The 576,716-nt window shown below is 47.6% G+C and overlaps 3 protein-coding genes and 1 pseudogene across 5 annotated transcripts; 2 read left to right on the top strand and 2 right to left on the bottom strand.

The window, feature by feature from the left end:
* Positions 1-484: 484 nt before the first annotated feature.
* Positions 485-94,982, bottom strand: LOC310766042 (1-phosphatidylinositol 4,5-bisphosphate phosphodiesterase gamma-1-like). Its single transcript, XM_083621843.1, has 31 exons — positions 93,830-94,982; positions 67,014-67,163; positions 60,861-61,002; positions 49,323-49,407; positions 48,700-48,780; positions 45,992-46,026; positions 45,281-45,353; positions 43,267-43,368; positions 42,170-42,288; positions 40,885-40,970; positions 39,627-39,747; positions 38,599-38,767; positions 37,193-37,312; positions 36,987-37,094; positions 35,443-35,630; positions 33,840-34,040; positions 32,550-32,669; positions 31,813-31,996; positions 30,409-30,486; positions 28,155-28,258; positions 27,633-27,729; positions 24,951-25,017; positions 22,808-22,971; positions 21,353-21,449; positions 20,173-20,397; positions 17,802-17,950; positions 10,403-10,517; positions 9,315-9,476; positions 8,236-8,324; positions 6,812-6,996; positions 485-4,973 (listed from the first exon to the last, which is right to left on the bottom strand). The coding sequence occupies exons 1-31, from the start codon at positions 94,062-94,064 to the stop codon at positions 4,922-4,924; spliced, it is 3,903 nt and encodes a 1,300-aa protein (XP_083477969.1). The 5' UTR covers positions 94,065-94,982; the 3' UTR covers positions 485-4,921.
* An 11,406-nt stretch (positions 94,983-106,388) lies between these two features.
* Positions 106,389-382,910, top strand: ZC3H3 (zinc finger CCCH-type containing 3). 2 transcript variants are annotated; one of them, XM_083621938.1, is made up of 12 exons: positions 106,389-106,577; positions 107,802-109,200; positions 111,263-111,459; positions 203,994-204,150; positions 277,720-277,913; positions 308,892-308,982; positions 311,055-311,213; positions 311,816-311,885; positions 320,312-320,443; positions 346,584-346,753; positions 355,115-355,305; positions 381,990-382,910. In XM_083621938.1, the coding sequence occupies exons 1-12, from the start codon at positions 106,532-106,534 to the stop codon at positions 382,019-382,021; spliced, it is 2,838 nt and encodes a 945-aa protein (XP_083478064.1). In that variant the 5' UTR covers positions 106,389-106,531; the 3' UTR covers positions 382,022-382,910. The 2 variants fall into 2 exon arrangements, with proteins under 2 accessions (XP_083478064.1, XP_083478063.1); XM_083621937.1 differs by lacking the exon at positions 381,990-382,910 and adding an exon at positions 356,010-356,574 and having other exon boundaries at positions 106,436-106,577; positions 355,115-355,398.
* Positions 382,911-421,536: 38,626 nt separating this feature from the next.
* On the top strand, positions 421,537-425,565 carry MAFA (MAF bZIP transcription factor A). The gene has a single exon (XM_083624287.1). The coding sequence runs from the start codon at positions 422,262-422,264 to the stop codon at positions 423,234-423,236; it is 975 nt and encodes a 324-aa protein (XP_083480413.1). The 5' UTR covers positions 421,537-422,261; the 3' UTR covers positions 423,237-425,565.
* A 139,719-nt stretch (positions 425,566-565,284) lies between these two features.
* On the bottom strand, positions 565,285-565,754 carry LOC310767345 (protein transport protein Sec61 subunit beta-like; annotated as a pseudogene). Its single transcript has one exon. The product of its transcript is annotated as a protein transport protein Sec61 subunit beta-like (transcript).
* Positions 565,755-576,716: the final 10,962 nt, after the last annotated feature.

Raw genomic sequence — 576,716 nt, forward strand, 5'->3', positions numbered from 1 at the left:
TCCCCGCTGGAGGAGACGCTGGTCCTGACACCTGTGACTCTTCCCCCCCACTACGCTCTGGTGGGGAAACTGGTCCTGATCCCCCGCTGCTGCTTTGGGGTTCCCCGCTGGCTCCTTGTTTCTGGTGCGTCCCCCCTGGGACCCCCCTTGCCCTGACCATAGGTGCCCCCTTCTGGGAATCTTCTGATTCGCTGGAGAAGCTCATGGAATCTCTCGGGCCACTGTCATACTCCCCTACGCTGCCCTCGGATTCTTCCCCTTCACTCTCCATTTCCTCTCTCCCCTGTGCTCCTGCTCCCGAGCCCCTGACAGAGCCAATGACTGACATGTGTCAGACGGCCACAAATTTGTAGGCCGAATGAGGCCAGGTGTTTTTGCCAGTGCAAGAATCCTGAGGCTTCGGCAGCCAAGTGGATGTTTATGAAGTTGAAAGCACAATCGCACCCTTGACAGGAAGAGGAAAGAAGCCAGACAGGCAAAGCACTTTTCTGTATAAATACTGGCTAAATAGATTTTATTTTCATACAAAGGGTACATGGGTCCCTCACCAGAGTGGCACTGGAAGGGACGTCTCCTTGCAACAACAGTGCTGCTGTATTTGCTGACTCTCTTGTGCTTGTTGTGCCCTCCCCTCTTGGTCGGGGCGAATCTCCCCACCCTGCGTAAGCAACCCTCCCGCAAAAGAAGCTTCGAGTTGGGTTCTTCTAACTGGGAGGTGGATTCTACCTGCACTCTGAGACTGAGTAGTGCTCAGAAACTTCACCTGCTCCCTCAGGCCTTTTCCTCCATTGCCCCAAGTGGTCTGCAGCCCGTCCGGCAACCGTGGTACTGAAGAGCTAGAAAGTCTCCAGGTTCAAAGGCATGGATGGTAGGTAAACTGGAACTCTGGCCAAGGCGAGGCTTGCTTGTGCCCTCCCTCGAGCCCCGTGTAAATTACAAAAGAGACGACCACTGACACTAGGTTTTAAAATTAGTCGGAAGAATCTGCTTTTGATGATGTGAACATGCAAAGGGTCAGTATCGCAGTTAACCCAAGTTCCCTTTATCAGCAGCTACTGCAGAGGCCCAGCCAGCCAGCTGCCCAAGTCGTCATCTCGCAAACTTACAGCACTGGCCATTCTCTTTTGAGCCCCTTTCGCTGGGAAAAGGTTCCTACATTGCAGGGGGCTGGACTATGATTCCATAGGGGAGGTTACGCACAAATAGGAAGCCCCACACCTTTGCTTTCAAGGCAGGGCTATGCAAAGGGATTCAAGTTTGGTCCCCTGCAGGGGGCAGAACCTATTGCCTGCTTTGAGGCAACAGGGTTTTAAATGTGGTCGTTGTGGTACATCATCTCCCTGCCCCTCGCTGGCCAAAGTGAGTGAAGAAGGGCGTTAAAGCAATGCTATTCTGGTGGCCCAGATGAGAGAACACAAGCATTTCCCTTCTGGATCAGGCCAAGGTCTTACCTAGCACAGCATCCTGTTCTCATAGTGGCCAAACAAATGAGCAGGATTCAATCACAAGAGCTCTCTCCCCTCCTGTGAGATCGCAGAAACTGGTCTTCGGACGCATTTCTGCCTCTGACCGCAGAGGAAAACTGGAACCATCATAGCTAGCAGCCATCGATAGCCCTCCATGAATTTGCCTAATGCTCTCTTAAAGGACCTTCTGCCATAGCTCTGATCTGTGCCCGTGGAAGGAAGGAGCCAGGATGGGGAGGGAGGAGGAGCAAGCATTCCAGGCATGGAACCGCCGCCCTTCTCAACACCTGCAGGGTAATTCTGCAACGTGAAGCCGCATTAAGTCTCTGGCTTGCTGCATTTCGCCTCCGGCCCTTTTCTAGCAGCCGAGATTTCCCCAGCATGTCAATGCTTATCCTTGCTTTGGAATGCATGTTCCATTTTCTCTTTAAACAGCCAAAGTTGGAATCCTCAGCCTGCTTGTGACAAAATATTCTGGGGTGTGGCTTGTGCAGAGTTCCTCGCAGCTGCTTCTCTCTGCCTCTGGCACCAGCTTATCTGAAGGAAGACAATCCTGCTCTTCTGTCTGAGATTTTTTTTTTTTGCACCCCGCAGCTCCAGGCCCTATCAGTGCTTCGTGGCGGTCATTTCTGCATGGTCCTGCGAGGTCCTAAAATGCCCCCGCCTCTCCACCAAACCCTTTTTAAAGAGCTCAGGACATCCCTCACGCCACAGCGAAGGAACGGGCTGCCAAGATATCTCATACAGCAAGAGTTTGGCAGAATGCAACTACCCACCCCACCAATAAATGTGGTACTTGGGATCTTCCTGGTCTCTTTTTAGCTTTCTTTGCCAGCTTCCTCACAGCCACCTTCACCTTCCCTCTTCCCTACAGGCCACAACTTTCCTGCACAAACATCACTGGAGCGAGTGGGTTTGCAGAAGGATTCTTGCAAACCTGTTCCACTCCTCTCAACCCGGTTTGGGCAGCAGCAATTTCCCTGTGGCTTCAACCCTTTCCGCAAACTTAACTGCCAATTCGGACTTATTTCGCTACCTGTACATTTGGAGTTTGCTTTCTGTGCAAAGCTTTCCGTTTCTGCATATAGGCCAACTTTCCCCATCAATAAAACTTCACCAGAACCTCTCCTAAGACCACCTCATCACTCAAACAGGCCTCATAGTAGCAGCGGGAGCTTTCTGCGTTCCCATGAAGCCTGTGAGTTCGGAGCTGCCACTATAAGCCACAATGATTTGGGGGAGTCACTTGCTCGTGGGCTCAATTCCAGTGCGTGTAGACTTTTGGCGTAATTTCCCCCAGCATCAGGCCCTGGGTTATGCTGCTAGAATGGCCCAAATTCTGCAATAGGTAGGAAGGACACAACTGTTGGGATTTGCTTTATCGGTGTACGTGATTCTACTGCAGAATCCCTGGGATTCTTTCCCTGGGAAAGAAGGAAGACCTCACTAAGGTGAACGGTGATGTCTTGGCTTGCCATCCTGCTAAGGGACCAGGGGCAAGACATTGGACATCTCCTCTGAAACACAGATTCTCAAAATGCAAACATTTATGGCAGAGCTTTCCAAACGGTGTGTCGCGACACGTTAGTGTGCCGGCTGCAGTGTGTAATGATAATAATAATAATTATATTATTATTTATACCCCGCCCATCCGTCTGGGTCTCCCCAGCCACTCTGGGCGGCTCCCAGCAGAGGACTAAAAAAAGAATAAAACTTCAAACATTAAAAACTTTCCTAAACATAGGTATAGATGTCGCAGGACTGCTCCCAGGGCTGGAAAGGGGTTAGTTTAGGCTTGCTGGTAAAAGTGAATTACTGTGTCGCAAAATGGTGCATGTTTAAAAAGTGTGCCACCGATGTCCAAAGTTTGGAAAGCTCTGGTTTGGGGACTTCTGAACAGAGGAAGGGAAGTTTTCAATTCGACCCATCACCAAAAATGTGGAGCAGTATTTTTACTATGATTTACTGATGTGCTCCATAGCTTCCCTCTCTCTCGGCCAGTATGGATGTAAAAGAGACAGCTAGAGGTAGGGGTGGGGGTCTCCTTCCACATGCCTGTTCCTACCATGGCTTGCCCTGGGGTGTGCTAAGCCCCCAGCGAAAGAAATTACAGGAGTCTGCTGACAGCTAAAGTGAAAATGGTGGTGAATTCAGAGGTTCCTCCTCTAACAAATGACATTTCTCAGGGCTTGCTTCTCCCCAACGCCTGCAGGCCCTTTCCCTACTTCCATTTGAAGACACTAATAAGGCAGCCAGGCTATCAAGGCCAGATGGTGCAAAGCCAAGATCGACGGCCGCAGTCCCTAGACCAACTCCCTTCCTGGTGTTCGAGATACAGCAGGACAGAGCCTGCTCTCTGCAACAACAGGAAACGCTGGGGGATATTCCCGACCGAAAGGCAGCGGGAGCAAGGGAGCCTTCTCCCTCCTAGCAATAAATAAATAAATATACCATGGCTGCCGTATCCTGCACACACTTAATGGGAATAAGCCCCCTCAATATAAACGAGATCTATTCCAGATCAAACGTATGGAGAGCCTGCAGGATCAGGCCAACGACCCATCTGGTCCAGCCATCCTGTTCTCGTGGTGGCCAGACAGATAGATGCCCCTTGTTTGAAACCCACAAGCAGGATTCGAACGCAAGACCTGTACTCTCCCCTCTTGTGGCTTCCAGTACTCAGGAGCACCGAGTGCAGCCATCGTGACAGCAAAGTTTGCGGTCGGAGAACTTTTGTGCTTAAGGATGGAGAGGCACTCACTGTGAGGCACATCTGTATTCACAGCAGACTCACTCTGCCTCTCTGGGGGCAAAAGAGTGCATCATGTTCCTGCCCCCACCAACTGATCCTCCCGCCCAGTAACCTTTGATGTCTGTCTATCACCTCACAGGGGTCTATTTTTCTCAGCTTCCCTTTGCAAGTCCTCTGCATCCAGCCATAATTTCCTCTGTCCCGAATTCCTACTACTCCAGCTTTTCGGCCTCTGCAGGTTTGCAATGTGCGGGGTTAGGTGTAAGGACTGTCCTGCAAGTGACACCAGAGACTTATTCCAAGTTGCGACCATAAAGTGGCCAGGATTAAGCAGGGGGTGGGTGTGGAATGATTAAATTAAAAGTAATAAAAAGCCCAGCTCCTCCGCTACGGGTTAAAATTAAGCTCAAGCAAACTTTTCAACAAGGACCATGTCCGACGTCCGTAATGGGGCCTGCGGGAACTTGGGGGGTCTCCATCCCCGCAGGCGGTCAGTCCGCTCAGATTCCTGCTTCCCATCACCCCTGGGGGGCGTTCTTGCTGTGGCCGCCTCAGCCTCTGCTCCCGGGCACCAGGAAACCAGCAGAGAACTGTCTGGGCAGTGGCTGGTGGGAAAGGCCATTTTGGGGCTTGGTGGGGAGAAGGAAGAGGCTGCCTACAGGCCCCCCAGCGGCAGGGGCGAGCCAGGAACGCTGGCCCTGCTTCAGTTCCGCTTGTTGGCCAGCTGCCGGTCTCTCTTCTTCTTCTCCATCAACCTGCGTTGGGGAAAACAAAGAGAATGATAATGGGGACCTGCCAAAGCTAGATGGCTTTCAGGCAAAATTTCTATGATCTCTGCTGCAGGTACCCAACTGTGTCCCCAACTCCATACTTCTGTTAGAAGCTGGTGAATGTCCAATTTCAACTAAAGCGTGGTGGGCTGCCCTAAAACATTGGCTCAGGATTTCAGTGTTTGATCTAGGGAAGGGTTTGTACCAACACCTGACCAATGAGGAGTTTGTCAGCAAATGGCAGAAAACCAAGGCTAAAAAAGCCACCTCTATTGGTCTGTCACGCCCCCCAACTGTATTACCTGGGTTATGAAGGCGCCCTAAAGATGTTAAAGCAAAGATTATGGGATAATGCACACAGTGACTTGCAATCTCGATCACGCGCAGTCTGTAGTCCGCTGGCAGTAGGAGTACAATATGGGCATGTCTTTTAAGTTAACATCTTACATTAAAAACCTGACAGTACCTAACTATTGAAGGCTTTTCACCAAAGCCAGACTAAACGTCTTTCCTTCTGCAGTGTTGGATGGCAGGTTGAGAGGAGTTCCTTACCAGGGCAGACTTTGCTCGTGTGCTCAAGACATCGATTCCATAAAACATATTTTGTTGCACTGTGCAAAATATGAGCAAGCCAGGGCTGAACTGATAATAGCCTTGCTGGTTCCTTTCCCGGGAAAATCAGAGGCTCACTATGTCAGGTTCCTATTGGAAGACCGGACAAACGCTAGAACATTAGCAGTGGCAAAGTTTTTATCGGTGGTTGCAAGAACCAAAGATCCCTATCTTTGAGTCTGAACAAAATGCTTGTTTAACCTGGAGGTAGGCTGTCTGAATTGTGCATTGCTTTGTAACGATTTGTTGGGTCTCTGGACCGGAATAAAGATTGTTGTTGTTGAGAATGATTGGCGTCTGAGTGGGCCTGGGGGCTTCTCCTCGAGAACTTTTTTTTATCATAATTTTTATTGAGTTTTTACATATTTTATTTTAATTCAATGCACGTATTCACATCTTATTTGCTCAAAGTGAGCTTTGACTTCCTTCTACCTCTCTTTCTCTTTCTACCTCCCTATAGCCTATAACATATCTTTCGCATTCCTATAATCACTTCTTTATCCTACAGTGACCTTAAGAAAATCACATTCTTATTTATAAATCAGCATCATAATTTCACATTACAAAACATTTCACGTTAACGCTAAAACATTTTTAAATGAATACAATTTTCTTTCAAGTAATAACTAAATTTGCTCCAGTCCTAATTCTCCCTGTCAGCTTCGCCAACTCCACAAATTCTACCATTTTTATTCTCCAATCTTCCAATATAGGGATCTCTTGCTGCTTCCACCTTTGAGCCAAGAGGATTCTCGCTGCCGTTGTGGCATACATTAATAAATTTACATCTTTTTTATTAATTTCTTCATCAATTAGCCCTAATAGAAATGCCTCTGGTTTTTTTTACTAAAGTTATATTTTAGTATTTTTTTAATTCATTGTAAATAATATCCCAGAAGGCCTTAACCCTAGCACAGGACCACCACACGTGTAGGAAGTTCCCTTCCTTCATCTTGCATTTCCAACACAATTTGTCCTGGCATCTATACATTTCAGCCAGCTTTCTCCTCGAGAACTTAAAGAGAGCAGGTGGCATTGCGGTTACAGAGTGCCGGATTGGGACCCAGGAGTCCTGGGTTCAGATCCCCACTGGGCCGTGCTCTTGGGGCCAATCACCAATTCTCAGCTCAGCCTACAACGCAGGGTTGTAGGGGAGAGGGAGAACCTCGCAAGACTCCTCCGGAAGGGAGAGCCCAGTGGCGCCCACTCACTTCCTGTTGCGCACTTCCGTCAGCTCCATGAGGCGCTCCTGAGCCGCTCGCAGCTCGTCCAGCCGCTGCTGGTAGCGAGAGTCGCTGTTGTTGCTGTGCTCGAAGCCGGATACCTGGTTGGAGAGTTCGTTGGCGCGGTCGCGCAATTGCTGGATGGAGGAGTAGAGGTTCTCGTCGTCTTCTTCCTGCAACACACAGAGGAACTGCTGTGGGTGGCAAAGCCCTGAGCCCCAGAGGGAGGCGACTGCCTTGCCTTGCAGCTTCCAAGGCGCCAGCTTGCATTTATCACAGGGGGTTGGACTATTATTAAGGTAAAGGTACCCCTGACCGTTAGGTCCAGTTGTGGCCGACTCTGGGGTTGCAGCGCTCATCTCACTTTATTGGCCGAGGGAGCCGGCATACAGCTTCCGGGTCATGTGGCCAGCATGACTAAGCTGCTTCTGGCGAACCAGAGCAGCGCACGGAAACGGCATTTACCTTCCTGCCAGAGCGGTACCTATTTATCTACTTGCACTTTGACGTGCTTTCGAACTGCTAGGTTGGCAGGAGCTGGGACTGAGCAACGGAAGCTCACCCGTCACGGGGATTCGAACCACCAACCTTCTGATCGGCAAGCCATAGGCTCTGTGGTTTAGACCACAGCGCCACCTGTGTCCTTTGGACTATTATTATTATTATTTCATAAAACTTATAGACCACTTGATTGCGGAAAACCTCAGAGCAGTTTACAAAAGATAAAACAGGTTTTAAAAAGTTATTTATGTATTGCCACTACTGTGGCCCATGTTCTGTTAGCCCCAAAATGGAAAACAAGCGAGGTCCCGACTAAAGAAGAATGGCAACCTAAACTGATGGAATATGCGCAGCTTGCGGACCTAACATATAGAATAAGAGAACAAGAAGAGCATACGTTTAAAGAAGATTGGAAAATGTTTACTGAATATATGGGGGGGGAATTGTGTACACTTGAAAACGTCGGCAGCATTAAGATGAATTCAACAGTGTAAACAAGTTTTGATGGATGTAATAATAGATTGCTGAATGGTTTAGTCTATGTAAAATATGAAGGGAAGTCATGGACATTTTAAGGTTGTTTAAATGAATATTCTAAATTGTAAAACAGAAAATTTAATAAATTTTGTACACACAACCCACCCCCCAAAAGATAAAACAGTAAAATCAAGGGAAAATTGTGACACTTCTTTAATGCATTTTGACTTGAAACCCCGAGAGAACCACAACCACATTTTGTCAGTAAACACAGCTCCTTTCTCTAAGTATTTTGATGCTAAGGTCAAAGCCAAGAGGGTCCACGCAGAATTACAGACTCTTGCTTTTAACCATAGGCAACCCATTGCACGGGGCATTTCTTCTGCCAGTGGAGGGCGAAGCAGCCTATCAGATACCGCAAGCATCTTGCTTACCTTGGCATTGACAATTTCAATGTGGATCAGCAAGGAAGCGAGTTCGAGGTCCTCGCTGTAGCTGTTCTTGAGGGGCACCGACCTGTAACCTGCAGGCAGAGACCACAGTTGAATGCAAGTGAAAGAGGAGCAGTAAATTTGGCACCGACTGGTCTGCAGGCATTGCCAGAAGGAGGCGTACAAGACACCTTCCAACCGTCTTAGGGATTCCTCTCTGGATTTGTGCAGAGTTTACTCCTTAGCCCAGAGTTTCCCAAACTTGGGTTGTCCAGCTGTTTTTGGACTACAACTCCCATCACCAGGATGGGCGGTCAGGGATGATGGGAATTGTAGTCCCAAAATGGCTGGAGGCCTGAGTTTGGGGAACCCTGCCATAACCTTTTCTTCTCTCATAACAACAACGACAATAATAATAATAATAATAATAATAATAATAATAATAATAATACTGTTAATATAAAAATATCAATTGTCAAGGAAGACCCACTGGGCCACTCCATCATTTCCACGGCACCCGTGGCCAGTGGGACTGGGGCAGAGAATAGAAACCAAAATCACAGGAGATTCCAACATTGGAAGAATGGCGGAGTAAGATGGCGGAATACGCAGAGTTAGCAAAGATGACGGGGAAGATCCGGAATCAGCGTGACGGAACTGTTTCAAAAGGACTGGAGCAAATTTATATGCTATATGAAAGAATATTGTAAACATCTGAAAAGGTTTGTAGCTTTGAGTTGAAATGTTTTGTAATGACAACATAAGGAACTGATTTACATTTAACAAGGAGAAATCTAAAAACAAGAGAGAAGGTAAAAAAAGTGGTTATAGAAATGCTAAGATTAAAGTAAATATATACGGAAGTCAGGAAGAGGGGCGGGAGGAGGTCGATGCTCTGGTAAGAGCGAGGTTTGAGTTTATTGATGTATGTATGGGTATTGTGATTACAAAAACTGAAAATGTAGTAATTTTTTTTTAAAAGGAGAATGTGCCCTGTTGGATCATGGGGAGAGAGAGCCATGAATCAGTGTGGGAAAGGAAGCGGGATGTGTGTGTATGTGTGGCAGAGATCCAGCGCATACCTGTTTTGAGGCCCTTGACAGGGAAGGTGGCTTGAGCCAAGAAGTTCGGGTCGCTGAACATGTCCTCCTCGTAGACCACAAAGCGCAGAAAGGCAAACTCGGGGTTGTTGATGTCAAAGACAAACTGCTTGAGGAGCCAAACCGCATTGAGGCCGTTGTCAGCTGGGAGAAAATCAAAATGAAACAAGGAGATTGTGAGTAAGCCCCACCTGAACCCCACCTGAACCCCACCTGGAGTCCTGTGTCCAGTTCTGGGCAACACAATGTAAAGAGGATACTGACAAGCTGGAAGGTGTGCAGAGGAGGGCGGCCAAGACAACAGAGGGTCTAGAAGCCAAGCCTTATGAGGAATGGTTGAAGGAGCTGGGTAGGTTTAGTCTGGAAAAGAGGAGACTGAGACGAGACATGGATAGCCATCTTCCAATAAATACGATATACGATATACAATATCTTTATTGTCATTGTCCTATACAGAACAATGAAATTGAAAAACTACATAAAACATTCAAAAACCCCTAAAAACTCTGAAACCCCATTTTAAAATACAATAATATACTATAGAGACTCCTTATGCTGCGTTTAGAACCAGAATTGCATTTGCGTAGAAACTGTTTCTCAGGTGGCTAGTCCTGGTCTTTATATATGATGGGATGTCATATGGAAAATGGAGCAAGCATGTTTTCTCCTGCTCCGGAGGGCAGGACTCGAACCCATGGCTTCAGCTTACAAGAAAGACGATTCTGACTCAACATGAGGGAGAACATTCTGATGGCAAGAGCCGTTTGACAGAGGAACAAACTCCCCTTGGAGGTTTTTAACCTGAATTTGCTATAACCTTAAATGAATGAGTCGTTCAAACTGTCACGAACACAAATTGCTGACCCCACCTCTGGGAAACTAGGAACTATGCAAAGCCACGAGACTGTAGGAAATGACTCAGAAGATACACATGCTATGATCAGGTGGGAGGGGGGAAACCCCCCGTCGTGAGAGCGATTCGGCCTGGAGCTCTAGTTTTGCTTTGTGGGAAGAGAAAGGCCAGTACTCTGTCTGTCTCGTCTGTCTGTCTTTCAACCGCAGCTTCTCACCTACGACATCCGTCTTGTTTTTGCTGTTGTCAAACTCGGAGCCACAGACTTCCACCTCCACAAAGGGGCAAACGATGCTGCGTCCGTTCTTGGGGAGGTGCCGGGCCCCCAGGATCTGTGGGGAGGAGAAGGGGGGCACTGAGCTAGGTGGAAAGGGTAAGATGTCAGAACATTAAGAGGGGCCCGCTGGATCAGGCCAAAGGGGCCCGTCTAGTCCAGCATCCTGTTCTCACGTTGGCCAACCTGAAACCCGCGAGCTGGACCCGAGTGCGAGAGCCGCACTCTCCCCTCCTGCGGTTGCCAGCTAGTGGCATTCGGAAGCAAATGCAAATGCAAATGCAAATGCAAATGCAAATAATAATAATAATAATAATAATAATAATAATAATAATAATAATAATTTGTTATTTATACCCCGTCCATCTGGTTGGGTTTCCTTTTTTTTTTTTAAATATTTTTATTCAAAAGTTTTTCCATGTAAACACGACATACATAGACATACAAAAACAAAACGAAACAAAAAACATGTACCATTTCGTATCCTAATTTCTTATACCTTCCTTCCCCGACTTCCTCATACCTCCCATTTCTGTATTCCAAATTCTTATCAATTGTTCAGCAAATCTTCCCTTATTTTAGTTAAAGTTTAGACTAATCTTCCTTATTCTCCTTGTCTTAACCATTACTAATAGTAACCATTTACTTTCTAATCCAACATCATTCTAACTTTCATTAACTTTATAATATTTCTTTAAATAGTCCTTGAATTTTTTCCACTCTTCTTGCGCTGTTTCTCTTCCCTGGTTTCGGATTCTGCTCGTCATTTCTGCCAAACCCATGTAGTCTATCACCTTCATCTGCCATTCTTCCAGTGTGGGTAGATCTTGCGTCTTCCAGTACTTCGCGATGAGTATTCTAGCTGCTGTTGTAGCATACATGAAAAAAGTTATATCCTTCTTTAACACCCCTTGGCCGACAATACCCAAGAGAAAGGCCTCTGGTTTCTTGGTGAAAGTATATTTAAATACCTTTTTAAGTTCATTATAGATCATTTCCCAGAATGCCTTAATCTTTGGGCACGTCCACCAAAGGTGAAAGAATGTACCTTCCTTTTCTTTACATTTCCAACATTTATTGTCAGGCAAATGGTAAATCTTTGCAAGCTTGACTGGGGTTATGTACCACCTATAGATCATTTTCATAATATTTTCTCTTAAGGCATTACATGCCGTAAATTTCATCCCGGTGGTCCACAACTTTTCCCAGTCAGCAAACAAAATATTATGACCAATGTCCTGAGCCCATTTAATCATAGCTGATTTAACCGTTTCATCTTCTGTATTCCATTTCAGCAGCAAGTTGTACATTTTTGACAAATTCTTAGTACTGGGTTCTAGCAATTCTGTCTCCAATTTTGATTTTTCCACCTGGAAGCCAATTTTGCTATCCAATTTGAACGCTTCATTTATTTGATGATAATGCAGCCAGTCTCTCACCTTCCCTTTTAGTTTCTCAAAACTCTGCAATCTCATTTTGTCCCCCTCCTTTTCCAAAATTTCCCAATATCTTGGCCACTTGGACTCCATATTTAACTTTTTAACTGCCTTAGCCTCCATTGGCGACAGCCACCTTGGAGTTTTATTTTCTAGCAAATCTTTGTATCTGACCCAAACATTTAATAGTGCTTTTCTGACAATATGATTTTTAAAACTTTTATGTGCTTTAACCTTGTCATACCACAAGTATGCATGCCACCCAAAAATATTATTAAAACCTTCCAAATCCAAAATGTCTGTGTTTTCAAGAAGCAGCCATTCTTTCAGCCAGCAGAAAGCTGCCGCTTCATAGTAAAGTTTAAAGTCTGGCAGGGCAAACCCTCCTCTTTCCTTTGAGTCCGTTAATATCTTAAATTTAATTCTGGGCTTTTTGCCCTGCCAGACAAATTTAGATATATCTTTCTGCCACTTCTTGAAACAATCCATTTTGTCCATTATTTGCAGTGCTTGAAACAAAAACAACATTCTTGGCAATACATTCATCTTTATGACTGCAATTCGACCTAACAAGGAAAGCTTTAAATTTGACCAAATCTCCAAGTCTTTTTTCACTTCTGTCCAAGTTTTTTCATAGTTATCTTTAAATAAATTCACATTCTTAGCTGTCATGTTTATACCCAAATATTTCACTTTTTTAACCACAGTCAACCCTGTCTCATTCTGAAACCTTTCTTTTTCCACCTGTGTTAGATTTTTCTCCAATACCTTTGTTTTTGACTTATTCAATTTAAATCCTGCCAATTGACCAAACTCTTGGATTATTTCCAAAACTCTTTTCGTACTAGCTTCTGGCTCTTGCAATGTAAGTACTAGGTCATCTGCAAATGCTCTCAGTTTGTATTGTTTAGCTCCGACCTGGATCCCCTTAACCAACTGGTCCCTCCTGATCATATTAAGCAAAACCTCCAGGACCGATATAAAAATTAATGGGGAGATAGGGCACCCCTGGCGTGTCCCTTTTTCAATCTTGAATTCTTCTGTGACCACATTATTTACAATTAGTTTAGCTTTCTGTTCAGAGTATATTGCACCTATACCATTCTCAAACCCTTGGCCTACCCCCATCCCCCGGAGGTTCTTCAACATAAAACTCCAAGAAATGTTGTCAAAGGCTTTCTCGGCGTCCACAAATATCAAAACTGCCTTAGTGTTTATGTTCACTTCCAACTTCTCCAAAATGTCAATTATATTCCTTACATTATCCGACAAGTGCCTTTTCGGGAGAAAGCCCGCTTGGTCCCCATGAATCTCCTCCATCAAAACTCTTTTCAATCTCCTTGCTAAAACATCAGCAAAGATTTTGTAATCCACATTTAGTAACGAGATGGGTCGGTAGTTCTTAAGTTGAGTCTTTTCAGTCTCTGTCTTTGGTATAAGTGTAATATAAGCCTCTCTCCACGTATCGGGTGCCTTCCTCCCCTCCATGATCTCATTGCAGACTTCCTTCAAAGGTTGTATAAGCCCTGCCTTTAAAACTTTATAATATTTGGAAGTCAGTCCATCCGGTCCAGGTGATTTGCCCAACGTCATGTTTTGAATGGCATCTTCTATTTCCTGTGCTGATATTTCCTGATTCAAAATTGTCTTACTTTCCTGTGAAATCTCTTTCAGCCCATTTTTCTCGAGGAATTGTTGTATATCTGTTTGTTTTTGCGGCCCTTGTGTGTAGAGTTGTCTAAAGTAGTTCTGAAAACAATTCCTAATTTCCGCTGGGTTGCTTATGTTCTTTCCTTCCACTTCTAAATTTGTTACCGTGTTGAGTTTTTGTCTCTTCTTTATTTGCCAAGCCAATAGCTTGCCACATTTATCAGCCGATTCAAAAGTCTTTTGTCTCATTTGCTTAATTTTCCACTCTAGTTCTTGATTCGTCAGTTCCATATATTGTGTTTGATATAGTTTGATTTCTCTTAAGATCTCTTGTGATTTTGGCTTCGATCTTAGTTTCCTTTCCCCTTCTTTTATTTTTTCCAGAATTTTTTCCTTCCTCTCATTTTGTTTCCTTTTCTTTAATGTATTTTGTTGTATCAAGAACCCTCTCATCACGGCTTTGCTTGCGTCCCATATTATTCTTTTTTCTACTTTAGTCCTTAGATTAATTTCAAAATAGTCTGTCAAGGTTTTTTGGGCCTTCTTACAAATCTCCTCATCTCTAAATAGGGTGTCATTCATTCTCCATCTGAAGGAGCCAGTTGTTGTTTGCCTCATCACCATCTTCACTGCATTGTGGTCGGAGAAAGTTTTTGGGCAGATTTCCACTCTCTTTATGTTTTGCGCCATACTGCTAGTTACCCAAATTTGGTCGATCCTTGTCCATGTCATTTTGGCTTCAGAAAAGAAGGTTCCCTCTCTTTCTAGTGGGTGTTTTGTTCTCCATATGTCAATCAAGTCCATATTGTCAGTCATTTCAAAAAAAGTCTTTGGTAGTCTTCCATCTTTTGTTACTACCTGTCTTTGTGCTTTGTCCATATTTGTTGAAACTACTCCATTCATGTCTCCCATCATGATTAGTTTACAATCCATGTGGTCCATCAAAATCTCATGCAACTTCTTAAAAAATTCAGCTTTCCCTTCATTTGGTGCATAAATTCCCACTATCAAATACTTCTCTCCTTGAAATTGAATTTCAATTGCCAAATATCTTCCTTGGTCATCTTTAAAGATTTGTTTCGGTTGGAGCTTCTCCTTTGCATAAATCACCACTCCTCTCTTTTTTACTCTGTCTGAAGATATAAATTCTTGTCCCAATTTCTTATTTACTAGTAACTTTCTATGAGCTCTTGTCACATGGGTCTCTTGTAAACAAATTAAGTCTAATTGATCTTTCTTCAAAGCATGAAATATATTTTTTCTCCTTCTAGGGATGTTCAAACCGTTACAATTCCAAGTTAGAAGTTGCAGGGCCATGATGGGGTTACTTGCTCTTTCCTCCTACAGCTCCCAATTTTTGTTCCTCGTTTGTCGGTAATTCCTTTTCCGTATCTAATGAAGGATGCCCTTGTCCTGGATAAGTCTCTTTCTGTAGGTCTTCTTCGTGTTCTCCCATAAACTTGTCTTTATCACTCACGGTCTTTATTCTTCTCTTCTTTCCCTTGTATTTAAGAGACAGGCCTTGGGGGAACTCCCACCTGAATGGTATGTAGTTCTTTCTCAGCAGTATCACCAGGTCCTTATAATGTCCTCTTGCGTCCAAGATACTCTTAGGGATGTCTTTGAAGATCTCGATATAAAAGTCTTCGATTCGAAGGGTTGTTTGATAATGCAGGTTCAATATTTTATCTCGCTCCTCCTTCGATCTTAAAGTTATAAGACAATCTCTGGGTCGATTCTTCCTCTGCCTTGCTCCCAATCTGAAAGCACTTTCTATCTTAAATTCTTCTTTGCCCAGCTCCTGCTTCCAAAAGTCAGAAAATTCTTTAGTCAAATAGTCCACCAGGTTATCTTCTTCCTTTTCCGGCACAAGTCTGATCCTTAGATTTCTCTCCTTGCGTTGCATGTCCTGCATAGAAAGTGCCAGTTCATATTCATCTAGTTTCTTAAACACTGGTGGAAACTTTGCCTCCGCAGCAGTTGCAATTTCTTTGGCTTCCTCAGCTATTTTTCTTGTTGTAGATGATTCTTGCAATATTTGCCCAATTGCTTCTGTATTTGAATTCACTTTATTCCCAAGGTCAGTTATACTTTTTGTATTTGAGTCAATTTTCCCAGAGATTTCTTCAATTTTCTTATTTGTTTCAGCAACTTGTACTTTAGTTTCAGCAACTTGTGCTTTAGTTTCTGCACCTTGTTTTTTAAGTTCCTCCAGAGAGTCATTTATCTTCTCCAATACCTTGGCAAATGATTCTTCTGTAGACATTGTTTTCACTCTTGCCTTTGGAACAGCTGTAATTCCAGAGGCTCCTGATACTGAAGCCCTTCTCTGCATAAAAGAGTCAATTTTATATTGTTTGCCAGATCTCAAAGTTGTTTCCTGTAAATCCTCTTTCTCTTTACCATCTGCCATAACAAAGTCTTTTAGTCAAGGTCATTCCCAGACTCTTGAGCCGTCAAACAAAAGTTCTCATAGATTTCACTCGTTGCTGTAACAATTTGTAGATCCACCAGAGGGCGCAGAGTCAATTTTTACTTCTCCAAGTAAACCCACACTCTCCTAAAAGTAAACAAAACTTTCCTAATCCCTTCCAATTGTTATTTTCTCTTTCTGTGGGGTCTAAAATCAATAGTGTCCTGTAAGTAGCTTTGCAGTGCAACAAAGTAAATATTTCAAGTTGAGAGTAACCCAAGTCAGTTAAAGATACTTTTTAACCTTCTTATAGCAACAATCTTTAGCCGGTTCCTTTCCTCCGAGCGTCCGATCCCAGGTATAAGAACAGCGGTATTTGACTCAATTCTTTAAAATTGGCAGAAAAACACTTTAAAATCTTCTTCCCCCCCTTCTGCCCTTCGGGGAGGGAGTTCTTTGCTTTGGTGATGAATTTCTTAGCTCCCACAAATTTCCTCTTAAGCAATTACAGCTGGAATGCCTTTCGCTTTGATCTTGCTACAGAACGGAAAGCAGACTTCCTTTTTAGTGCTTGTCCGTCTCGGTGCCCAATTTCTTTAATTTTGATATCCAATTATATTTTAGCGGTCAATCCTACTCACGGATAGTTGTTTTTTAGTCCAATTTCGCCGGAAGAAATCAGCGCTCTCCGCTAATGGCGACGCGGCTTCTCCTCGCAGGCTGGGTAAGAACGACTCTCAGCACCGCTTCTCACCCCCTCCGCTGATCCGCAGCCTTTAAAAAGGCTATTTCACAGCGTCGGGGGGGCGCAAAGGTGCCCGCCGAGTCTCCGGTTCACAGGCAAAGCGCCTGTGATTTTTAAGGGTCCCCGCTCCGCCGTAGCTGACAGGACCCGAACCTACGAAGTAGACCTCTCCCGGAGCTCCGGGTGAGGTCCGCCATTAAGCGCTGGCGCTAACCGGAAGTGGGTTTCCCCAGCCGCTCTGGGTGGCTTCCAACAAAATATTAAAATACAGTAGTCCGTCAAACATTAAAAGCTTCCCTAAACAGGGCTGCCTTTAGATGTCTTCTAAAAGTCTGGTAGTTGTTTTTCTCTTTGACATCTGGTGGGAGGGCGTTCCACAGGGCGGGTGCCACTACTGAAAAGCCCCTCTGCCTGGTTCCCTATATGCTTCTCGCAGTGAGGGAACCGCCAGAAGGCCCTCGCCACTGGACCTCTGTGTCCGGGCTGAATGATGGGGGTGGAGATGCTCCTTCAGGGATACAGGGCCAAGGCCGTTTAGGGCTTTAAAGGTCAGCACCAACACTTTGAAGTGTGCTTGGAAACATACTGGGAGCCAAAGTAGGTCTTTCAGGACTGGTATTGTGTGGTTTCAGCAGCTACTCCCAGCCACCAGTCTAGGTGCCGTATTCTGAATTAGTTGTAGTTTCTGGGTCACCTTCAAAGGTAGCCCCACATAGAGCACATTGCAGTATTCCAAGCGGGAGATAACTAGAGCATGCACCACTCTGGTGAGACAGTCTGCAGGCGGTGAGGGTCTCATCCTGCATACCAGATGGAGCTGATAAACAGCTGCCCTGGACACAGAATTGACCTGTGGCTCCATGGACAGCTGTGCGCCCAAAATGACTCCCAGGCTGCGCACCTGGTCCTTCAGGGGCACAGTTACCCCATTCAGGACCAGGGAGTCCTCCACACCCGCCCACCTCCTGTCGCCCAAAAACAGTGCATAGGAAAAGGGACGGCACAGTTTCCCCCGCCGAAAAGCACCAGACGGGAGCTGGAGCTGGGTCGCCCCAGTCTCCCCCTCCTCCTCCTCTTCCTCCTCCTCTTCTCACTTGCCTGCAGTTGAACGGTGATTGGCTCCACGTGCTTCAGGCTGCTCTTGTCGAAGGGGTCAAAGAGCTCGTCCCGCATGATGTCCGGCTGCAGCACATATCCGCTGCGGCCCCCCAGCATGAAGAGCGACTGGTTCAGCTGCATAGGCTTGTCTGGAAGCAAAGGGAACAATTTAACCCCTGTGTTGCAAACAACAGTCAGTAGGCAGTGACCACAGTGGTACCTCTGGATACGAACGGGATCCATTCTGGAGCCCCATTCGCATCCTGAAGCAAAGGTAACACGCGACTGTGCGTCTGCGCGCGTGCGGGTCGCGTTTTGCCGCTTCTGCGCATGCACATGATGTAATTCTGAGCATTTGCGCATGTGGCGAAACCCAGAAGTAATGCGCTCCATTACTTCTGGGTTGCTGCAGAGCGCAACCTGAAAACACTTAACTTGAAGCTACTTCAACCCGAGGTATGACTGTACATAACTTTATGACCACTGCTCCATAGCAATTGTTGTTATACTTTCCCATTCCCCATATAGATGGGTTTATGAAGCATTTCTGTATCTTTCTGCTCTGCTGAAGAAGAATTCCACGGAACAGTGGGTATATCCGGGATCACTGTTCACAACGTCGGTTTGCAAACTACTTCAGCAGCGTTAGACGCCATAAACAAAGCTCTATAGCCTGTTTTCATCAGATAAGAATATGACCCACTGCTTCTTTCAGAGACTTGTATAGTTTTCAAAGACATTCAGAGACTTATAAGACTTACATTTATTTGCCTTTATGTTTTCAAGAGAATCCATTAAGAATGCATATTATGTGACTTTCAGAGATTCATAAGTTTTCTGTTTATGTGATTTCATATATTTCATATTACAGTGGTACCTCGCAAGACAAAATTAATTCGTTCTGCGAGTTTTTTCGCCTTGCGAAGCACGGATTCCCTGGGTATTAACGGTTTTAAGAAAAAGGAAACAAACTTGCAAGATGTTTTCGTCTTGTGAAGCAAGCCCATAGGGAAATTCGTCTTGCGAAGCAACTCAAAAAACGAAAAACTCTTTCGTCTTGCGAGTTTTTCGTCTTATGAGGCATTCGTCTTGCGAGGTACCACTGTATATAATTTCCATTCTCCGTATACTTTCGATTTGATTTGATGTTGTATAAATATTTGGTTTTTATTTTTTAATTGACATTTTCTTGCTACTGTTAAACTCTTTTTTGTCCTTCTTTTTCTTTCTTCCTTCTTTCTTCTTTTTTGTGCTTAACTCTGTTGTACTTACCTTTATTGTATGATTGTATTTTAAATCAATAAAGATGTTATTAAAAATAAAATAAAAATAAAAATAAAAATTGGGGTTCGTCTTAAAAAAATAAACAAAATTGTAATTACTTCTTTTGCCCTTACACGCTTAGCAATTGCCTATAATGTTAAGCGTTAAGAGCTTCCAAGTTTTGATACTGTGTGGATGACAGCAAATTTAATATCCGTACGTTGTCCTGGAAGACAACACTTTGTGGTTGGCAATTGTTTTGTTTTTTTTCAAAAAAAATTATTGAGTTTTTCACAATTATAACAAATAAAACATAACAAAAAACAAAAACAAAAAAATACCATAGGAAGAAATACAATACTAAAAAAAAACCAAAAAACTGAACCAAGACCACAACAATAAGAAAAAGTATTCTTAATCCCATATCCCTTAAAGACCCAATTTTGTTTACATTGTTGATTGACTTCTTCAAATCCCTCCCTTCCGAATTTCATTGTATATGCATGTAACAGCTTTCCAGTATCATTCTTAGGCAAAATATTTCCAATTATTATCTATCTTATTCACTTTTCTTAGTGTTCTATGTCCCATTTATTTTATTAAATCCCAGTTTATTCCTAGGCCTGTTTGGTACTTTCAAGTGACTTCTAATTATTTACAGTGGTGCCTCGCAAGACGAAATTAATTCGTTCTGCGAGTTTTTTCGTCTTGCGAATTTTTCGTCTTGCGAAGCACGGTCAAGTCGCAACTGCACCTCTTCAAGCGGTTTTAAGAAAAAGGAAACAAACTTGCAAGACGTTTTCGTCTTGCGAAGCAAGCCCATAGGGAAATTCGTCTTGCGAAGCAACTCAAAAAACGAAAAACTCTTTCGTCTTGCGAGTTTTCATCTTCCGAGGCATTCGTCTTGCGAGGTACCACTGTATATTACAATATTTATTCAAATAGTCCTTAAATTTCTTCCAATCTTCTTGATATTCCTCTTCTTTCTGGTGCTTGGCAATTGTTGTTTTTCTAAATGTCAATAAATCTTGCAATGAAAGGGAAAAGGGAAAAAAGAGAGAGATCAGCCACTGATCGCAGCTGCTGTAAGGAAAGGGGGCTGACCTACCGGGGGTCTGGAAGTTGAGGGCCACCAGCTGGCTTCCGCAGATCCACATGGGCAGTGGGTCATAGTTGGAGGAGTCCAGGCGCTGCCCCTTGGGGTAGATGCGACTTAGCTGCCGGCGGTTGTACTGAAGGAACTTCTTGCCCTTCCCACGGTTGGCATACTTCTCCGCCTTGGTCTCCGGGAAGGAAGACATGTCCCTGTAACAGGCTTTCTCCGTGCCAATCTCTGGAAAGAAAGAACAGATTCCCCCGTCCAAGGGGGGTTTGGGAAACACTCTCTTTTGAAAGAAAACTACCGTATTTTCTGCCCTATAAGACACACCAGATCATAAGACGCACCTAGTTTTTGGAAGAGGAAAACAAGAAAAAAAAAATTCTGAATCCCAGAAGCCAGGACAGCAAGAGGGATTGCTGCGCAGTGATCCCGCTTGCTGTCCTGGTTTATGGGACAGCTGCATGCAGCCACTCCCAGGCAAGGGAAGCCTTCATCCCCTGCCCGGGAGAGGCTGTGCATAGCTAAAAATAATTTATTATTTATACCCTGCCCACCTGGCTGGGTTTCCTCAGCCACTCTGGGCGGCTTCCAACAAAACACTAAAATACAATAACCTATTCAACATTAAAGCTTCCCTAAACAGGGCTGCCTTCAGATGTCTTCTAAAAGTCTGGTAGTTATTTTTCTCTTTGACATCTGGTGGGAGGGAGTTCCACAGGGCAGGCGCCACTACCGAGAAGGCCCTGGTTCCCTGTAACTTGGCTTCTCGCAATGAGGGAACCGCCAGAAGGCCCTCGGCGCTGGACCTCAGAGTCCGGGCTGAATGATGGAGGTGGAGACGCTCCTTCAGGTATACTGGACCGAGGCCGTTTAGGGCTTTAATGGTCAGCACCAACACTTTGAATTGTGCTTGGAAACGTAGATGGGCAGATAGTATGAATATTACCTTAGATTCCTCCCTCGAATGAATTAATGACCAGATATTGGGGAGTTTCAAGCCAATTTTGGGCACCTGTTGGACTCCTCTTGGCTCAAAGGCCAAGATGGTCTTGAGGGACGTCCCAGCACCAGACAGGGAAGGAAGCAGGTACCCAGAAACAGGAGTTTGATGGGTCAAGAGATTCCCCCGGGGCCTGTCTGCCCCCTATTTGCATGTGGGACTGGATGGGAGATGGAGAGGACTCACTCTCTTCGTCAAAAGGCACCGGGCGGCAGTAAACGACCAGCTCGGAGAGCTCGAGGGCAATCTTCTTCCTCCGCTCCATGATCTTCCCCTCCTGCATCTGCACAGGATACACAAACGGCAGAAAAGGTCAGAAAAAACTCCACGGAGCATCTGTTCATTTTGATCCATCTATATGAAAAATTACTTTTTTTAAAAAAAAATTATTGAAAATTTTATTTACAACATAACATAAGCCCCCCACCTCCCAATACAGAAATACAATAAGCATAACATACAACAATACAAACAACCAAATAAAAGACTTCCTTTATCCTGTATCTGGCCTCCTTATTTTTGTGGATATTTAAGTTATAATTAGAAAAAACTTAATAATTATTCATAAAGGAAACAGCTTATGAGAAGTAATTAAGAATAATTACCGTATTTTTCGCCCGACAGGGCGCACTGGCCCATAGGGCGTACCTAGTTTTTGGGGGGGGGAAATAAAGAATTTTTTTTTATTCCCCCCCCCCCCAGGTGCAGGGCTGGGGTGGGGGAAGCCCGAGCTTCCCCCGACCCCAGCCCCCAGAACAGGCTGCTATCCGCAAGCTGTGGGAGAGCTGCGCGAAGTTGGAAGCCTGGGGAGTGCTGAGCTCAGCGCGCCCCAAGCTTCTGGGTGCAGGCAAGCTCTCCGCTAGCACACCGACCCCCCTCGCTCTCCAGGTTTCAGTGAAAGCCTGCATTCGCCCCATAGGACGCACACACATTTCCCCTTCATTTTTGGAGGGCAAAAAGTGCGTCCTATAGGGTGAAAAATACGGTACTTTTGTGAAATAGGGCGAGCCGGCTGACAACAGTACAACTGATTTATAAAGTTTGGCGGAACAGGCACTGTTATAAATGTCGCAAAACACCCATTCCGCATTTGTGGGGCAGCACCGGCACTTTGAAACCTGTTGATATCAGGCATGCACCTTCGCGGCACAATTTTTGGCACCTGCTAAAAAATTTTTTTGTTGTTGTTCACTGCAAAAAGTGGTATTACAGGGAACCAGGCAGAGGGCCTTCTCAGTGGTGGCGCCCGCCCTGTGGAACATCCTCCCATCAGATGTCAGGGAAATAAACAACTATCTGACATTCAGAAGATATCTGAAGGCAGCCTTGTTTAGGGAAGTTTTTACTGTTTGGGGTTTCTGTGTTTTAATATTTTGTTGGAAGCCACCCAGAGTGGCTGGGGAAGCCCAGCCAGATAGGCAGGGTATAAATAATAAATTATTATTATTATTATTATTATTATTATTATTATTATTATTATTATTATTATTACTGACTCTGGAAAGGTTTCTAGAGTGGCTTGTGGATCAGCAAAAACCAACCCCCCACCAGGCTTGCAATGTCTTCAGGCTTTCAAAGCCATGGCACCAAAGGAAAAAGTGTTGGAGAGGGCAGAGGAAAACAAGTTCCTGGAAGACTCACCCTGGCATCTGCATTCTGCGTGGCCTCCCGGATCTTGGCCACCCAGTCACTGAGCTCCTCCTGTGTGTCTGTCGCCACGTCCAGCGACTGGGATGGGTGGGTCATCTGCTGGGAATGGATGGTGAAGACAAATGGTTTGGAGCTCCTCCCGTCTTTGGAGATAACTACAAGGACATCAGAGGGGTTGGCTTTACTGGAAAAGGCTCTCAACGCAGGAATGCTCCGCGGAGGGGCACGCAGGGCAAGCGACAGTTCCTGCTCTCCCGTTGCAGGGGGGTTGGAAAAGGTGGTCCCTTTCCAACTCTACAATTCCACGATTCTGTGGAAGCCAGCCACTGAAGAAGATGCTGCCTGCATGGACAGGCTCCCTCTTCATTGCCCCAATAAACCCCACAAACCCCACCAAAATTTCCTGTAACATTCCTACCGAGGCTCCCCAGTCCCAGTTCAGTTCGACTGGTGCGCCTTCCAGTTTCCGAGCGAACGCAGCCAATTTGGCTTGCCATTGAGATGGGCAAAGCCGGGCTGGTCCTGGGGAGATGGCGGAAGCCGAACAACCCAACCTGTAGGAATGATCGCTGGGTTGTGGAGCACACTCCCCCGCCCCCCCTTAGACAAAGCCACAGCTTTCTGAACATCATGCCCTCTGTCTAACCTTTGCTCTCTTAGTGGTCTGTCTGTGACCTTTGTTTCTTTTGTCATACATTGTCCAAGGGGAAAATGACACGGTGGAAACAGGTGCCAACATAACCTTGTACCACCCCACGGTCTCGGGATTGGAAGATGTGTAAAGCTCACAGTCCAAAATGTATCTGACTGGTTTTGCATATTGTGCTAATAAAAAGAGCCTCAGCAGAGCTGGCCGGCAGCTTGCTTGTGCGCAGCTCACCTGCATTACCAACTCCTGCCTCATGTCCATAGCTGTCAACTTTTCCCTTTTCTTGCAAGGAATCCTATTCGGAATAAGGGAATTTCCCTTATAAAAAGGGAAACGTTGGCAGCTATGCTCATGTCCTTCACTTCACCAACCTCCACATTTGCTCCAGGGTCTCCAAATGGCAGCTTCCAAGTGCAACTGGGAGGAGGGAACAGGTGTTTTGCCCTCATCTGCTCCTAGCAGATTAATTTCTCAAGCAATCCTTTTGCATGTTTAAATTCCCTTCACTAATAACCTCAGGGCCTTATTCCTTTGGCAAACTGCTTTGAGGTTTTCTAAAATCAAGTGGGAGGCAAATTTTATAAAATGCAGGTAAAAGGTTAAGGTAAAGGACCCCTGGGCAGTTAAAAGGTAAAGGGACCCCTGACCATTAGGTCCAGTTGTGGCCGACCTTGGGGTTGTGGCGCTCATCTCGCTTTACTGGCCGAGGGAGCCGGCGTACAGCTTCCGGGTCATGTGGCCAGCATGACTAAGCCGCTTCTGGCGAACCAGAGCAGTGCACGGAAATGCCGTTTACCTTCCCACCGGAGTGGTACCTATTTATCTACTTGCACTTTGAGGTGCTTTTGAACTTCTAGGTTGGCAGGAGCAGGGACCGAGCAACGGGAGCTCACCCCGTCGCGGGGATTCAAACCACCGACCTTCTGATCGGCAAGCCCTAGGCTCTGTGGTTTAACCCACAGCGCCACCCGCATCCCCTTCCTGGATGGTTACGTCCAGTCAAAGGCGACTTTGGGGTTGCGGTGCTCATCTGGCTTTCAGGCCGAGGGACGAGGCGTTTGTCCACAGACAGCTTTCCGGGACATGTGGCTGGCAGGACTAAACCGCTTCTGGCACAACGGAACACCATGACAGAAACCAGAGTGCACAAAAACGCCGTTTACCTTCCTGCTGCAGCGGTACCTATTTATCTACTTGCGCTGGTGTGCTTTCGAACTGCTAGGTTGGCAGGAGTTGGGACAGAGCAACGGGAGCTCACCCCATCGCGGGGATTCGAACCACCGACCTTCTGATTGGCAAGCCCAAGAGGCTCAGTGGTTTAGACCACAGCGCCACCACAAACAAGCAGCGCTAGGATTCACGCCCAGGGAAGGTTGTATTCCAGGATACTGTCCTGTTTGGATTCAAACTCAGTCCTTCTCCCCCAAGGAGGGGGTGCATTGATAACCCCTCCTTTTTCCAGTCCCTGCTTCTTCAGACACTTACCTACATGGCAGGAAGGGACATCAACGAAACCTTTCAGGAAGTTGCCCAGAGGGCTGTTCTCCACGGACTGAACAAGAGAAAAAGAGAGAGGAGATGGGGGAGAAATCATTTATTTGTCTTGTTTTTAAAGGGGTGGCGGTTAACCAACAAAAGACAGGGGGTCTGCAATACCTTGAGGTCTCAGTCCCTACCTTTCTCTTGCTACGCTCCCCAGACAGAAAAGTAGCACATAAATGAGCCACATTCATTTCACTTTTAACCACCCGTCCCCACAATCAATGGGCATTGTACAAACACAGGCTGCAGACCTCAATTAATCCATCAGTTCAATTGATCAGAGCTCTAGCTGCAGATTCTAGCAGCGTAACGGTGGATCAAGAAACTCATTAGCCTCGCATCTTAAACAGGGGGCTAGGAGCCGTTGATAAGTCTCACACTCCACGAAACCAGCCGCAATTTTAAGGTGTGTCAGATTATCCCCGCTTTCAATTTCCCCAAATAAGGGGTGCTCAAAAGTTGCAACATGGCCTGGGAATTCAAAAGATATTTTGGTTTAAGTTTATGTAATTTAGTTTTGCTTGGTAAATAAAAAATGTGTAAAATTGCAAAAACGTATTTTTAAGATCCCCCCCCCGCGGCTGAAGAAATTTGCAAAAATTAGGTTTCATCCCCTAAAATGGCACAATTTACTGTCACGTGGGGTTCTCCCCATTCAAGTGGTCCCCTCCCAGCAATGAGATGCAGGCACGGCTGGGATGCTCCCATAGAGAACTCAAGTGGCTTCATTACACCGAACCTGGTCCCACTGCACTGGCTCCCAATTAGTTTCCGGGCCCAGTTCAATGTGCTAGTTTTGACCTATAAAGCCTTAAACGGCTCAGAACTGCAAGAACCGCCTCTTTCCATATGAACCTACCCGGACCCTGAGACCATCTTCTGAGGCCCTCCTTCGTGTGTCTCCTCCTTGAGAGGTCCGGAGGGTGGCAACACGAAAACGGGGCCTTCTCTGCAGTGGCTCCCTGCCTGTGGAATGCTCTCTCCAGGGAAGTTCGCCTGGCGCCTTCATTATACATCTTTAGGCACCAGACAAAACGTTCCTTTTTAACCAGGCCTTTGGTTGATCTGTTTGACATCCTATAGCCTTTTAGAATGTGGCTCTTTTAGGTTTTTTATTGGGTTATTGTTTTTAGTTTGATTTTATATGTTGTGGTCTTGTTTGTGAACCGCCCTGAGAACTCCAGGTACAATGTGGTGTATAAATTGAATAAATCATCATCATCATCATCATCTGGGAGCAGGTCTGTAAAGGGGGCTGACATTGGGGAGCTGGGTGTGCAGATGGGAACTGGGGGAGCTCACAAGGAAGGAAGGAAGGAAGGAAGGGAGGGAGGGAGGAAGGGAGGGAGGGAAGGAGGAAGGAAGGACTGAAGGAAGGGAGAGAAGAAGGAAGGAAGGGAGGGAAGGAGGAAGGAAGGACCGAAGGAAGGGAGAGAAGAAGGAAGGAAGGAAGGAAGGAAGGAAGGAAGGGAGGGAGGGAGGGAGGGAAGGAGGAAGGAAGGACTGAAGGAAGGGAGAGAAGAAGGAAGGAAGGAAGGGAGGGAGGAAGGAAGGGAGGGAGGAAGGAAGGGAGGGAGGGAAGGAGGAAGGAAGGACCGAAGGAAGGGAGAGAAGAAGGAAGGAAGGACCGAAGGAAGGGAGAGAGGAAGGAAGGAAGGGAGGGAGGGAGGGAGGGAGGGAGGGAGGGAAGGAGGAAGGAAGGGAGGAAGGGAGGGAGGGAAGGAGGAAGGAAGGACCGAAGGAAGGGAGAGAAGAAGGAAGGAAGGAAGGAAGGAAGGAAGGAAGGAAGGAAGGAAGGAAGGGAGGGAGGGAGGGAGGGAAGGAAGGAAGGAAGGAAGGAAGGAAGGGAGGGAGGGAGGGAGGGAGGGAGGGAAGGAAGGGAGAGAAGGGAGAGAAGGAGGAAGGAAGGAACAAAGTAAGAAAGGAAGGAAGGGAGAGAAGGAGGAAGGGAGGGAGGGAGGGAAGAAGGAAGGAAGGAAGGAAGGGAGGGAGGGAGGGAGGGAAGGAGGAAGGAAGGACCGAAGGAAGGGAGAGAAGAAGGAAGGAAGGAAGGAAGGAAGGAAGGAAGGAAGGGAGGGAGGGAGGGAGGGAGGGAGGGAAGGAGGAAGGAAGGAACAAAGTAAGAAAGGAAGGAAGGGAGAGAAGGAGGAAGGAAGGAAGGAAGGGAGGAAGGGAGGGAGGGAAGGAGGAAGGAAGGAACAAAGTAAGGAAGGAAGGAAGGGAGAGAAGGAGGAAGGAAGGAAGGAAGGAAGGGAGGGAGGGAAGGAGGAAGGAAGGAACAAAGTAAGGAAGGAAGGGAGAGAAGGAGGAAGGAAGGAAGGGAGGGAGGGAGGGAGGGAGGGAGGCAGGGAGGGAAGAAGGAAGGAAGGAAGGAAGGAAGGAAGGAAGGAAGGAAGGAAGGAAGGAAGGGAGGGAGGGAGGGAGGGAGGGAGGGAAGGAGGAAGGAAGGAACGAAGTAAGGAAGGAAGGGAGGGAGAGAAGTAGGAAGGAAGGAAGGAAGGAAGGAAGGAAGGAAGGAAAAAAGGGAGGGAGGGAGGAAACAGAGGCAACTCCCTCTCAGTACCAGTGGGAGGGTGTCATAAATGGCAGCAGAGAAAGGGTTCATTCAGAGGGGTCCGAACTCACGGCTTCATCCTGCTCCGGCACAGAGGTGTTCATGATCTCCTCCACGTAGTTGGCGGGGAACCAGAGCTGCTTCTTGCCGCCGTAGTCTCCTCGCCACCTAGAGAGGGTAACAGGAACAAGGCAAGCAGACTGACTTGGGGGGCACTGGGGGGCCGGCACCGCATGCTATGGCGAGGGGAGAGCCGGGGAGATGGGGAAACAGAAAGAGAGCGGTTAAGAAAGACACCATCACACTCACACACAGAGAGAGACACACCCGTCTTGTCAACACCATGCAGAAAAAGTGTGCCAGAAAAAGCGCTCGTTTGCGTAGGAGAGACAGGAAAGGGGAGATTTCTCTTTCCTTTCCCTGCCGCCTTTTACACGAGGCTGGAGGAGATTCCATGATGGGATCCCCCAGCCAGGAATGAGGGAGCAGCATAGAATCATAGAATTGCAGAGTTGGAAGGGACTTCAGTGGTCATCAGCAAACATTCCAGCACTTCTTTTTCTAGAAAAAAAGCCCTAAACTCCAGGACTCACCATCCTCCGTCCTGTTTGTCAACGTTATGAATAATGGCTTGTTTGCAGAATGACAGTTCATCTTCCCGCTGGGCTTTGTAGTCATACAAGGCCTTCACTGTGCACTAAGATGCAGACAAGAGAGGGATGAGGTGAAATAGTGAAATCAGGAAAATGGAAATAAACCTCATAATGGGAAATTAAAAGAAACTTTATTGGATGTTAAATGACAATAGGAATTAAAATGTAAAATACAATCAAGGTAACTAATTGTATCTGTAAATGAACATAGACAAACAACAAGACTGTATATACAGAAAGATTGATTTGTATATAGACACTGTATGGTTAAAGTTGAAAGAAGGACAACAATGTACAAAATCGATAAAGACAATGCAAAAAACTTAGAGATGATATAAAAAAGCCAGAAGAAGGAAGGAGGGAAGTCAACTCTTAGGAGTAAATGTAAATGTAAAGTAATGTGTGTATGTATAGTAAAGGTAAAGGTAAAGGGACCCCTGACCATTAGGTCCAGTCGTGACCGACTCTAGGGGTGTGGTGCTCAGAGCAGCGCACGGAAATGCTGTTTACCTTCCTGCCAGAGCGGTACCTATTTATCTACTTGCATTTTGACGTGCTTTTGAACTGCTAGGTTGGCAGGAGCAGGGACCAAACAACGGGAGCTCACCCCGTCGCGGGGATTCAAACCACCAACCTTCTGATTGGCAAGCCCTAGGCTCTGTGGTTTAACCCACAGCGCTACCCGCATCCCTGTATGTATAGTATGCAATCATAAAATCAATAGAGATTATCTTAAAAAAAAAAATGCAGACAAGAGAGGTTATCACCACATTTGTGCTAAAAGCAGTAGTCTCAAAATTAAGAGCTCACCGTCTGCAAACTGCAAACAAACCTGTGCGGATTATGTCCGCCCAATCCTTGTGTGTTCCACACTATTTATTTTACTTCCAGGGTTGGGGTTTTAAAACATATTGGAGTGCATCTTTTGCTAGGCTAATGGGAGATCTGGGCCAAGGGAAAGGATTCACAAAGGAAGGGCGAGGAATTGGGCAGTATCCAGAAGTCTCATTTCTCCCTTAACTACTTACAGTCCTATCCAGCGCTTATCTGGGACCAGGAGATTCAGCCCCCTGCAACTTTCTGTGGTCCAGACACAGTTTGCTAACATTGGAGCTCTGATGTGTCAGGGAATGAATGGCAGAATTTGAGCCCTGGAGCAAAATCTCAAGCTTTCTTTGCGGAAAGCCTCGGCAATGCTTAGATTCCAGCTGATATCAGCGCTCGCCTTTCACTTGATCCTGGTGATCTAGAAACCACAAGGAAAACGGCGGCTGCGGGACACACCTTTTGTCTAAGGTTCGCACACAGCTTCCAGAATCACATGTTCTGGATTGTGTCTTAAATCACTGACAGTGCTGGAAACATGCATGTCTTAATTTCATAAGTAGATGGATCTTTACTGTGGTGGTTTTTGTTATGCCCTGTGACAGAAACAAGTAAACCTAACAAAAATAGCAAGTAAAATGTTATATATGTGCTTTAGATGAGATTTTAGTTTTATGACTGCAGAGGAAAGCTTGCAAACATGTTGTTTGGAATTGGTGAGTTTCCCTCCGCCCACCCTGTAATTTATCAGCCACAAATAAATTCGTGTTGCCCAGAGTATACTCTGTGATTGCCCTAATGCTTGTCCAATCCAGGATTATTATTCCACTGAGACCATGAGGACTAGAGAGTTGTGAGAATAAATACTCTGTGCCAACAGAAAAATCCAGGTCAAAAGCTGCAAAAGCTGCTGAGAAATGTGTCTTCTCGGTTCAGGAAATACAGGGTACGGCTTTTTCATTTTAACTGATTTTACATGCAGCCTCCGTCTGTGTTTCCCTAATTAATAATAATAATACATTTTATTTATATCCCGCCCTCCCCACCCAAAACCGGGCTCAGGGCAGCTAACACCAGGTATAAAAACGATTGATTAAAATACAACTTAAAAACAAGATTAAAGCACAACATTAAAATGAAGCCTCATTTCAGTAGAAACTCAAATAAAAATTTTTTTGGGGGGATGAATACGTCAAGTCTCCACCAAGGCCAACTATCCAGACTGGTCCTACGTGGGCCAGAAAAAAGCCAGGGAAGTCCCCAAATTTGTTTCTGGTTGTGAGACTGCAAAGGAGGGATATGGAGATCTTCAGAATTAGAAACAAGCCAAGAGCAGAGAGCATCCCAAGGGCCTTTCTTGCTCACTTACCCGGGCTGTGGGCATCTTGTTGGCTTCTACATAGAAGTGAGGGGTCCGCACCTCGTACAGCGCTCCATAGTCCAACTCCTGTAGGGAAGAGGAGGCCCACTGTCACAGCCAGCACTGAATCACAGAATTGTGGAGTTGGAAAAGGACCAAACAGTTTTCTGGTCCAACTCCTCTCTGCTCCCAGCTGGCAGCTGCCTTGGCTCCTCCCCCCACTGAGAAGTCACCAATAGCCCCAGAAATTTCCATCAGGGCAGTCAGGCAGAAGGGAGCCTCTTTGCCTTGAAGGCACCCGACAGCCAGGCATGGAGAACTTCTCCCAGGGGTGTCCTACCAGAGAAAACCCCAGTTGCTGCATGGAAGGAAAACTCAGGAAATTTGGCCCACTCCCCCTCCAGCCCACCCTGAATATTCCCTGTGTTTTGGGGTGACAGCAGAAGAGAACAAGAGGGGCATGAAATAAAAAATTTAAGGTCTTTTATATATATATAATAAATGTTCATAAATGTACCAACCAAGCACGTACATAGATATAGAAACCACATGTCTGAAACCCCACAGAAAAAGTCCTGAAACCATTTTGTCCCTCCCAAATTGACCTCAAATCTTTCTCTGCAAGGTCGAAGGAAAATGGAAAAGCCTCCCCATTGTCTTTTCCTTCACAAATCCTGTCTTAAGGGTATGTCTGTGTATGAATAGGGTGAGCCTGTGACCTGGTTCAGAAACTAAGTATTTATCATTACAAAAGACTGGCCAGGCTCCCCAGGGTATCCAATCAAGTGACCATCAAACAGGTAACCTGCCAGACAGGAGATAAACAACGCACTCAGATTTCTGTTGTAGACCGCCTTTTCTGTGATGCAGGTATGATGTTTCTGGGGGTGGTCTTGGACTCCAGGGCGGGCAATTTAAAATGTCTATATAAGGGCGGGCACACCTTGGTTCTGGGTCCTCCTCTCTCCTGCGTGTGAGGGGAGCACCCTGTTGCAACAGTTCAATAAAGATCAGGCTTACTAGCTGCTTTGCTTCTCAATATTCTCTGGTTGGCCTCTGTTATTTTCTCTGACTGGTGGAGAATCTACAAAGGACTCTACAGGGGCTCTTGTGTCCCCCATAACGGAATAAGGGCAGATTTTTGTTTATTACAAGCAAATCTTCCCCGTGTGGAAATGCGAGACGCCCTTAGACCAGGCAACCATTGAGATCTGCTTATCCCCCAAAGGGCTCCATTAAGAGGATTTCCAGATCTTCTAAAGCACCTTTTGCCCCCCAACCGGGCGCCTTTCAGGTGTTTGAGACTACAACTCCCAAGGGCTGATGGGAGTTGTAGTCCAAAACACCTGAAGGGTGCCCAGTTGGGGGTGACAACAGCCTTAGAGGTTGCCAGCCAGGGCAGCGCCCCCTCACCGCCGTGCCCATCTTCTCCAGCGTCTCCTCATTGATCGGGTAGCGCAGCTTCATCTTGCGGTACAGCGGGTGCTTCTCATAGTAGCTGACCAAGTCGAGGAGGCTCTCGAACTCCGCCGAGCTGCCCAGCATGAAAAGACGACCCTCCTGCTGGATCCGGCAGTGCTTGATCTTGCCTTCCGCCCTGCAGCCAGAGGAGCCCAGAAAAATAGAGATGTTGGAGTGGTTCCACAACCCACAAAAACTCAGGATGTGGAGCAGTAGGTTTCAAATGCAGAGGAATGCATGTGAGCATCAAAATACAGGTAAAAGGTAAAGGGACCCCTGACCATTAGGTCCAGTCGTGACCGACTCTGGGGTTGCGGCGCTCATCTCGCTTTACTGGCCGAGGGAGCCGGCGTACAGCTTCCTGGTCATGTGGCCAGCAGGACTAAGCCGCTTCTGGCGAACCAGAGCAGCGCATGGAAACGCCGTTTACCTTCCCGCCAGAGCGGTACCTACTTATCTACTTGCACTTTGACGTGCTTTCGAACTGCTAGGTGGGCAGGAGCAGGGACCGAACAAGGGGAGCTCACCCCATCGCGGGGATTCGAACCGCCGACCTTCTGATCGGCAAGTCCTAGGCTCTGCCCACAGCGCCACCCGCGTCCCTATCAAAATACAAAAATACTTTCTCCTGTGGGTTTCTGGGTGTGCGCCCCCCCTCGCTGCATCCGGAGGACGGAGGAGAGGCTCACCGGAAGGAGATGGCGTAGGAGTTGGGCTCGCCGCGCTTGCGCACCAGGAAGGCTCCATCTCGCGGGACTCTCATCAGCATGTGTTCCGCCTGCAGGCGGGTGAGGTTGGCGTGGTACCACCTGGCAGGGACAGAAGACTCCATCAGTACAGCCTCCGCCAGGTGTGCGCCTGATCGGTTGCTCTGGAAGTCAGGTGAAGCAAGGGGGCTGCGAGGCAGTCCTGAGCTGGTTCCCCCCTTTGCTCCCCTCTTGGAACACCCCCAAATTTAAAAGGAGAGGGAACACAAGTAAAGATTTCCATGCATTTTTAATTTCCATACCGCTTTATCTTTTTCAGAAAATAATTTTTTTGGTGGGGGGGGGTGTGCCTTCCAGGTCTGAAAGTTGAGATGCATGGAGCCTGGCTATCACTACACCAGGGGTCAGCAAACTTTTTCAGCAGGGGGCCAGTCCACTGCCCCTCAGACCTTGTGGGGGGGCCAGACTATATTTTTTTGGGGGGGGAATGAACAAATTCCTATGCCCCACAAATAACCCAGAGGTGCATTTTAAATAAAAGGACACATTCTCCTCATGTAAAAACACCAGGCAGGCCCCACAAATAACCCAGAGATGCATTTTAAATAAAAGGACACATTCTACTCATGTGAAAACATGCTGATTCCCAGACTGTCCATGGGCTGGATTTAGAAGGCAATTGGGCCAGATCCGGCCCCCAGGCCTTAGGTTGCCTACCCATGCCTTAGTTCAGGGGTCAGCAAACTTTTTCAGGAAGGGTCCGGTCCACTGTCCCTCAGACCATGTGGGGGCCGGACTAGTATTGGGGGGGGGGGAATGAATGAATTCCTATGCCCCACAAATAACCCAGAGATGCATTTTAAATAAAAGGACACATTCTACTCATGTAAAAACATGCTGATTCCCGGAACGTCCATGGGCTGGATTGAGAAGGCGATTGGGCCGGATCCAGCCCTGGGCCTTAGCTTGCCTCCCCATGCACTACACAGTGGTGCAAGCAATGCTCTCTGCACATGCTCAGAGGCACACAGGACGTATACCGACTGTTGGCCCATCTAGCTCAGTTCTGCCAACACTGGTTGGCAGCAGCCCTCTAGAATTTCAGGCAGATGCCAGCAGGGACTGAACTTGCAGCCTTCTGCTCCCTGGCCCTGCGTCCACCTAAAAAACCTTCGCCCAACGCCCAAAGCAAATTCTGCCCAAGCCGGGCTGTTGACATGAGTCTCCTGGGTTAGAGGAGAGGAAGAGGGAAGAAGGGACGAGGTTTCTCACTCCTTGCTCTCGTGGGCGTTGGGCTGGGGCACGGGGTCCGTCAGGCGCATCTCGAACTCGTTGCAGCGCAGGGGCACCTCACGGTAGTGGCAGATGAGGCTGTAGAGGCTGTCAAAGACCAGGTTGTCCGTCAGGTAGAACTTTGTGGCGCCGGCTTCCTGGCGGGAGTGAATGCGGCAGTGCTGAACACGGCCGGAACGCCTGTGGGAGGAAGGGTGAGAAGTTAAACTACGGAACTCTCTGCCACAGGATTCTTCATATGTGGTGGGACTGTCCGTTAGTTAACGAATTCTGGAAACAGATTGGTATAGAAATATGGGGAATTGTGGGTAGGAAAGTGGAAATATCTTAATTAATGGCTCTTATTAGCCTGAGTAGCACCGAGTTAGAAACAAAAGAGGAATGTAAATGGGTAAAACTGATGGTAATTGCAGCCAGACAGGTTATAAGTGAGTAATTGGGAAAATGCAGAAGAGCCAGGGGTGAACCAATGGAGGGGGAAAAAGAAAAATATTATAATCTTAGAATATCTAACTAAGACATAAAATGAAAGGGTTTAAGGTCAGTGAGAAGAAGGAGGATTGGTTTGAGAAAATATTGAATTATTTGGGCAGGTTTGAACAATTTGGGGCAATTAAAATGTTAAAAGTTAAATAAACCTTGTGGAGGGAGGAGTGTTAAGGTATACAGAATTGTACATATGGTTAATTTGAATATGTTATTATTGATTATGTATACCCAATGTATCAGCCGCCTGGGGGTTCTCACTGTTTGTTTTCACTGTTTGTGTTTTGGTTGTTGGTTAAAAAAAATTAAAAAATGGGATTCTTCATTCATTTTCTTTATTAAATTAGTCACTTTAGCTTGTCCTGGGCAACGCAAAACAACTTACAAACAAACAACCAATTTGCCTTCGGCTAATTAACAAACCTATGGCTTTTTAAACTGGGGGAGGGGGTGGTCATTGCGAGAGGCCAAGTTACAGGGAACCAGGCAGAGGGCCTTCTCGGTGGTGGCGCCCTTCTTGTGGAATGCCCTCCTGTCAAGGAAATAAACAACTACCTGACTTTTAGAAGACATCTGAAGGCAGCCCTGTTTAGGGAAGCTTTTGATATTTGATGTTTTATCATGTTTTTAATATTCTGCTGGGAGCCATCCAGAGTGGCTGGGGAAAACCATCCAGATTTTTTTTTTGGGGGGGGATTAATTAAAAATTATTATTATTTTTATTAGCCTTTCGTTTGGGTGATTCCTTTTCTTTTCTCACGATAATTTAAACTTTATTCAGCCAAATATACAAGTTTTGCTTCCAATCTGCATCTATTCCAACATGTTGCACAATCAATAAAAGAGTTCTCTGCTTTTGCAGGGATGCGTTTTGTTTTCGCAGTTAGAAAGTCACTATCACATTTCAGAGGAGAAGGGAAGAAATTAACGATGGCTTCTTTTAAAAAAAAGTAATAATAATGGGGAGAGAGAAGGGTAGAAAGTGGAAATAAGAAGACCAGAACAGACCATTCCTTTTCAAGATGTCTGGCCAGATTAAGCATCCTCACACCCTGACAGGGGTTCGGGTTGAGCTCTTCCTCGCGACACGACCTACCAGAAGGAGAGGGTGTAGTCGCCCACAAAGGTCTCGCTCTCCCGCACCAGGAAAGTGCCGTCTTTGCCGCCCGTCTCGGTGCAATACTCGTGGAGCAGCTTCTCTGCGATCTGCCGCCCGTCGCGGCCTCCGCCCAGCTTGCCGTGGAACCATTTCTCGCTGAAGTGGAGCTCGTTGTTGTTAAACTCCTAAAAAGCCCAAAGGCGGCAGGAGGGGGGGAAGGAAAGTTGAGGGGAGGTGGTGGGAGGGGGGGAAAGAAAGAGGGGGTTCAGTGGCAAGGGGGAGGGAGAACAGGAAGCAAGAAGAAGCCACGGCATGTTTAAAATCCTCATGTCCTTTTCAGACTTTGCTGAAGCATCTTCTGGGGGGGGAAAGGCACGCATATCAACAAACACTGGGGGGGGGGGCAGGACAGTTCGTGTCACCTGTATGAAACAGGAGCCGACTGTGATGGTCAGGATAAAAAACTAAGAAGAGCACTATAGTATAATAAATAATTGTGTTGGGCGGCTTCCAACACAATATTAAAATACAGTAATGCATCAAACATTAAAAGCTTCCCTAAACAGAGCTGCCTTCATCTAAAAGTCTGATACTTGTTGTTCTCTTTGGTGGGAGGGTGTTCCACAGGGCAGGCACCACCACCGAGAAGGCCCTGTGCCTGGTTCCCTGTAACTTGGCTTCTCGCAGTGAGGGAACCACCAGAAGGCCCTCGGAGCTGGACCTCAGTGTCCTGGCTGAACGATGGAGGTGGAGACGCTTATTATTATTATTATTATTATTATTATTATTATTATTATTATTTTAAGAAATATTTATTAAGATTTTACAAAAGCAGATATACAAAAACACATAATAAAAAAACAAAAAAAATGAATAAACACACAGAAAAAATACAAAAAATTAAAAACAATTCTTTTTCATAACTTAAAACTCATTTGCTTGTTTCTTTGACTTCCTCACACCTCCCCTTCTTGTATTCCCGTTTAAATAATCAAATCAGCAAATCCTTACCCTCTTTCATTTATCTTATCTCTATAACCTAACATTTTATAACTCAGTATTTTCATCCGTTATCAATTCATTTTTGCATATTCTTATTAACTTTGTTACCAATACCACTTATTTCCAATCCAACATCATTTTAATTATGTTTTAACCTATTTATACCCTTTTTCATATTCTTAAAGCATTACAGCTGGAAACCACTTAATTTCTATCCAACATCATTCTAACATTCATTAATTTTACAATATTTCTGTAGATAGTCTTTAAATTTCTTCCAATCTTCTTCCACCGCCTCTTCTCCCTGGTCCCGGATTATTATTATTATTATTATTATTATTATTATTTATACCCTGCCCATCTGGCTGGGTTGCTCCAAGCTCAGGCTCACTAGAACTCACGGGCAACGAAGCTGAACGTTGGACGGCTCAGGACACACAGAAATGCATAAACTGTGGAACTCCCTGCCACAGTTAAAATTGCAGCACCCCACTGCCTTCTTCCCAGCCAAGCGCCTCTGCAGCACTCCAGAAACGCACCTCTTTCTGCTCCGTCTCTTCCTCGTCCTCGTTGGACTGGTAGCGGGAGGTCTCCTCGGAGTAATAGATCTTGTTGCTGGTCAGAACAAAGTAGTGCGGGCTCCACGTCTGCCGAAAAGGAGGGGGAAAGAGGGTCAGAGCAACGGAGGGGGGTGGGACACAAGGCGAGGGACCCCCTGAGCCGCGGGAGAAAGAAAGAGCCTCACGTGGTCAATGGGGTCCTCGAGATAAAGGATGCCGTTCTTGATGGAGTTGCTGATGTCGTTCTCGGAGTAGCTGGCCAAGGAGACTTCCTCGTAGAGGTTCCCTTCGACCAGCTTCTTGTGCTGGAAGAAAAGCACAGAATCACAGAATTGTAGGGACCCCAAGGATCATCTAGTCCAACCCCTTGCAATGCAGGAATCTTTTGCCCAAGGCAGTTCTTGAACCCACAACCCTGAGATTAAGAACCTCATGTTCTACCAGCTGAATTATTACTAGACCGGCCTTCAGCAACCTGGTGCCTTCCAGATGATTTAGGGCTCCAGATGTTGGCTGGGGCTGAGCGCCACTCTAGTCCGAAACATATGGAGGGCACCAGGTTGGCAAAGGCTGGCCTGGATATTCAAAAGGATGCCAGAGGCTCTACCTCTCTTTTAAATCAGAACCAGTGAAGGCGGTGAAGGTCCTGTGTGAGTGCCTGGAGGCGGTTGGAGGATGGATGGCAGCTAACAGATTGAGGTTGAATCCTGACAAGACAGAAGTACTGTTTAGGGGAACAGGGAGCAAGCGGGTGTGGAGGACTCCCTGGTCCTGAATAGGGTAACTGTGCCCCTGAAGGACCAGGTGCGCAGCCTGGGAGTCATTTTGGACTCACAGCTGTCCATGGAGGCGCAGGTCAAATCTGTGTCCAGGGCAGCTGTCTACCAGCTCCATCTGGTACGCAGGATGAGACCCTCCCTGCCCGCAGACTGTCTTGCCAGAGTGATGCATGCTCTGGTTATCTCCCACTTGGACTACTGCAATGCGCTCTACATGGGGCTACCTTTGAAGGTGACCCGGAAACTGCAATTAATCCAGAATGCGGCAGCTAGACTGGTGACTGGGAGTGGCCGCTGGGACCACATAACACTGGTCCTGAGAGATCTGCATTGGCTCCCAGTACGTTTCCGAGCACAATTCAAAGTGTTGATGCTGACCTTTAAAGCCCTAAACAGCCTCTGTCCTGTATACCTGAAGGAGTGTCTCCACCTCCATCGTTCTGCCCGGACACTGAGGTCCAGCGCTGAAGGCCTTCTGGCGGTTCCCTCATTGCGAGAAGTGAGGTTACAGGGAACCAGACAGAGGTCCTTCTCAGTAGTGGGTGTTTTTACATGAGTAAAATGTGTCCTTCAAAATGCATCTCTGGGTTATTTGTGGGGCCTGCCTGGTGTTTTTACTTGAGTAGAACGTGTGCTTTTATTTTAAATGCATCTCTGGGTTATTTGTGGGGCATAGGAATTTGTTTCATTTCTTCAAAATATAGTCTGGCTCCCCACTGAGGGACAGTGGACCGGCCCCCTGCTGAAAAAGTTTGCTGACCCCTGAACTAAGAGTTCAGCTCATAATAAAGGGCAGGTAAGAGTCCCGCTACCTTGATGAGGATCTTCTTCTTGAGCTGGGCAGGTGAGGGCAGCTGGTCTGCGTTGACGTCCACCGGTTTGGTAAGCAGCATGTCCCCAAAGACCTTCTTGAAGTGCGCGGCCATGTTCCTCTGCTGCACAATGCTGCAATGGTCCTCGATGGAGAGGATGACGGGGAACCTAGGTGAAAGGTAGGCGGACTCACCCAGGTGCACCTCGAGACACCTGCAGCATGCCATCATCGGCACGACCCTGTCCCCGTACCTCGTGCTACACAGAGGGCGAGAGGACAGGCCCCTGCTCCAATCCGATAGCCTGAGGCAACATCAGGAGGTTTCACCTGTTCACACACCATGCAATTGCTCCGATGGCACATCGCAAGAGGAAAACACCTGGGTTTCTGAGACACCTCAGAATGTATTGCTGAGTTTCCACACTCCTACACAAGCAACACAGCACAGGAAGCTTCTCTCGGGATACGCCTTTAGATCAGTGAAAAATACCCTCCCGGGTTTCATCACTGATTCCAGTTTTCCCGGAGATCCTGGGAAATAGCTTTGCACAAGCAAATTTTCCCAGAGTCATGGGTAAGGGAAAAGGTAAAGGGACCCCTGACCATTAGGTCCAGTCGTGGCCGACTCTGGGGTTGCGGCGCTCATCTCGCTCTATGGGCCGAGGGAGCCAGCGTACAGCTTCCTGGTCAAGTGGCCAGCATGACTAAGCCGCTTCTGGCGAACCAGAGCAGCGCACGGAAACACCGTTTACCTTCCCGCTGGAGTGGTACCTATTTATCTACTTGCACCTTGATGTGCTTTCGAACTGCTAGGTTGGCAGGAGCAGGGACCGAGCAACGGGAGCTCACCCCGTCGCGGGGATTCGAACCGCCGACCTTCTGATCGGCAAGCCCTAGGCTCTGTGGTTTAACCCACAGCGCCACCCGCGTCCCTCTAGAGTCATGGGTAGCAGGCACCAAACACGCCCCTCTCTTAGGAAAGAGAAGGCAGAGGAAAGGGCTGAGAGGAGGGGGAGAATCACTTACTCAGAGGTGACGAAAGCGTGTTCCTTGATGGTGTGCAGAACGTCCAAGAATTTGATTTTGGAGGTGAGTGTATGGCCGTGGTAGATGATTGGCAGGTCGTCCGGACCGTCCCAACAGTCCACTGCAGGTGGAGAAGATTTGGTACTGAATTAGTGATTAGATTAATTGCCCTTTTCATTAAGATGGAATTTCTTTTTCATCAAGCAGAAAGGTTTTATATATATTTGTCTTTAACACCGGTGCTTATTAAAAACTGCAAGTGCCCAGAGTCATCTGAAAAGAAGCTTCCCCCTTTCCATGCTTCTTGCTGCAGAATTTTTATGGATACCAGCCTTCTTCAACCTGGTTCCTGCCAGAGGTTTTGGACTACAACTCTCATCAGTGTAGTCCAAAATTTCTGGTGGACACCAGGTTGGAGAAGGCTGGTTTATACTCAGATGCGGAACTTTATCAGTTAATTATTTGATTGACTACCCAGTTCACGCAACTCATTGGCCAGGATTTCTTCAACCAGGTAACAACCATAATAATGATGTATAGATTGCCCGGCCCTTTGCTACAGGCACACACTCACACAAATGTGCACACACACACACACACACACACACACACACACTTAAAGCATCTGTTTGTCTTTCTCGTTTTGGGGGATTGCAAAGAGCAGAAAGGCACATCTGAATCCTGCTGGAATCTCTGCCCTTTAATATCAGATATGAGAGAGTGAGCTGAGGTTAGCCAGTGCTTACAGAAAAGAACTCTGTGCATGCTCGGGAGAACTCTCACTTAACAGCCTAACTTCCTAGGCTGTAGCAGGTTTCAGTTTAATCCCGGTCTGCTTGCTTCTGAGTTATGAGATGGAAAGATAACAAGGCACAGAAAGCCACAGACCAGGACTGGTTTGCAAAATCCCTCTTTGCCCATTGCCTGGAAAAGCAAGTGCTATGAGCCACTGGCTGAGATGTGCAAACAGTCTTGTTTTAATTGACTCTATGAAAGGCGCTCTGGGAGCCCATTTGGCCAAACGTGGGGTACAAATGTGCCAAATAAATAACAAATTAAGAACCTAAGAAGAGCCTGCTGGATCAGCCCACCGCCTTGTCGAGTCCAGCATCCTGTTCTTGCAATGGCCAACCAAGTGCCCGCAATTGGAAACCCACAATCAGGATTCGAACCCAAGAGCAACTGTCCCAGCTTGTGGTTTCCAGCAGCTGGCACCCGGAAGCCAAACTGGGCCAAGATCCCCAAAAGTCAGACTCACATTCTATGCAGCGGCACCCCATCCGGAGGCAGCGGGAGTAGGCTTCCAGAGAAGATTCGCTGGAGAACTGGTCCCCCGTGAGATACCTGTAAGAGGCAGAGACACCTAAGTAATAGATGCTATCCTGTGGGTTAAGCGGTAAAAATATTTTTAGGCGTTCACGGTACCGAAGTAGTAGGTGAATAACAACGGACAGTGTTCCCGGATAATCTGACTGTTTCACCCATAGACTTATTATACTTCTGCGGACTTTCAAAGATTGACAGACGTGTATTCAATTGATTTCAAATATATTAGAGAATTTACAAGTGCACACATTTTGTTTTTGTTACTAAATCATGCATATTATGCAATAAGAATTACAGTGCTATCTAGTATACTGGTCTCTGTGTTGCTTGTATTGTGTTAAGTTTGCAACACAGGGGTTTGTTGTTCTGTATTGGTTCCCTGTAACCTCACTTCTCGCAGTGAGGGAACTGCCAGAAGGCCCTCAGAGCTGCACCTCAGCGTCCGGGCAGAACGATGGGGTTGGAGACACTCCTTCGGGTATACTGGGCCAAGGCCATTTAGGGCTTTAAAGGTCAGCACCAACACTTTGAATTGTGCTTGGAAACGTACTGGGAGCCAGTGTAGGTCTTTCAAGACTGGTGTTATATGGTCCTGGCAGCTGCTCCCAGTCACCAGTCTGGCTGCCGCATTCTGGATTAGTTGCAGTTTCCGGGTCACCTTCAAAGGTAGCCCCACATAGAGCACATTGCAGTAGTCCAAGCGGCAGATAACCAGAGCATGCACCACTCTGGACAGACAGTCTGTGGGCAAGGAGGGTCTCATCCTGCGTACCAGATGGAGCTGGTAAACAGCCGCCCTGGACTCAGAATTAACCTGCGCCTCCATGGACAGCTGTGAGTCCAAGGATAAGAGAGCAGATTCTGGCTAGACATCAGGATAAGAGATGTGCAACAGTGGAATGGACTCCCTCAGAATGTGGACTCTCTTTCACCGGAGGTTTTTAAACAGAGGTTGGATGGCCATCTATCAGGGATGTTTTTAAAGCTGTGATTCTTGCATTGCAGGGGGCTGGACTAGATTCCCCTTGGGGATCCCTTGCAGCTCTCCAATTCTGTGATTCCATGGTTCCCTCGTAAGACACAGGGGCCCTGTCAGCTGTGCCATTGTGGCTGGGCCGGGATTCAGAAGTTCTGGTGCTTTGACCCAGCAGCCTCGCTTCAACACAACTGTGGCCGCCCCCTGAGCAAAGGACCCCGGTGCCCAGAGATGCTCTTACGTGTTATGGGAGGAGGAGATCCAGTACTGAGTCAAGGGGTAGTTCATTTCTTCCGGCACCACTCGGTCGAACCTGGAGTCCATGACCATGTTTTCTTTGGAGAACAGGAACGTCAGGAACTGCGGGGAGCCGAGGGGAGAGAGGAACCAGTTAGAGGTCAGCTGGGGAATTAGGTGAGCACCGCAGATGTGGTCTGGCTAGAGTCCTCATTTACATGAGTCCTTCTTTCCACTAATAATTAATGAATTGATTGATTGATTGATTGCAGCTCCCAATTAATGATGATGATGATGATGATAATAATAATAAAGTGATAAAACATCAGACATTAAAAACTACCCCAAACAGGGCTGCCTTCAGATGTCTTCTAAAAGTCAGATAGTTGTTTATTTGACATCTGCTGGGAGGGCGTTCCACAGGGCGGGAGCCACTACCGAGAAGGCCCTCTGCCTGGTTCCCTGTAACTTTGCTTCTTGCAGGGAGGGAACCGCCAGAAGGCCCTTGGCGCTGGACCTCAGTGTCTGGGCTGGACGATGGAGGTGGAGACGCTCCTTCAGGTATACTGAACCGAGGCCATTTAGGGCTTTCAAGGTCAGCACCAACACTTTGAATTGTGCTCGGAAACGTCCTGGGAGCCAATGTAGGTATTTCAGAACCGGGGTCATATGGCTGGCGAACACATGAGTGAAATTCCAATTAAGCTGTTAAATTCCAAGAGTTGGCTCCTTCTGTTCGAAAGGGGAACTGCCTCCCGCTAGTGGTTATGGGGAGGGAGGGGAATGTTTGCCAAGTCTTCCTGCAGCCCCCTGTGCCATCTTCCTTGTAGTCCCACAACCCTTTACAGAGGCACAGAGGGTTGCAAGGTTAAAGTTGTTGCTCCTTCCATGGGATTCTCCTGTGAGCAGAGCTCAGCTCATGGAAGCTCGAGATCCAAGCGGCAATGCCTTGGAGTTAATTGGAAGACACTGAAGTGCACTTTCTGTGGTTGCGCCCACAGAATGGAAGCTGGCAGGGTGTGCTCTATGGTGAGCTGACTTCTGGTGCCCCACAGGGTGAGGAGGGGAGGGTGGGGTGCCAGGGGGCCCTGCGCCACCCACCTCGTCCAGCTGGAAGAAGGGCTCCGCCATGTCGCTGAAGGGATCCCGGAGGTAGTTGCACATGAACTCCCGGACTTTGGCAATGTCACTTGCCCACGGCTCCTGGAGGGAAACGTAAGGAGGGGAGCATTGTAAGTTAGAAGTTCCTCTTTCACGCCAAAAAGTCCGTAAGGAATTAACAAATGTTCAGTAATGATTTTTGCGTGAAGGAGAAAACGAACTTGTAAAACCTGGATCTGAAGGTAGAAAAATATACTAGTTTATAGAAGATAGAACGGTTGGCTGTTATCTGGCTGCAGGACAGAGAGCCAGAAACGACAGCCTTTTATCTTTATTTAATCCTTTTTCTCTTCTCTCTCTTTCTCCTCTTTGCCCCCCCCTCTCTTTAGTTATTTCTTTTTCTCCTTTCTGTCCTTGCTCTTTCTTATATTAAGTAAGTAAGTAAGTAAGTAAGTAAATAAATAAATAAATATTTTTTTTATTTATACTCCGCCCTTCCCGGTTCAGAAGAACGGGCTCAGGGCGGCTAACAAGAAATTTAAAACACTTAATTGATGCAACAAAAAAACAGCATAAAATACAGTATAAAATGTGAATAACAATAAATTCAGAATTCAAAATCAATTGAGGGGGGAAATCCATCCAATAAACATTAGATGATCACCAGGGCTAGCTGGCTGAATTAGTCCTGCTTTATTTTTGCTTTATTAGTAGCTGCTTTATTTCAGTATCTTATAAAAAATATACTTTGTAATGGGTATGTACTGTATGTCTTTGAATGTATGTCAATAAAAAAACTATAAAAAATAATAATTAAAAGGGTAAGTAAGAACTACATCAGAGCTCATCACAGACAGACTCTGGGTGAAATCTCTCCAGGCTGAAAACGAATCCTGTGATTGCTTTAACTGGAGAAATCCAACCTTCATTGCAAGGCAACAGGGAGGACCCAATTGTTAGAGCATAGCCTTCTCCAAGCGGGTACCACTGCAGTTGTTTTAGATTATATTTCCCATCAACTCCAGCCAGCATCACTATGATGTTAGCTGCTTTCACAGTGCAAGAGCACCAAGTGGTTGGCTGATTTAACGCCAGCTCCGAAAAGTGTTGGGATATTCCGTTCCACCTTAAGAACAGACATGTGGAATTGTTGCATGTCACATGTCTGTTTACACTCCAGCACAGCTTGCTGGGAACTTAGGTTTGTGTATAGCTTTTGCTTTCTTGCTTTGGACACCAAGGAGATTGGACATGTTTCCTTTTGTCCTGATGTATGCTGAATAACCTGGGACAAGGGTGGCGCTGTGGGTTAAACCACAGAGCCTAGGACTTGCCAATCAGAAGGTCGGTTGTTCGAATCCCCGCGACGGGGTGAGCTCCCGTTGCTCGGTCCTTGCTCCTGCCAACCTAGCAGTTCGAAAGCACGTGAAAGTGCAAGTAGATAAATAGGTACCACTCCAGCAGGAAGGTAAACGGTGTTTCTGTGCGCTGCTCTGGTTTGCCAGAAGCGGCTTAGTCATGCTGGCCACTTGACCAGGAAGCTGTACGCTGGCTCCCTCGGCCAATAAAGCGAGATGAGTGCCGCAACCCCAGAGTCGGCCACGACTGGACCTAATGGTCACGGGTCCCTTTACCTTTACCTATGCTGAATAAACTGCTTGTAAATATGCTCACACAACTTCTCCTGCTACTTCTGTTGCGTAGTGTTTACTCTGCTGAGTAGTGTGCCCTAGCTTCTGAAGCTCGGGTCGCTGATGCTGCACCAAGGACTGGAGATTGCCCGGCACACCGGCCGATGGGCTGGAGCCAGCTGGGGGCCTGCCAACTGCCCCCATTTCCTTGGTCGCATGCCAACCTTGGTCCCTTGGTCTCCAATGTCCTACCTGCCGGCTGTCAGTTACCAAGGAAAGCCAGTTAATGCGTTACTTTCATGGGACAAGCGGATCTTTCTCTGTTGTGCTACTCTGAGCAGGAGAGAGGCTCTCCCTCTAAGCGCTCCTCTCTTTGCAAATACCTTCTGGTCGTATTGCAGGAACTTCTGGAAGTCGTACAGCGTGATCTGGCAGAGTTCTGGCCGGTCCACGTTGCTAGGGAAAGAGTCGAAGAGAGAAAGAGAGTGGCTACAAAAATCCACCTGGCGATGCCCCATAAACCCAGCCACAAAAAAACAAAAAGCCATGCATAGGACATTTTGTGATGTCTGAGCCTGTTCAGAAGACGAGAAAACTGGAGCAGAGGGACCCAGGACATTATACCCAGTTCCTTTGGCCTGCCTTTGAAGCCCATGCATTTATCTAAGATGGCTTTCCAGAAAATTAGACAAATCCCTTGAGGTTAGTTTAATCTTGATCATCTATACAACCTCCTTGTGCAGTAGCAGTATAGTGGATCCTGGGCTGGAAGGTTTTATCCAAATCTTGTGTTTCAAAGAAGCTGTTATCATCTTTCTTTCTAACAGCCTTCTCCAACCCGGTGCCCCCCAGAAGTTTGGAGTGTTTTACAACTCCCACCAGCCCCAAGCAGCATAGACCTACGATATGCTGTGTTTGATGGGAGTTGTAGTCCAGAAAATCTAGCGGGCACCAGGCTGGAAGGAAGGCAGCTCACCAAACCTACCAACACCCTTCTTGACTTGTGCCGCTCTTTTCGTTTCAACGAACACAGGGAGACTCAGGCCAAGAGACAGGAAGTGAGTGATCCCAGCCTCAGGGAGGTTCCTACTTACCGTAAGGGGAAAGACAGCTCCAGCTGCTCAATTATCTGAAACGTAAAAAAGCGACACAGCGATTAGCAATGCAATCGGGACATGGGCAAGGCTGCAAATGTTGTTGGTTTTTTCCAAATAATCTTTATTAGTTTTCCAGTTACATACTCCACATACACATAATGTGTTGCATTTTACATTTACATTTGCTCCTAAGCGCTGACTTCCCTCCTTCCTTCTTCTGGTTTTTTATATCACATATAATGTTATCGCATTATTTTCATCCATTATGTATATTGTTACTCATTTTCCATATTTGTCCATAGTATATCCATAAACAAATAAATCCTCCTGTTTATACAATTCTTGTTGTCTGTCTGTATTCACTTACAACTACTGTTAGTTATTGGGAGAAAAGCAATGACAAACCTAGACAGCATCTTAAAAAGTAGAGACATCACCTTGCCAACAAAGGTCCGTATAGTTAAAGCTATGGTTTTCCCAGTAGTGATGTATGGAAGTAAGAGCTGGACCATAAAGAAGGCTGATCGCCGAAGAATTGATGCTTTTGAATTATGGTGCTGGAGGAGACTCTTGAGAGTCCCATGGACTGCAAGAAGATCAAACGTCTCCATTCTGAAGGAAATCAGCCCTGAGTGCTCCCTGGAAAGACAGATCCTGAAGCTGAGGCTCCAAGACTTTGGCCACCTCAGGAGAAGAGAAGACTCCCTGGAAAAGACCCTGATATTGGGAAAGATGGAGGGCAGAAGGAGAAGGAAACGACAGAGGACGAGATGGTTGGACAGTGTTCTAAAAGCTACCAGCATGAGTTTGATCAAACTGTGGGAGGCAGTGGAGGACAGAAGTGCCTGGCGTGCTCTGGTCCAGGGGGTCACGAAGAGTCGGACACGACTAAACGACTAAACAACAACACTGTTAGTTATATTAATCTCCTTATACATTTTGCTTCTTATTATTTTCATTACCCATCACTTTTCTTAATCTTTCCCGTTATGAGGTTTATTTCCAACTCTACTGGTTTCACTATTTCATCTTATCTTTCCTAAATACGACATAAATTTTTCCCATTCTTTTTGAAATGTTTCCTCTCCCTGTTGTCAAATTTTCCCTGTTAATATGGCTATTTCTGCATATTCCATTACCTTCTGCCGCCATTCTTCTACGGTTGGTATTAAGGCTGCAAATGTTTATACGTTTTATTTTTTTGCCATTTCAAATTCAGACAAAGCATAAAAAGAGGAGAGGGCAGCAAACTTTAACCAGGACCGAGGACCAACGGTCAGTTAACGCTTTAAGGACAGATTTTTAAGCGGCATCCCAGTTAACGGCAAACCATCACCGGAGGTGTGAAAGGGAGATGTTTTGGGCAAGTTTGGCGAAGAAAACGATACGCATACCAGCCGCATCTCTGAGGCTGAGGGTGCTATGAGGACTTTAGGGGGAAAGGATCCTTTCTTGGCGTTTGGTCACTTACGGTAAGTGACACCCCTTCAAGAGAGCAATGCCTGACTCTGCTGGACAAAGAGGACTGTGCTCTTTCTGCACTGGGAGGGTGTTCCACAGGGCGGGCGCCACCACCGAGAAGGCCATCTGCCTCTCCCGTCAGATGTCAAGGAAATAAACAACTATATGACTTTAAGAAGACATCTGAAGGCAGCCCTGTTTAGGGAAGTTTTTAATGTTTAATGCTGTATTATGTTTTTAATATTTGGTTGGGAGCCTTCCAGAGTGGCTGGGGAAACCCAGCCAGATGGGCGGGGGTATGTATGTATGCATGTATGTATGTATGTATAAATAAATATTATTATTGTAAAATTAATGAATGTTAGAATGATGTTGGATAGAAATTAAGTGGTTTCCAGCTGTAATGCTTTAAGAATATGGAAAAGGGGTATAAATAGGTAAAAACATAATTAAAATGATGTTGGTTTGGAAATAAGTGATATTAGCAACAAAGTTAATAAGAATATGCAAAAATGAATTGATAATGGATGAAAATACTGAGTTATAAAATGTTAAGTTATAGAGATAAGATAAATGAAAGAGGGTAAGGATTTGCTGATTTGATTATTTAAATGGGAATACAAGAAGGGGAGGTGTGAGGAAGTCAAAGAAACAAGCAAATGAGTTTTAAGTTATGAAAAAGAATTGTTTTTAATTTTTCTTATTTTTTCTGTGTGTTTATTCTTATTTTTTTGTTTCTTTTATTATGTGTTTTTGTATATTTGTTTTTGTAAAATCTTAATAAATATTTCTAAATAAATAAATAAATAAATAAATAAATAAATATTATTATTACATATCAATATTATTAAATATCAATATAAAGTACCTCCAGTTACGTATCCCTCCGGTTACGTAAACTTCAGGATACGTAAGCAGCAAACCTGGAAGTATATTTCCGGGTTATTACCACACATGCATGCGCAGAAGCGGTCCCTCTGGTTGCGAAAACCTTGGGATCCAACTGGAGCTCTGGAACGGATCCTGTCCGCAACCAGAGGTACTACTGTATTATTATTATTGTTGTTGTTGTAGTTATTATTCTCAGGCTGGCTTTCTAAAAAGTGTGAGAAAACCCTGCAACTATCACAAGAAAGGAACCACCCCAAAAAAGAACTTTTACTCTCTCTTTTTTTAAAGCTGGTCAATAAAAACTCTACAGCAGCTCAACAGAACTCAAAACAGAGCGCCCCAAATGTCCTTACCGATTTCTGAGCATCAAACATCAGGTTTTTATAGAAGTGTGCAAAGTGGCTGAAGGTGATTTCATTCCGGACTTCGACCTCCTGCGTGGGCAGAGGACAAAAAGGGAAAGGGTTAATGAGGCTTGCTTTGACTGAGCACGGATCAGGCCCCCAACCCCTCACCGGCAGTCCTTGCATCTCAGGTAATGTAATGCTGGAGCCTTTTAGGTTGGCTAAATGCACAGAGTCAGCCCGGGAGGAATGGGACCCTGCGTTACTGGCCCCGATCCCAACACTGTGAGTGCTGCCCGCCCTTCCTTCTCGGAAGACACATGCCCAGTGCAATTACTTTTTACCAAAGTTTGCGTTCCCTTTTTGCTCTTCTTATTTAAACCAGACTTCCGTTTTCAGAAGGAAGTCGTCTTCTGCCTGAAAGCTTCCTCGACTCGGCTCATTAGGCATGCTGGCATCCTCTTAGCCTTTCCCGATTCCAGCTGAGCTCCTGTCATTGTGGTTTGGAATATCCCCAAGCAGCCCTGACTTTCTCCGCCAGCTTCCTTTTTAGCAGATGCCCCCCTTGCCGAGAGATCTCCTCTTCTGAGGTCCAGCGCGAGAAGGAAAAACGAGGAGAGGGGTTTCCTTACCAGAAGCTTGTCCCGGAGGAATCTCATGTTAGGCACGCGGTAGTTGACCTGGGGCAACATGGCCTTCAGATCCTTGGGGGTGATGCTGCAATACAGAGAGAGAGAGGAACATAGAGTCAGGGGTCTTCATTATGTGTGACAGAGACACAGAGAACAAAGCCCCCCCCCCTTTTCTGGACCTGCCAGGATCTACTCACCCTTGCACTACAGGCCCAAAATGGTACCCCCATTTAAAAAAAAATTATATATGACCAAGATTTAATATATGTTTTTAATTGCCGCTATATCTGAATTGTCGTTATTATACCCAACTGCAATTCAATGTATTCCTGTTGTGTTTTATGATTTTCCTGATATTGTAAGTGAGCCGGACTGGTCTGTGACCGTAATAATAAAATTCAATTCATATATATACCGTACCTTTCAGTGTATATGACTGTTTTTTTTACTCTAAAATAATTTTCAAAATCTGGGCTCGTCTTATACACGGATAGTATCTCCCCCCATTTTCTAAAATCAGAGTCCCCCAAAATAGGGGGCGTCTTATAGATGGGGGTGTCTTATAGACGGAAAAATACAGTGTGAGTGTGTATGTGTTTGTGTGTGTGTATAACGTAGACCTTCAGCTACTTTATCTTTTTTTAAAAAAAAAAATTATTACTTTTAAAGATTACAAAAAGGAAAAAAGGAAGGGGAAAAAAAGACAAAGGAAAAAAAGACAAAGAAAAGAAAAAAACAATACAATACAATGTATAAACAATGCACAACACGACACTAACACAATAAACAAAACAAAACAAAACAAAAACAATTTAGAACACACATCATACCATTTCAATATCATATCTTACATTCACTTGTTTCAACGACCTCCTCACACCTCCCTTTTTGTATTCCACTTCTATTAATTGTTTCAGCAATTCCTTTCCATCTTCCTCTATTTTCTGTCATATAGTTATCTTAACATATTTTAACCTTATTTTCCCTTTAATACTCCAATAATCTACTTGTACTTAATTCCTTCTAACATTTCTACTAAAGCCGTATAGCTTCATTCCAACATTTTTCTAACACTCATTAATTTTACAATATTTCCATGAATAGTCTTTAAACTTTTTCCAATCTTCTTCCACCGTCTCTTCTCCCTGGTCTCGGATTCTGCCAGTCATTTCTGCCAATTTCATATTGTCCATCAACCTGGTAATCTTCTGTCCGAGGCTCTTAAGTCTTTTCCAAGTCCCTTCTGCAAGTCTTCTTCGTATTTATACATGCACTTCTTCTACTGATCTTATTTTTATTTTCCTTCCTTTGAGACTGAAGAGTAGGTCTCGGGGAAACTCCCACCTAGAGATGATTTTATTCCTTCTCGACAGGGCAACCAAATCTCCGTAGTTGAAACTAAGATCCAAAAGATATTTCGGGACGTCTTTCAAAATTTCTCCAAGTCTGAAGGCCCTCACAATTTTAATCTCTTCTTGACCCAAGTCCAGGTCCCAAAAATCAGCAAATTCCTGTGTGAGGGGATCTATCAAACTTTCCTTCTCCAGTTCAGGTAGAGCTCTGATCCTCGAAATCTGATTTTCTTTAAATTCAATCATAGAAGGCATCAACTTATGATCATCAAGTTGCATCCGTAAGGCTGGGACTCTCTCTCTCTCCAGTTGTGTTACTTTAGGTTCAACAACAACAACTTTCTCCCTAGCCTTCTCCGCAGTTTGCCATGTCAAAGTAGATTCCTGTATCAATTTCTGAATAGTTTCTGTATTAATGTTCACTTTTTGCCCCAAATTATCGATTTTGGTAGTTACCACATCCACCTTCTTGTTAAGCTGTTCCAGTGAGTCGTTTATCTTACTTAATGCAACCACTAAGGCCTCTTCTGTCAACATTCTTAACCGATTCAAGGTCAGTCCCAGAATCTCACAGCTTTTTATCTTGCAGCTGGAAATTCCCCCAGCTCAGCTCTTGTAACAGTTTCAAAGGCTTCCTCTAGAGGGAAACAGTTTCTATTTGTATTGGTCCTTTTAGACACAATTCAAACAATAAAATTAGTTTCAATTTTCAGTTACTTTTACTCCTTTTTAAATGCAGACGGAGACAATGGAAACAATGTATTTCTCTTATTTAACTAGCTGTCAGTGAACGTTCTAATCACAGTCAATGAGCATTCTAAAGCACGTCGGTCCTGCTGGCAGCCCGTTTCCAGGATCGGAGCGGTGGTATTTTAACTCTGTTTGCTCTCTCCTACAGGTATATTCAGTCCAAAGCTTTCCCCCCTCTTCTCCTGCCACCAAGGGGGGTTTAGTATTTTTTACCGATGGAAATTTAGTCCTTTACAATAGACTTTCTGCGACTTCAGCTTGCATCCTCACTGCTTCAATCTATTTACAAAAGGGGAAGGTGGACTTCCTGTTTTGGACCTCCCCGTTTCGACACCAAATTAAGACGTTTAAAAATCCAATTCTCCGCTCTACTCACGGGTAGTTGCTTTAAGATCAAATTGTCCACAGGAAAAAGTCAGCGCTCTCCGGCAACAGCTATGCGGCTTCGCTCCGTGGAAGAAGCAATCAATTCGAAGCACCACACCGCTCACCCCACATCGCTCCGGATCCCCGAAACCGTGTTTCCCCGCGAGTAGGGGAGGCGCAAAAGGTGCCAGCTGAATCCCACGTTCACAGGCTTCACCCGCCTGTGATTTTTAGTGTGTCTCCGCCTTCGCCGTGGCGGCCAGACCCGAATTTCCACGAGGCAAATTCCTCCTGATCAGAGGAATTCCGCCATTACCGGAGGCGCCAACCTGGAAGTCTTAAGTTACTTTATCAAGTGACTTCCCTTCCTCCCCTTCCATGGTTTCCATATTTACTCTTAAATGCTGCAATATATCGCCTATACATTCAAATTAACCCATTTGTCTTAATAATTCACACTGTAGTTCATATTTCAAGTCCTGCTTGCGTTTTCGTCTCACTACAAAAGTTCTTTAAATACTCAATAAAAGGTCTCTAGTCCTCAGGGAATTTTTCGTCATTTGGGTCTCTAAACTTTGCCGTCAATCTTGACAGTTCCATGTGCTCCATCGTTTTCAAAAGCCAATCTTCTCTTGCTGGAAAGTCTCCTTCTTCCTATCTTTGGGCATACAACATTTGTGCTGCTGTCGTTGTATACATAAATAAGTTAACCATCTCTTTTGGAACATCATTATCTATAATTCCTAAAAGAAAAGCTTCGGGTTTCTTGGGAATCATCAACTTAAACATCTTTTTAATCTCATTAATATATCATTTCCCAATAGCCCTTAGATTCTTCTTTTTTCTTTTGCAAGGCCACCACATAGGAAAGAATGTTCCTTCTATCATTTTGCACTTCTAATACATAATTGGCTTAGCTTTATACATTTTGGCTTAGTTGGGGTTAAATACCACTACTGGGTGGCCAGAGATTGCCGGGGTGATACAGGTCGATCGCGGGAGTTATAAAAATGATAGCCGTGTTTCTCCTGAGCAATCACGACGCGCCTTGCCCCCGGCACTATTTACCTCCACTGCATCCTTCCCTGCTTTGAAAGCTAGTTCTCCCTTTGTTGGCGTCCGATTGGGGAAAGGAGGGAGGGCTGTGGACTGGTTGGTGATCGATGTTATGCAATCATTACCCCCCAAAGCCCAATAACTTTGGTCATTCCCCACTAAGAAAGCTCAACATCTCTGGTCGACCCTTCCCAAAAAAAGATCAGCAACTATGGGCAATGAAAATGGGTAGATCCCTGCCAGCTTCATTATACTGGGAGTAGATTGCAGTCTCTGTAGAGTTGGACATGCTTGCACTAGGGCGACAGCCTGCCAGCAGCTGCTTTGTGGCTAGAGGGGAGGCCAAGGGGAGGCACTGTGGCTGCCAGAGCACATCCGCAAGGCTGGCAAGGGCCCACAGCTCAGGGGCAGAAAACACCTTAGCTGCGAGTTCCGGAAGACCTGCTCCCTAACTTGCTGGTCTTTTCCCACCTGGCCTGGGAGGGCTTGGACTGACTCCAGCTACAAAAAGCTACCATATTTTCCGCTCTATAAGACGCACTTTCCCCCCTCCTAAAAAGTAAGGGGAACTGTGTGTGCGTCTTACGGAGCAAATGCAGGCGGGAGGCTCTGCTCAGCGCTCCCTTTAAAGAGCCGCGTGGAGCATGTGTGCGGCTCTTGGGGGCTTTTCCCCAAGGAGGGAGAAGCTGCCCTTCTCCCTCCTCGGGGAAAAGCCCCCAAGAGCCGCACACACACTCCACACGCTCTTTAAAGGGAGCGCGGCTCTTGGGGGAGCTTTCATCCCGCTGCCCGGGAGAGGCTGTGCGTGGCTAAGCCATAAGCCAGGACAGCAAGAGGGTTCGCTGCGATCCCTCTTGTTGTCCTGGCTTCTGGCTTAGCTGCACGAAGCCTCTTGAGGACAGCGGGATGAAGGCTCCCACTGCCCTCAAGAGGCTTCGCGTGGCTATCCCAGAAGCCAGAACAGCAAGAGGCTATGTTAGAAGCCATTTCCCTCTTGCTGTTCTGGCTTCTGGGATTCATAATATTTTTTTTCTTGTTTTCCTCCTCCAAAAACTAGGTGCGTCTTATGGTCTGGTGCGTCTTATAGAGCGAAAAAATACGGTAAATCTGCTGAACACTGTTTTCATGCAAGTATCAAGGGGGCAGCATGAAGGGGATACTAAGTCTTGCAAAGCAAACCAGAGGCCTGCAGCACCAGGGAGCTGCTATTTAAGAAGCGGGAACGTGAGCCGGCCATCAGCGTATGGTTGCCGCAGATTATTATTCCTTCTGGGGTGAGCACACCATCATTTTGGGGCTGCCCTCTCCCCCAAGATGCAGGTTCACAGTTTTGCACATAGTCTTGGATCCAGCTGCTCCTCCCTGTCCAACTGGTGACCCCAAGAGCTCCTTCTCCCCTCCCAGCCTCAGCGGACGTGCCGGCTGGGATCTCTCCTCGAGGCAAGTGATCTGGGCCCAAGTAATTCACACGCCAGCCGCTTAGTCACATCCAGGCTAGATTGCTTTTAAACGGCCTGAGACGAGGCTGGCTTGGGAGAGTGGCTTTATAGGAAATGATTCATAAATGGAAATAAATAAATTAGAACATAAATAAATGAGCAAGAGTTCTCAGATGTTGCAGCCACCGTGGAATGTGGCTGCCAAGGCTGTTAACAGTGGTCGGCCAGCGGACATGATGTCAGTTTTGAAGCATGAGAAACGCAGGAAGCTCTCTGGGGCGAGTCAAACTGCTGGGGCTCTGTCTAGCCCTGCATTGTTCATGCTGACTGAGAGGGACTCTCCAGGGTCTTAAAGGTAAAGGGACACCTGACCATTAGGTCCAGTTGTGGCCAACTCTGGGATTGCAGCGCTCATCTCGCTTTACTGGCTGAGGGAGCCGGCGTACAGCTCCGGGTCATGTGGCCAGCATGACTAAGCCGCTTCTGGCGAACCAGAGCAGCGCCCGGAAACGCTGTTTACCTTCCCGCCGGAGTGGTACCTATTTATCTACTTGCACTTTGACGTGCTTTCAAACTGCTAGGTTGGCAGGAGCAGGGACCGAGCAACGGGAGCTCACCCAGTCGTGGGGATTCGAACCGCCGACCTTCTGATCGGCAAGCCCTAGGCTCTGTGGTTTAACCCACAGCGCTACCCGCGTCCGCTCTTCAGGGTTCTAGGGAAGGGGAAATTCCCAGCCCTTCCTGGAGATTGAATCTGGGGCGTTTTGCAAGCAAATCAGGTTTCTCTGAGGCCCAATTCAAAGCGCTGGGCTTGACTTCTGAATCCCTAAATGGCTTGGGTCCAGAGTACCAGACTGAATTCTCCCCCGTGAACCTACCCACCCGTACCTTATGATCTTCTTTCCCAGCACACAGAATTGTAAGCGCTATGGGTTAAACCACAGAGCCTTGGGCTTGCCGATCAGAAGGTCGGCGGTTCGAATCCCCGCGACGGGGTGAGCTCCCCGTCCTCTCCTCCTCCAGCACCAGAATTCAAAAGCATCAATTCTTCGGCGATCAGCCTTCTTTATGGTCCAGCTCTCACTTCCATACATCACTACCGGGAAAGCCATAGCTTTTACCATACAGACCTTTGTTGGCAAGGTGATGTCTCTGCTTTTTAAGATGCTGTCTAGGTTTGCCATTGCCTTTCTCCCAAGGAGCAGGCGTCTCTTAATTTCGTGGCTGCTGTCACCATCTGCAGTGATCATGGAACCCAAGAAAGTAAAATCTCTCACTGCCTCCATTTCTTCCCCTTCTGTTTGCCAGGAGGTGATGGGCCCAGTGGCCATGATCTTAGTTTTTTTGATGTTGAGCTTCAGACCATATTTTGCACTCTCCTCTTTCACCCTCATTAAAAGGTTTTTAATTTATTAACATTCATATATATATGAATGTTAATAAATAAATAAAATGCAAAAAAAGAGAGGAAACCCACAAAGCAGTCCATCGCAAGGGGGGTCGCAGCCTTGCCCACCTTGGCTGCAATCCTGTTAGGCATGGCACTCCCAGGGTCACATCGGGGCTGGAGCTCACCTGCTGCTCTCCATCTCGGCCGGCAGGTGGCAGCAGGGTGAAGCCTTGGCTCAATAGCTCCCTCCCTGTGACTCCAACTCTGCTAACTTAAACCAGCTGCTCTGTGCATTGCAGGCCAGGTTTGCTGGGTGCTGGTTTCCCAGGAACAGGGTGGTTAAAGCCCTTCCAGGGTCCCTTCCTCTCCTCCAGCCTGCACTGGTAGCTTTGCAGGTGACAGGCCTGCGAGGGGAGAACGAAACAGGACTGCGGAAACAGCCAAAATGCTAAGCCGGAGATGGTAGTAGCCAGTCGTGTTCCTTCCCCCCCAGGTGTGACGGATCCCTTGCACAACCCTTGCGAGGCAGCATGCCGTAATGGTTCGAGCGTCAGACTCGGACCTGGGAGAGCAGAGTTCGAATCCTCCACTCAGCCAGCCACGAAGCTTGGAGTCAGTCGCTGCCTCTGGGCCTAGTCTACCTCTCAGGGCTGTTGTAGGGGCTGTTTGAGTTTTATCAGAGGGATTCCAGCCCGATCAGCCTGTTTACCTGATGCGCATTTAAGTCCAACATGGAATTTCAGCATAAGTTGCTGATTAAGAATGGTTGCTGCAATCTCAAGAGCTTGCTGGAAAGGCTTGTTCTGTGAAAGAACACTACCGATCTTAAAAAGTATGAAATAACACAAGATTAGGCGTATTTTGAAATCCAAATTGGATTAAACCGAGGTTGTTGGTTTTTAGTTTTCTTTTTTTTAAATAAATTCCACTGGGATTAAATTAAGCATATGATTAACACAAGACTGGGGAGACTAAATGGATGCTTTGATAGAATAATCCAAGTGTAATTGCGACAGTTGCACCTTGGACCAATCCCTCCGGGGTTAAAATGAGCAACTGATCGAAAGAATGCGAGCGGGATTAAAGCGAATTCAAAATTAATCCAGTGGGAAATAATAAGAAGGCTGAAAACACCATTCCTCACGAAATAATGTTTTAGAAGACATCTGAAGGCAGCCCTCTTTAGGGAAGCTTTTAATGTTTAATGGACCACTGTATTTTAATACTTTGTTGGAAGCCGCCCAGAGTGGCTGGGGAAACCCAGCCAGATGGGCGGGGTATAAATAATATATTATTATTAAAGGTAAAGGTAAAGGGACCCCTGACCATTAGGTCCAGTCGTGGCTGACTCTGGGGACTCCTGCTACAATTAAACTATTCGTTGCAAAACCAACAGCACAAATACTATACGGCGCACCACTCGTCTCCCTCTCTAATCTAGACCCATATGAAAAGATACAATCAGGTTTCCTTAGATCACTCCTGCAAACACCTAAATGCGTCCCAAACGCCGCCCTACGACTGGAAGCGGGCTTATACGCTAAACACCAATGGGCATTTTCCAGGGCCCGCTTTAACGCTCTCCCTTCAGCTTTTCTAGAGGGAAGATACAATAAAATACCGATCGAACAAAGATTATGTCCCTGTAACAGCAATGAAATCGAAACCATTGGGCATGTCATCTTATACTGCCCATTATATCGAGACTCAAGAAAAGAGCTGATCGAACCGATTCTGAGGAAAATACCTCGTAGTACAGACGACACCTATATCAGACACCTCTTAGCTGACAAAGAGCCCGAAATTAACAGGTCCGTGGCAAAGTACTGTTACATTGCAACAAGAATAAGACGAGCAATGACGTCAACAACGGAGTTCAAATTGTAAACATCGAAGGAACGATAATAAACAGTAGCGACAACTGAATTGAATTTTTAAAACTTTAAAAGCCGAAACCTGGTCATAAATATAAGCACCAATTCTGTGAATTGACCATATTTCTACTGTTATTTGTAGCACAATACTACTTTTAATGTCATATTTTTATAAATTACTTCCTGGTCACTGACCGTATTAAAGATATTTGATTTGAGCTTCCGGGTCATGTGGCCAGCATGACTAAGCCATTTCTGGTGAACCAGAGAAGCGCACGGAAATGGCGTTTACCTTCCCGCCAGAGCAGTACCTACATATTTATCTACTTGCACTGGCGTGCTTTCGAACTGCTAGGTGGGCAGGAGCAGGGACCGAGCAACGGGAGCTCACCCCGTCACGGGGATTTGAACCGCCGACCTTCTGATCAGCAAGTCCTAGGCTCTCTGGTTTAACCCACAGCGCCACCTGCGTGCCTCCAAATTATTATTATTATTATTATTATTGATTGCAGCTGGTTCCTGAAGACGGCTAATGACAGCTCTGTGTGGCATATACAGCTGAGGGGAAAACAATTCCTTTGGCGCTCTGCTTTCTCCTTACTGCGCTTCCACGCCCATCTCTTCCTGCATGAACTCCCATCTTTTCCTCTTCGGCATCCTGTTTACAGATTGCTGGCATATGGGGACGGCTGTCAGGCCTGAGCCCCCACCTACCACGAAGAAAGCCTCGGGTGCTCGGCCTCTCTTGTTTTTCCTCCCTCAGCTCTCCTCCCAACTTGGCCTTTCTTTCACGGAAGAGTCACGCTTGTGTCAACGACTTCAAATCCTTCCCTGGATGAAACAGGAGGCGGGAGAGCGAGAGATTCCTGCGGGAGACAGCCATCACACGGCACAGCAGACAAAGGCCCGACGTGCCCAGCGTCTCGCCTAATCCTTTCCGGAATGGTATTCAGGTCAGCGACCATCTTGTGTCAGTGAGTTCCACGGGCTAATTACGCGTCGAGCTGAGATGTTCTTTCGCTTGCTGGCCTTTGGGATGTTTCCCTCTGTCCAACCCATGAATAATTCGGCAAGCTTCATTTCTCGTGCCCCAGAAAAGAGGCGGCTCTTGTTTCGAGGCAGGATTGAGGTTGAATCCTGACAAGACAGAAGTACAGTTTTTTGCGGAAAGGATGCAGGCAGGTGTGGAGGACTCCCTGGTCCTGAACGGAATGACTGTGCCCCTGAAGGACCAGGTGCGCAGCCTGGGAGTCATTTTGGACTCACAGCTGTCCATGGAGGCACAGGTCAATTCTGTATCCAGGGCAGCTGTCTACCAGCTCCATCTGGTATGCAGGATGAGACCCTACCTGCCCGCAGACTGTCTTGCCAGAGTGGTGCATGCTCTGGTTATCTCCTGCTTGGACTACTGCAATGAGCTCTCCGTGGGGCTACCTTTGAAGGTGACCCGGAAACTGCAATTAATCCAGAATGCGGCAGCTAGACTGGTGACTGGGAGAGGCCACCGGGACCATATAACACCGGTCCTGAGAGATCTGCATTGGCTCCTAGTACGTTTCTGAGAACAATTCAAAGTGTTGGCGCTGACCTTTAAAGCCCTAAATGGCCTCAGTCATGTATACCTGAAGGAGCGTCTCCACCCCCATCGTTCAGCCTGGATACTGAGGTCCAGCGCCGAAGGCCTTCTGGCGGTTCCCTCACTGCAAGAACCCAAGTTACAGGGAACCAGGCAGAGGGCCTTCTCAGTAGTGGCTCCCACCCTGTGGAACGCCCTCCCACCAGATGTCAAAGAGAAAAACAACTACCAGACTTTTAGAAGACATCTGAAGCTAGCCCTGTTTAGGGAAGCTTTTAATGTTTAATATGTTACTGCATTTTAATATTCTGTTGGAAGCTGCCCAAAGTGGTTGGGCAGGCCCAGCAGATGGGCAGGGTATTAATAATAATAATAATAATAATAATAATAATAATAATAATAGTTGTTTGCTGGCCACTCAAAGATGAGAGTTGGGCAAATCCAAGAAGCTATTTCATCAAGCAGCCAACCCTGCATGGAAGGTCATAATGCAGACGCACTCATTCCCAGACCGCAGTCGTGCCGTCAGTATCCTAAAGAAAACCCCAAAGTGGTTTGGCCACACATAGTTTGAACTCTTAAATTGTTGGGCCAGTTCCTTTGTTCCCTATGCATGAAAGCATGGCACTGTGGACCTGGGTCATAGATCACAGAATTGTGGAGCTGGAAGGGACCATGAGGGTCATCTAGTCCAACCCTCTGCAATGCAGGAATCTTTTGCCCAACGTGGAACTCGAACCCACGACCCTAAGGTTAACAGCCTCATGCTCTACTGACTGAGCTATCCCAGAGGTCCTGCTTGGAACAGGCCACTGGAGTGTTGGATTCAAGTCTGCTACAAACAGATATAATGCCAAAAATCACCCCCTTTACCCTTTAAAACACCATTTTGCCCAGCACTAAAATAACCGTCAAACGTTTGAAAGAAACGAATCGTGCAGAGACATCACGTTGCCAACAAAGGTCCGTATAATTAAAGCTATGGTTTTCCCAGTAGTGATGTATGGAAGTGAGAGCTGGACCATCAAGAAGGCTGATCACCAAAGAATGGATGCTTTTGAATTATGGCGCTGGAGGAGACTCTTGAGAGTCCCATGGACTGCAAGAAGATCAAACCTATCCATTCTGAAGGAAATCAGCCCTGAGTGCTCCCTGGAAGGACAGATTGTGAAGCTGAGGCTCCAAGACTTTGGCCACCTCATGAGAAGAGAAGACTCCCTGGAAAAGACCGTGGTGTTGGGAAAGATGGAGGGCACAAGGAGAAGGGGACACAGAGGACGAGATGGTTGGACAGTGTTCTTGAAGCTACCAGCATGAGTTTGACCAAACTGCAGGAGGCAGTGGAAGACAGAAGTGCCTGGCGTGCTCTGGTCCAGGGGGTCACGAAGAGTCGGACACGACTAAACAACTAAACAACAACAATCGTGCCTTATCAACTATGCAAAAAAAATGTGCTTCTCACCAGGGGGAACCTCTCTTTGAATACATTATGACAATTTCACGCCGTAATCTTTATCAAATAATACCTTCTGTTATGTTTACATCCCGTAACTAAGTACAGCCGTTTGCTGCTGTGGACACCAGTTTGCAAACTGGTTCCAGGACAAGAGGAGCGACGCAAGCCCAGGCGCAAACTGGGCAGCGAAGGAAGCATTTGCAATCTTGCGATGGCGCAGGAAGGGAGAAGAGGCCCTGATTCGAGGCCACTCCGGAGAGAACGGCGCTCCTCACTCACCTGCCTTCTCTCGACCTGTCCATCGAGTCGAACTGCTTCCTCAGCCACCTTTCGATGTGGAGCGGCGTCTGTGACCGCTGCGTGTCCGTCAGCAGCCAATTCAAGCCGGCCACCCAGAGGTTGACATCTTCTTCGCAAAAGGCTGGAAAAGAGAACGGCAGAGAATGAAGACAGAGGGGAGACCTTGCTGCCTGTACTTCGGCTCAAAGAAAAGGTCCAAACCGCCGCCTGTTTCCCCATCAGGATCTGGCCAGGAACCGGGGTTGAGGCCCTGCTCACCGCACAAAGTATTTAACCCCTCCAGCTTTCAACGTAGTTGATGGACCCCTAGGGACGTGTCTTCACTAAGTAGAAGACTCTGACAAGGAAGATGGCAAGAGGGACTGGCACATGGGTAGGCAAACTAAGGCCCGGGGGCTGGATCCGGCCCAATCGCCTTCTAAATCTGGCCCGTGGATGGTCTGGGAATCAGCGTGTTTTTACATGAGTAGAATGTGTCCTTTTATTTAAAATGCATCTCGGGGTTATTTGTGGGGCCTGCCTGGTGTTTTCACATGAGTAGAATGTGTGCTTTTATTTATGATACGATAATCTTTATTGTCATTGTCCCATACAGAACAACAAAATTGAAAAATCTACGTAAGACATTCAAAACCCAACAAGCCTGCTATCCCAAGCTATCCCAGTCTGGTTAGCCCCCTAAAAACTCTGACACCCCATAGTTAAATACAATATACTCCCACAAAGACTACCTTACACTGCGTTTAAAACCAAAATGCATTTGGGTAGAAACTGTTTCTCAGGCGGCTAGTCCTGGTCTTTATAACCCTGGACCTTCTTCATGAAGGCAGAAGCTGAAAGAGATCATTTCCGGGGTGCGCCCTATCCTGCGCTATCTCTGCAGCTTTCTAATGGCACCTGGAAGAGTAGATTTGATCCAAGGAGGGAAGAGGGCACCCAATTATTCTCTCTGCAGTCTTTACAACCCTGGACAGCTTCTCTGGGTTATTTGTGGGGCATAGGAATTCATTCATATATTTTTTTCAAAATATAGTCCGGCCCCCCACAAGGTCTGAGGGACAGTGGACCGGCCCCCCGCTGAAAAAGTTTGCTGACGCCTGGCAGATTCCCTGCAGCCCAGATTAACCTGTCTCTTTTTGCCTGGAGAAAAGTGTCTTGTTGGAACGTTGCAGACAAGAGGAGATTGGGAGACTGAAAACAGCTCTGGATGAGAGAGTGCCAAGACAAACATCTTTCCTTCCTTCTGCTTTACTTGCACTTCTTTGTTTATTGGATTTATATTCTACCTTTTTCTCCAAGGAGCTGGTGCACAAGATTCCCTCTTCCTCATTTAATCTCCACAAAAGCCCTACAAGGTAGGATAGGCTGAGAGGCAGCGACTGGTCCCTAAAGTCACCCAAAGAGCTACATGGCTGAGTGGGAATTCGAACTCTGGTCTCCCAGGTCCTAGTCCGACACTCTCTAACCACTGCACCGCACTTCCTGATATGTGCATTTATTTATTTAGTGCAAGTGTGTGTGTATGTGAAATCTCTCTAGCTGAGATTCCTGCATAGCGGGGGGTGGAAGAGATGAACCTTGCAGTCCCATCTGACTCAATAATTCTATGATTGCATGGTGCCATTTCAGGGCCGGCTAAAAAAATCAGATATTTTCTCAAGCTTTTGCTGGCTGTTAACATCACTTGGGTGCATTTATTTTTTAAAAAATTATTTGGTTTTTCAAATTAAAAATTTACAGAGATATATCAAACATAAATCATAAAAACAAGATTCCAAGGAATCTCCTGGACTTCCATCTTCCCGTTTGTGGGTCCTATAATTATTATTATTATTATTATTATTATTATTTATTAAATAAAATTATTTATTATTTATACCCTGCCCATCTGGCTGGGCTTCCCCAGCCACTCTGGGCGGCTTCCAACAAAATATTAAAATACAGTAATGCATCAAAAATTAAAAGCTTCCCTAAACAGGGCTGCCTTCAGATTATTAATCATTCCCTCTTGCATTTTTTATGATAACCCAAATCCTTTACTTCTTCCATGATGTCTAGAATTCACCCTTAAACTACAAGTGATATTCCAATCCTACTAATGATTTTAACTGTTTACAATGGTCTTCAAGATAAGTTATGTACTTTCCTCATTCCTTATTAAAATTTTTGGTCTTCCTGACTTCTGACTCTTCCGGTCATTTTAGCCATTTCGGCATAGTCCGTCAACTTCATTTATTAATTTTATTACTGATCCAGCCTATAGGCTGCTGTTTTGATATTCTGTGCGCGTGATATATTTGGGTAACTAGAAATTCCCCAGAATCTCTGGTTAGGCTTGGGGGCAAAGACTCCTGTCTGAAACCCTGGGGAGCAGCTGCCAGTCAGAGTAGACAATATTGACCTGGATGGACCCAATAGTCTGGGCTCAGAGTAAGGCAGCTTCCTCTGTTCCCACGTCCATTGCTATGCAAAGCCTTGTACCGTATTGGTGACACCCGATACGGAAGTTCCCCTTTAGGGAAATCGGAGCGTGGATTCGCACAAAGGGAAACAGGGATGTTTTCTGGTGGGAAAATTACAGGGAGAGTTGAATCCTGCCGTAAAAGCAGAGCGGAAGGCAGGTGCGCCACACCCCATAGGCGTCGCGTTAGTCATACGATGCTTATTTGTCCTGGCCGGAGGCCAGAGGCAGACAAAACAGCCTGAGAACATCACCCTTTCGATTCCAGAAAGAGCATCAAGCCAAGCGGAGAACTACAGATACGAAGTTGGAGATGAAAGCAAAATAAATTAGGCCAATTAATAATAATAATAATAAGAAGAAGAAGAAGAAGAAGAAGAAGAAGAAGAAGAACTCATTCACCAAGCCAAATTCAAAGTGTTACTACTAGTATATAAAGCCCTCAAGATTTAGTTAGGAAAGTGGAAATAACTACCGTATTTTTCCCTCTATTACACGCAGATTTTTTCTCCTAAAAAGTAAGGGGAAATGTCTGTGCGTGTTATCGAGCGAATGTGTGGTCCCTGCAGCTGACAAGCGCGAGTGAAGGCAAAAATCAGGCAAATATCAAAACGTCCGGAGAAGGGAGGAAAGGAGGAAGTTGCTGCTTTCCTGCATTCTGCCTCAGGGTCTTACTGCCCACCCGCTTCTGTTTCCTTACTGTGTTTGCTCAAACGGAACAAAGAGCAGAGAAAACCCCTCCCCTCCAGGCAAGCAGAGCGTCCTTCTAAGTCCTCTCCGTGCGTCTGGGACTCGAAGGCAACATGCAGGTTGGGGGGGGGGGGAGAGAGAGAGAGCTGGCTGGCTTGTGGGGGGGGGACTTTTGCCTTCCTTTCCTCCCTCCGGTAAAACCCCTCTCCTGCATTCTTAGCCAGCTGCTTCTCTGCACACCCCTCTCCTTGTCGCTTCTATGTTTTTCCTTCCCTCCCTACTTAAAACGTGGTTCCAATCACGGATCCACATGGATCCTCAGGATCTTTGCATTGAGTCACCCCAAATTCACCATCAGATCACATAGCAATGATCTGATGCAAAAACAGGGCTGCAATGGTGCAAAAACATGGTTACAAAGCACGGATCCACATGGATCCTCAGGATCTTTGCATTGGGTCACCCCAAATTCACCATCAGATCACATAGCATGTCCATGGCTACAGCCTGCACCAAAAAAATCACGCACCCACTGTTGCCTGGGGCTGCAATGGTGCAAAAACGTGGTTACAAAGCACGGATCCACATGGATCCTCAGGATCTTTGCATTGGGTCACCCCAAATTCACCATCAGATCACACAGCATGTCCATGGCTACAGCCTGCACCAAAAAGATCATGCACCCACTGTTGCCTGGGGCTGCAATGGTGCAGAAACGTGGTTACAAAGCATGGATCCACATGGATCCTCAGGATCTTTGCATTGGGCTACCCCAAACTCACCGTCAAATCACATGTCTGTGGCCGCAGCATGAAGCACAAAAATGATACATCCACTGTTTCATTCAGAATTTTTTTTTCTTGTTTTCCTCCTCTAAAAACTATGTGCGTGTTATGGTCAGGTGCGTGTTATCGAGCGAAAAATACGGTAAATTAATGGTTCTTATTACCCTGAATAGCACCAAGTTAAAAACAAAAGAGGAACTACGAGTTTCCTTTTGTGGCAGGGCTGGAAATCTGCTAAGAGAGGTTCCGAGGCAACCTGAGTTAGGGATAACAGCAGCAAATAATCAGAGGGCAAAATAATAATAATTATGGGGGGGGGGAATATTTGGGAAAAGCAAGAGGCACTTAGCTCCTATCTCTCACATGGTTAGCATGGAAATTTGAAAGAGATGGGGAGAACCTTTAAACTGACTTTATACTAGTCGGTCCAGGGTCAGAATTGGTAGGTTTGATAAGGCCCTAAACTCCTGAAGGTGATGGGGCCCGTTATATATCCAGCTGCTCTTTGTCAACAACAAATTGCTGCTGTTTTTTTGTGTTGAATATATGCTATACCAGGCACCCCCAAACTTGGCCCTCCAGATGTTTTGGGACTACAATTCCCATCATCCCTGACCACTGGTCCTGTTAGCTAGGGTTGATGGGAGTTGTGGTCCCAAAACATCTGGAGGGCCGAGTTTGGGGGTGCTGTATAGTAATTTATGGACCTAATAGGTATCTAAAGCCACTTGCACATGTTGCCGTGCAACCAGTCCATGCAGAATGTAGGCACCCTATATATAGAAATGAGCAAACTAGTGATATTTTAGGGAGCAGGCTAGCAGGCGGGGCCCGTGACTTACATCCTAGGAGCCTACACAACACAAAACACTGTTGCTGTATCTACGTTTTATTTTATATGTTTTTTATCTTATATTTTGGAAATGTACATCCAGGGGTATTTTTCCCCTTTAAATTTTTTTGGGGCCCCCAAGGGAGTGGGGCCCTAAGCAAACTTTTTCAGCAGGGGGCCGGTCCACTGTCCCTCAGACCTTGTGGGGGACAGGACTATATTTTTTGGGGGGGGTGGGAACGAATTTGTATGCCCCACAAAAAAACCAGAGGTGCATTTTAAATAAAAGCACACATTCTACTCGTGTAAAAAAAACCAGGCAGGCCCCACAAATAACCCAGAGATGCATTTTAAATAAAAGGACACATTCTACTCATGTAAAAACACGCTGATTCCTGGACTGTCCACGGGCCGGATTGAGAAGGCGATTGGGTCGGATCCAGCCCCCGGGCCTTAGTTTGCCTACCCATGCCCTAATCTATAGCTTGGTTAGCTTATACAGTCATACCTCGGGTTACAGCCGCTTCAAGGTTGTGTCTTTTCGGGTTACGGACTGCCGAAACCCAGAAGTACCGGAATGGGTTACTTCCGGGTTTCGGCAGCCGCACATGCGCAGAAGCGCTAAATTGTGCTTTGCGCATGCACAGAAGCACCGAATCGCAACCACACGGATCACGTTCGCAACCCGAGCGTCCACTGTACGTAAATCCAGCACTGGATCAGTCCTGTTGCTGCTGTTCATTGGGATGTGCAGGCAGCAGCGAGGTAAGTACGGTGCCACAAAAACCACCAGGAGCATAGGATCGGCTCTGGCAAAGAGCAACAGGCTGGAGATCAGGCGAGGAGAACCCTCCTCTCGCCACAACTCCCTCTGCCATGCGTCCATCGGCTGCTCCTGCGAGAAACTCGGGCGATTATCTCAGAGCACAACCTAATTAGGAGAAAGTAATCTGCCATCTATGCTAATCCGAGCAAGGTGTAATCACAAACAGTCTCGGTTTGCTTAATAGAAAGTAGACGCTGCAAATTGAAACAGCTCGGTTTCCAAATCTCATTCTTCTGCTATTAATGGCGACCCAGGGAGGGAGGGAACAGGTTGCAAGCGAATTTCCAGGTAAAAAGAGGCGGTCTCTGTTTGCGTATGCAGGCCAACGGAACAGGCAAGGGATCAGAAAAGCACCTTCCTGCTCTCCTCCTCTCCCAGGCCTCGACTTTCTAGTCAATAAAATGGACTTGGTGTCTTTATAGAATCGTAGGCTTGGAAGGGACTGAAAAGGTGGCAAGAATCCCCTCCCTCCCTGGCAAGGGGTGTAAAGATTTGCCTCCCCTCTCCACAAACCTCCTCCCCATTGCGCCCCACTGACCAGCCAAGCTCAAGGTCTTCAGCCTGAAGTCAATTCCGTATAAGACAACGAAGCACAAAGCCGAATCCAGTTTCCGGGCATCTTCTGGGTATCGTTCAAAATCCCGGGAATTCTTCCCTGGACGGATCTCCTTAATTTCCCTAATGTCCACTGCAAGTTAAAGAGAGAGGGAGAGAAAGAGATGAACATGTCTCAATGTTTTTCCCAAAGACCTGGTAGGTTTAGGCTTGCTCAAAAACACCCACTTCACCTGGCTGCTTCCAGATTCCCCCTTCTTTTCTTTTGAAATAGATTTTTGAAAATTAAATTCGGTATATAAAATAAGGTAAATAACAGTAACCCAGAGAGAAATCATTTCATGAGGTATTGCAATCACTGTACGCGTGATTGCAATCAGGTTCAGCAATGTGTGTAATAGATTTGATCCCCTCTTCCTCTGACACTGGGAATTGCAACGACCACAGCCTGTGATTCATGCATTTCATCCTTGTTGACATCTGCATTAGATTAGAACTGATTTTATATGTGTGTGTGTGTGGTTTTTTTATACATATTTATTAAGATTTTACAAAAACAAATATACAAAAACACATCATAAAAAACAAAAAAAAAGAATAAACACACAGAAAAAATAAGAAAAATTAAAAACAATTCTTTTTCATAACTTAAAACTCATTTGCTTGTTTCTTTGACTTCCTCACACCTCCCCTTCTTGTATTCCCAATTAAATAATCAAATCAGCAAATCCTTACCCTCTTTCATTTATCTTTTCTCTATAACTTAACATTTTATAACTCAGTATTTTCATCCATGATTTTATATGTGTGTGTTGTTGCCATTGTTCAAAATTATTATCATTTATATATAATTTTCAAACTTGCCTTTATATATGCAAATGCTTTAACTGTTTTTATATATGCAATTTTTTTCTCAGTAGGTTTTCATTGCATTGAGACACCTCATGGGAAGTGATTTGAAATTGTTTTAAATAGTTTTTAATGCCGTATTTTATATTGCTGTCACTTGCCCTGGGCTGTTCTGGTGCAGGTCAGGTTAATAAACAACAACAACAACAATCATTATAATAATATTCTGCACTAATTAACTTGAAGTTCCCACCGCCATCTCATTCCTTTCATATTAAGAGGCAATTTATAAGATTCCCAGGGTGGTATTTATGTGGAATGAATTAATCTAGATTATATGGAATCAATTAATCAACTTAACACTAACCCTCATGTTGTTTACAGCCAAGAGAGAACGTTGCATTTCTCACTGCAAGTTAAAGAGAGTTTCCTGGTCGAGGCTTCGAACCTTTCAATGCCTCACAGGCAGAATTCAACAGGTGCAGCTCTCCCCAGCGTAGAGATGAAGCAACGAAGGCGAGAAGGGAGGGAGGGATGTCCCTGTTGAATATCTGCACAGAGTTCGCCTGCCCCCCCCGGCTGCTTCGCATGCGTGCCCAGTACTTAGCAGCCGCCTCTCAGCCAAATGTGCGGACCGTCTCCCTCGAAACACGTAACCCGCCACGCAGGCCTCCAGTCTGGGAGTGAAACAGCCTTTGTTCCCGGGGCCCCTCTCCTTTTCTCAAACCGCTTCCACATGGCCAGCCTCATGCAGGGCCCGGTTGCCCTGGAAACGTAGGGATGCAGTCAAGAAACTCCAGGCCATCACCCGTTTGCATTTCCCCGGGCCTGGGAATTTCTTTTACTAAGTCACCCCCCTCAAGAGAAATCTGGAGACGGAGGGGAAGTCAGGACAGTGGGCTTGGCATGAGAAGGGACGCCAAGGCCGGGAAGCTCAGTAGGGTGTCCTCCTAAGGACAGGGCCGGCTCTGTCGTTGGGCAGAGGGAGACAGCTGCCTTGGGTGTCAAAGGGTTACTTCTTCAAAGCATCCATTATTATTGCGATATTTTTACTCCCAGGGAGAGGATTTTGGGCCTCGAGTGACAAAATGGCTTGTCGTGCCTTGGATACTGTCAGGTGCTGGTGGTGGTTGCTCGTGAGTAACCAGGCAGGACTCCGACCTGTCTTTTACAGGTTTTATTGGCGCAAACACATAGCTGTCAACCTTCCCTTTTTTTTGCGGGAAATTCCCTTATTCCAGCGCCGTTTCCTGTTGCTTCTCGCTGCTATCCTGGATTGTTAGATATCCCGTAGACTGTCCCCAGGACAGGTGAGGCTGCTGATCCCTTATTTTCGAGGCTGATGATCCCTTATTTTCAAATCTGAAAGTTGATAGCTATGTGCAAACTATTTACAGTGCAGAACCACAAAGTTAATGTCCGTCTTAGTCACTTGCAGAATCCGGGAGTGGCCCCTTCCGGCTTCTCCCCCAACATAAGAACTTCGGCACCCCAAGTCTCCTCCTCCCCTCCTTACATTTCACCCCTCTGCGCAGGCTGGGCGACGGAAGGGGCGTGCGTCCCTCCTGGCCAGCCTGGCTAGGTGGGGCGCTGGGGGTCTCAGCAGCATCCTCAAGTCGCTCGGCTGGCCCCTTCCCTCTCTTCCCCACTGGAGGTGTGGCTTTCCCCGCCGCTGGAAGAGGAGCTGCTCCTCAGGAGTTTTGGGGGCTTTCTGTATCCCAACGGCCCCCCTGCCTCCCTCCCATGTTCCGATGGCAGTCCCCTGACAGATACTGCGCAGTGTTCGAAATTAGCCAGGCGCCAGGAGCATTTTGAACCCGCAGCCAAGTGAAGATGCCCGGGTGCCAGGATGGTTCCTGAAGTCTCTGTTATCTGGAGGTGCACCCCTGGGCATCTTTGGATCTGGGCTGTTTTCACACACCAATACCCCGTCCTGTAGAATTCTATCAGGCATATTTTATCTGCACAATCGGAATGAATTTCTAGAACCAAAATGCCTTTTCTGTGCAGGCTGAGCAGGAGCAGGGAACGAGGTTATAGCAAATTACCGTATTTTTCGCTCCATAGGGTGCACCTAGTTTTTAGGGGGGGGGGAATAAAGAAAAAAAAATCCATCCCGCTGGCTGTCTTGGCTTCCTCTTTAGCCACGTGCAACCTCTCAAGCCGGGAGAGGCTGTGCGCGGCTTTGGCAGAAGCCAAGACAGTGAGCGGGATGGATCCCGCTCGCTGTCTTGGCTTCGTTTTTAGCCCCAGGGCTGGGGCGGGGGAAGCCCGAGCCTTCCCAGCCCCCAGGACAGGTCCGGGAGCGGCGGCAAGGTTGTGCGCAGCCTTTCCACTGCTCCCGGAGCTTGCAGGGCTGGGGACGCACTCCTAAGGCTTGGGGATAGCTGCCTGAAGCCCGGGGAGCGCAGTGGGAGTTGGCGCTGCGCTCCCCGGGCTTCAGGTTGCTATCCGCAAGCCTTCAGAGCACGGGGGGAACTCCTGCTGCGCTCTGAAGGCTTGCGGATAGCTGCCTGAAGCCTGGAGAGCGAGAGGGGTTGGTGTGCACTGACCCCTCTCGCTCTCCAGGCTTCAGCAAAAGCAACGCAAAGCCTCCGGAGCAAGGAGGGAGCGCTCCCTCTGCGCTTTGGAGGCTTCCCATTGCTATCGCTGAAGCCAAGGAGCCTGCATTCACTCCATGGGACGCACACACACTTCCCCTTCATTTTTGGAGGGGGAAAAGCAGTGGCGTAGCGTGGGGGGTGCAGGGGGGGCCGGCCGCACCGGGCGCAACATCTGGGGTTAGGGCAAATCCACGGGTTAGGGGGCGCAAATCCACGGGTTAGGGGGCGCAAATCCACGGGCTAGGGGGCGCAAACTACTTGCCTTGCCCCGGGTGCTGACAACCCACGCTACGCCACTGGGGAAAAGTGCGTCCTATAGAGCGAAAAATACGGTACTGCCTCTTGTCTTCGTTTACCCCACCCCACTGCCCTGCTCACAGATGTGAAGAATATTCCTATATTATGAATGGTCCGCGTCACCCTTAATCAAAAAGGACAGAACAGGCCAACAGATATGCGGTTTCAGTTCTCAAAGCTCTTAACCCAGCTCAAGGTTGTCATCTGAACTATGCAACAAAACAACACCACCACAAACTGGCTTATAAGTATAAAACGAAATTTACAGTGGTGCCTCGGGTTACATACGCTTCAGGTTACACACTCCACTAACCCAGAAATAGTACTTCAGGTTAAGAACTTTGCTTCAGGATAAGAACAGAAATCGGGCTCCAGCGGCGCGGCGGCAAAAGGAGGCCCCATTAGCTAAAGTGGTGTTTCAGGTTAAGAATAGTTTCAGGTTAAGAACAGACCTCCAGAACGAATTAAGTACTTAACCCGAGGTACCACTGTACTAGAATAATAACTAGAATAGAAATAGACTTGCAACCATTCAAGCAACAAACATACCAAGGTGCCATGTGCAAAACAAAGCCTGGAGATACTGTAAACATGGAGTGGGTAAATGTACAACTCTATCTTAACAAGTGACATGTGCAATAAACGTTATACAGACTGGATAAATGAGCCGTTCAACAAGTAGCATAAGTCCAGTCACAGAACCACAACCCCGTGCCACCACAACGGCAAGGATTCGTCACACTGGAGAATGTGAAAAAGTTTTTCAAAGATGTTTTCAAAGACTGAACTGGATGAGATGTTCTTCAATAGGTCTCGAGTTGGAAACACAAAGCAATTGGGCAAAAGGAAACCTGTTCTCAGGATATATTACAGGTTTCGCTACATGCTTCATCAGTCCGAAAAGCTGCATGATACATAATAGCACTCCAATTACAATGTATGGTAAACCATAAAAATCAGAAAATATCAAAATGGGCACTAGACATTCTATTTGGGCCACCGTAACCTTGGTTTAAGGAGCCAATTGGTGCCAAGCTTATATATCTGAGTTTCTGACACTGATACAGTGCACCGTGACTTGGGAACAGCCCATCTTTTGACGTTCTGCCTTGGGTAGCAAAGTTGCCTTGGTCTGGCCCTGCCTTGCGGAAGCGATGCCCGATGGCCCACAATTCCTCTGGCTGTCCCAGGCTTCTTGATACCCATCCATCACCACCAGCCATTTTTAATAACAACTTTTAAAGAACGTGAAAACAACAACCATGCAGGTTAAAAACTATAGCATGTTAACACCTGTGGCTCAGAGATCTGCACTGGTTGCTCATTTGCCATGAGGCCAAGTTAACGGTGTTACTATTAGCAGATAAAACAACTTAGCAACTTGGGACCTGTGAGATTATTTTTGCTTATTGATAATTTTATTGTTTTATCCTCTTTGTAAACCGTGTTGAAGGGGGCTGTTGTTGTTGCTTTACGACAGGGGTGGGCAAGGTTCACCTTACCTGGGCCGGTTCATGCCAGCGGAGATCCGTCTGTGGGCCAGATCGCGCACCAGCCCATGATTTCTGCCATCTGTGTCTGTGCAGACGTGATTTCCGGCGTCACAGAAGCGAGTCCCCACGCTGTGCTGCACCAGTTTAGCGCAGCGCACAGGGACTCGCCGAGCGGGCAGCTCGGTTTGGGGGCGGCTCGTGGGCTGGTTAAATGACCCCCGTGGGCCGCTTGTGGCGTATGGGTCTTAGGTTGCTCACCCCTGCTTTACAACACACATTTCATGGAACAAATAAACAAATTTGAACGCTGCCCCAGACTCTCCAGTCTAAAAGCCTGGCAAACTGTCCCGCATGCCGCAAACTCCTCCCCAACTTGCCCCATCACAGTTTCCACCTACTGTAGACCCCATTGTTCTGAGTATTTCTCAGAAAGTCAAGTCCTGAAACCAATGCCAGCAAACTACACCAAGGCTGGAGAGGATTTATTTTTGCAATTATGAAAATAGACCTTTGCTATTTTCATCGTAACTCTCCGGCCACCGCAAAGTAGCATTTCCTTCCTCCTTACAGCTTGCCCCATCCTTGGCTTTCTCCTTCCTCGATGTTCCTCCTGAGAAACCTCTCCTGCTAACGTGACGTCTCCTGCCAATCCCAGCTGTGAGGTGGTTCAGTTTTCCCCTCAGCGCCTGGTAGTTTTCAACAGACCTGCTCATCTGGAATGTCCCACACCAAATTCATCACCGATGCTGTTGCTGTCCTTTTTAATTTTCCCAGATGCCCCCAATTTTTTTTTTACAAAAACCTGTACTCCTGTACATACACCACTATTTGTGACAGTAAAAAGGTAAAGGTACCCCTGCCCGTACGGGCCAGTCGTGACCGACTCTAGGGTTGCGCGCTCATCTCGCTCAAGAGGCCGGGAGCCGGCACGGTCCAAAGACACTTCCGGATCATGTGGCCAGCATGACGAAGCTGCAACTGATGAGCCAGCACCAGTGCCGCACACGGAAGCACCGTTTACCTTCCCGCTATAAAGCGGTACCTATTTATCTACTTGCACTTAGGGGTGCTTTCGAACTGCTAGGTTGGCAGGAGCAGGGACAGAGCAACGGGAGCTCACCCCGTCGCCGGGATTCGAACCACCGACCTTCTGATCGGCAAGTCCTAGGCACTGAGGTTTTGCCCACAGCGCCACCCGCGTCCCTTGTGGCAGTATACATCTGCAAAACCCTTTCTTATTAAGCACAAACCTTTGTGATCAGTCTTTGGGTTTTCTGGAGAAGTTGTAAACAAAACAAATCTCTGCCATTCGATTAATATTTCTAATGCAAAACCTAATAACTGTTCAGGGGGGCACCTCAGAGACATCACCGTTCAGACACCGTTCAGTACTAACAAGACGGAGCCTCTGATTTCTGGTCATTCTCTCAACATTTTCCTACTTTATGCACCAGTAATGATCCGCAAAGCATGCAAAAGTTGTTCCAGATCACCTTTTGAAATGGGCCTCTGTCTCTATTTCCATCTGTTTCCCCTTTTCTGCCTTATCTGTTCCCTGTCGGCGTCCCTTTTCCTATCTCCTCTGCACATCCATGCCTGCTTCCGCCTGTTTCTCCCCACAAATAACCCCACAGGGGATATATTTTATGGGGCCAAATGACTCTGGCAAAAGTGTGTCGCCCTTGCCAAACTCCCCTATCTCCTGTTCTCTGGGAACAACACAATTGGTACGGGCACTCTCTCGCTCACAAACAGAATATAAGAATGTAAGAAAAAAGGGAAGGAAAAGTTGGGATTTGTGCACAGGCAAAAACCTTCCCAAAAAACAAAAACAAAACAAACACCTTCCCCAAAACCAACAGGACCACATCAAGATGGACGGCAGTTTAAGAAGTTGGGGGGTAAAAAAGGTAAAGGGACCCCTGACCGTTAAGTCCAGTCGCGGACGACTCTGGGGTTGCGGCACTCATCTCGCTTTACTGGCCGAGGGAGCTGGCGTACAGCTTCCGGGTCATGTGGCCAGCATGACTAAGCCGCTTCTGGCAAACCAGAGCAGCACACGGAAATGCCGTTTACCTTCCCGCCGGAGCGGTACCTATTTATCTACTTGCACTTTGACGTGCTTTTGAACTGCAAGGTTGGCAGGAGCTGGGACCGAGCAATGGGAGCTCACCCCGTCGCAGGGATTCGAACCACCGACCTTCTGATCGGCAAGTCCTAGGCTCTGTGGTTTAACCCATGGCACCACCCGTGTCCCTTTAAAGTGGTATAGTAAAGGTACCACTGACCATTGGGTCCTGTAGCGGACGACTCTGGGGTTGCGGCGCTCATCTCGCTTTACTGGCCGAGGGAGCCGGCGTACAGCTTCCGGGTCATGTGGCCAGCATGACTAAGCCGCTTCTGGCGAAATGCCGTTCACCTTCCCGCCGCAGTGGTACCTATTTATCTACTTGCACTTTGACGTGCTTTTGAACTGCAAGGTTGGCAGGAGCTGGGACCGAGCAATGGGAGCTCACCCCGTCGCAGGGATTCGAACCACCGACCTTCTGATCGGCAAGTCCTAGGCTCTGTGGTTTAACCCATGGCACCACCCGTGTCCCTTTAAAGTGGTATAGTAAAGGTACCACTGACCATTGGGTCCTGTAGCGGACGACTCTGGGGTTGCGGCGCTCATCTCGCTTTACTGGCCGAGGGAGCCGGCGTACAGCTTCCGGGTCATGTGGCCAGCATGACTAAGCCGCTTCTGGCGAACCAGAGCAACACACGGAAACGCCGTTTACCTTCCCGCCGGAGCGGTACCTATTTATCTACTCACACTTTGACGTGGTTTCGAACTGCTAGGAGAGCAGGAGCAGGGACTGAGAAACGGGAGCTCACCCCGTCGCAGGGATTCAAACCGCTGACCTTCTGATTGGCAAGCCCTAGGCTCTGTTGTTTAGACCACAGCGCCACCCGCGTCCCCCTAAAAATAAGCCATGGGGTCAACAACTCCTGTCTTATTCCCTCCATCCCATTTGGGAACATCACTGCAAGGCCACTTACGCCCCCAGGAACAAGGCTATTTCGTTTCCTCCCGTGTTATAAATAGGACCCAGTGCACTTTTGGGGATTTCCGGAGTCTGACACAAGTTTCCAGAAACCATCACACCCAGAGACCTGGGTCACGTTAAGCAGCGATTGTTTCCAGCGCTGCACCACGAGGGAGACTCTTGGCACACGGCTGTTTCAAACTCTGTATCCGTGTGGATCTTTGTACGTTTGCTCCTACAGCAGCTGGCTTAGGGGCTTTGCAGCAAATAATTCTCAACCATTTCAAAAACAAACCAATTCCATGGGGTTTATACAGTATATACTGTATATACATTTTTGGAGGGGGTAGCAGCTATGAGACTTATTTTTTATTTTTTTTCCCCTTCTCTGCCGTCACTTCTCTGCCGTCACTTTGTTGTTGTTTTTTTAAAGAAATATTTATTAAATAAATATTTATATTTATTTATTTTACAAAGACAGATATACAAAAACACATAATAATAAAAATTAAAATGAAAAAAAAAGTAAAACGTACAGAAAAAACAAAAAGAAATTAAAAACAATTATTTTTCATATTTGACTTCCTCACACCTCCCCTTCTTGTATTCCCATTTAAATAATCAAATCAGCAAATCCTTACCCTCTTTCATTTATCTTATCTCTATAACTTAACATTTTATAACTCAGTATTTTCATCCATTATCAATTCATTTTTGCATATTCTTATTAACTTTGTTACTAATACCACTTATTTCCAATCCAACATCATTTTAATTATTATTTTTTTAAACCTATTTATGCCCTTCTTCCATATTCTGAAAGCATTACAGCTGGAAACCGCTTAATTTCTATCCAACATCATTCTAACATTCATTAATTTTGCAATATTTCTGTAGATAGTCTTTAAATTTCTTCCAATCTTCTTCCACCGCCTCTTCTCTCTGGTCCCGGATTCTGCCAGTCATTTCTGCCAGTCCCATATAGTCCTTCATCTTCATCTGCCATTCTTCCAAAGTGGGTAAATCTTGTGTCTTCCAGTGCTTTGCAATAAGTATTCTTGCTGCTGTTGTAGCGTACATAAAGAAAGTTCTATGCAGCTATGACACTTAAACCAACCTCAAACCTGTTTAAAAGTGAGGTGCCCTGTGTGCATCTGCAAAGGAGACAGAGGGCAGCCTGCGGCCGAAGTAACAAAACCCCAAAACTCTCGCCTTAACCTCCAGCCTGTTTGGTTTTCCTTCTCCTGCCTGCCTGTCCTCTGCCTTAGGGTAGTTTGATCTCATCCCTTCAAATTACAGCTGTCTGCCGACAAGGGGCCATTTAAACGCAAAGACTGCCCACCTTTCCAGCACGACTCTCATTATGCTCTTTGAAGCAGCCGCAGCCAGTGGGGTTATTATGGGGTGGTTTCCGGCTCTGCGGTCTTGGACTAGGAGACGGCTTGGAGGGTTGAGCTTTCTGCAGGAGCCAGAGGTCTGTGGGCACCACCTTCTGCGGGCGACTTTGGACTCTCCCAGGTGCCCAGAAATTGACCACCCTCCCCCCCCCAGCCCCACTAAAAAGGCACACACAAAAAAGGAGATTTCAGCTAAATATCGGGAAGAACTTTCCGACAGAAAGAGTCCTTTGACAGCGGAACAGACTCCCTTGAGAGATGGTGGACCAGGCTTGCTCAACCTCTGGCCCTCCAGATGTTTTTGGCCTACAACTCCCATGATCCCTAGCTAGCAGGACCAGTGGTCAGGGATGATGGGAGTTGTAGTCCCAAAACATCTGGAGGGCCGAGGTTGAGGAAGCCTGTGGTAGACTCTCCTTCCTCGGAGGTTTTTAAGCAGCTCAGCAGAAGAGCATCTCTTTTGCATGCTCCCTGACTGAAACCCTGGAGAGCTGCCAGTCCGTGTAGACAATATTGATCTAGGTGGAACAATAGTCTGGCTCAAAACGAGGCAGTTTCCTATTTTCCACCATGTGCGCAAATGTATAGTCATTTCCTGTTATCAATAACAACTCCACCAAATCATAAATGTGACACTTTTCTTGTACCTATGCTTAAGCTTTACATAGCATTGTACCTCTCGGGTTTTGTGGCTATAGAAATGCAATGCCAACCAAAGATGGTATTTCATGCATCCATTCACAAAAGACCCATAACAATAACTTGGTTAGTCTCTGAAGTATCACAAGACTCCTTGTTGTCTATGAGTACAGAAAGGGACGCCGTGCGCTGTATCCAACAGTCATCGCACTCAGAGTAAACTCATTGAAACTGATGGGTATGACTAGCTTAGGCCCATTGAGTTCAATGGGTCTACTCTGAATGTGGCTACAGCCCTGAAAAACCAGTGAGGAAAATAACTGAAATTTAATTATATTGTCTCTTGCACTCCTTCCCTGATCTTGCTAACTGGGACGTCGTCAAAGATTGCATAAATTCAGACGCAGATGTATGCCAAGCCTGTTTCCAAGTTTATGTTTTATGTCACTGATGGGATTGTGTGTGCTCTTAAAAAAAAATTATAAGCTTCACTGAGCAATGCAAAAGCACTGGGTGGGCGGAGGATAAGTTTTCTAATTATGTAAATTGATGATCTCATTGCAGACATGTTTATTTCATCATGTATCAATGCATACAAGTCAGACAGTCTTCTCTGTAAGCTAAATGCAGGTTCTTGCAATTCCATTCTCTGGAATCTCGCCCTGTGAAAGAATTCTGACTTGTGCGACTTTAAAAACAACACACACACACCCCTGCAGGATCTATTATATAATACAGAAGGTCTAATGTTGCCCTGCAAACACTGACTCCAAAACTTTGCAGCTAAGGATTAGGGTCCCTATACGTTTGAAGCATACCACTTTAAAATAATCATGGCTACCCCCAAGGAATTCTGGGAACTGTAGTTTGTTAAGGGTGCTGAGGCCCCTATTCCCCTCACAGAGCTATAATTCCCAGGGTTACCTGGGAAGAGGATTGACCATTAAACCACTCTGGGAATTGTAGTTCTGTGACAGGGAATAGGGGTCTCCTAACAGCTCTCAACACCCGTAACAAACTACAGCTCCCAGAATTCTTTGGGGGGAGCTATGACTATTTAAAGCGGAATGATACCACATTAAATGTATAGTGCATATGTTCACCAAGGTCGTTTTCAGCCATCTGATGACCTTAAAAGTATTAATTTCACTAAGGTAGCCATCACATTCCATCAAGGGCCGAGACTGCCTTCTTCCAATGGATGAAAATCATAATTTTGGCTGCAGTTAGAAGATCCATCACTAACTCCAAAATAACTTTCTTCAAAGCACCCTTCAAATATACTGGGGGGGGGGGGGACATGCAAGCGATTCTGATGTCTTTTCAAAATACTTTTCAACACTAATCCCCAAAATAATTTAACTTTATTCTAAATGTAAGAATTCAGGTTTGTATTCAGAATGAGCTGCAATGCCTACGAATATTTTAACCAACATATTCTGCAAAGTGCATAACCATCTCTCCTCGCCAAACTGTTCAAAGCGAAATTTCAAATTGCGGAATGTGGAATTTTACACTTTGACATATTTGTTGTCGTTGTTGTTTAGTCGTTTAGTCGTGTCTGACTCTTCGTGACCCCCTGGACCAGAGCACTCCAGGCACTCCTGTCTTCCACTGCCTCCCGCAGTTTGGTCAAACTCACGCTGGTAGCTTAGAGAACACTGTCCCACCATCTCGTCCTCTGTCATCCCCTTCTCCTTGCGCCCTCCATCTTTCCCAACATCAGGGTCTTTTCCAGGGAGTCTTCTCTTCTCATGAGGTGGCCAAAGTCTTGGAGCCTCAGCTTCAGGATCAGTCCTTCCAGTGAGCACTCAGGGTTGATTTCCTTCAGAATGGAGAGGTTTGATCTTCTTGCAGTCCATGGGACTCTCAAGAGTCTCCTCCAGCACCAGAATTCAAAAGCATCCATTCTTCGGCGATCAGCCTTCTTTATGGTCCAGCTCTCACTACTGGGAAAACCATAGCTTGAACTATACGGACCTTTGTCGGCAAGGTGATGTCTCTGCTTTTTAAGATGCTGTCTTTGACATATTAGCAGTATAAAAAGGGGGAGGGGAATTCAATTCCTGGCAGAGGTGAAACCTTGCCTTCATTTTCAGCAGAAAGCTACATTCCTCAACACAGTGAAAACCCTCTTTATCTCTCAGTGAACTTTCATGGGTGGGTAAAACAAGCATCAAAAGTTACAACCCCGTGGAAAGTTCTCCTGCGCGCAAGTCTATCCTGCACAGCTGAGAACTAGTAGATTGATGGATAGTCATTCCTGCATCGCAGCGGGTTTGAATTGGGTGACCCTTAGGTCAGAATCTCCTTTCTCGCAACTGTCATCTCACTACAAATTAAGTTCTCCCAACCAAAGTCACCGAGACGCCACCACACAGGGGCGCTGGGGTGGGGAGGGCATCAGAGCGATGTTAGCAGACTCGAAGTTATTGTCCCGTACAAACAGGCAGGAAACCAGGATTTCCAGCAACAAATTCCTTCTGCAGCTGGGCTCCGACAGATCGCAGCAGGTAGAGGGCAGGAAAGAGAATTAAGAGGCTGGCGGACCAGCTGGGAAAGGAGGGTGGGGAGAAACCGAATACGGGGGTCATGGCTACATGCCACCGTCTGTGTGGGTCCACACAGGGCCTTGCAGAGCCAGGAAGAGGCCTGGACCAGGTAGATAATGTGGCCCTCCCTTTTTTACCCTGGGGATAAAGGTAAAGGTAAAGGGACCCCTGACCATTAGGTCCAGTTGTGGACGACTCTGGGGTTGCAGCGCTCATCTCGCTTTATTGGCCAAGGGAGCCGGCGTACAGCTTCCGGGTCATGTGGCCAGCATGATTAAGCCGCTTCTGGCGAACCAGAGTAGTGCACGGAAACGCCGTTTACCTTCCCGCTGGAGTGGTACCTATTTATCTACTTGCACTTTGACGTGCTTTTGAACTGCTAGGTTGGCAGGAGCTGGGACCGAGCAACGGGAGCTCACCCTGTTGCGGGGATTCGAACCGCCAACCTTGTGATCGGCAAGTCCTAGGCTCTGTGGTTTAACCCACAGCGCCACCCGCGTCCCTGGGGATAACTGAAGTCTTATAAATAAGTAAGTATATAACGTAATTTTTTAATAATGTATTATAATTTTAAATACATTTTACAATAAAAACATTATTCATTTTAAAATGTATTATACAATTTTTAACAGTTACATAATGTATTTAAAAATCTATTTTTAAATAGACAGCTTTGACTATTATTTAGAATTATAATTAAAACTTCTCCGTCTTCTTATTCTACTCTTAAAAAAGATGTATGCTTGTGAGAAAGCCACTATTTCTCATAAGCCACTATTTCTTTAAAAAACATGGTTTCCACCAAATTTGATCCTCACTGAGCTATATGTACTCCTCGGGTGTAAGTAATATTCCTGGCCTAGTCAACAAAATTTTAAACAAATGGCCACATCTTCATCAATTTTTCATCATTAAAAAAAATAAATAAATACCGTCCACAGCAACATTTCCGGTGCTGTGGCTGTGCAGACCCTGCGCACTGACAGTGACACAGAAAGACCCCGGCACACTTCCTGGCGTCTCTGGTACAGCCAGGAAAGGCTCTTGTCTGAAACTCTCAGAGCGGACGCTATTGTCTGCAAGGCGGATGAGGGGCCTGACTCAGCGCAAGGCAGCCCTTGGATCGGGTGCGCTTTCGTCTCATCCCTTTTCTCTTTCCTTTTACAGTGGCACCTTGGTTCTCAAACTTAATCCGTTCCGGATGTCCGTTCCAAAACCAAAGCGTTCCAAAACCAAGACGTGCTTTCCCACGGAAAGTAATGCAAAACAGATTAATCCGTACCAGACGTTTGAAAACAACCCCTAAAACAGCAATTGAACATGAATTTCACTATCTAATGAGACCGTTGATCCATAAAACGAAAGCAATAAGCGATGTACCGCAGTCGCACAATCAATCCATCAGTAGCTGAACTGGGTTCCACACAGTCACAAAAGCTAAAAAAAAGAGCCGGAAAAACAAAAACGCAAAATAAATAGCAAAAACGGACCTCAGCGTAACACTCAAAACAGAAGTGTGGTACTCAAATCGGGAGCATTACACTCAAAATGGAGCACGTTTGGCTTCTGGAAAAGCTTCAAAAACCGGAACACATACTTCCAGGTTTGTAGTGTTTGGGTTCCAAGTTGTTTGAGTGCCAAGGCATTTGAGAACTAAGGTACCACTGTATAATTCTTTAATGACTGGGTTTTAGTAATACAAAACAGCCCCCTCCTCCTGCAGAGGAGTCATGGAATCATAGGGTCCCCCAAAGGTCATCCAGTCCACCCCCAGCAATACTAAAGCACAGCTGGCAGGCGGTCATCCAAGCTCTGCTGAGAAACCTCCAAGGAAGAAGAGGCCACCAATTTCATAGGCAGTCCGTTCCACCACCAAACAGTGCTTTAGAAGACTAAACACTGCCTTCCTAAGAAACCCACGAATCTGTCAGTTCAATCCATTAGGAAGCATTAAAATTCAAATCTATGAATTTCATAGCAGCCAGAAAGGTTTGCATTCTGCCGGGAGATGTCCCTGTATATCACCTTTGCTTGCTTAAAGAATGAAACGGTGCCAGTCTCCCACAAAAGAATATCCACACTTTGTTCCTTTAGCTGGAAGTCGACAGTTGTGAATTTTTCCACCATAGTGACCCGTCAAGCTGTCTTATGCCAGTTAGCTAACATGGCTCCCTTTGGGTCCTCCCGGTGTTGAGCAACCAGCTACAAGAAGATGCCCAGCAGGAGGTTTGAAATGACAATCTCAATTGCTCCATTTTAGCAATTTCTGCAAAGGCCAAGGTCCAAAACTTTTTCACAAGCCCTACGCATATGCCGGAACGACCCTGGTTCCTTAACCTTCTCTCCAAAGTAGCCTCAGATGAGATCTCTTCACCTGAAAGTCTCACAGGGGCTACCTACCATTTTTGTCCCATTTTCCATGCTTGCCCTTCTCACGGCTGGATGTGCGCGGCCAGACACACTGGCAGCGCAACCCGCTGGGAACTTCTCCTGCTCAAACAGGAGGGCTCTTGCACATTCCTTTTGAGAGATGGCACTGCAGAGCTTGCGCCCAAAATATCCTGTGGCACAGCTGTTTCAGAAGGCCTCTTTCATAGGAAGGAAGACTCAAGAAAATTGCATTGCTGTTGTTGTTTTTTGCTGGTGGCAGTGAAGACCTCACAGCCCAAAGGGAACATCCATCATGCTCAAACAATGGGGTTTTGCTGCTGCAAGAGATTGTTTATTTTTACATTTAAACCCCACTTTTTCTCCAAGAGCTCAAGGCAGCATGCTTCGATCTTGACTGCTTTCACAGACCTACACCCAGTAGAGATGTATGGAAGTGAGAGCTGGACCATAAAGAAGGCTGATCGCCAAAGAATGGATGCTTTTGAATTCTGGTGCTGGAGGAGACTCTTGAGAGTCCCATGGACTGCAAGAAGATCAAACTTCTCCATTCTGAAGGAAACCAGCCCTGAGTGCTCACTGGAAGGACAGATTGTGAAGCTGAGGCTCCAATACTTTGGCCACCTCATGAGAAGAGAAGACTCCCTGGAAAAGACCCTGATGTTGGGAAAGATGGAGGGCACAAGGAGAAGGGGACGACAGAGGACGAGATGGTGGGACAGTGTTCTCGAAGCTACCAGCATGAGTTTGACCAAACTGCGGGAGGCAGTGGAAGACAGGAGTGCCTGGCGTGCTCTGGTCCAGGGGGTCACGAACTAAACGACTAAACAACAACAACACACTCCCTACAGGCATGCATAACGAAAACCCAGCTGTCTGGAAAAGCTATCATCCACCCACAGCTCCAGTTTCAGCAAAGGAGGTTAAAGACATCAGGGGGCCACGACCTAGGAGGCCCTGTGGCGCCTCCTACTTGCCTTGGGGCAAAGAATCTCCCTTCCACGTTGGGGTCCATTTGACTGCCCTTTTAAAGAGGAAATCCCTGCCGGAGCCCAGAAGGGATTTGCCAGTCACACAGCTAATCTTTGAATAGCCCTGTGCCCTCCCAGCACCCGAGGGGCTGGCAGCTGCCAAAAACCAACGATTTATTTATCTAGCCACAAATAAAGTTCTCCTTTGTCCAACACGCAGGGAGCCGGCGGCCTCTGGGCAGGGCTGAGCCAATAGGCAGGGAAGGAGGCCGGGTAGAAAACATGAATGCAATTGAGGCTCATTGGCCTTGCGGAGCAGATTAGCCAAGGAGAAGAGGAAGAAGCAGCAGCAATAGATGGGTGTTTTTGCTGTGCACTTGTTCAGATCTGCACATGACATTCGGGGAGATTTAAAGGGTTATTATCACTGAAAAACACGGGTTGCTGTGTTTGATGCATAGCTGTCAACTTTCAGATTTGAAAATAAGGGGTCAGCAGCCTCAAAAATAAGGGGTCATAAGCCTCACCTGTCCCGGGGATAGTCTTCGGGATATCTAACAATCCAGGACAGCAGCAGGAAGCAGCGGGAAACGGCACTGGAATACGGGAATTTCCCGCAAAAAACGGGGAAGGTTGACAGCTATGGTTTGATGCTTGGGAATCAGAAGACTGAGTGGAAAAGGGAAACGTAAGAAAAGAAGAAACATGCAGGAATCACAGCTGGGTTAAGACAATTCAAGGTGTTGGCAATGGAGGTGTGCAGGAATAATACAGATAGATACGGAAGCCTTCCTTGAGCACAAACACAAGTCTGTTAATCTCCAGCTGATACCTACTAACAGCAAATTTGTCCCCAGGCTGGCCTTTAACCAAAGGAGCTCTCTGTTCTCCAGTTCCCCCGACATATTTGCAGAGAGCCTGCGCTAAGAGAGGAATCTCACCCGGCCGCGAATGGCTGCAGAGCTGGACGAGACCACAAACCCCCTCCAAAGCACGCTTGCCCTGGGTTATTTAATATATTTCTGGCAGCATCATGCTCTCTCCCTCCGCCCCTTGCTCACTCGCAAGGAGGTGGGGCAGGAGGGAGTGGGACGTGGGGCCACTCTCATCTCGAAGAGGATTTGGCAAAGGGACTCCTGGTGCAAAGAGCCTTAACGGGGAGTGAGTCACCCCACACCCCGCCCCCCGGCTGCAACAAGGGTGCTTCAGAGAGCACACACAGCCGCTTCCCTCGCGGATGTGGCGTCCAGAAGGGCACGACCCCAAAGCTTTTAGTTGGAAGCAGCAAGAGGGAGCTTCCGTTCTGCATTAGGAGGGACCGCAGCGCAAGCTGCAAGGGGCCGGCAGAGATTGCTTTTCCTGGAACTCTGACCCTGGGCGTTTGGATGCCTACGGCAGCAGCATCCCACCGCAACCACAGTGTTTCATCCCACGCGAAAGCCACGCCATCGTCAGGTCTCGGGAGGGGCAGGGGGAAGAGGGAAGAACCATAGAATCCTGGAATCGCAGAGTTGGAAGGGAACCCAAAGGTCATCTACCCCAACCCCCAGAACATTGGTATCACTTTAACTTACCGCGTTCCATCTTACCTCTCCTCCCTTTCGACTGTTGCCCATAGACTGGCCTTCACCAAAGCGAGGTTTAACGTTTTTCCCTCCAATGTCCTGAGACATAGGTTCTCAAAGGGCCAAGCCCCCGCCGTGTGCGAATGTGATAAGGTGACGCTGGAGTCGCTCCAGCACATTATGTTCACTTGCCCCTTGTTTAATGTGCCACAGGCAAATTTGTTGGGATCAATCATACAGAAACTAGAGGGTACCCCACCAAAATTCCACCTTGCCCAAATCTTGCAGGACAAGGATACCCACACGACCCTGAAGGTGGCTAGGTTCCTAGTTGCTGCCCTTTCCCAAAAGCGATGCCAAGGAGCACTACAAGCTAATTAAGGCGTAGTATGCCTTTCCATTTTATAGTATTTTATTGTTACAGTGGTGTTTTAGCGATTGCTTTTTTTCCCCCTACGGCACAAGCTGTTATTTATGTGTTGTTTTTACCTGTATGGGCCTATGGCCGTAATAAATGAAATTTCATACCCCAACCCCCAGGAAACTCAACTAAAGCATCCATGACAGGTGGCCATTAAAAAACCTCTCAGGCTTGCTTACCCTGAAGGCAGATGCCCGAGAGTGATGGGGTCTGCAGGCACTGCTGAGGACTAACTGAATGAGGTTTCTCATTCGGAAAACACCAGCGTGAAAAAGCAAGCCAGCGGGTAGTTCCTTGTCCCCTGAGGCATTCTCACCAGTTTAAAGCACAAGAGCGTCAGGCCATAAAGGATTTGGCAACCTAGAGATCCTAATAATTATTATTATTTATTATTTATACCCTGCCCATCTGGCTGAGTTTCCCCAGCCACTCTGGGCAGCTCCCAATCGGGTGTTAAAACAATACTGCATTAAATATTAAAAACTTTCCTAAACAGGGCTGCCTTCAGATGTCTTTTAAAGAAAAGATAGCTGCTTATTTCCTTCACATCTGGTGGGAGGGCGTTCCACAGGGCGGGCGCCACCACCAAGAAGGCCCTCTGTCTGGTTCCCTGTAACCTCACTTCTCGCAATGAGGGAACCGCCAGAAGGCCCTCAGAGCTGGACCTCAGTGTCCGGGCAAAACGATGGGGGTGGAGATGCTCCTTCAGGCAGACAGAACCGAGGCCGTTTAGGGCTTTAAAGGTCAGCACCAACAAAGATTAAAAATACATTAAAATGTCACACATTAAAAACTTCCCTGAACTAATTGCTTCTCTTTTTGTTTTACCACCAAGACCTGCAGTTTGGGAACCAGGTAGCCCACTTCAGTTGCTGACCCCTGTCTATCCTTTAAGTAGGGATGCGGGCAGTGCTGTGGTCTAAACCACCAAGCCTCTTGGGCTTGCCAATAGCAAAGTTGGTGGTTCGAATCCCTGCGTCAGCGTGAGCTCCCGTTGCTCTGCCCCAGCTTCTGCCAACCTAGCAGTTCGAAAGCACACCAGTACAAGTAGATTAAGAGGTACCGCTGCAGCGGGAAGGTAAATGGCGTTTCCATGCCCTCTGGCTTCCATCACGGTGTTCTGTTGTGCCAGAAGCGGTTTAGTCCTGCTGGCCACATGACCTGGAACGCTGTCTGTGGACAAACACTAGCTCCCTCAGCCTGAAAGCGAGATGAACGCCGCAACCTTATCCTTTTAGTGGCAGGCTAGGGGAAGGAGAGACCTGACTGGCTACAGAGCTCTTGAAATGGCACCACTAGGAACAGGTCAAGGCAAGCTTGGCTTGAGGAAAGTTTTGAGTGGCGTTTTGCTTGCCATCCCAGAATTTACAGTAGCGACCTCACTTACACACTGTGAGGAGAGGAATGCATTTTCTGCTTTCCCTCTCCTTTTCGGATTCCTTTCAAATCCTGAGTACCACATCTGTAAAGTTTTTAAAAAATTCTCTACAAACTCTACAACGGGTCACCTGGTCGCAGTCTTCCTCCTACTAGTGTGAGCTGAATTGTGTCCTTATTTTAAGTTGCGGTCTTTATTTCTAAATTTGCCCCACTTTGTTGAAATTTAGCATATGTAAATGTTATGCAAACCTGTGCCCTCCCCCTTTCCTCCCACTTAAAGGCACAGTGTGGCTTTCCAGATTGCAGTCTCTCCTAGCCACCCAGAACAGCAGGTCAGCTGCACACTTTGGCAAAGGTAAACAGGATTTCCAAAAGGCATTTGTGGACCTGCTCCATTTTGCCTTCCTACCGACTCCTCGGCTGCAAGCCCCCCTTTTCAAACCAGGCCTTTCTGATCTGCATCTTTATGTCACGTAGATCAAGTAGATCACGTTCCCAAGAAGGGAGAGGGAGCCCACTTGCAAGGAAACAAATCTTTCACCGAAACGACCCCTCTCTTCCTTTATAGCACAGGGCCTCCACCCTGCACCCTCACTTGCAGGAGTTAGACTCCTGGTGAGCCAAATGGGGTCCCCCCATATGGACTCCCCCAAATGGAGCCCCTGTTGCAAAGGGACAGGATTTGGCCTTGAAGAGTTTGCCCTGCTCCCTACCCGCTTCCCTTCCCTCGCTCCCTCTCCGCCGGGGATTATATCAGTTCTCTGGGAAGTCCGATTTGCCGGTTGTCAGTTTGATCTGACCTCCCTGTTGTAGGGCTGGTTCCCTCCCTGTTCCCCACTTGTACGGGGCAGCTTTTAATCCTCTCAACGCACCAAAGCAAAGGTCAGCCCTGCCCTCCCTCTCTTGATGTGCCTCTTAGGCAGAGAAGCATGCTGTGAGGGGAACAGGCAGAAGGATGCTCTACTGCAATGTGCTCTACGTGGGGCTACCTTTGAAGGTGACCCGGAAACTGCAATTAATCCAGAATGGGGCAGCTAGACTGGTGACTGCGGGCGGTTGCTGGGACCACATAACACCGGTCCTGAGAGATCTGCATTGGCTCCCAGTACGTTTCCGAGCACAATTCAAAGTGTTGGTGCTGACCTTTAAAGCCCTAAATGGCCTTAGTCATGTATACCTGAAGGAGCGTCTCCACCCCCATCGTCCAGCCCAGACACTGAGGTCCAGTTCCGAGGGCCTTCTGACTGTTCCTTCACTGCAAGAAGCCAGGTTACAAGGAACCAGGCAGAGGGCCTTCTCGGTGGTGGCACCCACCCTGTGGAATGCCCTCCCAGCAGATGTCAAATAAATAAACAACTATCTGACTTTTAGAAGACATCTGAAGGCAGCCCTGTTTAGGGAAGCTTTTAATATTTGATGAATTATTGTATTTTGATATTTTGCTGGGAGCCGCCCAGAGTAGCCAGGGAAACCCAGCCAGATGGGTGGGGTATAAATAATAAATTCTTATTATTATAAACTGCCTCCGACAGAGTCTGACCATTGGTCTGTCTAGCTTAGCTTTGCCCATGCCAGAGTAGCCAATAGGACGACAACTCCCATCATCCCTGACAATTGGTCATTTTGGCTGGTGTCCAATGGGGACTGTGGTCTGAAACATCTGGAGGGCAGAGAGTTGGCTACCCTTTCTTTGCACTGACCAGCAGCTGTTCTCCAGGTTTTCCACCTAGGGACATTCCTGGCCCTCCCTAGAGATGCTGCGGACTGCAGCTGGGACTTCTGTATGCAAAGCAGCTGCTCTAACACTGAGCTGCGGTCCTTGCCCTTGCTTCTAACCCTTCGCTTGCCAGTGAGCCTGCAGTTCTGTGTCCTGTTCTAGGCCAAGGATGTAGAGAAGCTGGAAGGCATACAGAGGAGGGCAACCAAGATGACCAAGGGTCTGGAAGCCAAGCCTGAAGAGGAACGGTTGAAGGAGCCGGAAATATTTAGCCTGGAAAAGAGGAGGCTGAGAGAAGAGAGGATGGCCATCTTCAGATATCTCAAGGGCTGTCACATGGAAGATGGAGCAAGCTTGTTTTCTCCTGCTCCGGACGGTAGGACTCGAACCCATGGCTTCAAGCTCCAAGAAAGGAGATTCCGACTCAGCATCAGGAATAACTCAAATAATTCAATATCTTCCCAAACCAATCCTCCTCTTTCTCACTGACCTCACTAACCTTGAGTAGCTTTGAACAATTTGGGGCAATTAAAATGTTAAAAGTTAAATAAACCTTGTGGAAGGAGGAGTGTTAAGGTATATACGGTCATTCCTCGGGATAAATACGCTTCAGGTTGAGCGCTTTCGAGTTGCACTCCGTGGTGACCTGGAAGTGACAGAGTGCGTTACTTTCGGGTTTTGCCGCTCGCGCATGCACAGACGTTCAAAATGACGTCATGCGCATGCACGGAAGTGGCGAAACGCAACCCACGCACGTGCAGACACGCTGTTGCGTCTTATGTTCTGTTCAGGATGCGAATGGGGCTCCGGAACGGATCCCGTTCGCATCCCGAGTTACCACTGTAGAAGTGTACATATGGTTAATTTGAATATGTTATTATTGAATATTATTGAATATGTATGTTATTGAATATGTATATGTAATGGCTTTAGGGGTTGCTTGTGCGTAAGTTACCGCCGCTCTGGGCTAGGTTGCCTGGTTAAACCGTTTCTGTCTGGACAGCCATCCACTCCGTGGCTGTTCAGTCGCTAGCAGAATCCGTCAGTGGGCATTTCTTGAACCTCTTCCAGCAAAGAAGTTCTTTGACGCCAAGTCGCCGCCTACCTTCCCTGCGCGGAAGTCTTCTGCGCAGGGTGGGTGTGGGCAGCGGAGGACCTGTGCTCTCCTCGCTGGTCTCCTGCGAAGAGTCCTGGAGCCTCCTCTCTGCTTCCCCCATCGGCCCCCTCTATCCCTGGTGTTGCGCTGATTTTCTTCCCCAGCCGGAGACCTGCCTCTCTCCCTGCTTGGCCCCTCTCCAGCATCGCTGTGGAGCCTCGCCTCCTCCTCTAGTTCCGATGGCAGTTCCCTGACAGTATATTATTGAATATTGTATACTCAATGTATCAGCCGCCTGGGGGGTTTCACTGTTTGTGTTTTGGTGTTTGGTAAAAAATAAAATATATATTAAAAAAATAAATCAGGAATAACTTTCTGAGAGCAAGAGCTCTTTGATGGTGAAACAGACTCCCACGAGAGGCTGTGGCTTCTCCTTCCTTAGAGGTCTTTAAGCAGAGGTTGGCTGGCCATCTGTCATGGATGCTTTAGCTGAGATTCCTGCATTGCAGGGGGCTGGACTAGATGACCCTCAGGGTCCCTTCCGACTCTATTATTCTACGATTCAACCCCCTCCTCCGTTGTTCTTAGCCCCGTGTCCCCAGTTTCTCTCCCCTCGCAGAGGCCACGCTGCCCTTCTGTGGCCCAACCTTGAGCCGTTAAGACGTTCTTGATCTCAACCAATGTCCTAGAAGTCAAGAGATGGGCAGGGTTTTCCCTTAAAGCTCATTCTAAGGAACTGGAGAGTCTGTTCTTTGATTTGTGGGAGATAAGGAAGCTGAGGAATTTTTGAGGCAGGAAAGCGAGAGCGCATCTGCAAGTACAAAAGGAGGCATTAGGGCCAGACGTTGTGAGCAAAGCACAACATCCTGTGCTGGAACAGCACATCTGTGAGACATCCCAGTGTGTCCCCCCAATTGGGGAGGGGGTCCACTCCTACCTACTTGGCTTGGGTTTGCAAAGATACGGCTAATATTGGATCAGGCCAATGGCCCACCTAGTCCGGCCTCCTGTTCCCACAGCTGGCCAACCAGATGCCATGGGGAAGACTTTAAGTGGGACCTGGGTGGAAATTAACAGGAGACTCAGGTGATGAGCTGCAATGTCTGGGAGACCAAAACTGGGTAACTTGCAAATAAAGAGGAAGGTGTTGTTCAGAGATCAGCTGCCTTCATGGGTGGCACTGTGGTCTAAACCACTGAGCCTCTTGGTCTTGCCGATCAGAAGGTCGGCGGTTCGAATCCCTGCGATGGGGTGAGCTCCCGTTGCTCGGTCCCAGCTCCTGCCAACTTAGCAGTTCCAAAGCACACCAGTGCAAGTAGATAAATAGGTACCGCTGCGGCGGGAAGGTAAACAGCGTTTCCGTGCACTCTTGTTTCTGTCATGGTGTTCCATGCGCCAGAAGCGGTTTCGTCATGCTGGCCACAGGACCTGGAAAGGCTGTTTGAATACAAACACCGGCTCCCTTGGCCTGAAAGCGAGATGAGTGCTGGAACTCCATAGTCGCCTTTGACTGGACTTAACCATCCAGGGGTCCTTTACCTTTATCCTCATGGGTCAGGTAAGGGAATCTTTCCAGAAAGATAATGGTGGATCCAGAAACTGTATGAAATAAAGGGGAGTTATGTTCCAAGAAGAGGAGCTGCTTGGCTACAGGTCTCCCCTGGTCCCAAACCGCTGAATAGAACCAGGTTGGCAAAAGGTGATTTGTGCTGCCATTTTTTTAACTGCTGCACTTACTTTTTTATTTTCACAAATTTTTTGCTTTACATTTTTGTGGGGTATCATCATCATCATCATCACCATTATTATTTCACTTGAATAATCACTTGCTACATATGGACCCTCGAAGTGTCTTACAAAATGTGAAGAGCACATTTAAGGAATATTTGAAAAAATATGTTAATATTTAAATCTTAGAATAGCTTTGGAAGTGGATATAAGCTGTAGGGTTAGAAGCAGAAGGTAGTGTATTTTAAAATAGTATTATTTGTAAGTGATAAAATGTGAAGTTTTTTATGGTTAAAGTAAGTGTGATTAAAAAAAAGGTGGTTAGAAATTATGGTATATGTAAACTGCTAAAGGGACAGGAGGTAAAATGAAAATCAGAGAGATGGGACTTGGGGAAGCCCACTTAACAATGTTTAGAAAAATAAGGATAAGACAAGAATCTGTTTGTATTGTTTGTTTTTCTGTTTGTGTTCTTTATTTGTATTATAAAATGAATAATTATTTTTTTGAAAAAAACAAGATGTGAAGAGGACTGTCCTGACTCCCGCCCAAATATGTAAAGAAAGGCTTTTACTTGTGAGTAAGAGAGAGGTCTTTACTCAGGCTAGTAATGGTACAGTCTGGGCAATAAGCACACTGCTTAGGAGTCGCGATTCAGAAGTTCTGGAGCGGGCAAGAAGTTCAGAATCGGACGGAAGCAATGAAGATGTCCCAATGAGTTTCCCTGTATCTCATACCAGCTTTTACAGATGAGGTGGGACGAGAATCTCTACTCTTGTGGGGATGCCAAGAGTGTCAGCATTGCTGTCTCCAGGTCAGGCGGGAGAGCTGGCATCCCTATTCCCCTTCCAAAAGTGACTGAAGTCAGGATAGAAAGGGGAGACAGCCGCTCCCAGGTTCCCCCATTCCCTAACCTTCCTTCTCCTGCGCCACAGTCTGCCCGATCTTGACAACACTGTGAGGCTCATGATAGGAATAAACACGAATGAACAGTATATCACAACAACGTACAAAACGCACCAGATAAAACAGCAGTAGAGACAGCAAAATCATCACAAGCCCTCAAATATCTGGGAGAACAGGTATTTTTACACCTGGTTCCCAAAAGCATGTTAGAGATGGCACCTATCAGGCCTCACTGAAGTGAGAGCATCAAAGGGAATGCCTGTGAAAGGGACTCAACTGTAGGGCCCAAGTAGATGCCAGCCAAAAAATGGTGCTCCAAAAATATTGGGGTTCTGAACCGTACAGGGATTTATTGGTCGAAACCAACGCCTTGAACTGGGCTCAGATATGTACCAGCAGCCAGTGCAACTGTGCCAGGACTGGTCCTTATATCATCAGATCCCCTGGAGCCCACCAGCAGTTGGTTGGCCACGTTCTGCACTAGCTGAAGTTCCCAAACAGTCTTCAAAGGCAGCCCCACATAAAGCCCACTGCAGCAGTCCAATCTTGGGGCTACCACAGTGTAGACTACTGCAGCCGGGTCATCCCTGTCCAGATAGGGTCGTAACTGAGCCACCAGCCGATGCTGGCGGAAGGCGCTCTGGTCTCAAGCGACCTGATGGGGCATCAGAAACAACAAGGCATAACTGGAGCTGACTAGGTGCCTGAGTTTTTATGTATAAAATTGCGTTACACAAACACACGCTCGCACTCTGCTCCTTCTGGAGAAAGTCTACAAAACGAACAGCAGTGTCAGGAATTGGTTCCATCTCCCAATAAACTGAGGCAGCGGTTCTCAACCTATGGGTCCCCAGATGTTGTTGGACTACAACTCCCATCATCCCTGAGCTCTGGCCTTGCTAGCTAGGGGTGATGGGAATTGTTGTTCAACAACATCTGGGGACCCACAGGTTGAGAAAGGCTGAACTAAGGCGTCCTCAGAAGCCAGAAGATCTCCACTCAACCTACTGTGGCCTTCATAGTAACAGCTTCCAGAACAGCCGCACCTGTGTCATCAGATCCCACAAGGTTTGACTGACTCAACAACACTTCCCTGCCCATTGCCAGCGCCCTCACAACTCCCTGGTGTGCCAGTCCTGGTGGCCAGGTTTCCCCAAGGACACATGTGCAACATCGTAAGGATACATGGCTGCTAAGACTGGGGTTGCCAAGATCCTCCCAGGGTTAGAAATTCGCCAGGCGCATTTTGCACCTGGCTATGGGCCAATTGCGACCAAGTGACGATGCCCGGGCACCAGGATGGCTCCTGACGTCTCCACCATCTGGAGGTGCATGCTTGGGGGTCCTTGGACTGTTTTCACACACAAATACCACACCCTGCAGAATTCTACCCGTTAAATATTTTATCTGCACAATCAGGAACCCAAAAGTCGTATTGAAAAAGCTGTCTGGCCCCAAATTAGCAACCAGGCATTCTGTTTTAACGACTGTAACCCTGGTTTAAGGAGGCAGTTGGCACCTAGCTAATCCATCTGAGTTTCTAACACTGCGTCCTCTACTCGCTAACCTGGGCCAGGGGGTCAGAGTGCGGCCCAGCGCAGAGCACATTTGAGCAAACTCCACAGTAGTTCCCTCTCGGCAAAGACCCGTGGAGTCTTCTCCAGCATCTTGCACCAGACCCCATGTTCTCGGTCCACCCCACCTCCTCTTCCCCCCACCGCCCCAAACCATAGCGCCCCAAACCACGGCAGGCCCCCGGCCAACTCACCATCCCCTTCCACCTTCTCTGGGGTGCGGCTCCAGACAACCTGCCTGCTTTTCAAGCGGACTTGGAAGTTCCTCCGCTCGGGCCTCTGGGATTTCTTCTGGTAGAAGAGGGTGAGGACAGTGCCCGTCTCCAAGCGCTTGAGGACCCCGGACATGTCTCCTGCCCCGGCCGCCTCCGTCTCAGAGGGGTCCTCCAGGAAGCCATTGAGGAAACTGTTCAGCCTGGACAGAGACATCCTTCTCACTGCATGGCCTTTGGTGGCGTGCAAAGCCCTCAAAGCCACAGAAAATCCTCTCCCCCTTTTTTAGCGGAGGGGAGCTCAAGACGCTGCTAAAATCCTGCTGTGATATATAATATTCCTTGCTGGCAATTGCATATATATATATATTAGAAACCTCTATCTATTTCTCTGTCTCGAAGCTGCGACAGGATCTCCTTCGATTCGGTGTCTCCTTCTGGAACCTTCAAGGGATGGAAAACCAGATTTGGGGGGCTGAAAAGGGAGATGTCCCCCCGAAAGCTGATGGAAGAGGCTTCTCCAGCTGCGAGGTTCAAGCCCGGCTCAGAGCGATCCAGCCCAGCTGGGATTCTGGCCCAGAAAGGAATGGAGGTGGGGGAAATCTCGCCATAGCTTTGGGGCTGGAGAGGGGATGAGACTTTGGTGCCCTCTCTGGGCAGAAGCCCCGGGCAAGCCCCACCCGAGGTGGGCTTTGCAGGGATGGAGGAAGCGGGTGGTGCACCCAAGCAGGCAGCGCCCCTCCTGCCCCAGGGACCCGGGTGGCAGCCCCCGGCCACCCCATCCACTCACATCTGCCAAGGGTCTTCTGTGGGGTGCAGAGATCTTCTCAAAAAGAAGCAGAATCCCCAGATCCCAAAGGCCAGGAGGCTCCTCTGCAAACGCTCCTCTGCCCCACACCCAGGAAGGGAAACGCGCTCGGGGAGCCTTGGCAGGGTGGTCTATGGGGCGGACCCCTTCTTGTCCCCTTTCTGGTCCTCTTCTCCTGCTCCCTTTCCTCGCTCTTCTGCTCCTCCTCGCCTTATTTCTCCGCTGATTAATTGCAGCCTGCTGCTGAAATGGACGCCCAGAGGAAACTGCAATCGCACATGGCCGGAAAGAGACCAGAAAGGAATTTAGGAGGGGGAAAAAAAATAAATAAATCCTGGATCTTACAGAAAGCAAAATAGGAAAGTGCGGGGGGGGGGGGGGAGGCTGGAAAGGTGGAGGAGGGCGACACCTAGAGGCGGAAAGAGGGCATGGCAGGGGAGGGGTTGCGGTAACACACCAAGGTGGGTCCAGATGCGCAGCCCAGATGTTTTGCACTACAAATCCCATCTGCCCCTGCGCCAGCTGATCGGACTTGTAGTCCAAGCAGCTGGAGGACACTAGGTTGTCAAAAGGCCTCCCCAGAGAGAGAGGCGCCTGAACCTTACTTTAAGTTGCTGCTGTTGTTATTTATTTTAATTGCCTTTTTTCTGCTCCAAGTAAACGTCTTTTTTTGTTCTCCCAGGCTTTTATAAACCTGCATTCTTAAAATGGCTTGGAAATGGTCCTGCTGCAATTGTTTCATAAAATTTCTAAAATTGTGCATTTTATCTTTGCGGGTCACCTAGAACACTGTTACTGGGCAGCTAATCTTAAAAATCAGAATAATATCAATTTAAAAAATAATAATAAAATGGCAGAGGAGCGTAGAAGGTGCTCCTTCTGCACCTTTATTGATTACATAAAATTTATACACTGTTTCACTGTAAAAGAAAACAACAACGAAAACACCTGAAAGTGGTTTACGAAAAAGATAAAGCAATTAAATTATCAATAAGAAAAATAAACAACAATAATTTAAGACTTTAGAAAATTTAAAATAACAGACTAAAATCCGATTAAATATTGAATCAACTTTCTAGACATCTGGGCAGGCTCGTCTAAACAAAAATGTTTTTAGGAGGCATTGAAAAGAGCGAAGGGGCCTGCTGCCACACTAAAAGATCAAGATGTGGAACGGGTATTGTGTGCCACCTGCAAGTGCCAGTTCCACCAGCTGAAGCCAAATTATAGGTACATGCCAGCATACAGGTGGGAGTATCTACAAACAGAACAATTTTGGAAGGAAGTTTTTAATTTTAGCCATTATGGCAAACTCCTGCATCCTGCACACACACACCCCAAATCCACTCTCCTATACTTTATATTATTTGTAGTTTCTGTTTATTGGTAAACAATATCCTTGCCACAGTGACTATACATGAAACTTTAACCGGGCCATTCATATAAATTAACAACAGGACTGGGTCATACCAGATCCTATATCCAAAACTCTTTTCCAAGCTGGTGTGGGGAGGCAGAACCCAATGTGGGCTGCCTTTTTGAATTGGAGGCTGCAGTAATGGGAGAATCTGGACCCTTTTGGAGTTTAATGCTGCGAACTTCTCCACTGCAGGTTCAGGTTGTACAGCCATACCTCAGGTTACAGATGCTTCGGGTTGTGTTTTTTCGGGTTGCGGACCGCCAAAACCTGGAAGTACTGGAATGGGTTACTTCTGGGTTTTGGCGCTCACGCATGCGCAGAAGTGCTAAATTGCGCTTCGCGCATGCGCAGAAGCGCCGGATCACAACCAGCGCATGCGCAGACATGCTGCTGCGGGTTGCGAACGTGCACCCTGCGTCCACTGTATATGTGTGTGAATAAAATTACAAAAACAACAAAAATATCCAACAGTGAACCATACTGTTATGGATTTGTAGCTGCCAAGACCCATAATTCCTGGGTTTAGTAAGTGTTAGAGTTAAATCAAAGCTTGGACAGATAAACCGGAAGATAAAAGCTGGACGGATGGGCCATTTGCAGGGAACAAAGACAAGGAGATAGGCTGTCAACAAAGCCAAACCAGAAAATGGGGTGGAGTCCCTTCCTGAGCCCTGAGATAATCAATCAAAAGGCAATGTCAGTGTTTCATTAGGAGGACTTTTTAGGATTTCAGTTTTTGCCCGGTGTTTAAAGATCTACCATGATGGCGTCCAGTAAGCCTCCTTGGGGAGAGCATTCCACAAACGGGGAGCCACTGCAGAAAAGGCCCCGTTCTCGTGTTGCCGCCCTCCGGACCTCTCACGGAGGAAGCGCATGAAGGGCCTCAGATGCTGATCACAGGGGGCAGGGCACTTCCTCTGAGGAGAGGTGGCCCTTGAGGTACTGGGTTTCTGAGCAGCTGCTTTGCAAGTGGGGGTGGGTGGGTGGGTGTCTTGCAAGCAGGAGGTCTTACATCTGCCTTGCAATCCCCCCAGGCATCTCCATGTAGGGATGGGAGCGACTCCAGCCTGAAATCTTGGAGAGACGCTGCCAGTCAGTGTGGACAATTTTGAACTATGTAATTAAAAAACCCCAAAACCAATATTTATATACTGCTCTCAGGCTGGATGGGTCCATGGTCTGAGTCAGTAGAAGGAAGGTTCCTATGTGCCTATAAGGCTTTGCAGGTCAAAAGAAGGATTTTGAATTGGTATGGAGGAGAGGGATGTGGGTGGCGCTGTGGGTTAAACCACAGAGCCTAGGACTTGCTGATCAGAAGGTTGGTGGTTCGAATCCCCGCGACGGGGTGAGCTCCCGTTGCTCGGTCCCTGCTCCTGCCCACCTAGCAGTTCAAAAGCATGTCAAAGTGCAAGTAGATAAATAGGTACCACTCCAGCGGGAAAGTAAACGGCGTTTCCGTGCGCTGCTCTGGTTCACCAGAAGCGGCTTAGTCATGCTGGCCACATGACCCGGAAGCTGTACGCCGGCTCCCTCGACCAGTAAAGTGAGATGAGCGCCGCAACCCCAGAGTCGTCCACGACTGGACCTAACAGTCAGGGGTCCCTTTACCTTTATGGAGGAGAGGTAGTCTTGGCAGCTGCGACTTTCCAGGATGGGGGGGGGGGGCAAGAAGAGAGCAGCGTGCTCTCTTTTCAGCCCAGCAGTCATGAAGATGTGGAGGTCTCCAGCGCATTTGCCACAGTGCGCCAGAGATTCTAGCCTGGGGGCAGCCGCTAACTCTTCTTGCGCAGGAACCTGCTGTCCCTGCCCTCCTTCCCCAAATATTATTCCCACCAGGAAAATGTGATGCACATTTGACAAATGAAAGGAGCCTTTCCTTTGGGACTGCAGGCGGCAGCTTCTCCTGGAAAAGGAGCCCCCACTTGTAAGCCAACTGATGCTGCTTCCCTTGGGCACAGGCTCTTCTGCGAACGCTGGCGTCAGCAAAAAATTCAATTTCAAACTTCATTTGCCCTTGGGAACAATCTCTCTCTCTCCCTTTTCTAAAAACAGAGAATTTATCCACCCGCCCCCAAGCTGTTCACTTTTCTGGAAAAGTTTTACTGGTAGAGAGCATTATCTGGAAGATTGCAACAACTACCTGACTTTTAGAAGCCTTGCAGAGGGAAGTTTTAAATGTGTGATGTTTTGCTGTGTTTGAGGTTTCAGTTTATTGAAAGCCACCCAGAGTGGCTGGGGCAAGCCAGTCAGATGGGTGACATATTATTATTATTATTATTCCACCAGGATGGCCCTGCAAAAAATCACCAGGCCTACAAGGCAATGAATATTGGTGATATTCATATATTTATTACCTTTGTCTCTGTTATGTACTGAGTTGAATAGGATCCAAAATGCAGCAGTCTGATTGGGTCCTAGAAAAATAGGATCTAGAATGCAGCAGTCTGATTGGTCCTAGAAAAATAGGATCCAGAATGCAGCAGTCTGATTGGTCCGCAGGAGCCACCCAATCCAACTCCGGGTAGAAGTGAATCTGCAACCGGATTGGCCTGCAGGAGAATCCCAGAATTAGCCAATCATGTGGGGCCCATTGTGTAAATAATGTATATAAAGGAGACATTTCGGGGGAACTTCCATTCCTCACTACTCTGAGCTGAATAAAGAGCACGGAATCCACGCTCGACTCCGAGTATATTTCAGTCTCTGTATCAGCCCTCTAAGGAGCTGAGGGCATGTGTTCCCCTTAAGAAGAGAAGAAGAGTTTGGATTTGATATCCCGCTTTATCACTACGCGAAGGAGTCTCAAAGCGTCTCACATTCTCCTTTCCCTTCCTCCCCCACAACAAACACTCTGTGAGGTGAGTGAAGCTGAGAGACTTCAGAGAAGTGTGACTGGCCCAAGGTCACTCAGCAGCTGCATGTGGAGGAGCGGGGAAGCGAACCCAGTTCACCAGATTACGAGTCTACCGCTCTTAACCACTACACCATACTGCCCGTTTCATCCTCATAACAGCCCTGTGAGGTAGACTAGAGTGAGAGTTGGTGGCTGGGCAAGTGAAGACCTATGGATGACGAGGGCAGCAGGGGCAGCAACTGGAACTTCCTTTGTGCCCCAGGCTGCCAGTTGTGCCCAGGCAAAGATCTGCAATTTGTAGCCCCCCAAGACATGCTTGTTTCCAATAGGGATGTGGATCAGCAAAAGGGTGGCTGTGCTCCTAAGAGTCCCAGGGGCCAGGCAGAGAGGCCTGGAGTCCGCATTTAGCCCGGGGCCCGGGGCTTCTCACCCTCTGAACTAGTTCTTTTCCGCCTGCACACAGACCAGGGCCAGCTCACCCAGGAGACAAGGTGAGGCAGCTGCCTCAGGCGGCAAGATCCACCAGGGCAGCAGATCCCGATGCCCATCTTTCTTCCCCCTGTAATAAACGTAAATCTGCCCTTATTCCCTTATGGGGGACACAAGAGCCCTTGTAGAGTCCTTTGCAGGTTCTTCATCGGTCGGAGAAAATAAGAGAGGCCAACCAGAGAATATTGAGAAGCAAAGCAACTCGTAAGCCTGATCTTTATTGAACTGTTGCAACAGGGTCCTCACTCACCACACGCAGGAAAGGAGGAGGACCCAGAACCCAGGTGTGCCCGCCCTTATATAAACATTTTAAATTGCCCGCCCTGCAGTCCAAGACCACCCCCAGAAACAACATACCTACATCACAGAAGGAGTGTAGCTTAAGACCACCTCCCAGACACATCATACCTACATCACAGAAAGGGCAGTCTACAGCAGAAATCTGAGTGCTATGTTTACCTCCTGTCTGGCAGGTTACCTATTAATGGTCACTTGATTGGATAGCCTGGGGAGCCTGGCCAGTCTTTTGTAATGATAAATACTTAGCTCCTGAGCCAGGTCACAGGCTCACCCTATTCATACACCGACGTACCCTTAAGACAGGATTTGTGAGCGAAAAGACAATGGGGAGGCTCCCCCACCTCCTCCCTCCTTGCAGAGAAAACATTTGGTCAGTTTGGAAGTGAAAATGGTTTCAGTGCGGTCCTCCTGTGCTGCTCCAGGCATGTGGTCCACACACCTATGTATGCACTTGGTTGGTACATTTATATGACCTTAATTTTTTAATTTCACCCCCTTGCTCCTGATGTAAAATCCTCCCTCCCCCCTTCTTCCCTGGTGGGGAGGGGGGCATCATTTTGGGGTCTGCCTCAGCTGCATACTCTCCAAGTGTCCCTATTTTCTAGGGACAGTCCTGGAATTACAGAAGCCATCCCCAGTTTACGATTTGATCCTGGAAATGTCCTGCTTTTCCTTTTCTCTCCCCTCTACATCTTGGAGAGCAATTAAAAGTGATGTGTGTCTAGGTACAAAAACAGAGTTCCTGTTCATCTCGCTTTATTGGCCGAGGGAGCCGGCGTACAGCTTCCAGGTCATGTGGCCAGCATGACTAAGCCGCTTCTGGCGAACCAGAGCAGCGCACGGAAACGCCGTTTACCTTCCCGCCGGAGTGGTACCTATTTATCTACTTGCACTTTGACATGCTTTCGAACTGCTAGGTTAGCAGGAGCAGGGACTGAGCTCACCCTGTTGCGGGGATTCGAGCTGCCGACCTTCTGAACAGCATGTCCTAGGCTCTGTGGTTTAACCCACAGCGCCACCAGCGTCCCATACTTAAAAGTAGAGGTTGGCAAATGTGTCCTCTTTTCCGCTCTTCAAAATAGGGCAACCCTAATTGTTAGAATTCCTGTAAATGATTCCTTCCCCTGCACATTTTTTCTTCACAACAATCCTGCGAGGTAGGTCAGGCTGAGAGGTTGTCATTGGCTCAAGGCGACAGATGTAGATGTGTGTGGGAGATCAAAGCTTCCTGATGAAGAAGAGGATGCCCCCATTTTCACTGGAGAAATGTTGCAGGGTATGAAAGTGCCCAAATGTCTTGGGCCGCCCTGACCTAGACGGACTCTTACAAGGGCAATTCAAGATTCAATCCAAAGGCTCCCACAGAGAGGCATTAGCAAAATAGACTAGAATAGAATTTTTATTTATATCCCGCCCATCTGGCTGGGTTTCCCCAGCCACTCTGGGCAGCTTCCAACAAAGTGTTAAAATACAGTAGTCTGTTAAACATTAAAAGCTTCCCTCAACAGGGCTGCCTTCAGATGTCTTCTAAAAATCTGGTAGTTGTTCTTCTCTTTGACATCTGGTGGGAGGGCATTCCACAGGGTGGGTGCCACTACCAAGAAGGCCCTCTGCCTGGTTCCCTGTAACTTGGCTTCTCACAGCGAGGGAACCGCCAGAAGGCCCTCGGAGCTGGATCTCAGTGTCCGGGCAGAACGATGGGGGTGGAGACGCTCTTTCAGATATACCGGACCAAGGCTGTTTAGGGCTTTCAAGGTCAGCACCAACACTTTGAATTGTGCTCGGAAACGTACTGGGAGTCAATGTAGGTCTTTCAAGACCAGTGTTATGTGGTCTCGGCGGCCACTCCCAGTCACCAGTCTAGCTGCCGCATTCTGGATTGGTTGTAGTTTCTGGGTCACCTTCAAAGGTAGCCCTACGTAGAGCGCATTGCAGTAGTCCAAGCGGGAAATAACCAGAGCATGCACCACTCTGGCAAGACAGTCTGCGGGCAGGGAGGGTCTCATCCTGCGTACCAGCTGCGTAAACAGCTGCCGTGGACACAGAATTGACCTGCGCCTCCATGGACAGCTGTGAGTCCAGAATGACTCCCAGGCTGCGCACCTGGTCCTTCAGGGGCACAGTTACCCCATTCAGGACCAGGGAGTCCCCCACACCCACCCACCTCCTTTCCCCCCAAAACAGTGCTTCTCTCTTGTCAGGATTCAACCTCAATCTGTTAGCCGCCATCCATCCTCTAACCGCTTCCAGACACTCACATGAGCAGAACACCTGTCTGGGTGTCTCTGGGATTCGAGGTATTTTTCCCCACAAAACCCCTCCCAAATATCCTTCAAAACAAACAAACAGACCGGGATTCTGTTTGCAGCTGCCTGCCTGGTGCCAACCATTTTCTCTAACCGCCGCCACTCCCTCCCCTCTCAGGTCTCCACAACCTGCTGGCTCAGCTTTTCACCAACTTGAACATTTTTTTTTTTATTTCTTTATTTCTTTTGCTTTTCTCAGCAAATTTCTCATAAGCCACCGAGAGACTCCCACAGCCTGAACCTCGACTGATGAGGCTCTGATTTCAGATGTGTGAGCCAGCTAATTGGGTCCTAGCGCATGCTTGTTGCAAGATTCATCGTTCTGGGTGAGGCTGGACTCATTAGGAGGATTAGCGCCCTGCTTATTTGCAAGCTGAATTAGGCAATTTAATTTTCCTTAAGCATGCCACCTTCCCTAGGGTATGTTCTCGCACGCAGGCCTTCCTGCTAACGCAGTGTCAAAATACGCTGCTTGCTTTTTTGAAAAGCACTCCCCCCAAGGTAGACTCACAAAACAAGGGGCACCATGAGTGGCAGCAGGTGTCAGTGAAATCTTTGGAAGGTAATGGAGTTTTAACACAAACCCAAAGTTGGAGATGAATGTTTCTCAGGGGGTGCTAGTTAAGGATGAAATGATGGAAGGAGAATGTGTTTTTTTTTTAAAAAGGGTTACACGTCACCCCAATATCAGAGCAGTAAAAGAATCCAGGGCTTCCAAGCACTTATCCAGTTTGGATCGAAGGTCAGCGGAGAGGATTGTGGCGTCTTTGGGTATATGGTTTTGTTCGCACGCATATACAACCCAAGCATAAGGTGTGTGTGGGAGGGGTTTCACAGCCTTCGCACCCCAGCAGATCTCACTTCTCCTTTAGGAACAGCTTTGGTTCCAGCACAGAGTAAGCAAGTCTCTGTGTCTCCAGGTTCCAGTCTGTTTCCAGCTCTGATTAAACCAAGCCTGATGAGGAACGGTTGAAGATTCTGGGTATGTTTAGCTTGGAAAAGAGGAGACTGAGAGGAGAGAAGATTGTTGTTGTTCAGTTGTTTAGTCGTGTCCGACTCTTCATGACCCCGTGGACCAGAGCACGCCAGGCACTCCTGTCTTCCACTGCCTCCCGCAGTTTGGTCAAACTCATGCTGGTAGCTTCGAGAACACTGTCCCACCATCTCGTCCTCTGCCGTCCCCTTCTCCTTGTGCCCTCCATCTTTCCCAACATCAGGGACTTTTCCAGGGAGTCTTCTCTTCTCATGAGGTGGCCAAAGTCTTGGAGCCTCAGCTTCAGGATCTGTCCTTCCAGTGAGCACGCGAGAACACTGTCCAACCTGGAGCAGGAACCAGCAAGCCACTCCAGTATCCCCGCCAAGAAAACTCCATGGACAAAGACAACAGGAGATAGGATAAAGGTAAAGGTACAGGGACCCCTGACCATTAGGTCCAGTCATGGCTGACTCTGGGGTTGCGGCACTCATCTCACTTTACTGGCCGAGGGAGCCGGTGTACAGCTTCCAGGTCATGTGGTCAGGAGGACTAAGCCGCTTCTGGCGAACCAGAGCAGCGCACGGAAACGCCGTTTACCTTCCCGCCGGAGCGGAACCTATTTATCTACTTGCACTTTGACGTGCTTTCGAACTGCTAGGTTGGCAGGAGCAGGGACCGAGCAATGGGAGCTCACCATGTCGCGGGGATTTGAACCGACCACCTTCTGATCGGCCTATGCTCTGTGGTTTAATAGCCACCTTTAAATATCTCAAGGGCTGGCACATGGAAGAGGTTGCAAGCTTGTTTTCTCCAGCTCTGGAGGGTAGGACTCGGACCGATGACTTCAAGTTACGAGAACAGAGATTCTGACTGACATACGGAAAATCTTTCTGACAGTAAGAGCTGTTTGACCGTGGGATAGAAGGTGGTGGAGTCTCCTTCCTTGGAGGTTTTTAAGCAGAGGTTGGCTGGCCATCTGCCATGCACGCTTTAGATGTGATTCCTGCATTACCGGGGGTTGGACTAGATGACCCTCCAGGTCCCTTCCAACTCTATGATTCTGTGATCGCATATTGGCTATCATTCTCCTACCTAGCAGCTAGGAAAGGGGGTGCAGGGAAGGCCCACCTCTTAGCCTGGAGGACACCATCACCCAGTTGAAGCTCTTGCAGCCCAACTCATTCTTTTCTGATGCTGCTGAGGACACAAGTGGCAAGGAAGAAGATTCCACCTAAACATTAGGAAGAACTTCCTGACAGTAAGAGCTGTTTGACAGTGGAATTTGCTGCCAAGGAGTGTGGTGGAGTCTCCTTCTTTGGAGGTCTTTAAGCAGAGGCTTGACAACCATATGTCAGGAGTGCTCTGATGGTGTTTCCTGCTTGGCAGGGGGTTGGACTCGATGGCCCTTGTGGTCTCTTCCAACTCTATGATTCGATGATTCTAAGTCTTACAAAGAGCTCATCGAACTAGTTGAGCAACCTCCTCTATTAAGAGTCTCACCCTCACTGGCTACAGGAGCTCAAGAACTGGAAGGTACTCAGGGCACCATCCAGACCAGGCACCCCCAAACTTGGCCCTCCAGATGTTTTGGGACAACAACTCCCATCATCCCTAGCTAACAGGACCAGTGGTCAGGGATGATGGGAATTGTAGTCCCAAAAACATCTGGAGTTTGGGGATGCCTGATCCAGGTTGACTTCCCTCGAAACCCACGACAATAATATTCATCGAGCATACAGATAAAAACAAACAGATCAGGAATAGCATAGCCGTTGTGGCTAGTAGCCACAGATAGCCCTCCATGGATTTGCCCAGCACTCTATTGGTGTCCATCGCTGCCTCCTGTGGCAATGAGTTCCACAGGTTAACTCTGTGTGCTGGGTGAAGAAGGACTTTATTTTATCTGCCCAGAATCTGGCAGCATCTCAGCTCCGTTGAATGTCTGGGACTCCTGGCAGTGAGGGCTGTTAGCCACAAGGGCTGCTAGCCACGACAGCTACGTCTGCTGTTCCCAGCCGGAGGCAGCACAAGTAATAATAATAATAATAATAATGATAATAATAATAATAATAATTTATTTATACCCTACCCATCTGGCTGGGCTTCCCCAGCCACGCGGGGCGGCTTCCAACAAAATATTAAAATACAGTAATGCATCAAACATTAAAAGCTTCCCTAAACAGGGCCACCTTCAGATGTCTTCTAAAAGTCTGGTAGTTGTTCTTCTCTTTGACATCTGGTGGGAGGGCGTTCCACAGGGCGGGCGCCACTACCGAGAAGGCCCTCTGCCTGGTTCCCTGTAACTTGGCTTCTCGCAGAGAGGGAACCCCCAGAAGGTCCTCAGCACTGGACCTCAGTATCCGGGAAGAACAATGGAGGTGGAGACGCTCCTTCAGATATACTGGACCGAGGCTGTTTAGGGCTTTAAAGGTCAGCACCAACACTTTGAATTGTGCTCGGAAACATACTGGGAGCCATTGTAGGTCTTTCAAGACCGGTGTTATGTGGTCTCAGCAGCCGCTCCCAGTTACCAGTCTAGATCCCGCATTGTGGATTAGTTGTAGTTTCCGGGTCATCTTCAAAGGTAGCCCCACGTAGAGCGCATTGCAGTAGTCCAAGCGGGAGATAACCAGAGCATGCACCACTCTGGCGAGGCAGTCCGCAGGCAGGGAGGGTCTCAGCCTGCGTACCAGGTGGAGTTGGTAGACAGCTGCCCTGGACACAGAATTGACCTGTGCCTCCATGGACAGCTGTGAGTCCAGAATGACTCCCAGGCTGCGCACCTGGTCCTTCAGGGGCACAGTTACCCCATTCAGGACCAGGGAATCCTCCACACCCGCCTGCCCCCTGTCCCCCAAGAACAGTACTTCTGTCTTGTCAGGATTCAACCTCAATCTGTTGGCCGCCATCCATCCTCCAACCACCTCCAGGTTCTCACACAAGTAAGTGCTAGTCTCTGCCTTACTGCATTGCAGGGGGTTGGACTAGATGACCCTGGGAGGTCCCTTCCAACTCTACAATTCTGTGCGCTCGGGTCCTCCTTGTGGACCCAGGAAAGAGGAGCTGCCTTAGGCAAAGCGTGGAAAGCTCAGCCACAGGGGCCACGCAAATCACACAGAGGTCAGTCAAATCCAAAGCCCGAGCGCCGCAGAGTTTAATGAATCGCGTAAGGACACTTCCGGTTCTCAATCGGCAGGACCTGAGGAAGGGGTGATGGGTGAGTGGGTGGCGGCAGCGACCAGTCCCGAGTGCCCTGCGTAGGCAGAAGCACCGGCGGTCTCTTTCGGCGACGCGCTTTTTTGCGCGTCCCCGCATTTCGCAGCCGCGCTCGAGTGGAAACCGGAAGTGTGCGGCCGCACGAATAGCTCCTGGAAGGAAAAGAAAGAATACCGCCGGGCGCGCGGAGCGATGACGTACACGGAAGCGGACGGAGCTGTGGGCCTGGAGGCGACGCGCAGCAGTGACGTGAGGAGCAGGTAGGCGAGGAATTGCCGGCTGAGGCAGCGGCGGGAAGAGCCGGAAGAGCCGGGGATGGAGGAGAAGGAGCAGCTGAGGCGCCAGATTCGCCTGCTTCAAGGTGAGGGACCCAGGCGTCCGGGGGTGCCCTTGGGCCCGAGGGGAGGGGGGGGCGAGGGGCTTACTCTATTATTATTATTATTATTATTATTATTATTATTAATTGAATATATATACCGCCCTATACCCAGAGGTCTCAGGGCGGTTCAACTCCTGTCCCTGCCCCAAGGGGCTTATTATTATTATTATTATTATTATTATTATTATTATTATTATTGCATTCTTCTTCTTTAATACAACACATTGATATTATTATCATTGCTCCAACAATAGTATCACAGTGGTACCTCGGGTTACTTATGCTTCAGGTTACAGACGCTTCAGGCTACAGACTCCGCTAACCCAGAAATAGTACCTTGGGTTAAGAACTTTGCTTCAGGATGAGAACAGAAATTGTGCTCCGGCGGCGTGGCAGCAGCAGGAGGCCCCATTAGCTAAAGTGGTACCTCAGTTTAAGAACAGTTTCAGGTTAAGAACAGACCTCCAGAACGAATTAAGTTTTTAACCCGAGGTGCCACTGTATATCATGTTTTGATGTGATAGCAACACTAATGGCAGTTTTAATCACAATGTTGTGATTATTATTTACTCAAGGCGGCTTACAGATAAAAAGAAAAACCACCGAAAGCATAAAAGCGGGGTGGGGGTGGGGTGGGGGGAGTTTGGGAACCAGTAACTGAAAAACAGATAGACATTGATGGAATTAGAACTAAATATATAGGTTGGCATCCGTCTTTCTCGGGAGACGGTGGAGGAGAGAGCCCTTGGGGGTGAAGTCAGACAGTTGGAGAGTTATAGCGCCAGCTCTAGCTGCAGAGACTGATAGGGGAGAGACATGTTTTGTTGCAGCTGAGGCAGATGAAGGCATCCGGTTGTGCTGCTGCAGATGCACCAGGGCGTTTCTTCCCTCTCTCTTTTTGGGCTAGCTTTTGGAGGTTATGGTTAACCAGCACAAGGTTGGGGCAGGTAGGTTTAAATCTATTTGGGTTCGGTTGAAGATGACTTTTTTGTATTGTAATGGGGCTTCATATGTTCTGTTCGTTTGGGTGGGACGGATTATGACTTTTCACAGGCAGGGCTACATCCTGCAGAAACATGCACGATGCCGATCTATGCAGGATATGTCTTGGTTTGGAAATAAAATTGTGCTGCAAATCCTTCAAGGTACTGCCGGAGGGATGCTTGAAGGCATAACTAATGGAATCTTTTCCTTCTCTCCTTCTAGGTCTCATCAACAACCATAAAAACATCCATGGGAATACACCAATTGCCCCACCTGCCCCAGGGCCTCAGTGGCAGAATCCCAGGCCGCCTGCCTTTAGCAGCCAGGGTGCTTTCTCTGCTAGATATTCCCAGCAAACCCAGAGAGATTTTCAGCCTCGCCAGAGTGGTCCTAACTCCTGGAGGAAGAAATATTCTCTAGTCAACGTCCCGCCTCGGCCGGCACTTTGTTCTGGAACCAGCGTTTCTGCTAGTGCTTCTCGGACCAGCCTGGGCCACGCAAGCCCTGAGGCAACTGAGCCGCAGGCCGCGCTCTCAGGAAGAAGCGTCAGCCTCATTGAAGATGGAAATATCGTCGTTGGGGTGCAGTCTGGCTCTGCAGCGGCCAGCACTGCTGCCCTAGGATCCCATCTGAGCTCGGCGGAAGCAACAGAAGGCCCAGCTGTGTCTAGAGGATGTGTGAGCAGGACTGCTTGGCCTTCGGGTGCTGGCTCGAAAAAGACTAAAGCACTGAGCGCCTCCACCTTGCCTCACTCGCTGCATTGCAAAGCCTTTGCTAAGGAGAAAGTTGACATGCCTGCTGAGTGTTGGAAGGGGCCTTCTGTTCAGGGTGCATTGGAATCGGGCCCGGACTTGTGCAGGACTATCAGTGAGAGTGCCGTTACGTTGAAATCTGAGCCTCAGCAGCAGCCCCTGACATTGCCTGATCATAAAGCGAGTGGTCTGTTGGTGAGGCAGAAACCAGCACCAGAGGTTCCAGCCCTGCGTAGTTTGCAGCAAACGCCTGCAGTGACGGAGAAGCCCAGCGTGCTGAGGCTTGCTGAGAAGTCTGCTGCTGCTTCAACTTGGGAAGCTCCTTCAGCTGTTGGGATGAGCCTCTCCAAAGACAAACATTCAGCACCTGCTCTCCATGGAGCTCCTACCTCGCCGGCCTCCATCAAGTCTCCAAAGTTCAGGAGGAACAACTACACGTGGGTGGCGAATCCGAGCAAATCGGCCCGTACTGTGAAAAAATGGGCTGCTCCCAGAGCCTCTGAAAATGCACGCAAGTTTGCTGTGGGTGCAGAGAGAAGTCCCAAGTTACTCCCGAAGGGGGAATTGGGAGCAAAGCAAAAGAAATCCAACCCGCAGTCCAAGCTGGGGATTTCTTCCAGCCTGTACAAGTGGAAGGCCTCCAGTCTCCCGCTGTCTCCGTCTCCATCCACCTCTGCGTTCACGTGGCAGCGTAAGGAATGTGTTGGGCTTGGAGTTTCTCCTTCTGTGGGAGCTGGTGCTTCCCTTCAGACTGTGAGACGTGGGCCTCTTGGCCATGGCAGCCCGAGATCACCCTCTGGGAATAGTGGGTTTTGTAGTTACAAACTGAAGAGCCGGACCAAAATCATCAAGAGGAAGGGAAATGCATGGTAAGTTATTGGTTGCGTTGGGAGAAATTCCCAAGACTTTCTCCTGGAGCAGGCATGTCCAGCAACAGGTGGATCATGATCTACCAGTGGATCGCGGGATATCTATGGTAGATCGCGGTCGATCGTGTGATGCTTAGTGATCTCCCCCCCTACACAAAAAAGCTCAACAGCTTTGACTGTCAGTAACAATGGGTAGATCACAGCCAGTATTTTTATAATGTGAGTAGATCGCAGTCTCTTGGGAGTTGAACGTGCCTGCCCTATAGTAATGTTTACCACTCCAATGCAGCTGCTGGGGCACATGAAAACACTTGTTTTTGCATTGCAAAGTGTGGCATGAGCTCTGTCAGGGCCTGGGGATGAGAGTTCAGGTAGATTGTATGTTTGGGGCACTAGATGTGTCTGGGTGGGTAAAGCAGCGAGCAAATTCATGACAACTGTGGGATCCACTCTAGCTGGGAAAATGCTTCCCAGTTTTTTTCACCTGCTAGATTCTGATTTCTACAAGTACATATAGTACCGTATTTTTCGCTCTATAAGACTCACTTTTTCCCTCCTAAAAAGTAAGAGGAAATGTGTGTGCGTCTTATGGAGCGAATACAGGCTGCGCAGCTATCACAGAAGCCAGAACAGCATGAGGGATCGCTGCTTTCACTGTGCAGCGATCCCTCTTGCTGTTCTGGCTTCTGAGATTCAGAATTTTTTTTTCTTGTTTTCCTCCTCCAAAAACTAGGTGCGTCTTGTGGTCTGGTGCATCTTATAGAGCGAAAAATACGGTACCTGGTTATTTCCCCCCCTGGCCTGAAGTCCAGAGTCTTAGGTGCAAGAACACATAAGGGCATGTACCATTTCAGAAGGCAGGTATTGGGAGTGCATGAGTGCATTATTCCCCACATCAGAAACATCCTTCCTCTAGAAAGCTAGCATGCCAGGTTGAAGAATTGTAGCCTAAGCTATTCCCTGGTGTGCTAACTGTCAGTGTGCATGGAACATTAAGACAAGCGATTCGCCTGTGTGAGGTTTTCTGGTGGTTGCCTTCAAATATCTACCCTTGTGTATTTCGTATTTCTTTCTTGTGGTCCCTAGTCCCTAACCCTCTGCTTCCATGTATTCCACCGCACTCCCCGATGTTCTTTGATTCTAGCTTGAAGGGCTAAACATGTAGATCAGATTTTGCACAATTTCTTCCACAAAAACCAAGTAACATTCAGTCTTCTGGTGCAACTTATTGCAACTACAGAACATGAGTTTTTGGATTATTGGTCCCCCTTCACCACTTTCTAGTGCAGTGTTGGAAAGATGGGCTGGTACCTGTGATTATTTTACCAGCACCACTTCGTAATGAACACTATGCTGCTGTTGTTGTTGTTTAGTTGTGTCCGACTCTTTGTGACCCCATGGACCAGAGCACGCCAGGCACTCCTGTCTTCCACTGCCTCCCGCAGTTTGGTCAAACTCATGCTGATTGCTTTGAGAGCACTGTTCCAACCATCTCGTCCTCTGTCGTCCCCTTCTCCTTGCGCCCTCCATCTTTCCCAACATCAGGGTCTTTTCCAGGGTGTCTTCTCTTCTCATGAGGTGGCCAAAGTCTTGGAGCCTCAGCTTCAGGATCTGTCCTTCCAGTGAGCACTCAGGGCTGATTTCCTTAAGAATGGATAGGTTTGATCATCTTGCAGTCCGTGGGACTCTCAAGAGTTTCCTCCAGCACCAGAATTCAAAAGCATCAATTCTATACTACTATACTATACACTATACTGCTGAGCAGTATAAATATGCAGAACATATAACTTTCATTGGATTTGCTTTTTGTAAGATGGACCTGCAAGGTGGAGCTATTAGTGGATGAAGCTCCATTCATCTGTGAGTGTATCTGAGTCACCTTTCTCTATGAGGCTGCTGTGTTGAATCATTCCTGCAGCTGCCTGGAGCCCTGATAGCATAAAAGGGGTTTTGGCTGAGAGCTCCCCCCGCCCATGTGAGACTGCCCTATGAATCCGCTCATGGTCCGAGTGTGATGTGCTTGAGGACTACACCACAGTGACTGCTTCTGTTGTCCTTCCAGCTCCCCGACTGATAAGAGGAGCCCATCCTTCCCTACCGTGCTTCTGAGAAGCCGCTATTGTCTCAGGAAAAGGAACTCTCCTCGGGGAAGGGGATCGCCCACTGCCAGGAAAGCCGGATCCAAAGGCCTGGTGCAGATTGGCAAGCACAGGCTGCGCCGGCTGCCAGCATCCCGGACCCACCTTCTGGCCAAAGAAGGTAAGAACAAGCTTCTGTTCCTTGGTTTACTGTTGTGCTTTTTAATACACCAGCACCTGGTCCTGGGAACTCCTGTTGGTCTGGTTCGGAGAAGCATGGTGTTGGTTGAGATTCTCTCTCTTGCTTTGGCCAACTCTGCTGGAAGAGTTGGAGACCTGGCTGCAAGACTCCTTTCCCTAACAAAGATTTAAAAACTGGATTGTGGTTGCACATATTGGTCACGTGTTCTTACGTATCTTACGTGTGGTATAGTGGTTAAGAGCGGTAGACTCGTAATCTGGCGAACCGGGTTCGAGTCTCCGCTCCTCCACATGCAGCTGCTGGGTGACCTTGGGCCATAGCTGTCAACGTTTCCCATTTTTTAAGGGAAATTTCCTTTTTGCGAATAGGATTCCTCACAAGAAAAGGGAAAAGTTGACAGCTATGCCTTGGGCTAGTCACACTTCTTTGAAGTCTCTCAGCCCCACTCACCTCACAGAGTGTTTGTTGTGGGGGAGGAAGGGAAAGGAGACTGTTAGCCGCTTTGAGACTCCTTCGGGTAGTGATAAAGCGGGATATCAAATCCAAACTCCTCCGCCTCCTCCGCCTCCTATTCTTCTTCTTCTTCTTCGTCTTCTTCACGTGGCTTGGCCCTTGGCCATGGCCTCTGTGTGAGTTTTTTCCTGGAAAGCCGGCAGTGTAAGCCACCAATTTGCTTTTCCAGCCCAACTGAACCGTATCTCGTTCCATTTCTTTGAGCATTCTGGCACGACTTTTGAGCCGACTGGCCCCAAAATGGGAACTAAACATTTCATTTTGGTGACTGTGGTCCTGGTTTAAAGAGCCATTTGGCTCCTAGCTTAACATATCTCAATTTCTAATACCGGCTGGGGGTTGGGGTGCTGTGGGAGGGAATGGGGCTAGATTGCATTTTACTGATTTGTGAACTTCCTAGATGGTATGGGCAGGATAATTCAATGAAAAAACAGCCGCCTGCTACCTGGTAGTGCTTTGGGTTAAGGGTCCCTCTGGGCCCAGTCAGCATCTCAAGTGTCAGGTTGATGTGAAGTAATCATGTAGGCTTATTTATAAAAAGTCTGGTGAAGGCGGAGCATTATTATTTTTTAGATTAAAAAACGCCAAAGCGTTGCACACAAATGCCAGAGCGCCTTGTTTGCTTGTTAAAGGGTCCTAGAAATTGTCCAGGTGTCTCCAGGATGCTCAGTTCCTTGTATGGAATTAATCCAAGTAAATGTAAAGCGAAGCATAACATCCTTGAGCAATTCGAGGTAGTTATGCACTCTTTAATGTGTTTGGCAAAGTGAAGAAAACTTTAAAAACCTAGTGTAGTTTTGCTTTTAGGAAGAAGCGACTGCGTTTTGTAGCGCATCACACTTTGTCGTTCATTTTCTCGCCGCTGTCACTCCACCTGTATACATGTTGATTTATCAGCAACTAAGTACACTAAAGAGGCAGACTCTTAACCAGGGAGTATTTTGGGAAGTGTCATCCTGGAATTTCTTGGCAACTGGGTGGTTTTTGTAGCTGTTTCCTGAGGGTTGGCCAAGTGCGGAACACTTGTAATCTTCTGGCAGTTTCACAGTTCTGAAAAGAGGCTGCTGCACCAGTAACTATTATGTGTGACTTCTTTTCAAGAATAAATTTCCCACACTCCTTTCCTCCATACTTTTGAGTCTTTGACATGTGGACATGTGTGACTTCTGACTTTTTAGGTAGCAGTTCTAAACATCTTTGAGTCAGTCGAATTGAACTCAGCGGGACTTACTTCTGAGCAGGCTCACATAGGATCCGGCTGTTACAAAGAATGTTGGAATCGGTCCTGAATGCTCCCTAACTCGATGAGCTGCTGGCTTCATTCAGACCAGTGGCTCCCAGCTTTTTGGGTATGGCAATCCACAAGTCCAAATCTACATGAATTTCAGACCTTAGTTCAGGGATCAGCAAACTTTTTCAGCAGAGGGCCAGTCCACTGTCCTTCAGACCTTGTGGGGGGCTGGACTATATTTTGAAAAAAAAATATGAACGAATTCCTATGCCCCACAAATAACACAGAGATGCATTTTATATAAAAGCACACATTCTACTCATGTAAAAACACGCTGATTCCCGGACTGTCTGTGGGCCGGATTGAGAAGGCGATTGGGCTGGATCCAGCCCCCGGGCCTTAGTTTGCCTACTCCTGCCTTAGTTCTTCTCTGCTGCCAACAAGCAGTTCCCAAGGGTTGAAATGTAAGGTTCGAACCTTTCCTATGTTCAGCTGTGAATGTCAGCACAGCATTAAAATATGCCAACGAAACAAAAATCTGCAAGAGGTATTAATCTCAACCATTAGGGATTGCAAGAAATAATTATTTTTGAGTTTGCTTATAACCCATGACCCACCTGCACAGGCTTCATGACCCACAGGCTGGGAAGCACTCATTCTGATGTTTTTTATATTGGGTTATTAAACCAATATATGATTGGGACTTTTGCCTGTGCATGCAACCCTGTCACTACTCTGTTTGCAAAAAGAGTAACTCAAATCAGAAAGTGAAAGATAGGCACTTGGGACTCTCCTTGGGATACAAGCTTAACATGAGCCAACAGTGTGATGCAGCAGCAAAAAAAGCGAATGCTCTTCTGGTCTGCATGAACAGAAGTCTAGTGTCCAGATCAAGGGAAATAACAGTACCACTCTATTCTTCCTTGGTCAGACCACATCTGGAATACTGTGTCCAGTTCTGGGCACCACAATCTAAGAAGGATGTTGACAAGCTGGAACATGTGCAGAGGAGGGCAACCAAGATAATCAAGGGTCTAGAAGCCAAGCCTGATGAGGAACGGTTGAAGGAACTGGGTATGTTTAGCTCGGAAGAGAGGAGATATGATAGATACCTTCAAATATTTAAAGGGCTGTTCCATGGAAGATGGAGCAAGCTTCTTTTCTCCTGCTCCGGATGGTAGGACTCGAACCAATGTCTTCGAGCTCCAAGAAAGGAGGTTGTGGATTCTCTTTCCTTGGAGGTTTTAAGCAGAGATTGGATGGCCATCTGTCATGGAAGCTTTAGCTGAGATTCCTGCATTGCAGGGGGTTGGACTAGATGACCCTTGGGGTCCCTTCCAACTCTACAATTCTATGATTCTCCAGGATCCTCCTTTTGGAAGGCTCAGAGGATAAGTCTTTTCAGTTGTGGCACCCCTTTTGCACAAAGCTCTACCCAGTGAAGTCCTTCTGGGTCCTTCATTGACATATTTTCAGCATCTGGTAAAAACTTACCTTTCCCCTCATTACTATGTTGTTTTATGTTAGTTGGGCCTGTGAAGATTTTTGATGCTTGTATGGTTAGTGGTGTTGGTTTGTGGATTTTTAATGACTTGCATGCGTTTTCTGTAAAAGTATTTACCACATTTTTCTGTGTATAAGACTAGGTCCCCCCCCCTCAAAAATAATGTCCAAAATTAGGGGTCGTCTTATACACGGATAGTGTCTTCCCCCCTTTTCTTAAATCTGAGCCCCCCACAATTGGGGGCGTCTTATACTTGGGGGCGTCTTACAGACGGAAAAATATGGTATATTAGAATGTATTTTTGCTTATGCTTATAAATATTTTGCAAGTTGCTTGGGGACATTTTTGTCTAGCAAGTCACTTAATCTCAGATTATTATCACGCCATAGTTTTCTTTTTTATGTTCCCAAACAGGAAGCCTTGGGTGCCAGCACTGGAACAAATCAGGATATCAAACCAACTTTAAGCTGTAGTTTAATATCACGAATTCTTTCCTAACTGGTCCCCACAGCTTTTTTGCTTTGGACGAAATGGGGACAAACCAAAATGTTGTATGGCCTCTGTGTATGTGCAAGTTGTTTGCCAGACCTTTGTGTTGATAAATTCAGTGTGTTGAAGGGGAGCATTTGGATTTATGGTGGCTTCAAGAGTGTGCAAAACTGTGTGGGTTGCTTTGGGCAAAATAGGTGATCAGTGGAGCTCCATTTCACGTTTCGCACTGTCTTCATGGATGCGGATGCAAGACAGCTTCTGGTCCAGGCCATCCCAAACCTCTGGTGTAACATGGTGTGAACCAATTCACTGAGCCTTCATCTGGGCTTGTCTAGATACTTGGGTGTGACTTTTGGGGCAGTGGGAGGCTGGCATGATCTGGCTTCTGTGAATTGCCTTCTGTCTTTTCGGGCGGTTGGCCCAGTGGTGGGTGTCCAATAGCAGGATAGACTATCAACAGCAATATATTTTGCTATTTTAGAGGGGGCAGAAGCCCACCTCCCCACCCCTGCTTGGAGTTGCAGAACGGTTTGTCGAGGTGGATTCTTAACAGATTATTATCCTTCAGTTCTGTGGTCAGGCTGATGATAACTGTTCAGGTCTCCGACGAATCTGAGATCTTGCTCTTCATGCTTGCAAATTGCAAATGGGGCATGTGCTCTAAGGAGGTCTGAAATTGCCTGGAAACCTATGCTCAAGATCCAGCATCCTTATAAGACGCTTTTATGCCTCTCCCGGTCTGCCCCACGGAGGACCTTAAGGTCCATAAATAGCAACAGCCTTAGGTCCCAGGCCCTAAGGAAGTCAGATTAGCCAGAGCCAGGGCCTTTTCAACACTGGCTCCGGCCTGGTGGAACGCTCTGTCTCATGAAGCCAGGGCCCTGCGGGATCTGATTTCTTTCCACAGGGCCTGTAAGACAGAGTTGTTCCGCCTGGCCTTTGGCTTGGAGTCAATTTGATTCCCTCCCCCTCTTTCTTTTTTCCTTTCTCCTTCTGTGTTGGAACTCCTATTTGGGGACTTCCCTGGCTTTTTTCTGGCCCATGTAGGACCAGTCTGGATAGTTAGCCTTGGTGAAGACTTGACGTTTTCATCCCCCAAAAAGTTTTTGAGTTTCTGCTGAAATGAGGCTGCATTTTAATGTTGTATTTTAATCTTGTTTTTTAAGCTGTATTTCAATCAATTGCTTTTTATACCTGGTGTTAGCTGTCCTGAGCGCGGTCTTGGCTGGGGAGGGCGGGGTATAAATAAAATTTATTTATATATATATATATATATATATATATATATATATATATATATATTATTATTATTATTATAAGTTACTCTACTTTGTATGCACAAGAGTCACCTCCGGAGCGGTGCACCGACCTCAAGGCAGACCATTTATTGGGGCAGCTTGCCTGGCTGATGTAAGGCCTCATCCTGCCTGGTGCTTGGTACTGGAGGGGAGGGGGCGCTGCCGTTGGCAGCCGAGGGTCTGGGCCCCTGGGGGAGTCTTGTTCCTTAATGAAACAAGTGGGCAGCGGCGTGGAAGGGGGGTCATGTTCGAGCGGCCGGGCGTTGTGAACCTTTCCTCACCCCAGTAAAATCAATGCTGTGACATTCCCCCTGCTTCTCCGATCGCTCGCGTCGACTCTGCTGACATCTGCTGGAGCTTTGGGTGTTCAGTACAAGACCCGGGCGTGATTCTTTTGAGGGTTTATAAAGCAAACACTTTGGTGCGACGCTGCCGCCGCCTCTTGTCTCCCAACTTTCTCTCTCTCTAGCGTCGCCTGCTAGCAAAGGCTCCCTTGCTTGTGCATGCAGGCAGCTGCTTGCGGTGTTTTCCAGAGGGTGCCCGTGGGGGTGTGACCCCCCTGTGTGATTGGTGCCCGTCCAGACTCTTTGACTGACAGCCACAGAGTCGGGACAGGACCGTCCTCATTCCGGCAAGGGCTCACGTGACGCCTCCTCCCCTCTGACCTGTAGAGGGCAGTCTTGCCCCTTTCATTCTCCCTCGTCCACCTTTTTCTGGTAATTGATTGCCTAATTTCCTCTTTATGTGAAAGAAAGCAGATATCAAGTAATTTGCAGCAATAACCTGCTAATGCTGGGCCAGTATCAAAACTCCCATGTTCATTTCAAGTGGCAGATAAAACACTAATATATAATTATCCTTGCAAATTGGATTGTTTTAAATAACCAAAAGACTATGGCCAGGAGAAAACTATCCCATTTCCCTTGAGTTAGTATTGCGGCATAATTGCTGCGTTCAATCAATTTCCTTGGCATTAGAAATTCCATCACAATCAACATTAAGCTATATTCATTGTGATGGCTAAGAGCCGGGCCATTTCTCCTCTTTTCCTTAACTGGCAAAATTAATCAGGGAAAAGATTTTAAACATTTACCCGTGCGAAAGAGGTCAGCTCTGCCACTATATTGCTCAGCAGATAAGGGGGCTAATAAAAAGAAAATTGAATTACTAATGATCGCCAGGAACCGAGTATATAAAACCTGGCAATCGCCCGCTTCAGGAGAAAAGGAGAATCAATTTTCTTCGGACAAGGTGTGCTCATTTTTTATTTTGGCGCATATTATCAGCGATTTAATTTGAAAGCGCATAAACAGGAGGAAACAGTTAGGAAATAATGAGCCCGAAGGTGTAAAGTGCTACAGGATATATGCTGTACACAATTTATTTGGCACAACAGATAATCACTTTAATTGAATTCAAAACTGCATTGTTCAGCAGTGTGGCCTGCCTCTCTTTGCCCGTGGGGAATTGCAGAATATTACAAAGGTGCCAGAAGAGCCGTGTGTTTTTCTGTGTGTCCCTCCTTTGTAATGTCCCCCGCAAGGCACAACTGACGTGCCTTCGTTCATGCGTGGAAGGATGCAGGCTGTTGATAGTGTAATATTTAAAAGGCAATAGAAGTCTCCTCGGCTTCCAGAGCACTTGGTGCCAGGGAACCGCAAAATACCCAGCTTCTGCCTTGATGGATAACTTTTGCGCATGGAAGGATCCGTGTGGAGCAGGGAGTGGGCTTTCCCTCCCAGCTCTCCATGCTCCTACCGTCCTGCGCATCTCGAGTAGCTCTGCGTGAGAACTGCAGGTCATCTTTCCTGCTTTCCAACTCAGTCGCATTGCTAAATCCAATATCCGGATATTGTGTCAGAGCTTTGAGGAGCCCAGGTTATTTTCCAACTTGCCACTGGGCCGTCTGATTGGGAACTCGTATGACAGGGCAGTCGCGATTTTGGTAACCGGTGGAAAGAGCTGGTTCTGTGAGCTTTCCCTCTCCTAGTCAAACTCAGATGCCTACGACCTGGTGCACTAGAATCCCAAACAAACAATGCTCCCGATTTCAGCTGAACCAGCGGTAATTTAAATGTTTTTCTGTTCCTCCCCTTAGACTGCACAGACAGACTAGTTGGTTGTGTGTCTCCCCTTCTGCTAAGTGTACATATGCACTTAAAAATACAGTGATACAGCATATATGCATTTTTTTCTGCCTTGCACTAAAGCTTCATGACGTCCCAGTTGAGAACTGCAGGTTCAGGGAGCCTGTGTGAAGGCAACAGAACTGAAAGTGCCAAATGGCATTTGGGTGGGTGGGCATGTGAATCCCATAATTTGGGATTCGTGTAAGCCTTTATTGGAGTGGATTATTAGATGCTTAAGAGTTCCAAAAAACGGATAAGCACAGAATGCTTGTGTTTGGGGAATCGGAGAGATCCACGATTCCTTTGCTGCAGGGACATGTCCTTTGGAAAGGGGAAATATGAAGGTGCAACCCAGCAGGAACATGCAAGATACAGAGAGTGGAAGTTTGCCGGAGCACAGCTGCAAGTTGCATGTCGTGCCTTCGATTCCATGGGGCTGGCGGAGGAGACGACGGATTGTGCTCCGCCTGTGTCATGCTATTGTTAATTTCACAAGTATCCCTCCCCCCTCCCACCCCTTTCAAGATCTGCAGTAAATGAGGATTGCTTAGGTTAATTACAGTTTCATGCTCAAGTTTCTAATGACGGAAGATGAGGGAGTGAAAACGCTGAGATTGCCGAGATAATATCTTGAAACAACGAGAATCCCGAGCTTGCTGTTGGGAGTGCGTCTGTGCAAAACGAAGATGTTATTTTCCTGTGCGTGGCTGGCTAATCGGTCTCAAACAGAAATGGGAAAGCAAGTCTCAATTCCATACTGAGTATATTAAAAGATGTTCACGGTGGGGGTTTATTTGGCCTCATTTTCAGAATTTCACTTCTGACCTACGGTTGTCTTGACCTGATTCTGCAAAGGTTTTTCACCTGCAAACTTTCATGGCTAGCCTTCGTGGAGCAAGGAAGTGTTGCTCATTTTTTTCTGGTAGGATTCCCATTGCATTGATGCAGACAGAGAGAATCCGCCTGCGAAAAATTTTGCTGGATCAAAAATCTCAGGGTGTCAGTTCAGTGCACATAATAACAATTATTATAAATAATGGTAATAATAATTTATTTATTATCTGCCCTTCACCCTAAGGTCCCAGGGGAGGCTACAGCATTGAAAACAATTTAAAATAACCAAATGTGGATGTTGCTTGAGTTAGCAGGGCATTATTTTCAGTGGGATGCTCCTCTCACATTCTGGTTCAATTAGTCATAGGTAAATATGATTTTTTTGTGCATGGCTAAAGCTAGATCAGCCCCCCCCCCCTTTGGCAGCTGCCAAAAATAGCAGCTGCCATACATAAAACATCCTAGTGTTGTGCAAACATAACTGGAATTTATTTTTTAATATAAAAAACAGCAACAAGACACAAATATTCATTTAAAGAATATATATTAGGCATTTGTACGGCAGCCTAGAATCGAGTTCCCAAGGAGGTTAGCAGCAAGAAGAAAAGCAAATTAAAATACATACAAAAACATCCTGGTGTGTGAGAGAGGCTGGGGCATTTAAATATGGCTGTGTGGTTAGACTTACTTATTTTGGTTTGTTTTTAAAACCTTTATTTTTCTTCGTGCTTGTTGACCTTGTTCTCCAGGTAGAATCGTAGAACTGTTGAGTTGGAAGGAACCATCCAGTCCAACCCCCTGTAATGCAGGAATCGTTGGCCCAATATGGGGTTCAAACCCGCGACCCGGAGATTAAGTGAGCTATCCCAGGCCTGAAATTCAGGGGAGCTGCTGCCAGCCAGTGTAGACAGTACTGGGCCAGTGGTCCTACTCAGTGTAAGGCAGCTTCTATGCTTATTCCCCACCTTTCCGTCCGTTATGGGAAAGTCTGTTGTATCGGGTGCAACACTTGGCTTAGTCTCGCACATGTCTCTATTCTTAGCGGCCTGTTTTTAGTCCAGCCTGCCTGGATACCACCTGGCTGCTCCACGGAGTTTGCTAACCCACCGCCATGCTGCCCTATGGCTACTAGCCGTGGCTGTCAGAAACAGGTTGCCTTTCCTTAGAGATCATTACGCTCTTGCTGGTGGAGCCATGCTGTAAGGGAGCTGCTTGGACCCCCTCGCTTGTCAAAGTTGAGAAAGTTCACATACTTGGCCACGATCCCCAGCCGCTGCCTCTTACGTCAGCCTGCTGGGGTGACAAGTGTTGGGTTTCCTTGGCACTTTACGGGGGACCGTTCCAGCGTGCTTGAGAGCCTCTCTCGGAAGGATGTTTTCGGAAAGCTCTGCTAAGGGATCCTTTCGCCTCCTCCCTTCCCTGGGTTCTGGGCAATTCCCAAATATCGGGTGTGTTTTGCCTTCTATTTTAAACGTCTAAATTAACTTGATTTTAACTCACGTTTTCCTCTTCTTTGTTTCTGTTGCTCTTCCATAAATCTCTTGGTGGCGTTTGTCCTCCTAGCGGTGCAGCGACAAAACGGCTAGCACGTTTGCAAAGCTAAGCGGATGGTCTCAAATTCGTGGGCCACAATTCCTGCATTGAAGTGGGTTGGACTAGATGACTTTGGGGGCCCCTTCCAACTTTGCAGTTCTGTGATTCTGTTTCCTACACCCTGGGCGGCTTTCTGCCCCAGGCGACCCTTGTCACTCCAGTCTGCATATTTGTGTTTTCACGGCAATGCCATTGTCTTGCCTATTCTCTCCCTCGGGACTACCTTCAACAAACGCCTTTTCCAGCATCTCTGAACAGTCGAGTGTCTTTTGAAGAACTTGGAGCGGCTTCAGTTTGGGATGGGTGGGTGCAGATGCCAATCCCCACTTTCTCACTGTGGAGAGCCAATCTCCTCTTCTTGTTTCATTATTTCGTAGCTTCCATCATCTCAACAGCTTTCCATGGCATTGTGACTAAATTGAGCAGAGAGCTCCTCCTCTTGAACCCCAACTTTGCTTACATGTAAGGTTCCCATACGATTTGCAGCATTGTACATTTTTGCTGTCTTTCAGCTTTAACAAAGACCCCTAAGGTGGTTTGCAATAAAATAAAATTGAATGCTGTCCAACTCTGCAATTCTATGCTTCTATGGCTGTAGAATTAAAGCAAATAACCAAAATGGCTAAAATTACAACAATTAAAAGCCTAAAGGATTAAAAATATTGTTAGGAGGACTTCCGGTCAGCGCCGGCGCTTAATGGCGGATCTCAACCGGAGCTCCGGGAGAGATCTGCTTCGTGGGTTCGGGTCCTGTCAGCTACGGCGAAGCGGGGACCCTTAAAAATCACAGGCGCGTTGCCTGTGAACTGGAGACTCGGCGGGCACCTTTGCGCCCCCCCGACGCTGCGAAATAGCCTTTTTAAAGGCTCCGGAGGAGCGGAGGGGTCTTGGAGCGGTGCTGAGAGTCGTCTTCACCCAGCCTGCGAAGCGAAGCCGCGTCGCCATTAGCGGAGAGCGCTGACTTCTTCCCGGGAAATTGGATTAAAAGAACAACTATCCGTGAGTAGGATTGACCGCTAAAATATAACTGGACACTAAAAGTAAAGAAATTGGGCACCGAGACGGACAAGCACTAAAAAGGAAGTCTGCTTTCCGTTCTGTAGCAAGATCAAAGCGAAAGGCACTCTAGCTGTAACTGCTTGAGAGGAAATTTGCGGGATTTAAGAAATCCACCACCAAAGCAAAGAACTCCCCCCCCGAAGGCAGGAGGAGGGGGAAGAAGATTTTAAAAGTGTTTCCCTGCCAATTTAAAAGAATTGGATTAAGTATCGCTGCTCTTTAACCTGGGATCGGACTGCCGGAGAAAAGGAACCGGCTAAGGACTGTTGCTATAAGAAGCTAAAAAATATCTCAAATTGACTTTGGTTACTTCCAATTTGAAACACTGTTTCTGTGGCATTACAAAGTTACTTACAGGACACTATTGACTGGGATCCCCTTGAAAAAGGAAAGAAAAATTGAAAGGGACTAGGAAACTTTTATTCCTTCTTTTTTGAAGAGTGTGGGATTACTTTGAGAAGTATAGAACTGACTCTACGCCCCCTAGAGGACCTACAAATTGTTTCAGCAACAAGTGGAGTTTAAAATTTGAGAACTTTGTTTGTGAGTTTCAAAGTCTGGGAATGACCTTGACTAAAAGACTTTGTTATGGCAGATGGTAAAGAGAAAGGGGAGTTACAAGAAACAACCTTGAGATCTGGCAGACAATACAAAATTGACACTTACATGCAAAGAAGGGCTTCTGTAACAGGAGCCTCTGGAACTATAGTGGCTGCAAAGCCAAAAGCGAAAGCAATGTCTACAGAAGAATCATTTGCCAAGGTATTGGAGAAGATAAATGACTCTTTGGAGGAACTAAAAAAGCAAGGTGCGGAGACTAAATTGCAAGTTGCTGAAACTAAAGTACAAGTTGCTGAAACAAATAAAAAAATTGAAGAAATCTCTGGGAAAATTGACCTAAATACTAAAAGTATAACTGACCTAGGGAATAAAGTGAACTCAAATGCAGAAGCAATTGGGAAATTATTGGAAGATTCATCTACAACACGAAAGATAGCCAAGGAAGCTAAGGAAATTGCAACTGCTGCGGAGGAAAAATTTCCACCAGTTTACAAGAAATTGGATGAATATGAACTGGCACTCTCTATGCAGGATATGCAACGCAAGGAGAGGAACCTGAGGATCAGACTTGTGCCGGAAAAGGAAGGAGAGAACTTGGTGGATGATTTGACAAAAGAATTTTCTGACTTTTGGAAGCAGGAGCTGAAGAAAGAAGATTTTAAGATAGAAAGTGCATTTAGATTGGGAATAAGACAGAAGAGAAATCGACCCAGAGATTGTCTTATTACCTTAAGATCAAAGGAGGAGCGAGATAAAATATTGAACCTGCACTACCAAACAGCCCTTCGAATTGAAGACTTTTTTATTGAGATCTTTAAAGACATCCCTAAGAGTATCTTGGACGCAAGAGGACATTATAAAGACCTGGTGACACTGCTGAAGAAGAACTACATACCATTCAGGTGGGAATTTCCCCAAGGCTTGTCTTTTAAATATAAGGGAAAGAAGAGAAGAATAAAGACTGTAAGTGATAAAGACAAGTTCTTGGGAGAACACGAAGAAGACCTACAGAAAGAGACATTTCCAGGACAAGGGCATCCATCACTGGACACGAACACGGTACCACCGACAGACGAGGAACAAAAACAGGGAGCTGTAGGAGGAAGGAGTAAATAATCCCATCATGGCTCTGCAACTTCTAACCTGGAATTGTAATGGCTTAAATATTCCCAGGAAGAGAAAAAATATATTTCATGCCTTAAAGAAAGACCAATTGGACTTGATTTGCCTACAAGAGACCCACGTGACAAGAGCACATAGAAAATTATTAATAAATAAAAGACTGGGACAGGAATTTATATCTTCAGACAGAGTAAAAAAGAGAGGAGTGGTGATCTATGCAAAAGAAAAATTGCAACCGAAACAAATTTTTAAAGATGATCAAGGAAGATATTTGGCAATTGAAATTCAATCTCAAGGAGAGAAGTATTTGATAGTGGGAATCTATGCACCAAACGAAGGGAAAGCTGAATTCTTTAAGAAGTTGCATGAAATTTTGATGGACCATATGGATTACAACTTAATTTTGATGGGAGATATGAATGGAGTGGTTTCAACAAATATGGACAAGGCACAAAGACAGGTAATAACAAAAGATGGAAGACTACCAAAGACTTTTTTTGAAATGACTGACAATATGGACTTGATTGATATTTGGAGAACAAAACACCCATTAGAAAGAGAGGGAACCTTCTTTTCTGAAGCCAAAATGACATGGACAAGGATTGACCAAATCTGGGTGACTAGCAGTATGGCTCCGAATATAAAAAAAGTAGAAATCTGCCCAAAAACTTTCTCCGACCATAATGCTGTAAAGATGGTGATGAGGCAAACAACAACTGGTTCCTTCAGATGGAGAATGAATGACACCTTATTTAGAGACGAGGAGATCTGTAAGAAGGCCCAAAAAACCTTGAAAGACTATTTTGAAATCAACTTAAGGTCTGAAGTAGAAAAAAGAATAGTATGGGACGCAAGCAAAGCCGTGATGAGAGGGTTTTTGATTCAGCAAAATACTTTAAAGAAGAGAAAGCAAAATGAGAAAAAGGAGAGAATTTTGGAAAAGATAAAAGAAGGGGAAAAACAATTAAGATCGAAGCCAAAATCCCAAGAGATTCTAAGAGAAATCAAATTTCATCAAACACAATATATGGAACTGATGAATCAAGAATTAGAGTGGAGAATTAAACAAATGAGACAAAAGACTTTTGAATCTGCTGATAAATGTGGCAAGTTACTGGCTTGGCAAATAAAGAAGAGACAAAAACTCAACACGGTAACAAATATAGAAGTGGAAGGAAAAAACATAAGCAACCCAGCGGAAATTAGGAATTGTTTTCAGAACTACTTTAGACAACTTTACACACAAGGGCCGCAAAAAGAAATGGACATACAACAGTTCCTCGAGGAAAATGGGCTGAAAAAGGTTTCGCATGAAAGTAAGATAATATTGAACCAGGAGATATCAGCACAAGAAATAGAAGATGCCATTCAAGGCATGACGCTGGGCAAATCCCCTGGACCGGATGGACTGACTTCCAAATACTACAAAGTTTTGAAGGAAGGGTTGATACAACCTTTGAAGGAAGTCTGCAATGAGATTATGGAAGGGAAAAGGGCACCCGATACGTGGAGAGAGGCCTACATTACACTTATACCAAAGACAGAGACTGAAAAGACCCAACTTAAAAACTACCGACCCATCTCGTTATTGAATGTGGATTACAAAATCTTTGCTGATATTTTGGCAAAAAGACTGAAGAGAGTTTTGATGGAGGAGATTCACGGGGACCAAGTGGGCTTTCTCCCAAAAAGGCACTTGTCGAACAATGTAAGGAATATAATTGACATTTTGGAAAAGCTGGAAGTGAACATAAACACTAAAGCTGTTTTGATATTTGTGGATGCCGAGAAAGCCTTTGACAACATTTCTTGGAGTTTTATGTTGAAGAACCTCCGGGGGATGGGGGTAGGCCAAGGGTTTGAAAATGGTATAGGTGCAATATACTCTGAACAGAAAGCCAAACTAATTGTAAATAATGTGGTTACAGAAGAGTTCAAGATTGAAAAAGGGACACGTCAGGGGTGCCCTATCTCCCCATTACTTTTTATATCGGTCCTGGAGGTTTTGCTTAATATGATTAGGAGGGACCAGTTGGTTAAAGGGATTCAGGTCGGAGCTAAACAATATAAACTGAGAGCATTTGCAGATGACTTAGTACTTACATTGCAAGAGCCAGAAGCTAGCACGAAAAGAGTTTTGGAAATAATTCAAGAGTTTGGTCAAATGGCAGGATTTAAATTGAATAAGTCTAAGACAAAGGTTTTGGAGAAAAATTTGACACAGATAGAAAAGGAAAGGTTCCAGAATGAGACAGGGTTGACTGTGGTTAAAAAAGTGAAATATTTGGGTATAAATATGACAGCTAAAAATGTGAATTTGTTTAAAGATAATTATGAAAAAACTTGGAGAGAAGTGAAAAAAGATTTGGAGATTTGGTCCAACTTGAAGCTTTCCTTGTTAGGCCGTATTGCAGCTATAAAGATGAATGTATTGCCAAGAATGTTGTTTTTGTTCCAAGCATTGCAAATAATTGATAAAATGGATTGTTTCAAGAGGTGGCAAAAAGACATATCTAAATTTGTCTGGCAGGGCAAAAAGCCCAGAATTAAATTTAAGATACTAACGGATTCAAAGGAAAGAGGGGGGTTTGCCCTGCCAGACTTTAAACTTTACTATGAAGCGGCAGCTTTCTGCTGGCTGAAAGAATGGCTACTTCTTGAAAACACAGACATTTTGGATTTGGAAGGTTTTAATAACATTTTTGGGTGGCATGCATATTTGTGGTACGACAAGGTTAAAGCACATAAAAGTTTTAAAAATCATATTGTCAGAAAAGCACTACTAAATGTCTGGGACAGATATAAAGACTTGCTGGAAAATAAAACTCCAAGGTGGCTGTCGCCAATGGAAGCTAAGGCAGTTAAAAAGTTAAATATGGAGTCCAAGTGGCCAAGATACTGGGAAATTTTGGAAAAGGAAGGGGACAAATTGAGATTGCAGAGTTTTGAGAAATTAAAAGGGAAGGTGAGAGACTGGTTCCACTACCATCAAATTAATGAAGCGTTTAAACTGGACAGTAAAATTGGCTTCCAGGTGGAAAAATCAAAATTGGAGACAGAACTGTTAGAACCCAGTACTAAGAATTTGTCCAAAATGTACAATTTGCTGCTGAAATGGAATACACAAGATGAAACGGTTAAATCGGTCATGATTAAATGGGCTCAGGACATTGGTCATAATATTTTGTTTGCTGATTGGGAAAAGTTGTGGACCACCGGGATAAAATTTACGGCATGTAATGCCTTAAGAGAAAACATTATGAAAATGATATATAGGTGGTACATAACCCCAGTCAAGCTTGCAAAGATTTACCATGTGCCTGACAACAAATGTTGGAAATGTAAAGAAACTGAAGGTACATTTTTTCATCTTTGGTGGACCTGCCCGAAGATTAAGGCATTCTGGGAAATGATCTATAATGAACTTAAAAAGGTATTTAAATATACTTTCCCCAAGAAACCAGAGGCCTTTCTCTTGGGTATTGTCGGCCAAGGGGTGTTAAAGACGGATATAACTTTCTTTATGTATGCTACAACAGCAGCTAGAATACTCATTGCGAAGTACTGGAAGACGCAAGAACTACCCACACTGGAAGAATGGCAGATGAAGGTGATAGACTATATGGGCTTGGCAGAAATGACGAGCAGAATCCGAAACCAGGGAAGAGAAGCAGCGCAAGAAGAATGGAAAAAATTCAAGGACTATTTAAAGAAATATCATAAAGTTAATGAAAGTTAGAATGATGTTGGACTGGAAAGTAAATGGTTACTATTAGCAATGGTTAAGACAAGGAAAATAAGGAAGAATAGTCTAAATTTAAATTAAAATAAGGGAAGATTTGCTGAACAATCGATAAGAATTTGGAATACAGAAAGGGGAGGCATGAGGAAGTCGGGGAAGATAGGATATGAAATTAGGATATGAAATGATACATGTTTTTTGTTTTGTTTTTGTTTTTGTATGTTTATGTTTGTTGTATTGTGTTTATATGGAAAAATAAAAATATTTAAAAAAAAAAAAAAAGGATTAAAAATATTGTTGAGGCCTGCCTAAAATTCATCTGAGATGGGGCCTGTCTGACCTCCCGTGGGAAGGAGTTTCATAACCATTGACTGGGCTGCTCCACATTCCCACCCACTTAAAGTAGAAGTGGTCTCTGGAGTGAGAGCCAGCATTCTGGGTCCTGGTGTTTTTACAGAGAGGCTCAAAAGATAAGTTGCAAGCTCCCATCCAAAAGCATAGAAGCATCAAGGGCTGTGACTGTTGCTTCCTGCAACAGTAATAATTATTACTTTTGATAATAGTAAACAAAAAAAAAAGTAAGTTAATTGTTGCGATGCAAAAGTCCAAAGCGGTATATGAATATTTCGTGCTGGGTTCTCACTCTGTTGTCTCCTGTTTCTCCCAGCAACTCTGCACAATTTTCTGCCACCCCCTCTACATTAACCCTTTCCCTCCTGTCCCTCTTTATGCCAACTGTATTCTGGGGGGAAATATTCTGCAGGATCCTCAGAAGTTGTGTGGGATCAAAACACATATGTCCGGAGTTTATTCCAGTTGCAGAACTTAAGATAATTGCATGTTTTGGGCCTGCTTTTTTGGTGTGGAGGATTCAAGACCCCTTCTGCAGGGATGTGACCTGGACCAGGGAGCAGAATTTAGCAAGAGAAAAGTTTTGTGCAAGTTTGTCTCTTGATGTCCGAATTGCAGTTTGGTGATAGTTGTTTGCGTGTTCAGACCCACAGACCTCCCCCCTAAATAAACACACATTTGACTCAAATTTTAGTTTTGGCAGAATTTAGGCCACAACTTTATTGATTACAGAAAAGTGAGTGGTTGCATAGGCTCTGGTTCGACTAGCTCCCTGCACCCTTGCAGGTAGCGCTGACCCAGGGCACCAGCATAGGTCAGGTGAACACCTGAGGTAGGTGAAAAGCCCGGGAACAGACTCTCTTCACTCCCCAGATGCTCCCCTGGACTCAGGCACGGGCACAAGCCCCTCTCAGGGGTTGACCAAACCAAGTTGAGTCCCTGGATTCCTTTGAAGGAATACCCTTCGCATAGGGATGGCGAGACCATTCTCCCATCCCTATCACATGAACCAGTGCCTATCCGCAACCTTACAAAACATGAGTTTTCCTGATCAAAGCAGCTAACCTAGCATGGGGCTCTTCCCCGGTCTGGCTGCAAACATAATTTTCCCTTGGCTGGATTTCACCATTGATTGGTGATCTTAATTTAGTGACAGTCTCTAAAATGGCTCCCATGTAATGCAGCTGTTTAGGAAGATATTAGGGTGGAAGCAATACCCCCATGTTTTATGTGAAATGAGCTGTGTTATCAGCAAGAGAAATCAAGCATGTGAGACATGGTTGGGCTGGTGAGCTATTGGGGGCATCACTGAGAGCGGAGGATTTACACGTCCCTCCAAACATTAACTGGGGTGTTTTACCATTTATCCCCCCCTCTTCCTCCTGGTGTGTAAGGGTGGCGGCGGCTGTGATCCATCATTCCCTCCCTGGTGTTGTACTGTCTCTTGCATTTTACTACCCCAAACACCGTAAAAGGGCATTAGAGCAGTTAAATCCCAGAGTCCTGCTTTCCTAAGGAAAAAAGAAAATGCTGAATTAGGCAGTGGGGAAAAAAAAGGCAACGACAGCGATACTTTAATCTTGCATAAATTATCAGAAGAGTCAGAGGCTAGCCATTTTATGTATTGTTAGAGCTGCGCTAATTAATTATTCCCGAATAATCAATGGTTTTTGACTTTTTAAAAACGTGGTAATGGGCCATAGTATATTTATTTCCAAAATGGCAGAAGTACACACATAGATTTGGTTGTGGTTTTTTTTTACTTGACTATGTTTTAATCTTGCCCCGCATGACTGGGGGGTTCATGTGTCAACACTGTAAAAGTGGCGAGCAGAGAGAGCAGAACAGTCCACAAATTAGGCAACAGTTATTCTAAATTTATCCAGTGCTGCGGATTGGATGGAGGGAATATGCAACGTTGGGTGGAGATGCAAGCATCCCTGGAGGCTCGGCTTAGTCTAGGGCAGTTCACCTTTGAAAGGTGGGAACTCAGGGGTGCAGCGTACGTCCAGCTGCCTCCCGTTTGAGGTTGAACTGAATGAGCTTCACATTCTTTCTGCAGCTTCCGGTTCATAGACAACCGTTTCACTTAATAAATTTGCAATAGCTGCACCCCCTGGTCTTTGCAACGTGTACTCCTGATCGTTAACACAAACTGTGTATTTGCCTCTCTGAGTCATAGCTGTCAACTTTCCCCCTTTTTAAAAAGGAAATTCCCTTATTCCGAATAGGATTCCTTGCAAGGAAAGGGAAAAGTTGACATCTATGCTCTGACTGCATGTCTGCTGAAAGAAGGGAGACAACAGAGACAACCTCCCTCCCACCGCACATTTTGCAGCCGCAACTTCAGAGGAGGCAGTGATGGCCACCAACTTAGATGGCTTTGAAAGAGAATTGGACCAAGTCGTGGAGGAAGAGAGGGCTATGGATGGCTACTAGCCATTGAGGCCTGTACTCTGCCACCACGGTTGGAGGCAGCAATGCTTCTGAATCCCAGTTGCTGGAAACCACAGCAAGAGGGGAGAGGGTTCTTGTGCTTTGCGTCCTGCTTGCTGGTTTCTCATTGGGGCATCTGGTTGGCCAGTGTGAGAACGGGAGGCTGGACTAGATGAGCCTTTCACCGGATCCAGAGAACCTTCATAGATCATTATATCCTGTTACAGATAGGTGTAAGTGTCCTTCAGCTCTCTATATTGGACAAACAGGCCAAACCTTACGCCAAAGAATAAACGGACATAAATCGGACATCAAGAATCACAAGACAGAGAAACCAGTAGGAGAACACTTCAATCTCCCAGGACATTCTATACAAGATCTCAAAGTAGCTGTATTACTACAAAGGAATTTCAGAAATAGACTGGAAAGAGAAGCTGCTGAATTGCAACTCATTACCAAACTTAAAACCATGGAGAGACCTGGTCTGAACAAAGACATTGGATTCTTATCTCATTATACATGACAAAGCCATTTTTCACCTTCTCACCCCTTGCTTTTTCCTGTAAGACCTATTGCAGTCGTTAAGAGTCGTCAACAGGCTCATCACAGCTATCTGCCAATCACCCATTCCCACCACCCTTCTGAGTAATACCCCTCCCCACCTTCTCACTATATAGAAGGATATGGCAACTTCTGTTTCAGTGTATCTGAAGAAGTGTGCATGCACACGAAAGCTCATACCAAGAACTAACTTGTTGGTCTTTAAGGTGCTACTGGAAGGAATTTTTTTTTTTTGTTTTCATTATATCCTGGTGTGCCTCTCCTCTCCTCTGCACTACTGGGTGATACCCAGCTTTAGTCATACATGTTGTAAGCCTATTGCAATACATTCTGGTCCTTACTATTGAGTATGCTGCACACACACACACACGTGTGTCTGTGTGTAATGCCCACAAGATGCACCTGAGGATTCTCCCTTGACTTTGATACTTGGCTAAAGGAAGCCATGCACCTTTTCCTGGAGAGCCATTGTGGTGTAGTGGTTAAGAGTGGTGGACTCATAATCTGGTGAACCGGGTTCGCTTCCCTGCTCCTCCACATGCAGCTTCTGGGTGACCTTGGGCTAGTCACACTTCTCTGAAGTCTCTCAGCCCCACTCACCTCACAGAGTGTTTGTTGTGGGGGAGGAAGGGAAAGGAGACTGTTAGCCGCTTTGAGACTCCTTCGGGTAGTGATAAAGCGGGATATCAAATCCAACTCCTCCTCCTCTTCTTCTTCTTCTTCTTCTTCTTCTTCTTCTTCTTCTTCTTCATTGAACAGGGGCAGTGTTAGAAACTCAGATATATGAGCTAGGCGCCAAATGGCTCCTTAAACTGGGGTTACGGTCGCCAAAACGGAATGCCTGGTTGCCACTTTTAGGCCAGACACCTCAAAATTCGTAGTTTTCAATATGACTTTTTGGATCCTGAAATTCGTTCTGATTGTGCAGATAAAATATCACGGATAGAATTCTACAGGATGCGTTGCTAGTGTGTGAAAACAGTCAAGATTCAAGGATCCCCAGGCATGTACTTCCAGACGGTGGAGACGTCAGCCTCCATTCTAGTGCTTGGGAATCTTCACTTGGTTTGCACGTGGCTGATAGCCAGCTGCAAAATGCCCCTGGTGAATTTCGAACACTGGGCAAGCATGTGTTCTCCCCCTGGAAGCACCTAATGTGCAGCAGCTCTTATGTCCTGGCAAAACAGTGTCCTTCCCCAGCTGCCTCCTACACTGTTTCCCCCCCCTCCCTGTGTCCTCCTGAGTAGGGCAGGGGTCGAGGGCCACATTCCCTTCTGGGCAACCTTCTAAGGGCCACATGCAATTGTGGGCAGAGCAACGAATCCCAGTTCTACCAGCGTACAGTTGGTCAGCTTCTACGCACAGTCGGATAAGCCGCTCTCTATTCTCCGCCCAGGCAAGCGGAAGTCATTCTCAGAGTCCAAGGATATATTCCAGCCAGGCAGAAACATTTGTGAAGGCTGTGAAGCAGAGGCGCTGAGGTGTGCGTGCCCAGAGAGAGTCCTGGAGGTCTGCACTTGGACCCTGGGCCTGTTTGCCCATCCCTGGTGTGGTATGACCTTGCTCTCCCGCCACCCAAGTGCCAATGTAGTCGTGGTGCGCAGAGGTTTCTGAGCGTGTGCTGCTGTTAAACGCCCAGCCAGCCCAATCCAATCCCATACCTCCGAGTGCAACAAAGAGCCAATTGCACCTGTGGCCTACGGCTGTATAAAACCCACCCAACAATAGAGCAGCGCGGCCCATTGTCATGCAAATGCCTCCTGCACCACCAAAGATAGATATTTCTATTAACTTTGCTCATTGTGGAGAGCCAGTCGGATGCAAGAAAGACGCGGATGTTTCTCTCGCTACCCGGAGCAGGCGTGCAATCTTTTCTCTCTCTGTGTGCATTTAAAAAACCCACCAAGAACCATCCCATCTGGTTCGAGCCTGGCTGCATCTCTCCTCTCCCCCACCAACACCATTTTTGCACCAGACCTGCTTTGCACCTATTTTGTCCTCCAGTGTCCTTTTATTTCTTCTACCTCTCTGTCGTTGTTTTTTAAAAGAAAAGTGCTATTTTGTGTGGGTGCATGTGGGTGCATTCGTATCGGGGCTCCTGTCAGTCACCAGGAGCTGGAGAGCAATGAGATAAGGGGACAGGTGGAATAGGTACCTGCTTCGCTGAAGAAGCGTTAGGGGGCTGTTTGTGGGTGCGTGGGAAGGCTGGCGTGCCTCTATCTTTGGGGCTGTGTCTGCAGTGGCCACCCTTGGCTAGGGGGCAGAGCAGTTCCCCCTCTTCACTCCACTGTCTGGAGACGTTTTTGAGCGAAGGTGCGTTAGCCGGTGCCTGAATGCCGCAATGGCCACATAAACAAGAGAGATCTGGCTGTAAAAAGTAATGAAGAATATCAGCGTGAAATCAAGATGTTAAACTCCCACTTGTGACAGGCAGTAAATTCCCAGGCCACTGCTTTCAGGCCTCTTTCTTTTGGAAGTGTGTGTGTGTGTGTGTGTGTGTGTGTGTGGGCAGCTTGTTTTATGCTGTGTTTCATGGCAAGAGAGAGAGAGAGAGAGAGAGAGAGAGAGAGAGAGAGAGAGAGAGAGATGCAACTGCCCTTGGTCTTTTCTGTTTCCACTGTGATCACTCCCAGGTCTGGCTGGGTTAACAGCAAGAAGCACAGAAATTGGAGAGGGACAGACCACATATTGTGGGGCTTTGTCCTTCTGAATCTGTTTACCCTGCCAGTCCAGCGCTTCTTAAGCTGTGGTCCCGGGACCAGGATGAAAACAAAGGTACCTGTTGAGTTTCCTCTCCTTTTTCCTCTCTCCATTTCATACCGCTACTTACTTGAAGGGACAGCCTCCTTTAACATGTTCACATTGAGCCTGAAAAGCAGTGCACTTCTTCACCTGGGGCTCCACAGGCAGCTGTACCTCCTGTGGCTGATGGGAGTTGTAGTCTAAAAGTGTAGAAATTTGTGGGAGACGCCATAGCTGCTTTTGTGTGTCTGTGTGTGCAGCCTAATATGGCTCCAGCTGATTCCCCACAACCCAGTGAATCATGCTTTGTTGTTGTTTAGTCGTTTAGTTGTGCCCGACTCTCCGTGACCCCCTGGACCAGAGCACGCCAGACACTCTTGTCTTCCACTGCCTCCCCCAGTTTGGTCAAACTCATGCTGGTAGCTTCGAGAACACTGTCCCACCATCTCGTCCTCTGTCCTCCCCTTCTCCTTGCGCCCTCCATCTTTCCCAACATCAGGGTCTTTTCCAGGGAGTCTTCTCTTCTCATGAGGTGGCCAAAGTCTTGGAGCCTCAGCTTCAGGATCTGTCCTTCCAGTGAGCACTCAGGGCTGATTTCCTTCAGAATGGAGAGGTTTGATCTTCCTGCAGTCCATGGGACTCTCAAGAGTCTCCTCCAGCACCAGAATTCAAAAGCATCCATTCTTCGGCCATCAGCCTTCTTTATGGTCCAGCTCTCACTTCCATACATCACTACTGGGAAAACCATAGTTTTAACTATACGGACCTTTGTTGGCAAGGTGATGTCTCTGCTTTTTAAAATGCTGCCTAAGTTTATCATTTCTTTTCTCCCAAGAAGCAGGCGTCTTTTAATTTCGTGGCTGCTGTCAATCCACTCCAGTATCCCTGCCAAGAAAACTCCATGAACATAAACAGAAGTCCTTTCCTTTATAGCTGAGCATTTGGGGTAGCTTGTTCTGTGGTTGTCCTATATTTGGTTTCTCACGTTTGCCAGGCTGTTGGTGTTTCATGAATCTGTAGGTCGCTTTTGGGCATCTTTTTTGTGAAAAGTGGCAAATGAATGCCACCAGTACTACTTCTGCAACACTATGGCGTGCGAAGGATTTGCATGCATGCCATGGAAGCTTGTGGCAGGGCTGACATCAGATTTCAACCCTGGCTAGCTTGCGACTCATGCCACTTGTCATATGAATCCCCGCTTGACCTTGTTCTGTTTTACTCAATAACTTTGCCTCAATTTATTATTATTTTTTAAAGCACCCAGCCTTTCCCAATCTGCATGGGGGGGAGGGGAAACCCAATCAAAACCCCTGCAACCAGCACTTTTGGAAACTCAGCTGCCATGTCCTATTAGCCTCTTTCTCCGCGTGTCTCTTTGCATCTCCAGCTACTTGAGTAGCAAGCGAGTCGTGCTTCTGAGCCTCTCCCCGTCCTGTGACCCAAATGCAGCCAGAGACGATGGCTTAGCAAGGCTGCGAGGAGTAAACAAGACAAGGAGCTGGGCTGTTTAGCGCAAGGCTTCTCTCGCCGCCCTTCGCCGCATCGCGCAACGTGTTGCTTGTTTTCTCAGGGTGCAAGTCCTCTGGAAGCGGCCTTTTGGGTTCTTGCTTCGAAGCCCGCGATGAGCAAGGTGATCAGGGCGGATGGGCGGGGGAACGGCAGCACAACTCCTCTTTCACAAAACTCTTCGACTGCCCAGTGAAAATGTGTTCAGTCTGTTGATGGGCAGTTAATTCATGGCTATGCTCACCTCTGTTAAATTTCCTGTTGCAACGAAAACAGGGTCATGTGGTACTTCAGAGAACAACTGGCTTGTCGTCTTCATCAGATTGTCAAAAGAGCATCACAGCAGTCCTGCGAGATCATGCCAACGGCCCATCCAGTCCAGCAATTGTGCCAGAGGCTTGCCATTGTGTCCCAGTGCCAACCCAACAGCTGTGCTCTCCCAGCCTGTGATTCCTAGCATGGTATTTACCGGCATACCATCTCCAAGGGCTGTAGCTCAGAGGTAGAGCATTTGTTTCGCATGCAGAAGGTCCCAAGTTCAAGTCCCTGCGTGCTCCAGGAGAGCCTCCTGACTGAAATCCTGGAGAGCTGCTGCCAGTCAGTGTAGGCAGCCCTGAGCAAGATGGACCAAATGCCTGGCTCAGTATAAAGCAGCTTCCCATGTTCTAGTGTCCCAGTACTGTTCATTGCTAATAAATTCGGTTTATGCAGCTTAGAGGTCCTATTTCCCGAGTCCCTCAAATGCAGAGCCTGATGCGTTGGGTGAGCTGTGTGCATGGTGAATGTGTGAAGTTAAGTGTTGAGTATTTTCTTACCAGGGTCTGGGGCATGGGTGTCATTATTGGGAAAGTGGAACCTATAACCTGGACTACACCTGTTCTTATGAGCCATGGAAACTGCTTCGTTGATCAAGCACCTTGCCAAAGTGTTGACCACCTAGGACATGGGAAGGCAAACTAAGGCCCGGGGGCTGGATCCAGCCCAATCGCCTTCTAAATCTGATCCGCGGACGGTCCGGGAATCAGGGTGTTTTTACATGTGTAGAATGTGTGCTTTTATTTAAAATGCATCTCTGGCTCCCAGTACATTTCCGGGCACAATTCAAAGTGTTGGTGCTGACCTTTAAAGCCCTAAACGGCCTCGGCCCAGTATACCTGAAGGAGCGTCTCCACCCACATCGTTCAGCCCAGACACTGAGGTCCAGCTTCAAGGGCCTTCTTTTGGTTCCCTCACTGCGAGAAATGAGGTTACAGAAAACCAGGCAGAGGGCCTTCTCGGTGGTGGCACCCTCCCTGTGGAACGCCCTCCCATCAGATATCAAGGAGATAAACAACTATCTGACTTTTAGAAGACATCTGAAGGCAGCCCTGTACAGGGAAGCTTTTAATGTGTGATGTTTTATCGTGTTTTTACTATTCTGCTGGGAGCTGCCCAGAGTAGCTGGGGAAACCCAGCCAGATGGGTGGGGTATAAATGATGTTTTTATTATTATTATTATTATTATTATTATTATTATTATTATTATTATTATCAATGTTGTTATTAGTGTGAGAGAAGTTCTCAATTGGAGACTGACTTCCCTCCCACCCGATGGCTTCATCAACAACTGTTGCTGGCTGGTTAGCTGGAGCAGAGTTCAGGCATGGTGGGGTCTGCCAACTGGACCGGTAGACCCTCTTAATCGCAGGTGAGCTAGCACCTGGTGCAGCCACTTGTTAGAAAGCTGTCCGGTTTATAATTGCACTAATGAAGGCCCAAGCTGTTTCCAGGCTGCCTTGCTTTTGGTTGGGGGCTCTCAATGACAAATATGAAATCTCCCATAGCAGTGGAAAGTGTTATTTAGGTTTTCTTTTCTTTTTTCTTTTAAAAAAAAACATTGACAACCCCTCTTTTGTACTTGGAAGACTCCTCTGCTCCATTAAGTAACTCAGCCACTCTCCTGCTATGAATATTTCAAAGAAAAAGCAAAAGTGCCACATTAGTCATCCATTCAGGCCAGAATGGGCATTGATCCCTTGGAGGAGAAGATGGTCATCAGGCGAGTAATAGCAGCACTTACACAGGGCAGGCAACATCTTTTCTGGAGCTTGCAAAATACCCTCCTTCCTTCGCAGTGCCACGGCCTGGAGTTCTCTGTGCATGTGGGTTCATAGGTCATTATAGCTGGGAGGCTGTTTTAACTGAAGCCTCGCAAATGTTGTGATTAGAAAAGGGATAAACAGGGGGCCCATTTTGCATTAGACGGACTCCGTTAGCAAGATTCAGCCTGAAACCGAAAACCCTCTCACCCGGGTTGAACTCAGTGGGGCTCCCTTCTGAATCTGGGTATAGAATTGCACCATTGCATAGACTGCAAAGGTTCAGTTCTAGGGCTGCAGCTGACTCGCAGAATGGCTTGCACGCAGAACCTGCAGCTTTCATTATCAGTTAACCAGCTTAATCAGTTAATCCGCTTTTATTAGCAGTTAAAACAGTCTTGGGGTGCAGGGATGAGAGAGAGTCTGTGTGGTCTGAGTAGCTTTGTGTGTCCAGACTTCCGGGAACTAGGAAGAAACAAAGGGATGGGGATTGTCAAACTATTCTTAATCTTTTACCATACATTTGCATGGTGGTGGGGCTCCTGTTGCAACCCTCCTTGCACCAGCCACTAGTGAGTGGGTCCAGACCCACCAGTTGAAAACCAGTGCCCTAGCACACACAGGCTTTCAGTGTTGCAGACCAGAGTGCACCTCCCCACCCGCCACTGCCACCCCCCCAACCCCCAACCCGGCCTGGCCATCTCTCTGCCGGCTGAATTCTTCTGATTTTCTTCTGGGTTGGATGATCCCAAAGTGGTTTTCTCAGCCGCCCTTTTAAAAGCTCTTTTGCTTCCGTTCCTCTCTCTGAGTTTAGGGAAACTTGCTTACCTGGCAGATTGGAGTTGTTGTTGCTCAGATGCTACTCGGAAGGGTAATTGGTTTTGGTCTGAAATATTTACTGGATGGGAACATCTCTGTGTCTGTCCTAGAGGCTCTTGCCCTACAAAACATGGTCGGGGCACAGAAGCTGATGGGGGACACACTCTAAGCAGCCAAGAATCCTTTGCTGCATGTTCGCGGTCGGGTTTTTATCAGCACCCAAAGGGAAGGGTAGCGTCAGCAGGGAAGACGAGGAATAATTGGACTTTCTTCTCTGCTGCTGATGGAACTGCTGCCCCACTGCTTATTTCTCAGTGAAGCTCACTATATAAAGTTGAAGGACAAACTTTGGTCTTGGTCGTGACCGTGTGTGTCTTTCAGGAAAAAGGCAACGTAGAGAAAATGAGGGGATACCACGAGCGCTTACATTCTTTTCAAAACCAATCCAAGTCAAGTTGAAAAGAGACCTTTGTCGGGAAGGAAGATGCCGTATAGAGTTAGCCCATCTTTTATGGGTGTCTAAATGGCAGGTTGCACCATGCACGTATTGGGTTACAGCAGGGGCTGCAAACGTTTTTGGGCCAGTGGGCACATATTGAATCCCGGGAAAGCGCTGTGGGCGCCAGTCACAAAATGGAGAGGAAAAAGAGGCATGCCGGAAAATGGTGCGCGCATGCCTCAGAGATGCTCACCTGGCGCCATTGTTACATGCCTTTAGGAGCCAGGCAAAAACATTCCTCTTTACCCCGGCCTTTGGCCATGAAATAATCTATGGCCTGTTAAAGCCTGGGGCGGGGGCTGTTGTTGTTATCATTTTATTAGCATGCTTTTCATTATGTTTTTATTATTGGTGCTCTGTAATGTGTTTTTAATGCCGTACATCACCCTGGGACCTTTTGATAAAGGGTGGTAGAGTCGTACCTTGCGTCCTGAACGCCTTGGTACTCAGACGTTTTGGCTCCCGAACACCGCAAACCCAGAAATGAGTGTTCCGGTTTGCGAACGTTCTTTGGAACCCGAACGTCTGCGGCTTCTGATTGGCTGCAGGAGCTTCCTGCAGCCAATCAGAAGCCGTGCCTTGGTTTACAAACGTTTTGGAAGTCAAATGGACTTCCGGGACGAATTCCGTTCGACTTCCAAGGTACAAATGTGTATAAATTGAATAAATAGTGAATGAATAGCAGCCAGCCTGCCAGCCAGCCAGCCTCCGCAGCTGGCTCTCTTGAGAAGCCCTGTTTCGATGGTGCGCCTGCCCCTTCTCTGCTCCTGCCGTGTCGGGTGCTGCGAGCCAAAGCAGCCCAGCAGCTGCGAGGGCTTCTGGGCTACTGCTGGGCGTGTGCCTCCTTCCCCCTTGCCTCCGCTGCCTGCTGTGCCTGCAGCCTGGGCGTCCCTGGCCCTTCACTCCCTGGAAAGAGTGTTAGGTTTCCTGGGAATGTGGCCGCTCCATTCCTTGGGAATACAATTTGAGCGATGATCTAATCCCTGTACCAAGTGAGGAGTCATTAGCAGGTTCTTTCTTACTGCAGTTGGTAGGGAGGGGGCCGCGGCTCCCGGGATTCTGCTCATTCCTGGGTGTTTTCTCATGCTCCAGAATACCAACAGGTGACGCTCTTGGCAGCCGTGGGACGGGTCCGCCAGGGGCAGAGGGTGCCTTAAATCATTCAGCGCTGCTTCCTCCTCTCCACCCCCTTCCTCCAGGCATCTGGTCTGCAGAGCCCACTAACTCCAGGAATTGAGCGCATATAAATAGAAACGAAAAACCCCAAGGGTGGGAAGTGTGCATTATAGTTTTGTAGGTGTTTGGGTTGCCTTGCTGAATTTGACCAGGCAAGTGTTCAGTAGTCTCTCTCTGTTGAATGACTGCTGTTAGGACGAATGGGACATTTTCTGTTGACATCGAAGGAACTTGCTGTGTTCAGATACTGAGTGGGGCGTGTGCCCCTTGGAACAGCAAGCGAAAGTTTCTGTCTCCTGCTCTCTGCCTCCCCCCCCCCCCAATACATAGCTGTCAACTGTTCTCTGTTTTTAAGGGAAATTCCCTTATTCCGAATAGGATTTCTCGCAAGAAAAGGGAAAAGTTGACAGCTATGCCCCCCTACCTTTTCAGATGGGATGTATAAAGTATTCAAGCCCTCCCCACAATTCCTCATCATGACACAAACAGAAATTGCAGAGCGTTTCTTATTTCAGTTAGGCTTGTTGTGTTTATTTGGAAGCGTGGATTGAGAAGGTGGAGGCATCCACAGTGGTGTATTTTGGCAATGGCTGCCTTAACTTTGCATAACTTGCAGCCTGCCTAGCCGAATGCAGCCTGCCAGCCCCGTGTTAATGGTGCCCTCGGGGCAAGATCAGCCCCCTTTTGCTTGCTGCCTGCCCTCTGGGGCATACCGCTCCTTCCTGACTCTGGTCCTAATCCTGCTGGGGTGCACAGCGCCTGCTCTTCATATGCTTGGCTGACCGTGGCCCACCTCTCATCTCCCGGGGCTGCTTGTGTGTCTCTTCCACCAGCAACTCAGTGTTGATATATATAAAACAGCAAATCCCCTCGAAGAGAGTGATGAAAATTACCAATTAGCCGCCTGTGTGAAAGTGAAGAGAGGCGCAGCTGTGAGCAGGCTATTGCTTGCCTTCCTGGTCTCCCAGGGTAACCCTATCCCTCTCCAATTTGCCCTCCAAACTTTCCATTTCAGTGTAACAAGACAAAAACGCAAGGCAGGTGTGTGTGTGTGTGTTTGGAGGCTTGCGGAGAGGGCGATTGGGATGGGAGAGGGAAGGCTGGGGAGGAAACCTTAGCTGCAGGTTTATTCTGGTGCTCAAGAGCTATCTTTGCGTCTCCCTTTGGTGGTGAAGAGCACTTGCGCTCTCGGATCACCCGCAGAAGCATCCGCCTTGGCATCTGAGCCACGACAGGCACGTCTCCCTCTGTTCAGCCAGCTCAGGGCAGCCTTGGGGAGTTTCTTGTTCGGCACACGGATGCCATTCCAATTTTAAGGTTTGCTTCAAATGGTTGGAATTCACAAATTAGATCTCTGGCCACATGTAGTCACCATAAATTAGAAAAGCACCGGCTGCGGCATGCGGGCTGGTTGTGGGGCCCGGGGCAGCTTGCTCAACCTGGAAGGTTGTTCTGGAAATGGACTGGTGTCTGGAGCAACATAGCTGACCCGCCTGCCTTAGTTGGCTGGGCTACTGTGCTGGGCTTGAGTTTCTGCAGCCAAAAACAACTGCCTCCTCCAGATGCGCTTCGTAGGTGCACGTGGCTAGGAAAGCAGTGATTTAAATTTCAACAAAATACCTTTAATGCTCCAGCACTAAAATGCTTCATAAATACAGTATGATAACCAAATTGTTTGTGTGTGTTGGGGTGTGTGTGAGGCAAACACATTTTTGTAGAAAAACGCACACCTGCAGTTCTTGTGCAGATCCTGAGAGATGCTGTCTAGTGTGGTCATGAAATCGAATTCCATCCAGTTTTGAAGCAGTTTCCGTGCATAAGTTTCATTAACTCATTGTTGGTAGCCGGTTTGCTGGACTGTGTGCTTCCATTTCGACAGTCTTCAGCAAAACAGTGTATATAGGTATTAAGTGGGCTTGTATTCGAGGTGGAGTGCAAGCTCAAACATGTGCCGCTGAACACCTGTCTATTTGCATGGAAATATCCCCCCGCCCGATAGCTGCTCCCAAGCTTAGGGTGCATGCAGGTGTGACCTTATAAATCGATGTAGTCGTCACCCAGCCCTCTCTGAAATGGCAAGTATTCCTAGATGCATGCCATTTGTGTGAATGGGGCTTCTGAGTCATCCTACCTCAAAAAGACTGCCAAAATATCTGCACAGAACTAATTTAGCCCATTGACATTTTTCTCCTGCGCATGATTGGTAATTTCCACATTTCCTTCTGCAGTAGATTGTTTAGGAGTTCATACACAGTCTGTGCCAAATCAACAACTCATCTCCCAACAGAATTTGTAATACCCAAAGATGGGAGAACTTCGTGTTGCCTGTAGAAAAGATTTAAAAGCACATTTATTGTAGAGCGTTCAAGCTTTAGAGCAGTGTTTCCAAAACTTGGGTCTCCAGCTGTTTTTGGACCACAGCTCCCATGATCCCTAGCTAGCAAGACCAGCAGTCAGGGATGATAGGAATTGTAGTTCAAAAACAGCTGGAGACCCAAGTTTGGGAAGCACAGCTTCAGAGCCTCGCAGAGCTGTTCTTGAAGGCGAAGAACAACTGAAAATCTGGCTTTTTCTTTTTTTCTTTCTAAAGTCCTGCTTAGTAACATTGTGCCACATGGCCAAGCAGGGAGATACTGTTTTAACTTCGCCTTCAAGCTTTCAGCTCCGGGTTCCGATTGAGCTTTTGCTGGCAAGTGCACCTAAAACAAGAGAGCATCTATTTATGAAAGTTTAAGCTTTTAAGTTTAGAGAACAGGTAGTTTTGCTTTGAACCAAAGGGAACAAACAGGATTCTGGAGTCAGTATGTCAAAGGGTTATTGTCTTGGAGGCCTGAGGCCAAGCCTGTGGCAGAGTCTCCCACTGCACCCCTCACTCTGGGCTTCACAGGCAAATAAAACAGAACTCTTTTTGCAGCTCCAGCTGCTTCGCCCTGGACCTTGTGAAACACCAGGCCGCTGTTGTTAGCAGGCTGAGCCCAACTGCGAGATCTCTCCTAGCTCAGCATGGATGATTCTGACGGGCTGCAGCTTGCGCGGAAGCGGACCAATATTTCCCCTTCCTCCCTAGGGGGACGCCAAAGACAAAAGGGGCTCCGGAAGCAACAGGAGCCCGATTAGCTACAGTTGGTTAAGAAACTAATGCACCAGGATGCCTGCGATTAAGTGCGGCTGGCAGTTAATCCCACCTTTCCGTAACTTTGGGTGGGATTCAGTGTCATGCTATGATGATCCGCCTAGGCAAGCTGTCCTGGGGGGTTCCTTCAACCCCCTGACCCAATTTTGGGGTGTATGGCGTGGACGCAGGAAGAGGAGGAGGAATAAAGCCCTGTTCTGGAAGAGGAAGTCCTTGCACACAGTTTTCACTGATGGTGCTGGTTAGGTGAATCCCACCCCAAGTCTTCAAAGTGATCTGCCCCATGTAGGTCTGATGGTATAAATCTTAGAATTATTATTATTAATAATAATATTATTTTAAACTAGGGCCTGCCGCATCCTCCCTCCTTTCCCCTCCCTCAGGATAGCTGGTCAAAGACAACTATTCCACTTCTTCTGCAGCCAATAATACAAAGCCCTTTATTGTCTCAAAGGGCTTTGGCTCAGAACTGTGCTTTTAAAAATTGCTTTTAGAAACATGTCTGCATGCTGTTAACCACACAGCACAGGACCAAACAGCCTTCTTATCATGATGGTCTGTGCAATCTCTCAGATTATATTTTCAGACTTGGAAAAGTGGGGTATTTTGGGTGTGGGTGTGTGGAAGAGAGAATTGGTAAGCACAGCCTTTGCTGCTAGAATAGTTGACCTTTGTAGGAAGACATCCTTTTTGAGATGTGCAGCAGGGGTAACAGGCCATTCAAGGGGAAATGACACGGACTGTTTTTGCCCCTCTCTCTTGCTGGTGGGATTAACAACTCCTGGACCTTACCTCACTCTGTGTGTTGGCACTCTCAGGTATATTCTAAGGTGGACTCCAAAGGGCTCAAAGCTGCATCTGTGAGCGTGTCCTGTAGGGGGCGTCCTGGGCCTGTCTTTCTGCTCGAAGACTTTCCCCTGAGCCTTGCAAAGGGAGGGTTTGCTTGCCTGTTCGCAACTGAGGAAAAGGTAGTTCATCAGAAAGCGGTAGGAATTAGCTCCACTGAAGGCTGAACATTAATATCCAAAAAGCAAAATGCAGTCGGCCAAGAACATTGGCTTCCTCAGAGCTGGTAATCTTGATAGAAGTTTCATTGGAAACAGCTTGCAGCTGTAGACTCCGAAGATCCCAGGCCCCTGTCTGGCATTTTGGATTAGAGATTCCAAATGGCATTCAGCTCACCTGTTTGCTTTTGTTTCTATTTCTCCTGCAAGATTTCTGCGCCAGCTTCCAGGGCAGTTAAAACAACAAGATGAAACAGGCAGACATCAGAAATGAAATCTAATAAACCAAAGCATGCTAAAACAACACATAAAGAAACCCGGGTGAATTAAAAACGCATTTGCAAGGCATCAGATGTGCAACATTGTTGGCGTTGGAAGGTTCTCTGTGTGGAGCAATTCCATAAATGGGGCACCACCACTGAGAAGACTCTGCCCTTTCTGCTCAGCAGCCAGTTAATATTGGGTGGCACAGGCATTTTGAGGAGAGTCACTGAAGAAGTTCTCCATAGTTGCTGGAAAGAATGAAGAGCCAAAGGCACTCCCCACTACAATTCAAATTTACACACTTGGCAACAATTTCAAAAAAATCAGAAAGCAGGCAGGCATCTGGGGGAAAAGGACTTTGACAATCACACCTGCCATTGAACCCAATGTGTTTTGGCTATATGTGATTTTTAGCTGCAGGGGGTTGGACTAGGTGGCCCTTGGTGTCACTTCCAACTCTACAATTGTATGATTCTGTGATTTTGGCAATGGGCACCATTCTTGGAACGTAACCCTTTGGGTAAGTTGCAGGCTTACTGTATGGCACTCGGAGGGCAGGAGCTTTGCTTCCAGCAACAGGTAGGTAAATGTCATATCAGTTGGCCTTGGGTTCACAGGTACATTTTCCATTTAGATAAGTGCACTGTCTTGCTACTGGGTTTGATACGTAGTCCTTTTGGTTTTTAAAAGTATTGTAAATGAAAGTTCATTCAATTCTTTTTTATTTGGTGTGAAAAAAGCAAAAAAAAAACGTATCTAAAAATGACTGTTAATACTTACATGAAAACTGAACTTTGAGGTTGTTGCTAATAAAAATAACAATAGTTCACATTTCTGTGGTGCTTTTAGGTGTTCACAGTGCTTCACATGCGTTATCTAACCTTTTTCTTATACCAGCCCTTCATGGTATGTTGGCTGTTATCCTCCATATTGCAGACATTAATTTGGGTGTTCCGGAAAATTTTGAATTGGTAATTTCCATGGGGCAATTTCCATTGGAAAATGTTCAGGTTGCACAGAATTTTTTGTGATGTCCTGCAGAATAATCTAATTTTAAAATTAGTTTTTAGTTTGTTTGTTTTTTTAAAAAAAAACTTTGAGACTGCCAGGGTTGCCTAAGATTGTGTGTGCATTGCAATTGGGAATTGAAATGGAACATTTTCCACATGAAGTTTTTTAGCCCCATATCACCAATTGAAGGATGGAGGTACAGTATCTGAGCCTGAGAGTCTGCTAACCTGTGGCTGTATTCTAACCCCACTGTCAGAAGCATTATGTCTCTGAATACCACTTTCTGGTGAGGGTTCGCGTTTGTCACTGTTGGAGACCCTGAGAAGGGAATTAATGTAAGAAAGACCATCCTGGATCAGTCCACAAGGCCTATCCAGTCCAACATCCTGTCCTCATAGCGCCCAACTAGATGTCTCTGTGAAGCCTGCACACTCTTTCCACTTGCAGTTCCTAAAAACTGGTATGCTAAAGGACACTCTAGTCACTTAGGGGGTCCCTAACATTTGTAGACCTGTGCAGACTCTTGGATTCTCGGGTGAATGCCATCCCTTCTAGCCACTTCTCGCCTTCCCACGACAGATCAGCTCTCCTCTCCCTGAGAAACAGAAAGAAAGTATGCCTCCTGCCTAACACAGATGTATGTTAGGTTCCCTCCGTGCTCACTCTAGCAAGTGTCAGGCTGTTCCTGCTCTTCTTAACACCTTGTTCCTGCTCAGTATGTGAGTATTTTTATGCCACACTTGTTGCAGACCCTTGTTTTTACCTGCAGAATTCAAGGGGCCACCTGCAGAGTTCAAGTTGCATCGTGAATTACAGTCATACTGTATGAATGTAGGTTGAAGTAGCTTTGGGATGAATATTTTCGGGTTGCGCTCCGTGGCGACATGGAAGTAACAGGGCGTGTTACTTCCGGGTTTCGCCGCATGCGCAGACGCTCAAAATGATGTCACGTGCAACGGTGAATCGCGGCACACACAGACGCGCGGACGCAGGTTGCGTTCGCTTCAGGATGCGAACGGGGCTCCGGAACGGATCCCGTTCGCATCCAGAGGTACCACTGTACTACTACTACTACTACTACTACTAATACTACTATTCTGCCCTTCATCCGAAGACCACAGTACGGTTCACAAAAATACAAAATGAGAACACAGAATACATAATAAAACAAGATCAGAAGCAAACCAATCTGGACGCAAGAGATGTCCTTTGAAAAAGAGTGAACTGGCTTGCCACATGGGTTCAGCTCACTGAGAATGAAAACATTAGTAGTGCTGAAGAATCCCTAGAGAGGGATGGTAACCCTTGAATCTTCCAAGGGAACGTGGCTTGGGGGAGCGAGAGAGGGAAAGGGATATTTCTCCTTTTTGTATGCCGCTGGGCTGAAGTTCCTCGGCCAAGAAATCCAAAGTTGTAACAGCCTCCCCCCCCCCCGGTTACCCGAGGCCTTCCCCTCTGCCTTTGCTGTGGTGCCAGTAGGACTCTGGGTGGAGGAGAGGGTGGGTACCCCTGTGGCAACGCAGTGCTTGAGCACAGCACAGCTGTTGGTATAGCGAAGAATGCAGCGCTGGTGTGTAGCAGAGCTGGTAACGAAGACACTCACCGGTTCACTACATTGTGAAGTAATGAAGTGGAAATGAACTGCCTGCCTCGGGAGGCGAGCTGGGAGGGGATTATCCTCTCTGACAGTAGTTCTCTGCTGGCGAGATTGATGGGATGTGCTGACGTTGGGCGCCAAACATGACCGTCTCACTTTGGAGAGCAATTAATCTGAGGAGTCAGTAATCTGTCATCCCCTTGAGCTCTCTAATAGGTGGAGGGAACCTCACCAGAAGCTCGAAATTGTTGGGGTGGCTTTGGAAGAAGTGCCACGTGCATTTCTCACTCCTGCCCCCCACATCTAGAGAATGTCGTGGGTGCCAGGCATGAACCGTCCTCTTGCCTATATCACACAAGAGGCTGATGGGCTGTGATGACGTTCAAAAGCACTTTAGAAAAAGAGAAATTATAACATCAATAACATGTGATCCTGTGTTAAGAAAAAGAGGGCCTCTAGGGATTTCTGACATCAGTGGGACTTGAGGACATCTGGGTTGAAAGGGCACGTTGAAATCGTGTAAACCAGGCTTCCCCAATCTGGTAGGTGTTTTGAGATGCAACTGGGTTCTTGTTACAGTTGATATAGAAGTGTTCCTCTGTTTTTCACGTGCGTCAGAGCAGCCTCCTGGATAAGGCCAAAGGTCCACCTTGGCCGTGATGCATGCAAGTGTCTCAGCATCTGTCGGAATCTAAGAGGACGGAGGGTGAAGAAAGGTCTGTGAATGGAGGAAGGTCCTTTCTCCATCTTTTGGACCCCTTGGGAAACTCTGCAAACCTGCTGTACCTGGAACTGGGGCTGGAGAGTGCAGCTGAATGGGGGACAGCTGCTAACCTTCATCTGCTGGTTCTGAAGTTGGAGCTATTTATGGGTAGCGCCAGGCAGGCAAAGGGGCAGAAAGCTGCATGGGGATGAAGAGGGAGGCCTGTGGCTTTTTCATGGTGCTCAAAACCGTGGTTCGAAGTTGTCAGAAAGGGGCACAGCATAGTTTCTGGGTTAAAGAACAGGTTTCCCTTTCTGTGCAGTCCGTTTTTCCTTTTCCACATGGGGAGTGCATGGCATAGCCAATACATTTGCTTTTTCACCCCGTTCTCAATGTGAGGGAGTAGAGAAGGAAAAGGGAAGAGCAACAGTATAATCCCTGTATCTGAAGAAGTGTGCATGCACACGAAAGCTCATACAAATAACTAAGTTGGTCTCTAAGGTGCTACTGGAAGGAATTTTTTTATTTTGTTTCGACTACGGCAAACCAACACGGCTACCTACCTGTAACTAGTATAATCCTTTCTAAAGTTGTCGTCTAGATTATTTGCTAGATGAAAAGGGTAGGCATTGGACGTATAGGATCTATCGGTGAAAAGGAAGGATTTAAAACCAGATCTTAGCCCCTCCGTTTGTGTTGTGTTGTGTTGTGTTCTGTTGTGTTGTGTGTGTGTGTGTGTGTGTGTTTGCTCAGCTACTCTGCAAAGGGGAAGTTGATGCTGTGAGCTGAATCCTGTGGAAAAGCCTTTGAAACTCAGTGACTTCTTTCCGCTTTGATGCTGGGAAACTCCGTGCTATTTTGGCACAAACAACAGTTGGGTTGAGCAATTGTCTCTATCTGTACCGTTGGCCTTTCAAGGTGGGGTGCTTTTCGACTCTGTATATACATTTAATGGCTGTTTTCCTCTCCCTCCTTTTTTCGTCTTTTTATCTTGCAGTATTTTGTGTGTTTATAAACGGTTGTTCCTTGCCCTACAAGGCCTTGCGGTCAAGAGTGCATGTTCTAAATGGAAATAAATGCCGCAGTGAGTGCCTAGAATTTAAGGGCTGTGTGATTTTTATAGTTTGCAAAAGAGCTTCCTAGAAAACACCCTTGTTTTGTCCAGAATTTAAACGGCGATGCCTCTGTTGTTAGTTGTGTGCTGGCCAGGGGTCTTTAGTGGGTGCCCAGGAGGAGAAGGGCTTTGTGGCAGGAGAAAAGGAGTAAAATGTGTCAGCCAGAGGTCAACCATCAATAATGGGCTGCATCTCTGCTAAGCCCCAGCTTCCTGCATCCAGGACTTCCACAATTTTGGAAGTGCTCAGGACTTGACACGCTAATGTTCCAGCATGTAACTCCTCCTGGCAAGAACGGATGCCTAAGATTACGATTAGTTTTACGCTTCGGGAGTTTATGGGACTGCATGAAAACAAGCCAGCTGCTCTTCCACTTGTGGCTCTGCAGATGCACAGGATAGTTTCGGGAAGTTGCTGGCAGTGTAGCTGGGCTCACAGCCTGGGAGCCATGCCGCAGCGTGAAAACGCCATTCTTTTTATTCTGCAACCCGTTGGGACAACCTTTGCCAACCTGGCGGGTGCCCTGCCAGCATTTTGGGCTACAAATCCCATCAGCCCCACCCAGCCAAAACACCAGGAAGGTGCCAGGTTGCAGAGAGTGGGTCTGACCCATTGCTCTTGGAGGAAGAAAAGTTATGTCAGAGTCCTGTGTTAAACCAGTGGAGGATCCCTTCAGCTGGTTCAGGATTGCTGTACTTTTTTAGTTCTTCCCATCAGGAGTGGACTAGTGGCTAAAAGTGAGAGTTGAGAGCTGGGGGAGCCCAAGGGTATGACCTGAAGGTTTCTGGGACTACCATGTTGCAGACGTTAAGCAGATCTGGGTCTGGTCAGGGGAAGACCTCCTGAGATCTAGACACCTACCGCTTTGGGTTCCTGGATGGAATGAAGGTGGGTTGTGGATGTAAGAAAATAAGTTCCTGGTGTGCTGGGCCCGGGGGTAACCCGAGAACCGTGGTCCAGGTCCGGTCCAGAATCTGAAGGTTCCGCTAGGAGTCAGTCCGACAGGGCCAAGGCAGGACACGAGGCAGGAAACCAGGCAGGGACAGGTACAGAATCTCAGGCAAGATCTAGCATACAGCAATGTTGCTCCTGCAACCTGGGGCAGGGTCCGACAGCCTTTTATCTTTGTTGGGGTAACGGCTGGTCCTGACCCCCCGGTGACTCACCTCCCTGTTTCGCCCAAAAGCGAGCGCTCCCCCTGCAAGTTCTCAGGTCTCGCCCTTTCTGAGACCTTAGTCTCTGCAGCTTGGGAGACGTCGGTGGGTGACTAGACCCAGGGGCCGCCTCAGCCTCCCCTGACTCAACCGGTAGTGGAGCAGCTGTAAGTGATGGCCCAGCTGGAGGCGACGAGGGAATCCCTGCATCTGGAGCCAGGGCAGGCTCAGGCCCCTGACTCAGCCCAGCTGGTGCTTGTTGCAGGGGCACCTGTGCAGACTGGGACTCTTCAGGATCAGGCCCCAGACTTGGTTCTGATGATGCCTGAGGCAAAGGATCCGGTGCAGACTGAGACTTCTCTGGTTCCGAGTCCAAGCCTGAGTCCCAGGCCATCACACCTGGTTCAAATGTTGCCCCTTCCATAAACTCACCTGATAGCCTTAGGCATAGCAGAGAGGAAGACATGGGTCATAAGCTTCGGCTCTTGAGATCCCTTCTGTAGAATCCAAAGAATGTTAGTCACTGTTAAGGTTCCAGTGGAAAAGTTGGTAGTTCCTGCTTAGCTACTAGGTTGTGGGTTATGGCCAGGGCTTTTTTGCAGCCGAAACTCACCAGAATTCAGTTCTGGCGCCTCTCAGGTGTGCGCCATTGCCCTTATAAGAGAACAAGGGAGGTGTTCATGGTGAGTTCCGGCACCTCTTTTTCTGGAAAAATAGCACTGGTCACAGTGTCCTTGTCATTTGTACGAGTTGTGTGAAGAGTTCTTGCCTCTCTCAGAACAGGCCCAGCCTTTCTTAATGGTCCCACCCGTGGTTTCGTGCCTCTATGTGAGCTGGTTATATCTGAGGTGCCTTTAAGGACAAGGGAAGTTGTGCTCGCCCAACAATTATTACTTTTTATTAATTCCACGAAACGTATTGGAATGTTGCTAAAGTTATTGTCAATGGCGCACATTTCTATTGTTTAATACTGTACGCAGTGCAAATTACCCGCCGGTACATTAGAAATGGCTCCCTGGATTGTTATAAATTTCCATGTAGCTAAATATTGATATTCTGCTTGGATTTTATTGATATGCACTCTCCTGGGCTGCCATATTGTTCCACTTTTTATGAATATGAAAAATCAAAGGCGCTTTATTATTTTAAATAGACCCCAGTTCAATTGTATTGTTGTTTTATGTCCAAAATCAGCTGCACTAATCAACGAGGAAGGCCTGGATTTTTCCCCCCGGATCCTGCGAAGTAGCCTAGTACAGCGCAGCTGAGAACCTGCGGCAAGGACAGTGGTTTATCTTAGTGATGGCAGAGCAGAGGAAGATGTCTTATGCTGAGTCAGACAGTTGGTCCATTGGGCTTAGTACTGTCTACACGGACTGGCAGAGTCTCTCCAGGGTTCCAGGCAGGGAGTCTCTCCCAGCCATTGGGAACTAAACCCGGGATCCTCTGGGTGCAAGGCAAATTCTCTGCCACTGAGCTACAGGCACAGAGAGGGGACCTTGCGAGTTTGCATGGCCTTGGTAATGTTGCGTCCCAATTTTCTTTCAAAATCACTGTGAATCCCCCTCCCGATTCTCTTCCCTCCCCCAAAATAACACTTGTGAGTGAGTCATGCAGGCTGGTAACTTTCCAGCCAAGTGACTTGTCCTTCCTATAGGGGGGCTGCGAATTGTTAGCAGAAAATGAGCTGTCGCTTAGGGTCTGGCGGAAAATGTGTGGCTATTGGCAGATGTTAGGAAGCTGAACCTGGCATGGATTGTGAGGTGGGAAGAATCATTGTGTGGCTGTGGGGTTGTTGTTGGTTTTTTTACAGCTGTGCGTGTGAAATCTGGGTGTGGCTGCAGAGGCCGCCTCTTACACAGTCCATTCGAAAGCTATTAGAAGACTTGGTTTTGTCTTCGTTAATCTTGCCGTTCCCTCGCCTCCTCCCGCAATCAATCTGCGGCGAAAATTCATTGGAAAACGATAAGGGTTGCAACAGCGAAACATCATATAGAATTAAAAAACACTGGGCTTTCAATTGCTACCTCCCCCCTTTTTTCAGCCTGTCTAAATGTGACAAATCGTGTCTTCTTGTCTCAGGGGGAAAAAATAACTGAAAATTTGGGGGGAAAGTACGCTAAGTTCTAAGCAGGGCAGTGACTCTGTTCCCAACGGAGGCCGACTTTGATGGCGCCGGAGAGCGCTTCGCGCTTGTTCGCGTCCCCCTTCCCTTCTCCCTGCAGCCTTTGGGGGGATTGCTGGTCCCAGGAGGCTCAGCTCTCCACCTTGTGCTCCGCTGATGTCTGTTCCCGCGGGTCTTGCGAGCGCCGTGGGGCACCTCTCTTTGGCAGTATCCTGCTGCATGAAAGCGGGTTGTGGGGGGAATTGCGTTGGGGCAGGAGGGCTAGAAAAGGAAGGTGTCTCTTGATGAGTTGCAAAACACCCCAATCTTCTTTCTCTCTCCCCTCCTCAAGCAATGCTGCTGTCACTTCTCTCTCCCTGACATATTCCACCCTTGTCTTAGGAGGGGGGGGGCGATGTGCGCATGTGATGCGTTAGGAGATGCTTGCCAAGACTTCTGGGAGTTAGGAACAGGCCCATGAAGGAGAAGCGGACCCCTTTCCCGTTCTCCAGATGAAACATCTCTCTCCCGCTCCTCCCACCCCTCTGAATTTGTAAGAAGGAGCTATGCTTCTTTCCCCAACTTCTGTTTTCATCTGTGGCGAAAGGTGGCCCGGCTGCTGCTGCAGACTTGAAACCTAAAACAGGAGGCTCCAATGGTCCAGAAAACAAAGGCCAAACTGTACATAGCATTAGTTCTGTGCCGAAGAGCAGAATGGTTGTTCTTTTTAACAGAAAATCAGCAATGCCCCTCTTCAAATCCAAACTGGGAGCCTCGTGAGTGGGGGTGTAGGGGGGCTTTAACACTTTCCCCCCTGCTGCAGGCTCAATCCCTATTTGTACCCCCACCCTTGGAACCTATGCTTTATATTGCTAAAAAAAAACACCCCGGTTTCATTCATTTATTTTGGCAGGTGTGGGGTGTCCAATATGAATCAGCCCTGCAGAGAGAGGGTGACCCCTATACCCCACCCCCAGGCTAAGTTCTTAATCCAGATCAGCAGCCTCCTCCCCTCTCATAAACTCCGCCCCCTGCACTTACGGGTGGAGCTCTGTGGCTAACATGACATGCATTTTGGCAATGAGAATTTCCGAATAATGAATTAAGCAGCTACATAGGTACAACTGAACTACTAATTAACCAAAAACAAGGGGTGTTCGACCCTTATTTAAACAATCCATAAGTATGCAATGGTGCAGTTGTAAGGAACAGAGCGTCATAACAGTGCATCTGTCAATAGGCATGGGTAGAGCTCATTTTGAAAACCACCATCCAAAACACACATATTTGCTCCAAACGTTTCTTGCAATCATGCATGTTGCTTCACCGATCATATACTCGAGAAGGCAGCTGGATTCATAAATCTTCCATTATCGTTGTGCTGGAACCAATTCTCGCATGCATCGCAGGAGACTTTCCAACCTCAAGCGTGCTTTTGAAAAGTTACTGAAACTCCAAGCTAGAGTCACGAGAAAGGAGCTGTAAGAAAGCTCTGTCAGATTCTTCCATTGAATTTGAAGGGGCTGGGGATTTCTCAGCGTGGCTTGTTTTATGTCCTGAAGCAGCAATAACAGCAAACGGCCTGGCCAATGTATTATAAACCTCCCTTTCGCCTTTGTCTTCCTTGCCGTCCCTGCACTCTTTGCCCATAGCTGGACTTTTCTCTGAAGGTGGACTGTCGGAATGTGATTTTGGAGTCTGACATGGTGCCTGGGATTCACCACTCCTCCCTCTGACCATCCCTCGATTTCCAGAGAGGCTGCCACGTTAGCCTGCCTCTGTGATTATTTTGTTTTTATGTACAGCAGTCATCCCTGTTCTTTTTGCATTTTCTTTCCCACTGACCTCACTCTTCTCTATGCCCCCTCAGAAGCCACTAGGAGTTTTTATCCAGTGTAGGGTTAAATAACTTGCTCATTCAGTGCAAAGATTCATGCTTGTGGAACCACATGCTCTCTAAATCTGTGGTTTTCCCTGACCCTCCAGAGCAGATTTAGAGAGGGCAATATATATTGTTTGGGGGGGGGGGAGAGGAAAGGGGGAAATTCCATTGCACAAGCATAAATCTTTGCATCAACAGAACAAGTGCCTTTGAACACCCCTCTATGTATGTATGTGTGGATGCCTGATGATCGTCTTCCAAAGCAACTGCTCTATTCCGAACTTAAAAATGGAAAGCGCAATGCTGGTGGTCAGCAAAAGAGGTTCAAAGACTGTCTCAAGGCAAATCTTAAAAAATGTAGTATAAACACCGACAACTGGGAAACACCAGCCTGCAAATGCTCCAATTGGAGAACAGCCTTTACCAAAGGTGTCATGGGCTTTGAAGACACTCGAACTCAGGACGCAAGGGAGAGACGTGCTAAGAGGAAGGCACGCTTGGCAAACCCTCACTGTGATCAGCTCCTGCCCAGAAACCTATGTCCCCACTGTGGAAGGATGTGTGGATCCGGAATTGGCCTCAACAGTCAATTACGGACTCATTGTTAAAACCGTGTTTATGGAAGACAATCTTACTTGGCTATGAGTGATCTCCAAAGAAGAAGAAGATGTATGTTTATGTCTGCCAGTTTAAGATTGCAATTCACACATATGCAGCCGACAGAAAGCTTCTACCATCTTACCTTTTATCATTTACATCCCCCCCCCCCCCAAAGGGGAAGGCAAAATCAAAACCCTGCGGCTTCTCCCTGACAATGCAAATTAAGAATCTGCCTGCAGATTTCCTTTGATTGCAGAATTTGGTTTTCTAGCTACAGAATATTGAGAGGCTTTGTAGCGCAAAGTTCAAGACTCTTGCAATCTGCCCAGCGTGTCCATTGTCAAAGAGCGGGCGAAGGCTGGCAGGCGATTCCCTCCCCTTCTGGTACTTTGCTAATTTCCACAAGTAGCTAATAAGTACAGCTGGCTAACTGCTTTTTAACTGAACTTCCGGAGCCCCTGACATTGACAAAAGGTTGTGCTCCCCCAGCCAGGCTTCCATTAAGTGTGGAGATGGAGGGGAGGGCGGGAGGGAGAGAGGGACCAAAGCTGGGAGAAGGGAACCTCAACCCAAGCAGCCAGGCATTGGAGCTGAAATCACGAACACCCGTTGCCCATGGAGACCAATTAAGGAGTGCAGCAGCTGTTTTTGGAAGCGGTTTTGGAGGCTTACATGCCGAGCACATGCTGGAGGAGCTCCCTGAGCATGAAATGTTTGGAAATCTGTTCCACTTTGCCTCGTGCGCAGCCACTGTGTCCCAAACAACTGTATTGCGAGATGGATTGTATGTGTGCAAGCAATAAGGGCCAAAGATGCTCTTGCATCCTTTGTTGCTGAGTCCTGTCGCCCGCACAACAACTCTCCTCTTGGCCTCCGTTAAATGTGACGGTGGCTGGTCTTGTCAGCAAACAGCTACGTCTGTGCATTTTGGAAAGATCCTGCTCTGTGCTGCGATATATGTGCTCCTGAGTCTCTGGCTGGTCTGTGGAGTTCCTGCCTTGGCCCTTTGTTCTTCCATGCTGCTTGCAATGGTTGCTGAGGTCCTGGCCAAATTTGCTGCATTTCCTTCTGCTGTGCACACATCTATGCTTTCAATGTTTCAATATTTTAATGTTGTATTTTAATCTTGTTTTTAAGTTGTATTCATTCAACTTGTTTTTATTATGGCTTGTTAGCCGCCCTGAGCCCAACCTTGGCTGGGGAGGGCGGGGTATAAATAAAAATTATTATTATTATTATTATGCAAAAAGCCAAAGGAAAAAGCGGCTACTACACATAAACAAAATAGGGGATTTTAGGTGGGGCACAGGTGGATGACACATACACAAGATGAAGAACTAGCTCTGATCCCTTCAATTTATATTCAGATGCAATGAAATATGAATAGGGAAATCTTAAATACTCTAGTATTAGGGAACCATACTTGGCTTCAGGGGCCAGAAACTTCCTAATCCGAGCTTGGGGAATGGTGGTAACACTTCTGTGAGGATGGGCTGGAAAGAGCCAGTGTGGTGCAGAGGTCAAATTGCTGGATTAGGCGCTTTGGGAAACTTGGGTTCAAATCCCCACTCAGCCATGAAGCTCACTGGGTGTGACCCTGAGCCACTCCCTGCCTCTCATGACCAAGGTGGAATCTAGACATACATAAAAAACATTGTGAAAATGCTTTTTTAAAAAAGGTTTTGAAAAATATATTGAATTTGCCATAGCTCACCATCGCCATCTAGTGCCAGATTTGTATAATGCACTTTACAACACATGTAAAATGTTTTCTTTGTAACTATATAGCAGGGTCCTGAGATGGGCCCATTAATTCCAGTAGGTATGCTTTGAGTAAAACTTAGCTGACTGCCACCCAGAAAAGAAAAATCCGCTTACGCAGGAGAATTTTCTGATGCCCTGCAGAGTGAGCCAATTTAGCATGTTCATTTTACTGGTGTTTAGTAGACAAAATGGCCAACTGTGAAACTGTTAAGCTTCCTAATACTGTATTTGCAGCTGGCCCCCTGGTCTTGTTAATAATGAGCTTGTGAGATTCATTCGTTCATTCATTTTATTTGTACAGTGTACTTTTTTGTACTGCTCCGGCAGGAAGGTAAAGGGCGTTTCCATGCGCTGCTCTGGTTTGCCAGAAGCGGCTTAGTCATGCTGGCCACATGACCCGGAAGCTGTACGCCGGCTCCCTTGGCCTATAGAGCGAGATGAGTGTGCAACCCAGAGTTGGTCACAACTGGACCTAATGGTCAGGGTTCCTTTTTACCTTGGGTTAAGTACTTAATTCGTTCTGAAGGTCCGTTCTTAACCTGAAACTGTTCTTAACCTGAAGGACCACTTTAGCTAATGGGGCCTCCTGCTGCTGCTGCGCCGCCAGAGCACGATTTCTGTTCTCATCCTGAAGCAAAGTTCTTAACCTGAAGCAGTATTTCTGGGTTAGCGGAGTCTGTAACCTGAAGCGTCTGTAACTTGAAGCGTATGTAACCCGAGGTACCACTGTATGCTGCTGTCAGGGAACTGTCATCTGAGACGAAGGAGGTGAAAGGGCTCATGGAGGGTGAGAGAGACCACTCAGCGGAGGAGGGGACCAGCAGGGGGAGAAGTGGAGTTACAAGGGAAAGTGAGTCGGAGGGAGGGCTCAGAGATACTTCAAGCGAGAACAGTGGAGAGGTTTCAGGACCTCCCGTAGGGACACCCACTCCTCGGCGGAAACTGTCACGCCGAGAGTCCAGAAGACGCGTTTCCGTTAAGGAGCTTTTATGCTGGAAGAAGTTCCGTAAACGCCCACTGTCCGATTCAACGAGCGATTGATGGAGCCATGCTTAAGGAGCTCCATCACAGACAGAGGTTTGGGAACTTAGCCAAACTCTGAGGGATCAGGATTTTACGCACAAGCAGCTCACCATCCCATCACAGCAATCGGACAGTCCCTGAAAGCAGCTTGTGCAGAGAGGCATCATGAGCAACCCAGCCGGAGCCGGAGGAGCAGCAGGAGCTGGAGAAGGTCCAACTCTGGAAGAAAGGTACAGAGTTTTGGAACTCCAGCTAGCAATGCAAACGGCGAGGCTAGAAGAAAGGAGGGCGCAGGATGCAGAAAAGGCAAAAGGCGCTACACTAGCAAGAAAGATGCCAGGAATGGTGCAGAAGTTTGGGGGGGACCCCAGGAACTACCAAGCCTTTAGGACAGAGATGCAGTATGCTCTCGAACTGCAGTTTAACGACTTTCCCGATGAGGCATCGCGAGTGGCGTTTGTGATTGGCCATCTCGAAGGGGGGGCGAGAGACTGGGTCCGGCCCCTGATGGCAGGGAATAGTGACATGCTGAAGGACGCGAGGAAGTTTTTTCGCGCCATGGATTTGATGTTTTCCAGCGAGATTGAACAGGGACTGGTGCGCAGACAATTGATGGCTTGCAAACAGGGGAGCCGATCGGTTCGTGAGTACTGGACTGAGTTTACAATGTTGATACATAAATTGGGGTGGGACCTATCGGCGGAACCCATTCAAATGCTCTTTGAAGAGGGGCTTTCTTCGGCGGTGAAAGACGAACTTTCCCGGGCGCCCAGGGCGGAGTCTATGGACCAGCTGACCAAATCAGCGCTGACCATTGGAGCGCGCCAGGAGGCAAGAGCCTTGGAGAAGCGGGAGGGGAAAGGAGAGCGTTGGAGGGATTTCCGCATTCCAGAGATTCCAGAACCCAGTTTCCCGCCCGGAGAGCCGATGGAAGTTGGAACAGCGCGCGCGCACGCAGTTTCAAATCCCAGTGAAGGGAGGAAGAAGGAGGGAAAGAGCGCCAAGAAATGTTACCTCTGCCAGCAGCCAGGTCACTTTGCCAGAGTCTGCCCGCAAAGAAAGGAATGGCAAGGGATGGCGGGAGCTGTTGGGGGGAAGGAGGAGGAAGTCCAGGAGCCAGTAAAAGCCAACGCCTGTCTGCCACTGTCAGGGCACTGCAGACAGGCCAAGGAGCAGTAAAAGTGCCCACTCCGGAACCTCCAAGACCAGCTCTAGTAATAGAGGTGCTGCTAGAGCTGGCAAACGGATACCCACTAAAGACCAAGGCGCTGTTGGACTCAGGCAGCTCCTGTAATTTTATGAGCAAGGAGTTTGCAGCTGAACACCAGATACAGACACTCCCTTTAAGCAACCCCCTGCAGGTCACCACGATCGATGGGAGGGAGCTGTTGGGGGGAGAAGTTAGCCTACAGACCGTCCCAATGGTTATGAGGGTGGCAAGGCACACTGAAAGGATAGCGTTCAATGTAGCCACCCTGGGAGGGGCGCCAGTCATTTTGGGAATGAGCTGGCTAGCGTTGCATGACCCGCTAGTGGGCTGGCATCAGAGAGTGGTCTCCTTTGGGTCAGCACATTGCCTGGAACACTGCAAAGAGGGAAAGGTGCCAGAAGGGGCAAAAGCCTCCCTAGCAGGGATGGAAGTGGCGGACAAAGGGAAGGTGCCCAAACAATACGCTGACCTGAGCAAGGTCTTCAGCGAAAGGGAAGCAGATAAACTACCACCGCATAGAGACTTTGACTGCCAAATTAACCTGGTCCCTGGGGCCCAGCTGCCCGTGGGCAAGCTGTACGCCATGTCAGACAGGGAAATGCAGGAGTTGAGGGAGTTTATTGACAAAAACCTGAAGAGAGGTTTCATCAGAGAGTCCAGAGCGGTGGGGGGCAGCCCAGTGTTTTTTGTGGACAAAAAAAACACGGATAAACCGAGATTGATCGTGGACTACCGGCGGCTAAATGCCGTGTCAGAACCAGTGACTTTCCCCATGCCCAGGATTGATGACATTTTGACCAGGGTGAGGAAGGGAAAGATATTCACGAAACTGGACCTGAGAGGAGCGTGCAACCTGATACGAATAAAGAAGGGGGATGAATGGAAGACAACGATGTTCACCCCCCTAGGGGCTTTCGAATATCTCGTTATGCCCTTTGGATTACAAGCAGGCTCCGCCTGTTTTCAATCGCTCATGAACCATGTACTGGGACCTTTGCTCTACAAGAATTGCGTGGCCTTCCTCGATGACGTGCTGATATATTCAGAGAATGAGGAGCAGCATGTAAAGGATGTCAGGGAAGTGCTGAGCCAGCTGCAAGCAAACCAGTTGTGGGTGAAATTGGAGAAGTGTCAGTTCCACGCCAAGGAGGTGGAATTCCTGGGGTACCGCTTATCAGACAAGGGATTAGCCATGGATCCAGGCAAGGTACAGGCGGTGCTGGAATGGAAGACACCGAAAACGAAAAAAGATGTGCAAAGGTTCTTAGGGTTTGGGAACTTTTACCGTAAATTCATCAAGAACTTTGCCCACTTAACGGCTCCCATCACGGACTGTCTAAGCAGCAAGAAGAAATTCGTTTGGACGGCGGAGGCGGAGCACGCTTTTGAGGAATTGAAAAAGGCATTCGCTTCGGAAGAACAGCTCCTGCATGTGGATTTACAAAAACCCATGAGAGTGGAAACTGATGCCTCAGACCGGGCGGTGGGGGCGGTGCTGCTTCAGCCAGGGAGCAATAAGTCGGAATGGAGACCGTGTGCCTTCTTTTCGCGTAAGCTGAACAAATCCGAGAGGAATTACACGGTATATGACCGAGAACTACTCGCCATTCATGAAGCGTTCCGGAGATGGAGACACTTACTAATTGGCGCACAGCATAAGGTGCAAGTGTGTACGGACCACAAGAATTTGGAGTATTGGAGAACGGCACGAGTGCTCAACCAACGACAAGTGAGATGGGCCCAGGAGTTCTCCAAATTCCATTTTGAAATCTGCTATGTGCCAGGTCCAGAAAACATCAGAGCGGACGCTCTCTCTCGCAAACCTGAATATTTGGAGGGGGAGGGAGCGCCAGAAGAGAGACATATTATCCCAGAGGACCACTGGGTGTGTGGTGCGGCCTGGGTGGGGCAAAGAGAACTGGTAGAGGGAACAGTAAATGATGAGTACGCCCAGGAGAAGCTCAGAGGTTTAAGGAGAGAGGGAGAAGACCCCGGAGGTTTTGAAGAAAGAAACGGGGCATTGTATTACAAAGGGGCGCTATATATACCCGAAGGGGAATTGAGGGGGAGAGTACTCAAACAGCTGCACGACAATCCCACAGCGGGGCATTTTGGGCAACACAAGACCATGTGGTTGGTGACCAGGGAGTTTTGGTGGCCCAAGGTGAGGGAGGATGTACGGGAGTATGTGAGAAGGTGTGACCAATGCCAGAGAGCCAAAGGAGAAAGGCGGGCACCAGCGGGGTTATTAGAACCGTTACCCACACCAGAACGACCGTGGGAGGCGGTGTCGATAGATTTTATGACTGATCTGCCCAAATCCCAGGGGAAAACCGCCATACTAGTCGTAGTAGACCAGTTAACTAAGATGGGTCACTTTGTAGCTTGCTCACATGCAGTCACGGCGGAAGAGACAGCAAAATTGTTTGTAGAACATATTTTTAGGCTGCATGGCGCCCCCTTGAGGCTGGTTTCCGACAGAGGGAAACAGTTCACGTCCAGATTCTGGAGGAAGCTTATGAGCTTGTTGCACGTAGAGGTCAACTTTTCGACTGCCAGGCACCCTGAGACCAATGGGCAGGCGGAGAGGGCAAACGGTATCCTTCAACAATACCTGAGGTGTTATGTCAATGACAGAGAAAACGATTGGGTCGAAAAGTTGGCACTAGCGGAATTTGCTTACAATAATGCAGAGAATGTGTCCACAGGGATGAGCCCCTTTTTGGCTAATTATGGGTGCCACCCCAGGGCGTTTCCAGGGGAAGGAGGAGAGAGATGGAGTGTTCCGGCCGCTGAACTTTTTGTAGAAGAAATGGAAGCGATCCATCGTCAACTCCAACACAACTTAGAAAGGGCCAAAGAAGAATATAAGAGGCAGGCAGACAAGAGCAGAAGGGAAGGTGAAACAATTAGGGTGGGGAGTCGGGTCTGGCTATCAACCCAAGGGTTGCCGTTCAAGGGGAGTTGCAAGAAATTGAGACCCAAAAGATTGGGACCATTTGAGGTCATCCAACAGGTCAACCCAGTGGCTTTCAGACTCCGGTTACCGAACCACATGAAACTGCACCCAGTATTCCACAGGTCATTACTGTCACCATACAGGGGGGAAGGTGAAGGGGTGTCCACACGGGGGCCAGCCATAGAAGAAAGGGAAAGCCGCAACTATGTGGCGGAAATCATCGACTCCAGGTGGAAGGGTAATCAGGTGGAGTATTTGGTCGCGTGGGAAGGGGAACCGGAGTCGGAAAACACCTGGGTGAAGGCAGAGGAGGTCCATGACGAGGTCTTGATCGAAACGTTCCACCAAAGGTTCCCCAGGAAACCTCAGACAGTAGCGAGGTTCCGGAGGGAGTACTTTGGCACCACCGACGATGAGGAGGAACTGGAGGGATTCAGGGAATCGGAGTTGGAAGGGGGTACAGACTCCGAGGAGGAGGAGTACTTGGAAACCGGGAACAGCAAAAGGTGGAGGGAAGTGTTCGAAACTTCGGAAGATGAGGGAGGTTCCTTCAGGGGTTTTGCTCCCTCGCCTCCTGCAGAGGAGGGGAGGGAAGGGGGTGAAGGGGGCCCTAGAGGGGAGGTGGATGTCAGGGAACTGTCATCTGAGACGAGGGAGGTGAAAGGGCTCATGGAGGGTGAGAGAGACCACTCAGCGGAGGAGGGGACCAGCAGGGGGAGAAGTGGAGTTACAAGGGAAAGTGAGTCGGAGGGAGGGCTCAGAGATACTTCAAGCGAGAACAGTGGAGAGGTTTCAGGACCTCCCGTAGGGACACCCACTCCTCGGCGGAAACTGTCATGCCGAGAGTCCAGAAGACGCATTTCCGTTAAGGAGCTTTTATGCTGGAAGAAGTTCCGTAAACGCCCACTGTCCGATTCAACGAGCGATTGATGGAGCCATGCTTAAGGAGCTCCATCACAGACAGAGGTTTGGGAACTTAGCCAAACTCTGAGGGATCAGGATTTTACGCACAAGCAGCTCACCATCCCATCACAGCTGCTTTCCCACAAGTCATGCTCAAAGTGTCTTCCAACCCAGGGATGCATTTCCAAACAATTTCATAACAACATAGCAGATGGGAAAGGTTCTAAACAATAATAATTTTTTTGCCCCACACGAAGGGGAGTCTTAATGTTGCAGGAGAGCCAGCAGTCAGTGGTAGACGCTGAATTCCTTTATTGCCTGTATGTATAATGCATCTTATTTAGGATAAAACAGAATGTGGTAAGAGAATATGGTTTGCATATGAACACCCATCTTCTTTCTCTTTCTCTCTCTCTTAAAAGAGAGCAGCGCATGGGGGGAGAGAAGCTTAGAAAAATTTGAGGAGCTAAGGGTGCCCCTCCAAGTCAGATTTATGATAAATCAGCATAAAGTGAAATTAGGGTTAGAAGGTACCAGTTTGTCTGAACCCTGGAAGGTGACAGTAGGATGTGAAGAAGAAGAAGAAGAAGAAGAGGAGGAGGAGGAGGAGGAGGAGGAGGAAGAGTAAGAGGAGGAAGAGTAAGAGGAAGAAGAAGAATTGTCTAAGAACCAGCGGTGAAAAAAGCTGCAGTCCTCCTCAAGTAAGAGACCCAAACCAGATGTTTGGGTGCGATTTTGTCGAATTACAGAAGCGGAAACCCTTTCTGGTGGCCAGCTTTGTCGCTTTCCTCTCTATTAGGAAATTCTCTTCAAAAAAAAAAAAAAAAAGGCAAAAAGAAAGAAACACTACTATGTTTGGTTTAATAACAAGCCGGAGTGTGAACCCTTTCCCAGTGACTACAGAAATACTCCTGTAGCGCTGTCAATAAAAAGATTACCTGACAGCCTAGAAGGGAAAATGAGAATTTATCAAATATTTGCCAAGCGCTTGTCGAGAATTGCTTGTCAAACTGGACGTCTGGATAAGGGAGTTTCTTTCCTTCCTGCCTCCCCGCCCTCCCCCTTCCTCCAGACATCATTTTGGTAATCCCAGGGAGAAGGTACAAGGGAAGCCGATCTGCTTGCCTGTCAATCGTGGTTTAGAAAATTAGATGTTTTCCAGGTAACAGGAAGCGCAAAGCCGCTGTAAGTTTCAGCGCTGGAAAAAGCAAGACTCTTTTTGGTTGGGTGGGAGTGTTGGGAGAGAGAGCGAGTGTGGGATTGGGGGGGGTGGAGCGATGTGAGAGCGAGCGGATTGGACTTTGAAGATTTAAGAACAAAAAGCAAAGCGCTTCTGATGGTGGCGGAGAGGTTGGATTATTGACTTGTCGGATAGAACAATGCTACGTGTCAGACAGCAACTTTTCCCTCTCTCCTGCCTGTTTGGAGGGTGTCGGAGGCTGGGGACACCGGTTTGGTGACATTTTCCCACGTCATTTGACTTTCCCCTCCCGTACGTTTGCATCTCCACCTTTGATGGCTAAGAACGGATGCCCTCCAAACATATCTCGGCTGAAAATCTAGGGGCGTTTTCATCTGAGGAATGTTGGAGGGTCTGTCTGCCTTCTTACACTTTCAAGCTGTTCTTAGCTGTAAGCAGCCAGGGCGAAACAAGGTGGGGTGGAAATAAATATACAGTGGTACCTCGGGTTACATACACTTCAGCTTACAGACGCTTCAGGTTACGGACTCCGCTAACCCAGAAATAGTACCTCGGGTTGAGAACTTTGCTTCAGGATGAGAACAGAAATCGTGCTCCGGCAGTGCAGCGGCAGCAGGAGGCCCCATTAGCTAAAGTGGTGCTTCAGGTTAAAAACAGTTTCAGGTTAAGAACGGACCTCCGGAACGAATTAAGTACTTAACCCAAGGGACGCAGGTGGTGCTGTGGGTTAAACCACAGAGCCTAGGGCTTGCCGATCAGAAGGTCGGTGGTTTGAATCCCCGCGACGGGGTGAGCTCCCGTTGCTCGGTCCCTGCTCCTGCCAACTTAGCAGTTCAAAAGCACGTCAAAGTGCAGGTAGATCAATAGGTACCACTCCGGTGGGAAGGTAAACGGCGTTTCTGTGCGCTGCTCTGGTTCGCCAGAAGCGGCTCAGTCATGCTGGCCACATGACCCGGAAGCTGTACGCCAGCTCCCTCGGCCAGTAAAGCGAGATGAGCGCCGCAACCCCAGAGTCGGCCATGACTGGACCTAATGGTCAGGCGTCCCTTTACCTTTTAACTTACCTCGGGTTACAGACGCTTCAGGTTACAGACTCTGCTAACCCAGAAATAATACCTCAGGTTAAGAACTTTGCTTCAGTATGAGAACAGAAATCGCACGGCGGCAGCAGGAGGCCCCATTACTTAAAGTGGTGCTTCAGGTTAAGAACAGTTTCAGGTTAAGTACGGACCTCCAGAACGAATTAAGTACTTAACCCGAGGTACCATTGCATAGCAGTAATAACAATAATAAATGAAAATGAATTTAGACCACCCCTCTGCGTCCAATTCACCTCCCCTCCACATTCTACTGCTCCGCAGCCTTGTACTGACTGCTGCCCCGACTCCTCAAGTCCCCCCATCGGCCCCCTCCCTCCGAAGCTCCCGTGCCCCCCCAGGCCCCCTTTTGCCCCGCAAGGACCCCACTCACAACTCAGTTCTTTTTTAAAAATAATAATTTTATTAATGATTTCAATATAACAAATTATCATAACATATCATCTTCATCATTCCCCCCCCCATTTTTCCCCTCCCCCAAAAAGAACCCTCCCTCCCTCCCCCCAGACTCCCCTTAGTTCCTCTCTCTGATTTTCAGCACATGTTGTTCTCTGCATATTGTAAAATTGTAAAGATCCTTAAATTGTCCATCTGTTATATTAACAGTCAGTAAATTTGTGTATGTTTATTCAAAACCTGCCAAGGAGTCCAATTCATTTCAGTTGTTTTTTTTTAAGTATGGTAGTTTGTAAAAAGTTCCCATTCTTCTTTAAAGTCACAGTTGTCCTTGTCTCACAGTTTGTATGTCAATTTCGCCAGTTCTGCATAATCCATCGGTTTCTCTTGCCGCTGTCCTTTTGTCAGGCTTTCCTCATTCTTCCATCCTTGTGCTATTAAGACTCTTGCCGCCGTTGTTGCTCACAACTCAGTTCTGGTCCAGGGCCAGGATGAACTTGCCGATGTTCTCCAGATAAAACTCATCCTCCTGGGGTGTGTGTGTGTGTGTGTGTCAGGGTTGGTAGCATCCAGGGCTTCAGGAGACCAACTCTCAAACTCCTAGTGGAGCTGGAAAAAACCGCCGCTGTCATGACAACCCAAAGCTTCCTAGAGTGTGTTTGTACTACGGCAGCCATGTGGGAAAACTCTGGGCGGGCATCTTAGTGCTGCCACGGACCTCTTTCATGCGTGTGTGTTACGGAAGCCCCACCAGGCCAGCGCTGGCTGAGACTCCTTTGTGATCACGCATGTTCTGGCCCGTCTCCCGGGGGTTGATGGGAGTTGTAGTCCAGAAGGACTCGGAAAAACGCCCTGTAGGTGGGGAAGGAGCGGGAAAGTGCTCTCATGCCTACTTCCCAATGCCAGTGGCGCCCCAGGAGCTGCTTCTGCAGACCCCGTCCGCTGACCGGGAGAAATTGGGTCAGCCTGGAATCAAGGCAGAAGCTGTGATGGCTTTAGATATTCCAGGACTGCCCCTGCAAAATTGGGACACTGGGTAACAGAATGTAAGAAGAGCCCTGCTGCTGCTGCTGGAGGATCGGGTCAAAGACCATCTTAGTCCAGCATCCTGTTTTCACAGTAACCAGTCGGGAGCCCATAGGACCTGAGCAGTGTTCAGAATTAGCTAGGCGCCAGGTGCGTTTTGTGACTCATAGAATCATAGAATCATAGAGTTGGAAGAGACCACAAGGGCCATCGAGTCCAACCCCCTGCCAAGCAGGAAACACCATCAGAGCACTCCTGACATATGGTTGTCAAGCCTCTGCTTAAAGACCTCCAAAGAAGGAGACTCCACCACACTCCTTGGCAGCAAATTCCACTGTCAAACAGCTCTTACTGTCAGGAAGTTCTTCCTAATGTTTAGGTGGAATCTTCTTTCTTGTAGTTTGGATCCATTGCTCCGTGTCCGCTTCTCTGGAGCAGCAGAAAACAACCTTTCTCCCTCCTCTATGTGACATACAACCTTTCTCCCTCCTCTATGTGAATGTGACTATGTGACTCACTCTTGCGTCACCACCAAGTACACCTCTGAAGTTTGCAGCACATGGATTCTGGCCTCAGGTGTTGAATGTGGCACAGGAGGTTTATGTGGGGCAGGAAAGCGTATCTCAGACAACTCTGCTTCCTTTTGTGAGTGTTTTTCCATTGATATCTCTGAGTGGTCCCGAGTTTTTGTATTGACCTCTTCCCAACTCTCTCTTCCTGCATTACTCTCAAGATCTCGTCCAGCTCTGACCCGCCCATCTTTGCAAACCAACAAAGCCCTGGTAGTTTTAAGTCTTTCATTTGTCCTGGACCAGGGTTTTTGCTGGGATATTAATTGCCAAGAGGCAAGAAAGAGCAAGGGGCGCAGGGCAGGACCAGGGGGTTGGCAGAGCAAGGAGTCGTGTTGTGGGCAGCCTGCAGGAAGAAGGGCACGGGGACAAGGTGGCCTCGACAAAGCTCTGAAACAAATTCATATCATACCTGATCAGACCTGGCAGCCGCTCATATCCCTTCCCTATTGCAGAGGGTGCAAAGGATTTGAAAGATCATTGCTCTGGCTTGCAGCAGCAGTGTCCTATGGCTCCATTGTGTGGCCAGTTGCCTCCTCGCCTGGCAACCTCTTGGGGAGCAGACAGCCTTGGGGTGGTTGGAGGGCTGGTGTTGGAGGGCTCCCAGTCTCCCGTCCCAAAGGATCTGAGCCACCTGGGCTCAGCAGCTGGCAACCTTCCCTTTCCTCTGGAGGGGCCTTCAGGCTATTCCTCCTCAAGGCTTCTGGGTGGGTTTTGAGCACTGCAAGACGTCCAGGGGCAGAGTCAGTGCAATTTCCATTTGTTGTCAGTTTCATGCTTTTTCCTCTCTTGTCTGCTGAGATCTCTTTTTATATATATTTGCGGTGGGCTGATTATAGTTGCAAGCAGTTATGGGCAACTGTAAGTAATAAAACTTTATACAATCACGTTGTTTAAGCTGAATTATTGTACTCGAAAATGCATTTTCTAACAGTTCCTGGCACCTTTCACTGCCACAGCACACAGAGTCTGGTATGTTACTTCTTCAACAAAGGCTAAATTTAGTTAGGTGTAAATCAGCTCTTCCATGTTATGGGACTGGCTTACGGGAGTTTGTCCTCTTGGGAAATCGTAACATGGGAAACTGCCTGCAGATGACTCTGCTTTTATGATTTCTGGCTTGTGTGCAGGAAGCTTGGGGCACTGTGTGTCTTAGGGTGTGTGTGAGAGAGAGAGAAAGAGAGAGAGAGAAAAGAGAGAGAAAGAGAAAATGAATATAAGTACTCTCACTCATACCATTTTTGGCTTCCTTTTCAGTTTAGTCTTTGCAGCGTAGTGCGAAGGAGTGGGGGACGACCCCCACCTTCCATAATCTATAGCAACTGTCACCCAGCAAACTACTCCCATTTCATACAGATAGGTTAGGTGTCAGCCCGCGATCGATGGCTCTCGAACAATAATTATAAAAACTAGCAGGTTGTGTTGCTTGAGTGAGTTTAAGAAGAGTAGGGTCTCAATCTTCTCTCTAATAGGGCGTTGACAGTCCACAGACGCAGAGGGCTCTGTCTTCGTCTGACAGCGCTGTCATTAAACACCAGGTAGCGTGGAACAAGGGAGAACAAGGATCCCGCGCGCAAGGGAACATGCGGTGTTGACAGGAGTTATTTGTCATCGCAGAGCTGCCCAAACTCTTCAGACTGCGGTTCGGGCGGCTGCTTAAAGTGACTTATTGCCCCTGTCTGTGGCTGCAGTTGTGATTTGATAATCGGTAAATGTTTGTCAAAGATGAATTCCCTCCCTGATTCAGTGCTGTGCTGGAGAAGCAAATGAAAAGTGGTTGCGCATGAAAAACACATTGGATGGATTTAAGGAACCAATTCAGGGGTGTCCAAAACCCGGCCAGGTTGATCAACTCAAAACTGCACTCCCGATAGGGAAATAGCCAGAGCTGGAATGATGTTTTCGGCAAAGCATGGGACCCCAGGCAGTCTTGCCTTCTGTAATTCTGGACTTCCAGCCACCTCGGGAGCAATGGGTACTTGAGCATCTTGGCTCTAATTCATCCCCTTTTACTTTTGCCTCTTGCTTTTTTCCTTTTCGTATCCCTGCATGATCAAAATGTGTCCAGTCTTTGCGGGCAGGAGCCTGTCTTCTCTGCTCCTGTTACTCTCCGTAAAGCTCTGCAAAGTGTGTTTGATGGTTTTGCAAAAGTATCACATGAAAACCTGGCTGAGGCGCATGGGGGAAAGCTTCCTTAGTTCAGGTGTTAAATGTTCTGTGGCTTCCGTTTCCTCTCTTGTTGGTCTTTTATTTGTAGCAGCCCTTACATCTTCATCAGTCCTTTCCTGTCCTTGCACTGTTCTTTGTCCTATAGTACTCTCTGATCCTTCGAAAACTCAGATACCAAGTTCAGAATGAGGCACGCAAATGGAGAAAAAAGTTTATGCAAAACAGGGGAACAAGCATGAATATTATTGATTTGTGTGATTTATTCAAGATTTCTTGGCACAGGACTTTGACTTTCTTGGCACAGAATTGTGAGCAGGCCCTGAACATGGAAAGCACTTTCAGGATTAATTTGATCTCTCATTAGGGGTTTCTAGCAAAGCTTCCAAGGGGCAGATTATTTATTTCTCATCTGTTATATGGGATTTTCTTCGCATTATCTGAAGTGGGCAACAGTGACATGGTCTATTGATCAGATGTGCCATCCTACACAGTTTCTTTCTGATTTTAAATGTTATGGTGTGTCTCAGTAAATATCTTAAAAGCAGCCTTGCACTTAGCCTCTTGGGGCAAGTAGCAATTCCTTCTGGGCAAGCAACTTCCCAGGTTAACCATTGACCACAAAGTGAGACTCGCACACAGCTGAATGAGCTGGTGACATTTTGAGTGGAGGAAGTAATACATTAGGTAATTTTAATGTCTAGAATGCTTCAGTTTGTAGGATGCTCATTGCTGCATCAGCACATCAGGGTTTTCCAGCTTTATTCATGTGCTGTCAGCTAACTTGCTGCTAGCATATTTGGGGTGCACTTAAGTTCAGTTCTTTTTGTAACTCTCCTTTACCCCTCTAACTCCCAGGCTGATCCGCCTGGGCTTGTCAGGGGGGTATAGACCTAGATTCCTTCCTCAGACTAGTAATAATAATAATAATAATAATAATACAGTGGTACCTCGGGTTAAGAACTTAATTCGTTCTGGAGGTCCGTTCTTAACCTGAAACTGTTCTTAACCTGAAGCACCACTTTAGCTAATTGGGTCTCCTGCTGCCGCCGCGCGATTTCTGTTCTCATCCTGAGGTAAAGTTCTTAACCTGAGGTACTATTTCTGGGTTAGCGGAGTCTGTAACCTGAAGCGTCTGTAACCCGAGGTACCACTGTAATAATAATAATAATTTATTTATTTATACCCCGCCCACCTGGCTGGGTTTCCCCAGCCACTCTGGGCGGCTTCCAACAGAACACTAAAATACAATAACCTATTAAACATTAAAAGCGTCCCTAAACAGAGCTGCCTTCATAAGTCTTCTAAATGTCAGGTAGTTGTTTATCTCTTTGACATCTGCTGGGAGGGCGTTCCACAGGGCGGATGCCACCACCGAGAAGGCCCTCTGCCTGGTTCCCTGTAACTTGGCTTCTCGCAGCGAGGGAACCGCCAGAAGGCCCTCGGCGCTGGACCTATGCCTATGAAGTTGGCAGCAGTGGCTCTTTAAGGCACCAGGGGCAGGAAGAAGTGTTTCCCCATCTCTTCGATCAATTAGAAAGATAGGGATTTTGCATGCCAATGATGTGCTTCGCCACTGAGCGATTGTGGGGAGGGACGTGATTGTCAAGCCTCTCTTCAGGAGTTGGGAATCTTGCAAAGACTCCCAGAGGGCCCATGGGCCGTCCCAGGAGAGAAATCTCTGCCTCCCCCTATGCTTGGTGCTCCTTGGAATCTTGGGATGGGGGCAGATAAGAATTTGTCCATCCCGTGACTTTATTGAACCATAGAGCTGAAAGTGGAATCTGTATGGGAATTCGGAGCTGGAACATCCCCAGGAGACCTACCATGATGGAGAGCAAGAGGAGCAGAGGAAGCTGCCTTATAGCAAGTGAGACCATTGGTCCCATCCAGCTCAGTATTGCCTCCACGGACTGGCAGCAGCAGATGGTGTAGTGGAGCAGGGATGGTTGGGACCAAAGTACCACCTCATATTTCACAGCAGGGACCGTTCTCTCCTGGGGATGCTATTTGCAAATGCTCTGTGTTGCCAAATAAGCAGATCTTGGAACAAAACCCAGCTAAGCAGAGGGGGGTTACTTTAGCATGTGTGGCTAAGGGTTAAACCATGGGTAGGCAACCTAAGGCCCGGGGGCCGCATGCGGCCCAATCACCTTCTCAATCCGGCCCGCGGACGGTCCAGAAATCAGCCTGTTTTTACAGGAGTAGAATGTGTCCTTTTATTTAAAATGCATCTCTGGGTTATTTGTGGGGCCTGTCTGGTGTTGTTACATGAGTAGAATGTGTTCTTTTATTTAAAAGGCCTCTCTGGGCTATTTGTGGAGCATAGGAATTCGTTCACCCCCCCCCAAAAAAAATAGTCTGGCCCCCCACAAGGTCTGAGAGACAGTGGACCGGCCCACGGCTGAAGAAGTTTGCTGACTCCTGGAAACCTTCCTATGACCAGTCAAAATGTCACACAATAGTGAGCAAGGGGAAGTGGGAGAGAAAAGCTGGCTTGGTATTCCAGCCAAAATGTCTGCGTTGTGCAAAAGATTTTGGTGTTTGCCATGTTTTTTTAGAGGAGGCGAGGCTGGCAGCATGTCAGAATTTGCCACTGCGTCACTGCGTAAAAACAGACACGCAGAAAAGCCGCATGTGGTGCATGTGTTGTTGCCTTCTTCCCTGTTGGGAAACTTTTCGTAAGAACATAACGAGTGCCCTGCTGGGCCAGGCCAAAGGCCCATCTAGTCCAGCGGATTGTTAAATAAGGAAATAAGCTCCATATTTTAACTATGTGCGGCTCAAATAAAGTTTTTTAAAAATCTGTCCCAAGCCTTCCAACATTCAGATTCTAGGGCCCCTGATCTAGCTGTAGGACTCTTCTTATGTTTTTATGATGATGATGATGATGATGATAATTTTTATTTGTACCCCACCCATCTGACTGGGTTGCCCCCCAGCCACTCTGGGTGGCTTCCAGCACAATGTAAAAAACACAATAAAACATTAAGCATTAAAAGCTTCCCAAGAGTCATGCTCTGCTCCAGTTCCACATGGGTGACATGAAATGTCCTGCCCCACATGGACAGCATCCTGTTCTCACAGTGGCCAACCAAATGCCTGCGAGAAACCCACAAGCAGGATCAGGGCAACACTTTCCCCTTCTGTGGTTTCCACTTTGCATTTGGAAGGGTGCGCCTGTGATTTGCCCCAGCCAGCTGCCTTGTGATGCGAATGAGCGGATGGGGAGAAAATAGCCCCATGGCTTTTGCATTTCCTATCATTAAAGGTAAAGGTAAAGGGACCCCTGACTGTAGGTCCAGTCGTGGCCAACTCTGGGGTTGTGGTGCTCATCTCGCTTTACTGGCTGAGGGAGCCAGTGTACAGCTTCCGGGTCATGTGGCCAGCATGACTAAGCCGCTTCTGGCGAACCAGAGCAGCGCACAGAAACGCCGTTTACCTTCCCGCTGGAGCGGTACCTATTTATCTACTTGCACTTTGACATGCTTTCGAACTGCTATGTGGGCAGGAGCAGGGACCGAGCAACGGGAGCTCACCCCATTGCGGGGATTCGAACCGCCGACCTTCTGATCGACAAGTCCTAGGCTCTGTGGTATAACCCACAGCGCCACCTGCATCCTATCATTAGCTGGAGAGAATTGCTTTGCCCCGAACCAAGTGCAGACCTTTCCTGAGCCCCGAGGAAAGAGGGGCTTCTGGCTCCTCTCCTCTCCACCCCCACCCGCCAGCTGGCCAGCCTTCCTCCTCCTGCGTGTGATCCACAAGGCCATTTGATTACAGCCCCGGATTCCCCCCCCCCCCCATGCTTGAAGTGCTGAAAACGATGAAGAGCAGGAAAAGTGGAGTGATTTATTAGACTCATAAAAATTCATACTTTGTTATTCCAGTCATCTTACATCTGAAGCTTGTTAGAATGAGAACCCCTGGCGGCTCCTGCCGAGCGAGCGGGGTGGGGAGGGGGCGCATTTATCACGTTTCATTCTTGCTTGGACTGCCACGGCGGTTCTCATTTAGAGAAATGGACTGGGCTCCTGGAAATGCATTAATAATCATCCGCTGAAGGTGCGGGGCGTTTGGAGGGGGGGGAGCAGCGTTTGGCAGAAAACCCCCTTCGTTATCATAAGGGGTTGTGTTTGAACAAGGGCCAATACGCTGGGGACCCATTTGCTCTCTTTAACTGGGGCTTGAGCAAGGAAACGCGCGCGCAGACTGCAGCCACCTCTCCGGCATTCTCCGCAGAGAACGGAAGAGGCGCATGGCTGCTCCTCGTCCGCCTGCGATCTCCTGGCAGAACCAAATCGCCCACTTCAGGCCAGAGGCCATGTAAGCCTAGGAGGACAGGAGGGAGCTTTTTCTGGTTCAGTTGTTAGCACACAGGTGTGAAACGGGGCCAGGGAGTTCTGGGTTCCAATCCTGACGATCGCAAGTTAAAAGTGCAATTGGCCCTGTATTTTCTATCTCTTTATGGCCGGGTGGGGGGAGATATTTTCAGCGAGAGAGCTGCATTCCCCTCTGGGGCAACCTTCAGTGGCCGGGGGTGGGGGATATGACAGTGGTGGGCGGGGCCAGAGGAAAAAATGGGTGGGGCATTATCAGAGGAAAGAAGTGTTATCAGAGTTCAAGGAGACATTCCAGCTGAGGGTTCAAAGCAGGGCAATAAGAGGTAGCCCTGCTGAGAGTGTAGGTGCCCTGAGAATAAGATAGAGAGGGCTGTATTTGGGACCTGGGCTTATGGCTCCCTCTCCCTGGTATGTAGGTGGCGCTGTGGGTTAAACCACAGAGCCTAGGACTTGCCAATCAGAAGGTTGTTCGTTCGATTCCCTGCGACGGGGTGAGCTCCTGTTGCTCGGTCCCTGCTTCTGCCAACCTAGCAGTTTGAAAGCATGTCAAAGTGCAAGTAGATAAATAGGTATCACTCCGGCGGGAAGGTAAACGGCGTTTCCATGCGCTGCTCTGGTTTGCCAGAAGCGGCTTAGTCATGCTGGCCACGTGACCCGGAAGCTGTATGCCGTCTCCCTCGGCCAGTAAAGTGAGATGAGCGCCGCAACCCCAGAGTCGGCCATGACTGGACCTAATGGTCAGGGGTCCCTTTACCTTTACCCTGGTATGTGAAAATAATAAAGGTGCCTGCCTTACAGGGTTATTGTGCTTGTGCACGCACGCACACACCCTCAGCTAAAATTCAGAGTTTGCAGGCATGAAATGCTCTGTATCCCCAGTAAAAATGCAAACTGCACCCTTGTGTTTTTGCCAGGCACCTTTCAGAGCCGAGGGGTGCTGTTTTGCAGAGAGGGTGCTGGGCCTGGGCATGTGAGAGCCAGGTTCAAAACTCCTGGGTTCTCCACACCTTGTTTAATACACCTTTGTGCAGGTCCCTTCGTTTCAAATATTTCCTTATTATTTGGTCATTTACGTGTGAGCTGTCTTGGGGAAATCTGCAGCCAGGGGTTGTAAATCGTAGGGAAAAATCGGGAAATGGTGACAAAGTCTTCGCTAACCGGGTTGCAAGTTCTACTTTGAAGGCAGCCGTTACTCCAGAAGTGTTCCTTGCACCACAGTCAGTTGAGGTGGGATTCATGCACAGAAGAGGCCGAGTGAGCATGCCAGCCCCATGGTTTTGCTCCTGTGGCTCTGAGTGTGGTGGTTGGATCCAGTCCGGTATGTCTGTATTAGGCAATGTAGGATGAGAGTTTTTGCACTTGATTGGGATGTTCTGAATGTTCAGCGTAGCACAGCCCCCTGCATCACGGCTTCTTGCACCAGCAAAGTTCTGGGTCGAACTCGGCGAGGCCGGCTTGCCTGCATTGGACATACATTGTGGGTTGCAAGATGTGCAGGGTGGAAGGGCTTAAAAGCCAAGGTGGAAGCAGGAGTGCACTCTCTGTGCTGTGTAATGTGCTGACGATGGGAGCGTAATGGGCCACCAATCATCAGTAAAGATCTCTGGGTATTAAATCAGCATTAGCCTTCTGAGGCCTCGAAGCCATACACCGTGAATCTTCAGTAGCAGAGGTGAGATTTACATGCCTAATTTAATACCGTGAAGAAGGGGGGGAAATCCCCAACGGGGAAAGAGTGCTTGTGTGGCCAGAGGGTTATTTATAGATGTGTTTAGGGGAGCCGTTTAGGGGCCCACCTCTTGCCTTGGCACACATTTCAAGAGAGCCTGCATCGGGAGGAAACAGTCAAACCATATAAATATGCTGGCAGTCGATGTTCTGGGAATTAATGGGCTTTTCAATTTTGCATGTGCGGAGTTAAGCACCGAACATCTGGATTCCCAAGAACCTCCCTGGCTTCGTTTCTCACCTTTCCTCCGACCCTCAGAAAGCAAGTAATCATCTCCCAGGCGAGGTTACCTGGCTAATGTGAATGGTTCTTCTGGGCCCTCCCTCCCTCTTTCTTTCTTTCTTTCTTTCTTTCTTTCTTTCTTTCTTTCTTTCTTTCCCACCCATTCTTTGCCTCCTTCACCACAGCCCACCTCGTTTAGAATTTCTGCAAAATCCAAAGCATCCCTTTCATAAAGAAGCAAGCAGACCTGGGCGTGCCAACTTCTACAAAGGTTTTGTTGATTCACACACCTTTCTTGGAAGACAGAATCTGATTTGCTGGCGCTGCGGGGGGGGGGGCATGCAGTGTGAATAGTCCCGGACAAAAAGGAGATTGGACGACAATGTTTTATTTGTTTGCCTTCTTCATTTTCCTGGTCCACTGTGGCCAATCTGCAATCAATTGGTTCAGTTGCCATCATTGCTCTGCTTGCTTTCCATTCTGCCCACGCCCCTTTCTGGGGAGAGACAGTTGAGGTGGGCCCTTGTAGCTTTCTGGAAAGATGCCATGGTGCCATCTTGGCTGTGTGCCCTTCCTCTGCTGGTCCTTGAAGGTTGCCCGGCAGAGGCTACTGCCACCGCCATGAATAATGCCTTTCCTAGGGAAGGTTATTGCAGCAGCTGGCAGGCCATGGTGCCCCTCACCTGCTGCCATCCGGGGCAACTCCTTGCAGGTGACTGAGTGCACTATCAGGGGTGTGTTTGTGTCTTGCTGCCTTCACATTTGTCCATCTTTCTTCCTCTTTGTGTTTTAAGAATGGGGCCTGCTTGTTCTGTTTCAACAGGCCTCTTTGCTACAAGGCCAGAGTTAAGGTTAAAGTTAGGATTAGTAGATGTTTGCATTGTCTGGGTAGACAGTGCTTGGTTTTGAGGGCTGCTTTTTTATTTCCTTTCCAAAAAGAAACACCCTAAAACCTTTCGTCTTTTATTTAATTTTTGGTCCACTGGATATTAATAATGAAGAACAAATAATTCAAAGGGAGCCTCTCTATGCGCCAGAGCCCTCGATCTTCCTACCGTCCGCGCGAACATGTGTCCTGTTGCACATCATTAACTTGCCATAATGCCAGAGCTGCGTGTTGTGTTAAGAGTTCCGGTGGCAGACAAATTTGAAATGACAGATTCCACAGACAGATGCCGAGATTGTGCTCTACACATAGACAGGGCCCAGACAGATGGGGGAAGGAAAGTGCAGAGGGAGGTTGAATAGATTAAACAGATGGGCGGATTGATCAGAAAGACGGATAGGTGGGTCTAAGAGACTGACGGATGGATCGTGGCTCCCCTCTTGCCTTGCGGCTTTAGAACGACAACAATAACATAGAAGTTTTTTGCAGCCAGGGGTGCGAGCCTGCATTCTGAGAACCGGTGGGATCTTCTGCATGGGATGGAATTTGACATCTCATAGAATCAGAGTTTCCATTGCTGTTTTTGAAAGGGAGATTATTCCTTGTGGAGAAGAACATGGCTGCCCCTTAAGTCTCCACCTTTCCCTGTCTCACTGTCTCCCTCTTTTATCTCCACTATCTTGATGTCTTCTTCTTTTCAAACTGTTTCCCAAGAGTTCCAGTCCCTTCCTCCAGATCTTCTTGCCCTCTCCCCCTGCCCTTTTTGATTCAGAAACTGCCCTCCACCTCTTTTCCTCTTGGCGATATTGCCCTGCACACTGGCACTGAGAGGGGCTGTGGCTTTTTGCTGGGGTGGGTGGGGGCTGCCATGCCACGCTGCCCAGAGCTCTGTCAGTGTCTAACGATCTTGCTCTCCCTTTAATAGTCCAAATGCTAAAGCACCATAATAATGTTCTTTTGCATTCCGCTCCTGAGTGTTATTCCATTAGCCTGGATTACAGCTGCGATTCCTTATATTGATGGCTTGAAATGCGTTGGCTTCTGTTGTATTGCTTCGTTTTTGCATTATGGATCTCCGAGGCTGGCTGGCTGGCTGGCTGATGACTGATTCTTAGCCTAAGCTGCAAATGATGTATACAACCTCAACCTGATATGCACGGTCTCGCTCCCCCCACCTAGTCCTGCTCGCCTTCCTAGCAAGCTTCTTCCCCCTCCCAACTGATAATATCAAGCCTTTAGTTAATGAAGCTGACTGCTGTGTCTGGGTGTGCTTTCTAGGGCCAGCCAAGGCAAGGTCTGTGGGTGAGACCCATCTCTTTTGGGCACAGGGGGCTGTCTTCCGTGGCTGCCTCCTGCTTCTTCCTTCCAGCGCCTGTGAGATTGCCACCTCTGGCAATGGCCTGTGTTGTTGTTGTTGTATATTTTTTATATCCCACCCTTTTCCCTGACAGGGATTCAGCTTGGCTTTCGGATAAAAATAAGGGCAGCTAAAAACGTAGAAAAGAAACAGGCACAAAAAAATTAAACATTGATAGTATTAAAACTCACATATTTATCTGTATCTCTATAAAGTGGATGCTCGGGTTGCGAACGTGATTTGTGCGGGATGCACGTTCGCAACCTGCAGTGTTCGCAACCCGCAGCATCCGCAACCCGCGTCTGCGCATATCCAGGTTGCGATTTAGTGCTTCTGCGCATGCACAACCGCCAAAACCTAGAAGTAACCTGTTCTGGTACTTTTGGGTTTCGGTGGTCCGCAACCTGAAAAAACGCAACCTGAAGTGTCTGTAACCCGAGGTATGACTGTATCTATCTGTTTTCAAGCCAGTCTGAAGTTTATTGGTCAATGCGGCTGGCGCTGTGGTGTAAACAGCATTTCCGTTTACCGGTGGGAAGGTAAACAGCATTTCTGTGCGCTGCTCTGGTTTCGGCAGAAGCGTCTTAGTCATGCTGGCCACATGACCCGGAAAAACTGTCTGTGGGCAACCATCGGCTCCCTCGGCCAGTAAAGCGAGATGAGCGCCACAACCCCAGAGTCATTCGTGACTGGACTTAACTGTCAGCGGTCCTTTACGTTTTTTTTTTTTTAAAGTTCAGGCTATAGCCAAAAAGTGAAGCAACAAACAATACAAAGAAGCAAATGGAGTCCAACGGACTAGGAAAGGGATTGAAAACAGCATATGAAAACACATGCAATAAAACACATGCAACACAGACAACATACTATGTGTGTGAGAGAGAGTTGGCTTCCATAGTCACTTATGAGGACACGGTTAAGACTGTGTTCATGGACGACAATCTTACTCGGCTACAAGGGATCGCCAAAGAAGAAGACACACACACACATTATTAAGACTATAAAAATAATTACATTAAAAACAGCATGGCACCAGTCCATTCATTAAAAGCAATCGGCCCCCCAAATCCTGTTGGAAAATGAAAGTCTTCACCTGCACAACCCTTTGGACAAGGCTGCACCCTTGAAAGCTTCCACCGATGAACTGGGCATGAGCTGCCTTTTGCTGACACTCCTCTTGCGCCCCAGAAACCCCCCCCCCCCAGATGTCCTTTGCACAATCTTCTGCTAGATTGCTTTCCATTTAAAACGAAGACTATGAAACCTCTTATCTTCACTTCCGGGTTGGCGCCATCGCCGAATGGCGGACTCCCTCCGAGCTCCGGAGGGAGCCGGCTCGGCAGGGGCTGGGTTTTACCGCACCGGCGATGCGGGGACCCTTAGAAACCACGGCCACGGGGGCCGTGGACTTGGAGACTCGGCTAGCACCGCTAGCGCCCTCCCGACTCGTGAAGGAGCCTTTTTAAAGGCTACGGATCGGGTGCCGGGGAGAAGCGTGGTGCTTTGAGTCCTCTGCCACCCCTGCCGAGCGAAGCCGCATGCCATCCGGCGGAGAGCGCTGACTTCTTCCATTGAGAATTTGGACTTTTAACAACAACCCGTGAGTAAATTGGAAATCGGGTTTAAAAGAAGAAAAATTTTTTGGATTTGAGACGAGCGGGGGGGGATCTAAAAAGGAAGTCAGTCCCCCTCCCTATTGTAGACATTTTAAAACAAGGATTGGGAAGCCAAGGCCCAAAAAGAACGGTATCTTTGCTAAAATCAAGAATTCCATGATGGGAAAGTACAAGAATTGTGCTGGAGGAAGAATTGAAGGAGAAGGAAAATGCACCCCCCTCCCTGGGAACCGGGGCGATTGAGGAGTGAGCCTGGTGAAAAGAGCCGGTGATTTTGACAGCTGTCAAAGTAGCTGTCAAAGTCGGAATTTTAAAGAGGATTTTATTACAAGGACCTTGCTGGTCAAATTTGTTACAACTTGATATAATTTGTTAAGACTTGAATACAAAATGGCGAAAATACGGAGAACAATCGGATTTTTGGAAACAAAGTTACAACAACCCCCCTAGAGGAGCTTCGGGACATTACAAAGATGGGCGTAAGCCGGGAAAAATACAACACTTCGGAATTTCACAGAACTGGTTATCTCCTGGGAAAGCTGCAAAACTGAAACTGAATCTCGTCTACAGGGTGTTTAGACTAAAAGGAGACAACAGAATACTTTACTGAAGAAGGAAGGGACTGAACGCAAGTTTTTGTTCCTGAATAACAACAACCCATGTAGAGTTACTAAACTTCTGAATAAGAAAGTTTTAGCAGCGGAACAAGAGGAAGCTGGACTATAACCTTGAAAGAACAATGGGGGGAATTTTATAATTTGACATTTTTAAAGATTTAGGAATTAATTTTTAAAAAGTAATCCTAAAAATGGGAAATAATTCTGCAAGGAGTTGGGGGAAAAATGGGATTGATGGACTTAAGACTTCCAGGCTGGAAACATAGATTGGAGGATAAGGGAAATTAAACCGGGGAAGGGGAGGGAGAATTAGAATCCAAAGGCTTGCAACTATTTTCTGAATTGGTTTTCTTTTTTCTAATATATTTCTTATTTTTTTTATACTTTTATTCTGTGTGCTTTTACTTTAATGGGAAAAAAGGGGGACATTGTGGAAAGAAAAGGGGGCGGGCTATGGGGAGAGATCTTTTGCTTTTTTTTATCAAGGGTGTTGCATAAGGTTTGTATAAATTTAAATTTGAACAATGGGGTATATAAATTGTGCTTTAAATCAGAAACAGAACTTGTGGAAACAACAATATGAAAGGGGAATACGGTAGGGGTGGGGGAAGGGGGGAGTCCCAGAAAGTGGATGTTTGAAAATAAGGTTCTGAATGTATCTTCATAATTTCTTTTCTTCTCTTTCTGTATTTTGGAAACTTCAATAAATATTATTTAAAAAAAAAAAAAAAAAAAAAAAAAGAAACCTCTTATCTTCAGTAATCTGCAATGGGTTATCGATAGACCACTGAAGCATAGATAGACCTCCTGCGATATCCTTATAAGGGTAAAGGTAAAGGGACCCCTGACCACTAGGTCCAGTCATGGCTGACTCTGGGGTTGCGGCGCTCATCTCACTTTACTGGCCGAGGGAGCTGGCGTACAGCTTCCAGGTCATGTGGCCAGCATGACTAAGCCGCTTATGGCGAACCAGAGCAGCGCACAGAAACGGCGTTTACCTTCCTGCCGGAGCGGTACCTATTTATCTACTTGCACTTTGATGTGCTTTTGAACTGCTAGGTTGGCAGGAGCAGGGACCGAGCAACAGGAGTTCACCCCGTCGCAGGGATTCAAACCGCCGACCTTCTGATCGGCAAGTCCTAGGCTCTGTGGTTTAACCAACAGCACCACCTGCGTCCCTAATATCCTTATAGGTCACCTGTAAAATGTATTACTATATTGTATGCTGGATTTTTAAAAAGTTGATAGTGGCCCTTTAAAAAGATACCTAAAGAGTTTCTAACATAATGGAAAAGTTGAGGGCTAAGGAGATGGGAGAGAGGAGGTTTTGCTTGAGTTTGCAGAGAAAGGGGGATGCAGTGCCATTCAAGAAGAGGCCTGGATGATGTAGGGCAGAGAGTCAGTGTCTGGGAAATGAAAAAAGAAAAGCGACCGAGAGACCCTTTGTGAGAGAAAGGGATTTTGAGCTGAGAAAGGAATGGTGTTTCCCTCCATCCCCCACTCCCCAGCTGTCATGGGCTTTCGTAGTTTCTGCATTAAGAAACTTTAATCATTGCCACTGCTATGAGTGTTCTTGGGTGTAATCGGTAAATTACTACTTTCATAAAATTCTGCGCACTACCCTCAAGGTCTGTTCCAGCCAGCTAGCCTTATGCTAACCGCGGCGCGAGTATCAAATTGATTGGGTGAGCGGACAAAACCTGCTCGATGGCCACAATAAATATCTCTGTTATGTTCTGTAATTTAATGGAGATAATTTATTAAGGAAAGCATGCGGTATGGAATGGAAACATTTCACAGGGTTAAATTAAATTGCCCTTGCTTCTTGAATCCGGGGTGCCTCGTCAGTTTTGAAGCAGGGGTGGCTCTAACCCGGGGTGCCCTCCAAATATTATGGACTCCAACCCCCCGACTGATAGGCGCTGGGGTCCGAAGCATCTGGAGGGTGTCACGTTGGTGAAGGCTGCACTAAGCCCAGCCGTCCAACGGATCCTTGGTTCTGTGAGTGTGCACACAGGCAGTGCGATACGTTGGCCGAATCCAGGCCCAGTGGGTCACCGATTGTGCAGGCTTGAACTAGCAAAGATCATGGGTCATTTCCCTTTGTTGGCAAATGTCCCTTTGGCCCTGCCCGATAATAAAGAGTGCAAGTTATTTAATAACAAGCTGATTTAGAGCATGCATTTCTCCTCAAGTTGTGGCATCCTGGGATTTTGGATGTGTCAGCCTACCCCGGTCCATTATATGGCGTTCAGTTGCTCTGATGCCTGCGGGGGATGAGAGATGGTGAATTATTACTACCACATCCTGCCTTTCCCCAGAACCTGTATTGTTCCCTATCCCTGGGACCATGATTGAATGGTGGTACGAAATAAATAAAATTGACCTCTCCCTATTAATGGCATGGGTTCACTCAGTTTGATTTGTGTGGTGTGTGAGAAGTGGTTTCAGTCGGAAATACCCGGAGGTTGGGGGAAGGGGCTTTGGGGCTTCTGCTGCTTCTGACCACAGCTAATAGCCTGCCTGAGAACTGCACTGGAGAGCAGAAATGTGTTGATGTCCATTTCTAGTCTTGTCCTCAAAGCCCTGGGTCAGGTAACAGGTAAATAGGGATATTAAGGAAATTCTGCCCTTGGTATGTTCAGTTGCCACCTCTCCATTTTGATTCTCTGGCCCCATATCTGCACAAACTTATTATACCAAAATACAGACTTGCTTTTACACTTTCAAGACTGGATGTTTTGCCATCTGCGGTACTTGAGGGTCGATTCCAAAAGATCCCACCTGAGAAACGTCTTTGCCCCTGTGGAGACGGTAGCACTGAAACAGTGGCACACGTCCTCCTGTCCTGTACCCTCTACAAAGACCTGAGGAACGAGATCCTCACTCCACGTGTACTAACCATCCCAGGGCACTCAACCACTGCCACAATGTCCTTTCTTCTATCAGATCAAAATGAGCAGATAACAGCAAAGGTTGCCAGGTTCATAGCAGGGGCAATCAGAATAAGGGCCACTAACTGACTGCTGATTCAGGATTTTAAATTGTGCTTTAATATAAAATTTCCTTTTCTGTGTATACTGTAATGTTTTACTGTTGCTATGGCCATTGGCTAATGCGAATAAAGTTTTATCTCTCTCAAATAGGGATATATCGTTCAGGAACTATAATTTAAAACAGGAACACAGGGTTCTCCCTTCCACCCCTCTGCCCTGATGACACAGAGCACAACTTCGTAAAGCTTTTCCCAAATGTCAGAGGATGCCAGCACTCCTGTTGTGGTCAGTCTCGAAGATAAGAGGGCCCCACAATCACAGGACTGTTACTTGAGTTTCCCCCCCCTCCAATTCCTTTGCTGTGCAAATCTAGATGGTATGATTCAACTGGGACTGATGGGAGTTTTCCCAAAATCTGGAGGGCTCCATTTGGGGAAGGCTGGATTAGTTCAAAAGGGTATGGAAGAAAGCCAGGTGCCCCCAACATTTCACACAATTGGTCCATCTTGTCCAGTATTCTTTGCTCTGATTGGCAATAGCTTTTCAGGGTCTCGGCGTAGAGAAGGATCTTCTCCACCTAAAATCTGAGAATTGATTCTAGACCTTCCGCATGCAAAGAGTGGGCTTCACAATTTGCAGCCAAGGACTCAACTATGAGATCTGGGGCAAATTGCTCAGTGCCTAAAATGGGAATAAAACTTGGCGAAGGGTTGTGAGAACAAAGGTGAGGAACAATTAATTAGATAGCTGTTCAAAATTTCAGATGTGGGGAGGCAAACACTTATATAGCAGGATTTATGAGAGATCTGTCTGTAGCAAAGTTCTTTGCTCTATTTTAGAATGGCTCTTGAATGAGTGAGAAGGTAAAATTCAAATTGCCACGGTGTTTGGGAACAGAGTATCATCTCTACTGACATTCTCTGCAGCTGGCTGCTCCATTCATTTCCTTGTTCCACTTTAGTCCCATGCCTTCATCCAATTTGTTCTATACAAGAAAGCCCCTAATTGAAGTGGTTTCTGAGATGGGCTATTGCTTAGCATGTGCCCTGCAGCTAAGAAAATGTGATTATTTTGCTTAAACTTGGCAATAAATACTTTGAAAACATGGTGCTTTTATTTCAGGAAGATGGACTTTATTAGTGATATAGAATAAGGCATGAATTCTGGTGTATTTTTTAAAAAATAAGCTCTCTCGTTGACATTACAGAAAAGGAGATAATTCTTAAATATCTTAGTGAGCTTAGTACAAACAATCAAAGGATCATTCTATAAAAGCAAATGTGGCACATAAATGGAATATGTTGCAACCTAGTGTAAACAACCAAGGATCTTGTGGCATCTTAAAGACCAACAAATATACAGTATTTTGTAAGCTTTCATGGGCCAAAGCCCTCTTTATCAGATGCACAAAGGTGTCATTTAATTGGTAGATATTAATATAACATCATGATGGAGAGGAAACACTAAAAAAGGGAGGAAAAGGCCATCCTCAAGATTGTCTAGTAGCATGGCAGAACCCAAATATAGTCCTGGTTCACACTCTGTGACTTAGCTTTACAAACCACAAGTTGTCCCACAGACAAACAAACCATGGCTTGTTTCTCCAAAGTTTGTTTTGTTTTCCAGCTGTGCTTGCCTGTTGCCATTGTTGCTTGGTGAGCATCTAGGGTGGGGTGGCCAAACAAACCATGGTTAGTGCTGGGTTGTTATGTAACACCAGACCATAGTTAAAATGAACCAAGGTTCGTAAGCCAACAGCAAACCATGGCTTTGGATTGTGGTTTGTTGGAAGTAAGAAAACCATAATTATGTCACTGGGCTGGGCTCACACCATAGTTTGAATAAGCCATGTCTTAGTATTATGTGCAAGCCAGGACATGCGCATTTGCTTGGGCCTTATGTTCTACATCCAGCCAAAGTAGTGATGTACAAATTTTAACAAATGTAAACCTAAACCAAGATTACTGCTGCTAAAGAACTGGCATTGCAAATCCCTCCTGAGCTAAAAGTCCTTGGTTAAGGTATTGGATTAAAATACTTCTTAAATATGTCTAATTTGGTGTTTTTTAAAACACAAATGAGATCCTTTGTGCCCAAGTGGTTCTGTGTGCTCCTTATCTTGCTTGAATGGATTCCAAGGGTTTAAGAACAAGGCAAATTCTCCTGGATCTTGCCAGAGCCAGAACCTGTGTCTCTGCCGCGTTAGGATCCTTGATAAGCATTGCTAGCTACTATTTGGAAGTCCTTTCAGCACACAGACTTAGCAGAGCTGATTTGGCACTAATTCCCCTTCAATGCCTCCAGCTGAAGCAGATTGCCTTGAGAGGCAAACGTTGGAATGCACTTGGAGCCCAATAAAGACGTTTAAAAGTTTCAACACTCATTGTTCTGATGTCCTCCATTGGAGCAGCCAACAGGCTTTTGGGGGGTGGGGGTCGCAGGTGAAGTGTGTTTGATTGCATGGATTTATTGCCTATTAAACTGTGGCTTGTGATCATAAAGTGCTGCTTAAATTCTGGCATAAGTAGATCTCTTTTTCTCTTTCCAAAGAGCCCCGGACTGAATAAGAGTGAAAATTAAATTCCCCTCTTAAACCAAAGGAAAGGCCTTCTCAGAAGCCGATTCCGGTAGCAATATAATTAACCTCTCGCTGTGCCATTCTGTGGGAACATATTGAGCAGCCTCTGTACTAATCACCCCATAATACCCGGGTCTGCTTTCACACTGAAATTGGTAACAGTATTAGAGTAATCCTGCCTCTTTTCTTTTTAGCGCTGGGGACCTGAGCCAACTGGGGAAATCAGAACAAGGGCTGTTGGGGCTGAGCAATATGGCAGAGATACTTTTCAGGTGTTAACTGACTTAACCTGCAGTGTCAAGTATGGAGGATTGTCTGGAGGCGCCTGGGAGCACTGACAAGCTTCCAGCAGATTTAAGGTCTGCCCAAGGGTAAGACGTAGGGGGAAACGAGACAATCTCTTCATTCAAACCAAGCAGGATAGAAAATGCTGGGAGGAAGCTTTGGGGTTGTGCAGGACTCTTCTTCAGCTGCATATGTCCCAGGCCAAAAAGAACACAAATTTAGGTTGGGTGGAAAGCAGTCATGGCTAAGAAGCAGGGTGCTGGTTATTGCAGATACCAAAAAAGATGGTGAATGTGTTGATATTGGAAGAAAGGGCACTTGAGCAGGTAAAGTAGCCAGGACAGTTCAAAATCTGTAGGGTTGCCAACTCAGCATTTGTTGGTGTCAGTGTATCCAGCAGTGCCTTTTTCAGTGGTGCCCATCTGGGTTGGACCAGGCAAAGAATCATAGACACTGAGAGACAACAGGACTGCTCAAGGTGCCCAGGCTATAAAATTGGAAAAATCGAGAGGTATATAGCTGCACCGGCAGCATATCTCTTCTTTCTCGTATCCAAAAATGCTGGAAGGGCCTTTACACTCGCCAGAAGCTCGGCTCTGCCCTCACCAGTCCTGGAAGGAGCCTTCTAAAAAGTCCCATATGCTCAGAGACTTAGAGCCAATGTGGTGTAGTGGTTAAGAGCGGTAGTCTCGTAATCTGGAGAACCGGGTTCGTGTCTCCACTCCTCCACCTGCAGCTGCTGGGTGACCTTGGGCCAGTCACACTTCTTTGAAGTCTCTCAGCCCCACTCACCTCACAAAGTGTTTGTTGTGGGGGAGGAAGGGAAAGGAGAATGTTAGCCGCTTTGAGACTCCTGAAGGGGAGTGAAAGGCGGGATATCAAGTCCAAACTCTTCTTCTTCTTCTGTTCATTGGGGGATATAGTAAGCCCAGAGCACTTGTTCTTTAGATGTCCCTTTTATGAAGAGACATGTAGTAAGACCATTGATCCCCTGCTGGTGAGGCTCGCTGACCTCCCGGAAAAGCAAAAATTCGATCTTTTCCTGTTAGGCAAAGATCAGAAGATAACCTGGATGGTCGCCAGATTCTGTGTACAGATGTGTAGGGGCAGACCACCCCCCGACTCAAACTAGTTCATGAAGAAAATCCCCAAACTCGGTTCCATGGGTGACTCTGGGTCATATCTATGCGGTAAAGGTAAAGGGACCCCTGACCATTAGGTCCAGTCGCGGACGACTCTGGGGTTGCGGTGCTCATCTCGCTTTACTGGCCGAGGGAGCTGGCGTACAGCTTCCGGGTCATGCAGCCAGCATGGCTAAGCCGCTTCTGGTGAACCAGAGCAGCGCACGGAAACGCCCTTTACCTTCCCGCCAGAGCAGTACCTATTTATCTACTTGCACTTTGAGGTGCTTTCGAACTGCTAGGTTGGCAGGAGCAGGGACCGAGCAACGGGAGCTCACTCCGTCGTGGGGATTCGAACCGCCAACCTTCTGATCAGCAAGTCCTAGGCTCTGTGATTTAACCCACAGCGCCACCCGCGTCTCTTTTGCTCTTCTGACTCACTTCTTATTGCACTGGCACGGCCTCTCCTACATTGGACACCCCCTTACACATGCTGTCAGAAACCGGAGTAGGGGTAGCTCAGCAATAAAAGTTAACTCAAAGGAACGAAAGCAGCACAGGCCTACTGGTCACAGCAACTCTTCCCAGTAGGTCTTGCCCCAATGAGGCAGTTTTGAGCACTGAAGTTCCTCTGCTCTCTAAGACTCCTCCCCTGATTCCTTCCCTAGCAGCCTAAGGCTCCTTCGTCTTGTCTCTCTTTGCTATGTCCTTTTGTTCTGGGCGTCCAGGGCGGAGGGGAGCTGGTCACAGCAGGAGAGAGAGATTCTCTGGCTTATTCAGCAATCAGTCTTGATTCCCCTCTGCTTCTTCCTCTGATACTGCTCTGCTGACCATGCCACAGCAGACTGATACTTGGAACTGATTTCAGAAATGGGTTGCATCCCACCAACATTCACCAACTCTGTAATGTTGTTGTTGTTTAGTTTAGTCGTGTCCGCCTCTTCGTGACCCCATGGACCAGAGCACGCCAGGCACTCCTGTCTTCCACTGCCTCCCGCAGTTTGGTCAAACTCATGCTGGTAGCTTTGAGAACACTGTCCAACCATCTCGTCCTCTGTCGTCCCCTTCTCCTTGCGCCCTCCATCTTTCCCAACATCAGGGTCTTTTCCAGGGAGTCTTCTCTTCTCATGAGGTGGCCAAAGTCTTGGAGCCTCAACTTCAGGATCTGTCCTTCCAGGGAGCACTCAGAGCTGATTTCCTTCAGAATGGAGAGGTTTGATCTTCTTGCAGTCCATGGGACTCTCAAGAGTCTCTTCCAGCACCAGAATTCAAATCCATTCTTTGGCGATCAGCCTTCTTGATGGTCCAGCTCTCACTTCCATACATCACTACTGGGAAAACCATAGCTTTAACTATACGGACCTTAACTCTGTAATAGCTTGAAGTAAAAATAAAATGTCAGGGTGTGTGTTAAAGATAGAATAAAATCTAGGATGGTACCTGGTTGGACTGCAGTTTGGAAACTCCAATGGGTGTTGATAACATGGAATTTTATTGTGTTTCATTTTCACTTGAGCCTTTGTGCATTATTAGACTGCCTTCTGCTGGTTACAGAATATAAACTAGCAACTGGAACTGATACAGAACTCTTAATTACACTTAAGAACCTAAGGAGAGCCTGCAGGATCAGGCCAGTTGCCCATCTCCTTCAGCATCCTGTTCTCTCAGTGGCCAACCAGATGCCTATGGGAGACATCACTTTGCACTTGTTTGCATTGAACTCCATTTGCTGTTTTATGGTCCATTTGCTCAGTTTGGAGAGCTCCTTTTGGAGCTCTTCACAATCCCTCTTTTTGTTTTAACCACTCAGCAAACTTGGCCGCTTCGCCGTCTAACTCACTGAGTGAGATGTACCGTATTTTTTGTCCCATAGGACGCTCTGTCCCATAGGACGCACCTACTTTTTTGGGGGGGGAAATAAAGGAAAATTTTTCCCCTTTATTTCCCCCCCAAAACCAGGTCAGGGAACAGTGGGATGATGGCGCTGTGCCTCCCCGCTGTCCCCCGAGCTTGTGGGGCTGGCCGATGTCTGCCTGGCGCGAGGGGCGCTCTGCTTCAGGGCGCCCCACGCGCCGGGCGGCAGGCTGCGGACACCTGCGCGAAGCACGGGGCGTCCTCCGGAGGGCGCCCCGTGCTCCGCGCTGCAGGCTGCCGCCCGCAAGCCTTGCAGGCCCGGGGGGAGTTTCCCCGGGCGCGCAAGGCTTGCAGACACCTGCGCGAAGCACGGGACGTCCTCCGGAGGGCGCCCCATGCTCCGCGCTGCCAGCTGCCGCCCGCAAGCCGTGCGCGCCCGGGGGGAACTCCCCCCGGGTGTGCAAGGTTTGCGGATAGCTTCCTGGAGCCTGGAGAGCGAGAGGTGTCGGTGCACACCGACGCCTCTCGCTCTCCAGGCTTCAGCAAAAGCCTGCATTCGCCCCATAGGACGCACACACATTTCCCCTTCATTTTTGGAGGGGGAAAAGTGCGTCCTATAGGGTGAAAAATACGGCAACTCGCTGCCACCTTTTGTATGCCCGGCACACCTCTGCTTCCTCCTACATTTCTCCCAGGATTACAGTTCAGCAGCCATGCCTCGTGTAACCTTGCGTTTGCAAGCCGAAGAATTGGCAACGCCCTCAATCCCTCTCTCCAGGGTGCCTCATTTTATGCAAAAATTGGTATAAATAACAATTTTCCACTGTGTTATCCACTGTGCAATGTAGTCTCTTATTCAATTTGTTGCGTATCTGGGGAAATGGGTTGAGAACCCTTATGAGACATGATTTTATTTTTTTTTAACAAGACTGCAAATTCCGAAGGCCTCCAAGCCTGTGGGGCGAAGTGCCTGTTGAGAGGAAGGAGGGAGGGGACTGTTCAAACTGTGGTCTGCCAGCAGGCTTTTTAATATTTAGCAGGTCTCCGGCTTGCAGCATACAGTGATTAAATTTCCCTCTCCAAGTTGTAACACTTCAGCTGGGCAATTCAGTCCTGTCCTTAGCATAGGAACCGGGGGAAGAGGAAAATAGGTCCAAGTAAAAAGGGAGGCTCTCCTGTCCTTAAAAATAAAATAAAAACCCTGTTATGTGGTGGGATAGTCATAGCACATGTTGAACTAGTATTTTGAATTGAATTGAATTGCTGTGCAGCTTTATTTCAATAACTTTTCACAGTAAGGCCCAGAAGAAGAGAGGAAAGATTAATATGTGAGCCCCCCCCCCAAACTAAGGATGGGAAAAATATTCTGCTTCACATCCCTAGTGGCTAAATTCGTAGGAGCAAACATTACATTTCTGATAAGCGTTTTGATCCTTTGAGATTTGTGAAGAAGCAGCAGCATGAATACTCCTTAACAGTCCTATTAAGCATGTTGGAGGTGGCGTGCCTCCAAATGCCAGTTCCCGGAGAACACAAGTGGGGAGATGGCTGTTGAGGTGAGATCCTGCCTGCTGGTTTCCGATGGGGACCTGATGGGCCACTGTGAGGACAGGATGTTATGCTAGGTGGCCTTTGGTCTGATCCAGCTGCAGCGCTCCTCTTGATTCTGACTGGTAGCAATTCTCCAAGGTCCTGGGTGGGGGACATAATTTTTAGCCCACCATCCTAACTGGAGAGTCTAAGCCAGGACTGAATCTTTGGTCTTCAGCATGGAGAGCATGTGCTCTGCCACTGAGCTTTGTTCCCATCATGCACTTATAAACTCACATTCTCTAAGACTCAAGATCTCGGGGGGGGGGAGAAACAATCTTATGTATTAATAAACGGTAAAGGGACCCCTGACCATAAGAAGAAGAAGAAGAAGAAGAAGAAGAAGAAGAAGAAGAAGAAGAAGAAGAGGAGGAGGAGGAGGAGTTTGGATTTGATATCCCGCTTTATCACTACCCAAAGGAGTCTCAAAGTGGCTAACATTCTCCTTTCCCTTCCTCCCCCACAACAAACACTCTGTGAGGTGAGTGGGGCTGAGAGACTTCAGAGAAGTGTGCCTAGCCCAAGGTCACCCAGCAGCTGCATGTGGAGGAGCGGGGAAGCGAACCCAGTTCATCAGATTACGAGTCCACCGCTCTAAACCACTACACCACACTGGCTCCCATTAGGTCCAGTCGTGGCCGACTCTGGGGTTGCAGCGCTCATCTCGCTTTATTGGCTGAGGGGGCCGGCATACAGCTTCTGGGTCATGCGGCTAGCATGACTAAACCGCTTCTAGCGAACCAAAGCAGTGCACGGAAACGCCGTTTACCTTCCCGCCGGAGCGGTACCTATGTATCTACTTGCACTTTGAGGTGCTTTGGAACTGCTAGGTTGGCAGGAGCAGGGTCCGAGCAACGGGAGCTCATCCCGTCGCAGGGATTTGAACCGCCGACCTCCTGATCGGCAAGTCCTAGGCTCTGTGGTTTAACCCACAGCGCCACCCGCATCCCTTATGTATTGATAGCATAAGCTTATCATGAGAAAAAGAGTCAAAGGGTGCTATTTCATTTCCCTCTGTGGCTTGGTTCTGCTGTCAACTTTTTGCCTTCCTTCCCCAAAACTTCCTCCGCCCCCTGGAGAAGTTGAATTCACAATAGGGGCTCAGGACGGTTAGCTAATTCATTCCAGCTGTGGTCAGTGCTATGGCTTGAACCTTGAAATGCTGGTTATGTGCTGCCACCACTGTTGGACCTCCGGAGAAATGAGCTTGTCATTGAGATGGGAGCCCACGGAGAGGAGATGAGCTCAGCGCGTGGAGCTCCCCATTCTGCCATACCTGCTGCGTGTCAGGATAGCTCCTCTGCGGCTGTGGAGATAATGAGGTATGGCAGCATGGGGGAGAATGAAGCCGAAGAGAACGGAAGCTGGAAAACAGCCTAATGATGCGGTCTGGTGGACTGTGCAATGCCTTCCTGAAGCAGCCATCTCACAAGGGAGCGCCGGAACATTTACCCCAATGGAGGATTAAAGAAGATGGGAAACTTGAAAAGGAAGCCATGTGGATAGCCTTGAATCCCTTCTTGGCTCACCTGATAGGGTGGCAACAATGAGTACCCAAGACGAAAGCACTCTGGGTGCATCACGAAAATCTTCTATACAAGGGAGGGCATCTCAATATAATACATATTGGGTGAATCATTTAAAAATGAATACTTCCTCTTCTTGATCATTGCCCTTCAGGACTCCCATGCTGGAATAGCTTTTGTTGCAGTCCGTTTGCTGGTTCAGCATTAAATCTGGTTTAATTATCATTGGAATATCTGGCTGTGATGTTGAACATCCCAGGGGAGCCAGCACCGAATGAGGAATGTAGGTGATTCTGGGGCTTGCTTGACTTAGCTATTGTTCTTGGGAACAGCAGTAACTGTTCTGAAAAGGGACACCCTTTTAGAACACAGCAATTGGGCTTGCTTTGAATTGGGACCTCCCCCTCAACTGTGGTGACTTCTTTCCAGTGTTAGGGGCTTAGGTCTGGGGGTTGCAAAGTGGGAAGGAGCCAGCAGTCCTGTGCATCTCCAGCTAGAAGGATATCTGTGATGGAGAAGCAGCTTTTGTCTCAGGGCCTTAGAGAGTGTGTTTTTTCTAGTCAGAGAAGACATTACTAAACCTGATGGACCAAGGGACTCACTTGATGTTCAGAGTTCTCCCTTGCTACCAATCCCCACCTTTTCTGAGATTAGCGACTTCCAGGTGAACTTCAGTCTTGGTACTGGTCTCAAACTCTCTCTCTCTCTGTGTCTCTTTTTATATAATAATAATAATAATAATAATAATAATAATAATAATAATAATATATGCCCCGCCCAACTGGCTGGGTTTCCCCAGCCACTCTGGGCGGCTTCCAACACAATACAATGGTACCTTGGGTTAAGTTCTTAATTCGTTCCGGAGGTCCGTTCTTAACCTGAAACTGTTCTTAACCTGAAGCACCACTTTAGCTAATGGGGCCTCCTGCTGCTGCCGCGCCGCCTGAGCACGATTTCTGTTCTCATCCTGAAGCAAAGTTCTTAACCTGAGGTACTATTGCTGGATTAGCAGAGTCTATAACCTGAAGCGTATGTAACCCGAGGTACCACTGTATTAAAATACAGTAATGCATCAAACATTAAAAGCTTCCCTAAACAGGGCTGCCTTCAGATGTCGTCTAAAAGTCTGGTAGTTGTTGGTCTCTTTGACATCTGGTGGGAGGGCGTTCCACAGGGCGGGTGCCACTACCGAGAAGGCCCTCTGCCTGGTTCCCTGTAACTTGGCTTCTCACAGTTAGGGAACCGCCAGAAGGCCCTCGGAGCTGGACCTCAGCGTCTGGGCAGAACGATGCGGGTGGAGACGCTCCTTAAGATATACTTTTTTGAAATGAAGCATGCAGAGGGTTCTGTTCCTGTTATTGTTGTCTTGTTTTGGTGCACCTTGTGCCGGCTGCTTTGAAGCGTGGGCTAGCCGTTTTGCTGTGCTCCGCACAAAGGTGCTTATTGAGGACATGCCACGGGAAACGAGAGCAGGAGTGCCACGGAAGCAGCTGATGCCCACAATGGAGCAGGGGCAGAACGGATACCAATCCGTGACCGGCAAGTCAAGGGTTGGCAGCAGCTTCTGGTTCCCTTGCCTGGGGATGGGTGGAAAAGGTTGCTCATTAATTCTGAGACCCACTACAGTAGTGTCCTGTGCTCTTTGCTTCCGCGTTCCCATCACCTGCGTTTGCATGCTGATACGATGAGCTCGCCTGCCAAAACCCCTGTGGGGCCCTCGTGGAAAGTGTACAGGAAGGTCTCCAATCCTTCCCCACTGGCCTCCCCGCCTCCCCTCTCCTCCTTCGGCAAGGTTGGCAGGAAATTGTTCAAGGGAGAAAGCATGTCTGGGCGTGAAAGCACCCTCTCAGCAATGCGCCGGGGACTCTGGGTGTGTGCAGGCCGCGAGCTGTGGGCTGATAAATGGTGCTCATATCCCATTCAAATATGATGCAAGCAGTTTCTTTGTAGTTTGTCTTCCATTGCGGTAGTAAAGTTTTTAATTAGGAAAGCTAATGAGATCGATTAGTCATTAGAACTGACCTCCGGATCTCTGCAAGGAGCGTGCATGTGTGTGCCGGGCTGATAACGCGGGACGCCGGGGCATTGTTTGTAATAAAAGCGTAAAGTGTTTGATTTGAGTGAAATGTGCCACGGGGAATACATCATGCGGAGAAAAAAAATTACAACCCTGGGAGCCTGTAATGAAGGGAATTAAACCAACATCCTATCTAAATAACATGATTATCTACACAAAACCCCTCAGCTAGCAAGTAATAATAGAAAACCGAGCTGTTTCGGAGAGCCCCTTTCAGAAGGCAGTTAATGCTGAGGGCTCATGCCCGGACTCCGTCAGAGGAGGAGCTCCAGGATGAATGCAACATCCAATTACCGCTGGCAAATAGAGTTTTCACCAGGCACTCGCCTGCCTGTTTTCAGGAGGGGAGGCTGAAAAACCTCAATCATGTGGGATCTCTGCTTATGTCTGTCTGGGTTGGAGCTTCCACATCTGCCCAGGGGTGTACGGAGTGAGGAAGTGTTTGATTGGGTTTCTGATGGATTAGCAGCAACTAGCAGCGCTTGTTCAAAGGCCAGAAGCTGAAGGGCTGGGGAAATGGGTGAAGGGAGCCAGAAAAGATGCTCAGTGGTGCCTCAAACCAGTAATTTTTCCAAGGTCCGGAGAGAGAGAGAGAGAGAGAGAGAGAGAGAGAGAGAGAGAGAGAGCGCGCTCATGGCCACTTGGAGAGGTGCAAAAGGGGAGCTGCTTGGAGTGTTGGGCAGGGAAGGAGAGAGAGGCCTTGCTAGAAGAGGGGACCCCGCTGTTTTTCACCATTACCCATTGGGCAAATCAGCCATAAAGCATCCCTGAAGAACGTGATTCCTTCTGATGTTGCTCATGGTCCTCTTCTGATGTTACTCATGTCCCAGAGGCTCAGGGTGAATAAATTGGCTGATGACACCATGTTAAAAATAGGAATATCTATCTATCTTAAGGTTACCAGATTTTTTTTCAATGAATCCGGGGACACTTTTCAGCTTCGATTGATTTTGTATGGGGACTGATTTGTAAATCTGGGGACTGTCCCCGGAAAATGAGGTACGCCTGGTAACCTTACTGCAAGGAAATGTGGGTGACTGCTCAATAAAAACCAGAGATAATCTAATTTAAGGTTACCAGATTCCCCCCCCCCCAATGAATCCAGGGACACTTTTCAACTTCCTACTATAAATAGGTGGATTTTGTCAGGGAACTGATTTGTAAATCCGGGGCCTGTCCCCGGGAAATGGGGACGTCTGGTAACCTTAATCTATCTATCTATCTATCTATCATCTATCTATCTATCTATCTATCTATCTATCTATCTATCTATCATCTATCTATCTATCTATCATCATTATCTATCTATCTATCTATCTATCTATCTATCTATCTATCTATCTATCTATCATCTATCATCTATCATCTATCATTTATCTATCATCTGTCTGTCTGTCTCGCTTCACTCAATTCTCAGCCTGCAGGTACCTTCTGAAGTTGACCATGTGAGTCTTCTGAAGCGTACTCAGGTTGGGATTCCCATCAGCAGCCAAGGGCCTGCTGTTTAGCTTAGAGAGGGAAGGATGACTGGAGGGGGCAAAATATGAGAGAGAGAGAGAGAGAGAGAGAGAGAGAGAGAGAGAGATGATATCACAACCCTTTATATTGGGGTTACCTTATGAAATTGATGGACGTTAGGCTCAGGGTGGATAAAAACAAGCACTTTTTCACATAATGTATAATACTTAACACATGAAACTCACCGACATAAGATGTTGTGACAGCGAGTAGCACAGGCGGCATTAAAAGGGAGATTAGACAAATTCCTGGCAGTGGCAGAGGAGAGATCTATGAATGGCCAGCATCTTGCCTTTGTGACTTGCCATGGGCTTCTCCTCTGTATCTGGTAGGCCACTATAGGAATCAGGGTGCTGAACTAGATGGCGGTTGGCCTGATCCACCCACACGCTTCTTACGCCAGGAGAGTTCAGAAAAAACTGCCCTGGAGTGGTACCTGGCCACTTGTTTCCCCAGGGAATACATGTTGCTTCAACCGTGAAGCAGCTCAGACTTGGAGCTTGCCTGCCTCTAAGCCAGGGCGCTTTCATGCCACCCCCTCTCTTCCCAAGTAGCCTTGTGCGCAACTAGCTGGACACTTTGGCAGTGGGTTTCAAGGTTGCACCTGGTTGGCCCTTGGGAGATGAGGAATGGCCTAAGATCATGCCCCAAACTCTGGCATCCTGTGTGTGCGACCTTCCGTCCTGGGGCAGGGATGCCCAGATCCAAATGGCTCTCCGGGGTCACTGGTGTTTGTGGGGGGAGCTGCTCCCCTTTCTCGTCCTCTGCAAAGTGAGCAGGTGAGTGTCTTCCTGGCTTCTAATCTCCAAGGAAGGAGACTCTGTGGTCCCTCCACAGTTAGCTGCCCAGCAGGGCAATGGGCTTGTCTGCTCTGTAGGCTTTCCAAAGAAGATTGATCAAGAGAACTTGAGTATAGGAGAGCCTGGAATGTGGGGCTGAAATTGAGGACTCACCTGTGCTCTCCCAGTCTTGTGCAGATGACTGTTGGCCCATTTGCTTCATTGCAAATAACTACTTTATGTGTATCTAATCACGGATTGGACGTGCTTGGTGGATTTTATGTGCGGGCATTCTATCATTTTATCACATTTCTCTTGCTGTCTACTCTCTATCTTCAACGTCAGTATATTTTGTGGTATCTTGGTTGCTGCCATTTTGTGTTACTTTTTACTATTTGTTTTATTGGTGTGATGTGTTACAATGAGTTTAAAATATTATGTGTGTGTGTGTGTGTGTGTGTGTGTAGAGAGAGAGAGAGAGAGAGAGAGAGAGAGAGAGAGAGAGAGAGAGAGATAGCAGGTCACTTCAGTTTGCTTTCCATAAAAGTGTGGTGCACATTATAAAATAAATAAATCTAACTTGTCTTTCAGACATGTTGCAAGGAACACTGAGAGAAGGGTTTCCTTTGAAGGTTTTCCCCAGGAAGAATAAAATGATGGGCTCGTTGAGCTGTAGCTGAAATGTTGCTAAATTAAGCCCTTTGCACAGGATTTGCCGAAATACTAGATGGCATAGAAGGGGGCTGGAGAAAGGCTGCCCTGATGCTTTTGTGAGTGCTGCAATGAAGTTATTTAGCAAAATGGGCTGCTTGGTGAGTGACAGCTAAATTGGAAGCTGATCTGTAGAAGGGATGCCCTGGAGACTGACAGGAGGAATGTGACTGGTGTGTTTTGTGGAGTGAGTTAGTGCCAGGGAATTTCTCAAAGCAAATAAGGATGGGGAAGTAGGAACGAGAATTGGTCACTGTTCAAAGAGGCGCACAGCGCTGGTAGCATTCCTGGCATTGCTGTAAGCTAGCCTTTGGCAACGTGGTGCCCTTTAGCTGTTTGGCTGTCCAAAACAGCTAGAGGGCACCAAGTTGGCAAGACCTGGTCTAAGTTCTTGGCTCAGTTTTTCGGCTTTCCCTCTGTGCTTTTCTTTTCTTAGACATCTAACTGGAGGTTCAAGACAACTAATAACATATTTTTGTTATTATTCTGCTGAAATAATTTACTTTACTGATTGAGCTCTGGGAATCCTGCAAGTCTGCAGCTGATGTCACCCTAGTAATGAGTTTTTGGGGACGTGGGTGGCACTGTGGTCTAAACCACTGAGCTCTTGGGCTTGCCGATCGGAAGGTTGGTGGTTCGAATCTGCTCAACGGTGGTGAGCTCCTGTTGCTCTGTCCCAGCTTCTGCCAACCTAGCAGTCCAAAAGCATACCAGTGCAAGTAGATAAATAGGTACCACTGCAGCGGGAAGGTAAATGGTGTTCCATTGCACTCTGGCACTCATCACAGTGTCCTGTTGTGCCAGAAGTGGTTTAGTCATGCTGGCCACATGACCCGGAAAACCTGTCTGAGGACAAACGTTGGCTCTCTGGGTCTGAAAAGCGAGATGTGCGCTGCACCCCATAGTCACCTTTGACTGGACTTAACCACCCAGGGGTCCTTTACCTTTACCTTTAATCTAGTAATAAGTTTGCTCTTCTGCAGCCCACACTGCCACTTACAATTGCAGCCATCAAAAAGCCAGTCTGTATAACCAGCTTGATTCTGAAAGTAGCGCAAAGCTAAAAAGATCCTCAACAACATGTCCTAAGGATGTTCAGGTTGAGACTTTGGTGAATCTCCAAAGGGAGGGAATTTCAGATCTGGAGGATAGCTCTTCTTTGTAGTGTGATGATAAAAATAGAAGGGTTCCTTTGCTTACCACTGAAATTGCAACTGGACATCTGGGAGGTGGTTGTGTCTCAAGTCTAGAACATTTTAAGATCATGCCCCATACTTTGAATGGTGCACACGAGAAAAGAAGGCAGGGCTGTTCTAGAGTGGGGTATTCAAAGTGCTGGTGTTGACCTTTAAAGCCCTAAACGGCCTTGGCCCAGTATACCTGAAGTATACCTGAAGGAGCGTCTCCACCCCCATTGTTCGGCCCGGACGCTGAGGTCCAGCGCCGAGGGCCTTCTGGCGGTTCCCTCATTGCGAGAAGCAAAGCTACAGGGAACCAGGCAGAGGGCCTTCTCGGTAGTGGCGCCTGCCCTGTGGAATGCCCTCCCATCAGATGTCAAAGCGATAAATAACTACCTGACATTCAGAAGACATCTTAAGGCAGCCCTGTTCAGGGAAGTTTTTAATCTGTGATATTTTAGTGTATTTTTGGTTTCTATGGAAGCCGCCCAGAGTGGCTGGGGAAACCCAGCCAGATGGGCGGGGTACAAATAATAAATTATTATTATTATTATTATTATTATTATTATTATTATTATTATTGCAACCTGCTTCTGTTAGGAGAAGCCGTAACAGCTGTAGAGAAGCTGTTTCGCTTCTCAGTGGTTTTAAGGGGTTGCTTTCATAGAGTGCAAGGGTTGCAATACGTCCGGAATTTCCCAGACATAGCCAGGATTCGGATGTCAGAAACAGTGTCCAGGCGGAAATCGTTGGAGTGTCGTTTTTGGCAATTTCCCTTAAAAATCGCTCCAAAACGTCAATTTTTGTGTCCAGATCTTCACAAGAGATGCATCCCTCTCCGCACTCTGTGGACCTGAAGAGCAAGGGAAGGGGCTGGACCACATGGGAGTCCAAAAACATCCTCCCAGTTAATAGCATGGCCTGTCAATCAGCAGCACTTGCCCGTCCTCCTGTCAAGATTCAGCTTCATGTTTGCTTCACATCATCATGTTATATGATGCTTTTGGATTGTAAGCTACCATGAGCCCGAGGGATGGAGTGGCAAAATAAAATAAAAATTCACTGCTTTCTTCAGGAGTGGGCAGGTTTACTCTCTCTTGCCAGCCGAGGTTACTCTGGGAGCTGGTTTTCATTCTTGCAGTAGGTAAGAGCAGAAGCACTTGCAAACAATCCTTAATTAACAGGGGACAGATATTGCAGAAGGTTGATTAATATACCTTTTCCCTCAGCTAGTGTGTGTTTTATTACAAGGCAACAGAAGGTCTTTTAAGCCCAGACTTACAGCTTTAACTTCCTGCCTTTTGTGGGAATTATGAGACTTAACATTACCTTAATGTACCCTTTTTTGTCTTTTAATATACTTTATAGCAACTCTTCTTTTATTAGTCCTTACTGGCAATGGCTTAGTAAAATTATAGCTATAGGTCTTCTTGTGAGGAACCCTGGAAAGCGGATATGCTGGCATAGCATGGAGCTTTGTCGATGGGAGTCCAAAAATTCTATTTTATTTATTTATTTAGAGAGGTGCGCGTACACACAATTGCAACACACACATCGCCTGATTGTACGAAAATCTCTTAAGTGGTTTGCAATGTGGAGTTATCCAATCCATGCAGACTGGTATGTATGTACTATTGCAATGTTGTTGTCCATTTATCATTATTACATTTCTATACTGCCTTTTATCCGAAGATCACAGGGCAGTTTACAATATAAAAACACAAAAATACAGACCACAATAACAAACAAAAACAGCCCCCCCCGCAAAAAATACAATGCTTTCAGAGCCAATTTTTGTTCATATTTTTCCTAGTGCTGAAGGTTGCAAGCCTCCATTTGATAAAGTATTCTCTTTTCTCGGGAGCCAAGTAGCTGTTACTTATTAATTTATTATTGCGTTCTACATATTTCTCAAGGCGATATGCAAACATGCCACAAATGCAGCTATTAGTAGACTTTTGTCACTACACTGAAGTATCATGGTAGAATTTTGCCCCGGAAAGCAGTGGGTGGTATCTCAACCAAGTCATGCTCCATGTAGTCCCAATGAAGCCAATGGACTTAAGTTGGTCATGTCCATTGATTTCACTGGGTCTCATTTGAGTGTGGCTTTGTCACAAGGCTGGAGGAGAGAAGCAGCAACGACTTGCCAGCTCTGGGAAGGAAGTGGCAGAGCTAAGTAGGACTTGGGTCTTTTCACTGGGTGTGAATGGGATGAACTTTTTGGAGAGCACTGTGAAACTGCTGAATGGTAGCTTTGAGCAAAGCTCCAGCAGACCATCTCTGTCTACATCAGCCGCCTTCCAACTTTCCATGCCCAAGACCCACCTTTATCCTCCAGGCTGTTTTAGACCTACTCTAGAAGCAAAAATGGGACACAGGTGGCGCTGTAGGTTAAACCATAGAGCCTAGGACTTGCTGATCAGAAGGTTGGCGGTTCGAATCCCTGCGACGGGGTGAGCTCCCATTGTTCGGTCCCTGCTCCTGCCAACCTAGCAGTTCGGAAGCACATCAAAGTGCAAGTAGATAAATAGGTACCGCTCTGGTGGGAAGGTAAACAGTGTTTCCGTCTGCTGCTCTGGTTCACCAGAAGTGGCTTAGTCATGCTGGCTACATGACCCAGAAGCTGTACGCCGGCTCCCTCGGCCAATAAAGCGAGATGAGCGCCGCAACCCCAGAGTCAGCCATGACTGGACCTAATGGTCAGGGGTCCCCTTACCTTTACTTTTAGAAGCAAAAATAGCCTAGATTTGCTTTCTGCCTTCACTCTTCCTCTGTCAGTCCATTCTTGATCACAACATAAGAGTTGCCTTGTAGTTTCAGACCGAAGACCCCTCTAATCCAGCAGTTTGTCTCCAGCAGAGACCAGTCAGATACTTCAGTAGTCTTCTTTTGCTTGTCCACGGCATCTGTCAGAAAGAGGTGCACTGCATCTGAACACGGAGGTTCTACTGTGCCTCTCTTTGCTTCTTTTCTGTCCAGGAGATGGCTTTGCCGCTCTGGGTGCGACTTGCCTTGTGTGACTCTTGATTCACACAACTCATTGGCAAAGGGCCACCACCATCGCTCGGGGGGAGAGCATCCGCTTCGCGTGCAGGAAGGTCCTGGGTTCAATCCCTGCGTCTCTCAGGTAGAGCTTTGAAAAAAGACTCCTTGTGTGAAGACCCAGAGAGCCATTGTTGCCAGTCAGTGTTGACAACACTGAGCAAGATGGACCAATGGTATAAGGATGCTTCCTAGCAGTGAAGGTTTGTGAAGCAGACAAGTCATCCTGCTGAGTTGTTAGAGAACCTAGTTTGGTGGTAATGCAGAGGGGATGATTCCTCCTGGTTTGAGAGGAGCTGATTCTTCTTAGCTAATTCTACTCTTGAGAGTCTCATGGACTGCAAGAAGACCAAACCTCTCCATTCTGAAGGAAATCAGCCCTGAGTGCTCCCTGGAAGGACAGATCCTGAAGCTGAGGCTCCAATCCTTTGACCACCTCATGAGAAGAGAAGACTCCCTGGAAAAGACCCTGATGTTGGGAAAAATGGAGGACACAAGGAGAAGAGGACGACAGAGGACGAGATGGTTGGACAGTGTTCTCAAAGCTACCAGCATGAGTTTGACCAAACTGCAGGAGGCAGTGGAAGACAGGAGTGCCTGGCGTGCTCTGGTCCATGGGGTCACGAAGAGTCGGACACGACTAAATGACTAAACAACAGTTCTACTTAACTAGGCCTGAAAATGTGTGTTACCAGGCTCATGGTGCCTGCTACCTGCCTCTGGGCAAAATTTTGGCCCCTTCTCTAGAGAAGGGGAGCACCCCATAGCAATCGCCTGTGGACTTTCATTTGGTGCTGCTCCTGATAAATTGCCTTTTAGAAGTTGCCTAACTTAGCTAGTAGGGAATATTAAGGTTGCATTTCCCAAGGCAGGCAGAAGACATTCAGAAAAAAAAGATAAAGATATATATGGGCCTCCTTTTTTCCACTTTCCACCTTGCAATAATTTTAATTAGAGGATTCCCAAAGGAGGGGGGTGGGGGAAGAGTCATCTCTTCAAATCAGTTATAAAACCAGCAGACTTCGTCTCAGCATGTAGTGTCAGCTTTAATTATCTGGGCAGTTATAGCTGTATGTTATAAAAGTCAGGCAATTAGATGCATTCCTTAAAGCTGTGGAAAAAAATTGCTGGCTATCAAGAAGGGGAAGAAACAGAATCAAACATATAGCTGTTAATTGCATGGGGCATTCAGCAGAAAAAATGGTGTGTATATCACATTGCAAAATATTGTGAAAGTAGAAATGATTAAATACATAAATCTGTTTGGGAGTGTAGATGTCGCGGATAAAGGTGTTCTTTCTAAATGACTGCAAAATGTGTCCAAAGACACTCAACAGCACAAACAGGAAGCCTTTGTAATATTCAAGGCTGGCAGGCTAGGCACCCACTGCTCCCCAATGTTTTATAAGTGTGGAATCCTTGGAGGAGGCCAAGAAGGTCATCATTCCCTGCTCCCCAATACAGGAGAAGGCCCACACAATCACAGACAAGCCCACACAATTGGATGTGCTGCACCCCAGAGACCAGGGGAGGCTGGCCACAGTGCCAGAGTGAAATGCCTGCAGGACCGAGCCGGTTGCTCTAGATGACTCAAGCAAGTGAGCCAAGCCACATGCTACAAGGGAAGAACAAAAGCTGTTCATCTGATCGGGGGGCAGAGAGGTAGGGCAAGGGACTATGTGGGAATTCGTAGTGAGAAGTGTAGCTCAGGGATACAGTCATACCTTGGGTTAAAGACTCTTTGGATTAAATGTTTTCAGGTTGCATCCCGCGGCGACCCGGAAGTACTGGAAAGGGTTTCCGGGTTTCGTCGCTCACACATGCGCAGATGCTCAAAACGACATCATGCGCATGCGCAGAAGCGGCAAATCGTGACCCACAGACGTGGGTTGCGTTCTGCTCAGGTTGTGAACAGGGCTCTGGAACGGATCCCGTTCACAACCAGAGGTACCACTGTATTGTGGCACTTGAGGATCGAAAGACACGGGGCTTAGATGTGAGAGGTGGTGCTGAGTGGGTGTGTTGTCATTGTAGGTGTGATGAAGCTGGGTTTGGGTGCTTCTCTTTGGCAGAAGTTGACTGCGTTGTGCTTGGTTTGGGGGAAGGCAGCAGTTGCTGACACAATGCCACTGAGGTCTGTGCCTGGAGCTCCAGAGAAGCAGCAGGACGAAGAGTCAGGCGCATCTTTCTGCTAATCTTTTCAAGTTCAGGCAACAAAGATGAGAAGCAGCCCTCGGAGGTTGCTGAAGGCTTGATTATAGAAGGCGGGTTAGGATGGAGAGACATGGGGCAGCGTTCTGTAGGTTTCACAATCTGCTCCTGGTGAGCACACAGAGGGAACTTCACGGGTTTTCTAGTCCAATGCCCGCTTGAAGCTTCCCTCTGATAGAAACCTGTTCAACCTTTTCTTTGAACGCTCCCATGGAGAGAAATGAAGCAGCCTCCTCTGGAATCTTGCTTCCCTGCTGTATTGTTCGAGCTGTTAACATGCTCTTCCAAATGTTCAGCCAATATAGCTGTCTCCCCCAGCCTAGTGGGAGTTGTAGTGCAAAACAGCTGGAGTCTACCAGCTTCGGGAAGTCTGGCATAGCTTAAATGGCAGGTCTAGGAAAAGGCTTCTGCCTGAGACCTTGGAGCCTCGACCAACCTTTGCCAACTTGCTGCCCTCCAGATATTTTTGGTTTACAAGGCCCATCCTTGCTGGCTGGGCTGATGGGAGTTGAGGTCCAGAATATCTGGAGTACACCAGGTCCGTGGAGGGTGGTCTAGAGTCTAGACTATACTGAGTTAGATAAGCCTGTGGTCTTACTCAGTGTAAGACAACCATCAGTTCAGTTTACGCAGGGTATGTACGATTGCATCTTTGTGATCAAAACCACTGGTGGAGGGAAAAAATTGGTTCCCTCCTTGTCCTTTTGCCGTCCATTCTTCAAATCCCTTTCACAGTTCTTGTTACCAGATTTAAAATTTGAGATAGATTAGCCAGAGAATATATTCTGATGTTTCTACTGTGGTTTTTAAATTCCTGCTCTATCTTGTAATACTTGAAGGGAAATGGGAACATTTTTGCTTTCAGCTGCCGTGAGAACTGCCTGATCCTGTAATGCTCTTCCTGGGTTCACAGTTCTGACCATTTTGCACTTGGGGAAAGTAGTCAAATTTGTAACCTATTGAGGGATATTATAACCATGAGCTCTGTTTTATTAAACGGCGCTCCATTTTGTATGTATGTGTGGATAAGGATTCGTATCTATGCATTTCAGCAAAGAGTTGATCCTTTTTTCCACGACCCCAGTCTTGTTCTACATGTTTCTTCAGGCCTGCGTTAATTTCTTCCTCCTCTCTCTTTAAATCCCAGGCTCCAGCTTACTTCTTGCAAGCCCCACAGCCCATAAAGTGGTGAACACTCGCTACAGGATTGTGAAGAAGGCGGCAACTTCTGCTCCTTCGGCCTCTGCGGCATCTTTCGGCAGCCCTGCTCACAGCTGGAAGTCTAGAAGGCTCTCGACATCCAGGTAGAATTTTCGACATAGCTTTGACCATTGTTTCAGTGTTGGTACCATGTTATAGGGGGCATCTGTTTACAACTGCTGATCAGCTGAAAAAGGCCACATCACATTGTTCTTATGAGCCATGGAAATGTTTGACGGTCTGTTGCAGGGGTCAGCAAACTTTTTCAGCACTCCCGCCAGATGTCAAAGAGAAAAACAGCTACAGTGGTACCTCGGGTTAAGTACTTAATTCGTTCCAGAGGTCCATTCTTAACCTGAACTTGTTCTTAACCTGAAGCACCACTTTAGCTAATGGGGCCTCCTGCTGCTGCCGCGCCGCCGGAGCATGATTTCTGTTCTCATCCTGAAGCAAAGTTTTTAACCCGAGGTACTATTTCTGGGTTAGCAGAGTCTGTAACCTGAAGCGTCTGTAACCCGAGGTACCACTGTACCAGACTTTTAGAAGACATCTGAAGGCAGCCCTGTTTAGGGAAGCTTTTTAATGTTTGATGGTCTGTTGTATTTTAATATTTTGTTGGAAGCCGCCCAGAGTGGCTGGGGAAACCCAGCCAGATGGACGGGGTATTAATAATAAGTTGTTGTTGTTGTTGTTTATTTGTGGGGCATAGGAATTCGTTCATTTTCTCTCTCTAAAATATAGTCTGGCCCCTCACAAGATCTGAGGGACAGTGGACCGGCCCCCTGCTGAAAAAGTTTGCTGACCCCTGACCTAGGAGATACCTAAAGCCATGGGGCCATTAGTGTGGTTCTTCAGCACCTGTCAAACAACTGCTGATTCTGTTGGTCTCTTTCTGGACAGCTTGGGCTAGAGGAGGGATGCCATGATGATGATGATGATGATGATGATGATGATGATGATAATAATAATTTTATTATTTACACCCTGCCCATCTGGCTGGGTTTCCCCAGACACTCTGGGCAGCTCCCTGCAGAATAGTAAAAAACACAATAAAGCATCAAACATTAAGAATTTCCCTAAACAGGTAACAAAACCTAAACCATGGAAACAAAATTTGTTGCTTTTGATATATGCTCCTGCCTTATCAATGAATTCTTTGGGTTTGGTGGTCATCTCAGCCTTCACATCAGTATCTGATCAATATTTGGTCATCACGTTGCATGTATAGATTTTTATTTTTGTAACCACCTTATTGTGCTTTAGGGAATTCTTCAGATTATGTGGCATATAAGTATTATACATATTTGAGGCTTCCCAGTGTTAGAAAACGTACTTTCAGCCCAATCCAATGTGCTTGTTCTCATAGGTAAGTCTCCCTCAGTTTCTTGGGAGTAGACTGCATGGAGGAATTTATAGGATTTCATGATTCCTCTGCTAGCATTTGCTTTTATTCATTTTTCTGTTTCCCCCTTCCAGCTTTTCTGGGCTGCATCAATAGGAGTATAGCATCTAGATCAAGGGAAGTAATAGTGCCACTGTATTCTGCTCTGGTCAGACCTCACCTGGAGTACTGTGTCCAGTTCTGGGCACCACAGTTCAAGAAGGACACTGACAAACTGGAACGTGTCCAGAGGAGGGCAACCAAAATGGTCAAAGGCCTGGAAACGATGCCTTATGAGGAACGGCTAAGGGAGCTGGGCATGTTTAGCCTGGAGAAGAGGAGGTTAAGGGGTGATATGATAGCCATGTTCAAATATATAAAAGGATGTCACATAGAGGAGGGAGAAAGGTTGTTTTCTGCTGCTCCAGAGAAGCGGACACGGAGCAATGGATCCAAACTACAAGAGAGAAGATTCCACCTAAACATTAGGAAGAACTTCCTGACAGTAAGAGCTGTTCGACAGTGGAATTTGCTGCCAAGGAGTGTGGTGGAGTCTCCTTCTTTGGAGGTATTTAAGCAGAGGCTTGACAACCATATGTCAGGAGTGCTCTGATGGTGTTTCCTGCTTGGCAGGGGCTTGGACTCGATGGCCCTTGTGGTCTCTTCCAACTCTATGATTCTATGATTTTCCATTTCCAGCCTGAATAAGTTGCCTCTTTCTCCCCATGCTCTGTAGAGGTTGTCATCCCTGTCAAACCTCCCTCCGTTACAAGATCCCTTCAGCGGATGACCAGTTGCAATTTGCAAGCAATTAGTTTAAGGTGCTCAACTATATTATAAAGTTTTGCAAATGAGTGTGGCAGCTGGCTTGAAAAGGGGGTGGGGGGAGAGAATGAATTTTAAAATCAAATAGAATAAACTTCCTCAATTACTTGGTGAAATAAAAGAAAATGCTGATATTCCCGTTTTTTAAAAGCTGATTATACAGTATTTGTTACAGTTTGAAAACAGTTTAAAAATTAAGAACCAGATGCTTTATCTGGGAACTTCTGTCACCAGCAATTTAGTAACACTTGACAGTATCAAAACAATTGCTATTTCAAGAATTTAAAATTGGAGTGCAGCATTTACCTTCCTAAAACAATTGATTATCCCACCCAGCCCGCTTAAGAGTAGCTTTATGTAAAGTACAGATTCTGTTTATGAAGGGGGAAAGACTGAGACATCGCATACGTGAAGATCATTCGTGCTTATTGTAAAACAAGAACTGGTTTTCCGTTGGAGGGTATTGCACTCATTTGCAACTCTGAATTCTTCTGGAGGAGGAAACGTACGGACTGCTAAAGCCAAGTCACAAAGCCCTACTTTATTCTTATTTTAAGCCTGACGCAGATGAGGTTCATATCAATGCTGTTGATTGCAGCATTGATATAAATCGGACTCATCACCTGCCCCTAAATCTGCCATTGGATAGGCTTTCCTTTGGCAGGGACTGGTGAGATCCCTGACCATGTGATTGACACCCCTGGCTTAATGGATATTCCCAAGAATGTGTGAACAGATATTCCTTTTGCAAAGCACACAGGCACATTCCAGCTGATCTGGCTCTAAGAGTTGTGTCATTCCTTCGTCGTGCGTCTTTTTATTTTTACCCCACCTCTTCCCAAAGGGCGCTGCAGATTTGCAGCATCATGGGGACCGACTGTTATATCTATAGATCAGCTGCTTCTTTCATCACATGGGTACCAGTCCCAGGTTCTGTTTAGCAGCTGCATCTCTTGTCTGTATCCTTGTTCTGTCCTTGCTTCCTGGGTAAATTTCCTGCGGGTGTCACTGAGGAGTCCATCACTGGGGATGCAGCCAGCCTTTTTCGGACAGTCTCCTGGGGGGGGGGACCCGTTCTTCACGTGGGCATTGTGCAGCATGAGCCCAGACTCAAACCCTGACATCTCCAGAAAGGGCTGAGAGAGTCCTGGAGAGCTGCTGCCAGCCAGTGTAGGCAGTACTGAGATAGATGGGCTGACTCAGTGCTCCTTTGCGTCCACCCTAAGGTTTGGTGTGTCCATTCTCTCTCTCTCTCTCTCTCTCTCTCTCTCTCTCTCTCTCTCTCTCTCTCTCTCTGCCTCTGCCTCTGCCAGCACTATTGATTGGCTCTCCGTGCTTTATTTAAGTCCGTTGAAAGAAGCCTATCTTGATCGAAACAGTTTTCTCTCTCCCTTCACGTGCCACGGGTGTCTTGCTGAAATGACCATTCTTCCTCAGTTACCTCATCCGCCGCAAATGCTGCCCATTTATCGGAGGAGATTGGTTTGCGTGTTTTCTCTCTCCCTCGCCTCCCCCCTTTTTGTGCCTTGTGTAGGAAGGCCACAGATGCTCAGTGAGAGATCCGGAGAAAAGTGCTTCTTGGATGGGCAGAGACTGTAAACGGAAGGGCAGGAGTTCTGTGATAGGTTTGCCCTCCCACCCAATTAGTTCTGGGACTTGCCAACGCAACAAGTTGTTGGGAGGGAAGAAAAAGGATACTCCTTGCAGGTTAATAATAATAATAATAATAATAATAATAATAATAATAATATATTTATTTATACCCCGCCCATCTGGCTAGGTTTCCCCAGCCACTCTGGGCGGCTTCCAACAGAACACTAAAATACTATAACCTATTAAACATTAGAAGCGTCCCTAAACAGGGCTGCCTTCAGATGTCTTCTAAAAGTCTGGTAGTTGTTTTTCTCTTTGACATCTGGTGGGAGGGCGTTCCACAGGGCGGGTGACACCACCGAGATGGCCCTCTGCCTGGTTCCCTGTAACTTGGCTTCTCGCAGTGAGGGAACTGCCAGAAGGCCCTCGGCGCTGGACCTCAGTGTCCAGGCAGAACGATGGAGATGGAGACACTCCTTCAGGTAAACTGGACCAAAGCTGTTTAGGGCTTTAAAGGTCAATTTTTAAAGGTTAATTTTTGCCTTAGCGCTTCCGCTTCCAGCTCACCTGGACAGCGGCAGGAGTTGTGGTCTAAAACATCTGGGAAGCACAACATATGCTACCCTTGACCTTTGCAGTCTTAGTCAGCTACCCTACTGCAGGTGTGCCCTCAACATGTGAACATCCTTGGAGAGGAGCCAAAGTTTGCAACACACTCCCCTTGTTCTCATAGAAGCTACTGCATGGCTTTGAATGCTTGAAAAAGACTAATGTTTGCTCCAGATCCTGGCCCTTTTCTGCTGTCACTTTTGAACTCAGTGGACTCTGTGATCTGGGATATCTGGTTTTAAGTCTCACGGCTACCATCAGTTCATCAAAGTTCCTCCCTCGGCCTGTATTTCCTGATTGTAAAAATGCATGTTGCTTGTGCTTGCTGTGGAATATTACCTGCAGCAAAAGTACCAGGTTCTGCGATCCCGCCTTAGTCCTGTTGGTGCTCAGGATGTCTCTATGCATAGCTGTCAACGTTTCCCTTTTTTAAAGGGAAATCCCCTTATTCCAAATAGGATTCCTCGCAAGAAAAGGGAAAAGTTGACAGCTATGGTCTCTATGGCTGCAGCTTGCAGAGTCTCTTTGTGTTTTACCTCTTGCACAGCCTTTTCACATGTAGGCAGCAGGAATATGGTGTCCCCCAAACCCACTTCAGGGTTGTCTGAGTGATGACGACTGAGGCCCTGAGTCCTTCCCTTGCAATTTATGTGAGTGAAGCTGACGTGGTTTTGCTCCCCTCGCAGTGAGGCTCTTCACAGGGTCTAATTTTGCTTTGTTCTGTTTCACATTGGCTGGGGCATTATGCCCACATCGGGAGAGGTTCCTTCTCCCATAAAGTAATTGTTTAGAGGCAAAAGACCAATGTGCCTCCAGGAAGGTGCCAGGGGCAGAGGGATGGGGAGAGAAGAGAGGGGAATCCTCAGCCTTCTCTCTCCTGCCCCCCCCCTCGACCCCCAGTGCTAAACCCCTTGGTGATTTCTTGCTTTCTCCCCTTATTGCTAGATTGCATTAAACTTCGCCCTGCCACTGACTTTTCTGCAGGCGATAGATGGGAGTATATTTTAAATTAATTTTACTGCACTTTTGTAATATTTTTGTTTTAAATAGATTTATAAGCAGCTCGGGGGCTATTTCTACAAATTTATGAAGATAATTTTCACTCTCTTGATAAGGTTAAATTTACACCTGCTATTTCCATATTAATTCACATTGCTAAGTGGATCTAATTTTCTTCCGTTCTTCTATCTGGTGTGTGCGCCTTTCCTAATGCAATTTCCCCCCTCACTAAATCACTGTGATCGGGAGTCATGATCGAGTTAAATTAACTTAAATTAATTTACTTAATAAGAGCTCCAATGAGGTTGAGATTTATTGATTGTGCTTCTTTCTCACTCCTCCCCCTTTATCTCTTCGGGGAGTTCCTCCCCCTCCCCACCTTTTACGTTCCGTTGTGGGGCTGCAAAAGAGTGGGGCTTCCTGGTCTTCACCAGCCGCGGCACAAGAAATCCGCGGGTCTCTGGAGCCCCTGAGAAATCACTTGGGACCAAATCCTGGGGGGTGATTTTCGATTGGTGCTGCTTCAGTGAACTGTGCCGGTGTGTAGATAAATGATCACGGCCTGTGGTATCGTGGCCGTTCTTGCATTTGAGGATGAAACCCGAGCGCAGCCAGAGTGCTCCGGAAAGTCATTGTGATCTTCCAAGGTTTCCTGAACAATGGACGCAACTGAATGGTGCAATTAAGGCATTCCAGAGAAGCTTATGAGAGGGGAGCAGCTGCCTAATGAAACAGGCAGTAGTGGAATCGCTGATGGCTTTATCTGCTGCGATCCTTCACAGGTTAACTAGGATAAGTACAAGGTATCTTGTACTTAACTAGGTATCTGAAGAAGTGTGCATGCACACGGAAGCTCATACCAATAACAAACTTAGTTGGTCTCTAAGGTGCTACTGGAAGGAATTTTTTTATTTTGTTTCGACTACAGCAGACCAACACGGCTACCTACCTGTAACTAGGATAAGTACAATAAGCCGTGCATTGATTGTATGTGAAGCACAATGGGGCATGGAAGTACCAATTTTAGAGCCCTCTTTTTTAAAAAAATAAAGTGGCACTGCCAGCTTAGCTATGCATATCAGTTTCACAGAGCAGCTTAGGAGCTGGGTCTTTCAAGCGGTTCACTCTGGCAGGAAGTTTGTGACCTGCACACTTCCTTGGGGCAGTGCGCAGCCTGGGAGTCATTTTGGACTCGCAGCTGTCCATGGAGGCACAGGTCAATTCTGTGTCCAGGGCAGCTGTTTACCAGCTCCATCTGGTATGAGGGCTGAGACCCTCCCTGCCCGCAGACTGTCTCGCCAGAGTGGTGCATGCTCTGGTTATCTCTCGCTTGGACTACTGCAATGCGCTCTACGTGGGGCTACCTTTAAAGGTGACCCAGAAACTACAACTAATCCAGAAAGCGGCAGCTAGACTGATGACTTGGAGCAGCTGCCGGGACAACATAACACCGGTCTTGAAAGACCTACATTGGCTCCCAGTATGTTTCCAAGCACAATTCAAAGTGTTGGTGCTGACCTTTAAAGCCATAAATGGCCTCGGTCCAGTAGACCTGAAGGAGCATCTCCACCCCCATCCTTCTGCCCGGACACTGAGGTCCAGCTCCGAAGGCCTTCTGGCGGTTCCCTCACTGCAAGAAGCCAAGTTACAGGGAACCAGGCAGAGGGCCTTCTCGATAGTGGCACCTGCCCTGTGGAATGCCCTCCAGATGCTAAAGAGAAAAACAACTACCAGACTTTTAGAATACATCTGAAGGCAGCCCTGTTTAGGAAAGCTTTTAATGTTTGAAGCATTATTGTATTTTAATATTTTGTTGGAAGCGGCCCAGAGTGGTTGGGGAAGCCCATCTACATGGGCGGGGTGTAAATAATAAATTATTATTATTATTATTATTATTATTATTATTATTATTATTATTATTATTCGGCCAAGTCAGCATTTGAACCTGGGTTCCATCCAAAGGCTGCACCCCTTGAGTCCTATTTGCTCCTTCTAAGAAATCCCCCTTTGCAAAAATGTCCCCAGTTCTCAGGCACCAGAATGAAACCTCCTCTCCCCCACCCCCCAGCTTTTGTGTGTATGCAACTCAGTTCAAGCCCTCCTTGTCCACTGGCCTTTGAGCTGGTGTTGGTGTCCAGGTTTCCAAGGGGGACTGCTGAACCCCATCTGGGTCAGCCCTTCCTGTCACATGTTGAGGCATCAGGGAAAAACCAGTGCTGTCCAGGGTTGTAAAGACTGCGGAGAGAATAATTGGGTGCCCTCTTCCCACCTTGGATCAAATTTGTGCTTCCAGGTGCCATAAGAAAGCGGCAGAGATAGCGCAGGATAGTGCGCACCCCGGAAACGATCTCTTTCAGCTTCTGCCTTCTGGAAGGAAGTCCAGGGTTATAAAGACTAGGACTAGCCACCTGAGAAACAGTTTTTATCCAAATGTGATTTTGGTTGTAAACGCAGTGTACGGTAGTCTTGATGGGAGTATATTGTATTTAATTATGGGGTATCAGAGTTTTTAGGGGGCTAACCAGGCTGGGATAGCAGGCTTGTTGGTTTTTGAATGTCTGATGTAGATTTTAAATTTCGTTGTTCTGTATGGGACAATGACAATAAAGATTATCGTATCGTATCACTCTCACCCACACCATTTGACTTCCCTGGTGGGCTTAACACCGTGGCTTTTGTTACCTAGAGGAGTCCCTGTAGTTTTGCAGACGTGTCCTGGTTTCGGGAGCTGATTTCAGGCGCTCTCGCAGAGAGAACAAGCGCTATGCTGCCCCAAAAGTTAAGTACTCTTTTGATTTTGGCAGTTCTCTTCATTGTTGACTGTTGTTCGCTGTGACGGAAAAAGACATGTTGGGAACACGCTGCCTTCATGCTTCACTGTCAATGGCCCGGGCGGATGCACGGATCGCTCCCTCTCCGTTCCTTTCCCGGAGGGAGGGGGATGAGTGTTGTGAAGGCAGATTTTTCCCATCATTGGCCCTGTGCTCATCTGGATCTTGGCAGAAAAATGGAGTTTTCCCTGGGAGCTTTCCCTTTCTGCTTTTCCTCCTTTCTGCTGACACTTCTCCAATCCCCGTTTTAAGTTCCTCCAGGGAAACCAGGGAATGAGAGGTGTGCGTCTGTGTGTGCAGATTGTGTTTTTCGGAAGTATCGAGACCGTATTGTTTTAAAAGGTCAGTTTATCTTAAGCTGTCGTGGAGAGACAGGCCTCCTTTTCTTCCCCGTCTCCCCCAAAAGGCCGGCCGGTGGCAATTAAAGGTACCAAAATGAGACTCCGAGATTCTTCTCCTCCCACTCTGGTTTTAATTTGTGCTTTTCTCCGGGCAGCTGAAGCAATATTTAGGTTGAGACTCATATTTACTTCATTAAAGTTAAATATTTTGTTCCTGCAAAACCCATTATGAAATTGCTGAAGGTATTAAAATAAAGTGTTCGTTATTGTTCTAATAACTTAGATTTGTTTCCCCCCCGTTTAAGCAATATTTGGTAAAGGAAGAGAAGGTGACAGGTGTCCTGGGCTGCAGTTCAGCACTTCAGCACCTGCCCAGGATTGTGTGAGGAGAGCCAGCGCTTGAATTACTGGGTTTAAGGAAGTTTTTGGGTGCCACGCCACGCTGCCGCTTTATTAACGTAAAAAGAGCCCTGTAGCTGAATCAGGCCAAAGGCTTTTCTGCTCCACCGCAGTGGCTAACAAGATGCTCTTGGGAAGCCTGCAATCTGGTCCTGAGCTCAACAACTCCCTCTCCACTCCTATTCCCCATCCTGCCTGTGGCATTAGGAATACTGCACAGATATAATAATAATAATAATAATAATAATAATAATAATAATAGTAATAATAATAATAATTAATTTATTTATACCCCGCCCATCTGGCTGAGTTTCCCCAGCCACTCTGGGTGGCTCCCGATCGAGTGTTAAAAACAATACAGCATTAAATATTAAAAACTTCCCTAAACAGGGCTGCCTTCAGATGTCTTTTAAAGATAAGATAGCTGCTTATTTCCTTCACATCTGAAGGGAGGGCGTTCCACAGGGAGGGCGTCACTACTGAGAAGGCCCTCTGTCTGGTTCCCTGTAAATTGGCTTCTTGCAGTGAGGGAACTGCCAGAAGGCCCTCGGCGCTGGATCTCAGTGTCCGGGCTGAACGATGGGGGTTGAGACGCTCCTTCAGGTATACTGGACTGAGGCCGTTTAGGGCTTTAAAGGTCAGCACCAACACTTTGAATTGTGCTCGGAAATGTACTGGGAGCCATTGCAGATCTCTCAGGACTGGTGTTATGTGGTCCCGGCGGCCGCTCCCAGTCACCAGTCTAGCTGCTGCATTCTGAATTAATTGCAGTTTCTGGGTCACCTTCAAAGGTAGCCCCACATAGAGTACATTGCAGTAGTCCAAGCGGGAGATAACTAGAGCATGCACCACTCTGGTGAGACAGTCTGCGGGCAGGGAGGGTCCTGGAGCAATGTCCCAGAGGCCTCTCTCTCGCCTCTAAAGCTGTGGCGGTGAGTACAGGTCCCGCCCCCTAGGCCCAATGGAATTGGGAGGGAGCGCTCTTCCCAAACACTTATAAGAGCAGCAGCAGCAGCAATATCATGGCCAGAAGCCTTTTCCTCTGCAAATTCCATGGTTCAACTGTGTTCTGTGGGAAGAAGTGCTTCCTTTTTCTGTCCTGAATCTTCCCACGTTAGGTGTTGTTGTTTGCTCCTGAGTTCTAGTACTATGAGAGAGAAGGGGAGAGTGAACGAGCAAGTGAAAGAAACTTTATCCACTTTCTCTCCATTCTGCACACATTTATGTCTGGTACCAGAGTGACTGCCTGCTTCGGCTCACCATTGAAGATCTGTGTCCCTCCAGTTTCTGTGGAGCAGTGGAGTACGTGGGACGGAGCCTTCTCAGTTGTGGCACCCAGACTCTGGAGTTCTCTCCCTTGGGAGGCCCGCCTAGCTCCTTCACTAATTTGCAAAGAAAGAAAGACAGACAGGCAGACAGACTTTCCCCACCTGTTGTTGCTCTTCATAATTTGCTGCTTCAATTTCATTTTATTTGTGGCAGTCAATTGCTTTGGGGGCTTGGCCGGAAAAGTGTGGCAGCCAGGATCTGAACTTTGGAACTCTCTGCCTCTCGAGATCAAGCAGGTGCCTTCACTGTACTCTTTTCGGCTCCTGCTAAAAAGCATTCTTGTTTAGACAAGCCTACCCAGATGCTTAGAGGTAATTTTAATCTGTTTTAGTATTTTAACTTTTCTATGTTTTAAAGTATGATTTTGAATTTTTCTCGGTTTTATTTGTTTTATCCTTTTTTTATAAACCACTTTGATGGATGTTTCTTTAAAGCAAGTGGTGTATAAATTTTAAGAAACAAACAAACCAAAGAAGAAAAAGCCCTGTAAAATGTAGGCAAAGAAGAAGGCGTTGGGAGCAGCTGCTAGACTGGATGCATCTCTCAGCCTGCTGGCTGAGTCCTACAGTGCAGTGAAATTGGTATTGTTTTGTTAGCATGGTGGCGAACAGCAATATTTGGCTGCAGAGGGAGCGTGCCGGGTTTAGAGGATTAGTGGGTGCAATGGGAGGCGATGGAGAGAGAAGATTTGCGCTGAAGGCTGGAATATGCATCTTGATAATGAGCTGTGTGTCTCAGTTTCCAAGGGGATGGATGGAGAATTCTGCCCTTGGACATTTCAGCAGTGTTCGAAACTCCCATTGTTCCAGGGGCATTTTGCGACAGGGAATTTCATTAACGCAAGCAGTTTCTGAGTTCTGGGCTCAGTTCTGCGCCTAAGATTTCAGAATAAAACTGCAGAGTGTAAGGAAAGAAGGACCTTTTTCTGCCTCCCCACTTCCAGCTCCTCTCTGAAGACTGGAGAAGAGACCCTCTTTAGGAATATTAGGGGGGTAGGCAGGGGAAGAGAGGGATGCGGATGGTGCTGTGGGTTAAACCACAGAGCCTAGGGCTTGCCGATCAGAAGGTTGGTGGTTCGAATCCCCACGACGGGGTGAGCTCCCGTTGCTCAGTCCCTGCTCCTGCCAACCTAGCAGCTCGAAAGCACGTCAAAGTGCAAGTAGATAAATAGGTACCGCTCTGGCGGGAAGGTAAACGGCGTTTCCGTGCGCTGCTCTGGTTTGCCAGAAGCGGCTTAGTCCTGCTGGCCACATGACCCGGAAGCTGTACACCGGCTCCCTCGGCCAATAAAGCGAGATGAGCGCTGCGACTCCAGAGTCGGCCATGACTGGACCTAATGGTCAGGGGTCCCTTTACCTTTAGGCAGGGGAATGACTAGACCATGTGAAAAATCAACATAATATTTTGCCTGCAGTTCATTCATTTTCAGCTTTGTATTCTTGTTACAAAAAAAGCGCTCCAAGACATTCCGTTGTTGCGCCCATAACCTAGATTTAGGGTGTCATTTAGCTCCTAGCTTTCATATCTCAGTTTATAACACTGCATTTCAGGCTAGATGTGTGTCGAAGTGCCAGCAGACGTTCTGTTTGTGAGTGAGGCTCACACTCCTGCTGCTTAGCTTAGCCGAGGGAAGGACATCCACCCCGATTATTGCACCAGTTTCATGCTTTAAGGCTGGAGGAGGCTGCTTGCGAGTGTTTTCCTCCCTGCAAGACAACAGCTTTTGCCAGTCCTGCTTGTTCCCTCCTGGTCTGCACGTCTAAAAGTACTTTTGTGAGTTGACAGTTGGCGAGACCCAGCATTCCTCGTGTGTTCGTCTTGATTAAATATCTTCCAGCTGATTAAATATCTGCCTTTTTAACTGGTTGATAAAACCAATTGCTATTATGCCTTGTGACATCTCGATGAAGACGCCTTTTTGAGGATGCTGAACGGAGGTGACAGTTTCTCTTAAGTACGAGGAGTTCAGAAACGTGTTTGGAAAAGAGCAGTCCTCTTACTTTCATCCTATAAGCTCTGGCCCGCCCCAGTTTTGGAATTTACAGGTATTTTCTGAAACGACAAAAGCTGCCAGTGTTGTTTTCCCCCAGCTGGCCACTGCTTCTTGGCAACGAGTTCTAAATTCACCAGCTGAATGCCCCAATTTCCAAGCCAAATTGTTTTGTTAAGACAATTCTGGAAGTGTGTCTTGGGAATTTAAAAAAAAACACCATTTTAATAGTTGAATAGTTTTCAAATCATTTTAAAGCATCTTTACTTCTAGCATTAATAAAGCATCTTTACTTCTAGCATTAGGTCCAGTCATGGCCGACTCAGGGGTTGCGGCGCTCATCTCACTTTACTGGCCGAGGGAGCCGGCGTACAGCTTCCGGGTCATGTGGCCAGCATGACTAAGCCGCTTCTGGCAAACCAGAGCAGCGCATGGAAACGCCGTTTACCTTCCCGCCGGAGCGGTACCTATTGATCTACTTGCACTTTGACGTGCTTTCGAACTGCTAGGTTGGCAGGAGCAGGGACCGAGCAACGGGAGCTCACCCCGTCATCGCAGGGATTCGAACTGCCGACCTTCTGATTGGCAAGTCCTAGGCTCTGTGGTTTAACCCACAGCGCCACCCACATCCCGGCGATTAATATACACAGAACAATGATTATACATACTTTAGCAACTTTCTGAGAAAAATACAAAACATTAAACAAAGCCACAGAGACTTGAGAACTACCCAGCCTAAAATGAACTTATAATGTCTGGTTTCAATAGATTTTTCAGATGCTTAACTCAGTCTTTTAGATAAGGTCATGAAGATACCAACAAAAGGTAAGTTTGGTGTTATTCACAATACCGAGAGATGCTAGTGGAGTTGTAGATATATGTTAATAATGGTGTAGAGAATGACGTTGTAGACGACAGGGTGCCATAGCACAGCTGGAAAGGGTGGTGGGGTGTCCAAAAGGCCTTTCCCTCGTCCTGGAAGAAAGAGCTACACAGCCCTTCTCCATGCTGCCAACACTTTGCTATTGCAAGGGGAAACTGGAACCCTGACGCAGAGCCTGGCGAGGGGTTAGGCCTGTTAAATCCCGCTGGGATTTATGAGCAGGAGAGCCGGGTTTTGGGGTCCCAGCTAGCAAGCAAGTGCTGAGACTGCGTGATTCCAGCGTGCAATGCATCACGGAGACGTGGCGATCTATATTTCACCGGGGGTGGGGGTGAGGCAGCAGTGAGCGCTGGCGTTCGGAGAGAGCAAGCAGCAAAGTGCTTTCCTTTCTTGTGGTCTCGCTGGGCATCCTGGTGGCAGAGAAACAGCTTTAGGTGTGGGACCCCGCAGTGGCTCTGGAAGAACTTGGCTGGGAACCTCTGAATAAACCTGCCTCTTTCTCAATTCATGTCCAGTGGCTCTCGGAAGGCCTTGTGAAATTGTTCCCCGCCTGCTCTTGGAATTCAAAATTGTGTGTTTTTCCAGAGCTCTAAATGTGCACCATCTCTCTCTCTCTCTCTCTCTCTCTCTCTCTCTCTCTCTCTCTCTCTGGTGTGTGTTCTCACTCTTTTCAGCTTCTGGCACGCTAATCTGAAGGGGCGCTGAAATGTGACTAATGTCCTTAAAGTTCCTGTCATTTTCCTTTTCTTTCCAAATTCATTTGATAAGAAAGTGAGAAGTAAACAGAAACCTTGTGTTTAAGCAGATAACTCGGAAAGCCTTTTCCATCATATTTGAAAAAAACAGCTGTGTCATGGATTCTGCAAAATGGCTGGTTTTCAGAACTTTTTTTTTTAATTTTTAAAATATATATATATATTTGTCTCTGGTAAATTTTGTTTTAATAATCTTGACGTGCTTTATAAAGGTTTAGGAATAAGACTTTTTTGAAGGGATGTTAAAACCATTCTCTAAAAATGACATCTCATTAAAGTGAAATTCATCTGCTGGGATTGGAAATATTACAGACAAGGAGAAAACAGTGGCTGTAGTTCTTTAAAATGTGTGTTTTCTCCCCCTTCTTAGAGGAAGTACTTCTTAATCCTTTTAATGAGGATGGTGAGAGACACACAACCCCATATTGTTTCTAAGAAGTCCTGACATCTGGCCTAACATAATCCATTTTCTGTTAGCTAGTAGTTGGAGGCTTCTTAATAATAAAAATAAAATAATGTAGCAGCTCTTTTGCCAAAGCTGTGGATTAATCTTTTGAATGCTCAGCGCGCTCTCCTCCCTCCTGCAGCAACGAAAGACAGTTTATAACGTTCAATCTGCTTTTCCCAACTGGAGCTGGCATCTGGGGGCTGGTCTTGACTTATCCTCATGCGCTGCCAAGACCTGAGCTTGGGTGCAATGCAGAATCAGGATTGTGGGGCAGCCCAAGCCCCAGAATTGGGCACATGGCCGGAGCATAGCTGTCAATTTACAGATTTAAAAATAAGGGACCAGCAGCCTCGAAAATAAGGGATCAGCAGCCAAAATAAGGGACCAACAATTACTTTGATAAAATACATATTTTGTTGCATGCAAATGGCTTTAGATACCTGTTAGGTCCATAAATTACCATATAGCATATATTATTCAACACAAAAAAACAGCAACAATTTGTTGTTGACAAAGGACAGCTGGACATAGAAAGGGCCCCATTACCTTCAGTAGCTTATTTAAGGGACATCATCAATAAGGGACAGCAGTGGGACATGGCGCTGGAATAAGGGACTGTCCCGCCAAATAAGGGACGCTTGACAGCTATGGGCCGGAGGTGGGTTTCGACCATTCTGCCCATGCTCTTCCCTTCGCACGTCCTCCTTCCTGGCCTTTTCCTCCTTCTGCTCCTGTCGTGTCACTTTGAGTCAGGGCCCAATCCTGCACAGATCCTCAGACAAGGAGTAGCACCCTTACTCCAAGTACACCTCCATACTGCCAATACATGGGTAGGCAAACTAAGGCCTGGGGGCCGGATCCGGCCCAATCGCCTTCTAAATCCGGCCCGCAGATGGTCCAGGAATCAGCATGTTTTTACATGAGTAGAATGTGTCCTTTTATATACAGTGGATGCTCAGGTATGCACGTTCACAACCCGCAGCATTCGCAATCCACGTCTGCACACATGCAAGTTGTGATTCGGTGCCTCTGCGCATGCGCAAAGCACGATTTAGCACTTCTGTGCATGCATGACCGCCGAAACCCGGAAGTAACCCGTTCCAGTACTTCCGGGTTTTGGCGGTCCGTAACCCGAAAAAACGCAACCTGAAGCGGCTGTAACCCGAAATACGACTGTAAAATGCATCTCTGGGTTATTTGTGGGGCATAGGAATTTGTTCATTCCCCTCCTAAAAATATAGTCCAGCCCCTCACAAGATCTGAGGTGCAGTGGACCAGGCCCCTGCTGAAAAAGTTTGCTGACCCCTGTGCCAATATATCCCTCCCCAGGACTGGGGACCGGCTGCCTGAATTCCTTCCTGGCCAGCTCTCCAAGGAGCAGAAGGAGGCAGCAAACTTCAGCGCTGTGCTGAAGTATCTGGCTGGTCGTTCAGGCTGTGTGTGCATGTGAGTGTCTGTCTGGATCAGGACCTGGCTGAGAACGTGGAACAGTAAAATCTTCCAGCTCTTCTGAGCCACAGTGGCTGATTGCACCGTCTCAAGCACCAAGCCCAGCGCAGAGGGGACCTGCTCTTACCTTTTGTTAAGAATCCCACTGCTGCCTCCTTAAGGATGCAAGAGCATAAGAAGAGCCCACTGAATCAGGCCAATGGCCCACCTGGACCGGCGTCCTGCTCTCACAGTGGCCAACCAGATGCCTGTGGGAAACCTGGAAGCATGAGTTGAGCACAAGAGCATCTCTCCCCTCCTCTGCTTTCCAGCAACTGGGATTTAATTTATTTAATTTAATTTATTATTTATACGCCGCCCATCTGACTGGGCCTCCCCAGCCACTCTGGGCGGCTTCCAATCAAATATCAAAAACAATACAGCTTCAGACATTAAAAACTTCCCTAAACAGGTGTCTTTTAAAAGGAAAAAAGTTGTTTATTGCCTTGACATCTTGCTGGGAGGGTGTTCAACAGGGCAGGTGCCACCACTGAGAAGGCCCTCTGCCTGGTTCCCTGTAACCCCACTTCTCGCAGTGAGGGAACCGCCAGAAGGCCCTCGGAACTGGACCTCAGTGTCCAGGCAGAACGATGGGGGTGAAGATGTTCCTTCAGGTATACTGGACCGAGGCCATTTAGGGCTTTAAAGGTCAGCACCAACACTTTCAATTGTGCTCAGAAATGTACTGGGAGCCAATGTAGGTCTTTCAAGACCAGTGTTATATGGTCCCGGCGGCCACTCCCAGTCACCAGTCTAGCTGCCACATTCCGGGTCGCCTTCAAAGGTAGCCCCACATAGAGCACATTGTACTAGTCCAAGCGAGAGATAACCAGAGCATGCACCACTCTGGCAAGACAGTCTGCGGGCAGGGAGGGTCTCATCCTGTGTACCAGATGGAGCTGGATTCAGAAGCCATTGACCAATCCCCTTTTTAGGTTGGTGGCATCACTGCCTCCTTTGAGAGGGAGTTCCATAGCAGTGCATAGTTAAACTATGGAAACAATTGTGCATATTATTCCAAAGTGGATGGGACCCAGCAGGCACTGGACACGCAAGAGGGTAGAGGGGAGAGAGAGAGAGAGAGAGAGAGAGAGAGAGAGAGAGAGAGAGAGAGAGAGAGAGAGAAGTGTTGCCCAGGTTTCTGTGCCCTTCAGGGAGCAGCTACAGTAATTGAGCTCTACTTTGGAGGAACTAATGAAAACAAAATAAAACTGGGACTCAGAGGTTAACGACCAGCTTTAAATGCATATGAAAATACTTAAGAATAATGGGATTTTCTTTTTTTAATTTTGGTTAATGGAGTAGTAGATTTTTGAATTGATCCTATTAAAAATAAAACTGTCACTTTCAAACCTGGGGAAGCAATTATGGGTTATTTAGTTGACAGGGTATTTTGTGTTAATCTTGGGCTGCTCTTTCTGCATGCTTCCTTCCCCCGATGCAGATCACACGCGGAAGGGAGCGTGCGCAGAAGGTCTTAGCGAGTGCCTTCGGGTCAGCGAGGGGTGTGAGTCTTCTCTTGTCTCCCCACCCTCGCCGGGGGGAAAAAAGAAAACCCCTCCATTTGAAAGAGGATTTGACAAATTCATGGTGGAGAGTGCTGTGATTCATACATTGCCGGGGCTTGGACTAGGTGGCTGTGTCAGCATTCTCATTTCTCAGAAGGGGAACGGAGGCTGATTTGAATCCCAACCCCTTGCTACACACAGAGGAAACCATTCACTAGGTTGGATTTGAAGGTGTTCCTCTTGTTCATTGCCGCCCACGTGAGCGACCCCGTCACACCTCTTGCCTTGGCCGGCACATGGCCTCCGTATTGTGAAGAACTGCAGGAGCTGAAACTGACGGGGTGGGGGTGGGAGTGGAGCAAGCAGCACAGAAAGATGCCTGAACAGTGGCGATGGTCAGATAAAGCGAATAATAATAATAATAATAATAATAATAATAAATTTTATTTGTACCCCGCCCTCCCCAGCCAAGGCCAGGCTCAGGGCGGCTAACAACCAATAAAAAAAAAGTTGATTGAAATGCAACTTAAAAAAACAAGATTAAAATACAACATTAAAACATTAAAATGCAGCCTCATCACAGGAGGAGAAAGGAAAAAGAAAGAGGGGGAGGGAATCAAATTGACTCCAAGCCAAAGGCCAGGCGGAAGAACTCTGTCTTACAGGCTCTGTGGAAAGAAATCAGATCCTGCAGGGCCCTGGTCTCATGAGACAGAGCGTTCCACCAGGCCGGGGCCAGTGTTGAAAAGGCCCTGCCTCTGGTTGAGGCTAATCTGACTTCCTTAGGGCCCGGGACCTCTAGGGTATTGCTGTTTATGGACCTTAAGGTCCTCCGTGGGGCATACCGGGAGAGGCGGTCCCGTAGGTACGAGGGTCCTAGGCTGTGAAGGGCTTTAAAGGTCAAAAGCAGCACCTTAAATCTGACCCTGTACTCCACCGGGAGCCAGTGCAGCTGGAAAAGCACTGGGTGAATGTGATTCTGCGGCAAGGACCCCGTGAGGAGCCTCGCTGCAGCATTCTGCACCCGCTGGAGTTTCTGAGACAGCCCCGTGTAGAGCAAATTACGGTAGTCAAGCCTGGAGGTGACCGTCACATGGATCACTGTGGCCAGGTCGGGGCGGGAAAGGTAACAAAAGGGACAGAGGGACCCTGGGAGGCTCCTTGGAGAAGCTCAGCCGTTCCTTGAGGTCGCCTTCCTTCTGGCCTTTCGAGGCCCCTGTTGCACGAGAACCCTTTCTCCTTTTCGGGGCTGAATCCAATGTTCAAATACGAATGCTCAGAAATAAATCGCTGGCTGAGCTGAGTTTTCTCCTCCTATTGAGCTATGCCATCTGGAGGCTTCCAGCATCCCTGAAAATCGGCCCCCTCCTTCACTCTCCCACTCCCATATTTCTGACCGCCCCCACCTCCCTGGTTCAGCCGCTTTAAATATGGATTTAGGCTCCTAACACCGAGCACCCAAGCTCAAACTCGTGTTGCGAACAAGGCAGAGAGAGCCCGCGGGGCCGCCTGCCTTCTAGCTTAGGGGATTATGAGATGATTATATAAAGGAAGCGTGCAGCTCCTCAAACCTTGAAGAGCAGCGCTGAGCGTCGCCTGGGTTTCTGGAGCTTTGGGCGGAACTGTGTCTCTGCAAGTGCTTTATTCGACCCAGCGCACCACTTCTTGTATAAGTGAAAGTTCTGCGAGAGGCTCTCACTTCCCTTGAGTTCCGCCTCTCCAGCCCCCTCGGAGGGGGCTTTCGTCTCTGTGCAAACTCCCTCTGCAGCCCTCGCTTAGTCCCTTTGGCACGCTCTGACCTTATTTCACGAGCGAGGCTGCAGAGAGTCCCGAGATGAAAGGGAAGGAAATAACTAGAGAGAGGTTTCCAGTTGGTGCTCCGGTTTTTTCATTTAAAAATCTCTACTTCTGGGGTTGCTCGCTTCAGATGGCGATGGCAGAAGAGACGCAAAACTGAGCTTCTTGGGTTCACAGTGAAATTCTTCACCTGAAGCAAATTTCAACCTCTCTGTGCGTAACTAAAACTACTTTTTTTTTTTTTTTGCAAGAAGTGTTGAACGAAATTGATTTGCTCTCCTCTTTCGTCAGACATTTCTGATCCTTTGCGATATTGCTTCCCTTTGGGTCACTGAGGCAAGGCCTGAATCTTTCCAGTGCCCTTTGTGGGGCCAAAAAGCAGGGATAGCCAAGTCAGCCGCTCTCCCAAGGTTTGAAGAATGGAGTCTTTTCCCAACCCACCTGGAGATAAGAATGTAAGCAGAGCCTGCAGGATCAGGCCAATAGCCCATCTAGTCCAGCATCCTCACAGGGGCCAACCAGGTGCTTGTCGGAAAGCAGCAAGCAGGATTTGACCACAAGAGCCTTCTCCCCTCCTGTGGCTTCCAGCAGTTGCTAATAATAATAATAATAATAATAATAATAATAATAATGATGATGATGATGATGATAATAATAATAATATATTATTTATACCCCGCCCATCTGGCTGGGCTTCCCCAGCCACTCTGGGCAGCTTCCAACAAAGTATTAAAATACAGTGGTCTGTTAAACATTAAAAGCTTCCCTAATCAGGGCTGCCTTCAGATGTCTTCTAAAAGTCTGGTAGTTGTTTTTCTCTTTGACATCTGATGGGAGGGCGTTCCACAGGGCGGGTGCCACTACCGAGAAGGCCCTCTGCCTGGTTCCTTGTAACTTGGCTTCTCGCAGTGAGGGAACCACCAGAAGGCCCTTGGCGCTGGACCTCAGTGTCTGGGCTGAACGATGGGGGTGGAGACGCTCCTTCAGGTATACTGGACCGAGGCCTTTTAGGGCTTTAAAGGTCAGCACCAACACTTTGAATTGTGCTTGGAAACGTCCTGGGAGCCAACGAAGGAGTTTCAGGACCGGTGGTATGTGGTCTCGGTGGCCACTCCCAGTCATCAGTCTAGCTGCTGCATTTTGGATTAGTTGTAGTTTCCGGGTCACCTTCAAAGGTATCCCTACGTAGAGCGCATTGCAGTAATCCAAGTGAGAGATAACTAGAGCATGCATTCATTATTCAGAAGCATTGCTGCCTCCAACTCTGGAGTCAGAGCGTAGTCATTATGGCTAGTAGCCCTCGATAGCCCTCTCCTCCAACCCTCTTTTAAAGGCCATCTAGGTTGGTGCCTTTGGGGTTTGAATCTGGGACCTTCTGCATTCCAAGCCCGTGCTCCACCTGAGCCGCAACCCTTCCCATCACAGAGCTCAACACCAGAGTCGCTGCATCTTGCCGTAGCCTACCTTGCAGGGGTGCTGTAGGGATTAAGTGAGGAAGGGGAGAACCAGGCACATCACTTTGGAGAAAAAGAGGTGGGATATAAATGCAATACAGTGGTACCTCTGGATACAAACGGGATCTGTTCCGGAGCTCTGTTCGCATCCAGAAGCAAACGTAACTAGTGATGGCACATCTGCGCACGCACGCGTCGCTTTTCGCTGCTTCTGTGCATGCACGTGACGTCATTTTGAGTGTCTGCGCATGTGCGAGCGGCGAAACCCAGAAGTAACGCGCTCCGTTACTTCCGGGTTGCCGCGGAGCGCAACTCGAACGTACTCAACATGAAGCATATTCAACCCGAGGTATGACTGTAAATAGAAAATAAATAAATAGATGGACCAATGGCCTGACTTGTCATAAGGCAGGTTTTTTTAAATATATATGTTCCTGTGCTCTCTGCACTCGCCCCAGGAAACCAAAGGAAACAGCAAAGTTTCCCTCTGTGCTCTGGGAATTTCCCAGGAGTCTTTGTGGCTACCGGCAAAAAGATCTGTGCTTGGCTATCCTGGTGGGACAGTACATAAAAGCCTCCTCTCATTTGTCTGTGACACGGGCGTGCTGCTCCTAGGAAAAATAAGGCAATTTTGTCAGGCTGGTATCCCTCTATTTTTATGCTCCCCATCAGCCTCTCCTGGCTGGTTGCCTGTCAGGCCCATCCATACACTGTTGTCTCATTTTTACCATGTTGACTCATATTCTGTGTCCCAGATATATAGGGAAATCTAACTTAATTTGAATAAATGTTCGTCTTTCCTCACGGATCTTTTGCAGCTGTCTGTTGGCTCAACTCTGTCTTCAGCTCTTTACATTTATAAATGGTCACTTCACAGGACTCCATCCTTCTGTCTGCTTCTCTTCTGGGCTCTCCATAAAACACTTCCTTGAAACCGCCGGAATCTGTGACAGCGTTTATTCGTACGGCAGTGCAATCTCTTGCGAGTTGCTACTGAGACCCTTAAGAGACAGGGCCTGTTTTGAAACACCTTTAGGGGGGCCCTCGTAAAGTTATTTCAGTGGCGTGGTTTACCTTGTAATGCTCACTTTTTTTTCCCTTTGGAAAAAATAACCCAGTTGGAGTTTAGGTGGAAACTGGGCTCAGAAACGTCTTTGGTAAAGATGTTTGGTTTGCTTTCAATTGGTAAAATAGACCCATTTTGTATGGAAGGTGCCATTTCCTCTTGGTGTATTGTGTGATTATGTTTGCTAGTCATTCCATGCCAACTACCTGAGCCTCTTGGGCAGTTTGAATCCTCGCAATGGAGTTGAACTCCCGTTGCTTTGTCCCAGCTCCCAACCTAGCAGTTCGAAAGCATGCCAGTGCAAGTAGATAAATAGGTACCACTGTGGCGGGAAGGTAAACGGCGTTTCGGTGCGCTCTGGTTTCCGTCATGTTGTTCCATGCGCCAGAAGTGGTTTAGTCCTGCTGGCCACATGATCTGGAAAGCTGTCTGTGGACAAACGCTGGCTCCCTCAGCATGAAAGTGAGATGAATGCTGCAACCCCATAGTTGCCTTTGACTGGACTTAACCATCCAGGGTTCCTTTACCTTACCTTTACCTACCAACTACCTCCCACCAGAAAGCCACCCTGGAAGATCCACCAGCCCTCTGAAGCTGGATTTTTGAGGACCCGAGTAGCCACAGAAAGGGAAGTGAATCCAAGTCCCTTTGTGACAGGGAGGGACCAGAGACAAAAGTGAGCAGAGAAACAAGTGCAAATGTTATCTTTTCTACAGTAGGTTGCCTTCTGCACATACACAGCTTTCAGTGTCTTGCATCCAGATAAGTAGAAGGTGTAGCCTGTTAGTGACTTGTGGAAGTCAGTCTGTAGTTCTCCACACTTCCGCCAGTGTGATATACAAACGGAGGATGCAGAACCCTGGCAGAGTATTCGAAGGTTTCCTGCTCCCAGCAGAACAGCTTCTTCCAGAGTCTCTGATTAAGATGAAAACTCTTCTCCTACACAGCTCAGAATAATGAAGTGTTTATTGTCTCCAGACACAAGACAAAGCTAAAGTGAATGGCCGTGAGATCTTATGATGAAGGGCAATGTATAATAAACATAACAACAACATCAACAACCACCACTGCTATACAGTGGTACCTCTGGTTACGAACTTAATTCATTCCAGAGGTGCGTTCTTAACCTGAAACCGTTCTTAACCTGACGTACCACTTTAGGTAATGGGGCCTCCTGCTGCCACCGTGCCGCCAGCACACGATTTCTGTTCTCAACCTGGGGCAAAGTTCTTAACCCAAGGTTAACTTCCGGGTTAGCGGAGTTTGTAACCTGAAGTGTTTGTAACCCAAGGTGTTTGTAACCCAAGGTACCACTGTATATACAGTTCTTTGGGTCTCTGCAGTAAAGATTCATATGTTCAGAGAGATCTGCTAACACGATCTCCATGCTAGCTAAGGCTCCACAGTCTCTTCCCCTGACTCTCACAGATTCAGACCCTGACAGCAAACAGGACAGAGCATGGATAAGGCACCAGGACAGGAGCAACAAGACATAGGCATGATGAAAAGAGTGCCCTAGAGACGATTATACCTGTCTCTGCACGTAGGCGTGTTTCCTGAACCATTGGGAGGGTGAGTGGCTCAGCAAGTCATATACCTGACCTCGCCAACACCCTTATCACAGAACATCCAGCCTTGGCAGATGTGCTCCTCAAGACATGAGCCCAAGCCCAGTGGAATTGGACCCACGATTCACATGACACCAACATGGTCAGAGTCCAAGGACGTGTCCAAACTGGGCAAAAAGACCCAAGAAAGGTGCAAGCAGGGCTGGTAAGACTCCTGGCTGCAGAGGGGCTGTGAGGACAGTCCCAAGGGACGGACAGAGATGTCCAGAGGCTGCATTGACCTCCCTGTTCCCCATCTCTGTGCTACATGAGTGAAACTGCCTTCCTGCTCACAGAGTGCGATCTTTGGATTCATGCCAGATATACCCAGCCGTGCATCTGGATTGTTCTCTTTCCAATAACCTCCTCCCTTCAGTGTTTCAATTCTTTATCAAGGAGAGCAAAATGAATGAACTTCCCTCCCCGCTGCCAGCCGTGCCATCTTTATGTTTCCGACGCCTCCCTCCGTTTCAGAAGTTCACAAGAAGAAACGGAGGCTTTGTGAGTTGCTTTTGCTGCCAGTCTTTTCTGCCCTTTGCCCCGTCGGTCCAAGGGGTGGCTTGCGCGAACCGCTGGCATGGAAGGTGGCGAGAGCAAGCTTTGCCTGGTGAGTGGCAGCCCTGTGCCCTCCATAAGTGACCCTGTGGCCGCTCCTGATTAGCCACTGCTTCCAGCTTGACCAGGAAGCCCCTCTCCAGCCCCCGGCCAGGCTCTGCTGTGCTGAGGCCCCTCCAACTGTTGCTGGCATCTGGGCTGCGTCTGGCTCGACTGCCAGCGCGTTACGGATGACTGACAGGCCGAGTCTCAAGGCTCGGCGAGAGAATCGAACCCGCTTCCCGGGGCAGGAAGGTCACTCGGCTTGGCAAATGTTCGGGCTTAATTTTAAATTGATTAATTCTTCCCTTTCCAGGCTAAGACAAACACGTCGTTCTTTCCCAGTCTGAAGGATTGATCCACCTGTTTCTTCCTTGTGTGAGAAATGCTTGCATAGGCAGGCAGGGCACGAGAAATGAAGTTTGAGCTTGCCTGTGGGTGCAGGAACTCTGCTTTTTGGCAGGGCTACCGACCTGTTTTGGACAGCCTTTTTTTGTTGTTGTTATTTGAATGGCAATTTTAACCAGGGGGGTGGGATGGGGTTAGGAAATCAAATTATTTTTTTTAATGAGTTACAGAAACTGATCTCCAGGTACATGTGTGCCCTCCCATCTGCTGTTCTCTGCTCTTTTTTTAGTGTGTGTGGGATAAAAACAACAACTTATTATATTCTGCTGCTACATGGGTCTCCCATCCAAGAAAAGGAATCAGGTTTGCATCTGCTTAGCTTCAGCACTTGCTCCTAGGCCATTCGCAGGGCGCAGTTGCTACTTTGCTTGCTGTCATACAGAATAACCGCGGCAATAACAACAGATCTCTGCCCTCAAGCAGCTTACTTTTTACGTACGGCTGAAGCCCAGGCCACCTGAAGGACCTCATTCTTCCATGAAAACCTACCTAGGCTCTGAGGTCTGTGGGGAGTCCCTTCTCTTAGTCCCCCCCCTTGGGCACGCTTAGTGGGGACATGGGACATGGCCTTCTCAGTGCTGGCTGCTCCCAGACTTTGGAACTCTCTCCCTAGAGAAGCTAGACTGGCTCCCTCCTTGCTGAAGACCCTTATTCCAACAGGCCTTTGGGAGCTGACTACTTTGTAAGGAAGCAGCTTTCAATAGTGATGTGCAGTTTTTATCATGTTTATTATCTATATTTTAATAGATTAGTTTTTAAATACTGTTTAAATTTTATTAGCGTTTAATCACTTTTTAATGATCGTCCTCTGTATGGTTTTTTTTTTAGCTTTTTTCATTTTAACTGCCTTGTTTCAATTTGTGTATTCCACCTTGAGTCTGGGGAAAAGGCAGGATATAAATAAATATCACAATCGTGATAATTTTGAGTGCATGGTCAACAACAACAGGAGTAAATTGAGGCGTGAGTAAATTAATAATGATAAATGTGGCCCCGTGTGATTCTGCGTAATTTAAATTGGAGCTGCCAGATCGTGAGCAAAAAGTCCTTTTTCCAAATCACCCCAAAGAAATTGGACCAGGGCACATAAATACCCAGCATCCCACTGGGTTTGATTGCCAACTGTGTCGCCTTATCCTTTAGGTGTAAAATACTGCAGAAATGAACTGCTCCTGTTGTTAGATGGCCAAAACTCCTTGAAGTAAATAGTGATCCCATGAACAAGTCTGCTGAGACGGCGAGAATGGAATGGTGGTCTGTTCACCGATTCAGCAGTTTTTTAGCTCCATTGACAGTCGAGCCCAAACCTGGCAAGCTGTTTCCATTTCCATTTGGCTAGTAGCCTAACTTTAGTCAGCTGGTACCCGGCCCCCTTGCAGTCGGCTATCAGGGGATCACCATGCATTTCGAAAACATCTGTGGCTTGTGCCTCTTCCACTGCCTTTGCTGCTCTTGATGGCTGGCTGGAAAGTCCTGGGTTGCTTCGCTGACCACAGCAGCATCTGCTTTTTGTGCCGTCCTGCAGGCTTTTCCGAAAGGGGGAGTCGGAGGTGGAGGCAGGGGGGGTCGTAAAGGTCACAGCTGCTAAACTCGGAGAGCGGCAGAGGGCAAGCAAATTGCGGAATCTGGCACAAGTTCTTTTGGCTTGTCCGGAAAAGCCGTCAAAGGTTTTCGAGGTTCTTGGTCTAACAGCTTGTGCAAAACGTACGGAAGTATAAGCTTAGGGTGTTGTTCCTGGCCAAACGGGTTTCCAGGGCTGTGCTAGCAAAGCTCCTTAGTCTTTTGTAAGCAGGACCGGCAGGGGGAAGCATTGACCTCTCTGCATGTCCCTGAATGCCTTGGAAGCTGAAGGTCTGCCCAAATGGGAGCTCAACCTCCTTGGCTAGAGCTGATTCGCTGGTGTCTAGAATCACAGACTTGTAGAGTTAGAAGGGATGTTGGCTGTTTTGTGCGTTTTCTCTTTGAAGCAGTGTTAGAAATTGAGATATGAAAGCTAGGAGCTAAATGGCACCTTAAACCTAGGTAATGGGTGCGACAACGGAAAGTCTAGGCACTTAAAAAAACAACAACTAACAAGAATACAAAGCTGAAAATGAATCAGCTGCAGGCAAAATATTATGTTCATTTTTCACATGGTCTAGTCCTTCCCCTGCCTACCCCCCTACTATTCCTAAAGAGGGTCTCTTCTCCAGTCTTCAGAGAGGAGCTGGAAGTGGGGAGGCAGAAAAAGGTCCTCCTTTTCTTCCACTCTGCAGTTTTAATCTGAAATTTTAGGTGCAGTACTGCGTCCAGAGCTCAGAAACTGCTTGCACTAATGAAATTCCTTGTTGCAAAATGCGTCTAGAACAATGGGAGTTTCAAACCCTGGTTTGGAGTTGGTGACTTTCAGGGTCCTCTACAAACTCCTCGAGCTAAGTATGTTCCTTCCCCTTAGGAGGTCTAAGCAAGAAAGTGGCCTATTGTAATTGCTCATTCTCTCCCCCTCCCCATATTGCATTAACAAGCCTGCCATGCAAGGTTGTTGTGAAAACAAACGAAAGAAAAGTTGTAAAAACAAACAAACACCTTGTGTAGAAAAGTGTTGCTTATAGGACTATGAATATTCACCGGCTGGCACGGTAGTGCTAATGGAATAGCATTGTGAGAAGTCTAAAGCACTGGAGAGGAAAATGTTTTTCAAGTTACACTGTGGCTCATTTACTATTTTAGCATCTTAAAAAAGCTGGCTGTATTCCCTAAAAGGTGCGTGAGGAGATGTGTAGTTAAATTTACCAGCTGAACAATTTGTGTATGACCATTTCAAAGCCCCATATGCACAAAGGATGGAATTGTGTTGGGTGGCAATAATAGTTAGACGGGCTTTTGTGCGACGGAGTGTTGTATTTGAGTTGTGCATTTATATTCATCTTGCCCTCTTAAAAGCGCACAGAAGGCTTTGATATTTTAGCGGGTGCCTCTGCTTCCCACAGATCTGAAGGGGAAGGTGCGAAGGCTTAAGCTCCTCTCTCTTGATCTCGTATTTTGCCACCAAGTCTGTTGCTTGGGCTCTTTGCGTCAAGATTAGCACTGGTTGATGGAAATCCTTCTGTGTCAGCGTTAATGCAGGGGGTCGAGATAGGGATGGTTGTGCAGTCTGTACAGGGGGATGCAAAGGAACAACACAGCTCACTGGTTTATCCTGAGACAGACTGTTCCACTTAGCCCCGTACTGTCTATTCCAGCCTCACCAGTGTGCTGTAGTGGTTAAGAGTGATAGACTCGTAATCTGGGGAACCGGGTTCGCGTCTCCGCTCCTCCACATGCAGCTGCTGGGTGACCTTAGGCTAGTCACACTTCAGCCCCAATCACCTCACAGAGTGTCTGTTGTGGGGAGGAAGGGAAAGGAGAATGTTAGCCGCTTTGAGACTCCTTAAAGGGAGTGAAAGGCGGGATATCAAATCCAAACTCTTCTTCTTCACCAACCTGGTGCCCTCCAGGTGTTTTGCAGTGCAACTCCAATCAGCCCTGGTCATCATAAGGCCATAAGAACATAAGAAGAGTGGGCTGGATCAGGCCAATGGCCCACCCAGTCCAGCAGCATCAGCTTCTCACATGGGAAACCCGCAAGCAGGATTCGAACCCAAGAGCACACTCCCCTCTCGCTATTTCCCAGAACTGGTAATCAGGAGCATTGCTGATTCTGACAGTGGAGCCAGAGCACAGCCATCATGGGTAATAAAGGTAATAAAGGGGTAATAAAGAGACCCCTGAGCATTAGGTCCAGTCGTGGCCGACTCTGGGGTTGCGGCGCTCATCTCGTTTTATTGGCCGAGGGAGCCGGCGTACAGCTTCCGGGTCATGTGGCCAGCATGACTAAGCCGCTTCTGGCGAACCAGAGCAGCGCACAGAAACGCCGTTTACCTTCCCGCTGGAGCGGTACCTATTTATCTACTTGCACTTTGATGTGCTTTCGAACCGCTAGGTTGGCAGGAGCAGGGACTGAGGAACGGGAGCTCACCCCGTCGCGGGGATTCGAACCGCCAACCTTCTGATCAGCAAGTCCTAGGCTCTGTGGTTTAACCCACAGCGCCACCCTCGTCCCATATTGTGGGTAATAGCCATCTATAATATTGTCATATAGGCCAATGGGAGTTTTGGTTCAAAACACCAGGGGGTCACCAGGTTGGCAAAAGACAGCGTGCTCCAGCTGGCAGTGATTCACCAGGCACTCAGAGGGCTGCCTCAGATCCTTTAACCAAATATTGAACTTTAAGACCTAATGTGTGCAAGGTATAAAAGTTCCAGCGCTGATCTAGAGCCTTTCCTCATCCGCTGACAGGCTTCTCTACGTGTGTGATTCACTGTCTGCTCTGTGAGACCCTGCTTGAGATGTTTAGCGCCTGCAACTTCCTATGAAAATGGGTGTTGAGGACCTGCTGAGAGTCGAGGCACCCACAGTGCTAAGGGTATTGATTTTGGGGGGCAGTCAAGTCTACAGCTGGTTTTCATGTAGCCACAAATACAGGCAGGTAGCAGTCCAGCACTGAGCGTTTGGAGTTTGTGCCAAGCGGTTGGGCTTGGAGGCTAAGCAGGGCTTGAGCGAGTCAGTGCACCAGACTGTAGAGTTGGGAGTCAAAGGCCCACGTGGTCTATGGTGCAGTGAACATTGAGGTGAGAGCTGGGGTGGTGTTCCAAGTGGCCTGGAGATACCAGCATCAGAAGAGCTCTGCAGCTGTGTCAGGCCAGTGGCTTATCTAGTTCAGCATCTTGTTCTCACAATGGCCAACCTGGTGCCTATGGGATGTTTGCAAGCAGAGCCCAAGTACAAGAGCAATTCTCCACTCTTGACCGTGGAGGTGGCACATAGCGGTTGTGGCTAGAGGAAGATTCAAAGCAAGCAATAGACTCCCCAAGAGTATTTGGGGCACATGAGTCCTTGCCGCCAGCGACTTGACTCTGGTGGTTTCTGGTGCCACAGGGGAACTACCAGATCTTGTGGGAGTTTTTTTACCCTTAAAAAAAATATTCTTACCTGCTTTTCTGTTTCTCCTGCGTGTGCATGGGTGTGTTCCTGTGTGTTCCGGCTCTCTGTCTCTCACTCACACACTCTTGTATTGCTGAACCTCAGCTTGCTTGGGCAGGTTTTTTGAAATTTTATTTTATGAGAATAGTCGGTTACGACTCCCCAAGTGCTGTAAAAGTTAATGTGATGGTCTCCTTGCGCCTGTGCTCATTTTTATAATTTTTTATTTTATGAAACAGGACAGGGAGCTTAGTGACTTATTACTATTCATTTCGTTTCAATGCAGTAAATATTGATTCAGTTGGGGGTTTTCAATTTAAACCACTCGGCGATTATATAAAATATTACTAGCCTCTGAAATTATGCTTACCGATCCCTTCGGCTGCTCATTAAGGAAGGAGTGCAATTTTTAGATCCCTCGGCTTTCATCATTCTAATAAATGGGCCCAGCCACGGTTTTTGCACGCAAGGTGCTGCAGAGACGCAGCTAGCGGGAGCTTGACAGCTCGGCAGCGGCTCTTAATTTGGCACCACTTTCAAAGGCTTTATTTATTTATTTGGAGATCTGTAGGCTTCTTTCTCACACTCTTTCTATGGCAGAGGAGGAGGCATGATAGATAAACGAGACAGCTTGCCAAGGCAGAGTTAAACGCCACAGAAACCAGGCGTCTCCTCCTCTTCCTCGTGTCGGACCCTGATCTCAAGGGTCCCTTTTGCAGGTGGGCGGGGATGGAGGGGGTGGGCATGCGAGCGAGCAGCTTCAAAAAGCAATTCTGCGTGTTGGGGGAAGAGACGCCTGACTGGCATAATTAGCACTGGCATGATGACACCTTTAGCGACAATGTTCCTACCAGCAGCGGGCCACATGCCGGTGATCAGGTTTTTGCGTGTGACAAATCTCGGCGTGAAACCAATTCAATCAACTCCTTGGAGTGCCTCTAGATTGTGGAGCAGCTTCAACGGGATCAGTTGCTGTTGGTTCTGTGAAATTGCGAGGGGGTGTGGAGCATTGCGGATGGGTCATAAATTTGGAAACACCTTGCCATCTTCTTCTTGACCTATGTGTGTGCCGCTCTGTCTTTTAGGCCCTGCCAGCAGAGTTGCCAATTTGCATCCAAGCAGTGTCTTGTTGCATGAGGTCTTCTACTTGCTGCATTGCCAATATCTCTGTTTCTTCTGCGTTCTCCAACTCTCAGACCCAGATAAGTCAAGAGCTGCGGCAGGGTTGAATGCGTTGCTGTCCCCCCAACCAGTGTGTACCCTAAATCGTTCAAAACATGAGAACGTAAGAATAGCCTGCTGGATCAGGCCAGGGGCCTATCCTGTTCTCAAAGTGACCAAGCAGATGCCTGTGAGAAACCAGGGAGAAGAGCTTGAGTACAAGAGTGCTCTTCCCTTCCCTGGTTTCCAGCAGTTGGTATTCAGAGACATTGCTGCCTCCAGCTGTAATAATAATAATAATAATAATAATAATAATAATAATAATAATAATAATAAATTATTTGTACCCTGCCCATCTGGCTGGGTTTCCCCAGCCACTCTAGGCGGCTTCCAACAAAATATTAAAATACTGTAATACATCAAACATTAAAAGCTTCCCTAAACAGGGCTGCCTTCAGATGTCTTCTAAAAGTCTGGTAGTTGTTTATTTCCTTGACATCTGATGGGAGGGCATTCCACAGGGCGGGTGCCACCACCGAGAAGGCCCTCTGCTTGGTTCCCTGTAGCTTTGCTTCTCGTAATGAGGGAACCGCCAGAAGGCCCTCAGCGCTAGACCTCAGTGTCTGGGCAGAACGATGGGGGTGGAGACGCTCCTTCAGGTATATTGGAAGATAGTGAAGCTCCTTGACATCTGACAGGAGGCGGGCGCCACCACCAAGAAGGCCCTCTGCCTGGTTCCCTGTAACCTCACTTCTCGCAGGGAGGGAACTACCAGAAGGCCCTCGGCGCTGGATCTCAGTGTCCGGGCAGAACGATGGGGGTGGAGACGCTCCTTCAGGTATACTGGACCGAGGCCGTTTAGGGCTTTAAAGGTCAACACCAACACTTTGAATTGTGCTCGGAAATGTGCTGGGAGCCTATGGACACAAAAAACAGTCATATTGGGTAATAGCCATCAAGGCTAGCTGTCTCCTCCATGAATTTATCTAATCCTTTTAAAAACGATCTAGGTTGGCTGCAGAGACAACAATGATAAAAAAAGTTCTGAATAGTCTTTTCCTGAGATATTTGAAGCTTACTGGACATAACAGGCAGGGCTCGCTTGCATTCCAACGGCCAGATTGTGAATAGAGAATTAAGTGCCTCTTACTCATAAATCCTGAAAGCAGTGGAGCTGCTCTACAAGTCAACTGGCCTCCCTGCGATGGGAGTCTCCCACTTTTTGGTTTCATTGCTAAGTCAAGCATCTCTTGACTGCTCTGCATTGCCTGGATGCGCAGAAGCTGTTCCAAAAGCTGGCTTCTCCCCAGTGGCTTTGGGTGGTTGTTCCTTCCAAACCTTAATTTTTTTATTTAAAAAAATCTCTTGAGAAAAAGATACAGTTGTACGCTGTACAGGATTTTAATGCCCAGAGCTATGCAGATTAGGTGGGACAGCAAACCCCAGAGCCACAAATGCTAGGAAATACTTATTCACTAACTTGTTTCGATTGCTGAGTCTAGAAGTTGCTCACGACTTCCTCAGGTGGCCCCCGTGCATTTGAAAAAGCCCGTTCATACCTCCTCTGGAATATTGGCAGATAAATTTGAAATGGGTCTTTGTTATTGTACCTGAACATGTTGCAGAGAAAGTTTGTCATTTTTTAATTTGGTGACTTGCTCATATAAGATCAGTATAAACAGTTAGGCCTGGTGAGCGTTTAAGGTCCCCATCCCTAATTTGCGGGTTGCCATCTGATTGGGTTTCCCTTTGATTCTGATTTGATTTTAGGATGTCTTTTAACTGATTGCTTGATTTTATGGTAATGTTATATATTTGATGTTAGCCGCTCTGAGCCCAGATTTGGCTGGGGACGGCGGGATATAAACAAAATTTATTATTATTATTATTATTATTATTATTATTATTATTATTAATAATAATTGGAGATGGTGGCTTTGAACAATCAGGTGTGTCTGAACAATGTAGTTGTTTTATATAACTCATGTCTGATTATTATTAATAATATTTATTTACCTTGCACTTGGGTTATTTTAAAGGAAAGTGGGTTAGAAATCTATTTAATAAAATAGAAAGTAGATTGGAGTGTTGGATGTCTCTTGATGTGAAATATACTTTTGGATCCTTTGTAGCTGGCACAAACTTTCTGTCTTCGGGGCAAAACCAGACAGAGGCAAAGACATGAAGCCAAAACTCCCTGTTGGAGCTGATGAAGAAGCCAGGCTAGGTCAGGCCAGGCAAGGATTTGATTCTAGGGAATTGTAGTCCCAAAACATCTGGAGGACTAAGTTTGCCTGTGCCTGTGTTAAGGCGTTTCCTACTATTGCTTCCAATCTAGCACTCTTTTGCATTTTAACCTTCGTTGGACTATCATTTCAGGAAAGTGGGTGAACATTAGAGGTCTTGTTGATGGGACATCTCCATGGAGGCCCTAGAAGTCACTCTGGTCAGGTGGCCTAGGGTCCTCAATCCTGCAGCTTCCCTGTTTGACACAGAGCTCCTTCTGCCTTGGATTTGGTCATCTGCATGGTGCCAAATGGAGCTTCAGATTCCCCAGGATCCAAGCTAGCCCTTGCACCTGCCCCACACCTACCAGACAGGTGTTGGGTCGCTATGTAAAGCCAGGTATGTGACAGCATCACTTTCCCCCTCTTCTCTTGTCATTGTCTGGGTTGCTACTTGAAATGCCTCTGTTGGACATGGAACTGATCTAGGACAGCTAGTTGACAGGTTGATGGTGCTTTCTTCTAGATGGAATTCTGTGTCTGAAAACAGACACCCCCCTCTGGCAGAGTCTGCATGATAGCTTTCCATGGACCAGTGGAGACTGCGAGGCTCAGGCCCATCCAGATTCTGCACATTTGTGACCTCAAAGTTTATCCTCGAAGCACTCAAGATGTGAAGTGGGTTGTTGCCATTTCTCACATGGGAAACTGAGGCTGAGGCAAGGAACCTTGAGACCACTGGGGATTGACTTCTGGCCTCTGGGGCCCAATGCCCCACCCGTTGACCCATGCTGATTTGCGGAGAATTTCCCCCAAAGCGGACTTCAGTTGCTAATTTTTCTTAGTTGGCTTATGTAGTTAAACACTGTTTTAAATAGTGCTTTAGCTCTTGTTTTAAGGACAGTAGTAAACTTCCTTTAAGGTGATCAATAGAATATTAGACTAGTGGTATATTTCAACGGGCTGCCCCCTAATCTCACCCAAACTGCGGCTCACTCTTTTATTGGTCATGCTTATCAGCTCATTGGAATTCAGGGTTGACCACTACATGGAGGTCACCTACAAATCAGAGCTTCCCACAGGGTTAGCTGCTGCTGCTTCTACTACAGCGAGCATCAGCAAAAACACTGATCTGGGAACTTTAAGGAACTTGTAAACTGCAGTCATTCCCCCTTTCCACATTCACTAATGTTGACCGCTCCTTGTTCATATACAGTGGACGCTCGGGTTGCGAACATGATCCGTGTGGGAGGCACGTTCGCAACCCGCAGCATTCCCAACCCACGCACCTGCGCACGTGCGGGTTGCGATTCGGCACTTCTGTGCACGTGCAAAGTGCGATTTAGCGCTTCTACGCATGAGCAAGCGCCAAAACCCAGAAGTAACTGTTCCAGCACTTCCAGGTTCAGCGCGGTGCGCAACCCGAAATCGCACAACCCGAAGCACCTGTAACCTGAGGTATAACTGTATAGATCATTTAATCCTGTACAAAAGAGCTGTTGAGGAGCTTACCAGGGTGGGCCAGTGTTGGTGAGCATGTCGCTTCAAAAAAACACGTTCTGGTAGAAAATAGCGCCTTTTGTCAACCCCTCTTCTGGTCATTTTGAAGACTAGGACGCAGCCTCCAGCTTCACTGTAGGGAATGAGTTAAGTTTGAAAAGCTCTGGCGGGTTAGTGTGGGAAATGCAGGTTTTCACCATTGCTGGACAGATTGGTAGGATCTTGCAATTTCCTCCTTTGGCAAGCCCTGGGTGAATTCTCCACCTGAGATCACTCAGGGCACCTGTCAAAACCCTTACACCCTCTAGCTTGAAGAAGGGAGTGTCCTTAGATCTCAAAACGATTCCCGGGAAAGACTTCCAGGTTTACTGATCAGGAAATACTGCTCCATGAGCAATGAGCTGTTTTAGCTGAAGCAAGCAAAGGCTTCGTAGCATTTTGGAGCTCAGAAGTAACCAATGGCGTTTGCAGTGACAGGGGGGCTTCACACAGGTGCACCGCTCTCTAGCCCAGCCTTTCTCAACCTGTGGGTCCCCAGATGTTGTTGAACTACAACTCCCATCAAGGCCAGGGCTCAGGGATGATGGGAGTTGTAGTCCAGCAACATCTGGGGACCCACAGGTTGAGAACCGCTGCAGTCTAGCCCAACAATCACCCCCCTCCCCTGTGAAGAACAGTGTTCTCTTTGCTTCTGTCGGCATTGGAAGGCTGTGCTGGAATGGAGTTAAAAATAATGCCTTTCGCCAAAGATCACCCAGGGCAAATGCAGTATAAGGACGCAGACACAGATTAGCTTGGCATGCGTTGTGCCCCCGCTCCTTTCAAGCCCAATTTTAGAACATTCCTCCTTCTCTAACTGAGGAGCCATCTGTGGTCAGGCTGAGGGCATCTTTCCATGTTCTTGGAAAGCGCCTTGTGGATTCCGCCCCACCTCCCTGTCCCCCTTGCTCGGGCCTAAGCATCTCCCCATAAGGGCCGTGCCTGAGACCCCACGCCTCTTCCGTCAGCACCAGGTAGGCGGTTTCAGCCTCATGCCGTTAGGGTGCTAATCTATCTAGCAGAGCTGCAGGCTGCCCTCGTTTCCTATTAAGAGCAGCGTCAGGCACTGGGACATGCAGGAGATATTTTGCATTTTTTTGGTTTAAAAATAAGCCCATGGGGGGAAGGCAGCCTGTATTCTCAGCTTGGGGAATTTCATAATGGCTTTTTCTTATGTGAGCTTTGGAGGTGCCCTCAATGCGTCGCAGGAGGCAGCAATACCCTGGGGAGAGACAGAGACTCATCCTTCATCCCTATGCCAACCTGGTGCCCTCAAGAGGTTTTGCATGACCCCTTCCATAAGCTCTGGCCTCACATGGCCACGCTGGCAGGGGCTGATGGGAGAGGGCACCAGGATGGCGAAGGCTGAACCGTGCACTTCTCATTGCCCCAAACACGCGCCAAAGGGCTTTGGCACGCAACCCGTCAGTCTGTCATCCAGCAGGGATATAGTAGTAGTAGTAGTAGTAGTAGTAGTAGTAGTAGTAATAATAATAATAATAATAATAATAATAATAATAATAATAATTTATTATTTATACCCTGCCCATCTGGCTGGGCTTCCCCAGCCACTCTGGGCGGCTTCCAACAGAACACTAAAATACAATAATCTATTAAACATTAAAAGCTTCCCTAAACAGGGCCGCCTTCAGGCGTCTTCTAAGAGTTTAGTAGTTACTTTTCTCTTTAACATCTGCTGGGAGGGTGTTCCACAGGGCGGGGACCACCACCGAGAAGGCCCTCTGCCTGGTTCCCTGTAACTTGGCTTCTCTCAGTGAGGGAACTACCAGAAGGCCCTCGGAGCTGGACCTCAGTGGAACGATGGGGGTGGAGACGCTCCTTCAGGTATACTGGACCGAGGCCATTTAGGGCTTTAAAGGTCAGCACCAACACTTTGAATTGTGCTCAGAAATGTACTGGGAGCCAGTGTAGGTCTTTCAAGACCAGTGTTATGTGGTCTCGGCAGTTGCTCCCAGTCACCAGTCTAGCTGCCGCATTCTGGATTAGTTGTAATTTCCAGGTCACCTTCAAAGGTAGCCCCACGTAGAGCTCATTGCAGTAGTCCAAGCGGGAGATAACTAGAGCATGCACCACTCTGGCGAGACAGTCCACGGGCAGGGAGGGTCTCAGCCTGCATACCAGGTGGAGCTGGTAGACATCTGCCTTGGACACAGAATTGACCTGCGCCTCCATGGACAGCTGTGAGTCTAGAATGACTCCCAGGCTGCGCACCTGGTCCTTCAGGGGCACAGCTACCCCATTCAGGACCAGGCCAGCTGGGACGTGCAAAGGAGTCGGCCCGCCTTGACCCTCTAGCGACAACTGTGGGGGTGCAGCAGCCTTTGTGGGAGCCTGCGGGAAAGAGGCCTTGCCATGGGGATGGAAGAGAACTCCCGTCTTGGCTTCTTAGGCTCCTGTGGGTAGCCAGCTTCCTTCAACCCCCCACGCCACCCTTCCCAAGTAATTTCCTTTTTGTTTTGTGGGGTGGGTGTTAAACACCCTCCGCCCCGCAATCTCTGAAGTCAGCAAGGTTTGTCTCCTTAGCCCCACCATTCCGCACAAAGTGCGAGAACCTCCTCCCCCAAGCTCAGTTTAATTTGCGGTTAGATATCTGTTAAGATTGCATCCACTTCCCCCAGTCAGCAGTTAATTGGCAAGTCACTTGATTTAACAGCGTGGGAGCCGGCACCGGAAAAATGGCTTGAATAAATCACCGTCTGACGCCAGAAAATAGATATAATCTCAACATTAACTACATTAATAGTAGCAGGAGCCGAATTAAGAAAGCCATAAAGTATAGGCAGGAGAGTATAAATTATCGCCATCTCTCTGTCTCCACGCTCCCTCCTCCTTGCCCACCCGACTGCGTTCAGGGGTGGCTGAAACAAGCTGGTTTGATCCTGAAGGACTTAGGTGAGCCGAGGAGGAAGTTCCATTCTCTGGATCACCTGCTCGGCCGGCCGAGGAGTAGGAGCAACGAGGGCTCAGGCTGTGCCGTTCCTAATAACGTGGTATTGATCCCAGCAGCATTCAGAATGGAAGGCGCTTGCCACAATACTTTTCACTTCGTTTTTCTTCTTTTTTCGGCTGGTGCACACTCAGTTAAGAGCTGTGTTGGCTCACAGAGTAGTGCAAGAGCATTAAAATTACTGCCAGATGTGGTGGTCTTCCCATGTGGTCGGCAGTAGCAGTTTGCCACCTGCAGTTGTTAGCCCTGGTGAACAGAGCATTTTGGAAGGTGGGCTAAACACATCTTTGCAAACAGCGTCACCCATTTTTACTAGCCCATAGTAATTTCTCGCAGACGCAAGCACTCTCGGATGCTAGACAGTGTGGAAACTTTAGCGAGGTCCAGCACTCTGCTGTTTTTGTGTTCTTGTTTACCGGCCCACACAGAACTCTCATTTAGTCATTTCAGCTGCTTCGAAGGAGGGGAGAGGGAGGAAGAGGAGCCAGCCCCTGTCCAGATTACAAGCAGTTCCCTTTCTGGTCCCCTAGGGGCTACTCTCTCCTTATTGCAGGCGACCAGGCAGGTGGCTGAAAGCTTCTTCTTCCTCCTTCCCCCTCTCAAATGCTGGAAAGAGACCGTGCGGCTGCTTCTGGGGCAGAATTAGCTAGAGCAGCCTTTGCAACGGAAGGGAGGCTGTTTCAGATCAGGACAGTCCCTGGGTTCCCGTTGCTTTGCAAAGCAAAGAGCTGTACTTGCTTCAGTCCCCACTGAAACGCAAAAACAACCAGGAGTGGTTTCTTGCTGTATCTACAAAGACTCCCAAATTTATTACGGAGTAAACTTTTGCGGACTCGAGGCAGCTTCGTGCATGACGTGAAATCTCAGTTAGAAGGTGTGTAAAGGAGAAGGTCGTAAGGTGGGGGGTTGAATGGTAACGCGATGCAAGAATCACAGTCCGTGGCAGTTGGAACTTATATGGGAACCATTCACACACAAACACACAGAGCCCTAGGTAGCCCAGATAAATTCTAGCCCTGGTAAACTAATGGGTGCATGCAGTGAGATAGAAATTCTTCGTCTCGATTTAACCCACAAGTGAAGGCATTGTGTGAACAGCACAGAAGTACTTGTTGCTGCAGTTGATGTGGGAATAAGTGACAGCTTGTGCAAAGATGATCTGGAATCCACCAAAGCATGAATCATTGTTCAAATCCCAGCTAAGGCCTGGAACAAGTAATTTATTCACCTTCTCTCTCCTCTTCAGTAAAATAAGGATAATGTGAACCCACGTCAGTGAATTTTTCTGTGAGGAAGAATAAGGGCTGTTTAAATAGGCATGGGGTTAACCCTTTGAGGCAAGAGTTGGGATGTAAATAAGAAGTTAAATGTTCTGGTCGCCGAAAGCTAATAGCCCATAATACATTTTCAACATTTGCAATCGGTTTTAGTCCTGTTGTATAGGGTTCTGTGCATCCATTATTTCCCTTGGTGGCCCATGTCCTCTCCAGACTTCTTAAAAAAGTCCAAAATTCAGTTTTCAGCATGAACGATGCAAATTGATAATCTAAAGAAGTATTATTACTACCAATAATTTTAATACCACTTTTCCATCTGTGACTAGGTTAGATTTCTGCCTCTGAAGACAGTTTGGAAACTTCAGCTGGTTCAGAATTTGGCAATCAGGTTGCTCACTGGGGCAAGACGGTCTGACCGTATAACGCCAATCCTGACCCAACCTCACTGGCTACCGGTTAGTTACTAGGCCCAATTCTTGTTTTGACCAAAAAAAAAATTCTGGTCTTGACCTATAAAGCCTTCAACAGTCCAGGACCGCAATCCCTCAAGGACCACCTCTTCCCATTTGAACTGACCTGGACCCTGCATTCATCACTAGAGGCCCTTCTTGGTGTGCCTCCTCCATGAGAGGTCCAGAGGGTGGCAACACAAGTACAGGGCCTTCTCTGCAGTGGCTCCCCATTTGCGGAATGCTCTTCCCAAGGAGGCTCACCTGGCACCCTCGTTACAAATTTTTAGGCACCAGCAAAAACACTTCTCTTCTCCCAGGCCTTTCCCCAATTAAAAAATATACCTTTTCAACTGTGGGGAGGTTGTTGTTGTTGTTGGTTACCATGCCACGTATTTTTGTATTTTTACATTGTAAACCTCCCTGCGATCCTCGGATGCAGGACGGTGAAGAAATTTAAATCACCCATCATCATCCATCAAAAGGGGTTCACAGTAAAAAGTGCAGTAATACAGCAATAAATCATTCCATTAAGATCTTCAATAAACATTTAATTGGCATTAGTGACTGGCATTACTTATCTTCCCCCGCTTTGTTTTAGAACCTTTCTTGTTGTAAGGAACCAGATGCTGGGACTTTGGTGAGATTCAGTTGGGATGAGAGAGAGAGACTGAACAGGGTTTCCATTGATCAGGAGGGTGCAGCTTTGCTGTCCTGGGTTCCCTTTCTTCCTCCACCTTTGGCTATGGCAGTGGTGGCCAAACGTGGCCCTCCAGCTGTTTTGGGACTACAACTCCCATCATCGCTAGCTAACAGGACCAGTGATCAGGGATGATGGGAATTGTAGTCCCAAAACAGCTGGAGGGCCAAGTTTGGCCATCACTGGGCTATGGGATGCTAGAGTTGCCATATTTCAAACAGTGAAAATCCGGACAGAAAAGTTTTTGTTGTTGTTGTTTTGCCCAGAGTTGCTGTTTTTGAGCTATTTTTGTGGGGAAACTGCAAAAACGGCACTGCCAACATGGGCTGCCATATGTCTGGGTTTTCCCGGAAATTTTCCCAATTTCTGTCTAGGCACTGCTGCCAACTGCAGTATTCCAGATATGTCTGGGGAAATCTGGATGTATGGCAACCCTATGGGAAGCAGAAAAACTTTGCAAAACATGCTGCATTGGCAACATTGCCGTTGGGTTTCTTGACTCGGATATGGACTTCCCGTGCTAATTGCAGAGGGTTTGCAGGTGTCCACAGGGAGCCTAGAAGCCCCCCCTCACACTGATATCTGTTTCCCCCTCATCAATGGGGATTAAGCAGTCTGTGCCTGCCTAGGAGTGGACTGGGGAGACTTCTTGTCTTCTGCGTGGAGGGTTATATTAGCCATGAATCATAAGCTGAAAAAACACTGGAATGTTTTTTTGTCCCATGAAATGAATTTGCATCTCAGTCTTCATGTCTGTGATGGATGCCAGGCACCACCTGGTGGGCGAGGTCATCCTTTTGAGAGAGAAAATGTCTTCAGTTGTTTAACCCCAGCCACTTCCCCAGGGCTAAGCCTTAATTTGGCTGCTCTGAAGTACAGAAAACGAAGACTTTTTTTTAGTGTTTATAACGTTGATAGATAGATGCTCCTTCCAACCCCACATGCCATTTGTGTCCTTTCTTCTCATGCCTGGAGACAGATGATAGATAGATGATATAGATTTAGATAGATAGATAGATAGATAGATAGATGATAGATGATAGATAAAAAGGTAAAAGGGACCCCTGACCATTAGGTCCAGTCGCGGATGACTCTGGGGTTGCGGCGCTCATCTCGCTTTATTGGCCGAGGGAGCCGGCGTACAGCTTCCGGGTCATGTGGCCAGCATGACTAAGCCGCTTCTGGCGAACCAGAGCAGCGCACGGAAACACCGTTTACCTTCCCGCCAGAGTGGTACCTATTTATCTACTTGCACTTTGACGTGCTTTCAAACTGCTAGGTTGGCAGGAGCCGGGACCGAGCAACAGGAGCTCACCCCGTCGCGGGGATTTGAACCGCAACCTTCTAATCGGCAAGTCCTAGGCTCTGTGGTTTAACCCACAGCGCCACCCGTGTCCCAGATAGATAGATAGATAGATAGATAGATAGATAGATAGATAAACACAAAACACACACACATACACACGGACCTTCCAAGCTGCTCACAGATGTCTCCAAATGTCTCTTATATTGACTCCTGCTCAAGGTTTAAGCAACAAACATTTTCTTGCCATTAGGAGGAGGTCTTAGATTTCCTTCCTGCTTTCTCAGACCTTTTCATGATGACACCACACCAGAGGGAGAAGAGGTCTTTTCCCAAGGTAAGAAGAGGTCTCCATCTCCTCTGATTTTAGCAAAGGGCTGGTGTAGGCCACTGGAAGTGGCATTGTGGGGGCAGACCTGGCCTGCGAGTTTGCCACCTCTGGTTCAGAGAACGGGAAACGACCCAAAGACTGCTGGAAACCAGACTATGCTTTTCCTGGTCACCTGGGACCACCAGCATACTCTGAAGCACCCGGCTCACCTGGGCTGCAGGATCAGAAGTGCTCAGGCAGCACAACTTACCTGACAGTCATCTAAACCAACCTATCATTGGCTCAGCTGTACCATCAAAGGATTCACCATTCAGACTCGGCGGTGTTTAGGGGGAAGGGCTCAGCAGTAGACCACCAGCAAGATGGACCAAGTGGTCCGACGCAGAATAAGGCATCTTCCTGTGTTCCTATGCCAGCAAGTACTAAATGAATGCAACACCAATTCTAAACCATTAGCGAGACAACATATTTTCAAGTAAGCCTATTAGGATTGAAGTGGGCCACTTTTCCAACGTGAGAAGGCTCCCCTCTTCCTGTTTCTCCACCCTATGCTGTTGTTTCTCCCCATAGCAGCACAGAAGTAGCTTTATGAGCAAACGTGCATCTGTTCACATGGCTGTGTGTTGATCGGCCACACTGAGCTCCAGTGTGCTGGCCCTGGAGGAGCGGCTAGCCTTCAGCGCAGGTCTCAAGCTGAACAAGACTGCCCGGTCCCAGGCTGTCTGGCTCAGTGACCACCAGTGTGCACTGAGAATGGGCCCTTCTTGCAGTGACACTTTCGGGAGTGCATTCACATAGGGCTGGACGGTTGCGTGGTCCTGCATCGCTCTGTAGAGAGTAGCAAGTGCCAGCAGTTCAGTTTTTCCTTTCGTACTGCCTGTCTGGCTAGACACACATTAGCAGCATTGTCTGCCCTTGTTGACAGCAGACTGCACAAAGATGATTGTGTGTGTGTGTGTGTGTGTTGCTGGCAAAGACCTTATGCTCATTGGATTCAGTGTGGTGTGTGTGATGCCATGCAGCCCGGAACCACAAATGATGCAGATCTGCAAGGCCTCCCCAGGGGCCCCCTCTCTGGAGGCCTCCGTGATGGATTCACAGTCCCTTTCCGCTGACGGTTCATCCTTCCAGGCGGAGGAGTGCTTTCTGGGCCACGCTCCCTTGGGTGCCTCCCTCACAGTCCCAGTTTCAATGGCCCCGCGCATTGCTGATTGCCAGCTCAGTGAGTAACGCTGTCGCAGACGCGGCTTCTGCCCAATTTTATGGCGCTGTTAATTCAAAATTCCCAGGGACTCAGTGGGCACATTTGCAGAGGCCCTGCTGAAAATGTGCAAGAGCAGGAGAGGGAAACATTGGCAGCTAATTCACTTTGGCTCTGAATGCGCACTTGATGTCCTTTGGGAGGACTTGCCTGGATCAGATTCCTCTCCCTCTACCTGAACTTTTAATATTCTGTGTATATTGTGCTCACTTAGTGGAGTGAGTCTTCAGCGGCTGACTGACCAGGTAATGCAGTAGAATTTCCATTATTGGTACCTCAGCTGTGGGAAAAGACTTTGCTTAATTGATTGATTGTCATCTGAATTCATTGTGTTCTTCTCACGAAGCCCTTAAATCGGCCTAACGACCCTTAAGAAGGAACGCTTCCAGGCTGCCGAGAAAAGCTGAAATTCTGCTGTGTGAACAAGTGTGCATGTATTTGCTTGTGTTTACGTAATTGATTCTACCTCTGCTGGACACAGAGAATGGCAGAATCACATAAGACACCAGCCTTTCCAGTCATTGTAGACCAGCTTACCTCAACCAGGTGTTTTGTACTATAACTCCCATCAATCCCAGACAACCTGGCTGTGGTTGACGGTATTGAGTGAGACGGACCAATTGTCTGACTCCAGATAAGGCAGAATCCCTTTGCACCTCTGAATGTGCACATGCACACCCCTCTGAAATCCTGCTTGGCCTTCCTCTGGTTTCAAGGGTGTGCCAGAGATTTGCTTCTCAGAAACGACAGGCAGAGGGGACTCTTGAGAAGCTGCTGGGAATCAGATTGTAAGAACATCAGAAGAGCCTGGTGGATCGGGCCCATGTTCCCACAGGGACCAACCAGATGCCACTCCTTCTCCTCCCATGACGAGAAGCTGAGTCTTTTTGTCGGGATTGGGAGGGTGGACAGCAATGGACAAACTGAGCTCCCCTCCCACGGCGCAAGAGAGATGGATCCAGGCCCTGCTCCTCCTGGGATGGTCTCCAAGAAGGGAGGCTTGTTCCCTTGGCCCTGTGGGGCAGGGCAGGGGGATTCTGAAAGGGACAAGAGCCTTCCCTTGGTGCCCCCTCTATCTCAGCCCCGTGCCCCAAAACTGGAGAGGAAGAGTTTGCGAACTGCCGCTCTTAAGGGGCCTCTGTCTGATGGAACCTACGGAAGCCGTGCAGAGTTATCGTCTGAACTTTTAAACTTTAGGGGGGAGAGGAATCTCTTTTCTCCCCATCCTTCCCCACCCCCACCCCTCTTTTTGTTGGTTTTCAGCCTGCTTTGCAAAGTACCGATAGCTCTGGCTGAAATGGATTTTTAAAAGTGTCATTTTATGGAGAATTTTACTTTCCATCTTGTTGTTTATTAGGGCTCTTAAAGGGAAAGCTTGTAACGCGTTCATTGATCGAAATACCAATTGAATAGATGTGAGCACATAAAATAGCCCCGACCCTTTAATAACGGCGTGATATCCTTTTGTAATGCCGGCAACGCCATCCGTGTGGCCGAGCCAATCCCCTGGCCCTGGGTGGGCGCCTCTGAATCATTTTTATACATGACGGGAGACGCTGGGATGGAGCGGCCTTAACGTGGCTTTAAGTAGCCAGCCAGGACCAGGCTCAGATAATGAAATCTGAGGAACATGTCCCCCTTAAATCTTCTTTCCATACCCCCTCCTGTACCTTCTCCCTCCTCCCTCCCTCTCTTCGATTCAGTGAATCACAGTGGCCCAAATCAACGTTAAAATTGCTTCCTCCATCAGCATCTAGTTTTCCGAGAGGGGGGCCCCTTGAGAAGGAAATCAGGGTTAGTAGCCCAGGGCCTTGGCTCTCAGCTCTTATACTTATGGGCAGGCAAGTCCTCTTGCTTCTTGGGTGGTAGGATTTGGGAACTCTGGTTGGTCAGCCCCACTCTGAGCTCAGCCCAGAAAAGTGAGCAATGCCTTTTTAGAAGCAAAAGGTATAAGGTGGGAATAAAAACACGATGGAAGTACGGGGGCGGGGAGTCAAAATTTAAAGAAAAATACATATTGAAATTTAAGTAAATTTGTAAAAACCTGTGAAAACCAATAAAAATCTGTGTAAAAGATAAAGGAAATCTTACGAGGTGAGCAGGGGTGTTGGTCAGGGTCAGAAAGATCTAAATTGAAATACTTTATTGTCACTTGTACAACTTGTATACAGTGAGATTACACAAGCACCCCCCACTCAGCTCTCTTAGTCTTAATTCCCCTCGTTTACTGACACACACCCAACAAACCCGAAAGTCAGTTGCCCTGTTGTTATCTTTTCACTCAGCAGCCTAGCAGCCCACGGATAGAAGCTGTTCTTTACCCTGTTGGTGCGACTAATCATGCTTCTATATCTTCTGCCCGAGGGCAGGAGATCAAGAAAGTGCCGGCCAGGGTGTGAATCATCCCTGAGAATCTCTCTCCTGAGGCAACGTTCTTCCGCTATTTCATCCAGCAGATTCACGGAACAGCCCATAATATCTTGTGCTGTATTCACCACCCTCTGTAGGCACTTCCTATCAGTTGATGTCAAACCAGCATCCCACACTGTGATGCAGTATGAAAGGGCACTTTCTATTGTTGACCGGTAGAAGGAGATCTGCTATGGTGCTGGAGGAGACTCTTGAGAGTCCCATGGACTGCAAGAAGATCAAACCTCTCCATTCTGAAGGAAATCAGCCCTGAGTGCTCACTGGAAGGACACATCCTGAAGCTGAGGCTCCAAGACTTTGGCCACCTCATGAGAAGAGAAGACTCCCTGGAAAAGACTCTGATGTTGGGAAAGATGGAGGGCACAAGGAGAAGGGGACGACAGAGGACGAGATGGTGGGACAGTGTTCTCGAAGCTACCAGCATGAGTTTGACCAAACTGCGGGAGGCAGTGGAAGACAGGAGTGCCTGGCGTGCTCTGGTCCAGGGGGTCACAAAGAGTCGGACACGACTAAACGACTCAACAACAACAACAGAAGGAGATCATCAAATGTTGATTGACATTGTTCTTCCGCAATACTCTGAGGAGATGGAGTCTAAAAGAGAGGACCAGAAACTTGAATTTGATATGGTTGGCTACAGTGAGCTGGTGCGAGGTCTTAAGGGTGGGAAGATAGCATGGAGCCATGCCTGGACAGGTGCATTACAAAGGCAAGCACAACTCAGTGGTCCAGGGGCGTGGAGCTGAGATGGCGATACAAGCAGCACCCTTGTCCCAACGTCCCGCACAAGGTCCAGAGGAAGCGCTTGCAGAAGCAGAGGAGAGGAAAGAGAGGCTGCTCTCCCTTGAGTGATGGCGGAGTTGCCTCCCGTTGAGCACAGGGGCTTCCTGCTTTCAGAACCCCCACCCCCCGGGAGCTGTTAATTACAGCTTCGAATGGCCCCCTGCCGAGAGCAGCAGCATTAATGCTGTGGCACTCTGGGCACTGCTAGCTCTGCAAAAGGATACTTTGCTCACCCGAGGATTTGGAATTAAAGCCAAAAAAGAAGAAAGCATGTGTGCAGATTCATTTGGGAGGAGGGGCGGCAGCGGCGAGGTACGACTGTTCCACCATAGGATGCCATAGAAACCCCAAATATGCAATTCTGATTAGGGGCTCTTGCAGTCATTCAGTCCTGAAATGATCTTTTTTTGGAGAAGTGCGTTTTTTTATGCTGAATGAGCAGAAGGAGATTTCTCTAGGCTCTCTTAAATTGCACCATCCATTTTTGTGACTTGGCCCTGATATCTGAGCATGTGCAGAATGTATTTTCTTCCTCGCCAAGATCAATGTGGGGTTATGGGAAAAGGCTTCTAAGCCCTTGTACCTTTGAGTCTTGGTGTACAAAGGACTTCTTGCAATCTCATTTATCCATCCAAGTGCTGTTTTTTAGGCAGGCCAAGCCAATGGAAAATTATATTTATCAGCTTCCCAGCCACGTAGGCATTTGAACCTGGATCCTCTGCATCCACAGGCAGCTCTGTCAAGCACCGTGTTGACGCTTTTCGATTCCAGTAAATAAGCAAATAACCTTGCGCCCCACGCTCTGTTGGGCTCTCCAAAGTTTGATCAGAGGAGTGGGCCTCAGGGTTGTATCCTGAAACGCTTCTCCAGAAAAACAGTGAAAATTCCCTTCATGAATTCAGCTGCTTAACCTTTAAATGATTTGTAATCCCTGTTGGCGCAGCTGTGGTTGGAATGAAATTTGCAAAATTTGGCCTCTCCTAATGGTTGCAAGGGACTCGGGTGGTGCTGTGGGTTAAACCACAGAGCCTAGGACTTGCTGATCAGAAGGTCAGCGGTTCGAATCCCCGCGACGGGGTGAGCTCCCATTGCTCAGTCCCTGCTCCTGCCAACCTAGCAGTTCAAAAGCACGTCAAAGTGCAAGTAGATAAATAGGTACCACTCCGGCGGGAAGGTAAACGGCGTTTCTGTGCGCTGCTCTGGTTCACCAGAAGCGGCTTAGACATGCTGGCCACATGACCCGGAAGCTGTATGCCGGCTCCCTTGGCCAGTAAAGCGAGATGAGCGCCGCAACCCCAGAGTCGGTCACGACTGGACCTAATGGTCAGGGGTCCCTTTACCTTTAATGGTTGCAAACCTAGACGGAGCTCTTTTTACCTCTTTATGCTTGCATCCACAGGCTCTTTACAAATGGTCTCCATTAAGGGAAGGTCCTTATTCTAATGCATAGTTAATCTATGGAACTCTCTCCCACTGGAGAGTGAGGGCCACCAACCCGCATTAAAAGCCAGTGGGTTGCTTTTAAAAGAGGATTAATCACATGCATGGGAGAGAGGGCTAGGCATGGCGGCTGCGGTCTGCCCCCACAGTTGGAGGCAGCGATGCTTCTGAATGCCCGTTTCTGTGAGCCACAGGAGGGGTGAGTGCTGCTCTTGTGCTCAAATCCTGCTTGCTGGTTTCCTACGGCCATCTGAATGGCCACTGTGAGGACAGGATGCTGGTCTCAAGGGGCCACTGCCTTGATCCAGCAGGCTCCTTTGTCCGGAACATTGCAGCCTCAAGAGCTTCTCTCTCAACTTTTCCAGAAGCTGGAACTCCAGAACATGACACAGGACCTACAGAATTGCTCTTCCCTTTGCTTCCATTTTGATCTGGCAGTCCTAAAATGGTTGTTGAATATACCCTTAAGAATGCACCGTATTTTTCACTCCATAAGACGCACTTTCCCCCTTCCTAAAAAGTAAAGGGAAATGTGTGTGCGTCTTATGGAGTGAATGCAGGCGGGAGGCTCTGCTCAGTGCTCCCTTTAAAGAGCCGGGCCGGGCCTGTGTGCTACTCTTGCTGGCTTTTCCCTGAGGTGGGAGAAGGGCTCCATTCCGTTCCTCCTCCCACTTCGCTGGGAAGCCAGCAGAACAAGAGCTGTTGCGCAGCTATCGCTCTTGCTGTGCTAGCTTCAGCGAGAGCTGCGCAGCTTCCTCTGGCTTTTCCGGGAGGTGGGAGAAGGGACGGAGGGCAGCCCGTCAGTCCCTTCTCCCATCTCCCGGAAAAGCCAGCAAGAGCCACTCTATCTTTAAAGAGCCGAGCGAGTGTGTCTGCCGCTCTTGCTGGCTTTTCTTGTTTCCCTCCTCTAAAAACTAGGTGTGTCTTATGACCGGGTGCGTCTTATAGAGCAGAAAATACTTATGTGGTAAGAACAGGAGAAGAAGGCGATGTTTTCCTCAGCTTGGGATCATTTGGTCCCTTACATTGTTCTGTTGTCATGTTTCCTGGCTAGCTTGGTTGTCAAAGTGTTAAACAGGAACGAAGGACGCTACTGTGCATTGAATTGGACCATTGGTCCATCTAGCTCAGTACTGTCTACACAGACTGGCAGCAGCTCCCCAGGGTTTCAGGCATCAGGCTTCTCCCTTCAGAGCTACTTGGAGATGTCGGCGATTGAGCCTGGGGGCAAAGGCCCCTCTGCTGTTATACTGAAAGCACATGGAATCACAGGATTTTAGAGTTGGGAGGAACTCAGGGGTCACCTAGCCCAATCCCCGCAGCGCATACCCTGGTTCTGGTTTGTGTGCACCACTTCTGATGATATGGGTTTGTTTGGTTGGAAGGGGCACTTGAAATGTTCATCCTTGTTTATCTGTGGTATGCCAAGGAGAGGATCTGTGGGGAGCATGTACCACAAATTGTCCCAATGAGAGGAAAGTCAGGTTGCAGCGGAAATAACTTTAAATCCAAAGGACTAGGTTAATAATAGTAATAATTTAATAATGATTTATTATTTATACCCCGCCCATCTGGCTGGGTTTCCCCAGCCACTCTGGGCGGCTTCCAACAAAGTATTAAAATACTTTCCTTGTTTCCGTATAGCTGCCATATTTTGAAGTGCAAAAAAGAGGACACATTTGCCAACTTCCTCTTTTAACTATGGATCGCTATGCCGACTCTCATTTTACATTCCCACAGAAAAGAGGACGTGTCCTGGAAAAAGACGACATTTGGCAACCCTAAAAGGCGATTGCCTTGTTCCTGGAAGGGTGCTATTAAAATATGGCCTTTGCCACAGAGTAGAGAGTGGGGAAGAAATTCTGGAAGAGCGGTGAGCTGTCTGGAGTGGGTGTTTTTGGACCATCCTAGGGACGTCTGTCGTTTTATTTCCTTCCTTGTGTAGCTTTCGGCTCAATCACTAAATTGTTTCCCTTGTCACTGCAGTTTAGTTAACCAATCCAGGCTATATTAGGAGAAGGCGATTGCAATTAAGCAGCTTGACATTAACAACGCTTTCAAATTAGCAGAGAAACTCTTTTGGTTTGTCCCCAAAATAATTAAGCTCTCACTCAATATATTATTGTTCTGGAAAATAACAGGCTCGGGTGGCAGTTCTTGGCCCAGGCTCGCTCATCTTAGGACACAGGTTGGACCTTGCGGTCAGTAGCACGGAGTCCCAGAGCCTAGAGGAGGTGGAGCAGGGGTCACCGAGGGGAGAGACTGAAAAGCTGTTTTTGCAGGGTGTAGGGAGGAGCTGAAGGGACGCAGGTGGCGCTGTGGGCTAAACCACAGAGCCTAGGGCTTGCCGATTAGAAGGTCGGCGGTTCGAATCCCCGCGACGGGGTGAGCTCCTCGGTCCCTGCTCCTGCCAACCTAGCAGTTTGAAAGCACGTCAGAGTGCAAGTAGATAAATAGGTACCGCTCCGGCGGGAAGGTAAACGGCGTTTCCGTGCGCTGCTCTGGTTCACCAGAAGCGGCTTAGTCATGCTGGCCACATGACCCGGAAGCTGTACGCTGGCTCCCTCGGCCAGTAAAGCGAGATGAGCGCCGCAACCCCAGTTGGCCACGACTGGACCTAATGGTCAGGGGTCCCTTTACCTTTACCTTTAGGGAGGAGCTGGACTCTATTATTTGAGGATTTATGCAATGTTTTTGAACTCAGTTGAGTTTGCTGCCTGTGTTTCCTAAAGCATGGAATTCATGTGTTTGGAGGGGGCTTTTAAAAAGGGCTGGGAAGATTCATGGAGGACAAATTCACCTGTGAGTGGGTGAGTTACTGACTATTATTTGAGGACTTATGCAATGTTTTTGAACTCAGTTGAGTTCTCTTAGCAAGAGTGGTACTAACTCCCCCTGCCCTGTAAAACATGAAAGGAAATATCAGCAGAGGTTGCCGGCAGGCTAGTGTTGGAGGCCGAAGGCTGCTGAATCCAGCTGGGCTGCTTTTGCACCCTTAAACTCTTAAGGAACCATCGCCGCTGCATTCCTCAATTTTTTTTCCATAAATCACGAGAGGTCGAAACAACTCGCACCTCCCCACCCCTGCGACCGCAGAGTCCTGGGTTGATGGGCCATGTGTTGCTGCCCCCGATATTTCATCTTGCCCCCCTTTTTAATAAAGTCTCTGTGTCGAACGTGGCGCCTGCCCGGCATGCACAGGTAACCGGGAATCGAATTGTAAATTCCCCAAATGCCGCCGTTCAATCTGCATGCGATGCTGCCTTGGGCAGTAATAAACAGGAGATTGCAAGGGTTGTAGAAAAGTCTGTTGACACCTGGCCCCTCTTGCACAGGCCTCTGGAAATGAAGAGGCTAAAAAGTAATGGAGTAGTTAGAGGCTGGAACATGTCATGGGACATTAAAGGTTATTTGCTCCTTCTCGTTTTGTTTTTGCTGCCCAAGCCATTAAACTCCCTCTTGCACTTTGGCTATTATTGACCAATAAGTGATAGTGTAAGCAGCCTCACCGCCTCAGGTGAAGCTCTTTTCCCTGGCTCATCTTACTTAGTGGCTGGCCAAAGGGAGGGTAAGCTGGCCATGAGCAGAGAATCATAGAGTTGGAAGGGGTCCCGAGGGTCATCTAGTCCCACCCCCTGCAAGGCAGGAATCTCAACTGAAGCATCCAAGACAGATGGCTATCCAACCTGTGCTGGGCCCTGGGGTAACCCGTGAAACACAGCCCAGGACTAGTCCAGAATCCGAAGGTTCCGCTAGGAGTCAGTCCGACAGGGCCAAGGCAGGACACGAGGCAGGAAACCAGGCAAGGACAGGTACAGGATCTCAGGCAGGATCTAGCATACAGCAACGTTGCTCCCACAACCTGGGGCAGGGTCCAACAGCCTTTTATTTTTGTCGGGGTAACGGCCGGTCCTGATCCCCCGGCAACTCACCTCCCTGTTTCGCCCGAAGGCGAGCACTCCCCCTGCGAGTACTCAGGTCTCTCCTTCTCTCAGATTTGAGTCTCTGCAGATTGAGAGACGTCGGTGGATTACTAGACCCAGGGGCCGCCTCAGCCTCCCCTGACCCAACCGGTAGTGGAGCAGCTGTGAGTGATGGCCCAGCTGAAGGCAACAAGGTCATCCCCGCATCTGGATCCAGGGCAGGCTGAGGCCCCTGACTCGGCCCAGCTGGTGCTTGTTGCAGGGGAACCTGTGCAGACTGGGACTCTCCAGGATCAGGCCCCAGACTTGGTTCAGATGCTGCCTGAGGCAAAGGAACCAGTGCAGACTGAGTCTCCCCTGGTTCCGAGTCTGAGCCCGAGTCCCAGGCCATCACACAACCCTTGCTTAAAAACTTTCAAGGATGGAAAGAATCCACAACATCCCGAGGGAGTCTTCCACTGTCAAACAGTGAACCTCTTGGAGAGTGGAGACTGTTGTCCCAGGGCACCTTTGGCGTTTAAGTTGAAAATGATCTCTGGCAGCTGGACTAGGGAGCCTGTGCCCATTGGACACACAGGTGACCTGACTCTAGATGAAAGCATCAATTTCTCACTTAGTTCAGTATAAATATAAAGAGAGCAATCCTAACTGCTTGAAGCCAGCAGGACATGCGTCAGATCCACATCCTAATCAGGAGCAAGGGTGCTGCTGGCTGAGCCGGCCAAAGCCCGGCAGAGAGGAAACAACCCTTTAAAACAGAGTTTTAAAACTTATACCACTTTTTCCACTGGTGCAAGAAGCTCACATGGCTGAGCTGAACAGAGTTAGGATACAGTGTGACTATCTGCCCCCTCTTAAAAAGCATCTTATAAAGCAGAGACATCACCTTGCCAACAAAGGTCCGCATAGTTAAAGCTATAGTTTTCCCAGTAGTGATGTATGGAAGTGAGAGCTGGACCATAAAGAAGGCTGATCGCAGAAGAATTGATGCTTTTGAATTCTGGTGGTGGAGGAGACTCTTGAGAGTCCCATGGACTGCAAGAAGAACAAACCTCTCCATTCTTAAGGAAATCAGCCCTGAGTGCCCACTGGAAGGACAGATCGTGAAGCTGAGGCTCCAATACTTTGACCACCTCATGAGAAGAGAAGACTCCCTGGAAAAGACCCTGATGTTGGGAAAGATGGAGGGCACAAGGAGAAGGGGACGACAGAGGACGAGATGGTTGGACAGTGTTCTCGAAGCTACCAGCATGAGTTTGACCAAACTGTGGGAGGCAGTGGAAGACAGGAGTGCCTGGCGTGTTCTGGTCCATGGGGTCACGAAGAGGCGGACACGACTAAATGACTAAACAGCAACATCTGCCCCCTCCCAGATTTAGTCCTGCCACACTTCATCCCTGTGGATCTTGGGTTTGGATTGTTCCCTAAGTGGTTGATAAATACTGTAAATAAAACAAAACAATGAAATAATATACAGCCATCATGACTAGAAGCTGTTGCAGCCACTGAGTCACTAGCGGAGGCTTTTGTCGCCTGCGTTGCTTGCAACCAATTAGCAGAAAGCATCCTTCTATCAAGTTCCTGGCTTGAGGCAAGCTGGCTGTTTGAAAGAGGCAGACGTCTCATTTCCCCATCACCTCCGACTAGTCAGACACTGGGCCGCCAATAACTAGAACCTGAGAGTGAAACCTGTGTCCACTGAGAATTGCAGGTGGCTGTGAGAAATGTTTAAAGCTGGCGGGGGGCGTCCCATGATTGCTCCCCACCGGGGAGAGGCGAAAATGCTGCTTGGAAGCGGCGGTGGATCTCTGCCGAATAGCCTGGGAATGAGAAGCGTATGTTCCCCTTCAAGGGCGGGGGGAGTCATTAGTCAAATGTCTGCCAGGGGACAACTTTGTGCTGAAGTGCTGGGTTGTTGGAGAGGTGAGTGCTGAATAGACTCAACCTGTTATGCGGTGGTCCGGGGGAATTGTAGAAACGAAGATGTTGCTGAGGAGCTGCTCTCTGGTCTCTTAACGCAGCTCCATTTCGCGTTCCCCTGGAAGGGGATGTGCAGTTAATTCTGAGTCTTCTGAGGGAAGCTCCTCCAAACTCCTTATTGAGCATCTGTTCTCAAAAGCGAGCCAAATTCTGGCACGAGGGGCCGCATTGGCAGCTGAGAAAGTCTGGCTTCTCCTGCTTGTGCCTAGCGATGGCTGGAGCACAGCCAGCCACAGAGCTGGCTGGCTTAGTCCCTTGAAAGGGTGGTAGGTTTGGTACCCAGCGGCCGGCCTGACCTTAAATGAGGCGGGTGCTCTCTCCAGTCAGGCTTTCCCAGAACTTTAGGTAAACAGGTTCAGTTCTGCACTCACCAAACCCACATTCTGTGGACCAAAGTCTTAAACTCTGCAAATAGGATTGTCTTTGCCTCTGGGTAGTAAGGAACCGAGTGTGTCTGGAATAATAATAATAATAATAATAATAATAATAATAATAATAATAATATTTATACCCCACCCTCCCTGGCCAGAGCTGGGCTCAGGGCAGCTAACACCAGTACAATTACAATAAAAACATAATGGGGGGGACCAATTTAAAATACGGGTTAAAATACAATTTAAAATGCAGCCTCATTTTAATAGTAGCCCATAGATCGAAACCAAAAGGGGAGGGAAACATAAGGGCAGACTGAGTCCAAACCAAAGGCCAGGCGGAACAGCTCTGTCTTGCAGGCCCTACGGAAAGATGTCAAGTCCCGCAGGGCCCTGGTCTCTTGTGACAGAGCGTTCCACCAAGTTGGGGCCAGTACTGAAAAGGCCCTGGCCCTAGTTGAGACCAATCTAACCTCCTCGCTTCCTAAGCACTGGAAGCCCCTGTGGGAGGACCTTTATTTGTCTGTTTTGGGAGTTTTAAAGTTAATGTGTGTTCAGGTTCTCCACCAGAACATCATACAGTCAAACCTCGGTTCTCAAACGGCTCCATTTTTGAACGTTTTGGCTCCCGAACGCCAAAGACCCAGAAGTAACTGCTCTGGTTTTCGAACGATTTTCAGAAGTGGAATGTGCTATGCGGCTTCCGTTTTGAGTTTCTCTATTGTATTGAGGCTTCTGCTTTCAGTTTTCAGTTGTCAAACGTTTCGGAAGTTGAACGGTCTTCTGGAATGGATTACGTTTGACAACCGAGGTTTGACTATAGCAACAAACGTGGAGAGAGAGAGAGAGAGAGAGAGAGATTTAAAAGCAAAGACTGAAGCAGACATTTAGTAAAAACTCTGAATGTGTCCGCTACTTCCTAAATGTTTAACCCTGAATCTCAGCTGTTGCAGCAAAAGTGAAACCCTCCTTCATTTCTCTCTTCTTTTTCGCCTTCCAGAGAGGTTCACAGCGCGCTGCCATATCTTGTGCAAAAAGTGCTTCCTTTGTTCAGTTTTGAATTTTCTGTTCCCTTCCACTGTGGCAAAAAGAAGGAGAGAGAGAGAGAGAGAGAGAGAGAGAGAGAGAGAGAGAGAGAGAGAGAGATGCAAGTTGCGCTCCAGTGCTGGGAACAGAGAAAGGCGAATCGGCCCTTTCACTTGGGAGCCAGACAGGGTGGCTTGGCGATGCTGTTCAAGTGCTGTGGCTTGAATCCCTCTGTGGATTTAAGAGGAAAGGGTCCAGCTGGAGTTGTTATCATCATCTGTCTTTCAAGACACCAGAAATGTTTCTGGGAGAATGAAAGCCTTGAATTCGCCCAGTGACATGTGTGGACGCTCCAGCCCCATGTTCTTGCCGCTGACTTTTGACGGTGGCACTTGCCTTGTTATTATTATTTTTTAAAGGCACATTTCTACGGTGTGCCTCGATTTCCCTAGCCTTTTTTCTCCCACCCCCCTTTTAAAAAAAATCATTTGAAATTTGCTTTCTGTCCCCACTTTGGGGGTGAGGGAAAGCCAACTCTCAACCTTGTGTAGTCAAGGTTATGGCGATAAATTCTGTTGCATTGTCACTTCTATTCGGAGTAAATTGGCTGGCCGCTTTCGGGCTGAAGGGAAGATAATTTGCTGTAGTATTTCAAATGGATTAGAAATGGATTTGAAGGGAAAGTTCATGCCTCCCATTACAAAGGCTAGAAAGAAGACTATCTTAAGGCACTGTTCACTTGCTGGCCTTCATTATCCACGCTTAATACCTTTCCTATTTTCCAGCATTAATGAAATTTCCTGTCGGAGCAGGCTTGCTGGACGGATGGGAGAAGTCTTTAGATCGGAGGGTTTGTGTTGTAGAAAAGGAATTACAAGCCCCTCGTGTTGAGGGCAGACGTATTCTTCAGGTCCTTGGCCTGGCTATTATCTCATTAATTTTATCCTCTCTTCTCAATACAGTTCATTTCCGAAGGCCGTCCTTTCCATTAGGGTAACAATTTGGTGGAGTGCTGTGACACCGCGGAGAATGAAAAGCTACAAGCTGTTTTTTCGAGGCACCCCCTGCCCTCCTATTTTAGAGGGTGTCCTTTCCCCCCTCCCCTTCTGCCCCCTACCTTTGCTCAGAGTTGAATGTCGGGCTCAGCAGTCACAGGTAAGGCCAGATGAGTGCCACTGCTGCTGCTAGATAACTGCTCAGGAGCCCCGTGAATTGGGCTCTGATCTTTAGAGTCACCCTAAGAGGATAACAAGGCCTTTATGAGGATGTGATGGGGACAATGAAGCCCCAGCCGCCCCCTCCCCTTCCCCCCTCCCTTTTGTGGGGAAACGCTTTGTGCTCAGCCAGGCATGTGAGTCCTTCCTCCTCTCCCCCCCCTCCCATTGCCCCCGTCCTATTGAGTGCGGAGCATGAATGATCTTCCGCAGCCAATTATTCCGAAGCTGCTCCTTCCATCGGCAGAAAGGTGTGCTGGAATTACCTTTGCTTTCTCCTGAAGAATCAATCCAGCGCAACACCTCTCCTTGCGACGGCTTGGCTTTTGTTTTAGCTCCGTTTTGCAATTGCACCGTCCCCTCTAGTTTTACGTTTCGTACTGGGGACGGCTACCCCGTAACCTCTTTCCGAGAGCCAGCAAGAACGGTGGTTAACGGAGGCCCAGTTCACACAAGCAAGCAGTGGCTCACCTGGGTGGTTTCTTCTAAAGCAGTCCTGAGAGTATTGCAGCAAGTTTACTGTGAGGTTTCACCGGGACGCGGGTAGCGCTGTGGGTTAAACCACAGAGCCTAGGACTTGCCGATCAGAAGGTCGGCGGTTCGAATCCCCGCGACAGGGTGAGCTCCCGTTGCTCGGTCCCTGCTCCTGCCAACCTAGCAGTTCGAAAGCACATCAAAGTGCAAGTAGATAAATAGGTACTGCTCCGGCGGGAAGGTAAACGCCGTTTCCGTGCGCTGTCTGGTTCGCTGGAAGCGGCTTAGTCCTGCTGGCCCCATGACCCGGAAGCTGTACGCCGGCTCCCTCGGCCAATAAAGCGAGATGAGCGCCGCAAGCCCAGAGTCGGCCACGACTGGACGTAATTGTCAGGGTCCCTTTACCTTTACCTTCACCGGGTTTGGCCAATTATGTGGTTGAAATTGGCCAAACCACATGGAAAACATTTTCTAGGTGGCTGTGTTTAGAAGGGGCCCAGCCATGTGGTTTGCTGCTTGCGTGAACAACGCATAAGTCCATTTTGGCACTTTTTCTTCCAAGGAGATCAAGGTGGCACGCATGGTCCTCCCCCTCATCATTTAATCCCCACAACCCTGTGAGGTATGTTAAGCGGAGAGGCAGTGAGCTTCATGGCCAAGGGAGGATTTGAACCCTGTTCTCCTAGGTCCAACACTCTAACCATTACGCCATCACGCATCTATCGTGATGCATGATTAATTTCCCACACTGTAAACCCTTCTGTGCCCACAGCGGACCATGTACCCTGTGTCTTGCTTGCCAGTCCGCCCTAAGGATGAATGCTCCTTGGCAATGATCTGAAACCAGCTGGTGAGCCGTCTTTCTCCCTGGCGCCCAAACAGCAGCACTCGGAAGGCAAAGCAAGATAAAAGGCCACGATGAAGCGTTTTGCGACTGCGTTGATAGCGTGGATTCATTCTCTTTCACGCTTGTCTGCCGCACAGGGTGCTTAGATGATAAAAAGAGTGGCGTGCCTGATAGAGTAATGATTGGCGTGGATTTTAATTCACTCTGCGAGTGGCACAGTACCATTTCTGAGCCCGCCATTGGCCGGCTCGCGCTGTCACATACGTAGGACGTTTGGAGATTTCTTTTCTTTCCTGCCTTAGGATGGGGCCGCCGTTCGTTGGGCCTCCTTGCTCCCTGGCGTGGTGGTGATCCCGGCTGAGGGCGCCTGCAGCCTTCCTGCTTGATGATCCCCTGATCTCTGCTGCACCAGCCTGGGCTGTGTGTCCCCCCCCCTTCTTCTTTGCAAGGAGGCTGGAAAGAGAGGGAGGGAAAACGAAAACTGCTGAAGCAGTACTGAAACTTCCTGGCGCCTTTCGCCTCCCGTCTTGCCGTCTCCATCAGGGGAAACAGCTCTAAAGGTTATTGGAGCAGATTACAGGTCTGTTTGGGAGTTTGCCCCCTTAGCTGACTTTGACTGTTCCAGAAAGGAGCGTTTCTCAGAACACAGGGCCAGATTTTGGGGCTCTAGATTCACAGATTGCTAGAACCTCAGCTCCTTCCGCCTGGAAAAGTTCCCTCCCTCCCGGACCCATCTGTGTTCCTGAAGATGGGCAGATTTCTGCTTTCCATGTCCTGTTTTTCTTGCAGGGGTTCAAATGGCTGCCAAGATCAAAGATTTATTTTATTGGGTTATATAGCAGGATTTATATATCACTTAATCAACAAAACCTCTAAGCAGTTTACGTAAAATATAGACGTTCAAATTATTGATAAAATTTGATGTTAAACGAGTTTTGGAGGGGGTGTGCATGCACGAATGTGTATTTGTGCGCTTAGCTCTTTGAAATAGCTAAATGTGAAAAATAAGTTACTCCTCAATTTCTGTAGGGGATTTGGCTTACCTTTAGCTTGAGGTTTGCACACTTTGTGGTGAAACTGCAACCAAGAGAAAACGAAGGTAGTGTCTAGGCATATTTTTCCTAATAATAGCATATAGTCTTTAAATAATGCCTTCATTATTATGCAGTGTCAGCCTGGCCATCCTTAAAAAGCAGCTGAAGGGCAAGGAAGTGCCTTAGATTGACAGCTCTGGGGTCTCACTTCCTTTCAGCCTTTCTTGGAAACCAAATGTCCGCTTTCTTAGTGTCCCACTCAAATTTTGTGCCTAATACCAGCACTTTCCTGCCACCTATAGTCATTTATCAGATTTATTACCCATCCCTCATGCCAAGGTCCCAGGGCAGGTTACAGTAGTATAGTAATTTTTTAAAAAAACAACACACAGGTTATATGCATTTGTTAAAAAAACAAGAGAAACAACTCCAGACAAGTTAGAAACAGAAGCGGTGTCCCCCCCCCCCAATTCTTTTAACTATCAACAGCTGGGGTAAAGAGGTTGAACTGATGGGTGTCCAGTTTAGTTGAACTTTGGAAGATTCAGATAATGGAAAGTCCTTCATGCAAAGCATAAACTATGGAACTCCCTGCCACAAGAGGCAGTGGTGGCCACCAACTTGGATGGCTTTAAAAGAGGATGAGACAAAACCATGGAGGAGGAGAGGGCTGTCGATGGCTGCTAGCCAGGAATGGATGCCATGGTCCTGATCCAGCAGGCTCTTCATATGTTCTTATGGGCCTTGAAGCTTATGTCAGAATCGGTGTGGTGAAGAGGCTAGGAGATGCTCCATCTACCTGTGCTCCCTGAGTCACAGCTTCCCACTTGCTTTGGAGACAGAGTCTGGTAGCTTTTCTCATCTTTGCTACATTTCAGCATTCTAAGATGGTTGTTTGTTGGCCAGAGAACATTATGCTATGGGGTGGCATGCAAATGCCATTGATAAATAAATACGTCGGCATTTTAGGAGTGAGATGTCGTGAGGCATTTGTACCCTGCTTCTGCCCGCCCAACCTTTCCACCTGATGGTATTCCAGGCATCTGCTGTTGTTGTTTAGTTGTGGCCAACTCTCTGTGACCCCCTGGACCAGAGCACTCCAGGCACTCCTGTCTTCCACTGCCTCCCACAGTTTGGTCAAGCTCATGTTATTAGGCTCCTGAAGAGAGGAAAGCCTTAAATGGGTAGCCCCTAGGACCTCACAATCAATTGCTTCCTGAGTGTCCCATTGGAGTTCTTTGTGCAGGTAGCAAAAAGCACCAGGAAATTCTGAAGCATCCATTCATTTCATCTCAGAGTGAGTTGCCTCCCAGGCTTGAAGAAGAGTCTGGCAGCCCAGGCGAACCAACCATGGCTTCTCAGCTACCTTGTGCAGGGTGTGTGACACAGAGAGAGAGAGAGAGAGAGAGAGGGAGGGAGGGAATGTTGGAGATTAATTCCCCGTGTCTGCAGTCGTGGGATTGTTGTCTATCACATGACGGTGTATGTTTTCATTCCGCAGTGTGGGAAGTGATGGAGACAGGATGTTTATGTTACTGTGTTCCGTGAAGTGGGACTATTGTCCTTTGTTCTTTCTCTTTGCTGTCTGATGAGAAAGAGGAAGGAGCGAAAGCAGAATGCTCTGAGTGTGTTATATGTAAATAAAGTAGATTAGCCAAAATGCTGTGCTATTGGTTCTGTTACACAAACTGCGAATACTCTGCGGATCCCTAAGTGTGCTGATGTTAGTAGCTGTGATGTTCGGGCTGGAGAAAGCTTTTGAAGCTCCCGAATGACTGACCAGGAGGGAGAGAGCATGCCAGTCGGGCATGTGTCTCTACCAGGGTCTTACTACGTGAGTAGGATGCTCCTAACAATGGTTATGGGCCCAGGGATCGGGGCCACAGACCCAGTGCCAGCAGAGGAAGGACCGGTAGTGCTGATGTTGACTATGATCTTAAGAGAGCAAGTGAGGGTGGAGTGGTTGTGGTTGTGCCCACTGCCAGCATGCGACCTCAGTAGATTCCCTCCAAGGGAGTGCAGTCCTTGGAGGAAAACTTCTGCTTTGTAGAAATGAATTTCAGGGGCTTGTGTCTAATGTTTTCCCCTTTCCATCACCTATACTTCTTGCTGATTTAGCCCTCTTTGCAAACAACAACAAAAAAAACTCACCCAAACTTTGTTTAAAAAAGCAAGTTCCAAAGGCTCAACTCCTCGATCCAGAATCACAAATATGAATGGAGTGTGTGATGCAAAACATGCTGAGCGGCACTTTTACATAATGCATTGAGTAAAATATGTTGCGTGTATACTTTTGACTATAACGGCATTCGTCTTCAGGTGCATTGTTTTTTAATTCCCAGACCCTTGATGTCTAATGATTAGTCTTAATCAGTTTGCATAATATGGTCATTTTTTCCTACGAAACAAGGGGGCGGCAGGATGCTTGCCCAACTTGCAGGAGAAGTCCAAAGCTGTTTTTCATGCAAAGGCAGACCTGGGCGGTCCAGCTTTTTAAAACCGAGCAGCCCTTCTGGGAAACGAGAAACAGAACAATAATGCGAATTGCTTAGCTTAATTTACCTTTGCAAGGTGACTCAGGGCAGGAGCATTTCATTCACTTATCCATCCTGGCAAACTCTTGGTTTTATGTTGCAGATGGGAAGTTGAGGCTGAGCCAGTGATTTTGCCCCGTGACCCTGGCGCTTGTGCCTGGCGTTCCGGCCCACCTTCCCTGGCAGCTGCTCCTGGTTGCGACTTTTCCCTCCTTGTGGCTACCTGCTTTGCAGGCATTAAATATTTATCCTTCTAACTCCCATGATTTTCATGCAATAGTTAGCATTCATCAGCACTTATTTCCTCCTCCTTGGTACAGGAAGAGACGGTGGCGTCGAAAGGGATCAGTTTCTGCAGATCACTTACACCTCTTGGGTGTGCGTTTAGTGTGGATTTGTTCCTCCCTCCCTCCCTCCCTCTTTTCTCTCGCTCTCTCTTTTTTGAAGAAGGCCACTGGAACTTGTCAGGACTTCTTGCATTACAGGAAGAAATTGCTCTGTGGGGTAGCCGAGGGGAAAACCAAGACCCCGGACTGCACATTTTGTATTCAGCCAGAGGGATGTAATGAGCTCCCTTAGGGTCAGAAATGGACGGGCTTCTGTTTTATGGCAGACACGTCCACTACGGTACGTTTCCCTAAATGACTCACTTTGTGCTTATAAAGCCAACCAGTGCCTCATCTGTCGAGATATCAGCCCAGGTGCTTCTGTTAAAAGGAGTGCTGGGAGAAAGTCCAGACTATATGCTAAACTGCCCTCAGTTTCAGTGCTCAGAATGATTTGCACAAATCTACTGTGCCTTAGGGACGCGGGTGTGGCGCTGTGGGTTAAACCTCAGAGCCGAGGACCTGCTGATCAGAAGGACGGCAGTTTGAATCCCCGCGACGGGGTGAGCTCCCATTGCTCGGTCCCTGCTCCTGCCAACCTAGCAGTTCGAAAGCACATCCAAGTGCAAGTAGATAAATAGGTACCGCTCTGGCGGGAAGGTAAACAGCGTTTCCGTGTGCTGCTCTGGTTCACCAGAAGCGGCTTAGTCATGCTGGCCACATGACCCAGAAGCTGTACACCGGCTCCCTCGGCCAATAAAGCGAGATGAGCGCTGCAACCCCAGAGTCGGCCACGACTGGACCTAATGGTCAGGGGGTCCCCTTTACTTTTACCTTTTACTGCGCCTTACTCTGAATGCAAAGGTTGGATTTTTTATTTTATTTGCATGGCAGAGGAAAACCACCGCTAGAAGCTCTAAGGAATTGACTTGGTGAAGCACTGGACGCCAGAATTCTGGCTATCTGTCATGGATGCTTTAGCTGAGATTCCTGCATTGCAGGGGGTTGGACTAGATGACCCACGGGGTCCCTTCCAACTCTACAATTCTATGATTTTGTTTAGAGCATTTGTACACTCCTTTTCACCCCCAAAAGATCTCCCAGAGCAGCTTACATGCAGTCAAGACAAGACCAGCCCCAACCCTCAGACTTACAACCTAAAAAACGGCACTCCAGTTTCTAGACAATTGTTCCTTTGCTGACCAGCTGGTGCAGTTCAGGGGCAGAAAGTGCCCATGGAGGAAGCGCTGCTTCTCAGTTGTCTCCCACTCCTGGGATGGGTGCCTTCAGATCCCCGTTGAGGGGAGGGGAGACCTGATGGAGCTGGCCTGTCTCAGCAGAGCCGGGATACATCTTGCCTAGACATTTTCTGTTCTCTACCACAGTGGCCTGGTTCACGCGTCACACTAAACCAAGCCATAGCTTAGCTCAGTGTGACGCAGCAGCAAAAACCACTGCAGAGGAGCGAGTCCCTGGCAGCTGACACATATCTTCCAAGCCACAGTTTGACTGAGAACTCTGTGTGAACAGTGGACTAGGAAAAACCCCCAAGGATTTCTGAGCTGTCGTTTCCTGCAATTCTTTGAACGCTGAGTTTTGGGAAGAGAGCACTCTTACGGCAACTGAAACTGTTTCCCCTTCATCATGCAACCCTCCTTACGCTTGTCCGCCTAGATGTGGTTGTTGTCAGTTGCACATATAAAGAGCTCTTTCAGCGATTGTCAATCTGCCGTGTTAACCCGGTTACTAGCCAGGAAAACCTGGCTGGGGACCACGGGTGTTCGCCACTTAGATTAATGTGTTTTAAACGCTCAGTTCCAGCTTGAAGGAAGCGGCTGCGGTGCGCGCATGTCTCTGTGAGTGAGAATCCAGTTGAGAATTACCTGTGGCGACCGTTTCCACTTCAGCTCCAGGCAAGGCACTCCATTTGCTGCTAACGCAGGAGAAAAATAAGCACAGTTTGCAAGAGGCTTCTCTTAGCGTGGTTTTTCCAACGTGATGGATGTCCGATAATAATACGGCGGAGACTTCACGCAGCTCGGGCTCTGCGTGGACTGTGCTGGCCGGACTGCACATGTTCTTCCTCCAAAAGAGAAAGCAAAAATGCCTTGACCACAATTCTGGGCAGCTGTAGCGCAGGGCAAAGAACAGTGTTTGCAACGTGAAGGGTTTTTGAAAGTTAAAAAAGAAAAAGAAAACCAGGGGCAGGTCCTGTGGAGAAACAGTCTCCCCTAAGCCTAATTTGTTAGTTTATGTTAGAAGCCGCTAGATATTCAGAATAATGAATCTGAAAGCAGATGTTCCTCATCAGTCTCTCAAGGCCAGTGCTAAGGGAAATTGGTTAATCGAGAACTCATAATGCAAACAGGTGTTCGCTCCTTTAGGATAGGGGGGTGACTGAGCAAGCTCCTTTTACTGGAACTTGTGGACACCCAGTGAAGCTGAATGTTCGGCGATTCAGAAAGCACTACTTACATACAGTTCCAAGTTATTGTATTTCTTTCTTTGTTGTCGTCAGATATCAAAAAACATTATATTTGTTGTGGGTGTGAAAAAATTGTAGAAATAATAATACAATGAGACTAATCAGAAGACAAATGTGTTTGTTTTGTTTTTCCTTTTTCCTTTTCCTCCTTCCTCTCACTCCCCCCTTTTCTTCTTCTTCTTCTCTTTTCTTTCTGTGTCTGCTTTCTTGATCTTCCTCTTTTTGATATATTAAGAAAGAGATAAAGAGATAAAAGTGTAATATGAAAACTTCAGTAAGTTAAAAGTGATGTTGAGTAATTTTTCTGTTACTATTTATATATTGTTAAAATGGGTTAATTGTAATGAATTGATGTAGCAACTACTGTGGGTTTTTCCTTTGTTATTGTTGAATTCTAAATAAAGTATTATTCATTTCAAAAAAAACAACAACAGAAAGCACTACTTTACACAGAACATAGTTAACCTATGGAACTCTCCACCACAGGAGGCAGTGATGGCCACCGACTTACATGACTATACAAAACGATTAGGCAAATTCATTGAGGGTAAGGCTATCAAGGCCTATTAGCTTCCACAGCTGGAGACAGCAGTATTTCTGAATGCCAGTTGCTGTTCTTAACATTAAATAAAAAATAAAAAAATTGGCCAGTCATTCCTGCTGCGGTAACAAACTGGATAAAATGCTGTAACACCGTCGTTATCAGGGCTGTCTCTGGAAAGTACTTGGACACTTTCAGAGGGTACCAAAATGCAGCAGCCAAGCTTCTCCCTGGAGCAGGCTGCTCTGACATTGTTCAGTTTGTGCTGGGATTTGTTTCTAGGCAGAGATCCAAGTGCTGTGATGTTTACCTTTTAAAACCCGAAGTGATCTGGGTGCAAGAGCACCTTGCTCCTCACATGCCTCCTTGTGCTCTCAAGATTAACCTCCCAGGCCCTTTTCCACCTGCACCCCCTCTTTAAAAGCAGAGGGACTGGCTGGCATTCAGTGAGCGGTGGAAACCTTGCTATGCAAGAAGATGGGGTTGGATTGTTTTTTTGCAGAATATGGGCTGTGCAGCTGTTTGGTGTCTGTTTTCATTTGTTGCTAATGCTGCTGTCTTCCTGTTTTATGTGGTCTTATGTTGTTCATAATTAGTATTATTTAAAATCATTTTGTAAGTTACAGTGGTACCTCGGGTTACATACACTTCAGGTTACAGACTCCGCTAACCCAGAAATAGTACCACGGGTTAAGAACTTTGCTTCAGGATGAGAACAGAAATCGTGCAGTGGTGGCGCAGCAGCAGCGGGAGGCCCCATTAGCTAAAGTGGTATCTCAGGTAAAGAACAGTTTCAGGTTAAGAACAGACCTCCGGAACGAATTAGGTTCTTAACCCGTGGTACCACTGTACTTGGGCGGCTCCCTTTGGGGCTTGGAAGTGTAGCTTACCATAAGTCGTAAGTACAGGAAAAAATATATGTTATCCAATTTAAAACCAAATGGTGGAGACCTCATCCACAGCTACCACCAATATTCTCAGCCAAGACGCAGCCTTGGGTCCCCGGATGTTGTTGGACTACAACTCCCTTCATCCCAGATCACTGGCCCTGCTAGCTAGGGATGATGGGAGTTGTAGTCCAGCAACATCTGGGGACCCAAGGTTGAGAAAGTCTGGCTCAGAGATACGTGAGGACAGATGTTTCCAATAAATAGATGCTAAAAGGCATGTTTCACGGTGGGTGTCGTGCAAACAATCCCAGATTCTAACGGCTGGGAAAATGCCTTTCACTTTAGCTCTTGGCAGTTTAATTTGTCTGTGGATGACTCCCTGGCAGGGTTCGCTGGCATCCCAAGACTTCTCCCGGCAGAGGCCCACAACTGGCTCAGCAAGCCTAACAGGGCCAGGCAACCAGCTACTGGGATAGCTCAGTCAGTGGAGCATGAGACTTTTAATCTCCGGGATGTGGGTTTGGGCGAAAAGTTTCCTTCATTGCAGGGGTTGTATGATTCAGCTTCCAAAGCCCTACTGGTTAGTCAGGGCAGGAGGTGGTAGGAGATCTTCCCACCCCAATGGTTCTTAATTTTTTTAAATTCCCCCACCCATTAATTTCTGCTTGGCGAGGGATTAGCTATGCTAACTCCAGAATGGCATAGTTCAGAGGCCAGATTGCAGAGCCTCTCAGGGGAATTCGTTTCCCGTCCTTGCCCCGCTTCTGTAATACCCCATTTTGGAAATCTGCTAGTGGTAGATCTGTGCTTGGGGGCAGCAGGGGGTAGACCAGACATGTCCAAAGTCCGTTTCGGGGGCTTAATCCGGCCCGCCGGTCAGTTTAATCCGGCCCCTGTGGCAGTTTCTTTCCTGGGGTAAGATCCTAAAAAAAAAACCTCATCAACTTCAATCCCAGAAGAAGCTCAACAACTCCAACCCTAAGAAAAGCTCAACAGCTTTGGGGTAAAATCTTAAGAAAAGGTCAACAACTTGTTGGCCCCCACGGCCCTTCACTTCATCAAATCTGGCCCTCTTTGAAAAAAGCTTGGACACCACTGGGGTAGACGGCGGTCTCCAGGACAGACACCCCCTCCTCCAGCAATAATAATAATAATAATAATAATAATAATAATAATAATAATAATAATAATAATTTGTTTATATCCTGCCCTCCCCAGCCGAAGCCAAAAAAACCACCACCAACACCCCTAGCAAAAATGGGGGTTGGGTAGGATTGTTCTCCAAATTGTGAGCATTTGCCACAAAAAGCAGGTAATCTAGGAATCTCAAGACCAGTAGCAGTTAAACAACATTTTGCTCCTCTCTGAAATAAGTACAGCCTTCTGTGTACTGATCAAGTGAGTCTTCCCTCTTCTGGCTTAAAGCAGTAACAGCCAAGTATGGGATCAGAAGGCACAGCAGGTCTTTTTGATAAGCATTTAGATTTATTTATTTTTGCGCTGGCGGTGGACTCCCGTTTACTCATTTTAGAAACATAAAATACCAACATAACCTTTTAAATGTCACAGTACTCGTCTCAATGCCCCAAAGAGTCTGTTGTGATTTTCGATTGTCACTTAGCATAATTCATTTTTCAAAAAAGTGACCGACAAGTTAATAATAGTCCAGCATTTAGAGAGAGAAAAACAGTATCTGCCAGCTGCTATGGCCTCTGAATTCTGGCTCCATGGGGGCAAATGGCAGGGGACGACAGAGAGCAAACATATGAGCTGCTCTCCAGGATTTCAGAAAGGCGTCTCTCTCTGTGGCTCAGTCAGTAGAGCATGAGACTCTCAATCTCAGAGTCATGTGTTTGAACCCCACATTGGGCAAAAGATTTCTGCCTTGCAGGGGGTTGGACTAGATGACCCTCAAGGTCACTTCCAACTCTACAAATTCTATGATTCTATTCATACCTGGAGATCAGGGATTGAACCTGAGACCTTTGGCTTGCAATGCAGATGATTTACTATTGAGCTAAGGCATTTCCTCCCTTTAGCAGGAACCATCCTAAAGGGAATGGTTGTTGCATTTATGCAGTACTTGGGTGCATAATTGTCAGAGCTACCCTAGGTCCCAGCTCACAAAGGACCAACGCTGCTTCGTTGTTAAGTACAAAAGTCTTTATTGAAGTTCAGTTTCACTTCCCAAAGCCGCAGCGCGCAGCTCTACGTCTCAAGTGTCAGACCGCTGATGCTCCGTCTGAGTCTCCTCCCCCTTGACACCAATTTAAGATTCTAGCCTTGCTCCACCTTTTCCGCTGCTCTTTCCTCCTCTGGGTCTGCCTGCCCGCCGGGGTCTCGCCCTTTCTAGCCTCCTCTGACGCTGATTCCCCTGAGCCGTCTCCCTCCCTCCGGCGGGCTTTAGGAGCTGGTTCCCCATCCGGGTCTCCTGCTGTTCCGCGCGCCTGCACATCTGAACTTGGCGCGGGCGCCCAGCCAGCAGCTTTCCTCCTGACCGTTCCACTGCTGCTGTCACTGCTTCCCCCATCGGGGGGGCTAGCTGCAACTGACCTCCCATCCGTTGGAGGCATGGTCAGCCCTGACTCCCTCTCTGGAGGAGACACTGCTCCTGACACATGTGACTCCTCCCCCCCACTACGCTCTGGTGGGGAAACTGGTCCCGATCCTCCACTGCTGCTTTGGGGTTCCCCTCTGGCTCCTTGTTTCTGGTGCGTCCCCCCTGGGACCCCCCTTGCCCTGACCATCGGCGCCCCCTTCTGGGAATCTTCTGATTCGCTGGAGAAGCTCATGGAATCTCTCGGGCCACTGTCATACTCCCCTACGCTGCCCTCGGATTCTTCCCCTTCGCTCTCCAATTCCTCTCTCCCCATTGCTCCTGCTCCTGATTCCCTGACAACAACAACAACAACAACAACAACAACAACAACAACAACAACAATAATAATAATAATTGGGACGCAGGTGGCACTGTGGTCTAAACCATAGAGCCTAGGGCTTGCCAGTCGGAAGGTCAGCAGTTTGAATCCCCGCGACGGGGTGAGCTCCCGTTATTCAGTCCCAGCTCCTGGCAACCTAGCAGTTCAAAAGCACGTCAAGAACTAGTAGATAAATAGGTACCACTCCGGCAGGAAGGTAAACGGCATTGGCCACATGACCCAGAAACTGTCTGCGGACAAACGCTGGCTCCCTCGGCCTGTAGAGCGAGATGAGCGCGCAACCCCAGAGTTGTCTGCGACTGGACCTAACGGTCAGGGGTACCTTTACCTTTTAATAATAATAATAGTTTATTGTTTATACCCCACCCATCTGGCTGGGTTTCTCCAGCCGCTCTGGGCAGCTTCCAACAAAAGATTAAAAATACATTAAAACATCAGTCATTTAAAACTTCCTTAAACAGGGCTGCCTTCAGATGTCTTCTAAATGTCAGATAGTTGTTTATTTCTTTGACATCTGATGGGAGGGCGTTCCACAGGGCAGGCGCCACTACCAAGAAGGCCCTCTGCCTGGTTCCTTGTAGCCTCTCTTCTCGCAGTAAGGGATCTGCCAGAAGGCCTTCGGAGCTGGACCTCAGTGTCTGGGCAGAACGATGGGGCTGGAGACGCTTCTTCAAGGATACTGAGCCAAGGCCATTTAGGGCTTTAAAGGTCAACACCAACACTTTGAATTGTGCTCAGAAACATACTGGGAGCCAATGTAGGTTTTTCAGGGCCGGTGTTATGTGGTCTCGGCAGCACCTGGTTGGCTGTAGTGGAAAACAGGGCTAAGTGGACCCTTTGTCTGACCCAGAAAAACCCCGTCATCACTGAGAGTGCTTGGGCACCACTACAAGAAGGTGACCACATTTATTTCCACACCATTTAGACCATGGCAACTGTGGTCAGAATGGAATATAGCCACTTTTGTTCTTTGGCCAGGATGCGATCTGTTTCCTCGACATTTCTCGCTTGCTGTTTGATCTCTCTCTAACCTGTGGTTTGGTTTTCATGCCTGCAGCGGCAGCTCCCGATATAAAAAAGAGCGGCTTCCCTGCCTTGTTCAGTTTTAATCACAGCTGTGGTGTGTTGGAGCCCTACCAGATGGAGCTTTCAGCAGAACAGGCAGCCTTTTTGCCTTTCAGCGTGCGCGAAGCAAGGAGAAGCGATTGCAGCAACCACCTCGGGGTGGCTGGCGTTAATGAGTCTTCATTCGGAAATGTTTAGGAAAACCGCTGAGCGCAGGTGTCTGGATTAGAGGCCGAAGTAGTAAAGCTCAGCAGTCTCTAACGCAAACAGAAGCAGAGTGCAATTGGAGCGCAAGACATCTAATCTGCAAAGGAATGGGGCACGAGAGGCAGAAAGGGGATGGATGTGCCTTGGACGGGAGAGGGTGGGTTCCTTGCTTATTTGGGTGATCTATATACAGTGGTACCTCGGGTTAAGAACTTAATTCGTTCTGGAGGTCCATTCTTAACCTGAAACTGTTCTTAACCTGAAGCACCACTTTAGCTAATGGGGCCTCCCGCTGCCGCCGGAGCACGATTTCTGTTCTCATCCTGAAGCAAAGTTCTTACCCTGAGGTACTATTTCTAGGTTAGCGGAACCTGAAGCGTCTGTAACCTGAAGCGTATGTAACCTGAGGTACCACTGTACTGTCCTGTATACTGTATGGAAGTGAGAGCTGGACCATAAAGAAGGCTGATCGCCGAAGAATTGGTGCTTTTGAATTCTGGCGCTGGAGGAGACTCTTGAGAGTCCCATGGATTGCAAGAAGATCAAACCTCTCCATTCTGAAGGAAATCAGCCCTGAGTGCTCACTGGAAGGACAGATCCTGAAGCTGAGGCTCCAAGACTTTGGCCACCTCATGAGAAGAAAAGACTCCCTGGAAAAGACCCTGTTGTTGGGAAAGATGGAGGGCACAAGGAGAAGGGGACGACAGAGGATGAGATGGTTGGACAGTGTTCTCGAAGCTACCAGCATGAGTTTGACCAAACTGTGGGAGGCAGTGGAAGACAGGAGGGCCTGGCGTGCTCTGGTCCAGGGGGTCACGAAGAGGCGGACATGACTAAACGACTAAACAGCAACATCTGCCCCCTCCCCCTCGGATACGACTAAATGACTAAACTCGAAAATATACTGTCCTTTCCTGGAGCCACAAGGATGGTTTTCAACAAAGTCATTTAAGATTAAAATAACGCATAGAGTTAAAAAAATAGCACAGGTCTTAAGGCACTCAACACAACTCATAGCAGTTTGCTGAACAGCAATTTACTAGTTGCAACTGTAGCTGCCAATCCATTTTGTCTAATCATGCTTTCCCTCCTCCAAACGAATGCCAGAAAGTTATTTACTTATAAATGAATTTAATAAATTTATAAAATATTTGCGGTGCTTCCGGTCCTACTCGGATGCTCATTTCCAGAGGGTGACGCTCTTCAACCTCGTGGAGCCTTCAGTGTGGGGTTCCTCAGGGTTCAGTTTTCTCCCCCATGCTGTTTAACATCCACATGAAACCGCTGAGTGGGGTTATCCGGAGCTTTGGAGTACGTTGTCAGCAATATTGCTGATGACACACAGCTCTGCTTGTCCTTTACATCTGCAGGTGAGGCATGGAGGAGCTGGACCGACGTCTTGCCCCGATAATGGACTGGATGAGAACCAGAACGAGAAGCTCAGTCCAGATAACACTGAGGCATTGTTAGGGGGCAGTTCCTTAGACCAGGTGGATGGGAGGTTGCCTGCTCTTCCTGTTTTTAATAAATTTTTATTGGAAATTTTATTTACAACATAACATAAACCCCCCACCCCCCCAATCCACCCTCATTAAACGTGAACATAACATACAATGAGCATAACATACAACAATACAAACAACCAAACAAAAGACTTCCTTTATCCTGTATAGTGGTACCTTGGGTTAAGAACTTAATTCTGGAGGTCCGTTCTTAACCTGAAACTGTTCTTAACCTGAGGCACCACTTTAGCTAATGGGGCCGCCTGCTACCGCCGTGCGATTTCTGTTCTCATCCTGAAGCAAGGTTCTTAACCCGAGGTACTATTTCTGGGTTAGCGGAGTCTGTAACCTGAAGTGTCTGTAACCCGAGGTACCACTGTATCTGGCCTCCTTATTTACTTCTTATAAGCTGTTTCCTTTCTGAATAATTATTAAGATTTTTCTAATTATAACTTAAATATCTACAAAGTCTCCTGCAGACATTAATCGAAACAAGTCCAGCTATGTATTTTAGGGCACTGTTTTGTGACGTATTCTCTGCATTTTCCCATGCTTTTTGAAACTCTTGTCGTGTGATCTCTAATTGCCTCTGTTAATCTCGCCAGTTCAATACGCTCTAACAGTTTGTCTTGCGATTCCTTTTTTGTTGGGGAGGTTGCCTGCTCTTGATGGGGTTACACTTCCTCTGAAGGAGCAGGTTCATCGCTTGGTGGTCCTCCTGGATCCTTTGCTGTCTCTTGAGGCTCAGGTGGCCTCAGTGGCCCGGAGTGCCTTCCATCAGCTTTTGCTGGTGGCCCAGCTGCATCCCTATCTGGACAGAGAAAGCCTAACTTCTGTCGCCTGTGCTCTGGTAACCTCTAAGTTAGATTACTGCAATGCATTATATGTGGGGCTGTCTCTGAGGACAGTTCGGAAACTTCAGCCGGTGCAGAACTCAGTGGCCAGGTTGCTCACCTGGGCAAGTCAGTTTGAGCATATTACACCGATCCTGGCCCAACTGCACTGGCTGCCAATCACGCCATTTAGGGCTTTAAATGCCAAAGGAAGACCCTTGTTCCAAACACCTCAGAGCCATTCAGCCATGCACTAAAGATTGACTCCTAGAAATACGTTGGGGGAGACCTTGCTGGTGGCTTGCTTTTTATGGACTAATACATGCTACAATCTCTTTTCTACCACAAGGGTGTGTAGGACCTCAGTTCACAGTGAAGCATGCAGGAGCAACAGTGGCGTCCGTTGCGACAGCCCAATTTTAAATGACCGGGAGGAAATAGGAATAATTTTACTGTGTCCCTGCAATCAGATTTTTGGTGTCTATTTCCAAATGTCTGCTACACCTGAATCCACGCAGAGTCCTTTTTTCCTAGGTCAGATAAGCGCTTTGATATAAATACATGGTGTCCCCCCCCCCCAGCGATGTTTCATGGAATAGCCTTTTGATCAGGCTATACAGCAGAGATGCTTAAAGCTGCATTTGTGCACCCAAGTCTTCCTCCTCCTCCTTCCTTGATTGCTTTGCGCAAACCGGTTAACGGACCAACTTTCTTCTTGCCCCATCTGTGGGAACTCTCAGGCACAATACATCAAGGCCGGTAGCCAATGGCAACAACCATATTAGAATAAACTTGTCATGCTAAGCACTAATAAATGTAATGATTACATTTTGCAATTCCCCCTTTTTGCGTGCCGCGCTTGCCTTCATTTGAAGGTAATGCTCCTCCGGCTTTTGCTTTCTGCTGATAGGAGAGCAGCTCCCTAATTTACACCCATTCTTCAGTCAATGCCGCGGTTTATATAGTTTCCGCTAATAGCATTATGAGCCATAGTTTTGTGCTAATTCAAAATTAGATCTCTCATTTGCATAAACAAATTACTGTTTGGATTAGCGCTAAATAGTTAAGGCAGCTGATACTGGAGCAGATTTGATTTGGTTGGAATGGCTGCTGGCCTAATGGTGGATATGCAGAACTCCGAATGCGAGTGGGAATAGTTACAGATGCAGAATCAGCCCATGCAGCAAGCTGCGTTTTGGCAGAGTTGCCCGGAGGACCCAGAATTTGGCAAGGAAATTCCGTGTTAAAAGAAGAAAACAAGTTTCTAGTCCACAGTGGAAGCTTGCAAGCAGGATCTGAGTGCGACAGTGCTCTTTCCACTTGTGATTCTGCCTCTGATAGGATGGAGAACATAGCCATCATGACTTGTAACCACTGATAGTTTTATCATCCAATGATTTGTCTAATCCTCTTGCTTCTGCCATGGACTTTAACAAGCCCTCGTCTCTCATCTGTAACTGCTCCCTTCCCTGGGATGTGGGTTTTCCAGAAAAGGTTGAATTGAAGATTTCTGAAGAGTTTTCCCAATACAAATTGGGGTAATTTTGCGCCAGAAAATTGTTTTCATTGGAGAATTTCCCAATGTCCTAGAGAATGATCTAGTTTAGCATGCTTATGTTACTTGTATTGAGTGAACCCAAAAATTTGGAAACTGCCAAGGTTGCCAGATATTTATTTGCAGTCAGCATCAATTCCTTGCTCCTAATCAACTTAGGTAATGCAAAAGTTCCAGTGGGAAAATATAAGTAAAGATGCTCTTCTCCACATCCCATCCCCTTCCCCTACGTGCAGTCTGGTGGCAATACTGACTTAACTTGCGCAGTCATTGCAATGTTTGCAGAGAGAGAGTGTGTGTGTGAAGTGCTTTGAAGGAACTTAGGCACACAGTGGGGGGGGCTGCAGAGGCCTTTGGGGGCTGCTGCCGGTCCAAGTGGACATTGCTGGTCTAGAAAAGTTCTACCTCTCTTGGAAGCCTGGCTCCTGGAAGCAGAACGAATCAAGCAGAGCAAGCAAAGCGCTGTTGAATTTGCTTCTGTCCCAGAATGCATGCTCATTGCAGAGGCTTGGGTGAGTCTGGAGTAAACCTTGGATATTTTCCTGCTTCAGTTGTTTGAGACAAGTGGAAGGAAATGCCAGGGACAGGTCAGGCAGACCACTTTTCAGAACAGCACATTGGAATAACAACCCTGCTAGCATTTAAACTCTTGTTTCTGTTGGATAACCCTGTTGGATAGTCCTAAAAGAACATGGCAGGCGGTGAGCAAAGGTCCCAGTTGCTTACCTTGAATGTATTATTTTGTCTTTGCAGGTCTCTGGTACTGAATAGCACCCGCCACTCTGCCACAGGGAGCAAGTTCCAGGCTTTGCAGCACCACTGGAGGAACAAAGATCTGCGCTGCATCGGAGGTGTCATGTACAGGGTGTCCGCTAACAAGCTTGCCAAAACTTCCAGCTCTCCGGCCAGGAGCGGTGAAGTTGCTAGCAGGAGTCACGCCAGAGCAGGTAGGCTATGCGACAGCTTCCTGGTCTTGGATACTGGCACATGTGAGTGCAGAGCTGCTCCCAGTTGGAGTGGGAGGCAGCTGACACTGTAACATCGTCCCAGATCCCAACTATCTTCGTTCTGCTAAGTGTGGCTTGGGTTTCCATAATGGTCCTTTTTGTTATCAAGTTCAACCATCTCAGAGCTGAGGTTTGCTTTTGTTGTTGTTTAGTCGTTTAGTCGTGTCCGACTCTTCGTGACCCCATGGACCAGAGCACGCCAGGCCCTCCTGTCTTCCACTGCCTCCCGCAGTTTGGTCAAACTCATGCTGGTAGCTTCGAGAACACTATCCAACCATCTTGTCCTCTGTGTCTCCTTCTCCTTGTGCCCTCCATCTTTCCCAACAACTCATGAGGTGGCCAAAGTATTGGAGTCTCAGCTTCAGGATCTGTCCTTCCAGTGAGCACTCGGGGCTGATTTCCTTAAGAATGGAGAGGTTTGATCTTCTTGCAGTCCATGGGACTCTCAAGAGTCTCCTCCAGCATCAGAATTCAAAAGCGTCAATTCTTCGGTGATCAGCCTTCTTTATGGTCCAGCTCTCACTTCTGACATGAAAAATAGCTAACAGGAAAACAGAGATCTAGTTCAGCTATTCCCTTTTAAGTTCAAGAACAAGGAAACGGACCATAGCATTTATTCAAACATTTCTCTGTCGGTGTCCCATCCTTTTCCTAGCACTGTGTGGAATGCACCACACTCTTAAAAATCCATCCATAAAAACCCAGGTATATTGTACTCGGGAGTGAGGAGTGCTATAAATACAGTTCAGTAACCAGGTTGGTAGTTATCTGTTAATACCTCTCTAGCATTTCCCAGACGTCTAAAACTGTGCTGCCAGTTCCTAAGTTCAGACATCACAGAGAGATGGCCTTGATAATAGCCTCTCCTTTATGGCTGCCTCTTCCCCTGGAAGTTCTCCAGAGCTCTGGTCTATTCACGTTTTAAAAGCAGTATTTAGATTTTTTTTTATCTGGACAGAAATTTGTCGGCCATGGCTCAGGTCAAGTGTGAACAACGTTAACTCCTCCATATATTGAACCAAAGATATATTTAAAAAATGGATGCAGTTTTAACCCTCCACCCCAAACATTATTTTGTGAAGGCCCATCCATGTCCTGGCCCTTACCGGACAAACACCTGAGTATATTTTCTTCCAAAACCTTTAATGTTCAGATCAGTGCAATGCATAGGCAAAGTAAGGTTGGAAGGCACAGCAGGTTCTAATGGCTAAGCAAGTGAAGGCGTTGATCTTACAAGCTAACACACCCCTTCGGGTCCCGTTATATGGGGATGGGGCAGGCAAAAGGGCGAGCGGATGGAAGCTCCTTCGGTAGCCCTCTCTGGCCCTATTTGCGGATTTCCCCCTGGGGCATCTGGTTGGCTGCTGCGAGGACAGGATGTTGGGCTTGATGGGCCCTTGGCCTGATCCACCAGGCTCTTCTTGTGTTAGAAGAACTGCTGTCCATTGCTCAGGGCCTGCCTGTTTGGAGCTTCGTGTTAATAACTTACAGCGTCCTGCTGGCAGACTTAAGGGGGTCTCTTTCATGGAAAACGCTTCTTCAGAACAGTCCTACACTCCTGCACAGAAGTAGCAACATGAAAGAGGCCACTGAGTATTATGGAAAGTGCAGCTTTCTTCTCAACCTGGACAGGAGTCTTGTTGTTTGTGTCAATAATAATAATAATAATAATAATAATAATAATAATATTCCAAAAAATATTAATTTTCTCTTATAGAACATAGACATTAACACAAAAGAAAAACATTACGCATAACACAACAAAAAAAACCACATAACAACAAATAATAATAATAATAAAAGAATTGTTTCTTCTTGTATCCTGGTTATATTACATTGCTAAATGACTCGACACCCCTCAATCTGATTTCATTGTATCAAATATTTAACAGTTTCCAACTTTCCAACACAAATACCTTCTTTCAATTACAAACTTCTTATCTTTGCTTTATGTTCCAATCCATAATGTTCACTATAACAGATCTTTTTTTTTTTATCCCTAGGCCTAGTTTATTACTTCCTAGAATTTCCTGATTATCTTATATTGATAATAATAATATTTTTTTATTTATACCCCGCCCTCCGCGGCCAGAGCCAGGCTCAGGGTGGCTAACACCAGTAAAATTACAATAAAAACATAATGGGGGGGGGGAAATACAATTTAAAATACAGGTTAAAAATACTCTACTCAAGGTTCCTCTTTCAGCTTTCTTCTTAAGGCTCCGGGGAGATTCCCCAGAAAGTGTGTTTCATCAACTCTGCAAACTCTCTCCCTGCTCACGCCCCCCCCCCCCCGTGCAGCTCCTGAATCTCCCACTCTGCTGTTATCGGCACACTTTAAAAATGTCCCCCCCCCCATCCGCAGCACCCAGTGAGTTAATCCATGGTTTAAGCTAAATCTCCACCCCCCTCACCTGCTGAGATGAGGTGCCCTAAGCAGTTCTCTCCGCTCCCCCCCCCCCAGCTCAGCCCTGATTTCCCACTCTCAATTTCCTCTCTCACGCTTTTTATCCGCCAAGGTGGTGGTAGGGGGATGCAGTGAGGGGGGGCAGCAGTGGAGAGGAGCACAGGGCAGCTGAAGAAGAGCTCGGGAACAGCTCCCTCTTTGTCAGGGGGCTGCTTTCTCTCCCTCCCCCCCCTTTCTGGCTGAGGTTTCTCATCCCCTGCTGCCTCCCCTCTCCCTGCCCTGCCCAGTCCTTCCGCAGACTGGATTGTTGCATCCTTGCTAATCCTCTTCTTTATGATCATCTTCCGCTTTGGCCACTCCTGTCCCTATTAAACATCTCATTTGCTTCAGTGATGTTTTTATAAAAAAAGTTTATCTTCCTCGGGTTGCTTTTCAGGGTGCGGTGGGGGGCAGTGGCGGAATTAGATGGAGATTGATTCCGCCCCCCCCATACTTAATTTGGACGCCAATCGATCCCAAAGATTTCCCTTCACCTTGGCCTGCGTGGCTGTGAAATCGGGGTGCCTTTTCCAGGAGCTCTGCAGAAGCATTGCAAATCTGATTACACCATAATCAGCAGGCCCCAGGTGTGCGCCAGCTTCCATCTCTTGTTTATCGTACCTGGCTCCTTTCTTCTTAGCAAGCAGGCGGGTGGGGGCTCGAGGGAGGAAGGGAGGACCGTCTCAAATTACGGCCTGGTGACTCAGCAGCCTGGGAAAAAATGCATCTCTAAGGAGCCCATTTCCCTCGTCTGCTAGTACCCCCTGTCACCATCTTACAGGTATTGCCTATTTTCAGCATAAAGGTAAAGGGACCCCTGACCGTTAGGTCCAGTTGTGGCCGACTCTGGGGTTGCGGCGCTCATCTCGCTTTACTGGCCGAGGGAGCTGGCGTACAGCTTCCAGGTGATGTGGCCAGCAGGACTAAGCCGCTTCTGGCGAACCAGAGCAGCGCACGGAAACGCCGTTTACCTTCCTGCCGGAGTGGTACCTATTTATCTACTTGTACTTTGACGTGCTTTTGAACTGCTAGGTTGGCAGGAGCAGGGACCGAGAAATGGGAGCTCACCCCGTCGCGAGGATTCCAACTGCCGACCTTCTGATCAGCAGGTCCTAGGCTCTGTGTTTTAACCCACAGTGCCACCTGCGTCCCTTATTTTCAGCATACATCTGTGCAATTTTTCCAGGCCCGGCATTGACACCTGAGGCGTCCATGGAATCATGGAGTTGAAAAGGACCCAAATGGTCATTTGATCCAACCCATTTCAATACAGAAATCACATCTGAAGCATCCCTGACAGATTTATGGGCATCTAACCCTCTGCTTGAGGGGTGCGGTTGGCGCTGTGGGTTAAACCACAGAGCCTAGGACTTGCCAATCAGAAGGTCGGCGGTTCAAATCCCCGCGAAGGGGTGAGCTCCTGTTGCTTGATCCCTGCTCCTGCCAACCTAGCAGTTTGAAAGCAAGTCAAAGTGCAAGTAGATAAATAGGTACCGCTCTGGCGGGAAAGTAAACGGTGTTTCCGTGCGCTGCTCTGGTTCGCCAGAAGCGGCTTAGTCATGCTAGCCACATGACCCGGAAGCGGTACGCCAGCTCTCTCGGCCCGTAAAGTGAGATGAGCGCTGCAACCCCAGAATTGGTCACGACTGGACCTAATGGTCAGTGCTCCCTTTACCTTTAACCTCTGCTTAGAAACCTCCAAGGAAGGAGAGTCCATTCCCCTCTGAAGGAGTCTGTCCCACTGTCAAACAGCTCTTGCTGCCAGAAAGTTCTTCTGCTCATGAAACTGAGGCCTTACGCTGAGTCGAACCCATGGCTCCATTTAGCCTAGTGCTGCCTGCTCTGAGTGGAAGCAGCTGTCAGACAGGATGGGACATTTCCCAGCCCTGTTGCTTTGGGGGAAAGGGCGTAGCTTGGTGGTAGAGTATTTGCTCTGCATGCAACAGTTTCCAAGTTCAATTCCCAGCATCTCCAGGTAGGTCTGGGGGGGGGACCTCCATGTCCGAAACCCTGGAGAGCCATGATGCTGCCAGTCAGTGTAGGCAATACTGGGCTAGATGGGCTAAATGTACCAATGATCTGATTTGGTATAAGGCAGCTTTCTGTTTTCCTAGGTGCTTGGTTGAAGGAGCTGGGTATATTTAGCCTGGGGGAAAAGGAGACTGGGAGGAGATATGATTTGTTTGTTGTTGTTGTCATTTAGTCGTGTCCGCCTCTTCGTGACCCCCTGGACCAGAGCATACCAGGCACTCCTGTCTTCCACTGCCTCCCGCAGTTTGGTCAAACTCATGCTGGTAGCTTCGAGAACACCGTCCAGCCATCTCGTCCTCTGTCGTCCCCTTCTCCTTGTGCCCTCCATCTTTCCCAACATCAGGGTCTTTTCCAGGGAGTCTTCTCTTCTCATGAGGTGGCCAAAGTCTTGGAGCCTCAGCTTCAGGATCTGTCCTTCCAGTGAGCACTCAGGGCTGATTTCCTTCAGAATGGAGAGGTTGGATCTTCTTGCAGTCCATGGGACTCTCAAGAGTCTCCTCCAGCACCAGAATTCAAAAGCATCCATTCTTCGGCGATCAGCCTTCTTGATGGTCCAGCTCTCACTTCCATACATCACTAGTGGGAAAACCATAGCTTGAATTATACAGACCTTTGTCGGCAAGGTGATGTCTCTGCTTTTTAAGATATGACAGCCATCTTCAAATATCTCAAGGCCTGTCACATGGATGAGGAAGCATGCTTGTTTTTTCCTGCTCTGGAGGGTGGGACTCGAACCAGTGACTTCAAGTTACATTAAAGGAGATTCCAACTAAACTTTTGGAAAAACTTTCTGGCAGTAAGAGCTGTTCGGCAGTGGAGCTGTCTCCCATGAGAGGTTGTGGACTCTCCTTCTTTGGAGGTTTTTCAGCAGAGTGGCCAACTATCATGGATGCTTTAGCTGATTTTCTTGCATTGCTTGGGGTTGGACTGGATGCCCCACGGGGTCCCTTCCAACTCTATGATTCTATCAATTTAGCTGGAGGTGTTAGGGGTCTAACCTGGGACATGTCTACAGTGTTCTTAAGTGATGAGCTCCAGCTAGCTTTCTGGAGCCTTTCCGCGTCTGATGGCCTGGAATTATAAGGCTTCCAAAGTAGAACCACATGTGTTTGTGTTTGAGTGTGCACATTTGTGGTGCCAAGTGCCCCGGCAGTATTTATGTGCTTAGTTCATCGCATCTCCACATGCTTGCTTGATCTGCAGGACCACATTCCCTTTAGAAGCTCCTTTTGTCATGGCGCTTTCTATCTCCTGAGTGTTTGGGACTAGCAAAGAGATGGGAGAAACACTTGACAGCTTAATTGCTTGGCATTTAACTGGGGCTGGTTATAATTCCGCCTGGCAATGGCGCTCTCCTTCTGGATTTATTGGGTCAATATTTTGTCTCCCTCTGTCACAGCTCCAATTTAGAGCCAGGGTGAAACGCTCAAGCGCTCCTCTCTCCTCTCAGGTGGGCAGGCTGCTTTGATGTGCTTTTAAGCCCCAGACCCAGGGGCTCCGACTCTGGGCGCATTGAGTAGCACCCTGGTGGACCTGGGACGCACCATGTCATGCGTTTGCTTCTCCCAGTCGTGCCCCATCCCTAGTAGCCCCGAGGAAAGGGGAGCGCCGGCAGAGTAATGATGAAAAGGCAAGGAGATGGATGGAGCCCGTGGCTTCATGCCACCATAGAATCATAGAATCATAGAGTTGGAAGAGACCACAAGGGCCATCGAGTCCAACCCCCTGCCAAGCAGGAAACACCATCAGAGCACTCCTGACATATGGTTGTCAAGCCTCTGCTTAAAGACCTCCAAAGAAGGAGACTCCACCACACTCCTTGGCAGCAAATTCCACTGTCGAACAGCTCTTACTGTCAGGAAGTTCTTCCTAATGTTTAGGTGGAATCTTCTTTCTTGTAGTTTGGATCCATTGCTCCGTGTCCGCTTCTCTGGAGCAGCAGAAAACAACCTTTCTCCCTCCTCTATGTGACATCCTTTTATATATTTGAACATGGCTATCATATCACCCCTTAACCTCCTCTTCTCCAGGCTAAACATGCCCAGCTCCCTTAGCCGTTCCTCATAAGGCATCGTTTCCAGGCCTTTGACCATTTTGGTTGCCCTCCTCTGGACACGTTCCAGTTTGTCAGTGTCCTTCTTGAACTGTGGTGCCCAGAACTGGACACAGTACTCCAGGTGAGGTCTGACCAGAGCAGAATACAGTGGCACTATTACTTCCCTTGATCTAGATGCTATACTCCTATTGATGCAGCCCAGAATTGCATTGGCTTTTTTAGCTGCCGCGTCACACTGTTGGCTCATGTCAAGTTTGTGGTCAACCAAGACTCCTAGATCCTTTTCACATGTACTGCTCTCAAGCCAGGTGTCATCCATCTTGTATTTGTGCCTCTCATTTTTTTTGCCCAAGTGCAATACTTTACATTTCTCCCTGTTAAAATTCATCTTGTTTGTTTTGGCCCAGTTCTCTAATCTGTCAAGGTCGTTTTGAAGTGTGATCCTGTCCTCTGGGGTGTTAGCCACCCCTCCCAGTTTGGCGTCATCTGCAAATTTGATCAGGATGCCCTTGAGTCCATCATCCAAGTCGTTGATAAAGATGCCAGAGGGCACCCCACCTCACCCACCTTAGGTCCAATGTATTTAGTTTTTTTCAAAAAAAATTATTTATTTTATAACACAAATAAAAAACACAAACAGAAAAGCAAACAATACAAACAAATTCTTGCCATATCCTTATTTTTCTAAACATTGTTAAATGGGCTTCCCCAAGTCCCACCTATCTGATTTTCATTTTACTTCATCTTTAGCAGTTTACATATATCATAATTTCTAACCATCTTTTTTTTTAAATCACACTTAAAATGACTTCACATTTTATCACTTACAAATAATACTATTTTAAAATACCCTATCTTCTACTTCTAACCCTACAGCCTATATCCTCTTCCAAAGCTATTTTAAGATTTAAATATTAACATATTTTTTCCAAATATTCCTTAAACTGCTTCCAGTCTTCTTCCACTGTCTCTTCGCTCTGATCTCGGAGTCTCCCGGTCAGTTCGGAAAGTTCCGTATAGTCCATCATCTTCATCAGCCATTCTTCGATAGTTGGTAAATCTTGTTTCCACCTTAGGAGGTCCAACGTAGGCTGCAGAAGGCGCGTAACTCAAAACAACATCAGATGCAAGTGCTAAATCTCTACATCTGAAACACAGCGGTTCAGATCTTTCCCCAGTCGAGACAGGAGCCAGATATTGAATGTCAGGCACTTTTGAATGTTAAATGAGCTGAACCAGGCAGGTGCCTGGCCCCTCTGCGTGCACACAAGCCTGCTGTATTCCTTCAATTCCACCCACCTTTGATTCCTCCCTGGAAATGACAAATGTGGCTGTTAATTATTTAACTGGCTTTATTTTGTCCTCCTCCTGCTGGGGGTGTGTGGTTCCCTTATGGGCAGCTGAGGCCGACCTGATTCACTTTCATCATCCAGACCCAACACCTGCTTTGTCGCCACTGGCACAAGTTAAGGATTTTTTGGTCCCGGGGCTGCCTCTAATATCAGTGGCCAATCACGAGGCTGCCAGAAGTGATCAAGCAAGTCATCCATCTCTGTAAGCGAGAGGGAAACCAGTAGTTTTCCTCTTGCTTGTCCACAAGCCACAAGCTCGTTATCGCAAGCTTGGAGAGCCGTGGGTGTTTGCCTTTTGGCCGGTGGACCTGAGCGGAGTGGGTTTTATTCACTACGTGCCCGGAGCTCAGATGCGTCTGGCCGCCAGGCAGATTGGCCTCCGGGAGCCGAGAGAGCGCGCTTCGCCTCGCCACCTTGCTCCACTTCCAAAATTTGATTAGATTGTTATGTGCAAAAGAGGCTTGGGGAAATGCCCAGAATTAGATGAGACGGATCAGATCAGTGCTTAATCTCTAAGGCCTTGTTCTCGCAAACAGGAGGTGACGCGGTCAACCTGGTGCAGGCGAGGGCTCCCATGATGGGATGCTGTGCCATACAGTAAAGAATCCTCGCATGTAGGAAACGGGGAGGTGAGGGAGAAAGGGGCCAGCTCCTGGTGGGAACTTTTGTTCCGTGGAGGAACGTCCTATCCTATGAGGCCCCTCTCCCCTAGCGAGCTGAAGCAGTCCAGTTTGACCTGCTCATCTCCTACTTGCGAGAGCAAGGCCTGAAATGAGACGTTTCACCTGGGAATGAGAAGGGCACCTCAAACCCCTTCTCCCAGCTGTGTGGCTCAGCGGGAAGAGGAAAGAGCTCTGCACATGCTTGTGGAATGCCCTCCCTAGTGAGGCGTGTCTGTCTCTTATCAGAAAGCATCCCTGTCTACCCAGTTGGGACGCGGGTGGTGCTGTGGGTTACACCACAGAGCATAGGACTTGCCGATCAGAAGGTTGGCGGTCCGAATCCCCGCGACGGAGTGAGCTCCCGTTGCTCGGTCCCTGCTCCTGCCAACCTAGCAGTTCGAAAGCACGTCAAAGTGCAAGTAGAGAAATAGGTACCGCTCCGGTGGGAAGGTGAACGGCGTTTCCGTGCGCTGCTCTGGTTCGCCAGAAGTGGCTTAGTCATGCTGGCCACATGACCCGGAAGCTGTATGCCGGCTCCCTTGGCCAGTAAAGCGAGATGAGCGCCACAACCCCAGAGTCAGCCACGACTCGACCTAATGGTAAGGGGTCCCTTTACCTTTACCTGTCTACCCAGGCAAGAAGAAAAAAAGATGCTCCTGGCAACCCAGAGATTGCTGGAAGAAATCATGTTTTTAATTGCAGCTGTTTTTATAATGCTTTGACTGTTCTGGGATGCTTTTATAAATGTGGATGTTTTTTTCTGGCCTGGCTTCCTTTGGAAAGAAGGGCAAGATGCTACTACTACTAATATAATGCAGTCAAAGGGACTTTCTTCTTAAAAATTGCTTCGTATGTATAAGGGTTGAGTTTTTGCCTGAAAAACCAATTCTGGACCAGGCAAGCTGACCTCTGGGTCTCATTCCTTCCCCATTTCTTTAAGATGTGAGCCTTCTTTATATGACCTATTTATAAACTGCACACATAGCCAAGGGCAGATGGAACATTATGTGCTGCAGCTTTCAAATTCCGAAAAATGAGGGGTGCTCAAAAGTTGTAACATGACTTGGGAATTCAAAATATGTTTTGCTTAAATTAATAAAATTAGTTTTGCTTGGTGTGAAATGTATATAAAATTGCATAGAAATCTTTAGAAATTATTGCCAAGTACTTGTAATTTTGTTTGTTTGTTTGGCATTACCTGACATTTTAAGAAGGATAAAAGCGGTTTATGTGCTTCTTCATCAAACATAGTCTTCCCAAGTTAAATGTTGTCCAATCACAAAAAGGCAGTTTTTAGTTCCTCACAATCATATTTCTAAGACCCTTCACTGAAGAAATTTGGGGAAAATAAGTTCCACCCCCTGAAATGGCACACCCTAAAGGAACAAGGAATATCAGTTGATATACAGTCATACCTCGGGTTACAGACGCTTCAGGTTGCGTGTTTTTGGATTGCGTACCACACCGAACCCGGAAGTACTAGAAAGGGTTACTTCCGGGTTTTGGCACATGCGCAGAAGCACTAAATCACGCTTTGCGCATGCGCAGATGTGGGAGTCATAAAGCCATAGCAGAGGCTTGTAATATTGCAGGGGCCCCCTGACCTCGTGACCAGCACTCCAAGCTTTACAATGTATTGGAGTGTATTGACTTTAAATGGAGTTGTGTTTCCTCTGGGCAGTGATGACCCTATATGGCGATGGGTGGGTAAAAGCCATGACCGGATGTAGGTAACGTGAGACATTGGCAAACGGCCATGCGACAGGAGAGAGGAGAGAACAAAGGATAATAAAAGATACCGGAGAGGAGAGAAGGCGTTCGAATGAGCTGCCCTCCATCCATGAAAATATTGCTGGCTCTCTGTGTCTTTATTTTATGCTAAACAGCGCCATTTGTGACGGCTGGCTCCGACACGCAGAAGCGCCGAATCATGACCCACGTGTGTGCAGATGCAGAAATGCGGGTTGCGAATGCTGCGGGTTGCGGACATGCCTCCCACATGGATCACGTTCGCAACCCAAGCGTCCACTGCAGTTTAAATGCATTATGGTATTATCTCCTGCTTTGGTCTTTGGAACTGTAGGTTAAAAACATTTTAAAATGCATAGATACATATTTGACCATTCATCCGAGCAGCTCAGAGGATCTTACATGGGGTTATTGTTTTTCACTCTTGCGACACCCCTGCAAGGTAGATTAGGCTGGAAGATAATGGCTGATAGAAGCCCGTGGGTTTCAGGCTGGAGATGTTCCAGCTCTACTGGAGATGGCAGGGATTGAACCTGGGGTCGTCTGCATGCAAGGCAGGTCCCTCTGCCAGTGAGCAATGACCCTTCCCCACTGCTGTCCTCTGTCGGAGGCAGTATACCTCCGTACGCCAGCTGCTTGGAACTGCAGGTGAGGTGAGGGCTGTTACACTGGGGTCCTGTTTGTGGGCTTCCTAGAGGCACCTGGGCGTCCACTGTGGGAAATGCAATGCTGGACTAAATAGGTGTGGAACAGAAAGGCTCTTCTTGCATTCTTCCACTCAGCAAAGGTGCGGGATATTTAACCGGCCGCTATAATAAGGAGTTTTGCCTGGCTCTGTGCCGGATGCACGAGTTACAGGCAGTCGAGGAAATAGGCAAGGTCTTTGGTGGTGGCAAAAACCCCTCGCTCTTTCAAAAAGCAAATTCCACAGAGGAGTTTCATGGAGGGGAGAGTGATGGGGGAAGGCAGCCCCGAGCACAAGATTGAAAGCAGCAGGAACAAAATTAAGGGCTGACATTGTCCGGAAAGCGAGCCTGACCTCAATCTATTAAAGAGCCGTCTCTGGTTGTGCTTAACACACTCTTGGCGCTGTGATGGAATTGAAGAGGCCCTCAAGTGGCGTTTGCAGGCACCCTCCAGCTTCCCTCCAGAGCAGAGTCTGTAGATATTACGATCTTCCCCTTCCTGGGGGCTTTTATATTTCTGGGGCTATTTTGCTTTCACTTGGTCGTGAAAAGGGGGGAAATAAAAATGCAAAATGACGTGAATAGCAGAAAGGATAAAACCAAGGAACTGAATGGAGCTTGAAGCTGGTAGGAGAGTTGGCCATGAGAGAATTCAGGGTCAAATCCCTGCTCAGTCCACAAAACGTGCTGGATGTGCACTTTTTCTTAGCCAAGCCTACCTCGCAAGGTTTCAGTGAGAATGAGGGGAGACAGCAATGGCTCTACTCTGAGTAAAACTTCGTTGAATACCAGCCCATATTGGGGACGGCTGATATAAAGACATGGACATGTTTGTATGAGAGCAGTTGTTTCTGGATCGTATCCTGTGCCTGATTTGGCTTTTCCCCTCGCGTGAGTATTGGTGTGTGCTGGTAGGGTAGTGGCTTGGTTGTGTGAGTGTGCAAAACACAGGTGTTGAGATGGGCGAGTGAGGGGACAGTGGTCAATTCTCTCCCTCCTTGCAACTCTTAGGACAGTCCAGTCCTCAGTGCATGCAGATATTTAGACATTTAAGTGCAAGTAATCCATCTGATAGGGACACGGGTGGCGCTGTGGGTTAAACCACAGAGCCTAGGACTTGCCGATCAGAAGGTCGACGGTTCGAATCCCCGTGACGGGGTGAGCTCCCGTTGCTCGGTCCCTGCTCCTGCCAACCTAGCAGTTCAAAAGCACGTCAAAGTGCAAGTAGATAAATAGGTGAAGGTGAACGCCGTTTCCATGCGCTGCTCTGGCTCGCCAGAAGCAGCTTAGTCATGCTGGCCACATGACCCGGAAGCTGTACGCCGGCGTGATGAGCGCCACAACCCCACAGTCAGCCACGACTGGACCTAATGGTCAGGGGTCCCTTTACCTTTTTAATCCAACTGAGGCAAGAAAAATATGCACAGGGTTCCCCCAAACTACCTCAACTAAACTTGGCCTGTTCTGAAGGCAGGCTTTGGCTGCTGGTGACCCCAAGAAGCATGCATGGACTGTTGAAGGCTCTTGCTGACTACTAACCATGATGGCTCTGCTCCACCTCCACAGTTGGAGACAGCAATGCTTTAAATTCCTTTTTTATTATTATTAACATATAAAACACATACATATACATTTACACAATACACGTACACAACACACTACCTAATTTTCATAACATAAAACATACCTACATTATCCTATATGATACCTACCTATACTATACATATCAACGTACCTACACACCTACCCCACACGGACACCCACCAAGCGACTTGACTTCTAGCCGTTCTTGTTTCACTACTTTATTTTTCCAACTAGCTTAAACGCATTTCATTATTTCTTCAATCTCTTCTAGTATCTTAATGTTACTCTCCTTTCACTCTAATCCTTTTCTAGATTCACTCAGTATCTGTCAGAAATTCGACTTTTTCCACATAATTTTTGATGTGTTCCTTAAAGATAGCCCACTCCTTAGTCACTTTTTGTACCATATCTCCCCTTATCCTCCCTGTTAATTCGGCAGTGCTTCTAAATTCCAGTTTCTGCAAACCAGAGGAGCGGAGAGGCATTTTGTACAGGAATCCTGCCTGGGGGGCGTTTCCTACAAGCGCCTCGCTTGGCCACTGCGAGAACAGAGTGCTGGACCAGAAGGGCCTTTGACTTCAACCAGCAGCCTCTTCTTATGTTCTTATGAACACAATGTGCTTTTAAGCGCACCGGGATCCTTCAGCGTTCAATGCCAGAGAGTTCCCCAGGGGCGTGTGTGCTGATCAGCAGGATTCCCAAGGTGGCCGGGGAAACCCCCTTGCACAGTCAGGAGAGCCGAGTGCGGGGGCGGCTGACCAGGCGCCAAGCTGTCAAGGGCCATCATCGCTGCCAGGAAGGACGAAAAGCGCTTGGAAGAAAATGCGCACTCGGCTGGTTGCTTACCAACTAATTTTAGAAGGGCTGAATGTCACGGGAATGCCGTTTCTACGTTTTGCGGAGCAGCCAAAAGCACTCAGGGCACCCCCAGCCCACCCGCCTCCTTTTGTCACTGCAGGGGAATCACATGAGCAACCTGTTCTCTGCTTAATGTCCTCAGGCCCCTTCTTGGGTTTTGTGTCTCTGATGAAGCTTCATCCAAGGAGGCGGCGTTGCATCCTACCAGGAACTGAGGCTGAGGGAACCACTGAATGGATGAGCAGAAGAAGGGCCTCCTGGATCAGGCTAATGACCCATCTCGTCTTGCATCCTGTCTTTACAGTGGCCAACCAGGTGCCTGTCTGAAAACTGCAAGCAGGATTCCAGCACAAAAGCCCTCTCCCCTCTTGCTGTGTTTTCCAGCAACTGGAATTCAGAAACATTGCTGTCTCCAACTGTGAAGACAGAGCTGAGCCATCCTGGCTAGTGACCATCGATAGTCATCTTCTCCATGAATTTGTTCATTTAGGTTAATGGCCATCACTGCCTCTTATGGCGGGGAGTTCCATAGTTTAACTCTGGGCTGCATGAAGAAAGACTTCCTTTTATCTATCTGGGTAGGGCCAGAGAGCCAGGACTGAGACACCCCTTACTGTGGCCACGAACTCACCAGCTACTCTTCAATAAGTCACTCTCTTCCACAGCTCTCCCCCCCACATCACCTGCAAGAATAATGATAAGAATGATGATGATGATGACACGGGTGGCGCTGTGGGTTAAACCACAGAGCCTAGGACTTGCCGATCAGAAGGTCGGCGGTTCGAATCCCCGCGAAGGGGTGAGCTCCCGTTTCTCGGTCCCCGCTCCTGCCAACCTAGCAGTTCAAAAGCACGTCCAAGTGCAAGTAGATAAATAGGTACTACTCCGGCAGAAAGGTAAACGGCGTTTCTGTGCACTGCTCTGGTTTGCCGGAAGCGGCTTAGTCCTGCTGGCCACATGCCCCTGAAGCTGTACGCCGGCTCCCTCGGGCAGTAAAGCGAGATGAGTGCCGCAACCCCAGAGTCGGCCACGACTGGACCTAATGGTCAGGGGTCCCTTTACCCTACAAGCTTGTTGTGAGGATTGTAACAAAAGGTCTACAGCGTTATTTGAAACCCACCCCCTTAAAAAAAGATGTGTAAGTGCTGGTGTTATAAGAAAGAGGTGAGGTGACTGTGCTGGCTGGCCACCCTGCATCTTTGCTACGTTGGTTGTCTCCAAATGTTTTGGACCACAACTCAACCATCAACCGCTACCAGCATGAACATGCTCCCATTGGCTCTAGCATCATATGGCTGTTCTATCTGGGGCTAACGGGAATCACAATGCAAAACATCTGGAGGGCACCAGGTTGCCAAAGGCTGCACTTTTTCAAAGTGTGTCCTCACCCAGATTATTGAATTTTTTGCACCTATGACAACTTCCTTTCCAGTCCCTTTGCAGCTGGGATGCAAGCGTTGCATTGCACGCCCTGTAGCTCTGAGATCACATTTGAACTTCCTTGTGAAATATCTTTCAGTGGAGAGCAAAAATCCATGTTTAAAACAAACGGTTTATATGTGAGAGCTGTCGAACGGCTGTGCGTCCCCCTGCAGATGTTTTCTGCTGAGGTTGGCCTCTGTGTTTGCGGAGTGTCGGCCCCAGAAGAGATTTGGTCCAATTAATGTGAATTGTGCTGATCAGGCTCCACGCTGACCTGTGCAGACTGCTGAGCAATGGCTGGCGGGGCACCAGCTGATGGCTGGTGGGCAAGAGTGGCGAGGGCTTCCATCGTGGTCACCGGACTCCTAAGGCTGGGCTGGCCGGTGGTCTTCTGCAAGTCTCCTGCTCCCGGGACCGTCCACAATGCACAGCTCAATCACATTAAAGAGTGTGCAGGGCAAACCGGCTGCGCACAGAAATGGATTCTGATTAGGGGCTTATCTTCCTATCCACCTGCAGAGCTCGATGATAGAGGGTTGACTCCTTCAGTTGGTGCGAGAGCAAATCTTGGAAAGGCAGCTGATTTATGGAGCGGGAGCAAACTGGTCTGAAATGCCCTTCTGGGCAGAGAGGCTGCAGAACTTTGGCTTTTGCTGGTCCTGAATGGGGTAACTGTGCCCCTGAAGGACCAGGTGCGCAGCCTGGGAGTCATTTTGGACTCACAGCTGTCCATGGAGGCGCAGGTTAATTCTGTGTCCAGGGCAGCTGTTTACCAGCTCCACCTGGTATGCAGGATGAGACCCTACCTTCCCGCGGACTGTCTGGCCAGAGTGGTGCATGCTCTGGTTGTCTCCCGCTTGGACTACTGCAATGTGCTCTATGTGGGGCTACCTTTGAAGGTGACCCGGAAACTGCAATTAATCCAGAATGCGGCAGCTAGACTGGTGACTGGGAGCGGCCTCCAGGACCATATAACACCGGTCCTGAAAGATCTTCATTGGCTCCCAGTACTTTTCTGAGCATAATTGAAAGTGTTGTTGCTGACCTTTAAAGCCCTAAACGGCCTCGGTCCTGTATACCTGAAGGAGCGTCTCCACCCCCATCGTTCAGCCCAGACATTGAGGTCCAGCTCCAAGGGCCTTCTGGCGGTTCCCTCACTGCAAGAAGCCAAGTTACAGGGAACCAGGCAGAGGGCCTTCTCAGTAGTGGCGCCCACCCTGTGGAACGCCCTCCCAGCAGATGTCAAGGAAATAAGCAGCTATCTTATCTTTAAAAGACATCTGAAGGCAGCCCTGTTTAGGGAAGTTTTTAATGTTTAATGCTGTATTGTTTTTAACACTTGATTGGGAGCTGCCCAGAGTGGCTGGGGAAACTCAGCCAGATGGGCGGGGTATAAATAATAAATTATTAAATTATTATTATTTCCTATAAAAGCACCAAGCATATACTGTAGCAGCAATCCCATTCTGAGGGGCTGCTTTGCAGGTTTCAGTTTCTTATATGGAGATGAATCCTTGAGTGTCCAAACGTGAGCTATGAACTGTGTCTTCATTCGACACACCCCGGAGCAGTTATGTGGCTTGGGAGTGCTGATTTGCCTGTGCATCTGTGGCAGAAAGGTTCCACGTGTGTCATGTTCCCTCAATCTAACCCTTCCACTTACATGGAGATTACTCTCTGTGCAGGAAATTCTGATATATGAAGCAGCCGCTTACTTCAGGCAGGCTCCTCTGACGTGCCAAACCCTCAGAGTAATATAATGCATTAACCAGGAGACTTTGGGTAGCTTTCTTGCAGAACCCAAGCTCGCCACTGTAACCTCGCTCCTTTGTAGTCAACAAGGTTATGGCCACAATCTGGGAAGCGGAGCGATTAAATTCCGCCTGCCCAGCTGGGCGGCCGACTTTCTGATTTCAAATTGTTGCCCCCGGTGCCAAGTCTCAGGCAATTTGTGGGGCAGTCATAGGGGGAGGCCGCAGTGCCATGAAAATAAAGTTGAAACTCCCTGCCTGCTGGATGCGGTTCAATCCCTGAAGCTGCTTATGAAAGGAACCCCTCTGGGTTGTGGGCCGGTGGCTTATAAAGGCGGTGGGTGAATGGGGGGAGAGGGAGCCTGAATTACACACCTGCATCCAGAATTACCCACCCAAATTTTTGACTGCAGATTTCCAGTGTGTGTGTGTGTGTGTGTGTGTGTGTGTGTGTGTTTATGTAGCGCCCAGTCCTATGTTCTTTCACCTGAGCCTTTAAAAGCGGCCTTTGGAAACTAAGAAAGCAACAGAAAATGGGTGTGTTGTTGTTGTTGGAATGGGAGCTTCTATTTAGCCTTTCCCTTCCAGCAAGGAAGGAGTACTTGAGCCTCTGGATGAGTTAAAATAAATGAGCCCCCAGCAGCAGCTAGTGCTGATCCGCCTGGAAATGGCTGGACCTGCTTAAATGGGTAATAATTAAAGAAATAAATTTCCTCGGTGCCAGCCTCACAAATGTTTTGTTCAGCACTAAAGCCACGGGCCTCTGAAATGGAAAGTGGGGCTGCTGGGGGGGAGGAGGGAGAGAGAAGGCAGCACTCGCCATAAGGCTGCCTTTGCAGATGCAAGATGCTAATGCGGCCTATTAAAGGAATTTTCATGGTTAAAAGAATACCTTTCCTAGGTGCCGAGGTCACGCGTTAAACAGGTTTAGCGGAACAATTTGCGCCAAGGCAGCCGCGTGAAGCAGAGGGGAGGCGGCATCTCTGGCAGGTGCAGGGCCTCTGCTTTTTATTGAGCAGGTGAATTAATGGAAAGGGCCTCTGGTCCAACCTGGCAAAGGGAGCCTGCTGAGCAGAGGGGCAGAGCCTGTCCACATGAAACAGAACAGCCTTCTCCAATCTGGTGCCTTCCAGACACTTTAAACTGCGCCTTCCCATTAGCCCCAGCCAGGGCTTGATAGGAGTTGTAGTCCAAAACATTCGTAGGGCACCCGGTTGGGGAAGCCTGGTATAAGACAATGGTGAGCTAGATGGCCTGACTCCACGCAAGGTTCTTGTTTTGCTTTAGTTGTAATTTCCAGGCAGCCCTGAAGGATATTTGCACACATCGCAGTGCACTGCGGAAATGAAAGCTTCTATGACTGTGGCCAGCTCCCTGCTGTCCAAGAAGGGGCGCTGCTTCTGTGACAAATAAGTGTGGATAAAAAGAGCTCCAAGGTTAGTGCCCCTGTCTGTGAATCCAGCAGCAAAGCTGCATCCAGGAGCATTTCCAGGTTGCAAAGCTGCTTGTGTGTTGCCCCCATCCATGGCATCGTCATGTAGGCGGTTGCAGAAAATCTGGCTCTGTGCATCGCATCTTCCCAATGGACACACTTCATTCTACGTGGAGTCTAATCTCAGCCTAGGCCATTTTGGAATATGAAGAAGCCCCAATAGCAAAGGGAAACAAAACAAATATCAGACAAACAAAACTTTAAAAATGCAAAGATCTTTTTTTTAAAAAATACCATGTAGTTTTCAGTTGCAAAAGCCTGTGTGTGGTAAGAGGAGTGGCTTGTCTCCATTTGCCTTCAGGGGTTTTAAGAACTGTAAAATGATACTCTGCCCTGGGCACTCTAGCAATCCTATGACATGAAATAAAAATTAGGTGCATTTTAGAAATAATCTCTAAATTTAGAACGTGTAATCCAGACACATGGGGATGTTTCTTTGCAGCTGCAAATCGTGCAGCTATGATCCCAAAGCTGCCTTCAGGGGACAACAGAGCTCACAAGAGAACTGCTTCCGTGTGCCACTTGGAATCAGTTTGTTGATAAAAACCTCCAGTGAACCTGAACTGGTCCCATGGAGAAGGCTTCCTGCTGCATCTCTGCATGATGTCCTGGCTTGACCTCCTTTCAAACACAAGCTGTTGTGACCTGGGATTGCGGTTTCTGACATAGATCTGTGTACGGCATGATCAGATCATCTAGTCCCTGATGCCGAGATGCAGCCCAATCAAAACACCCTCAAGAGAGGCTGCCTGTTGTTTCTCTGAATGACATTCTAACCCGATTGAGAAGCTCTGGCACATTCTGAAAGTATTCCAAGTTTTACTCAGAAAAAAAATATGGCTGAATTGCAGGAAGTTTTCCACCCCTAACAGAGTCCCCACAATTTGCCCGTTCCCAGTGGACCTACACAAACAAAGATGTTGCTTTGCACCTTTTGTCAACTTGTCTTTGGTTGAGGGGGCGACTCGGTTCAAGGGTTAATGCAAAGCCGAAGTTTTCAGAAATGTCTTTTTGGAGGGCAAATTCAGATCAATCCTTTTGCAGAAAGAACTGAATATTCAGAAGGACCTGTCGGAGCCCTCGTCAACTTTCAGCTCCAGCAACGGGTGCTATAGTCACTAGAGGCGCATGGCGCATGGACAAGTTCATTTAGTAAACAGTGGTAATGACTCAAGTTGACACGTTCCCATTCCTTCTCGATGGTTGTGTTAAAGGATCTTGCAGCCGGGGTGTAAATGTGTTCACAGGCCTTGCCTTCACCTATGGAGATTTCTTCGAAGCTGTCATCTAGAGACAAAAAGCGTCCTTTGTGGGGACTGGAGAAACTCTGAATGTCTGAATGTTGCCACATGGAGAAGGAGGGTTCAAGCTGGACAGAGAATAATTGAATTCTGGATTCTGCCCGCCTTGCCCTGAAATCCCACAGAACTCTCTCTGGCCCTCTGGTTGCCTCGCAGCCCTGCAATTTCAGGTCCTGCTTTGAGGCATCTGGTCAGATGCTGCAAGAACAAGATGCTGGACTAGATGGGTTCTTGGTCTGATCCAGCAGCCAAGCTCTTCTCATGCTTTTATGATAACCTCAAAAGCATTTGCTTTAGGGTACCCTAGACAGTTCGTTCCATTCTATACTTAGGGTTCTGCTTATGTCAAGAGTCCCACCTTTATATATAAAAAAGCCAGGAAATATATTTCAGTTAAAGTGTATGCCTAATTGCTGGTGTGTGTTAATATGTTAATGCATTCCAGGATAGGATAGGATAGGATAGGATAGGATAGGATAGGGAAGCATCTCCTAAGGGCTGTATCTGCTTCTGAGGGCCATCTTGTTGTTGCTGGAACTCCAAGCACACCTAGGAAGGGCAGATCAGAGGTCGATTTGGAGGCTGAGTGAGGCATCTTAAGCCGCAGGAGGAAGGCATGTGGTTATTCCTGCCCGGTCACGTTGGGTAGAGACACAGCACTTGCTGGATCCCTGAAAAATCAGCACTAGTGGTTGGCCTGGCCTATAATAAGCATTTTTGCAACCTGCCTTGCACCCATTGGGTTTCCGGGGTTGCTGAGGATCCCAGGCTGAAAGAACACGTTTCAGGTTCGCTGCCTTGGCCTCCTCCACATCTACCTACACATCCTTTTCCCTGGCCCCAATCTTGAACATCCCACTCATGCCTTGCATAGCCAACAAGGGCTCTGGATGTGAACGGCGCACCGAGGAAATCCCCCTATTTTAAGGACGCCCAGTCTGCATCTCAGCGCCTCGTCTCGAAAGGCTCCCGCTGCAGCCCACGGAAAGGGTGTCGTGCTGCGCCTTGATGCATCGCCACTGGCGTCCCGCTCTGGCAGGCTCTCGGCATCCTCTGGCGAGTGCGTCGCAAAGCGGTTGTTGCTGCGAGAACCTCCGCGTCCCTCCAGAGGGAGAGGGAACTGTCGTGTTCATTAAATGCATGATTATGGCGATGATTAATAGCAGATCTTCTTCAAGCCTAACTACTTTCCCTCTTCAGTCCTTGGAATGAATTCACAGAGCTGTGTGTGTGTGTGTGTGTGTGTGTGTGTGTGTGTGTGTGTGCAGTCATTGAGGCATTTCGTTCCCTTCCAGCCAAGTCCGCTTAGCCAAGCCTAAAACCACCCTCCCTACTGCCACAGCCCCTAAGCGTGATGTGTTTCAGTTCTCTTGGGACAAGAATGTGGTTGGTTTTTTTTTTTTGCATAACGGGCTTGTTTTTTAAGATATTTGTTGGACATAAATTGCCTTCACAGCCACTGGGTGTCAGAGGCATCGTAGTTTTCCAGCTCCAACATGCCCCTTTTGACCCTTGCCCCCGCTGGGTCACCATGCTTCATTGCAACACAAATAAAGCTCATCAGGCAACTGATATCTGGGGCATGTGAGTGGCAGTGCCTTCGCTTAGCATCCCGTACAAGATGCAAATAGTTTTCTTGCAGGTGGGGAGAGCCGGGGGCGCAACTTGCAGCCGTGGCGAAAGAGAGTCTGTCTGTGCCGTGGGTGATTGAGAGGCCTTTTTCCTTTGCCCTTCGAAAACAAACAAACTGTGCCGTGCCTTGCAAGAATAATAAAAATACAATAAGAGCAGCAGAATGCTAAACCCAAGAACAATAAAAGCCAGCAGTACGGCAATTCAAAAACAAGAGATTAGAAATGTTGGCTAAATGTTGCTTTACAGTTATGGAAAAATAATTCTGGATGGAGCTCCAGGGGTGGGCAGGCATATGATAAGGATAAAACAATGCACATTTTGTTTATAAGTAAGAATATCTGGAAGAACAGGGATTATTAATTAGATATACTTGTTTTCAACACTAGCAGATTTTCAGTTCTGCTTCCCTTCCCTACTTTAGTTTCTGATTCCTTTGAGTACAGGGACCCTTCTCCGTGGGCTGCTGTAACCTGTTCTGATCTGAGCGGGACATTTTCTTGAATTCATAGAACTGTAAAATTGTGGACTAGGAAGGGATCCTGAGGGTCATCTAGTCCAACCCGTTGCAATGCAGGAATCACAGCTACTTCAGCAGGTCGGATTCAGCAAACTGGTACACTGGCGGCAGCTTCTCCCCTCCCCTGGCACTGCCTCCTAATCTGCTATGGAGGGTGAAGAGAACCCCAAAACAGTGTATAGGAGAGGGGAGATAATTCAGTTCGCTAATATGGTTGTATAAGCGTGGCGTTGAATTTCACCCAGTGTCCTAGGGCATGGCAGCTTTTATATTTATATTTTTTTATTTTAAAGCGACTTTCCAGCCCTTTGGAAGGCAAAAGTAGGTTCCAATGTGCGTGGATTTCTGGTGATCAGTGCTACATAATACTTCCCCCTGCAATTGGCGGCAGAAGACTAAAATAGGTAAAGGAAGAGGCGTGCAAGTTTGCAGGATTTTGAAGGTTGCAGAATTCCGTTTCTTTGGGGGCGGAAGATGGAATCATGCAGCGGTTGCCAATGTGGTGCCATCTGGATGTTTTGGATTACAACTCCCATCATCCCAGACTATTAGCCATGCTGGTTGTGGCTCATGGAGGTTTCAGGACACAACACCTGGAGGGACCTACGTTGCGTACCCCTGGATTAATGTTGCACTTAGCTTTTGCCATGATGCTTGAGCTTGACCTATCCGAAAGGGCACAGGTGGGGGGAAGAGGCCTGTGACATGTGCCCATTTGTTTGAAAATGTCTGTACAGGGGGAGAGAAAGAGTTAATAGGTAGACCAATAGAAAAGCCAGAGGCGGAGCCTACCTGTTTATAAAAGGGCTTAGCCGGAGGTATGCTTAGTTGGCTGGTTGGTTGGGAAAAGGCAGTTGGGAAAATAGTTGCAGACAGATGGAAATAGAGAGACAGTTAGTGCAGTTGGTTCTTGTGTGAGGCGAGGGAGAAGAGTTAGAGACAGAATAAAATAAGACTAAGAGGGTAAGGGGTAACAGCGTTTCAAATTGTTCCAGGAAAACCGCCCCCCCATTCATTCAGTTTGTACAAACTCGACACACTCACACACGACATACGCGACGCTTCTGTTATAAATTCATAGAAAATCAACCGTACATCGGATCTGCACCGTTCCACTTTTATTTTACTCCATGAAGGAAGGACTACAAAATGGGGAAGGTTTGTTACAGGGCAGCCATAATCTCTTGAGCGTACCAGCACGTACACAGGAGCCCTGCCCAGTTGCTATGCCAACCCTGATGGTCCTAGACAGAAGACCATCACGGTCAGAAAGAACTTGCAGGTGGGAGTCCTGTCGCGACAGTCTTCAACAAAGACCAAGCCTACTGGCTGCTGTTTTGCTCTGGTATTCCTGACTGGTGTCCTTGTTTTTTTGTCCAAGGGAGCCCTCAGATTTCTCCGTGCATTTAAAGTTTATTTGTGTTTGCAGTAAGTTACAATCTTCATCGTTAACTTAAGAACCTGACTAAGACTAAGTGATTTACTGTGGAGGACCTGGTTGGAGGCAATGGATTAGTCGTGTATGGGTCAATAGTCCGTGAGACGACCGGGGGCTCCGTATGAACTCCATAAGGCCCTCCAAGTCCTTCTGGGCCAAGGGATGCTGGTTTACCAGAGGACTCCGATTCAGAGGACTGGCTCCCAAGGTAGCCTGTGCTTCTGGCTGCAGCTTTCCATCCATCCCAGAACTCTGTGCTCTGTCCAAGGTCCTGAAGACTCTGCCTTGCCTAAACTGGGCTCTGCTCTTGCTGCCTTTCCCTTGGACGTGGTTCTGCCATGTTTGCTGTGCCTTGACCTCTCCACGCACGATGCTGCCTTGTTTGCCGTTATGACACCATGCCAGTGTTGCAGCCCATTCTCCCCGTGAGCGAAGAGCCTGCGCAGAAATGCACCGGGTGACCTTTGCACAAGGAAAAGTTCAACAGCAGACTGTCTTGCTGAGGCTGGAATGGTGGTGTCTGGGGTTGGGGTGGATTGAAAGGGTTGGTAAGCATGTGAGCCATGCTATTTAATAAATAATAATAATAATAATAATAATAATAATAATAATAATAATAATTTTATTATTTATTATTATATATGTTATTAGCAACAATTGTTCCTGCAGACTTTCGGGAACTGGGTGCCATGCTGTTTTTATTGTAATTATTTGTATGATTTTAATAGATTTTTTAGTGTTATAGAATCATAGAGTTGGAAGAGACCCCAAGAGTCACCTAGTCCAACCCCCTGCAATGCAGGAATGTCAATAATAATAATATTATAATAACTTATTATTTATACCCTGCCCATCTGACTGAGTTTCCCCAGCCACTCTGGGTGGCTCCCAATCGAGTGTTAAAAACAATCAAGTAGATAATACATGACAGATGACAATCTTATTTCTATATCTGTACCTATATCTATCTAAATCTTCACACACACACACACACACACACACACACACAGACTGCTTAACTGTTTTTTTAAACAATTGGTTTCGCCCAATGTTTTCCACTGTTGAAAGCTCTTTTCACATTCGGCGTTCTCCTGGAGTACTGGAGATTCTCTCTCTGTCCCCATTACCTGCCAACTACAGAGTGGTTCCAAGGGCTTGGGTACGTGTATTTTTTTGTGTAGATGTGGAACCTGCCATGGATGCTTTAGCTGAGACTCCTGCATTTCAGGGGGTTGGACTAGATGACCCATGGGGTCCTTCCAACTCTACAATTCTGTGATTCTACCTCTTGAACCCGAGCCCCTGCTTAATATTGTAATCACACACTGATAAAAGGCCTTGATTCAGCCCCCATTGAAAGGAACATGCTTGCTAGCACCTTGGGCCAAACCCCTTCCATTCTGGTAGGGCTTGCTCCCTGGGAGTAGTTATCATAATTTTATTTACAGTGGTACCTTGGGTTAAGTACTTAATTCATTCCGGAGGTCGTTCTTAACCTGAAACTGTTCTTAACCTGAAGCACCACTTTAGCTAATGGGGCCTCCTGCTGCTGCCGCGCCACTGGAGCATGATTTCTGTTCTCATCCTGAAGCAAAGTTCTTAACCCGAGGTACTATTTCTGGGTTAGCGGAGTCTGTAACCTGAAGCGTATGTAACCCGAGGTACCACTGTATTTATTAAGTTCCTGCAGCCCCAAGGCAGGTCCACAGCAGGCAAGAGGGCTCCTTAAACAGTTTGAACACAGCTTTGTGAACACTTCCAGCAGAGATAAATAAATTAGGCCGTTTTTATAAAATGAAAGCCCAGCTATGAAGTTGTTTGGCTTCCAGCTATTGATCTATCGGTTTCTATTTCATTAGTTAAAAATTCTAGCCATTCATTTCTCTAAGCCAGACAGGAGGGAGGGAATGACTTTAGTTCTCTCCCTTTCTCAGGATGCAGTAGCTGGAAAGGCATCTGCGCTTATCTGCTGGAACAGAGTTTCCCGCCCTCCAGCTCATGACGGGTTTGCTTTACTTTGCTTGGGATGAGGGGACAGGGGTCTGGAGGGCTGCTGTGAATCGTGGCGCTTCATGGCTTCAGACCAGGCTTCCTCAGCCTTGGCCCTCCAGATGTTTTTGGCCTACAACTACCATGATCCCTAGCTAGCAGAACCAGTGGTCAAGGATGTGGGAATTGTAGTCTCAAAACATCTGGAAGGCCGAGGTTGAGGAAGCCTTGTTGTTGTTGAGTCGTTTAGTCGTGTCTGACTCTTCGTGACCCCATGGACCAGAGCACGCCAGGCCCTCCTGTCTTCCACTGCCTCCCGCAGTTTAGTCAAACTCATGCTGGTAGCTTCAAGAACACTGTCCCACCATCTCATCCTCTGTCGTCCCCTTCTCCTTGTGCCCTCCATCTTTCCCAACATCAGGGTCTTTTCCAGGGAGTCTTCTCTTCTCATGAGGTGGCCAAAGTCTTGGAGCCTCAGCTTCACGATCTGTCCTTCCAGGGAGCACTCAGGGCCGATTTCCTTCAGAATGGAGAGGTTTGATCTTCTTGCAGTCCATGGGACCCTCAAGAGTCTCCTCCAGCACCATAATTCAAAATGAGGAAGCCTAGCTTCAGAGAAGAAGTCTGAGAGTCTGAGAAGAAGTCTGAGAAGACTTCAGAGTCTGAGAAGAAGAAGACGACCATGCTCCCAGGTCCTCATGACCTACCTACTTAGGAGGAGGGAGTTTGGAGATGGGGAGTCATGTTAGCTCCCCCCCCCCGACATGGCTAAGAGTCAAACCAGAATCGAGTCTGCAGATCCAGGATCTTGATAAGCAGTGCTCTGGGAGAAGGCTTGCCACTCCTGCTTCTGGGGTCCTTTGGCTGATGTGAACCAAACCCTCACCTGTTTTCTGCAGAGAAAATATGAATACATGTGATGCTTGAATGCTTTGCCTTGCATTTTCAAGGGTAGGTGGAGAGTTTTAGTCAGGAAAACTGTGCATGGGAGTGGGAAAGGTTAAACTAACCTTTGGCTGGAAGATGGATAGCGGCTAATGGATTGAGGTTGAATCCTGACAAGACAGAAGTACTATTCTTGGGGGACAGCGGGCGGGCAGGTGTGGGGGACTCCCTGGTCCTGAATGGGGTAACTGTGCTCCTGAAGGACCAGGTGCGCAGCCTGGGAGTCATTTTGGACTCACAGCTGTCCATGGAGGCGCAGGTCAATTCTGTGTCCAGGGCAGCTGTCTACCAGCTCCATCAGGTACGCAGGATGAGACCCTCCCTGCCCGCAGACTGTCTAGCCAGAGCAGTGCTCGCTCTGGTTATCTCCCACTTGGACTACTGCAATGCGCTCTACGTGGGGCTACCTTTGAAGGTGACACGGAAACTACAACTAATCCAGAATGCGGCAGCTAGACTGGTGACTGGGGGCGGCTGTCGAGACCACATAACTCTGGTCTTGAAAGACCTACATTGGCTTTCAGTACGTTTCCGAGCACAATTCAAAGTGTTAGTGCTGTCCTTTAAAGCCCTAAATGGCCTCAGCCCAGTATACCTGAAGGAGCGTCTCCACCCCCATCGTTCTGCCCGGACACTGAGGTCCAGCTCCGAGGGCCTTCGGCCAGTTCCCTCCCTGTGAGAAGCAAAGCTACAGGGAACCAGGCAGAGGGCCTTCTTGGTGGTGGCGCCCACCCTGTGGAACGCCCTCCCACCAGATGTCAAAGGGAACAACAACTACCTGACATTTAGAAGACATCTGAAGGCAGCTCGGTTTAGGGAAGTTTTTAATGTGTGACATTTTAATGTATTTTTAATCTTTATTGGAATCCGCCCAGAGTGGCTGGAAAAACCCAGCCAGATGGGCGGGGTACAAATAATAAATTATTATTTTATTATTATGAAACTGTGCATGGGAGTGGGAAAGGTTAAACTATCCTTCCCCAAAACCCCAGGCCACAACTCTGTAGTCGGCACCTCGGGCTCACCCCTGAGGGCTGTTGCAGTGCGCATAGTCGGTGGCCAGTGGCAGCGGGATAAGTGAGGATGAGAGTAATTTGCAGCATCTTGATTGCAGTAGCCCTTCTCGTCCTGCTGTTTCCCCCAGGGAGGCAGTTCACACACCAAGACGTGAGGTGTATAGTGTTGGGATGTCACCCAATGGGAAGCAATGCGTGCTGCAGCCTGTAGGGAGCGTGTAGAGGAGCCTGGATCAAGTCTGAAAAAGAAGAGGATGTGGAAACCTGACACGCGTTTATTCACAAGAGTTAGAGTGTGGCTTCCTTCCTGCTCCCCCAACTGTGACATTGCCGCAGACTACAAAGCCCCCTCTGCTCTTGAGGGTCTGTTTCAGGGAACTGCCATCGGCTCAGAGGCGAGAGATAGAGGGGGAGTTGTGTTACAGGGAGCCTCCGAAAATCTTGTGAAGCAGTTCCTCTTCTGGTGAGGACCAGTGGAGAGGAGGTGCAAGAACCAGAGGATGCTAGAGAGAGCCTTAACACTGCGCCTGAGCAAGCCGAAGGAGAGGGAAGCACACCCCTGCCATCCCCAATCATGTGCAGTAGTTTGAGGCGCAGGGAGGGGCAGAAAAGGCTGGGGGTGACGAAACTTTTATGTTGGGGGAGGTACAAAAACAGACCACTCCCGGATTCTGCTAGCGATTAAGCCAATCATGAATTTATGATGCTCTTCACTGTAAATGTTGTTGTTTAGTCGTGTCCGACTCTTCGTGACCCCATGGACCAGAGCACACCAGGCACTCCTGTCTTCCACTGCCTCCCGCAGTTTGGTCAAACTCATGCTGGTAGCTTTGAGAACACTGTCCCACCATCTCGTCCCCTGTTGTCCCCTTCTCCTTGTGCCCTCAATCTTTCCCAACATCAGGTCTTTTCTAGGGAGTCTTCTCTTCTCATGAGGGGGCCAAAGTCTTGGAGCCTCAGCTTCAGGATCTGTCCTTCCAGTGAGCACTCAGGGCTGATTTCCTTCAGAATGGAGAGGTTTGATCTTCTTGCAGTCCATGGGACTCTCAAGAGTCTCCTCCAGCACCAGAATTCAAAAGCATCAATTCTTTAGCTATCGGCCTTCTTTACGGTCCAGCTCTCGCTCTCACTCACTGTAAATAGTTTGCACCAAAATAAAGCCTGTAAAAGACAGGTCGGAGTCCTGCCTGGTTACTCTCGAGCAACCGCAACGGCATCTGACAGTCTGCTTGGAACTTTTTAGCATCTTTTCCCAGCTTCCCATCTTATCTTTTGCTTTAGTGCTTCTTCCCGAGCAGGCTGGTTTATGAGCGCTTTTTAACAACTGGAAGGTAGCACTTGTTAAAGATCCCTGGCTGGTATTGCCGTAATCCCCATGGCGAGAAAATCTTGCGATGGTGGTGCTGATGGTGATGGGGAGAAAATGCTTTGCCGCATCCCAGAAGAAGAAGATGCACAAGGCAACAGAGCTCAGTCCAGTCCATAGCAAAGGGTCCCATCTTGTGAGGGGCCGTCCAGATGTTTTGCAGTGACTGCCTGTCTTGGGGGGGGGGGTGGAGAGGAGTTTGCCCCACGGTTGGGCTTGGTTGACGCCTCTGATCGGCAGCGATGCTCCGGGAATGCGGCTGCGCCAGCAATTTTGTTTGCACATGGAACAGATGGGCCTGTGCCGTCACCAGCGGGCTGCGTGACAGCCCGGGTGAAGAGAGTGCTCATTGACACGCTATCAAATTCCACTCACTCACTCGGGAACACACTCGGGTTGGCAGGTGAACGACGGAATGACGCTCTTCCCCACCTGCCACGCTCAGGCACACGTCTCGGCTGATGGTGCAGGGCAGAACGATGCAGGAGGAACTCCCCTTCATGCTTGGGAGGGGAGGGGAAGCCACAAGGTAAATAAGCAACAGTGCCGTGAAACTCTTTTCTGGAAACAAGGCCTTTCAGTTCAGCTCCCAGCTTTCTCAGAGCATGCCTTCTCATAGACCCAGATTTTCTGCATGTTGAAGATCCCTTGCACCATCTCCCTAAAACCTTGGATTAGACCAAGTCATGGAGGAGAGGGTTGTTTTGGGCCACTAGCCATGATGGCCACACTCGGCCGACACAGGGGGAGGCAGCAATGCTTCTGAATGCCAGTTGGTGGCAGCCACAGGAGGGGAGAGGGCACTTGTGCTCAAATCCTACGGGACGGGACCGCCTCTCCTGGTCTGCCCCACAGAGGACCTTAAGCTTAATGAACAACCATAGTTTAGAGGTCCCAGGCCCTAAGGAAGTCAGGCTATCCTCCACCAGGGCCAGGGCCTTCTCAGTGATGGCTCCGACCTGGTGGAATGCTCTGTCACATGAGACTAGGGCCCTTCAGGATTTAACTTCCTTCCATCTGGCCTGTAAGACAGAGCTATTCCGTCTGGCCTTTAATTTGAATTCAGCCTGATCTTTTATTTCCCTTCTCTTCCCTCCCCCTCTCCTTTTATGAAGATTACCCTCTCTGGGATCCCACAGATAATTCTCCCCTGGTCTCCTCGCTGGCCCAAGTGGGACCAATTCAGCCAGCTAGCCCTGGGGATTATCTAATGCTTGTTTCCCCTAAATTGATTTCTGAATTTTGAATTTTATTGTTATTCATGTTTTTATACTGTATTTTATGGTGCTTTTACAATTGTTTTAAATTTGTTGTTAGCCGCCCTGAGCCCGATTTTTGAACCGGGAAGGGCAGGGTATAAATAAAAATTTATTATTATTATTATTATTTCCCAAAGGCATCTGGTTAGCCCCCATGAGAACGGGATGGTTGGGGCAGAGCAGAGCAACCATAACCTTCCCCTCCATGCCTTTGTCCAGTTCTCTTTTAAAGTCACCCAGGTTGGTGACCATCGCTGCCTCCTGTTCCATTGGTTAACTATGTGCAGCATAAAAAAAGTCCTTCCTTTTCTCTGTCCTGCATCTTCCCACGCCCAGCTTTGTCGGACGTCCAAGGGTTCCTGCGTTACAAGAGAGGGAGGAAAACTTTTCTCCACCCGCTCTCTCTGCATGCCGTGAATAATTTCATAAACCTCTATCCACGTTGCCTCTCGCTTGCCTTTTCTCTAAAGGAAAAAGCCCCAAACGCTGTGACCTTTCTTCGTAACGGAGTTTCTTCACCCCCTGGATCATTGGGGTTGCCCTTTTCTGAACCTTTTCCAGCTTCGCAGTATCCTTTGTCCCTTTGTCTCAAGGCAGTTTGCTGAAGGCAGGAGGTAAAGGTAAAGGGACCCCTGACCATTAGGTCCAGTCGTGGCCGACTCTGGGGTTGCGGCGCTCATCTCGCTTTACTGGCTGAGGGAGCCGGCATACAGCTTCCGGGTCATGTGGCCAGCATGACTAAGCCGCTTCTGGCGAACCAGAGCAGCGCACGGAAACGCCGTTCACCTTCCTGCTGGAGTGGTACCTATTTATCTACTTGCACGTTGACGTGCTTTCGACCTGCTAGGTTGGCAGGAGCAGGGACTGAGCAACGGGAGCTCACCCCGTCGCGGGGATTCGAACCGCCGACCTTCTGATCGGCCAGTCCTAGGCTCTGTGGTTTAACCCACAGCGCCACCTGTGTCCCTTGGAGGCAGGAGACAAAGGCCTTGAATAAGGAAACATAAATAGAAGACAAAACAAGCCCTCTTGGTTCCTCCGCTGTTGCCATACAAGTGGGTCCTTGCCAAATGTTGTGACATGGGAATGGCACATCGCTGGCAAGCCTGTGCCTTTCTGCAATGCTTCCTGAATCCCTGGCCTTATTTATTCTGATCCCCAGCCAGGCACCTGGCAATTTCCTGCTGCTGGCGAGGTGGCAGCAACACCTCGGCCCACCCAGGTTGCGCTTATTTACCCTGCCGGGAACTTTGCATGGCTCCCCCCGCCTGCAAATCAGTAGAAGATCAAGCTCCTTTTTGCAACTTCTGTAGTATCCACACGAGCGCTAATTAGCATCTCATGTCTTTCTCCTTCTCTCCAGGAACGGCGAGGCCGGATTCTGCCCATGGCTCCCCTGGCTATTCCCCATCCAGTTATCTGAACCGGTCGACCACCAGCCGCTACATCGCAAGGTCTGTATTCCTTCCCTCTAGAGGAGAGACGCTAGTCCCCAAAATGTGAACAGAGCAAGTGTCCTGTTAATCCTGGAAGCCCTGGAACCTCTCTGTCCGTTTTGCTAAGCCCCCGAAACTCTTTTGTGCCGTCTCGAAAAGTTGTAGTCTGACCGAGTGACAATGAGACGGAGAGACATGATGGGCTGTTACGACGTCCCTTCTTTCTCTTCTCCACCCCACTCCCAAGGGTTGGATTGGTGGAGGGCATTTTGCCAATTATTTAGGTGGGGGACGGGACAAAAAGCAGTTGAAATGGATCAGGTGGGGAGAGATAAAGCTGCAGGCCTGGCTTACTTTTAGGCATGTATCGTGTGTTGAAAAGCAGCAGTTTCCTCTCTTGCTTCCTTGCCTGGGGAGGTGGCAGATGAGGTGGCAGTTAGTGATGGGTGGGTTAAACCACAGAGCCTAGGACTTGCCGATCAGCGGTTCGAATCCCCGTGACGGGGTGAGCTCCCATTGCTCGGTCCCTGCTCCTGCCAACCTAGCAGTTCGAAAGCACGTCAAAGTACAAGTAGATAAATAGGTACCGCTCCGGCGGTAAGGTAAACGGCATTTCTGTGTGCTGCTCTGGTTCGCCAGAAGCGGCTTAGTCATGCTGGCCACATGACCTGGAAGCTGTACGCCGGCTCCCTCAGCCAGTAAAGTGAGATGAGCACCGCAACCCCAGAGTCGGTGTCAGTAAAACGGACTCCTGCCCTGCCCCCTCGCCCTGCCCTCCATTGTTGTAAGATCTCTGGAAGGGAAGAAGGAGCTTTCTCTGTGCTGCTGTTTTGATCCATAGCAATCTTTTTGTGAGTGAGTTAACCCCTTTGTCCCTTGCCTTTAACCCCCCCAAACGGAACTCCCCCCCAAAACCTTTTTACAGTGGTACCTCTGGATGCAAACGGGATCCGTTCCAGAGCCCTGCTTGCACCTTGAGTAGAATGCAGGTCGCATTTTGCCGCTTCTGCACATGTGCGTGACATCATTTTGAGCACCTGCACGAGTGGCGGAACCCAGAATTAGCGCGTTCCATTACTTCCAGGTCACCACGGAGCGCAATTTTAAAACGCTCAACCTGAAGCAGATTTAACCTGATTTAAAGCAGATTTAACCCAAGGTATAATTCTGAATGTAGATCGCAGTCTCTTGAGAGTTGGCCACCCCTGTCCTAAGGCAACCAGCCAAATGCTACTGGACTGCTGCGTCCATCATTCCTGACTGTTCTGGAAAAGCTAATGCTCAAAGTCCGTCTATACAGTGGTACCTCGGGTTAAGTACTTAATTCGTTCCAGAGGTCTGTTCTTAACCTGAAACTGTTCTTAACCTGAAGCACCACTTTAGCCAATGGGGCCTCCTGCTGCTGCCACGCCGCCGGAGCACAATTTCTGTTCTCATCCTGAAGCAAAGTTCTTAACCCGAGGTACTATTTCTGGGTTAGCAGAGTCTGTAACCTGAAGTGTGTGTAACCTGAGGTACCACTGTACAGAGGGATAGCTAGAAAAGACACTTCTTATCTGGTCTGGTTTGACTTCAGGAAATATCTCCTGTATTTTTATCTTTTGAACCACCCTGAGATCTTTGGATGAAGGGCAGTATGTAAATTTAATTAATTAATTAACAACCCGCTTTGAGGCTTTTAGCATTTGACGTATAAATTATAAAAGGGGGAGGAGAGGCTCCCAAGCGTACCAGCAGAGTGTATGCTAGTTTATGGAACTTTTAACAGTGAAAAGATTTGACAGCAGAGATCGGGGGCCAGTATTTTGGGAACTCTGCTCTGCACATTGTGGAAGAAAAGAGGGCAGAACAATCATACTAATCACCCATTATTATTATTGTTGTTGTTGTTGTTTTGTTGTTGTTGTTGTTATTTGTTTAAATCTTAGTTATTTTTTACTTAATTTTGCTGTAATTCTGAGGCATTCCCTCATGCATTTGTCAGTTACGATTTGTACCATTTGTCTTTTACAAAAAATTAATAAATGTGGTTTTAAGAATGATAGTCCCTGGGGCTGAGGTGAGTTGCTTGTCTCTCTCCTTCCCTGCAGCCGAGCCGTCCAGCGCAGCTTGGCCATCATCCGCCAGGCCAAGCAGAAAAAGGAGAAGAAGAAGGAATACTGCATGTACTACAACCGCTTTGGCAAATGCAACCGCGGCGATAGGTGCCCCTACATCCATGACCCGGAAAAGGTGGCCGTCTGCACACGGTAAATGATCTTCCTTTCCAGAAACCCCAGGAAGGGACAGGGCTGTTGTGCACGAAGATGGTGGATTAACCAAGTTAATGAGGCGAAAAGGGGCACGACTCCATTTGCATCCAGCGTGCATCAGATACATGTGTATAATCCACACATTGGCCACAGCTGTCTGCAATTGCAAGTGCCGCCCTAAGCGAACATGTCAGCAAATTAAAACTGGCCTAAGTTGGCCGTGGGAGCTTTGCAGAAATCAACAGGGCCTGTCCCATCTTTGGAAAGGCCTTTCCAAAGAAATATCTGCGCTTGGCCTTTGCCTCATGCTGGTGGAAGCTGAAATTGCTCTGTGCAACATCAGCGGAAGCCATGCGGAAGGGCTTCCACTCACACAATGGGGCTCCCCGCTCCTTCTGCTGTGCACCCCCTGAAATCGGCTGGGGAAGGGGTCAGGAGAACCGCCACAGGGTTTGGAGAGTGAGGATTGTTCCGCACGGCAAGCGGAAATATATTTGTAATGGTTGAATTCCACCACTCCCCCCTGCTGAAATTTTCCAGTGGTCATCTGCTTCCCTCCAAAGCTCCTCAGACATCCCTCTTCTCCATCTTCTCAACAGGTTTCTTCGTGGTACATGCAAGAAGACCGATGGGACCTGCCCCTTTTCGCACAAGGTTTCGAAAGACAAGGTTGGTTTGGCTCTTAGTCTGGTGCCGAGGGAGGGGCCGCAGAGGGGACGTGTTTCAAACAACGTATTTGTCAGGGATGCAGGTGGTTGCTCACGAGTAAACAGCCAGGACTCCGACCTGCCTTTTACAGGTTTTATTAAGTGCACAACTATGTAGAGTGCAGGAAGCCAAAGTTCATGTCTGTCTCAGTCACTTGCAGATTCCGGGAGTGGGCTCTTCCGGTCCCCCCCCCCAGCATAAGAACTTAGACACCCCAAGTCTCTGCCTCCTATCTTTATGTTTGACCCCCTTGCGAAAACTAGGCGACGGAAGCTGAATGTCTGTTTCCCTATCAGCCCAGCTGGGAGCGGTGCTAGGGCTCACCGTAACCTCTGTGAGCCTTTGCCTCACTTTGCCCCTCCTTTCCCCCTCCGTTTCGCCGGAAGCGTCACTCTCACCACTCCCTGATGAAGTGATACTGCTGAGCAACGTCCCTGTACGCTTCTGCCCCCCTTTCGATGGCGGTAAAGGTAAAGGGACCCCTGACCATTAGGTCCAGTCGTGGCCGACTCTGGGGTTGCGGCGCTCATCTTGCTTTACTGGCCGAGGGAGCCGGCGTACAGCTTCCGAGTCATGTGGCCAGCAGGACTAAGCCACTTCTGGCGAACCAGAGCAGCACACGGAAACGCCGTTTACCTTCCCGCCGGAGCGGTACCTATTTATCTACTTGCACTTTGACGTGCTTTCGAACTGCTAGGTTAGTAGGAGCAGGGACTGAGCAACGGGAGATCACCCCGTCGCGGGGATCCGAACCGCTGACTTTCTGATCAGCAAGTCCTAGGCTCTGTGGTTTAACCCACAGCGCCACCCACGTCCCCCTCGAAGGTAGTACCCTGACAGTATTCATTTGGAGTTGGCTTGGAAAAGCTCTTCAGGGTCGCCATGGGGCTGCTTCCCATCGTGAGAGCAAAGTGGGCCTCTTAGGCTGCTTTGATCTCTCAGTTGGCTAGTGTGGGGTGCTGATGATGGCAAGGCTGCAGGTTCCATCCCTGGATGGGGCAGCTGCAAATTCCTGCATTGCAGGGGGCTGGACTAGATGATGCTCAGGGTCCCTTCCAACTCTATGATTCTGTGATGTATCTGTATTTTAGCACATTAAGCAGGTCAGGGCAACTTGGGCTGCCTTCTTCCGCATCCGAGGTGCCCACAGGCACAGGTGGAAGAGCATCCTTAGGGCTGGCTGTCACTGTCAAGCACATGCTTGCAACATACTGTACTGTGCCAATTGCCAAGGCAACCAGCTGGATGGTACCTGGCGGCAGGTTTTGGCTCATGGCAAGCAGGGCAGAAGCAGAGGGTCCCATTTCTGAAGATCATGGCAACTGCATTTGATGAGGGATGGATTGATTGAAAGCCAGTGTGGTGTAGTGGTTAAGAGCGGTGGACTCGTAGTCTGGTGAACCGGGTTCGCATCTCCGCTGCTCCACATGCAGCTGCTGGGTGACCTTGGGCCAGTCACACTTCTCTGAAGTCTCTCAGCCCCACTCACCTCACAGAGTGTTTGTTGTGGGGGAGGAAGGGAAAGGAGAATGTTAGCCACTTTGCGATTCCTTCAGGTAGGGATAAAGCGGGATATCAAGTCCAAAACTCCTCCTTAGATGCCACTCTTCCACGATACGCTGTGCCCAGAGCAGCTGACAGAGAACATTCAAAACATCAGAATGCCAATATGCAAGATACAGAGCATGCCAGTAAATTAAAAAACTGAGCAGTTTAACAAACAGAATAAATTCAATATTACCAAAACACAAACAAAACAGTCAAGGTTTAAGTGCATAAATTAAAAAGCAAAGCGAGTAAAAATGGAAATAAAGTTTCTGGCCTTCCAGCTGTCCAAGGAGCCTGGCTTGCATACAGTTCAGAGGGGAGGGGTCCTCTCACCAGGCTAGATGACATGCAGGTGGCTGCTGTATCTTTACCCCAGCGGAGGCTGGCAGCAGCAAAAGGGAAAAGTTTGGGAGGGAGGAGATGGTCAGTCTCTTACCCAGCCTCCTGGAAGTACCAACTCCTGGTGCAGGTCTCATTGTCCCACCCAGAATTCAGGATAGGACAGTTCCATCCTCACTCTAGAGTGTGACCCATATTGGGAGAGGGGGGGCTGCTTTTTCATATTTGTAGATTTATTTATTTAGAGCAGAGGTCGCACCCCTGGGAGGGCAGGGGTTGCAAAGAGGCAAGGGGGCGGCAGGGGGATGCTGGAGGTGTAAATTACTATTGCTTTGGTAAATGAACATCAGGTTTTGAAAAATGGGTATTGCTGGATCAAGCACACTAACATTGTTGACATAATTAAGCTAAATAGTTTTAATTTGATTTTGAATAAATGTGCCATTCATTGTTACTGTTTTGAATTTTACTGTGTTATCCCCTTCCTTAGAGGGTCATGCAATCCGCTGTTCTGAATAATGCTCTTTACGGAGTAGGGGGCACTGAGCATAGGTTGATGGAACCAACGGGGGCAGTAGCCCCCCAAAGTTTGGGAACAACTGATTTAGTAGATTTATAACCAGCTTGATTGAAAAGCTCTCCAACCAAGGGACAAATAAATTTTTGGATAAAACACAGCTCAAATTCACAGTCCAATTAAGAACAAATATATATGAAGCCATTGTTGTTAAACACACACACACATACACATAGAGAACCATCATCATTACAAACAAAGATAAAATCAATACAGCTTTTAAAAGAGATAGAGGTAGCTAAATTATATGTCTGGGTAGGCTGGCCAAAAACAAAAAAAAAGTTTTCAGCTGGCCCCAGTCAGGCCATTAACTATGACTTCATGCTCTCTGCCTCCCGCCCTCCCTGACGACTCCTAGATGGTATCAGGTGCAGCATTTCAGCTCCCTGAGAACTTCCATTTTCACTAACAGAAGATAAGCAGGTTTCTGGCCCTTATTACTTTTGAAGAGATGCTTAAAGCTGTGTGAGCAAAACATGCTTAAATCTCAGAATCCGGAGAGGTAGCTAAATATGCTTTCTTTGGCCAGGCGGCGGGGGGTTGGACTGCAAAGCTCCCATGTCCCCCCCTCCCTGTGACTAGCAAACCCAGAATAAATAATGTCGACCCAGAATAAATAATGTCGACCGCTGAAAAATATTTGCAGAATAAATGCGGCAAAGTCGAGGCGTTGTGCGTATCTGCTAATTTACCCAGGTTCTGAAATTGCACAGAATGCAGGTTGCCTGGGGCAGAATTTTGTTCTCCTTTTTTCTGAGCACAGAGTAACCCATCCCTGTGCTGTGCTGAATGGGGAACTAAAGGCACCCAGTCCCCGTCCCCGTCCCCGTCCCCGAACTTGTGGTTCAACGTGTGGTTTCCCCAAAGCAAGTCCGTGCTAGCAAACTGCGTTGGGGGAGAGGAGTGGACTTCTTACTTTCTATTTTGAGTTGGGGAGTTTCTAGGCTGCGGCCTCCCCTTCCTTTGCTGAGCTCAGAGCCCTTTCCGCCGTGATTTATAGCCCAGGGGTAGCCGGCTGCCCGGAGGCAAGTGGGGACTCCTGTAGCTTCCTGTTAACCTGGCGATTACCAGGAAAGGTGATGTTCGCCTCATTTATCAAAGCACAACCCAAAGAGAGGGGCTGGTGAGTTAATCCTTACCGCAAAAGAAAGCGGCTTTCTGCTGTGCTCAGGCTTCGCTGCAAATGGCCTGGCTGGAGTCCACTGTCTCCAAACGAGCCCTTTCTTTTAAAGGCGGCTTTCTTGTCCTGTGTCTTCATTTTAGTACAGGAACAGATTTTTTTTTTGGTCTGGATACACGATTGCCCCACCTCCTGGCTGCTGGCAAGAACAAATGTGCTTGCCTCCGACTGGGAATAGAGTTTGAGAAGTCCCTCTATTGTCTGTCCCTTTCTTTCGCAAACCCTCAGGGAGACCAGGTGGTGCGCAAGAACTTTCTGGCGAGAGCATCAGGAGTGCAAACCAAACGGAAGGGAACACATGCCATGGAATGATGTGGTTATTGGTTTATTACTTACCCTGCTCCTTAAGGCCCTAGGGTGGGATTTTTGAGCAACCAAGCAGCAGACAATTTATTTTCAAGTTGTGCTCTGCCTAGCCAGGGCCTTATTCACTTACTACTTTGGCACCATGAACGCCTAAAAAGTTTTACCGCTCAGCCCACAGGATAGCATCTATTACTTTGTTTCAACCATAGACTTATTATACTTTTACGGACTTTCCGAGATTGACAGACGTGTGTTCATTTGTTTTCACATATATTAGAGAATTTACAAGTGTACACATTTTGTTTTTGTTGTACTAAATCATGTATATTATGCAATAAGAGCTACAGTGCTATCTAGTATACTGGTCTTCGTGTTGCTTGTGTTGTTTGTTGTGTTAAGTTTGCAACACAGGGGTTTGTTGTTCTGTATTAGCCAGGGCCTTGAGACAGAGGGAGGTGGCAGATGTTGGAGGTGGTGTTGGGACAGTGGACAGAGTAGGGCGGCCCTGCGTCCGGGATTTGCCGGGATTCGTCCATTGGAAATAGCGTCCAGGCGGAGTTTCTAAAAAGCAACCCTAGGACACACAGAGCTGCATGCTGTGTGCCCTGCCATGTGTCCCCTACTCTCGCCTGCTGTCCTCAGAGGCAGCCGAGGACACTAGCTCCATTGCCAGTGTCAGAGTTGGTTTTGAAAACCAGTTCGGGAGCATTTTGTCCATGGAATGGAGCCAGGAAATGGCCTCTTGTCCATTGCCTCAGGCAGCAAAATGCCTTGGACTGGCCCTGCAGCTACTCCATTGATGTTGTTGTCCCACCAAGTTGCCTGGCTTGGAATGGAGACAGAGGCAGGCCAGATCTTTCCAGAGGTGGTTGACTTTCAAAAATGCCTCTTGGGCCTCTGATTGCTCTGCAGATTGTGTGAACAAACACGGTTTAGAGGTTTGTGTGTGTGGAATACAGTTGTGTAGCAGGCCCTTAGGCCCTCTTTCACCAAACTGATGCCCTCCAGATGCTGTTGGACTTCAGCTCCCATCAGCCTCAGCCAGCTCTCCTCGGGGGTCAAGCGCCATTTGTAGTTGTGGCACCACTTTGGAGCAAGCCTTGCACAAGCTGGTGCCCTCCAAAGGCTGTTGGACTACAACTCCCATCAGCCTCTAGCTGGCACCCATGTGGGACTTGTAGTCTTGAAGGCTGCCAGAGTTGAACAACGTCTTGAAGGCTGCCAGAGTCCTGAACTACCATATTTTTCGCCCTATAGGACGCACTTTTTCCCCTCCAAAAATGAAGGGGAAATGTGTGTGCGTCCTATGGAGCGAATGCAGGCTTTCGCTGAAGCCTGGAGAGCGAGGGGGCTTGGGGTTTCATGCAGCGCTCCGCTAGCCGTGGGAGAGCTGCGCGAAGTCGCACGGCTCTCCCATGGCTAGCGGATAGCATCCTGTTCTGGGGGCTGGGGTCGGGGGAAGCTCGGGCTTCCCCCACCCCAGCCCCGCACCTGGGGGGGAAATAATTTTTTTTTTCTTTATTTCCCCCCCCAAAAAAACTAAGTGCGTCCTATGGGCCGGTGCGTCCTATGGGATGAAAAATACGGTAAATCAAAAAGAAAATCTGCAAATGTTTACGTTCAAAATTAATTGGTTTGTTTTTTTCGAAAATGGCAAAGCGAGAAGAGAAGGGACAATTATCTCTGGCTGCCTTAGAAGCCCAGCAAAGAGAGGAGTCTTGATAGGTTTCCTGATAATATGGCACAAGAAGAATAGGAGCATCGAACAGCTTTCCTCACTTGGAGGGTGGGGCCTAGTGGAGAAATGGCCCGGCCCTCCTGGGCAGACTTCCTTGTGGCCCCCAGTTTGCTGCCCACCATCCCTGGGGCCGCCAGCCCCCTGCCATTCCCTGTGTGCCAGCGCAGCTGAGTTTGCGGATGCGAGAGGTTAGCACGAGGCTAAGACTTGGGCTGGAGCAGGCTGCTGTTGCAACAGCTTTTCCCCTTGAGGGACTTGACAAGAATCAGCATTTTTCTCCCTAATAGAGCTTCAAAACTCTGTTGTGAGCAATTTGGAAATTCACGTTGAGTTTCGGGTTCATTAGCCGCCGGCTCCGGGAAGGCGTGCGCGCGTCTTCGGGGCTTCCTAATATGGCCGCAGCGCCTTGCATTAATGTTATTGTTATTTGCGCGGACATCGCGGGGTGCAAACAAGGTTAATTGAAACGAGAATGGCGCTTCCTCTTGGTAATGGCTCAGCCTTGACAGCTGGGAGGAGTTGAGTTTTGCATAAGGGCTGCCTTTATTATCCCTTTTTATTAGAGCTAATTTGATCTCTATATCAAAACCTACATTAAGGGAATCGTTTACGGTCACGCCACCGCCGACAGGAGAAGGCAGCTCCAGAGCCCTGTCCTTTATTTTAATGTCTGCAGTTAAAAGACAATTAAAAATAAACTCTTCGCTTTTAAAGCCCTCTTTGTTTTTCCTTCTTGCGTGGCTTTTAGCCTTCCATTTTCCTGTCCTCTTTCTCTCCCCTCCCTCCTCCTCCTTCTCACTCTAGTGAACTAATTCAGTTAAAGCCCTAATACGTCCTTCGGGGGAAAGTTCCCTCCCCCATGCATCGTGTCGCCCGCGCTTGTTGCACATCTGTAAATACTGGCCGGAGGATCCCTGAACCTGCAGGACTTAAGGCCGTGGCACTTGGCAGAAGCGGTGGCTCTGTTCACTGGGCAATCAGCCGGTTTTTGTGTCCATGTGGACAGCCAGGAAGGGAAGAGGGAGAGCGTGGAATTGAAACTCTGGGGGTAAGGCGAGCCAAGCACCCGCAAGCCATGTGGTGAGTCTGGGCCTTGGAAGGTACACTCAGGAGCAAGATGCTTTTAAGAAATAGGAATATTCTTATTTAATGTTATTCTCTGCAGAGTCACCCTGGAGCAGCCCTCTGGTGCCCTCCAGCTGTTTTGGACGGCAACTCCCATCTGCCCCAGCTAGCATGGCCGTACTGGCTGGGGCTGATGGGAGTTGTAGTCCAAAACAGCTGGAGGATGCCGCAGGTGCTTCCTTGGCTGACCAGCAGTCCTGGTGTTTCCATCCCTGCAAAGGCAGCGCTATGCCACCCTGAGCTGCAGCCCCTCTCCGCCTCCAGTAGCCACTAAAGGTGGAGGAGTAGGATTGTCACAGCAGGCCAGTAATTCCTTTTTAATTACCCAGCAGCTGGCAGAAGGTGTAGTTTTGTGTTTTGTGGCAGGAGTGCTCAAGGCAGCCCCACATCTGTCTCTGCGCACAGATTGGTTTTGATGTACTTTTTCACATCACCAGCACCTGCGAACAAAGGTAGCGGGAGCAATGAGTCCTGCCCACCAACTGGAGGAAACAATGGCCAGAATCTGGCTTCAAGCTGCCGCAAAAGGCGTTTCTCTCAAAGATGCCAAAAATGGGAATCAAAGTACCCTTTGGCCCATCGCTACTCTCGTCTGGTGAGGTTTGGGTGTCATATCATGACACCTAGCCTTTGGAATTCCCTCCCCCTTGAATATTAGACAGGCGCTGTGCTCTTGCCATCAGAAGGTCCTTCCTGATGTTTAGTCGAAATCACCTCTCTTGTCATTTGAATCCATTGGTTTGGGTTCTCGGCTCTGGAGCAGGAAAAAACAAGCTTACTCCATCTTCCATGTGGCAGCCCTACAGGTATTTGAAGATGCCTATCCTATCACTTCTCAGTCCCCTCTTTCCCAGGCTAAACATAACCAGCTCCTTCAACTGTTCTTCATCAGGCTTGGTTTCCTTGATCATCTTGGTTGCCCTCCTCTGCACATGTTCCAGCTTGTCAACGTCCTTCTTAAATTGTGGCACCCAGAACTGGACACAGGATTCCAGGTGGTGTCTGACCAAGGCAGAATAGAGTGGTCTATGACTTCCCTTGATTTGGACACTGGACTTATGTTCAACTTTTGGTGCCTACTGACTTTCTTTGTTTGTGATGTTGACGGTTGGTGGGGTGTTTTTTGTTTTTTGTTTTGTATGGAGTTACTTAGAGACTGCTGTAATTAAGCACTGTATAAGTTATCAGATGCATACCTCAGGGAAGCAGTTATGAAGGCGACTAAGTTGGGTGGTGCACCTGGCTCTTGTAGGAGTCCTGCACAAAGTATGGAAGCCGCAAAACAAGCAGAAGACTCAATTTGCTGCTCACTCACAAGACTCCCTGGGTGGCCCTGAGAAAGTTGCTTTCTCCGCAAGTTGCATTCTGCAAAAGGGGAATATTTGTGGCCAGCTTCGCAGGGTTGCTGTGAGCGTAAGAGATGCATGTGTAAACCACACCAGAATCAAATCTGGTGGGCGTGGGAGGCTGTGGCCTTCATTTTATAGCAGGGATGGTTTTCTGTCAGACTTGAGGGTTGGAACTGGCACTGAATCATTGGAGATTAATCTTCCCTCCTGACTTTGTCCTTTCAGATGCCTGTGTGCTCTTATTTCCTGAAAGGGATCTGCAACAACAGTGACTGTCCCTACAGCCATGTCTACGTTTCCCGGAAAGCGGAGGTTTGCTCAGACTTCCTCAAAGGCTACTGTCCCTTGGGAGAGAAGGTAAGATGGGGCAAGGGCTTGGACAAGTATCCCATTGAGATGTAACCCTCATGCAGCTGAGAATCCATATATCTTGCGATTGTTGTTTTGTCTCATGACATGGTCCATACTCACAGAAAATCCAGTGTCGGCAGCTGAGAAGGATGTCTCCTTTTCAGTTTTTTAATGTTCTCCCACCTTATCTTTCCTCCTTTTTGGGGTTCAATACCACAGGTAAGTAGGCAGGACTTCTCAAATGGCAACTACCCCTTGCTGGAGAGATACTGGACAGAAACATTTCCATCTTCAAATCTAGCTGGGATCACACAGTGTGATTTGCACCCTGTGTGTGTGTGCATATGCCACTTTGGAAAAGTTGGGATTTAAATTTTGGGAATTAAAAAAAGTAAAAATAGCCGGCTGAGTTTGGCTCTGTGTGTGGTGTGTGCTGTGATTCTCGGTTTAGCAAGAAGCAACCAGGGATAACTTAATGTTAAATTCTCTGAAAATCAGGGCTACCTCAGAGATAAGGAATCTGCTATTTCAATGAAACCAAGGGGGCTCCTGCTGAGAAACTTGCTCTCTTTGCTGCAGCAGTAATATAGTTTTAAAAAAATGGAACTGTTTTTAGATTTTTTTTTAAAAAAGTACTGGCTTTAATATAGATATGTGTTTGGTTTTTTGCTAATAATATTGTAAATCACTTTGAGTTCCCATGGCAAAATTGCGACTAATACATTTAATAAAATCATCATCATGTTTTTGTGGTTAAACAATATTCCGTAGTTTATGCTGTGTGAAAAACTGCTTTCCTTTTGTCCTGAATCTTTCAATGTTCAGCATCATTGAATGGTCTTAACCTCTTGCCTTACAAGAGAGAAAACCACTTCTTCCTATCCATTTCCTCCACACCAAACATATTCTTGACTTCTCTGCCATGTCCTCCCACCCACTTAACTCACCTTTCCCCGGAAACTCAGAAGCCCCAGATGTTGTCACCTTTCCTCACTGGGGAATTCCTTCACGCCCATGATCTCCTGGGTTGCCCTTTCATTCATCTTTTCTAGCCCTGCAATATTCGTTTCTCAGATGTACAGTCACACACCTGATGATCCCACCTTTTATGTCCTTCTTTTGGGCGATGGGCTTTAGGGGGCAAGCAGTAGGAAAGTGCCTTTAAAGAATCCCTTTCTCCATACCTCCTATTTTTGGAGAGAGAGAGGCTGCTCCATCTAGCATGGTCGCCATCAGCAGCCCTCGGCTCTATGAGTTTGCCCCATCCTCTTTTAAAGCCATCAAGGTTGCTCGCCCCCATTGCCTCCTGTGGGAGGGAGTGCCATAGCTTAACTAAAAAAATTAAAAAGGTAAAGGTACCCCTGACCATTAGGTCCAGTCGTGGATGACTCTGGGGTTGCGGCGCTCATCTTGCTTTACTGGCCGAGAGAGCCAGCGTACAGCTTCTGGGTCATGTGGCCAGCATTACTAAGCCGCTTCTAGTGAACCAGAGCAGCGCACGGAAACGCCGTTTACCTTCCCGCTGGAGTGGTACCTATTTATCTACTTGCATTTTTGACATGCTTTCGAACTACTAGGTTGGCAGGAGCAGGGACCGAGCAACAGGAGCTCACCCCGTTACGGGGATTCAAACCGCCGACCTTCTGATCGGCAAGTCCTAGGCTCTGTGGTTTAGACCACAGCGCCACCCACGTTACATTTAAATAACTACATGTAAATTAATACTCTCTTCTATCTGTCCTGAACCTTCCAACAAGAAATGGGCCTGGCAGTAAGAAGGCAGAATTTTGCTGCGGAATTTTGTGGCGGCAGGGCCAGCTGTGGTTTGTGGGGCGCCCGTTTCAGGGACCGGCCGGACAGTGAGGAGGGGGCACCAGGAGAAGGAGGGGTTGGAGACTGACTTAGAAGAAGGGAACGTCGATCTGGGGGAATGTGTGACAGCCGAGAGACGAGAGCCAGAGGCAGGAGAAGCTGCAGGATTGGAGAGTGAAGAATAGGGCAGGAGGAGGGAGAGAGAGGTCAGGTTGGTGGGGAGTCAAAGCCTTCCACATCTACTGCTGCTCCTGTGTCTCCTGCTCCACTGTCTCCCAGGACCAGAAGAGGGGTGAAGAGGGAGGAGCAGGAGCAGGTGACACGCAGGTGACGTCTGCTTCTGCTTGCATGCAGCTCGGGTGGTGGAGATACCTAAGCTGAGGTTGTGGCAGGCAGGGGTCTCTCTGTCGCGACAACTGCCTCAACAGGTGCACACCTAGGAGTAACTTGTGAGTGTGCTTTCGACACTACTGTGGTACCTTGGTTCTCAAACGCCTTGGTACTCAAACAACTTGGAAGCCAAACAATGCAAACCCAAAAGTAAGTGTTCCGGTTTGCAAACTTTTTTCAGAAGCCGAACGTGCTCTGTTTTGAGTGTTATGCTGAGGTCTGTTTTTGCTATTTATTTTGTGGTTTTGTTTCTGCGGCTCTTTTTCGTTTTGTTTTTGTGACTGTGTAGAACACAATTCAGCTACTGATTGATTGATTGATGGATTGACTGCAGTATGTTGTTTATTGTTTTCATTTTATGAATCAATGGTCTCGTTAGATAGTAAAATTCATGTTAAACTGCTGTTTTGGGGGTTGTTTTTAAAATTCTGGAACCGATTAATCCATTTTGCATTACTTTCTATGGGAAAGCGTGCCTTGGTTTGGGAACGCTTTGGTTTTGGAACGGATTAAGTTTGAGAACCAAGGTCCCGCTGTAGTTAATTCTTCACTTTCCTCGCTTGACGGTGCAGTGACACCCACACGGCTGCAGTATTGTGAAGGAACGCAGCCAGGGCTGGCACACCCATGAGGCAAGGTGAGGCTACTGCCTTGGATGGCAGGATCCCCAGGGGCAGCAGATCCCAGTGGTCAATCTTGATCCCCTGCTTTGTTCCCAATCTCTCATCCCTTCTTCCTTGGCCGGGGTGCATTTGTGTGTCAATTTGTGGTCCACCTCAGTTGCCACAATGTACTGGGCCAGCCCTGAATGCGGCTTCCGTGTCTCAGGTGATGGCAGCCACTGGAAGCAGCAGAGACCGGCGTGGAGGCAAAGGTGACTTGAGGCCAGGGGACGTGCTTGCCCTACCTGTGGAGAAAGGTGTGGAGAAAGTTTCCCCTCCCTCTCTGACAGCGCCAGAAAGTGGGCTCATCCAGCAAAGCTGATGGGTATGTCGGGCAAAAGGAAGATCTTCCTCACGTTGCTAGCTTGTGGAACTCACTGCCACCAGATGTGATGGTTGCAAGCTTTAGAAGGGGGTTGGACAAATGCCTAGAGAAGACAGAGAAGGAGGAGAAATCTGCCAATGGCTGCTAATCATGATGGCTGGAGGGAACCTCCAGGTTTCATCGGTGGTGGTAGGACAGCAACGGGTGGTTGCCTTCCAGTCCTGGTTCTGAATTCTTCTGCTAGGGCATCTGGTTGGCTGCTGTGTATAACCCAGTGGGGTTACTCTTGTGCAACTAGGAGGAGGAGTTCCAGAGAGCACCTTGTGGTGTCTTGGTTAGAGGGTCAGGCTCTGAACTGGGAGAGGCCAGGGTTTGAATCCTCCCATTCACCAGGTAACCTGGGGCCAGTCACTGCCTCCCTCAGTCTAGCCTACCTGATAGGGTGGTTGTGGGGATTAAATGGGGGACCGTGTACACCAGCCTTCCTCAACCTGTGGGTCCCCAGGTGTTGTTGAACTACAACTCCCATCACCCCTAGCTAGCAAGGCCAGAGCTCAGGGATGATGGGAGTTGCAGTCCAACAACATCTGGGGACCCACAGGTTGAGAGCCGCTGATGTACACCATCTTGAGCTCCTTAGAGGGAAATAAAAGTGGGATATAGATGCTCCATGATCACTGCAGATGGTGACAGCGGTCACGAAATTAAAAGACGCCTGCTTCTTCGGAGAAAAGCAATGACAAACCTAGACAGCATCTTAAAAAGCAGAGACATCACCTTGCCAACAAAGGTCCGTATAGTCAAAGCTATGGTTTTCCCAGTAGTGATGTATGGAAGTGAGAGCTGGACCATCAAGAAGGCTGATCACCGAAGAATGGATGCTTTTGAATTATGGTGCTGGAGGAGACTCTTGAGAGTCCCATGGACTGCAAGAAGATCCAACCTCTCCATTCTGAAGGAAATCAGCCCTGAGTGCTCACTGGAGGGACAGATCGTGAAGCTGAGGCTCCAAGACTTTGGCCACCTCATGAGAAGAGAAGGCTCCCAGAAGATGCTGGGAAAGATGGAGGGCACAAGGAGAAGGGGACGACAGAGGACGAGATGGTGGGACAGTGTTCTCAAAGCTACCAACATGAGTTTGACCAAACTGCGGGAGACAGTGGAAGACAGGAGTGCCTGGCGTGCTCTGGTCCAGGGGGTCACGAAGAGTCGGACACGACTAAACAACAACAACACCATAGATGCAATAAATAAATTTTGAAGTTGGGACACCTACATTCCAATCGAGAGGCGGCCATCAGTCAAAGGTGGGGAAGAGCAACACCTGGCGAGGGCGCTCACAGAGGGACTCTGGCAGCAAAAGATTGCTAGCAGATTACCTTTTGCTAACAGCGTTTTGCAGCCGGACCCCTGGTTTTTGTGGCGGGAGACCATCCCTCCGAAGGCAGAGTCGATGGGGCAGCCTCTCTCCACAGCCACCGGTACAAGTCACCCAGGCAGCATGTGTACAATTATTTTAAAATATTCCAATTTAAATGAAAATATAAAAGAGATACTTAGAATATTTATTCTATTAGTGAACGTGCTTACCGCATCACTTCTGGAGTGTCAGAAAAACATTCTCCTACAGATGATGGATAGCAGCCCGTAATTATATTGGGGGGGTGGAATTGCTGAGTGTGCCATATTTAACTGGGGAGAGGAAATACCCAGCCTGGGCCATCGAGGGTTAATTTTATTCTCTAAATAATATAAAAAGTGCTGAGTCTGTTCCTTTTGCACAAAGTAGAAAGTCCTCAAATGGACCCCGGAGAGTTTATAATATTCTACTGAATCAAGTAAAAATGTTAACCTTGCTTCATAAAACGATGGCTTGTTAAAGATGCGCAGTCCCTTTTCTTGTGAATAATTTAGAAAGGGAGTAAATCTCTTCTCGTTCTGCCTTTCCCCCCACTCTTTCTCTCCCCTTTTCCTACTCTTGTGTCCGATATGCGGCAGGGCACAGCTGTCTGCAGTTTTAGCTTTTAAAAGGGCAGGCGAAGGCAGGGAGGCAGCTGAGGTCGGACCTGGCGCTGCCCGTGTGTGTGCTAGAAACCCAGGGTGCAAATCCCACCTTCTGGGCACTGGGACTCTGTGCCAGGGACAGAGGTTCCCTTGAGAGATCCCCCAGGGGCTCCCAACCCTTCCTGGAACATGCAATTTGCTTCTGTCATGCTGAGATTAAGAACATTAAGAACAGCCTGCTGGACCAGCCCAGTGGCCCATCTCGGCCAACATCCTCTTTTCACAGTGGCCAACTCTCCCCTCCTGGGGTTTCCAGCAGCTGCTATAATAATAATAATAATAATAATAATAATAATAATAATAATAATAATAATAATTTATTATTTATTATTTATACCCTGCCCATCTGACTAGGTGGCTTCCAGCAAAATATTAAAATACAATAATTCATCAAATATTAAAAGCTTCCCTAAACGGGGCTGCCTTCAGATGTCTTTTAAAAGTAAGATACAGTGGTGCCTCTGGATGCGAACGGAATCCGTTCCGGAGCCCCGTTCACATCCTGAAGAGAACATAACACGCGACTGTGCGTGTGCGCGGGTCATGTTTTGCCCCTTCCGTGCATGTGCGTGATGTCATTTTGAGCGTCTGCGCATGTGCGAGCGGCGAAACCAGGAAGTAATGTGTTCATCCCGAGGTATGACTGTAGTTGTTTATGTCCTTGACATCTGACGGGAGGGTGTTCCACAGGGCGGGCACCACCACCGAGAAGGCCCTCTGCCTGGTTCCTTGTAACCTGGCTTCTTGCAGTGAAGGAACAGTCAGAAGGCCCTCGGCGCTGGACCTCAGTGTCTGGGCTGGACGATGGGAGTGGAGACGCTCCTTCAGGTATACAGGACCGAGGCCGTTTAGGGCTTTCAAGGTCAGCACCAACACTTTGAATTGTGTTCAGAAATGTACTGGGAGCCAATGTAGGTCTTTCAGGACCAGCTTTATGTGCTTCCACCCCCATCGTTCAGCCCGGACACGGAGGTCCAGCTCCGAGGGCATCTGGCCCTGCGAGAAGCGAGGCTACAAGGAACCAGGCAGAGGGCCTTCTCAGTAGTGGCGTCTGTCCTGTGGAATGCCGTCCCATCAGATGTCAAAGAAATAAACAACTATCTGACGTTTAGAAGACATCTGACGGCAGCCCTGTTTAAAGGTAAAGGGACCCCTGACCGTTAGGTCCAGTCGTGGCCGACTCTGGGGTTGCGGCGCTCATCTCGCTTTATTGGCCGAGGGATCCGGCATACAGCTTCCAGATCATGTGGCCAGCATGACTAAGCAGCTTCTGGCGAACCAGAGCAGTGCACGGAAACACCGGAGCGGTACCTATTTATCTACTTGCACTTTGATGTGGTTTTGAACTGCTAGGTGGGCAGGAGCAGGGATTCGAACCGCCGACCTTCTGATCGGCAAGTCCTAGGCTCTGTGGTTTAACCCACAGCGCCACCCGCGTCCCTATCGCCACCTACAGGTGGGGTATGTATGTATGTATGTATGTATGTATAAATAAATAAATAAATAAAAGGTGAAACACACACAGTGCTTTTTTTCTTTTTAAAAAATGTTTAGGGGTACTCTAATTTTCCTGCTCATATTGAAATACTGTCCCTCACTTAGGCCAAACTTAGATTCAAAAAATATTTAGGGTCATGCGTACCCCTGTGTATATAAACTTTGCTTCCAATTTAATTCCTGGTCGAGGGCGCTTCAGCTGATCCTGCCCTGTTGCAACCAAGGCAGCTGCCTGGCTGTGGCAGCCTCTCCTCCCTTCTCCTGCTGGCCCCTGATGCTGCCAGGATGAGCTCCGGTTCACCTCAGAAGCTGCATCCCTCACTTTTTCCTTCCTTTCTTTTCTGTGTGCCTTTTTTGTCTTTATGCAAGGCAGCCACTTAAAAAAAAAAAAGATCCGTTATTGTTTAGAATTCCTGGCCTGCTCTTTCCCTCTTCCGTTAAGGACCTTTTGAGAGTTTCTGCACGGGGCCCCTCTGGATTGTTAAATAAACCTTTGCTGATGCTGTGTGGTGTAATTTTGTGCTGTGCGGGGTTCTTGCGGAAAGCGACGCCTGTTTTTCCGCCGCTGATTCCTTTGACTAGAAATCACCTGCCTTGCGTGAAGAAGATGAATTCCTCTCCTTTGTTCTTCCAGACTCAGGCTATCTCTTCTGCATTTGCCCCACGGAATAGAGGGAACCTTCCAGATAAATCCAGCAGCCGCCTTCTGTTTCGGCTCGTAAATGACCTGCCGAAAACTTTTCTATTCCATCATGCCCGCATGGGCAATTAAGAAGACGTCTTTCCGCAATTTAACTTCCGATTTTAACTTCTTAAATATTCAATTATTCAAATACAAGAACCGTTTGCGACAATTGTACATGTGGTTTCTGTTGGGCGGTTTTATGTACAGTTGTCGCACGTGGCTCTTGTATTTGAATATTTTTAAGAACAAATGCTTAAACGGCTTTTAAAACCGGCTCAATGGTTAGTGGCTTTTCCTGGGATCTCTTTGCAGCCTTAGTTCATCAGCAGATCACCAGCTTTGCATGTGAGGATCCCAGGTTCCTTTGAGAGCGTCTTCGAAAAGAGAGCTGCTTCCAGTGGAAACACGAGTGAGATAGATGGACCAAATGTGTTGCCCTCCTTAATCCCTCATCCAGTTTGCCCCACTTCTTTTAATGCAAAATATCTCAAAGGACCCCATTGGGACACTACAAGGGACTTTCACTGGCCTGGGATAGAGATGAGCGTAAGGACACCCTAGTGCCCTGGACATTATACATCTGGACCCGGATTGGAATAACATGGATCCAGTCTTGTTCTGAACCTCGGGAACAGGCTAGGCTCATGCCCACAGAAAGCAGTTCAAGGTACCGTATATTTCGTTCTATAGGACGCACCGGACCATAGGAGGGGGAGAACAGGGGAAATTTTTTTTTTCTTGTTCTCCCCCTCTAAAACAAGGTGTGTTCAAGGTGCATTCACCCAAAGCCTCCAGAACGCAGCGGGAGTTACCACTGTGCTCTGGAGGCTTCAGGTGGCTAGCTTGGAAGCCTGGAGAGCGAGAGGGGTCGATGCGCACTGACCCTTCTCGCTCTCCAGGCTTCAGTGAAGGCAACCCAAAGCCTCTGGAGTGCGGCGGGAGTTCCCGCTGGGCTCCGGAGGCTTCAGGTTCCTTTTGACCCGCTCTTTGGGGCTGGCGGGGGAAGCGCTGCGGAGGCTTTGCGCAGCTAACCCCAAGCTAGAACAGCGAGACGGAGCACCTATTAGCCACGCAGCCTGCATTTGCTCTATAGGACGCACACACATTTCCCCTTAATTTTTGGAGGGGGAAAAGTGCATCCTATAGAGTGAAAAATACGGTAGCTGGTCTTCAGCAGCCACTGTGGGCTGTGGAGTGTCCTGAGTTCCCTGAAGCACTTGCTCCATTTTCTCTTTTTCTCTTTTTGAAATCATCTTTATTGATTTACATCATCTTACAAATACATTACAAATGGTTACAACAGAGTTAAACACAAAAATCACACAAAAATAAAAAAAATAAAAAGGAACAAAAAATAATCAACAATAAGAAAAGAATATCAGTTATAGCATCAAATCTTATCCAATAAAGTCTTCTGGAAGAAACTTCCAATCATTCTCGTTATACTTTTCCTGTTGTCTTAATTTTATTGCACAGTTTGTTTTGTAGCTTTTTCTGTATGTTTCTCTAAGATATTTACTCCATTTGTTTATTATACACAAGTATCATTCAATTCTGCTAGGATAATATCATTTTTACAATATAATCTTATATATTCCTTGACTAATTTCCATTCTCTATATACTTTTTGATTTGGGGCTCCTAACTTTTCCGGTCAGCTTTGCTAATTGAAAATACTCTAACATGAGTGATTGCCAATCTATTATTATTGTTGGTGTCGTTTCACATTTCCAACTTCTGGCTACAAGTATCCTTGCAGCCGTAACTGAGTACATAAACAGTGGTCTTGTGTTTTGCTTTATTTCTGTTGGCTCCGTTTTCTAAGGCCGCTTGGTGACCGTCTCGCTGTGGACCTGTCAGGGAACTGCCATGGGAACTAGAGGAGGAGGCGAGGCTCCACAGCGATGCTGGAGAGGGGCCAAGCAGGGAGAGAGGCAGGTCTCCGGCTGGGGAAGAAAATCAGCGCAACACCAGGGATAGAGGGGGGCCAATGGGGGAAGCAGAGAGCAGGCTCCGGGACTTCACTGGACACCAGCGGGGAGAGCACAGGTCCTCCGCTACCCACACCCTCCCTGCGCAGAAGACTTCCGCGCAGGGAGAGTAGGAGGAGACTGGGCGTCAAACAACTTTTATGTTGGAAAAGGTTTAAGAAACACCCACTGACGGATACTGCCAGCGACTGAACAGCCACGGAGTGGATGGCTGTCCAGACAGAAATGGTTTAACCAGCCAACCTAGCCCAGAGCGGCGGCAACTTACGCACAAGCAACCCCTAAAGCCATCGCAGGACCCATTTGAGTTGGCAGGGGAGAAAACTCCCAGGCCATAGAGACTGTTTCTGGACGTGCTTCTGTTTCAGGCAGGATGCTGCGTGTCGTCCCTCCTGTGCAGGAAGAGGTGATTGCTTTTGCGCCACACAGAGCATTTCTTCAGGCAGGAAACCCCCAGAAGTATTCTCTGAAGATGCCTGCTTTGGAGGCCAGGGCTTTGTGTAATTGCAAAGCTTCCTCTCTTGCCCGCACAGCTCTCCCAGCCAAAGGCAGACTCCAGGTCTTTCCAGGTCCCATCTGTTTGCAGCTTCTGCTTCCCCCATCCAGGAGAAGGCGAACACACCTCTCTCTGCTGCTTTGCTCTGTGCTTTGATCATTTGACCAGCCTTTTCCTGGATTAATCCACAGCTACAGCAGCGCAGGAGCAGCAGCAGCAGCAGCAGCAGAGGCGAGCATGACGGAGGCCAGTGATCGGAACAGAAGCTTTTGATTTAAAGGGCTTAGTCCCAAACAATCCCCGCCGCTCTGGCTTTAACCTCCAAAGATTTCTGCAGAGATACCTCTTATTTACCCACCACCGTAATGGCATAATGAGGGCCCCCACTGCTTCCTTAATATAACCGCTGCGTCTTCTGTGACTTTCAGACACTTATGCTGTAAATGTTGCTTATCAGTACAAATGGGAACTGTTTAATAGCTTGGGCAAGTTTTGATAAAAAAAAAGAGAGAGAGAAGGGGGGAAAAACATCCTCCCCTTTGATAATAGTCTGTGATTATCTTCTCAGTGGCAACAGCTTCGCAGACACCTCCGTCCTCTGACTGCCGGTCTCCCTCCTGTGTTATTAACTCCTGCCGAGAATGTGCTCACAAGCCAGGGAGGAGTGGCGCTGGTAGCAGATAGCGAGGGCAAAGGCTCTGCCCAGGGCTAGGTGATCCACCCTGCCAATTCATTAACAGGGGCTGAAAGCCCCCAGCGTGGGTGTTACATCCCTGCTAAAGGAGTCGGGCAGACCACACAAGTTACAGAGCACGCACGTGTTCCTTGCCAGAGGGCAAGCAGCGATTGCTGGCTTCATCAGCCAGGCTTGAGGTGCCTGTTGCTGGTTTCTGGGGCAACATGTTTTGACTCCTGATAATCATTGTGCCGTAACACACCCGGGGATGGAGTGCGATCCTCTCCGTCTCACAAGCCGCTCGTGTCGTCCCACTTTCCCTACGGCTCCTGGGCGGGTGTGTGCTGGGAGCAGGGCCTCTGAATGTCGCTGGAGACCTATAGATTGTGAGGTGTGTCGAATGGAGTTGTCAATCCCCCTGTTTTTAGCCTTATAGAGGGGTTTGCACAGCCTGCAAATGGGAAGACAGTGCCTCTGATGATGCTTTGTCCTATGTGCTTCAAGGTGACCTATTTATTTATTCCAATCTGTTCATAGGGAGATGACGTATCAAGCAGACGGTCTCCCCCCACTTTTCATTTCCCTATCCTTATCTCAAAAAGTGATGACGATGATGATTAATTAAGTTTATATGTCACCCTTCATCTGAAGATCACAAAAAATACAAAATGGAAACACAAAGTACATAACATAATAAATAAAAACCTCAAATAACCCACCCTCCCACAATCACATTTAAAAGGCCATAGATTGTTTAATCAGGCAAATGTTTGGTTTTGCAGGGGAAGGTGCCAGGCGAGCCTCCCTGGGGAGAGCATGCTGCAGGCGGGGGCCACTGCAGATTTCTTCACTGATTTCTGCATTTTTGAACTGAAGTTGGGCATCCATCTGCCAGGGGTTCTTCAGCTGTTATTCCTATTGCAGGGGTTGGACTAGATGGCCTTTGGGGGTCCCTTCCGACTCTACATTTCCATGATTCTATGATTCCACTGGGGACACAGGTGGCGCTGTGGGTTAAACCACAGAGCCTAGGACTTGCCGATCAGAAGGTCAGCGGTTCGAATCCCCGCGATGGGGTGAGCTCCCGTTGCTCGGTCCCTGCTCCTGCCAACCTAGCAGTTTGAAAGCACGTCAAAGTGCAAGTAGATAAATAGGTACCACTCCGGTGGGAAGGTAAATGGCGTTTCCGTGCGCTGCTCAGGTTCACCAGAAGCGGCTTAGTCATGCTGGCCGCATGACCCAGAAGCTGTACGCCTGCTCCCTTGGCCAGTAAAGTGAGATGAGCGCCGCAACCCCAGAGTCGGCCACGACTGGACCTAATGGTCAGGGGTCCCTTTACCTTTACCTTTATGATTCCACTGAAATAAAAAAAATAAGTTCTTATATGTATAATAAATGTTCATAAATGTACCAACCAAGCACATACATAGATATGTGGACCACACGTCTGGAGCAGCACAGGAAGACCGTCCTGAAACCATTTTGACTCCCAAACTGACCAAATGTTTTCTCTGCAAGGAGGGAGGGGGTGAGGGAACCTTCCCATTGTCTCAGTAATTGGGTAATTACCATCTCAGAGGAATGGCCAGACTACCAGGAAAGGCAATCAGAGAAGGCATTATCAGATAACCTGGCAGACAGGGAAAACAACAACATTCAAATTTCTGCTGTAGACCACCTTTTCTGTGATGTAGGTATGATGTTTGTGGGGGGTGCTCTTGGTTTACACCCCTTCTGTGTAAACCTGTGATGTATGTATGATGTATGGAGGGGTGGTCTTGAGCTCCAGGGCAGGGAATTTTAAATGTCTATATAAGGGCAGGCACACCTTGTTTCTGGGTCCTCCTCCTTCTCCTGCGTGTGAAGGGGGCACCCTGTTGGAACAGTTCAATAAAGATCAGGCTTACTAGCTGCTTTGCTTCTCAGTATTCTCTGGTTGGCCTCTGTTATTTTCTCCGACCCATGGAGAACCTGCAAAGGACTCTACAAGGGCTCTTGTGTCCCCCATAAGGGAATAAGGGCAGATTTTGTTTATTACACCGCGGAATTTCGCGGCTGGGGTCATGTGATCAAGGGGGATCCTGCCGCCACCACCGGCCTTGTGGAATAATTTGCGATCTGCTTTTGTGGATTTCTCTCAGAGGCCATAGCAGCTCCTCTTTTAGGCCTTGTTGGGGCCTGAGATTCGTTCGCCGTCAGGCATCGTTTCCCCCCAAGAGTTTCACCCTCAGGGCTGCAAAGCAAATACGCTGCAGGAAAAGCCGCTGCAGATCGATAGCTGTAAGTTGACGCTTGGGCAGGCGGCTCTCGGGTCTCTTCCTCCGTTAAAGAATAGAACGAGGACGCCGTGCCCTATAAATATGTGGAGACATCAGCAGAATCGGGAGGGCAAAGCCGCCAGATGCAGCCTCTGCTGCAAGGAGCAAACAGCATAAAAGGCTCGGCTGGAGGCAGCGTTTAAAAGCTCCATTTGATGTATATTTAAAACTGCATTTTTAAAACATGCATGAAATCACCCTCTGCGAAGTCGCCTTCAGTCCCTAGGCCACTGGGCACATAGCGCCCGGCCAAACCATGACTTTAACGTTAAATAATTTGGAGTTCTTGTTATTAAATATACCAAGAAAAAAGCACACCAAGAACTCAGGCCAACGTAAGTTTCAGCAGTGGGAATGGTCCCTACTCACAAGTCAATAGTAACAAAAATCCAATCCATTCAAAAGTATGTATTCTGACAAGAATTACAAACTCAAGTAGAGATTACAAACTCTAACAGAGATTACAAACTCAAACACATATGTATAACACAATAATTTGTTATAAAGATTTTCTCTTTTTCTCTCGACAGTAACGTTGATCCTTATAATTTATCAGCTTGCAGATGGAGACTCAGTTTCAATCATAGAGCAGAAGTCAGAAGTCAGTTATGGATCAGAAGCCAGGACAGGGCCCTATTTCAATGTATTCACCTTCATCAGCTAATTTTTAAAGGGTTGTGTGAGTTTGAAGACTTTCGGATAAATATATCCTGTTATTTTCTACGTTTCTCAGGGGTAACAACTACGTGTGCGTATATCAACGTGTATCTTGAGCTTTTCTGTGCGTTCAGACTTTGCCTGAACTAGGATCTAGGAAATGTGTGGCTTCCTGGACTGGAGACGGCAGCTGCAACATCCTCTCTCTGCTGCTGCTTCCTGAGGCTAAACCACGTCTGAATCTGAACTCATGTTTTGTCTTGCTCCAGACAAACCGAGTAGTCCACCCTGCTTGCAACTGCTATTTAAGGCTTCACAGTTGGCCGTCAGCATTGCTCTCCAATATTAGAATATAAGTGAAAAACAGGAAAACTAGTTTGACACATACACCACCGTTGCTTTGTAAATGGAGTTTGGAAGGACCCTTCCGTGCCATTGCTCCAGATAAATTTGTCCATTCTCCTTCCTCTCAGTCAAAGATGCTTAGGCTGTGTTGCCTTCCAGGTTTTAATGGCAGGAAGCAGGAATTCCGAAAGCTTCTTCCATCTGTGCCCAATTATTTTGAAGAGGGGGAAAGCCATCAGAGAGGCTTCCCTCCAGCCGTGTCAATGGCTTCCCAAAAGACGCCCAGCATTAGGGACTTGCTGGAAAATATTGCCACTCAAACCCCCCTGACCTCCATCCAGAAAGCTAATTCTGCGACTCAGAGGCTCTTCTGCGTAGGTCACCTGGCAGAAACTTCTCTCAGACCTGGAGCTGTTTGCAGCAGAGATTGAGCTTTGGGTTTGAAAGGGCTTTTGGCAAAACTGGACATTTCGGTGCATGGCATGAGTATCCATCGGTAGATATGGAAAAGTGGGGGGGGTCAAGGCCACAGGGTGATTGAAAAGGGGGGAAGGGAACTTTTTTTTAACCATGACTAACAACCCCAAAGTGCAGTCGCCGGGTCTTAACACTATAACGAATACAAAGCAAACAAACAACAAAATGGTAATAGAAAGAAATGGTGACGCACCAATATAAATCAAGACATCCATATTTCCCAAGCTGGCATTGAGCATCTATGTCCAAAGCATTTGTTGTTGTTGTTGTTTAGTCGTGTCCGCCTCTTCGTGACCCCCTAGACCAGAGCACGCCAGGCACTCCTGTCTTCCACTGCCTCCCGCAGTTTGGTCAAACTCATGTTGGTAGCTGTCCCACCATCTCATCCTCTGTCGTCCCCTTCTCCTTATGCCCTCCATCTTTGTCAACATCAGGGTCTTTTCCAGGGAGTCTTCTCTTCTCATGAGGTGGCCAAAGTCTTGGAGCCTCAGCTTCAGGATCTGTCCTTCCAGTGAGCACTCAGGGCTGATTTCCTTCAGAATGGAGAGGTTTGATCTTCTTGCAGTCCATGGGACTCTCAAGAGTCTCCTCCAGCACCATTATTCAAAAGCATCAATTCTTCAGCGATCTGCCTTCTTTATGGTCCAGCTCTCACCTCCATACATCACTACTGGGAAAACCATAGCTTTAACTATACAGACCTTTGTTGGCAAGGTGATGTCTCTGCTTTTTAAGATGCTGTCTAGGTTTGTCATTGCTTTTCTCCCAAGAAGCAGGCATCTTTTAATTTCGTGACTGCTGTCATCATCTGCAGTGATCATGGAGCCCAAGAAAGTAAAATCTCTCACTGCCTCCATTTCTTCCCCTTCTATTTGCCAGGAGGTGCTGGGATCAGTGGCCATGATCTTCGGTTTTTTGATGTTGAGCTTCGGACCATATTTTGCACTCTCCTCTTTCACCCTCATTAAAAGGTTCTTTAATTCCTCCTCACTTTCTGCCATCGAGGTTGTTGATATGGCAATCTTAATTCCGGCTAGGGATTCATCCAGCCCAGCCTTTCGCATGATGAATTCTGCATATAAGCTAAATAATCAGGGAGACAATATACAGCCTTGTCGTACTCCTTTCCCAATTTTGAACCAATCAGTTGTTCCATATCCAGTCCAAAGCATAGGAAATAAAATCCCAGCAGGTGACGCAAAAGTGCTCTGGAGACCAGAGCTCTTTATAATGGAAGCCTTTTATGCTGACCATCCACATATTCAGGAATCACTGTTGTGGGGAAGCCTGAACAGGGGATTTAATTATTTTAGATATTTCTTGATAGGCCTGAGACCAGGACAGTGAAACCTGAGGGCATTGCCACCAAAGACAGCTTCCGGTTTCGCTTTGGATCATATAAACATGGTGTCATTTTCTGATTTTGCTACAAACCCAACTAAACAAAGCCCCTGGCCGTTTCTGAAGTTAGCAACCTTTGCAGTGCACCTGGAATTGCTATACATCCATGTAGGACAGGAAACAGCCCTCGGAGGATCTCTAGAGATCAGTCCTCCTAAGATCTTGTGCAATCTGCAGTCACTTCCCAAATCATGACACCATTGGCATTTTAGGCCTCCCATAGGGCCTTCTCGGTGGCTGCCCCCAGGAAACTTTGGAACTCCCTCCCTAGAGGAGCCAGCCTGACTCCTTCCTTGTTGTCCTTCCACTGGCAGGTGAAATTCTTTTTGTTCCAACAGCCCTTTGGGAACTGACATGTTTGTTCAATAGGTTTCAATAGCACTGTTCTGTTTTCGCTGCCTGCATTCTAATAGATTTGCTTGTTTATATTATTTTAATTCTAGCAGAGCATAATTACTTTTTAACAATTGTCTTTTATACACTTTTTGCGTTTTATCTATGCTGGTTTTTTAAAAAATATATCTTGATTAATTTAAAATAAATATATTTATGAGAAAACAGATGTACATACAAGTAAACAAACATACAATCAAACAAACAAATAACAGAAAAATCAAACAAACCACCACACTATAAGATACAGGAAGATTATAATAATAATAATAATAATTTATTATTTATACCCCGCCCATCTGGCTGGGCCTCCCCAGCCACTCTGGGCGGCTTCCATAAAAACCAAAAATACAGTAAAATATCACACGTTAAAAACTTCCCTGAACAGGGCTGCCTTAAGATGTCTTCTGAATGTCAGGTAGTTGTTTATCGCTTTGACATCTGCTGGAAGGGCGTTCCACAGGGCGGGCGCCACTACCGAGAAGGCCCTCTGCCTGGTTCCCTGTAGCTTTGCTTCTCGCAGTGAGGGAACCGCCAGAAGGCCCTCGGCGCTGGACCTCAGTGTCCGGGCAGAATGATGGGGGTGGAGACGCTCCTTCAGGTATACTGGACCGAGGCCGTTAATTAATATAATTATCATCATATATACTCCTGATACTGAACACAATTATAAAACATATAGAGAAGAAATTTAAAACTGACTTCCAATTAATCTCACTGTACTTTATCTATCCATTACTTTATACCGCACAGTTACATATTTCTTATATAATTTCTTTTTACCTCCCTACGAACTTAAATTTATACAATACAGGGATCAATCTAATTCTGCCAAGATGTTTCCTTTTATTCCATAGTTTTCTAAATATTATTTAAAGAGTCCCCAATCCTTATAGACTTTTTGTTTTGGTTGGCCTCTTACGGTTCCTGTCGCTTTCGCAAGGTGCAGATATTCTACCATTAGGATCTGCCAATCTTCTGTGTTGGGTACTCTTGTGTTTTTCCAATTTCTTGCTACTAAAATTCTGGCTGCCGTTATTCCGTACGTGAACAATGTTCTTTTCGATTTCCCTATTTCTCTTGGCAAAATGCTTAATAAAAATATTTCTGGCCTATTATCTATGCTGTTTTGATGTGCATAAGCCACCTTGAGCCTGGGATGAAGGCAGGATATATACAAAAATCACCAGCATCACCTTTCTGGTTCCTTCCAACTCTTCAATTCTATGATCATCACCATGAGGACAGAATGCTGGTCAGGAAGAGCTCCTTTGGCCTTTCCTAGCATCTGGGCTCTTTGTTGGCAAGGTGATGTCTCCTTGACATCACCTTGCCAACAAAGGTCCGTATAGTAAAAGCTGTAGTTTTCCCAGTAGTGATGTATGAAAGTGAGAGCTGAACCATAAAGAAGGCTGATCGCCGAAGAATTGATGCTTTTGAATTATGGTGCTGGAGGAGACTCTTGAGAGTCCCATGGACTGCAAGAAGATCAAACCTCTCCATTCTGAAGGAAATCAGTCCTGAGGGCTCACTGGAAGGACAGATCCTGAAGCTGAGGCTCCAAGACTTTGGCCACCTCATGAGAAGAGAAGACTCTGGAAAAGACCCTGATGCTGGGAAAGATGGAGGGCACAAGGAGAAGGGGACGACAGAGGACGAGATGGTGGGACAGTGTTCTCGAAGCTACCAGCATGAGTTTGACCAAACTGCGGGAGGCAGTGGAAGACAGGAGTGCCTGGTGTGCTCTGGTCCATGGGGTCACGAAGAGTCGGACACGACTAAACAACAACAAAAATCATCTGGGCTCATCTTCCATCCGTCTCACCCACCACCGTCCTGACGGCTCAACTCTCCACGCCTCAACCCTCCTTTCTGCCCTCTGCCCTGCACTTCCTGACGGATCTTTTTCCTCTCTCTACCCTCCCCAATTCCCTATTTTTTTTTCTTTTTATGGTGCAACCTGCTAGCTGGCCGCGGTCCTGCTGGGGGCGGTAAAATTAGCAGCACCGACAGGTGGGCCGGATCGGGTGACCCAAGGAATGAGGTCGCTCCCTTACAACGCTAAGCCCTCCTCTTCACCTCGGATGACATGTGCAGGAGTAACTGAATCCTCGTGTTTTGTTGGGTGTTAACGGAGCCGGCCGGGACGGAACATAAGCGCATGGCTCTTTCCGCCGTGCAACTGGACAGAAAACCGGGCGCGGAGGGCCAGATCTTTGTGCGCGCCCCCTCTCCGGGGCACCAGCGACCCTCAGCTCCCACACCAAAGAAGCGCCCCTTGCCTCAGAGGATGCTGAGCTGTGCCGCAGTCCCCTTTGCCTTTCCCGTGACCCAGGTCCATCCTCTCCCCAGAAGTAGGAGGCTGTCGCTCTGGAGGGAGGGAGGCCAAAAAGATGTCGTCATAGGCGGAGGCTCAGCCAAGCTCGGAGCAGTGTGGAAAAGTCATTAGAAACTTGAGAATAGGACACAGCCTTGGAATTAATTACACACACACACACACACACACACACACACACACACACGGTTTGTTTTCTTTATAGATGTAGAGACTTGAAAAGAAGCTGGTAAACAGAGCCTAATGCAATTATTGGCTGGGGAGTATCTTTTAGGGGGTGGGCAGTAGAGAGTGCTAGGATTTGACCGGGTCTGTGTGTTTGGAGGAGAAGATCTGAGGTGTCAGAGGAGGCAGAAAGATATCTCAAACGGGACAAAGTTCTGTGATTTGAAGAGAACGGGACCGGAAAAGAGGATGAGCGCCATTGAGATGCCCCAGCAGGATTTGGCCCTGTCCTTTGGGGATGGGAGTATTTTTAGCTCTGGCCTGACGTACTCACTTGGACGTACTCTGTGTAGCACTTGGGGAGAAAAGCCCTCACTTCTTGGGTGGGGAGTGTTGCCTTTATAAAAACATCTTGCTGCAATAGAATTATTTAGATCCTTGAAATGCATTTGAAATCTCTATATGTGTGCACAACACAATTATTATTATTATTATTATTATTATTATTATTATTATTATTATTATTTACACCCCACCCATCTGCCTGGGTTTCCCCAGCCACTCTGGGCGGCTTCCAACTGAATATTAAAAACAATACAGCGTCAGACATTAAAAGCTTCCCTAAACAGGGCTGCCTTCAGATGTCTTTTAAAAGTAAAATAGCTGTTTATTGCCTTGACATCTATTCCACAGGGCAGGCGCCACCACCAAGAAGGCCCTCTGCCTGGTTCCCTGTAACTTGGCTTCTCGCAGGGAGGGAACCGCCAGAAGGGTCTCAGCGCTGGACCTCAGTGTCTGGGCTGAATGATGGGGGTGGAGACGCTCCTTCAGGTATACTGGGCCGAGGCAGTTTAAGGCTTTAAAGGTCAGCACCAACACTCTGAATTGTGCTCGGAAACGTTATTGGATGCAAACAAACAAAACAAACGTAGTTGTGATGGCTGTGTTCTGCTTGAACAGCTGGAGGCAGCAATGGTTCTGAGCAGCAGCTGATGGGAAAACACAGGAGGGGAGAATGCTTTTTGTGCTCGAATCCTGCTTGTGGGTTTCTCCTTGTGGGCATTTGGTTGGCCACTGTGAGAACAGGATGCTGGACTCGATGGGCCGTTGGCAGGTTCTTTTTATGTTCTTAACCACAATACTGCTTGCAACATCTTTCCGCAACCCAGTGTCCTCCAGATGCTCTGCGCTAGAACTCCCAGGAGCATCCAGCCCTTGCACTGCCTCACCTGCTGCAGATGATAGGGAGAATTAGGGTGCGCGCAATGTCAGAAGGAAGCGCCGTGGCAGAGAGAAAGAGAGAGAGAAAGAGATGGCTATGGGAGAGGAAGGGAAATGGATGGGGCTTCCACGGCTGTGTGTGTGACTTTCATGGAATCATAGAATTGTAATAATAATAATAATAATAATAATAATAATAATAATAATAATAATAATATTTTATTTATACCCCGCCCTCCCCAGCCAAGACCAGGCTCAGGGCGGCTAACAACCAATAATAAAAACAAGTTGATTAAAATACAATGTAAAAGATTAAGATACAACATTAAAACATTAGGATGCAGCCTCTTCACAGGAGGAGAAAGGTAAAAGAAAGAGGGGGAGGGAATCAAACTGATTCTAAGCCAAAGGCCAGGCGGAACAACTCTGTCTTACAGGCCCTGCGGAAAGAAATCAGATCCCGCAAGGCCCTGGTCTCATGAGACAGAGCGTTCCACCAGGCCGGGGCCAGTGTTGAAAAGGCCCTGGCTCTGGTTGAGGCTAATCTAACTTCCTTAGGGCCCGGGACCTCTAGGGTGCTGCTATTTATGGGCCTTAAGGTCCTCCGTGGGGCAGACCGGGAGAGGCAGTCCCATAGGTACGAGGGTCCTAGGCCGTGAATTGTAGTCAGACGGGACCCCTGGGGGACATCTAGTCCAACCCCCTGCAATGCAGGAATCTCAGCTGCAGAAGCTGTGACAGGTGGCCACCCAGCTTTAGTTTCAGAACCTGCAATGAAGGAGAAACCGCCACCTTCCAAGGTCATCCATTCTACTGCTGAACAGCTCTTCCCATCGGAAAGTTCTTCCTATTTTCTATTTTCTTGCCATTTGAAGACATTGGTTCAAGTCCTGCTCTCTGGAACAGCAGAAAACAAGCTTGCTCCATCCTCTGTGTATTCAAATATTTGAGGATGGCTACCATATCTCTTAGGGACACGGGTGGCGCTGTGGGTTAAACCACAGAGCCTAGGACTTGCCAATCAGAAGGTCGGTGGTTCAAATCCCCGCAACAGGGTGAAAGTGCAGGTAGATAAATAGGTACCGCTCCAGCGGGAAGGTAAACAGCGCTTCCATGCGCTGCTCTGGTTCACCAGAAGCGGCTTAGTCCTGCTGGCCACATGACCCGGAAGCTGTACGCCAGCTCCCTCGGCCAGTAAAGCAAGATGAGCGCCGCAACCCCAGAGTTGGAAACGACTGGACCTAATGGTCAGGGGTCCTTTACCATATCTCTTATCATCATCATCATTTTATTTGTATTCCGCCTTTCCACAGTTAAAACAATGTTCAAGGCAGCTTACAATAGGAAAAGATTTACATAATTACAAACATAGCAAAGTAGTCATAAAAATAATTAAAGCACATTGAAAACTAAATAACCAAACTGAACAATTTCCACATAAAAATAAAGATACAAAAAGTTCGCATCAGTAATAGCAGTTAATATCAGTAACAATAATAATAATAATATATCAATAATATGTTTAATTTTATTATTTATACCCTGCCCATCTGGCTGGGTTTCCCCAACCACTCTGGGCGGCTTTCAACAGAATATTAAAATACAATAGTCTATAAAACATTAAAAGCTTCCCTAAACAGGGCTGCCTTCAGATGTCTTCTGAACAACAGCAAAAGCTCCTAGCAAAAACTCCCAACGAAACTTCCCCCAAAATACTCCAGTCCTCCTTGGGCAGCAGCTGCAGCCGCAGCCTTTATGAGGCCAGTCAGGCCCTGCCCTGGGCCAGGTGGAGAGAGGCAGGAACGGGGCCCTCAGGTATTCAGAAGGGGAGTCTCTAGGTTAAGGATACCTGACTCCCTCAACCGTTCCTCATAAGGCTTGGTTTCCAGATGCCTTGATCATTTTGGCTTCATGGTGCCCATCAGCTGGCCTTGGGTGGTGGCCTCTTTCATCAAAACCTCTTCAGATGCCCTTTCTTACGTTTGTTTCTTGGGATCACCAGCCAGATGCTTGGAGTTCAGTTCTCCATTTCATCCTGTTGCCTCTCCTCATCTTCCGTTTCAGTCTCTTCTCTCCCGCATCCAACTTCACCCTGCGTTCTGGATTTTGGGTGGCCTCTGCAGGTGCCTCAAGGTTGCTCAGACTCAAAGCTCTTCTCTGTCCCCGTTCCCAAAGGACGCTTTCAGTCAGCCTGTTTATTGAATTTTCACCCTGATTTGTTTGAAGGGAGATTGGGCTTACGCAGAATCCGACCATTGTTCTGTCTATCTCAGTACTGTCTCCTCTGGCTTGCAACAACTCTCTCCAGGATGTCGGACAGGAGTCTCCCAATCCTACCTGCTGACGATTGAACCCAATAACTTCTATTTAATCAGCATTTATTCTGATTTTATTTGCAGGGAGGTTAGACGACGTTGCATCAAAGAAAGTGTTATCCCTCCCATGCATTTTCCTGTCTCTTTTCTTATAACAAAAAGTCTGATCGTTTTTTTGGGGGGGGGGGGTTTGGGTTTGTTGCACAAGACCAGCTGTAATTGTGTAACCTGAATTCTCCAGTGTGCGCCTGAATCTCACTCCAAAATAGCAGCCGGCTGAGAGCACCCAAAGCCTCTCTCTCTGTCCCTGTTGAAGCATATTGGCTAAATTGAACCATCCAGTAAAGGTCAGAGCTTGGGCTTGGCTTAACACTTCAGTGTCTGAGGGGGTGGCTGAAAAGGGCAGAGGTTGCATGGCCCACAGCTGTAGGACTTCTCTCAATGGGAAGAGCACTTTTTCGTACGAGGGCTGCTTGTACAGAAACCGCACGTTTAAAGCGCATTAGTTCCCCCAAAGAATCACGGGAACCAATGTTTGTTGATGGTGCTGGGAAACTGTACCGTATTTTTCGCTCCATAAGATGCACCAGATCATAAGACGCACCTAGTTTTTAGAGGAGGAAGGGGGGAAAGCCCCGTTTTTTGGGGGATCAGCTCACAGTTGTGCAGCTTCTTTTGCAAAGGGGAAAAGCCCCTTTTTTGAGGATCAGCTCAAAGTTGTTGAGCTTACTTTGCAAAGGGAAAAAATCCTGTTTTTATGGGGTTCAACTCACAGTTCTGCAGCTTCTTTAGGAAAGGAAAGGGAGCCATTTCTACAGTTTCCAGATTATCTAATCAGCCAGTCACATGTCGCTGGGGAACCAAACAGTCTCCATCTGCAGAACATTCAACAATGGAGGCCTGGGCAAGGGGCCGGAAAGGGAGCCAGCGATCAACCACACATTCGCTCCATACGACGCACAGACATTTCCCCTTACTGTTTAAGAGGAAAAAAGTGCGTCTTATAGAGCGAAAAATACGGTAGTTCTCTAAGCTGCCAGTATTCTTTGGGGGAAGTTTATGTGCTGTGCCACAGACACTCTGACTTTGCAGTTCATTTTCATCATTTTAACCACCCAAAGAAACTGCATTTGTTGTAGTAATTAATATGGACTACAATATCCAATGCACCTATTTTTAAGGGATGCATTTGAGGCAGTGTGGCGTAGAACCCAAAATACTGTATTTCTTCAACTGATGGTGTAAATTGTGACTTCCAATCCATCATGCCAAAAACTGAGTCAAGTCACGCCCAAGTCCATCTTTTGATTCCGAATGGGGCCTGGCATCCAAACACCAGAGACTGGCACCCCCACCATGGGACCCTCAATGCCAAGTTTGGCAACGGTATCTCAAGAGGCAGCCAAACCTTTGCCCCAAAACGGACAATGTCACACTGAGGTCCATCATCTTTATTCAGAATGGCGCTCAGCATACAAACGTTGAAGGAAACTGCTCCCACCGATCTCAGGAAACCTCTTGCCAATTAAAAGCCCTAACGAGATCTTGCCAGCAGGCTTTTATAATTCAGATTGGAAGGTAAAAAGGTCAGGATTAAGCTAATGGTAGGGAAGGTAAAAAGGTCAGGATTAAGCTAATGGTAGAGGTCAACGGCGTATGCCTAGCTGACTCGAATCCCAGAATTTAACGGGTTTGGGTAAGGGTCGATGGCAAGGTCCAATTCTAGACTGTAAGCTCCTTGAGGCAGGGACCTGTCTTCTTCTCTTTATAAAATGCCGCACCAATTGGTTGCCCTATAAATAATCGACGAGGCCCTGTAAATAACCACTGGCCTCTGAACAAAAGCACCACAGCAGACAAGCTTGGCCCTTACGACATCGTCTGCGAATCTTGCACTCTGTGCATCTTTCATCTTGACCACAAAAGATCCTCGCACCGCAACCGGCGTGTTAGACTTGTTGAAGTGTTTCTGCCACTGGGCTCTTTGCCTTTTTTACTCCAGTAGTCCAGACTTAGGCCCCTAATCCGGACTTCTTCCACTTCAGAGACTAGAGCAGACGGCAGATGTCCCTGCAGTCGCAATGAAATGTCAAGGCGTTTGTCTTTGCCTGATGACGACCAGGGGGCCATTGGCACACACTTGACAAGCCTTCTCAGAGCAGAGCAGTCGAGGGAAGCTGCTCAGAGAGGTTCTGGCTGCAGCTATTTTGGGTGGGAGCAGTTCGGTCAACTCAGGTCACGGAATGAAATACAAGCCTGAAAAAGAAGAAAAAAGAAGAAGGCAGTGCCGTCATGGATTGCATATACAGTTTACACCAACGCTCAGCTGGGCGGCTGTCCAGTTAAGGTGACTTCGCGAAGGCAGGTGGTGCACCCACCCCACGCCTGAATTCATGCGCACTCTCATGCTCAGGTCTGTATATGTGCTTGGGCATTTCAACTCAGCATTGCACATCCAGTGACGCCAAAGGTGAGAAGATTCAGGACAGATAGAAGAAAGAGCTTATACATGCAGAGCATAGTGAAACTGTGGAGCATAGGGATGTGGTGGCGCTGTGGTCTAAACCACTGAGCCTCTTGGACTTGCTGATCGGAAGGTCAGTGGTTCGAATCCCTGTGATGGAGTGAGCTCCTGTTGCTTGGTCCCAGCTCCTGCCAACCTAGCAGTTTGAAAGCACACCAGTGCAAGTAGATAAATAGGTACCGCCATGGTAGGAAGGTAAACGGCGTTTCCGTGCACTCTTGTTTCCGTCACTGTGTTCCGCTGCACCAGAAGCAGTTTAGTCAAGCGGGCCACATGACCCGGAAAGCTGTCTGTGGACAAACGCCAGCTCCCTCGGCCTGAAAGCAAGATGAGCGCCTCACCCCATAGTTGAATTTGACTGGACTTAACCATTTGGGGTCCTTTACCTTTAGCAGCTATTTATGAAATATCAATATTATATCACAACTTTCCTTGCTGCTTTGGTAGTGAATACACACTGACTAAAACAAAATTACCGTGTTTTCTGAAGCCGTTCTCGCCTTGTGGGTTGTTCTGAAGTGTGCAATTGAGTGCCTCATAATATTTCATACTAAGGCAGCCTCAATTGTGTCTCCCCTGCACACATTGCACATGTTTGTGGCCTTCATTTCCTGCACCTCTGTAGATTTGTTGAAAGTGCTGGAGGATTTTGTTAATTCCCTTTGTTTGCAGCCGGTCCCATACTGAAGACTTTTGGGGTTGTTGGTAAGACTACCAACAATGGGTGCAAAACAGTTACTGAAGTGTATAGTTGTTGTTGTTGTTTAGTTGTTTAGTCGTATCCGACTCTTCGTGACCCCATGGACCAGAGCACGCCAGGCCCTCCTGTCTTCCACTGCCTCCCGCAGTTTGGTCAAACTCATGCTGGTAGCTTCAAGAACACTGTCCCACCATCTCGTCCTCTGTCGTCCCCTTCTCCTTGTGCCCTCCATCTTTCCCAGCATCAGGGTCTTTTCCAGGGAGTCTTCTCTTCTCATGAGGTGGCCAAAGTATTGGAGCCTCAGCTTCAGGATCTGTCCTTCCAGGGAGCACTCAGGGCTGATGTCCTTCAGAATGGAGAGGTTTGATCTTCTTGCAGTCCATGGGACTCTCAAGAGTCTCCTCCAGCACCAGAATTCAAAAGCATCCATTCTTTGGCGATCAGCCTTCTTTATGGTCCAGCTCTCACTTCCATACATCACTACTGGGAAAACCATATCTTTAATTATACGGACCTTTGTTGGCAAGGTGATGTCTCTTGCCAACAAGAGTGTATAGTAGCTTTAATCAAAAAGCTGCTCCGTCGGCGGCTTGTCTACCCAGCCAGCCTGATAGCTGAGTGTGTCTTCAGATGCCAGAGCCTCTTGCTCCTTTTCCAGCCTGCACAGTTGACGCCAACTCTTTGCTTTGCTTTTCAGTGCAAGAAGAAGCACACCCTGGTGTGTCCGGACTTCTCCAAGCACGGAGTCTGCCCCAAGGGATCCCAGTGCAAACTGCAGCACCCGCAGAGAAAACACCTGGCCAGGCAGCCCAGTGCCACAGACACCTCCTTCCAGCGGGCGTGCTCAGCACCCAAGCAGACTTTGAGGTAAGAAGGCCCAGCGGCCTGAGAACTGCCATCCTCTCTCCCGGTTACAAGCCTCTTACCTATTACAGGATGCCTTCCGTTCTTGAAGAAGCAGCTGAAGGGACACCTCTCTATCACCCCCCCCCCCAATTTCCTGGCTGTTCAGCTCATCTCATATGCGGCCTAGGACCCACGTACCTATGGGACCGCCTTTCCTGGTATGCCCCGCGAAGGACCTGAAGGTCCACAAATGACAACACTTTGGAGGTCCCGAGTCTCAAGGAGGTTAGATTGGTCTCAACTAGGGCCAGGGCCTTTTCAGTACTGGCCCCAACTTGGTAGAACGCTCTGTCACAAGAGACTAGGGCCCTGTGGGACTTGACATCTTTCCACCTGGCCTTTGGTTTGGACTCGGTCTGACCCTTATGTTTCCCTCCCCTTATGGTCTTGATTTAATGGCTACTTTTAAAATGAGGCTGCATTTTAAATTGCATTTTAACCTGTATTTTAAATTGGGTCCCAATTTAAATTGAACGGGGTATAAATAAAAATTATTATTATTAGGAGTGCCAGCAGAGTGTTGGACTCTGACCTGGGAGACTGGAATTCAAATCCCCGCTCTGCCAGCCATGAAGCTCACTAGGTGTGAACTTCGGCCAATCGCTGCTTCTCACCCTAACCTACCTCATTGGGTTGTTGTGAGGATTAAATGAGGAGGGGTAGAAAACCATCCATGTCACTTTAGAGAGGGGGAAAGGTGGTATATGATTGCAATGCAGCGTAGTGCAATAGCATGCAAGTGATGTATCTGCTGAGACCCTCGGAAGGAGATTATGCATCTTCCTTCCTTCCTTCCTTCCTTCCTTCCTTCCTTCCTTCCTTCCTTCCTTCCTTCCTTCTCTCTTTCCTTGCAAAACCTATCACGCAGGACACAGTTCTCCTCCCCCTGAAATTAGCTTTGCCCCTTCTCTCCCCTTCTCTGCTCCCTGTTTCTCTAGCTCCTGCTCTGTACATAACACCAGTGTAGAGTCTGTGGAACAGCACAAGGAGATGAGAGGGTGTCATCCTGGCACAGCGAGGCCCTCGCACAGTGGCAGACGCCGAAGGACACAGCACCTTTACGGCTGTGCCGGAGACTTGAACGCGTCAGCAGGCATCAGCATAAACGCAGAGAGAGCCTTGTTAGAGGTCATTGTCCCAGGTGCCCTTGGGGGCCTATTGATCATCTCATTGTCATAACGCCACTGCAGGCTCCCTCCTTCCCAGCTGTGCACCCTTAACTCTGGGAGCAGAGGCACTTTTTAACTCTGCGTTGGCCAGGGTGGGCAAGGCAACCCGGGCTTAGCCGTGCATCCTGGTTCCTCCACCTGCTCCTGGAAAGGAGATGGAATTCAGGTTGCATTCAAAGGCGAACCTGCCTAATGCACACTTCCAGTCCGTTTTTGAGAGCAGAGATCACATTTGCTGATTCTGGAGCCCTGCGTGTGCTTCTGCTTAGAATTGTAGGCACCAGTGATGATAGACAGACAGACAGACAGACAGACAGACAGATAGATAGATGATAGATGATAGATAATGTTTTTTAACATACCATTTTCAACAGTAATTAAACATACTTTTACATCTTATTCAGTTTTTTTGACTTCCATCTGCCCTATCTGAAAATTTTCCAGTCTAATCTCTTAGTATACATTTCTTCTTTTCCCTATTACATTTCAAACCCATAACCAATATCTCTATCTTTTTCTACTTTGTAACACTTCGTATATTTCTCCTTACAAAACTTCTTGTAGTCCTACTAGCGTGATTTGTTGATTACAGTTGCTCTTCAAATAATTCATAAAGTGGTACCTCTGGATACGAATGGGATCCGTTCTGGACCCCGTTCGCATCCTGAAGTAAACGTAACACGCGTCTGCGTGTGCGCGGGTCACATTTCGCTGCTTCCGCGCATGCGCGTGTCATTTTGAGTGTCTGCGCATGCGTGCGCGGCAAAACTCGGAAGTAACGCGCAACCCGAAAATACTTAACTTGACGCTACTTCAACCCGAGGTATGACTGTATACTTCTTCCAATCTTCTGTAAATCTCTGGTCCCGCAGGTTTCAAATCCCTCCTGCCATTTTGTCCAATTCTGCATAGTCCATTAATTTCGTCTGCCATTCTTCTTTGTGTTTCACTTGACAAGCTAGTTAGACCTCACCTTTTCCTCCAAGGAGTTCAAGGCAGTATATGCATGGCTCCCCGCTCCTCGTTTTAGCATTAACCCTGGGAAGTAGGTTTGGCCGAGAGATAGTGGTAGGCTCCAAGCCACGCAGTGAGCTTCAGGACTGAGTGAGAGGATTCAAAACTTGGTATCCCAGGTCTTAGCCCGACACTCTAACCACTGCACCATGCTGTTAGCCACCTGGGCAAGTAGGTGTCTGGGAGCTTTCTCCATCCTTCCCGATCTGCCCGAGGGTTCTCCTGGGCTCCTGCAGCCTGAGCAAAGTGAGTCCATTGCAGGAAAAAGCAGCAAACAGCTGCTTTATTGTTTGGGCCAAGGAAATGACGCTGCCCTAGAAGCTGTCACAGTGGACGAGGCCGGTCGTGGGACTTTATCCAAAGGCAAAAGCCAGGCAGGCTCAGCACGTTCGTCTCCTAGATACTTAACAGTTTGTTCTACGTTAGAAAGCGCTTCCACTTAAAGACTGTTATTGTGAGCAATTTTGAATCCTCATCACTTTTAATTGGTATACTGCCGTTCTATATAACTCTGCACAAGGCAAGTTTACAGGCTGAGGAAGCAGCAAAGTATGCAACAGAGATCACACATCTTATAGCAGTCCAACCCAATGCAAATAAGTCACAATAAAAAAATATTTTTTAGTCGGCATCCATCTGTCTCGGGAGACAATGGAGAAGGGAGCCTTTCGGGGTGAATTCAAACTGTAGGAGAGTTTCAGCACCTGCTGTGGCTGTAGAGACCGATAGGGGAGAGACATGTTTTGTTGCAGCTGGGGCATGACTTAAACAGATTACATAAAATAAAGTAGTATTCAACGATCTGTTAGAATATAATAAAACACAATAAAACTACCTCCCAAAATATCAGCGAATAATAATTATACAAAAAATCACTCTCAACAATTACAATAAATCATTACTAAATTATAATCGATAAAAATAACGGCAAAGTTACAATATATAGGTGCCTTAAGAAAATCAGTTTAGAAATAAGGCTTGAAGCTTTCAATTGGTAAATCAGATTAATCAACCAAATATGTAGTTGATTGATCTATGGGCATAAGTGGCAATTGATGGGGCTAAGGGTACGTGAACTAATTTTTTTCAGTTGCTTTTGATTCTGTACCAGCAACAGGGACTGAAATATGAATTCTGAAATATGAATTCTTAATCTTAATTCCTTCTAGTGAGGAATGGCATCTTCTCATTATATAGTTGACTGAAACGCACTTATTTTTGTATCTCTTAGGAGGCACCAAGATCAAGGTTTTCCCAATAAGTAAATTTGGTTAAAATTTAATTGATTTAATTGGTCAAACAACAGGTGGTTAATCAACCAAAAATTATTTCATCAGCTGATATAATTTACGTCAACAAATAAGTGTTCTGGATAATCAACAGGTTAAAGGCCTGAGTTTTTTATTTGATTTCATTGTGTATAGCTCATCTTTCTACAGCAGCTGCGCTTGAGGCAGCTCAGAACTTGCAGAAACAAGGGAACGAACTAAGCAAAAGCTTTGCAGCTTGCAAGTCACGCCACTTGCCTGCGTCCCTGAAGCCTGCCCCATTGAGCCGGTGTCCTGTGCCTCATGACCGCATTGTGTCGTGCCCCCGCCTCCTCCACCCCAGGGCTGCGAATGAGACCCACCTCCGCATTACAGAACAGAGCAGATATATTTATATAGTCCCAGAATAGAAAAGGTAGCTAATTCTGTCTGTAGTCGTTTGGCAGGAGGCTCTCTGCCATTCCTTCTGCATCAAATGCTTCCAGCCTTGTATCTGGGTATTTTCCTTTTGCAGGGGTCTCTGCGCCTCAGCCTTGCACTTATGCAAGAACCCAATCCGCAGCTCCACCCCCTGCTATGCACACCCAAAACCTCATTGCAGCAGTTGATAAAGGCTTGGCTCATCGCTCCTTAGAGGTAAAAGGTCCAGAAAGTAGCCGCTTTTGCTTCTCCTCTATAGCTCTGTGCCGAGCACCCAAGAGTGCCATCCCCAGTTGCCGCTGGTCCTTAAACGCTTCTTCCTGCTTCCTCCCTAAGTAATTCCCACTTCCTTTTTTTTTGCACTTAATCATATTTATTATTAATATTGCAATACATATATGAAAGACGCCTGCTTCTTGGGAGAAAAGCAATGACAAACCTAGACAGCATCTTAAAAAGCAGAGACATCACCTTGCCAACAAAGGTCCGTATAAAGCTCTAGTTTTCCCAGTAGTGATGTATGGAAGTGAGAGCTGGACCGTAAAGAAGGCTGATTGCCAAAGAATTGATGCTTTTGAATTCTGGTGCTGGAGGAGACTCTTGAGAAGATCAAACCGATCCATTCTGAAGGAAATCAGCCCTGAGTGCTCACTGGAAGGACAGATCATGAAGCTGAGGCTCCAAGACCCGCTGGACCAGAGCTCGCCAGGCACTCCTGTCTTCCACTGCCTCCCGCAGTTTGGTCAAGCTCATGCTGGTAGCTTCAAGAACACTGTCCCACCATCTCATCCTCTGTCGTGCCCTCCATCTTGTGCCCTCCATCTTTCCTAACATCAGGGTCTTTTCCAGGGAGTCTTCTCTTCTTCTAAGGTGGCCAAAGTCTTGGAGCCTCAGCTTCAGGATCTGTCCTTCCAGTGAGCACTCAGGGCTGATTTCCTTCAGAATGGAGAGGTTTGACCTTCTTGCAGTCCATGGGACTCTCAAGAGTCTCCTCCAGCACCAGAATTCAAAAGCCTCTGTTACTGTGAAATGGGAATAATGAGCATCCTGTTTGTTGTGCACTGATAACGAAGCAGGTGCTCATTTGTTATTGTTGTTATTGGGGTTGCGGTGCTCATCTCGCTTTATTGGCCGAGGGAGCCGGCGTACAGCTTCCAGGTCATGTGGCCAGCATGACTAAGCCGCTTCTGGCGAACCAGAGCAGCGCACGGAAACGCCGTTCACCTTCCTGCCAGAGCGGTACCTATTTATCTACTTGCACTGGCGTGTTCTTGAACTGCTAGGTTGGCAGGAGCAGGGACCGAGCAACGGGAGCTCACCCCGTCCGGGGATTCCAACCGCCGACCTTCTGATCGGCAAGTCCTAGGCCTTGTGGTTTAACCCACAGCGCCACCCGCGTCCCCTACACCTGAGTAAAGCCAGCTAGGATCAGGCTGCATGTGCGTCGAGTTTAGAGGGTCGTGGCAGCTCAGCTGGTCCTCTGGACCAGCCCCATCCTCTCTCCCTCCCCAGTGAGCAACCTGCCTGGGTGTGGACCGCAAAGTGGGGGCATCTCTCTATATTGGTCCCTTGAGAATCCTCCTCTGAGAGCCCCCAGCCCTGCCTTGTATGGTAGCACTCAGGGCAGTGGATGCCATCGGGTCGCAGACTTATCCAGGCTGACCGAATAAACTTGGAATGCCAGCCGGCTTGCGTCTCCATGTGCCAATGAGGTGTAAAATACCTCCTTGCTCATTTTTAGGTAAGAATGCCAGGGGGGTGGGTGGGGTGTTCATCAGGGTAGAGAGGAGGGGGCCGCTGCGTTCCAGCCCCCCCTTTTCCGGGAGAGGGAGGGCGGCCGCCAGACAAGAGGAGCTTTTAAATAGCAGGCTCCCTCTGTCTTTATTAGCCCTGCCAATAGAGACGTCAAACATGATAAAACATCACATTAGCCGGATTTGCTCGGAGGCACCAGAGCCTGCGGGATGGGACAGGCCTTGAGCCAATGTTTGGGGAGGGGGAGAGGCTGGGCAGGAGGAAGAGGGGAGGGCACCTGTTAAGTGCCAGCACTTAGGTGAGGAGCCTGCGAAACGAGGTGTGAAAGCACACGGCAGCGTGGTTTAGTGGTTAGAGCAGCGGTTCCCAAAGGGGGCAGCCCGCCATCTGTCAGACTTTGAAAAGCTGGCTATTGCTGGTTCAAGTATGCCAATTTCATGGAGTGAATTAAACTAAATAGTTTTAACTGGATTTTGAATAAATGTGCAATCAATTGTTACCGTTTTGAATTGTGTTATTGTTTTGTTATCTTCCTCAGTGGGTTGTTCAATGATTATTTTTTTTACAGGGGAAGGGGCACAGCTTATTTTCAAAGATGGGTGCTCTGTTCCTTCGTGGGCTGATTTCTAATAATAATAATAATAATAATAATAATAATAATAATAATATGCAGCCCATCTGACTGGGTTGCTCCAGCCATTCTGGCGGGCGTAGTTTATATGGGGCCCACACTATGCTTTACTATGGACATGCTGTGTGTTCTATTTGGCTTATGGGCCTCCCTTTTTTATCTTTTAAAACAAGAATCAACCCTGCAGGGTTGTTGAGAAGGCAAAAGCCAATAGGGCTTTGAAGTGCTTTGCAAATTGAAAGTCCTCTTGCTACAAGTGTGGTCTTCCATGGGTTGGGGTGGGGAGATATTCTGAACCCCACTCAGGTCTAGGGCGATCTGTAGTCTTTACCAGGGCAACGCTCTCCTAGTTTTCTCCCAGCTTCTGCCTACTGTGATTTTAATATTTACCTGCTTAATTCTGGCGGCCTTTGCGGCATCAAATTGTATCTCCCAGTAGCATTTTTTATTTATTTTCCATAACATGTTTTACAATAAAGCATAGATTAAAAATGATCTGTTTTTTATTTACTTAAGTCATTTCTGTACCGCTGAATTGCTAGCATCTGTAAGTGGCGCACAGATAAATACACCATACAGGGCAGAAGCAATAAAACAAAAGAATATTATCAAACAAAAAAGCAGCAACTTCCTTAAAATGCATTTTGAAACAATAAACTCTTTGGTTATGAGCCTGAAGTTCAGCAAGGAGGGTTCTTGTCTAATCTCAATCAGGAGCGAATGCCACAGACTTGGTCCCACAGCCTGAATGCCCTGCTTCAGGTAGTTAGGAACCTTGCATCTAATAATAATAATAATAATAATAATAATAATAATAATAATAATAAAAAATTTTTATACCCCGCCCTCCCCAGCCAAGACCGGGCTCAGGGTGGCTAACACCAGGTATAAAAACAATTGATTACAATACAACTTAAAAACAAGATTAAAATACAACATTAAAATGCAGCCGCATTTCAGTAGAAACTCAAATCAAAACCTTTTTTCTGAGCCAAGGGGGGGGGCAAGAGAGACTCCCCCCCCCAAAAAAAAGATCTCAGGGACCAAGGTGGGTATTTTCAGATGCTGTTCATGGCATGGAGAGTAGGGAAAGAGAAAAGGTGTTTTTTCGTTTTTTGTCTCTCTCCTAACCCTAGAACTCCTGGACACCCAATGAAGCCAAATGTTGGAAGACTCAGGAGAGATAAAAGAAAGTCCTTCACACAGAACATAGTTAAACTGTGGAACTCCCTGCCACAGGAGGCAGTGATAGCCTAGATGGTTTTAAAAGAGGAGTGGACAGTTTCATAGAGGAGAGGGTTATGGATGGCTACTTGCCTTTATGGCTCTGTCCTGCCTCCACAGCTGGAGGCAGCAATGCTTCTGAACACCAGTGGCCGGAAACCACAGGAGGGAGAGAGCTCTTGTGTTCGAAATCTGCTTGCTGGTTTCCTATTGAGGCATCTGGTTGGCCTCTGTGAGAACAGGAGGCTGGACTAGGTGGGATCCAGCAGGTCTTGTTCATGTTCTTAAGTTAAGAAGAAGCTATCCTTAAAAAAAGTTCAAAATGTAAACAAAACCAACAGTTGATGATAGATAGATAGATAGATAGATAGATAGATAGATAGAGGTGTGCATATATAGGTAAAGGTAAAGGTACCCCTGACCGTAAGGTCCAGTCACGGATGACTCTGGGGTCACGGCGTTCATCTCGCTTTATTGGCTGGGGGAGCCGGCGTACAGCTTCCAGGTCATTGTGGCCAGCATGACTAAGCCGCTTCTGGCGAACCAGAGCAGAACACAGAAACGCTATTTACCTTCCCGCCGGAGTGGTACCTATTTATCTACTTGCACTTTGAGGTGCTTTCAAACTGCTAGGTTGGCAGGAGCAGGGACTGAGCAACGGGAGCTCACCCCGTCGCGGGGATTCGAACTGCCGACCTTCTGATTGGCAAGTCCTAGGCTCTGTGGTTTAGACCACAGCACCACCTGCGTCCCATATATACATAAATAATAAAATTACATATTAAAATACATGGCAGCTTTACACATTGCATGAGCCTTGACCTTTGTTTTTCTCCTTTAGGGAAGAGGAAGCTGAAGAAACGCCTGGGCCTTCGAGGGCAGAGCAGCGGGGAGACGTCTGGAGCCCCGAGACCCCCTCTCCAACCAGCAGGCTAACCAAGCTGCCCTCCTTCATCTCTCTCCAGTCGCCCCCCACGTCCCCCAGCGAGGAAGACCGCAAGCCTGAGAGGGATCGGAGTGGGGAAGACGCAGGTACAAGCGCGGCATTTGGTTCTCAACTTTGGTGGGCTGAGCAGCTGGAACTGTCTTCTGGCAATATGTCAGTGTTCATAATGTGTTCAAGGAGTGTGTGCTGGTCCCGGGGGGGGGGGCGTTACCGTGAGGCATGGTCAGAGTCCGGTCCTGGGTCGAGGGTCTGGAGACTGTCCACCAAGGGCCAAGCGGGGTCCAAAGCGAGGAGCTGGGCGTGGTCGGGAACTCTGGAAGGACAGGTCTGGGTCCGGGCAGAAGCAGGTATTCAACGACGTTGCTCCCGCAACCTGGGACTGGGCTGGCTGGCCTTTATCTCCTCTGAGGCCAGGGGCGGTCCTGGTCCACAGGTGACCCGCCTCTCCTGGCCTTAAGGCGAGCACTCCTCCTGAGAGAACCCATTTCCCTCCACCTTTCTGCCCTGAGCCTCTGCAGCTCAGGAGAGGCCAGAGGGTTACTGGACCCAGGGGGAGGCTCACCTTCCCCTGACATGGCTGGGAGAGGCGCCCCTGTAGGCAATGGGTCCTCAATCACCTCTGGAGCCAGAGTGGATTCACCTGGTGCCTGCTCCAGAGGATCCGGCACAGGTGCAGGCGCTTCAGAATCAAGGCCCTGCCCCGGCTCAGCCGGCCCTGGAGCCGTGGACTCCTGTGCAGGCTGGGATTCCTCCGGTTCAGCCTCTGAATCAGACTCCCAGGCCAGCACAGAGTGTCTGGATTCTGTTTCCGGGGATATGCAGGGCTTCCAGCTTGAACAAAATATTGGGCAAGCCCCACATAACCACGAGACGCAGTGCAAACACACCGGTTGAGTGGCAACACCCATCAACTGGGGTGGAGGGAACCGCCTCCTCAGATGTTTTATTGGGGGGGTGCGAAGGGACCTCAGCCCCTAGCAACTGGCTCCCATGGCCTGCTAGATCAGGCCAACGTCCCCTCTAGTCCAGTGTCCTGCTTTCACAGTGGCTGAACAGGATCCAAGCACACAAGAGCCCTCTCCCCTCCTTCAGTTTCTGGTATTCAGAAGCGTCACTGCCTCCAACTGTGGCGATACAACATAGTCGTCCTGGCTAGCAGCCATTGATAGCCCTGTATGTATTTCTGAAAATTTGTTAGGCTCTTGCAAGTGACGTGTGTTGCAAAATTGGACGGGGGGAAAGTGGGTTACCTTGCCACCAGAACCCGTTTTTGAAGTAGGAATTGAATTGAAATTGAAATACTTTATTGTCACTTGTACAACTTGTATCCAGTGAGATTACACGAGCACTCCTCCACTCAGCTCTTAGTCTTAATTCCCCTTGTTTACTGACGCACACCCACCAAACCCGAAAATCCGTTGCCCTGTTGTTATCTTTTCATTCAGCAGCCTAACAGCCCATGGATAGAAGCTGTACTTTACCCTGTTGGTGTGACTAATCATGCTTTTATATCTTCTGCCCGAGGGCAGGAGATCAAGAAAGTGCCGGCCAGGTTGTGAATCATCCCTGAGAATTTTCCTCACTCTCCTGAGGCAACGTTCTTCCGCTATTTCATCCAGCGGATTCACGGGACAGCCCATAATATATTGAGCTGTATTCACCACCCTCTGTAGGCACTTCCTATCAGGTGATGTCAAACCAGCGTCCCACACTGTGATTGCAGTATGAAAGGACACTTTCTATTGTGGACCAGTAGAAGGAGATCATCAAATGTTGATTGACATCGTTCTTTTGCAATACTCTGAGGAGATGGAGTCTCTCTTGGGCTTTCTTAACCACCTGGGTTGTATTGATTTTCCAAGTAAGGTCTTCACTGAGATAAACTCCTAGGAATTTAAAGGAAGAGACTCTCTCCACACAGTCCTCCCCGATGCACAGCAATAGAGCTCTGTTTTCTTCAGGGACCACTAAATGTTCTTAGGAAGCTCACAGGCTGAGCATGAAGGCAGATGCCCCCCCCAGTTGTTTGTTTTTTTTGCTTCTAGTTATCTCCCACTTGGACTACTGCAACACGCTCTACGTGGTGCTACCTTTGAAGGTGACCCGGAAACTGCAATTAATCCAGAATGCGGCAGCTAGACTGGTGACTGGGAGAGGCCACCGGGACCACATAACACCGGTCCTGAGAGATCTGCATTGGCTCCTAGTACGTTTCCGAGCACAATTCAAAGTGTTGGTGCTGACCTTTAAAGCCCTAAACAGCCTCAGTCATGTATACCTGAAGGAGCGTCTCCACTCCCATCGTTCAGACCAGACACTGAGGTCCAGCGCTGAGGGCCTTCTGGCGGTTCCCTCATTGCGAGAAGTGAGGTTACAGGGAAGCAGGCAGAGGGCCTTCTCGGTAGTGGCGCCCGCCCTGTGGAACGCCCTCCCTTCAGATGTGAAGGAAATAAGCAGCTATCCTATCTTTAAAAGACATCTGAAGGCAGCCCTGTTCAGGGAAGTTTTTAATATTTAACGCTGTACTGTTTTTAACACTTGATTGGGAGCTGCCCAGAGTGGCTGGGGAGACTCAGCCAGATGGGCGGGGTATAAATAATAAATTATTATTATTATTATTATTATTATTATTATTATTATTATTATTATTATTATTATTATTATTTGGAAAGAGAGGTTACCTCTGCAGATGGCGATTCCAGTGACCCTTCATGGCTAAGTCTTTGCAGAGAGTGCTTGATTTTGCTGGGTGACTTCCACTAGTAGCAGGCCACCCGGAGTCCCTTCTCTTCCCAGCTCTTTGCAAGGCCGGCCACAGGCAATCGTTCCAAGAGCCTTCCTTATCCTCTCTGTTCCTTCCCGCTGGGGGGCTCTGCAAACCCCTCCGCCTTCTCGTCGCCGTGGCGAGGGCAGAAGCGAAGCCTCCCATTGCTGCGGTGCTAATCGTCCGCAGGTAATGCGGCTTTCCATATTTCACCTTCCAGTTAAATGGTTTGCGCCGGAGCAGTCGGTCCTCCCCGTGCTAATTGTAAGCGAGTGCACCAATGTCGGCCCTTCCAATCGAGTGCTAATTTAATTAGAAAGCACCCATTTTAGTTAATTTGTTCGAGAAGATCACTGCCGGCTCCTGGAGAGAACAGATGTTCCCCTCTCCCCCGATGAACATTCTGGGGTTTGTAAATGACTCCGCTCAGCCTTGTTTAGGAGAGAAAAGAGGATTTTATGGTGGCAAACGACCCTTTCTGTAAACATTTTACAGCTCTCTGCACGTTTGAGTGAGGATAAACCCCTGGCAACTCGGCGGGCTGCAAATTTGCGGCCATACGGCTATCATTTTATTGTCATATTTCACGGTCGTAACGTTAATGGAAGATGCTCGCTCCAGTCTTTTTTAACAGCTCCGCTGAGCACGCTCAAAACACTTTCGCTTTGGAAAATTCATTGAGGTACAGCGCTTCAGTTTTTGTTTACCGCTTCCCCAGGAATAACTCTGCCCAGAGTCTCCTTTCCCTCTCTGCCAATGCACACACCTGTATCACGCCAGCACGCCTCGCCCTGGGCTCGGTTCTCACAGGTCTGGGCTACACAGGTTAAGAAGTGTTCAGAGAAGGGTGGCCAAGATGATAAAAGAGTCTGGAAACTGATGAGGAACCGTTGAGGGAGTTGTAGATGTTTAACCTGGAGAAGGGAAGACAGAGAGGTGATAGGACAGCCATCTTCAAATATCTCAAGGGCCGTCACGTGGAAGATGGAGCAAGCTTGTTTTCTGCTGCTCCAGATGGGACAATCTGAACCAATGGGTTCACATTGCAAGAAAGCCAGTTCCAATTAAACCTTAGGAGCAACTTTCTGAGAGTGAGAGCTGTTTGACAGTGGAACAGACTCCCTTGGAACGGGGAAAGAGGTTTTTAAACGGGGTTTGGATGACCATATTATTTATTTATTGAATTTATATACCACATAATAATAAGAATAAGAATAAGAATAAGAATTTTATTTATATCCCGCCCTCCCCAGCCAAAGCCCGGATCAGAGCGGCTAACAACAATAAAAGTAGCACAGCATTCTAAAATCAATTCATTCTAAAATCAATTCAAAATCAAATTAATGGCAACCATTGGGCTAGAGTTCTATGAGGATTACCGAAGGAGGGGGTCCTGCTGTGCCTTGGCCAAAGGCCTGGTGGAACAGCTCTGTCTTGCAGGCCCTGCAGAAAGATGTCAAGTCCCGCAGGGCCCTAGTCTCTTGTGACAGAGCGTTCCACCAAGTCGGGGCCAGTACTGAAAAGGCCCTGGCCCTAGTTGAGACCAATCTAACCTCCCTGTGGCCAGGGACCTCCAAGATGTTTTTGTTTGAAGACCGTAAGGTCCTCCGTGGGACATACCAGGAGAGGCGGTCCTGTAGATACGAGGGTCCTAGGCTATATAGGGCTTTAAGGGTTAAAACCAGCACCTTAAACCTGACCCTGTACTCCACTGGGAGCCATTGCAGAGGATCTCAGGGTGGTTCACAGAATAAGAATCCCATTTGTCAGGGATTCTTTAGCTGTGGTTCCTGCATTACAGGGGTTGGACTAGATGACCCTTGGGTCTCTTCCAACTCTGCAATTCTGTGGATCTATTATTCTGCCACCTGCCAGCTCCCTGAACCAAACAATAGCTGCAGCAGTTCTGAGTAGGTCTTTGCAACAAGAGGCTGAGTTGCTTCATTGTGGGGAGAGAGAAACTTGGCTAAAACTGTTTCTGGCCAGCACACACTTCCAGGCAGTCTCTATTTTGCTGGTGGAATTAAATTGCATACCAGCAGATTCTGGTTGTGCAGCTAAATTGTACTGTACAGTCATACCTCGGGTTACAGCCACTTCAGGTTACGTTTTTTCGGGTTGTGGACCGCCGAAACCCGGAAGTACTGGAACGGGTTACTTCTGGGTTTCGGCTGTCGCGCATGTGCAGAAGCCCTAAATCGCGCTTTGCGCATGCGCAGAAGTGCCGAATCACAATCCGCATGTGCGCAGACACAGGGTTGCGGGCGTGCATCCCGCACGGATCACGTTCGCAACCCGAGCGTCCACTGTACACTGTACACAGCATACCTGCTCCCCCCAATCAGATGTTTTGCAGTAAGGAAAGTGACTGGGAAATGGACACCCTCTTGTGGGAGGCAAGCGAGTTCCATAGTTTAACCATGCGCTGTGTGAAGAAGGGCCTTAGGCTGCATGATTTGAAGTATCAGCAGAGAGAATTAAACAATTTCCCAGGCACCTGAAATTGTGTTTTGAGGCAAAAAGAGACAAATGGAGGAGGAAAAACAGGGTGTGGAGAATAGAGAGTGTCGTGGCCAATAAGGAAAATTCTTGAACCCCTTGCCCCCTTAAAAGTTCTGCCCCATTGGAGTGGTCTGAGCCTCCCAAGCTGTTTTAATTGATGGTGAGGACTAGAAACTTAATGAATCTAGCAGTGAATAGCCTGCTTCTCAGAATAGCTCATTGTATATCCCAGACTTCACATTGGGATACCTACAGCATGCAAGAGCAGCACTGCTCTCAAGTACCGTATTTTTCGCTCGCTCTATAGGACGCACTTTTTCCCCTCCAAAAATGAAGGGGAAATGTTTGTGCGTCCTATGGAGCGAATGCAGGCTCCTTGGCTTCAGCGAAAGCAACACGAAGCCTCCAAAGCGCAGAGGAAGTGCTCCCTCCGCGCTCCAGAGGCTACGCGTTGATTTCGCTGAAGCTGGGAGAGCAAGACTCTCCGGGCTTCAGCAAAAGGAACTCAAAGCCTTTGGAGCGCAGCGCGAGGTCCCGCTGCGTTCCAAAGGCTTCAGGTGGCTATCCCTGAAGCCTTTGGAGCGCAGCGGGACCTCACGCTGCGCTCCAAAGGCTTCAGGATTAGCTGCACAAAGCCTCCGCAGAGCAGCGGGGTGAAGGCACCCCGCTGCCCTGCGGAGGCTTGAAAGGCTGTCCCCGAAGCTAGAACAGCGAGACGGAGTGCTGCGCAGCATCTCGCTGTTCTAGCTTGGGGATGCCGGGGCTTTATGGGGAAACCCCGGGCTTCCCCCTTCAGCCCCCACACTGATTTGATTCCGAATATTTTTTACTTGTTTTCCTCCTCTAAAAACTAGGTGCGTCCTTTGCTCGGGTGCATCCTATAGAGCGAAAAATACGGTGTCCCTTTTACTGATCCAAGTGTTTCAGGGTTTCCCTGACCCAGCAACAGCACCCCTTGGGTTTATAATCATAGAATCAAGAGTAGACTTGGAAGGGACCCTGAGGGTCATCTAGTCCAACCCCCTGCAATGCAGGAATCTCAACTGAAGCATCCATGACAGATGGCCAGCCAACCTCTGCTTAAATACCTCCAAGGAAGGAATAGCATCATAGAATCATATGGCTGCATAATTTATTCCCGGCGCAAGATTCTGGAGATTCGTTTCCTCCCTGCAATGGGCTGTTGCGTCCCAGGCGCCATCTGCCTTTTAGTATTTGGGAGAGTGGCAAGCTGGTCTCTGGGGCTCCGCTGTGCTGAAACAGATGCAGGGGAGGGACATAAAATGGGTGGGGGGACAGATGGGCAGGAGAGGGCAGGGGTTTGAATCTCATTCCTGTCTTATTTATTAATATGCCACCTTTTGGCCAAAAAAACCCCAAGGCGGCTCAGAAACAATGCAGATGCGGATACAAACCTATCAATGCACATGCGACAGAATGGAAATCAATAACGATCAAAATAAATCTTTACATTTCAGAAGTATCAAAATGCATTCGTTTTCCTACCAGAAAGGCAAGCGATTATTCCCCACGAAACCATCAAGAGAGAGCAAGAATAAGCACTTAAACTGCAGCTCCTCCTTTTAAGGGTTCCAGGTGGGGCAGGAGGGGGCAAGGCAGGTAGAATCGCCCCTGATAGTTCCGGCCGTCTCTATCCTGCAGCAATTCCTGTTAGCATCTGTGGGGATTTTGCAGCTGTTCTCGCAACAGCGTAGGCTTAGAGACATCCCCCCTCCCTAATTTCATGGAGGAATATTAAAATAATACCTCATTAAAGGTAAAGGGACCCCTGACCATTAGGTCCAGTTGTGACCGACTCTGGGGTTGCGGCGCTCATCTCGCTTTATTGGCCGAGGGAGCCGGTGTACAGCTTCCGGGTCATGTGGCCAGCATGACTAAGCCGCTTCTGGCGAACCAGAGCAGCGCACGGAAACGCCGTTTACCTTCCCGCCGGAGCAGTACCTATTTATCTACTTGCACTTGGACGTGCTTTCGAACTGCTAGCTTGGCAGGAGCTAGGACACAGCAACGGGAGCTCACCCCGTTGCGGGGATTCAAACCACCGACCTTCTGATTGGCAAGTCCTAGGCTCTCTGGTTTAACCCACAGCACCACCCACGTCCCTAATACCTCATTGTTGTTGTTGTTTAGTCGTTTAGTCGTGTCCGACTCTTCGTGACCCCATGGACCAGAGCACGCCAGGCACTTCTGTCCTCCACTGCCTCCCGCAGTTTGATCAAACTCATGCTGGTAGCTTCAAGAACACCATCCAGCCATCTCATCCTCTGTCGTCCCCTTCTCCTTATGCCCTCCATCTTTCCCAACATCAGGGTCTTTTCCAGGGAGTCTTCTCTTCTCATGAGGTGGCCAAAGTATTGGAGCCTCAGCTTCACGATCTGTCCTTCCAGTGAGCACTCAGGGCTGATTTCCTTAAGAATGGATACGTTTGATCTTCTTGCAGTCCATGGGACTCTCAAGAGTCTTCATGGATCCCCTTCATGGATCCACGCCTTGCTGTGGCGAAGGGGCTTGAATAACTCAGAGAAGCTATGAACTATGCCAAGCAGGGCACCCAAGATGAACAGGTCATAGTGGAGAGTTTTGACCAAACGTGATCCACCTGGAGGAGGAACCGGCAAGCCACTCCAGTATCCCTGCCAAGAAAACTCCATGGACAAAGACAACAGGCATATAATACCTCATTAGGTACAAACAAAAATAGTAAGTAATATGCCAGGTTTTTAAGTTCACCAGGACTCTTGTTAAGGCAAAACGTTAAATAGGAAAAGTAAGTAAGTGGCACAGCTTCTTCCACAACTGCCTGCGTCCACAGCAATTCATGTTCAGAGTTTTTAGAAAAGCCCATTGATTGCAGGGAGACCTGTGGAGTCTGGAGTCGGCTGTCGGAGGCCTCAGATGTGCCGATTCATTTCAGCGAGGCAGGAAAAGGCCCCAGTGGGCTGAGCTCTCTGCCTCCATCCTTCCGTGTGTGTTCTGACACACCCAGGCGCACCACGGCTTGCCTCCCACCGTTTCCCAATTTCACACCACGGCCCAGTCCCCTCGTCGAGGCTCTGTCTCATCTGGCAAATCCACGCTGGCAAACCCATGCTCCATCAGGCGTGCAGAAACGAGTTAATTAAAAAGCATCACAAACTACTTTCATAATTGAGTTAACAAACCTCTAATATAATTGCTTTCCTAATGCAGAGTCTATCAAGCTGCAGGTAGCGTGTTCACATTCGTGGAGCGGCGGATGTCTTGTCTGTCCGTTCTTGCTTGCCTGCCTGCCGGCCCCTCCCTGGGACAGAAACTCCCCTGTCGGAAAACGCAGATTCTGCACTTAAGAACAAATTGATTGAGGTGGCTTGTGTGACTTCCCTCAGGGTTGCTCAGAGTAGACCAACTGAAATGAACAGACCTACTTTAGTGATTCCATTCATTTCAGACTGACCCTTAGTTTGTGCGCTTCTTGAATCTTTCTCAAATGTAGAATCGTTTTGGCAAAGAGCAGTGCATGGCAGGAGGAGGAATTTTGATTCCTTGAGAAGAAAGGACCCGGAGCCATGAAAATGCACACAAACACACACACACCCCGGAGCAATGCTGCTTTTTGCAGATATGGCCTGCAAACATTCAGGTTACCTCCAGAACTACTAGGTCTTGGAACTAGTTTTTAAAAGGACCTAAGAGCCCTTCTGGGACGCGGGTGGCGCTGTGAGTTAAACCACAGAGCCTAGGACTTGCCGATCAGAAGGTCAGCTGTTTGAATCCCTGCGACGGGTGAGCTCCCGTTACTCGGTCCCTGCTTCTGCCAACCTAGCAGTTCGAAAGCACGGCAAAGTGCAAGCAGATAAATAGGTACCACTCCGGCGGGAAGGTAAACGGTGTTTCCGTGCGCTGCTCTGGTTCGCCAGAAGCGGCTTAGTCCTGCTGGCCACATGACCCAGAAGCTGTACGCCGGCTCCCTCGGCCAGTAAAGCAAGAGGAGCGCTGCAACCCCAGAGTCGGCCACGACTGGACCTAATGGTCAGTGGTCCCTTTACCTTTACCTTTATGATTCCACTGAAATAAAAAAAACAAGTTCTTATATGTATAATAAATGTTCATAAATGTACCAACCAAGCACATACATAGATATGTGGACCACATGTCTGGAGCAGCACAGGAAGACCGTCCTGAAACCATTTTGACTCCCAAACTGACCAAATGTTTGGAGGGGGTGGGGCAACCTTCCCATTGTCTCAGTAATTGGGTAATTACCATCTCAGAGGAATGGCCGGACTACCAGGAAAGGCAACCCCAGAGTCGGTCACAACTGGACCTAACGGTCAGGGGTCCCTTTACCCTTTACCTTTACCTTTAAGAGCCCTTCTGGACCAGGCCAATGGGCTGTCCATTCCAGTATCCTGTTCTCACCAGGTTCTCACCAGATGCTCATTATGGGAAGCCAGCAAACAGGATCTGATCACAAGAGTCCTCTTCCCTCCTGTGGTTTCCACAACTGGTACTCAGAAGCATCGCTGCCTACAAATGTGGCAGCAAAGGAAGAAATAGCTGCGATTCTGAAGAATCAGAATTATTTTATGGGGGGGGAACACATGCAAGAAGCTGTGTGGGAAGTTTGCAGGCAGGGCCTGGTGCCAGAGTCATGTCCCGTCGGTCCACAGTAGTGAAAGGTACACTACCCTGACCCATGGAGGCTCTATCACGACTCATGTCAATTTTTTTAACTTTCTGCCCACCCCCTTTTCTCCCTAACCAGGTCCTGTTCAGAATGCAACCCGTGCCTTCCCGTCCCCCAGGAAGCCCTTTGAGAATGTGCTTTCTGATCTCTTCATTTGTGTGCCTCTAATTGTGTCTGCAGCGCACACCCCCCCCCCAATCATCTCCTCTCCCCTTATTGATTTGTTGGCAACTTTCAAATCTGCCAAGCCTCCCGCATTTGGCGAGTCTGTGATCCTCACTTTTTCTGGATTAATCGTGGCACGGTCTTCGAAAGCTCTTTCCTCTTGCAACGCAGAGCCTTTGCATCCCTGTACGCAGAGAAAAGGGCATTAAAATCTCACTGGAGAGACTTGGAAATATTTCCTGTTCCAGTGGCTGCATCTGACAACCCCAGATTCACCACCCTCCCAGGCTAGTTATTTACTTGGCATCGGAGTCCCTGCAACTGAGATGCATCATAGAGTCATAGAACTGGGGAGTTGGAAGGGACCCCAAGAGCTATCTAGTCCAACCCCCGCAATGCAGGAATCTCAGCTAAAGAATCTTACAGAATTGAGGCTGGAGTGGAACCCTTAAGCCCAAAGGCAGCTCCCCACCACCGAAAACACAGGCAGGCTGCAGGTGGGGTGAAGTTGTATCAGGACAACAAAGAGGACAGAGAATGGATGATGGTAGAAAGAAGTCACAAGGCAAGAAGCAGAATGAAAGAAAACAAATGGGAAGATTTGCTGTATTTTTTCTTGATTTTTCTTTTTGTTTAAGGGATTTTAATTCTTTGTTCTTTCTTTTTTCTTTTTTGTATTTCATCTTTTTTTTTTGTTTAAAATGATGTTTTTCTTGATTTTTCTTTTTGTACCTTTAAAAACTTTAATAAATATTTTATGTAAAAAAAAAAGAAGCAGAATGGATGCCAAGCCTTTGAGTGAGCTGTCTCTACGCAAAGGCCACTTTGGAGAAGAAATCTGATGGAAGGATATGATATGGAGAAAGTGGGTAGAAGAAAGTTGTTCTTCCTCTCTCATGGCAAGAACTTGTAGAAGTTTATATCCTGATGAATGACATGGAGAAAGTGCATAGAGAAAAGTCTCTCTCTCTCTCTCTCTCTCTCTCTCTCTCTCTCTCTCTCTCTCTCTCTCTGTCTCTCTCATAACACCAGAACTCATGAACATAAAATAAAGCTGACGGCTGGAAGATTTAGGACAGAGAAGAGGAAGGACTTCTTCATGTAGCACATGGTTTAACTGTGGAACTCCCTCCCACAGGAGGCAGTGGAGGAGGAGAGGGTTCATAGAAGCAGCCCCTTTCTCCATCCCCAGCCAGCAAGACTGATGCAAATTAGAAGTGGTCCCAGCTGCAAAAAACACACCGAGGGTGACTTTTGAATTGACCTGGTCACTATTTCATTTCATTTCATTTCATTTCTTTATTTTATTTTATTTTTCTGCTGTTGAGAGGGGCGCTCCCTCCTCCTACTTGCTGTTTCTCATTTGAAAAGCTGCTTTTCAGTTACAAAGAGAGTTTTGCATTAGCTCAACCAGCTGTCCTGTGCGGGAGGATGCCATTCCCATTTTACAGGTTGGAAGCTGAGGCTGAGTGATTTGCTGATGGCTGCCCAGGTGCCCCCAGAAACAGAGGGCAGGACTCTGGTGCCCGAACTGCGAATTTACAGAGCTGCAATGTAGTTGCATCTCTCTCTCTCTCTCTCTCTCTCTCTCTCTCTCTGTGCCCCCCCCTTCCATCCCGCTCACTCTCAGCAGGTTTGGGACTCACTCTGGAAACTTTGCTCTGTCAGGCTTCTGGTCAGGTAGCTAAGCAGGAATCATGTAAGCCAGAAGGGCAGGGCAAGACCAAAGGCAGAAGGAGTCCGTTGCAAGCAAGGTTTCCAGGGAAACTGATCTCACCCAGCAGGGCTTCACAGAAAGTGCTCTGAGTAGTGTTCAGTGTTCCAAGTGTTCAAACCACGCAAGTGCGGAATATGTGTGTGAGAGCTAGAACCTTGACTTTTGATTTCAAGCAAACATGACGATTCCCAGGATCCCAAATTGCGCCGCCAGGTGCATGCAGAAAGACGCTGTGAGCTTGCAGAAAGACGAATAGAAGTGAGGGGCCAAAACTGAGATCCACATTTCCTGACACATGGCAGCCAGAACTGGAGCCCCCTGGCCTCTTGGGAGAACGGTGGAACAGCGTGATAGGAGGCAGAGAAGACCCCCGACCAGACCCCTTTCTCTGGAGCTGCAGTCCATGGCTGCCTTTCCTGGGGCTGCTGTCGGTTTCCGCTCCTGGTGGCCCGTAATGGATCACTCCCCGCCTGCTTCATGTTTGGCTGCATCCTGTCAGCTAACAGGGAGCTCATCTGCTGCATTTTATGGCCAGTGAGTCGCGAGACGGAACCATTGTGTTTGTGAACGAGTTGACAAGTGGAATTGAGGGGCCGTGAAGCATTCAAGCCCACTGTCACCAGAGATTTGTGCTAACCGCCGCCCTGCCCAAGCGGCCAGCAAAATGCTTGGGGGATTCCGTCATTCTGCTGGCTGGATTACCTCTGGCGGTCCCTTTCTCTGCCACGGCCATGAGAGCTGGCTCCTAGATAATAGGCCCTGACCCAGGGGGGCAAGACGCAGACACCCGGAGCGTCAGCCTCAGGGAGAAACTGAGGCGTCCTCTCCACCTTCAGGCTGAGCCACAGAGGCGAAACAGAGGCAGCATGGCTTGTATTCCATCAGCAACCAGCTTTTGCCCTGAGTGAGAGGTGATAAAGATGGAGAGGAGAAATGATAGCCATCTTCAGCCTTGGCCCGGCCTCAGTCCATTATCCCTGAAAGAGCGTCTCCACCCCCATTGTTCTGCCCGGACGCTGAGGTCCAGCGTCAAGGGCCTTCTGGCGGTTCCCTCGCTGCGAGAAGCCAAGTTACAGGGAACCAGGCAGAGGGCCTTCTTGGTGGTGGCGCCTGCCCTGTGGAACGCCCTCCCACCAGATGTCAAAGAGAAAAACAACTACCAGACTTTTAGAAGACGTCTGACGGCAGCCCTGTTTAGGGAAGCTTTTAATGTTTGAGGCATTACTGTATTTTAATATTGTGTTGGAAGCCGCCCAGAGCGGCTGGGGAAGCCCAGCCAGATGGGCGGGGTACAAATAATAAATTATTATTATATTATTATAAAACAGTGCGTGGGAGTGGGAAAGGTTAAACTATCCTTCCCCAACTGGATCAGGCCAGGGTCCCATCTAGTCCAGCTTCCTGTTCTCACAGTGGCCAACCAGATAACTGTGGGAAACCTGGAAGAAAAATCTGAGCACGAGAGCCTCTCCCCTCCCGTGGCTTCCAGCAACTTGCAGTCCTTCTCCTCCTCCTCTGTGTCCTGCTATGACCTCCAAGAATAACCTAGAATGCCCTCTGAGGTGTTTTAAGTGATGCATCATCTCTGAGCAACAACGTCACGCGGGGAGACATTCCTGGTAGCTGTTTTCACACACGCAAGAACTCTCCCCCCCTTTCACCCCGAGTTTAATCAAGGCCTAAATGTGAGTATCTTCCAGAGGCAACGTGAAATATTTGGGCATGCATTTACCAGCTAGGGATAAGTCGTTTTAGTAGCATTTCTAAGAGTTGCGTTTATCAGCTTTGGGCAATCGTTTTCAGCTTTGAATTCACCGCCGTAAAGCCATCTCCTTCACCCAAGCCTGTGTGCAAATGGTGAACCGTTGCCTAATTAAACAGACAAAATGAGGGATTTTTCAGTCACCTGGAGGCAAGCTAAACAAGCAAGATTTAAAGGAAAAAAATCTCCGGAGTGCTTTTTTAAAAAAAAAAGGAACGCCACATTTTGTTTTTGAAGGTTGGTCTCTGTATCTGATTCATTCTGCTTAGAGCGTGATACAAATAAAACAAGAGCAATGCACAGTTTAGGTTTCTGAACTGTGAGGGATGTTTGGGTTGTGGACTTGGGCAGGTCAGGATTTGACCTTCCAGTCTGCTTTGGAGCGGGGGCTGGATTTGAGCTCTTGCAGCCAGGAGCTTCTCTTTCCATTTTCAAATATCCCTCAGACCTGGGCAGTTGCTGTGTTTCTTCGGTGAGTCCTGGTAAGTGCTCCCCACGAAAGAAGAACTCCAATTGATGTCTCTAAAGCAGCCTTCCCTCACCTGGCACCCTCCAGACATTTTGGAAAACAAAAACAGCATCCGGTCCTCACAGATGCCTCTTTTGGGAAACCTGCAAACAGGATTCGAGCAAAATCCTCCTGTGGTTTCCAGGAACTGGTGTTCCGAAACAGTTTTTTGTTCCTTAATGAATTTTTTTAATGCAGATTACTTTTTTACAAAAGACATCCAAGTTTGTAGGAGCTGTGTGAAGAAGGCCTTCCTTCTTTCTGTCCTGACTCCCAAAATTCAGCTTCCTAGGATGTCTGCAAGATCTAGTGTTCTGGGAGAGGCGGGATAGCTTTTCTCTTTCCACTATCTCCATGTGATGCCTAATTTTCTAAGCTTCTATCATGTTTCCTCTTGCTCGCCTTGTCTCTGAGCTAAAAAGTCCCAAATATTTTTGTTGTTATTGTTGCATCATGTATTACGTGTTTCTATACAATGGTACCTCTGGATGCGAACGGGATCTGTTCCGGAGCCCAGTTCGCATCCTGAAGCGAACGCAACAAGTGTCCGCGCATGCGCAGGTCGCGATTTGCTGCTTCCACGCGTGCACGTGACTTCATTTTAAGCACATGTGTGAGTGGCGAGACCCGGAAGTAATGCGCTCCGTTACTTCCGGGTCACTGCGGAGCGCAACCCGAAAATGCTCAACCCGAAGCTACTTCAACCCGAGGTATGACTGTACCGTCAACTGCCCCTTGATCTTCCAAGGAAGATCAGTATATAAATTTAGTAAATAATAGTAACCTATTGGGATGCGGGTGGCGCTGTGGGTTAAACCACAGAGCCTAGGACTTGCCTATCAGAAGGTCGGCGGTTCGAATCCCCGCGACGGGGTGAGCTCTGCTCAGTCCCTGCTCCTGCCAACCTAGCAGTTCGAAAGCATGTCGAAGTGCAAGTAGATAAATAGGTACCGCTCCAGCGGGAAGGTAAATGGCGTTTCCGTGCGCTCCTCTGGTTTGCCAGAAGCGGCTTAGTCCTGCTGGCCACATGACCCGGAAGCTGTATGCCAGCTCCCTCGGCCAGTAAAGCGAGATGAGCGCCGCAACCCCGGAGTCGGCCACGACTGGACCTAATGGTCAGGGGTCCCTTTACCTTTACCTTTATTCGTAGGAAAGAATCCCCTGAATCATTTTGGTTGCTCTTTTCCAAACCTTTTCCAACTCTACAATATCCTTGCCGAGTGAGGCAACTGCGCAGGGTTTTTACATCAACTCACACTGTGAGGCAGTGTGGTGTAGTGGTTCAGAGCGGTGGACTCGTAATCTGGTGAACCGGGTTCATGTCTCTGCTCCTCCACATGCAGCTGCTGGGTGACCTTGGGCTAGTCACACTTCTCTGAAGTCTCTCAGCCTCACTCACCTCATAGAGTGTTTGTTGTAGGGGAGGAAGGGAAAGGAGATTGTGAGTCGCTTTGAGACTCCTTAAAGGTAAAGGGACCCCAGAGCATTAGGTCCAGTTGCGAACGACTCTGGGGTTGGGGTGCTCATCTCGCTTTATTGGCCGAGGGAGCCGGCGTACAGCTTCCGGGTCATGTGGCCAGCATGACTAAGCCACTTCTGGCGAACCAGAGCAGCGCACGGAAACACTGTTTACCTTCCTGCCGGAGCGGTACCTATTTATCTATTTGCACTTTGATGTGCTTTCAGACTGCTAGGTTGGCAGGAGCAGGGACCGAGCAACAGGAGCTCACCCCGTTGCGGGGATTCGAACCACTGACTTTCTGATCGGCAAGTCCTAGGCTCTGTGGTTTAACCCACAGCGCCACCCACGTCCCTTTTGAGACTCCTTAGGGTAGTGATAAAGTGGGATATCAAGTCCAAACTCCTCTTCTTCTGAGGGGTTGCCACATTGGGGAACCCTGCCCTACGGAGAGCTGTTTATTGAAGAACAGAAGCCAAGCATTTCGGCAGAGTGCTGCAGCTTGGTTTCTGCTTCTTGGACCCGACCGCACTTTCATTCTTAAGCCCGGCTTGTCCGCCTGCCGCTCAGGCCCAGGAAAAATGTGTGTTGGTTTTCATGAAAAGCATGAGAGCATCTTGGAAGCACGAATTCTCTCGCTGGCGTGACAAGCTCAGCAGAAGCGACTCGGGTTTCCGCCACAGCGGCTGCCTCCCGCTCTCCTTCCCAGCCTCGCAGTCTCCTTTGCTCGAAGCTGTTCAATCATCATAATGAAAAAGGGGCTTCTTAGCGGAGCTTTCACTAACTAGAAATTATATACCTGGTTCCCGGAAGATAGATTGTGCCGCTCCCGAGATACGGAGGGTGGCAGGAACAAGTGAGTGACTGCGTCGTCTGCCACCAAGATGGATCGCACAATTTGAACGATCTACCAGGAACTTTAACCGAGGGGCTTGCGGGCAGGTGGGGGCTTGCTGTAGTTTCTGCAGGGACGCTGCCTTCCAAGAGTAGGCCAGAGGTACAGTCCTTTCCTCTTGCTCAGCGCGATGCAGGATATTTATCGGGCCACCCAAGAATGAACCCCCCCCCCATATCTGCAAAACTCTTTGATAAATGGCAGCAAACCTCGAAGCCTGTTCATTGAAGCGGCACTAGGCTTCTGCTTTCTGGATATTCCTTCATTTGCTGTCCTCGTGTTTTATAATGGATGGTGTTGCATTTCAAAATGATTACTCATTCAGATTAGTCTTCCTCTTTTTGCATATCCTGTATTGATTCTGAGACCATTAATACTCAGTGGGTCTCTTCGCTGAAATTGGGAGATTTCCCTGGCCCTCCTCCCATTCTCCAAAGAGACGCTGGGGGGGGGGGGCTTGCGTTTAAAACCCCACTGGGGGCTTGACCAAGTCACTGCCTTGGCCCCCGTTCCTCATCTGCAACAAACAGAAAGATGCTGGTCCACCTTGCAGGGTTATCGTGGGGACAGAGCGCTGCACCAGGTTCAATATGCTGCAGTTACATCAAAGTCATTCCAACCCCATCTGCTTCTTTAGTCCTGGTGTTGAGACAGGGAGAAGAACCTTTCTCTGTCCATTTCTCCAAGCCATGAATAGTTTTATAAACTCCTATCATGTCGCCTCTTATTCGCCTTTTCTCTAAGCTAAAAGGTTCCCCAATGCTGTATCCTGTCCTCCTAGGGGCGTCTCTACACCCCCTTGATCTTTTCGGTGGCCCTTTTCTGAACCTTTTCCAACTCTACAGTATCCTTTTTGAGGCGAGGCGACCAGAACGTTTAAAGGCCTCTGCTTGAAGGGTCCTTCTGCCATTCTGCAGGAAGGGAGGTCCAGAATGGTGGGACCACCACCAAGAAGACTCTGCTGTCCCTGTGCTCGCCAACCTAATTGGCCATCCTTGCGGGACTCTGCTCGATCTTAATTAGGGCTGCCATATTTCAAAAAGTGAAAAATCTGGGCACAAAAGTTGTTGTTTTTAGTTGTTGAGTTTTTTTGCATATCTTTAATGCAGATTCCGTGAAATTCACTAAAATAAACACTTCCGATTTCTACCTAGACACTGCTTCCAACTACAGTCATACCTCAGGTTACAGCCGCTTCAGGTTGCGTTTTTTTCGGATTACGGACCACTGAAACCCGGAACGGGTTACTTCCGGATTTTGGCGGCCGCGCATGCACAGAAGCGCCAAATCGCAACCCGTGCGTGCGCAGACATGCCACTGCAGGTTGCGAACGTGCATCCCGCACGGATCACGTTCACAACTCGAGTGTCCACTGTACAGAATTCCAGCTATGTCCAGGAAATTCCAGGCGTATGGGAACACCTAAAATATCTACGCCAGACTCTCTAGGCCAGGCGAAGCCTTAGGACTGCCTCTCCCCGTATGAACCTACCCGGACTCTGTGGTCATCATCCAAGGCCCTTCTTCATATGCCTCCTCCTCGAGAGATCCAGAGGGTGGCAACACGAGAACGGGGCCTTTTCTGCAGTGGCTCCCCATCTGTGGAATGCTCTCCCCAGGGAAGCTCACCTGCCGCCTTCATTATACCAGACCCTCCAAGTGCCTCTATTTTCCAGGGACAGTCCTGGAATTACAGAAGCTGCCCCAGTATCTGATTTGATATCGGATTGTTCCATTTTTCATTCGGACGTCCCTATTTTCATCTGAAAAATGATGGAGAGTATGGAGTTGTCCAAGCCCCGAGCCATCTGAAAGCAGCCCTGTATAGGGAAGGTTTTTAATGTTTTATGATGTTTTTATATATGTTGGAAGCTGCTCAGAGTGGCTGGGGCAACCCAGTCAGATTGGCAGGATATGAATAGTAAAATTATTGTTTTGTAATTGTTGTTGTTTAGTCATTTAGTCGTGTCCGACTCTTCGTGACCCCATGGACCAGAGCACGCCAGGCACTTCTGTCTCCCGCAGTTTGTTCAGACTCATGTTTGTAGCTTCGAGAACACTGTCCAACCATCTCGTCCTCCGTCATCCCCTTCTCCTTGTGCCCTCCATCTTTCCCAACATCAGGGTCTTTTCCGGGTAGTCTTCTCTTCTCATGAGTTGGCCAAAGTCTTGGAGCCTCAGCTTCAGGATCTGTCCTTCCAGTGAGCACTCAGGGCTAATTTCCTTAAGAATGGATGTGTTTGATCTTCTTGCACTCCATGGGACTCTCAAGAGTCTCCTCCAGCACCATAATTCAAAAGCATCAATTCTTCAGCGATCAGCCTTCTTGATGGTCCAGCTCTCACTTCCATACATCACTACTGGGAAAACCATAGCTTTAACTATACGGACCTTTGTTGGCAAGGTGATGTCTCTTCTTTTTAAGATGCTGTCTAGGTTTGCCATCGCCTTTCTCCCAAGGAGCAGGCATCTTTTAATTTCGTGACTGCTGTCACCATCTGCAGTGATCATGGAGCCCAAGAAAGTAAAATCTCTCACTGCCTCCATTTCTTCCCCTTCTATTTGCCAGGAGGCGATGGGCCCAGTGGCCATGATCTTCGTTTTTTTGATGTTGAGCTTCAGACCATATTTTGTGCTCTCCTCTTTCACCCTCATTAAAAGGTTCTTTAATTCCTCCTCACTTTCTGCCATCAAGGTTGTGTCATCTGCATATCTGAGGTTGTTGATATTTCTTCCGGCAATCTTAATTCCACCTTGGGATTCATCCAGCTCAGCCTTTCGCATGATGAATTCTGCATATAAGTTAAATAAGCAGGGAGACAATATACAGCCTTGCCGTACTCCTTTCCCAATTTTGAACCAATCAGTTGTTCCATATGCAGTTCTAACTGTAGCTTCTTGTCCCACATAGAGATTTCTTTTTTGTAATAGGATGTTCCTATTTTCATTGGAGAAACGTTGGAGGGTATGTCATAGGCACCAGGCGAAAACGTTCCTCTTTAACCACCAGGCCTTTGGCTGAGTAACATCCTATCTTTTTTTCATACAAACCCAGTTTTGTTGACTTTTACACCACTGTTTCACACTGCATCTTTAAATGTGGCACTTAGAGGACATTTTATCAGAGCCGCTCAAGAGGCCTCCATTCCTTTTACGGTCTCAAGATGCAAGTCCAGAGTCAGGGTTATTGTGCTTTGCCGCTGAAGGCAGGAATGGCCTGGGTTTTCTGTTTCCTTAAGTTCTTATTAGGGACCTCAGAAATTTAATGGATCCTCACTCTCTCTCCCGTACCAACTTGTGCCTGCGAGTGTGCAAGAGTGCGTGCACTTGTGCACGCGAACATGCAAGTGTGACAAGAGCTGGGGAAAGCAGCCCCGATCCAAAGGGGGGTGGGGGTGGGTCAAGAGGGCGGAAGCGGACCCAAATTAATCTAAATCTGGTTAAAATTCCGGGCGTCCACCCTCCTCGTCTCGCGCACGCGTCACTTCCTTTTAGTACGTTTTTAAAATTCTCCCCTCTCTGTTTGCAATTCATAATTAAGTTCAGCCAGAACACAGATGAGAGTTTTTAGCTGTTTAATGTTCCGTCAGGGCCTCTCGTCGTTGGGTGGGGGGGGGGGAGACTCCAGGGCGGGGAAGTGACAGACGATTTTACAGTGTGCCTTTAAGAATTTCATAGCGCCTCGTAAATAAATAAATAAATAAATAACATCACGCGCTCTCCCCCCCCACACACTCCACGCCTGGATTTACGATGAGCGCTGTCCTTCAGGGGATGGAAGAAACAATGCGATTAAAGAGCCCTCTGCCACCAGCCCCGGGGGGGTGGTGGAGTGGGGCTGACATGAATGGCAACTAACTCCCTCTTCGCTCGCATCCTGTGGCGGCACCCTCTCTCCCTCCCTCGCTCTCGAGCTTGTCTTCTTTTATCCGCACCGTCTTCGAGCATAAACGAAAAGCTGCCAATATTACGGCTCAGGAAATATCGCCGGTCTCGTCTTGCAGCTGTAAATCTCCCCCTCTTCTTTTTTTTATTATTTATCTAAGGGTCCTCCCTGATGAAGGGGCAGTTGCTGGAGCGACCATGTTGCATATTTATCGTGCTGTGGAAGTCTGATCTGTAATGTTAGCCTCTGGAGGTACACCGTTTATAATAGAGGTGGTCCAAAACGGAGAGCGCATCTCCACGTGCTACTTCTGGGGCAACCTCCATCCTTTCCCCTTTCTGGCCAGTCCCTGCCTGCTCCCTGCACCCCTTTCTCTTCTCCCCGCTGAAAACTTACTCTTCTCCCCAGCAAGCAAAGCTCAGGCAAGTGTCACAGACGCAGCTTTCCCCCTCTGTCAACACTGCTTCTTAACTTCTTTTCTCCTCTGGCACTGGAAACACGAACTTTGCAGCCCGTAGGATCCTCTGCATTCTCAGATTCACGATATTGAAAGCAAAGTCATGTCTTGACACCCTGATACCATCATGAGCTGCTTCTGCTGCTTTGACGATCCCTCATAGCCGAGTAAGATTGTCTTCCATGAACACGGTCTTAACAGTGAGTCTGTAAGTGACTGTGGAGGCCAATTCTGGATCTGCATGTCCTTCCACAGTGGGGACATTGGTTTCCGGGTGGGAGTTGATCACGGTGTGGGTTTGCCAAGCGTGCCTTCCTCTTAGCACGTTTCTCCCCGCGTCCTGAGTTCGAGTGTCTTCAAAGCCCATGACACCTTCGGTAAAGGCTGTTCTCCAATTGGAGCGCTTGCAGGCCAGTGTTTCCCAGTTGTCTGTGTTTATACTACATATTTTTAGATCTGCCTGCTGGATCAGGGCCATTGGCCCATCTAGTCCAGCATCCTGTTCTCACAGTAGCCAACCGGAAGCCTGCAAGCCCTCTCCCCTCCTGCAGTTTCCAGCAAATTGTATTCAGAACCATTGCTACCTCTGACCGCAGAGGCAGAGCACCTCCATCGTGGCTGATAGCCATCAATCCTCCATAAATTTGTCTAAACCCCTTTCATAGCTATCCAAGTTGTTGGCCATCGCTGCCTCCGGTGGGAGGGAGTTCCAAAGATTAACTGTGCACTACACAAATAAGTCCTTTCTTCATCTGTCCTGAATCTTCCAACATGCAGCTTCATTGGATGCCCACGAGTCCTAATGTTACGAGAGAGGGAGCAAAAGTTTTCTCTCCCCTCTTCCTCCATGCTGTGCATCATTTTATAACCAAGTTTCTCAGACTTAGCTCCCGGCTGTTGCTGGACTACAACTCCCATCATCCCTGACCACTCGTCCTGTCTAGCTAGGGGTGATGGGAGTGGTAGTCCGGCAACAGCTGGAGACCCAAGATCATAGCTGTCAACTTACAGATTTGAAAATAAGGGACCGGCAGCCTCGAAAATAAGGGATCGGCAGCCAAAATAAGGGATTTTCCAAGCACAGGTATGTTCAACTTCTGAGCCCCTCTGAGCCAAAGGCAGAAAGCCCAGCCAGCAGCCAAACAAAGCCTCAAGCTGTGGTTCCCACAGCGCAGCAACCCGGCAAAGGGGATGCAGCAAGGGAAACCACCGTCACCTCTTCGCTGGGAAGCGCTGAGCAAAGGCGAGTCCCCAGGCAACGCGGCCGATTTGATTGGCACAAGGCATGCAAGCTCCACCCCCCAGTCGTTCTTAGACTCCTTATTGGGTGAGCAACGCAGCCAAGCAACACAGTTGGAGCCTCCCTCCTCCCTGGCCGGCAAGGAGGGAGGGAGAGGAGCTGCTTCCTTTGAAACCCAGGAAATTTAAGGGACATCATCAATAAGGGACAACAGTGGGACACGGCGCTGGGTTAAGGGACTTTCCCGCCAAATAAGGGATGGTTGACAGCTATGCCCAAGATTGAGAAACACCATACCATGACACCTTGTCGTTGCCTTTTCTCCGAAGTAAAGATCATCCTGAATGCACGGTAGAAAGGATGGCTGGAGGGGGCCCAGTACAACAGTAACCCTGAGATGCCCAGCCTTTGCTTAAAGCCCTTGAAGACCATCTAGAACAGGCTTTCTCAACCTCGGCCCTCCAGATGTTTTGAGACTACAATTCCCAGCATCCCTGACCACTGTGGTCCTGCTAGCTAGGGATCATGGGAGTTGTAGGCCCAAAACATCTGGAGGGCGGAGGTTGAGGAGGCCGATCTAGAAGGATGCCTGCTTTCCTCTTGACCTTGACAGATCTGCCGCCTCCTCGGTGCCTCTCGTGCCCCCACACGGGTGGGCGCCCAGAGTTCTTCTCCCCTGCTGCTGACTTCTTTTCCGCGGCATTAGCCGGCGTCGCAGGTGACTAATGGCCAAGTCGGGGGCGACTGCCAGGCCTCCCTCTGATGTATGGTTGTTATATTAAGGGTGGAAAGGTGCTAAATGAGCCCTCTTTATTTTACATAAATTAGCTCAAAAAGCCATGCATCAATGCCACCGCCACTTACAGCCCTGCCCAAAGTTTGTCTAACCAAGTTTTAAAAGGCGGGGAGGAGACTTGGACACGTACCTCATGCTTCTTCGGTGGCGCTGCTGCAGGAGGGACCCGTGGCTTCCCAGCGGGGGAGCCCAGCGGGGTCCACGTGAAGAATCTCCGGCACGAAAGGCCTTTCCCAATATAAAGCCTAGATCCTTCTTGGAACCGCCCCAGACCTTCAAAAGGCAGCATCATTCCATCAGGGGCCGTGACACCTGGGTTAAGTTCGGTGCTGGGGGGGGCACTGGAGATGGGTGTCCCTTGTTCTTTTCCAGGCAGCGGAGGGGGGGCCGGTTTGGAAACCTGAAGCCTTGCAACTTGGCAGGCAACGTAATATAACACCCATCCCAGCTTCTCAGGCCTTAGAGACATCCACCAGTCCCTGATCTGAGCCGCTACAGGGGTCCAAGCTGGGCAGTCGCCCCCTCCTCAGATCAAGCCCCTTCCTCATTTATGATTTGCACACCCTCTGCACCCAGCTTCTGGTGCCTGTCAAAGAGAGAGAGAGAGAGATCACCTGAAACAGTGATCTGAAGGAAGGTTGCAGCGTTTCTGCCTTTTGCGTTTCGAGAAAAGGCAACATGATAGAAGTTTGCAAAACCGGACGGAGAAAGATTTCTTTCTTCCTCTCTCCTAATACTAGAACTCGTGGACATGGAAGGAATCTGATTGTTGGAAAGTTCAGGACGGACGAAATAAAGTCCTTTTTCACGCAGCACATCGTTCAGCTGTGGAACTCCCTGCCACAGGAAGCAGGGATGGCCACCAATCTAGATGGACAAATTTATGGAGAAGAGGGCTTTCAATGGTCACTAGCCAGGATGGCTGTGCTCTGGCTCCAAAGCTGGAGGCAAAAATGCTTCTGAATACCATTTGCTGGAAACCAGGGGAGGGAAGAGTTGCTTTCGTGCTGGGGTAACTCAGCCAGATGGGCGGGGTTTAAAAATAAATTATTATTATTATTATTATTATTATTATTATTATTATTATTATTATTATTTCCTGCTTGTGCTTCTTCCATATCCTGGGGGAGCAGAATGCTGGACGAGATGCGCCATGGGCTTCATCCAACAGGCCTTTTCTTATATCAGGAAAAGAGAGGGCATGTGCTGAACACACATTTAGAAACAAGTGGAAATTTGCGCCCCTAACAATTTTGCACCCGGGGCAACCGCCCCTGGACCCCTCCCTCCCCACGCCACTGGATTCTGTCTCTAAACCAGGAATGGGGACCTGTGGGTCTCCTGGTGTCACTAGACTACATCTCCCATAATGCCTGGCGGTTGGCCGTGCTGGCTGGCGGATGATGGGGGGGGGGGGCTGAAGTCCAACGGGATCTGCACAGCCAGTCTCCCTGCTCTGAACACACCTTCAGAAGCAAGTGAGAACCACAGAATATAATTTCTAACCCTCTTAGTCACTTGCTCTGGAGAACTGACGTCTGAAAGGATAGGCATGTGTTCATTTTATCAAAGAGAGAGAGATCGCGTAAAACATTAATCTGAAGAACAGCGTTTGTGACTTTTTAGTTCAGTATATCTGAAGGAGCGTCTCCACCCCCATCGTTCTGCCCGGACACGGAGGTCCAGCGCCAAGGGCCTTCTGGCGGTTCCCTCCCTGCGAGAAGCCAAGTTACAGGGAACCAGGCAGAGGGCCTTATCGGTGGTGTCACCTGCCCTGTGGAACACCCTCCCACCAAATCTCAAAGAGTTTTCTCAACATATCTGGTAACTGAGAAATTAATGTTTTTTTAAAAGGTTTTGAATAAATTCTGAAGGTTTTTCCCTGTCCCCTTCAGTTCATCAAATGCACAAAGCACATTTTGAAATTCTAGGTGTGAGAAGTTTTGCCCGGAGTCAGTATTTTCAGCGGGATTCTCAAATGTATTGTTTACTTCTGTTCCTGTTTCTCAAGGAACTCAGGGCAATGTGATTCCCTTCATCCCCATTTTATCCTCCCAGGAGCCCTGTGAGGTTGGTCAGGCAGAGGGAGAAAGAGAAACAGGCTGCAGGCTGCTGAATGGGTTTCATAACTAAGCTGGAATTCGAACCCAAGTCTGGCCCTCTACCCGCAAAGTCGCTTCCCTGAGCAGCCCCTCCGTCGGCCTGAAAGTTTCCCTGCCTCTCCTGGCTTGTTAAGACCCGCCATCCTCTTCCCCGGGACGCTGCTTCTTCCAGTTCTAGCATTTTGCATTTTGTCATCCTGAGGAGCTTGACCTTGTCAGCAAACCTGAGCCCTTCGCGCATCCATCCTGCTAATTCACCCTGCCGTTTAATGTGTGCGGAGCGAGGAGCGTTGGAGTCTTTGAAAGTGAATCGCTCCTTCTCTGCAGGGCTTAAGGTGCTCTGATTTCCGGTGACAAGAATCGCAGAATTGCAGAGTTGGGACCCCAAGGGTCATCTAGACCAACCCCCTTATATGCAGGAACCTTTTGCCCAACATGGGACGCGAACCCACGACCCTGAGAGTAAGAGTCTCATGCTCTACCCACTGAGCTCTCCTGCCAGTGTAAACGACGTTGAGCTGGATGGAGTTCCCCGCATGGAGTTCCCCGTTCACTATAGCTCTGGGGAAGGGTAATGGCAATGACAGTGGGCCCCAGGTTTCCTTCCTGAGTTAAAAAAATAAGCCCCCTTTTATTAGAACCTAAGACCCTTCCTCTCCTTTTCTCCCAAACGCTGCACCCTTTCCTCCAAGGGCAGTCGGCCCATCCTCCCTCTGGATGCCCTTCTCCCAACCTTTTCCAGCGGTAAAGGTAAAGGGACCCCTGACCATTAAGTCCAGTCATGGCCGACTCTGGGGTTGCGGCGCTCATCTCGCTTTATTGGCCAAGGGAGCCGGCGTACAGCTTCCGGGTCATGTGGCCAGCATGACTAAGCCCCTTCTGGTGAACCAGAGCAGCGCACGGAAACGCCGTTTACCTTCCTGCCGGAGTGGTACCTATTTATCTACTTGCACTTTGATGTGCTTTCGAACTGCTAGGTTGGCAGGAGCAGGGACCGAGCAACGGGAGCTCACCCCGTCGCGGGGATTTGAACCGCCGACCTTCTGATCAGCAAGTCCTAGGCTCTGTGGTTTAACCCACAGCACCACCCGCGTTTCCATCGGTAGAATGTCCATTTTCGAGGTTAGGCAGCCAGAATGGTGCCTGGGATAACCTCGCTTTCCCAAGAGCTTTGCAGATGCATCAGTGCACCTGCCTCACTGTGAACTAGCAGCCCAGTGGGCTTGGCAGCTGTGGCAAAGGGTGTGTGTGTGTGTTAGGATTTGACAGATGAGAACTGGGCCTTGTATGGAATGGATGGCAAGCAGGTGAGGTGCAACATCAGGGCAATCATTGCTCAGGTCAGGCATCATTTTCAAGGTGAGGAAGATCAAGTGATCTGATCTGGGTGTGTGTCCTTCTCGCTTTTGGTTTATTTATGAAAATATTTCCATGCCACTGTTTCATAAATATATATATCCAAAGGGTTTGCAGCACTAAAAACTTTAAAACATACAATTAAACAGTTTAAAAACCACTATCACTTACCCATTGTGGAAGGATGCATTCTTAATTGCCTGCATAGGCCTGGAGGAATCGAAAGCTTTTCAGTTTAAAAGTTGGCACAGAGGGTGCCTGCTGTATCTCCAGTGGCAGAGAGTTCCACAGGACAGGGCTGATGACACTGAAGGCTCAGTTTCTCATTGTTGTCAAACGGGACTACCCAACTCAAAAAAATGACCAGCCATGCTCCTGCGGATGATATCAGCGATTGACGCTGGGTTGTAAGAGTTCAGGCCTCTTTTCCCTTTGATAACAAACAACTCTCTCTTCTCTTTTTTTTACTCCCAGGGAAGCCTTTGCAGATCAAGCCCAGGTTGTGAGGACGGCAACACCTTCGAGCAGAGCCCTGCGCAGCGGATGATGCCTCGGCCACCCACGCCTCAGGGATTTGAAGCCACCCTGGCAACTAACTCAGGAAGACACGGCACCGAGACAGACAGGCAAAGGCTCAGCTGGATTTGTCCAGAGGGTCTGCCCGCTTGTTTTATGTAAGAAGTGGGGTTTGTGAGATGAAGGCTACCCCAGTCTCCCACACAGCCAGGAGTGCAGCTTTGTGGTTTTATTTTTTTTCCAATAAAGGAGCTTTTCCCTTTCAGACTTTCACCAGCTCCTAATTCAGCTCCTCTGGCCTGCACTGCAGGGGGAGCGTCATCCAGAAACGTCTGCCTGGGTCCCAGGCTCAGCGCGGCTGTGCTGGCTTCACCTGGAAGCAGGGAGAGAGACCAGGTAGAAACCTAAGATATAGATCTGCAACCCAGTCCCTATGAAACTTTGCCACCTCAAGCTTGGACCACGTGGCCAGTTGGTTTTCCCAAGGGTGCCAAAATGCAGAGCTAAGGGAGATGGTTGCTGATAGATGGCTCTGGTGTTTCAAAGCCAATTTGGGGATTGTTGGTTGAGGGGCTTAAATCTCATGCCTGACTTTGTCCCGAGAGAGGTGAAGTTCCTGCAGACTTTGGAGACACGAGGGCAGAGGACAGTTTCTCTTTCTTTCCTGAGCAGAGTTTTCTTTGAGGGGAAAGAACCCAGATTCTTTGCAAAGTCATTTCTTTGATAGTCAAGGCCAGATTTGGGTCTCAAAGCGATTTGTAAAACCAGCTTGCCTGGGTGCTTTTATTATGCAAAAAAACCACACAAAACAACCAGAAGCAAAACATTTATATTTGTAGAGGCGTGTTGTGAAGTTCTATACAGGTCTTTGTTGTGAAAGGAGAGTCTTGTGTTTTTTCTGGGCATGGGGGGAAATCACAGGGTTTTTGGAATCCTTTCTCCAGACCAACATACTCCATTTCCCTCTTTGGGTGGAAATTCTGGGGAAAGATCTCGTGCAGGAAGAGAGCAGTTGCAGTGCATAAACAGATTCCTCCCTTCCTCTCCCAGCCCAGCTTTGTATGTGTGACCTAGTTGGACGGAGGATCGGTGCCCTACTCCCTTTTCAAATGAATCTTAAAGCCATTTGAGTGAAGTGATACCAAGCCAGTCTTTGCCTGAAACATACAGTGGGGTCAAAGGTTTCACAATGACCCTTCTTCTCCCTGGAACTAATCTGAGTGCTGTGCCTGATGAGATCCGGGCCAATGGCTCATTGCCCATTTTTGTGGGGGGGGGGCCTCCAATATTTTGAGCACCCTCTAGGTTGAAATGCACCCTGCTTCTTTCTGCTCTTCTGCAATCTGTCTGCTCTTCAATCAGGTAGTGTGCAATGCAATAAGCCTGTCTTGCTTCCCTTGGGAAGGGATTTTTCTTGGCAAGGAATCTCCCCGGCTGCCACCACAACCTGGGATTTCCACGGAAGGCCAAACACCTTTTACTCATGGTGAGCACAGGAGACTCGCCTCATGGCCTGGGCAGACCATGCTTGATCCTGCAACAGACTCTGCCTATCAAATGGACCATGATGGGCTAACCTTTGGCTGGAACGAGTGTATTTGTGTGTGTGTGTGTGTGTGTGTGTGAGAGAGAGAGAGAGAGAGAGAGAGAGAGAGAGAGAGAGAGAGAGAGAGAGAGAAGTCTGGTCCACAAGGATTCAAAGTCTCCGGATCTTGGAATAACAAGAGTTTGCATCTGATAGGGAGCACTTTGAGGACTTCTTAGTCTGAAAGAGTGATGTGGCGTTGCTGTATCCCTCAATGGTTTGGAGTTGGTCGCAGTCGCAGCAGAGGTCTTCTGGATTCTGTCAGTGTCATAGCGCAGGTTGCTATGTAGTCCCGCTGCAGAAGGTGACCCAGAAACTGCAACTAATCCAGAATGCGGCAGCTAGACTGGTGACTGGGATCAGCTGCCAAGACCATATAACACCAGTCCTGAAAGACCTACATTGGCTCCCAGTATGTTTCCGAGCACAATTCAAAGTGTTGGTGCTGACCTTTAAAGCCCTAAGTGGCCTCAGTCCTGTGTACCTGAAGGAGTGTCTCCACCCCCATCATTCTGCCCGGACACTGAGGTCCAGCGCTGAGGGCCTTCTGGCGGTTTCCTCCCTGCAAGAAGGGAGGTTACAGGGAACCAGGCAGAGGGCCTTCTTGGTAGTGGCGCCTGCCCTGTGGAACGCCCTCCCACCAGATGTCAAAGAGAACAACAACTACGAGACTTTTAGAAGACATCTGAAAGCAGCCCTGTTTAGAGAAGCTTTTTAATGTTTGATGCATTGCGGTATTTTAATATTTTGTTGGAAGCCGCCCGGAGTGGCTGGGGAAGCCCAGCCAGATGGGTGTGGTATAAATAATTTATTATTATTATTATTATTATTATTATTATTATTATTATTATTATTGCCAGCTCTGGGGCCGAGTGGATGTGGAGTGGGAGGGAAACAGAGTACGCACACACATTGAGCTGGCTAACAGCATCCGTGTCACCCAGGAGATTGCAGCCACAGAGATAAAGTCACTTCCTGGTTCACATGGAGAAGCCACTTTCAACAGAGCCCAGCAATGAAAACACACAGCTGTATTGAGGCAGCACCAGGTGTTGAAATTTTGCACCCCTAACAAATTTGCACCTGGGGCAACTGCCCCTGTGCCTCTGTTCCCTCGCTCTATGCCACTGGATTCTGTCTGTAAATCAGGAATGGGGACCTGTGGGTCTCCTGGTGTCACTAGACTACATCTCCCATAATGCCCGGTGGTTGGCCAGGCTGGCTGGGGACTGATGGGGGGGGCTGAAGTCCAACGGGATCTGCACAGCCACGGCTGCCCCCTCCCTGCTCCGAACACACCTTCTGAAGCAAGTAAGAACCACAGAACCCAGAAATGATACCATTTCTGAACCCTTTTAGTCACTTGCTACTAAACTACTGAACTATTTTTAGTCACTTGTGTTCATTTTATCAGAGAGAGAGAGATCACATGAAACATTGACCTGAAGAAAGATTGCAGCGTTTGTGACTTTTTAGTTTAGAGAAAAGGCGAGCGACATGATAGAGGTTTATAAAATTATACACGACGCGGAGGAAGGGGACAGAGAAACGTTTTTCTTCCTCTCTCATAATACTATAACTCATAGATGTGCAAGGAAGCTGAATGTTGGAAAGTTCAGGAGAGATGAAAGAAAGTCTTTCTTCATGCAGCACATTGTTCACCTGTGGAACTCACTGCCACAAGAGGCAGTGATGGCCATCAACCTCGAAGGGGAAATTCGTGGAGAAGAGGGCTATCTATGGTCATTAGCCAGGATGGCTGTTCTCTGGCTCCGCAGCTGGAGGCAGGAATACTTCTGGATACCAGTTGCTGGAACCCACCAGAGGGGAGAGTTGCTTTTGTGCTTATTTCCTTCTTGCGGTTCTTCCACACCCTGGAGGCTGGACTAGATGGGCCATGGGCTTGATCCAACAGGGCTGCTCTTTGATGATGATGATGATGATGATGATGATAGTAAATTTTTATTTATACCCTGCCCTTCCCGGTTCAGGAAACCGGGCTCAGGGCAGCTAACAACAAATTTAAAACACTTAATTGATGCTACAAAAAACCCCAGCATAAAATACGGTATAAAGCGTGAATAACAATAAATTCAGAATTCAAAAATCAATTTAGGGGCAAAATCTATCCAATAAACATTAGATGATCACCAGGGCTAGCTGGCTAAATTAGTCCTATTTGGGCCAGCGAGGAGACCAGGGGAGAATTAGCTGTGGGATCCCAGAGCGGGTAATCTTCATAAAAAGGAAAGGGGGAGGGAAGGAAGAGGAATAAAAGATCAGGCCAAGTTCAAATTGAAAGCCAGGTGGAATGTCTTACAGGCCCTGCGGAAGGAAGTGAAATCCTGCAGGGCCCTGGTCTCATGGGACAGAGCATTCCACCAGGTCGGAGCCATCACTGAGAAGGCCCTGGCCCTGGTGGAGGATAGTCTGACTTCCTTAGGGCCCGGGAGCTCTAAACTATGATTATTTGTGGACCTTAAGGTCCTCTGCGGGGCAGACCAGGAGAGGCGGTCCCGTAATGTTCATTATATCAGAGAGAGAGAGAGATCATGCTCTAAATATACACTTGGAAACAAGTAAGAACCTCAGAACTTCCAGAGGTTGGATGGTCAGGAATTCTTTAGCTGCGATCCCTTCCAACTTTATTCTATGATTCTGTGATCGTGCTCTGTATCTATAAAAAGCCATGCCTGGACCCATCCCAAGGGCCTCCTCTCTCTATGGGACACGTTCGCCACCCCTCCCTTTAACTGGCACCCTTGCGGCAAGCGTCAAAATGCCCTCCCATCCCCGGCTGGTGAAGCAGCCTGGCTCATCTCTGCAAGCTAATAGATGGATAGGGAGGAGAGCTGCAATCTGCCTTGCCTGACACTTCCTGGCCCAACTTCGCTCCAGGTGGTGGTGGTGGAGCAGTGAGGGGGCCATTAACCATCACCCCCTTTCATTGAGCCGCTTTTCTTACTGTTTCTCTGTCTCTGTGATTCAGTGCCCCCCGCAAGAGCCCAGGATTACTGGCCAGACAGCTCTGCTGCGCGGAGAACGGGGGCAAACTTTTCTGCAGTTCTCCGAAACTTCCTCCTCATGGAGCCGTATTCAGAATAGCCGATTTGTGCGACCCACTTAGGAAGATAATGGCAGCACGGCGGAATTCGAAAGAGCAAGAAATAATTGCGCCCTAGGAAATCCCACCAAACCCCCAGGGCTCCCACTTTAGGCCACTAGAACCCCATGCAAAGCCTTCTGCTCATTCTCTTGCCCCAGAGCGGCTGTGTGGAGAGACTCCTACATCCCCAGAGAAGCGCATGGCAGGTAGGAGTGCAAGGACTGGTGCTGGGCTGTTTTCACCGCAATTAGCATATTTTTTGCTTTATAAGACGCACCAGACCATAGGACGCACCTAGTTTTTGGAGGAGGAAAACAAGAAAAAAAATATTCTGAATGCCAGAAGCCAGGACAGCAAGAGGGATCTGGCTTCTAGGATAGCCTCTTGCTGTTCTGGCTTATGGGATAGCCGCGTGCAGCCTCTCCCAGGCAGCGGGACGAAGGCTCCCCCAAGAGCCGTGCTCCCTTTAAAGAGTGTGTGGAGCGTGTGTGCGGCTCTTGGCTTTTCCCCGAGGAGGGAGAAGGGCTGCCCTTCTTCCTCCTTGGGGAAAAGCCCCCAAGAGCCGCACACACGCTCCACGCAGCTCTTTAAAGGGAGCGCTGAGCAGAGCCTCCTGCCTGCATTCGCTCCGTAAGACGCACACACAGTTCCCCTTACTTTTTAGGAGGGGGGAAAGTGCGTCTTATAGAGCGAAAAATACGGCATTTGTTCGATTTTAATTGATTTTACTCCTATCAATGCATACTTGTTTTTTAGTAGTTGTTTTTCTTTGCTTTGGGCAGTTCTTGGTTTTAGCTGTAAGCAGCCTTGAATTCCCTCAGGGGGAAAGGCAGGGTATAAAGAAATATTATTATTATTATTATTATTATTATTATTATTATTATTATTATTATTATTAAATTTGTATACCCTGCTATACCAGTAGATCTCGGCGCAGTTCACAGCATAAAATTGCAATGTAAAAAACAATGTAATAAAAATAAGAACAGAAACAAACCAATAACCTCCCATTCCAACAATCCCACTATTATTATTATTTAATAATAATAATAATAATAATAATAATAGGAAACGGCAGGCAAGAAATGCCTTTGCTGAGAGATCTCCTTAGTGCTACGTTGAATTCCTCCCCAAAGTCTTCTCCGCAGCAGTTCAGAGAACGGATTCCAAATGGCCCGTGACCAGATGCCCGTGGGGTTTAACCTGCATGACGGCAGAAATCGCTTGCAGTTTTTCCTGAGCGGATTGCCCTTTTGACCTGGGAACCTAAGGCGACAACTTCTTCCAGATCCCTGCTTCCAGATCCCTGCTTCTCCTCCCACCTCCCTAATTACACGCTCCATGGACGATCTTATGGGGGGGGCGGACAACAACCCTTATTGGGACACAGCCCAAAGGAATATTTCCCAGACTCCTGCTGTCTTTTTTAGTAAGGTTCCCAAAGCGCTACCTGGCTGGACGGAACAGAATCAAACCGTGGGGCTGCTGATAACTCTGCCCCAGGCGTCCTCCTCATTCCTCAGCCACCCAGCCATGCACCGGCGCATGCAGTCCGAGAGAATTTCAAATTCTTTCCATGCGGCACCTGCCAAAAGCCCCGGGGACTGGTATTTGCGGCCATCAGGAGCGAGCCTTTAATCGCTCTGGCCGAGTGGCTGGGTCCCTGTCAGATTACGTCGCTTCCCACGGAGGTCCCTCACGCATTAAGAAGGAAAGTGACTTCCGAAACCCACAGCTGGCAGACATAAGAACGTAAGAAGAGGCCAAGGCCCCCTTCCAGCATCCTCTTCTCACAGCGGCCATCCAGATGCCCCGGAAGAGAAACCTGCAAGCATCATCCGAACCTTTCCCAGCTCTGTAATATCCTTGCTGAGTTGAGGCAACCAGAACCAAATCGATAGCACCATTTTTGGGGAGGTTGTCCTGCTAAGGTGCTTCCGAGATGTGCCTCCTGCAACATCCATGTGCGTCATCTGAAATGCAAGCATGGTTCTTCAGCATGATTTGGAGAAGTAAAACTCATTGGCTAAGGCAGGGGGGTTTATCCTGCAGCCCTCTAGATGTTTGCTGGACATCAACCTCCCAATGCTGTTGCCAAAGCTGGCTGGGGCTGATGGGATTAGCAGTCCAGGAACACCTGCCAGGCCCCGAGTCCCCCATCCCTGGAGTAAGATCTACTCCAGTGTCAGCCTTGGGTTTTTGTACGAGGGAGCTGCCAGGAGTGAGCCGGCAGTAAATCCTATCGTCCTGGTTGGAGTTAAATCTTTATTAGCAAAAACACGATCTGCACAGGCCTAAGGAGCATAGCAACTCGTCTTGCCCCCATGAACCAGTTGCTAAGGGCCCTGTCTCCCCACAGCTGCCTGTCTCCTCATCTCCAGGGTTTTCCCTAAGAAATCAGAGACTGTGCTCCTCCGCACTTTTCATGCCTCTGCTGGTTCAGGGAGACCAGTGGGGAAGGGAGCTTGTTCCTTTTGGTGTACCGACCTCCCCGTTGCACCAAGGATTCCCTGCCCGAGCTGCTTCAGGTCGTGGCGAATGTTCTCCTGGAGACACCTAGTTTGGTTGTCCTGGGGGATTTTAACATCCACGCTGACACGACCTTACAAGGGGCCGCTCGGGACTTCATGGAAAGCATGGCCTCCATGGGGCTGTCCTTGAGTAAGTGTGGCCCAACTCATAGCCGCGGACATGCCTTGGACCTGGTGTTCACCTCTATGGATGTTGGTGATCTGACGCTAAGTAAAAGCAAATCAAAGAAGTGCCATGGTCAGATCACTTCCTGGTGCAACTGGACTTCTCCGTGACCCTTACCCTCTGTGATGGCCTGGGATTCGGACTCGGATACTGAACCTGAGGGATCCCAGCCTGCACAGGATTCCCCGCCTCCAGAACCAGCTGAGCCGGGGCTGGGGCCTGAGCCTGAAGGGTCCTCACCTGTGCTGGATCCTCAGGTGCAGGCACCAGCTGAGCCTGCTGTGGCTCCTGAGGTGATGGAGGACACATTGCCTGCAGGTGCTCCACTCTCAGCCCCGTCAGGGGAAGGTGAGGTGGCCTCTGGGTCCGGTAACCCTCCAGCCTCTCCTGAGCTGCAGAGGCTCAGGGCAGAGAGGTGGAGGGAACTAAGTTCCCGCAGGTGGAGTGCTCGCCTCCAGGCCAGGAGAGGCGAGTCACCTGAGGATCGGGGCTGCCCTATGCCTTGGGGCAGATAAAAGCCAGCCAGCCCCAGTCCCAAGTTGCGGGAGCAACACTGTTGGTTGCTAGTTCCTGCCTGAACCGTGTCCTGCTTTCCTGCCTGAGCTCCTGACCCACCCTGGCTCCCTGCTTGCAAGCCTGTTCCTTACTTCACCCGGCTTCCTGCCCAGCACCCAGCTTCAGCTACTACGGACTGCCTCCACATTGCACCTTTGACCACGGACCAGACTTGGACCTCGCCTCTCAGTAACCTACGGGATCAGCACACCCTCTGCAGGGAGGTGGGACCGATTCGGATGGTCCGCCCCCGCCACTTAATGGATCCAAATGGTTTCCAGAGAGTGTGGTAGGGGATGCTTTATCCCATGTTGATGGGCTTTCAGCTGATTCCCTGGTGGCCTGCTGCAATGTGGAGTTAACCAGGGCTATCGACTGTCTGGCTCCGAAGGAGAGAGAGACACCAGCCGGACTCATCTCTTCCTCCCTTCTGCCTCAGCTTCTGATCCTGGACTTCTCTCTGCCACACGCTCTTCCTGCTCACTAAGCCCTGTTGCCTCCTCTTCTCAATCTCCTCCCTCTTCTTCACCCCCCTGTCTCCGAGCCTTCTTCCCTTCGGGGTCCCCCCAGCAGGTTCCTTCCACCATTCCTCTGCGTTCAACCAGTCCTCGGAAGAAGCATTGAAACATGCACTCTCCCTCCCGCTCCGTTTGAAGTGGTATGGTCCAGGAAGAGCTGCATCACTCGATTCTGCCAATGGTGTAACTCTGCTCAAGGTCTCTTCTGCATGGGCACTGCATCTGGGGCAGAGGATGGCTTCTGGGGCAGGGGCACTAAGGGACCCTCCTCTTTTTTTATAATATATTTATTAAGGTTTAGGAATTTATATAAAACAGGAAAAAAACAGAACAATAAAAAACAAAAACAATAAAAATACATACAATCCAAACAGAACACATACAAAACAAGTATAATTTCCATCCCTTATATTCATAAAACTTACTTTCCCGACCTCCTCATACCTCCCCTTTCTGTATTCCATTCTCTAATTAAGTCAATTCAGCAAATCCTTCCCCTAATTTCTATATAATTTTTAGCCTTTCTTTTCTTAATCACATAATCATTACAGCTTTTAACCCCTTAATTTCTGAATCAACATCGTTCTAGCCTTCAATAATTTTACAATGTTTCTTAAGATAGTCCTTAAATTTCTTCCAATCTTCTTCCGCCGTCTCTTTTCCCTAGTCTCGAATTCTGCCGGTCATTTCTGCCAGTCCCATATAGTCTATCACTTTCATCTGCCATTCTTCCACGGTGACTAAGGGACCCTCCTCCACTGGCAAGGCTGTCTGGATTGTGGCAGTTTTGTGCTGTGGCCGTTGGGGGAAGGAGCACAGCTCAATGGCAGAGCACCTGCTTGGTATGTAGAATGTCCCTCGTTCAACCTTCAGCATCTCCAGGTAGGCCTGTGTCCCCTACCTGACCTGAAACCTTGGAGATCCGCTGCACTCCCCCCCCCCCATGCAAACAGAGCTGAGCTAAACGGATTCCATGTTCTGACTTGGCAGACCCGACACCTGTAGTCTTACTCGCTGACGCAAAAACTCGTGGGATCTGGCTCTTAAATAAGTAGCAAGCTGAGCTCGGTTGCCAGGCAATTCCTCACATTTCTGTATGGTTTTACAGCCGGACTAAAGTTTGGCCTCGGTGGTGTAATAGAGATGAGCAATCCCACGTTGTTTGGGAAATTGCAGCTATCAATTCTGTTTGGTGGTATGCGAAATACGCGCCCCTTTGAGTCTGGCCTCCCCCCCCCCCCCCGCAGACAAAAGTCTTGACCGGAAGAGATGATCGGAATCCCAGGTACCCTGCAACCCTTTCATGGTTTCTTAAGACCTCCCTGTTAATGGGGGAATTAATGTGCTAGCCTTTTCTTTTTCGCGCACCTTTTCATCTCTGCAGCCAAATCTCCCATGTGCAGAGGTGAGTCCTTCACTCCGAGAGAGCTGCTTTAGGTTTTTAAACTTGCTGTGCTTCATAAAACCCATAGAAGGAAATGATGATAAAGAAAAAGTATACCAAAATTGCAATCACTTCCTTCTTCATGCACTGGCGGTATGCGCAGAGAGGAAAAAGTGTGCCTAACTAGCCAAGGTGGTGGTTTTCAAACACATATCAAATAAGTAAACCCACCCTCATTCAGTAGAGCATGAGACTCTTAATCTCAGGGTCGCAGGCTGCCGGCTCTGCAAACAAGGGGTGGCCTAACTGGCCTTCTGAGCCCTGCATGGGTGCCGCAGAAAGAATGGAGTTGGTCAAGGGAGCTGCGGACCCCAAAAGGTTGAAAACCTCTGAATTAGTAAATCTGCAAGCATTTGTTGCTGTTTAGTCGTTTAGTCGTGTCCGACTCTTCGTGACCCCCTGGACCAGAGCACGCCAGGCACTCCTGTCTTCCACTGCCTCCCGCAGTTTGGTCAAACTCATGTTGGTAGCTTCGAGAACACTGTCCAAGCATCTCGTCCTCCGTCATCCCCTTCTCCTTGTGCCCTCCATCTTTCCCAACATCAGGGTCTTTTCCAAGGAGACTTGTCTTCTCATGAGGTGGCCAAAGTCTTGGAGCCTCAGCTTCAGGATCTGTCCTTCCAGTGAGCACTCAGGGCTGATTTCCTTCAGAATGGATAGGTTTGATCTTCTTGCAGTCCATGGGACTCTCAAGAGTCTCCTCCAACACCATAATTCAAAAGCATCAATTCTTCGGCGATCAGCCTTCTTGATGGTCCAGCTCTTGTCTAATCCTCCTTTGAAGTCATTTTGGTAGGTGGCCTCCTGTGGGAATGAGTTCTACAGGACCTTGTGAAGAAGTCTTTCCTTTTATCTGGTGAGAGAGAGAGAGAGAGAGAGAGAGAGAGAGAGACTCCTTTCTGAAATGCACCCTGGTGCCATGTGCATTATTCCCTCAACCCAAATGCCTCACCTGCATCTGCTTGCCCTGGAGGACAAGGGACATGGGTGGAGTCCTCTCTAGCTGAGCATCAAATGCAAGGCCAGGTATTTGCATTGCAGCGGGTTAGACTAGATGACCCTTGGGCGTTTCCATGCACGCTGGTTTCTGTCATGGTGTCCTGTTGTGCCAGAAGCGGTGTAGTCATGCTGGCCACATGACCTGGAAAGCTGTCTGTGGGCAAACACCGGCTCCCTCGGCCTGAAAAGCGAGATGAGCGCCGCAACTCCAGAGTCACCTTTGCCTGGACTTAACCGTCCAGGGGTCCTTTACCTTTACCTTTCCGTCCTGGAGGATGAAGCCTCAAGGCTGTCAGGTACCTACGGCCAAAGTTCAACTCTGTCTTTTTGGGTGCATGGTGTGTCTCTGTGTGTGTGTGCTGAGGAGAGCGACACAAACAAGGAATACCTCTGCCAGGAACCTCTGACCTCAACCTTCCTGACTCTGAGAAGTCACCTTAGGGGACACCCCAGCTGCTGCCCCCTTGAAACACGATCCCACCCGCAGGCCCGGGGCTTCACAGCCCCCCAACACGGGTCCTGCATCCCCCCCATTCCCGGGGGTCCTTGGGCCGGGATTAAGGATGGTTTCCTTTTCAGCCAGGGTGTTGAATGTCAGACACAAGCTGCTATGACATTTGGGAAGCTTCCTGGGCCTCCCAGGCACCCCCAGCAACCACGCGGGCAATGCCGGCGGCCGATGGAGCCCATCTTGCCCCAGGATTCTTGATATGAAACTCGAGCTGCCGGGGGGGGGGGTCCTGGGTGTGTTCTGGAGGGGTATAAACAAGTTCGGGCAGCCCAAGTCGGGTCACTGCGTTCAGCTGTCCGACTCTCTCCACCCTGTTCTGCAGGATGGCCTCTCGGCTCGAGATTCCCAGGCCGGAAGACGCCCAGAAGACCCTCAGGGGAGGGGGAGACCTTCCGAGAGATGCAAGGGGGGGTGTCATAGAATTGTAGAGTTGGAAGAGACCACAAGGGCCATCTAGTCCAACCCCCTGCAAGGAACCTTTTGTGAACCGCCCTGAGATCTTTTGACAAAGGTACATCATCATCATTTGTCAAGCATGGGATTCGAACCCAAAACCCTGAGATTGAGTCTCACGCTGTACCAACAGAGTCAATCATTATTATATTTATGAATATCCTGCCTTTTTATTATTATATTTATTAAGGCAGCTTTCAGGCAAAATAGAAATGGCTAACAACGTATTTTAAAAGCAATCATTAAAAAAACCTTTACTTAGTTTTTGATTGATTGATTGATTGATGGTATAGTATTTGCATACTGTCTTTCATCTGAAGATCTCAGTGCGGTTCACTGAATAAAACCGCAAAATACATAATAAAAACAAGGACAAGACAAGACAATAACCGATATGCTCACATACAGATCAGTACAATAAAAAGATCACAGCACCAGGCCTCCTGGAACCAGGAAGTCTTCAGCTGCCTGCGGAAGCACAACTAGGAGGGAGCAGGTCTAATTTCTCTAGGAAGAGGTTGCAAAGTTGTTCAGAAGGAGCCACCACCAAGAAGGCTCTCTGGCACCAAGCATGCCTGTCAGTGTGGCGAGACCAAGAGAAAGTCAAGTGAGGGAGCTCCTGGCAAGCTCGTAGTGTCATAGGATTGTAAAGTTGAAGGGGACTATAGGGGTCATCCAGTCCAATGCAGGAATACTTTGCACAACATGAGAATCGAACCCATGACCTTGAGATTAAGAGTCTCATGCTGTACTGACTGAGCTATCCACTCTCATGGCCGTCCAACTTCTGCTGACCGTCTGACTCAATCTAAAGCTACTAGAAGACTAGAAACTTTATCCCTTTATTTTTTAGAAATGCATACCAGGTTGCCTAATTGCACACGTAAAGGCTGAAAAGAGAGGCGGTAACAAACAACAACAACAACACTACACTCTCTCCGTCAACGGGAGTTTTCACCCACCTCCGTTCTCCTGGCATTCCCTCCTCAGGTTCACGCAAGGCAAGCTGCAGCCTCGGAACCGCAAATGGTTCCTTTGCCCAAGGATTTGTGTCTCTGTGTTTTTTACACACACACACACACACACACACACACACACACACACAGAAACAGAGTGGTACCTCGGGTTAAGTACTGAATTTGTTCCAGAGGTCTGTTCTTAACCTGAAACTGTTCTTAACCTGAAGCACCACTTTAGCTAATGGGGCCTCCTGTTGCTGCTGCACCGCCGGAGCACGATTTCTGTTCTCATCCTGAAGCAAAGTTCTTAACCTGAAGCACTATTTCTGGGTTAGCGGAGTCTGTAACCTGAAGCGTATGTAACCCGAGGTACCACTGTGTGTGTGTGTATAAAACCCCACTAGAGATCAACACTGGATTTTTAAATTTTAACATATTTTTATGAATCTGCAACATCACACAAAGGAGCTTTAGCATAACAATACGGATACAGCGCAGAGAAGTTTAAAGTTTAAATTCACAAGCAGACTAAATGCATCCACTTAGCAGCAACCGTCAGGGGCCGCTTAGCCAGGGAAGTGTCTCCGCAACAAATCAAACAAAAAAAGTTTTCTGGAGAAGCTGCAGTTGTATTACACTTCCCTGACCAGCCATGTAATGTTAAGGAGCGGTCACACATATCTGCAGAATTGTTTGTCCTGCTTTTGCTGCTCCTTGCTTCATGACATTGAGTAATTTTTAAAGCTAGGGCAAGAGACCGGACTTTGCAACATCATCGTTGCCCTGAGAACTGCGTGGTGTGTCTCCAATGATGGGTCCTCTCTTGCTGAGCATCAAATACAAGGTCAGGTATTTGCATGGCAGCAGGTTGGACTACATGACCCTCGGATCCCTTCCATTACAATTCTGTTACAATAAGCCACTCATGTTTTCCAAAAATATAAAGAGAAAGGCTAAACCAGGGTCAAGATAAAGGCATCTGGTTAACAATGATGGTGATCTCCTGAAACACTGACACACACGATACAATACGATACGATATCTTTATTGTCATTGTCCCATACAGAACAATGAAATTGAAAAATCTATATAAGACACACACATACAGAGAGAGAGAGAGAGAGAGAGATTGGTTTCAGTGTTTGGGACTTTTTAGTTTAGAGAAAATGTAAGTAAGAGGCAACCTGATAAAAGTTTGTGAAATTATGCATGGCAGGGAGAAAGTTAACTGGAAAAAAATGTTGAAATATACATTTATAAAGAAACCAGAGGCCTTTCTTCCTGGAATAACAGGTTTGGAATTGCCCAAGAAAGATGTTGAATTATTTTTGTATGCCACAACTGCTGCTCAAATTTTACTAGCTAAAAAGTGGAAAACCCAAGAATTACCAACAGTGGAAGAATGGCAGATGAAGATGATGGATTTTTCGGAGCTAGCCAAGCTAGCCAGAAGAGTCCGTGACCAGAAGGAGGAGGAGTATCAGGAAGAATGGACAAAATTTAACGATTATTTAGCTAAATTTGTTAAGTTAAACTAATTGGAAATTGCTTGCAGGTAACAGATTGGCTTAGGAATTCATATATAAGTTAAGTGATGTTTAACATGTACAATTTTGAATTGAAAAGATATAAGGATGTTAATGGACTAAGTTAAGTTTCTAAGAATTAGGATTTGGAAAGCTGTTATAAGGATATGCAGGGAAATTCAACCAAGGGGAAGCGAGGAAGTCGCTTAACAATGTTAATAAGTGTAATTTTAATAAGGTTATGATTTATGTTTGTTTGTGTGTTTTGTTTGTTCATAATTTTGTGAAAATTATTTTTTTTAAAAAGGGGGGGGGGGAGAAAAGAAAATTTTTCTCTCCCTCTCTCATAACACTCATGGAAAGCCAACGAAGCTGATTGTTAGAGGATTCAGATCAGGTAAAAGGACGCATTTCTTTCATGCGTCGCATAGTTAAATTACGGAACTCACTGCTGCAGGCCCTCAACCTAGATGGCTTTAAAAGAGGACCTGTCCAATTCACAGAAGAGAGGGCTATTGATGGCTACTAGCCACAATGGCTACGCTCTGCCTTCACGGTTGGGAGCAGCGATGCTTCTGATTGCTGGGAGCTGCAGGAGGGGAGAATTGCTCTTGTGTTCGAATCCTGCTGGCCACTGGCCTGATCCAGCAGGCTCTCCTTAGGCTCTTTTTACAGGACAGCCACATAATGATATATAATAATAATTTATTACTTATACCCCGCCCATCTGGGCGGCTTCCAACACAATATTAAAATACAGTAATATATCAAACATTAAAAGCTTCCCTAAACAGGGCTGCCTTCAGATGTTGTCTAAAAGTCTGGTAGTTGTTGTTCTCTTTGACATCTGGTGGGAGGGAGTTCCACAGGGCAGGCGCCACCACCAAGAAGGCCCTCTGCCTGGTTCCCTGTAACATGGGGGGCACATTGCCAATCTGGTGGCACCTGCTGCAGTGTGGCATACTCTGGGCTGGATCTGTGCGACGTAACATACCAATGATCTACCAGTTGAAGCATCATCTCTCTCTCTCTCAGTCCAATTTCACTGGGAGTTTCAAACACTTTGACTCCCATGCATTTCTTCTTATTATTATTTTAATGCCAGCAGTCACCTCTCCGGGAAAAGTGTCCCTTCTGCCACCTCTTCCTTTGCCGCTTGTCTTGGCAAGATGTTATCCCTGGGGGAACCGAATCTCCTTTCGCGCTGGCTCTAAAAATGAGAGCATGACACAAAGGCCCTGTACTGTCCCGAGAGCTCCAAATGGTTGTCACTCTACCTGCTGAAATGACTGGCCCTTGGCTTCAGGGTGAAGTGGGAGGGGTGTGTGTGTGTGTGTGTGTGTGTGTGTCGAGATGCCAGCAGCAGCAGCAGCAGTTGGTTCCCAGAAACACCCCCCTCCCAGCCCTCCACTGTATCTTAGGCATGCTGTCTAAAAATACCGCACCCCACTGCCCCCTGGTCCAGCCCCTCTCGCTCTCTGGCCCTGCTAGAGGAGTGACGAGGGATCGCTGGAACCCTGCCCACCCGTAATCCTTTAATGTCCCATTTCCATGCAGGGAGACAGCTGTTAATATGGATGGGGGGGAGGGGGAGGGCAGGGGGCTGACGTGTGTTCCTGTCCTGGGCAAGGGAGCTGCTAATCTTGTGGCATGGCAGTGGCACCAAGAAAAGACATTCCAGACTGAGGATCCCCAGGAGGTGTGTGTGTGTGTGTGTGTGTGTGTGTGTGTGTGTGTGTTGGGGTTTTTTGGATTCCCCACCCCCACCTCTTTGCCCAATTAAGTGTACTGTCCCCTTCTATGCTTCCAAACCTGATGGGGAAACTGTATGTAAGTCAGACTGTGTAATAAGTCAATTTGCAAACAAGAGAGAGAGAGAAAGAGAGAGAGAGAGACAGACAGACAGACAGACAGACGGAAGGGACTGCAAGGGCGATATATAAATTCAGATGATAATAATAATAATGAATGAATGAATTTATTAATACGGTCACAGACCAGCGTCAACACACACAATATCACAGATCATAAAAATATATATCAGAAATACAAAAGACAATATGAATATAACAAGGATTTAAATATAAAAATTAAAATTAATTATTAGTGTGCCCCCTGTAAATAACATTTAGGGGTTTAGTCACTATGGAATACCACTTGCTTCCTGCGATTGATTGCAGACGCACAGAATTTAGCTACATTTAATGTAGTCTTGGGATTCTTGTCCTCTAGCAGTAGTTTTAAACTATGGTGTTCCGATTCTTTCCTGGACTTTTGCAAAACAGGTGTAATAAAAGTCAAACGTATATCCTCATAGAAACGACAACGTAATAGTACATGTGAAGCAGTTTCAACTTCCAACGAGCCACAAGGGCAGACCCGTGCTGTGTATGGTTTACCCTCAAATCTGCTCTGAAGTAAGGCAGAAGGGAGAACGTTGAATAATAATAATAATAATAATAATAATAATAATAATAATAGTCTTCCTTTGCAATGCAGGGCTCTTTTGCCCAACATGGGGTGCAAACCCACGACCTTGAGTCTCATGCTTTGTCAGCCGAGTTATATTCAGTGTTATGAATATATAGATTCATAAATATATCTATCTATATATACTATAAAGGAAGGTGGGTGGCGCTGTGGGTTAAACCACAGAGCCTAGGACTTGCTGATCAGAAGGTCGGCGGTTCGAATCCCCGCGACGGGGTGAGCTCCCATTGCTCAGTCCCTGCTCCTGCCAACCTAGCAGTTCAAAAGCACCTCAAAGTGCAAGTAGATAAATAGGTACCACTCCGGCGGGAAGGTAAACGGCGTTTCCGTGCGCTGTTCTGGTTCACCAGAAGGGGCTTAGTCATGCTGGCCACATGACCCGAAAGCTGTACGCCGGCTCCCTTGGCCAATAAAGCGAGATGAGCGCCGCAACCTCAGAGTCGGCCACGACTGGACCTAATGGTCAGGGGTCCCTTTACCTTATATATACGGTATAAAGAACTATCGCCCTTTGCATTTTTAGCAACATGCTGGAAGGATTGCTTTAAGGAGATGCTCACACCTTGTGAGTATGGGGGAAATCTCTGCCTAGTTCTGCCCTGGCCAACCAGGGCACCCGCCAGATGTTTTGGGAGGCAGTTGCCACCAGCCCCAGCCAGCACAGCTGGCCTAGATGAACGGCTCAGAGTCCGTCGGTCCGTCCCCCCACCTGCCCTTTTGCGCTGCATAATTTTTTGACACACTGAATGGAGTTTCACCAGAGCAGGAGGGAGGACTTGGGACTGTCCCACCAGGGTTTGGAGCTGGGACTTCATGGCAGCAAATGAGAATGTCACTTGTAATCTGAACTTTGGATCTTCGATAGTAGATATTATGTGACGCATACACTAAGGTTTAAGCTGGAGAAGGCCTGAGCGATGTTTTTTCTACTCTTGCCTTTCCAAACGTCTCTGCCTATTTTATTGGGGCGATTAATCTCCTAGTCCCTGTTTTGCTTTGCGAAGTATTGGATTATTCTGTTCTGTTTTTTTGTTTGTTGAAAACGTCTTTATGGTGCCTTTCATTCTCTCCAACTCAAAGCTGCTGTACAGCACAAGTTGGATTGAGGAACTAAATATTTTGGAGGTGTTTGGGGCCAGATGTTTCTGATGGACCTCAGGGGCTTGTGTCTGAGTGTGCTCTTTACTGCAATCTGCCCCCCCCCCCAAAAGATACCCTAACAACCCAAGTTGCTCTGGGTTCAATCCAAGAGGAGATAGTGCATAAACTATGGAACTCCCTCCCACAGGAAGAAGTGATGGTCCACCAATGTGAGTGGCTTTAAAAGAGGATTACACAAATTCGTGGAGGAGAGGCAACTGATGCCTACTAACCAGGATGCTTCTGCTCCTGAAGCTCAGTTACTGGAAACCACAGAAGGAAAGAAGGCTCTTGTGCTCGGATCCTGCTTGCTGGTTCCCCATAATGGGCATCTGGTCAGCCACTGCGAGAACAGGATGCTGGACTAGATGGGCCCTTGTCCTGTCCCAGGTGTGGGATGTGAAACACATAGCAGTCTAATAATAATAATAATAATAATAATAATAATAATAATAATAATAATAAATTTTATTTATACCCCGCCCTCCCCAGCCAAGACCGGGCTCAGGGCGGCTAACACCCGATATAAAACAATTGATCGAAATACAACTTAAAAAACAGGATTAAGTACAACATTAAAATGCAGCCTCATTTCAGCAGAAACTCAAATCAAAAACTTTTTGGGGATGAAAACGTCAAGTCTTCACCAAGGCCAACTATCCAGACTGGTCCTACGTGGGCCAGAAAAAAGCCAGGGAAGTCCCCAAATAGGAGTTCCATCACAGAAGGAGAAAGGAAAAAGGAAAGAGGGGAAGGGGATCAAGTTGATTCCAAGCCAAAGTCCATGTGGAACAACTCTGTCTTACAGGCCCTGCGGAAAGAAATCAGATCCTGCAGGGCCCTGGTCTCATGAGACAGAGCGTTCCACCAGGCCGGGGCCAGTGCTGAAAAGGCCCCGCCTCTGGTTGAGGCTAATTTGACTTCCTTAGGGCCCGGGACCTCTAGGGTGTTGCTATTTATGGACCTTAAGGTCCTCCATGGGGCATATCAGGAGAGGCGGTTCTGTAGGTACGAGGGTCCTAGGCCGTGAACAACATTCCTAGAAGGGACATGCAAGGAGATGCTTTGTACCAGCCAGCAGAAAGCTTCCTGTTTCCTTCTGGGCTGGGACAAACTTCCTCTGCATGTGACCAGAGGTGGGCGTGGCCTTACCTGCCCAGGTAACAAAAGGGCAAGGCAGGGACCACACTTCCTCTCTTGCTCTCTCTCTCTGACTCCATTTGTCGAAGAAGCAACATCTCTTCAGCTAGAGAAGCCCTGTAATCTAAGTCTGCCTTCAGGGATCCAGTTGTGAACTGATGATACTGTGAGTCAACTTCTTTTTACTGACTTTAAATAAGATTGCCATGTCTATTCTTTTTAAGAGGGACGAGAGGGAATTACCAGGAATCCTATATTTAGAAGCTCAAACGAGCTTGCAACAAGTTAACCGCTGTACGTTTGAAGGGGAATGTTGAAACTCTGCTAAGTCACAGAACTTGCTAACACAAGTTCTTGTTTAGTCGTTTAGTCGTGTCTGACTCTTCGTGACCCCCTGGACCAGAGCACGCCAGGCACTCCTGTCTTCCACTGCCTCCCGCAGTTTGGTCAAATAATACAAGTTAGGAAGGATATTATTAAACAATATAGCCTTTCCTGCCTCCCTAAACATTCCCACACCAGGAGTCTCTTCTTGTGGTCTTAGGAGATGGTCTAGACCACTGAGCCTCTTGGGCTTGCCGATCGGAAGGTCGGCGGTTCGAATCCCTGTGACGGAGTGAGCTCCCGTTGCTCTGTCCCAGCTTCTGCCAACCTAGCAATTCAAAACCACACCAGTGCAAGTAGATAAATAGGTACCGCTGTGGTGGGAAGGTAAACAGTGTTATCACTCGCTGCTCTGGTTTCCGTCACGGCGTTCCTTTGCACCAGAAGCGGTTTAGTCCTGCTGGCCACATGACCTGGAAAACTGTCTGTGGACAAACGCCAGCTCCCTCGGCCTGAAAGCGAGATGAGCTTGTTGTGGCGCCCCCTGCAGCGACGAGGCAAGTGTGACTGGGCTCATCTCGCTGCCCTAAAACCGCCTCTGCTTCATGGCGTGTGGATGAGCTATTTGGGTTACTGGAGACCCCCATCACTGTGAGCCATAAAGCTTTTTATTAATGTATTGTGATTTCAGAATAATTATTGCCATGAAGGCCATCGGGCCGTACATCTTCCTGCCCGAGTGTCATAGATTCCTCTCCTCTTCCTTGCTTGCTCTGCAAACTGGCTATTCCAGCTTCCTGTAATTAGCGCAAATCATGATGACAATTTGCCAGGGAAGGCGTGATGCAAGCAGAAGGGGAAGGGGACCAAACAAGTCATTTTCCCCTAAGTAGATCCATTCAGAAAATGGGGTGCTGTGCGGGGAAACTTCAAAGACACTGGAAATTGGGGGGAATTATGGGCTCAGCTTTGTTGATCACTCCGGTGCACGAAAGCAATAGCTAGGGTGTTACTTAACTGCCTTAGGGACTCCATTCTGGATTTGTGTAGAGTTTACTCCTTAGCCTTTTCTTTTCCGAAAGAGAAGGTTTAGAGTCAAAGTTTTCTTTTTCTTTTTTATAAGATATTTATTAGAATTTTCCATTTTATACAAACAAAGAAAAAATTAAAAAGAAAAAATAATAAAAACACATAAAGTTCATAACTTATTTTTCAATAACATATTTCCCTGACCTCCTCATGCCTCCCCTTCTTGTATTCCAGTTCAAATTGTTTATCCAGCAAATCCTTATCTCATAGCATTTCAACTTCGTCTGCCATTCTTCCAGAGTGGGTAGATCTTGCGTCTTCCAATACTTTGCGATGAGTATTCTTGCTGCTGTTGTAGCGTACATAAAGAAAGTTCTATCCTTTTTTAACAGCAATTGGCCGACCATGCCCAGAAGAAAGGCCTCTGGTTTCTTCACAAAGGTATATTTAAATACCTTTTTCAATTCATTATAAATCATTTCCCAGAAAGCCTTAATCCTAGGGCACGTCCACCAAAGGTGAAAGAATGTACCTTCATTTTCTTTACATTTCCAACATTTATTATCGGGCAAATGGTAAATTTTTGCAAGCTTGACTGGGGTCATGTACCACCTGTATATCATTTTCATATAGAGTCAAAGTTTTCCTTCTCCTAGATGGGTTACCTACCTGCCCAGGTGGATGGGCCCCATCCATCACTCGCCTCCCCCGACAGCACATGAAGAAACTGCCTTCTTGACCATTGGATCCACGCTTGGTCTTTGCTCCTAACAAACTCTTTGTGGGGTATTATAACAGGAACTTTCTGTGCTGTGTTGCGATCCCCTCTTTATTTCAAGCCGAACTCTGTGTCTAAAAAAGCTTTTTATCTCATCTCTCCCTTGCTGCCCACCTTCGCTAGTGGGGAGTTGTTAAAGTTTTCTACTGCCGTTTATGGGAGTAAAACGTCCTATTTTTAACAGTCTCTCTCTTATTGGAGAGTTCGGCGCTGCCTCACCAGGTTTTGGGGGCATTTGTGTCAGAGAGGGAATTAGCCCTTTTGCACAGAGGTCCTCCCTGTGTCTTGGCTATATACTTTGTTTTCTCGCTTTGGGAGACCACTCTTGGTCTCGTGCTCTCCATCCGCCAGAGCCTGTCGTCACATGCAGGGGAAGTCCTGGTGGTGTTATTAAAACATGTAATAACAATTTTAAGGTCTCAAATGTAGAATAAATATTCATAAAGGCACACATATCTAAATATATGAACCATGTGTCTGAAATAGTATGGCAGAGTGAAATATACCCGGAGTCGAGTGTGGATTTCATGCTCTTTATTCAGCTTATAGTAGTGAGGAATGAAAGTTCCCCCAAAATATCTGCTTTATATACATTATTTACACAATGGGCCCCACGTGATTGGCTAATTCCTGGATTCTCCTGTAGGCCAATCAGGTTGCGGATTCACTTCCACCTGGAGCTGGATTGGGTGGCTCCTGCGGACCAATCAGACTGCTGCATTGTTCTAGGACCAATCAGACTGCTGCATTCTGAATCCTATTGTTCTAGGACCAATCAGACTGCTTCATTCTGGGTTCTATTGTTCTAGGACCAATCAGACTGCTGCATTGTTCTAGGACCAGTCAGACTGCTGCATTCTGAATCCTATTGTTCTAGGACCAATCAGACTGCTTCATTCTGGGTCCTATTGTTCTAGGACCAATCAGACTGCTGCCTTTTGGATCCTATTCAACTCAGTACATAACACACAGCAATCCTGAAGCCATTTTGACTCTCCCAATGACCTCAAATATTCCTCTGCAGTAAGGGAGGCAAATGGGGAAAGTCTTCCCATTGTCTTTTCGCTTACAAACCCTGTCTTAAGGGCGTGTTTGTGTATGAATAATTCCTGGATTCAGGAACTAAAGTATACAGCAGAAATCTGTATCTGAAGAAGTGTGCATGCACACGAAAGCTCATACCAAGAACTAACTTAGTTGGTCTTTAAGGTGCTACTGGAAGGAAATTTTTTTTTTTTTGTTTTGACTATGGCAGACCAACACGGCTACCTATCTGTAGCAGAAATCCTGTCTGCCAGGAAACCTGTTAATGGTCACTGATTGCTTTACCTGGGCAGCCTGGCCACTCTTTTGTGATGGCAAATACTTTTAGTTCCTGAACCCAGGTCACAGGCTCACCCTATTCATACACAAATACGCCCTAAAGACAGGTAAACAAAGGACAGTGGAGAGTCTTTCCTCCCTCCTTGCGAAGAGATTTTTGAGGTCAATTTGGGAGAGTCAAAATGACTTCAGGATTGCTTACCTGTACTATTTTCAACAGGTGGTTTATATACTTATGAATCATCATCATCATCATCATCATCTTGATTGCGGTCCAAAAACCTGTAACATAGATTCAGAATAAAATGCAGATTCATTCAGACAACCCCCTGGGAGAAGCAGACCGAGACGATATTTGTTTGGTCTTAAGTATGATTATTTTTGATACGTATGACTACCGAAAGAAACTTTGCCATGGCCACTGTGATATCATTAGACTTGTCATCCAGAAGATATTTAGATATACTTATGTATGTGTTTGCCTTGTACATTTATGAACGTTTATTTGGGACCTTAGAATTCTTATAACATTCTCCATGCAAAGGAGGGGGTCGCTTTCCTGAGTCCTCCCTCCAAGCTACAAATCCATCCCAAGCAGGCACCAAACAGGTTACTGGGCTTGATGGGCGTCTTCTCTGGCACCAGCTTGTTGTTGTTGTTGTTGTTGTTTAGTCATTTAGTCGTGTCCGCCTCTTCGTGACCCCCTGGACCAGAGCATGCCAGGCCCTCCTGTCTTCCACGGCCTCCCGCAGTTTGGTCAGACTCATGCTGGTAGCTTTGAGAACACTGTCCCACCATCTCGTCCTCTCTTGTCCCCTTCTCCTTGGGCCCTCCATCTTTCCCAACATCAGGGTCTTTTCCAGGGAGTCTTCTCTTCTCATGAGGTGGCCAAAGTCTTGGTGCCTCAGCTTCAGGATCTGTCCTTCCAGTGAGCACTCAGGGCTGATTTCCTTAAGAATGGATCGGTTTGATCATCTTGCAGTCCATGGGACTCTCAAGAATCTCCTCCAGCACCAGAATTCAAAAGCATTCATTCTTCGGTGATCAGCCTTCTTGATGGTCCAGCTCTCACTTCCATACATCACTACTGGGAAAACCATAGCTTGAACTATACGGACCTTTGTCAGCAAGATGATGTCTCTGCTTTTTAAGATGCTGTCTAGGTTTGTCATTGCTTTTCTCCCAAGAAGCAGGCGTCTTTTAATTTTGTGACTGCTGTCACCATCTGCACTGATCATGGAGCCCAAGAAAGTAAAATCTCTCACTGCCTCCATTTCTTCCCCTTCTATTTGCCAGGAGGTGATGGGACCAGTGGCCATGATCTTCGTTTTTTTGCTACAGATAGGTAGCCGTGTTGGTCTGCCATAGTCAAAACAAAAAAAATTTTTTTCCTTCCAGTAGCACCTTAAAGACCAACTAAGTTAGTTCTTGGTATGAGCTTTCGTGTGCATGCACACTTCTTCAGATACACTGAAACAGAAGTTGCCAGATCCTTCTATATAGTGAGAAGGTGGGGAGGGGTATTACTCAGAAGGGTGGTGGGAATGGGTGATTGGCAGATAGCTGTGATGAGCCTGTTTTTTGCTGTTAAGCTTCAGACCAGAACATCAAACAGCAAGTCTAAAACACGGTGTGTTCTCTCTCTCCCCCTGGGAGGTTAACTCAAAAGATTTATAGGGGCTGGGGGATGCTGGGGGATGCAGCCAGCCCCATTGCTTGCTCCCACTTTGGGGACTAATTGTTACCACTGAGAGTACACCCCCCCACCCCCCCACCGGTACTTGCTCACAGGATCACTACTTCATGACACTCCAGACTTGTGCTGTGAAATATGAGAGGAGCAGGTGGCACTTCGGTACAATTTTGGGGGTGTATTCTAAGGAATGAGGTGGGTTTTAAAACTCTTCCGCTTTGTGTTTCTTTCTTTCTTTCTTTTCTAAAAGTTTTTTTATTATCTATTTTCACGTAACAAATTATTCCAACAAATCATCTTCATTTTATTTGCCCCCTCCCATCTCCCCCACGTACCTCCCTCCCTCCCCCCTGCGACTTCCCTCAGTTCCTCTCTCTGATTTTTTAACACATATTATTCACTGCATGTTATAAAAATGTAAGAATCCCTAAATTATCCATCTATTACATTAGCAACCATAAATTTGCGTATGTTTATTCAAAACCTGCCAAGGAGTCCGGTTCATTTTGTTGTTTCTTTAAGTACTTTGTAAAAAGTTCTTCTTTAAAGAACTTTTTTAAAGTCACAGTTGTCCTTATCACACAGTTTGTATATCAATTCCGCCAGTTCCGCATAGTCCATAAGTTTCCCTTGCCACTGTTCTTTTGTTGGGGTTTCTTCATTTTTCCATCCTTGTGCTACTAAGACTCTTGCCGCCGTTGTCACATATATATATTCTTCATTTTCCTTAGCGGGTCTTTTCCTACAGTCCCTAACAAAAATACTTCTGGCTTTTTTACAAATGTTAATTTGAACATTTTTTTCAACTCATTATATATCATTTCCCAATTTTTTTAAAATTTCTCTGCAATCCCACCACATATGGTAAAAAGTCCCTTCTTTTTCCTTGCATTTCCAACATATATTTGACCCAGTTTTATACATTCTTGCAATCTGTACTGGTGTTATGTACCATCTATACATCATTTTCATATAGTTTTCTTTCAAAAGCCTCAGACCGCTTTGAGGAAATCTCTCCCTCCCTCACGCAGTGACAATGGAGGGAGAGATTTCCTCAGAGTGGTCTGAGGCTGCCCCTGACGTGCTTTTATCAAAATAGCAACAGGAAGGAGAAGCCCATGGAGGGAGACACACACAGAGAGAGACACACAAACACACACACCTTTTGTGTTTGGGCCCACAGAGGGCCCTCAGCCCCCAAAAGATAGGGGGAGCGAGGAACAGAAGGATTGGGCCTGGGGGAAAAACAAGCCTATCACCTCAGGCCTTACCTCTCCTCGGTAGAAACCTGAGGGCTCTGACATTTTTGCTACACTTTGGCCCCCCTGCGCTCCCGGCCAAGAAAGTGCCAGAGTATTGATTCATGACTAATAACAGAGATTCATTGACTGAGGAAGCTTCTCGGCCCCTCAATTCTGGAGAAGAGGCATGCTGCATAGCTGGGCCACCGCTGTGCAACCCAGAAGGCTGCGAAGCAATATGATAGCCATCTTCAAATATCTCAAGGGCTGCCAAAATGGAAGAGGGAGCAAGCTTGGTTTCTCCTGCTCCGAAGGGTAGGACGCGAACCCATGGCTTCAAGTTACGAGAAAGGAGATTCCGACTCAACATCAGGAAGAGCTTTCTGACCCTGTAAGAGCTACGTTGCAAGGGGTTGGACTAGATGACCCTCAGGGTCCCTTCCAACTCTACAATTCCACAATTGCAATAATATTTTCATTTGTTCTTTATATGCTGCCCATCTGCCCCTTCATGGATCACTGCCTTGCCGTGGCGAAGGGGCATGAATAACTCAGAGAAGCTATGAGCTCTGCCGTGCAGGGCCACCCAAGATGGACAGGTCATAGTGGAGAGTTTTGACCAAACGTGATCCACCTGGAGCAGGAACTGGCAAGCCACTCCAGTATCCCTGCCAAGAAAACCCCATGGACAAAGACATGCTTTTGAATTCTGGTGCTGGAGGAGACTCTTGAGAGTCCCATGGACTGCAAGAAGATCAAACCTATCCATTCTGAAGGAAATCAGCCCTGAGTGCTCACTGGAAGGACAGATCGTGAAGCTGAGGCTCCTAGACTTTGGCCACCTCATGAGAAGAGAAGACTCCCTGGAAAAGACCCTGATGCTGGGAAAGATGGAGGGTACAAGGAGAAGGGGACGACAGAGGACGAGATGGCGGGACAGTGTTCTCGAAGCTACCAGCGTGAGTTTGACCAAACTGCGGGAGGCAGTGGAAGACAGGAGTGCCTGGCGTGCTCTGGTCCAGGGGGTCACAAAGAGTCGGACACGACTAAACGACTAAACAACAACAAGATGCTGCCCATCTGACTGGGTTGCCCTGACCACTCTGATCGGCCGATTCCCTGATTCATCCTCAGTCTGTTAGCCGGACCAGCTGGTTTGTGACACACATTGCCGAATCCAGCGGATCCCCGAAACCTCAGCTTCCATGGCAAACAATAAGCTGGTTCATAGCCCCACCTGGCTTTGGAGACAAGGCAAGGAAGCGCAGCTGAACTTTTGAAAGCCAGAAATGACTGTGCGCACGTGTGTGTGTGTGTCTCTCAGCAAGTTTTATAGCGGTCAGGGAGTTGTGAGTCTTGGCTCTCTCTGCAGATCTGTGCCTTCCCCAGATCTACTTGAACCAAGCATAAATTATGCAAAATGAGCCAGTTGCCTTCAGTGTATAGGATCTGGACTAACACCCAAACAAGCACAGCTTATGCACTTCCTTGGGCTTTCGTGCTGCCACAAATGCTATTATTTGGAGTCTGCGTATGTGTGTGTTTGTGTGAAATCATTGCAAAGCCAAGCCAATAACCCTCCTCCGTCTCCCAACACCCTCTTGGGCTTTTCTCCCCAGCGCTGCTGGCTGCAGTCTTCCATTTGTAGCTGCTAAATGAAGCCAACTTAGAGTTTCTTCCTTTGCTGAGCCAGCAAGTGCTGTGCGAGCTCATCCAAGCTGGGAGTGCTTTGATTTTGCAGATCTCCTGTTCGATGTGGGGGGGGGGGGTGAGAGAAGAGTGTGAAAGGGAAAAAGGCAGGCAGGCCACTCTCTTCCCGCAGCAGGGATGCCTTCTCTGCCAAGGTGGCTCCGCTGCAACTCGCTAGATGCTTTCAGATCCAGGGGTTTGGGGATGGAGGCAATCGAAAGGTAAGAACATGAGAACTGAATGTCTGAGCCTGGACAGATGTTCCCCCCAGAAGCAAACAGGCAGAGCGGGTGGCGCCTGGTAATCGGAGGTAGACTGCTCTTGAACTTGGAGGTTGCCTCTATCCTTGCCGTCCCAACAAGCAGCCATTGCCAGACTTTCCTCTTCTTGGATGCTTGTGTTTTAATGCTCGCGTTTTTATATTTGTGAATCGCTCAGAAACGTGGCATCGGAGAATTGTGGAGTTGAAAGGGACCGCGAGGGTCAGCTAGCCCAACCCAATGCATTAAGATGCATCATAATCATCACTGTGTGTTTTTTAATAGTGAAGGATAAAGAGAGGGATGTGTGCTCAGATATCAGCATGTGGGCGCAGGGCCGTTTGTCTCATTTAGAGCAAAAGACCCTAAAGAAGCAAGCCATATTTAAACTGAATTATCGGCTTGTCTTTTCAAACGGGCACCAAAAATGGCGGAAGAAGCGCCCTCTGTATTGTGTCTTTTGATCCTGAACTTGTTGTTGAACTTGAGAATGTTCTGTAACCTATTTATTTTAAAAGATCTATTATGCCACCCTTCGTCAAAAGGCAACAGGGTGGTGCAACACGGTGGCCCAGAAAATGTCCTGCAGCACTGAATCCCGCAGGTTAACGGTGTCTTGTGCAAATTAGTGCAAATTCTTCTGCTCTGTCAATCGATGTTATCAGAGGAGTCCCGGCTCAGGTGTGACAGGCTCCAGTTGTGGAATTCTCTGCCTGCCAAGGTGAATCTGTCTCCCTTTATTAACATTCAGGAGGTCTATCTGAAAACGTTCAGGCCACAGGTGGCAGAAAAATACCCCACCAGACAACCATGACATTATTAACCGTGAGGGTGTGTCTGATCCTTTAGATATTTTTAGGTGTTTAAAATACTGTCTTTATTTCTGTTTAATTGCCTTGTGTTAACAGCCCTGGGCTCCTTGGGGAAGGTGGAATATAAGTTTAATAAGTGCCATCTTCTAGCTCTGAATTTGGCAACTGTCAGCTAGAGGCTTTATGTTCACATTTCTGCTATCCCCACATTAAGTGCTCTCCCACTGCTACCTTTTGTCGCCGCCTTCACACAACATCAGCCACAATCCATCTCGATCCTGTAGTTTCAGGACAAATATGGCTTTTTGGTGTGTTTTCCTGCAGCCGCCTCAAACCAGCTTCAACCCAGCCACAAAACTTAACTTGCATCCACTTCCTACTTCAGAACGCTGTGGGCATTTATTAAGCAATTCATTTATTTAAAAGCCATATAGCCTGACCGTGATAAAACAACAACAACCTCACAGTCGTTGGAAGCAGCCATTGCTCGTGGGCTGCCCCACTGTGGGAGACATTTAATCCTGTCTAGCTGCGGGTTAAACCACAGAGCCTAGTGCTTGCTGATCAGAAGGTCGGCGGTTCGAATCCCCGCAACGGGATGAGCTCCCATTGCTCGGTCCCTGCTCCTGCCAAGCTAGCAGTTTGAAAGCACGTCAAAGTGCAAGTAGATAAATAGGTACTGCTCTGGTGGGAAGGTAAACGGCATTTCCGTGCGCTGCTCTGGTTCGCCAGAAGCGGCTTAGTCCTGCTGGCCACATGACCCAGAAGCTGTACGCCGGCTCCCTCGGCTGTAAAGCGAGATGAGCGCTGCAACCCCAGAGTTGGTCACCACTGGACCTAATGGTCAGGGGTCCCTTTACCTTTACCTTTAGGTGCCAAGAATGGCTGGGGCAGCCCAGCCAGATAGATTGGGCAACCACCACCACCACAACAAACATTAAATTTTTCCCTAAACATCTGAAGGCAGCCCTGTTTAACAACAACAACAACAACAATAAAAAATTTTTATTTATACCCTGCCCTCCCCAGCCAAGACCGGGCTCAGGGCGGCTAACACCAGATATAAAAACAATTGATTGAAATACAACTTAAAAACAAGATTAAAATACAACATTAAAATGCAGTCTCATTTCAGTTGGAACTCAAATCAAAAACTTTTTTGGGGGGGATGAAAACGTCAAGTCTTCATCAAAGCCAACTATCCAGACTGGTCCTACGTGGGCCAGGAAAAGAAAGCCAGGGAAGTCCCCAAATAGGAGTTCCATCACAGAAGGAAGGGAAGCTTTTAATGTTTGACGGACAACTGTATTTTAATATTTTGTTGGAAGCCGCCCAGAGTGGCTGGGGAAGCCCAGCCAGACGGGCGGGGAATGAATGAATGAATGATAATTATTATTATTATAAACAGGGCTGCCTTCAGATATCTTCTAAAAGTCAGATAGTTGTTTATTTCCTTGACATCTGAAGGGAGGCACCACCACCAAGAAGGCCTGGTTCCCTGTAACTTCACTTCTCACAGGGAAGGAACTGCCAGAAGGCCCTCAGCGCTGGACCTCAGTGTCTAGGCTGAATGATTGGGGTGGAGACGCTCCTTCAGGTATACAGGACCAAGGCCGTTTAGGGCTTTAAAGGTCAGCACCAACACTTTGAAGTGTGCCTGGAAACATATTGTGAGCCAATGTAGGTCTAATAATATTACAGTGGTACCTCAGGTTACAGACGCTTCAGGTTACAGACTCCGCTAACCCAGAAATAGTGCTTCAGGTTAAGAACTTTGCTTTAGGATGAGAACAGAATTCGTGCTCCAGCGGTGCAGCGGCAGCAGGAGGCCCCATTAGCTAAAATGGTGCTTCGGGTTAAGAACAGTTTCATGTTAAGAACGGACCTCCGGAACGAATTAAGTTCTTAACCTGAGGTACCACTGTAATAATAATAATAAATAATAATAATAATAATAATAATAATAATAATAATAATATACAGGCTACCTGACATGGTGGTCATGGTGCGGTTTTAGCATCTCCTGTTGAACTGTGGATGTAGCCCTTCTGCCTTCCTCAGGGGACGAGCTCAAAATAGCAGCTCCATCGCCGCCTCATTGCAAAAGCCAGCGCTTGCCAGGACCCTTTAAGGAAGCCCCTCAAGCTCATCCGAGGAGGTGGAGCCAAGGACAGCCCCAGATATTTGGGTGCCACACTTCAGGCTTCCAGTGGCCTCCACTCTCTCCCCGAGCCAGGAGGGCTTCCTGGGAGCTGCCCAAGGCCCTGGTAAAGGGACCCCTGGCCATTAGGTCCAGTTGTGGCTGACTCTGGGGTTGCGGCGTTCATCTCGCTTAACTGACCGAGGGAGCCGACGTACAGCTTCCAGGTCATGTGGCCAGCATAACTAAGCCACTTCTGGCGAACCAGAGCAGTGCACAGAAACGCCGTTTACCTTCCCGCCGGAGCGGTACCTATTTATCTACTTGCACTTTGACGTGCTTTCGAACTGCTAGGTTGGCAGGAGCAGGGACCGAGCAACGGGAGCTCACCCCATCGCAGGGATTCGAACTGCCGACCTTCTGATCGGCAAGTCCTAGGCTCTGTGGTTTAACCCACAGCGCTGCCCGCGTCCCTACTTCTGTGGGTAAAAGGTAAAGGGACCCCTGACCATTAGATCCAGTCGCAAATGACTCTGGGGTTGCAGCGCTCATCTCGCTTTACTGGCAAAGGGAGCCAGCGTTTGTCCGCAGACAGTTTTTCCAGGTCATGTGGCCAGCATGACTAAGCCGCTTCTGGCGAAACCAGAGCAGCGCACAGAAATGGCATTTACCTTCCGGCCAGAGTGGTACCTATTTATCTACTTGCACTTTGACGTGCTTTCGAACTGCTAGGTTGGCAGGAGCAGGGACCGAGCAACGGGAGCTCACCGCATCGCGGGGATTTGAACCGCCGACCTTCTGATCGGCAAGTCCTAGGCTCTGTGGTTTAACCCACAGCGCCACCTGCGTCCCTTTTTTAGTTGTTTCTGTTTTTTTAAAAAAATAATTTTTATTCATTTTCCAAACAAATTTTATACAATCAACAAATTATTTTGCACTCATTCTTCAATTTTTGACTTCCCTCAGTTTCTCTGTCAATCTTTCGTAAAATTTCTATTTATTGACGCATTTCTAAACATGATATTGCCTTTCCCAACTCCTTTTCCTCTTACTCTCTTTTTTGCAATATTTCTTACTATCTCACAGAGTCTCTTCAAAACCAACAAGCGTTGTCTGTACATCACATATATTTTTCAGATATTCTGTAAATTTCCCCCAGTCCTCGATAAACTTTTGGTCTTTCTGATATCGAATCTTCCCAGTCAATTTGTCCAATTCTGCATATTCAGTCAATTTCCTTCTCCATTCTTCCACTGTTGGAATTTCTTCCTGTTTCCATCTTTGGGCCAGAAGTATCCTTGCGACAGTCACTGCATATTGAAACAGTTTACAGTCTCTCTTATTAATTTCATTTCCTACCATTCCTAATAGAAAGGCCTCTGGTTTTTTAACGAACGTATATTTCCACATCTTTTTCAATTCATTGTATATCATTTTCCAGAAGTCTTTCACCCTTTTACACTCCCACCACATATGATAGAAAGTACCTTCTTTTTCTTTACATTCCCAACACTTATTGCATGTTTTATACATTTTGGCCAGTTTAACTGGCGTTATATACCATCTGTAAAACATTTTCATTACATTTTCTTTCAACGCAGTACATGCCGTAAATTTTAACCTTTCATTCCATAATTTCATCCAATCATCATACTGTATATTATAACCAAAGTCTCTTGCCCGGTGTATCATTACTGCTTTTACCTCTTCATCTTTTGTATGCCACTCCAGCAACATTTTATACATTTTAGACAGATTTTTATACTCATTATTCAATACCTCCACTTGGAATTTTGATTCTTTACCTTCATACCCACACATTTTACAATCTTTTTTAAACATTTCATTAATCTGAAAGTAATGTAACCAGTCGTAAACAGATTCTTTCACCTCTTCATAAGTTTTCATTTTCCATTCCCCCCCCTCTCTTGTTACCAATTCTCCATATGTTATCCACCTCCCCCTCATATTAATTTTTTTCACACTCATCACTTCTAATGGTGAAATCCAATGGGGGAGTCTAGGTTCCAACAAGTTTTTATACCTCTCCCACACCTCTATCAATGATCTTCGGAAGATGTGGTTTTCAAAACCTTTGTGAATTTTTTTCTTCTCATACCATAGATAAGCATGCCAACCAAATCTGTTATCAAATCCTTCTAAATCTAACAGCTCTCCATTCTCTAATTTAATCCATTCCTTTATCCAACAGAGGCATGATGCTTCATAATATAATTTCAAATCTGGCAGGGCGAAGCCACCTCTTTCTTTTGCATCTGTTAATAACTTAAACTGAATCCTTGGCTTCTTACCCTGCCAGATATATCTTGAAATTATTTTTTGCCATTCTTTAAAAATTGATGCCCCCTTGATTATCGGCAGTGATTGGAAAAGGAATAACATCTTTGGTAGCACACTCATTTTTATCGTAGATATTCTCCCCCAAAAGGACAATTTCAGTTTTCCCCACACCTCCAAATCCCCTTTTATTTGATTCCACATAGGTAAATAATTGTTTTGAAACAAATCAATGTTCTTGGGGGTTAACCATATTCCTAAATACTTCACTTTGTCCACCACTTCTATCTCTGTCCTTTGTTGTATTTCCTCAATTAATTCTTGATTCATGTTGTTTCTGATTAGAAACAACTAAAAAAATTTGGCACCTGTGTGGAGTGAATCGGACACTGTTGGATTTCTGGGTGATACCTCTGACCCCCCCGTTTCAGGATCAATTACTCAGTTTAGGGGGTGCTACAAAACATAGGGGTCACGCTACAAAAACCCTACAAAATGACAACAAAGCTTTGGCACCTGTTTGGAGGAGATCCAAAATTCCAGGGTTTGTAGTTAATTCAGATGTCAAAGGGGCCTGTCCTGACCTGCCTTTGTGTGCCGGGAAGAGGCTCTCTTTGACAGCTGTTTCCTCTGCAGATGCCAAACCTCAGTGGGGCAGGATCCGTGCACCTGCCCCATGAGAAAAGCTGCAGTGGGCTTCAACAGTGGGGTCCACGGTCCTGCTTCTGTTGAGATGCCTTGCAAATATGGATCTGGCCCCAGACAATTTCCCATAAAGCATCTCCCTTCTGTAATGTTGGTGGTTTCTTATAATTATCATAATCATTATTTTTAACATTATTATTATTAATCGCCGAAGAATGGATGCTATTGAATTCTGGTGCTGGAGGAGACTCTTGAGAGTCCCATGGACTGCAAGAAGATCAAACCTCTCCATTCTGAAGGAAATCAGCCCTGAGTGCTCACTGGAAGAACAGATCCTGAAGCTGAGGCTCCAATACTTTGGCCACCTCATGAGAAGAGAAGACTCCCTGGAAAAGACCCTGATGTTGGGAAAGATGGAGGGCACAAGGAGAAGGGGACGACAGAGGACGAGATGGTGGGACAGTGTTCTCGAAGCCACCAGCATGAGTTTGACCAAACTGCGGGAGGCAGTGGAAGACAGGAGGGCCTGGCGTGCTCTGGTCCAGGGGGTCACGAAGAGTCGGACACGACTAAACAACAACAACAAAATTATTAATAATTTCTTACAATTATATCCCAGCTTTCCTCCAGGAAGGAAAGTGTGTATTGTTCTCCCCCTTCCATTTTCTCCTAACAACAACCTTGTGAGGTAGGCCAGGCTGAGAGACAGCAACTGGCCCAAGGTCTCCCCGTAAGAGCTTCATGGCTGAGGACTTCTGCCTGGGTCTCCCACGTCCTAGTCTGACACTCTAACCATTACACCACACTGTCTCTCAACCCTCTTTCAGCTTCTGCCTGACTTTTCTGGGTATGGCCCTTTGAGCATTTTGGCCACCCTTTTCTGAACCTTTTCCAGCTCCTTTTTGAGGTGAGGCAGCCAGAACTGTATGCTTAGCCACATCCAGCCTCCTATAGCTCAGGTCTGGTGGTTAGAGGGTCAGAATAGAACCTTCTGCAGGTGTTTAATTAGACACCCCACCCCTGTGAGAAAGACAAACACCCCCTTTTTATAGGGCCCTTTTCCCATTGGGGAGGTTTCTCCCAAGAACCTCTATAAAGCAAATTAACTTTTCTTTAGGAACAAAAATGGTGTGGTCTAATTGACTCAAAAGGCGCCTCCCGATCAATTAACAAATGTTTAAAAATGTGTTAAAATGGCTTAATCAATTAGCTGATCAAAGTTTGCAGCCCTCCTGCTCAGGGAGAGGGGTCTGAGGCGAAATTCCTGTGCCAGAATCAATCTCAAGGAGGAGTCTGGGTGGGCCTTGAATGCTGGGCTAAAGTGGGGCAGTTTCTCCTCTCAGATAAGCCATAAACCCAACCCATAATAATAATAATAATAATAATAATAATAATAATAATAATAATAATATATTTTAATTATTTATACCCTCCCATCTGGCTGGATTTCCCCAGCTTTCTTTTTAAAATTTAAAAACAAGTTTCTAGCCCTTGTGGAACCCGCAATGTGAGGCCAAATCTGCAAGCCCTGTTAGCCTCATTTATTTTGCGAGAAAGCTGCCGCCTTCCTGTGCATCTAGCCAATGAATAAAGCCACAGCCACGACTGGCATTTAAGAAAGCAGATCTAGCCAATGACAGCAACACAAAGAGAAAGTAGGTGAGAGTGACATGCCCATCATCTGCAGAAGAAATCTTCATTCCAAACCTTTTATTTAGGCCATCGCCTGCGGGGAGACGGCGATGGCTGCCCTACAGAAAATGACTTGGATTTCGAGGAATTTAGTGTCGCTGTGTCTGAAATGCAAGGGACGAGCCAAGATGGATTTGTGATCTTTCTCACTCAAGATTTGTGGCATACAAAGGTCCTTTCCCCCTGAATGTGAGATTTAAAAGCCAGTTTCAATGCAGATAAACACTGCCATTATTATACCCATTTTTCATGGGGCATGGCTGTGTCCAGAGAGAGTTACACCAGCCCTGCAGAGGAACCAAGTAGTCTTATACCCATTTTGCTGGAGAGAGGGAGAAAATTGAGAGTACTGTGTAAATGAATACCTTTAAAAATCAAGGTTCGAGGACAGAAATCTGGCTGAGTCTGGAATTACGTTGTGAAGTGAAAGGATAAGAAAGAGGGATTTATATCTGGAGGCTAGGATAGAGATGATAAGGCAAACAGGAAGACACAATGAGAGGTAAAGGAGGTGTCGTGGGATTGGTGGAAGCCAATGTTTGTTTTTCTTTTTAGTGTTTATATTATTAACTTGTAAGATATGGATTTGTTTTTTTGTATGTTGGTTTTTGTGTATTGTTGTTTTTTGATTTTTTTTGTGTTGTTGTGTGGAAAATACTAATAAAATTTAATAAAGAAAAAAAAGAGAGAGTACTGTGTGATAACCTAGAAGCCCAGTGTTGTGGAGAAGTCCATTTTATTTTATATTTAGGAAGCATAGTGTGCATGCTGTGAGGTTGACTTTAGTGTAGCAGGAACGCAATTCCATTAATCAGGGTGATGGGAGGGGGGAGAAAGTCTGAAGGTGTGGGCAACGGGTGAGCAGACGGGATGTTTGGGTGCAGATGGGAATCAGCAGAGGAGAACGGGCAAAATATAAATTTCTCAGGGGCCAGGTTGACCCAAGCCTTGTAGCTTCATGGTCATCAGGTCTCCCAAAACGGCTGCCTTGTTTCCAGGTGCTAGGCTGGGCGCGCACACTGTTGGTTTGTGAAACAGTGCTAACATAATGTGAGCCACAATCCACATCTACCTTGAATGGGTCAAATGAACATAAGAAGGGCCTGCTGGATAAAGCCAGTGGACCATCTAGTCCAGTATCCTGTTCTCATAGGAGCTGATGCCCGTGGGGAACCTGCAAACAGGATCCGAGCATGAGAGCCCATACTGGCCAGTAGCCATCGCCTCCTCCATGAATCTGTCTCATTTTCTTTTAAAGCCATCCATGTTGGTGGCCATCCCTGCCTCCTGTGGCAGTGAGTTCCACAGTTTATGTCCTGTTGCTACTTATGAAATAATAATAATAAAAATAAATAATAAATAATTTATTATTTCTACCCCACCCCACCCCCGGCCAGAGCCAGGCTCAGGGTGGCTAACAGCAATAAAATCACAGTAAAAAACATGATGGGGGGCGGGGGGAAACCCAATTTAAAATACAGGTTAAAATACAATTTAAAATGCAGCCTCATTTTAAAAGTAGCTGATAGGTCAAGACCATAAGGGGAGGGAAACATAAGGGTCAGACTGAGTCCAAACCAAAGGCCAGGTGGAACAGCTCTGTCTTGCAGGCCCTGCGGAAAGATGTCAAGTCCCGTAGGGCCCTAGTCTCTTGTGACAGAGCATTCCACCAAGTCGGGGCCAGTACTGAAAAGGCCCTGGCCCTAGTTGAGACCAATCTAACCACCTTGCCACCTGGGACCTCCAAAATGTTATTATTTGTAGACCTTAAGGTCCTCCGTGGGGCATACCAGGAGAGGCGGTCCCGTAGGTACTGTGTTTGGATGTGTTTCTCCCCAACCAAACTGAGAAAAGTCATAGTTTTAAGCTGGCAATGTGTACCCAGCCATAGTTATGATATTTGGAATATTTACTTTGCCCTGGGGTAGGGGGGAAACATGCAGTGGCTGAACAGCTGGCTGGGGGGGGGAACATGATACGAGCACAACATTGCAGTGGATTGAAGGAGGTAATTTGTGCAACCGAGAGCCCTAAAACTCTTGCAAAGTGTGGCTTGGCTTTGCTGAGGCATCTGAGCTCAGCACAGAGACTCACTGCATGCTCTCCCAACGGCAGCAGGTGCTGGGGACTAGAAGACCTTCCCCAAGATGGACTCCCCATTTGAAATCCCCTCCCTGGGAAGGCTCACTTCAGCCCCTCACTGTCCATCATTTAGCCGTGAGGCTAAGTCCGTCTGACTTACCCCTAGGTTTAGTTAACATCCCAGGCATTTATCGTTTGCTAGCCGTGGTGCCAGGTTTAATAAAACAGTCCTGGGGTTTTATGTCTTACCTGGCTTTCGGATGTTGCTACTACTTGATTTGAACCTTATCCCAGCTTTCCTCCCGAAGGAGTCCGGAAAGGTTGGCAGTTCGAATCCCTGCAACGGGGTGAGCTCCCGTTGCTCGGTCCCTGCTCCTGCCAACCTAGCAGTTCGAAAGCACGTCAAAGTGCAAGTAAATAAATAGGTACCGCTCCAGCGGGAAGGTAAACAGCTTAGCCATGCTGGCCACATGACCCGGAAGCTGTACGCCGGCTCCCTCGGCCAATAAAGCGAGATGAGCACCGCAACCCCAGAGTCGTCTGCGACTGGACCTAATGGTCAGGGGTCCCTTTACCTTTACCTTTACAACAGTTTCAAACATACAGTGGTACCTCGGGTTACATACGTTTCAGGTTACATACGCTTCAGGTTACAGACTCCGCTAACCCAGAAATAGTACCTTGGGTTAAGAACTTTGCTTCAGGATGAGAACAGAAATTGCACGGCGGCGGCACGGCAGCAGCAGGAGGCCCCATTAGCTAAAGTGGTGCTTCAGGTTAAGAACAGTTTCAGGTTAAGTACAGACCTCTGGAATGAATTAAGTACTTAACCCGAGGTACCACTGTACTTATTTTAAAGACTGCTTGTTATATGCCTCCTTAAAGTCCAAGGGCAAGGTATTTAAATAGACAGAGGTATTTAAACCACAGGGCTCGTCCTTTGCCCCATTAGAGGACCAGGCTTGGCTGACCCAAACAGCTGTGCCTTTATTTCCTCCCACAAGGCCGTTCTGCTCCTTCCAGAGAGAGGGACAGACCTGTGTCCAAGAGGGCTTGCTTTGCAGGGGGAAGGTCCCAGTTCCAATCATACCTCTCACCCACCACTGCAACATAGACTGATAGGATTGTAGACTTGGAAGGGTTCCCCAAAGGTCCTCTAGTCCAACCCCTTGCAATGCAGAGGAATCACAGCTAAGGAACTCCTGACATACAGGCATCCAAACTGTGTTTAAAAACCTTCAGTGAAGGAGAGTCCACTACCTTCCAAGGCAAAATAATATAATTGTGGAGTTGGAAGGGCCCTCGGGGGCCATCTAGTCCAACCCCTTGCAATGCAGAAATCACAGTGAAAGAATTCCTGACAGATGGCCACCCACTTTCTGTTTAAAAACCTCCAGTGAAGTTGAGTCCACGCCCTAGCTTTTTTGCAACATGTTTTGAGCTTTTTGTATTTTATCTGTCCTGTTTTAACTTTTTGTAAGCCACTTTGAGTCCCGTTTTGGGGGGGAAAGGTGGGATAAAAATAATAAAAATAAAAATACTCCGATTCAGAAAGATCTCCTCCCTAAGACTGGTTTGAATCCATGGGCTCCGGCCCGACCCACGCCAATGGATTCAATTCTCTAAATTCATAAGGCCTGGGCACTAGCTGGGGATGTTTCCCCGCGCGAGACATCGGAGAGCAGAAACTGCGGGGCTCAGAGACGCGGCAAAGAGGCCGGGCGACGCGAGTACTTCGGCTGAGTTTGTGCGTAATGGCATTTGCTGGCGCGGCTCCCATGCATCCATCCTTTGTCGTGCCGAATGCAGACGAGTGCAGGCTCCTCGGGGCAGGGACTCGCTCGCCCGGGTGCACAGCGCCGTATTTACCGTGGTAGCCGGGCAAGCCAACAACAAAGCGCCGGCGGACGGAGTTGCATGCGCGCTTTCTCCATCTCCACTGCGCAAAGTCGCTTCCGTTCTCCTTCGGCCGGGCGCCCTTGCGCTTTCAGAGCCAGAAGTTGGCAACTGTCCCCGGACTCCCGGAGCCATCCGAGGCGCGCCTCCCTCCCCCCCCCCACCTTCCCCGGGGCGCTTGTCCCCCCAAGACGGACCCCGGGGCTGCTTTTCCTCTGCGCGGCCACAAGAGGGAGCTTCCCCCTCTCTCCCCCCTCCCCTTTCCCTCCCCCCTCCTCCTCCTTGGCTTCCAGCTGTTCCCGCCAGAGACTGACAGCTGGGCCCGGGGGTTGCTATAGGGATAGGCAAATTGCCCCGCCAGCCCCGGCTCGTTATAGGCGGGGAGGTTGCTGCCCCCGCCTCGGCGGGCGGGGCCTGGCGCCGCTCCCTATAAAAGGAAGAATGCTCCATTCAGCACTTCAGTTACTCGCCAACGGGGGGGAGGCGGTCGAGGGGGCGGCAGCAGGAGGAGCAGCAGCAGCAGCGCTCGGGACCCTCGCGCTCCCTGCAAAGCGGGCAGGAGGAGGGGACGCGCGCCTCGTGCAATTCCAGGACGCCCCCCACTTGCGGGGGGGGGGCAAGCAAAAGTGCCGGGAGGGGGGCGCTGGCCGCCTGGCAAAGCCGCCTCTAAGCTGCTGCTCCTCCTCCTGCCGCTGCTTTGCTGCTGGGACCCCGGAGCGTCGGCGGAGAAGGAGCCGAGCCGAGGCAGGGAAGCGCGCCCGGCGTTGCAGCTGAGCGCCGCGGCCAGGCTGGAGGGGGGCTGCCCGGAGCCCGCAGGACGACCACCGCCCTCCCTGCACCGCCTCCTCCCCGCGGCGCGCCCCCCTCCTGGCCCCATGGACTTTTTGGAGTGAGGGCAACTTTCCCCGACGACGCCTCCTTCGCCCTCGCCAGCAAAAGCCGCTTCTTCTTCCATTTTCTCTTCCTCTCTCTCCACCTACCCCGCTCCAATTTTTCCCTCTCTCCCTCCTTCCTCGCAAACTCTCCTCCACTGAGATCGGACGCAGCAACTTTTCCTGCTTCTCCTCTCCGGCTGCCGTCGGAAGGGGGCCTGAGCGCAGACCGGACGGCGGGCGTCGTCGAGGCGGCCTCGGTGCGCGGAGCTCTCCGCGCGGAGCTCGGGGGCCGGGGCAGGCGGCGGCCTGGGCGGCCCTCTATGCGGTGAGATGGCGTCGGAGCTGGCCATGAGCGCGGCGGACTTGCCCACCAGCCCGCTGGCCATCGAGTACGTCAACGACTTCGACCTGATGAAGTTCGAGGTGAAGAAGGAGCCGGCCGAGGCGGAGCGCTTCTGCCACCGCCTGCCGCCGCCGGGCTCGCTCTCCTCGACGCCCATCAGCACGCCGTGCTCCTCCGTGCCGTCGTCGCCCAGCTTCTGCGCGCCCAGCCCCGGAGGGCAGCCGCCGACGGGCCTCGCCCACCCTGGAGGCGGCGGCGGCGGCGGGGGCGGCGGAGGCAACCCCGGAGGGGCGTCGGGCAAGGCCCAGCTGGAAGATCTCTACTGGATGTCGAACTACCAGCACCACTTGAACCCCGAGGCGCTGAACCTGACGCCCGAGGACGCCGTCGAGGCGCTCATCGGACACCACCACCATCACCACCACCACCAGGGCGGCTACGAGGGCTTCCGGGGGGGCCAGCCGTTCCCCGGCGAGGAGTTGGCCCCGTCTGGCCACCACCACCCTCACCACCACCACCCGGGGCACCACCATCACCACCCGGGGGCCGGGCACCACCCTCATCACCACCACCTGCGCCTGGAAGACCGCTTCTCCGACGACCAGCTGGTGTCCATGTCGGTGCGCGAGCTGAACCGGCAGCTGCGCGGCTTCAGCAAGGAGGAGGTGATCCGCCTCAAGCAGAAGCGGCGGACCCTCAAGAACCGCGGCTACGCGCAGTCGTGCCGCTACAAGCGCGTCCAGCAGCGGCACATCTTGGAGAACGAGAAGTGCCAGCTGCAGGGCCAGGTGGAGCAGCTGAAGCAGGAGGTCTCCCGCCTCGCCAAGGAGCGGGACCTCTACAAGGAGAAGTACGAGAAGCTGGCCGGGCGCACCTTCGCCGCCGCCGCCGCCAGGGACCCGTCGCCCGCCCAGGGGGGACCCGCGCCGGGCAAGCCGCCCTCCGCCGACTTCTTCATGTGAAGCCGCGGGCGCGACGGCGCGGACGGGATCGGGGGAGCCCCCGTCCCACCACCCCGAGGACAAGGAAGAAAGCGGTGGGGTGGGGGGCGTGTGAACCCCTGTGGATTGGCCTCCTCTCCCGCGCCCTCCTCGCTCGCCTCCGGAGAGAAGTTGTAAATACCCGAAGGGGCGCACCGCCTCGCGGTTTCTTTCTTGGGGGACCCAGGTCGCCAACCCCCCCCCACCCCGGGACAGAGGGGAAACCAGACCTGAAGTGGAGGTGGGGTGGGGAGAAAGACCCTCTCCCCAAGTCCGCCCGCTCCACCTTCCTTGCACTGACTGCGTTCATACCTTTTTCTATGTACGAAAGCCGACTTGAATTCTTCTCTTTCCTCGCGCCCTCCCGACTTCGTACTGACTGGCTCTCCTTCCTCCTCTATCCCCCTCTCCCCACTTTTCCTGCCCTCCCGCACCTCTTGATGCCTCGTCTTTCCTCCGCTGTTAGTCCCTGGCGTGTTCGCCCCGTCGGCTGGCAAAGGAGGCGCGCGGACTTGTACATTTCGTCGCGGGGACGGACGGACGGACGCGCTCCGGGGGACAGGCACCTTTTTTTTTGGCAAGGAGGAAGGAGGACAACTTTTCTGTCTCCCCCACCTCGACGTAAACCAAACGAAAGCGCCGGAGCAGGCAAGCCCCCCACCTCCAAATATCCCTCGACGTGAAGAAGCAGCAATAGGATTCTGGCGACCAAGGACAGCGCCGTTGGAGAGGGGTCCCCAACTTCCTTTCTCCTTTCCTTCCTTCCTTCCTTGGAGAGCCCGAGGGGGCCCTCATCCTACCGCGGCGCCCGACCGGCTCTCTCCCGGCTCTCCTCCGCCTCCTCGACCTCCTCTCCGCATTCCTGCATGCCGGACATGTATGGGATTTCAGTAAAATCTCTCCCCCAAACCCGCCCCGTCCCTTACGAGAACAGATGAGGGGAAAGCATGAACCAGTTGTTCTCCCCGCCCCTCCCCAAACTTTGTATTTTCTCCTCTTAAGTCCAGAATTTCCCCCCTCTCCCCCCTCCTTTTCGGTGCATCTTAAACAGAATCTGATAGTCTTAAAAAAAAAAAAAAAGATTTTGCAAAGTGATATTTTCTGCCTCCCTCCTCTCCTGATGGAACAGTGATGCTCAAATAACGCTGGACCTTTTTTCCCCTTGCGAGGAGGACCTCCGCAATCTGGGTTGAGTTTACTTGCCTTTTTAATTCCCCTCCTTTTTTTCTTAATTATTATTTTTGTCTGTGTGCGTTTTTTATTTAAAAAAAAAACCAAACCAACGGGGAACTGAGCCAGACTTAACTTATTTAAGGTGTCCACTTGTACATATTAGTAGGTCTTTAGTTTCCTCCTCTTGCTCTCCAGTCTTATCTTCTCGACCCTTTACTTTGCTTGGTGACTTTAAAAGGAAAAAAGAAAGAAAGAAAACTTTAAAAAAACAAACACGAGTCTTAATGAAAGTTTGTATGTAATAGCATGCAAATAATATAAGAATTTAACGATGTTGACAAAGCCGAATGCACTATATACAGTAATCAATTGGATTAAATAATGCTGTTTGTTTTATAGAGATTTAAAATTATCTATGCTGTTTAAAACAATATTGGGGGAAAGAAAAGTAAACACTCTTAAAGACAATTTGAAAGGCAATAGAGTTAATATATGAACTGCAATCTGTTGGCTGCTATATAATAATATTACTAATACTATGCACCAGAATTATTTATTAAATTCCAAGGAAACGAAATAACAGTTTGAACCTTGATTTATAAAATGCACACTTTATTTATTGCTAATAATGATGATGATAATAATAATACAAACAAACAAAAAAATGCAATTGTGCTTTTGGGTGAAGGCTTAACTGATTCACAGCTGGGCTATTTTTTTTAAGATAAAAGTTGTTTCTTTAAAAAGAGGACTCTTAGGAATAAGTATCTTTAAAGCATATGGGTATTTCTCAAAACCCGGCACAATTTGTGAAATTTTGGAACCTGGTGCATTTTTAGGTGCAAGGCATTTTAAATGAAATTTCAATTTCTGTGGGTTTTTAAAACACTGTTGCATCCAGATACAACCAATTTCATCTCTAGCGCTTCGATACGGTTCTTAATTTTATCCCCACATCCTGCTCTTGAGCCATGCAGGCTGTTGCAACCTCAAACCAACTGAATATTTATATATATATAGATATATTTTTGTTTGTTTGTCATGAATTGTTTCTTCTTTGTGTTTCAGGCATCAGTGCAAAAAAGCCTCCTTCTAGCTTTCATTTGCTACGATACAAAAATAAATCTCTTTAGACATATTTCTTCGTCTTGCTGCCTTTTCTAGTCTTGTAACCCCCCCCCCCAAAAAAAAAATTCTTTGAACGCATTTTGCACATTCTGGGAGCTGTGTCTTGGGTTTATTGGATGTAGGAAATGAAATGGCCATTGCCTCTCCTGTTTTTCTTCCTCGCATTTTCTTTTCAAGAAAATCAGAAGTCTGTTCGGAGACCGAGTGAGCGAGAGAGAGGGGGAATGTGTGGGGATTGTGCATGTCTAGCCTGTGATCTTCAGGAATTTGAAAAATTAAATTTACCTAAATTCAAAGACCTCCCGCCCAGAACTGTTATGTTAGCACACTGTCAAATTAAATTAATCTCTCTTTAATAAGAAGGCTGGAAAAGATTGCTGAATGAGGCCAATGTATAGTCCAGCATTCTCTTCTCACAGTGGCAGACCAGATGCAACAATGGAAAGCCTGCATTATTTATTTTGATATTCTGATTTCTTGCAGCTATGCTGCAATTACACCACTTACCATTTAAAACAACTAGATTATTCCCCTCCCCCCATATCTGTGATTTTTTAATTTTATTGCAATTTGGGCAGCAGCTTTTTGAGAAAGGAAAGAGCCTTGTCTTCTGAATTCCTTATTGGCAAATGTATTTACATGCAGCCTTTAAATAATAGAAGGTATATTTAAAATGTGGCTTTTAAAAAATGTGTTAAATTCTTGGCTTTTTTTAGGTTTACGGTATAGGAATGGGTATTATTTGTGGAATGTACCACAGATGGTTATTTCCTCCCTCCTATTGGGGAAATGACTTTTTCATGCTGGATTTAAGACAATTATTCTGATCTGCCACCCCTCCCACTTTTAAGATTCTAAATGAAAGAGTTTCATCGGAGTAGAAATTGGGTATATTGTTTCATTTTGTTCCCAGTTAATTAGTTAAAAGAAAATTTTGCACCAGTTGGAGGGCTCTTTTTAACCGCTTTCCTCACTGCCTGTTTTTATAACCAAATGCAGAGTGTATCCTCTTGACTTTTATTTTAGATGGTAATAAATTGGCTTATTTCCTACTTCAGCTACTTAGGGGTTTATGTTCTCTTTTAAATCAATCCATATAACTACTTTAAAATACTGTGGGAGTTGGAAGAATGGAGTGTGGGGAGGATGTTCTGATTTTAACAGCGTGAATTTCTTAAACCTGGAAAGTTAGAAAAGGGAGTAGGTATTTTAACCTGGAAATAAAAGCTTTTAGAAAATAAAAATAGCAATTGCACTGATTAACCTGCATGTATTATTTGTATTTAAAACTTTCACATGAAATATTTCAAGCAAAGAAACCCCCAAAATTCAAAAAATGCATGCCTGGATTGATTTTTTTGGGGGGTGGGAAATGATATAAACTTACTAAATCTCTAAATCTTTTTCTGTTTGGGGTGACTTGCCTGTGCCTTTTTTTAGCCACAATCCAACAGGAATAAGTTCTCCTGTGTGAGCCTTGTTGAAATGAATTGGGGCCGTGTCAGAGCATTCTTGTGACTTGGTTGAAATCAGGGTTTCTAGAAAGATCTTTTCCAGTGTGGGGCATGATCCTAGAGCGCTTGCCCTGGGATTCATCCGGACTGCCGCCATCCTCTTCCAGGACAGTTGTGCCCACTCTGCCCCACTGAAAAGGGGTCCAAGACCTGAACTCTGCAGAATGTCCCACTCCCCAAAACTCCTGCAAAAGTTTGATTTTAGCTCCTCCGCTCTTTGGCTGAACGTGTTCCAGTTTTACCGATGTCCCCATTAGTGGGCAAAGAAGACCAAGCAAGGGTGAGTATAGAAGCAGAGAGTCAGCAACCTCTTGGCTGCTTTTTAATATTTTTCTTGAAGTGGGGAAAATGTTGGGAGCTTGAATTTGGGCATCTTTTTAAAAAATAGCTTTGTCTAGTTGAGTATGGCATGCAGTTAGACACTGTTTTCACCTGGCAGGTGGTACTAACCGTGTCCGCCACACCTCGCCTTTGTCTTTCCTCTTCCTTGCATTAGTTTTATTGTTTGCTGGTCAAATTTTGGCTCCTCACCCCACCCCCTTTTGCTGCTCCTTTGCTTTTCCAAATCCATGTCCGATTGGCCTCGGCGCCATTTTGCTTTCGTCCTGTGCGTTCTGGCAGGAACGGCGTGATGGACAGTGTTATGAGAAGTTGTCCTGTGATGCTGAAATGTTATGCTGGAAATATACCTGGGTTACCTAGAGAGATTTGTGGCATTCCGTGTGGTCCTCCATCCTTTCTGAATGGCAAATGGTTAGCTGCTTCCATGGAACTGTGATTTGACAGACCCATAGATATTTGTATATATGCTTTCTCCCACAATGTTACAGAACCAAGCTCGGCGTCTTAATCCACATTTGAGGCTCCCCTCCGGTCGTTCCGCACTAAGCTTACGTTTTCGCAGTGCGCAACTCCCTGCTATGCCAAATCAGTTGGCGTTTCTTTCAGTGGAGATATTGATGTGACCCGATGTGTCGCAGCTACTTCTTGGGGGGGGGACCTTGATCCCCAAAAGCGGCATAAGAATGGCGCCTGCTTTTTGTGATTTAACCTGACGGTTTGCAGTTCCAGATGTGGACTTGAGGAGAAGCAGAGGTTGCAAGACTGGCACAGCATCTGTCTGAAGTGGGGCAGTGTTAGCCAGCCTGAGGAAAGCAGTGGAGGTTTTTGGATTAGGAATCTAGCCTGGAGGAATTAAAACACTCACTCTTCCTTTCCCACTTTCCGTTATTCTCCGCTTTCTGAATCCTCAACCTATTCTGGCTTTTATGTGCATGTGCATTGGTAATTTCTCGTGCTTTCCTAGAACCTCTTCTTTCATTTTGTGCTGTCTCTCCACGTCTTGGTTTCGAAACCTCTAGGCAGGCCCTTCTTGCATCCCTTCCTTTCCTGTAGCAAAGTCTCTGCTTGTTATTCTCCAGAACAGACAAGGCAATGACTAAACAAGGACAGAGGCGAGCTTTGGGATAGAGCAAGGTGCTTCTGACCACAGCAACTTGAGAAATGCCAAGTCACAGGCAATAATTTCCAAGAGCCAAAGACATTGGTGTCAGGCGACAGTGAGCTAAGAGCAAAAAAGTCTCCTCTGTCCAAATGCAGTTTTAAATCTACCCAGCTTTTCCCACCATGCAGAGCGCTGTGGGTGGTGCTCCTGTTTTGGGGTTTTCCAACCTGAAATTGGGGTGAAGGATGGGCTACAGCTGCTGAAACTCATATATATGATATGACCTTTAAAAACAGCAACAATCTGAAACGGAGGATAATCACTTTACAGAACGTAAGGCATTGCTCGTTTCAGGCATTGCATTCCCAAAACCGTTCTTTGCATTTCTGTCCCATTAGTCCAGCTAGTTTAGAATTCCATCCAATTCCTGCCTCCATGCCAGTTTTCAGTTGGGCATAAGGGGGACACCTGTGCGTTGTACATCTCTGGCACTTAAAAGTTAGAGAGATGCTGTCTTTGAAAATGAAATTTGCATCTTTGCTGTTGCGCTCTGTTGCCACTGACAGCTTACTGCAGTAATATTTTTATTTTTATTTAAAAACCCAATATGCTAGTGGCTATTGCAATATCTGGCGCCGACGGCATTTTTTGTATATTTCTTGGTGCCTTTTTCGCCGTCTTAAAAAACCTGCTGAGCAAACCATTCTCTGCTATACTATCCTCACTATTCAAGATCTTATAGTTCATTCCCCTCTATCCCCCTCTGTTTTCCCAAGCTGAAAATCCCTGATAATTAAGCTTTTCTCCAGTATAAATTGAGGGATTGCTTCCTAATTTTGAAATCAGCAACTGGGAATCCCTTTGAGGGTTTAATCCTTCATTTCTGTAGCTTCTTTCCCTGTCCCTAATTTTTCCCCAATGGGGAGGGACAAATCACCTTTGTGCTCCTTGTCTTGACTGTTTCGCTTCCTGTGTCTACAAGAATTACCATGGCACTTTGGCAATGCCTTAAATCCTAACGGGCACCCCAATTTGTTTTGTATGCCCCCCTCAAATGTCATCTATATGAAGTCAGAAAGAGGATAAGGGGCACAAACATTCAGTGTGTGTGTTGTTTTTTAAACAGTCCTTTTTGTGGCTCTCCATTTCTAAGATTTACTGCTGTTTCTTTAATTAAATTGAACTGTTTGTGCCTGTTTTCCAGCTTCTTTTAAAGCTTAACAATTAGGATCGGAGGGAGCTGTTTTATACTGGGCCGAGCTCTTTGCCCCCTTAGCTGCAAACACTGTGCATTTAAAGCACACTTTCCTCCTCAGAGAATCACTGGAACTATAGTTTACCCCCCCCCCCAGAGAGCTACAATTCCCAGCAGCCTTAAACTACAGTTCCCAGGTTTATTGGGGGTTTGTGTGTGGGCATATGGATGTGATTTAAATGCACATTGTGGTTGCAGCCACTGTTTCTTAGTAGCAGAAGCTGTCAAGTGTCTTTGCTCCCAGCTCTTTCTGTTAGAAGATGCCAGGATTGAACCTCTGGCCTGTGTGCCCTTCCAAATTTAGCAGCACCAATCCTTCCTGGTTTGTTTTGTTTTAAAGTCTCAGCCCACCCTGGCCTCTATAAAGTGAGCCTGTGCCTTTTCCTTTGATGTCCCATTTGCCGGTGGTTTAACGGATCGATCCAGAACTGTTAATATTATAGCGTTTAACTCTTAGGAACACAGGAAAGCCAGCCTTAATATATGGAGTCAGACCGTTGGGCCATCTTGCCTGGCACTGCCCACACTGACTGGCAGCAGCTCTGCAGGACTCCTTTCCAGCCCTACATGGAAATTGCAGGGGTTGAACCTGGACTCTTCTACATGCAAGGCAGATGTTCCACCACTGGCTTGTGGCCCTCTCCCCTTTAATCTGCTTCTTCCAAAGAGCTTGGGGGGTGTGGCAGAGGTTGGCTCCCTCTGTACCCGTGTAAGAGCATAGCAAGAGCCGGGAAGGTGGGCTCAGGGTCTCCCTGCAGACGGAGCAACTGAGTCGGGTTTAGCTCTTGCGTCTCTGCCGTGGGTGTCTAGTCCCCCACCTTGTGGCAACCCCTGTCCCGTTAAAGCAGCCATCTTCTGACTCTCAGGCGGTGCCTGTTTGCCTCCAAGCTGTCGCTGGGCATCTCCTTGCCTCGGAAGCGCCATCCCTAGGCTGGAAAACAGGCATCCTGGAGCAGTTAGACAGAGGCCTTGCCCAAAGGAGCTGCCATCTTTGATGCGCTGCCCTGTGGTTAGAGGCCGGCTGCATCCTTTTGACCTGGGGGAGCCCCTCCTAAGAGAGCAGGCCTTATGCAGATGTAGGTTCCAGAGGAAGCTGCCTTTTACCAAGTTGGACCATTGAGCTCCATATTGTCTACACCAACTGGCAGCTGCTCTCTGGAGTTTCAATGCCAGGGATTGAACTTGTGACCTTCTACATGCAAGGCAGATGTGCTGCTACTGTGCATTGTGCCTGCAAGTGAGCTCTGCTAAACTTAGTGGACTTGCTTCTGAGTAGACTTGCATAATAATAATAATTAATAATAATAATAATTTATTATTTATACCCCGCCCATCTGGCTGAGTTTCCCCAGCCACTCTGGGCGGCTCCCAATCAAGTGTTAAAAACAGTACAGTGTTAAATATTAAAAACTTCCCTAAACAGGGCTGCCTTCAGATGTCTTTTAAAGATAGGATAGCTGCTTATTTCCTTCACATCTGAAGGGAGGGTGTTCCACAGGGCGGGCGCCACTACCGAGAAGGCCCTGTGTCTGGTTCCCTGTAACCTCACTTCTCGCAATGAGGGAACCGCCAGAAAGCCCTTGGTGGTGGATCTCAGTGTAGGCTTGAACAGTAAAGGGCTTTTCTCCCCTCACCTCCTTTTCTCTTTACGCAGGTTTTCCCAAAACTGCTGGCTCTCAGATTAATCTCTCTGGTTCGGATTTTGAATGCCCACAGTTCCCTCTTGTTAGTGATCTCATCTCTCCCATCCTATCTGTGTCTGTCTTTAAATTGAGCTCTTGATGCTTGTTCTCCAAACACAAACACTGTTCTTCTCTTTCGGGGGTGAAAATGGAAATCAATGCAACCCGCAGCCTGATGCTAGCCACACTTCCTTACTCACAAGTAAGCCAGCTGACTTGAACAGAATTTGCTTCCAAATCACTCTGCTTAAGGTTGCCGCAGTGAGCGATTTTTAACTCAGTGCGTTTAGCTGTCTTGATTTCAGTGGGACTTGTTCACGGCCAGATTTTGTTAGGTTGCACCCCAAACAGGCAAATACATATTTGTGCCAATTTCTCAGGCTTGTTTATAAGAGAGACGGTGGTTGTTGCCTAATGAAGTTAACCGAGCAAAGTATTGTTTGATTTATGAAATGCTGTTGACATGAGAGAGTTCTGGAGAGACTTCTAGGCAGGATCTTAAAAATGGAGTTAGGACCATTTGGCAAACTGAGCCCAAACTCTGCATTGTCTGTTGCCATGAACATGATGCTCTCTTGCTGCCATAATGAGGAAATTTCGTGGTATGGTGGCTTGTTCAAGGGAGTCTGTCATTTGAGCTTTCTTTCCAGGGTTTATACTTTAAAAAATAAGATGCAGACTGAACCAGAATGTTTTTTGAGAGAGATGGGGCAGAGAAATATACATAATTGTTTCTACGGGGAAAGGAGGAAGATGGGCAGTGCTCCAATTTACACTTTAGGTTCAGCCAAAGATAGAATGAGCATCAGAAATATGTTTGTCTGCTGTACTGGCCAGTGGTGGCATAGTGTTTTCTCAAATCATCTGTTGTCCGGGCTTTTCTTTTGATGAAAAACTAAATTCATTTTGTTTGCAATATTCCTGAGGCAGCTTGGTGTGTGTGTGTGTGTCTGCTCACTTACATTTATATAAACTTTTCGGAACATTCTGCAAGTTGCTTCTAAATTCCCCCCTCCCTCCATCTGGATTTCCTCACATTCTCTCCTTTTCAAAGTATCCCTGGTATAAGGAAATCCCAGACTGGGGGAGAGAAGACGTCTGGAGGAGACGTTGATTTGAACGAGACCGCAAGAAGCTCACTGTCCATATGGAACAACAGTCTGAATGAGCGGGTGCTTCTTATAATACAAGCTACTTGTACTCATAAAGCAATGAGGAATTGTCAGAAGGGATGCCTTAATTTTCAGACATTTTCTCGTGGGAAGATGTTCCAAGATACCTTGTTTTGAGTCCCATAAATGGGGCAGTTATATAACTATTCTTGCTGTCTCTCTCCCCCCATCTCCTGGCTTTTCCACCCGTGTAGGAAACCAGGCCTTTGTACTCCTCCAGGGTCAATATCCTCCCATTCCTCAGCCCTTCTGGTTTTCTATTTTCTAGAGCGAATTATTCTCCTTTATTCTAGAAATTGGGTGGGGTGGGTGTGCCCAAAACACCCCTCCAGCGATTCCTACCCCCTCTCCTCTGCTTTCTGGGATTTCCCAGACTGAAGACATGAAGTCCTGTGGCCAGGATGGGTGTGTACAGATGTGTGCCAAATGGAATTGGCATTGCAAAGAGTCTGGATCTACAGAATACAATGTGATGTGTGGACACCGAGTGCTGTACGTGAAGCCAAGGGCAGGAATTCCTGCCAGCGCCTGGCTGCATTTCTCAACCCCCCCCCCAACTTCTCTTGTCCGTGGAGCAGGCAAGCTGTGGTGTTGCCCTGCAAAGGGAGATGTTTGCATCAGCGTTGCAACGTGATGGCGGCAGAGCAGTTTGGGGAGAATGTCCGATAACAGCAGTTAAGGCACTTGGACCAGTTCTAGCAAAATGAGAGCTTGGTGCAATGTTGCGTTTGTAAGGAGGTGGATGAATGTGCTGTGTGTCTGATGGGCACACAGAATAATTTGCAGGAAGAGCGGCTGTCCTTTCAGTTCAGTCCCTGGGGGTGATCCTATGGGATGGCAGCGTGCTGTAGTGGCTAGAGACTTGAGGGCTGGGAAGCCCATTTTGAAATGGCCCCTCTGGCTATCTGACCAGCACCTTTTAAATCTGTCTCTTTTTACATGTTGGTGTTCCTGTAGGGAGCACACGCAATCTGTGATCGTATCAAACATGCCATAAAGCAGCATCTCTCTTGCTGACCAGCCTTTGGGTTACTGACTCGTGTGGCACCATGAAATAACATAGTTTTTGCACTTAGATGCCTGGCATGAAAATCTAAATGCCTTAAATGTTTGCCGTGTGATTATGATTCTCAACTTAAAAAAGAACTTTAAAGCAACTATAACACACCTTCCTGAATTGGCTTAATTCTCTTTTAATAACTTATGAATGGGTTGCCCTTAACTTGTAATTAATTTTATCTCTCTAACTCCTAACATCCCACAGTCATTTAAAATGTGTGTTTTAGTTTTGTTGCGTTGTACACTAAACGTCTCTGCAGTCGCTTATCCTTTTTGGTGGTTTCTCTTTGCTTCTAGTTTTTCCTCCTGGAGGATAAGACTGTGGAACCTCCAACTTTAGAAGAAGTCTACCAGTGAAATATCAGTTGCTGGGAATCGTGGTCAGGGAGTGCTGCTGTACTTAAGTGCTGCTTGTGGGCTTCCGAAAGGTATCTGGTCGGCCGCTACTGGGAAATGATTTTATGGGCTGGGAGGGAGGTAGTTTAGCAGACGCCAACACGGCTTTTCCTGTCATTCTTGCTGCCATGGTCAAGTTAACCTACATGTTAAAATTGCATTATTTATTTTATGAAATGTATACACCGCATGGTTTGGGCAGGGGGACTTGAAAGCAGTTTACGAAAAGAGAAAACGATAAAATCAAGAAAGTTACAACAGTACTTCAAAAAATTGTTAAAATCTTAAAACATTAAAATTAGCTTTCTAAGCATCTGGACAGACTTGTCTGGGTAGGTAAAGGGTAAAGGGACCCCGACCATTAGGTGCAGTCGTGGCCGACTCTGGGGTTGCGGCGCTCATCTCGCTTTATTGGCCGAGGGAGCCGGCGTACAGCTTCCGGGTCATGTGGCCAGCATGACTAAGCCACTTCTGGCAAACCAGAACAGCGCACGGAAACGCCGTTTACTTTCCCGTTTACCTTTACTTGCACTTTGACGTGCTTTTGAACTGCTAGGTTGGCAGGAGCAGGGACTGAGCAACGGGAGCTCACCCCGTCACGGGGATTCGAACCGCCGACCTTCTGATCGGCAAGCCCTAGGCTCTGTGTTTTAACCCACAGCGCCACCCGTGTCCCTGTCTGGGTAGGTAGCATTTATTTTACGAAATAAAAAGCCAAAAATAAAACTGCATTCTTAGAACCCTGCAGATCGTTTAAGGAGCAAGTTTGAAGGTTCATCTCCAAATTCACCACCACCTTTCCAAAATAACCTTAGTTGGGGGAAAAACCACCTTTCCAATGGATCCTTATTGCCGTACATTTCGACCAAATAGAAATATGTGATCATTTATAAACAGGCGAATCTCCCTTATATGGCAGTTGAGAGGCTGAATGCCTCTCAGAGCAGCTTGGCGGAGAGGGTTAGGTTGCAAGCGCGATAAATGTGTCCAATTCCGCAGCGGAACATTCATGGGTGTACGTTCACCTACCTGAATGGGACACCCTTCCTGCTTAATGTTTGGAGTGTATGCTGTGGACTCTGGCATGTATGACCTGCTTTCACCCCACTGCGACGCCTCCATTTGCAATCTTTAATTTCTGGCAGACGTTGCAGCACATGGGGAGCCTTTCATTTTTCAACGTTGCCTTTGCAGTGTGAACATTTCTTGCTGTGCCGCCTCGGTTCTTAAAACCTTGGTGCATATTACGCACGTGAGACTAAAAGGCACCTTTCTGAGCCCTCGACCAAATAGGTTTTGCCACGTGTGAAAGGTTCACGGAGGGCCGGGCGCAGAACAGACGTGACGATTTCCAGTTTAACGTTTGCGTTGCAGAGCTGTTTTAAAAAGTGGCTTTTCATCCTCTGGGCTGGAAAGTATGGCTAATCTGACACCTAACTGTGTTAGGAAATTGATCCATTGATTTCAAATGGATTTGCTTCCAAGTTAGGTTTGCTTAGAATTAATCCTGAACAAAGTGGCAACCTTAGAGTTGCAATAATTAATTCTTGCTCATTTTGAAAATATACCGTGTTTTTCCGTGTATAAGACTAGGTTTTGGGGGGTTTTTTACAAAAAAATTAGGTTTAAATTTGGGGCTCATCTTATACACCGGTAGTGCTGAGGGTTTTTTTCTTAATTTGGAGTCCCCCCAAAAGGGGGGCATCTTATACACGGAAAAATACGGTATACAGTGGTACCTCGGGTTACATACACTTCAGGTTACAGACTCCGCTAACCCAGAAATAGTACCTCAGGTTAAGAACTTTGCTTCAGGATGAGAACAGAAATTGTCCTCCAGCGGAAGCGGGAGGCCCCATTAGCTAAAGTGGTGCTTCAGGTTAAGAACAATTTCATGTTAATAATGGACCTTCAGAACGAATTAAGTACTTAACCCGAGGTACCACTGTATATTATTGGGGTATAAACATATTGTACTTAATTTTTATTTATTACGTGTCTGCCTAGTGAGAACCTTGGAGCTGCTCTCTGATTTCCCGGGCTTAAACCTCTCTCGGCAACAGAGCAGCTCTGGGTGCTTCTGTTCTGCAGAAACAGGTGTGTGTTCTAAAAAGGAAGCAGGTGCACATAACCAGTCAACAAGTCTGTCTGCAGCTCGATATACTAGTTGGGAACATGGAGGAGCAAAGGGGAGACGGTGTGCCAAGCGGTGGAGGCGATAACTTTTCGTTCCGAACATATCAGTGTTATGAGCAGACACCATTCCTGAGATGTTTGGCGCAGCAGCGCTCAAGGGTTTGTTTCTGTTCCCCTCTGGCTTTCTCAGGGCCCGGGAAACCGCACTTTGCAGTTGGCGCAGGGGCTAAAGTGTCAGGCTAGGACCCAGGAGACCCCGGGTTCAAATGTTCTGCCGGTCGTAAAAAAAACCCCCAAAAACCCTCAGGGGTGACCTTGAACCAGCCAGGCGTTCTCACTCAGCCGAACCCATCGTGGATATGATCGCAAGGACGATGAGCGCTGTTCATGGATGGAAGGATTAAAAGTGCCGTTTTTTAAAAGGCGGTATTCCGTGGTAGCACTACTCAGAGTAGACTCATTGAAATGGGCAAATATGACTAAGTTAATTCCATTAATTTCAGCAGGTCTGCTTGAGGCAAATTTTAAAAAGGTAAAGGTAAAGGACGCCTGACAGTTAAGTCCAGTTGCAGACAGCTCTGGGGTTGTGGCGCTCATCTCGCTTTACAGGCCGAGGGAGCCAGCGTTTGTCCATAGAGTTTTTCTGGGTCATGTGGCCAGCAGGACTAAGCCGCTTCTGGCGAAACCAGAGCAGCGCACAGAAATGCCATTTACCTTCCCGCCCAAGTGGTACCTATTTATCTACTTGCACTTTTTGGCGTGCTTTCGAACTGCTAGGTTGGTAGGAGCAGGGAGAGAGCAAAGGGAACTCACTCCGTCGCGGGGATTCGAACTGCCGACCTTCCGATCGGCAAGCCCAAGAGGCTCAGTGTTTTAGACCACAGCGCCACTGGCATCCCAAGGCAAATTTAGGGGAGCGTAAACAGTTCACCTGAACTGGGCGCCGAGCTGAGAGGGCGCCACAACGATGACGAATAATGGAAGGCATTTATTTTGATTTTCCAGCCAAAGCATACATGACACTATTAGCTGAGTAAATACTTTCTGGATCAGTGCTGTGGCAGAGCCATCCACACCTGAGTTGTTTTAATATTTTTATTCCCCTTTTCCAGCAGCAGATATTGAGCTCAAAGCAGCTCACCGTAATTGCAGTAGCAATTTAAAACAAACCAGCAAGCATTCACTATAATATCAAACAGGATAGCATGTAAACAGCAGCAACAAATTCATCTGAGCAATTAATACAATCTTCTATGGGAGCCCGTGGGGAAGAGTGTGAAATTGGGGCAGGATTACGACCTGCTTTGAAGGGCCTAAAAGTTGGTCAAGTTTAAGAGGCCCCATAAAAGCATTACCCAAAAATGTGCATTATTCTATCGGAAAGGACAATGGAGATAGTAAAGTTTTATATTGGTGTATATACCGCTACACGGGTAAGAATGCAGCTTAAAAACCTAACAATCCAACCAAAGCATATGCATTGCAATAATCCATTTTTTTAAAAAAAAAAACAGTTATGTGAAACTTAATGATACATAATACTTGTATCCAGAGGCCCTTATAATCTGCATAAATCTGGCACCACATGCCCCATCCTGGGTGCAGGGTTAGAAATTCAGAAATAAAATCTAATCGCCAAATGGCACCTAGGTTACAGTAGCCACAATAGAACATCTAAGTGCTTTTTTATTTTGCTGTGAAATTTATTAACATTCTTTTCATTTCTATACTGCTTTATATTTTGAAGAACAAATCCTCCAAGGGGTTGACAACGCATTAAAACATCAAATAAAGCAAATTGAAGCTTCAAGGGAAATATTTCAGAACTTCTGTAAGCGACATTTTGTGCTTTCTCTAGAGATCTCCACGTGGTCAGAATTGGACCCGCTCTAATCGCAAAATATGCCTGGCTAATTTCCAACACTTGCTTGATGTGCATGTTGGTTTAAATTCTTTTTAATATTGTGCTTTAATGCTGCAAGCTGCCTTCCTAGGTACATGGACCTCTGCACATGCATGGGGAAATTTTTTTTGTGCCCTTCCCTCCTGTATTGGCAGCTGGAAAGGGACTGCATCCCCCTTTGCCATGTGTTCTCTCTATAAGGAGTGATGTTTGGAAAGGCTGCCCCATCATGTTTTTCCGACCGCAATGTGTGACCCAGGACTTGCTCCCCTAAGGCCTTGGCCCCTGGGTGTGTGGAGGTTGAGCATGTCTTGGATAATATTGCACACAGCGTCACACTGGTAGCGCTAAAAATATTTCCACCACAAGTGACTGAAGTGATTGCTCATGTTGAACCGTTTTGGTGAGCCCTGAGCCGCTTGTAATGGCTGTTTGACCTGCGTCGTGCAAGTTCTTTTTATAAAAATGGAGTTGAGCCTTGATTTCTTACAACCTTTACCATAAGCGCTCCTGTGTAGTGGTTTGGTAACTGCTACTGTGTACTTATTTGCAAGGAATTTTGCGCGCTATCGATGTGAAGGATTCCCATTATGTATAATGGAGTGGAATGGATCTGCAAAGCCTCTTTAGAGAGTGCTATACCCTTTACGTATTGAGATATCTTTGCTCGAAGGAGCCTGCAGTCTGAATGTTGGCATTACGTAAGAAGGCAGGTGGAGTAGAATTGCAGAGGAGTAGAATCAAATGCAGTTATTTATTTTGCATTTAGGCTTAAGTCCAGTGTTTCCCATCAGCTTGTGAATTTCTCCAAATGGGCACTTTTTTTTTTGCAAGCAATTTTCTCTGATCTAATGCATTTTTTTGTGTTATTTTTCAATAAGGTGCCTTCACTTTCCCTCGAGAGCACATTTCCCCACCTTAAAGAATTCTGGGCACCGTCATTCATGAAGGTTTGCTGGAAATCACAACTCTGGAAGGGCAAAATACCATGCTCGGAAGTCCTTAAGGGAGAGAATGTGCTTCAGAGGCACGGCGCGTAAGCATCCCAATCCATGCATCTTTCTGAACCATTCCCCCTAAAAGCTGCTTTTATTTTTGGTCAGAGAGCTACATCACAAAATTGGATAAGTGTGCATGTTGAGGGATTCCTGTGTTGCACTGTGCATATTATTTCAGAAAGTGCAAATTGGGTTTTGTTGTTGTTTAGTCTGCCTCGCCAGAGTGGTGCTCGCTCTGGTTATCTCCCACTTGGACTACTGCAATGCGCTCTACGTGGGGCTACCTTTGAAGGTGACCCAGAAACTACAACTAATCCAGAATGTGGCAGCTAGACTGGTGACTGGGAGCGGCCGCCGAGACCACATAACACCGGTCTTGAAAGACCTACATTGGCTCCTAGTACGTTTCCGAGCACAATTCAAAATGTTGGTGCTGACCTTTAAAGTCCTAAATGGCCTCGGTCATGTATACCTGAAGGAGCGTCGCCACCCCTATCGTTCTGCCCGGACACTGAGGTCCAGCACTGAGGGCCTTCTGCCGGTTCCCTCACTGTGAGAAGCCAAATTACAGGGAAGCAGGCAGAGGGCCTTCTCGGTGGTGGCACCTGCCCCGTGGAACGCCCTCCCACCAGATGTCAAAGAGAGCAACTACCAAACTTTTAGAAGACACCTGAAGGCAGCCCTGTTTAGGGGAGCTTTTAATGTTTGATGTATTACTGGATTTTAATAATTGGTTGGAAGCCGCCCAGAGTGGCTGGGGAAGCCCAGCCAGATGGGCGGGGTATAAATAATAAATTATTATTATTAGACATTTAGTCGTGTCCGACTCTTTGTGACCACATGGACCAGAACACACCAGGCACTCGTACATTTCCATTAAAACCTTAAGCGATCTGTATTTCGGCCCCCATTCCCTCCTTGGTGAAATTCTGCCACTTCAGAAGCCGACTGCATTGACAGTTGAATGTATTCTGGTGTCTGCGCGGAGGGTGTCGCCAAGAGGTATCAAGTCTCCTGCCCACTTAGGAGGAGATCCCTTTCAGTATCGCCCGATTCCTTTTATCTTCACCTCTTGCCTGTTCCCGACCCGCTAAATCTGCTCTCGGACGAGGCCGGCAGTCCCGCCAGGCGAGAGAGAGCCTCAGTCCCTCCGACTCCTTGGCATTCCAGCAGAGTTCAAAGGTCCAAGCGACGGAGGCCAAATTGCTCTCTCCACTAGTAGCAGCTGCGCATCTTCCTGGGCTATTTTCTTCCTGTACGTGTCTCTGAAAACATGTGTTCCGAAAGGAGGGTGTGAAACATGACATGCGCCGAGTGCAATGTGCTCGCTTCTCCTGGCCTTTGCTACAATCCCAGAGGAGGGTGTGGGCCGGGGGTGCCCCAGAAAAACCCTTTCGCCTAAAGGTGGTCGGAGAGAGGTTTTAATTTTTTCTTTTCCTTGCAAAGACACTTGGTGTTTTGAATGCCGTCTGATTTCTTCGGTCGCAGGCGAGAGAGCCATGTGTCTCTCCTGTGTGCGCGAGGTCCGTTGGGATCATATGTCTTGTTACAGAATGGCTCTGTTGAGAGGATCACTGTTTAAAAAAAGAATCTCTCTCCGCGATATAATCTTTGGATTATATCCTGCCTGCAGCATACCTGTTTTTAAGGGAAAATGCTCAGTTTTCCTGCAGAGGGTGGATGCGAATCGTTTTGGGTTGTAATTCCAGGAATTTCTGAAGAAGGAATTACAGCTGGGAGGGAGGTTTGCAGATGTTTTAAACCTGTCAATGTTTTGCCTCTTTTGCTATTTACGTTTTGAATCCAGGATTTCAAATTGGACTGCTGTTTGTGTGTCGTTGGCTCGCAGGCTTTTAGATATGCAGGAGGTTTCTGTTTGGATGCAATCGACGAAAGGTTGTCTCAAAAACATGTCAACCATCTATTATATAGTAACACCAAAATCTGTTACAAACCAGCACAGAAATAGCATGAGTTATCCCCACCAACTTGCTGAACGCTTGCCTGGCGGGGGTGCGTGTGTGGCAGTCCTCTCAATATGGGGGGCCTCGCCCCCTTGCCCGCCCACCCCCAAAATATTGAGGGGGGTGAAGCCCCTTCTTCCTTCTATAGTTGGCACCCCTGGTTATCACAACAACACAAAATGGAACACCTCTGCCAGAACGCAGTTTTTTCGCCTGGGAAATCTTGTTGGGGGGGGGGGGGAAATATAAATATTCAGTTTTCCAGAAAGTGTGCACAGTGAGTAGAACAGGAATGCTGCTTCATGTACACTCAGTAAAACTACTATTGCATGTCAGCCATTACATCCTATTAAATACTGTACACTATTGCATGCCAGTACTTAATATCTGATGTTAGAGATTGAGACCCAATGTTAAGGCAACTTAAATCCTCAGTTCGCGTTTGGTAAATATTCAACATCAAAATTTGCAATAGGATTGATTTTGGGTGATGAATGTTTGCAACAAGATTATTTCACCTCTGTATTTGAAATGCTAATAACCTTTTGATATATAAACCCTCGATATAGGTATAAACCTTTTTATACATACCTGTATTGCATATTTCTTCCCAACATCCCTATGCAATAGTTCGCTGTAATTTTCCTTTCATAGATTAGAGACAAGAGTTTTCTGCGTTGCACATCCCAAGCCATCCTGCACTTTCAGGGAGGAGCCCAATGACCAGATGTTAAAATCTCAGCATTTTAAAATATATGTGTATAATAGGTGGTTTGCTTAGAGGTGCTCTAAAAGCCATTAATACAATGAAGGCAAATAAATGCTTGAATTTCCATGGCAGCAAGGCTGTAAATAAATGAAATAAAAACCCATATTTAGTAAATATCTTGATTTGAGGCAAGGAGAATTATTAAACAAGACAGACCCAGGCAAGAAAATTGGCGTTGTTCACCTGACATCTGCCAGCAGGCCAGAACTTTGCTACGATTTTCTGTTATGCAGCTAAGACAGGATGATGCCCAGCTTTTATTTTCTCTGTGTATTGAGTATATGATGGCCAAGTACGATGAATCATGGAATCAGGTCTTCATAAATAATAAGAGTGATGAGGGACACTTGCTAGATCCTATCTATTTTTTTTTTTACTTAAGATCATGTGACTTTTCTCCTTGTCACCCCCCCACCTCTGCAATGGACATTATATTCCTTTCATTTCACCCCCCCTTGAGCAATCCTCTTTTTTTAGCAGTAAGGCATCTAAAGAGTCGTAAAGCCTCATTAGCTAGGACTCTAATTTTACATCCCCGGATGTTTTGAAAAATAGTATAAAGGGGTCTTCCCATCCCAATTGGCTGACATTAAAATAATGACAAACGGGGATTTTGCTTTCTTTATATCGTCGGATTTATTATTTTAAGGGGACACCCACCATCTGTGTTCTCAAGCTCTTTTCAGTAGCAGGCTGAGCTCCAGAAATAGTGTTCCTTTTTTTAAAAAAAAATATTAGTAGTCTGTGATATTAGCTGCTTTATTGTGGAGTCTTGCAATTTTAGCTTTAAAGAAACTGTGAGATCATGTGATGTCGGATAGCATCGTAACACTGGGTAACTTTGCACTTCCTGGCAGAGTGATCTGATTTGCAAAAATAATCGCCCCCTCCTCCAGTGTGTTGATTTGCTGAGGACAGTTTAATGCAGGTTTAATGCAGCCCTATTCCTTGAGGTTCATAAAATGCCTGTTTCTCTCAAAGGCTGCTGTGGTTTTTCATGGGTGAGACCATCAAATCTGCCCAGATGCATCTTCGTTTTCCTCTTTCTTTCTCTTTCAGTGAAAGAAATGGGGGGGGGGGAATATCCCCCCCTCTCGTCCAGCAATTTCTTCACTGGCTTTCTGATGCCTGGAGTTGCAGTTACATTTCTTGGCAAGCTGACCAAAACAGTTTAGATACAATTGTGAAAGGCGCTGTATTACTGCTTTTTGAAAAAATCTGGTGCTTCTAATTTGGCCTATTAGGAGAACCCACATGCATTGCTGGAAGCTGCTCAGTTTAAGCCCATTTCTTCTCCACAAGGCTGTTTGGAACTCTTCTGTGGAAAGAGGGACACACGGCAAACGTTGTTGTTTAGTTCTTTAGTTGTGTCTGACTCTTCGTGACCCCCTGGACCAGAGCACGCCAGGCACTCCTGTCTTCCACTGCCTGCTGCAGTTTAGTCAAACTCATGTTCGTAGCTTCAAGAACACTGTCCCACCATCTTGTCCTCTGTCGTCCCCTTCTCCTTGTGCCCTCCATCTTTCCCAACACCAGGGTCTTTTCCAGGGAGTCTTCTCTTCTCATGAGGTGGCCAAAGTCTTGGAGCCTCAGCTTCACGATCTGTCCTTCCAGTGAGCACTCAGGGCTAATTTCCTTCAGAATGGAGAGGTTTGATCTTCTTGCAGTCCATGGGACTCTCAGGAGTCTCCTCCAGCACCAGAATTCAAAAGCATCCATTCTTTAGCAATCAGCCTTCTTTATGGTCCAGCTCTCACTTCCACACATCACTACTGGGAAAACCATAGCTTTAACTATATGGACCTTTGTTGGCAAGGTGATATCTCTGCTTTTTAAGATGCTGTCTAGGTTTGTCATTGCTTTTCTCCCAAGAAGCAGGCGTCTTTTAATTTCGTGACTGCTGTCACCATCTGCAGTGATCATGGAGCCCAAGAAAGTCAAATCTCTCACTGCCTCCATTTCTTCCCCTTCTATTTGCCAGGAGGTGATGGGCCCAGTGGCCAACATTAGATCCAGTTATTCCAGGGCTGGGATTCTTCACAGTGTGCCTGAGCTTCCAGGAGACATCTGCTTATGGCACAGCAGGGCGATGACTTGAAAATAGCTCAGTTGGTAGAGGATGAGACTTTTAAACTCAGGGTTTCAAGCCCCAAATTGAGCAAAAGGTTCCCAAACGGCCCTTGTGGTCCTTTCCAATTCTAAGACAATGAGCATTTTCTGCTGTGGCCCTGTATTGGGGGATGATGATGATGATAATAATAATAATAATAATAATAATAATAATAATAATAATAATAATTTTATTTGTATCCCGCCCTCCCTGGCCAAAGCCAGGCTCAGAGCAGCTAACATCATATAAATAAGACGATATGCATAATAGAAGCGATCAGTACATCCCACAGTTAATTCAAACAATACTTGCAATCCATCAATTGCTTTCAAAGTCTTGTCAAGAGTTACCTTTCGGCCCAGACTCTCCTTGACCCAAAGGATTGGACCCTGTTTCACACATTTGAATCCTCTGAATCGGTTGTATTTGCCTTTGCAGAACTTCGTGTGCTTTTTGTACCGCCGTTTCAGACTTGGCTCGCAGGCTAGTTTAGGCTGTGCGCCACTTAGAGGTGTTGAAGGCAAAAGGCTGACGGAATGAACCTCAGTTAGGGAGGCAATTATTGCGACCTCTGGCTATTTGTTATGTTCTGAAGTTCTCACCCTGGGCCAGCAGGAGGATACTGTAGATAGTTATGCAAATGAAGGATCGAAAGTGACGGTCAGTGATTGGATAGTTTGTATGCAGATGAAGGATCGAAAGTGACGTTCAGTGATTGGATAGTTTGTATGCAGATGAAGGATCGAAAGTGACTTTCAGTGATTGGATAGTTTGTATGCAGATGAAGGATCGAAAGTGACGTTCAGTGATTGGATAGTTTTAGAAAGTTGTTACAGTAACAAGGTACTGGAGCTCTATATAAGCGGGCTGACTGAGCCCTTCAGTTCAGTTCTGGCATCTGAATAAAGAAGAGCTGCTTGAAGAATCGCTGTGTCGTCTGATATGTTCACCCACAACTTAACACTATTCACTAGAGGGGCTTAGAGCAGGAAAGAGTCTGCTGAAAGCACGGGGGCATTTTCAGTGTGAGACCTGTGCTCGTCACTACTGGGGCCTCTCTGATGCATACTTGATTTAAGCAAGCCTTTGCATAGGTTCCCACAGCCAGTTCCCCATCATTTTCAGGGTCCTTTCGCAAGCTCTCTAGAGATGCATCCACCTGCTCTCACCATGGCCAACCAGATGCCCATTATGGGAAACCCGCAAGCAGGATTTGAACGCAAGAGCAACTCTCCCCTCCAGAAATTGGGATTCAGGAACATCGCTGCCCACCGACTGAGGAGACAAAGCATAGTCGTCTTAGCTAGTAGCCATGACGGCACTCTCCCCCACAAATTTCTCTAATACTCTTTGAAAGCCATCTAGGCTTTAAGTCAGAATGCTATTCCTGATATATTTTAATTGACACCCATCATTGGCTCCCAGTATGTTACTGAGAACAATTCAAAGTGTTGGTGCTGACCTTGAAAGCCCTAAACGGACCTGGCCCAGTAGACCTGAAGGAGCGTCTCCACCCCCATCGTTCTGCCCGGACACTGAGGTCCAGCCCCAAGGGCCTTCTGATGATTCCCTCACTGTGAGAAGCGAAGTTACAGGGAACCAGGCAGAGGGTCTTCTCAGTGGTGGCACCCGCACTGTGGAACGCCCTCCCATCAGATGTCAAGGAAACAAACAACTATATCTGACTTTTAGAAGACACTCGAAGGTAGCCCTGTTTAGGGAAGTTTTTAATGTTTGAAGTTTTATTCTGTTTTTAGTGTTCTGTTGGAAGCTGCCTAGAGTGGCTGGGGAACCCGGCCAGATGGGCACAGTATTAATAACAATAGTAATTAATAATATTTTATTATATCATATTGGCATTTTGTCCTCCTTTCCATCCTCCCCTAAATGGGTAGAAACTGAATTTCACAAAGCATAAATTTTGGGCCATCAACTGAAGAAAAATGTCGCTGGTCTTGTGTCGCTTCAGCTTGCTCTTCCAAAATGAAATAATTCTGCTTTCTAATATTTTTGATTGACTTGGCCCTGTCGGTACAAGTTGGCAAACTTGGCGAAAGCGATTGATTGCGTTCCCTCTCTCTGGTGCTGCATAATTTCAGCACAATGTCTCCCTGTAGCAGATCTGCGGCATCCTAGATATTTGTTAATGCGCACGGTGCTTTTCTTGAAATGACAGATGCTTCTCTGAAGTGCTATGTAAGTTATAATCTTCATTATTTATTATATACTAATCTAAAGCTGTGGTTTCTGTCTGAGACAACACTAAATATGGGGTGGTATTTTTAAAGTGGTCTCTCTCTCTCTCTCTCTCTCTCTCTCCCTCTCTCTCTGCCCCCTCCCCTTCACTAATGTCTAGTGACTGGTGATGATTTAACTGGCTCCCCCCTCCCCAATTGTTTTGTCTCTTACCCTCCTTTTGAGGGGTGTTCCTTGTGTCCTACAGGGGAAAGGCCTGTCTGATCTGTGCTAAATGGTGAGTAGAGGAGAATGGAAGGCTTTTATGAATAAGAACACTGATCATCTGTCATGCTGCTTTAATGCAAATCCTGGAACGTGATACAATAACACACATGCATGCAGGTCTTCAGGGATCTGTGCATGCTTGATTTTCTTTTCAAGCGAGGCTTCTTCCTTGTTGGAGAAATTGCCCCTGGAAATAAAACCCGCCGTCTTTTATAAGCACTCTTGACCACTTGAGCCCTGCCAGCTTCTCTCTCTGCCCTCCTCCCAGTTTTGCCAGCTCTTAGAAACATAGGGAAGGGACGCAGGTATCGCCGTGGGTTAAACCACAGAGCCTAGGACTTGCCGATCAGAAGGTCGGCGGTTCGAATCCCCGCAACGGGGTGAGCTCCCGTTGCTCGGTCCCTGCTCCTGCCAACCTAGCAGTTCGAAAGCACGTCAAAGTGCAAGTGGATAAATAGGTACCACTCATGTGGGAAGGCAAAAGGCGTTTCCGTGCGCTGCTCTGGTCCGCCAGAAGCGGCTTATTCCTGCTGGCCACATGACCCGGAAGCTGTACCCCGGCTCCCTTGGCCAGTAAAGCAAGATGAGCGCCGCAACCCCAGAGTCGGCCACGACTGGACCTAATGGTCAGGGGTCCCTTTACATTTACCTAGAAACATAGGAAGTTTGTACAGAGTCAGACCAATGGTCCATCAAGCCCAGTATTGTGTCTATGCTGACTAGCCACACCTCTCTGTGTGTTTCGCCCATGGCGCCTTTCCCAGTCCTAACGGGAGATGCTGGGACTGGGACCCTGGGACCCTCTGCAAGCCAAGTAGCTGCCCCACCAACGAGCTACAGCCCCCTTGACCTTGGCCAACGCCTGGCATTTAGAGGGAGCGGAGGAGACCATTCTTCGGGGTGGTTTGGCTAAGCCAGTTGTTCCCAAATTGAGCCATACCTTCCCCTGGGAGTGGGGTTGCCTAAGGGGGCGCGGAAGGTGCAAAATGGCTCTCAGACTTTGAAAAGCTGCCATCGCTGGCGCAAGTTCGTCAATTTTGTGGAATTAATTGGACTGAATAATTTTAATTGGCTTTTGAATAAATGTGCAATTGAGTGTTAACTGCATTGAATTTTATTGCATTATTATTTTCCTTAGTGGGGCGTGCTAACTGCTGTTCTGAATAATGTTTTTTTTGTAGGGTAGGGGGAAATGGGGATAAGTTTATTGGACCAAGAGGGCAGTGGCTGAAAGTTGGGGAACGACTGTTCTAAGTGGTGGCTCTTGTCTCACTGTTTATTGTGTCAAAACAAAACAAAACAAAACAAATAAAAAAATATAAAAATCCTTCCAGTAGCACCTAAGAGACCAACTAAGTTTGTTATTGGTATGAGCTTTCGTGTGCATGCACACTTCTTCAGATACACTGAAACAGAAGTCACCAGACCCTTATATATAGTGAGAAGGTGGGGAGGGGTATTTCTCAGAAGGGTGGTGGGAGTTGGGTGTTTGGCTGATAGGTGTGGTAACCCCGTTGACGACTGTTAACGGCTGCAATTGGTCTTACAGGAAAAAGCAAGGGGTGAGATGGCTAAAAATAGCTTTATCATGTATAATGAGATAAGAATCCAATGTCTCTATTCAGACCAGGTCTCTCCGTGGTTTTAAGTTTGGTAATAAGTTGCAATTCAGCAACTTCTCTTTTCAGTCAGTTTCTGAAATTCTTTTGTAATAGGACAGCTACTTTGAGATCTTGTATAGAATGTCCTGGGAGACTGAAGTGTTCTCCTACTGGTTTCTCTGTCTTGTGATTCCTGATATCAGATATATGTACATTTATCCTTTGGCGTAAGTCCGTATAGTTAAAGCTATGGTTTTCCCAGTAGTGATGCATGGAAGTGAGAGCTGGACCATAAAGAAGGCAGATTGCCGAAGAATTGATGCTGTTGAATTCTGGTGCTGGAGGAGACTCTTGAGAGTCCCATGGACTGCAAGAAGATCAAACCTCTCCATTCTTAAGGAAATCAGCCCTGAGTGCTCACTGGAAGGACAGATCCTGAAGCTGAGGCTCCAAGACTTTGGCCACCTCATGAGAAAAGAAGACTCCCTGGAAAAGACCCTGGTGTTGGGAAAGATGGAGGGCATAAGGAGAAGGGGACGACAGAGGACGAGATGATGGGACAGTGTTCTCGAAGCTACCAGGATGAGTTGGACCAAACTGCGGGAGGCAGTGGAAGACAGGAGTGCCTGGCGTGCTCTGGTCCAGGGAGTCACAAAGAGTCAGACACGACTAAACAACAACAACATCCTTTGGCGTAGGATTTGGCCTGTTTGTCCAATATAGAGAGCTGAAGGGCACTGTTGGCATTTGATGGCATACACAATGTTAGAAGATGAGCAATTAAATAGTCCTGAGATGGTATGTTTGATATTGTTTGGTCCAGTGATGGTGTTGTCTAGGTGTATGTGGCAGCAAAGATGGCATCTGGGTTTATTGCAGGCTCTGGTACCAGTGTCCATGTCTGGTTGTTGTATTATTGTGGGTGAGGAGTTGTATAAGATTGGGTGGCTGTCTGTAGGCAATGAAAGGTCTTCCTCCCAGAGCTTAAGAAAGAAAACTGTTTTATATAGCACCTGTCTTCCTTCTTGGCATTCAAGGTGATGTCTTTGTGATTCCCGGGCGGTCTTCTATCCAAGCCTATGCCAGCCGCAGACCTGATTAGCGACGTGGCTGAATTTTGTGACCCTGGGATTGGTCTAGCTCTCTTGGAACGACAGCTGCTTTGTGTTTCTGATTTTGGGGGGTTTCTGGTGTAGGAGCAAAGAGGAACTGGTTCTGTGCGCTGGCATTCGCCACAGAGGGAAGGCTGGTCTGCTTCTTAAGTCCTGGTTGTACTGTGCTTGTTCACTGTGTGTTGGCCGAACCACAGCATTGTAGAGTTGGAAGGGACCCAAGGGTCATCTAGTCCAACCCTCTGAAATCAACAGTGCAAACCATGGTTTGGTGTGAGCATGGAGCTTCATTACGCCACTTGGCTGCCAGTGTAGGAGACCTGATTTATTTGCTCGCTGTGCTGGTTATGTGGCAGCTTGATGCGTCAGGTGCATCGCTGTCTTTAGCATATGCGCCGCCGGGGTGCAAAGATCCGTCCAGCACCCCCAAATTTAGTTTAGCCCCCAAATTAACTTTTATTATGCTTATGTCAGACACCACGCTTATGCCTTATCTCTTGTTTACGAAAGAAGGAAGGAAAAAGAAGCAAACTTTTTTATTTGCTCATTTATTTACAATACACTTAAGTATACAACACTACCACACTTAAACTTATAAATATTGTTTAGGCACCTACATAGGAGAAACATCAGTCATGTCAAAGGGTGGCACTGACCCTTCTGCCGTGTAGCAGCTCAATACAACACGTAAAATAATATTTTGATGTAAGAGTTAATTTCAAGAGTTAATGACAAGCGCCGTTGTTGAGTCTGACAAGTGCCGCCACTGGTGCGGCGTGTCTTTGGTAAATGAGTGCACAAAGTCGAAAGTCCTTTCATGAAACAGTAGGTATACATTTTGGTAGTACCTAGGTATATATGTACCGTATTTTCACTGTATAAGACACACCAGACCCTAAGACACACCTAGTTTTTGGAAGAGGAAAACGAGGAAAAAAATATTCTGAATCCTAGAAGCCAGGACAGCCAGCAGGATTGCAGCTCAGCGATCCCGCTGGCTATCCTGGCTTATGGGACAGCCGTGAGCAGCTGCTAGCAGCCTCCCACCTGCCACCAGGTGGAACAAGATGGAAGCCCTGAACAAAAGAAGACCCCAACTTTTATTAGCTACTAATCGCGGGTGGTGCTATGGGTTAAACCACAGAGCCCAGGACTTGCCGATCAGAAGGTCGGCAGTTCGGATCCCTGCGACAGGGTGAGCTCCCGTTGCTCGGTCCCTGCTCCTGCCCACCTAGCAGTTCAGAAGCACGTCAAAGTGCAAGTAGATAAATAGGCACCGCTCCGGTGGGAAGGTAAACAGCATTTCTGTGTGCTGCTCTGGTTTCGCCAGAAGCGGCTTAGTCATGCTGGCCACATGACCCAGAAGCTGTACGCTGGCTCCCTCGGCCAGTAAAGCGAGATGAGCATCGCTACCCCAGAGTTGGCCACGACTGGACCTAATGGTCAGGGGTCCCTTTACCTTTACCTAATCCCCCATGCTACACCCCTAAGACTACATCATAGCTACATCACAACACATCATTGACACATCACAAAGAGGAGGGGTTCAGGGAGGAGTTGCGGTGGTAACCTGAGTGTCTTGTCACCTGTCCGGTTCCTCCTTTCCCCTCCCCATGAGTACTTTCCAGAGGACAAAGAGGAGTTCACTGTTTCCTGCCCCCAGAGGGAAGGGCTGGTCACTGTCCTTTGTTTCAGTCCGTACTGAATCCACTTCCATATGCAGGTACTCGTGTAATGATCTTCTGTCTAGGACCGTCAAGGTTGGCATGCCAACTGGGTAGGGCTCGCTGCGGACGCGTTGGTATTCTTGGGGGATTATGGCTATCCTGTATCAAGCCTCCCCCCTTTGATAGTCCTTCCTCCATGGTGTAAAATAAAAGTGGAACGGTACAGATCCAATGTACGGCTGGTTTTCTATGAATTTATAACAGAAGCGTCGTGTATGTCGTGTGTGTGTGTGTGTGTGTGTGTGTGTGTGTGGTGTTTGTACAAACTGAATGACTGGGGGGCGGTTCCTGCAACATAGTTAAACTATGGAACTCAGTGCCACAGGAAAAAGTGATTGCCCCCAACTAAGAACAGTAGAGGCAGGTGGTTCCATTTGGCATGGTGAAGTGCTTATGCGGATGCAACGTGAATAGTGTAGCATGGGGTGATGACCTCTGACCTGGAAGTTAACTTCATTAAATTCCGCAGGACCTGCATCTCACTGCACTAGAATAGCCTGCTTGGGTCCAGCTGATTTCAGGTCAGGCTGATTTCAGGCTGATTTCAGATTTGGCGTAAAGGTAAAGGGACCCCTGACCATTAGGTCCAGTCGTGACCAACTCTGGGGTTGCGGCGCTCATCTCGCTTTACTGGCCGAGGGAGCCGGTGTACAGCTTCCGGGTCATGTGGCCAGCATGACTAAGTCGCTTCTGGCGAAGCAGAGCAGCGCACGGAAACTCCGTTTACCTTCCCGCCGGAGCGGTACCTATTTATCTACTTGCACTTGGTTCTTTTGAACTGCTAGGTTGACAGGAGCAGGGACTGAGCAACGAGAGCTCACCCCGTCGCGGGGATTCGAACCGCCGACCTTCTGATCAGCAAGCCCTAGGCTCTGTCGTTTAACCCACAGTGCCACCCGCATCCCTCCATCTTTGACATGGGGAATACTATAATATTTTTTTAAAAAATAGTGCAAAGGCATTAATACATTTAGAATTCCACAGCCATACCCAAATATTTTAAAGAGATGATTTGCACTGCTGATTTCTCCCCCCAACAAAGAGGGGATTTTTTAAAAAAAACCCGTAGATCTGACCGTTTTTATATCTTTCTCTGCACGAGAGAAATAGAGCAACTGCTGCAATTATTCAGTGCCGCTCATAAAGGAATGTACATCATAAACACCTGTTTTTGTCTTTCATGGGCTATCCCCTGCCACCATGTATCTGAATATTAAAAACCCAAAGGTCACGCTCACTATTTAAGAACCTGCTTAACTCGCTGTAATTGAAAAAGCAACTCCGAAGATCTTAACTTCATCGATAAAGATTGTGCATAGAATGTTCTCCTGAATAGTCAGTGGTGAAACCAGAACTGGCTTACAAATTTTAGGTCAACTTGTAATTTTTCTTTCAAGTTTTTGATCTTCTTTGCAGCTTGATTTCTGCCCAACAGCACACACTTGAAATAATTTTACTCTGAATTATTGACTTTCAAACTGTAAAATGATATGCATACCGTATTTTTCGCTCTATAAGACGCACCAGACCACAAGACGCACCTAGTTTTTGGAGAAGGAAAACAAGAAAAAAAATATTCTGAATCTCAGAAGCCAGAACAGCAAGAGGGATCACTGCACAGTGAAAGCAGCAATCCCTCTTGCTGTTCTGGCTTCTGGGATAGCTGTGCAGCCTGCATTCGCTCCATAAGATGTGCACACACATTTCCCCTTGCTTTTTAGGAGGGAAAAAGTGTGTCTTATAGTGCAAAAAATACGGTATTTTTAAAGCAAAAATAGAATTGTTTCAGTTGATAGCGATCCTGATCCTGCCCCCTAAATAAAATCAGAACATCGTTCAGAATTTTTATTATTTTTAATTTTCTACGAGCAGATCTTTGTAAAGCTAACTCAGTGGAGCTGCTAAACCAGCCTTCCCCAGACTGAGAATCATCCTCCAGATAGTCTTGTATCCCGAATCCCATCATCCCTGGCCATGCCTGATGGGAGTTGTAGCTCCAGAACATCTCCTTGGCCCACCAGCATTGCAAAACTGAGCTAGACTCGTAAACCAGATTGCTTCCTTTGTCTGCTTTTAATCTCTCTGGGTTTTCCTTTCTCTTCTTTCTGAACGCAAACTCTTAAAATGACTCCTGCTGTTTATCTCTGTCGTTGAGGCTTTTCTGTGAAAGATCAAAAATGTTACGTCTTCTCACATTTTCAGCCTGAATTACCCCAACCCTTAAAACACGGTATCGAAAATTTTTGCAATATGCACACACACACACTGGCCATAAAGCCAGGGATTTTTCTCTGGCAGAAGGTTGAGGTGCACACATTTCATAGGTGAAACCTTTCTGAAAATTTGGAGCTAGGATCTTTATGATCCCATCTCCCAGGAGATAGTCTGAGCCCCTTTGAAAATGCTCCTTCTGTCTGCGACCCTCTAGCTAAGGTGATAAGTAACTATACAACCTTTAGAAGACTCCTGAAGGCAGCCCCATATAGGGAAGTTTTTAAATGTTTGATTATGTTTAAGGCTGCCCAGAGTGGCTGGAGCAAGCCAGTCAGATGGGTGGGGTATTATTATTGGAATAGGACGTCCCCATTTTATTTTTTCAGTTTTTTATTTTCAATGCAAAAAATACAACAAAAATTACAAACATTGAATCCAAAATAAAACAGTACAAACAAGAAAAAGAAAAGAAAAGAAGAACACAAAAGAGAAAAGAACAAAAAACGAAATAATACATATCTACAAATAAAGCCTTATCATTCTAATGTAGTCATTACATACATATGCACATATTGACTTCCTTTGTTCTAAGACCTCAAAATTTTTACTCTTTCTAAGTTGTTGTGTCTAATGTAGATTACTTCTATCTTTATACTTTTTACACCATTTTTCTTTCTTTAACCCTGCAAAGCATCATTCATTACATACCGATATGCTTACTCCAGAACAATGTTTTTTCATATACTCTTTAGCACATCCCCTTTCTTTTAATAATTTTTGGTCCGATTGTCCCCTTATGAATGCTGTGAGTCTTGCCAGATTTATATATTCACAAAATTTAGTTTGCCATTCTTGGACGTCCCTATTTTCATTGGAGAAATGTTGGAGGGTATGGTCTGGGACTGATGGGAGTTGTAGTACAAAGCATTTAGAGCAGGCATAGGCAAATTCCGGCCCTCCAGATGTTTGGGACTACAATTCCCATCATCCCTAGCTAACAGGACCAGTGGTCAGGGATGATGGGAATTGTAGCACCAAACATCTGGAGGACCCGAATTTGCCTATGCCTGACCTAGAGGGTGCCAGTTTTGGGATGGCAGGCTGATCTACAACCATGCGTTCTCCAGCACAATCTGCTAACAGAACATGTCTGAAAAGGACATAAAATCAAACTCTGGAGCTTTATTTTTGTATGTTTTGCTAGAGCCATGGTGATGATTGTCACTTGAAACCAGATAACCAGATTTGCTGGCTCTAGCATGGCTTCTCATCTTAATTTCGTTTTCCTAAGGTGTTTTTTTTAAAAAAATAAAATACATTTCCTGCCTCTTCCCTGAGCTATCACCACTGTTAAGCCCATTACAGGGACGGGTCTTTTGTAACAGCGGTTGCAGTTTCTGATAATAAAATCAACACGCCATGCTGTTCCATTGGGCTGGGCCAGGGTCTACTCAGAGCTGCTACTTTATTTCTCTATGCGGACCAGGACCCACGTACCTATGGGACCGCCTCTCCTGGTCTGCCCCGCGGAGGACCTTAAGGTCCACAAATGACACCTTGGAGGTCCCAAGTCGCAAGGTGGTTAGATCGGTCTCAACTAGGGCCAGGGCCTTTTCAGCACTGGCCCCAACTTGGTGGAACGCTCTGTCACAAGAGACTAGGGCCCTGCGGGACTTGACATCTTTCCGCAGGGCCTGCAAGACAGAGCTGTTCCGCCTGGCCTTTGGTTTGGACTCAGTCTGACCCTTATGTTTCCCTCCCCTTATGGTTTTGACTTTTAAAATGAGGCTGCATTTTAAATTGTATTTTAACCTGTATTTTAAATTGTTGTTTTTTTCCTTATTTTTTTATTGATGTTAGCCGCCTGAGCCTGGCTGGGGAGGACGGGGTATAAATAAAATTTATTATTATTATTTCCAAAATGCACAGCAAGCCACCTGCTGCAGAGGTACTGAAGATGTCCAGAACTGAGACAGCTGCACCGGTTCAATCATAAACGGTGTGTGTCATTACAGAGAGAGGGCTATTGTGCAGGGAAGTTTTTAAGCATAGAATTGTGGAGATAGAAGAGACCTCACCGCCCGCCCATGCAGGAATATGCAGCTGTCCCGTACGGTGATCGAACCTGCAACCTTGGCGTTATCACCACCATGCTCTAACCAACTGAGCTATCCAGCAGGACTTAATGTTGGAGGTCTTACTGTGCTTTTAATATTTTGTTGGGAGCTGACTTATTAGCCAAGATGGCTATGCCCTGCCTCCATAGTCGGAGGCAGCAGCGCTTTCTGAACCCCAGTTGCTGGAAGCTGCAGGAGGAGAGAGAGGGCTCTTGTGTTTGAATCCTGCTTGCTGGTTTCCCACAAGCATCTGGTTGGCCCCTGTGAGAACAGATGCTGGACAAGATGGGTCCATTGGCCTGATCCAGCAGCCTTGCCTTATGTTAAAGGTAAAGGGACCCCTGACCGTTAGGTCCACTCGTGGCCGACTCTGGGGTTGCGGCGCTCATCTCGCTTTACTGGCCAAGGGAGCCGGGGTACAGCTTCCGGGTCATGTGGCCAGCAGGAATAAGCCGCTTCTGGCGGACCAGAGCAGCGCACGGAAACGCCGTTTACCTTCCCGCCGGAGCGGCACCTATTTATTTACTTGCACTTCATGCTTTTGAACTGCTAGGTTGGCAGGAGCAGGGACTGAGCAACGGGCGCTCACCCCGTCGCGGGGATTCAAACCGCCGACCTTCTGATCGGCAAGCCCAAGAGGCTCAGTGGTTTAACCCAAAGTGCCACCCATGTCCCTTTGCCTTATGTTAGGCTATCCCATTTGTTGGATTTCCTTTTGGATAAATGTAGGAAATAGCAGAAGTTTTGAGTCAGGTTTCTAAATTTATATCTGACGTGAAGTGAGCTCAGATTTGAGTGGTGGTGCGCTACCAGTTTTTGAAACCCGGCGAGCCCCATGTCATAATTCATCAATTTTGGAGTGGATCGTTCACCAAGAGAGAAGCTGACTTCAGGGTTTTTTTACTCACAGGTAAGAATGTTGGGGTGTCCCCTTCCTGGGCACCATGTGGTCCTTTTGCTAAGACAGCTGCTGTGGTGGCCCATTCTTTTTAAAAAAAGAATTCACTTTTGATGGCTACTGTCCAAAGAGTCTATTTTTATATCCTAGCAGTGGACAGTGCTGAGAACCACTCAATTTTTCAACCTTCCTGCTGCAACATTCATCTCGCTGCTAGTTCCTGCAGGCTGCATCATAAAAAAGAAGACGAGAGGTATACTTTACAATGTGACGTTTCTTAAAAATTAGGGCTGTCCTCACCCTCACATCTCAGCTTTAACAAGAAAAATGAAAAAGGAGAAACAGCTTCCTTTAAAAATTCAGAGGTGGTTCAGGGGCAGCAGGTACTCAATTAAATGAGGTTCTGGGCCCCCGCAACAGAAGTCTGGGTGCCCCCCAAAAAGCCTGCCCACCGTAATGTCTTTCTCTTGGGGTGATCCCTCCCCCAAAAAGCTCAACAGCTTTGACTGCCCCCCCAAACCAAAAATCCTGGCTATGCCTACGAGGTGGTTCAAGCCATCATCCAGAAGTCATTAAACAATGAGTACCCAGTGATCCATGGAGCCTGCTTTGTTGTTGTTTAGTCATTTAGTCGTGTCCACCTCTTCATGACCCCCTGGACCAGAGCACGCCAGGCACTCCTGTCTTCCGCTGCCTCCCGCAGTTTGGTGAAACTCATGCTGGTAGCTTCAAGAACACTGTCCCACCATCTCGTCCTCCGTTGTCCCCTTCTCCTTGTGCCCTCCATCTTTCCCAGCATCAGGGTCTTTTCCAGGGAGTCTTCTCTTCTCATGAGGTGGCCAAAGTCTTGGAGCCTCAGCTTCAGGATCTGTCCTTCCAGGGAGCACTCAGGGCTGATTTCCTTCAGAATGGATGGGTTTGATCTTGGAGCCTGCTAGGAATGGATAAAAGCCCAGTCGCCCCAGACACCGGCTCTGCACTTAACTGCTTCACACCCACTCATTCCTGGTTCAAGTATATTTTTGTGGTGGCTCAGGATCTCTGCTTTCATCATGCTTAAATGATTTAGCCACTGTGACTATGGCAGGCTTGTTAAAGGGCATTGTAATGATCCTGGGGAAAACTTGGGTTTTGAGTCGCCCTTTTGTCTACAGAAATCTATGTGGATGTAAGGTAACATATGAAGAGGCTGGCTGCTGGATCCTGCATCCTTTGGCCAGCCAGACATCTCTTTTGAGAAGCCCACAAGCTGTGCCCTAGGCAGAACAGCAGCAACTCTCCCCATCTGTGAGTAACAGCAGTTGGTAGAAAAATTGGGGTTGGCTTTTGCTGCCCAACTCTCCAAGGGACTCTCCCCTAAGTCCATGATTAGTCAGAGAAGAAGGGATGGAGGCAGGATGCAGTGAAAAAGCAAGGCAGGTCTTAATTTTTGTTGCCCAACTTCTTGCAAGGAAGTGAGAGACCCAGAACAAAGGTGTACAAGCCCCTTTTCAGAAAGCCCAACCCCTTACCCAAAGACCACCCTAAAAGAATCACACATCACACAAAGAAGCGGTCTATCAGAGTGGCTTGTCTGCTGTCTGCCAAGATACCTGATGTTTTTACTTGATTGCATTACCTGGGCAGTCTGGCCATTCTTTTGAGATGGGGACTACTATAGTTCTTGAATCCAGGTCACAGGCCCACCCAATTTATGCCCAAGATATGCCCTTAAGACAGGATTTGTAAGTGAAAGGGCTATTGGAAATGGTGTCTCCAAACTATTCCCTTTTGTAGGGGAAATATTAAGAGTAACTGGGAGAGCCAAGATGGCTTTTGGGATTCTTCTGTGTGCTAAAATAAAGTGCAATTTTTCTCGGGGAATATTTCCTGAATTTTAAGGGTGGAAGGATTGTTTTAAGGAAGTTTTTAATGTGTGCTGTTTTATCGTGTTTTTAATATTCTGTTAGTGACGCGGGTGGTGCTGTGGGTTAAACCACAGAGCCTCGGACTTGCCAATCAGAAGGTTGGTGGTTCGAATCCCCGCGACGGGGTGAGCTCCCATTGCTCGGTCCCTGCTCCTGCCAACCTAGCAGTTCGAAAGCACGTCAAGTGCAAGTAGATAAATAGGTACCGCTCCGGCGGGAAGGTAAATGGCATTTCCTTGAGCTGCTCTGGTTTGCCAGAAGCGGCTTAGTCATGCTGGCCACATGACCCAGAAGCTGTTCACTGGCTCCCTTGGCCAATAACGCGAGATGAGCGCTGCAGCCCCAGAGTCGGCCATGACTGGACCTAATGGTCAGGGGTCCCATTACCTTTAATATTCTATTGGGAGCTGCCCAGAGTGGCTGGGGAAACCCAGCTAGATGGGTGATGTGTAAAGAAAGAAAGAAATGTTTGTTTTTGTATTTTATTTTATTTTCTGTGGTGTATGTGTCTGAACTGTGTCTGCACCCTAAAATTTTATAACGAGGAGAAAGAACATAGCCATGTTGACTAGGAGCCACTGATAGCACTACCTCCATGAATTTGTCTAAACCTTTTTTTTAACACAACTGATATTTTTTTTAAATAAAAAATGCAGAACATTTACTGCTGAGATGTAACTCATTTTGAGCTGAAGTTGACCAAGTGTGCAAACAAGCAGAGGGCACCTGCACTTTGCAGAGTTGTGCAGGAAGCCAGATTTTGGCAGAGGCAGCTTGCCCTGTAGAGGGGAGAGAGTCTGTCCAGGCACAAGTTCCCCCTGGTCTCTTCGCCTTGGTTTCCCCTCCTGCTTCTCACTGTTTACTGCTGTTCTGCTCTCCTGCCATTTCTGATTCGTTTTGACAGGGTTTGTGCAGGGGAACCTCAGGCTGCCTCTGACGCTGCCAGCAGCTGGAGCAGACACTGCGGAAGGAATCTTAGAGGTGAAAGGCACCTAAAGGGTCTTAAAGAGATACAGGAGATCTTAAAGATGCCAGACCCCACCCAGGTGCTCAAACAGCATCCAAATGCAGTTGTACCTCGGTTTTCGAACAGCTTAGTTAACGAACAACTTGGAACTCCAATGGTTGCAAACCCGGAAGTAGGTGTTTGGATTTGGATTTGATACCCTGCTTTATCACTACCCTAAGGAGTCTCAAAGCGGCTAACATTCTCCTTTCCCTTCCTCCCCCACAACAAACACTCTGTGAGGTGAGTGGGGCTGAGAGACTTCAGAGAAGTGTGACTGGCCCAAGGTCACCCAGCAGCTGCAGGTGGAGGAGCGGGGAATTGAACCCAGTTCACCAGATTACGAGTCCACCGCTCTTAACCACTACACCACACTGGCTCTCTGTTCCGGTTTGCAAACTCTGCCTTGGAAGCCAAACATTTGGCGTGGCTTCTGATTGGGTGCAGGATGTTCGAAAACCAAGGTACAACTGTACAGATTAATGATGCTCAGAGAATATATCTCTACACATGACCAAACTGAAATAGTAACTAATAATAATAATAAATTAATTACAACAACAACAATGATATAAGTGAAGAGACAATGGAGTGTACCCCTGGAGGTGAAGTCAAACCACTGTGTTAGCATCACTGAAGTGACCTTCCCATGGTGCAAGCCTGAGCAAGAGTGTTTGGAGGTCCTGGGCTGCTCAGATGTCTAGTCCCCCCTCTCAGCCTGGGGTAAAATCATAAGAAAAAGCTCAACTTCAAAGCTCAACAACTTGGTCGGCCCTCACGCATGTTTACTTCATCAAATCTGGCCCTCTTTGAAAAAAGTTTGGACACCCCTGGTGTAGGGTTTACTCCTAAGCCTTGTCTTCTCCTGAACATATCCCACAAGGCAATGGAAGTCTAGGATCTGTTTTCCTCTTTCTGGATAGGCTACCTTCCCAGGTTGAAGAGCCCCATCTGCTATTAAGGGTAAAGGGACACCTGACCATTAGGTCCGGTCGTGACCGACTCTGGGGTTGCGGCGCTCATCTCGCTTTATTGGCCGAGGGAGCCGGTGTACAGCTTCCGGGTCATGTGACCAGCATGACTAAGCAGCTTCTGGCGAACCAGAGCACCGCACGGAAACGCCCTTTACCTTCCCGCCAGAGCGGTACCTATTTATCTACTTGCACTTTGACGTGCTTTCGAACTGCTAGGTTGGCAGGAGCGGGGACCGAGCAACGGGAGCTCACCCTGTCACGGGGATTCGAACCACCGACCTTCTGATCGGCAAGTCCTAGGCTCTGTGGTTTAACCCACAGCTCCACCCGCTATTAATTTGCTATTAAGTAGTAATAATAATAGCAGTAACCCCCGATATACTGATCTCCTGATGTCTCATAGGCACAACAAAGGGTTTTTTGCAGCTCTAGATTTTCTATGTAAAACAATGGAGCTGAAAGCTTCGTTACGAAATTCTTGCAAGGGGGAGGCATAGTATCTCTTCCCTGTTCTGTTTACTCGCATGCTTTCATTCACAGCAAGACTGGGAAGGGGAGAGAGGAGAAGCTCACAGCCTCCCCCCACTTCTCCCCTGGCAGTTGGAGCAGAAAAGTCCCACCTGGATGGCTGAGCCCTTTCCTGAAAACTTAATCAGATGCTGATGAATATTTCACAGAGACAAACAGGCCAGGTGGACAGGGAGAATCTCTTATTTACGGCCCATCAGAAGAAACACTGGGCCATACATGTGCAAAGACACATGCACAGTGCTCCTGGCACCAGAGAAATCTATGGGGGTTACTCTCGTGTAGGGATGGGGGAAGAAAGTCTCTTCGCATTTTTATGCAAGCTTATCAAATCTCCGCTTCCCAAAACAGGATGTGAGCCGAAACACACCTATCCTTCCAGAATTTGTGCCCTTCTCAGAATTTCACCAGGCAGCTCTGTAACAAAAAAGTATGTAGAAGACTGCCTGTATTGGGAAAGTGTGCAAAAAATAATAATGCATACATTAATGAACACTGCATGCAAAGACGCAAAGCTCAGTGCAAAGCAACATATGAAAATGATTCATTGTGTTAGGGAAGATTCCTGCAAAAATGTGTACATGAGAAGAAAACCCATCGTACATAATGATGATAATGATAATAATAAAAATCTATTGTTTATACCCCGCCCATCTGGCTGGGTTTCGCCAGCCACTCTGGGCAGCTCCCAACAGAATATTATTAATAATAATAAAGTGCTAAAACATCACACATTAAAAACTTCCCTAAACAGGGCTGCCTTCAGGTTTCTTCCAAAAGTTAGATAGTTGTTTATTTCCTTGACATCTGGTGGGAGGGTGTTCCACAGGGTGGGCACCACTACCGAGAAGGCCCTCCGCCTGGTTCCCTGTAACTTTGCTTCTCTCAGGGAAGGAACCGCCAGAAGGCCCTCGGAGCCGGACCTGTGTCCGGGCAGAACAATGGGGGTGGAGACGCTCCTTTAGGGATACTGATGATGGTTGATGGCAGTTCGCCTGGTGTTGGTGTAGAGTCCCTTTGCCCTATGAAACTTTCCTTGCATTGAAGCTGTAAATACATTTAAAACAAAACAGACAGTTATGGAAAAGACCCATTTATCCAAGTGTTGGAGCAAAAATGCATTCTCCTGGCTATTATGTAAGAAGTCTCGAGGGAAGGGCCTTCAGGAGATAAAACAATAAACTCCAATATTTGTCGTATTTGAGAAACCCAGGGCAGGAGAGTTCCAAGTTCTGTAAGGTGACCTGTGAATTGATCTTGGTGTTTCCCCAAGAACAAACCCCCCCCAGGGTCTGACGGTGATGGCTGCCTTCTCCCCCCAACCCCAGGGGGTCCAGTTCTCCAAAACCTTTCCTGTCATGTACGTAAAAACTGCTGGGCCACAGATCTAACGGCAATTGAATTCTCTTGAAGCCTTTAAAACTTCTTTCCTGATTTCTTGAGGATATCTTACATGCACGTTAGTCACATTCTGAATAATTCCCTTTGTTCAGCTAAGTCATTTCAGCTGCGATGTCTCTTAAAAAGCAACATCCCTTCAACATACCTGTTGATTTGCATCCACTTAGTTAATATTGTTTTAGTTGCTAAGTAAATCTTCTGAAGCATCTGTCTCTGTCTCAGCCTTCCCTGCACCAAACCAAGATAACCAGTGGTTATAAATGAAGAAGGCGCTGAGCATCAACAAATGATGGTAGTCAGGATACAACCCTGCATCAACAGGATGCGGGGAATTCGCAATAATTTCCAGTTTTTGAAAATATATATAACAAGCAATCCCAATATGCCAACCAAGAAACATTCAATGCATCTCTTCTTTCTTCTTCTCTGGCGATCCCTTGTTGTTGTTGTTTTGTCATGTCTGCCTCTTCGTGACCCCCTGGACCAGAGCACGCCAGGCCCTCCTGTCTTCCACTGTCTCCCGCAGTTTGGTCAAACTCATGCTGGTAGCTTCGAGAACACTGTCCAACCATCTTGCCCTCTGTCGTCCCCTTCTCCTTGTGCCCTCCATCTTTCCCAACATCAGGGTCTTTTCCAGGGAGTCTTCTCTTCTCCTAAGGTGGCCGAAGTCTTGGAGCCTCAGCTTCAGGATCTGTCCTTCCAGTGAGCTCTCAGGGGTGATTTCCTTCGGAATGGAGAGGTTTGATCTTCTTGCAGTCCATGGGACTCTCAAGAGTCTCCTCCAGCACCAGAATTCAAAAGCATCCATTCTTCGGCGATCAGCCTTCTTGATGGTCCAGCTCTCACTTCCATAAATCACTACTGGGAAAACCATAGGTTTAACTATACGGACCTTTGTTGGCAAGGTGCTGTCTCTGCTTTTTAAGATGCTGTCTAGGTTTGTCACTGCTTTTCTCCCAAGAAGCAGGCGTCCCTCGTAGTCGAGTAAAATTGTCTTCCATAAACACGGTTTTAGCAATGAGTCCGTAAGTGACTGTGGAGGCCAATTCTGGATCCACACCTCTGTCCACAGTGGCGACATTGGTTTCCGGGTGAGAGTTGATCCCGGTGTGGATTTGCCAAGCGTGCCTTCCTCCTAGCATGTTTGTCCCCTGCGTCCTGAGTTCGAGTGTCTTCAAAGCCCATGACACCTTTGGTAAAGGCTGTTCTCCATTTGGAGCGCTCGCAGGCCAGTGTTTCCCAGTTGTCAGTGTTTATACTACCTTTTTTTAGATTTGCCTTGAGACAGTCTTTAAAGCTCCTTTTTTGACCACCAGCATTACGCTTTCCATTTTTATGTTCGGAATAGAGTAGTTGCTTTGGAAGACAATCATCAGGCATCCGCACAACATGACCAGCCCAACGAAGCTGATGTTGAAGAATCATTGCTTCAACACTGAAGAAACATTCAGAAGACATCTTAAGGCAGCCTTGTTCAGGGAAGTTTTTAATGTGTGACATTTTAGTGTATTTTTAGTGTATATAATAAATTATTATTATTATGCATCTACAATGAAAATGATAACGGTCAAATGTAAAGCAGATTTGCAAAATAGCTTAGATTACAGAAGGTTACACTGTGTTTTAATAGTTTGTCCCAGAGTAAGCCATAGGCAGCTGGGGGTGAGAGGTCAATCTTCCCAGTTTGGGTGCACTGAATGTACCATATGATTTCCAAATTGTCTTTGGCCTTCGTGTTCATTAGTGCTTCAAGATGCTGTATAAAGGCTTTGTTCCATAGTCTCCCATTACACCTCTCAGGTAAAGTTAGTACAGTAGCTTGTTTTCCAATGCTGTGTTGTTATATTTGTAGCAGCAGACACAAGAAAGTTTGTTTGTAAATTCTTTTGGTCACCTTTAACCAGATTGATTCCACAATGTATTTCAATTGCCACCCATCAAGGAAACAATGAATTTCTAGTCCATCATCCCTCGTTCTTGGCTGGTCAGGTGCCCAAACTCTTCAAGGAAAACGGAATCTGACGGGTGTCTAGACAAGAGCTTGGAAAGCTCATTTTTAAAAAGGAACCGGTTGTAGTTCAACTTGTCCAAAAAGAAACTAATTCCAGTTCCAGTTTGTCCCTTTAGGTCACGGGTAGGCAAACTAAGGCCCGGGGGCCGGATCCGGCCCAATCACCTTCTAAATCCGGCCTGCGGACAGCCCAGGAATCAGCATGTTTTTACATGAGTAGAATGTGTGCTTTTATTTAAAATGCATCTCTGGGTTATTTGTGGGGCATAGAAATTCGTTCATTATTATTTTTCAAAATATAGTCTGAGGTACAGTGGACCAGCCCCCTGCTGGAAAAGTTTGCTGACCCCTGCTTTAGGTTCTTAGGGGGCTGGAACACTAATAATAGATAAGGTCCCCAAAACTGTGGTGCAGCTGGATCTGAATGGTCAGCTGCCCCCAAATTTCAATAGCCCCATGTATTACTTCTATTGCAAAGCACACAATTAACATTTCCTTTCTCCCTTTTCCCTTCACATCACAATTCCACATTTCTTATAACTGTCAAAAACTCATTTCACTGATTCTGATTTTATATTTATATTTACTCTGAGCACGTACAATTTCACATTCAGCTTGCTTAAAATCACAGAGCTACCACGACTACTACAGGAATAAAATAGAGCTGGCGCCTGCTGCCCTGAGGCTAAACATTTTTTTATGGGAATAAACACCGTTTGCCAGAGGAAAATGAACTAGTTCACGCTCAGTACACAGTTCAATTCAATTTCATCCAAATGATCCTTGACTGCTCTTTCCGCCCAGCGTTCAGAATGTTGCAAATATGCTTAAGAAGACCAAAAACCACAGGAATAAAATAGAGTTTGCTTCTCTTGCCCTGAGGCTAAACATTTATTTTTATTTTTTACATGGGAATAAGCACCGTTTGTTGTAGGAAAAGAATAGTATTTATATTTAAAGTAAAAATAAGAAAATAGGCATCTGTAATGCCCTCGGCCTGGTTCCTTGTAACCTCACTTCTCACAGGGAGGTAACCGCCAGAAGGCCCTTGGGAGATGGACCCTGGTGTCTGGGCTGAATGATGGGAGTGGAGACGCTCCTTCAGATATACTGGGCTTTAAAGGTCAGCACCAACCCTTTGAATTGTGCTCAGAAACGTACTGGGAGCCAATGTAGGTCTTTCAAGACTGGTGTTATGTGGTCTCGGCGGCCGCCCCCAGTCACCAGTCTAGCTGCCACATTCTGGATTAGTTGTGCTTTCTGGGTCACCTTCAAAGGTAGCCTCACGTAGAGCGCATTGCAGTAGTCCAAGCGGGAGATAACTAGAGCATACACCACTCTGGTGAGACAGTCCGCAGGCAGGTAGGGTCTCATCCTGCGTACCAGATGGAGCTGATAAACAGCTGCCCTGAACACAGAATTGACCTGTGTGTCCATGGACAGCTGTGAGTCCAAAATGACTCCCAGGCTGCGCACCTGTTCCTTTGGGGGCACAGTTGCCCCTTTCAGGACTAGGGAGTCCCCCACACCTGCCTGTCCTCTGTCCCCCAAGAACAGTACTTCTGTCTTGTCAGGATTCAACCTCAATCCATTAGCTGCCATCCATCCTCCAACCGGTTGTGGACTCTCCTTCACTGGAGGTTTTTAAGTAGAGGTCAGATGGACATCTGTCAGAGATTCTTTAGTTATGATTCCTTTATTGCAGGGTTTGGACTAGATATCCCTTTGGCTTTGTTACGGTAAAAATCTGGGTGCGAGGCTGCTCTGCCACCCAGCTCGTTGGACTAAGTCCGCGGGTCCCTGTGGAGGAAAATGAGCTCAGCCGGAGACAGGCGCAAGCTGCAGAAGATCCACGTTTATTGCGCAACAGGTTCAAGGTGAGATTGAACAGCGAGAAAGGGGTGACATAGACTTTTGAAACTTCCCTCCATGTCCCAGAATACAGTGCAAAATACATCCCAGTTACATCATGAATACATTAAAGAGAGGTTGGGTTACACAGATTACATCATGAATACATTAAGAAGAGGTTGGGTTACACAGGATTAACATATGGAGGAGGGAGGGGGGAATATGCAGAGCTGGAGATATGCGCAGATAAGCACATCCTGATGAGAAGACAATGGTCCATGTACTGGCATTTCCTGGAGGAAAGGCTTGGCAGAGTGATTTGACAGGATTAGGGTCTTGACACCTTGCTTGAGGGATTATGGAGGACAGGGGAGGTGTGATGGAGTCCTAGAGAAATTGAGCAAATTGGCACGTTGATTTTCTATGAACTTTAGTCCCTTTTGACATTGACAATTGGAAATAAATTGATATATTGTAGCGAAGAAGAAGGTGAAGAAGACATGCCCCCCCTTCCATATCAGCTTCCTTTCAGCTCTCCATTTCTGTGATTCCACATTGGCTTCCATTCCCTAGCAAAGAACCTTTCGTTCATAGACACCTTGCTGATTTCATGTTTTGCTGGCTTACCATGGAAGGATCCACTCTCAACTTGCAGAGGAGTACAGTCATACCTCATGTTACGTCCGCTTCATGTTACGTTATTTCAGGTTATGTCCCGCGGTGACCCGGAAGTACCGGAAAGGGTTACTTCCGGGTTTTGCCGCTTGTGCATGCGCAGAAGTGCAAAATGACATCACGTGCATGCGCAGAAGCGGTGAATTGCAACCTGAGCATGCGCCTCTGTGGGTTGCGTTCTTTTGATGTTGTGAACAGGTCTCCGGAACGGATCCTGTTCTCAATCAGAGGTACCACTGTAATGGGGAAACTCTGTGCTGTAGGATCTCACCTTGCTAAGTCAATAAACAACAACACTCCCCCTGTAGTTCTAGCAGGATGCTTAGTTACGGGTTGCCAAAATGGTTTCGTTAAATTAGCTAATCAACAAGGAACAAGCCGCCGTTGCCCTCGTTCCCAGCAGCCTCCACACGAGAACCTTTGCAAACCCGCCGTCAGATGGGCGGGGAAATCAGTGCATTCAGAGAACCCAGAGATGTCACCATAACACTTTAGATTAGACGTTGTGGTCTTTTAATTTAGGTTTTCTCTGAAAGGGCTGTGTTTGTTAATTAAATATCAATTGATTGTTTGGAGAACACTTCCTTGACTTTATCACTTTTAGGAGGGACAAATCAAATCCCCATGTCATTAACTCTCAGCAAACACAATCCATACATAATTACTGTCTTTATTAATACATCCAAGTTCCGGGGAAGTTTTAGGCAATTAATATTTGTGGGATAGTTTGTGGTGAGCTAATTACGTCAGGGTTATGCTGATAATGCCGACAACTAATAAACTGGGTAATTAACATCCTTCTAGTTAGTGTCTTCCCCCATGCCAGCTAAGTAGCTTGGCATTCTTCGGTTGGGTTTAATTATGCTTGAATCGCCATGCAAGTCCAGAATTTTGGGTTGGGGGTTGTCTGTGGCTTTCTTGTAGAGCTGCCTCACAGCTTCAATCCCTGAAACTTCAGGCAGAACTGGGAAAGACTGCTGCTAGACAAGATGTATTTTTTAGGCTCAATTTTTTTTTAACTTTAAGAAGATATAAAGATATAACAAAAACAATTTAAAAAACTATATACAGTGGTACCTTGGTTCTCAGATTTAATCTGTTCCGGAAGTCTGTTCCAAAACCAAAGCGTTCCAGAACCAAAGCACGCTTTCCCATAGAAAGTAATACAAAACAGATTAATCCGTTCCACACTTTTAAAAACAACCCCTAAAACAGCAAATTAACCAGAATTTTACTATCTACCGAGACCACTGATATACAGTGTGTGTATAAAATTATCGCATCTGCACTTCAAAGGCACTTCTTCAAATGGGCATATTCAGTTAAAGTGTGCATGGAAGTGCATATAATCGTGAAAACAACACATAAATGCATGAGATTCCGAGAAATGGCTTGTAGAGGAGATTGCATAGAAAAATGGAAATCAGGAGAAAATGTTGAGGAATTTTCATGCGGAGCTTTAAAGAAGCAACACACACGCACAGCTGACGCAGAAATGGGGAGAACGGAACTCAAGAATGGAAAAATGGAAAATGAAATGGATGGATCGTCCCAAGTCACACCCTGGCCAGGGGCGTCCACAGGTGGGAGACAGGAGGGGTCACTTCTCCAGTCCCCCCCCAACACCCATGAAGTCATAGCAGTGACTGACAAAAGCAGATCTAGCCAATTAGACAAAGAGAAGAGGAGAGTGGGAAACCCGTCATCTCGACTTCTCTTCTGATTTGCTTTCAATCCTTTTCTCCTGGTCTTGGAGAAGTGACGGATGTTGGACTTCAACTCCCATCTGCCCAAGCCAGCACAGTCAATGGTTAGGGATGATGTGGGGCTGTGTTCCAACAGCATAGGAACTTAGGAAACTGCATGGTCAGACCACTGGGTCCATCTAGCTGGACCATAAAGAAGGCTGATCGCCGAAGAATGGATGCTTTTGAATTCTGGTGCTGGAGGAGACTTTTGAGAGTCCCATGGACTGCAAGAAGATCAAACCTCTCCATTCTGAAGGAAATCAGCCCTGAGTGCTCACTGGAAGGACAAATCCTGAAGCTGAGGCTCCAAGACTTTGGCCACCTCATGAGAAGAGAAGACTCCCTGGAAAAGACCCTGATGTTGGGAAAGATGGAGGGCACAAGGAGAAGGGGATGACAGAGGACGAGATAGCTGGACAGTGTTCTCAAAGCTACCAGCATGAGCTTGACCAAACTGTGGGAGGTAGTGGAAGACAGGAGTGCCTGGCGTGCTCTGGTCCAGGGGGTCATGAAGAGCCGGACACGACTAAATGACTAAACAACAACAACAAGCTTTGTACTGTCCACAGGGCCGTATTTAGGTTTGATGAGGCCCTAAGCCGGCATAGGCAAACTTGGCCCTCCAGATATTTTGGGATGACAACTCCCATCATCCCTGACCACTGGTCCTGTTAGCTACGGATGGTGGGAGTTGTCGTCCCAAAACATCTGGAGGGCCGAGTTTGCCTATGCCTGCCCTAAGCTCCTGAAGGTAATGGGGCCCTTTATATGCCCAGCTGTCCTTTGTCAACAACAAATTGTCGCTTTTTGTGTGTTGAATATATGCTATACAGTGGTACCTCTAGTTGTGAACACCTCTGGATACGTATTCTTGGGGTTACGCACAGGTTTCTGCCACGCATGCATGCTCAAAAGCGGCGCCTCTGGATGTGAATGTTTCGGGGTAAGAATGGACCCCCGGAACGAATTAAATTTGTATCCAGAGGTACCACTGTATGGTAATTTATGGACCTAATAGGTATCTAAAGCCATTTGCACATGTTTCCATGCAACCAGTCCCTGCAGAATGTAGGCACTCTATACTTAGAAATGAGCAAAACAGTGATATTTTAGGGAGCAGAATAGCAGGCGGGACCCATGAGTTACCGTATTTTTTGCACCATAACACTTACTTTTTTCCTCCTAGAAAGTAAGGGGAAATGTCTGTGCGTGCTATGGAGCGAATGCCTACGGATGGCAGGGGGATCTGCTGCAGTCGTGAGCAGAGGATCCATGGTTCCCCTTCCTTCCCTCATCCGTGGCTCGCTTTGAAACAGCAAAGCGGGAGAAGAGCCGCTGAGTGGGGAGGAGAGAGGGACAGAGAGCCTGCTTGCTTTAAAGGAGCAAAGCAGGAGAGGAGAGCAGCCGCTTACACGAGTGTAAGCGGCTCCTGTCCGGTTGGTTCCTTTAAAGCAAGCAGGCTCTCTGTCCCTCTCTCCTCCCCACCCAGCTCGCTAAATAGCAGCAAAGTTTTTCAGCTCGCTAAGCCGGGGATGAGCGGGGAGGAGGGAGAAAAGCAGAGCCTGCTTGCTTTAAAGGAGCAAAGCGGGAGAGGAGAGGAGCCTTCTCCCTTTATACCCCTCTTCTGCATTATTAGCAGCATCCTTCTCCACCCACCCCATGCGTGCTTCTTCTCCCCTTAAACCCCTCTTCTGCATTATTAGCAGCATCCTTCTCCACACACCCCACGCGAGCTCCTTGTCCCTTGAGTGCTTTTCCTCCTCTCCCACTTAAAACATGGTTACAAAGCATGGATCCACATGGATCCTCAGGATTTTTGCACTGGGTCACCCCAAATTCAGCATCAGATCACATAGCATGTCCATGGCTACAGCTTGCACCAAAAAAATCACACACCCACTGTTGCCTGGGGCCGCAGTGGTGCAAAAACGTGGTTACAAAGCATGGATCCACATGGATCCTCAGGATTTTTGCATTGGGCTACTCCAAATTCACTGTCAGATCACATGTCTGTGGCCACAGCATGAACCACAAAAATCATACATCCACTGTTTCGTTTAGAATATTTTTTTTCTTGTTTTCCTCCTCTAAAAACTACGTGTGTGTTGTGGTCGGGTGTGTGTTATAGAGCGAAAAATACGGTACATCATAGGAACGGCTAAGGGAGTTGGGCATGTTTAGCCTGGAGAAGAGGAGGTTAAGGGGTGATATGATAGCCATGTTCAAATATATAAAAGGATGTCACATAGAGGAGGGAGAAAGGTTGTTTTCTGCTGCTCCAGAGAAGCGGACACGGAGCAATGGATCCAAACTACAAGAAAGAAGATTCCACCTAAACATTAGGAAGAACTTCCTGACAGTAAGAGCTGTTCGACAGTGGAATTTGCTGCCAAGGAGTGTGGTGGAGTCTCCTTCTTTGGAGGTCTTTAAGCAGAGGCTTGACAACCATATGTCAGGAGTGCTCTGATGGTGTTTCCTGCTTGGCAGGGGGTTGGACTCGATGGCCCTTGTGGTCTCTTCCAAATCTATGATTCGATGATTCTAGGAGCCTACACAACACAAAACACTGTTGCTGTATGAAGGTTTTATTTTATTTGTTTTTTTTTTCCTTCTATTTTGGAAATCCACATCCAGTTTGTTTGTTTTTCAATTTTGGGGGGCCCCCAAGAGAGTGGAGCCCTAAGCTATAGCTTGTTTAGCTTATACGTAAATCCGGCACTGACTGTCCACCTGACTGGCAGCGGTTCTTTGGGGGTTTCAGACAAGGAGTCATTCCCTAACCTGACCCGGAGGGGTCTTCTGTGTACAGGGCAAATGCTCTGTCACTGAGCTTTGCCTCTCCTGTACTATAGACTCAAACAACAGCGCTCAGATCCCCAGCACCACTTGCAAAGGGAGAGTTAAGTCGTCAGCCTCTGGGCTCAAGCTGGGAGAAGTTGCTAATTTGACATCTGCAAGAAACAAAGTGTGTGCAGTCTGCAAACAGTCCGGTCCCTGGGCTAACCCCCAACACAGTATAATACTGACAACAACCATATGCTGAAATGCATGGCCATATGCAAATGAAAATCCAAACATGCAAGTTATTCCCCGTTTGCACAGAGCACTGAGCGGTGGCGCTCACGCACGCACGAGAGGTTTTCTTGGTTTGCAAAGAGATCCCCAGCGCAGGAGTTTCTGTCTCCTGCCCCATAGGCACCTTGGCTGTTGCAAAGGGACGGCTGAGGGGGGAAGAGAGACAAGCCCCAAAGCTCAAACAGTTTGAAACAATACAAGGCCATGGAAAGTAACGTGCCAAAAGAGAAGGCTGCAAATTGCAATGGGTGGAAGCAACATCTTGCCTAATGAAGTTCTTCTCCGGCTTGGATTTTAATCTGAGCTGAAGAGGAAATCAAGACCCCTCATTCTCTCTCCGTCCCTGCCTCCAAATCTACTCCCCTGATGACCCACCCACTTACTGCCGTTGGAGCTCCAGTGACGGTAGAATGGAGGGGGAAATCTCTCTCTGCCCTCTGGCCTGCAGCTATTGTATCTGTGGACCAGGCATCAGGGATTATGGGAAATGGAGTTTTTCTCAGGGAACGGGCATCTGTTTGGAGGCTCATGGAGGAGGAGGAGTGGGCCTGTGTCCTGCTCCCACTGACATCAGTGGGGATGTTACTGGGTCCAGTTTGGCTCAGAACCAGCCAATCAGTGTTCTGCATTTTGAGGAAAATAGCTTGGCTTTGTAAGCCTGCACGCTCTCCAACATTTCTCTGATGAAAATAGGGATGGCCTCTTCCTAATACTGTATTGGCCTGAATATAAGCCTCACCCTTTCCCCCCCCCCCAAATTCCGACCGTGAAAGTTAAAGCACGGCTTAAATGCGCTTCCTTCAAAAATTGGCTTTTATGAAATCACTGCTGAAACAGACATACGGTAAAATGGAATGGGTGTGAGTGCCTACAGAATTTTAAGGGAGCGGCTTCTATTCGGGTATTGTCTTTTTCTCTCCCCCCCCCCCCCGAATTTTAAGGGTGTGGCTTATATTTGGGTGCGGCTTATATTCGGGCCAATATGGTAATAATAATATTTATACCCTTCTCATCTGACTGGGTTGCCCCAGCCACTCTGGGTGGCTCCCAACATTTATAAAAGCATAATAATAATAATAATAATAATAATAATAATAATAATTTATTATTTGTACCCCGCCCATCTGGCTGGGTTTCCCCAGCCACTCTGGGCGGCTTCCAACAATAGAACATTAAAAAAACCTTCCCTATACAGGGCTGCCATCAGATGTCTTCTAAAGGTTGTAGAGTTACTTACATCCTTGGCTTGGGGGGGGGGTCACATAACTCCATACCCTTCAAGATTTCTCTGATGAAAATAGGGACATCTTAAGGAAAAGCAGGGCATTCTGGGATCAAATCAGAAACTGGGACGGCTTCTGTAAACCCAGGACTGTCCTTGGAAAACAGGGACATTTGGAGGGTCTTGCCTTTTCCTGACTGCTAATCTGCTCCAAACCCCTCTTGATTCTGCCAGAGCTAAACCTTCCCCACAGGCTGTAGTTCACCGGTAGAGCATCTGCTTCGCAGGCAGAAGGCCGCAGCATCTCCAGGTGGAGAATCCTTGAGTAGAGCCACGTCCATTGTTGCAAACAACACTGCGCTAGGTGGGCCCAAAGGTCTGATGCAATATCAGGCAGGTTCTTTGCTATGTACTGAGTTGAATAGGATCCAAAATGCAGCAGCCTGATTGGTCCTAGAACAATAGGATTCAGAATACAGCAGCCTGATTGGTCCTAGAACAGTAGGATCCAGAATGCAGCAGCCTGATTGGTCCTAGAACAATAGGATTCAGAATGCAGCAGCCTGATTGGTCCTAGAACAATAGGATTCAGAATGCAGCAGCCTGATTGGTCCCAGAACAATAGGATCCAGAATGCAGCAGTCTGACTGGTCCTAGAACAATAGGATTCAGAATGCAGCAGTCTGATTGGTCCTAGAACAACAGGATTCAGAATGCAGCAGTCTGATTGGTCCTAAAACAATAGGGTCCAGAATGCAGCAGTCTGATTGGTCCGCAGGAGCCACCCAATCCAACTCCAGGTGGAAGTGAATCTGCAACCTGATTGGCCTACGAGAGAATCCCAGAATTAGCCAGTCATGGGGGCCCATTGTGTAAATAAAGTATATAAAGCAGACATTATGGGGGAACTTCCATCCCTCCTCACCACTATGAGCTGAATAAAGAGCATGAAATCCACCCTCGACTCCGAGTATATTTCATCCTTCCTGCTCCTAAACCCGCCCTCTTTCGCTCCCTCCAGCACTCGCTTCGACAGGAAGACGGAGATGAGGTGACAGATGGGATGATGGGGATGCTACAAAAATAGGGTCATGCATCTTTAAGCAAGCCCCCACCGCTTGCCAGGCTGCGCTGCATTTTTGATGCCTGGCCTGGCGGAGGCAGGCTCCCTTACCTGAACGCGGCAGCAGGGCATGGATGAATATTTCATGGTTCCTGGCAGGTGTCGCCTTGTTTATCGTGGCAGCCGCCTCTGTTTCCCCTCCGCTGCTTGTCCGGTGCTACCTCAGCCTGAGCTAATGCCTCTTCCCCGGGGGAAAAGCCACTCCAGCTCCTGAAAGATTGATGGCGAAGGTGGCACAGACCTGGCGGGCTCCTCCAGAGGGAAGTCGAGGAAAGGGCAGGGCTGGCATGCCTGCTGCAAGGATGGAGGGACACAAACTCACACAAACAGCCCTGCCCATCTTCCTCAGCAGGAATGGCACTGCCTGAGGTGAAAACAAGCCCCTTGCCGGACTTCTTGGCCCGAGGGGTGCAAGGCAACGGAGAGGCCGGTGCTTCTCACCCGCACGTGACCTGGCAAAAGAGAGCTCATCGTGGCACCAGAGGCATCGTGGGACGTCTCTCCTTGAGGCTTCCCAGCCGAGAGGACAAGCGGCAGAGCTGTGAGCTACAGCTTTGCCGCTTCATGTTTCACCTCAGTCATTGGGGGGCAGAGATGAAGCAGGTAAATATATAGTAATAAGAAAAAAAACCTGCTTCTTTCCCTTGTATACCTGAAGTAGCGTCTCCACCCCCATCGTTCTGCCCGGACTCTGAGGTCCAGCTCCGAGGGCCTTCTGGCGGTTCCCTCATTGCGAGAAGTGAGGTTGCAGGGAACCAGGCAGAGGGCCTTCTCGGTGGTGGCACCCGCCCTGTGGAACGCCCTCCCTTCAGATGTGAAGGAAATAAGCTGCTATCTTCTCTTTAAAAGACATGTGAAGGCAGCCGTGTTTAGGGAAGTTTTTAATATTTAATGCTGTACAGAGGAACCTCGGGTTGCGAACGTGATCCGTGCGAGAGGCACATTGGCAACTCGCAGCATTCGCAACCTGCAACGCCACATCTGCGCACATGCGTGTCGCGATTCGGTGCTTCTGCACATTCGTGAGTGCTGAAACCCGGAAGCAACCAGTTCCGGCACTTCTGGGTTGGGCGCGGTGTGCAACCCAAAAACGCGTAACTTGAAGCATCTGTAACCCAGGGTACCTCTGTATTGTTTTTAACACACGATTGGAAGCCGCCCAGAGTGGCTGGGGAAACTCAGCCAGATGGGTGAGGTATAAATAAATTATTATTATTATTAATCCAAGAGCCCGTATAGAGTCCTTAAGCGGGTTCCCTATCGGTAGGAGAAAATAACAGAGGCCAACCAGAATATATTGAGAAGCAAAGCGGCTAGTAAGCCTGATCTTTATTCAAGAAACCATTTCAACAGGGTCTCCACTCGCCACACGCAGGAGAGAGGAGAACCCAGAACACTGGAGCGCAAGCCCTTATATAGACTTTTGAAATTGCCCACCCTGTAGCCCAAGACCACCCCCCAAAACATTATACACGCATCACAGAAGGAGGCGGTCTACAGCAGAAATCCTGTCTGCCAGGATACCTGATAATGGTCACTGAATTGCATTACCTGGGCAGCCTGGCCATTCTTTTGTGATGGTTAATGCTTTAGTCCCTGTATCCAGGTCACAGGCTCACCCTATAAATACACAAATACACCCTTAAGAGAGGATTTGTAAGCAAAAAGACAATGGAGAGGCTCATCATCATCATCAAACCTTTATTGCATTAGCATACAGCCATAGCAGGATAAGACAAAAATGCTAGAGAGAAGCAACCTAACAAGATTCAAACGATATTACTGGCATTGTGACATTTAAATTACCCTAAAACAATAATGTAAAAATTTAGTTGCCAGCGCCGGGAATCTAAAATGCAGATGTATATAAAACATATAATGGCCCCAAAATAGGCTCGTCACATTAGGTTAAAAACATAATACAAAGAATTAAAACAGGTCCAGGTCTGGGACACACTACCCAGTCAGTGTAGCCCTGAGTTTCAAAGCCTGCACTATAAAGATTGCCACCCCACGTGAAATTTGGGGATTTGCATCCACAAGAAGCGATTTCAAACAGTCTTCCTTAGATGTGATGGTGGGCGGGATCAAAAGGAGGAGCTTAGTTCTTATTAGCTCATAAATAGGGCAGTAGAAAAAGAAATGTATGAAGTCCTCTACTTCATTCAATGGAGAGGCTTTCCCAAATTCCTCCCTCCTTGCAAAGAAATATTTCAGGTCAATTTGGGAGAGTCAGAATGGCTTCAGGATTGCTCTCCCATACTATTTCAGACACATGGTTTATATACTTATGTATGTGTTTGCCTCGTACAATTATGAACGTTCAATTTATATCTGAAACCTTAGAATTCTTCGAACAATATATATTTCACCTCAGCCATGACCCTTGGTGAGGTGGTAGCCGAGGTGAGATTTGAACCCACACAACCCGTTGCCTCACGACTGCCGTCTCTCATAAGGCCCGCTGCTACATTGGCTCTCAAAACTCAAATGGATCAGCCTTAGTCAGTTAATCTGGCAATGAAAGCTGGCGACCCTCATTTTGGGAAACAATTATGAAGCTGTTTCACAGAGAATATTGAGAAGCAAAGCAGCTAGTAAGCCTGATCTTTATTCATCTGTTGCAACAGGGTGCCCCCTTCACACGCAGGAAAGGAGGAAGAACACAGAACAATGGCGTGCAAGGCCTTATATAGACATTTTAATTACCTGCCCTGGAGCTCAAGACCACCCCTCCATACATCATACATGCATCACAGAAGGGGTGTAACCCAAGACCACCTCCCAGATACATCATACCTACATCTCAGGAAAGGTGGTCTACAACAGAAATCTGAGTGCTTTGTTTACCTCCTGTCTGCCAGGTTACCTGTTTAATGGTCACTTGATTGGATTGCCTGGGGAGCCTGGCCAGTCTTTTGTAATGATAAATACTTAGTTCCTGAGTCCAGGTCACAGCCTCACACCCTATTCATATCTTAAATGTGCCCTTAAGACAGGATTTGTGAAGGAAAAGACAATGGGGAGGCTTTTCCATTTTCCTTCGACCTTGCAGAGAAAACATTTGCTCAGTTTGGGAATCAAAATGGTTTCAGGTCGGTCTTCCTGTGCTGATCTATGTACGTGCTTGGTTGGTACACTTATGAACGTTGAACATATATCTAAGACCTCAAAATTCCTATCACAGGCCCAAACGCTTTCACAATCTGGCCCACGAACAGTCCAAGAATCAGCGTGTTTTTACATGAGTAAAATGTATAGCTGTCAACTTTCAGATTTGAAAGTAAGGGATCAGCAGCCTCGAAAATAAGGGATCAGCAGCCTCACCTGTCCCAGGGACAGTCTACGGGATATCTAACAGTCTGGGCAGTGGCGTAGCGTGGGTTGTCAGTACCCGGGGCAAGGCAAGTAATTTGCGCCCCCTAACCCGTGGATTTGCGCCCCTTAACCCGTGGATTTGCCCTAACCCCAGATGTTGCGCCCGGTGCGGCCCGCCCCCCCTGCACCCCCCACGCTACGCCACTGAGTCTGGGATAGCAGCAGGAAGCAGCAGGGAACGGCGCTGGAATAAGGGAATTTCCCGCAAAAAAAGGGAAGGTTGACAGCTATGGTAGAATGTGTCCTTTTACTTAAAATGCATCTCTGGGTTATTTGTGGGGCCTGCCTGGTGTTTTTACATGAGTAGAATGTGTGCTTTTATTTAAAATGCATCTCCGGGTTATTTGTGGGAAATAGGAATTCATTCATATTTTTTTCCAAAATATAGTCCGGCCCCCCACAAGGTCTGAGGGACCATTCGCTGAAGATGGGATGATGGGATGGCTGAAAAAGGTTGCTGACCCCTGCTTCAAACCCTTGATGCTGGCCCACCCAGGTGGCAAGGAGGTGAGGCAAATGTCTCTGGGCAGCAGGGACAACAAGGAGGGGAGCTTTGGGCCCCAAGTCAGACATTCCTCATAGCTCTGTCCTTTTGCAAACTGGGAGCCCTGGGAATTAAGGGCGAATGCCAGCGGACGTTTTCATGAGGAATTCCAGCCTCCATGGAAATCTGTGTTTTTAAATCTCCATCGGCTCTTGTTCCTGTAACAAGCTGTTAAGTGCGTGGCGCATTGTCCTGCCTGAGTGATTTCCTTTCACAAGCCGGCTGTCATTCCCAGATCAGCAAGGAAGTCAATACGCCGCCGCAGGGTGCAAGAGTTAGGTGGCGGCTGGTCACCGAGGTCTCTCAATTTTCATATTTATTTTATTTTATTATTTCTTTCTTTATTAAATTTGTATACCATCCTACATCCAAAGAAAGCAGGGTGGTTCACAACATAAAAATACAAAATGTGAACACAAAATGCATAACATCAACAACTTTTTCATTTGTACCCCTCACTCCGGGTGGCATGTAAAAAACATAATAATAATAATAATAATTTATTATTTGTACCCCGCCCATCTGGCCCATTAAGCTAGAGTTGCCATACGTCCGGGATTTGGTTGTCGGAAACAATGTGCATGTGGAAATCGCTTAAATGTCTGGTAAAATCTGGATGTATGGCAATCCAGGTCAGAAGTGTAGATTTTGGCAAATTTCATTAGAAATAGCTCAAAAACATCTTCTTTTGAGGATTTGCAACAACCCCAGCACCTCCAGATGTTCACTTTTTGAAATATGGCAACCCTACATTAAACATTAAAAAAACCTTCTCTATACAGGGCCACCTTCAGATGTTTTCTAAAGGTTATAGAGTTACTCATCTCCTTGATATCTGCTGGGAGGGTGTTCAACAAGGAGGGTGCCACCACCAAAAAGGCCCTCTGCCTGGTTCCCTGTAACCTCACTTCTCGCAGTTAGGGAACTGCCAGAAGGCCCTCGGAGCTGGACCTCAGTGTCTGGGCTGAATGATGGGGGTGGAGATGCTCCTTCAGATATACTGGACCGAGGCCGTTTAGGGCTTTAAAGGTCAGCACCAACACCTTGAATTCTTCCCCCCAAAATGACATTGCACACAGCTGTCTCTCTCTGCTGTGGCTAAAGGATGCAACTTCTGCAATTTACGCAATTAATTATGAAAACGACACAAGTCCCAGGGACACGGGTGGCGCTGTGGGTTAAACTACAGAGCCTAGGACTTGCCAATCAGAAGGTCGGCAGTTCGAACCCCGCGACAGGGTGAGCTCCCGTTGCTCGGTCCCTGCTCCTGCCAACCTAGCGGTTCGAAAGCACATCAAAGTGCAAGTAGATAAATAGGTACCGCTCCGGCGGGAAGGTAAACGGTGTTTCCGTGCGCTGCTCTGGTTCGCCAGAAGCGGCTTAGTCATGCTGGCCACATGACGCGGAAGCTGTACACCGGCCTCGGCCTGTAAAGCGAGATGAGCGCCGCAACCCCAGAGTCGGTCATGACTGGACCTAATGGTCGCGAGTCCCTTTACCTTTACCTTTACACAAGTCACAATGTCGTTATGTTATTGCACGTTCGTTTCAGTGCAAAGGAAATGCAAAGCTGGGTTTTGTTTCGTTTGCAAACTGAGATGGCAACAGCGACGGCCGATCGTATTCGCTGAAGATGGGATGGGGAAGCAAACGTGGGCCCTTTCCTCGCCTGCTTCCGTTTTTGTTCTCCGGCATCTCTGCTCCTGCCTCCACTTCATTTCCCAAGGTGCTGTCACAGCTGCAGGCCCAGGGCGCCTGCCAGAGTCTGATAGAAACACATTGATTAATATCAGCAGCGCATGGGTCCTCTGCTGCAGATGTGCAGGCTCCTGCTGACTCAGCATCTTCTCTGAGCAAGGACGAGACCCGGAGGCAGGAAAGGAACTCCCATTCCAGACAGGCAAGCTTAGAGCTACACCTGGAGCAGGTGGATGGGTGGGAGCTGCGTCTACATGACCGCGGGGAACATCATTCTCAAGCACCACCTCCCCACCCCTGGCTCCCCACTCCATGTTCGGTGAGTGGCTAGTGAACGCTTATGAGCCCATCGCCCCTGGCAGCTTCCCCCAACCTGGTGCCCTCCACGTGTCTTGGACTGCAATTCCCAGCAGCCCCCAAAACCGCTATTATTCCACAAAATACCCTTACACATTGCAAAGGATTTGTGGGTACCAACTGTTGTTGTTTAGCTGTGTCCAACTCTTTGTGACCCCCTGGACCAGAGCATGCCAGGCACTCCTGTCTTCCAGTGCCTCCCGCAGTTTGGTCAAACTCATGCTGGTCGCTTCGAGAACACTGTCCCACCATCTTGTCCTCTGTCGTTCCCTTCTCCTTGTGCCCTCAATCTTTCCCAGCATCAGGGTCTTTTCCAGGGAGTCTTCTCTTCTCATGAGGTGGCCAAAGTATTGGAGCCTCAGCTTCAGGATCTGTCCTTCCAGTGAGCACTCAGGGCTGATTTCCTTCAGAATGGAGAGGTTTTCCTTTCTTGTTTGTGTAGTATTATTTTGGACTCAATGTTTGTAATTTTTGTTATGATTTGGCATTGTAAATAAAATAATTAATTTAAAATAAAAAAGAGGACTGGATAAATTCATGGAGAAGAGGGCTGTTGATAGCTACTAGGCCTGATGGCTATGCTCTGCCTCTACAGTTGGAGGCAGCAGTGCTTCTGAATACCAGTTCCTGGAAGCCGCAGGAGAGGAGATTTGCTCTTGTGCTCAGGCCAAACTTGTGGGTTTCGCACAGGTATTTGGTCAGCCATCGTGAGAACAAGATGCTTGATTAGATGGGCCATTGGCCTGATGTTCTTATGTCCTCATCATAAAGGTAAAGGGACCCTTGACCATTAGGTCTAGTCGTGACCGACTCTGGGGTTGCGGCGCTCATCTCACTTTACTGGCCGAGGGAGTCGGCGTTTGTCCGCAGACAGCTTCCGGGTCATGTGGCCAGCATGACTAAACCGCTTCTGGCGAACCAGAGCAGCACACGGAAACGCCGTTTACCTTCCTGCCAGAGTGGTACCTATTTATCTACTTGCACTTTGAGGTGCTTTTGAACTGCTAGGTTGGCAGGAGCAGGGACCGAGCAACAGGAGCTCACCCCGTCGCGGGGATTCAAACTGCCGACCTTCTGATCGGCAAGTCCTAGGCTCTGTGGTTTAACCCACAGTGCCACCCGCGTCCTCATCATACCGTAGGGCAATTATGTCCCCCCCGTTATATCATCAACATCAACAACAACAACAACAACAACAACAACAACAACAACAACAACATAATATTTATACCCCACCCATCTGGCTGAGTTTCCCCAGCCACTCTGGGCGGCTCCCAATCAAGTGTTAAAAGCAATGCAGCATTAAATATTAAAAACTTCCCTAAACAGGGCTGCCTTCAGATGTCTTTTAAAGAGAAGATAGCTGCTTATTGAGGGCACAAGGAGAAGGGGATGACAGAGGACGAGATGGTTGGACAGCGTTCTTGAAGCTACCAGCATGAGTTTGACCAAACTGCGGGAGGCGGTGGAAGACAGGAGGGCCTGGCGTGCTCTGGTGCAGGGGGTCACGAAGAGTCGGACACGACTGAACAACTAAACAACAACAACAGCTCCTTTTCCCCTTCACATCTGGTGGGAGGGCGTTCCACAGGATGGGCGCCACTACCGAGAAGGCCCTCTGTCTGGTTCCCTGTAACCTCATTTCTCGTAGTGAGGGAACCACCAGAAGGCCCTCGGAGCTGGACCTCCGTGTCCGGGCTGAACGATGGGGGTGGAGATGCTCCTTCAAGTATACTGGACCGAGGCCGCTTAGGGCTGGCTATTGCAGTCAAATGTATTATCATAGCACAGAGCAGATGGAGAAGAGTCTCCAGCAATCTGTAATAACAGGGAGTGTTAGAGGATAAAGCATGTTAAAAGCAAGTCCCTATTCCCCCCCACACACACCTGTTTGAAGGTTGCAATGACAGCTGCTAAGCACAGTTCATGCCCCTGCATGGGGTATAAACTCTACAGTGGCCATTCCGAGAGAACAGAGGGCCAGGAACATGATCTGAATTTTCCAAAGTGTGCCTGTGTTTTTGCCAACATGGCAATTTTAGCACACTTCGCCTCCTGTCTCTTAAAAACACCAGGGTGGAATCTGCACACATATAAAAAATGCTGTGAAAATGCTTTTTAAAAAAATATGTTTTGAAAAATACATTGAATTTTACGTAGCTCACTGTCGCCATCTAGTGTCGCGTTTGTATACTGCACTTTACAACACATGTGAAGCGTTTTATCTGCAGCTTTGTAGCTGAGTCCTAGGTCTCCATAACATAGTATCATTAATGAGCAGAGAAGCTAAGTTGTCAGTAGAAAGAGAAGGGAAAGGAAGGCTAAAAAGCAACTCTAGGTGTGACCATCGCTACTCACTACTCTGGGACCAGCAGCTGATCTCTTGCAGAGCTCATGTTGACTGGCTTTGTCACCAGTGAGATGGCAGACAGTGGTTAAAAGCAGTGAGTTCTGGGAACCTGAAAATGATCTGAACTTTCCGAAGTTTGCCTGTTTGTTTGTCAAATTGGCATTTCCAGTATGCCTTGCCTCCTCCCTCCGGACTCCTAAAAGATAAGGTCTCTGTAGCAGAGCAGGAAAGAAAAGTCATATGTAGAAAAAGCTTAGGAAAAATAAGCCTAAAAACCAAGCGCTTAAACTCATTGTTGTGGAACCAGCAGATGATCTCTTGCACAGCTCTTGCTAATGCTGATTGGCTTTGAAATATACTCAGAGTCGAGTGTAGATTTCATGCTCTTTATTTAGCTGAAGTAGTGAGGAATGGAAGTTCCCCTGAAATGTCTGCTTTATAGACATTATTTACACAATGGGCCCCACGTGATTGGCTAATTCCGGGATTCTCCTGTAGGCCAATCAGGTTGCGACTTCACTTCCACCTGGAATTGGATTGGGTGGCTCCTGTGGACCAGTCAGACTACTGCATTCTGGATCCTATTGTTCTAGGACCAATCAGACTGCTGCATTCTGAATCCTATTGTTCTAGGACCAATCGGACTGCTGCATTCTGAATCCTATTGTTCTAGGACCAATCGGACTGCTGCAGTTTGGATCCTATTCAACTCAGTACATAACAGTCTTTGTCACCATTGAGATGGCTGAGAGTACCGTAGTTTGAAACAGCAGACAGGCATATCTGTCTTTTGGAGGTTATTGCTTTAATGGCATTCCATGGTGAACCCCCTTCCGACGATGTCAGAGAAACAGGGGGGGGGGCCTGTGTTTTGCAACATTTTGAGGGAGTGTATGGATTTGTGGAGATGACATTTAGAGGCCCACTGGATCCTATCCCACCCATTTTGGTCGATCTTGCTCCCTTAATCATTGTTGGAGATTCTGGTACTGAGCACCATCCTGGGCTCCATACAGGAGGGAGGGCAGCATGTAAACACAAATATTTAGTCTTTGGAACTCCCTGCCTGTTGACATCAGGCAGGCGACTCTGCTGTACTCTTTTTGGCGCCTGCTAAAACGAGTGGCGCTGTGGGTTAAACCACAGAGCCTAGGGCTTGCTGATCAGAAGGTCGGCGGTTCGAATCCCTGCAACGGGGTGAGCTCCCGTTGCTCGGTCCCTGCTCCTGTCAACCTAGCAGTACGAAAGCACGTCAAAGTGCAAGTAGATAAATAGGTACCGCTCCGGCGGGAAGGTAAACGGCGTTTCCATGCGCTGCTCTGGTTCACCAGAAGGGGTTAGTCATGCTGGCCACATGGCCCAGAAGCTGTCTGTGGACAAATGCCGGCTCCCTTGGCCTATAGAGAGAGATGAGCGCCGCAACCCCAGAGTCGTCCATGATTGGACCTAATGGTCAGGGGTCTCTTTACCTTTAAAACAATTTAGTTTAGGCAAGCCTACCCAGACATGGAGAAGTTGATATGGGTTTTAACCTGGGTTTAAGTGTTGATTTTGATTTTTAAAAACACACTTTTTTTTTACCTTTTGTCTTTTATTGACAATATTTATTTTTTGTAAACTGCTTAGAGGTTCTACGTACAACCAAGCGGTGTATAAATTTGGCTAAACGATGAGGACAGTCGTATGAATAATATTGTTATTTTGGTACTAAATGATCAAGAATGCTGAGCATCCATGCCTGGCAGTGGGGAGCCACTTCCACTCCTGTAGGGCCTGGCTGCAGTTGCCCAGTTGCAACAGTGTTTGTGAAATGCACTCTGCACATGCTAAAGTGTGTCACTTTCTAAGCACCACTTTGCTTCCTCGCTTGTTCCAGGGGCTGAAGGCTGGAGCTGCAAACAGTTCTGAGTGAGCTCAGAACTAACCCAGCCTCTTCAAATGCAGCATCGAAAGCATGGAGGAAATGAATAGAGAGGGGAATCTTTCTTCCTTTGCCTTTTCCAGCTCTTGCATGCATTGGGAAGCTTCTGTTCCTCTGGACAGTGCTGTCTCTGGGGAGGGGTGATGGGGGCAGGTAATCTCTCTCTCCCCCACACACTTCCCTCTTTTGCATGGTGGAGTAAGCAGGGCTCAGGTATTCTCTTTGATGCTTTTGTTGTTGCTACATTTTCATGTTTTCACCACGTCTGCACATTTCTCCCTTTCCAGTTTTGCAAAAGAGGGAGCTTCAAACCACTGAAATGACCTTGGGGTCTAGTCCAGTTCTGCGATTGTGCATCTCTCAGCATCCCTGCTGCCCACCTCCACCTTCTGAGACTAGGCAGCGGAGGATATCCACCCCACCCAAACTACAGGTACCTAAAATTATGAAAGCATCCCTCTCGTATCCAGACTGTAATTGCAGGATTAGGATAATTTCCAGATCAGTGTCCAGTTCAAGGGTAGTCACAGTGCCACTCTATTCTGCCTTGATCAGAATCCACCTGGAGTCCTGTGTCCAGTTCTGGGTACCACAGTTTAAGAAGGATGCTGACAATCTGGAAGGTGTGCAGAGGAGGGTGACCAAGATGACCAAGGGTCTGGAAAGCAGACCTGATGAGGAACGGTTGAAGGAGCTGGGTAGGTTTATCCTGGAAAAGGGGAGACTGAGAGGAGATATGATTGTTGTTGTTGTTGTTGTTGTTTAGTCGTTTAGTCATGTCCAACTCTTTGTGGCCCCATGGCCCAGAGCACACCAGGCATTCCTGTATTCCACTGCCTCCTGCAGTTTGGTCAAACTCATGTTAGCAGCTTCGAGAAAACTGTCCAACCATCTCGTCCTCTGTCGTCCCCTTCTCCTTGTGCCCTCCATCTTTCCCAACATCAGGGTCTTTTCCAGGGAGTCTTCTCTTCTCAGGAGATATGATAAAGGTAAAGGTAAAGGGACCCCTGACCAATAGGTCCAGTCGTGGCTGACTCTGGGGTTGCGGCGCTCATCTCGCTTTACTGGCCGAGGGAGCCGGCGCACAGTTTCCGGATCATGTGGCCAGCATGACTAAGCCGCTACTGGTGAACCAGAGCAGTGCACAGAAACGCCGTTTACCTTCCTGCCGGAGTGGTACCTATTTATCTACTTGCACTTTGATGTGCTTTCAAACTGCTAGGTGGGCAGGAGCAGGGACCGAGCAACGGGAGCTCATCCCGTCATGGGGATTCGAACCGCCGACCTTCTGATCGGCAAGTCCTAGGCTCTGTGGTTTAACCCACCCGCATCCCACGGAGATATGATAGCCATCTTCAAATATCTAAAGGGACTGTCACACGGAAGGTGGAGCAAGCTTGTTTTCTCCTGCTCCAGAAGGTAGGACCCCAACCAATGGCTTCAAGTTGCAAGAAAGGAGATTCTGACCAACCCATGAGTAGGCAAACTAAGGCCCGGGGGCCGGATCTGGCCCAATCGCCTTCTAAATCCGGCCTGTGGATGTTCCAGGAATCAGCGTGTTTTTACATGAGTAGAATGTGTCCTTTTATTTAAAATGCATCTCTGGGTAATTTGTGGGGCATAGGAATTTGTTCATTTTTTCCTTCCAAAATATAGTCTGGCCCACCACAAGGTCTGAGGGTCAGTGGACCGGCCCCCTGCTGAAAAAGTTTGCTGACCCCTGGGCCTAACCTTTAGGAAGAACTTCCTTACAGTGAGAGCCATTCAACAGTGGAACGGTCTCCCTCAGAAGGTGGCGGATTCTTTCAAACAGGGACTGGGTGGCCATCTGTCTTTTTTTAAAAAAATTATTTTTTATTAACAGGCCAATCACATCACATTAATTCCAAATAACAATAATTCCAAATTACACAGCCAAATTTTTTAAAAAATTGTTGGGGGTACCCATGCTTCAAGCTCCGAAAGGGATCCGATCATCTCTCTTGCTGCTGCTTTAATTACACAGTTCTGTCAAAATAACATTCACAGTTCTGTTCAATCTTCTCTTTGTTGTTTTCCTCATCTTCTTGTTGTTATCTCCTTTCTTTGTGATCTCTGATAATCTCCACAAGCGGGTTGAAGACAAACCTTGTTATATCCTGTGTGGATTTTACACTCATCCAAGAGCCATAAAAGTAGACAGACGCCATTTCAACACCTCCGTACAAAACATTCCAACAGTCTGTCCTGATCTCCCCAGGCCCGCCGCTCCCTCATAAATTTTCTCAGGGGGCCCTGCTAGGCCGAACCCACACTCCAACATAGTATCAGCCATAGTCCTCCTCCCCCTGGATTCCTGCGGGCGGGCCTGCCATGATAAATCTCTTTTTATGTCTGCGTCACAAAGGACTTACTTCCGTTTCCCGATGCTCCCATAAGCCACGTCCTTATATAGTAATTAATTTCCACACAGTTCTTATTCCTCCTGCTTGTGATCAGTAATTGCAACGATTCTTCTTTTGGGGGGGATTATTGGGTACTCACATAAGACAAAAAAAGAAAAGTTTTTCTCCCCCCCTCCTTTTCAGTCTCGCTCCGACATACCGATCCCTTAATGAATCTTCTTCTTGATTTATTCTTCTTCCTGATTTATTGTTAAGTCCAGCCCGTCACTCCTCTTCCCAGAGATCCCTTTAGTTAGCAGTCCTTACTCCCGATCATCGCTTGAAGTATGTGCGTTTGCTTCTGTTCTGATTGTTTATTTTGAGCTCCCGCAACTAGCTGCGCAGATCAGAGACAGCGTCCAGGAGAGCCAACCCACACGAGGGCTTTTGTGCCTAGTGCCCTCACCCCCTTTCGAATCTGGGGGTGAATTATGGGCACAGCAGGCAAGGCAGCGTTCCCCATTCTTTGGGGTAACGAGGGAGGCTGCATACTCCCATAACAGCCTCTTAATTACCTCGTGTGAGCCGGAGAGATGGTATTGTTGGCCATCTTCCGATGCGCCCCCTAGAGGCCCCCTGGGTGGCCATCTGTCATCAGTCATGGATGCTTTAGTTGGGATTCCTGCACTGCAGAGGGTTAGCCTAGACGACCCTTTAGGGTCCAAATCTGCATTTTTCTGATTCTATGAGAACTCCCATCATCCCTGGCCTTTGGCCATGCTTGCTGGGGCTGGTGGGAGTCGTAGGGCCAAAGATTCCCCATTCCTGATCTTACAGGGACAGTCGGGTCTTTTATGTAACCTGGTCTGAGTTGAAACAAAATAAAAAAATTCCTTCCAGTAGCACCTTAGAGACCAACTAAGTTTGTTATTGGTATGAGCACCTGCCCTGTGGAACTCCCTCCCACCAGATGTCAAAGAGAACAACAACTACCAGACTTTTAGAAGACATCTGAAGGCAGCCCTGTTTAGGGAAGCTTTTAATGATTGATGCATTACTGTATTTTAATATTTTGTTGGAAGCCGCCCAGAGAGGCTGGGGAAGCCCAGCCCAGATGGGCAGGGTATACATAATAAATTATTATTATTATTATCTTTCATGTGCATGCACACTTCTTCAGATTCCCTGACCCTGTCTCCCTCCTTCTGCTGCAGCCTGAGAGACTGCATTGCTTTTGAGTCGAGGAGCCTCCAGAGTGGCTAAGAGACAGTCACGTCTGACGTATGTGGCCACCGTCAGCCAGCGTGGGAAATTCTCCTGCACGAGCCCCACTGAAACGAGCTGGATCTGTGCATTTGACGGGAGGCCCTCCTGTTCCTGCCTGCTCATTAGTGCAAAACCTGGGTGGGCGGCAGGCTGTTTGCAGGCCCAAAATGATGGGAAACTTTTGCTTGGGGAAGGTTTTCCTGTTTGGTTTGACAATTGTCAGCGACGTGTGGATCTCGCACAAGAGAGAGAGAATGAGAGAGACCCCCAAAGACTTCAAGAAACAAGGCAGACAGGCTCCTTCCTCCCTCCCTTCCTTCCATCTCTCCCTCCCTGTAGGAGAAAGCATCTCTTTCTCTCTCTCTCTCTCTCTCTCTCTCTCTCTCTCTCTCTCTCTCTCTCTGGCTTGGAAAAACAGCCATGGATTAAGATGTGCTTCCGTTACAAATAAGCAGGCCTCCCGATGGATTTTTGAGAGCTTGCTGACTCGGGCACTTTCATTTCTAAACGCCTCACTTTTAACAGCTGTTGAGGGCTTTGACAAGCGCTTCCTTTAAGCAGGAGGAATTGGGGGGGGGAGAGAGAGAGAGAGAGAGAGAGAGAGAGAGAGAGAGAGAGAGGAGAAGCGGCTGGGAAGGAATGGCATGCCAGGAACAATCTTAATTATTTGATGGCGGAGGAGAAGGAGGGGGACTCTTGCTGGGTTCAAGATGGAGTCAGGTAAATTTGCGAAGAAGGAAGGCTGGCGGTTTTAATTCTGAGACCCGAAAGCAGAAGGAGCCTTGCGATGCTCTTGCTAGGAAGGAGGAGGGAGCTGCCTAGAATAACAGAATTGTAGAATTGTGGACGGGACCCCGAGGGTCATCTAGTCCAACCCCCTGCAATACAGGAATCTCAACTAAAGCATCCATGACAGATGGCCACGCAACCTCTGCTTAAAGACCCTGGAATATACTCAGAGTCGCAAAGTGATTTCATGCTCTTTATTCAGCTCATAGTGGTGAGGAGGAATGAATGAAAGTCCCCTCAAGGTATCTGCTTTATATACATTATTTACACAATGGGCTGCACATGATTGGCTAATTCCGGAATTCTACTGTAAGCCAATCAGGTTGTGGATTCACTTCTATCTGGAGCATGATTGGGTGGTTCCTGCCAACCAATCATATTGCTGCATTGTTCTAGGACCAATCTGACTGCTGCATTCTGAATCCTATTGTTCTAGGACCAATCAGACTGCTGCAGTTTGGATCCTATTCAACTCAGTACATAACACCCCTCCCCTCTAAGTTCCAGTCCTGCCCGGGAGGTCGCATTCATAGTCCTCGAGGTACGCCGGCGGCCTACGTGTGCGTTGCGGCCTGGGGTGTTCCCTGGTCCGGGGTTCAGGTTCTGGCTCGTGTTCCAAGGATGCTGGCTGTGATGGGGCTGTATGGTCTGGCGCAACCGGCTCGCTCAGTCGTGGTTCTGGTTCCGGTGTCCTTTCGGCCTCACGGGTCCCCTCTGTATTTACTGATTCTGCCTCTCCTGCTTGCCCCTGCTGCTCTATGGGCCTCACTGCCCCACTGTTCCCTGACCTGTCCTCCTCCTCCTGGTTTTCTCCCGGGAATCGTCGCCGTATCTGGTCGCAGTGGCGGCGCCAGCATTGCCCCCCATCTGTTAGCACCTCGTACGACACGGGGCCAGTGACCCTGGTGACTGTGGCGGGTACCCATGCAGGGCCTGCCCCAAAATTCTTTGCGTACACTGGGTCCTGGGCCTCGAAGGTCCGGGGGTTCCTGCCTTCCCCCACCACTACCTCATCCTGAGCTCTATCGGGGTGAAGGCGGTCCAATCTGATTGCAAGGCGCCGACCCATTAGTAGTTCAGCGGGGCTCCGGCCAGTCGTTGAGCTGGGGGTGCTGTGCTGTGCTAGAAGGAATGTGGCAAGGCGGTACTCCCAATCCCCTTGCGTCATGCGGCGAAGGGTGTCCTTGGTGGTCCGCACCATGCGTTCTGCTTGGCCATTGGTGGCAGGGTGGAATGGCGCCGAACGGATGTGGCGGATGGCGTTCTGCGCTGTGAAGGTTTGGAATTCTCCTGACGTAAATGCAGTCCCGTTGTCTGAGACGAGAGTGTCAGGGAGCCCGTGGGTTGCAAACAGCCTGCGTAGTACCCGGATGGCTGCGGACGTAGAAGTGGATGGTACCAGTGCGACTTCCAGCCATTTGGTGTAGGAGTCCACCACTATGAAGAATGTTTTCCCCTGAAAGGGGCCAGCGAAGTCCACATGCAGGCGTGACCATGGTGCTCGGGCGGACTCCCAGGACTGGACTGGGGCCCTTGGGGGATCTGGGCGGGATTCTTGGCAGGCCTGGCAGTGTTTGACCCAGGCCTCTATCTCTCCGTCGATCCCTGGCCACCACACATAACTCCTGGCAAGGGCCTTCATTCTTACTACCCCTGGGTGTGTCTCGTGTAGGGCTGTGAGGACCCTTTTGCGGAGGGGCTGGGGAACAATGACCCTGCTTCCCCATAACAGGCACCCCTTGTGGGCCGACAGTTCATGTTTGCGGGTTGTGTAGCCGGCGAATTCTGGCCCGGGGCTGCTGCTGGGCCATCCCCTCCACACCCAGTCCAGGACCCGGGAGATGACCCTATCTTTCTTGGAATGGTGTGCAACTTCTTGTGCCTGAATGGGGCGGTCAGGAAGCAGCTCCAGGCTCATAACCTCTTGTGCAGGTGCTGGGTCAGGGCCTGTTTCCGGTAGTGGTAGCCTGCTGAGGGCATCTGCATGGCCCATCGCCTTCCCAGGGCGGTGAATCAGTGCATACTGGTAGCTGGCAAGGAAAATTGACCACCTGAGGACGCGAGGAGACAGCACTTGGGGGGTCTGCTTTTCGGGGGCAAACAAGCCAAGCAACGGCTTGTGGTCAGTCACCACGGTGAAGGGCCGCCCGTACAAGAAATCATGGAATTTTTTTACTCCCTTCACTATTGCCAGACCCTCCTTGTCGATTTGCGAGTAGTTCCGCTCGGTTGCGTTGAGTGTCTGGGAAAAGTATGCCACCGGTACCTCTCTTCCATCCGGGAGTTGGTGTCCCAGGACAGCGCCAATGCCATAGGGCGAGGCGTCGCATGCTAGCACCACTGGCAGCCTTTCGTCGAAGTGTGCCAAGACCGAGTTTGAGACCAGCAAGTCCTTGACTGCCTGGAATGCGGCCTCCTGGCGCTGGCCCCACACCCAAGGGGCCCGCTTGTCCAGGAGCCTGTGTAGGGGCTCCGCTACCGCCGCCTTGTGGGGAAGGAAGGAATGGTAAAAGTTCAATAGTCCCAAGAAGGCCTGAAGTTCAGTCTTGTTCTTGGGCGCTGGGGCATCACAAATGGCCCGTACCTTGTCCCCAGTCGGGTGGACCCCTTCTGCGTCCACCATAAATCCCAGAAAGTCCACCTGAGGCACTCCTAGTAGACATTTTTCCCGCTTCACCTTGAGACCCGCCGTCTGGAAACGGTGCAGAACGGTGCGGAGGCGGTCCTCAAACTCCTCTGGTGTGGGCCCGGCAATCAACACATCATCGAAGAAGGGGGTGACACCAGGAATCCCTTTAAGGAGCGAGTCCATTAGATTCTGGAATATGCCTGGTGCCACACTGACACCGAATTGCAGCCGCTTTACCCTGAACGCTCCTCTGTGCGTCACAATCGTCTGTGCCTCTGCTGTGGCCTCATCTACTGGCAGCTGTTGATATGCTTGGGCCAAGTCCAGCTTGCCAAAAATTTTCGACCCAGCCAGGGTGGCAAGGACATGGCTGACCACTGGCACTGGGTATGCATGGGCCGTGAGGGCCTTGTTTATGGTACATTTGTAGTCTGCGCAGATGCGGACTGAACCATTAGGCTTGACGGGTGTGACGATTGGGGTTTCCCAGGGGGCATTAGGCACCGGCTCCAGCACTCCTCGCTCCACGAGTCGGTCCAATTCCTCGTCTATACGGGGTTTCAGAGCGAACGGGACCCGGCGGGCCTTGAGCCTGACTGGTCGTACTGTGGGGTCAAGCTGTAGAGCAATGGGGGGGCCCGTATACTGTCCCAATTTCCCATCGAAAACCCCCGGAAATTCCTTGCATATGGCATCCACGTCCACTTGTAAGCTTGTGTGGTTCACCCCGGTGACGGCTAGCCCCAGTGGTCCAAACCATGCCAATCCCAGTAAGCTAATGTAGGGGCCCTTGACCACAAGCAAGTCCAGTTGCCGCGTCCGCCCTCGGTATTGCACCCTGAAGGTCCCCACCCCCATTGTGGGGACCTTACGTTTCTGGAAGTCCCGGAGGGTGAATGGGGCCGGCCTGAGTTTGGGACCCCCAGTAGGACACAGTTTCCTTAAGGTCCTTGCTGAGATTATGGATAGAGTTGAACCCGTGTCAAGCTCCATGCGGCATGGGGCCCCCTCTATCTGTACCTCTACATAAATTTTCTCTACGTTGGGGTGGGGCAACTGGTATACCTGGAAGTCCGTGAGCTCCGTCGAGTTGCCTTGGTGTGTTGGGCCCCGGGACCTGGGGCTCTTGGATTGGTCATCTGATGCCTGGCGTCGGGTGGGCCGAGCTCGACACACCCGGGCGATGTGTCCCAATTTTCTGCACTGCCTGCACTCTGCGTTGCGGAAACGGCAGGTCCTCCTCTCGTGACTTTCTCCACAGCTTGCGCAGTTCCCTCCTTCTCGTCGAGGCAGCTGTGGTATGTGGGCTGCTTGAGTGCGCTGCTGTACTTGGTGCACCTCCTCCTTGTCAGATCCTGAGTCGTCGGTGAGGTCTTTGTGGTGGACCCTCGGTTGGGACGGCTGGGTCGGCCGTGCCTCTTGCGTCGACCTCTCGGCAGCTTCCGTTGCCAGGGCCTCCTCCAGAGCGACCTGGAACGTTAGGTCCTTCTTAGCGTAGAGGCGTCGTTGCAGCTTCTCATCCTTCAGGCCACCGACGAGGCGATCACGAAGCATGTTCTCCAGCTCTGAGAAGTTGCAGAACCGGGCAGCTTGGCGGAGAGAGGTCACAAACCCAGTTATGGTTTCCCCAGGGGCTTGCCGCTTTGCGTAGAAGGCATTTCGACGAGCCACCACTGAGGGCTGTGGCGAAAAGTGCCCCTTCAGCTGTTCCATTATTGTTTTGTATGGAACCGTAGCAACGTCTTCAGGCGCAAGGAGAGCCCGGGCGATTTCAAACGTCTCCTCTCCGCAGACGCTGAAGAATATTGCCCTCTTCTTGGCGTCTTCTTCATCGGTGACCCCTTTGGCTTCTAGGAGGAAGGTGAAACGGGAGGCGTACGCTTCCCAGTCTCCAGATGCTGGGTTGAATGGCGAGAAGCTGCTGTCGGTTGCCATTCTGAGTTCCTTGTGTCCCGGAGCTGAAGCCTGGATACACGGTGCGAGGCAGCGGTGCGGCAGGTGGCGGTGCTGCGGTGCTGTGTGTGGCAGTCAGCTCAGCGGGATCCCATCCTCGTCGCCAGTGGAATATACTCAGAGTCGCAAAGTGATTTCATGCTCTTTATTCAGCTCATAGTGGTGAGGAGGAATGAATGAAAGTCCCCTCAAGGTATCTGCTTTATATACATTATTTACACAATGGGCTGCACATGATTGGCTAATTCCGGAATTCTACTGTAAGCCAATCAGGTTGTGGATTCACTTCTATCTGGAGCATGATTGGGTGGTTCCTGCCAACCAATCATATTGCTGCATTGTTCTAGGACCAATCTGACTGCTGCATTCTGAATCCTATTGTTCTAGGACCAATCAGACTGCTGCAGTTTGGATCCTATTCAACTCAGTACATAACAGACCCCCAAGAAAGGAGAGGGTCCAGCATCTATGGAGGGAGACACTTCCACTTTCAAATGGCTCTTATAGTCAGAAAGTTCTTCCTGATGTTTAATCGGAATCTCCTTTCTTGTAACTTGAAGCCATGGGTTTGAGTCCTGCCCTCCGAAGCAGGAGAAAACAAGCTTGCTCCATCCTCCATGTGCAGAAGCACCAACTCCTATGGGTCCAGGTCCCATCACGCACCCCCCCATAAAAAGGGAGGCGGTATACCTGACCTTGAAGCCTAATAATCATAATAATTTATTATTTATACCCCGCCCATCTGGCTGGGCTTCCCCAGCCACTGTGGGCGGCTTCCAACAAAATATTAAAATACAGTAATGCATCAAACATTAAAAGCTTCCCTAAACAGGGCTGCCTTCAGATGTCTTCTAAAATTCTGGTAGTAGTTCCCTTTGACATCTAGTGGGAGGGCGTTCCACAGGGTGGGTGTTCCCTGTAACTTGGCTTCTCATAGCAAGCGAACTGCCAGAAGGCCCTCGGCGCTGGACCTTAGTGTCTGGGCAGAATGATGGGGGTGGAGACGCTCCTTCAGGTATCCTTGGGACTCTCAAGAGTCTCTTCCAGCACCAGAATTCAAAAGCATCCATTCTTCGGCGATCAGCCTTCTTTATGGTCCAGCTCTCACTTCCATACATCACTACTGGGAAAACCATAGTCTTATTTATATGGACCTTTGTTGGCCAGGTGATGTCTCTGCTGTCTAGGTTTGTCATTTTCTCCCAAGAAGCAGGCGTCTTTTAATTTCGTGGGTTCTGTCATCATCTTCAGTGATCATGGAGCCCAAGAAAGTAAAATCTCTCACTGCCTCCATTTCTTCCCCTTCTATTTGCCAGGAGGTGATGGGACTCCAAATCAGGAAATTGAAGGATCCCGTTTGTAGGTTTGGGATGCTCCTAGACCAGGGCACCCCTGTCCTAGACCCATTTCTGTCACTGGGCATCCAAGAAGAAGAAAAAGAAGAGTTTGGATTTGATATCCCGCTTTATCACCACCTGAAGGAGTCTCAAGGCAGCTAACAATCTCCTTTCCCTTCCTCCCCCACAACAAATACTCTGTGAGGTGAGTGGGGCTGAGAGACTTCAGAGAAGTGTGACTAGCCCAAGGTCACCCAACAGCTGCATGTGGAGGAGCGGAGACGCGAACCCGGTTCCCCAGATTACGAGACTACCGCTCTTAACCGCTACACCACACTGGCTCTCCCAAGCAACTCCCTTGGCACAGAGAGCCTTTCTTGCCCGTTTCCTCAGACTTACCAGCTGTGACCTCGAAGTTATCCATGGCCTGGGAAACGTCCCAACAAGATACATTATATATGCATTATTGCCTTTTGAAAACGATCTGGAAGCTTTGGCTGATGCAGACGTCGACATTTTCATGGGCATCCCATGTCTGGATCACGTCTTGCTGGCTTTCAAAGAACTCCGCTGGCTGGCTGTCCAATGTCAAGTGCTGGTATTGCCTCTTGAAGCCTTAAATGAAGAGCAGGCAGCCTGTGGTCCTCCAGATATTTGTTGGACTACAACTCCCAGTTTCCTTGACCACTCGCCACACTGGCCAGGGCTGATGGGAGCTGTAGCCGAGAACATCTGGAGGGCACCAGGTTGGCAAGGCTGGCCTGAGCCATTAGCTCTCTATGCCTTGCAAATGCACGAGAGATGGCCAGCTCCAACGAACTGTCAATTTGGCATCCCTCCCTTCTATTCATTCTCTCTCTCTCTCTCTCTCATTCTCTCTCTCTCCTCTTTTCCTGTGATGTCTCTACAAGCCCAGCGCTGGCCTGTAACAAAATACTAAAGAATTAATCAAGACAAAAGCTCTCAGCCACGTTTAATGCTTCACAGGCCCTTAGCCACCATGCCGGAGTGTTTCGAAAAAGCCCTGTCCCCCTTATGAAATAATCAGGATGGAAAGACAGTTAGCCGTGCAGGTGGTTCGAAGGCACTCACTCGGGAGGAAACTGTAGGAAAAGGCCTTTCCGAGGCATCGCTCCATCAATTTGCCAGCAAATGGGCCGTGCAGGTCTCTCCTGCCCCCACCAGGCACCACTTTCCGCTCCCCCCCCCCACCTCGTGGATGGTCAACTTCTGCCTGGCCTCAACTTGAGACTGGCTGTGTGTTCCCTTGAGGTCCTGCAAACAAGACTTCCGGCAATCTTGGACTTCGTTGCAAAAGAAGAAAGCAAGATCTTGTACAGAAGTCATTCCCCAAGTAGGCAGTCGCACCCCCTGGGAGGAATGGGATTACCTAAGGGGGCACGAAGAGGCGAGGGGGCAGCAGGGGGGCGCCGAAAGGTGTAAATGATTATCACCTTTTGAAAAGCCGTATCACTGAAGCCAATTCATCCATTTCATTGAATTTATACCTTGGTGGCAGAAAGTGAGGAGGAATTAAAGAACCTTTTATTGAGGGTGAAAGAGGAGAGCGCAAAATATGGTCTGAAGCTCAACATCAAAAAAACGAAGATCATGGCTACTGGTCCCATCACCTCCTGGCAAATGGAGGTCTTTAAGCAGAGGCTTGACAACCATATGTCAGGAGTGCTCTGATGGTGTTTCCTGCTCTGCAGGGGGTTGGACTCGATGGCCCTTGTGGTCTCTTCCAGCTCTATGATTCTATGATTCTAAATAGAAGGGGAAGAAATGGAGGCAGTGAGAGATTTTACTTTCTTGGGCTCCATGATCACTGCAGATGGTGACAGCAATCACAAAATTAAAAGACGCCTGCTTCTTGGGAGAAAAGCAATGACAAACCTAGACAGCATCTTAAAAAGCAGAGACATCACCTGGCCAACAAAGGTCCGTATAGTTGAAGCCATGGTTTTCCCAGTAGTGATGTATGGAAGTGAGAGTTGGACCATAAAGAAGGCTGATCGCCAAAGAATGGATGCTTTTGAATTCTGGTGCTGGAGGAGACTCTTGAGAGTCCCATGGACTGCAAGAAGATCAAACCTCTCCATTCTGAAGGAAATGAGCCCTGAGTGCTCACTGGAAGGACAAATCCTGAAGCTGAGGCTCCAATACTTTGGCCACCTCATGAGAAGGGAAGACTCCCTGGAAAAGACCCTGATGTTGGGAAAGATGGAGGGCACAAGGAGAAGGGGACAACAGAGGACGAGATGGTGGGACAGTGTTCTCGAAGCTACCAGCATGAGTTTGACCAAACTGTGGGAGGCAGTGGAAGACAGGAGGGCCTGGCGTGCTCTGGTCCATGGGGTCACAAAGAGTCAGACACGACTAAACAACTCAACAACAACAATAGTTGTAACTGGATTTTGATTAAATATGCAATTAATTGTTACTGCTTTGACTTTTGTCAAAGCATGCAAACCACTCTTCTGAATATTACTTTTTGTAGGGTAGAGGGCACTGGGAATGAGTTTGTGGAATTAAGGGGGCAGGGGCCCAGAAAAGTTTGGGAACCACGGGGTGAGACCATGAAAAGAGCGCTACTGGGCCAGAGCCAGGTGGGGAAGAGATATTGTTTGTTTGTTTGTTTGTTTGTTCACTGCTTGATTGTAGGAAGGATCTCAAAGCAGTTTTCCAAACAGATAAAACAATAAAATGATCATTGTTATTTTTAAAAGCAATGACTCAAAACATGCAAAAAGTTAAAACAACAGACTGAAATGAATTAAAACTCACATCAACTTTCTAAGCATCTGGGTGGCCTTGTCTATACAAGAATGTCTTTAGCAGGTGCCAAAAAGAATAACAGCCTAATATCAATAGGCAGGGAGTTCCCAAGAGTAGCTGCAGCCACACTAAACTTGTGCCTCTCCAGGTTTTAATGGCTTCCTGTCATCTCTGGTTATTGTTCACCTTAGCTAGAGCTGACAGCAGTCTGAGGACAAAGGGGTGAATCTGTCTCTGCCCTCACATTTCCCCAATCTTTAACTTCAGTTCACCACATGCACTGGCGGTGCAGAATTAGGTCCTTGTGAAAATTGGTCAGCTTTCCGGTTAGCATTTCCCCTGATATACACAATTTCAGTGCTCATTTGCATGATGCGATGCATTGTCGTGTGTGTTTTTTTTGTTCGTGTATGCATTTTTACGCCCACATCCCCTTAATATTAGCTTTTTTCCAAGCACTCTTGTTGTGGGGAAACCGTGATGCAAAATTCAAGGAAGTGCAGGTTTCAAAGGACACAATGGAACCAGCCTTGTTTCAGGCGGGGCAAATAAGGAGCTTCGCATTAAAACAGGAATCAAACCAATTTCCTCCCCCGTCACCTCTATAGGTGGAATCCAGAAGATCCCTCCATCTTCCCACAGTGGCCAATTGGATGGTTCCACATCCGGGCTTCTGAATCCCATTTGCTGCAAAGCACAGGTGGGGAGAGTCACTCCTGTGTTCGAATCCTGCTTGTGGGTTTCCCACAGCCATCTGCTTGGCCCCTGTGAGAACAGGATGCTGGACAAGGTGACCTGATCCAGTAAGCACTTATTATCTTCTTACGAAGGCTCCTAAGTAGGGCATTAACCCTCCCTTGCTGTTGCTCCCCTCCTATTGCTTCTATACCTGGAAGTTTAGTGCAGCAGGTCTGCAGATCTGGGAGACCTGGGTTCAAATCTCCGCTCAGCCATGAAGCTCACCAGACGACCCTGGGGGCCAGGTACTGCCTCTCAGCTTAATCTACCTGACAGGGTTGTGGGGATTCAATGAGGAGCAGGAGAACCATGTAGGCTGCCTTGAGCTCCTTGGAGGGAAAGATGGAATAAAAATACCAGAAAGAAGAAATTAAAAGATGCCTGCTTCTTGGGAGAAAAGCAATGACAAACCTAGACAGCATCTTAAAAAGTAGAGACATCACCTTGCCGACAAAGGTCCGTATAGTTAAAGCTATGGTTTTCCCAATAGTGATGTATGGAAGTGAGAGCTGGACCATAAAGAAGGCTGATCGCCAAAGAATGGATGCTTTTGAATTCTGGTGCTGGAGGAGACTCTTGAGAGTCCCATGGACTGCAAGAAGATCAAACCTCTCCATTCTGAAGGAAATGAGCCCTGAGTGCTCACTGGAAGGACAGATCCTGAAGCTGAGGCGCCAAGACTTTGGCCACCTCATGAGAAGAGAAGACTCCCTGGAAAAGACCCTGATGTTGGGAAAGATGGAGGGCACAAGGAGAAGGGGATGACAGAGGATGAGATGGTTGGACAGTGTTCTCAAAGCTACCAGCATGAGTTTGACCAAACTGCGGGAGGCCGTGGAAGACAGGAGTGCCTGGCTTGCTCTGGTCCAGGGGGTCACGAAGAGTCGGACATGACTAAACAACTAAACAACAACAACCCACAGGCTTAGAAATGCTGGTGCAAAGTTTTAATCTATTTTAACATTTTTGAATGTTTTAAAGTATTGTAATTTTTTCTTGAGTTTATAGCTTTATCTTTTTTGGTAAACTGCTTTGAGGGTCTTTTTTTAAAACAACAACAACAATCAAGCGGTGTAGAAATTTTATCAAACAAACAAACAAACTAGACTCCAAACCACTTGTCTGCCCTTAAAGAGCATGAAAGGAGCTTTTGACCACAGCTGGTCCTCCTGTGTCCAGGTCACCCGGTTAAAAGGCTTCTCTTTTAACCAATAAAATTCTCCAACTGCTTTTCATTTGCATCCCAATGGGAGAATGAATTTCAGTCTGCTAAGATCCTCCCTGGGGGGGAATGAGGACAAATTTAGAGCCAAATCGGCCCAGGGGGCCTTTGTTTAGATTCTCTTAGCTCCCAAGTCCTCCATGGGATTCCAACAGAATTCCCTTGTCTGAGGCTATTAAAGGAAGCTTTAGAAATCAAAGGAATTGGACTTTTGGTTCCCTAAAAAAAAAAGGAGGAAGAGCAGGCAGAGGAAGGAGAGGCGTGTAGCAAATATCTACTCACAACTAGGAACCACGTGGCGCTGTGGGTTAAACCACAGAGCCTAGGGCTTGCTGATCAGAAGGTCGGCGGTTCGAATCCTCGCAAGGGGGTGAGCTCCCGTTGCTCGGTCCCTGCTCCTGCCAACCCAGCAGTTCAAAAGCATGTCAAAGTGCAAGTAGATAAATAGGTACCGCTCCGGCGGGAAGGTAAACGGTGTTTCCATGCGCTGCTCTGGTTCACCAGAAGCGGCTTAGTCATGCTGGCCACATGACCCGGAAGCTGTACGCCGGCTCCCTCGGCCTGTAAAGCGAGATGAGCACCACAACCCTAGAGTCGGTCACGACTGGACCTAATGGTCAGGGTCCTTTACTTTAATGCACGCTTATTCAACCTTCAATTAAAGCTTAAATCCTAGAACTGATTTATTAAAGGCAAGAGACCTTAAACCAGGCATAGGCAAACTCGGCCCTCCAGATGTTTTGGGACTACAACTCCCATCATCCCTGACCACTGGTCCTGTTAGCTAGGGATGATGGGAGTTGTAGTCCCAAAACAGCTGGAGGGCCGAGTTTGCCTATGCCTGCCTTAAACCATAGACCTGTAGGGTTGGAAGGGACCCCAAGGGTCATCTAGTCCAACCCCCTGCAATGCAGGAATCTTTTGCCCAACGTGCGGCTCAAACCCTGAGATCAAGAGTCCCATGCTGTACTGGCTGAGCTATCCCAGGCTACTTAGTTTAAGTCAACAAAATTGAGGAACTTGACCCAGTGCTACTGGTTTTTCCACATCTGTCATTTACCTCCAGTGGTCCTCTGCAACCCCCTTGCCTCTTAACCCACCCCCTTTGGGAATCTCCCCCGTGATAAGAATTTTAAGGTCTTAAATATACAATAAATGTTCATAAATATACCAGCCAAGCACGTACATAGATCAGCACAGGAAGACCGACCTGAAACCATTTTTGGCTCCCAAACTGACCAAATGTTTTCTCTGCAAGGTCAAAGGAAAATGGAAAAGCCTCCCCATTGTCTTTTCGTTCACAAATCCTGTCTTAAGGGTATGTCTGTGCATGAATAGGGTGAGCCTGTGACCTGGCTCAGGAACTAAGTATTTATCATTACAAAAGACTGGCCAGGCTCCCCAGGGTATCTAATCAAGTGACCATTAATAGGTAACCTGCCAGACAGGAGATAAGCAACGCACTCAGATTTCTGTTGTAGACCGCCTTTTCTGTGATGTATGTATGATGTTTCTGGGGGTGGTCTTGGACTCCAGGGCTGGCAATTTAAAATGTCTATATAAGGGCTGGCACACTTTTGTTCTGGGTTCTTTCCTGCGTGTGAAGGGTGCACCCTCTTGCAACAGTCAATAGAGATCAGGCTTACTAGCTGCTTTGCTTCTCAATAGTCTCTGGTTGGCCTCTGTTATTTTCTCCTCCCAATAGGGAACCTACGTAAGGACTCTATATGGGCTCTTGGGTACCCCATGAGGGGGAAAGGGCAGATTAGAGAAAAAGCTCACCTCCTCTCTTTAGGGCAAGTAGCATTCTTGCTTTCAACCGCAAAAGCAGAGCATAACCATCGTGGCTAATTGCCATCGATAGCCCTCTCTGCCACAAATTCTTTCCTGTTTAAGTTCAGGGAAACCCAGCCAGATGGGCGAGGTATACATCATCATCATCATCATCATCATCATCATCATCATCATAATTTTCTCTACCTTGATCTCCTACGAGCCATGGCTGGCACTCGCCCCTGTCCCTTAGAACTTCCACAATAATGCGAATAATAATTATATTATTCATACCCTGCCCATCTTGGCTGGTTTGCCCCAGCCGCTCAGGGTGAACGTTCGTGAACATTCTGTGATGTCACCGCATGCAGCCAATGGCCGTCCAGGGAAGGCGGAACAGGGCTTGGAGACGGGTGAGCGATCGAGAGGCTGGTTCCCAGCTGCCTCTCTTTGGCACCTGTCTCTCCTCCTCTCCCAGGCCTCCCCACAAAAGCCTTTCCCCGGTCGCCGCCTGCGCTGTTAACCCGGCGACACGGCCCTCCATCGCCCGCCTTCCCTTCCTTCTCTGCTCCTTTTAGCAGAAGCCGCAACTTCTCTTTCAGGCTGGCTCTGAGCTTTTAATTGAAAGCAAGGGATGCTGTGCGGGAAAACTGCACACAAACACACAGAGACCTGGGAGGCACTTTGATGCCTGAGCACGGCTGGGTTACCTGCCGGCACGTCGAGGGGCCGATGGATAATTAAAGTGACAGCCGATCACGCCGTAAACGGAGGGGCGGGCGGGGGAAGAGGGGGGGAGCCATGATGAAGATGGGGGTGCAGATAATATAGTAACAAAGCCGAACCCATCAAAATAAAGGCAGGCCGAGCGAAGGACTCCCCGGGTCCTCTTGCCACCGCTGTCTCCCAATGCTGCTCCCCTCCTTTGGCAAATTTGGGATCCCCTTGGATCTGGGAGCCTCTGGAAGTCACCCCAGGAATTATTTATGTCCCTACAAAAGGCCAGGCCCGATCGACAAAGTGTTGTGCTGTTTAAAAAGAAGAGGGGTGGCGGGGGTGGGGGGGAAGGAGGGAGAAGCGACAGCTGGACTAAAAAATTTTGAATGCTCATGAAAGATTCAGGGATGTCTCTTGTTAAATTTAATTGGGAGAAGCTCCGCTCAGTAGCATGCGGGGCTCTCGCTTAAGAAGCCGGCTGACAAACCTGTCTCCTGTGTTTACTCCCTCCCTCCCTCTCCTCCTCGCCTTCCTCATAACCCCAACAAAGGGCGAGCATCGCGCATAATGCGCCACACGTGTCACCCGCCAATGCCCCCTCTCTGTCACTAACAGCTTCATGTGTATGTGGCTGAACCCGTCTGGCCAGAGGGCAAGGCAGGGTTTGCCTGAGGGAGACCTCGAGAGGCGTTCGAATGGCGAGGCACTCTTTACTTGCTCAGAGGAAAGTTGCCTGGTGCAGGGCCTCAGGCAGGCCTCGTAAAGAAACGTATAATAATAATAATAATAATAATAATAATATTTTATTTATATCCCGCCCTCCCCAGCCGAAGCTGGGCTCAGAGCGGCTAACAACAATAAAAGTAACACAGCATTCTAAAATCAATTCATTCTAAAATCAATTCAAAATCAAATTAATGGCAACCACTGGGCTAGAGTTCTGTGAGGATTACCAAAGGAGGGGGTCAGACTGTGCCTTGGCCAAAGGCCTGGTGGAACAGCTCTGTCTTGCAGGCCTTGCAGAAAGATGTCAAATCCTGCAGGGCCCTAGTCTCTTGTGACAGAGCGTTCCACTAGATCGGGGCCACGGCCAAAAAAGCCCTGGCTCTGGTTGAGGCCAGCCTAACCTCCCTGTGGCCGGGACCTCCAAGATGTTTTTATTTGAAGACCGTAAGGTCCTCCGTGGACATACCAGGAGAGGCGGTCCTGTAGGTACGAGGGTCCTAGGCTGGTTTTAAAGGTTAAAACCAGCACCATCACAGAATCGTAGAGTTGGAAAGGACTCCAGGAGTCCCCTGGTCTAGCGCCCTGCAAAGTGGAAATTGCTACTGACTGATGGCCATCCAACCTCCATTTATAAAACCAAGATTACAAAAAGCCTGGTAGATCCAGCCCATCGAGTCCAGCATCCTGGTCTCACAGTAGGCGACCAGGTGCCTGGGTTTGAGAACAAGAGTATCTCTTCCCTCCTGCAGTTTCCAGCAACTGAGATTCAGAAGCATCGCAGGTGGTTGGAGGATGGATGGCGGCTAATGGATTGAGGCTGAATCCTGACAAGACAGAAGTACTGTTTTTGGGCGACAGGGGGCAGGCTGGTGTGGAGGACTCCCTGGTCCTGAATGGGGCAACTGTGCCCCTAAAGGACCAGGTGCACAGCCTGGGAATCATTTTGGATTCACAGCTGTCCATGGAGGCGCAGGTCAATTCTGTGTCCAGGGCAGCTGTTTACCAGCTCCATCTGGTGCACAGGCTAAGACCCTCCCTGCCTGCAGACTGTCTCGCCAGAGTGGTGCATGCTCTAGTTATCTCCTGCTTGGACTACTGCAATGCGATCTACATGGGGCTACCTTTGAAGGTGACTCAGAAACTGCAACTAATCCAGAATGCGGCAGCCAGACCGGTGACTGGGAGTGGCCGCCGGGACCACATAACACCGGTCTTGAAAGACCTTCATTGGAAGCGGGGGCCCTTTAAAAATCACAGGCGGGGGAAGCCAGTGAACGTGGGGACTCGGCGGGCACCATTTGCACCCCCCCCCATCTGCGAAGGGACCCTTTTAAGGGCTCCGGAGCGGGACGGGGTGAGCGGCGCGGTGCTGAGAGTCGACTGCTTCTTCCGCGGAGTGAAGCCGCACAGCCGTTATCGGAGAGCGCTGACTTTTTCCTGGGACAATTGGACTTTGAAAGCAACTACCCGTGAGTAGGCTTAAATTGGATTTAAAAGGAGTAAGAATAAGTCAATTCGACACCGAAGCGGGAAGGTATAAACAGGAAGTCTGCTTTCCCTTCTTGTAAACAGATTAAAGCAAAGAGACTGTAAAGCGGAAACTTGGAAAGACGTTTTGGAAAAAGACTTAAATCTTAACATCAGGAAAGCGGTCTCCCCTCCAGATTGCAGGAGAGGAGGGGGAAAGTTTGAGGTGTATTTACCTGCAAAAACAAGAGGAAAAGGAAGCTAAAATCCGCTGCCTAAAACCTGGGAACGGACTGCCCCTAGACAAGGAAAGCCGCTCAGTGGAAAGCCTATCGGTAAGCAGAGGACTTTTGACTTAGCTCTGCAAAAAGAGATACAGTGTTTCTGGACTTCGCTTGGTTTTAAAGTAATTGTCTAAGTGGACTGAAACTGTTGTTTTTAAGTGAATTGGGGGACTCATAAGGACCATATTTGTTTTTAAAAGTTGCAAGTTCCGGCTGTTACTGTGTCCCCCTAGAGGAGGATTGACATTGCTACAATAACAACTGGGTTATAGGAAAATTCCTTTTCAAAACAAACTTTCAACCGTGGGATTGACCTTGGATTCTCATGAGAGTGTTATGGCAGATGGGAGAGGAAAGTTAGAGCTGGCGCAGGAAAAGACTACTAGGTCTGGCAGACACTATCGGACAGACACTGCGCAGCAGCGAAGGGCTTCAACATCTGGAGCATCTGGAACATCAGGGGCTGCTCCTCCACAGGTCAAACCAAAAGTTATGTCGTCCAAAGACGTTTTGGCACATGCACTTGGAAAAATTAATGAATCCTTGGAAAACTTAGCTAAGCAGGTAGCTGAGACAAATAAACAAGTAGCTGAAGCATCAGTTAAAATTGATCTGAATACTACAAGCATTAATAATTTGGGACAGAAGGTGAATACCAATACACAGTCTATTGAAAAATTATTACAGGAATCTGCTGCGACCAGAAAGATAGCTGAAGAAGCAAAAGATATTGCAACTGCTACTCAAGAGAAGATACCACCAGTATATAAGCAATTGGAGGACCACGGTTTGACACTGTCCATGATTGAATTGAAAGAGAAACAAAGAAATTTAAGAATCAGGGCTGTACCAGAACGTGAGAAAGATAATTTGGCTGACTTTCTTACACAGGAATTTACAGATTTTTGGCAACAGGACTTGGGGAAGGAAGAATTTAAGATAGTGAGTGCATTTAGACTTGGAAGAGGACAAAGGAGGAACAAGGTGAGGGACTGCTTGATTACTCTTCGAACAAAAGAGGAGAGAGACAAAATTTTGAACCTGCACTATCAAAGGACTTTGGAAATTGACAACTCAAGCGTGGAGATATTTAAGGATATTCCAAAACATCTTTTGGACTTAAGGCTTAACTACGGAGATCTAGTTGCCCTGTTGAGAAGAAATAGAATTCTCTTTAGGTGGGAATTTCCCCAAGGCCTATCCTTTAAATATAAAGGAAGAAAGATAAAAATAAGAGCAGTTAACGACAAAGACAGGTTTCTGAAAGACCACGAAGAAGATCTACAGAAAGAAGTGGAATCTGGAGAAGAGCCAAGAGCACTGGAAAAAGGAATACTAGATATAGCAAACCTATCTTTTGGATTGCACGGTCCAGAGAAAGAGACACCATTGACAGAACAAGAACAGACACTTGGTGCAGTCGGAGGCAAAGCGAAGTAACCCCATCATGGCTCTGCAACTTTTAAGTTGGAATTGCAACGGTCTTAACTCTCCTCGGAAGAGAAAAAGTGTTTTTCATTTACTAAAAAAGGAACAACTGGACTTGATTTGTCTACAAGAAACTCATGTAACAAGGTTACACAGGAAACTACTTATCAATAAGAGATTGGGACAGGAGTTTATCTCATCTGACAAAGTTAAAAAAAGAGGAGTTGTGATATATGCAAAGGAGAGACTATTACCGAAATTAATTTTTAAAGATGAACAAGGAAGATTCCTGGCAATTGAAATTCAAGTTCAAGGAGAGAAATTTCTGATTGTAGGAATTTATGCACCGAATGAGGGGAAATCTGAATTTTTTAAAAAGTTGCATGAGACCTTATTGTACTATTTGGATTACAATCTGATTTTGATGGGGGACATGAATGGAGTAGTATCTACAAACATGGACAAGGCACAAAGACAGGTAGTTACCAAGGATGGTAGACTACCAAAAACTTTTTTTGAGATGACAGACAATATGGACTTAGTGGACATTTGGAGAACAAAGAACCCCTTGGGAAGAGAGGGAACCTTCTTTTCTGAAGCCAAGATGACATGGACTAGAATTGACCAAATATGGGTAACTAGAGGAATGGCACCAAAGATAAAGAAAGTGGAAATCTGCCCAAAAACTTGCTCCGACCATAACGCTGTAAGGATGGAGATGAAGCAAATATCAACTGGCTCCTTCAGATGGAGGATGAATGACACCTTATTTGGAGATGAAGAAGTGTATAAAAAGGCCCAAAAAACTTTGAGAGATTATTTTGAAATAAATATGAACACTAATGTAGAAAAAAGAGTAATCAGGGACGCAAGCAAAGCTGTTATGAGAGGGTTTTTGATACAACAGAATGCAATAAAGAAGAGAAGTCAAAATGAGAAGAAAGATAAAATTTTGGAGAAAATAAAAGAAAGTGAGAAGAAATTGAGGGCAAACCAAAGTCGCAGGAGATTTTGAGAGAAATAAAACTATATCAAGTACAATATATGGAAATGATGAATCAGGAAATAGAATGGAAAATTAAACAAATGAGACAAAAAACATTTGAATCAGCTAATAAATGTGGGAAATTGTTGGCTTGGCAAATGAAAAAAAGACAAAAATTAAATACTATTACAAATTTAGAAGTGGAAGGAAAGAACATACATAACCCAATTGAGATTAGAAATTGTTTCCAGAGGTATTTTAAAGAATTATACTCACAAGGGCCATAGAAAGAAATGGACATAGACCGATTTTTGAAGACAAATGGATTACAAAAAATCTCCCAAGAAAGTAAATTAATGTTGAACTATAAAATATCTGAACAGGAAGTAGAAGGTGCCATTCAAAATATGCAATTGGGCAAATCTCCAGGACCGGATGGGCTGACTTCTAGATATTATAGATCTTTGAAAGAGTGGTTATTACAACCTTTGAAGGAAGTCTGCAATGAAATTCTGGAAGGGAAGAGGGCACCAGAGTCGTGGAAAGAGGCGTATATTACACTTATACCGAAAATAGAGACTGAAAAGACTCAGCTTAAGAACTACCGCCCTACATCGTTACTTAATGTGGATTACAAAATTTTTGCTGACATTTTGGCCAAGAGATTGAAAAAAGTATTGATGGAAGAGATTCATAAAGACCAAGCGGGCTTTCTCCCGGGAAGACATCTGTCTGATAATTTGAGGAACATAATTGATATCCTGGAAAAACTAGAAGTGAATATAAACACTAAAGCAGTTCTGATATTTGTGGACGCGGAGAAAGCTTTTGACAACATCTCTTGGAGTTTTATGAAAAAGAACCTACAGGGGATGGGGGTAGGCCAAGGTTTTGAAAATGGTATAGGTGCAATATATTCTGAACAAAAGGCTAAATTAATTGTAAATAATGTGGTGACGGAAGAATTTAAGATAGAAAAAGGGACACGACAGGGGTGCCCAATCTCCCCATTGCTTTTTATATCGGTCCTGGAGGTTCTGCTGAATATGATTAGAAGGGACCGGTTGGTTAAAGGTATACAGGTCGGAGCCAAACAGTACAAATTGAGAGCATTTGCAAATGATTTAGTATTGACGTTACAGGAGCCAGAATCTAGTACTAAAAGGGTTTTGGAACTAATTCAAGAATTTGGTCAAGTGGCAGGATTCAAATTGAACAAGTCAAAAACTAAGGTTTTAGAGAAAAATTTAACACCGATTGAAAGAGAGAGGTTTCAGAATGAGACAGGTCTGACTGTGGTCAAGAAAGTGAAATACTTGGGGATTAACATGACAGCAAAAAATGGGAACTTATTTAAAGATAATTATGAAAAATGTTGGACGGAAGTGAAAAAAGACTTAGAAATTTGGTCAAATTTGAAGCTTTCCTTGTTGGGTTGAATTGCAGCTATAAAGATGAATGTATTGCCTAGAATGCTGTTTTTGTTTCAAACACTGCAAATTGTGGACAAGATGGATTGTTTCAAGAAGTGGCAGAAAGATATCTCTAGATTTGTCTGGCAAGGCAAGAAGCCCAGAATAAAATTCAAGATATTAACTGATGCAAAGGAAAGGGGTGGATTTGCCCTGCCAGACTTTAAACTTTACTATGAATCAGCAGCATTCTGCTGGTTGAAAGACTGGCTGCTTCTTGAGAACACAGACATTTTGGATTTAGAAGGTTTTAACAATGTCTTCGGGTGGCATGCATATTTGTGGTACGACAAGGTTAAAGCACATAAAGCATTTAAGAACCATATTGTCAGGAAAGCTTTGTTCAATGTTTGGATAAGATATAAGGATTTATTGGAAAATAAAACCCCAAGGTGGCTGTCACCAATGGAAGCAAAAGCCCAGAAAAAGCTCAATATGGAGGCCCAATGGCCGAAATATTGGGAAATTTTGGAACAAGAGGGAGATAGACTAAAACTGCAGAGTTTTGAGAAACTAAAAAACAAAGTGCGAGATTGACTTCATTATTATCAGATAATGGAGGCATATAATTTGGACAAGAAAATTGGCTTCCAGGTGTAAAAATCAAAATTAGAAGCAGAACTGTTAGAACCCAAAACTAAGATTTTGTCAAGGATGTATAACTTGCTGTTGAAATGGAATACTCAGGATGAAACGGTGAAATCTGCTTTGATTAAATGGGCACAAGATGTTGGACACAACATTATGTTTGCTGACTGGGAACAGTTGTGGACCACAGGTATGAAATTTACGGCATGTAATGCCTTAAGAGAGAATATTATGAAAATGATATACAGGTGGTACATGACCCCAGTCAAGCTTGCAAAAATATATCATTTGCCCGATAATAAATGTTGGAAATGTAAAGAAACTGAAGGTACATTCTTTCACCTTTGGTGGACGTGCCCAAGAATTAAGGCTTTCTGGGAAATGATCTATAATGAAATGAAAAAGGTATTTAAATATACCTTCCTGAAGAAACCAGAGGCCTTCCTTCTGGGCATTGTCGGCCAATTGGTGCCAAAGAAGGACAGAACTTTTTTTATGTACGCTACAACAGCAGCAAGAATACTTATTGCAAAGTATTGGAAGACACAAGATCTACCCACTTTGGAAGAATGGCAGATGAAGGTGATGGACTATATGGGATTGGCAGAAATGACTGGCAGAATCCGAGACCAGGGAGAAGAGTCGGTGGAAGAAGACTGGAAGAAATTTAAAGACTATCTACAGAAATATTGTAAAATTAATGAATGTTAGAATGATGTTGGATAGAAATTAAGTGGTTTCCAGCTGTAATGCTTTAAGAGAATATATAAAAAGGGTTATAAATAGGTAAAAACATAATGGTAAGGATTTGCTGAACCAACAATTTGAAGTGGAATACAAAAAAGGGAGGTATGAGGAGGTCTGGGAAACAAGCTAAAGGAAAATAAGCAATGGAAAATTTGTGTGTTTTTAATTATTTTTATTTTGTATTTTTGTTTTTTTTTGTTTTTTTCATTTTATTGTAATACTTTAAAAAATCTTAATAAATATCTTATAAAAAAAAAAGAAGAAAGACCTTCATTGGCTCCCAGTACGTTTCCGAGCACAATTCAAAGTGTTGGTGCTGACCTTTAAAGCCCTAAACGGCCTCAGTCCAGTATCCCTGAAGGAGCGTCTCCACCCCCATCATCCAGCCTGGACACTGAGGTCCAGCTCCGAGGGCCTTCTGGCGGTTCCCTCCCTGCGAGAAGCCAAGTTACAGGGAACCAGGCAGAGGGTCTTCTCGGTGGTGGCACCTGCCCTGTGGAACACCCTCCCACCAGATGTCAAAGAGAAAAACAACTACCAGACTTTTAGAATACATCTGAAGGCAGCCCTGTTTGGGGAAGCTTTTAATGTTTAATCGGTTATTGTATTTTAATGTTCTGTTGGAAGCCGCCCAGAGTGGCTGGGGAAACCCAGCCAGATGGGCGGGGTATAAATAAATTATTATTATTATTATTATTATTATTATTATTATTAGCCTGATCCAGCAGGCTCTCCTTGTATTCTTATACTCAGCACCTGCTGAAAACCTGGAAGAAAGAAAACCAAAAGAGGCTTGGACAAAGGGGTCATACTCTTTTCTTTGGCCTTTGCCCCACCCCAGCCGGCTGTCCAGTGCTGATCTTCCCTGACCAAGGGCGGGTCAAAGGCCGGCCCAAACAGGTGGGATGCACCCGCCCAGGTGAGCCCTTGCTCAGTGCCACAAGCCCCGCCTACCTGTGGGGAAGGGAGGGCGGAATTTGCCAGGCATTTTTAGAGAATTGATTTGATTCAACGCGATGGCTATTTCTTCCATATTTTACAATTTAGTAACATTTTTGATGACTTTATTGCACTCAGCTTCACATTTTCTTTCGGGAATGAGTTGCCAATTTAGAAATACTCCTAAAAGTAAATGAAAGACCAGAACAAGAAAGATGAGAGGTTAGCATTTATTTATTTATTTATTTATTTGCTTGGTCATCCAGTTATTTCCTACACGGAAACCCCACCCCCCCACAAATGATAACTTTGTTGAATGTGAAAGCCAGTTCCAATTAGCTCAATTAATTTGACTTGTCCATTTCAAATCAAGCTAATGAGAGTCAGAGTTTGTCTCTAATTAAAATGTGAATGAAGGAAATTAAATGAAGGCAAAGCTAAGCTGTTATTGACTTTGGAGGGTCTCTGGGTTTTAGCCTGATAGCGGATATACCTCAGGAAGCCCACTGGGATTTTCATTTGAGTCGCATTATGCAGCTTTGGGGTCTCTGGAAAAGCACACAAATCCAGTGACCTGCAACAGATGGTGGGTTTCAGCTCTCTGTCTTGCTGAAACCCACCATCCATTGCACGTCATTGGAAGCGTGTCCTCAAACTGGCAGATTTCCTGAGGTATCCCGTGACAATGAAAGCCTGAAACCATTCACATTTGTTAGACTTTTTGTTATGTTTAGGGAAGCTTTTAATGTTTAATAGGTTATTGTATTTTAGTGTTCTGTTGGAAGCTGCCCAGATGGGCGGGGTATAAATAAATAGTAGTAGTAGTAGTAGTAGTAGTAATAATAATAATAATAATAATAATAATAATAATAATTTCTAAGGCAGAAATGTGGTTTGCTGTAATATGAAACTACCTGGTCCCTGAGATCATCTTCTGAAGCCCTCCTTCGTGTGCTGCCTCCACAAGAGGTCCGGAGGGTGGCAACACGAGAGCAGGGCCTTCTCTGCAGTGGCTCCCTGTCTGTCGAATGCTCTCCCCAGGGAAGTTCGTCTGGTGCCTTCATTATACACCTTTAGGCACCAGGCAAAACGTTCCTTTTTAACCAGGCCTTTGGTTGATCTGTTTGACATCCTATACCCTTTTAGAATGTGGCTCTTTTAGGATTTTTTTAATTGGGTTATTGTTTTTGGTTTGATTTTATATGTTGTGGTCTTGTTTGTGGACCACCCTGAGACCTCCGGGTATAGGGCGGTGTGTAAGTTGAATGAATGAATGAATGACTATACAGAATTGACACTGTCAGGGGCTCGGGAGCAGGAGCACAGGGGAGAGAGGAAATGGAGAGCGAAGGGGAAGAATCCGAGGGCAGCGTAGGGGAGTATGACAGTGACCCGAGAGATTCCATGAGCTTCTCCAGCGAATCAGAAGATTCCCAGAAGGGGGCGCCTATGGTCAGGGCAAGGGGGGTGGCAGGGGGGACGCACCAGAAACAAGGAGCCAGCGGGGAACCCCAAAGCAGCAGCGGGGGATCAGGACCAGTTTCCCCACCAGAGCGTAGTGGGGGGGAAGAGTCACAGGTGTCAGGACCAGCGTCTCCTCCAGCAGGGAGAGAAGATGAGTCAGGGCTGACCACGCCTCCATCGGAGAGTGGGGGAACGGAGGGGAGGTCAGTTGCAGCTAGCCTCCCCGAAGGGGGAAGCAGTGACAGCAGCAGTGAAACGGTCAGGAGGAAAGTTGCCGGATGGGCGCGCGCGCCAAGTTCAAATGTACAGGCGCGAGGGACAGCAGGAGACCCGGATTGGGAACCAGCTCCTAAAGCCCGCCGGAGGGAGGGGGAAGACTCAGGGGAATCAGCGTCAGAAGAGTCTAGAAAGGGCAAGACCCCGACGGACAGGCGGAACCAGAGGCGGAAAGGAAGAGGTGGAGCAAGGCTAGAGTCTTAAACTGGTGTCTGGGGGGAGGAGATTCAGACGGAGCATCAGCGGTCTAGACTTTGAGACGTAGAGCTGCACGCTGCGGCTCTGGAAGTGAAACTGAACTTCAATAAAGACTTTCGTACTTAACAACGAAGCGGCGTTGGTCCTTTGTGAGCTGGGACCTCGGGCAGCTCTGACAGACACGAATTTAATAAAATAAGAATTGCAAATGTAATTCACCATACATCAAACAATCATGGACGCCAGTAACATTTATGGATCAACTCAGTGCCGGATTGACGTATAAGCTAAACAAGCTATAGCTTAGGGCCCCACTCTCTTGGGGGCTCCCCAAAAAATTAAAGGAGGAAAAAAACCTGGATGTACATTTCCAAAATATAAGTTGAAAAACAAATAAAATAAAACCTACATACAGTTAGATCTTAATAATTATTTCACTAGTAATATACTTCTTCTTAATTGTATTTCACCACAGTGGACGCTCGGGTTGCGAACGTGATCTGTGTGGGAGGCACGTTCACAACCCGCAGTGTCCGCAAGCCGCAGCGCCGTGTCTGCACACACACAGGTTGCAATTTGGAGTTTCTGCGCATGCGCGAGCGCCAAACCCCAGAAGTAACCCGTTCCGATACTTCCGGGTTTCGGCGCATCCGTAACCCAAAAACGCGCAACCTGAAGCGTCTGTAACCTGAGGTATGACTGTATTAATATACTTCTTCTTAATTGTATTTCAGTTCAACGATTGCTTTGATTAAATACATATTTTGTTCTGTGCAAATGGCTTTAGAGACCTATGAGGTCCATAAATTACCATATAGCATATATTCAACACAAAAACCTGACAATTTGTCAAAGGATGAACAAGTTAAATCTGTGGTGATAGATTGGGCAAGAGACGTGGGATATAACATAATGTTTGAAGACTGGGAAAGATTGTGGAGGAAGGGGGTCAAGTTCACTGCATGTGCGGTGTTAAAGGAAAATGTTATGAAAATGATGTATAGATGGTACTTAACCCTGGTAAAACTAGCAAAGATTTACCATAAGAGTGATAATTTATGTTGGAAATGTAAAGAAAAAGAAGGTACTTTTTATCATATGTGGTGGACTTGTCCCAAGGTGAAAGACTTCTGGGAGAAGATTTACAATGAATTGAAAAAAATGTTGAAATATACATTTACTAAAAACCAGAGGCCTTTCTTCTTGGAATAATAGGTTTGGAATTGCCAAAGAAAGATGTTAGATTGTTTTTGTATGCCACAACTGCTGCTAGAATTTTGCTGGCTAAAAATTGGAAAACACAAGAAGTGCCAACAGTGGAGGAATGGCAGATGAAGATGATGGACTTTGGGGAGCTAAACGACCTAACCGGAAGAGTCCGCGACCAGAAGGAGGAGGAGTACCAGGAGGAATGGAAGAAATTTAAAGACTATTTAGCTAAATATGCTAAGATAATCTAAATAGAAATACTTGCAAGTACCAGATTGGCCTAGGATTTAAATATGTGATGCTATAGAATAATATGTCTAAAGTAAAAATGAAAAGAAAGAAAGATGTTACTTTACTAAGTAAATTATATGTGAAAATAGTTTTGGAAAACTGTTACAATGAGATACACTGAAACTCAGCTTGGGGAAGTCGAGGAAGTCATCCAACAATGTAAAGAAAAGTGGAATTATTACACTTAAGATTTATGTTTGTTTGTCTGTCTGTTTGTTTATAAATATGGAAAATCAATAATTTTTTTTAAAAAAAAACCAGTGACAATTTGTTGTTGACAAAGGACAGCTGAACATAGAAAGGGCCCCATTACCTTCAGTAGCTAAGGGCCTCATCAAACCTCAATCTGGCCCTGGATCAGCTTGAAATGGAATGACATGCTCTTGCTCCTTGATCCGAGAAGGGAAAGGAGAAGGAGAGGATTCTTTGCTTGCTTGCATTCATATCCTACTTTTCTCTCCAAGGACCACAAGGGGGCATAAAGGGACCCCTGACCATTAGGTCCAGTCGTGGCTGACTCTGGGGTTGCGGCGCTCATCTTGCTTTACTGGCTAAGGGAGCCAGCATACAGCTTCCAGGTCATGTGGCCAGCATGACTAAGCCGTTTCTGGAGAACCAGAGCAGCGCACGAAAACGCCGTTTACCTTCCCGCCGGAGCGGTACCCATTCATCTACTTGCACTTTGACGTGCTTTCGAACTGCTAGGTTGGCAGGAGCAGGGACCGAGCAATGGGAGCTCACGCCGTCACGGGGATTCGAACTGCCAACCTTCTGATCGGCAAGCCCAAGAGGCTCAGTGGTTTAACCCACAGCGCCACCCGCGTCCCATAATGGTAGGATAGAGTGGCACTATTAACTTTAACTTAACTTTAACTTTAACAACTTAAGCGAGTAATATTCAATAATATTTAATGGTAGGATAGAGTGGCACTATTAAATATTATTGACTACCACTCACTTAAGTTAAAGTTTGCCTAAATATTCATGGCTCAAAATTGGCTGATCCACAGCTTATTTTAGGCCATATGCAAGTATCGCTACCTGGCTTTTCTATAAGAAAAAACAGCATGTATACCATTTCACAGGGTGGTTACATTTCAGAGAAAGATGTTTCTCTGACCCCTAAAGTAGGCTCAGCCACCATTGCATCACTGTAAGCATCTTAGAACATTGTGTCCCGCTAACTTTAAGACGAGCGTGTAACCCTCTTCAAATTAAGAAGCGCTGCCATCAGCTACTTTTGATATCAGGATGGGATAAGCACACAGATGCATCCTTTGTCGGAAATGAGGAAGTCTGCAAGATATTTCGAAAGATGAATGCAAGAGGTAGGGAAGATTGCTACCGACACCCAAAGCAATCACAAATTTTGCAAGCGCAGCGCAGGGGGTCTTGGCTAAAGCCATCACCTGGGAGAGAGAATAATAACAAAAAAAGACACAGTCAATGAGAAAATGGGTTGGCTAAAAATACCAGCACAAACTTCTGGGGAGATTGAAAGGGTTTGCCCAAATCTCTTGGTCCTGATTTTTATTTTGGAGGAAACAGAATGTGGTCTGTCCTGGACCACCTTCCCCAAACCAGTGCTGGCCAGGGCTGATAAAAGTTGTAGGCTGAGACCCTCCCTGCCCACAGACTGTCTCGCCAGAGTGGTGCATGCTCTGGTTATCTCCCACTTGGACTACTGCAATGCGCTCTATATGGGGCTACTTTGAAGGTGACCCGGAAACTGCAATTAATCTAGAATGCGGCAGCTAGACTGGTGACTGGGAGTGGCCGCCGACACCACGTAACACCTGTCCTGAAAGATCTTCATTGGCTCCCAGTACGTTTCCGAGCACAATTCAAAGCGTTGGTGCTGACCTTTAAAGCCCTAAACAGCCTTGGTCCTGTATACCTGAAGGAGCGTCTCCACCCCCATCATCCAGCCCGGACACTGAGGTCCAGTGCCGAGGGCGTTCTGGCAAGAAGTGAGGTTACAGGGAACCAGGCAGAGGGTCTTCTCAGTAGTGGCGCCTGACCTGTGGAACGCCCTCCCAGCAGATGTCAAGGCAATAAGCAACTATTTTATTTTTAAAAGACAACAGAAGGGAAGTTTTTAATGTTTGATGCTATATTGTTTTTAATATTCAGCTGGAAGCCGCCCAGAGTGGCTGGGGAAACCCAGCCAGATGGGCGTGGTATAAATAATAAATTATATTATTATTATAGTCAAAAAAGTCACCAGGCTGGTCCAGGAACCTCACACTCTCCAAGTGTCCCGATTTTCCAGGGACAGTTCCAGAGTTACATAAGCCATCCTGACTTCTGAATTGATCCCGGAATGTCCCTATTTTCCCTGCCAGCGCTGCCACCGCTGAGCTCGGAGATGGATGAGCTGGTGCTTGTCTTGAACAGCAGCCGTAGCTGCAAGGCAGCCTCCCATTGCCTCTCCATGGCGAATCCATGGCTGCTTATGGCCTCCTCTCTTGGGCAGCTCATAGCTGTTGGGAAAGTTCAGGGAGTCAGGAGAGGATATATTGTTTATTAATATCCTTCCTAACTTGCGCTAGCAAGTTCATTTACTTATCAGAGTTTTCCATGCCCTTTTTCCCTGCACAGCGGATAGCTGGTTGCAGGCTTGTGTAAGCCTTTCACTATTTTATACAATTCAGTATTGAATTACCAGTACAGTGGAACCTCTACTTACAACCATAATCCGTTCCAGAGGTCCGGTCATAACAAGAAACATACATAAGTAGAGGCACACTTTTCCATAGAAAGTAATGGAAAAGTGACTGCAAGAAAATCCAACCTCTCCATTCTGAAGGAAACCAGCCCTGAGTGCTCACGGGAAGGACAGATCCTGAAGCTGAGGCTCCAAGACTTTGGCCACCTCACGAGAAGAGAAGACTCCCTGGAAAAGACCCTGATGTTGGGAAAGATGGAGGGCACAAGGAGAAGGGGACGACAGAGGGCGAGATGGTGGGACAGTGTTCTCGAAGCTACCAGCATGAGTTTGACCAAACTGCGGGAGGCAGTGGAAGACAGGAGGACCTGGCGTGTTCTGGTCCATGGGGTCACGAAGAGTCAGAGACAACTAAATGACTAAACAACAACAACAGACGATGAAAAACACCGCCTAAAACAGCAATTTAACACAGATTTTACTGTCTAACGAGACCATAGATCCATAAAATGAAGGCAATAATCAATGTATTGTACTATAAAATAAACAAGACAGTATTGTAGATGAAAAAATCAACATTTATTTTTTCCTGATGTGCACTGAGGGTGGGTGGGCTTACCTGGCTACAAGCTGGGGGTGTGGCAAGGGTAAGTAAAGAGCTGATTCACATCAGCCAGGGTCACTTTTTTTTCTCGCCAGGCCAGGTTCTTCTCTGGATTTCCTCAGGTTAGTTCCTCAGTGGGGTGTGGGGCTGCAGTGCGCCCTGCTGTGCCTCTTGCAGGCGGCACCTCTTCCCCAGGTTTGGGGGTGGGGTGGGGGCCCTCTCCCCGGCAGCAGAGGCCTCAGCACTGCTCTGCAGCCAGTGGGGTGAGCTCCGGGCTGCTGGCAAGGCCTCTGTTCCTACCCCAAATCAACCCCAAATCAACACAGACTGTGGAAACTTCACGCTGGACTTCAAGCATCTGGCATTGTGTGCCTCCCCATTCTTCCTCCAGACTCTGGGTCCTTGGTTTCCAAAGGAGGTGCAAAAGCTGCTCTCATCAGAAAAGAGATTTGGGGAGCCATGTCATCAGCTGGTGTTGGTCCACTGTGCTTCATTAAGTCCAGGGTCAACGCAGCCGTCTACCAGATTTTGGAACACTTCATGCTTCCTTCCACAGACGAGCTTTATGGAAAAGCTGACTTCATTTTCCAGCAGGACTTCTGTGTATTGGCAGCCTGTGCTCCTGTTATTTACTAATAAAAATATTTATATTCTGCTACATCGAAAAGGACTGAAGAATAAAACATAAAGCAGGACAATAAAAACAGATTAAAAACTGGCAACAATTAACCATTGGTGCAGCTAAGTAATTTTAGACCATGGATTTAATGGTCTTGGGGATGGGTCCATAATTTCACTTGTGAAGCACACATCTTTCATCCTAACTGCTGTTCCACTCATTGCAACAGCTTCTACGTTCCCAACAGGGTAGAATAAAACCAGTTTCCCTGATGGGACTGAGTTGTAGGGCACCAGGATGGATGGTTGAGGCTGATGTAGGAGGTTATCCAGAGACCATGAGTTCCAGCGGCTCTGTGAGAAGCTGCCCTTTCCTTCCCCATCACTTGGGCATCTATTTCTCTTTCCTCTCCGGGCCAAGCTCTCCCCTCTGAGCTCCGTGACAGCGACACTCGTGCCATTAAGACGAGAAGCGCCTGAATCTTTCCTCTTTCTTTCCCCATTTTTTCTCTCACTTCCGCACAGCGTGTGGAGTGAATTTTAGCACCCGTAAACAGTTTGCGCTCCTAGCTTCCGGCTAATTGACTCTGACAGTTAGTACAGTCAGCAGCTGAGCGGTGTCACTGGAAATTAGACAGCCGTGAGAGACTGCCAAAAGCAAATTACTTTGTCACTCCTCAGCTGACTTGGAAATGTGGGGCTCTCTGTGTGTGCGTCTTTAAAAAATATAGATAAATCCTTACTTTTACTATTATTATTTTTAATGGATAAAAAAAAAACCCCTTGGCATCCTGCCTGCTCCTGCTTGCGTTTTGAAGCCTGGGTAAACTGCGCTTGAATTGTCGAAGGACTGTTCCCCGGCTCCCCAATGCGTTTTTATTTTTCCTGTTGGAGGAAAGGCGCCCGCGTGGCAAGTTTTAGCAAATCTCCCCCTTCCTTCAGTTCTGTTTCTGATGCTGGTTCTGGAAATGCGCTTTTAAAGAAGGCCCTGGGGTACTGTGTACAAGCTCAGAGCTCAAGAGCCTTGTACCAGGATCTTACGGGCTGACACAGATTCCTGTCTCTGCGCGCAGTACCTGCGCATCTACATCAATCTCTTGCCTCCAGAATGTACCTGCCACTCAGCTGTCCATCTGCCGCATGTCGCCTCTTTGCCTGTGCATGTAACTGACGCGCCTTTTCTTTTCAGCTCCAACGTCTATCACAGCCGCTCATTCTCTCTACACGCTTCGCTGTCAATCATCCATCCGACTGCCATCGCGGTCCTGGGTGCGTTTTTGCGCCGTTTGCTTTCTCCGTTTACCTTTCCGCGCTCTCCCTCCTGCCGCCGGCGTGGCTGCGCGGGCAACAGGTCTGCAGTCCACCTGTCTTGGCCGTTAATCCATCAATCTATTTAGGGATCTGCTGGGTTCAGACGACAGTGGGAGGTCTACTCTACCGACAGGTGGCAGCGGGGCGTGGAGCAGATTTAGATGCGTCCAGGGCAGTCGGAGGAGGAACCACTCCATGATTTCTATTCCTTTTATTTATTAAATTTGTATACAACCTACCCACCCAGCCAAGCCGTCTAGGGCCTAGTGAAAACACTAAAACCGCAGTAAGCGTTTTACCTTAATTCACTGTAAAAGTTTCAATGAAACATAAATTTAAAAATAATTTTTGTAAAAATTGTCTGGGTAGGACGGGGTATAAATAAAATTTATTATTAGTAGTATTATTAAGTAAAACAGAATTGAAAGGAGGATCACATAAGAACATAAGAAGAATCTGCTAGATCAGACCAGTGGCCCATCTGGTCCGTCATCCTCTTCTCACAGTGGCCAACCAGATGTTCGTGGAAAGCCTGCAATCAGGATTCGAACATAAGAGCTCTCTCCCCTCCTGATATTCAGAAGCATTGCTGTCTCCAGTGCAGAGCATAGCCGTTGTGGCGAGTAGCCTTTGATAGCCCTCTCCTCCATGAATTTGCTGAATCCTCTTTTAAAGCCATCCAAGTTGGTGGCCGTCACTGCTTCCTGTGGCAGGGAGTTCCACAGGTTAACTCTGTGCTGTGCGAAGGATTTTCAACATTCAGATTTATTGGATGTCTGGCCTCATGGGAGAGGGACAGAAGCACAGAACTGCCCCAGGACCATCACAAGCGCAAACCGAGATGAATGTACGATAGAAAGGATGGATGGAAGGACCCTTGATCTTTTAGCTGAGACGGCTTCAAAGGGTTGTTTTGAGGCTCTAGTCGGGTTCAGAGAAACCAGAGATGCCAGGCAAACTCCCCAGAGGAAAGGTAAGAGAGACAAAACGTGCAATTAATAACCATCCGTCACGCACATCTCACAGTTGGTCCGGCTCCTGTTTGCTTTTCTCTGTATGCTGAGCTCAGCCCAGATTGGTGCAAATGAGGCTCTGTCACGTTGCAGCAGCAGGATCGCCTTACACTCGCCACCGGTGATTTACACAAGGTGTAACAGTAAATCAAGGCAGATGTTAGGGCCATATATAGGCTGGAGTTGGAGCAGGCTGGGCCTGTAAGCTACTTTTGGCCCACACTCGGGTTAAATTACTGCCCATTAATAATAATAATAATAATAATAATAATAATAATAATAATTCTTCCTCCTCCTCCTCCTCCTCCTCCTCTTCCTCTTCTTCTTCCTCTTCCTCTTCTTCTTCTTCTTCCTCTTCTTCTTCTTCCTCTTCTTCTTCTTCTTCTTCTTCTCCTTCTTCTTCTTCTTCCTCTTCTTCTTCTTCTTCAGCAATCCCTCATAGCCGAGTAAGATCGTCTTCCATAAACATGGTTAGCAATGAGTCTGTAAGTGACTGTGAAGGCCAATTCTGGATCCACATGTCCTTCCACATTGGGGACACTGGTTTCTGGGCAGGAATTGATCATGGTGTGGATTTGCCAAGTGTGCCTTCCTCTTAGCACATTTCTCCTTTGCGTCCTGAGTTCAAGTGTCTTCAAAGCCCATGGCACCTTTGGCAAAGGCTGTTCTCTAACTGGAGAGCTCGCAGGCCAGTGTTTCCCAGTTGTCAGTGTTTATACTACCTTTTTAAAGGTTTGCCTTGAGACAGTCTTTAAACCTCTTTTGTTGACCACCAGCATTACGCTTTCCATTTTTAAGTTAGGAATAGAGTAGCTGCTTTGGAAGATGATCATCAGGCATCCGCACAACATGTCCAGTCCAACGAAGTTGATGCTGAAGAATCATTGCTTCAACACTGGTGATTGTTGCTTCTTCCAGTACACTGGTATTAGTTTGCCTGTCCCCTTGTCATGCCCATTAATTAGACTAATATGGACAAGAAAGTCCAGAGAATGGCACTGTGCATCTTGGACGATGTATCCACATGGCAGCCAGGTGCCCAGCCTGGTTCTAAGCAGTCTCCTATCGGTAAGGTAAAGGTAAATGTAAAGGTAAAGGGACCCCTGACCATTAGGTCCAGTCGTGGCCAACTCTGGGGTTGCGGCGCTCATCTTGCTTTATTGGCCGAGGGAGCCGGCATACAGCTTCCAGGTCATGTGGCCAGCATGACTAAGTTGCTTCTGGCGAACCAGAGCAGGACACGGAAATGCCGTTTACCTTCCCGCCAGAGTGGTACCTATTTATTTACTTGCACTTCGTGCTTTCGAACTGCTAGGTTAGCAGGAGCAGGGACCGAGCAACGGGAGCTCACCCCGTCGCAGGGATTCAAACCGCCGACGTTCTGATCGGCAAGTCCTCGGCTCTGTGGTTTAACCCACAGCACCACCCGCGTCCCCTCTCCTATCGGTAGAATTTGATAAATAGCAAGCTTCTAGATCTCATGGAGCATGGAGAAAAATTTTTAACCTTCAAATCCTGCTGTCTTGGAGAAGAAAGCAATTTGAAAGGAAAGGAAAGAACCCTTGACTGTCGTCCTCAATAAGATACAACCAATCTGCATCTTGTTCTGCGCCGTGCAAAACCCAGCTCACAAATACCAGGCTTTGCAAGCCTTTAAAAATAAGCATGTACACTGGGGAAAGGACCTTAAATATGCATTTTGGGGAGTATCTTCTGATTTTTGGTATCCACAGCGTGTACATCTTAGGAGTCAGTCTCCACACATGTGCTTTGTATGAAAGTGTACACTTGCTGATTCGTACACTTCGGCTTTTTTGTACGCAGGTGCAAAGACTGTACACTCATTGAACGCTATGTGTGAATAGCTACAGGAGTGTATGACACAAATATCTGTGTATACGGGAACATGTATTGTACACCCCTTGAGTGGAATGTGTGAACACCCTTTAAGAGAGACTGGGCAAGGTGGATTCTGGGAAGAGTAGTTATTAAAGTCTCCTGCCTGGTGGGGGCAGGGACCATCTCCCCTGCGCTTGGAGTTTGGAGGAGTTGTTTGAGTTGGAGGAGGGTGTTTGGGCTTGGACAGCTGACTTCTCACTTTGAGATGGGTCTTGGGAAATGTCAGGGTTCAAATCCAAAAAGTCGTCATTAAAACTCATCAGCTGACATATGCTTGAGGGGAGAAATAAGTTTATCTGCTTGCATATATATGACATGGTGCTGTAAGACGTGAGTGGCGCTGTGGTCTAAACCACTGAGCCTCTTGGGCTTGCCAATCAGAAGGTTGGCGGTTGGAATCCCCGCGACAGGGTGAGCTCCTGTTGCTCTGTCCCAACTCCTGCCAACCTAGCAGTTCGAAAGCATGCCACTGCAAGTAGATAAATAGGTACCGCTCCAGCGGGAAGGTAAACGGCATTTCTGTGTGCTCTGGCACTCGTCATGGTCCTCCGTGCGCCAGTAGCAGTTTAGTCATGCTGGCCACACCACCTGGAAAACTGTCTGTGGACAAATGCCGGCTCCCTCAGTCTGAAGGCGAGATAAGCGCCGCAACCCCATAGTCGCCTTTGACTGGGCTTAACCGTCCAGGGGTCCTTTACCTTTTTTACCTTTTTCATAGTTCTGTAACCTTGATTGCATTTTATTGTTATTTCCTTAATGTTGTTTTTACTCTGCTTTTTATGATTTTTTCTCCTTTCCCTTTCCCCCCTTTTTACCTTAAAAGGTATAGGGACCCCTGACCATTAGGTCCAGTAGTAACCGACTCTGGGGTTGCAGCGCTCATCTCGCTTTATTGGCCAAGGGAGCTGGCGTACAGCTTCCGGGTCATGTGGCCAGCAGGACTAAGCCGCTTCTGGTGAACCAGAGCAGCGCACGGAAACGCCGTTTTTACCTTAATTCACTGTAAAATTTACAATAAAACATAAATTTAAAAATAATTTTTGTTAAAAAATGAAAAATACATCAACATTTTTATGCGATGTTCTAATAATGTACACCTATTCTCCCTAACACATACATTTTGGAAGGCACTATCGCCAAGTATAAGGCATTTTGTATGTTATTTTCCCCATATAAGCATTTGCACACTCATTTCCCCAAAGTATTTTTACACATCACTTGAGCTGGACAACTGCAAAAACCTGGAGAAGCACAATTTCAGAGGGTGAATGTGCTACAATTGTGTATTGCTTTAGAAAGTGTGGATCAGGTAGTTTGGCCTTTAAATGTCAACTGAGTCCCATTCCTCCCTCATCCCTAGTTACAGGTCCATAGCTATCAGCCATGAGGAGGCTCCATAAACAGAAGGAGTCTACCTTTGAGTCACCCATATGCTTAAGAGAAACATCAATGAAAGGATACTGGGGGGTTTCCTTTGCTGCTTTGCTGAAGCTCTCCAGATGTGGTCAGTGCCCAGATAGGAAATAACTTGGTTGGACTGGTCATGTTAAAGTAACAGGAGAAAAGAACTCTAATGGGATGGAAGAATGGAGATGCTTCAGGAGCCATTGGGGGCCTCGTAAAATGAGACTCTTGGCCCACCTGCTTCCCCTGAGACCAGAAGGTTGCCCAGCTGTGTTGTTGACGGACCTGTGCTGGTCCTGGGGAAGGTTACCGTGAGGCGTGGTCAGAGTCCGGTCCTGGGTCGAGGGTCTGGAGACTGTCCACCAACGGCGAAGCAGGGTCCAAAGCGAGGAGCCGGGCAAGGTCAGGAACTGTGGAAGGACAGGTCTGGGTGCTGGCCAAAACAGCTCTTCAACGACGTTGCTCCTGCAACCTGGGACCGGGCTGACTGGCTTTTATCTTCTCTGAGGCCAGGGGCGGTCCCGGTCCACAGGTGACCCGCCTCTCCTGGCCTTAAGGCGAGCACTCCTCCTGAGAGAACCCAGTTCCCTCCGCCTCTCTGCCCTGAGCCTCTGCAGCTCAGGAGAGGCTGGAGGGTTACTGGACCCAGGGGGAGGCTCACCTTCCCCTGACAGGGCTGGGAGAGGCGCACCTGCAGGCAATGGGTCCTCAATCACCTCCGGAGCCAGAGTGGTGTCTGCTCCTGAGGATCCGGCACAGGTGCAGGCGCTTCAGATTCAAGGCCCTGCCCTGGAGGCGGGGACTCCTGTGCAGGCTGCGATTCCTCCGGTTCAGCCTCTTAATCAGATTTCCAGGCCATCACAGGACCTGACCTTAGGTGGACGGATGTTTTGACATGGCAGAAGGCAGCCTTCTGGCCGACACCGAAATCCTGGCTAAAAGATTGAAGAAGTGAGTAGGAGGTGTGTGTGTGTGTGTTTGTGTGTGCATGCACACACACACACAGAGAGAGCAGGTGACAGTTCTCCTCGCACGCTCCTCAGCCTCTCCAGGAGAAGGAGGCCGCCGTGATAATTATGAGGCCCTGTCAGGAGAACGGCAGTGACAAGCCTCATTAGATGGCAGCATGGCACAGCACCGCTGTGGCGGCTGCGAAGCAAAATGCGCACACACCTACACAGCTGATTAGGGGAAACCTCCATCGCGGCAACACCCGGGGAATGCCTGAATCTCCGTCCGAGGTGGGCTGCCTCCCCGTTGCTTCTCTGCCCGCCAACTTCCAATCTTCCCATCTTCTTAACGATTTATTCACTCCGATTTGTACCTCCACCTCCCTTGGAAGTTCTCGCAGAAAGAACATGTTTGAAAGAACAGTTTCTGGTGTACCGTACCCTCCAACATGTCTCCAATGAAATTAGGGACGTCCTAAGGAAAAGGAGGACATTCAGAGACCACATCATAAACTGGGATGGAGCATCTCCACCCCCATCACTCAGCCTGGACGCTGAGGTCCTGCTCTGAGGGTCTTCTGGCAGTTCCCACACTGTGAAAAGCAAAGTTACAGGGAACCAGGCAGAGGGCCTTCTTGGTAGTGGCTCCCGCCCTGTGGAACGCTCTCCCATCAGAACTCAAGGAAATGAACAACTATCTGACTTTTAGAAGACATCTGAAAGCAATCCTGTTTAGGGAAGTTTTTCATGTTTGAGGTTCTATCATGTTTTTAATATTCTGCTGGGAGCCGCCCAGAGTGGCTGAGGAAACCCAGCCAGTTGGGCGGGGTATAAATAAATTAAGTTGTTGTTGTTGTTGTTGTTGTTGTTGTTGTTGTTGTTGTTGTTGTTCTGCAAATCTGGGACTGCCCTTGTAACATAGGGAAACTTGGAGGGTCTGATGTATATCCTTCAGGACCCAGGGACCAGAAAACAACTTCATCTTCTTCTCTGATGATCACTCATAGCCGAGTAAGATGGTCTTCCATGAACACGGTCCTAACAGTGAGCCTGTAGGTGGCTGCGGAGGCCAATTCTGGATCCACACGTCCTTCCACAGTGGGGACATAGGTTTCTGGGTGGGAGTTGATCACGGTGAGGGTTTGCCAAGTGTGCCTTCCTCTTAGCACGTTTCTCCCTTGCGTCCTGAGTTCGAGTGTCTTCAAAGTCCGTGACACCTTGGGTAAAGACTTTTCTCCAGTTGGAACGCTCAGCATGTTGATGTTTTGTTGCTGTTGTTGCTATTTCTTTTTTCTTTTAGTAAATGAAAGGAGTTGATATTATTGGAAATATGAACTTGGACAACCGTTATAAAGGTGATATTATGATATAATGAAATTCAGTTAGAGGGGATTCGATGAAGTCAGTTATCAATGTGACGAAAGTTGGATATTTGAAAAGATAATCTTTTTTCTTTTTCTTTTTTAAAATTTTATTATTCTTGTGTGTTTAATTTATTGTGTGGTGTGTTCTTTTTTTTTCTTTGTTGTGTATTGTGTTATGTTATTTTGTGATAAATGTTGAAAAGCAATAAAAAATTTGGGGGGGGGACAATGTTGATGTTTTGAATGTTTTCTGCAAGTCTCGCTGGGCACAGCACGTTGCGGGAAAGTGGCAAGTAAGTAAACTCAGTCCATGGTCATCCAATGTAGGCGAGGCCAAGGCAGTGCAGACAGGAACTGAGCAGGGAGAGCAACCCTCCTGTTGCTCCCATTGGAGGTTCGAGAAGATATTTTCTGAGCTCTCTTGGGCGGCACTAGAGGGCAACCTGGCGCCCGCGAGCTCCACGCTGGCAACCCCTGGCACAAGCACATCTGTATAGGCAGCTGCTCTATCTGTGAAGTACGGCCGCGCTAATAGAGCCTTTGTCTCAGGAATCCATTACGAGAGACACGCCTTTTCACTTGCTTCTCTTAAGGAACGGTATTGATTTAATTTCCTGGATGAGCCGAAAAGGCCAATAAAGGAAATGGGTCAATAATGAAAGATGGACTATTGGACTCCATTAAGCAGCAGAGATGGCTGCCCATTTGAATACATTATAGGGACTCGGGCTCAGACGGCCAAGGCAGCTGTCCCAGCGGCGGGTATGCACCTACGTTTTCGCACAACCACCCACCCCTACTTGGGAGGAAAGACTTGGAGCTGGTGCAAGGCCAGGATCTTGCCCCATCTCTACACACTCCACCCCAACCCCCCCAATCAAGCTAATGCAATAACTGACTAATAAGGCACTCCTAGGTGGCTAATTTGTTCCAAGTGATCGTGCCAGTTGCGAGAAAGGAGGTGCTTTGCCAAGGGTGTCAAAGGATACGGCAGATGTAAAGCCGATAATAAATAAAACCCTCTCTGGAAATATTCAGACTTTTAAGGAATCTTGCTGTTAACGCTCCAAACTTTGGAAGGTTGAGACTTTATATTCCAACTTACAAGGCTGATCAATAAGCAGCTTCATCTGGTACGCAGGCTGAGACCCCACCTGCCCGTGGACTGTCTCGCCAGAGTGGTGTGTGCTCTAGTTATCTCCCACTTGGACTACTGCAATGCGCTCTACGTGGGGCTACCTTTGAAGGTGACTCGGAAACGACAATTAATCCAGAATGCGGCAGCTAGACTGGGGACTGGGGACGGCCGCCGACACAACATAACACCGGTCCTGAAAGACCTACATTGGCTCCCAGTACATTTCTGAGCACAATTCAAAGGGTTGGTGCTGACCTTGAAAGCCCTAAACGGCCTTGGCCCAGTAGACCTGAAGGAGCATCTCCACCCCCATCGTTCAGCCCGGACACTGAGGTCCAGTGCCGAGACCCTTTTGGCAGTTCCCTTGCTGCAAGAAGTGAGGTTACAGGGAACCAGGCAGAGGGCCTTCTCGGTGGTGGCGCCTGCCCTGTGGAACACCCTCCCAGCAGATGTCAAGGCAATAAACAACTATTTTACTTTTAAAAGACAACTGAAGGTGGCCCTGTTTAGGGAAGCTTTTAATGTCTGATGCTGTATTGTTTTTAATCTTTGGTTGGAAGCTGCCCAGAGTGGCTGGGGAAACCCAGCCAGATGGGCGGGGTATAAATAATAAATTATTATTATTATTATTATTATTATTATTATTATTAATTTTCACAGGGCTTTCCACGGTTCAAAACGTTCTGTGATTTCTCACATGAACTTCACGCTGACCTTGTAAGGTCAGTTTCATTATCATCCTTATATTTTGTATGTGTGGAGGGTCATGTTTGTGGGATGTTCTCACCAGAGAGGCTCGTCTGCCACCTTCAGAACATATTTTTGGGCGCCAGGCAAAAACATTCCTCTTCTCCCAGGCCTTTGGCTTATTAAACAATCTATGGCCCTTCAAAGTGTGCATGTGCGCTATTGTCTTTTATATTGCGTGTTCTGTGTTGTAAACCGCCCTGTGGTCTCTTGGTGAAGCACAGTATATAGATTTAATAAATAATTATAAAACGGTCCGGCTCCCACTTCGCGTTGTTCTAGCCCACGAGGGAGCTCACCACCACTGTGATTGACAGCCCCGGGTAGCAGTGATATGCTGCATGTAGCAGTTCGAAAGCACGTCAAAGTGCAAGTAGATAAATAGGGAAGGTAAACGGCGTTTCCGTGCGCTGCTCGCCAGAAGCGGCTTAGTCATGCTGGCCACATAACCCGGAAGCTGTACGCCGGCTCCCTCGGCCAATAAAGCGAGATGAGCACCACAACCCCAGAGTCGGCCACGACTTGACCTAATGGTCAGGGGTCCCTTTACCTTTATCCTGCAGAGAGAGGAAAAGGGTAGAGGGGCAGTTCATCTCCCTAGAGACAGAAGCTGCTGGTTGCTGGGGAGACTATTTCGTCCCCCACCCCACTACTAGGGGAGAGGTGGGGGCTGCCAATAAGAGACAATGGAAAGAGCCAGGAAGCTGCCCTCTCCACCAAAACGAAAGCTGGAACTCAAGACCGGAATTCTCACACTAACACAACTCCTATTTCAGATGGGAAACTAAATGTGATTTTTTAAAAAAAGTTTTAAAGTGTTAAAAAATTGTCCTGCCAGTGCCATTATGGTTTGTTATCCCCATATTCCCATTTGCGTGGGCTGTGAGAAAGAAGTGTAATCCACCGTTCATATTGAGATATGCGACTTGAGGTTGCTGGTTTGGATTTCCAGACAAAAACCTCCCCAAATTTAATTTATTCTTGCTTATGTTAACCCAGCTGTCCTTACCAAACCCTAAGAGGTAGGCCAGTATGGTTAACTTTAAGAATTGGCACCTGAGTTTGATATCCCCCTCTTCCCTCCCTGTCCACTTTTCCTTTTGCGTCATGCCTTTCATAAGGTGGAGACTGCCTTATTTCAATGGCTTGTATGCAAGCTCCTCAGTGAGACCTTTTGGCTGAAGAGTGGGACATGAATGCTCTAAAACGAAAAGATGATAATATTGCAGATCTGGGGGGTGGCTGAGGCAAGGAGGGTACCTGAGCCTACCTAGCCAGGTGAGACCTGAGCCCTCCACATTTCAGTGGGGGGGGCGTGTTCTTTTTTAAAAAAATATTTTTATTAATTATTTCAGCATCACATTTTATAAAAAAAAATAATCCTTAAATTCCACGCCTGTTTTTTCCCTCCCCAAAAACATAACCCACCCTCCCCTCCCCCCCAGACTTCCCTCAGCTCCTCTCTCTGTACAAATCCTTAATTTATCTATCTGAGTGTTATTGTCAGGGACTCAGGAGCAGGAGCCCAGGGGAGAGAGGAAATGGAGAGCGAAGGGGAAGAATCCGAGGGCAGCGTAGGGGAGTATGACAGTGGCCCGAGAGATTCCATGAGCTTCTCCAGCGAATCAGAAGATTCCCAGAAGGCCTATGGTCAGGGCAAGGGGGGTCCCAGGGGGGACGCACAAGAAACAAGGAGACAGAGGGGAACCCCAAAGCAGCAGTGGGGGATTGGGGCCAGTTTCCCCACCAGAGCGTAGTGGGGGGGAAGAGTCACATGTGTCAGGGCCAGCGTCTCCTCCAGCGGGGAGAGAGAGTGAGTCAGGGCTGACCACGCCTCCAACGGAGGGGAGGTCAGTTGCAGCTAGCCCCCCCAGAGGGGGAAGCAGTGACAGCAGCAGCAGTGAAACGGTCAGGAGGAAAGTTACCGGCTGGGCGCGCGCGCCAAGTTCCAATGTACAGGCGCGGGGAACAGCAGGAGACCCGGATGGGGAACCAGCTCCTAAAGCCCGCCGGAGGGAGGGGGAAGGCTCAGGGGACTCAGCGTCAGAAGAGGCTAGAAAGGGCGAGACCCCAACGGCCAGGCGGAACCAGAGGCGGAAGGAACTGAGGAAGAGGTGGAGTAAGGCTAGAATCTTAAATTGGTGTCAGGGGGGAGGAGACTCAGACGGAGCATCAGCGGTCTAACAGTTGAGATGTAGAGCTGCGCGCTGCGGCTCTGGAAGTGAAACTGAACTTCAATAAAGACTTTGTACCTAACAACGAAGCAGCGTTGGTCCTTTGTGAGCTGGGACCTTGGGCAGCTCTGACAGTTATCAATAAAAAGTTTGTGGATGTTTATTCAAAGCCTGCCAAGGAGTCCAGTCCATTTTGTTGCTTCTTTAAGTACTTTGTAAAGGGTTCCCATTCATCTTGAAAATCACAGTTATCCTCGTCATGTAGTCTGTGTGTCAATTTTGCCAATTCTGCGTAGTCCATCAATTTCTCTTGCCATAGTTCTTTAGTCGGGATTTCCTCATTCTTCCATCCTTGTGCTATTAAGACCCTTGCCGCCGTTGTCGCATACATAAAGATATTTTTGAAGGGGGGCGTGTTCTTCCAGATAGGCAGCTCCTAGCACTTCACAACCCCAGCAAGTCACAAACAAAATTTCTTTATTACATCTAGATCAGGGGTCAGCAAACTTACCGCGCCTCGGGCCGGTGTCTCCAGCGCCAATTGCGCGGCGGGCCAGAGGGCGGGGAAGCACGTGCCCATACGCATGGGCACGCACTATTTCTGGCGCACATCTGGGTCGGAGGAGCACCGGAAATAGCTTGGGCGCATGTGCATGAGCCTCCTCTGACCCAGATGTGCACCAGAAATAAGCTTGCGCATGCCCAAATAATGCTTGCGCATGCACACAAGCTATTTCTGGTTGTTAATGGCGAAATCTGAGGGCTCCCTTGGACAAAAAAACAAGGACACCAGCCAGGAATACCAGAGCAAAACAGCAGCCAGTCGGCTTGGTCTTTATTGAAGACTGTCGCGACAGGACTCCCACCTGACACCAGGTGGAACAAGATGGAAGCCCAGAACAAAAGAGAACCCAAACTTTGATTAGCTGCTAATCCCCATGTTATACCCCCCAAACTACATCACTAATACATCACGGTCACATCATGAAAGGGGAGGTTTGGTGGCAGGAACCTGAGCATCCTGGACCCTGCCCCATGGTTCCCCTTGCCCTCCACCAAACACCCATCAAGTGTAACAAAAGAGATATTTACATTTCCCTGTTTCCCAGCCAAGTTCATCACACCCTTTTGTCTTCATCTGGGTTTGTTATTTCTGGAATGGCTACCTGTCTGGCACTCAGGTATCAGGATGCCAGGGATTATCACTCAGGCAGAGGGGATTCTGAGGAGCTGAGCTCACATGTCTATAGGAATTTCTGAAGTTTTCCCAGTGAGCCAGTACATAGAGACATTTATCAGTGAATTCTTACATTTGGTATCGTGCAGCAGAGGCCCTTTGAATAGATAGGAAGAAACTGTGATGAAGTGTTTTGTGGGGACAAGTCACAAAAGTCACAAAAGTGATTGTGCTGATTTGGTAGTGGGCTGCATGTGCATGATATCTGCTGGAGGGGCAACCCCCCCCCAACCTATACATAAATTCCTGCAACACGGTGCTCCTCCGACTCAGAAGTGGGCAGCTGCGCAGCGCAGCACCAGTAAGAGCGGACGGCAGCAGTGGGCGGCGGGGGTCGCCGTGGGCCGGATAAACGAGCCCCTTGGGCCTTATCCGGCCCGTGGGCCTCAGTTTGGAGACCCCTGATCTAGATCTTGGATTTCCTCCAAGCTGCTCAAGGTGCTGTGCAATTGTTCCCACCCCTCGTTTTCTCCTCACAACATCCCTGCGAGGTAGACAAGGCTGAGAAATGGAGACTGGCCCAAGGTCCCCAAGTGAGCTGTGTGGCTGAGTGAGGATTTGAGCCAGAAGCCTTCTCCGTGAAGGACAGGCAGAGATCTCTGCAGACGATGCTTAGCTAGATGGAGCAATGGTGGGACTCCATATGAGGACCAGATGATCTCTTCCAGCTCAACAATTATGTGATTCTAAGGCAGCTTCCTGGCCTCTTCTGCCCACAAGCACTTAGCGCTGGGTTGATTAATCGTCCGTCTTGCAACCAATTAATCGATTCCATTTAAATAGACTTGCAGGTTTCCAAACTTCAGGGCAGAGGTACCTTCCACTCACTGAAGTGGAAGATCATTTACAATTTAATAATGGCAAAGAGTATATTGATTAGCTTGCTGAAAGTATATAACGAAGCCGAGCGTCGTCCCAACAGGTCAGGTTTGGCAATGTGTTTTGCTTTGACCCGCCCTCTTCAGCTCCTGGAAAGCTGATTTTAATGGCCCGTGTTACCAAAGTGAAGGAAAGACTAAGGCGATTTTGAGAGACTGTAGGAGGAAGAAGCCTTAAAATCCTGTGTTGCCCCATTTGGAATCGACAGGTTCATGAGTCCACATCAAACCATGTTAGATTGGTTTCTGCACATGCCTGGAAGGTCCCTTGATAAGGTTGGCTCAGTGGTAAGAGTTCTGGGCTGAGGAAAAGGGGTAGCATTTGGGGCTGTTCAGTCTGGAGAAAAGGCAAGGTAAAGGTAAAGGAACCCCTGACCATTCGGTCCAGTAGTGGCTGACTCTGGGGTTGCAGCGCTCATCTCGCTTTACTGGCTGAGGGAGCCGGCGTACAGCTTCCGGGTCATGTGGCCAGCATGACTAAGCCGCTTCTGGCGAACCAGAGCAGCGCACGGAAACGCCATTTACCTTCCCGCCGGAGCGGTACCTATTTATCTACTTGCACTTTGACATGCTTTCGAACTGCTAGGTTGGCAGGAGCAGGGACCGAGCAACGGGAGCTCACCCCGTTGCGGGAATTCGAACTGCCGACCTTCTGATCGGCAAGTAATAGGCTCTGTGGTTTAACCAACATGATGTTGGGAAAGATGGAGGGCACAAGGAGAAGGGGACAATGGAGGACGAGGTGGTTGGACAGTGTTCTCAAAGCGACCAGCATGAGTTTGACCAAACTGCAGGAGGCAGTGGAAGACAGGAGTGCCTGGCATGCTCTGGTCCATGGGGTCACGAAGAGTCGGACATGACTAAACGACTAAACAACAACAAGAAGAAGACTAAAAGATTCCGCCCAAGGCCTGATACCACCAAAGTTGTGATGTTTTGCTATGGGAAAGGCAAATCTGCCAAAGCTGGAGAATTCCTTTCCGGTCCTTCAACAGTGACGTTGACGTAGCAGCGCCCGCGTACCTGTGGAGAAAAGGTTAACCTGCAAAAGAAGTCTTAAATGAGGGTGGGTAGGGTGGGAGAAGCTCTGGAGCCCCCTTCTCTCCCTCCCATTTTATTAATTTTCCACTTTTATAACAAACATCAAAAAACAAACAAACATAAATCCTAACTATAAAAATTCAATTTTTGTTAACATTGTTAGGTGACTTTCTCGAATCCCCCTGGCTGAGTTTCTATGTATATCATTGTAACAGTTTTCCAATACTAATTTCTCTTAAAATATACTTAATCAATTAACATCTTTCTTTCTTTTCATTTTAACTTTAGATATATTATTCTATAACTTCACATATTTAAATTCTAAGCCCATCTGGTACTTGCGAGTATTTCTCTTTAAATTATTTTAGCATATTTAGCTAAATAGTCTTTAAATTTCATCCATTCATCCTGGTACTCCTCCTCCTTCTGGTTGCGGACTCTTCCGGTCAGGTCGGCTAGCTCCCCAAAGTCCATCATCTTCACCTGCCATTCCTCCACTGTTGGAACTTCTAATAAGGCCCCCTTCTCAACAAATTAGTTTTCTTTATTATTATTATTATTATGTTTGGCTTTTTTTCTTACGTGTAGGTGTTTTCATTAAGATAAATTGCAATACTGTTACTAATCATAATATATTTTAGTGAGAAAAGCGATGCGATGGCGGAGAAGACAGTAACCAGGTAACCAGGACTTAGAACACCTGGGAACCCTCACTGCTGCTGGAAGCCAGAGACCTGCAAAAGGAGACGGACAGACAAGGCACAGAAAGGGTTATTGTTCTGGCTGCAACCTGCCTTTCCTTCCCGTGGTTTTTTGCGCTTCTCGGCAGTGAGCGTTGCCTGAAGGAGTGCATCAGCTTTGCCAGCTCACTGCCCCTTCCAGTCATACCAGCTGCTCCTTGTTCTTTTGCTGGCCTGGTCAGGCCTGGGGCAGGAGCAGGAGGATGGAGGGGAGCTGCTATGATTGATGACAGCTTTGGAACTTGCTGACGTGGAGGCTTCAGCACCGAAGGAGCCGTCTGCTGAATGAGCAAGGGGGGGGGGACGGACGCTGGACCGGGCCTCTGGCTCCCTTCAGCACACACACACTCTTCGCATCCAGGCCATAGAAGCCACACGCACAGCGTTGGACGAAGGTGTCCGTTCCGACACACCTTTGCCCTATGCAGCGCTGTTTCCGTTCTGCTGCAGCTCGGCTCCCCGTAAAAACTTCGCCGTTTGCAGCGGGCATTGACCTAATTCATTACGCAATCCTTGTGGTGTTTTGCACCTTTCATTTCGATGCAAAGGAAACACAGCGTAAAGGAGGACGAATCCCAATTACATATCATTTGAGGAGGGTGCCTGAAATTCAGAGATGTATTGTCTCATGTGAATATAGCATTTCTTGAGAAGGCTTTTGAAACCTATTGAGGATCTCAGAGATTACCGGGGCTGTAGATTTCTACCTGTAGATTTCCACATCGTTGTGGCCATTGAATGAGAATGAAGATTGGCATACAGTTTACCAACGGCAAGGGCATCTTCTACAGGTCAAGAGCATTTGAGAGCAATATTTAATTGGAAGAACTGTAAATGGAAATGGAAATGGCCCATGTTGGCTTGCTCGCCCCGTGTCCAGAATGGAAATCAATCCAGTGAATGCAATTATTGTTCATTATTATTTACTGGACTTTTATTGGGCAACCCAGTCAGATGACCGGGGTACAAATAAATTGTTACTGTTAAAAATATGTAAACCCAAAGTGACTTCCAATATGACACAAAAATCGCTCAATCCCGCCTGGGGAGGCGTTGCCAGGGGGTTGGCCAGGTAAGGGGAGGGACTGTCCTGTCCACACAGCAGAAGGTGAATCTTACCTGCGAAGCGGCAGTCATCTCCAGAGCTTCTCCCACCCTGCCCTCCCTCAGTTAAGTCTTCTTTTGCAGGTTAACCTCTTCTCCACAGGTACGCAGGCGCTGCTATGTCAGGGTTGCTGCGGAAGGGCAGGAAAGGAATTTTCCTGCATTGAAGAAGAAGAGAAGAAGAGTTTGGATTTGATATCCCGCCTTTCACTCCCCTTCAGGAGTCTCAAAGCGGCTAACAATCTCCTTTCCCTTCCTCCCCCACAACAAACACTCTGTGAGGTAAGTGGAGCTGAGAGACGTCAGATAAGTGTGACTGGTCCAAGGTCACCCAGCAGCTGCAGGTGGAGGAGCGGAGACGTGAACCCGGTTCCCCAGATTACGTGACTACCGCTCTTAACCACTACACCACACTGGCTCTCAGTGTGGCAGGTTTTGCCTTTCCTGTAGCAAAACGTCACAACTTTGGCGGTTTCAGGCCTTGGGCGGAATCCTTTAGTCTATCCTCCTAAAGGGGACGGGGCGTCAAGCGGTGACCCACATCCCCCTTTGCGGTGGTGATACCAGGGTTCCCCAATAAAGGGGTCTTGGCGGTTCCCTCCCTGCGAGAAGCCAAGTTACAGGGAACCAGGCAGAGGGCCTTCTCGGTGGTGGCGCCCGCCCTGTGGAACGCCCTCCCACCAGATGTCAAAGAGAACAACAGCTACCAGACTTTTAGAAGACATCTGAAGGCAGCCCTCTTTAGGGAAGCTTTTAATGTTTAACAGACCGCTGTACTTTAATACTTTGTTGGAAGCCGCCCAGAGTGGCTGGGGAAACCCAGCCAAATGAGCAGAGTATAAATAACAAATTATTATTATTATTATTATTATTATTATTATTATTATTATTATCCAGCGCTAGTCTTTGCAGGATGGAATTGCAAATGCCCTCCAGAACAGAAGCAGCTTCAGAGACCCAGTGCAGCCCTCAGGGTAGCAAGCCAGTCTGCCCTGTGGGCTCTGGACTGATTCTGCTAATGACCAATCCACTGTGATGTTTGCAGAGATGCATTAATAGTGGAATCCTTTTTTTCTTGTGCTTTAGGATATGAGCCAGCCAGGAACTATCTGGGGTTGGGAAAGGGCTTCCTCTCCACTGGCAGGTTATATTGGATAAGTGTCCATTACAAGCACTCTTTTTATACACCTTCCTCCGTGGCTAGTCCTGGCTACTCTCAGAGACAGGATATTGGACAGGGGGAGCTGGGACAGCAATTCCTGCGCTTTCCTGAAGCATTAAGCTCCTTCTCTTTCCTTTTTTTTTTTTTTTTTTGCAAAGAAAATCCTTTAGCAGCAGTTAACTCCCTGCTCTCCTGCTATGCTGACATAGCCCCGCATCCCACGGCTGCTTGCTTCCCAGGGTCTGCACAAGTTATTTTACTGAAAAAGAAGAGTTTGGATTTGATATCCCGCTTTATCACTCCCCTTCAGGAGTCTCAAAGCGGCTAGCATTCTCCTTTCCCTTCCTCTGTGAGGTGAGTGGGGCTGAGAGACTTCAGAGAAGTGTGACTGGCCCAAGGTCACCCAGCAGCTGCATGTGGAGGAGCGGGAAAGCGAACCCGGTTCACCAGATTACGAGTCCACTGCTCTTAACCACTACACCACACTGGCTCTGTGGTGTACTGCACCCCAGAAACCTTTGCAGTATTGCCAGAGATACCAGGAGCCACCTCTGAAATCACATGGCTTTTCAATGACACCCAAACAGCATTATGCATTGACTCCACCCCACTGAAGATGCATCTGAATGATGCGGAGTCCAGCCTACGAAAACTTCGTAATAATTGTTGGTCTTTAAAGGGCCGCAGGAGTCTCCGCTGATTTTGCTGTGACAGGCTAATGCAGCCGTTTCTCTGAAATTTCTTTAAGAAGTTTCTAGTCCTGGTGTTGACAGAGAAAAGCATAGAAGCCCTAGAAGGTCCTACTTAAAGCACTCCTGATCTCAACCCAACCGTTGCTACAACTAAACTGGCACGAAGCTGAGACTATTGCTTTCCTTTTCTGGGAACGTCTGGAGCCTAAAGGTTTTCGCGTGTCCCCTTTTTTTGGCGAAGAAAAACAAGTTACATGCTTTTTTCTTTTCTTAGAAGGAATCTTTATTGATCATCTTGATAAAAGAACTTTATGACCGGAGTCTCTCCTTTTTGCCTTTCTACAAGGCTAACAGGGAAACTGAATTCTGGTGCTGGAGGAGACTCTTGAGAATCCCATGGACTGCAAGAAGATCAAAGCTCTCCATTCTGAAGGAAATCAGCCCTGAGTGCTCACTGGAAGGACAGATCCTGAAGCTGAGGCTCCAAGACTTTGGCCACCTCAGGAGAAGAGAGGATTCCCTGGAAAAGACCCTGATGTTGGGAAAGATGGAGGGCACAAGGAGAAGGGGACGACAGAGGACGAGGTGGTTGGATAGTGTTCTTGAAGCTACCAGAATGAGTTTGACTAAACTGCGTGAGGCAGTGGAAGACAGGAGTGCCTGGCGTGCTCTGGTCCAGGGGGTCACAAAGAGGCGGACATGACTAAACGACTAAGCAACAACATATAGATAAATTAAGGATCTTTACAATTTTATAATATGCTGAGAATAACAAGTGCTGAAAACCCAGAAAGAGGAGCTGAGGGAAGTCTGAGGGTTGGGTGGGAGGGTGGGCTTTTCTTTCTGGGGTAGGGGGTAGGGAAAAATGGGGGGGATGAGGATGATGTATCTTTGATAAATTGTTATGTTGAAATTTCTAATAAAAAAAATAAAAGAGAAAGATAGAGAGGTGTGGACTCTCCTTTCCTGGAGGTGTTTAAGCAGAGGTTGGGTGGCCATTGGTCATGGATGCTTCAGCTGAGATTCAGCTGGCATTGCAGGGGGTTGGACTAGATGACCCTCAGGGTCCCTTCCATCTCTAAGATTCCTTCCTTGAATCAGAGGAAAGGCTCTCAGGCAGAGCCTTTGATTCTCACAGAATCCAAGCCCCCCAAGCCACACAGCGAATGCAGCCTGCTTTCTGTTTCGTATTTTTAAAAATGTGTCGCCGTCCACTGCAGCAATCCCCAAATCCCTGTTTAAGGTAAAGGTAAAGGGACCCCTGACCATTAGGTCCAGTCGTGGCCGACTCTGGGGTTGCGGCGCTCATCTCGCTTTATTGGCCGAGGGAGCCGGTGTACAGCTTCCGGGTCATGTGGCCAGCAGGACTAAGCCGCTTCTGGCGAACCAGAGCAGCGCACGGAAACGCCGTTTACATTCCCACCGGAGCGGTACCTATTTATCTACTTGCATTTTGACATGCTTTCGAACTGCTTGGTTGGCAGGAGCAGGGACCGAGGAACAGGAGCTCACACCGTTGCAGGGATTCGAACCGGCGACCTTCTGATCGGCAAATCCTAGGCTCTGTGGTTTAACCCACAGTGCCACCCCCTGTTTAAAAAGGTGCAAATGGTCCGCTTCAAGTCAATCAGTCAGTATCTCCCTTCTCTATAAGCAGAGTTTATTGTATTTAATTGTAACTCTGTAAAAGCTTTCCGAAGTTGTGCAAAAGTCAATTCATTAAAATAAGATGCACGTTCATTGGCCTCTCTAAGTTTAAAATATAATGGGGCGCATGTAGATGTGTACATAGAGTTTAGATCGTTTTTAGTTGCCACTGTCTTTATGGTTCGTTTAAAGATATTTTTCTGGGAATATAAGGGAAGTTCTTTAATCTCAGTCACTGAGAGGGCATATTTGCCCATCAGTTGGGCAGCGTGATGTACCCACTTTTTAAGGGGTAATCCATTCGAGAGCTCAATCAGGCATTTTTTTGGTAGCCTAGTGTTGTCCATTTGTTGAACTCTAAACCAGTAACAGAGAATTCTTTTATCTATTTGGCCGGTCCGTTTCAAGGGGACTTGACAGTGCTTCCAAACAGGGCTGAGGGAGGGAGTTGGTCCAGATCAGTGGTTCCCAACCTTTTTTTGGCCATGCCCCACCTAAGCATCTCTAAAATCCTGATGCCCCCCCCCACCCCGTGACATATAATTCTTATTATTCCAAAAGTGAACTCCTGTTCACGTGGAGTAAGCCTAAAAGTAGAGATATCACCTTGCCAACAAAGGTCTATATAGTAAAAGCTCTGGTTTTCCCAGTAGTGATGTATGGAAGTGAGAGCTGGACCATAAAGAAGGCTAATCGCCAAAGAATGGATGCTTTTGAATTCTGGTGCTGGAGGAGACTCTTGAGAGTGCCTGGTGTGCTCTGGTCCATGGGGTCACGAAGAGTCGGACACAACTAAACAACCAAACAACAACAACAACAAGCCTAAAAGGCCATTCACTGTTAATAACTCATTCTCTAATTGCCCCCCTTAAAAATCAAATTGGCGTGTGCCCCACGTTGGGAACCACGGGTCTGGATGCTCCTTTGGGCTTCTTCCAACGCTACAATTCCATGATCCATTGAGGCTGGCAGGAGGATAGTGGGTTAATAACAATGTTTTTATTGTTCTATTGGTAAGGCTGCCTTTCCCCTGGGACCAGAGAGCATGCCATCCACTCTCTCCAGCCTCGGGCCGCGAAGCCTGAAACCTGCTAGGCATGAACAACGCTCTTTGTAAACTATTCAATTACCTCCGTCTAATTACGCAAAGGAAGGGGGGACCCAATTCTTCACTGACGTGGGAGAGGCAGTATGCTTCTCAGCCGAACAAGTCACCCGCGAAAAACCCCACTCAGCTTCTAACTAAGACAATCCCTCTTAAGGCTTTAATACGGGAGTTCTGAGCTCCCCTGCCCACATCCTGGAGTTCGGCAGGTGGATTTTGATTCCGAAAGGGCCGTCAGTGAGTCTAGGAATGGCAGGGTGAGAGGGATGTTTCACAGAGCCATCAGAAAGATCTGGAGGAGTGTTCCTGTTGGGTGAATGTTGAAAGCAGTGCATTCTGGATCAGAGTGCAATCCGGACTGCACTGAACTCTGGCTCATCTCTACTGACCAGCAACACGTTGAAGACAATATCAGGGGAATACTACTACTACTACTACTACTTTATTATTTATACCCCGCCCATCTGGCTGGGTTTCCCCAGCCACTCTGGGCAGCTTCCAACAAAGTATTAAAATACAGTAGTCTGTTAAACATTAAAAGCTTCCCTAAACAGGGCTGCCTTCAGATGTCTTCTAAAAGTCTGGTAGTTGTTCTTCTTCTTGACATCTGCTGGGAGGGCATTCCACAGGGCAGGAGCCACCACCGAGAGGGCCCTCTGCCTGGTTCCCTGTAACTTGGCTTCTCGCAGCAAGGGAACCGCCAGAAGGCCCTTAACTTTGGACCTCAGTGTCTGGGCAGAATGATGGGGGTGGAGATGCTCCTTCAGATATACTGGACCAAGGCCGCTTAGGGTTTTAATCAGCACCAACACTTTGAATTGTGCTCAGAAACGTACTGGGAGCCAATGTAGCTCTTTCAAGACCGGTGTTATATGGTCTTGGCGGCCGCCCCCAGTCACCAGTCTAGCTGCCGCATTCTGGATTAATTGCAGTTTCCGGGTCATCTTCAAAGGTAGCCCCACATAGAGCGCATTGCAGTAGTCCAAGCGGGAGATAACCAGAGCATGCACCACTCTGGCGAGACAGTCCGCGGGCAACTAGGGTCTCATCCTGCATACCAGATGGAGCTGGTAAACAGCTGCCCTGGACACAGAATTGAGCTGCGCCTGCATGGACAGCGGTGTGTCCAAAATGACTCCCAGGCTGCGCACCTGGTCCTTTGGGGGCACAGTTACCCCATTCAGGACCAGGGAGTCCTCCACACCCGCCCACCTCCTGTCCCCCAAAAACAGTACTTCTGTCTTGTCAGGATTCAACCTCAATCTGTTAGCCGCCATCCATCCTCCAACTTTGTTTCATCACACGGATACACCGCTTGACTGTTAGAAAGAAAAACTCACGGAGAACAAAATGCTGAAATATTTGCACAAAGAGTTTAAAGCAACTTTCTAAAACATTTTTTTAAAAAAACCGAAATCAGGAATAAACTAAAGACAGGTCAAAATGTACATCGATATTCCAAATGTCTGAGCAGGGTTTGCAAGGCATCCTCTGATCCGAAACCAAGGGAGGCCTGGCTGGCTGAATCTGCCCAAGGAAGGATGCCAGGCAGGTAGCTGGGAGGCAGGAAGGTGAGCGCAAGCTGGGAGAGGAGGGGCAGGTGAACGTTCCTGTTTCTTTCCGCCGGTGCGAATGATACAGCGATTAGGCCAGGAGGGGCTGCTGGCCACTGCTCTTTGCTGAATTAGCAAGAGTGTTTGAAAGAGATAAAACGGGATGGCTTACCCCATCACGCCAGCTGTGCTAATCCCTGTGAAATGAATCGCCGGCGACCTTCTTCACTCTCCTAAACTGTCTTGTAAAAAACACAACTTGAGGCTGAGGATGCTAGAGGCCAGGAGACTGGCTCAGGCTTGGCGGCAGCGGCCGCAAGTGCTCAGGAACATAAGAACGTAAGCAAAGGCTTCTGGGTCAGGCCAAAGGCCCATCTAGTCCAGCATCTTGGCCTCACAGTGGCTGGACACATGCCTCTGGGAAACCAAGCGCAAGAGCAACTCTCTCCTTCTGTGGCTTCCAGCAGCAGTGAGTTTCATAGTTTGCCTATGTGCTGTGTGAAGGAGTACTTTTTAAAATCTGCCCTAAAACATCAGATATTCAGTTCAATTTATGGTTACCAGATTTTTTTCAATGAATACGGGGACACTTTTTTTTTTTTTTTTTTTTTTTGAAGCTGAGAAGCAACAGGGAGTCAGGAGTGGGGATGGTGAGGCAGAAGACGCTGGGCCCAAGCACACATGCATACTGTTGTTGTTGTTGTTGTTTATTCGTTTAGTCGTGTCCAACTCTTCGTGACCCCCTGGACCAGAGCACGCCAGGCACTCCTGTATCCACTGCCTCCCGCAGTTTGGTCAAACTCATGCTGGTAGCTTTGAGAACACTGTCCAACCATCTCGTCCCCTTCTCCTTGGGCCCTCCATCTTCCCCAACATCAGGGTCTTTTCCAGGGAGTCTTCTCTTCTCCTGAGGTGGCCAAAGTCTTGGAGCCTCAGCTTCAGGATCTGTCCCTCCAGTGAGCACTCAGGGCTGATTTCCTTCAGAATGGATGCGTTTGATCTTCTTGCAGTCCATGGGACTCTCCAGAGTCTCCTCCAGCACCAGAATTCAAAATCATCCATTCTTCGGCAATCAGCCTTCTTTATGGTCCAGCTCTCACTTCCATACATCACTACTGGGAAAACCATGGCTTTAACTATACGGATGCATATTGTATAAAGGTGCAAAACCCTTCTTTCTCACCCTGTGAAATATAAATGTGCAGAGTTTTTTTTTTTAAACTGGGCAACAGCACACTGCCTGCCTGTGGCTCCCAAGCCTCCCCTGATCTCCTGCCCCCTTCCCCCTTCGTTCTGAGAGATTGCAAGTGGGTGGCCGTTGCTCAGGAGGGGCGCAAGGTGCACGGTTTCTCTGCCAGGCAAGGTGCAATGCCCTTCTTTCGCACCCTGTGAAACATAAATGCACAGAGTTTTTTAAAAACTGGGCAACAGCCAGCCAACTGCCACTCCCAAGCCTCCCCCGATCAGTCAAAACAAAGGGGGAAGGGGGCAGGAGATCTGTACTGCTGGACGTCCCTGGCTCCCCTTTGGCAGTGGTGGCTGCAGCGGCAGTCAGCAGCCCGGAGCCCGGAGCCAGCCTGGTAGCGCAGTTGGTCTGGCTGGTTTAAGGAGCTTCTTGCTGCCATGACACCCGCCATTTTACCTCACCAGAAGTCCCCATATAACGTGTCTTGTGCGCAACACATCATATGGGGACTTCCGGCGAGGAAAAATGGCGGGCGCCATGGCAGCAAGCCGTTCCTGAAGCCAGCCAGAGCCAACTGCGCTACCAGGCTGGCTCCGGGCTGCTGAGGCTGCCGCTGTCACGATTCCCGGGGACAGATTTGCAAATCTGGGGACATTCCGGGGACGGAATTTATCCGGGGACAGATTTATAAATCCGGGGAATGTCCCCGGGAACCGGGGACGTCTGGTAACCCTAGTTTAATTGGAAGTCCATGAGTTCTAGCGATATGGGAGAGGGAGGAAAACTTTTCTCTATCCACCTTCTCCATGCAGGGCATAATTTTATAACCTTCTATCATGTCACCTCTTACTTGTCTTTTCTCAAAACCAAGAAGACAGGGAGGGGAAAAAGTTATTCTGAACTGAGAAATGAACAGCAAGGAAATTGTTAAGCAACTTCTACACTTAGGCAAGAAGAACCAGATGCACAAATAGAAGATGAGGGATACCTGGCTCACTAGCAGTACCTGTGAAAAGGATCTAGGAGTCTTGGTGGGCCACAAGCTAAACATGAGTCAAGAGTGTGATGCAGCAGCAAAAAACGCTAATGCTATTCTAGGCTGCATCAACAGAAGTCTAGTGTCCAGATCAAGGGAAGTCATAGACCACTCTATTCTGCCTTGGTCAGACCACACTTGGAGTCCTGTGTCCAGTTCTGGGCACCACAGTGTAAAAAGGATATGGACAAGCTGGAATATGTGCAGAGGAGGGCTACCAAGACGATCAAGGGTCTGGAAACCAAGCCTTATGAGGAATGGTTGAAGGAGCTGGGTATGTTTAGCCTGGAAAACAGGTGACTGAGAGGAGATACCATAAAGGTAAAGGGACCCCTGACCATTAGGTCCAGTCACAGACGACTCTGGGTTTGCGGCACTCATCTCACTTTATTGGCCGAGGGAACCGGCGTACAGCTTCCGTGTCATGTGGCCAGCATGACTAAGCCGCTTCTGGCGAACCAGAGCAGCGCATGGAAATGCCGTTTACCTTCCCACCTGAGCAGTACCTATTTATCTACTTGCACTTTGACATGCTTTCGAACTGCTAGGTTGGCGGGAGCAGGGGCCGAGCAACGGGAGCTCACCCCGTCGTGGAGATTCGAACGCCGACCTTCTGATCGGCAAGCCCTCGGCTCAGCGCCACCCACATCCCTTGAGGAGATACCATAGCCATCTCCAAATATCTCAAGGGTTGGTATATGGAAGATGGAGCAAGCTTGTTTTCTGCTGCTCTGGAGGGCAGGACTCGAACCAATGGCTTCAAGTTGCAAGAAAGGAGATTTCAACTAAGTATCAGGAAGAACTTTCTGAAAGTAAGAGCTGTTCGACAGTGGAACGGACTCCCTCAGAAGGTGGTCAGCATGCCTTCCTTGGAGGTTTTTAAGCAGAGGTTGGATGGCCATCTGTCATGGATGCTATAGCTGAGATTCCTGCATTTCAGGGGGTTGGACTAGATGACCCTTGGGGTCTCTTTCAGCTCTACAAATGTATGATTCTATGAGCATAGGGAGGTTTCCTATGTTCCAAAGTTATTTCCTCTTCTTCTTCTTCCTTTGGCGATCACTCGTAGCCGAGTAAGATGGTCTTCCATAAACACTTTTTAAACAATGAGTCCGTAAGTGATTGGAGGCCAATTCTGGATCCACACGTCCTTCCACAGTGGGGACATTGGTTTCCAGACGGGAGTTGATCACGGTGTGGATTTGCCAAGCAGGAAATTCTGACCCAACATCAGGAAGAACTTTCTGACAGTAAGAGCTGTTTGACAGTGGAACGGACTAGCTCAGAAGGTTGGGTGACCACCTCTCATTTATGATCTAGATGATGAGATTCCTGCATTGCATTGGACTGGACTGGATGGCCCTAGTTGGTCTCTTCCAAGTCTGCAGTTCTACGAGTCTATGATCTCCCACTCAGGTATTCCAGGCTGCTCTGGTCTAGCCGGGTCAGAGAAAGGAATCGCAGCACACTTCCTCATAATGTGTGCTTTGAGCTTTCCTGGCTAATTAACTTTTCTCCAAGAGGAACGTGGACTTTGCTCATACGCACCATGTTCATGTTGCCCTTTTGCACGACCTTTGCATTTATTCCTCCTGGCCGCCTGCACTTCCCTCGCCTCCTTTCGAAGACACCCTGAGCTGCTTCCTGTCTCCCTTTTCTGCCCTAGGTGTCACTAGAACCTCGACTGCAGCATCCGAGAGAGCCTATCGCATTCTCCCCATTATCAATTTCAAAGATGTCTCTATTAACAGGACAATGGGAGAATAAGCACTTTCCTTTATTCATTTACCCACTGTCTGATAATATCATATTGATGATAATTTTCCTTTAATGGACCATTTGCAGTAATTATGATGCAGCGGGTGAGTAATTGTATCTGACGCCTGATGCCTGAGACGTAACTCTGGGCAAACTTAATCCCTTGGATTCTCAAAGGGGTGGAAGACGGGGGGGCGGGGGGGGGGAGAGAGTCCTACATTCATTCATCAACTCATACACATACCAGTGCTGCCCCATCACTGACCTGGCCTAACTTCCCATCTATCCATCCTTGGATTTCTGTTCTCCTTGGGTTCCCCCCTTGCACATTTCCTAAAAATGACTTTTAAGACTTCTCTACTTAAAAAAAAACAACAAAAATCTCCCATTCATTTTGCTGATTTTTTAAAAAGTCACTCTCATGAATGTGGAGGCCCATCTAGTCCACCATCTTGTTCTCACTGTGACAGTTTCGCTTTCACTAATTCTTCTTTTCCCTGTCTTCAGTTCAGTTCCCCACTTTTTCACACCAGTGATTTATTCATTTTTTAAAAGCACGGGTGAAAATTGATCAGCGTTTCAGTGCAAAGTTCTCCTAAGACACACAAATTTCCGAATGCAATTTCCCCCTAATGCAGACAGTTTCAAAAAGCCCTAAAATGATGCATTCTATCGAATTCACCAATAGATGTGTTTTAGGCAGTATTTTTCACACACATTAAAAAAGCAAAGGAGCCCTGACAGTAAAGTCCAGTCGTGGCCGACTCTGGGGTTGTGGCGCTCATCTCGCTTTACTGGCTGAGGGAGCCGGCATTTGTCCGCAGACAGTTTTTCCGGGTAATGTGGCCAGCATGACTAAGCCACTTCTGGCGAACCAGAGCAGTGCACGGAAACGCCGTTTACCTTCCCACCAGAGCGGCACCTATTTATCTACTTGCACTTTGACGTGCTTTCGAACTGCTAGGTTGGCAGGAGCTAGGACAGAGCAACGGGAGCTGACCCTGTTGCAGGGATTCAGACCGCCAACCTTCTGATTGGCAAGTCCTAGGCTCTGTGGTTTAGACCACAGGGCCACCCGCATCCCTTTCGCACACATTACTGGGCCGGAATTCTGCATTGCAAAATTCAGAGATGTGCAGCTACTGGCGTTTTTGTTAAGTGTATTGATTCAGAAAATACAAAAGAGATAGGGCCGCCTTCGAATCCGTTCCGAGTGGAATGTTTTCCCCATTCCCTGGTCTGGAAACTGCAGTGAGCGATGGCTAGGCTGCTTCCTGGAGTGGCCACAGCTGGGAGAAAGTCCTGCTTCTGGGCCAAGTTTAAGGTTATTGTGCTAGCATATAAAACCCCAACAACCTGGGACCCTTGTTCTGCTGGAGGACTGCTTTAGTCACTTACCTTCCTACCCAGACACTACAGTCATCAAGAAGGTTGTTATCAGTGAGACCAGTGTCACGTAAGCAAGAACGCGACTGGTAAAAAACAGTTAAAGGGGGAACTAATGGCTGGCTGTTAAAGTGAAAAATAAGTCCATATAAGGTACAAAGAGGGTTCTGAAATGAATAGTAAAAAAATAATGGATTGAGTAATTTGCATTTCATGGACTGTGGCTGGATGAGAGATGGTGAAATGCTGGGATGCCGGAAGATATCTGGGTAGAGGATGAACAGCTAAGATGACGCATATTTGTCTACAGACTTGGGAAGACAGGTGAACTAATGCCAGTGTACTGGAAGAAGCAAAGATCCCCAGTGTTGAAGCAAAGATTCTTCAACATCAACTTCATTGGACTGGTCATGTTGTGCGGATGCCTGATGATCATCTTCTGAAGCAACTACTCCATTTCGAACTTAAAAATGGAAAGCGTAATGCTGGTGGTCAACAAAAGAGGTTCAAAGACTGTCTCAAGGCAAATCTTTAAAAATGTAGTATAAACACTGACAACTGGGAAACACTTGCTACAAGCGCTCTAATTGGAGACCAGCCTTTACCAAAGGTGCCATGGACTTTGAAGACACTCAAACTCAGGACACAAGGGAGAAATGTACTAAGAGGAAGGCACGCTTGGCAAATCCACACCAGGATCAACTCCTGCCTGGAAACCAATGTCCCCACTGTGGAAGGATGTGTGGATCCAGAATTGGCCTCCACAGCCACTTATGGACTCACTGTTAAAACCGTGTTTATGGAGGACAATCTTACTTGGCTACGAGGGATCGCCAAAGAGAGAGTGTATCCTAATAGAAATAGACTTGAATACCCTTTAGGCTCTGTCCCGTAGTGTATTACTGCATGATGTCTGACCAACTGGGAATGTAGCCTGAGCTCTGTGCTTAAACCCCGCAAGGGGAATTCCCCCACCCCTGAGATCTGCTCCGCCATCACCAAGAGTTGGGCTTTGAGTGTCGCATTGATATTAGGAAGCAGCAACAAGAGCGGGTCTTGGATGCTTGATGAAAACCTTTCTGTCCATGCACGCAATCTGAAATATACTCAGAGTCGCAAAGTGATTTCATGCTCTTTATTCAGCTCATAGTGGTGAGGAGGAATGAATGAATGAAAGTCCCTCAAAGTATCTGCTTTATATACATTATTTACACAATGGGCTGCACATGATTGGCTAATTCTGGAATTCTACTGTAAGCCAATCAAGTTGTGGATTCACTTCTATCTGGAGCATGATTGGGTGGTTCCTGCCAACCAATCAACTGCTGCATTGTTCTAGGACCAATCTGACTGCTGCATTCTGAATCCTATTGTTCTAGGACCAATCAGACTGCTGCCTTTTGGATCCTATTGTTCTAGGACCAATCAGACTGCTGCAGTTTGGATCCTATTCAACTCAGTACATAACACAATCCTTGTTTCATGGCCCAGCCACTTACTGCTGTATGGCTTTATTTATGCTCTGTGGAATTTCACCCCCAATGTTCATTTTCTGAATCCCTATTTCTGGTTGATGAAGTGGTATATAAATACAATTTAAAAGGGATGCAGGTGGCACTGTGGGTTAAACCAGAGAGCCTAGGACTTGCCGATTAGAAGGCCGGCAGTTCGAATTCCCGCAATGACGGGGTGAGCTCCCGTTGCTCGGTCCCTGCTCCTGCCAACCTAGCAGTTCGAAAGCACGTCAAAGTGCAAGTAGATAAATAGGTACCGCTCCGGCGGGAAGGTAAACGGCGTTTCCGTGCGCTGCTCTGGTTCGCCAGAAGCGGCTTAGTCATGCTGGCCACATGACCCGGAAGCTGTACGCCGGCTCCCTCGGCCAGTAAAGCGAGATGAGCGCCCCAACCCCAATCAGTCACGACTGGACCTAATGCTCAGGGGTCCCTTTACCCTTTACCTAAATACAATTTAAAAGTAAGAGGAAACCCTCCAAAACTAGCATAAAGAGTGAAATGAAGAGAAAACTTTTTTCACTGCCCAGGGTGTTCTTAGGCAAGTCAGTGTGCTTTAAATAAATAAATAGGTGCCTGGCTCTAAAGATGCTTTTGTTTTTGTTATGTACTGAGTTGAATAGGATCCAAACTGCAGCAGTCTGATTGGTCCTAGAACAATAGGATCCAAAAGGCAGCAGTCTGATTGGTCCTAGAACAATGCAGCAGTATGATTGGTTGGCAGGAACCACCCAATCATGCTCCAGATAGAAGTGAATCCACAACCTGATTGGCTTACAGTAGAATTCCAGAATTAGCCAATCATGTGCAGCCCATTGTGTAAATAATGTATATGAAGCAGATACCTTGAGGGGACTTTCATTCATTCCTCCTCACCACTATGAGCTGAATAAAGAGCATGAAATCACTTTGCGACTCTGAGTATATTTCAGTTTTCAAGCCACTCAAAAATGGCTTTCTGTGCTGGATGTGGATGGGCAACAGGAAGAGAGTTGACTGACTGCCTCCCCCCCCCAAAAAACCCTTGTATTTGAACCCTCCATGTCCCTTTCCTAGTTTTGGAAACCACTTCTCAATGAGGGTTTGCACAAAGACCTACTTTAAGTCAACAGGATGGAGGACTAAAAATTAGACAACTGGAAAAGAATATGCAAAAAAAACTCCAACCCAACCCCTTTCCTTATCAGGGCCATTGGTTCCCCATGATGGTGGGGGGAGGGGGCAGATTCCTAGAGACTTTCCTTGGTTTACAAAGCCACCCTGGTTTACAAAGCCACCCCAAGTGACAGCAAGGGATGGCAATTGCTCTTCTAAAAACATTGTTATAGATTTAGAGTAAACCTTTTGTTGTTGTTGTTTAGTGATTTAGTCGTGTCCGCCTCTTCGTGACGCCATGGACCAGAGCTCGCCAGGCACTCCTGTCTTCCACTGCCTCCCGCAGTTTGGTCAAACTCATGCTGGTAGCTGCCAGAACACCGTCCCACCATCTCGTCCTCTGTCGTCCCCTTCTCCTTGTGCCCTCCATCTTTCCCAACATCAGGGTCTTTTCCAGGGAGTCTTCTCTTCTCCTGAGGTGGCCAAAGTCTTGGAGCCTCAGCTTCAGGATCTGTCCTTCCAGTGAGCACTCAGGGCTGATTTCCTTAAGAATGGATAGGTTTGATCTTCTTGCAGTCCATGGGACTCTCAAGAGTCTCCTCCAGCACCAGAATTCAAAAGCATCAATTCTTCGGCGATCAGCCTTCTTTATGGTCCAGCTCTCACTTCCATACATCACGACTGGGAAAACCATGGCTTTAACTATACGGACCTTTGTTGGCAAGGTGATGTCTCTGCTTTTTAAGATGCTGTCTAGGTTTGTCATTGCTTTTCTCCCAGGAAGCAGGCATCTTTTAATTTCGTGACTGCTGTCACCATCTGCAGTGATCATGGAGCCCAAGAAGGTAAAATCTGTCACTGCTTCCAATTCTTCCCCTTCTATTTGCCAGGAGGTGATGGGCCCAGTGGCCATGACTTTAGTTTTTTTGGTGTTGAGCTTCAGACCATATTTTGCATATAGCAGGAAGCTAGTTGGTAGATTTGTTTGAATCTCTTTACTTAAGCAATCCAATCTGGCTTTGTTCAAATTGGGCTTGGTTCCTGGTAAGTCCCCTAAAAAGAATAAAGACACAAGAAGCTTCTTTTAAAAGTAATAAGAAGTTTACTCACATTCAGTTCACAGTTAGATCCCTGAAGGCAGACTTTAGCTTAGAGTTACAGAAGAGGGTTTGAGTTCATCCCATATGGGAATGAGCCCATGTCCTGGTGGCTGAGAGCCAGCAGACAGCAAAATACATCAGGATCAAGAGACCATGTCATCAGGAGGAAGAAGAGTCAAAAGAGAAAGATGGCTGCGTGACCAGCCCCTCTTACCCCAGTAATAAGTAATAAGATCATTAAGTTTGCAGATGATACAATGGTGGTTGGTTTAATCACGGCTGGAGAGGGGGAGGCAGCCTATAGGAAGGAAGTTGAGCGGTTGGGGGAGTGGTGCAGGAAAAACAACTTACTCCTTAACTTGTAGAAAACAAAAGAGATTACTGTGGACTTTAGGAAATGTAAATTGAATATTCAGCCACTCATTATTGAGGGGAAGTGTATGGAACAGGTCTCGGTGTCTTGATTTCTGGGAATGGAGTTGAGAGATGACCTAACCTGGCGAGAAAAGACCTGATAAAGAGAGCACAGCAGAGGTCATATTTTCTGAGAATCCTCTGGAAAAATAATCTCTCAAAGGACATGTTGATGGCATTTTACCATTATACTGTGGAGAGTGTATTAACTTATGGTCTGTGTGTGTGGTTTGGGAGCTACATGGCCAGGGGAAAAACAATGCTGTCCAAGGTTCCAGTTACAGATAGGTAGCCGTGTTGGTCTGCCATAGTCAAAACAAAAAAAATTTTTCCTTCCAGTAGCACCTTAAAGACCAACTAAGTTAGTTCTTGGTATGAGCTTTCGTGTGCATGCACACTTCTTCAGATACACAAGAAGAAGTGTATCTGAAGAAGTGTGCATGCACACGAAAGCTCATACCAAGAACTAACTTAGTTGGTCTTTAAGGTGCTACTGGAAGGAAAAAAATTTTTTGTTCTGTCCAAGGTTGTAAGGGCTGTGGAGAGAATAATTGGGTGCACTCTTCCCACCTTGGATCAAATCTACGCTTCCAGGTGCCATAAGAAAGCTGCAGAGATAGCGCAGGATAGTGCGCACCCAGGAAATGATCTCTTTCAGCTTCTGCCTTCTGGAAGAAGGTACAGGGTTATAAAGACTAGGACTAGTCGCCTGAGAAACAGTTTCTACCCAAATGCGATTTTGATTTTAAACACAGTGTAAGGAGTCTCGTGTATATTGTATTTTGTATATTGTATTTAATTATGGGGTATCAGAGTTTTTAGGGGGTTAACCAGGCTGGGATAGCAGGCTTGTTGGTTTCTGAATGTCTGATGTAGATTTTTTCAATTTCGTTGTTCTGTGTGGCACAATGACAATAAAGATTATCGTATCGTATCGTATCTTATGGGGTCTCCCAGGGTCACACACACCTACCTGGTCACACGCAGGGGGAGGAAGCTCCAGACCAGGTGTGACAGGAAGTCCTCCTAGAACTGGAGTAACACCCCCCTGCATGTCCACTCTGGGCAAACAGGAAGGGTTGTACTTGACTGCTTATGTTACATCCCACAGGATCCAGAGGAAGGGAGAGGGCTTTTGAGCTTGGATATTGCTTCCAGGCTTCCCACATTCATCTGGTTGGCCCCTGTAAGAACAGGCTAGATGGGCCATTGGCCTGGTGCAGCAGGCTCTTCTAATGTTCTTATGTTGTATAATGCCCCTGAAAACAGCTCAGTAAAGATTAGTTACAGATCTTTTGATACCAGTTTAGGACCTGAGTTCGAGTGTCTTCAAAACCCATGACACCTCTGGTAAAGGCTGTTCTCCAGTTGGAGTGCTTGCAAGCCAGTGTTTCCCAGTTGTCTGCGTTTATACTATATTTTTAAAGATTTGCCTTGCAAGAGTCTTTGAACCTCTTTTGTTGGCCACCAGCATTATGCTTTTGGACCAGGTGCGCAGCCTGGGAGTCATTTTGGACTCACAGCTGTCCATGGAGGCACAGGTGAATTCTGTGTCCACGGCAGCTGTTTACCAGCTCCACCTGGTACACAGGCTGAGACCCTACCTGCCCGCGGACTGTCTCGCCAGAGTGGTGCATGTTCTGGTTATCTCCCGCTTGGACTACTGCAATGCGCTCTACATGGGGCTACCTTTGAAGGTGACACGGAAACTACAACTAATCCAGAATGTGGCAACTAGACTGGTGACTGGGAGCGGCCGCGGAGACCACATAACACGTCTTGAAAGACCTACATTGGCGCCCAGTACCTTTCTGAGCACAATTCAAAGTGTTGGTGCTGACCTTTAAAGCCCTAAATGGCCTCGGCCCAATATACCTGAAGGAGCGTCTCCACCCCATTCTCCAGCCCGGACACTGAGGTCCAGCTCTGAGGGCCTTCTGGCGGTTCCCTCCCTGCGAGAAGCCAAGTTACAGGGAACCAGGCAGAGGGCCTTCTTGGTAGTGGCACCCACCCTGTGGAATGCCCTCCCCACCAGATGTCAAAGAGAAGGACAACCACCGGACTTTTAGAAGACATCTGAAGGCAGCCCTGTTTAGGGAAGCTTTTAATGTTTGACAGACTATTGTATTTTAATATTTTGTTGGAAGCCGCCCAGACTGACTGGGGAAACCCAGCCAGATGGGCGGGGTACAAATAATAAATTCTATTCTATTCTATTCTATTCTATTCTATTCTATTCTATTCTACAGTGGTACCTCAGGTTACATACGCTTCAGGTTACAGACTCCACTAACCCAGAAATAGTACCTCGAGTTAAGAACTTTGCTTCAGGATGAGAACAGAAATTGTGCTCTGACAGTGCGGTGGCAGCGGGAGGTCCCATTAGCTAAATTGGTGCTTCAGGTTAAGAACAGTTTCAGGTTAAGAACAGACCTCCGGAACGAATTAAGTACCTAACCTGAGGTACCACTGTATTCTATTCTATTCTATTCTATTCTATTAATTTAACCTCTGCACACACAAACCAGGATGAAAGTGCAATAAACAGATTGTCTGGAGGAGCCATTGTTGACCTCTTTGGAGGGAGGCTGCTAGACCAGATGGAGCTTTGCTCTGAAGAACCAGCAGCACCTTCCTCGCTGTACCTGCATTGCTCCTCCTAACAGAAAGCGTTTCCTTTAGGCCCCGAGGAGCCAGGGAAAGCAGCGGCCTCCCTCCCCTTGCCCACCCCTTTCCCTGGGCTGCTTTCCAAAGCGCCCTCCTTGCTCGGCTGCCCCTGCCTCCCCTTCTCCATCCGCCGTCCCTCTCCGTTTACGCAGAAGCCTCTTAATGAGAATGAAGCGGCTAATTTGATCAGGCTCCCTCTCTTTATAACCCCAGCCCTTGGCTACGACAAGCCGATAGCACTGTGCTAGTTCTACTGATTATTTTAATCTCATCATATGTCTTTTCTGGTCAATAAACTCCCTCTCAAATCAAATTGTTACCGAACATAACCCAACACTAATGTCCATTGGACTCAGGGCTATATTGGATAATGTAGTTTGTCATAATTAAGTGTACTGCCTAATTAATTGAGTGGTCAGGATGCTAATTAGCCAGGTTTATTGAGACTGGAGGAGGATGAAGGGCATCGCAGCAGCTCATGAAAAGCAGCAAGGCTCGCATGAGAGTCCCTTTCCCTTTTCCCGGCGGGCAAATCAATCGGAGGGCATGGCCACCTGTGCTTGACGCACTGCCCATCACCCTGGGAGACAGAGGTGGGCAGAAGGTTTTGCAGTCACCTCCTGGAGTTACCTGCCATTGCAAGCCAAGCCAGACGGGAAGACTCAGACAACTGCTGAGACAAGAGAAAGGCTGAGAAGAAGGAATGGCACGAGAACATAAGAACAAATTGTCAGCCTGGAAGATGCTTTGGGACCCAGTGACAGGCGGTGAAAAGTGGGATATATATTTAAAAAACAACACCACCTATTTGGGGCCTGAGATGCTACCCTGCATCCTGCATAGTTTTTGAATTCTGGTGCTAGAGGAGACTCTTGAGAGTCCCCTGGACTGCAAGAAGATCCAACCTCTCCATTCTGAAGGAAATCAGCCCTGAGTGCTCACTGGAAGGACAGATCCTGATGCTGAGGCTCCAAGACTTTGGCCACCTCATGAGAAGAGAAGACTCCCTGGAAAAGATGGAGGGCACAAGGAGAAGGGGACGACAGAGGACGAGATGGTGGGAACAGTGTTCTCAAAGCTACCAGCATGAGTTTGACCAAACTGCAGGAGGCAGTGGAAGACAGGAGGGCCTGGCGTGCTCTGGTCCATGGGGTCACGAAGAGGCGGACACGACTAAACGACTAAACAACAACAACAACATGCTAACCTGCTGGATTTCAGTAATGACACAGTCTAATTTCATAGGATAAGGAAAAATCCTGGGGTGCAAATTTACTCCGCTGCTCAGCTAGTTGGGGGGCTGCTCCCCGCGGGTCTCTCTGGACAGCAAAAGGAGTCTCCAGCCAAGTTAAAGAATAATAATAATAATAATAATAATAATAATAATAATAATAATAATAATTTATTTGTACCCCACCCATCTGGCTGGGTTTCCTCAGATGTTAAAGAGATAAACAACTACCTGACATTCAGAAGACATCTGAAGGCAGCCCTGTTTAGGGAAGTTTTTTATGTGTGACATTTTAATGTATTTTTAATCTTTGTTGGAGAGTGGCTGGGGAAACCCAGCCAGATGGGCGGGGTACAAATAATAAATTATTATAATATTATTATTATTATTAAAGCCTGGGTCAGTGATGTGCAGTGAAATTGTTTGTCGGGGAACATTTGGGGCCAGAGGCACCAGCTTGCAAGGGCGATTGGGGGTGTGTGTATCATGTGTATGTGCATTGTGCCTCCCTCCCTAAGTTAGCCAGAAGCTTCCCGGGCTTTGGGGAGGAGGCTCCAGGGGAACATTTAGGGGGCTAACCTAGTCCCCTTGGTCCACTGACCGCACACCACTGCCTGGGAGTTTACAAGCTAAGTGATACCCCTGAGCTATTTGTTGAGGGTTTTGACTTCTGCGCATGATGTGGTTGCTAAGTGCCTCGTTCACAAGGTGAGATGGTTGGTGGGTAGACCCCATTGCCAGGGTGAGGCGACTGTGGTTTTGTGGCCAGGCATCTTTGATTTCTCCATCCCTTTGGAGAGCTAATGGATGAGCCTTGACTCTGCTGGTTACATAATAGCATTTGAGTTGACCACAAACTAATAGCTGAGGGGAGGTACCAACACAGCGGCTGGGCTGACCAAACCCATCTGTTATGTACTGAGTTGAATAGTCTCCAAAAGGCAGCAGTCTGATTGGTCCTAGAACAATAGGATTCAGAATGCAGCAGTCTGATTAGTCCTAGAACAATAGGATTCAGCATACAGCAGTCTGATTGGTCCTAGAACAATAGGATTCAGAATACAGCAGTCTGATTGGTCCTAGAACAATAGTGTCCAGAATGCAGCAGATTAGTCCTAGAAGAATAGGATTCAGAATGCAGCAGTGTGAATTGTGGACAAGATGGATTCTTTCAAGAAGTGGCAGAACGATATATCTAAATTTGTCTGGCAGGGCAAGAAGCCCAGAATAAAATTTAAGATATTAACTGATGCAAAGGAAAGGGGTGGATTTGCCCTGCCAGACTTTAAACTTTACTATGAATCAGCAGCATTCTGCTGGTTGAAAGACTGGCTGCTTCTTGAGAACACAGACATTTTGGATTTAGAAGGTTTTAACAATGTCTTCGGGTGGCATGCATATTTGTGGTACGACAAGGTTAAAGCACATAAAGCATTTAAGAACCATATTGTCAGGAAAGCTTTGTTCAATGTTTGGATAAGATATAAGGATTTATTGGAAAATAAAACCCCAAGGTGGCTGTCACCAATGGAAGCAAAAGCCCAGAAAAAGCTCAATATGGAGGCCAAATGGCCGAAATATTGGGAAATTTTGGAACAAGAGGGAGATAGACTAAAACTGCAGAGTTTTGAGAAACTAAAAAATAAAGTGCGAGATTGGCTTCATTATTATCAGATAAAGGAGGCATATAATTTGGACAAGAAAATTGGCTTCCAGGTGGAAAAATCAAAATTAGAAACAGAACTGTTAGAACCCAAAACTAAGATTTTGTCAAGGATGTATAACTTGCTGTTCAAATGGAATACTCAGGATGAAACGGTGAAATCTGCTATGATTAAATGGGCATAAGATGTTGGACACAACATTATGTTTGCTGACTGGGAACAGCTGTGGACCACAGGTATGAAATTTACGGCATGTAATGCCTTAAGAGAGAATATTATGAAAATGATATACAGGTGGTACATGACCCCAGTCAAGCTTGCAAAAATATATCATTTGCCCGATAATAAATGTTGGAAATGTAAAGAAACTGAAGGTACATTCTTTCACCTTTGGTGGACGTGCCCAAGAATCAAGGCTTTCTGGGAGATGATATATAATGAAATGAAAAAGGTATTTAAATATACCTTCCTGAAGAAACCAGAGGCCTTCCTTCTGGGCATTGTTGGCCAATTGGTGCCAAAGAAGAATACTTATTGCAAAGTATTGGAAGACACAAGATTTACCCACCCTGGAAGAATGGCAGATGAAGGTGATGGACTATATGGGATTGGCAGAAATGACTGGCAGAATCCGAGACCAGGGAGAAGAGTCGGTGGAAGAGGATTGGAAGAAATTTAAAGACTATCTACAGAAATACTGTAAAATTAATGAATGTTAGAATGATGTTGGATAGAAATTAAGTGGTTTCCAGCTGTAATGCTTTAAGAATATGGAAAAAGGGTATAAATAGGTAAAAACATAATTAAAATGATGTTGGATTGGAAATAAGTGGTATTAGTAACAAAGTTAATAAGAATATGCAAAAATGAATTGAAAATGGATGAAAATACTGAGTTATAAAATGTTAAGTTATAGAGATAAGATAAATGAAAGAGGGTAAGGATTTGCTGATTTGATTATTTAAATGGGAATACAAGAAGGGGAGGTGTGAGGAAGTCAAAGAAACAAGCAAATGAGTTTTAAGTTATGAAAAAGAATTGTTTTTAATTTTTCTTATTTTTTCTGTGTGTTTATTCTTATTTTTTTGTTTCTTTTATTATGTGTTTTTGTATATTTGTTTTTGTAAAATCTTAATAAATATTTCTTTAAAAAAACACAGAATGCAGCAGTGTGATTGGTCCTAGAACAATAGGATTCAGAATGCAGCAGTCTGATTGGTCCACAGGAGCCACCCAATCCAGGTCCAGGTGGAAGTGAATCCGCAACCTGATTGGCCTACAGGAGAATCCCGGAATTAGCCAATCACGTGGGGCCCATTGTGTAAATAATGTATATAAAGCAGACATTCTGGGGGAACTTCCATTCCTCCTCACCACTATGAGCTGAATAAAGAGCATGAAATCCACTCTTGACTCCGAGTATATTTCACCATTTTTACCTGAGCATCAATGAGCGAGAGGGATAAGGGTAAAGGTAAAGGACCCCTGGACGGTTCAGTCCAGTCAAAGGCAACTATGGGGTTGCGGCACTCATCTCGTTTTCAGGTCAAGGGAGCCGGCATTCGTCCGCAGCTTTCTGGGTTATGTGGCCAGCAGGACCAAACCGCTTCTGGCGCAACGGGACACTGTGACAAGTACCAGAGCGCTCGGAAACGCCGTTTACCTTCCCACCACAGCAGTACCTATTTATCTCCTCTCTCGGCTGGTGACACATGTCAGCCCCACTGAAATATACTCAGAGTCGCAAAGTGATTTCATGCTCTTTATTCAGCTCATAGTGGTGAGGAGGAATGAATGAATGTCCCCTCAAAGTATCTGCTTTATATACATTATTTACACAATGGGCTGCACATGATTGGCTAATTCCGGAATTCTACTGTAAGCCAATCAGGTTGTGGATTCACTTCTATCTGGAGCATGATTGGGTGGTTCCTGCCAACCAATCATACTGCTGCATTGTTCTAGGACCAATCAGACTGCTGCATTCTGAATCCTATTGTTCTAGGACCAATCAGACTGCTGCCTTTTGGATCCTATTGTTCTAGGACCAATCAGACTGCTGCAGTTTGGATCCTATTCAACTCAGTACATAACACCCACTGACAAAGCGCCAAGGTAGCAAGCAATTTAGGCAGATGTGCAAGGAGAGGGTGGCTGGCACCCATTTCTTTATTTAACTTGTCAATGGATCAGCTATAACTGTGCAGCTTTGGACTGCCACACCTATAAAAACCTAAAAGATCACCTAAAATATTGGATTATTGTGATGCACGCTATGTGGGATTTGACTGGAAACTGCAGTCGGTGCAGAATGCCTCCCCTCTAATATTTTTCTGGTGAAAATAGGAATGTCCTATTAGATTATTATTACTACTACTAATAATAATACCTTGGCCATCTGACTGAGTTGCCCCAGCCACTCTGTGCATCTTCCAACATAGATAAAAACATAATTAAACATTAAAAAAACTTCCCTATACAGGCTGCCTTCAGATGTCTTCTAAAGATTATATAATTACCTCCTTGGTTCAGGGGTCGCTTAATTCCATACCCTCCAACATTTCTCCGATGAAAACAGGGACGTCCTAAGGAAAAGCAGGACATTTTGGGTTCAAATTAGAAACCGGGACGGCTTCTGTTAATCTGCGACTGTTCCTGGAAAATAGGGATATTTAGAAAGTCTGCAGAATGCTGCAGCACAGTTGCTGACAGAACTGAGACCCTGCTAGCAGATAACCCCTCTGCCCAGAGAACTAACAGACAATTTGTTACTGGGCCAAGGTCAAGATGTTACCATTGGTATATTATTATTATTATTATTATTATTATTATTATTATTATTATTATTGAATTTTGTATACCACCCTATACCCGCAGGTCTCAGATCGGTTCACAGGATAAAATCACAATATAAAAACACAAAAGACATAATCAAAATAAAAACAAGAGCAACCCAATAGCTGCCCCCCTTATTTAAAGCCCTTAACTGCTCAGAATCTGTTTATCTGTGGGATCACCTTATCCCAGAGCTGCCCACTTGGTGCTTTGATCTGTGGAACTCACCACTGTGACAGGTTTTATGTAAAACTTGTTCCGTAATCATAGAGAATTGGTCTTTCAGTGTGGCTGCGCCTAAAAGATTTTTGGTTAGGCAAACCTACCCCAAAACAGATACGGTACGTTGGTGCGTCTTAATCTCTTTAAACGTTTTGAATTCGTTAACTGTTCTTTAATGATAATTTTAATGCTTCTCATAAACTGCTTAGCGGCTTGGTTATAATCAAGTGATATATAAATAACTAAGTAAACTAAAATGAATCCCTGGGTTTTTTTTCTTTACCTTGTTCCCGGCTCTCGGACTGCAGACCTTCAGTGGACAGGGGACTGTCAATACTGCAAATAAATAAATAAATTTCCCCTTCCTTGGGAAAGGGTGACCATATTGTGGATCCTTTCCAAATGTAACCTAATCCGGGTTGGTTTCATTCCAAGCCAGGTTCAAATTTCTTGCATCCGAGGAGGAGGGAAGTCAAAGGATGGGGCGGGGTGTCAATTTACCCAGGAAAAGGCCTCCATTATCATCACCATCATTAACGCTTAAAATAAGCAACATAATGAAATTGTGAAAGAGGGGGAAGGGAGATAAAGGTATATAATATCACTATAAAAACTGACAATTTCATATATACTTATCTATAAATATTTGTTGTTTAGTTGTGTCCGACTCTTCGTGACCCCCTGGACCAGAGCACGCCAGGCACTCCTGTCTTCCACTGCCTCCCGCAGTTTGGTCAAACTCATGCTGGTAGCTTTGAGAACACTGTCCCACCATCTCGTCCTCTGTCGTCCCCTTCTCCTTGCGCCCTCCATCTTTCCCAACATCAGGGTCTTTTCCAGGGAGTCTTCTCTTCTCATGAGGTGGCCAAAGTCTTGGAGCCTCAAAGGACCTGTTGATAGCATTTTACCATTGTACGGTGGAGAGTGTATTAACTTATGGTCTCTGTGTGTGGTTTGGGAGCTACATGGCCAGGGGAAAAACAATGCTGTCCAGGGTTGTAAAGACTGCGGAGAGAATAATTAGGTGCACTCTTCCCACCTTGGATCAAATCTATGCTTCCAGGTGTCATAAGAAAGCTGCAGAAATAGCGCAGGATAGTGCGCACCCCGGAAATGATCTCTTTCAGCTTCTGCCTTCTGGAAGAAGGTACAGGGTTATAAAGACTAGGACTAGCCGCCTGAGAAAGAGTTTCTACCCAAATGCGATTTTGGTTTTAAATGCAATGTAAGGTAGTCTCTATGGGAGTATATTGTATTTAATTATGGGGTGTCAGAGTTTTTAGGGCTAACCAGGTTGGGAGAGCTGGGATAGCAGGTTTGTTGCTTTTGAATGTCTTATGTAGATTTTTTCCCCCTTTCCAATTTCGTTGTTCTGTATGGGACAGTGACAATAAAGATTATCATATCGTATTCATGAATAAACAGATGAATTGGCTGCCTGCCTGCATCTCAGCCATACAGAATCACAGAACTGTTGGAAGGGGTTCCAGTGGGTCATCTAGACCAACCCTGCCCCCCCAGCAAAGCAGGAATCACAGAGTGGCTCCCTCCCTCCCGGCAACTGCCAAGCGTTTTCCTCCTTAGCCACCTCTCTCTTCCAAGCCTATTTAAGTGTATTAAATAGCTGTGGGGGACCTGCCATCTTTCTCAAATCCATCTTCCTCCATATCGCTGCATTACATCCCAGCAGGATTTTCTCTGTGGCAATTTGTCACGACCGGACAAAGCTTCTCGGAGTTTGGCAGGGAAACGCGTCTCCGTAGGGCCTGGTGCCAGCCAAGCAATTACCTTTGCGGGCTCAGAGAGCTCCCACCTTGGAGCGGTTCCTACTCACGGCCACATGACACAGGCCGGCTGGCTACGCTTTGAACGACAATCAAGGTTTCCCCCCCGATAGCTGAAGTGCCATCATGAAACCAGCACAAACTGGTCCATCTTGGATGATGCTGGCCCATTTCCAGTTCAAGAGGGATGTCAGCACTGTGCCAAAGGCCAACTACATCAGATCAGGCACTGGGTACCAAAATCTACACAAATCTTGCTGCTCCCAAGGACCCACTTCTGTGGGTAAAGGTAAAGGTAAAGGGATCCCTGGCTGTTAGGTCCAGTCGTGACCAACTTTGGGGTTGCAGCGCTCATCTCGCTTTATTGGCCGAGGGAGCCAGCGTACAGCTTCCGGGTCATGTGGCCAGCAGGACTAAGCCGCTTCTGGCAAACCAGAGCAGTGCACAGAAACACTGTTTACCTTCCCGCCGGAGCGGTACCTATTTATCTACTTGCACTTTGAAGTGCTTTCGAACTGCTAGGTTGGCAGGAGCTGGGACCAAGCAACGGGAGCTCACCCCGTCGCGGGGATTCAAACCGCCGACCTTCTGATCGGCAAGTCCTAGGCTCTGTGGTTTAACCCACAGCGCTGCCCGCGTCCCTACTTCTGTGGGTAAAAGGTAAAGGGACCCCTGACCATTAGATCCAGTCGCAAATGACTCTGGGGTTGCAGTGCTCATCTCGCTTTACTGGCCAAGGGAGCCAGCGTTTGTCCGCAGACAGTTTTTCCGGGTCATGTGGCCAGCATGACTAAGCCGCTTCTGGCGAAACCAGAGCAGCACACAGAAATGCCATTTACCTTCCCGCCAGAGTGGTACCTATTTATCTACTTGCACTTTGACGTGCTTTCGAACTGCTAGGTTGGCAGGAGCAGGGACCTAGCAACAGGAGCTCACCCCATCGCGGGGATTCAGACCGCCGACCTTCTGATTGGCAAATCCTAGGCTCTGTGGTTTAACCCACAGCGCCACCCACGTCCCTACTTCTGTGGGTAGGAAGCCACAAAAGCGACTTTCTCATTTTGCTCCCTTCCCTTCCTTGGGCTACGTCTCAATTCAGCCATGCCTTGCTCTAATTCTCCCTGCCCAGTGCCTGAGTCCTGTCCAGGCATCGGAGAGGGTTTGGGAAGCAGGCATGGAGGGAAAGAGAGAGACAGAAATCCAGCAACAAAAAACATCGAATTCCCAACCTATATAATCAGGCAGGATGTTGCCCTCCAAGCCAGAGAGGGGCCAGGAGAGAGGAAGCGGACGGTCAGCTCTGGGAGGCGAGAGGAGTCAATTTCACAGGGCTTGCAGTGCTGTTCCAGCTGATTAGGGATTTGATGAGGGAAGGGGGCTGGTTTTGGCAGCTCGAGTGACAAGAAGCCTTATGGTCATTTAAAGGGAGCCAGCGGATCTGGAGTGGCCGAAGCAGATAGGGAGCCGGAGAGCAGCAGGGCAAATTGGCACGCTACCCGGTCTCTCTGGCCTCTGACCTCCTTCACCTGCGGGCGGAACTACCTGCAGGGAAACGGGAAGCAGCGGTGATGATGGCACAAGCAGTGCGGCTGAGCTTGCAACTGTGCAGGAGAAACTCAAGACAGTCCAACTCAGGGAGGGAGGAGAGGGCTAGGAAGGGATACCGCAATTGGAAGCGGCAGCGATCCTGCACACCAGTTGCTGGAAAGCACAGGCGGAAGGGAAAGTGATCTTGTGATCCAATATATAAGTGGCTAACTCTGAAAATGGGGACACGGGTGGCACTGTGGGTTAAACCACAGAGCCTAGGACTTGCCGATCAGCAGGTCGGCGGTTCGAATCCCGGCGACGGATGATCTAAGGCAGGTTGTGAAATCTTTGGCCCTCCAGCTGTTGATGAGGGTGGCCAAGATCAGAGGAGGGTGGAGGGTGACCAAGTTGACCAAGGTTCTGGAAACCAAGCCGTACGACAAACAGTTTGTGATGGCCTGGGACTCGGGCTCGGACTCGGAACCAGAGGAGACTCAGTCTGCACCAGAGCCTTTCCGTCAGGCATCATCTGAACCTAGTCTGGGGCCTGATCCTGAAGAGCCCCAGTCTGCACAGGTGCCCCTGCAACAAGCACCAGCTGGGCTGAGTCAGGGGCCTGAGCCTGCCCTGGCTCCAGATGCGGGGATGACCTCGTTGCCTTCAGCTGGGCCATCACTTACAGCTGCTCCACTACCGGTTGGGTCAGGGGAGGCTGAGGCGGCCCCTGGGTCTAGTAACCCACCAACGTGTCCCGAGCTGCAGAGACTAAGGTCTGAGAGAAGGAGAGACCTGAGTACTCGCGGGGGGAGTGCTCGCCTTCGGGCGAAACAGGGAGATGAGTCGCCGGGGGATCAGGACCGGCCGTTACCCCGACAAAGATAAAAGGCTGTCGGACCCCACCCCAGGTTGCGGGAGCAACATTGCTGCTTGCTGGAAGCTGCCTGAGACCCTGTGCCTGTCCTTGCCTGGTTTCCTGCCTCGTGTCCTGCCTTGGTCCTGTCGGACTGACTCCCAGAGGAACCTTCGGATTCTGGACCGGTCCTGGACCGCGGTTCTTGGGTTACACCCTGGCCCAGCACACAGTTGTTTATTCCCCCAAACGACCAGGGAAAGAAAGGTGGGTGCACGGCTGCAAGGGGACTTGTGACAACGACAACGAAAGCAGTGGGTCCTGCAAAACTTTCTGGTTCCCAGACGGGAAGAATAAGCCCCCACCTCCCAGAGGTCGCTGCCCTTTCTGCACTTGAATGCGTGGCTTATAATCATCCATCTCATTCAGCCACCTATTTGGACATAGGTAAGGTAAAGGTACCCCTGCCCGTACGGGCCAGTCGTGTCTGACTCTAGGGTTGTGCGCCCATCTCACTTAAGAGGCCGGGAGCCAGCGCTGTCCGAAGACACTTCCAGGTCACGTGGCCAGCGTGACGAAGCTGCTCTGGCGAGCCAGCACCAGCGCAGCACACGGAAACGCTGTTTACCTTCCCGCTAGTAAGCGGTTCCTATTTATCTACTTGCACCCGGGGGTGCTTTCGAACTGCTAGGTGGGCAGGAGCTGGGACCAAGCGACGGGAGCGCACCCCACCGCAGGGATTCGAACCGCCAACCATGCGATCGGCAAGTCCTAGGCACTGAGGTTTTACCCACAGCGCCACCCGCGTCCCCTATTTGGACATATGATCTGCTTAAATCAATTCGTACTTTTAAGTTTGGATTGATGGAATATTCTTACCATTAACATCACCATAAGAACATATGAACGTAAGGAGAGCCTGCTGGATCAGGCCTGGAGCCAACCAGATATTCCCAATGAAAACCCGGAAGCAGGATTTGAGCACAAGAGTGTTAAGTATACAGTGGTACCTCTGGTTGCAAACGGGATCTGTTCCAGAGCCCTGTTCACAACCTGAGCAGAACACAACCTGCGTCTGTGCATCTGCACGTGCGTGGGTTGCGATTCGCCGCTTCTGCACATGCGCATGACGTCATTTTGAGCATCTGCGCATGCGTGAGCGGCAAAACCCAGAAGTAACCCTTTCCGGTACTTCCGGGTCACCGCGGGACGCAACCTGAAAATTTTACCTGAAGTGTCTTTAACCCGAGGTATGACTGTAATTGTTTCATTGTACATGGAAGTGGAAAATAACTCTGTATATGTCTGTATATGTATGCTAAAAGCATGGCATGAGCTAAACAAAAGCTCTCAGAGAGCCTAACAGTTAATGATTGAGTGAGAATGTATCTCTGCTACTGTAGATCTCACAAGGTGTTTAACTTGGATCACCTGACGTATTCAATTACAGGTTTCCCTTTTGGGTGTGTTGGTTAGTTCTTTGTTCCAAGGAGTAAGGCTGTGCAAATGATTCTCTCTCCAGGAAAACAGCCTCAGGTTGGAATGCAGGCGATTTGGAGAAGCAGAGCCTTGATTTCAGCTCTGGATTTCCTATTACTGAGATGTTCTATCTGCACTGGGATCAAGGACATGATATTATGCAACTATCTGGATGTAACTCTATTTGTTTTATGTTTGTTTTGAAGCAAGTTCTGTTAAGTAAAGCTTCTGAACCATATTTTTGGACAGGGGGGCAATTTTTATGTCAAGAAAAGTCATTTTTGTTCATCCACATTGCTCCAAAATGCACAATGTTAATAACCGCAATAAAGAGACCTCTCCCCTCCTTTGGTTTCCAGAGTCTCCTATTCAGAAACTTTGCTGTCTCTGTGGAAGCAGAGGGCCTTCTCAGTGGTGGCACCTGCCCCGTGGAACGCCCTCCCACCAGATGTCAAGGAAATAAACAACTATCTGACATTTAGAAGACTTTTTTTTTATGTGGACAAATTTTAATGAAATAATTTGCACTTTAAAGTATACATAGGAAATAGCAATAAACTTTGACAGAAAGGAATCAAAAACCCTTCTTAGAGGAAGTTTAAGAGTCCATTCAACAGCAAATGGGACGCAGGTGGCATTGTGGGTTAAACCACAGAGCCTAGGACTTGCCGATGGGAAGGTCGGCGGTTCGAATCCCCGCGACGGGGTCAGCTCCCGTTGCTCGGTCCCTGCTCCTGCCAACCTAGCAGTTCGAAAGCACGTCAAAGTGCAAGTAGATAAATAGGTACTGCTCCAGCGGGAAGGTAAATGGCGTTTCCGTGCGCTGCTCTAGTTCACCAGAAGCGACTTAGTCATGCTGGCCACATGAGCCGGAAGCTATAGGCCAGCTCCCTCGGCCAATAAAGCGAGATGAGCGCCACAACCCCAGAGTCGGTCACGACTGGACCTAATGGTCAGGGGTCCCTTTACCTTACAACAGAAAAACCAAATAAGGAAAAAATCAAGAGTTTTATGTAGAGAAACAGCTCAAATGACTTTACTCCAATTAAACTCTGAAAGCTACCATACTTTTGGTCCAAATCGTAGTTTTCAAGTTGGCAGGTGGGATATAGCGAAGTCTATGATGGAGTGCATTTGCCCCAGACGTGCAACATGAATACAGATGCAATAAAGAGGAGACTCATAACGAGAACTGGAACAGGACCAGCTTTGAGGCCAGGGGAATCCTCTGTATAAAATCTCCTCATCCCTCCAGTGCCTGCAGAAATTGTACAGCCTACATACACTCCTTGTTCCACAGCTAGCACTTTTCCTCTGCCTGACCGTGGATCCTGGGGCCCGCGAGGCGACGGCTTTGCTGGGCGAGCGGCCGGAGGCGCCCACGTTGTTGGTGCTGGGATTGGGGCCAGGCATGGCGAAGGTCGGCTCCGTCGGCTTCTCACAAACTCCCTCTGCCAGCAATCGTCTGATATGTTCACCCACAACTTAACAGCCGCCCTCTTGACGATAACTGTATGACGGGTCCAGATATAGCCCACTCTAGAATCTTGCTTAACCAACACAGAAAATCCCCGCGCAGCCTGCTCACTCCCCAACAGCTCTGAAAACTCCTCTGGATGGAACTAATGCGAGCACTTGGCAGAATCTGTGTGGCTAATGGGCTGTGGACGGCATGGGTAGTTAACTGTTCGAAAACTGCCTGGTGGTACCAATTGCATTATTATTATATCAGGAGGGAGATTAAGGCTCCAATTAAAGAGAGACAGGGGAATTCGTGCAGTGGCTGCCCAGGCTGCCCGTATTTCAAGGCAGCCATTTGAGAGCTCGCTGGTGGGGAAAGTGGGGTGGGACGGAGACAGCACCCAGACCCTCGCCAAAAAACCCTTCTGGCCCCAGTGGATGACCCAGCCACCGAGACCTATTTCCTTTAGAGTCTAATTAAGGAGGTAGTGACTCAAAAACAGGCATTTTCTGCCACTGCAGCTGTCCTGTGGGATGCATCGCCCATCAGTCGCCTCAGACATCTTGTAAAGGCGTCACTTTTGGCCCCGGATCTCCCTGACCCTTAAGAAATGGAGCCTGTTATTACTGGATTTCTGTACTGATGGTGCTGTTTTATTGTTTAACATTGTACTGCCAGAGGTTTTCGAATATCTGGCAACTTAGAAAGCCTTTTAAATTGAGATAAATTTCTAAACAATAGGCTAAACTTGTTTTTATTATTGCTTGTTAGCTGCCCTAAGCCTGGCTTTGGCTGGGGAGGGTGGGGTATAAATACAAATTATTATTATTATTATTATTATTATTATTATTATTATTATTAAACAGCCTAAACATTTCTGTGGAAATGGGGGCCCAATGGGGATCCACCTGTCACTGGATGTTTCTCAGAACAGGTCCAGGGATAGTGATGGGGTTACTACTACTAATAATAATAGTAATAATAATAATAATTTCATCATTTATACCCCACCCATTTGGCTGCGTTTCCCCATTCACTCTGGGCAGCTTACAGTAAATCTAAAAACGTAAAACATAAAGCGTTAAAAACCTCCCGATACGGGGCTGCCTTCAGATGTCTCAGTTCCTCATCTTTCTAATCTGCAATTCAAGTCTCTACTTTTCCACATCACTTTTCAGATTATTATGATTTTCAGATTATTATTTTTTATTAGAAGTTCTCAAGGAAACCCATCAGCTTTTGTGTGCATCTGAAGAAGTGTGCATGCACACAAAAGCTTATACCCAGTACAAACTTAGCTGTTCTCTAAGGTGCTACTGGACAATTTTTCAATTTTTTAATGTATTTGTATGCAGTTTGCCTAACACAGTGGTTTCCCCCCTGCCCTTTGCCTCTATGGTGCCCTGTTCTGGGGGTTCCCCTGAACCCCTCCAAGCCAATTTTGGGGAACGTGGAATTCAATCTGTTGTCAGGAAATACACCACCTAGATTCCCAATTGTTTCCAGGTGCCCAAATTTCTACGGAAATCCGCCTTATCCCTCAAGAGCCTTCTGAGTCAAGGCCTTTGCTCAGGGACCCTGTCCAAAATGTAACAAAGCTGTCATCCCCATCAGGGAAGAAATTTGCTGACTGACTGAATCCACAGTAGATTTACGAAATGGATGTCTGTGGCTCTTTTGCTGTAAATCAGGGCGAATGGGACTGTTCTATCGAGAGGGCCAGATGAATCACTCCCACTGATAGACAGGCATGCAGAGCACTGCACTTTTGGTTCATCAATAGATATGATTTTCCTGAAAGATTATCCAAATCTCTGCAGAATTCCTTTTCTGCCCTCTGGGTGTTCTCGAGGACAATATGGATTCGTGATGGGAAGTGGCGGCTCACGTGATTTCTATGTGGCCATTGTTAGACAGAGATGTTTTGTTGTTGTTGTTGTTGTCCCTGACTCTTCGTGACCCCCTGGACCAGAGCACGCCAGGCCCTCCTGTCTTCCACTGCCTCCCGCAGTTTGGTCAAACTCATGCTGGTAGCTTCAAGAACATTGTCCAACCATCTCGTCCTCTGCCGTCCCCTTATCCTTGTGACCTCCATCTTTCCCAACATCAGGGTCTTTTCCAGGGAGTCTTCTCTTCTCATGAGGTGGCCAAAGTCTTGGAGCCTCAGCTTCAGGATCTGTCCTTCTGGTGAGCGCTCAGGGCTGATTTCCTTCCCTTTTGAATGATCCCTAGCCTTTTTTCACAGCTGCTGCACACTGAGTCAATGTTTCATTGAGCTATCTACTATGGCCCCAAATTCTCGTTCCTGGTCAGGCACCTTCAGTTCAGACCCCAAGAGTGCATGTGTGAAATTAACATTATTATTTTTAGAGTAGCTCAGTTAGCAGAGCATGAGACTCTTAATATCAGGGTTATGGGTTCATGCCCCAGATTGGGCAAAATATTATTTTTGTTTTAACAACCTTGGACAAATTAAGTGTCATCAGCAAACTTTGCGACCTCACTGCTCACTCTAGATCATTTATGAACAAGATAAAAAAACACAGGTCCCAATATGAATCTTTGGGTGACTCTGCTTTCTATACTTCCCCATTTGGAGAACTGTCCATTTAATCCCACTCTTTGCTACCTGAAAATTAACCAGTTCCTGAGCCACAAGAGGGCCTCTCTTATTCCTTGACTGCTAAGTTTGCTCAGGAAAGTTTGGTGAGATGCCAGAACCTCTGTCTGAGGTGTTGGAGACTTACTGCCAGAATAGACAGCACTGGGTTCCATCAGGGATAACTAAAGTGATGTCTTCCAGATGTTGTGCAACTCCAGCTCTCATCAGCCACATTGGTCAAGAAAATGATGAGAAATATTGTCCAACTACCTTTGAGGGGCACCGTGTTGGCTGCCCAATGACTCAATATAATGCCACTTCTAGTGGTTCTGGGAAGGTCTGTAGATGGAATATGGTGGGTCATCTCTGGATTCAAGCTGAAAATGGAAGAAAACCAACCAATAAGTTTTTGAAGCCTCTTAGCCATTGTTGTATTCTTTGCTCTCATCAGAAGAGCCTACCCAGATATCCTTCTGGAGATCTCTAGTTGAGGATGTTCCTTGATGAAACTTTTGTTGCTAAGCCGCGAGAGTGTGTCAAAGGTTCTCTAGTTTTTCTCATCATGCAATATTCCTCATGACCAAGAAATACATCCCAAGTAATGTGGTGTCCTGACAGGAAGTACTCAATTCTGTGCTGGGTACAGCATCCAAACAGTCATAAAGGCATCTGCATGACCACCCTCTGAAGCAGACGGACATCTAGAAGGGCTGCCCTTAGATTATTAAAGATGGTCCAACAAAAAGTGAATCTCAACATTACCAGGTTGCAGATGGAGACCACTGAAAGGGTTTGGCAGTTTTCCATACTGCAAAGGTGATGGAAAATGGGAGTCTGGTGCACCATTGCAACTTGAAAATGGGTTGGGGTGCATCTTGTTCACCCAATGAATGAATGAATGGGTCAGTCATTTCCTAGGAGGTAGAGATAGGCAATTGTAATTATCTAGGACTGGAAGTTCCATTATTTTTTTCTGAAGTTGAATTAATTTTTATCCCCCCCCCCTGCTGCTTTCTCCACATTGGATGCTGGATTTGGAATGATGGGAGGAGGAGACGAGTTGAAAGGTAAGGAAGAAATAAAAGTACAAATTATTCTCCAGTAAGTAAAATAATTATTTTTTCCCAGTATATTTGTCAGTATGGTGTATCCCATCTGCTTCTTGCTTCCCAGTCCTTCCTGTCTTGTTGGAAGGGACCTATGATGACATCAGCTAAAGGCAAAGCAGGGTATTAAGAACATGGAAGTCACAGCACAGATGTTTACATCTGTGGGCAATTCACTTCACCCATTCATCAGGAAAGGTCTACTCCTTTCTCAATGCAGATTCTGCACCTACTTCTTTCAGGAGCTGCAGCTGATATTTCCAGCTTTATTTTGAAGGCATCATGTCACCTCCTGAACGTTACCAAATGCAGATACTGGTCAGCCATAAAACAGAGCCTTCAAAATATCAGGAAGCTAGGGCAGAAATGGACTTGAATCCATTCTATGGATAGAGAGCTTAAGGTCTCACTCCAAGAGGAATCCACCACTTCTTGAGTTGTGTGAGAAACACAGAACCATTTGACAAAAAAAGTCTCTGGCTGATGGTGTGGAGACCCAAGAACTTCAGAATACAGAATGAGAAGGAGAATTCATGGCTTGCCCTCCTGAAAGGAGTGGCCTTCCATCAAACAATGGCTGTGGAATCTACCTTTCATTGGCTACGATGTGTGTATGACATGTGTCTTTTCAAGCCTCCTTAGAGAACTTAAGCCCTTGGCCACTGGGACATTATGGCAGCCAAGTAGGATCTTGGAGTGAAGACAGAACGTTTGCCTACCTTGTGGTGGAGATGAAGGGCATCAAAAACCCAAGCTGGACATCTAAGCAGCCATTTATGCATCCACCTCTTGCAGTTGTCCCCATAATGACCACAAGTGGAGGCCTCACCATTCAAACGAAGCAGGACCTTGGCTGAATGAATGAAAGATGCAGAGGTGGCCTCTTCTGAATCGGTGCAAACTTACCCAGAAATCCTTGCTCATGCGGTCAGACAGCCACTGTCCTTTCTCTTCTTCTCCCACCCCCTAACCTTTTTGTTCTTCTGCTCTGAACAAAAAAAGTAAAGAAGCGAACAGATGTTAGAACGTGAGGTTTTTTTCCAATTTGCTCTCCTCCTGCTGGAGCGACCTCACCTCCCCATGTGGGAAAAGCCCGGAGCAACCTCCTTAGCAACTCTGCCGACTCTGTGTCACTTCACCTGTCACACAAGCTGGTGACAAGAGAGGAAGAGCACAACCAGCCAACCGCCACCATGGGCTGAAGGGGGGTTGGGGGTGGGTGGGAGGAAGGAAGGAAGGAGGGGGGAGTCGGAGGCAAGCAGATGTACCGTGAGTCACCCCCGAGAGCGTTTTCGCATCAGGGAGGTGCGAAACCAGGCATGTGACTTCCACTTTCAGCCGAGGCACCCGTAGCAGCTGATAGTGGCTACAGGCCTACCACTTCAGCATGGCTTGCTATTTCTGGGAGATGTCAAACATGCAGTGCTAAGCAGTCATCTCTGTTACCATCTGCCAGAGAAGCAGGCATGGTTTGTGGATTGTTAGATCTGATAACTTGGCAAAAGCTCATATCCCCCACCCCCATTCCTCCCTTTTCTTCCCTTCAAAATTTAAAGGGCGAGGAGAACAAAACCCAAGAGTTTGTCATTGCATCTTGAAAACGTAGAAAACTTTAGGGAGTTGGGTATGTTCAGCCCTTAGTGGAGAAGATGGCGAGGTGATCTGAGAGCCGCCTTCAAATATCTGAAGGCCTGTCCCATGGAAGATGGAGCAAGCTTGTTTTCTGCTTCTCCAGAGGTGTGTGAACCAATGGATTCAAGTGAGAAGAAAGGAGTTTCCAACTCAACATTAGGAAGAACTTTCTGAAGGTAAGAGCTGTTCCACAGTGGAATGGATGGCCTGAGAAGGTGGTGGACTCTCCTTCATTGGAGATTTTTTAACAGAGGTGGTCATCTGTTGGGTGGTCATCTGTTGGGGATTCCAGCAGTACAGGGAAGTTGGACTAGATCAGTCTCTTTCAACTCTACAGTTCCATGATATCAATGGTCGCAAACCAAGGACAGGGAGGAGGCACCATTGATCATGTCCCCAAAGGCTTAAAACTGAACATCACAGTAATTCACTTTTAGTAAAGACAAACCCAAAACCCAATGGAAGAAAGCACTTGAGGTAAAGCCAGCCTTCTGATAGGAGAAGCACATTGACTTCTTTGAATCCCAAGGTACTTTCCACAGAGCAGTGACATGCCCTTTTGCTCCACAAGAGACATAAGGCCAGGTAAGGCCAGGAATATACAAGTTGGGTGATGGCAGAGTAAAAGAAAAAACTGGAGACAACATGGGGTTTCCTGACTCTGATCAAGATTCTTGCCCCAATTGCTCCTGCGGCTTGTGAATGGTGCAGGAAAAGATCTAGGCAGCATTTTCAATACAGAATGGGCTTCTTCCTCCCATGAAGATGACAGCATCCATGTGTCAAAACCACAGTGGACTCTCCAACCTGGACATTGACTCAACAGAGGTCAATGGAAATGAGATGGACCTGAAAGAGGAAAGGCTGTTGCATCTTCTGAAGATCTGGAGTGATCTTAAATACATGAATACCTACAGGACCGCCTCTCCCGGTATGCCCAACGGAGGATCTTAAGGTCCATAAATAGCAACACCCTAGAGGTCCCGGGCCCTAAAGAGGTCAGATTAGCCTCAACCAGAGCCAGGGCCTTTTCAACACTGGCTCTGGCCTGCTGGAACGCTCTGTCTCATGAGACCAGGGCCCTGCAGGATCTGATTTCTTTCCTCAGGGCCTGTAAGACAGAGTTGTTCCGCCTGGCCTTTGGCTTGGAATTAACTTGATTCCCTTCTCCTCTTTCCTTTTTCCTTTCTCCTTCTGTGACGGAACTCCTACTTGGGGACTTCCCTGGCATTTCTCTGGCCCACGTAGGACCAGTCTGGATAGTTTAGCCTTGGTGAAGACTTGATGTTTTCATCTCAAAAAAGTTTTTGAGTTTCTGCTGAAATGAGGCTGCATTTTAATGTTGTATTTTAATCTTGTTTTAAAGTTGTATTTCAATCAACTTGTTTTATATTTGGTGTTAGCCGCCCTGAGCCCAGTCTTGGCTGGGGAGGGCAGGGTATAAATAAAATTTATTATTATATTATTATTATTTGTTTCTTTATATTGTTGTTGTTGTTTAGTTGTTTAGTCATGTCCGACTCTTCATGACCCCATGGACCAGAGAACGCCAGGCACTCCTGTCTTCCACGGCCTCCCGCAGTTTGGTCAAACTCATGTCGGTAACTTCCAGAACACTGTCCAACCATCTCGTCCTCTGTCATCCCCTTCTCCTTGTGCCCTCCATCTTTCCCAACATCAGGGTCTTTTCCAGGGAGTCTTCTCTTCTCATGAGGTGGCCAAAGTACTGGAGCCTCAGCTTCACGATCTGTCCTTGCAGTGAGCACTCAGGGCTGATTTCCTTCAGAATGGATAGGTTTGATCTTCTTGCAGTCCATGGGACTCTCCAGAGTTTCCTCCAGCACCAGAATTCAAAAGCATCCATTCTTCGGCGATCAGCCTTCTTTATGGTCTAGCTCTCACTTCCATATATCACTACTGGGAAAACCATAGCTTTAACTATATGGACCTTTGTTGGCAAGGTGATGTCTCTGCTTTTTAAGATGCTGTCTAGGTTTGTCATTGTTTTTCTCCCAAGAAACAGGCGTCTTTTAATTTTGTGACTGCTGTCACCATCTGCAGTGATTTCTTTATATTATTACACTTATAGTTAGGGTGTAAGTGTTCTTTATATTATTACACTTATATCCCAACTTTCCATCAATGAGCTCAAGGTGCCATCCATGGTTCTCCCCCTCTCCATTTGATCATCACAGCAACCCTGTATGGCAGGTTAGGCTGAGAGATGGAGACTTACCTAAGGTCACTCAGTGTCCAAATGAGGCTTTGTACCCTGGTCTCCCAGACCCTAGTCCAACCCTTTAGCCACCAACCCATACTGGCTCTTGGAGGATACTTGTCTACTTTAGATTTTTAAACTAAAGTAGATCAGATCAGATTAATTCTAAAAAGAGACAGCCATGTGCAAACAAATTTTAAGTAGGATTATTTCTTATTGCTGTTATTGGTGTTAGTCGCCTCCCGATTGAAGTGCGGAGTGTTTGACCAGGGAAACCAAAATGCTTGTTTACAAAGCTATTGTACTACCAACCTTACCGTATGCTTGTGAAACATGGACCACTTACAAACGCCATCTCCAACTTCTCGAAAGATTCCATCAACTGTGTCTCCGAAAAATTTTACACATCACTTGGGAAGACAGGCGAACTAATACCAGTGTACTGGAAGAAGCAAAGTTCACCAGTGTTGAAGCAATGATTCTTCAAACATCAACTTCGTTGGACTGGTCATGTTGTGCAGATGCCTGATCATCGTCTTCCAAATCAACTACAGTGGTACCTCAGGTTACAGACGTTTTAGGTTACAGACTCCACTACCCCGGAAATAGTACCTTGGGTTAAGAACTTTGTTTCAGGATGAGAACAGAAATCACGCGGCAGCTGCGGGAGGCCTCATTAGCTAAAGTGGTACCTCAGGTTAAGAACAGTTTCAGGTTAAGAACAGACCTCCAGAACGAATTAAATTCTTAACCCAAGGTACCACTGTACTCTATTCCCAACTTTAAAATGGAAAGCGTAATGCTGGTGGTCAACAAAAGAGGTTCAAAGACTCTCGCAAAACAAATCTTTAAAAATATAGTATAAATGCCGACAACTGGGAAACACTGGCCTGCGAGCACTCCAATTGGAGAACAGCCTTTACCAAAGGTGTCATGGGTTTTGAAGACACTTGAACTCAGGACGCAAGGGAGAAACGTGCTAATAGGAAAGCACACTTGGCAAACCCTCACCGTGATCAACTCCCATCCGGAGACAAATGTCCCCACTGTGGAAGGACGTGTGGATCCAGAATTGGACTCCACAGTTACTTAAGGACTCACTTTTAAAACCGTGTTTATGGAAGACAATCTTACTCGGCTACGAGGGATCGCCAAAGAAGAAAAAGTTGCCTCTTCTCCTGATTTCTCAACTTGAGACTCAACCTTGTTGCCAGAGTGGGGCAAGTGGGTCCACTGCCTCACCTCCCTGGAGCTGTATTATTATTATTAATTGTTTAGCAAATTTGTACGTCTTGCATTTGAAAAAGAAAGGGCAGCTAGCTTTGACAAATTTGTACGTTAATTTAATTCTAGGGAAATACCAAAAGCTGCAAGTGTTGAAAAGTCTCTGAAAAGGTGCGTTTTCTTGCATGTCGATCAAGCATTTTATAAGCTTGCAAAAGGAAGTCTGTTATGCAGTAAATATTTTAGCAAGTTAAGTACTCAATCTCAATGACTTCGACATGAAAGTTTTGCATATTGTTCTCCCTAAATACTTGACTGGGGTTGCACTGTAATGTGCCGCTACTCTAAATCTGGTTTGTTTTTGTTTGTTTCTTTGTTTTGTAATAGTGTTGATGCAGTATAAGATGATTTTTTTTAGAAAACAAACCTAAAACTAGTTTTTCACTCAGCAGTTATAGCATAAGCTGTTTAGCTTGACTTATACCTCTTGACATCTCCTTGTTTGTGGCACCTTTAACACCTGAAGAACTTACATTATTTGATTGATGTGTTGCATGTATTGCCTAAACACCGGCTTCTGGGTTAGGGTGGGATATTTCACTATTTATCTGTATGATATTCAAAGATCTCCCAGCTGAGAGGTCAACTTAGCATCCAATTAACCTATTTTAGGAGATACATCTTCCTGCACCTATGAAAAAGTGACCTGTTTTGCCTTCAGAGCAGCAATTTTAAGGAGAAAAAATTATTGTAATGATAAATGAAATTATCCCGGGGAGCATTTTGCTTTTGTTAATGGCTTTGGCTACGCAAATAAATATCCATATGATATTGCTATACAATTTAATTTAATTTTTTAAAATAGTAGAAATTGCTTTCAAAACTGTGTATGTTAGGCAAAATTACATTGGATATATGTATATTAGAAGAAGTTTGCACTTGTTCAATTAACTTTCTTGCATTTGTTTGTTCCCTTTGAACCCGTGCAATTTGCCTCTTGCACTCTTTTTGTATGCAGCTCTGGTCGAAGCGTACAGAAAGGCAGAGAGACTATGAACTGCTTAATAATAATAATACTAATAATAATTATTATTATTTATACTCCGCCCATCTGGCTGGGTTTCCCCAGCCACTCTGGGCGGCTTCCAACAGATTATTAAAATACAATGATCTATTAAGCATTAAAAGCTTCCCTAAACAGGGCTGCCTTCAGATGTCTACTAAAAGTCTGGTAGTTGTTCTCTTTGACATCTGGTGGGAGGGCGTTCCACAGGGCGGGCGCCACCACCGAGAAGGCCCTCTGCCCGGTTCCCTGTAACTTGGCTTCTTGCAGTGAGGGAACTGCCAGAAGGCCCTCGGAGCTGGACCTCAGTGTCTGGGCTGAACGATGGGGGTGGAGACACTCCTTCAGGTATACTGGGCCGAGGCAGTTTAGGGCTTTAAAGGTCAGCACCAACACTTTGAATTGTGCTCAGAAACGTACTGGGAGCCAGTGTAGGTCTTTCAAGACTGGTGTTATATGGTCTCGGCGGCCGCCCCCAGTCACCAGTCTAGCTGTCGCATTCTGGATTAGTTGTAGTTTCCGAGTCACCTTCAAAGGTAGCCCCACGTAGAGCACATTGCAGTAGTCCAAGCGGGAGATAACCAGAGCATGCACAACTCTGGCAAGACAGTCCACAGGCAGGGAGGGTCTCAGCCTGAATACCAGATGGAGCTGGTAAACAGCTGCCCTGGACACAGAATTGACCTGCGCCTCCATGGACAGCTGTGAGTCCAGAATGACTCCCAGGCTGTGCACCTGGTCCTTCAGGGGCCCATTTACTGCACTCAGGACCAGGGAGTCCCCCACACCAGTCCGCCCCCGTCTCCCAAAACCAGTACTTCTGTCTTGTCAGGATTCAACCTCAATCTGTTAGCCGCTTTAACAAATGAAACCCCTCCTCTCTTCCTCCCTGCAGGAACTCTGGGCTGAATGAAGCCTTTTTCCAGAGCAGCGTCTTTTGGCAGAGCCACCGGCAGAAGCAAACGAACCAAAGAGCAAATGCGATGGCTGGCACCCCCTTTTTTCTCTGTCTCCCCATCACTTCCGCTGAGTTTCCTTGTGGGCGGACTTGTGTCGTCCCACAATCTGAGTCCCCTCCCCATTTCAAGAGCACCAGCCTCCCCCTTCCTCCACCA

The sequence above is a fragment of the Podarcis filfolensis genome (assembly GCF_964270895.1).
Source record: "Podarcis filfolensis genome assembly, chromosome: 7".
NCBI lineage: Eukaryota > Metazoa > Chordata > Lepidosauria > Squamata > Lacertidae > Podarcis > Podarcis filfolensis.

Excerpts from the sequence above, each read along its gene's own strand:
- LOC310766042 (XM_083621843.1), bottom strand. The coding sequence starts at position 94,064 with ATGTCTCTGTCCAGGCTGAACAGTTTCCTCAATGGCTTCCTGGAGGAC. Across the intron at positions 61,003-67,013 it reads GAAGACCTTGAGCTTGGCTG|CCTTTTGCGAAGAAGATGTC; the intron begins GTCAGTGGGGCG and ends TCTCTTTTCCAG. Across the intron at positions 8,325-9,314 it reads TGTCAAGGGCCTCAAAACAG|GTTACAGGTCGGTGCCCCTC; the intron begins GTATGCGCTGGA and ends CTCTGCCTGCAG.
- ZC3H3 (XM_083621937.1), top strand. The coding sequence starts at position 106,532 with ATGGAGGAGAAGGAGCAGCTGAGGCGCCAGATTCGCCTGCTTCAAG. Across the intron at positions 109,201-111,262 it reads AAGAGGAAGGGAAATGCATG|CTCCCCGACTGATAAGAGGA; the intron begins GTAAGTTATTGG and ends TTGTCCTTCCAG. Across the intron at positions 308,983-311,054 it reads ACCAGCCGCTACATCGCAAG|CCGAGCCGTCCAGCGCAGCT; the intron begins GTCTGTATTCCT and ends CCTTCCCTGCAG.
- MAFA (XM_083624287.1), top strand. The coding sequence starts at position 422,262 with ATGGCGTCGGAGCTGGCCATGAGCGCGGCGGACTTGCCCACCAGCCCG.